Genomic DNA, 576,716 nt, shown 5'->3' with positions numbered 1-576,716 from the left:
ATACTGTGGACTTGAGCAGTGTAGGCAAACAATTACATTATATCATCATATGTGTTTTTGGTAATTTTAGTATGGATGAGAATATTTTGTAAATGATTAGTGAGAGCCGAGATTGTCATTATGAAAATATAGTGTGGACGTACCCTCAACATGCTCTCTCATGATCTGATCTGGCTTATTATATCCCTGTCTGGTCATTAAAGAGGTAGAATGGTAAAATTGTAATGAGTTGCCTTTGTTACAAATCTTTTGTTTAAATCAGCATTTTTATTAAAATTTTCTTGTGTCTCTTTTGGGTTATATGTTTTTTCTAGGGTTTTGATACTCAAGGAGTTCAACCCTTTTTTTGGTTTTAAGTTAGTTTTAATTTTGTTAAACTATTTTCACATCTTTTCCGATACCATTTTGTGGCTTTGTTGTCTAGTGTTATACGCTTTATCCTACAAAATGCCAAGATGGAGCCCCAAACCTTAAGGTCTGCTGTTCAAAAAAGGGCTTTCCTTCTAACTTTAATGTAGGCTTTGACCTACACAGATAGAAATTAGGAAAACTAAGCAACAAAATGTTTCTTTACTTTAAGAAAAATCCATAGATTAATAAAGAGAAAAAGAAACCATTTTTAAAATATGAGCAGAGTTTGAGATGCTTGGGGATGGGCCAGATGGACCATAACAAATATAATTGCAGTCTTAATTGTATCACTGCAAATTTACATCATATCTAGTGTCAACTATGGTAAATTGTTTGTAATATAAATTTACAATATGAAGTTAGTCTCACTTACATTAATCCATCCATCCATCCATCCATTATCCAACCCGTTATATCCTAACACATGGTCACAGGAGTCTGCTGGAGCCAATCCCAGCCAGTACAGGGCGCAGGGCAGGAAAAAACCCGGACAGGGTGCCAGCCCACCGCAGACTTACATTAATACATTTAAAATATCAAAATTAAGAAAAAGAAAAATACTGTTAACAATATTGACAGAAAATCTTGCCAGGTTTGTTTGTCTGTGTTTTTAAATTGTAACAAAATAAGCACCTCCTTATTTTAACAAGTTGAAAAATGTACGCATACCATAACATTTGGGTGCGACTTAGTTAACTGATTTGAAAGCTGGATTGTTTTCTCTTACTTATTTGTTGCATTAAAGTGACAGATATCACACTTTGTTTTTAAATATTTTGTCACAATGATGTGTGTGACGTGTGATGGAGATTTGCTGACACTGTCACTGACACTGGCACCATTTGTGTAAGCAGGCATAAACGTCAGGCACATGTACCGCTGCTTTAACCACTCATGCTGATTACTGAAGATTTGTGTACCAACAGAAGTGGCTATCGAACGTGTAAAAGTGGAAAATACTGCAGACAAAATATATAAAAGTTGAAATAACCTCTCCCAAGCTAAATCTGAAACAATAAACTGTTTTAAGGATAGAAAAGTTTCTTTTGAAAAGGATGTATAATAGTATTTGTTGATCCTTTCATTCTCTAAACCCACTTATCTAGGATAGGGGAAAGCAAGAGGCATTCCAGCAATCAACTGGAGCAGGCAGGGTCAACCCCTGGAAGATGCACAAGCCCAAATGCAGGGTGAACACACTCACACATCAAGGGACGATTTGGCATCTCCAGTTCATCCAAACTACATGTCTTTGGACTGTGGGAGGAAGCCTGAGCAAACTCACATGGATCGACATGTAAACCTCACACAGGAAGCACTCGGGATGCAACACAGGGACTTTTTACTACGAGGCAGCACAACTACCACCGTGCTACTGTGCACCTACTTCATTGATTATATATTAAAATATTTACATTAACTGTAGAATAAAAAAATAAGGAAATTTAGGGAAAAAAATCCCTTTAATTGAGATTTATTTTAGTAATATAGTACTTTTGTAAGTGGAAGAATGCCCCGCAGACACCCCTTGAACTCCACCCATGTGTAAAAATCTTGAGACTGTAAACAAAAATGAAGATTTATTATAAAGAACAAATACGAAATATCAAATAATAAGTAATAAAAGTATCCCTTGTAGCAGGAGATTGGGGGCCAGACCCAGCCGGGATGCCTGAAAGGAACAGAAGGCAATGTATACATCCCCCGGGCCACAAGGGGGCAACCGCCCTGGATAGTGAGGGGACCACAGGGAAGGAGCAGTGAGGCTCAAACCCATTGGTACCCGTGGCTACCGCCAGGGGGCACCCCAAGCCTCATAAAGCCTGGGAGATCTGTACTTCCGTCACACCAGAAAGGACATCAGCAAGCACCTGGAACACATCCGGGGGATTATAAAAGGGGACGCCTTCCTAAAGTCGGGGAGCTGGAGTTGGGTGCTGGAGGAGGATGAAGCTCCAGTGAGGAGAAGAAAGGCAGCCCATGGACATTGAAAGGCCCAAGTAAGCGTGTTGTGGTGTTGGAAGCACTGTGTGTGTGGGGGACTTGGGTTTAAATAAAAGTGTGTGTTTTAAGAACTGCCCGTGTCTGTCTGGTTGTGTCCAGGCTGAAGTTCTCACAACCTAAAGAGGCAGCCAAAAACAAACAAAGCCAAATACACAAACTGGAAATCAGTAATCAAAAAATCAGCACAAGATAAAGTCAAAATCTGGAAAAATCCACAAACCAAGGACTCATCTGCAAAATCTCAATGCCAATCTCATCTACCTGGGCTTTTATTGTTGGAGGGCAGTCCTCCAGATGGGTGATTTGGTGACTCCACCACCTGAAACTCAATATTAAGGAGATGGGGCACATAACTAAATACATAAAGGTAGCAAACAAAGTAATATATAAAATAAAAAAATAAAAAAATTAAGTGTGGTTGGCACAATGCACTTCCTGGGTGATAAGATTACAAGCCTGAGAGTTAGCAAGTGTGTTTCTTTTTTTGACTTTAGTGTACTGATCTTGGACTTTTTCTGTTGACAAGAAATATGTGTTTCTGTTTCAGCTTGGGTGAATAATAAGACAGATCTGTGAGTTATACTTTTAGTTTTTTTTTGTTTTGTTTTTTTAACTCTTTTTTTATCTTGTGGTACTGTAACATTCCCACCTGCCTCCTGGTTCTTTCTAGGCAGGACATCCTTCTTGTCATCCAATGAAGGTTTTGCAGTGATGTATCTTGAAATTCACTGAATGACGGACTCAAGACTTTCCTCCAACTTTCATTATCTTTCATAAAAGTCTTTATGAAGTTAATTGCTATAAATAATGAGATTCTAAGCTTTTAAGAAATAGCAATCGTTAAAAAGCGCACAAATATGTTTCTGTGAATAATAAATAAAAAAGACAAGGGGCTTTAAATTATTCCTTGTCCTCATCAGTGTTATCCCTGTGATAACCTGCAAACACTTAAAATGAAACTATGAGACAGACCTAAGAGAGATAAAACCATTGTTAGGACTGTCCATAATCAGTGTCTATAAACAGGTGTAGGTCTAAGTACAACACACTAACAAAAGAAACAAGCAAACAAGTTACAAAAGAAGAGGCCAACAAATGCAGGCAAAGAAACAATTAAAATTCCATCTTACTAGTGAACTTTCGGCTTTTCTTTTTTAAATGAATCTAATTACTGAACTGAACTGCTATCTTAAATAGCCACGGTATGACGACATTAAATGTCACACCTCCACGTGACCAGCAAATGACATTGCTGCCATAAACAATATAGACTGTATCCATGTCAAAACATAAGAAAATGTCGTGACTCATTAAAAAATTAAGAAAGCAAAATGGCAACACATGAATAATAAAAATTAGTAGTGAAATGCTAATAAAAAATAAAAAACAATAAGTCTTGAAACGTTTCCCTAACAACTTGAAAACATAACTGGATTCTGCTAGAAATAAGCAGTGTGAAAACAGAATGTTTAGTTTTTGAGGCAAAGGAAAGCATCAATTTGAATTTTTTACATCCAAGTGCTAATCTTTAAGTTGGATCACAAAACTTCAGCCTAACTATACAATGAAATACAGATTTGTTAAAGTATATTCCTAAACTTACAAAATAATTTAATGCAACAGACTAATAGGCTGACAGAGTTAATTAATGAAAATAACCTTCAGTCAGTGTAGACTTACAGACACAGTGTAAATTTTATTTACCTAACTTTGATAGTAACAAATGCCTCTGAAGGGCTTTCTAAATTGTTATAGTGCCTATAAAACGTATTCACCCCTTGGAAGTTTTCACATTTTATTGTAATATAACATTAAAGCACAATGGAATTAATTTGGCTTATTTGACACTAATCAGCACAAAAAGGCTATTTAACGTTAAAGTGAAAACAAACCCCTGCAAATTTGTGTAAATTAACTTAACTTACAACTATAAGGAGGTGATATTAGCGTAAATATTTTCTGTTTGAACAGTATAGTGCCTCTAACTATAACTGCCCATTTAACAAAGACATTCTGTAACATTTGTGCCCAGAACAATGAGAAAATAATAATACTGTTTATTTTGGCCTTGATAAGAATTTATAAATAAGAAATTTTTGTACAGAGCAGTGCTGAAGGCTTTCAATCAGTTTAACTATTTTGGGACCTTTAGATAATACTAAGAGATAGGTGTCTGACTGTGTTATGCAAATAAAAATCTAAGGTACTTATGACTACAACATTGTTATATTCTTCAGTCTTTGTCACTGTGAACATGGCAGGCTCCATTAGGTTTAATGTAATAAAAGACATCCATCTTGAACACATTTCATATTGATGACTAATAATTAATTCTTTTACCTATAGATTATTTTGCCTAATGGTGGTAGTCAGTGCGAAATCTGTAACTATCATGCCCCATAGCCTATTCATATCCTAATGGTTTGACACAATATTTTCAAGAGTATGCATATGGTCATATTCTAAGGAAACAAGATTTTGGGGACTGGAAGGATTTTTGGACGACTGGCCTATGAGTTGATTTAGGCTTCCGAGAGCCATTCTCTTGGAACAATGTGCTGAATTGCTCCTGGTATTAGAAAGACAGACTGCACAAAATCGACCTATACGTGCTCATATCCAGGTTTTAACAACAGTTGGGTTTCTGTCTACAGGCTCCTACCAGAGGGAAATGGAATATCTCAGCCTAGCTTCAGCTCCATCATGCCCTTTATGCTGAAAACTATAAATCGACTGTTGAGGTGCGGCATTCAGTATCCATATGGTATTGTGTACAGGCCAAGATATAAATTAAATCTGTAGCCATATCTGGTTTTTCTAATGCGTTCTGGGCTACTGACTGCACTCATATTGCAATAAGCACATCTAGCAAGAATGAAGATAATTTTGTTAACTTTTGACAATTACGTCCAATTAATGCACAATTCATCTGTGATGTCAAGATGAGACTAACGAGCATTGTGGATTGTTAGCCTCGGTCAATCCATAATTAATTTATTTTAAGGCAAACTATCATTGGAAAATTACTTGCTGATGTTGCTATATGTGATGGCTGGTTTGTGAGTAATATAAATGGCCAGTACTATTCATTGTAACATCAATCATGTCATCACATGTGCCAGGTGAAAGTGGCACAGCATAATAATCTCCCATTGAACTCACTGATATGGAGCCAGATGACCCCACGCTCTACCCACCTATTGACAACAGTATATATTGCACTAGCATGCACTAGCTGTCTCATCTGCCACATCTGTATGCTCTGGTATAATGTTACATAATAAGTCATCTCCAATTACAGATGGCATTTGCAGATTGAAATCAGAGGATGTAGACGTGCTTTTTCCTTATCCTCTTACACTTTCAGTTTTCTGGTAAACACCTTAACAGTACTACAGCTGCATCCTGTTCACAAACTGATTTTGTCTCAGCCCGTGTTGTCTTGAAAATAATAAACTCTTGCACTTTAAAGCAATTAACTGACAATGTTCAACACAACTTAGAAATATCTAAGAAGCCAGAAGAAACAGAGATCCTATGCGATGAAAAGTAAGTAAAGTCCTGAAAAGCAGTAAGAACAACGATTATCACTAAAGTAATATTTCTATACCATATACAGTGGTGTGAAAAACTATTGGCCCCCTTCCTGATTTCTTATTCTTTTGCATGTTTGTCACACAAAATGTTTCTGATCATCAAACACATTTAACCATTAGTCAAATATAACACAAGTAAACACAAAATGCAGTTTTAAATGATGGTTTTTATTATTTAGGCAGAAAAAAATCCAAACCTACATGGCCCTGTGTGAAAAGTAATTGCCCCTTGTTCAAAAATAACCTAACTGTGGTGTATCACACCTGAGTTCAATTTCCGTAGCCACCCCCAGGCCTGATTACTGCCACACCTGTTTCAATCAAGAAATCACTTAAATAGGAGCTGCCTGACACAGAGAAGTAGACCAAAAGCACCTCGAAAGCTAGACATCATGCCAAGATCCAAAGAAATTCAGGAACAAATGAGAACAGAAGTAATTGAGATCGATCAGTCTGGTAAAGGTTATAAAGCCATTTCTAAAGCTTTGGGACTCCAGCGAACCACAGTGAGAGCCATTATCCACAAATGGCAAAACATGGAACAGTGGTGAACCTTCCCAGGAGTGGCGGCCAACCAAAATTACCCCAAGAGTGCAGAGGCGACTCATCCGAGAGGTCACAAAAGACCCCAGGACAACGTCTAAAGAACTGCAGGCCTCACTTGCCTCAATTAAGGTCCGTGTTCACGACTCCACCATAAGAAAGAGACTGGGCAAAAACGGCCTGCATGGCAGATTTCCAAGACGCAAACCACTGTTAAGCAAAAAGAACATTAGGGCTCGTCTCAATTTTGCTAAGAAACATTTCAATTATTGCCAAGACTTTTGGGAAAATACCTTGTGGACTGATGAGACAAAAGTTGAACTTTTTGGAAGGCAAATGTCCCGTTACATCTGGCGTAAAAGGAACACAGCATTTCAGAAAAAGAACATCATACCAACAGTAAAATATGGTGGTGGTAGTGTGATGGTCTGGGGTTGTTTTGCTGCTTCAGGACCTGGAAGGCTTGCTGTGATAGATGGAACCATGAATTCTACTGTCTACCAAAAAATCCTGAAGGAGAATGTCCGGCCATCTGTTCGTCAACTCAAGCTGAAGTGATCTTGGGTGCTGCAACAGGACAATGACCCAAAACACACCAGCAAATCCACCTCTGAATGGCTGAAGAAAAACAAAATGAAGACTTTGGAGTGGCCTAGTCAAAGTCCTGACCTGAATCCAATTGAGATGCTATGGCATGACCTTAAAAAGGCGGTTCATGCTAGAAAACCCTCAAATAAAGCTGAATTACAACAATTCTGCAAAGATGAGTGGGCCAAAATTCCTCCAGAGCTGTAAAGACTCATTGCAAGTTATCGCAAACGCTTGATTGCAATTATTGCTGCTAAGGGTGGCCCAACCAGTTATTAGGTTCAGGGGGCATGTAGGTTTGGATTTTTTTTGGCCCTTTTTCACACAGAGCCATGTAGGTTTGGATTTTTTTTCTCCCTAAATAATAAAAACCATCATTTAAAAACTGCATTTTGTGTTTACTTGTGTTATATTTGACATGGTTCAATGTGTTTGATGATCAGAAACATTTTGTGTGACAAACATGCAAAAGAATAAGAAATCAGGAAGGGGGCAAATAGTTTTTCACACCACTGTATGTACTCTATTGACTAGTATGCAAGTTTGATATACAGCAATATACATCGAAAAACATTTTTGGAATTCTTACTTGTAATGAAAAAAAAACACCAGCAACCTATCAAGGAATATTTTGGACAAAATTAAATAATTATATAAATGTGTTTGTATTATGAAATGTAACAATAAATAAAACCATAATGATATGTGGGCATAAATAAATAAATGTGTCATAAAATATGTTTTTGTTGTTTTTTTCTTTATGTATTTAATTTTTTTTTTATTTTTTTATTGACATCACACACAACATGAAATACATGTTCTTTTCACCTGTCAAACTTGTGAGTATGGCTTCTTGCAAGTACAGTACTATATTTTGATTTTGATTGACATACGTACAATGGATCCTTTTTAAAAAAACATTATTTCAGGATATCTGAATATCATTTATGAGATATTTAAAACAGAATTAACGATATCTCAAATTTAAATTCCAGAAATATTAAAGGGTATACTGTGTCTTGTATGGATATACCCTTTGATATAACCCAAACCCTATTTCTGGGTATATAGGGTCATCACTGCCATGTGTACAAAGCTACCCTTAAGTAAATGTTATTATCTAGTGTCACACACGTGAGAATAGGAGGCAGCTAAAGGGCTTGAGTAATTCTAATACTACATCAGACCAGGCGGCGGCAGGATGTACTGACTGTCTTTCTCAGTTTTTTTCACATCATTCCTGAGAAATCCCACCAGGTGCTGGCACCAGGGATGACGCCACTTTCAGTTCCGGCCCCGATGATGCCACTTCCTCTACGGGCCTTTAAAGCCACCAGCTTACCTCCCGTCTGGCAGTTCTGATTTGGACTCGATCTTGTGAACGTCTCAGTTGAGACGTTGACTTATCACACCAGCTAATGGCTCCTCCACGTAGTTATGCAAACAAAAGTCTCACAACAGCAAATGTCGTAAACCCAATCAAGTGATATTCTGACAAGCCTTTAAATCTTTTGAAAAATGTTTTTAAGCATACTTAAAGAGTTTGTATAAATGAAAACTATCTTGAATTCTCTTGGAACTGTATTTTATACATAAGACAATAATGGCACTATAAGCTTTACGTTTTGAGGTAAGTTAGTTATTTAATGAAAGGAAGACAAAAGCTTTGTGGTAAGCTAATTATACTTACTGATCATCGCGCCTGAGAGTGGTAACTTTCAGATATCTTCAGATGGATAGCTGTCTGAAAAAACGAAAGAAATTTTATAATATTCTGAAGTACGCTTAAGTTATTTCACTTTCATATTTCAATTTCCATTTTACATACAGTACAGCATTTCAGTTACTTCAATTACATTGATTTCCAAGTTCTTTACATGTAAAGATATCTTAGAAATATTTCAAGATATATTAAAAAAACAAAGTCCTATTGAAAGAGCAGGAAATTTTACAGGGAGTCATCGTGAGATATCATGACATACATTCCAAACATCTCAGAATCAATTCAGGGTTATTTGAAGATTGTTGTATATCTCAAAATGCACGGTACGTTATTTCAAGATATCTCAAAATGCATTTAATAGCTTAAAATGAATTTCATATATCTCAAACGGACCAGCATATAATTTTAGGATATCTTGAAATAAATTTTTGACAATATATTTAAAACATTGTGAAAGAGACATTAACAGATGTGAAAAATTCATTTTAAGATATCTTAAAATTCATTTTGTGCTGAAGCTATTTTTAAATGCTTATTCAACATGTAATATCTAATTAGAAATATCTTGAAGTGTAAGGAAGGATACTGTGAGATATATGGAAAAGAATTTAAGATATTCTGAAAAGCAGTACTGATATTTCAACATTTTGCAGATATCTTCATAATAAACTTAAAAACTCTTAGCTCTCAGTAAATCTTCATATGGCTTGCCATAATGATCATTTATCTTAAAGTTGTATTTCGGTTTAGTAGGCCTATTTGGAATTTGTAAAGTTAAAAGTTAAGTCTTATGTGCCATATACTGCTGTTCATTTGAAAGAATTACCAAGGGGTCCATCTTTAACTATATTAATAAATAAGCCATTTTCGATTCTTACTTAAGTTGCTTAAGACTGATGGTGTGTGTTTAAATAAATACGTTTAAAATATTGAATGTAGTGACAGTTAAGCAAGGGATTTTTAAGGTAATGTGTAAGAAGAACACAATATGGGAGTGATGAAGGAGACTATTGCCAGCATGGACTTTAATGATGCCCAATGATACAGGTTGAATTGCAAACATTGTATGTGGAGACTATATTTAAATAGCCAGAATCTGATTGTCTGATCTGATAAAGTAGAAAAAAATGGATTTCCAGTAAAGTGGAACAATTTACTTGAGAGCAAAAAAATACCTGGCATCCTATTGGAGTAACACAACAAATTCAATGTTTTTTTTAGTTGGATGACCATCTTAACAATTTACCTTTTTATATGTTGAAAGAGAACAGCCATCCAAATGACTGAAAATCTAGAAAATGCATTCCTTTGAAACAGACTATGGACTAATAGAAATAGATAACATGATCAAACAAATTGAGATGAATCTTTAAAAGTAACAATTAGCCTCTGGTTATGGCATGGATTAAAATGACAACCAGCAGGCTGAGCGTTAGCCCAGGAAATTATTTGATGTTTCAGTATGCTGACACTTTTCCATCTCTATGCTAGCTCAACTCGTTTGTAACAGCATAGCTCTTCCTGAAAGTTGTTTTAATCTATGGTGTTTACTTGCTTATAATTGTACCCAACACTATTTTTGGAGAACTCAGTAACTGAGTTTGCTAGCAGATACTTACAAAGCTGTTTATTTCAACAAGTTGTATTACCTGCTTCTGGCATCGGCCTCATATATAGTCCAACATTAAGATGATGCCAGCTTCCTTGGTACACAGAAATTCATTTTACGTCATCTGACTAGGCTGACCAGATTGTCATGGTTCCATGACCTATTAACACAGTGAGTGTGCTAGACACAAATCAATTCAAAGAGCTGTATTCCCCCATGGAGGTCTGTGTGCTTTGTAAAAATGTACATACAATCAAACATCAAGGTGGGGGATTCTCCTTTGTGCTTCAGACAGATAAAAACCGGTCAAACGGGACATTTTGTTTAATTCTGGGATGCAATGCATAACAGGACAAGATGCATGAAAACGGGACATCTGGTCAGCACACTGCTCAGTTAGTGATTTGGTTACTCCTGCCTTGGACTCTGCTGAAGGCTTTTTGAGAAGGTCTGTCAGTATGCTCAGGTCACATTTAAATTTCAACCTGTTCACAATGTTATCAAGTATACCTGCACTGCTATCCTCGAATACTGATATCTTGTACTACAGGTATATGGTCCTCATCCTTTTGTATTGTCATCTGATGCTGTCAGTTTGCTGTAATCAGTTTATCATTGCTTATGTAGAATCTTTAATAACAAAGTTTTTCCTTTGTAATTTATCATGTATTGAGTGATGCTGTATTTCACTTCATAATATGATGCATAGTCATGTAAGTTTTATGATGATATACTCTGTAAAGGACATTATATAAAAAATAAAGAGAATATATGCTAAACTAGATTACAATAGATGACATGAAGAGTAAGGAAAAAATGTAAAAAGTGGTAGATGGAAAGGTTGGGTAGATACAGTCATTGATTTTTATTAAAAACCTTAAAACAAATTAGCTTATAAAAATTATTGGAAATTGACATTTGGATTTAAACACAGTTTCAAAAACCAATTGAGATTCAATTGCAAAGTTCTCTGTTAAACAGTAAATCAATCAGGAATTTAGATATAAGAACCAAGTTGCAAAATAAAAAAAACAGTTAGACACTTAGAGACAGGACGTTGTATGCATACATTTTTAAAATTGACCTTGTATTATTGTTGACATATTCTGCTACTGAAGTCTACAAAATAAATAATGATGCTAATCTGAACATACATTGGTTATTCTTAAATAGTTTTAGAAAGTATATAGTACAGTTTACTTTAATATAACATGGGCCAAAAAGTGTTTTGCGCTGTGCTTGACACTTTATACTCTTTCTCATCTCTATGCTAGCTCACTGTTTACAATTCCTCTGTTGTGTTGTGCTGACTTGTATAAATCAATGTTTTTCAAGCTTTGCCAATTCTTACTCATTTTTTCCACAATATACTAATAATCCATTCTAGATATCATTCTACTATGCATGGTTATTTGGCCTTATAACAGAAAACAGATGTGCTTACTGTGAATTATGCAATTTAAACTAATGCTGTGCTAGTGGATTCTCCATTTTAAGTTCATCTTTTGCAAACTGATGTTATATTTTAAACAACTTGCCACACACGGTATGCGCCCTCCCCACATCTTCAATTCAGTAAAGATTATTTTTGCTTACATGTGTTACCTTAAAGCTTCTCATAATGTTTAAATACTGCTTTTCATTCTCATAAATCAAACTTAGAATTTAAAGATACAACTGGAGCTGGAAGCATCCTGGCACATAAAATGCCTGGAGATTACAGACATCTGCTTGCTGTTATTTTTTTAATCACTTGTATTTTATTTTTGAAATACTCATTCTTTTGCCAGGAAAGGAGGAATGCCAATAAAGCTGTGCAAGCCTTACATTAAAGACAATGCACATATTAAATGTAATAGAATCATGCAACGGGTCTTGGTGTCAGTCTTGTCACGGTAGGTGAGTGAACTTAGGCCTTGGACTGACTCTAAGCATTTCTGGAATTGCAACCCGTGATTTAAGCTACAAACTCTTGGAAGGTGACTGCCAGTTTCACCTAGCCATCAGTGTCCTTGAAGCTGAACTAGAGTTACTGCCAATGTGCTTTCAAAGCACTAACCCAATGCCATCAAATTGTATTAGACATTGCATGTACCTGACACTTAAACATATAGTTTCTGAACTGAGCCAAGGGGTAAATAAAAAAAATGTTGAAAGAGCAAAGTAAAAAAAAAACATTTTATATAGTTCATGAGAAACAGCCTGGAGGAGCACACACACACTTGCATACTCAACTCTTCTGTCACTGAGGCATGAGTTGAGCTAGTAGTGTTAAACTGTGCCAAACAGCTGCAAAGATGAATTATAATGACCACAGTGAGAGAATTTAACAGAGAAAACAAACTTTCCCCTGGGTTTCATATTAATGTTTGACACTGAAAACACACCCTGCATTCTTACATTAAGCAGAACTCACAAGGCATTTCATCCAGACCATATCGATCAATTATTTATTTTGTTTAGAGGCAGTCAAGGTGCTTTACACAGCTAACAAGGATACATTTCAAAAATAAACCATAAATTCAAGACTTTTCAAATGTATTTGAGAAATATAGATATTTTATACAATCTGGTGACTGTTAGATTAATTCAGTTATTAGGGAAAAGCTGGGTGCATAATAAATGACAACTATCAACTCTTCTATATTATATATGTAATTGGGAAATGAGTTACGACACGACCAGATTAAGAACCCAACAGGCCCCACGGTGTTACACGCATATACTTACACATCACATATAAAAAGTAAAATGAGTCGGGGGCTGGTCCCCCTTGTAGATTTAAGCAAAAAATCGTAAGTTAGAGCGAGGGATGGTAATAATGTATGAGTAATAAGATATTTGTTGTGTGGAAAAGTGCAAAGTACTGCTGAAACGGAAAAATGTGGACATTATTTTGTTTTGCATATGCCAAGGCCCAGAGTACACCCTCAGGTCACCCTGATTCTAGATCCACTCAGCAGTTACAAAGAGACGACTATTCTTCTGTGGAAGATGAATGTTCTCTTCGTTCCCTTGTACTAATTCATGTCTGAGAAGTAAGCTTTACGAAACCAAGTAACAGCATGCTTTGTTTTAGCAAACAGAAAAATGTTTGTGCAAAGAAACTCAAGGTCTGAGCATTCCACACATGAGTCTGCCTTATCACGTTTTCCCTTAGCTTACATCTGAACGCCATAACAAAAGGGGCCAAGAAATCAAGTTTTACAAGGGGCGCTGAAGGGGCTCAAGGATGGTGTATAATAAAGTGTTGACTGTTACATTTTATAATGATATTAAATCACGCATTCTAGGGGTATAAAACTGGACCCCACCCAACAGACGGGGTTCAGAAGAGCCCTGACACTGTCATGTATATTTGATTGTCTGCTTTTCTGAAACTCTTCTCACCGTGACTCTGAAAATAAAGCTGCTTTATAACCGCACCTGCTGTCGGGTCTGAGTTTTGTCCACAGTTTAAATACTACTACTAACATTTACCTTTTGTCATCATTACTTTCTGAATAGAGATTGATTTCAGGGCCATTTCATACATTCAAAGTGAATAACATTTACAGCAATGACAGCATCCATTATTTTGCATTAATGTAGTCTAACATTTGTAATTATTTTTTAATAAGTTTACACAAGGACATACTCTTTCCCAGTGCATTGTCCCTTAAAATCTAGAGGAACATGTAACGGTACATCTTTAATTGAGGAAGGGTAAGATGTTAATTGCCTGCGTGCCGCTGTTAACATGCAATTAGATGGCCATATGAGCAAACGGAGAAGAAACACAAAACCAAAACAAGACTATCTGTGGATAGGTTTAACTGGCAGTGATCTTGTTCTGCTGTTCACTTCAACAAAGCTTAGGATTGTCTCCTGTTAGTACTGTACTACATAGTCTGGTCTTGCTCCATAGATAGTGCAGTACACTGCCGTTAACCCCACAAGTTTCCTAACTATGCTGAAATCGATGTCATTAATATAAATCAGAAAAAGTAGCCGTCCAAGGGCAGACCCCAGAGGGAGTCCACTGATGACCTTACTCCCTGTGAAGCATTCTACTTTTATCTGTACTCTTTGTGACAAGGAGGAGGTCCAGTTTTGTCGGTTACCTTTGATGTCAACAGCTTCTAGTTTCAAAATTAAGCTTCTAGTCTAAGTGAATTATGTTGTACACTTAGTTTTTGTCAACTGCTGCAAAAGTCTGCTAAAAAAAAGAGTAAAGGTTGATTTGGGAGGAATTTCCTTTCATAACAGATCCTGGCTGTTGTTTACTATATTATTTTCATTCTGTTAGTTTATGTTTTTCTTATTGTACTGTATATATAGTTTGCATGTTACAGAAATAAGACCGATTGGTTTGTAATAATCAGAATCCATTTTATTTCCCTTCTTCAAAATTAGAGTTACATTTGCAATGTCCAGTCCCCAGGTACTTCTCCTTTCTCAAGTGACTGCCCAAATATGCCTGATAAAGGTTTATAGATGACATCTTTCATTTCTCTCCATACAACTGGTGAAATCCTATCAGGTCCAGGGGTGTTATATTTCAGTGTCATCATTACATAAGTGAAAGTTGCCTCATTGCATTAAAAAATTACAATAATAGTTATAGGATAGTTGGCTTTCAATGGCACACTAATGAAAGCAATTCTTAAAGAGAAGTCAAAGAACTATATACCTTGCACATATGTGTTACTGGAGTTTTAACATCTATTAGACAACAGTGACTGTGCTTATTAATGTAATAAATTATATAAAGAAAGATCAAAAGATCTTAATTATAGTGCAGCATGAATATTATTTATCTTAACTTTCAGAAAAATTCTAAAAGATGTTGCATAACGGGCTCGTCATCAAAATTAGAAGAGACAAGGATTCTAAGCATAGATAGATAGATAGATAGATAGATAGATAGATAGATAGATAGATAGATAGTGTGATGCCCCCCAACACAGACCGGCAGGAGACAAGTTTAGCACCCAGCAGATGGTTTATTTACAGTTCAGTGCACAGATCACCAAGACAAAGCACAACACAACACAGTCCCTTTTCTGCCACCAGTCCATCTGCCTCCACTACTCCTCAGGCTTTGTCCTCTTCCTCCCAACTCTGGCCCTTGAATGAAGTGAGGTGGCCTTCTTTATAGTGCATCTGGAAGTGCTTCAGGTGCTCTTTGATTCTCCTCTGTCAGCACTTCCAGGTGTGGTATAAGTGCTGCAGTGCAAGGCTCTGGAACTGTTCAGGCGCCCCCTGGTAGTGACTATGGGTCCCAGCAGGGTTGAGCTTCCAAGCTCCAAGCCTGTGGCTCTGATGCAATCCAGGGGAGTTGCCCTTTCATGTTCCGGGGGAGGCATTGCCCTGAATATGTCCTCTCCCCTGGTCCTTCCATCACTGGGGTGTCCTTTCCAGGCAAGGGTCCCAGCTGTCCACCACAATAGATAGATAGTGCATAATTAGCTTAACTACCGAAATCCCCATGTATTTGTACAAGGAATTTGTACATTAATTTAGTATAGGAGAGGGGTTCAAAGTGGCATTACATTAGATTAAATATAATGATTTAGATAATTTAACTAAAATGGTTGATTACATTAGCTAATGGCTCTATTAGGGTGGCCATTTTGAACAATACTGCACATCCTCTATCTTGACGCACTAGCACTGAGCACTTTTAGCTAATGAATTATTCAACAGAATTATGTCAAAAAATGCTACTGGGGCTCTTTCATACCTACAGCAATATGCCTTTATAATGTCATATAATGACTGCTGTCTTATTTGTAGGCAAGTCAGAAATTGTTGTTTGTGCTTAAGGGGTGGTTGTTGTTGCTTAGGTTTGTTATATTTCCTGAGCTTCTATAAAAGGCTAAATTTGCACCTTGGGAAAAATAAAGTTCTATCTATCTATCTATCTATCTATCTATCTATCTATCTATCTAGTTTGACAAACCAATACCATCAAACACAAAGGAAATATTAGTTATTCCTGCAAAACTGGGGACATGCTTATTAAAAAGGTTATGGCATAGTTGACTGTTCATCACTTTCCTGAGCAAACTGTGCAGTAATGATGATAATGGCTAATGGGAGGTTGTATTATACCATGTGTTGTGAGGAGTACATGTTGACTGAAGTTATGTATAACATATATACTTATCAGGCATTAAATGTAACACTGTGTGTATTCTTGATCTTCACATAATCCAAAGGACATCACAGCACTAGAGAAGAGCTATTAGACATGTTCAAGGACTGCACAGTATGAACTCAATCTTCTCAGCTTAACAAGTAGAGATTAAAGTGAGACATGACATGAGTGTGACAAGTCTGGGTGGAACCCAGCAATTACCTTAAGATAATTCCTTAATGAAAATGCAGGGGCACTAAACAAAAGTTAGCAAAGGGTAATATTTACACAAATATGACAGGTATTTCTTAGTTGTGAAGCTGAAAGTGACATTGTGGGCAACTTTTATATTTAGTCCTAATATTTTCCATATATTGCAAGAGTTAGCAAACCAATAATACATTCTGGAGACATTTGAATTAGGTGTCACAATTTTTGTTTTATGTTTTGTGATTTGTTTGGGGTTCCCAGCAAAATCTCTGTGTACTATACTCAATTATTATAATGCAAATAAAAAACTCTAAAAGGATACTATTTTACAATGTTTGCTTTAAACGTCTATTACATTTTATATATGTTAGTGTAGTAATATTTGTTTTATCTACCCAGAACCCGTGCAGTGAGTTGCTGTTACTCTAGACTGGCAAACAAAGTTGGATCTTGCCCTTCATGCACAAACTGAAAAATAGATAGCCCTCATCATCCAAGAAAGTACTTAGAATTTTGGCTGATCTTGTTAAAAGCTCATATGAATTAACCTGAACTACATTATCCATCACTGAACTTCAAGAAAAGTAATTTTTTTGTAACACTGAACTGGTGCCAAGGTGACTGGGTTTATAATGTGCAGCCTCACCACCCATCACTCACTCTCTGGTTTGTCCTCTGCAAAGAAAAGTTGAGAAGTAACCATTTTAGCCAATCAAGCCAAATGACAACTTGTTTCACTCAACTGGACATTTGTTTTTATGTGCTGTGAGATTGGCGTCGACCCGACACAGACTAAAAGCAGAGGCACGTGCAAAATAAACAAAAAGATTTATTTTTCTTCTTCACCTGTGGGGCATGTCTTCCCTGTGAACCCCACAGGCACAACACAGTCCCAAAATACAAAGAAAAATCACGCCAAATCACACTCTTCTTTCCACTCCTCCCAGGGCAGCTTCGTCCACCTCCTCCTGAATCTGGCACCCTGAGTAGTGGCTGCAGGCTCCTCTTATAGCCCACCCGGAAGTGCTGCAGTTGCTCGTTGACCTACTTCTAGCTGCACTTCCGGGTGTGACTGCACTACCGCCCAGACGGGCTCGTTAAGCCTGTAGTTCCCCCTGGCGGAAGCCATGGAGCCCAACCAAGATGAGCACTGGTGTTCCACAAAAGTGGCCCCGACAGAACCCGAGGAGCTGCCAACAAAGGTTTCGAGGAACGTAGTGTGGCTGACATGGCTGCTCCCCCGGATCTGGTGAGAAAAGGGCATCCTGACCGGGCATGGGTCCCAGCCATCTGCCACAGTGCTTATACCATTGTACCATTGTTATATTAGATTTAGGATAAAAATATGACTACTCAACTAGTGTATCTCAAGAATATTACCTTTGTATGAACATATGTATAAATGTTTTTATTATTGGGTATGAACTACACCTTTCACATTAACACTAGAATTACCAGAGCCTACGAAAAAACTCGTAGATCCGTCCCACCTTAAATCGGTTCTCACCTCTCTCTCAGCGTCTTTTGTCCTGTAAATGTGCGGATAAACAGCAAGCAGTCTGCTATCACATCCCCCCACCCCACAGAGTTTTCTCAGCTCAAGTCTGTTTACCTGCGTGTCAGTTGCTTAGAGTTGTATAGAGTGATAAGTCAAGCAAAATGACACCTTTTATAAATACTTTATCATTATTTGGAACACTTGCATTTCATGTGTGTTCTATGTCTACAATGATATATGTAAACACATCATTAAAAAAGAAACGTTATAAAAAGTTATATTCTTGAATAAAAGCGCCCTTGTGTTATATTTGTACCTTTTGTGAAAGTGTTTCTTTGATATTTGGAAATTCAGGCTTCACACATTATACTCTTCATGTTTACATTTTGTCAATTATTACTAAAACATGAAAAACATTTCTGTGAAACGAGAAATACAAGTGTTCCAAGTAACGATATAGTATTTATAAAAGGTGTCATTTTGCTTGACTTCTCACTCTATACAACTCTAAGCAACTGACACGCAGGTAAACAAACTTGAGCTGAGATAACTGTGTGGGGTGGGGGGATGTTATAGCAGTCTATTGGCTGCTTGCTGCTTATCGACACATTTACAGGACAAAAGACGCTGACGGAGAGGTGAGGAGCGATTTAAGGTGGGACGGATTTACAAGTTTTTTCGTAGGCTCTGGTAATTCTAGTGTTAAGGAATAGCACATACTTAAAAATTGCACACTCCAGGTCACAATAAATGTGTCACATGTAAGATTCAAGCATTATCTGCCATGGCACTAAAATGCAGACAATGTATTCATATATCAATTAACATAATTTATTTTCAAATTGTAAAGTATATTTATTGATTTAGTGGTTTTCTGGAGCATTTTATGAGAATGTACTGTAAGTAGTACAAATACAGAGGTTCATATAGAAAAATATATATTAAGTTTTGAGAAGGTTTTTATTTTTCTCTTTAGGAAGACACTGATTTAAAAAATTAAAAATATGACACAAAAATACAACTTCTGTGTTAAATAAAAATGTGAAGTGCAAGATAATTCTTTTTTTTACCCTAATCATTACATCCAGACCAAAAAAATGATTTAAGAGTGTCATGTCTCAGTTAGAAAAGGCAAGGGGTGTTGTTGACAGCTTGAGCTGTCTGAAAGGTGACATGTGAAGAGTTCTTGTAGTCTTGTGGGTACAAGGAAGAGAGAAGGGAAAGAAATTAATACATGCTAAATCCCTGCAGTCAACACATGCCCTGTCAACACAACAACCAAAGGTACAGATTACATTTCCCTAGGACAAAATGCAGTTACGCTCATAAGTTTGGATAGGTTAAAAGCTCAGAATCCTATAACAAATGCATTTCCATATCTATTCCCAAGGGCTCTATCTCCTTTAAAATATTTACTGTCTTCCAGGCTTGTCTTGAACTAAATTTTAAAGTACCTTTAGATGACAAAATGTATCTTTCAGCATTTTTCTCCATTGGTCTCATCGGCCAAACACAGTCTGCTCTGTTCCACTGCACTCATCCTTGTCACGAATTGGCCCTGTAAATGAGCAACTGAGGAGCTAAAGTGCAAATGAATTAGACAACCTCCTTGTGCAAATAGGGCAAATAACAAGCTTTCTTATTTAATCAAGATTGATGAAAGTCAAGTGGGAATATGCATAACACATCCACTAATTTGTGATTTAATTGAACAGAAAAGCAAAAACACTACAGCCTTTTCTGAAGGTTAAAAAGTAAACCTCATTACTACAGCATTAAGAAGAATTTAAAATAGACTTTTTTAGAGTAATGCACATCTCAAGATCTTTTGATGTACTACTGCACCATTTTCTGTTTTTTGCATCAATGCTTATGTTGTCAACTGGACAGATACCATTAAGTTTATCACTCTCTCATTAACTGATCATTTAAATAAATATGTCTTTATGCATTCCAATGTTGCAGTATTCTGTATGTTTCTGATATTCTTTTATATCAGTACATCTGTGTAAGTGCTCTGAGTCTGCCTTTAGTCAAGGGCTCTGTATAAGAATAAACCTCATTGCATAGACCTTTGTCTGATTTTGTTAATTGCTTTGAATGAAATAATGTTCTTTGTTTTTGCTTTCTGTGAAGGCTACTATGTTAAATATAGATTTCATTTTTAATCAATTTTTTATTGAATGCTTTAGGGTCATCTGTAGAGTGGAACTTCACATCACCTTTAATGCAAAATTATAACATTCTGGAAAACAGATATTGAACTAATCTCCATTTTCCAAATGTTTTGTAACAAGCGTATAGAATTTAACTTTGCCAGTATGTCTCAGAGTAGTTAATCAAATCAGAAAAGCATATGCCGCTGAACCCTCTGAGCCATGTGCAATGATTAGATTATGTTTCACTGATCAGTTGTTGAACTAACAGTGTCGGTGCTTTAAATATTACTTTTCCATTGACTTTTGTGAGTCTTTTAATCATGTTGCTTAATAAGAGATAAAATAATTTTATGTACATTATATAAAGTTTCAATATAATATGTCATTTTCTATCTGTCAGGCAGTTACACTGTGTTGGGCATATTTAGTATTAATATTTGCAATGTGCCAACTAATGGAATGTATGTTGTAAAGCATGTGGTAATACAATGCATTTTGTTTTATTCCAACAGATGGCACATCATAAACATTAGCACCTACACCAAAGGCCTGTATAACTGAGACTATATACAAGCCTACAATATAACTTCATAAAGTCGTGTCATGTCATTTTCTAACCAGCTTAATTTAGACCAGGTTTTCAGGGGGTGCTGGACTCTATCCCAGCTTGTATAGGGTGCAAAGCAATAACAAACTCTGGACAGGGTGCAAGTCCATTGCAGGGAGAACACATGCATTCACACGCACACGACAAACTTACCCACCTGGGCCAATTTAGCATTGCCAGTTCAATTAACCTGCATGTCTTTGGATAGTGGGAGGAAAACCACGCGGGTATATGCAACCTCCATGCGGGGAGGACCCGGGACGTGAATCCTGGTCTCCTTACTGTGAGGCAGCTAAACTACCACTGCACCACAATTCTGCCCCACTTCATAAAATAAATACAAAAAATATACAAGGTAAAAACAATAATAGAGGGAGTAATAATTTCAGTCAAGTTCATTAAACATTCTCTTGATCAGCACTCATTAATGTAGAAAAATGAGAGCAGGGATAAATCATGTAAATAAATAAAATATTTCTTTAACAGCTATAAATAGGGGACACTAGATGGTCTCCAACCAGATTAGTACTTTCTCTATCAGCATTTTTTATTAACCATTTTTTTCTGTCAAATTTCTTTAATAGGTTATAGCATTGGTCATATACTGTATGCCATCTGTTGGAATGAAAAATGAAGCTAATTTTGTTAGTATTTACGACAAATATCAAAAATAATGCCCTAGTGTGAGTGTGTCACAAGAGACATTGTAGGTATTGTATACTGCAGTTCATTTCAATTAAATAATGTTTATGCACTTACTGTATATTGTCAGAGGTGGCTGTGGTGGCGACCCAGCTGGGATGCCCAGGAGGACTGGAGGAGGGCTTGCGCCTTCCCCAGACCATCTGGTTTCTTTGGGGGCCACGGGTACAGAGCTTTGAAGCTTCACTCTGTAGGGGCCCGTGGTCACCGCCAGGGGGCGCCCCCAAGCCTTTGAAGCCCTGGACCTCAGCACTTCTGCCACACCAGGAAGTGCTGGGGGGAAGAGGAGCAGGGAAACACCGGAGTGCTTCCGGGGATACAGCTGGCACTTCTGCCACACGGGGGCGTGTCAGCGGGAATGTATGCCCTACTTTGTTATAAAAAATGATCTGTTATATTGCGTGGAGGAACATGGAGGGGAAATAAGAACATTATTATTAATTCCCTGTACTTTTCGTCATTATGTATGCGAGTTAGCTCACGCTCATTTACTCTGAGCCCATTTGGGGACCGAAAAAACCTTAGAACGTATCAAGTTCAGATTCTATTGGCCCGAAATAAACGAGGAGGTCCGTCGTTTCTGCACTTCATGTCCGGAGTGTCAGATTTGACAGATTCCTTAGAAGGACCGTGCTCCTCTTATTCCCCTTCCTTTAATCGATATCCCTTTTGAAAGAGTAGGAATTGACCTTGTAGGACCCATCGAACCTTCTCTCCGAGGTCATAAATATATTTTGGTTCTGGTGGATTATGCCACGCAATTTCCAGAGGCTGTTCCTTTGCGCTCAGCTACTTCTAAAATAATCGCTCGTGAATTAGTAGGGATATTCGCGCATGTGGGGATTCCCAAAGAGGTTTTAACTGACCAAGGAACTCCTTTCACTCCTTTTCACCTTTGAGGTTGCTAAGTTACTGCGCATTAAGCATCTGAAAACATCGGTCTATCACTCCCAGACGGACGGCTTGGTAGAACGATTTAATCAAACTCTCAAACAGATGTTACGCAAGGTAGTTAGCGAGGATGGCCGTAACTGGGATCAGTTGCTGCCCCTCGTCCTCTTTGCTTACCGGGAAATCCCTCAGACCTCTACTGGGTTTTCTCCTTTTGAACTCCTATGTGGAAGACAACCACGGGGTCTATTGGATATGCTAAAAGAAGGTTGGGAAGAAGAGGTCCTACCAACCTCTAATATTTTGGAATATATCACGCAATTACACGACAGATTAAATAAGATTCGTCCAGTACTAAAAGAGCATTTGGAAAAAGCTCAAGCAGCTCAGTCGCGATATTATAATCGCAACACCACCCTCTGTGAATTCCAGCCGGGGGATTGTGTTATAGTGCTCGTGCCAACTTCTCATTCAAAACTGTTGGCTCATTGGCAAGGGCCTTATGAAATTAAGGAACGAAAAGGGCTGGTCGACTATTTGGTTAAACAACCAAATCGTTGGCCAAGTGAGCGTGTTTACCATATTTGCTGAAACCGTGGAAGGACAGAGACGCTGAGCCTCTCTCCAGACAGCCACGCTCCCTTTTTGCTGAAAATCAAACCCTTAATTTCGGTTCTAATTTGTCTTGGCAGCAACGACAAGAGCTGGAATCAGCTATCTTGTCCATACCGGAAGTGGTTAGTGAGCTACCTGGTCACACTGAGCTGATTGAACATGACATTGTTACTGATCCAGGGGTGATTGTCAGAGAACGGCCATATAAGCTTCCTGAAGCAAAGAAGAATGAAGTAGAGATGGAAATTAGATGTAAGCTAGAGATGGACATTATTGAAGAAAGATACAGTCCATGGTCTAGTCCCATCGTCTTAATTCCTAAATCTGATGGGTCGTGGAGGTTCTGTAATGACTTCCATCGACTTAATCAGGTTTCTAAATTCGATGTGTATCCTATGCCTAGAGTGGATGATCTTATTGAACGGCTGGGAAACACCCACTTCTTAACTACACTTGACATGACAAAAGGGTACTGGCAAATTCCCTTAACGTCTTCCGCAAAAAAGAAAACCACATTTAGTACTCCTAGTGGACACTGGCAGTACAAGGTTCTTCCATTTGGTTTGCACGGGGCACCTGCAACTTTCCAGCGTGGATACCCTGCTACATCCCCACAATTCCTATAGTGCCGCCTATTTGGATGACATTATCATCTATTTCGGCACTTGGAAAGATCATTTAAAGCAGGTACTGGCCGTACTTACCACACTAGCTTAAGCTGGACTTCGGATCAACCCAAAGAAGTGTTTCTTTGGATTGACCGAAGCCAAATATTTAGGCTATCTAGTGGGTGGGGGAAGGTTTTCATCCACAGTGTTCCAAAATTGATGCCATTGTCAACTGGCCCCGTCCGATTACAAAGAGGCAAGTACAAGCTTTCTTGGGGTTGGCGAGTTATTATCGTCGTTTTGTACCTCGTTTCTCTGAGAGGGCTACACCTCTCACAAATTTAACAAAGAAAAGGGCTCCCTTTAAAGTGGTATGGGATGAGACTACTGAAGCTGCATTTTGTGACCTTAAGTTGGCCCTTACATCAGCACCTGTGTTGAAATCTCCTGACTTTTCTTGTCCTTTTATTCTCCAGACCGATGCATCGAACACTGGATTGGGTTCCGTATTGAGTCAATGCATCGACGGTGCTGAACACCCTATCTTATTCCTCAGCCGGAAACTGTTGGATTGGGAGACTTGTTATGCAGCAGTGGAGAGGGAAGCTTTGGTGAGAAAGTGGGTGGTGACACAACTTCGATACTACCTGTTGGGACGAGAGTTTACTCTGGTGACGGACCATGCCGCCTTACAGTGGATGGCACTGAATCGAGAGTCTAACCCTCGTGTCACCAGGTGGTTTTTGGATTTGCAACCTTACAGATTCAACGTCACTTATTGTCGGGGATCCCTTCAAGCCAATGCTGACGGACTTTCTCGTACCTTCGACCTCTCGGTGCAGGCCGCCCAACCCGATGGGTCTGGGCTGAAGGGGGAGCCATGTCACACACGTGCGCTTAGGAGGCAGTCAACATGTCCTCAGGTGAGTGAAGAAGTAACAGATGGGGGGTTGTACTGTGGTAATGATGCCTCTCTCTCTGACCTTACAGAAACAAAGATAACAAATAGTATAATACCTGCACCAATCAAGATATATGAAAATGGCAACTCAATCATTCCAACGTCACTTCCGGCTCTGCAGGATGACATCACTTCCGGCACAGCATGATGACGTCACACCTGGTCCCCTCTTGATGATGTCACTTCCGGCTCTGCAGGATGATGTCACTTGCAGTTCCCCTCCGATGACGTCATTTCCGTTATGATGCATTTCCGACTGCCGTTTTCTTGCATTATATAGAGCCATTACAAATGCATACTGACTGTCGAATGTTTTATCCTTTTTTTTTACATATTTGACCAACAAGAACGCTACAACAATATACAGGGCTATTCCCCAACACTTCAACTCTGTTTTGTGCCTTTAATATATTGCAATATTTGCTATCATTCTTTTCAGAATTTATCGAACTTTAATTTGATGTTGTTAGATTTCCAGATTCTTACTCCATTTTTGAATTATAAACTAAAAAATATCAAGAGCTCATGTCCCGCGAGACAAGACTTTGTGCCAAAAGATTTAACCACACCAAGGGCCAAAAATAAAAGACAAAGAGTAGATGACAAACACAACTGCTGTACAGGCTTTTAAATGTTCGACGCACCATGCGAGATGCAGATCACACGGCACTGCAGCAGCAGCAAGCTAGCAGCTGATCAAGCAAAGAGGAGGTAAAAAAAAACTGTATTTGTTTCCTATTGTATCACCGTTTAAAAGGGGGTTTCGGAGGAGCGATTGCGTCTCCTTGTGGTGCGTTCAGCCCCCCTCTTCACAACGCAAGTGGCACAGTTATGACCGTTAAGTGTAGAATTTCGAAATGAAACCTGCTTAACTTTTCTAAGTAAGCTGTAAGGAATGAGCCTGCCAAATTTCAGCCTTCTACCTACACGGGAAGTTGGAGAATTAGTGATGAGTGAGTCAGTGAGGGCAACAAAGACCATTGGGAAGTTCAATATGGCGGCCGACAGTGGCGTCATACCACCGAAATAAGTACGTACATCAGTTTCGGTTAGCGCAAGGAAGCCGCCTACCAAATTTCGTGAAGATGAGGGCATAAATAAGAAAGTTTAACATGGCGGACGTTGTTGACTGTTATGACCGTTACGCATATAATTTGAGCCAGTCAGTCAGTCAGTGAGAGCTTTGCCTTTTATTAGTATAGATTAATTAAGACCACTTTGCGGGGATCTGCTTTCCCTTTGGCATTTTCTTTTGGTCAGTTTCAAAGAAACCAAATGAATTTCACTGTGAACCATTGTTTTATTAACAAAAAAATGTGTAAAACTTTCAAGGGAGTGCATATGAACAGTGTCATCTCCAGGCAGAGGAGTAGCTTCAGTGACAGACTTTTGTCACTGTCTTGCTCCACTGACAGACTGAGGAGATCGTTCCTCCCCCACACTATAAATTGGGTTCCATTCTTCTCTTTACAGTTCCATATCCAGGATGTGTTCATATAAGTAGACTTGCAACCATTAAAAAATCTTTGACAGCTGAACAGTATTGGCCTATGACCTTTGAATTTCAGGGGGACAGGGAAAGCGAGTCATTTTAATTGAAAAGGGGTTTCCTAGCAATCAGATTAATTCCCCCTAAGGACATTGCAAAGATTGTGGATGAATTCAACTACCTTGTCTATTTCCTAATATGTTTAACGAGTATTGTACATGCTTCTTATTTCAATACCTCTTTTTATTATGTTGTGAGACACAAACACCTTCTAAGAGTAAGGATTCCGGTTGTGAGATGTTTAGTTCTCTTTAAATATGTTTAAATGTACCTTAAAAAGTAATAATTTCACAATTAAGAACATTGCAAAACATGGTGAATCAAACCACTCATTGCATGTACTGTACACAAAATGATAATGATGATGCAGTAACGCAAACGGGACCATTTATCAGAGTATATGCAGTTGATGTATTAAGTGATAATTGGAGTGTGCCACATTTGGGAAGCTCAGACTCTACTATTTCTGTTCATCACTTTAGTGTTAAATTCTGTATCAGTGAACAGAACTGAACAAAAAAAGATCAATGCCATACTTTGTCTAAGGTTGCTCCACTAACTTTCAGGAAAGCATTCAGAATATTTCATGTGGTCTGTAAGAAGCTAATTGTGTTTGTCTATCTGTGTACCAGTCAATTGTTGAAGCACTGGAATATGCCAGGGGTACTGGATATGCAGAATAAACAAGAAACTCGTGGGAGATGGAGCTTTTCTTGTTTATTAAGGCCCCCAGATGTTAACACGATCTGTAAACTAAAATGCCTGGTCAGTCTCAACTGTTACTTCCAAACTGAAGGCTCTTCTTTCAAACAAAAATGCTGAAAGAGGCCATAGCCCTGCTCTTTATGTGTAAAGATAGGGCTTCAGTTCAGTTTTTTTACTTATGAGAAATATAAGTTTTTTCCCTGTCTCTCTCTCTCACTCTCACTCTCACTCTCTGTCTCTGCCTCTCTCTCTCTCTCTCTCTGCCTTGTTGGTAGCTTCTCTCTTCATGAGCAGTCATCACAACTTATTATACAGAAGCAGCTTGAAACAAATGGAAGTTGCAGACGGCCCCCAACAGAGACGACAAGAATCAAGGACATTCATGCAGACTCCGATTCTCTTTTCTGCTTTAGTTGGTTTGCCTGGAGGAAAGGCAATCACAGCTATACGTTGATACCCAGGAGATTTTTTTTTTCTTCTGATTTCCCCCAGGTGGGAGTTTACTGTTTCGTTGTACTCAATGTCCTCTGATCTTTATTTCATTTCTTCTTGATATCTTATCTAAACAGGCTTCATTTTTGGTTTAGTATTGTAAATTGTCCTCTTCACCTTACATCATAATATACTTACTTTGTGGAATTACATTAGTAAATGGGACCTTGCTAAAATGCATTTTTGCATAGAATAAGAAAAAGAATGCAAAAATGAGACAAAGTGTGCCCTGCGATATATAAGGTCAAACTGTATAAGAAGGCATTTATTTATTTTAATTATTTTATGAAAAATCTATCTTAAAAAGATATGATATGACTGAGGATTAAGCAGAACGTTAGACTGCTAATATACAGCATCCATCACAGTGAGGAATGTTACAAGATGATATAGATGGCTTTCCACAACACATTATGTGAAATCCGTTACTTTATGTATTGTCCGTGCAGTGCCTTATATTTTTGACTTTCTCATACTTGTTTCTATTTTAACTTTTGATTTGTGTGCCAGGCACTGCAGTGCCCATCTTCCAGAAGTATTGCAGATTTTTCATGGTAAATTTTAATAGATCAATAACTAAATGAAAATATGAGATACAAGAGACCCTGTGGGAACAAAAAATGCAGAATTTAATGTGTGTTTCATTTGTTTATTTAAAAATGCAATACCTAATGCCACTCATGTGAAAAAGTAATTGCCCCCTTGGACTCAATTACTGCTTATTTCACTCTTAGCAGCAATAACAGCAACCAGATGTTTCCTGTAGTTACTGATTGGTCTCTGAGCGCTGTAGATGTATCTTTTTTGTAGAAATCCTTCAATGCAGTGATATGTGTATTGCAGAATGAACTTCTTGTTTCAACATCTATTTTGGATTTTCTTTTCTTTTTTATATCTTTTTTTGTTGCCAATTCCCTTGTGTATTTCACCTTCAACCTACTTGGTTGATATTCTGCTTGAGAAATGTTCTGGTATAGAGAATAATTTATGGTCATTTGTCTAAGTTTATGGTTCAGTGAAGTGTTCCTGGAGCACAACACGACCCCCACCATTCTTTAGTGCTGGTATGAAGTTCTTACCTTAAAATTGAATGCTACTGTACATTTTCTTCAGATGATGCACATACATTATTTTTGATTGATCTGTTCACACAAGATTCCTCAAATCTACCTGGAATCAACCTAGTGTTTTTTGGGAAATAACAATTCATGTTTTGATTTGATATTCTGGTAGAGATGTAATTTTGCCCAGTATTTTCCTCTATGTAGAGTATTGAATGATGCCATTATTTCATTTGAAAGAGGAATGTAAATACACCTAAAGTTTATTTGCTTTGGGATTTAATTTGTTGTGCTTTAATAGAAAAGTTACACCTTGAAGAGATTATGGAAGGATGATCATTCCTTGGAAAACTAACTTTTCTCCTAGGCTTTGTCTATTAGGACAATATGGCATTGTCTGTGCTTTTGTAGGAATGGTATAGTATGCCCTTTCAGACTGACACATATCAAAATCTTTTATCCAGAGGTGTTAAGAAATTTGTTTGGACTGTAATATGAGGTACTTGAAGAATCTGGGAGTGACAACCTCACCATTACTGTCAGAACTTTATTTTACCATTCATTTTATTTTACCATTCACCATTAATATAAGGACCTGAATTTATATTTGTCAGAAATAGTAACTTTTAATCAAAGAATTCAGCCTATATAACATATTCAGTATCAATGATTTCATGTCTGCTTTACCTTGCACACCAAACCAGTGAAATCAAATTTTTGGGAAAATAGTTTTTCATGCCACTGTAGTTTTTCAGGTTTACACATAACAGTCTGAGCAACCCTTTGAAATGATAAAGAATATCACCATGACTCTCACAAGCTAGTAAAAAGACAGCGTCAACAGAGGAAATAAAAAAGATTTGTATTTAACATTTCATTTAAAAAGTCGACCAGGAGGAAAATGAAGGAAGGCACCAGTAAAATAAAAGAGGTGGGCCTGGTTTCAGCTTCTTGCTGCTCAGATTTAGACTGACTGTCAAGGTCTGATTTTACTCCGATTACTGTAAGGTTCAGGGTATAGTTTCTGCAGGTGATTCCTGAGATTACTGCGTCACAAATCCCCAGAAGGCTAATTAGATAGATGGGAGCCTCTTTGGGACAAATAAAGTACAAACTATCTATCTATCTATCTATCTATCTATCTATCTATCTATCTATCTATCTATCTATCTATCTATCTATCTATCTATCTATCTATCTATCTATCTATCTATCTTTATATCTATCTATCTATCTATCTATCTATCTATCTATCTATCTATCTATCTATCTATCTATCTAACTGTTTGGCCTTCTCCATACTATATAGCACCCCATTAATACCTTTCAGAGTAGCTCTTCCACCATCCTTTGGGATGTCAATGATTATTATTAACACTCTAAGAAAGATGTTAAGGACTTAACACAGTCTTGGTGGTATGCTTGCAAGAGTAATCTGTACTCAAAATCTTATACACTCACATTTTCTTTTACCTTCCTGCATTGTGCTCTGTGAAATCTTTTAATATAGCAGTGGGTTATTTTTTTATATCTGTGACAATATCAGAAGAATTGAGGCAAGAACAACCAATGATGAAGAACATTTTCCACTAGCAAAAAACATTCGGGTATATTTTTAATGTGTAGCTAATAATATAAACCAAATATAAGTTCTGCTGTTTTGATTATCCGTCCATTCTATACTTTATAGGGCTGTGGAAAGCTGGAACCTGTTCTACATCATAAATAGCAAGACAAAAACCAATGCTGGACTGAAAACTATTCTATAAAAGTTTAACACAATTTAGAACTACCGTTTACAAGAGGACAAAGGGAGAGCATGGAAACTCCAATAAGATGATAATAAAGATTTAAGAGGATGAACTCCTGGGGCTGTGAGAAAAAGAGCAAGCATTTGCACCACCATGCCACTCTCTTCTGTCAATCACCATCCATTATCTAACCTTTTTAAACCATTTCAGGGTAACAGGGGTAAGAGCAGAATTGGATGTAAGGCAGGAATCAGGACTAGATGGATGTTGAACTGAGCTTTTACAGTAGTTCATGAAATATAGAGATAGCCTAATGAACAACAATCACGCCCCTGAACAATGATACACTAGAATTACATAGAATTGGCTAAAGATAAGCGAGCAGTCACAGTGAGGCATTATAAAGGTAAATTGTCTTAGATATGAAGAAGCCAATCACATGTTAAATAATTTGTTGACTAAAAGTCACCCATTCTAGTATGTCAAAGAGAAGATGTGTAGCATTGATTATATTTGCAGTCAGTTTGTTCTTCACTACTACCAGGTCAACAGTGCATCTCATAACTGAGCCTGCCTTTTCAATTAGCCTGTTGATTCGGTGGCCGTCTCTTGGAATGAAGTTTCCATCACAGCACACTGCAGCATAGAAAATTGCACTAGTCTATCATAGGGCACACTCACACTGTAGAAAATTTACATCTGCCAGTTAACACAGGTAGCACTAAGAGTTAACACAAAGCTTAACACATTCTTTATAGTCCAGAATTCTGCAGCTCGCATCATTACTCGAACTATTCACCATATCACTCCGGTCTTGCAGCAGCTTCATTGGCTCTGATTAAGTTTCGCATTGATTTTAAAATTCTGCTATTAACATTTAAGGCCATTCATAACCTTGCCTCTCCATACCTGTCTGACCTTCTTCATGTTGCCATTCCCTCCCGTAACCTTAGATCCTCTTCCACCATCCACCTGACCGTCCCTCTCGCCCGTCTAACCTCCATGGGGAGCAGAGCATTCAGCATTTCTGCTCCCAAGCTCTGGACTTCATTACCTACTGAGCTCAGAAATATTGAATCATTTTCAACCTTTAAATGTAAACTTAAAACGCATCTGTTTAAAATGGCTTTTTCTTTATGATTACAATGGCTTTGTTTGGTTTTAATTTTTATATCTTCTGTTGTTTTTACTCATGTTTATAATGCGTCTTTTTATTTATTTGTTTATTGTTTGTTCGGAGTCCTTGAGTTCTCACAAAGGCGAATTGTATAAATAAAATGTATTATTATTATTATTATTGCTGGATGCTGGAGGAAAACTGAAGTACTTGGTGAAAACCTTTCTTATTCCATCCACATAAACCACATTAAGAAACTTTTCTTACTTTCACCTCTGTAACATACATACAGTATCTTGAATTCATTCATTCCTCTCCTTTTCTAATGCTAAGAAACTTGTCCATGTTTTTAACACATTCCACACTGATTATTGTAACAACCTAATGGCAAGTACCCCTTCAAATCTTATATCACAGCTCCAGTTGATTCAAAACTCTGTCCTTACACGGACCAGCAACAATGAGCTCATAACACCCATTCTACTTTGCCTTCACTGGCTTCCTGAGTCTTATAGGATTGAACTTAAAATTCTACTAATGACCTACAAAGTTTTAAATTGCCTTGCACTTGATTACATCAGAGATCTTTTCCATCGCTATGCTACTCTGATTCTGCAATCTTGTTGTCCCTCACACTAACCTGCACTCTGTGGGTGACAGTCCCTTTAGCTGTATAGCACCCAGACTTTGGAATGACCTCCCTAAATGAATTAGATCAGCTGACTTCTTTTAAAAAACAACTAAAAACTCATCTGTTCAGGAAGGCGTTTAAGTTAACCTGACATTCTGCCCTTGTTTCAGTTACCTCTCTGTCCAGATACTCAGCATAATTTATGTGTGTGTTATATCACAAACGATGTTGTTTCAGGCATTTCTTTTAGCATTGAACTTATTATTTTGCTCTGTTTTTTTTCCTTTATTGTATTTAATGCTTTGTATGTTCTGAATTTATCTGTTTAGTGTTTTTTTGCATAAAATATTTGTATCAAAGATCACCTGTGGTTTAAATAATTGCCTTGAGCATGGGAAAAGGTGCGATATAAATAAAATGCTTTATTATTATATTGTGAGAATGTGCAAAAGCCACCTTCTCAGGACACTAGAACTGTGAAGTAGCAGCCAACAATGCCAACATGCCAGCTTTTTTCTAACAATACTTAATAAAATATTTAGAAACACCGAAGTTAGTAGAATACTTTATTTAACATAATATTCTTAAATCCAATTGTTGTTGTTGAGGGTCAGAGCCTATCTTGGCTCCATGCAATTGAAAATCTCCAAATAAACTAGTATACATGGTATTAGGAAGACAAATAGAATGCTCAGAGACAAAACACACATTCCAAACTGGAATTTAAACCAGAATTCAGGATCAGGATCCATGAGGTAGGTTTTCCTGAATTAAACATTCCAAAAAATAAATGTTAGTAAAAGTATTACAATTACTATATTGTGACTATACACTTAGTAAGATACAAGCAAGTTGTGAACACTGCATTCTTCAAAACAATATCAAACCTTTCACTTCATGAGTTGCTTTGGAAATTAAAATCTACACAATAATGTTGTTTACTCATAAGGAAATGTTGTTTTCTCTTTGATCATATTAAAAAGATATTTTTTTTCAAGGCAAAAGCTTCAAACAAAGTAAAAGTAAAACTTTTAAGGTACTGTATGCTGTAGGTCATGTTTTTTGTTGAGAAAGTGTAGGAAATATTCTGTTTAAGTCGAACACAGAAACTATTAGGGCTTAAAAATTGTAAATGCTTCATATGATTCACCTTATTAAATCACGTATTTTCATAGTACATCTTTTCTCAAGTAAAGTTAAAGACTTTAGTGTTCTGCAAAATGTTAACATACATCAACAAAGCTTCATATTGAATCTCAGCAGACTACAACTAGGACCTAGGGGGCTTTTAACACCTCCCACCTTAATTCCTCTACACTATCTGTTTACCTGCTCCTTCAGGTCAGTTTTAAAAAATTAGCTAAATGACTTCTTGTGATAATCCTTATTACAAGAAGTTTTTGTACAACTATGGGAAGAAAAAAGATACAATGCTTTGTATTTGTCTCCACAGACTATCCTTTGAATATCTCTTAGGTCATTCTGGGTAAAAGTTCAGTAAATGTTACTTGTATTTGTATAAGAGATTATTTGATTTATAATCCTTTGGGTGGAATAACACCAAAAGGCTGGTAACACTCAGATACTTTAAGTTCCTGCTTTTCAAAAACTAAATTATCAGAGTTTTACTGAAGACTCACACTTGAAGTGTACAAACATACCAGTTTAAAGTATTTCACTTTTTTTTCTTCTTTTTGATCCAACTGGAAATGATTTATTATTTGTCTTAAGCCATTACTATGTTTCAGACTGCATACTTGCCTGCCTGCTGTGACCAGATTTTATTTTAACTTAACCAATTGCATGCTGAAAAATTGTCAATGGAAACACATATAATTTCAAACCATATTTCAGTATATACAGTACACATAGTTCCCACTTAATTATGTATGCTTACTCATTACAGAAATAGCACATTTTTACAAATAGCCAAATATTTGGCTGCAAGTCCATGATTATTACCTGCAGACATTGTGCAGAAGTTTAGTTAACGAGAGGAGAATGGTCAGACACATTAATGCTAACAGAAAATGTAAGATACCCCAAGAACTGCTCTTTACAATAGTGGTGTGCAGATTTCTCAGATTTTCAGATATATGGGATACATTATCTTGTATTTTTGTTAAACATTATTTTGGGTTTCAGTCCTGCATATTAGATAGATAGATAGATAGATAGATAGATAGATACTTTATTATGAACAAAAAGATGATGCAACAGTGTGCATAACTGAACCAAAACTGGATAAATCAAAATTTGAAAAACGTCATCTGTTCTGATGATTCTTGATTTCTGCCATGACATGCAAATGGTAGGGTCAAAATCCATGGCTCCATCCTGCATTGTGTCAACAGTTCAGGCTTTAGCTGGTCATGTAATGGTGTGGGTAATGTATTCTTAGCATAGATCAGGCATCTTAAAACCCACTGTGTGTCAGCAGAATACCACAGGACAACTACCATGTGGCTTATTGCGGGAGGAAACAACACTGGCTGGTTGCTATTTATTAACTTTAGCTGTTGATTATTGTATGGCCATAGTGTGATCTTTTTTAAATTATACTTCCAGGAGGATAATATGCCATGTCACAAAAATCCATCATCTGAAGGTGTTTCCACAAACATTACAGTGATTTCTATTTACTATTTACTTTCAACTTTCAACGGTGGATTTAAACATGCAGAGTGCCTTTGGGATAAGGTAGAATGGGAAGTTTGTGCATGAATGCATTGACTAAAAATCTGTATGAACTGTGTGATACTATCAGAGTCTAATCAGGTTTTTACAAGAATAAAGATGCTTCTGGACCCTAAAGGTACTAGGAACTAGATGGATTTAACATGATAAGGAAGACACTCACTGTTTGTAATAAAGCAGTACTTAAATATCTTAATGCAAATAATTGATTGAATTTCAGTCAGATAAACAGAACAATCATTGGTTTAAATTAACACATTTTAACTGATATGTGGAGATGGAAACCATGTACTTTCAGTTCAATTCATGCCTCAATGAGTCCAGAATTGGATAGTACTATAATAAGTTAACATTATGCATGATACACAAATAAAAATACAAATGTACATGAAGTTCTGTCCAGATTATGATACCTGAATTATGTGTGAATAAAACTTTTGTTTTACAATATGTCTATATTTAGTGCTGTCTTAAGGTTTTATGTCACACCACCACCCCACCCCATTATACTATAGCAAAATTTTAATCACAGACCAAGATGTTCTGTCACTCTTAGTCTGATGTGATATTACATTCATCCAGAATGGCTTGCTACTTTGCCTCTGTACCTTCACTCACCAGCTATTGCTTGATTTTACATTATCTCCAGTAAAACAGCTTTGCTCTATAAAGAGATTATGGCTGAGAACTCCATGATGCCTGAAATTAGGATTATTTGAGCAAAATATGTTTGAATGTGGGTTTTGACTGTAATAATAGTAAAGAGGACACCATATCTTTGTTGAACAGCAAACATGGCCAAGGCCACAAAGACCTGTCTTCAGCATAAAGAACAAGGAGATCTGCAACACATGTTCAGAATTTAACATCACTGAAGCTGTCTAGAAGGCAAGTGAAGCAGCCAAAGTCTGCAGAAGAAAGTTCTCAAAAATGCTTGGAACAAACTACTGTACTAGCTAATTCTTTCATAAAACAGCATTTAGTGGCGTACCTAAAGACAGTGCAGGTAGGAAGGGTGCAGTCCATGGGGCAGGGGGACCAACACTGACTTCATGGTTGCTGTTTAGCTTTATTATTACCAGTAGTATAAATACATTTTATGTGTGTATATTTTTGCCTTATTTAATTGATTAAAAAATGCCAGCCTTCCTCAAGTCCAAAATCTATAAAACAGTCATCTGCCCAGTTGCCTTATACAGCACAGAATGCTGGTCAATGGCTGTGAAACCTGAACAGATGCTGCACGGTATGGACATTAAAATACTTCAGTAGAGATTCAGTCTGACTGGACTTGATCACATCAAGAATGAAGACATGAGGAAGTGGTAGTAGCACTGATCACGGACAAAATCTGAAAGGCTCACTAGTGATATCATGGGCATGTGATCTGTTGTGACAACCAGGTAGTGGCCAAAACAGCCCAGAAGCTCAACCCCAAAGGCAAAATGGTGCGTGGCAAACTGAAGAAACACTGGATGGACGGACTAGCAGAAGACATAAAGCATGTCAACGCAGCCCCAGATGATGCTCTTGGTGGGACAGAGTGGACAGTGAAGTGCCAAATAGCAGACCCTGCAACAAATGTTAGGAAGAAGAAGAAGATGATTATTTTTGGCTTATTTAAGGTTTTCATATGTGTAGAAAATAATTCATTTATTTTGCATTTTGAACTGAATTTAAAAGTCATAATATATTTACTGTCTTAATTATCTGCTCAGTTCAGGACTGCAGAGCTCTGCAGTGTGTGGTGAATACAGCAAAGCAGATCACGGTCACACAGCTCCCTGCAATCCATGACATCCACACTACACGCTGTCTCAGGAAAATGAACCGTATCAGGCGGGACCCCAGCCACCCTGCACTGTCACTTTTCACCCTCCTCCCATCTGGGAAGCAACTAAAGTCCATTCAGACGTGCACCTCCAGATTCAGGAACAGTTTCTACCCAATTGCAATCAGACTCTGGAACAATCAATAATCTTGTGTCACCTCCACTGCTACCTGCACATATATTTCTGCCACTGTATCTATTTATTCCTAGGATTCTGGTTGCATTTATTTACTTATTTATATTCATTTATTTATTGAGTGTTTTTTTGTCTATGTCCAATGTCTGCAAGGGCACATGCAAGCAAGCATTTCATTTTACTTGGTACTTGTACACATGACAATAAAGAATTGAATTAAATTGAAATTTTTTGGTATTTATGTGAGGACTTTGACATTGATCACTTGACTGCAATGTTGTGCTTGTGACAACACAGGAAATTCCATAAACATATAGTAGAGTTTGCACTTTCAAGTTTTCTCACAGCACCTCTCATGCTTTGTAGTGCTACTTAGATTTAATTTAAGTAGGCCCTAGTGTTATGTTTGGTTTTCTAGTTTCTTCATTGTCTGACGTGTGAATCTGTTTTGCCCTCGAGATCTGGTTGCTTGGTTTTGTTTTGCCTTCAAGTATTTTGACCCTTGCTTTCCTTTTTAATCGTGATTCTTTCTATTGTAATCATAGCTAATCATTCACAATAACCCACTCTGTGTGTCATAACAACATGCTCACTTGTTGTAATGGTTCAGCCAGGGTTTTATCTCTAGCTCAAATGCACTTTTTATATGATTAGTCCTTTTGATTTTTGAATATAAATTTAATGTATATGTTGTGCCATTAATTGCACTGGACAATAAACATCACTTGTGGATGTACCTTATAATTTTCCTATCATGTACAGTTTTAATTGAACCGCCTATTTTGGGGATTTACTCTCATATTATATGTATACATTGTCACACACGTGCGACTGGTAGGCAGCAAAAGGGCCTGAATAACAGTAGTACCATGTCAGGCCAGCAGGTGGCGAGCTACACTGACTTTCTCTCTTAATCCTCTGCAGACCATCCACGGGTAATCCCGCTAGGTCCCAGGGCCTTTGATGACACCACTTCCGGTACTGGTGCCTTTGATGACGTCACTCTCAGGTAGCGAAGCTATTGATGATGTCATGTCCAGCACTGAAGATGTTTCTTCTGGTTCCAGTGCTATTGTCACTTCCTGTCCCGGCCTTTAACGCTGCCATATTTGCACTCTGAAATCAGTTCTGTTTTGGACTCCAACCTGTGAACAACTCAACTTGGCTGCCCCAAACCTTTTTGATGTCTGTGGTCTGTTATTGTGACAACATATACAGTACAACAACTAAAACTGGAACATCTGTGGAGATTTAAAAGCAGTGGCATTGCTACTAGGATATACCAAGTACTGTTCCTTCATTTGTGAATGGGTTTTATTTGAGCTAGAGTTTCAATATATTCAAAAGGGAAAATGGCCTCTCTGTTAGCATTTGGTTACAGAGCAGAAAAGTGTGGCATGCTGTGCAAACCACTTGTCGACCCAGCCAAGATATTTTGCTTCCTCTTTATATAAAACTTATACTGATGAATTTTTTTGTAAAAGTGATGAACAAGGAAAGTGAAGGGTTTCAATATTTGAAAAAGATGCTTCAATGAATAACTGATGTCAAGGTTAAAGAAAACATTTTTGTTAGTCTACAAATCAGACATGTCATCAAGTTAGAAGATCTGCTAATAGTATGAGGCTGAAGGAAACATGGAAGGTATTCAAGAATGTTTTTGAGAATAACAGTGGTACCTCGGTATACGTCTGCTTTGGAATTAGTCCAACTTGGTATACGTCCTGTTTGGACACGAAAAATTTTGCTTGGTATACGACCTTTGTTTGGAATACAGCTCGCGTGCTAACCTTGTTTACCTCTCTCGGGACAAAGCCACGACTGCCCACGAGCGTTAGTACGGCAGTTACTAGCATTCAGTGAACAACCCGCGCCATAACTCTCTGTGAATTTTGATGTGTGTGGTATAGCGGGTCCACAGCTCCTGTCAAAGGCCTGCTTTAAAATAAATAATCACAGCGCTTGCGGCTTGATGAGGTGGTGTGGTGGTTATGTGGCTGAAGGTTCTCAGGGCGATTCGCGATGTAGGCATTTCTCACCTAAGTGCACAGGTGAGAGACCATCCTCATTCGTGATTGTTCCTGGGGCTGCTTATCTTGATAAATAGAAGCGCGAGTCGGCTAGAATGGGAGGAAAAAGAAAGAACAGACGGGAGGTAGAGAGAGAGAGAGAGAGCATGAAGTAGCTGAAGTAGGCAGAGTGAAGGTCAGCTACAAGTAGGGCGACTCCCCTGTTGGGAAGCAGGGGGGCCGCCAGGTAAAAAGGCACCGGGCTTCTTCTTGTTTTTCTTTTTTTATAAAGAATGCTTCCTACTGTATTTTAACCTTGTTGTTTTTAAGAAGACGTTTTTCTATTGTTTTTAACCTCCACGTTTAACTTCTGATTTTATGGATTATTTATTGGAACTTTGGAGTCTGTACTTTAATTTGAACACCTTGTTTTGTTGATTGTTTTAATAAAAGAACTTTACACTTTTTCACCATCTCCTTGCTTTGTTGTTACCGATGAGCTTAGCAGTGAGGCACATTACCAATGGTGTAGGGCTCAAGGGCTCCGCGACAGCAGATGGGAGCATACAGCAAACCCGTCTCATCACAACGTGATTTTGTGCTTTTTCACGTAAATTTGAATTGATTGTTGAAAAGTATGAAGGTGGCATGCGTATCCAGGACATGGCTGTTGCATACCATTTGCCGAGAATGACGGTATCTACGATTGTGAAAAACAGACGTTATTAACAAGTAAAGTGAGGTAATATTTTCATTTATTTCATGTAATTGCTTTTGTATTTATGTATTTTAGTATTAAGCAGTGTTTAAATTATTTTATACAACCCCATCAATGTATAATATGCCAATAACAATAGGATTTTTTTTCACGGGAATGGTTTAATCATTTTCCCATTATTTCTTATGGGAAAAATTAGTTTGGTATATGTCCTGCTTGGTATAAGTCAAAGATCTGGAACGGATTAAGGATGTATACCGAGGTACCACTGTATTTTGGCAACTACAAAGTACCAATTTACATCCCTAGTTGAAAACATGCATCAAACATACAAAACCTTGAAGGAGAGAGGTTAGAAGCACACATACAGTGCATTGCCGCACCCACCACACAACAAACCAACTCAGGATCCAGATTAGGACCCGAGTGCAGCCATGCAACAGGTGATACCTCAGCACCACACTGGAGTGCCAATTTTGAAGGGCCTACATGCAGGGATGGATGCAGATTAACATCATACACAGGGCAGAGCAATTGCAGGTTAAGGGTCTTGCTCAAGGGCCCAACAAAGCAGAGACCCGTTTGGCATTTTACAGGATTCGAACCGGCAACCTTCCAATTGCCAGTGCAGATCCCTAGCCTCAGAGCCACCACTCCAACCTGTAACATGCTCTTTAAGATAAATTTTCTTCATTCACACTAGAACTTCTTCCATGCTAATCTTGGTGCAGCCAATGGCAAACATGGTGAAAGGTTTCATCAGGACATTGCAATAATGGAAAAGAGTTATCAGTGCAAGTGGAATCCATCCTTGCTGGCCAACTATTGTTGGAGACTGTAATGAGAAGCATCAGATGCTGAGCACAAATGAAAATCTGCAGCAAAACATTTTTAGATTAACTGAACTGAACACTAAATTCAAAAAGAGGTAATTGAATGTTGTTCAAATTCCTAAGTTATACAGTCAATTTGAAAATATATTTTTGTTCAGCTTTAAGCTGTCTATAATACAGTAATCACCACATTTTTTTCAGAAAGCAAGATGATTGAAAAAAAAATGGCCATTATTACGTTTTTGTTTGTGTTCAATACGTATCTTTTTATTTCATAAAGGCCGGGACAGGTTTTCTGCCATGCCCCTTTTGAGAAGGAGCCTTATGGCGTGGGACATGTGTGGGATGATTCTCAGCAGTACTGACAGAAAAAATAGCAGTTACTGCTGCGTCAGCTTTGGGATTGTTTTTGGTCTTGTGCTGTATGCTTTTCTCTAATTTTTGGAAATCCATATATTGATCCCCTGCTTATGAACTAGAGTACTGTCTCCAGTTTCTGTGTTTTGGGTTTGGTTGCTTAGTTTTTCCTTCTTTGTCCCTTCTTTGATTTTTTTTTTTTTTTACTTTATTTTCGATTTTTTTTAATAATTTCAATATTCAAAGAGTTCTATTTGTCTACACTGGGCCCTTCAAATCTACTGTCTTTTAATCCTTTTCCCAACTATTGGGCCTGCAGTGGCCGTAAGCATACATCTTGAATTTGGGTTAACGCTGTTTAGAAGGGTGAAACATACTCCTTTGGTTCAGACCTGCTTGGAAGTACAGTTCCAGCTTTTTTTATTGTTTTTGAGATATACACCTTTTTTAAACTTTTTCCAGGCAGGATTATGAAACTTGCTTGACTCCGAAATGAAAAGGTTAATGGAGTGATCATTCCCACAACTCTATAAAGCTTGATTATGGCTATTGACCTTTTATGTACCTTAGATGCTTACATTATCTCATTGATGGTGGTTATTTTTAATTGCATTTCAATTCATTTCACAGGAGGGGGGGCTAATTATTTATTTTTTTTTGCACTAAGGGCCATCGACTTATAGTTATACTCCTGATTGCAGGACATAAATGAGGTTTTATGTTAAGCTTCAACCATAGCTTTTCTTTTCCCATGCAACCTGCTTTTCACTCTGCTCAGCTGATTGTGTCATTTGGCAAGGTTTATTCTCACCATAAGAAGGACTGTGGAAGAAGAGAAGGTCACCCCATTAACCACATGATTGAACATTGTGTTCGTCTAGTGACTTTCTTTCCTCTTGTATTTGTTTACGTGACTTTCTTTGCCTTGTTTTGTATGTGTTCTGTCTAATATATTTTGGATAATTTTTTTCCGATTATGAATGGAATATTTTGGCATATCTGCTCCTGACCTAATCTTCTATCTTATGGACAATAAAATGTGAATGTTTATTTTTATTAATATCTGACTCATGAAATCTCTTCCTGCTATACACTTGTCTTTGCTGTTTGTAGCTTTTCAGACCAAAATAGTAATTATGTAGCTGTCTTGTATCTCCACGGGCACAGGAACACTTTTTCATTATTAAAGACAATGTCATCCTGGATATGCATTCTTTATAGCTGCCCGCCCATTCAATGCAAGCCTGTCCCAGAAACACTGTGCAAGACATAGCCCAGCCCTGGACACTGGGCTGGATCATTCACTCTCTCTTTCATAAATAAATTATATAATTTGCTTACTTTTTGTTTAAAATCAATTGTAGGATATTCAGAAGGCTTCTTCATTTCAAAGAAAAAAGGTAAAATCAAACATTTACCTATTGCTTAGCAGATCAACATTTCAATAGGAGTAGATAATTCTACATGGGATTTGTGCTCGGCCTCTAAGTAGGTAAGCCTGCCTGAACTCATCCTTCTTGTGGCCTTAAATCTGTCCTGAATGTGAATGAGTCATAAAGAAGATAGAGGTGTTAGCCAAGGATAAGAATGCAGGATATTGTTCCTGCTCTTCAGATTTGAATCTCTCTTTAGCAGACCAGAGAGATTACAAGAAGAACTACGCACCAGGGAAGCTGTCCAAATTGTTTCATCACAGGGCTGTTTTTTTTCATGAGGAATGTCTGGCTTTAGATCAGAGGCTAATTCTGAATTTGGCCCAAATGCATCACTCTCACACAAGGGGGTTACTGTCTATCCTTTGCTTCTCACCAGAAAGTTGACTTGGTCACTGCAAAACTGAGACAGACACTGTGCTTTTATCTGTACTGTTTTAAACATTAAAAAAATACTTTTTCTGTCCTGCATGCTGCCATCAGCCCTCTGTTAAAAGTTAATGTTAATTGAAAGTCAGTCAGTGTAAATTAATTAATTGCCAAATAAATGTGACCAAGCATTTTCTTTTTCATTACACTCCTAAATGTCTAAAATCTGCTTATTATTGATTTAAAGAGTTGTTGCAGTTATACAACTATAAAGGCAATAATTCTTTTCTTTCACATTAAATATTAAAAAAAAAAAACTGTTACATTTAAAGAAAACTTTGTCACTTTATTGGTTGTATTTCTTTGCAAATACACGCATGCTGAAAATAAATATTGAATATTTTAAAAGAAAATTTAAAAAATGAAGTACATGTTGATCTGTATATTTATTCAAATAAAATTCTACTTGAATTTGGGTAAGTTGAACAATTCATGCAATTAAACACAACAGACACAGTCTGAGACAAATAACAAGTCTTTACTACTGGGAATATACAGGCCACCTCTCTTGCACCCTGTTTCCATCCAGTATCAAAGTGATTTAATCTAATTAAAGGCTGCAGAAGTTGATGTCCATTACAACAGCTCCTGGCCCAAGGCAGCAACCAGCACAGCATCAGGCATGGTATGGTGCATTTATGCACATGTCCAAATGCAGTCATGTACAGCCATGTTATACTTGCAAGTCAGCCTGGGTTGAAATCTAAGTAAACAATGTAGACTTCAGCGTTAACATTTGCAGTGCACCATGCAATGCATATCTTTCTTTTATATACCATTTGGGACTAGTGATGGGTCGTTCTTGAACGAGTTGTTCATTTTGAACGAATCTTTAATGTGACTCGGGAAGAACAAGTCGTCTCGTGGGAGTGATTCGTTCAGTCGTGCATGTGCATTTGCGTAACTTCCTATAGTTTCTGTATTGGAATTATTGATTCACCTGTTTCGAGTCTTCGGGTTTTCCGAATCGTTCGTTCATCACGTGACAGCCCCATAAGCTTAACCTATGCAGTCTGAGCCGGAAAGAGAATTGAACGAAATGACTCAAAAAAAGATTTGTTCATTTTGCTGAACGAGACTCAAAGGTCCGAGTCGGTAAAATGATCCAAACTTCCCATTACTATTTGGGATGGGATTCCTAAAAGCAGTGTTACTGTTGCTGATGTACCGTCTATTGGAAATACAGAGATATAGCAACCAGACAGACACGCAGACTTACCATTTCACCACATCTCTGCTGAGTGATCAGTCAGCTGTGGTAGGTTTCTGTGCCATCGTTATTCATTTTCTAATTCTATATATTAATTTCTAACTCTGCATATTAATCAGATCACTAGGACAGCATTTTTTCACTTAAGAAACATAGCTAAAGTTAGACCTCTTATATCACTGAAAGATGCTGAGAAATTAGTTCACGCATTTGTTTTCAGTCGACTAGATTACTGTAACGCACTCCTCTCAGGACTACCCAAGAAAGACATAAATCGTTTGCAACTAGTGCAGAATGCAGCTGCTAGAATCATAACTAAGAAAAGAAAATCCGAGCACATCTCTCCAGTTTTGATGTCACTACACTGGTTACCTGTGTCATTCAGGATTGACTTTAAAATTCTGCTTATGGTTTATAAAGCCTTAAATAATCTCGCTCCATTTTATATATCTGAATGTCTGACACCTTATATTCCAAATTGTAACCTTAGATCCTCAAATGAGTGTCTCCTTAGAATTCCAAGAACAAAACTTCCTTCTGCTGCTATGCACCTAAAATCTGGAATAGCCTGCCAATAGGAATTCGCCAGGCTGATACAGTAGAGCAGTTTAAAACACTGCTGAAAACACATTATTTTAACATGGCCTTTTTATAACTTCAATTTAACTTAATTTAACTTAATCCTGATACTCTGTATGTTCAATTTCCTCATAATAACTACTAAATGTGGCTCTAAAATCCATACTGACCCCTACTCTTTTTCTGTTTCTTTTTCCGGTTTCTTTGTGGTGGTGGCCTGCGCCACCTCCACCTACTCAAAGCTTCATGATGCTCCAACAATGATGGATGGATTAAAAGGCAGAAGTCTACATGACCATCATCATCAAGCCCTTCCGTGAGAACCCTAAATCCAAAGAGGACTGTTTGATTTATGTTAGGTAGAATGCCCAGAGGGGACTGGGCGGTCTCATTGTCAGATTTTATTTTTTTCTCCAGCCGTCTGGAGTTTTTTTTTTGTTTTTTCTGTCCCTCCTGGCCATTGGACCTTACTCTTATTCGATGTTAATTTATGTTGATTTATTTTGTTTTCTTATTGTGTCTTTTATTTTTCTATTCTTTATTATGTAAAGCACTTTGAGCTACTGTTTGTATGAAAATGTGCTATATAAATAAATGTTGTTGTTGTTGTTGTATAGTACTGTGTTACTTTTAAATTTTTTAGCAAAATGTCAACATACTGTACATATCTGTGGTTCATTTCAGATTTTGTATAAATTATCTGTATTTTGTGATTTAAGATGCAGTAATATTGCTTCACTGTCATTTTATTAATATGTTTGTAAGATTTTTTCTATTAATGGACATTTTAAGTGCAAGTTACAACCTACAATCAAAAAAGGCCCATCAGTGTGTGTGTGTGTGTGTGTAGTCACATGTGTGCTCATGGCAAACAGCTTTGCCTTGAGTAAGTGTGATTACCAGCTGAATCAGAGGTTGTCTCTGTGCTCTGATCCTTTCTCTCTTTCTCCCTCTGCAGACCAGCCAACTGATGAATCTACCATCAATGACATCATTCCTGGTTGCCTGGCCCCGTCCTCTCCCATCGTATAACCCACCACTCATCTTCCATTATCAGTTCTGTTCTGAATTTGTGTCTGTAAAGACTTGTTAAATTTTCTCTCGCCAAACTTCAAGTATACGGGTTTACCAAGGTGGTACCCCAACTCTTCTTTGTGTTTTGTCTCTCTTATTTACTGTGTATATATATATATATATATATATATATATATATATATATATATATATATATATATATATACTAGCAAAATACCCGCACTTCGCAGTGGCGAAGTACTGCCTTAAAATTTTTATTAAGAAGAAAATTAAACCTATTTAATCTGAAGGAAAATATACCAATAATTATTTGTTAAGGATCTCTTTGTATACCACATTGTGAGTTCGGCCCACCGGTTGTAATATGACCAAGCTGTGCGCTGAGCTTACTCTTGAGCATGCAACGTACAGTTGGCCATGTGAACAGTAATCTTGTTTCAAATCTCACAGCTTGGATTGCTGCTGTCATATTCGGTTTGAGTTTCATGGTTTGTTTCAATTACAACAGTATTTGCAGGACTTGTGTTGAAGTGACATTCGGAATCTGTCAAGCGATGTAAGTATACAACCGGTTTCATCGATAATTTCACATCCAGCTTTTGAGAGTTTAAACATTCATAAACATCAAAGTGTCCATATTGAAATTGTCACCTGTCAATCTAAGATGTTTAAGAGGCATTGGCGGTTGTCGAAAGGTGTAAAATATTTGGCCATTTCGGTACCCTTGAAAGCAACAACCGAACAATTCAGCGGCAGCCATCAACTCACATGCAGATGCATAGGTGAAGGGCTTAAGCATTTCACTCTTATAGTGCTCCTGTGTAGTATAATTATCTCCTGTACCATCATCAGTCCACATCTTGAACCTGTCGCAGTCATTCAATACATAAGACACAATGTTCCTCCAGATATCAAGAGTGAGCCTGATATGGCCATGCAATATGTAACAAAGAGAATGGAAAAGGCAGGTGCCATCTCTGGGCATGGAAACCACTCGGTAAGTGACAGTTCTTTGATCGATGGTAATCACCTCGATAGACATGTTAATGGGGGACGGTTGGAATTAAAAAGGAAATAGGTAACTGAACAATGTAAAGTAAGTCTAAAATACCTAAACAGTAACTATAATCATAATGAATGAACAATAAAACAGCGGAGAAGCCGTGGATTAAATAAAAAGGCTGTAGTTATCAGCAGGGAGACGTGAATCCCGTGGCGAAGCAAGGAAGGGAATGTAGAGACTGGAGTGATGGACGGCCTTATATAGGCAGGCAGCCAACAACGTGGGAGGTGTTGGGATGGGGGACCCAGCGCCGCCTCACACGGTGACCGAGCTGAAAGCTATGGACATATATATGTACGTAAGTAGGATTCAGTTAGCATTGGGAACCTGCGTACCAAATTTCTTGAAGATGGGCCAATAAGTAACAAAGACCGTTGAAAAGTTCAATATGGCGGCCGACAGTGGCATCATACCACCGAAATAAGTACCAAATTTCAGCCTTCTACCTACATGGGAAGTTGGAGAATTAGTGACATTGGAAATTTCAATATGGCAGCTGACAGTGGTGTCATACCACCGAAATAAGTACGTACATTGGTTTTGGTTATTGCAGGGAAGCCACCTTCGTGAAGATATTGCCATGAATAAGAAAGTTCAACATGGTGAACGTTGTCAACCGTTATGACCGTTACGGGTAGAATTTCGAAATGAAACCTGCTTAACTTTTGTAAGTAAGCTGTAAGGAATGAGCCTGCCAAATTTCAGCCTTCTACCTACACGGGAAGTTGGAGAATTAGTGATGTTGGAAAGTTCAATATGGCAGCTGACAGTGGCATCATACCACCGAAATAAGTACAGTGGAACCTCTAGATACGAGTTTAATTGTTCCAGCACTGAGCTTGTATAGCGAATTTCTTGTATCTAGAACAAAACTTCCCCATTGAAAATAATGGAAATCCAGTTAATCCGTTCCGCACCCCCAAAAATATCAACATAAAAATCAATTTTCCTAACAAATAACACTGATAAATAAGTGTGGATACACTTTGTCTGCTGAGCGTCATGTGATCATAACTTAGCTGATGGTTCTACTCTCTCGTGTGCGCTCTCTCTCTCTCTCTCTCCTTATCCCTCTTGCTCGCTCGCTTGCACGCCTCTCTCTCTCTCTCTCCTTATCTCTCTTGCTCGCTCGCTCGCATGCCTCTCTCTCTCTCTCCTCTTGAGGGTAGAGAAAAGCCAAGCAAAATGACGCCTTTTATTGGCTAACTTAAAAGATTACAATATGCAAGCTTTCGAGGCAACTCAGGCCCCTTCTTCAGGCAAGATGTAATCAAAGCTTGCATATTGTAATCTTTTTAGTTAGCCAATAAAAGGTGTCATTTTGCTTGTATTTTCTCTACATTCATAATAGCTAACACGATACAACACCCTAGTACTCCTCTTGAGGGCAATCGTCTCCTATTCTCCGTCTGCATGTCCGCAATATTTTTGGATATGCTTATACTCGAACTGCTACAGCAAACAATGAAATCACAAGCGCACAAACGCGTAGATCCTCACGCTACAGGAGAACAAGGAACACTGAGTGAGCTGATGGGCTGGCAGCGTCAGCTTGGGTGAATCCCCGAGTCGAGGTGGATTGGGAAACGCGTCACGCATAACCACAGCCTGGCTCGTTACACGAGCCAATGCTCGTATTTAGATCTGAATTTTTCGCTCATACTTTCCTCTTATCTTGAATTTCTCATATACAGAGGTGATCGTATCTAGAGGTTCCACTGTACGTGCATTGGTTTCAGTTAGCGCAGGGAAGCCGCCTACCAAATTTCGTGAAGATGGGGCCATGAATAAGAAAGTTCAACATGGCGGACGTTGTTGACCATTATGACCGTTACACGTAGAATTTCGAAATGGAACCTGCTTAACTTTTGTAAGGAAGCTGTAAGGAATGAGCCTGCCACATTTCAGCCTTCTACCTACACGGGAAGTTGTAAAATTAGTGACGTTGGAAAGTTTAATATGACGGCCGACAGTGGCATCATACCATCGAAATAAGTACCTACATCGGTTTCGGTTAGCGCAGGGAAGCCGCCTACCAAATTTCGTGAAGATGGGGCCATAAATAAGAAAGTTCAACATGGCGGATGTTGTCGACCGTTATGACCGTTACGTGTAGAATTTCGAAATGAAACCTGCTTAACTTTTGTAAGTAAGCTGTAAGGAATAAGCCTGCCAAATTTCAGCCTTCTACCTACACGGGAAGTTGGAGAATTAGTGATGAGTGAGTGAGTGAGTGAGTGCGTCAGTGAGTGAGTTAGTCAGTGAGGGCTTTGTCTTTTATTAGTATAGATATACACAGGGTGAGCCAAAAAGAAATACAACATTTCAAACGTTTATTCTACAAAAACGCTACAAGATAAAATTGATTTTTTTTCACTGTAATTTAAAAATTATGTCTTCAAGGTGGTGGTCATCATTAGCGATACACTCTTCACGACGATTTCTGAACGCTCGCATTACTCGTTCAGCCATTTCAAGGGGAATAGCACAGATTTTGTGGCAATATGGTGTCGTTGCGGGTTTCAAGGTTTTGAGGTAGGTGTGTATACTTTTGTCTTGAGATAGCCCCACAAGAAGAAACTGCACGGAGCGAGATCAGGCGAGCGTGAAGGTCACCCGACATCACTGAGCAATGGTGATCAGCTTCCCCAGAAACCTCTCTCACAAAACTTGCATGGATCTCCATGCCATATGAGCTGTTGCTCCATCCTGATGAAACCAGGCATCCACCTCATCCATTTCTTCCACTTGGGGCTGCAAAAAGTTCTCTAGCATTTCAGTGTAATGTTTTGAAGTGACAGTGATATATTGCTCCCCCCTCCTCAAATAAGTAAGTGCCTGCAATGCCAAGTTCTGCAACGGTGTACCAAACTGTAACATGCTCACTGTGCAGGGGTCTCTGATGAAGTTCACAAGGGTTGGTTTCAGCCCAATAGCAAAAGTTTTGCTTATTTATGCAACCATTCAAATGGAAATGTGCCGTGTCACTGCACATGACAATGAGATCTCGATGAACGGTTTGCAGAATATTCATAAACAACTCTCTACAGCTCTCCCAGTCTCACTTAGTGAGTTCATGCACTGCCATCATTTTGTATGGATGAAAATTAAGGTCCTCATGCAAAATCCTCCTCAAAGGCATGTTGAAAATGCCTAAGGTAGATAGAGCATGTTTGCACACTGAATGTCTAGGAGACTGCAAAATTGATGCCCTTACAGTTTGGAAGCTTTTACAGTCTGAGGATGGCCTCAAGATTTTCTGTTCAATGTTGTACCCGTCTGTCTAAATTTAGCCACCGACTGAAGAATTGTTTTCCGATTTGGGACATCACTGTTAGCAGGAATGCTGAATTGCGTTCGACAAGTGACACCGACTGAAAACTACAAGGGATAGCCTACCAAAGGACCCCCACCCCAACCCAGTCGGCTGCCTCTACTTTGCTCAATGACCTTGAGAAATGTGGCACTTTATTTCAGCTCATATATATATATATTGTGGAACTGGACCCGGACACAGACAGGCGGACATTGTTTCTTCACCCAACACACCTTTTATTTACAAATATATTTACAATATTTTAAGTGCACACCCAGTGCCTCCAGCACCGATCACCCAAAGTCCAGGCCTAACAGTCACAAATTGCCTTCGTTCTGGCCACCTCCACTCCTTTCTCGAGCTCCGTCCTCTTCCACCCGACTCTTGCTACTGAATGAAGGGAGGCAGCCCCTTATATAGGAACCCAGATGGGCTCCAGCTGCTTCCCGGCAATCTTCTGCGGACACACCCCCATGTGGCGGAAGTGCCAGCTGCGCACCCGGAAGCCCTGCAGGTTTCCCTGCTCCTTTTCCCGTCCAGGGTTGTTCAGGCACCGGGGTGCCGCCTGGCGGTGGCCATGGGCCCCTACTGGGTTGGGCTTCCAAGCCCCCAATACAACCAGGGCGGTCGCCCCCTCGTGGTCTGGAGGAGGCACAAGCCCTCCTCCGGTCCTCCTGGGCGTCCTGGCTGGGCTCCATCCACAGCCATATGCGACAGTATATATATATATATATATATACACTGTATATATATATATATTGTGGAGACTGGCCCAGACACAGACAGGCGGACACGTTCATCTCACCCACAATCACGTTTATTTACAAATATAAGTTCACAAGTGCACCACAAAACCCCCAAAAGTCCCCAAAGTCCTGGCCACAACAATGCCTTTCTTCCACTTCAGGCCGCCTCCTTGCCTCCTCCAGCAAGCTCAGTCCTCTCCGCTCCCGACTCTCGCCCTGAATGAAGGGAGGTGGCCCCTTTTATTATCACCCGGATGTGCTCCAGGTGGGTTCTGGCAATCACCCGCTAACTCGCCCCTGTGTGGCGGAAGTGCCGGCTGCATCCCCGGAAGCACTCCGGGTGTCCCTGCTCTTCTTCCCCCAGCACTTCCTGGTGTGGCGGAAGTGCCGAGATCCAGGGCTCCCAAGGCACGGGAACGCCCCCTGGTGGCAATCACGGGCCCCTACAGGGTGGAGCTTCCAAGCTCTGTGCCTGTGGCCCCCAAAGCAACCAGGATGGTGGCCCCCATGTGATCCAGGGCGCGTGTAGACCCTCCTCCGGTCCCTCAGGGCGTCCCGGCCGGGTCGTTGCCCCTGGCATCCCTGACAATATATGTATAAAGAGTCCAGATGTTGGACTGGGCCACTACCTAGACAGATGGTTAAAAGACAAAGCGAGCTCGAAAAAAATCAAGGGCCAGCAGTTGGTTCTCACAAACACAGCAGGGAGGGTGCTGCTGTCCTCTTGGTCACAAGCAGTCAAGTGTTGGTTGGTCCCTGAACCACATGATAGTCTATTGAGTATGACCGCAGAAGTGCTCTTGGAGCATCCTTTAAAAGAGCCTCCAGTTATGTGGCAGGCAGAGCTTGGAGTCAGGTGTGGAGGAGCAACAGGGGCTCTACTGGTTTGGACTGGATTAGAGCAGAGGAAAAAGATAAGCAAAGACTTAAGGGGTGATGAAGGATCAGGAAGGTTCAAGCTGCTTATTTAAGCCAAAGTGAGACCAGTTTTCTGTTAAATTATCATTTAGAGAGGAGTTCACTGAAAAAACAGCCTCAACATTTTTCTGGAGTAAAAAAAAAAACTCCACACTGATACATCCAAAATATCACTGGACATTTGCTTTATACAGCATTAATTGTTAAACTTTTGTTCATGAATTTGTGGTAAATTTGAAAAAAATGTAAAAAACGAAGAATATTTTTAAATAGGAAAACCTTTACTCGTCCATTCCAATGACTTTTAGGACACAGCAGTTATAAAATCTCAGAGTACTATAAACAGAATGACAATAATGTAAAATATTTAGGTTCCCAGCTATATAATGAATATCTCCGTATTACTTGATTACAGACATTTTAGATATAATTATTAAATTCCTGGCATTCCTTTCAGGATCCTGAAGTCACTTAACTCATCCCTCTTCACTGGCAGAAATTAGGAAATATCTATACTGTTTAAAGGTACCTGGAATTACAAACCAGTATTATTAATATAAAGTAGCTGTTTTCATTCGAAAGAACTTTTTTGCATAATGCACTATTTATAAATTTTTGTAATGTAAGCAAAAATAAGTTTAGTGACTTCTTTGGGCTGTTGTAAAAAACAAGTAGTGGAATGGAATACTTGTATGCATTTTGTTGCAGTAAACTAAAACATTTTTAAAAATACAGTACTGTCATTCTTTGTGTTGATTTTATTATTATTATTGTTTTATTTATTAAGACACCACTACCTAAGGAAACTTACAAAAAACAGTTTTACAAAGCTGTTACGCACAAAGATAAAATGGTTTCTTGTTACTGCATCAGCTGGCCCATTCCTTACACTTCATGTTGCTGGGGAAAAGTGCTTTTGTTTAGAATGTAGTTAAAACTGAAGAAAAACTATAGAAAACCGAAGTCTTATCTCTACTTCACTGAAAATCATGGAAAATATTCCACATATCAACTGATTAAGTACATCAAGTACATCAGCATACATGTATATTGTATTTGTTAAGCATGCACAACACTTTACTTGAATTATATATTCACCAGTAACAGCACACTGCACGATAACATGAAGTGAATACACTTGACTTGTAGTTTTCAGACTCTTTCTCTGTACGTTTAGCATTTGTTTGCTCAGAGGTTGATGCGCTTGCTGCTTCCTGAGCAGCTCTTCTTTACTCCACCCTTTCTCCACTCTTCCGTCTGCATTTTTTCATGTTAAAACTGATTAAGTCAGTGTTTGTGTTGCAATTAGTTAGCATGCTTTTTTAATTTTTCACTTAAGCTGGCACTTAAATCTTCAATCTGCCTCAAGAATGATTTAAGATATGAAGAGGTAGGGAAAGTGACAGCGAAGGTCGTAGGGATGAGAACCGCCCTGCTGCCCACTGCCGAGAGTTGATTCTACAATCAAATAAAATAAAAATAAAAAGAGGAATAACCTTGGTGGTCAATCATCACCCCGAAAGCGGATAGTAGACGTCACGTAATATACATTGTGACAGATTAGGACCGCTAGCGCTCCCTTGAACCCTCAGACAATATGTCACACACCAGGTAAAAGTTCAAAAGTTGAATTTATTATAATAATAGAGTGCACAAAGCACCCTCCTCTCCACAATTCTCATTAAACAATACAATACTCAATAATCAATCCTCCTCTCCCAGATGCTTTGCCACCCTTCCACCCAGCTCAGCTCGTTGTCTGGGAGTTCCCAGAGTCCTTTTATAGTTTCTGACCCGGAAGTGTTTCCCATCCTTCAGTCCATGATTCCTTACCACTTCTGGGTCAGATAAAAAGTCCTTTTCTTCACCCCGAAAGTACGTCACTTCTGCTGTCACTTTGCCTATGACGAACTTCTAGGTTATAGGGCACAAACGACTCTCTGGGCCTCCCTGTCCTCTGATGGCCCCTGTGGTATCCAGCAGGGCTGTAGAGGAAAACTCCATTGTCCATGATTCCTTGCTGGTATTAGGGGCACCTCCATGCTACAGGTAGAGCTCCACCTGGTGGCCTGGGATGACAAGCCGGCCACAGACCACAACGTGTACCAAATCTCAGGTCAATAGTTCAAACGGTTTGCGAGCTACAGGTGATTTAAAATCCTGGACAGACAAATGAACAGCCACGGTAGCGTATTATATAGGAAGATATTATTATCTACACCCACTTTGTCCAGGCCACCTTCATTTGAGTGGATGTCAGCACCTAGCCCAGTATTATGAGACAGAAGGCAGGAATCTATCCTGGAGGGCTCAGTCTGAATTAGCGCACTATTTCTATTGGCACACTAAAGGTTTTCCAGTAAAAAACAAGTTTTTTTCTTTAAATACAGGACAATGTGTTGAAATACAGTCTCTCCTGCACAAACAGGTAATGATGTACAGTAATTACCAGACTGTAAATACAGAAATGGGAATCATTTTCTTTCTGAATTTAGCCTTTTTACTTTTTGTAACTTTGTATTGGATTTATACAAAAAAACACTTCACAACTTTACTTTGTGTAATCTGTTCACTAGGATCAGCTAGCAAGGAGCTCACCTGCTTCTCCCTTTGGCTGAAATTACAATCACCTCCAATTAACAATTTCAGGAAATATTTACTCAATTATTATCATTAGTTTGATTTATTACCTGGTGATTAAGGTGAAAAATATGTAAAACAACAATGAGGTGGGATGCAGTGTCTGTATTGTGACAAGTATACTTAGATTTACAGTCCAAGTCTCCAAAATATTATGTAAATCACCATGGAGAGGTGAAAAAGAGAATCAGACTACAGAGTGACTCATTTTCCATGTAACCATAGGTAATCCAAATCTAATGTCTGTTGCTCAGAATTAAATGGAGTACACACCGATCAGTTCACTCAAGCAATCTGCCACTTGCTGGAAGCAGCAGGGGTGTGTTTGGTGTGATTTATGTCAGGAGGAAATCAGTGTTCCTAAAAGAAAATCTTTTTTTTTTCTTATTGTCAAAAACAACATAGAATACTTGGTTAAAATGAGAAAAATATCAATAATAAATACCAGAGATACAGTAGAAGACAAACTTTCTAAAGCTGATCATCTGCTCTCCTGGGAGAGTTGCTGTGATTATGTGTACGATCATTTTAGCTCCTAGCTTTGGAGCTGTTTTTTTCAGGGCAAGACCTTTGAATAGACAGGCCTTGTAAGAGGTATGGATGTTACCTGTTCCTATAAAGAATGACTATTAAAAATTAGAACATTTGACAGATCGCTGTAAGCTGTGTCAACACCATGCTGGATCCACCTGACCACTTAAATTTATTCTATAAATGTCCACCTTTAAGCAGAAGGGAATAACGGGTTGGTAAAAATAGTTGAGTGTCATTAGTATCATTGTGTTGTAATGTGTGGAAGAATACACCAAGGAAGACAGGAGCTTCATCAATCAGTCAGTAATCTTTATTGGCAACAGGTGAGTAGCTGTGAGTTCTCTGCTTGCAAGCCAGAGAGAAGCCCCCCTTATAGTCCCCAAGCAGCTCCTTATATTGTGAGCTTGTTTACTTCTTAGAGTAGTTCCTGTTTTATCTAGCTTAAGTCATTCGGCTATTTTAACACAAAACAACAGAAGTTATTAGGAAGCAGTTTGCCCTTTAAGCACACAGTACATTCTTGCTCAACATCCCCAGTATATGACAGACCATGTGTTAACCCTTTAAGTGCAGAAGGATATGTAATTTGTATTCCACACTTGCTAGGAAACACAAAAGGAGCAGCTAAAAGAGCAAGGAGAACAGGATCAAGAGATGAGCATAAACCAAACATATCCAATATCCAATACAGCAAGACAAACAGATCCATTGTCACAATTGAAACTTTAGCCAAAAAATCAAAAGGGCTTAGCAAGAAGTCAGGACACCTAGAAGAGTTTTTTATAATGGCTCTGATGACGTCATTATGCATGGCATCTGTTACAACCACCACTAACAAATTAGTTACCACATCTTAGCAACACCTCAACAAAATTGCAGCATTCGTTAAAAAACAAAATGGTATTGCAGAATTTACAAAATGTAACTTTACTGAAATGTAAACTTGTTCAAGACCAATTAAAGAAAATAGCTAACAATAGATTTTGATCCTTTGAGTTTTAAAACTCGTGCTAAAGCAATTCTGAACAATGGAAAAACGTTGTAACAAGAACAACAAATTTGAAAGTTTTCCATATGTAGTATAGGTGCAGAATGTTAACAGCGCAATAAGATGAGAGACAGAATATTGAGCATCTGGGTGCAGTAAGTCCTGTATTGATCACAAATACCTCTTGACTAATATAATCAGTGGAAACAGACTAAATATGGCACATTGAACAAAAGGTAAATTATTATGTCCTCCAGTCCATTAGACAGCATGAATTCATATGTGAAAAAATGCTGTACCTTTGGGAGGACAAGCTACTTCATGGTTGCTTACTCCTTAAATTATAGCCTGGGTGGAAGGTTGCAGAAGCATCTAAGGACACCTAGAGAGGCTCAGGGTATTCAGGGCACTTGAGTAAGTACTTCTGGGGATTTTCAGTTGGGCTTGAAGACACAGAGGAAGTCAATTCAAGGGCTTGACTGGAGGGTGGCCATAGTCGGGAAAACTTGAGGTATGCCTGGTCAATACTTAATTGTGTCAGTAGACAGCCACCCCAATGGTAGAAAGAATTCTACGAGTTTAGTTGCCTTAGAGAGGCAGAGGATGGTTATTTTCCCTTGATTACTTTGTAATGTCTTCACTCACTGTGCTTACTTTTATTACTTTTTTTTTCAACAAATCATTTGTTTGAGATATTTTTCTCTCATTTAGCATTTACTTTCATCTTGAAGTTTGTGGTTTGAGAGTAATACTTTATCTTCCATAACTGATCCAAAAATGTGAGATGTATGGATGGTGAATGAAGATGCACTACTAGGGATAAAGAGCCAGAGCAGTCATCCTACCCAAGTAGAACAGTACCTCTATATATGGCGTCGGGTATGTACTAACCTCTACTCTCTCTTCTGTTTCCTTTTCCGGTGTCCTTTTGGTGGTGGCTCGTGCCACCACCATCTACTCAAAGCACCGTGATGTTTCAACAATGATGGATGGATTAAAAGCCAGAAGTCTGTATGACCATCAACATCAAGTGACTCCATGAGAACCCTTACTACAAAGAGGACTATTTAATTTATGTTAGTTAGAATGCCCAGAGTGGACTGGGCTGTCCCGTGGCCAGGAACCCCTGCAGATTTTATTTATTTTTCTCCAGCCATCTGGAGTTTTTTTTTTCTTTTTTCTGTCCACCCTGGCCATCGGACTTTACTCCATTTCTATGTTAACTAATGTTGTCTTATTTTAAATTTCTTATTTTGTCTTTTATTTTTCTTTTCTTCATTATGTAAAGCACTTTGAGCTACTTTTTGTATGAAAATGTGCTATATAAATAAAATGTTGGTGGTGTTGGGGTGACTGACTGCAATCAAACAATAGCAAGTGGATAGCAAGGCTAAAGGTGTGGCTGGCTTGAGGCCCCAAAGCAGTGAAGTAGCAGAAAATTGCAATTTTTTGTCTTTGTCTTTTTGGGACAGGTTAGGATTGGTTGTCAAACAAGGCGGCCCGGACACACACAGGCAGACACCGGTTTAGCCATCACCACACGTTTATTTACACTATTTACAAATATTTACCAAAGTCAAGTGCACCGCCACCAAACCCCCCAAAGTCTAGGCTCTCAATAGCCACGATCTTCATACACAACACACTCGTCAAAGGTCCAACTCATAATCATAACCATACATTAGATTTAATTATAACTTACAAAGTTGAAATTCAAAATTTAAATATTACTCCATTAAATGTAGTTATTTCCGATCACTTCTTAATTACGTTTGATTTAGTTCTGCCCATGCCAGCGCACTCGCAGATTAAAACAAAGACAGTGTGACATCTAGATTGTAATTCTGCTTCAAAATTTATAGATACCTTGAGTAAGTCGAGTGTAATTGTGGAAAACCATTTAGATCAGTTAACATCAAATGTAAACGTGGAAAACGATTTAGATCAGCTAATATCGCATTATAATGTGACCTTGAGAGATGCTCTGGACACAGTGGCTCCCCTAAAAACAAAAGTGATCAAAGCACATAGAAACTCTCCCTGGTTTAATGAAAATACTCGAGCTCTTAAATTAGAGTGTCGAAAACTGGAGCGCAGATGGAGAACACCAAAGCTACATGTCTTTCAAATTGCATGGACAGAGAGTGTATATAAATATAAAAAGGCCCTCTTTAAAGCTCGCTCAGAATACTATTCTACATTAATAGATAGCAATAATAAAAATCCTAGGGTACTTTTTAGAGCAGTGGCTAAATTAACAAATGGGAATTCAGATCAACAGTGCAAAATACCAACAGATATTAGCAGTACAGACTTTATGAACTTCTTCAATGAGAAAATTAAAAATATAAGATCCCAGATCTCAGCATCACAGTACAAACCAAATACTAGCTTAGCAGACCCTGTCACATTGCATTCAGCACTTTAATAATTTTAATCCTGTAACTCACCAGGAAGTCTTAACTTTAATTACTAAAATGAAGCCCACTACTTGTTCCCTAGATCCAGTGCCAACAAAACTAGTAAAAAGTGCAATGGATGTTCTTGCAGCCCTATTCTAACCATTATCAATAGTTCATTACTGCATGGCACCATACCTGATGCACTAAAAGTGTCAGTCATTAAACCTTTACTTAAAAAGTCAGACCTAGACCCACACATACTAAATAACTATAGGCCTATTTCAAATTTACCATTTCTCTCTAAAATACTAGAGAAAGTAGTCGCCAGTCAGCTTCAGTCACACCTTACGCATTACAATTTATTTGAGAAATTCCAGTCTGGCTTTCGACTGGTCATAGTACAGAAACGGCACTAACACGGGTTGTAAATGACATTCTGATATCCTCTGATGAAGGAAATTCCACTGTAATTATGTTGTTGGACTTAAGTGCAGCATTTGACACCATTGACCATTCTATTTTACTGCACAGGCTAGAAAACGATGTTGGGCTTACAGGCCCGTGCTCGCTTGGTTCAGTTCTTATTTATCAAATCGATTCCAGTATGTACAGAAATGTGCAGACAGTACTCCATCATTATACACAGAAGTTCAATATGGTGTCCGCAGGGCTCAGTACTGGGACCTTTACTGTTTTCACTTTACATGCTTCCACTGGGATCTCTCATTAGGAAACATAATGTTAATTTTCACTCGTATGCAGATGACACCCAGTTATACCTTTCATTTAAATCAAATGAAGTTTCTCCGATGTTGTCTTTAATTAGTTGTGTTAGTGAATTAAAGGAATGGATGAATGAGAACTACTTGTCTTTAAATACAGATAAAACAGAGATGTTAATTGTTGGAGGGAATGACGCTGATCACAGCAATATTTTGTCGTCATTTAACTCAGTTGGAATCCCAATTAATTTTACTGAATCAGCCCGCAATCTAGGAGTTATCTTTGACTCTAGCATGTCATTTAAAGCATATTACAAAGTCGTCCAAAACATGTTTTTCCATCTTAAAATTTAGGAAATTAAGGCGCTTTCTAAATAAACAGGATTGTGAGAAATTAATTCATGCATTTATCTCTAGTAGGATTGACTACTGCAATGCGGTGTTCACTGGCTGTTCAAACTGTTCTCTATACAGCCTCCAGTTAATCCAAAATGCGCTGCAAGAATTATTACAAGAACAAGAAAATATGAACACATAACCCCAGTTCTTAAATCTTTACACTGGCTCCCAGTTAAGTTTAGGGCAGATTTCAAAATCCTCCTTTTAACATATAAAGCATTAAATGGCCAAGGTCCGCTTACTTGTCTGAACTTATCATGACTTACAAACCTGAGCGCACATTAAGATCTCAAGATGCCGGTCTGCTTAGGATTCCAAGGATTAATAAAATAACAGTGGGAGGTCGAGCTTTTAGTTACAGGGCCCCTAAACTGTGGAATGGTCTTCCTGCTTCCATAAGAGATGCCCCTTCAGTCTCAGCCTTTAAATCCCGGCTGAAGACTCACTACTTCAGTTTAGCATATCCTGACTAGAGCTGCTGATTAACTGTACATACTGCATCTCTGTTGTTAGTCATTAGCACTATAACATAAATAACATGATAATTATATTTGAATACTAACCCTCACCTATTCTGTTTCTTTTCTCGGTACCCAAATGTGGCCATTGGTGCCACGGCTCACCTGCCAAGTTGTTTGCCTGCCTATGGTAAAGTCATCCCTGATGGAGGATCACAGGAATCATGGGAAAGAGGGGTCCTTTCATCGGAGCAACGTTTCAGCCGTGGCATGGCCAAATGGGGAGGCAGCTAGATGGATGAGGTCTCCAGGACTCTAAAAATATCCAAACCTAATTATGTCATATCATCTACTGTGAAACCGTACTTCTAAAAAAAATTTTATTATTATGCTGTCTTAAGGAATTGTTCTGTTGTGTATATTGTATTGTATTAACCCCCTACTTTTGACACCCACTGCACGCCCAACCTACCTGGAAAGGGGTCTCTCTTTGAACTGCCTTTCCGAGGTTTCTTCCATTTTCCCTACAAGGTTTTATTGGGAGTTTTTCCTTGTCTTCTCAGAGAGTCAAGGCTGGGGGGCTGTCAAAAGGCAGGGCCTGTTAAAGCCCATTGCGGCACTTCCTGTGTGATTTTGGGCTATACAAAAATAAACTGTATTGTATTGTATTGTACTCGGGCCTTTCCTCGCCTCCTGTGCCACGACCTCATCCTCACCCAACTCCAGCCTGGATTGCAGGGCAGCGGCTCCTTAAGTAGGTGGCTGATTGTTGACCACACCCAGCCACCTGCGACAGTACTCCCCCACTAGCTGGGACCTCCTGGGACCAGTGGACCATTCCGCGAGGACGACGATGCCTCGGCGCCAAGCCGACACATTGCAGGGTAGGGCCCGAGCCTGTAAATAAAACAGAAAAACAAAGGCCGGGCACGTTGCCCTGACGCAGCCCCTCGGCTCGTCCTCTCAGCTGGGCCAACGTTGTCTGCTCCAATCGGCCCTTTGATGCACCCCCGTTCGGCTTCCCCGTACGGTAAGTCGGCAGTCCCTGCCACGGAACCACCAGTGGGCTCAGGCGTTGTGTCCACCTCCCACGCTGTTGGGTTTTCCTCTGCCTCCCCAGAGGACGGCCTTTCGCGGGACGTGTGCACCCAGCGACACGTCCTCCCATGTCAGAGGAACTGGCTTCCCCAAGCCGCTTCCTTCGCCTACTTTGGGACGCCGCGGAGGCGTGGATCTGCTCATTGTAAGAGCGCAGACCCAGCCCCGCTGGCGCCCGGAGCTTTATGGGGGCGGTCTCACCTACCTTCCCTGCTGTACCTCTCCGTCCAGGAACTCCTGCAGTGCGCTGATCCTTTCTTGCCTGCAGCTCTCGACCCGACGCCACTGCCATCCCTCCCGAGTCCAGCGTCTCCGCCCGGAGGGCACATCGCTCGGCCGGTGGCGACAGCACAAGGCGTAGTTCTTTTTGCAGCTCCTGTAACACAGCCGCCAAGGAGAGAGAAGCAGCCAGCAGTGGGCTTACCTTGTGAGTGTTTCCACCGACCGACTGCTCTCTATGGGCCTTTCCCTGCGGCCCAGTCAAGTTTCCTGGGTGCACGGGACGGACATTCCCTGCTCTCGCCTTTGACCAGCTGCTGGCGAGAGAACAGGACACGCTGTCCAATCCCGTGCCTGTATTGAGGAGGAATTTCTGGCTGGCCTTCTCACTCTCCTCTCTCACTGGAGAGCGTCTCTCTGGGCAGCTCCACTGCTGCTGCAGCTTCCTCAGCCCCAGTCTCACCTTCTCGGCAGCCCCCTTCCTGGGCTCCGCGTCGGTGGGCCGCCCCTTAATCACAAAGTCCTTCAATGGACCCCCAATGGTCCATACAGCACTTCGCTGCTGGGGTTGGGTGCACGCCGCCCTGCGGCATCGTGGCTCCTGGTGCGCCGGACCTTTCACAGAATATTTCTGAAATGCAGGTCCCCACCATGACCCAGGTGGAGCATCCTGTGAAACAAGGCGGCCCGGACACACACAGGCAGACACCAGTTTAGCCATCACCACACGTTTATTTACACTATTTACAAATATTTACCAAAGTCAATAGCACCGCCACCAAACCCCCCCAAAGTCTAGGCTCTCAATAGCCACTATCTTCATACACAACACACTCGGGCCTTTCCTCGCCTCCTGTGCCATGACCTCGTCATCCTCCTCACCCGACTCCAGCCTTGATTGCAGGGCGGCGGCTCCTTAAGTAGGTGGCTGATTGTTGACCACACCCAGCCACCTGCGACAGTGTGGCAGTGGTTAGTGCAGGATTTGGAGCGTGTGATTGGATCCATAAGATTTCCACATTTACAGAATAATGAACCAGATGTTGTTAATGGACTTCACTGTATGTATTATTCGACTTGTAAAGATATTTTTCCAGTTAAGCATAATGGCAGCAAATGACTTATATAATATCACTGTTTTATATCTTTAAACTTTGGATGTTTCCTGCCAGCTATTTGAGGTAAGAGTGTTCATTGCTACAAACAATTGACTTTACTGATGAAGGAAAATATTAGTAGAAAGACGATCAAATGTCTGGTGGTTGTCACTCACTTTTAAGTTTCTTCTGGCAAGGAAAGATTAGCTGTCAATCAATGACCCATCCATCCATCTATTCTAGTTCAGAGCTCTTTTGACAAAGAATCAGGGCATGAAGAAAGATCACAGTGTAGACTGTGCTGCAGAGGCAACTCAAATAGCAAAAACGTTCAATTAGGATATCAATAAAAGATGTGGAAAATGTGGAAATTAACAGGAATTTTAATCTTAGCATTTGCAATGCTATCAGAAATAATATGTCTCTTCTCTACAACATAAAAATGACAAAAATATAATTCCAAAATCTTCCATTTTTTAAATTGCGTACTTTATAGGTCACAGCATGTGCAGCACAACAGCAGATCTCAGGTTTTAGTGTGCAGAACCATACTGAAACCTTCCTCTCACATTGTGCCATAGGACTAATAAATAAATGACCAAGTATAATATTTTTGTCTTATTTGTTTAACTGGTTTCTCTTTATCTACTTTTAGGACTTGAGTGAAAAGCATCACTGTATACTAAGAAGCAAACCACACCTCAACATCAAATGGGTTTGCAGACTTTGGGCTGTACGGCACGTCTGTAAAAGAGTAGCACCCAAAAGCTGACCCCCATTTACCCTTTTCCCAAGCATCTGTTGCCATTACAGTAATTTATATTTTGGTGTGTTTTAACATTGACGTTAGCACATACTGTAAGTCTTGCTATTGGTTTTATAGCTTGTGGTTTTTATATATGCAGCTACTAAAGGTTCCAGGGTTGCACAGGGCATGTAAAGAAATATACACAGTTGCTCTCCAACAGATGCAGAGCTTTAAAAAAGCTCAGTTCAGCCATGGATTAATGGATAGTGTGCCCTGGCAGTCTCAAAATGTAACCCATCTCATCTTATATACCTTACACTCAGCACGCAAGCTTCCTTACATTATTAAGTATTATACTCATGTCAGTCACATCAGTCTTTTTTCATTACATGATCTTGCGAATCTTAACATGTCTTGTTTGGGTTTCCTAGTGGTCTGGTTTCTTCCAACAGTCTAAAAGCATGCAGGTTTGTTGGACTGACAAAGCTTAATTGGCCCTAGTGTTTGCTTGTTTAGCTTGTCATGGGCTGACACCCCATCCAGGAATTGCTCTTGCCCTGCAACTGATGCTTGCTGGGATGGGTGGATTTGAAAGATGAAGTTGGAGCCTACAAGTCTATCATAAGCCTAACAGTCTATCATAAGTGCCAATCACATCACAAAATAAAATAATTTCTAATGTAGCAATTTACAATCACCACATACACAAGGAGAACATGCAAACTGCTCACATAGTGAGTGACTGTAGCATTTGAACCCTGGCAGTAGCACTAAGATGACTGAAAATATTACACTCTGAACTAAGTCACATCTTAATTGAGTCCCACTTTACATTATATAAACTACTAAGTATTCCTGTAGCCCAGACACACTTTCATATTTCTATGGGACATGCTGATGGCAGGATTGTCACTCCATCCACTGTAAAAAACCTCACACGGTTTAACTCCATTCAAACTAGTGTGGTGCTGAGGTGTCACTGATTGCATGGCTGCACTCAGGTCCTAATCTGGGATCCTGAGGTGGTTTGTTGTGTGGTCAGTGCGGTAACACGTTGTATCAGCACATGCTCCCAACCTACAACAAGAACAAATGCTGTTGTAGACAAACACTTAAGTAATCTTAATGTATAAATTAAAACACAAACCCTATTATTTTATTGTTATTGGTTGTTACTGAGTCATATTGATTCCTTTTTTCATTACAACTACAGAGAACTTGTTTATTATCTAGTAACCCTAATTCTCTTTTTTCCTAGACATGGCCCCCTCAGTGTTTTGTACACTCTCTGCATTACCTCACTTTAGTACGTTTAAATGAAGAAGAAAGCAATCTGTCAATGCACAGCATACACTGTTCTGACCAGACGATGACCAGACAATGTGTGTTTCTGGGCGGCCAGCTAATGAATCCTACATTTTAAGAAGGTGTCTTTTGAAAGACACAAACCAAAACACCCTTCTTTAGAGAAAAGGAGGCGCAATGATAAGTGGCACAAGGAGAAGCAATATCCACACAGAGAATGGGTGAACTATGAGCACAAAGCGGGCTTGCTAGGCAGAACTTTTTGTGAGAAAGGAGAAAGGAGTCTGCATGCTTCCTCTCAAGGAAGAATCTGGTTTAGCAACTGATCGTGTAGTTAGACGGACTGTTTGAGATGCAAACAATGAAGTCATTGATCAGCTGCATTGCTCTATTAACAAATACAGAGACTTGCTAGACGAGCCAGGCATGCAAGCTTTTGTCTAGCAATTGGCAGCTTTTTAAAAGCATGCCCATATTTTATTCAAGAGCAAGTGGCTCCACACAGGATTTCCAGTGAATGACTCTATTTTCTTTTCTTCATACCTCACATCAGCAACACATACGTACTTGACAGACAGCTAGCTCTTCACTAATCAAGATGTGTTACATTATTAAGTATTTGCCCCAAGAAAGCCCAAGGGTTTGATTCAAATTCCTAATAAATTCTTAGCATCTAGATGAGATACACAACTTGTCATCTTGTTCTCTGAAACTGTAAGATAGTCTATTTCTTTTTTATTTGCAACAGATAGTTTGAACAATCAATACCATTATACACATTTAATTCCACTATTAATTGTATTGCAAATATTATTTGACAAATCCCTAATGGATTGTGACAAGAAGACTTAAGAGAGTAAACTTTTTATTAGCAGAAAACAAAAGAAGGAGACTGCAGCAAAATGAAAAGGCATTAATTTATAGTTAGAAGTATCTAATTGTCAAATGTTATACATCTGGACTCATAAAGAGCTGTCATTGCCATAGCCCTTCCTGAGAAAGAAATTACTACTGACAGTTTGGTACCTGCAGCATGTGATCTGATGGTTCCCATGGAAACTACTTCATTGATCCTTAACAGACTAGCCCTTATAATAATCCAAACCTCTCCATGAGTCAACACATAGAAAAGAAAATTCTGAACAACTAATTGATTCAATAAATGTAATAATCACAAAATAACAATGTCATTTTTGTTAGGTCTGTTTCAGAGTTCATCTGTTAAGTTATGCAGGATCCAGTTAACTGCAGAATCAGGCTTTAAAAAATATATTTATGTGGCGTATATATTTAAAGTATATTGTTTCCTTTGATTTAAAACATTCCTTTGCTGACTGTTCTAGTTACAGTAATTGTTCTGGTTAAGTTGTTGGTGTACATTCAAATGTAGTTGGAGAATGCTAGCATGGACATGTCCAGGGTAACGTTTGATATGCATGATATTTAAATGCCTCTGTATATTATTTTTAACTGAGATGTTCCAAAAATTTGAATGAATGTTAATAATTTGTGTGATATACTACAGTGCTGGCAGCACTGGACAATATGTAGGAACTAACTGTAGATGGGACACCAGCTCGTGTCTTAGGTGTACTCATGGTGGTCCACCAAATCACCTAACCTACGTGTCTTTCAGATTTTGGAGGAAGTTCCAACTGAAAACCTATACAGATGTAGAAAGAAAGTGCAGATGGACTTTAATTAACTTCTACACTACTGTGCAACCCAATTTTAACTCCATTTACGTCTTATTCTATAACTTTCCTTTTTCCATCATAATTTTTAATTATTTTTCTTACTTTATGTGAAATTCAATTTTTGTATTTTAAAGTAAATTCTTACTTTCTATTACTTAACCCACTCACAAAAATATTGGTATGCCTTCATTTGTTTATTTGATGTTGTTCTTACTTCATACCTTTATACAAAATTTTGTGACCAGACTTTAGATATTATTAGGACCCTTTCATGAAATACTATGTTAGAAGTTTTAATAGATAATAGTATTAACTTTTACAATTATTTTCAAATATCTTATTTATAATGTAGTGGAACTCTTCTGAGCTATCCTCAATTTAAAAGTAGTACATTGTTAAAGAGATAATTTATGGAATTAGAATAATAAGAAGAACTTTTTTGAAATAAAACAAAGAATCTAAAAGGATGGGCTTTTGAGAAAAATATATTTCTAAGAAATTTATAGTGTTAGGGCACTTTGGTTTTTCTTATAAAGTAAAGATTTCTAATGTTATCTTAATTTACTTCATTGTTTAGGTTTTGACTCTTAATTGTTTCAAAATAGCAGTGAATTAACATCATGCAGACACAAGTGGAACTAACAAGGCATCCTACGGAGAAGTCGCCAGTTCTGTGTCATTAGCACCGGTGTGTGCTCATCAAAAATGAGCCCTTTTAGAAATAAAGTTGAAAAGAAGTAACAGAATAAAGCCTCAACAAATTATCCCAGTAGAGATACTTCTTATCTTTAAACAAAAAACAAATGCTACTCTACAGGCACATTTCTGAAAAAAAATTAAGTCCACACTACTTTGTTAATAACTAACAGATGAGATGAAAAACAGTTGACAAGACAGTTCACGGAAAAGTAGGAAATGGCCTTAATTAAGAAACTGGATGGCACAAAGCTAATATCAACAGGGACACTTGAAGAGCAGGACTGGACACCCGTGACTGAAAAATTAGTCGACACTTTGACAAAGGAATCTAGACATTTGTACCCACTGGTAGCTGTATAAAGAGAGGACCCTAAAACAGTGCCTTTCTCAGCTACCATAAATCACTCTGAAACAAGTTATATTCGTAATAATGTGATTACAAGAACACCCAACAGGGAGAGGATTAAAGGGAATGCCAAAGAGGTGGATACTATACATTTTATTTTAACTGAATTCTTTATTATTTCCCAGGGAAGACAAAGGTCTGCCTATTCAAGATGAAAGGTAACTGAACAAGATCAGACCTCATGCTCTAATCAGCCTTTACAACCTCCAGATTGAATCAGAAACAGCTATCTGATTGCATAGAAGGTGAAAAGGACTGACTCACCTAGAAGCATTAGAGCATTAAAACAAGAACAGGCCATTCAGCCCCACAAGCTTGTCCATCCTATTCACTTAGAATGCTCAAAATAACATCCACTCTGGATCTGAAGGTCCCAAAAGTCGTACACTCATTCACACTACTACAGTATGCGTCTGTGATTCTTTGTAGGAAGAAAAACATTCTAACTTTTGTGCGAAATCGTCCCTTAATAAGATTCCAACCGTCCCAGTTGTGTACGTTGAATTCAACCTGATTATATGGTCTTAACAAATGAGGTTATGTCAAGCACCACCATCTAGGACCAGGTTATAAACTGGTCAACTATTACTGTAGTGGTCTGTCAGTGCTGCAGAAAAAAAAGGTGTGGATTGAGGGAGAGAAAGAGCTCAACAGAAGTCACCAGGAGGCACTCTACTTGCAGTATTTAGAGGCTGTTGCTTCACTCAGGCATACAGGAGTTCAGCTATTGCTCACAGTGTAAAGGAGCTGCTTCTGAGGGTCTTTGCAATCCAGACAGGTTTGTGGCTGGCAAATGGCAATTACCACAGTGCACATGTTTAGATGGGAATAGAGGGTGGTGTGTGCCACCCATTGCAACAAAAAAACAACTAAACACAAACATAAATGGGCCATTGAAATTCATTGTTTCCTTTAGATATATAATGATTTGAGTGCATTAAAAATAGCAAAAGGAAGGGCCTAGCCTCAAGAAGACCCATAAACCTGGCCAGAACCTTCCTTAGATTGCCCAGAAACAGTCCCCATTACACACATTTCAAATCCAAACTCTACACACAGGCTTCAGCCTTCTGTAAATTGAAAATGAGGATACTTTTTTTTTTTTTAATTCAATGTCCCAAAATAACTTAATAATTCCCTTCAAGCTGATGAACCATAAAAAATATTTGGCTTGGAAGGATAAGATCAAAGCAGAATCCTTACCATTAAAGAGATCTACTTTATTGACAAGGAAGTAGCACAAAATGGCGGAAAGGCAAAAAACAATTCGCCTTAAGGACAATCCAGAGCAAACAAGTCCTAATACGAAATCCAAACTGAAGCAAAATCCGCAGACCAGAAAAATCAATCAACCAACAAAACTGTAAAATGACAATCAATAAAAACCTGAAGAATCCACTTCTCAGCCTCACAATATGTAGCATGAGGGCAGTGTCTTCTGATGTCAGGGTGGCCCTGCCTCTTAGGGTTTCAGCAACAAAACACAAGGCGCAGAAAAGAACAAGTAATACATATAGTAGATAGTAAAAAATGATTAAATAGAACAACGATTACACAAAGTACATAGTTAAAACAAACATGAAAAATAAATCCTTAAAACAAAGAAAACACAGCTATGGGAAAATAAACACTTTCCAAGGAACACACATTGGCTGAAACATGACGATGCATGCTTTGAAGATACAGTAACTTCTAGGCTGACACACAACTAACAAAACAATTGGAGCTCAGAATAATATTTGTTTTCCGGACCATACTGGTGGTATTTTCTTTCAGAATAGTCATGTTCTTTTTTCCATTAGGAAAATGGACATTCTCTGATTGGAAAGACAGTATATGAGTTTTACTGAAGCCATCACTTTAACTATGTATATTATGTTGACACTTTTTCTATAGTGTCGTTTCTTGTGACTGAAGACAGAGAGATATAATTAAAGTTATATAAAAAATCTTTTATTAATGCACACCAGGCAAGGGTAAGATGACAGAGAAGCACAGTCCTAGGACACCTGCCCTTCATCTGCCTCGAGGGGTCGGTGTCCCAAATCTTTTATAGGGCCTTTGTCTTATGACTTTAGTTGCACAAGAATTTCATCTTACAACATTTTGCTTGGATCAGCATTTACCACATCCTTTAAGTTCATCAGTTGGTCACTTGTGGTTTTAATTCATCAGTTGGTCACTTGTGGTTTTTTGTTTGTTAGGAGAAACAAGAAGTTGCACTTGTCATGTGCACTATGGACAAGACGGTCTGCATGGCTTTTGTCACGTACACCAGATTGATCAATACTGTTTATTATTTTTCCACATTCCCCCCTTTTGAACAATCTGGTTATGACAAGGAATAAAGGAAAGTTAGACGGCGGAGGTAAAAAGTGGGGAAGGAGGAGGAGAGAGGGAAGGTGATGAGGAAACTGAAGAAGCAAATTGGAGTATACATTCCTAGTATAGCATATAGGCCTTGGCCATAGATGCAGTGAAATATTTGGATATTATATAGCGAATAAGAGGAATAATGCAGCAGCCAACAAGGAGAAGAACAATGAATACTACTGCCAAAGAAATAAATTCTGACTTTGGCCATTGGCCCCAGGACCCGAAAGTGGACATAAACACTGATCCCAAGGGTTAGGGATGCCAGAGTTAGTGGCAAATTCATTAGAAAGGGCAGTAAGGCCGGCTAATGCACGAGTGATAGAGCCATCAGGAGCAGCATTATTGGGAATGTAGGTGCAGCAAGTGTCTCCAAACATTGCACAGACACCACCTTTCTCTGCTAAAAGCTTATCTAGGGCCAACCTGTTCTGCCAGGTCAGAGAGGTACGATCCAACTGCTCATGAATTCCTTCAATGGCATCTTTTGTGAAGTTGAGGAATCGTTGTTGGTTATAATACAAATAATTGATCCAATCGACATTTTTATTCATGGTGATCTGAGGTATTATGGACTCAAACCCAGCAGCTACCTGATCCCTGGCTTTAAATTTATCTGGGACTCATCTGGGGACTCCTATGGAATCAATATATACTCCTGGGCCGTGTAGGGAGAAACTGGAAGAAGAGTCTGGGAGAGAACGGGTTTGGCGGAAAAAAGTGGAGAGCTGGGAATAAGAGGGGTGATACGGAGGGTGTGAAGAGGGTAAGGACAGTAATCAGAAAGGCATAACCAGCTGTATAGGGGCACAAGTGCCAGACCAATCGAAAGGCAAGATATCAAATAGTTTTGACCTGCGGCACATCCACCAAATATCAGACCTAGGGGTAGTTTGGGAAAGCAAAAATTTTGAAGGAGTGGAATTAAAAGAGGAGGAGTTAACATGGAAGGTCTGGGAGCTGAAGGAAGAAGGTAATTCTCCTACCCAAGCAGTTCCATTTGATTAAAAGCATGTGAAATTGCCTTCGTGAGACTGAAACATGGGGGTAATCATATGACGGGTGGGGGGAAAAAGGGAAGATAGATTAGCACATTTGGAATTAATGGGGATTTTGGGGTTAGTAAACAAGTAGAGAAGACAAGGTAATCCAGTGGGGTCAGAAATGTTGGATAGTGGGAAAGGGACTGTAACTAAGTGAGAGCGTCGCTGCAAGCGTAGCAATGTGAACGGTTAACCTGTTTTGCTGAATAGATTACCCACTGCAACCATCTATTTTGATCCCCATAGCCTGTCTTCACAGAGAAAGTGCTGGTTAAGGTATTTAGATGCAAAATCTGAACCAGGGGTGTTTCAAGTCGTGGAGACACAGTGGTGAGAAACTGAGTAAGAGAGGGGGATGGGGGAGAGAGAGCGGGTGTCCTAATCTTAATTTGGAAAAATCCTCGGGAATCATAACCACTTGCATATGCAGCTAAGACATAAGTTCCTGAATCATGCAGAGAAGGATTCTTCAGAGTAATGATTAATGGATTACAATGATTCTCGCACACTCATGAGGGCGTGTCCCTTTAAAATAGAGAATCGAGTTTTCAGGCCATACTGTGTAGCCTGCCAAGGTTCATAACCCCAGTCATTTGGTCCTGTATTTGCAAACACGTCGCTCCAAAATCCATATTCAGAGTATGTATATTAAGGGTGCCATCTCTTGCAGTGTGAAGCGTGAATCCAGGCGGGCAATCCTTCAACCTTTACAGCGTGTGGTGTGGACAGAAGAACTTGGAACGGTCCTCTCCACCTAGGCTAGTGCCAATGTTTCCTCCGGGTGTCTCAGACCAGAATCCAGGTGCCCAAGGGAATCGGCGAGTCTTTAGATGGAGGGCTGGTTCTCCAGGCCTGATTAACCTGCTCGTGGACTTCCTTCAGGGACGCTCGGAGACCTGTAAGACTAGAGAGAAGATCATTGTCCACGGTATGCAGGTTCACATTTCCTATAACCATGCCAACGGGCATGGGTCGTCCGGTCAGAATTTCAAACGCGATAGTCCCAATTGTCGGTGTGTCCGTCCCCTCAATCCCATTAGGGCCAGGGGCAGAGCGTCTGGCCATGATAAAGTGGTTTGTTCACAAATTTTTGCAAGCTTAGCCTTTAGGGTGCCATTGCATCGTTCTACGATACCCCCACTTTGTGGATGATATTTGCAGTAATGATGTACATTGATCTGCAGCCAGGTGGTTAATTCATTTATAATGGAATTCACAAAGTGAGTACCATTGTCTGTTTGTAACTTTTGGGATGCCCCATCTTGGAATAATTTCTTTATTAGTGCCTTAGCAACTGTTTTAGCATCATTTTGCTTAGAAGGGAAAGCTTCTACCCATCGGGAGAACACATCGACAATCACAAGGCAATATCGGTAACCTCTAGACGGTGTTAGCTCAATGAAATCCATTTGGAGGTGCTCAAACGGACCCATTGGGTTAGGAGTAACGGCGGGACTTACCTGTGTGCCTTTTCCTACATTAAACCTTTGACATAATGCACAGCGTCTACAGAATTGCTCTGCATATGTAGAGAAGCCTACAGCTTCCCAATGTTTTTCAACATCCCGACCATGGCATCTTTCCCAGCATGATCGAGGCCATGGGCTATTTTGCCATACCTGGAAAAGAAGCCTTTGGGAGAAAAGGTTTGTTAGTTTGCTTATGAGTCCAGACTCCATCAGAGAGGGACCCTTCTTTGGACCATTTTTTCTTTTCGATGTCCGTGGCTGCACTCTGTAGAGAAATAATTTGATTATCAGGGTCCTGGTCATTTCTCTGTTGGAATAAAGAGATTGGTGTGTTACTGTGTGCAGCCTTTTTAGCAAAGTAGTCTGCTAATTCATTTCCTTTGCTGACAGGATCCTGTTTTCCTGTGTGAGCTTGACATTTAACAATCGCTAGCTTTGATGGTTTAGTTATGGCTTCTAAGAGGGATTCGATTAGCTTTTGATGTTGGATGGGCTTGCCAGTACTGGTCTTGAATCCCTCAATTTCCATAATGCCCCATGATCATGGCAGACTCCAAAGGCATATCTAGAATCTGTATAAATTGTTATGATTTTTCCTTCAGACAGCTGGCATGCTCGAGTGAGCGCTATTAGTTCAGCTGCTTGTGCACTCAAACTTGATGAAATTCGATTTGCTTCCAGCAGGCGGTCCCCTTGGACCACTGCGTAACTAGTTGAGGGTGTTCCGTTTTCCAATCGCAAAGAACATCCGTCTACAAAAATAATTTCTCCAGTTTCTAAAGGTGTTTCCTGTAGATCTACTCGAGGCTTTACAACCTTTGCTATTTCTTTATGGCAATTATGCGGTTCGCCTTCTTTATCTGTTGGCAAAAGGGTGGCTGGATTTAAAGTGGAGCATCTTTTACTTGTGACGTTTGACAAAGTACAGAGTACATTCTGATAGTGTATTGCCCTAGCAGTAGTGAGATGTGAGGTCTTAGCCTGTACTAAAATGGAATGTACAGCGTGAGGCACCTTTACTGTTAGGGGGCTCATGAGCACTATATCTGTACTGGCTAGCACAGCTTCTGTTGTGGCAGCCACAGCCCTAAGGCAAGGCGGAAGTGCTGCAGCCACTGGATCCAATTTTTTTGAAAAATATGAAAAATATGCTATTGGCCTTTGTTTATCCCCATGTAACTGTGTTAAAACTGCATTCATATATCCCCCCCTTTTCGTCCACAGAGTGAATGGACGAGAGAAATCCGGTAAGCCTAATGCAGGAGCCGAGGATGGTGCGCTTTTCAAGTCACAGAGAGCCTTCTCAGCCTGCTCGTCCCATTGCACTTGACCAAAAAGAGGAAGGCCAGGGGTGTTTGCTAGGTTTTGTAATGGTTGTGCTCTTTCAGTGAAATTCAAAATCCATTGCCGGCAGTAACCTAGAATGCCCAATACAGACATAACCTGTTGTTTTGTGACAGGTCTAGGAAGATTTTGAATGGTGTTAATGCGATCGCTAGAAAGAGCTCTTGTTCCATTTGTAATGTCATGACCTAGATATTTTACAGTCGTTTGAATTAATTGCAGTTTAGCCTTTGAAACTTTATGTCCATTTTCTCCCAGGAATAGTAGTAATTCTTTTAGTGTCCTGCTCACAATCGTCTTCTGTAGTACTGCATAACATAATATCATCTACATATTGTATTAATGTACTACCTCGGTCTGGCCAGAACCCTTCTAAACTTTGAGCAAGCGCTTGTCCATACACACAAGGGGCTTCAGTATATCCCTGAGGCATGACAGTCCATGTCCAACGGCGGTTTTGGAAAGTAAAGCAAACCAAAATTGAGAATCAGGGTGTACAGGGACAGAAAAGAAAGCATTGGCTAAATCAATCACTGAAAAGTAACGAGCAGAGGGAGGGATTGCAGAAAGAATAGTGGAAGGATTAGGAACAATAGGGGCCCTAGGAAAATTGCAGAATTCACTTGTCGAAGTCTTGAACAAAGCGCCATGAACCGTTAGCCTTTTTTATAGGTAAAATAGGGGAATTGACTGGGAAATATTTAATTGGAATAATCGCACCGCGTTTCACAAGATCGGAATGTACGGCGGAGATGCCAGCCTCTGCTTCGGGAGACAGAGGATACTGGGCACGGTGCGGGCGGAAGGAAGATTTTGGGTAGATCACCAGAGGCTCACAATGGGCTATCCTTCCATAATCATTCTTTCCCTGGGACCACAGTGAATCAGGAAGCATAGAGAGCCAAGAAGGGGAAGTAGTTTGCAATGAAAAAACAGAAAAGGAAGTGCGGCACAATGCACGATGCACTAAAAAATCAGTTTGGAGCACAACTTTAGTTATCAAATGGTCTGAGGTATCAAAAATACCTGATGCTACCTGTAACCAGTCTGTTCTATTAAGACATTGTTCTACCCATGGTCCGATTTCGCCCAATGTACAGTGCTTGATTTAGCTAAAGAAACATGAGGGACTGAACCACCAAGATAGAAAATATTCTGTGAGCATGTGAGATGAACATAAGCAGCAGCTTTTGTGGATGAAATGAAGATACAGGGAATGTGAAGGGTTTCGGGGCAGGTGCCTGAAGAAAGAAAAGATTCCAGCCAGGGGTGTCTACTTCTACAGGGAAATATTGAGCAGTACAGTGTAAAGTGTCAGGGACCTGTAAGTGGGGAAAAAGACAGGAGGGAAAAGAGTGAAGGGCTTTAAGAAGGATGGTGTGTGGGGAAACATTTCATTGAAATGGAGAGAGAAAGTTTTGTCATGAGATCCCTTCCTAAGAGGTTAACTGGACAGAGCTGATTTAAAAGAAATCGGTGTGTTAAAGTGGAATCACTGGAATGCAGCTGAACTCGAAGAATCTCTTGAGGCAGGGACCTCCTTCAGCGAAAGGGTTGAGCGCGTGGCTCCTGTGTCCACAAGGAAAACAGTTTCAGTGCCATTCACCAGCCAGCAAAGTCAATAATGGATCAGTCTCTGAATTATGGGTGAGCAAAGGCAGTTGAAGAGAAGAGCTGGGGGTCCCTGCGGATTCCTATGTCCATAGCCAAGATAAGAGACCAGTCTCTGCCTTTCTTATACTTGTCCTTAATATTATTTTAACATGTTCCCATTGCATAATAAAGGGACCTTCATCCCGGCCCCGAGGCAACGCCTCGTTCCACTGCCACGGGTTTCCGTTATGCTGTCCATGACTGACAGTGTCCCATGTTGTGCCAAGCTTTCTCCACAGCACCTGAGTCTATTCTGCGGCATTAGGCTTATACATATTATACAGCTGCTTTAATTGTTCTATGAATTTTTTAAACCCACCGATGACTTTGGGATCAGGCAATTAGGGCACAACGTCCTTCAGCTCTTGAATGTCCCAGTTACGATGTACTATTACAGTAGTGGGATTATTAGCTCCTGCAGGTTGCATTGAATCATGTCGGGAGATTCTGGGATCTCAATCAGGGGGCATTCGAATAAGGGGCCTGTGGGTTTGGGGGACTTTAAGGGGGATTGAAAGGTGGTGTTTTGATTAGGGGGCTGAAGGAATAGGGTTTGACTTCTAATGCATTGTGAAATGGAGGTTCTTGGATCGTGAAACCCACCTGCCGCACCCATTACGTTACTTTTGTCATCCCCCGGATCAGTGTGTAATGAGGGATCATAATGATATTCTTCAAAGAAACCAGACCCCAAGGGATCATCTTTTAATTCTGGTGCGGTAAGCGCTGGAGGTGGTGGAGGAGAAGGTGGGGGCTGTGGATGTGGATGGTGTAGGAAAGGTGGAGGAACAAGTATGGGATATAACGGGTGTTTGTTTTTTTTTTTTTTTCTCGCTCTTCTTCCGCTTCTCATTCGACTGCAGTCCCGAATCTGCTTGCACTTTCTGTAAAGCTATAACTAACTATTTTTTTTTCCTTCTAGTTTTAACTTTCTGCAGCCAATAATTCATTTCTGTACTGCCTTTAAAATACGATCTTTAATAACCAACTCCCATCTGTCATACATAACACGGACCTTTGTTACAACATCCTCGTACATTTCTACATACAACATCCTTGTGCATTTCTACATAATATTTTTCTAATTTCCTGTACTTCATTCATGTCTCCAGCTCCTTCCAGTGGCCATCTCCCCCCACTTTGCTTATTCCACTTTTTGCATGCCTTCTTAAAATCTAATCCTGTCTTCTTTTCAATGAGCTTCTAGGGGACCCTTTTTTTTTTCCACCAGTATGTGGAGCCTGGTGATCCTCCGAAAATAAACCTTCTAACATTAAGGACTTCGAACACTCGGGGTGCCGATTGGCAGGCTTGCTGTTATGTGTTCCCATTTTTTCCCTTGCTTTTTCCTCCCGATTGCTGTGACACATTTATTCCCTCTTATCGTGTCCTATTCTCACTTCTGTCTTCAATGAACTATTGGGTTTCTGAGTGTGCCACTCCTCACGCAGGAGCCGTCTCAGGACAGGGCAGTCCTAACTTTTGTCGGAGCTGCTTGCACTGCTGCCGGAGCTCACAATATCGGCAGTCCGCTTCAAGAAGACGGATCGCTGAGGTATTCCCGCTCGAGGAGTCAGCCGGCCGTCTCCTGCCCCACGTCCGGGCGCCAGAAACTGTTGACACTTTTTCTATAGTGTTGTTTCTTGTGACTGAAGACAGAGAGATATAATTAAAGTTAGTAAAAAATCTTTTATTAATACACAGCAGGCAAGGGTAAGATGACAGAGAAGCACAGTCCTAGGACACCTGGCCTTCATCTGCCTCGAGGGGTCGGTGTCCCAAATCTTTTATAGGGCCTTTGTCTTATGACTTTAGTTGCACAAGAATTTCAAACCGTTACATCTTACAACATTTGGCTTGGATCAGCATTTACCACATCCTTTAAGTTCATCAGTTGGTCACTTGTGGTTTTAGTTCATCAGTTGGTCACTTGTGGTTTTTTGTTCATTAGGAGAAACAAGAAGTTGCACTTGTCATGTGCACTATGGACAAGACAGGGTCTGCATGGCTTTTGTCACATACACCAGATTGATCAATACTGTTTATTATTTTTCCACAATTACCCTAGCATAAAAAAAGACAAATTCATGTGAGGTTATTAAAGTGGGTACTCTTGTAGAAAAAAAAGTCCAGCATAACCCAGAATTGTTCATCCTGAGGAATTTTGTTACTATATGCAACTGTTTCTGAAATGAACTGTCACCTTCCAGTGAGCTTCTTACATAGATGACCCAAAGTTATTTAACCTGTAGAGACAGATTTCTTTATTCATCCCTGGACCTACGTGAGATTCTATAGCTTCCAACAATTTCTACAGATGCAAGAGAAATCTTTCTCCACCCTGAAAAACAATCAGAATGAGCTCCAGGGCATCCAGAGTGCTAGTGAGTTTTTCTGTGCTTCCCATGAACAGTGATAATATAACATGCCATACAAGCTAGTCTTGGCAGAACTGAATGCAAGGCAGAAACTAGACCTGGATGTAGTGCCAGTACATACATATGTTAAATGAGACAGAGCAAAATATGGCAGAGGATCATCTCACTCTTTCATAAGTAACAGTGAGAGAGACAGTGAGTGCAAAGGAGGAGCCTTCCTTCTCACACCACCATAGATGAGCAAGAGTACAAATGGTATACATTGAACACAGAGGTTCTTGGTAGCTTCATGCTTTCTGCACCAGTGCAGTGAAACTTAATCACCAATCACATCATTGTCATTACAGACAAAACAGAAATGACGAAACATCCTGTGATTGCACCAATATCACTTCCCGCAAGGAAGCTCATACCCTTGAAAGAATACGTGAACTAAAACAAAGTCTAGCGAATAAAAAGGATTTTTAAATTCTGTTTTATACAGAAACAGTCAGTTACAAGTTCTGACATTACATTTTATGGTTTGTGTTATTTTCATTTTTTTAGTGGGTGTTGTTTTGACAAGCATAACATTTTGCCTGTCTTGCACTAATAATAACTAAGTGATCTGAGTAGCCTGAGTAGTTGTATGTACAAGCCAAGCAGTGTTAGTGTTTGTGAAAAATAGAAGCGTGGCTTTTGATATTAGCACTGAGGCAAAAGAATCAAACTTATGAAAAAATGTATTTTCACTTTTGACTTATTATTACTTTCATTAATCTGGTGAGGTGGGTAGGGGAAACTCTTGGAGTTTTCATTTTTGGTGTCAAGCATGTGCTCAGAAGCGACACGTTCCATAAATAGTAGCAGATGAGGAGTCTGAAGGGTCTGTACACAGTCATACCGTAGTGCTGGGGATCTAAGAGCTTGGGAAGCTTGAAACCTCCCATGAAACAGAATGGCAAAAGTTGCTTTGATCTTTTTTTCTACCTGGGTACACGCAAATTTCAAGGACAAAGATCTGTAAAACAATGGCAGATTTACTTCTTTTTTAAATACAGAAATAGGCAGAGTAAAATCATGAGATTATTAAAAAGAAACCTTATTGCCTTTCTGAGTCATCACATTGTAGGTGGTATGGGTCTCCCACTTACCAAAAGAATGGTCCCTACCTGACTTGCTTCACACTCTCTCCATACAGTAAACTTGGCCTTTTCTCTGTACCTGTTAGCCTTACCCGCTCTTCCTTTGACTTCAGACACATAGAACTATTTACACAAGATGGCTTTAAACATTCTCTTGCTACTGTTTCCAATTCAAGCCCTGTAGTAACTCCTAAGATCAGCTGTAGCATTCTTTGGCCATAGGAACACCAGACAAGAGTCCCAACTGGAGGATACTGGTGTCCCAGGTCCTATAAGTCCTGAGTAGCCATTAGGATTATGTCTCTACTGCTCCTTCGTTTTTAAAGCGTCAACATAGACACTTGTTTTACACTTCAGAACTACCTCATGAAGGAAGTAAATAGGTTCTCAGCTATATTAATAAGAACTATCTGCTACTCATTAGTAGACTTCCCATGGTCCTGTTCTCTCTCTACTCTTCCCTCTCTTTGGGTACAGGGTCAGACACCTAAAACATTTGCTGTATAAATACAGCTGGTGCACAGGCTACAGTTAACAATTTTCAATGAAAAGCTCAAGAAAGTAAATTTTTGCAGATTAGATGGAAGGTATTTTATAATCCATATGAACATAAACTCAAAGCTGATTACAATATGTTGGGAAAATGTACATGACTAGCAGACCAATGGAATGAAATAGACAAAGACAAAAAGACAGGTACAATCAGCACACATTTTATTCAAGACCTGTTATTCAAAACAATGGACATTTTCACACATGAACTAGACTTGTGGGCTCAGTTTGGTGGATATATTAATTATATCAATTGTAATAAAGAAAGAATTTCACAGAGCAATTCCAAAAGTCGTAGTAACTGATATTTACATGAAGGGGAAATGATTCAGTTTTTACTAAATATGAAAAAGGTCTAACATTAGGGAGTCCTTGATTTCCAGCTCTGATTAATATCCCTGAAAATCATATAAATCTGAATGTACTATAGGCACCTCCTAAACTATGCACACTTTCTTCTATAACTCACTTTGCCAAATGCCCTCCCTATCAGTTAACAAAATTCAGTAATGCTCGTTTAGAAAGCAGTACTCTTTTCCCCTTAATTAGCAAGTGATTTGCTTTTGAAAGTTTACTCATTCAAGACCACCTAATACAATGATGTTTCATTCATCCCTTTCCTAAATTTAACTTTTCCATTAAAAGATAAAAAAAGACAAAATCTTCTCACAGAATCTTCAGAAATACAACAGAAATCAACTCTGGATAAAAATGACATTTTTTCAAAGGGTACACGTAAGCACTTCTATTCATACTCTGAGTCACTCTTATCATTCTGCTTGTCTGTCTGCTCCTAGGATAGGTCAGTTGATGTTTTGGCAGAGGAATTCCAGATGGTCAAGTGTTATGGGGGCTACATACACTACTTTAATAAAATAATTTTGTTTTTTTTTTTATTCACCCTTTCACATTTTGTGGTAAAAGCCAAAAATTTCAAAACAAAGACATCAATTAGCAACCTTGTACTTATTCATGTTATTTCACAACCAACCCACCACTTTCTGTTTTGTTTCCATCTAGTAAACTGCTCAGGTTAATTTAGATCAGGACAGCCACATTTTGCAACAGTCTTATCTATGTAGGATGCATGATAGTTAACAAATTGACCTTGGCAGTAATCAATAATAATTTGATAAATATGACTAAGTGTTTTTGTGTTAAATTGGTTTGTAAGCTGTTTGGGATTGACAGTCATTGTTGTCCTTAATTTGTATGTTGAGGTGTTACTTGTGTGAGCTTCATTAACTCAGATTCTTTGCAATTGACATCGTTATGGTAACAAATTATTCGCTTGAAAACAATTTTCTCCTTTCTCTCATATTGTTGTTGTTATTATAGTAATAACCCACACATTCCTTACTTTTGGATTAAAGTATTATTTTCTGTGTTTCTTGACATACCCATTATAGTTGTTTTGTTTCTAACCACATTAAAATAGTTTTATAGAAATGAAATAACAGGAGCAGCAAACCTCTTTTGTAGTGTATACAATCTGCTTTGTCCCTGTATATCAGTCAAGTATGATTTTTTAATCAATTTTGCTATTTAGAGCTAACTGTGAGAATACTGGGGGAGGGTCTGGACAATGTCAACTTTGACAAAAAGTAGCATAATTAAAGCCAGTTATTCCCACTTATTAAATTCTGCCACCAACTTCTGTCTTTTGCTAAAGACATATTCAAAGCTCAGAGAACAGTGGAGTGAAAAGTGGAGTGAAAAGATTTATAGAATCCTTTTTTTTTTGGTGATACGTTGAGTAGCATTTGTTGAGACTTTTTATCCCCCACCTATGAATGTGTTTGTCTTCAGTCTATAAAAATAAATTGCACCTTCAGTGTCACTTCTAGTATAGAAGTACCGAGATGTCTGGGGTGCTGCATGATAGCACATTATATGTTCTGCACTACAGCTGTGGATCTAAAAACTGAAAGAGCAGGGGCTAAAGAAAGATTCTGTCTGAGGGGCATCATCAGTACTATATCAAGAAATGTAAAGTAAACCTGAAACATAAGGGCAAATAGATTAGATTAGATTCAACTTTATTATCATTGAACACAGTACAAGTACCATGACAATAAAATGCAGTCTTGCATCTAACAAGAACTGCAAATAGAAGTTAATTACAAGTAATCAGATAGATAGTGTGAGACTTGCCTGGACACCACCAGTCGGAAACCACATCTTTATAAAAATGCACACGTTTATTTAACACAATTACACACAGGTTTCAGTCCCGAACACCACACAATGCACTCAGCAATTAATCACCACAATTTGACTCTTCTTTATCTCTGTCCTTGGCTGCCTATCTCCTCCTGGGAGCTTTATTCTACTCCCGCTCCTGACTCTGGCTCCTTGATTGTCGGAAGGCAGCGCCTTTTATTCCCGCCCGGGTGTGCTCCAGATGGCTGATGACGATCTTCCGGCAGCACTTCCTGGTGTGGCGGAAGTGCTGCCTTTTACACTGGAAGCACTCCGGGCGTCCCTTGCTGGTTCATCCACCATCTTGCTTGGTGTGGCGGAAGTGACAGTTCTCCGGGTCCCAAGAGGCTTGAGGCACCCCGTGGCAGTGGCCACGGTTCCCAACAGGCCAGAACCTCTTTGTTCTTTTTCTGTGGTCCCCTGCTTGTCCAGGGCGGTTGCCCCCTCGTGACCCGGAAGTTATTAATGTCCCTTTCTGGTCCCTCCAGACATCCCGGCCAGGTAAGAACCCCAGAGATCTGTGACAATAGATAGATAGATAGATAGATAGATAGATAGATAGATAGATAGATAGATAGATAGATAGATAGATAGATAGATAGATAGATTCTTTTTTTGTCATCCGGGGGAAGTTTGCCTTTTAACAGAATCTCTTTAAATAAGAAAATGTTTAAACAGGTACAAAAATAAATTATATGTGTAAAATATAAAATCGCATATGTGTGCATGGGGGGCAGTTTAAGAGTTTAAATAACTGTAATTATCCGCCAGACCAGGAGTTAGCAATGTCCTCTGATGCTTTCTCTCTTTTTTCCTTTGCAGAACAACCAAAGAAACATCAAAGGGACATCACTTCTGGTCCCTTCTTGTCATTACTCTACATAACCACCATTTTGTTACTCTGTAATCAGTTTATTAATGAGCTCTGTCTTCTTCTTCTTTTGGCTGCTCCCGTTAGGGGTTGCCATAGCGGATCATCTTCTTCCTTATCTTTCTGTCCTCTGAATCTTGTTCTGTTTCACCTATCACCTGCATGTCCTCTCTAACCATATCCATAATCCTTCTCTTAAGCCTTCCTCTTTTTCTCTTGCCTGGCAGCTCTATCCTTAACATCCTTCTCCCAATATACTCAACATCTCTCATCTGCACATGTCCAAACCAACACAATCTTGACTCTCTGACTGTCTCCCAACCGTCCAACTTGAGCTGACCCTCTAATGTACTTGTTTCTAATCCAAGCATTTGGGGCAAAGTCAGGCGATGGCTAAGGCCAGATGTAAATGATTCAAAAAGGGTTGTAGAGCAGGGAGAATATGATATACCAGTAAACACCTTCCCTGAATTCCTGGCCTAATCAGTCCAAAGACAAGTGTATAAAAACATGGAATCCTTAATCAAGACCCTTGAGCGGCCTCACAAACCAAGCCTGCAGAATGGTCTATTTGCTAAACTCAAATGGGATTTGCTGCTCACCATGAGCCTTCCTTCTCCACAGAGTCTGAAACAAAGTCCAAGGAGAAGTACATGTCTTTCCCTTGCTGTTTCAAGTGTGGACAGGCAGGACATACCATCCCCAACTGCCCTCAGTTCGACAAGCCAAATTGACATTTCCATTGTCACTCACCATTATGTGCTGCCACAACACTGGCTTAATGGGAAGACCAATCTGACCTGTATTCACAGGGAAACTCAGTGGTATAGGTTGGCCTCATGTGTGATCAACTATGGAGGAACCCTAAGGGTGCTTCGAGTCACGGTCTTCTGGAATCAAAAAATATTCTGTAATAGTGAGGTGAGACTGGTCAGAGATTAAAAGCAGCATAGCACATTCCATTCCCACGAAACCTTTAGGCCTTGTTATGGACAGGGAAAATCCATCTCAAGCTGTCTCCATGCCATGTTCACAGCCAGCATTGAGGAGTCACGTGACCACCCAATGTGATGTGGTAGACACCATGATGTCGCAACCGGAAGTACCCTCGGCTAACACTGAGCCATCGCAGTCAGAAATCACGCCCACTGAGGTCAGCCAGGAACCTCTCTCCTTGTTACACTTTAAATTTTGGAAAGCTCCAGCTTCCTTTAACTGGAAAAAAATGGAACAATGATTCCCTTAAGTTTGCAAAAAATGCAGTACTACTGGTAATCTGCCAATGCATACACCATCCAATGTCACAAGGGTCACACTTTGTTTTTAATAATGATCTACGTTATTGGGTAGCACAGCATGAGAGGGAGGTAGACTTTTTATGAGCTAGCTCACGCCCACCTGCTGGATACCCACTTGGGACCTGACAAAACACTTGAGTGCATCAAGCATGATTTTATTGCCCGGGGATTCACAATGAGGTCCATTGCTTTTGTACTTCCTGCCTGGAATGCCGGTTGCGACAGATTCCTAAGAGGGACTTTGCTCCTCTAATCTCCATTTTCCTGGTTGATATTCCCTTTCAGCGCATCAAGGATGATATTGTGGGACCCCTTGACCCTCAGCTAGAAGACATAAGCATATCTTAGTCCTATTTAATTTTTCTACTTGTTATCCAGAGGCTATTGAGAATAGCCACTTCTAAGTACATCACACTGGAATTGGCACATGTCAGCATCCCCAATGAAGTCTTAACAGACCAAGGAATGCCATTCACCTCTGAGATGTTCGAGGAAGTTTCCAAATTACGCACGATCAAGCACTTAAAAACTTCAGTATACCATCATCAAACTGATGGTCGAGTGGAGTGGTTTAACCAGACCCTTGAACAGATGCTACGCAAGGTGGTCAGCAAGTATAGGAGGAACTTGGAACAGTTACTCCCTCTTGTGTTAATGGGAAGTCACCCAGCCTCTACGGGCTTCTCCTCTTTTGGGTTACTTTATGGTCAACAACCTTCCCTTCTACAAATATATTAGAATACATTGCACAGTTACACAATAGATTAATCAAAATTAGACCCATTCTAAAAGAACATGACCATGGGACGTGTCTCTGAGAATTCTGTTCAGGAGATCACATCATGGCACTCGTTCCCATCTCACATTCTAAATTGCTGGCACAATGCTAGGGCCCTTACAAAGACTTGTTGGCTATTTGGTAAAGCAACCTAATCGTTGACCAAGTGAACCGGATTATCACTTCAACTTGCTGAAACTTTGGAAGGAAAGGGATTCAAACCCTCACTTCAGATAGCCCCATTCCCTATTTGATCATAAATCAGATGTTAAATTTGGCACCAATTTGACTGCAAAACAGTGACAAGAAGCTGGAGACAGTTATCCTGTCTGTCCTGAAAGTGGTGAACGAGAAACTTTGACAGACCAATCTGGTTCTGCATGACATTGTAACCGAACCTGAGGTGATTGTCACAGAATGCTCATATAGACTCCCAGAGGCAAAACAAGCTGAGGTGGAACTTGAAATCAAGCGAAATCTGGACTTAGGTGTAATTGAGGAGAGTCATAGTCCCTGGTTCTGTCCCATTGTCTAGGTACCTAAGCATGATGGAAGTTGGAAATTTTGCAATGACTTCTGTTGGCTGAATCGAGTTTCCCAATTTGATGCCTATCCTATGCAGCAATTGAATGACCTTCCTGATCGTCTCGGAAAAGCAGAGTATTGAACCACCCTTCGCATGATGAAAGGGATTTTGGGTGTATGCAATCTGTGATTTTGGGTGTTCATTTTTTTCCATCTTTGTCTTTGTGAATGATTTTTTATCATTTTTTTGACTATTTTTTCTGTCTGTCCTTCATGAACTGCCTGTGGAAGAAGAATGAGGAATAAAACAGTTTTTGTTTATTTTTGTTGGATTTTTATCATCACTTATTTCTCTGTAATTATTGTATATAGCACGAAAACGTATTTTTCTTGATTTTGTTATTGTTCTTGCATTGAACTGTATATATCTGCGAGACATTACTGTAAATAATTATTTGCAAATCTGGAATAAACCAGAATTATGTTTTTTGGAACTGTCATCATTGTCTGTGTCTCTATTCTCCCATCCCCTGTTCTTCTGGTTACAGCTCTAGGTTCCCAGAGTCTGAAATTATGCATCAGCACCACATGACCTAGTGCTTGGATTTTGAGTTTAGCAGGGTGATGGCTATAGGGAAGAAACTTTCCCTGCCCCTGCTGGTGTGGCTCCCAGAAGGTAAATGGGTAAACAGACCATGGTTGGGGTGAGAGGGTCTCTAATGATATTATGTGCCCTCTGCAGACACTGTGTGTCATTGGAGGTGCTCATTAACCTTTAACATGGCACAAATGATGTGCTGTTCAGTTTTCAAAGTTAGACTGGTGCAGTACTGTTTGTACACTCACCTAAAGGATTATTAGGAACACCATATTAATACGGTGTTTGACCCCCTTTCGCCTTCAGAACTGCCTTAATTCTACATGGCATTGATTCAACAAGGTGTTGAAAGCATTCTTTAGAAATGTTGACCCATATTGATAGGATAGCATCTTGCAGTTGATGGAGATTTGTGGGATGCACATCCAGGGCACGAAGCTCCCGTTCCACCTCATCCCAAAGATGCTCTATTGGGTTGAGATCTGGTGACTGTGGGGGCCATTTTAGTACAGTGAACCCATTGTCATGTTCAAGAAACCAATTTGAAATGTTTTGAGCTTTGTGACATGGTGCATTATCCTGCTGGAAGTAGCCATCAGAGGATGGGTACATGGTGGTCATGAAGGGATGGACATGGTCAGAAACAATGCTCAGGTAGCCGTGGCATTTAAACGATGCCCAATTGGGACTAAGGGGCCTAAAGTGTGCCAAGAAAACATCCCCCACACCATTACACCACCACCACCAGGCTGCACAGTGGTAACAAGGCATGATGGATCCATGTTCTCATTCTGTTTACGCCAAATTCTGACTGTACCATTTGAATGTCTCAACAGAAATCGAGACTCGTCAGACCAGGCAACATTTTTCCAGTCTTCAACTGTCCAATTTTGGTGAGCTCGTGCAAATTGTAGCCTCTTTTTCCTATTTGTAGTGGAGATGAGTGGTACCCGGTGGGGTCTTCTGCTGTTGTAGCCCATCCGCCTCAAGGTTGTGCGTGTTGTGGCTTCACAAATGCTTTGCTGCATACCTCGGTTGTAACGAGTGGTTATTTCAGTCAAAGTTGCTGTTCTATCAGCCTGAATCAGTCGGCCCATTCGTCTCTGACCTCCAGCATCAACAAGGCATTTTCGCCCACAGGACTGCCGCATACTGGATGTTTTTCCCTTTTCACTCCATTCTATGTAAACCCTTGAAATGGTTGTGCGTGAAAATCCCAGTAACTGAGCAGATTGTGAAATACTCAGACCAGCCCGTCTGGCACCAACAACCATGCCACGTTCAAAATTGCTTAAATCACCTTTCTTTCCCATTTCGACATTCAGTTTGGAGTTCAGGAGATTGTCTTGACCAGGACCACACCCCTATATGCATTGAAGCAACTGCCATGTGATTGGTTGATTAGATAATTGCATTAATGAGAAATTGAACAGGTGTTCCTAATAATCCTTTAGGTGAGTGTATAGGCACTCCATCTTGCTTAAGCTGCTGGAAGACAGGCACACACGTGTCCAACTCTGCAGCCATTTTATTAGCTTGGACTCACTAGTGAGGATCTGTTTACGAGAGAATCAGCTAATTTGTAAAAAAAAAAAAAAAGAAAACAAAAAAGAAAATGCTGTATTACAAAATATACAAGTTGAACTGACTTCTTTGGAGCTATATATGAAATTGTAAACTAATCTGTAATTGAACTTGTACAGAATATTTCTTTATTTATTTTATGGATATGCGCAAAAGAGAGTTATTTAGTGTAAAATGGATTTAATTATTGTATTTATTGATTATGAACATATTTGCATTAGCTGTGGCCTTAAAAACACTTTTGAGGAAGACAAGTGATATTGGAGACTTATTTTAGTAACAAAGAGCATCCATTTGGGTGGTGCATAGCATCCTTTAAGCATTACTGAAAATATAATACTTAGCAACACCTTCCAAAAATGTGCTTCCTTAAATACCAGTCCTGGCTAAGATAAAAAAAAATTGGTAGTTTAGTGGTAACCATTGGTAGTTTCAAGGCAAAAAGAGAGAACAGTGCTGACAGTAGCTTGAAATTCTGTTCTTACAGTTGTCACTCTATGGCATATGTTCCATACTTGTCTTTTGCATTTTTGCTCTGTTTGCATTGGACCTTTTTTGATCAGTGGTTTTTTTGATCTTAATGGTTTCCTGCACTCTATTATTGGCTGAACACTTTTCATGCTGCACCTTTGGGAAATCACTGTATATGAAAATGTACAGTTGACATCTTTGTGGAAGTTACATTATTACTGAATGGCTTATAATTACATTCTCTTTTGATTCGGGACCTTGGATTTCTTGTTTAGAATACTACAAATCCCATGGTCAAATAGAGCAGATCAACTTGTCAACAACTAGAATTGTTTTCTAGTTCTTTTAGAATACCTGACATTAATCTCCCTTTACTTCACTGAATTATGGCCAGAAAATAAAGCATCTCTTGAACAGGATTGTACATTTAATCCATGTGTCCTTTCACATGCACGTTGGGTGTAAAGCTCTGAGTGTGTTCTGAACTTCAGTTTGTTGGCCCTTTATGGTTTCACAAATCATAGATTTCTGGAGAGTGGCTAATTAGCATATGACTGCTGGGTAATGGCTGAAAGTGTAAAGTGAGGCATATGAATGGTTTTTAGTTTACATACATTTTAAACTCTGGATCAGAATTCAAGTTTTTCATTCTCTTAAGGAACAATTACTTTTTTTCTCTGTGTGCTGGCCGAGTGAGTATAACACTTTTGCCTCCAGAGACAGTACAACAATCAAAGTTTTCAGACGTTGATTTTGGAATCATTTATTGGCTCTGGGCAATAAACATTATATATCTTCAAATTATGCCTAAGAAATAAACGAATGAAATGTTTTTTTAATGATTCTCTAACTTAAGTTACTGCCCTAATTTTGTAAAATCACGTTTATTCAATAATACGTTTTCTACTAATTTCCCTGTCTACATAAAACTGTAGGTATAACTTAAATCTAATTTCACAAAGATTAGATTGTCTAACTTGCTTGAATAATTATGAGATGGAGGTAAAGTTAGTAATGATTTAATTAAAGTATCTTTAATCAGTACAAGCCCACAAGGAACCATCTTTCATAGACTTGGCAAGCCTAATAAATCCACTTTTCATTTTTTTTTTTTTGCTTCTCGTATTGGAAGAGGTGTCGACAATTTTGTGAAACAGAATAACCATGAAGTTAACGAGTGTGTTATATGTTTTGTTTTTAATTGAGTAATATTAGCTATATTAAAATCATTGTAACACAATTCTGTTATTCAAGAAAGCTATGTAGATGTACTATATACTGTATTTTGGAAAGATAATAATCTGTACTTGGAGAGTTGCCGTTAAATCAGTTGTAAGGTCTTCAAACAGATCCTATTCATTATTAAACACTTCCAACAACTCAGAATGGAATATATGAATTTGTCATGGAATATTTTTGGTAATGAATGTAATCTGGATAACCTAAAGAGAATTACTATTACACCTGTTACATTATAACATACTAGCCGTGTAAGCCTGTGCTGTAATAAGAAACTATTGAAATCATCAGAAAAAAGACTCAAATATAGAGATGTCAGGTAATTGAAAGGAACTACTCTGGGGATCTCTCTCCTAGGAGGATTCGTTTTGCCGACGTGCTCGCCTCACTTGTGCATTAGTGGTGGGAGAAAAAATAAAATGGATACTGTTTTGCCGATGTTAGTGGCTAAGTGACTTTGTTTTGCTGATGTGCTGGTTCCGCTTGTGTTATTAGTGGCTAAGCAAGTTTTCTGTTTCCTCGGAGGTGGAGCACTTACCATGACTCCACCTCTCACAGACACACACACTTAGAAGTTTATATATAAGAAGTTCTCCTCATTCCCATTGAATTCAGGGATTATTTATCAAGTGTGAAATAAGTGTCAACAGTGAATATGATCATTTGTGAGAATAAAAGAAATATTTGTATGTGGGACTAGGAGTTTCTTTTTAACGTGTAATATCAGCCATTTTTATTATGTTTTCCTCTTGATCTAAAATATGTACTAAATTGTTACTCCAACCACAGCTATTGAGCTTGTTCTCTAATTTTTTCAATAAATTCTACCTACTGTAAATGCCATAAATCAGTGGCCATATTTTTAAATTACAACATAATTACTCATGCATAATAACTCATTTACATTAAATTTACAAATTTATTTGTTCAAACTGATTTTTCCTAATACCTAAAGAATAGCTTAATATTAATGCAATAAATCATTTAGATGAAAGCAACAAGTGTGCTCACCATCAAAAATAATAGTCATTGATTTCAAATGTTTTCCAGCTATTTTTGAACAATCAATAGGAAAAGAGCACAGTTGTGTTGCTACTTAATTAGCTGCTACCTTATAAATAATGTACTAGTTTACTAAGTATATTTATTAATTGATTAACTTAGGTGGCAAAGAAAAAAAGCTGCTGGAATCCACAAGCACTAATGGGGCAGATGATTACTGTTCAAAGTCTAAAGAGAGTAAACTAAAGTTAAAGCTAGAATAACTCAAAAATTTGGTATGATTTAGCATATTCTCCAGTAAAACATACAGCTTTACAAGTTTGAAGGAGCAATGGTTAGGAACTAGTAGCTTTTAGATTTTTGGCCAGGCTCTAAATTAATGTGTGTTAAAGTGTGTCCAAAGTATGACATCCAGCAGGATATAAAAAACATAAAATAAAACATATAATAAGACATGGGCGGCACGGTGGTGCAGTGGTAGCGCTGCTGCCTCGCAGTTAGGAGACCCGGGTTCGCTTCCCGGGTCTTCCCTGCATGGAGTTTTCATGTTCTCCCCGTGTCTGCGTGGGTTTCCTCCTGGCACTCCAGTTTCCTCCCACAGTCCAAAGTGTGTGCTTGGTGTTTGTGTGTGTCCTGCGGTGGGTTGGCACCCTGCCCGGGATTGGATCGTTGTCTGGGATTAGCTCCAGCAGACCACTGTGACCCTGTGTTTGGATTCAGTGGGTTGGAAAATGGATGGATATAATAAGACATTTTTGAAAATGTGCATCATTGCCCCCTTTTAACTCTTTCTATTGTTGTGCAGCTGTCATGTACAGTAATGGGAAGTGCCAGGTAAAATAAAAAGAGGACCATCAGATGGTATTACTCTATAAAGCCCCATCAATGCCACTCTAGTGTTTTTGACATTTAACTGCTTTTTGACAATCTTACTTATATGTTTGGTATTTTTGTTTTTTTGTTTTTGTTAAGTATTTTTTTTTTTTAATTTACTGTGCATGGTTTACTTGGCCTCTCTGTTCCTCCCGGCTGCAGCTTCATAGTAATGAAAGCGGTGCTATGAGGGCAGTGAAAAGGAAGGAGCCCCATCGAGTTTATTATGATTCTTTGCCATTTTAATAGTTATATTTTTTACATTTTTATTTGTCTTTTCTCTGTTGTACCAGTATCCTAGTCTTGAGATAAAATTTTAATACCTTATCTCATAATCTTTTTACATTTTGACTTTTTGACCATGGATTTGACTTTTGCTCAGTTTCTTTATCACTTTGATTTTTAGCTGCTGTTTTGGTGTCAATTATTAATCATTTTGTTTTCCCTGGAAATGATTTTGCAACTTTTTTTGACCATTTGAATTGCTGTGAATGAACCATCAGATGAACCTACAATGTCTAGATTACAATGGTCCTCAGAAGAAGCCTCTTAGCATCTTAGAAGCATTAGCTAAAGAAGACTCCCTGGCATTCGCCGTGCAGACACTACTTTTGAACAGTGCGAGTGGAGCGCTTCCTCATGATGTCATTTGAGTTGTCTACTCAGCCGGTACTTTACTGTGCAATATCACCCACACTTCAACCCTTCATGGTCCAAAGGCTGACGACTGTGCCAAGTGTATTGCAGTGGACTCATACCACAAGCCATCTCAGTTACCACAGTGTAAGTCTGAAAACTGTGAAGGCTCATGGTGAGAGTCAATGGCAATACATTATTCTTCTGAAATGTTCCTCTCGCCTCATCTGTTTTTGCTTTTAACTGTTCTTTCAGGACAACCTGACCTTTGCAGTTTGGCAGCACATTCTGTTACTGTCTGAATTTGTTGCAGAATGGCGCAAAACAAAGCTTGGTAAACAGTAATAGTAATACATTTTATTTCTATAGCACCTTTCCATGTCCAAAGCACTTTGAATGTCATTATCAGAGTGCAATTTAGGACATGTTAACAGAAGAAATAGAAAGAGAATGGCCACAAGAAAAAGAAGTCAAAGGAAAAAGGTGGATTTTGCTAAAGCATAACCAGACTGAATGCTAGAGCAAATACACAGCCTAAGCACCCCTGTTTGGCTTTCCTTATGCTGTCTATAGCTGGTCCATATTCAGATTTACACAGAACTAAACACAGATAGCAAGAGCTGGGACAAACAGCAGGCAAAATGTAGCCTATTCCTGACTCTACCAGGTTGTATGTTGTAAATATTATAATTTGGACATCAAATTAGAGTTACTAAAAATTTTTAAGGTATCTACTGTATATAATCTCAGGCTTTTTATCTATTAATGTATAAGCAAAGTATCTATCTGTAAAAGGAAATTTAGGCTATTGTTTGGTCAATAGATAGGACCGGCTCTGTTGTTCCTAATTATTTATTCCACAACTGTCTAACACTTTGTACTCTTAATCTAGGCTTTGACTACAAGCTCCTGACAGAAAATACTCATTTAAAAAAAAAGTAGATTTAGTTTCTTAATTTGTCCTATTAAGGCCATCAAATGTGTTACATCACCTACCCTAGCAAGAAACATTCCTTCTGTATCTAAAGAAGCCATTCCCTCTAGCATCATCTTAATTCATAACCATAAGAAACTATTCTACGACTTTTAAAATAGCTAGTCTCTTAGAATCAATTTTCTGTTTAGTGTTTTCTTTTGACAGGTTTGTCATTTTTCACAAGACAAAATGCTTCAGGATGCTGGAAAGCTGCAAAGTCAAAGAAAAAGCAAATAACAACAGTAACTTTCTGAGTTTTATTTAACTTAGCATCAGGCTGCACTTCACAGTCATAAAGATACCCTGCTCTGGATAAGCAGGTATGTAAAATGGATGGATGGATGGATACTGTTACTCTAACCATGATAAATCACTGACAATGTGAAACACTACCTTACAATGCTGGATATAACATGGCACAACTATAAAGAGCCATGAAGTGTGCTATAAAGATTCCAAAAAATACCCGTTAAAGCATACTTGGCCAAGAAACTGGGTAAACAGAGTGTAAGAATCTGATAGACACTTCACTTGCAACTAAGGTTATACATTCTTATTTATTCATATCTTCATAGCTGTTGCATACAATATGATAGCGTACAGGTGCAGTTTGTCTCAGAAAGGCGTTTATTTCCGAACCACTAATCTCACCAGAAACTCACCATCTAACCCCAAACAGTTTACGGCAAACAGCTACATACTGTCGTAAAATGTACATATTGCAAACATAACAATAGCCTTATTTGATCATATCTCCATAGCCTATAGGTTTTAATGCAAACTTCAGACTCCTACATCCACTTTTACAAAAGTCTCTTGATTGGAGTAGTTAAACAACAATTGAAAAGGCTTTAAGTCTACACTCTGATGCATTGTGCAACCTGGAAAAATGTAAATTATTCTGCATACCAAATTTTAAAAACATTTTATTGATTTCCATAAAAAATTTTAAGATGGTGGTTCATAAAAATACTACATAGAATTAATTACAGATGATTGGCTGGTACAAGCCAGAGAGAGAAAGAGAAACGGCTTGAAATAAATGCTTCAAAAACGTCGAGTTAATGTCAAATTTTCATGTTTTGACTGTGATTATATACTCTCTTCCTCCTCTCCCCACTACTTTCCAATGCTCAAGATAAAAACAAAATAATAATCTATGCAAATATCAGCCAGTGTCCCAGTGTTTACTGATGCAAGGCTAATTGTGCTGCAGTCATTAATTTTGTGTGTATACAGCTAGTTTACATTGACCTCTGCAAGATTTTTGTTATTCACGGTTATGAAGATTTTTATAACTTGCAGGGACAGAAACCCCATGGGATATTTATAGAGCAATAAGCTTATCAAGGCCTTTGAAATTCTTCACCTCATCTGTTGCACTGTCATATATCTTGACACTTAAATGAGAGTCCTATGGACTACAGTGTGCTCAGCAAATTAGTCATATCCTTCTCTCATCTTTTCCCCATTTAATCTTATATTTGATATGGACGCCTTGACACACAAGGCAGGTGACACAGAGTCTCATTTTGTTAATAGCAAAATTAGACATACTTCATATTTTTAGAACGCTGTAATTTGTGAACTTGTCCAAAATGTTAAACAAAAATGAAACATGCACAGAATTACTTTTCTGTAGTGAAGATGTACAGCGTAACTTCCCTTTCGAGCTTCACCAAGCCTAAGAGTTACCAAGGCAACAATCCACCATACTGGAAGTTTACGATGTACAATTGGGTGTAACTATGGTGACAGATCAGTGTCATAAAACATCAACCAGACTGGTCCCATCTCATCAATTCAGACGGCAGCTGAACTACAAGTGGAAATGGATTGCATGCATTTTTGATGGCAGTGTGCCATGTTCTCTGTTGAAACAAATCCAGTAATCTCAGTCTCTCAGTCAATGTGGAGTGAAGTGGCTCTTGCTTAAAGAGCAACAAAATGTGCCTGATGTATTACATTTATCATAATTGTCTAAATTTACTGGCCTCTGTTTTATTGAAAGAAAAAAGCCTTTATCGCAATATGATTTACAATAACAAAGTAAAACAAATAGAGTATAACTTGAATGTAGATATATATTTAACTTTATATACTGAGTACAAATTCAAAATAAAAACATTATGACATTTTTAATACTAGCCGTCAGGTTTTTTTTTTGTTTTGTTATTACATTGTGCTTCTGAGTGCCAGGTAGTCAAACTGTTAAATATAAAAGCACTGAAATATGAAGTTCATAATATTCTGATTGGTTTTTGAATTTGTGTCTTGTGCCTCAAATGAGAAGTCCAGAACTACTTTCCTTAACGTTTCCTATCATTTCACTAATTTACTTTTCTCTCTGACATTTTAGTATTTCATACAGACAGGACATACTATACCACTCCTTTTTCTTTCTCTACATGAGCGTATGGCCTGAACTCTTGCCCCAGGATTTTCTTTCTGTTCAAATTAGCATCTTTTCGGAAAGCCTTATGAAAGCAGTAAAACAGTAAAGAGAGTGGACTAAGAGCCAGGAGGACATGACTTCTTATTTCTCTCGGTTCAATGCTTTGATTAGGAAATTAGGTAATTAATTAACTCTGGGCTTATTATATCATTAGTGACCTCGAGGTTACTTGAGGCAGTTATTGCTGTTAATTAAAATTAAATTTCAATTTTTGTTGCTTGATTGCAACATTATTTCATTCTATTTATGCTGAAATAAGCAAAAAAAAGGTCCTCATGTTACCCTTTTCTGTTAAGCCGAATAGCTGAAGGGCTCATGCGTCCCAAGAGACATCATTAGTTGCCAGGAGATGGTGGCATCAGTGTACATGCTATCAAATGTATTTTTCTTAGGACTACAAAATCAGCCCTATGGAACAGTAACCTTCACTAGTTTATAAAGTTCAATTGTTGCAAACACAAATGCCTTAAAGGAACACTTTTTGTTATCCTCCAAGTGACCAAAGATTGGTCAAGTGTTCTTATTTCTGTTTTATAGTTACACTGCACATGCACAATGACTTCCCTTTTATCAGGGGAAGTCAGAACTCTCAACTAGGCTTTTGGTTTTATAACTGTGTACATGGTCGTAGCTTGACATTTATATCTGAAAACTAAAAGGAGAGGCCATGGTCACGACCTGATGAACCAAGAAACCAAATGGGAATATTGAACTGCCAAGCTGCCTGTGATTTAAAGGGCTTTATGAAAGACGGCACTCTCATAATTTTATAGACAGCCTACTTTAATAGAGTAAGTCGTCTGTTTCCTTAACTGACAGCTCCATCTACAAGGTAATTTGGGGCCATGCATTCAGCACATGGACCCTATTGTATCTATCAGGGGTTTTATTGTCGTTTCTCTTTTTCCTATCCACTTGATATTCCCCAGTTAATTTAAGTAAGGGATATACTATGTAAATTGGTATAAAAAAGCTTTGCTCAGACAGTTTGTTCAGAATTAATGTCATTTAGTTTAAGCCCTGATGGGTATGTCTGTTAGCTGCTAATTCTTCAGTCAAATTCTCAGTATGGATATTTGTTGGTGGACGTTTTTCTTATCTGGTTATCTGCATAGTTTTTATTTTATTTTCCACATTATAATTTCAGAAATGTTGATATGTTTTAAACAGGACAATCCTCATTTTCCTGTCTGTCTAGATAGCAATTTATTCTGTAAAGCAGATATTCAGTTATAGGCCCAGCAAGCTATACAATATACTGTAGTTAAAATAATGCACACAGAAATACAAAAAGATTCAATGAAAGTTGTTCATTAAGACTCCTAGGACTGTTTTTTCCCCTCTATGTACTATTTCATAAGAAACTAATATGTGATTGTAATAAGAGTAAGAATGTAACTTAAATTCACATCACCGTCTATGAGGTACCAAGTACCAAGTGTCATGTTGAAATAACATTTTAGAATTTGTTGCTCACTATTTTATTTGTCATCCCTTTAGAAGATCGTTAAATGAAAGTGTTTAGCCGTGATTGTATAGTTAATGCAATCTTAAATGACCTCATCATACCCCAGTGTGTGGCTTCAGCCATTTTTTAAAATAAAGGGGTACAAGTAAAAGCACTCTGAGTTAATTAAACAAAAGAAAATTAATGTATGCTCATTACATTTGGAGGATTTGGTGTTCCAGACCATGTACAATGGTATATTACACATGACAATAATTACATTATAAAATAATAATAAAACATTTTCTTTATGCTCTCCTAGCTTTAGTTTACCAGTCAGTGGACTTATGTTTCAGGTAGTTTACTACACTTTTTTCAAGATGTTATCTCGAGTAGACTTTTAATGTTTTGTTAGTCTGTTCTTTAACACATTATTGGTCCCTAGTAAATGTAACTAAAACATTACATATATTGTAAAGGAAGCATATCATGTCTCCCTTTTCGCATATCACGTGACTTCCAGGAATCAAGTGTTTGCGTCATACATCAAAAAGTATAACACATACAGTTAGGTCCATAAATATTTGGACAGAGACAACTTTTTTCTAATTTTGGTTCTGTACATTACCACAATGAATTTTAAATGAAACAACTCAGATGCAGTTGAAGTGCAGACTTTCAGCTTTAATTAAGTGGGTTGAACAAAAAGATTGCATAAAAATGTGAGGCAACTAAAGCATTTTTTTAACACAGTTTTGTGTGTGTGCTGTAACACTATCTAGGAACTACATGGTCACCACCAGTTTATGGCTTAGACGTGATGGCAGGTGGCTAGGGGGCAGTTCCCTAAAGCCAGCTGACGTCAGCAGAGTGATGCCATATGAACCAATGATTCAGTGAAGGCCATTTTGAATTCAGACACAAAAAGGTTTGTGGTATTCAGAAGTGTGATACACAAACTTTAGGGCTTAGAATCTTTGCATGTTTTCTCAGCTTCAATGTTAGATTGTGTGTTGGGTTTATTTACTTCAATTCTTCTGATTATTAGTACTTGTCTGTATAAATTGTCTGACTTTAATTTCTGCCACGTCCATCTGTCAGTCCTTTAAAATCATTTACCTGTCTGAATTTCTTTGCACCATCGGAACAAATACATATAAAAAAATGAAACTCCCAAATTAAAGAAAATCAGGGCACACTATAGAAGATTCGAATGCAACATTATATTAAATGAGGGAAACACATAAAGCTTTTTATTGATGAGTGTTTATAAGATTTAGGTGGTCCTGTAAGAATGGTAACTAACTATTGTCTTTTTATTGAGGGGTGTTAAACAAAAGCACATTTATGGCATAGTCTATTTTTAAGTTCCTCTTTCTCAGTAAGATTACAGTTACAAGACATTTTTTTTCCTTTTTATTGCCTGCAATTTGGCCTGCATAATTAAGCCTTCAAGCCAACTGGGACACATAACTGTCTTATTAGTGTTTTAAATTTTATTATTATTTTTTAATTTAATTCTCTATCAGTAATTGCCTAATAAAAATATACCAAGTTTGGATTAAGTGTAGATCTCTGTGATGTAAATGTGTAAAGCTTTGCCTAAAGGCAAGGTGTTGTCAAGAGTCGAAGAGACACATGAGGGACACAAAAATGGAGGCAGCAGTTTAACAAGAAAGTCCACACTGGCACTCAGGGTACGCCACTATACCTGAGGAGGGTGATATGCTAAATTAGCTTAATATGTGTGAGGCAATGACCTGTGATTGACTGGCATTCTATTCAGAACTGGAAAATATTTTGCACTTAATGCTCGTGGGCTCTAGGCTCCCACTCTTCACGACCTTGTATTGGACAAAATGATTGAAGAAAATGGTTGAGTGGATGAACTTTTTGCATTTGTACTTTATTTTTAGACAGGCAAATGTACCTTGCTTAGCCATACATGCTGCGCAGTGAGCGTAGCAACTCTACACTACATTCCTATGCCATTTGTCTACTAATTTTTCTAATCCCATTTTTTCCCCAGTCATGACTGTGTAGAATATTACAGTTCTAAACAATTCTCATTATAACGCTCATAGTAGCGAAAACCTGCTCCTAAATCAATAAGTTTTTGCCTCATTTGAATTTTACTGGACTTTGACTCTAAGGTATCGTTCTTCTTGCTTTGCTTGCTGTTTTTGCATATGCAGGTAAATTGTTTATTATTCAGCTAAGCTATGGAAGCAACATTTGTAATGCCTTCAGGCCACCACAGAGCTCTTTTTGATTAATTAATGGCCTTTGGTTTGTGTGATGTGCATTAAATTCAGCAAAGACATTTGCAGAACAGAGTTTGAGTGTTCTCAGCTTATCAGACAGTCATGTCTGGATGAAGAATGTTAATGAGAACATTAATGGCTCCACTATTTATCCTATTTATGAAATATGCTGCTGTGCTATCATTCTGCTTAGAATAGCTTAGACATTAGTAAACCTAACAGGTACGGCAATTGTGAAGGACTTTTATTGGCAAGAAATGATTTGAAAGTCTTCAGAGACAAATTAAAATGTAAAGCCCATCAGACTAACCTAAATCATCCCATATTAGCAGTTCTGAATGTTATCAGTAGAGAGCTGGGGGGCTCACTTTCACCAAGGCTTTTTCAAGCCAAAACTACACTTTTGAGCATCCAGCATATTGGATTTGTAAGCTTGTTAGCATCATGCAGTTTTTTGTAGCATTTTCCAGAGCCGGGCAGGTGTCAACTGACAGACTATTAAATTGTGCTCTCCTATCTACAGTCCTGTCGTCACTGTCTATAAATATAAACAGTGTAGTCAAATATCAGACTGGTGTTTCACAGGCAGAGGCTGCAAGAACAATGGTCATTTAATTTCTGTTTATTTTCTTACGCCAAGGTGATTCACCTGTCAAGCAGATTTCCAACATAGCTGTAGCTGTTCTTTCCAGCTATTTATATGAGAATAATAAAGCCTGCCATTTCTAAAACATGATGGTCTTAAAATGAAATAGAGAACTGTTTTTTATAATCGATTCATAACATGGTAGCAGGTGATGCTGTAGTGAGGATAGAAAAGCTGGAGAGCTTGCTGTTTTTGTGAACAGAGGTCAGTTTTGAAAATAGATATTGCCATTGCCGAATTATTATTTCCAGGGCCAGAAAAGATGGAGCATTCCTATTTAAAAATACAAAAATTAAAAACAAAAATCAAAAAAACAAGCTAACGAAACTGTTCACGCTGGACAAGGTAAATGTTTAAAGTAATGAGGCTGCTGACAATATTAGTGAAAAAAATGGTTATTTTTGGTCCAGAAGCTGTGACTCTTGTGAGGCTGGATTAGAGGTGTTGCCAAAAGATGTCACCGCCAAATGAGAAAACATGTCCTGAACTGGCACAATTTGATCACATTTTCAAGGCTCCTTGGGATAAGGGAGGTGTTATCTTATGAGCTGATTTGTCACTGATACATTGGGTAATTGCCCATCAGAGAATAGTTTTCAGATACTTGTCCAAAGCATTTTGCTAACAGATGCCTGCTTACTTCTACTGGCAACTGATCCTCATGGCAAGTACACATTCAGCATTTTACACAATCCTGTCAGGGATCTTAGTGAAGGCCATCATTTCAGTCAGTATGTTAACAGGAGATGGGAGGAGGGGGGCTATATATTCTCTTGTGCATGCAGTCATACTAATAAAAATGAGGCCTAAGCATTTGGACAGTAGAGCACAAGGTCACAGGTCCGTCCCAGGATGAGTCTGATCATATCACTTAACCTTCCTGTTCTCACAACCAAAGAAGGCCACACAACCAAAAGAGTGTATTTTCCTTTTCCTATAATATTATGTCAGTATGAACACTTTGTAGGATTTATTTTCTCTGATATAGATATGCATTGACAGAGGCCTTCTCTAACTATATAATATGCATGTACAGTACATTTAGATAATGTCCAATAAGGTTATTGTAATTCTCAAATATTCAAGTATAAAATGAATATCAACAACAAGTTGGTTTTCAAGTGAATAATGTTTAGTGCAATTGCTTCTGTATATTTCATCACAATATACCAGGTTAAGTGGCTCACTCAGGGTCACCCAGTGAAATATTAAGAAACACTAGCTGCCTACAATGATGCAAACATAACAAAATATGATCTTCCAAAACTTGCTTAACAAAGACTATGGAAGGTCAACATATACTCTTCAAGCATTAGTGCAGAGTGCATAAACAAGACCTGGACAAGGCGCCTGTGTTATGACAAAACCCACTCACCAATTAACCTAATTTGCACATTTTTATGGATGTGCCAGAAGAAAAAGAATAACCTGGGAAATAAAATTGACACAGACACAAAGAAAACATGTAGTATAACAGCACTGACCAGCTGCATTACCTGGACATGGCACCACCGGTGATTCACCAACAGAATGAGCTGGCATTCCAGCAGTCAAATGAGCAGCTGCAGGGGGGCCTATAAAAACTGCAACATCGAGTCATCCTTCTAAAGTACGTTAACTCCCTAAAAGAGTGATGTAAATAGCAAGAATCCATTTAGGCAGTGCCAGTGAGCACTAGTGCTGTGTGAAAATATACACTTTTACAGATAGGAGCCTAGCATGCCCGGTCTGTAAGGCAGCAGCACTAAGCAAATCACCACAGTGCTTCCTACAATGAACTTTGTGAAATTCAACTAGCTGACCTTGGCCCTAATCAGTTTCTTGATACTAGTATTGAATGTGAATCAAATTACACTTTATATTATTGCTTTTATAATACACGCTGTTACGAAGTACTTTACATGATCAGTATATAATGCCAATTACACATTATGGTACTTGGTGGATTTGTGCTAACATTGGCAAAGTGATTAAGTGAAAAAGATCATATTTCGATTCAAGCAGTTCATTTTTGAAGGCTGTAAAGAGGTTACATAAAGGGACCAGCGGTGAAGGCAACATAGGACCAGTGGGGTAAATTAAATACTGCCAGGTGTTGAAGAACAGATGTTCATAGTGAGTGCTCTAGAGGTAATAACTCTGTGGTACAGCAATAGGAACAGGGAAATGGTTACTAATATAATAAAATCCCCCAGTTTAAAAGGTGACACCAGGGAAGCCCATTGCAGTGTCCATGGCTTCCTGCTATGCTGCCTGTTCCCTAATCCTGTAAATGCGTGGTGGGGCTCCGTAATGAGGGGACACCTGGGACTGGGAGGGGGAATTCTAGAGGCCATGCCTGACCCTGAAAATGACTGGGAGAAAATGGTCTCTCACTAGGTCTTAAAATCAAACTTAGAGACTGGATGTGAAGCTGTACTATGGTTTAACTGGTGGGATCAATGAAGCCAGAGTATCAAGAAAAAGGGTATGTAAGATGAGGAAGAGTAGTGCTTTAATATTACCGTATTTGCAGGTGGGCAGATATAGTATATAAGGCATCGACCAGACAGGCATGTTTTGCAAATAGTGTATAATTAGCACTATGTTTTGGTTTATTTTATATTTTTACTTTGTTACTTATTGTGTATTATTTTCCTGATGAGTCAAGGCTGGGGGGCTGTCAAGAGGCAGGGCCTGTTAAAGCCCATTGCGGCACTTCCTGCGTGATTTTGGGCTATACAAAAATAAACTGTATTGTAATGTATTGTATGTTAATTACTTCAGTTAATAAAATACCCTTTTCCATCTTTGACCTTTTCGGAATATATTCTAAGTTCAAGGTTGGCTTATGAGTGACCCTTATTATTTAAAAGACCAAGAGAAAATAATAATAAATAGCATTTTAACTTTCCCCTGTCCCACCAGATGGACACATTCATTTCTCGCTATTAAGTTTTCACTTTGCTCATTTTTAAAAAAACATTCATTTCAGTAAGAACTGCATAACTTAACCTCACACTTCTCAAGTCAGGATAATGTTCAGAATGATTGCCATATGCCTTGAATGCACTTCAACTGTTGGTTACAAGAGCTCCAATAAGTGAAAACAAGCACTAGGACAATACAAATATCAGATATAGACTAGAGAGCAAATTATTATGAGTACTACACTAATAGTGCGACCTCCTTTTGCTCTCAGAACAGTCTCAGTTTTTCGTGACAGATTCCACAAGATGTTGGAAACATTCTTTTGAGATTCTGGCACATGTTAATATGATCGGTTCACACAATTTCTGAAGATTTACCAGCTGCATATTTAGTGTGCTGTAAATCTCCCATTCTACCACATCCCAAAGGTGTTCTATTTAATTCAGATTCAGTGATTGGAAAGGGTCCTGAAGAGTGCTAAACTCAGTGTCTTGCTCATGAAACCAATTAGAGATAACTTTTGTTTTGTGACATTGCACATAATTATGCTGGAAGTAGCCATTACAAGATGAGTAAATTGTGGCCATGAAGGGATGGACATGGTCAGCAACAATACTCAAATAGGCTGTAGCATTTGAGTGATGACTGATTGGTATTAACGTGCCCAAAATGTGCCAAGAAAAAATTCCCCACACCATTACACCACCAGCCTGGGTTGTTGGCAAGTTGGGTGCATGGATTCATGCTGATAGCGCCAAATTCTGGCATAACCATTTGTGTGCCTCAACAGAAATCAATTTTTTTATTTTTTCCAATCTTCAGCTGCCCAGTTCTGGTGAGCCTGTGCCCATTGCAGCCTCAGCTTTCTACTCTTGGCTTATAGGAGTGGACATAATGTGACATAATCTTTGGCTGTTGTGGCCTATCTAACTCAAGGTTTGACATACAGCTTTAGATTTCCGTTCTGTGAAGCTGTGAAGGCGGTTTTTCACATAACTTCAGACAAATAGGTAACTCTACCAAATAAAGTGATGTCTTATGATGTGTTGCAAACATTGAAAAGTATCAATTAAAAAGTTCTTTTAAACAAATGCAAAAGATTTTCTTCTTATCCATTTTACATTCTCTAAAAATGCACTCTAGCCTGTCATAAAACTGCCATCGTAAACTAACTGCAGCCGCCAAATCAACATTTCAGTAGTATTGATGATACTACTTAATTCACACTTCAATTGCAATAAAAATACTTAAACCAGGATTGAGGGTTTTACTAGGCAATGTGGGCCCCTGAAAGAACTCAGAGGTAAAGTCAATACTGAGGTTACATTTACTTTGTCATGAATGTCTTGAAATATTTCCTTGTTGTGTTTCACTGTAATTGTTTCTCACTATCACATCTCTTAGAAAGGATAAGGTTTGTTTTCAGGTCACACTGAATTAGACTACATGGTTTAAAAAAACGAGGTTATGATTGATTTTGCCTGGTACTTACTATATCACTATTATATGTGCAGTTTGTACATTTTCCATGTGTCCATTTTCAAGACATCCTAAACTGTATGGATATATCATGCCAGTGTTTGTATGCTTCATGTTACAGGTTTATGTCTTATGTTTATAACTGTCATTCTGTACCTATTTTTTAGCTTACTGCTGAATAAAACTACTGTCCTGGTGGACCAAAACATTTAACAAATCAGTAGAATGAACTGAACTGAAGAACTAGTGAAGTGAAATAATTGACAAATCAGTAGGTGAGCTGAAGTGTTGAACTGAAATACTGAAAGGATCAATAAGTGAACTGGTAAGTGAAATGATAAAACAAGTCAGAAGGTAAACTGGTTTTGCCACTGACTCACACAGACAGGTCCTTTGATATACTGCTGAATAATTCACTAAGCGAAGCAAATTAAATGTTGCATGTGACGCATTTCATACAGATGGCATGATAAATGTGACAAAGTCAGGTGCAGTAGAATTGCACTCACCTTCTTTACATTACCCATCACGTGATTGATTTACAGTATCTCAGCCTTTTTGTTTAATCATGCATTCTAAGTCTGCAGTTTTGTTTTTTATATCAGGTTTAGTGGCTTGAAAGTAGTAGGTGAAAGGGAGAAGGCTGTATGGGGATTACTTACACGTAATGATGATTAAAAACAAAAAATTGTATCATTGCATTTAATAAAATATTTTGATGTACTCAGGTTAACCAAGAGGTTAGCTCCATAAATTCAAGTTTCTAGTGAAGTTTACTATATTGTTTTTCTTTCTTTTTTAAATCATTTTATTGTTTTTTTTGAAGAAAAAAACATTTCATACAATCCTGTCAAACTTGACAAACCGTAATTCAACACCCACCCAAGAGAAAGAGAGGAGAGACAACTGCATGATCAAAACAACAAAGAAATGAGAATGTCCTTTTTCCCCAATATAAATGTTCAGTATAAGATTTGATTAATTATATCTTGCCATATTTAAAAAAAATTTTGAACAAATTCTCTAAGTGAGAATTTATTTTTTTCCAAATTGAAATATTACATATATATATATATATATATATATATATATATATATACAGTATATATATATATATATATATATATACTAAAAATACCAAGGCCAAGCGGAGAAGTAGTGTGTAAAGAAGCAATGAAAAGAAAAGGAAACATTTTGAAAATAACGTAACCTGATTGTCAATGTAATTGTTTTGTCACTGTTGTGAGTGATGAGTGTTGTTGTCATATATATATATATATATATATATATATATATATATATATATATATTTACACACACACACATAAACATATATATATATATACATATCTATACATATACACACAAATACATATATATATATATACATACATACATACACACACACATATATAAACATATATATACATATACATACATATCTACATATATACACACACAGCTATTTCAGATCAGTGCAATACGCTGTTTGTTAAAACGTTGACTCCGCTCTTACGTGCAATAACAAATCAAATCATGCAGTTGTCTTTGCTCATATGTCATTTTAGAGCTGGACGCCTGCCATCTTTTTTTGACCACAAGTTCGTTTCTGTTTGGTGTGAGGTTCTGTGTTGTGGAGATTCTCAGGATGGATTGCAGGTGCTCATCAGTGAGGCGACTCCTGTGTGCTGTTTTGTTAGTCTTTATCACTGAGAACAGCTTCTCACACAGATATGTGCTACCAAACATGCACAAGATTCGAGTCGCATGTAGACAGACTTTTTTTGTTCTTCAAAGTCACCAAAGCGCCGTGCAAACTCAGTGCGCAATAACTATAGCTTCGCAATAACTTGCAGCATCATAAGGTAGACTTGATTAATGCGGTAAGTATTCGGCAAGGCAGCTGAAGTGCTGCATTATGGGATCTGTAGTTTATTGTGTTACCAGCGCTTCATATACCCGGGCCATTAATAACAATAATACAGTATATAAAATGATCTCGGGGCGGATATAATTACACGCCGGGCGGATGTGGCCCGCGCCCTTGAGTTTGACACATATGGACTAAATAGAACTTGAAAAGATATATTTTTTCAAATGTGATCGCAATTCAGATAGAGTTGACGCACTACAGCCTGCATGCCTCAATGAGTCATCCTCCCTCGCTCTTACTTTTTACCGCTCATCTAATGAATACACTGAGTATGGCTTTACCAAAACAATCATTGATGGCGAATAAAGTATCCATTATTCGAGTATGTAGAGCGGGATATATATATACATATATATATACCCGCGTATCGCAGCGGAGAAGTAGTGTGTTAAAAAAGGTAGAAAAAGAAAAGGGAACATTTTAAAAATAACGTAACATGACTGTCAATATACAGTATTTGTTTTGTGAGTGTTACTGAGTGATGCTGTCATCAAGGATTTGATTATCATTATTTCTTTCAATCAGGTTCGTATTTGTAGGATGTGTTGTGTTCAAGTTACATTCCGTGTTTGTCAATCGCTGTAAAGATGACAGGTTTCATTCATCGATTCGTTTCTTACTGCATCAATAAACAGCTCGTCTTCTTCTTTATCTGAGACCTGACACACTGCATGCATGGGTTTTTTACACTGTCTTCCTTTAGCGGGACATTGACTTTTTCCACCGTGTGCTTTGTTTCCACAGTAGCTGCATTTATGAATATGCTTATCAGACGCTTCATATTTTTTGCTGCCTTTTCATTTGTGTAATTCGGTTTTGTTCAGCCTTTTGGAACTGTTGCTTTTTATCTGTGCACTGCGCAGTTCACGTGAGCCACTCGGTGTACTTGCATCGAAGGTTCCCAGCTGTGCTGGTGCCATCTCGTGCTATGTCCATAGCTTTATTTAATGTTACCTTAGTCCTGGCACTTAAAACTTTCTCTCGCAGTTTCGCTGAGTTTGTGTCAAACACCACCCTGACCATCTCATCTTCCTCTCCATAAGCACAATCCTTCATCCGTGAATATTTACCTGTGGCAGTTTGCTATTGGATTGCCGCTGACGGATGGCCTTATATGGGCAGGCACTAAATTACAAACGCCAGCGGCAGCCTGTCTATGAACTTAATTTAAAGTGTAGGTTTACAACGTGCTTTGTTTCCGAAGTAGCAGAACTCATGAATATGGTTGTATATGTCACTCGCTCGCTTCTTATTGTTTCGCTGCCTTCTCAATTATATAATGCATGTTTTCTTGAGCGCTTTTTTGAGGTCTTCCTTGTTTTCTATGTACTGCATGATTACGTGGAAGGCGTGATGATGTCACACGAAACTCCGCCCCACGGCGTTGAAGCTCATCTCCATTACAGTAAATGGAGAAAAACTGCTTCCAGTTATGACCATTACGCGTAGAATTTCGATATAAAACCTGCCCAACTTTTGTAAGGAAGCTGTAAGGAATGAACCTGCCAAATTTCAGCCTTCCACCCACACGGGAAGTTGGAGAATTAGTGATGAGTCTGTGAGTGAGTGAGTCAGTGAGTGAGTGAGTGAGTGAGTGAGTGAGGGCTTTGCCTTTTATTAGTATAGATATATCATAATCTATATATATATATATATATATATATATATATATATATATATATAAAATCAGTTACCCAATGACTTATAACAGGTCTGCTGAGATTCCTCCAGTTGAGCAAGATAAGTGTACGTGCTAGTAGTGTGATATAAGCAAAATTTAAATTTGAAGCGTAATTGTTCATAAATTGCTAATCCATTATCAAATACAAATCACTAAGTTTTAATATCAGATGTTTTCTGAACATTAAATATACTGGATGTTTGAGAATGTAATAAATAATTAGTATCATGTAAAGGTGCAACAGATACAATAAGGTCTTGAAGTGCTCCCTACATTAGTTCCATATTCTGAGTGATTGATGGACAACTGGATTAGCATATAAAGAAATACAGCAGAATTTTATTTCTATTGCAGACCAAACTTGTGTATATTGATCAATTTGTGTCAATGTCCAAAAACTTTAGAGCGTGTATATTTTCCACCTAGTAATAAGATTGAAAGAAGATAGTGCCATGCCCACTTCTGCTTTAGGTAATTGTAGAGTCACCCTTTGTATGGATGATTCGAATTCCAGATAAATTAGGGTTATAACTGAGTCTAATTTCTTAAAAAAATATTTGTTAATGTATATGGGGATGCCCTGAAATAGAAACAGAAGCTTGAGAAAGATGTTCATCTTGGCAGTATTGCTGAAATGAGATGGAGGGTAGACCATCTGTTGAAATCTTGTATCATTTTTCCCATGCAGATAGCAAAATTTTGTTGAAAAAGACCTTTATATTTATTTGCTATGTTTACCCATAGGTATTTGAATGGATCTGCTACAATAAATGGGAAGGTGTCCAGACTAATACTGTGTGCTAGGAAGTTCACTGGAAAAAGCTAATTAATTTAGAGTCCAGATATCTATTGAAATGCTGCTAGTGCATTGAGTACTACTGGTACAGACGTTTGTAGGTCTGATATATACAGTACCATATCATCTGCATATAGTGACATTTTTTGTTCAAGTCCTTATCTGTTAATCCCCTTAATTTCTGATACATTTTCCAGTGGCTCAATTGCAGCTGCAAAGAGCAATGGTGATAGGAGGCGTCTTTGGTGAGTACCACGTTCTAGTTTGGACTGGTATAGAGTAGTTTGATCCATGCACATATATTTGAGCAAAACCCAAATCTGTGAAATGTAAATAGGTTGTCCCATTCAACCATGAACCAAATGCTTTTTCTGTGTCCAAAAATAATAAGATCTCTGGTGTGTTACATTTTATGGGTGAGTATATTACATTAAACAAACATTGATGACTGGATGCTAAGTGCCTACCTTAAATCTGGTTTGGTCTTGTGATAGGGAAGCACATTCTCAATCCTTCTAGCTAGAACTGTGGAGAGTATCTAACATCATTATTCAGAAGTGAAATTGGTCTGTATGATGTAATCAGTGGAAAGACAATAAATAATGCTTGGTGAAAAGTTTGGGGTAAAATTTTGTTATCTCTGGCTTCTATAAACATTGCTAATAGTAGTGGAGCTAAAATATTTGAATTTATTTTATAAAGTTTCACTGGGTAGCAATTGGGGCCTGCTGCTTCCCCAACCGGGAGTTAGTTTATTGTGTCTAGTGATTCTGAGAGTGGCATTGGTTTATCCAGTTCCTCTGCACTAAGAGTATCTAGCTGTGGTATTTATAATGCATCAAAAAACTCATTAGATTGTGTCTTATTATTTTTAATCTGTGTGTAATATAAGGACTTCTAGTACTCTCTAAATGTGTGGGGTATATTTTTATGGTCAATGATTTTATCTCCATCTGTGCTGGTAATTTCTTTTATTGTGCTGTGAACTTCCTGCTTGTGGATTTGTTGAGCTAAGATCTTATTTTCCTTCTCTCCTTGTTCATACTACAGTGTAGGGCCATTAAGCCGCAGTGATTGGGGTCCAAACTGCTTAACCGCGGCTTAGGTGGTCCACAGCTTAAATATTTTTAATAATACATAAATTACAATAAATAATGAAAAAATAAATGTTTTTTGATCACAATCTTTTCTTACGTGTTGACCCGCGAGTTGCCATTTTGAAAGTAGCGCCGTAGTCTCATACTCGATATTGTGTGCTGCATATTAAATCGTGATTAACGGTCTTCAAATTAAAAATACATTATTATTTAAGAATAACAAAACATATCAAATACATTTAAAACATTTTATTTCACATCTTTTCATAAAAATTACTAAATATTTATTCGTAACATTGCATGGCATAATACAGTTTTAAAAAAGTAATTATTTGACATATAAACGAAATCACACACAAGCACTTTTATTACCATTACACATTAATACATTAACAATGTTATAAACGGTTTAATAAAATGTAATTTTTTTTATTTCCAATATAAAATTAAACATACAGTAATATAATAGTTGTTATTACACAATAACAAGTTACAAACAGTCTTTATTTTTTAGTAAAATACAAGGTGATGTCAGCTTGCTTCTTGTTCCTAGAAGCTCTCATCTTGGCATCTCTTATGAGAGACTTCAGCTGTAGTGTCTTTACTTTATCCCCCACACGCTCGTAGTACTCTAAGGCCACTTCAAGTCCTTTAACTGCATCATTAGCGGTTCTAGTTGGAGGTACTGGGACAGGATGTTCTTCTTCTTCTTCATCTTCATTGTGGGTTTCTTCAGCTAAAATGGAGGATGCTATTGGAACGTCATTATTTATGGTGGACCATGCTGCAAGGATTTCTTGCACTGGTACACTTGAGTGGACAGCCGACATCAACTTCTGTTCTGCCTCCCGTACTTCTTCTGGACTGAAACCTAGGAAGTCTTCATCTTCGTCTTCTTCAACAGTAGTGGGCTTCTCTGTGATGGGACCTCCAAGGGCTTTAGTCCAACAATTTTGAATTGTTTCAGGCTTGATTGCTCCCCAGGCTGACTCAGACAAATACAGTGCTTCTTTAATTCTTACAGTCTTCAGGAACATAGGGACACTCTTCTTCAACCATGGACTTTATCATCTCCCGTCTATAATTGGCCTTGAACACAGAAATGAAGCCTTGATCTAGGGGCTGAATCTTGGATGTTGCATTCTTTGGAAGGTAATAAACGAAAATCTTGCCATCTCTGGACTTCATCGTCTCTGCAGGGGGGTGGGCTGGACAGTTGTCTAGAAGTAGGCATGCTCGTGGTTCCGTTCCCTTGCTTCTAAGGTGCCTACGGACATCAGGGATGAACGTCTGGTGAAACCACTTCTCAAAAATTGCTGCTGTCATCCAGGCATTCTTGCTGTGATCGTAGTCCAGTGGTAATGATGACATGTTGATGTAGTGGAAATATCTTGGGGATCCAAACTTGCCAATACAAAGAGATGTTAGCTTGTGATGACCCGTCCAGTTACAGCAAAATAACATTGTCACCCTGTCTTTGATTTGTTTATAACCTTCTTTGCTGGTCTTGTCTTTCTTCATAGCTAAAGTCCTATCAGGCAGTATTTTGTAGTAAAGGCCTGTTTCATCAGCATTGTAAATCATCTCTTCTATTAGCTGCTGTTCTTCTATGAATTGTTGAAATTTGGAAATGAACTCTTCTGCTGCTACAGTGTCTGCTGACTTAATCTCGCCATTGATCTTTACTTGTGAAATGTCGTGTCGCTGTTTCCACCTTTTCAACCAGCCACTTGAAACTGTAAACTCAGATTCTGCATCGGGACCATGAATTTCCTTGTATAATTTTTCTGCCTGCACTTGGATGACTGGACCAGAAATAGGGATACCATTGTTTCTACCCTCACAAAATGCATTAAAAGTTGCTTTGTCTAATTCTGGATCTTTTGCTGTTCTGGCTCTCTTGCGTCTTAAACCACCTTCATCAAGCTCATCAAGAAATGTTCTTAATTTGTTTTCATCTTTGATCCATTTGCGTAGTGTTGACTCAGGTACCCCTAACTCTCTGCTTACTTTAATGCGAAGTTTCGCCGTTTCGTATTCTTTCGATGACATCCAGCTTTTGCTGAACATCAAATGAAGCGTGTTTACATTTATTACTCATGGCGTAAAAATTTTTAAAGCAAATATGATGTGTTCGCTATAGATTCAGAAACAAGTGATTTACGTTGGGTTTGTGACTCATATTTATACAATTTCAAGCTTTATCAGATTATCGAATTAAAAATAATACTTTAAATACCAGTCGATTTTTTGCGGATTTACAGCGGATTAACTTTGTAGCATTGTAAGGTGTGAATCGGTTGCAATGGTGGCCTCCATGACGCTGACACTCAGCATGGATAAAACAGATTAATATTTGAATTTTATTGTAAGTTATTTTATTGCTTATTGATAAATAAAAGACTAATCTTCTATAAATACCTCTTTAAAGCGGAAGCGGAAGTAGAAGCAGACAATGGCCGACAGTGAGATGAATCACGTTGCCGTCGTCGTCGAAGAACTCCAGGCACTCGACAAACAGATTCAGAAACTCCTGTCCAGACGAAGGTACCTCAGAGACTTGAAGGCTCGGCTGCTGGACAAACCACACTCAACAACTGAAGTCGACGTAACATCAACCCCACCTCGTGCCGCTCAATTCCAAGGGCAAGTAAGCTTCACCCCCGCGCCTTGTAGGAGCAACGACAACGCAGATGAAGACCTCGACGGGTTTCAGCTTTGCAGGCGGGGGTTCAAGGCTAGAACACCTCCATTGGCACAGACGAGCATCCCAATCCAGAACCGATTCGACCCTCTCCATGTCCCCAGTCTGCCTTCAACCCCAGGTGATGTAATCGTGGTAGGTGATTCGATTGTACGAAACCTGAATATCACATGCCCTAATCGAAAATCCTTTGTTTCTTGTTTTCCCGGTGCTCGAGTCTGAGATGTGATGAGGCGGGCGCCGACCTTCTACGAGAAGCACAAGAGGGCAATTGGATCCATTATTTTACACCGCGTAAACGACATAAGGCACCGAGTCAGAGGTTCTCAAGGCTGACTTCGCAGCACTAGTTAAAGACACGAAAGAGAGGACCCCATCCGCAAAAATCTTTATCTCAGGTCCACTACCTTTCGTCAGACGATCGAATGAATACTACAGTCATCTGCTGGGTTTAAACAACTGGCTGAGAGGCTTCTGCAAGACTCAAGACATCGGGTTTATAGACAACTGGGATCTTTTTGGGAAAGGCTGCGCTTCTTCAAGCGGGATGGACTGCATCCGAATAGATTTGGTGCCCGGGTCCTCTCCGAAAACATCGCTAAGGTAATTTGTCTATCTTGACTGTCTACTTCTACTTTAACCCCTTCCGTAATGCTACTGCTTTGATAGGACATAATGGCTTAACACAGTCTTCCGTTAACGTGCACAAAATTAATAATCTAATAACAAATCTTAATGCATGTAAAAAATCTAGGTAGTGCGGCATAAACACCAATAATTTAATTGCAATTACTACTTCAGATCAACACTGCATTAAACTATAAAAACGGATTGTAGATTACATAAAAAATACACAGAAATAACTTAATTTTTGTTCCGAATACCAATAACACGCATAAAATTCAGCTCTGCCCTTCAGAAACATTAAATATGGCACTATTAAATGTTAGAGCTTTAACTAACAAGATATTTTTATAAACGATCTTATTAGTGATAGAAACATTGATTTTATTGCACTAAGTGAAATGTGGCTTAACTCAAATGGCACGGTTGTTTTAATCAAATCGATTACAGTTTTACTCATGCAGACCGCCAGGGGAAAAAGGGGCGGATTAGCAAACATTTACTCGAGCCGATTAAAATGTAAAGATGTTAGTTTTGGTAAATTTAAGTCCTTTGAGTATCTCGCCGTTGTTATTCATGGAGATTCTCACGTTCTAGTATTATCCGTGTATAGACCTCCTAAATATAACGCGTCTTTCTTGAGGAATTCTCTGACTTAATGTCAATTTTAATTACAAACTATGACACACTCTTAATAGTCGGCGACTTTAACTTTCATATCGACAATCAGTGTGACCAAAAGTAAAGAATTCATGAACCTCCTGGACTCTTTTGATTTGAGACAGCTCGTTAATCAGCCTACACATAAAGCAGGTCATACGTTAGACTTAGTGATTACTAAAGGACTTAAAGTTGATATAAAGCAGGTCATTGATATCGGTCTATCAGACCATTTCTACTATTTAATATAGAAATAAAGATAGAAAACACTCATGAGAAGCATTTTGTTAAAAAACGCTTCTTTGACTCATCAGCAGCTTTAAAACTTACAAACATTCTAAGCAATCAGTCCGTTTATAATGCCAACTATAATAGCGAGGATAATGTAAATAGTAAAGTGGAAAACTTTAATTCTAAAGTAAGAACTGCTGTTGACATAGTTGCACCTGAAAAGACAGTTAAAAATCTTCTAGTATTGTTATTCCATGGAAGACCCAAAGAGTGTCTGATTTAAAAGAACATGTCGTAGAGCTGAGCGTAAATGGAGGAAAACTAAACTAACTATCCATTATGAGATATTGAAGGTTAAAATAACAGAATACAATAACACAGTCCGTCTTGAGAGGCTGCTATTTCTCTAATATTATAAATAACAATGCTAGTAATCCCAGAGTCTTATTTTCTACAATTGATCGTCTGTTAAACCCAGGTAACACAAAGGAATGGCCCCAGAATACTTCCAGTGAAACCTGTGAGAACATTGCTGTATTTTTCAATCAAAAAATTAATGATATTAGAGATAACATAGTATATCTCCCCAACACTGCAGAACCTCCAAAGCCCCGGTACTCCATTATAAACAAATTAAATGCTTTCACCAGGATAGATTTACCTGAATTACATAGTATAATCTCTCAACTGAAACCCTCCACCTCGTCCTTGACCCAATACCAACCAGGTTTTTCAAAGAAATATCAGGCGTGCTAATTGACAATATTCTGGACATAGTTAATTGTCATTAGATACGGGGTCTTCCAGACTGTCTTAAGACTGCTGTAGTTAAACCCCTGCTCAAGAAAAATAATCTTGACCTTTGAAAATCTTAGACCCATCTCTAACCTGCCCTTCTTAAGTAAAATTCTAGAGAAGGCAGTCATTATGCAGTTAAATGACCACCTAAATAAACATGCTATTCTTGATAAATTTCAGTCAGGCTTCAGAACAAATCACAGCACAGAAACTGCACTCGTTAAAGTAGTAAATGACTTGCGTAAATGCAGACAGAGGCCATTTATCTGTTCTCATCCTCTTAGATCTGAGTGCTGCATTTGACACCATTGATCACAATATTCTTAGAAATCGCCTTAGTCAATGGGTGGGCCTCTCTGGCAGTGTCTTAAATTGGTTTGAATCCTACCTGGCAGGAGAAAATTCTTTGTGAGTTGTGGTAATCACATCTCAAAGACACATGATATCCGATATGGTGTTCCACAAGGCTCTATCCTGGGTCGCTGCTTTCTCAATCTACATGCTTCCTTTAGGTCAGATTATCTCAGGTTACAACGTGAGCTACCACAGCTATGCTGATGACACACAGCTGTACTTATCAATAGCACCTGATGACTCCGACTCTTTCGATACACTAACACAATGTCTTACTGGTATTTCTGAATGGATGAATTGTAATTTTCTCAAACTAAATAAACAGAGAAACTGAAATTTTAGTAATTGGCAATAATGGATTCAATGAGGTTATCAGAAATAAACTTGATGCATTAGGATTAAAAGTTAAGACGGAAGTAAAAAATTTAGGGGTAACTGTTGACTGTAATCTGAATTTTAAATCGCATATTCATCAGACCACTAGGACAGCATTTTTTCACTTAAGAAACATAGCTAAAGTTAGACCTCTTATATCATTGAAAGATGCTGAGAAATTAATTCACGCTTTTGTTTTCAGTAGACTAGATTACTGTAACGCACTCCTCTCAGGACTACCCAAAAAAGACATAAATCATTTGCAACGAGTGCAGAATGCAGCTGCTAGAATCCTAACTAGGAAAAGAAAATCCGAACACATTTCTCCAGTTTTGATGTCACTACACTGGTTGCCTGTGTCATTCAGGATTGACTTTAAAATACTGCTTATGGTTTATAAAGCCTTAAATAATCTCGCTCCATCTTATATATCGGAATGCCTGACACGTTATATTCCAAATCGTAACCTTAGATCTTCAAATGAGTGTCTCCTTATAATTCCAAAAGCTAAACTTAAAAGAAGTGGTGAGGCGGCCTTCTGCTGTTATGCACCTAAAATCTGGAATAGCCTGCCAATAGGAATTCGCCAGGCAAATACAGTAGAGCACTTTAAAACACTGCTGAAAACACATTACTTTAACATGGCCTTTTTATAACTTCACTTTAACTTAATACTGATACTCTGTATGTTCAATTCATCATAATAACTATTCATAGTGGCTCTAAAATCCGTACTGACCCCTACTCTCTCTTCTGTTTTTTTTTCCGGTTTCTTTGTGGTGGCGGCCTGCGCCACCACCACCTACTCAAAGCATCATGATGCACCAACATTGATGGACTGAAAGCCAGAAGTCTACGTGACCATCATCATCAAGTCCTTCCATGAAAACCCTAAATACAAAGAGGACTGTTTGATTTATGTTAGGTAGATTGCCCAGAGGGGACTGGGCGGTCTCTTGGTCTGGAACCCTACAGATTTTATTTTTTTTCTCCAGCCTTTGGAGTTTTTTTGTTTTTCTGTCCACCCTGGCCATCGGACCTTACTTATTCTATGTTAATTAATGTTGACTTATGTTTATTTTTTATTGTGTCTTCTATTTTTCTATTCTATTCATTTTGTAAAGCATTTTGAGATACATTTTTTTGTATGAAAATGTGCTATATAAATAAATGTTGATTGATTGATTGATTGATAAGCCAGCATTTAAATATTTACTCCACAATAGTGCATAGCATGTCAATCACGGACATTCGAAATGCCAAAATGACAGCTGTCAACACCTGTCTCGAGTGTTTGAGAGGCCATGTTTAGGTCTGTACGATCCATAGTGTTAAAAAAACTGGGATGCAAGTGAATTTGCAGATTATTGGCCCGCGGCTTAATGGCCTTACACTGTATTGAGGTTGCATTTTATAGATGAGCTCTTCCATTTTGTTTGTTGTTAAGTAGTTAAATTCTGATTGCAAAATCTGTCTTCTCATTTGGAGATTTGGCTTATTCTTGATCTGTTCTGGTAATTTCATTGATTAACTCTGATGCCTTCTTGGTTTCCAATTTATTTTTGTGGGAAAAATATGAAATAATCTGTCCTCTTAAAAATGCCTTCAGAGTTTCCAATTGTATACGTGCAGAGACCTATGAGGATGCATTTGTCTCTAAAAATAATCGGTTTGCTCGGAGATGAACTCTGTACAGTTCTCATCAGCTAACAAAGGGTTTAAAACACCAGCTTCAAGAGAAGTGTGTAGGGCATGGTGATTTAAGCTCCATGATCAGAGAGGCATGGATGGAGATAACAATAGCATCGTACTTGCAAGATTTGATAGTTGGCAAAAAATTATTATCAATAAGGAATAATCAATTCTTTAGTAACTGTAATGTACTGGTGAGAAGAAGGAATATGCTCTTGCATTTGGATTTAAAAATTTCCATGGGTCTGATAAGTTATGATCCATTACTAACTGTGTGATTATTTTTGCAATGTTAGATCTACTATAATCTGCATTAGGTGCCTAGATATTTAAAAAATTACTTTAGATTGAAATAAACAACCCATCACCATGACATACTGTATCACTGTTCAGGATCAGATACTATGTGTGATAGTACAAATGAGATTGTTTTGTGTATTAAGATTCACAAACCTCTCATTTTCTTTGTTTAGCTAAAGTGAAAAATTTGGCCTAGCTAATGTCTTTGCAACCGGAACCGGTCCTTACTTATTAAGTGAGTCTCCTGTAAAAATACCATTATTTAGACCTGTTAGGTGAGAAAATACATTTTTCAATTTGACATTCCAACTCACAAAGTTCACTGTTTGGTCAGAGTGATACTGCGTCTGAACTTTTGAGGATATTTTGTAAGTAAAAATAGTATGTTGTTTCATATAATAGCATTAACCTTGATTTCATATTGTTGCCAAGTATTGTGGCTACGTAGCCTGTTATCATGTTGGCACTCATAGTTGTCAGGGTAGAAAGGATAAATAAGAAGTAACTTGCTGTCTTCCCCTCCCCAGCCCTCTCCCATTTTGCCTCCCCAAGTAAAGTTAGACCACAGTTTGCAAAGTCCCAGTCCTCTGATATGCCAGGAGACAAAGCACATCCAAAACAAAACAAAACCCCAGCAGTGGTGTGGTAAAGATTAAGATTGAGATATCTTATGATAATACAGTCCAGAATGCAATAAACCTAAGTTATGATGTTAAGTAGTCCCCTTGGAAATTCAGATAACTTATACTAGTACAATCTAGATAATAAACAGACAATAACCCTAAAAGAAACTCGAATAACCCTGTCAATAGCTAGTTACTTGGTGATTACCAAAATATACATATATTTAATAGAAGAAATTTCAATATTGTAATTATGAAGTAATATACAAGTATAGTTACAGCAAATGTCACATTACAAATAGACCAAGTTGCAAACAGAATCTTCTTTCATTGCTAGGACACTATATGACATGTGATCATATTTTAAATTCTGTTGGGATCAGTGTTTTTAGCTCTTTTTCTGCTTCTTTCAATCACTTTTAATTTAGCAGGAAACTAGGCTGCATCTGAATTCTGCTTTGCGTAAGCACTGTTTAATTCTGTAGAATGTTGCTCGTTTAGCAGCTGTTGAAGAGTATAATTTTGGAAAAATACAAATGCAGTTATTTTCAAATATAATCTCCTCTTTCTGTCTGAGAAATGACATCAAATTTTGTTTAACACGTAGTTTGTTGAATCAGATGATAAGCCTTCTCAGTTTTGAGGCATCTGGATCTACGCATGCAGTAAGCTGCCAAGATCCCGGTGTCTGATATGAAGTCCTGTTCAATTATTTTAGAGAATAATTCAGCTAAGAGTTTCACTGGGTTTGGACTTTCATGGTTTGCATGGAGACCTTTGATTTCAATGTTGTTTCTTCTATATTTATTTATCTTCCAACGCAGCTAGTTTATTACCAAGCAATTTGCATTCCAATTCTTCAGCAGTTGCTTTTATATCAACGGCAGAAGTCAATTGTTCAGCTTCTTCAATTAGAATCATAAACGTTTGCTGAGCACCAAATACTTTAAGACTTCTCATATTTTCCTGTATTTTTTCATCAGTTCTTGTTAAAATGTCTTTAAAGCTTACAGTAAAGTTATTACTTAAGCGTACCACCTAGTCTTTTATTTCCTAAAGCAGCTTGTCTATTCTGTTGTCAAATTCTTTATATCCTTTATGTTCTTCTTTATGTCACTCTTTATATTGTTTATATTCCCACCGAGTGTGCTAATCATTACCTTCAGCTGAGACAGTTTGTTTCCATCTTCTCCATGCGGTGGCAGAGTTGTAAGTCTGGTTGGAATTGATGCCGTTGACTCAGTGGAGGAACTGGTAGTAGTTGACAGCAGATGTGGAGAGACCATACTCAGTTCCGATAATCTGCCTGAGATTGGATATCTGTTCCTTGCCTGCCACTTCCAAGTCAACCTCTGGCAGGTCGTACTGTGAAACTGAGACCAGTTTAGCTGCCTTTTTCTTTTTCCTTTTTCCCGCTGCTCATGCTTGAATATGCTTGTAATTAAGTCTTCTCAGGCTGACTAAATATAGGATACATGGACTCTTAAAATAAAAAGTAAAATAAACACTGCTACCAGCAGAGCTCTGTACTAGATGTCAATCTCTCAAAACGGACAAGACCAACTATTGTTTTTATTTCTTACTTTCTCAGTCTCACTTTATTAGACACTCATCCATACACTATCTCATCTAGAATTCATTTCCAAGTATGTTAGATTGTGTATGCATATGTGCAAAGTTATGGTCTATTATTCCTTTTTGTGCAGTTTAGTTGCCATTTTGCTGGGCTTCTGGTAAGGTTGCCATCTCACACTCTGTGAGATTTTGGGAAATCACTGCGAAGCTTGCGCTTAAATATTTAAAATGTGCATATAGGCCAGACTGCACACTGAAATACTCAATGGGAAACAAAGAATTATTAATTATTAGCATATCAAATGGTACTTAATATACTTTGCATTAGCTTCCGTGTGTTGAGATATGCATCGAACCGGCAATTTTATGTTTTTATTATATAATTTAATGTATTCAGATATGACATGTGCCGTGAAAAATCTTAGTGTTATGGTCGATTCAGTCCACAACACATTACCTCAATAAGCAATTCAAAATCTCTTTAATGAAAATAATATATTGATTTATTTATAGCATGCTGAGTATCAAAAAGCAGACTGCAGTGGAAAACTAAATGGCACACTGGATGCAACAGAGAGCAAAGCTATGCCTTTACTGATAAATTTCTGCTGCTGAAGTGACAAAGGCACAAATACCCAACTGATTGTTCAACTGTTTGTTTGTAAACCTGTAACACCACATTAAGCAATAAAGCTATCAGGCACGAGACAATAAAAATTTTTATTATAAACATTAAATATCAATTAACAAAGCAGATAAATCAATGAATCATCATTTTATACATTACCATTAACTCCATCACTGAGCAAACAAGATTACAATACAGCATCACATATACACAAATATTTAATGCAGCAAATATTAAACTGAGGGTGGCATGGTGGCACAGTGGGAAGAGCTGCTGCCTCGCAGTTAGGAGACCCGGGTTTGCTTCCCGGGTCCTCCCTGCGTGGACTTTGCATGTTCTCCCTGCATCTGGGTGCTCCGGTTTCCTCCCACAGTCCAAGGACATGCAGGTTAAGTGCATTGGTGATTCTAAATTGTCCCTACTGTGTGTGTGCGTCCTGCCTGGGGTTTGTTTCCTGCCTTGAGTCCTCTGTTGGCTGGGATTGGCTCCAGCATGCCCCCTTGACCCTGTAGTTAGGATATAGCGGGATGGATAATAGATGAATGAGATGGATATTAAACTGACAGATAACAGGAAGAACTTTTAGATATACTTAAGAAATGTTTAACTAGTGTTAAACATATTCGCATTATAATGCTACAAAGAAGCTTCATCTATCACTTCACAATTGAGATAAACTAATAAACTTTGGTTACAGAGGTACAGTCCATCAGAATAAGTGTCATACAGTGTGGTAGTGGGAGTACAATCTCACTGGACAGTAAAACAGGCAGGAAAAACATTAATTTAGGGATCAGCAATTAAAAACCAAAAGGGAACAAGTAAGTCTGCAGGTAGGGTTTTGCAATTTACCACTGAGTTTAGCAACAGAGGTTATGAGAATATGAGCCATAAAGCTGAATGAGCACTTTAGTGGGGTTTACTAAAAGGCAAATTCTTGAATCACACCATTTTAGCTATATAACAAGTTTACATGGTGTAAGTAGCATAAGCATAAATTCCACAATCTCGCCATTAAAATCTTTTTTAAGTAGCAGACTTCTTTCTGTATCACAATGGAACCCAGTGCAGACAAGCTAATTCAAGGTTAATACAGTAAAAAATGATTAATTGTTTATGTAAAGCACTTTCTTGATAGTGATTGTCAGGGCTGGCTGCTGCTGCTGCTGCTGCCTTAGTTAATTAAGTATGTAGAGTATGTCATTGTAAGCGTAAAAGTATATTTGGGCTTTACAAGTAGATTTACATTTTGCAAATCGTGTTAAGCAATTTAACTATTTCCCCCTGGGACAAATAAAGTTCTATCTATCTATCTATTGCTTACTGCATTCCAATGTTCATCTCAAATTCCAAAAACATTTTTACTTTTCAAGAGTGACTTAAACAGTCATGTGGAAAGCTGGCTGTGGTGGGGAGGTCCTTTGCCAAAAACGTCCTGAGAGCAGTGTAGTACAAAATGCTTAACCCCACCATGTGTGAATATTCCCTTTCAGAGACAACTCCTCATTCCTTTCTGTAAATTTAAATTGCTATACCACAAATGACTAAACACTGATAAAAATGGTATTTGCTGCTGAGAGATCACTGGAGGCTTCACATCACAAATGGGCCTACAATATAAAGAACTTAAGATATTGTGAGGTAAAATCCATTCTGGGTAAGACTTTGTTTTAATAAGCTTATGGCTTGTATTGCTTCCAGAAGATCAAGAAGAACTGAAACCTTTAGTCTACACTAGACAAACAGTTTCTCGTCCACCAAGAGATTCAACATTCAATAGTTGAAAAAGAATGTCTGGCAATGTAATGGACTTTCTTTAAAAGCTCGCAGAAAAAAGTGACATTCCAGTAGTAGGCACTCATTTGGTGCTCGACCAACTTATTGTCAAATATCCAAGTAACAGGTCATTTACTTTACCCTGCCCAATAAATCTTGTGGGAGGAGTAAATATGTTTACAAAAGGAAAATGTCATAAAGACGATCCTGCACTTCTCCACTTCAAACACTGAATTTTAATCATTTATGCTATGATATATTTTGCCATTTTTTAAGATAGGAATACCAATTAATTGCTTATCCACTGGTATAATTGAAATTAAATTAAAGCTGTTTAAATGCAACATATACTTAGTATAATTCCTGTAATAAGATCACAAAGTACAATATGTGCTTTAAAATAAAACCAGAAACATATAGAGCAACTAACTATATGTGGGCAATTATGTGTATGCGGTGCAGGGTTAGCTTAAGTTTGGGTGTTTAAGATTCAAAATATAAGATATACTGTTACTTAGTGATTCACATTTTATTTAAAGAATGTGTTTAAAATTTAGAAATCAACATAAAATTGGTCCAAGTCCAAAAAGAAAAAAGAGTAACCAAGAGTTTTTTCCTTAAAAGGATATTCATTTTTTAATTAAAACAACTCGTATCTAATATAATGGTGTGAAAAGACAAAGGTTTGGGGTAGCCACTAGTGCTGGGAGGTATACTGGTTCATACCGGTTCTCTTGGTCTGGAACCCCTACAGATTTTATTTTTTTCTCCAGCCTTTGGAGTTTTTTTTTGTTTTTTCTGTCCACCCTGGCCATCGGACCTTACTCTTATTCTATGTTAATTAATGTTGACTTATGTTTATCTTTTATTGTGTCTTCTATTTCTCTATTAATTTTGTAAAGCACTTTGAGCTACATTTTTTTGTATGAATATGTGCTATATAAATAAATGTTGATTGATACCGAAAACCATTTTTTATTTTTGTTATGATATGGATTCTTTTTATACCGCAATACCAGTTTAAATAGCATAAACAACATTCGGAGCGTACGCAGCGGGAAACTGTTTAACACTAGAATTACCAGAGCCTACAAAAAAACTTGTAGATCCGTTCCACCTTAAAACGCTTTGCACGTCTCCGTCAACGTCTTTTGTCCTTTAAATGTGTTGATAAGCAGCAAGCACCCTGCTATCACATCCCACCACCCTGCACAGTTTTCTCAGCTCAAGTCTGTTTACCTGCATGTCAGTTGCTTAGAGTTGTATACAGTGAGAAGTCAAGAAAAATGACACCTTTTATAAATACTATATCATTATTTGGAACAATTGCATTTAATGTGTGTTCTGTGTCTACAACGATCTATGTAAACACATCGTTAAAACAGAAACGTTTTTCATGTTTTAGTAATAATTGACAAAATGTAGACATGAAGTGTATAATGTGTGAAGCCTGAATTCCAAATATCAAAGAAACACTTTCACAAAATGTACAAATATAACAGAACAAATGCGTTTCCATTCAAAAATATAACTGCAGAAAAAGAAGCCGCGTTAGGGTGCGACATTGACACACATTTGCTACAACAGCTTTAGTGGCGCAACGGTATCAACTGTTGTCTGGTAATCAAAGCTTCACGGGTTCGATCCCGGATGAATCTGTTTTGAGAAGTGAGCTGCTCGTATTCTTACTATTTTAGAATAAAAACATACATTTGATTCCAGTCTGTAACAGCCGGTGTAATTTATGATACTTGTAAAGGTTAGCTTGGTTTTTTTTTTATTCACCCGCTTTTACGATCCCAACCCCTTAAGGGGGGACCTTTTTCACTGCTACACCACTAAACACGCATGCAATGGAATACATGTGTTAGTGGAGGTATTGAGGGGTGAAAACGGACAGAGAACATTTTGAAACTGAAGCTGTAGCAGACGATAAAGTTGAACATGATGACACAGAAGAACTTTTTCCGAAAAAATGAGCCACGTCTGTTGTCTAAGAGATTTTGGTTTTAAAACGTCGGATGTGGACCAAAAGAGTATTTACTGCAAATGCTTTTGAGCTAAAGTTGTCGACGGAGGCAGCAACACGAGCAATTTGCTGCACCACCTTAGCCACAAACATGCTTTGAGAATGCCATGAATGTATCGAAGTAAGATTGGCACCCTCCACATCCTTAGGTAAAACTGAAAAAGCTAGAGGGCAAAGGAGTCAGACGTTACTTGTAGACGCATTTGCTAGAGGTACTGCCTATGACAAAAAAAGCAAGCAGTGGATCGAGATAACCAACACCATTACAGTCCATATAAGAAACATGTCAGTGGACAGAGATTGATAACATTAACAGAAAATGTAGATGGTTTACAAAAAATATTTACTATTTATTCCTTTTCTAAGACATGTTCAGTGCAATACAACTTATGACAAGCATCTCTGGATATTTTACTAAGTCTAAATACCTCTTTGGATGGTGTGAAGGACAGCCAGGTCCCATGTCCGGCAGGGACGCCCCTGCTGCTTATGTTCCGGGGGAGCCACCATGGACAGTCCAGTACCTCCCCCGGGACGCTTGGTGGCAGCCTCCATGGCTGACGGTGATTCCCCAACCACCCGCAGGGCTCCATGGGAGATGGAGTCCTCCACAGCCTGGTTGGGGGCTCGGATGGCCGCTAGGGGAAACTGCAGGGACTCGGCAACCTGGCTGGACGAATCTTCAGCCCCACCCTGAGGTGCAATTAGGACCAGGAGGTCAAGCACCTGGAACACTTCCGGGTGGGTTATAAAAAGGGCCAGCCACCATCACTCAAAGAGCCAGAGTTGGGAGGAAGGAGACAAAGCTTGAGGAGGAGTGGTGGTAGAGGAAGAAAAGTGTGTTGTGGTTTCAGTGTGTGCTTTGGGACTGTGTTTGGGCTGTGTGGCACGGGGAAGACGTGTCCCACAGCTGAAGCAAAATAAAAGTCTTTGTACTTTTTATATGTGCCTCCGTGTCTATCTGTGTCGGGTCAGGCGCCAATATAGCGCCTTTGTTATAATGGTTAAAAATATATTGTCAAAATTATAGTTTAAGTTGTTCGCAAAATTTGTTCAGTAAAAGGTTCTATATTTTGACTGCAACTGTCATGCAATGTGATTCCTTCTCTTCATTAGTGACAACCCCTTGAAAACTATCACATTATGCGGCCATGCAAACCTGTATTAATACTTGTGTGCACATTACATTTTTTTTGTACAATGTACAATTCTTATGACAGTGGAATAAGTTATTCTTAGCCAGTCTACTGCAGTAATTGCAGTGGTAAATGTGGTTAACATCCACTCATGCATGGGGAAAAAATACCGTTGAATACCGTGAAACTGGTATAATTTTGAAAAATACCATGATATAGAATTTTGGTCATACTGCCCAGCCCTACCATATACTTGAAAACAAGTGCTGCAGATGAGAATGCAGGTCTTTTTCAGACTGAGTCAACAACAGAGCTGAATTAACAGAGGCAAGATGGCATTTATATGGGAGGATTGTGGGAAGTGATGTCAGTAGGACCGGAACCAGCAGTGACATCAATAGACTCAGGCGGGACTTCCTTTGGTTGTTCTGCAGGGGGAAGGGAGAAAGGGTTAATGAATACTGCCACCCCTCGGTATAGCCTATTAATTACAACCCTAGCCATGTACATGTGTGGAACAATGGTTAATAAAAATATTCAATATATTACTTTTAAGGGAGCTGAGGGAACTTTTTCTTTTTTTTTATTTGTGAATTAAAATTTTAGTTCTTTTGTCACTGCTGAAGCCCAATTTTGGGATATGTGTTGTTTTAGACTTGGCATGTGGGCAATTAACTAACTTCATCAGCCAACAGATAAGAAAAGGTGCTGAAAAAATATTTTGGGATTGGAAGTTGGGTCAGGCTCTGGAAACACTTCTGTGTGATAAAATGGTTCTTCAATTATAGCTGTAATGTAGCATTTAAAGTTCAGTATGCCCTTGGGAATTATTACGAGGCAGGCAGCTTTGGGCAGTGGGTTTATTTTGCAGGAGCTAATATTCAGTGAGAAGCAGTTCAGCTTTTTGAGTCGAATTCTACACTTTAAAATATTCATGTCTGTTTTGTTTGTGTTCAGTTATTGTGAGTTTGTCGATATAAATGTACCACTTTCACTGAGGCAGACAGTGAGTTTTGACCAAATAAGAATGGGAAGCTGAATCATGCAGAACATTAGTATTTGTCATGCTGGTGTATCAAATACCCCAACAGTAACATACAAAAACTGAGAAGCGATGGACCCTGAAACACAAGAGAGACCAGGGGAGGGAGGCTGCAGAGATGATGCATTTGTCACCAAAAAGAACTGACTTCATGTATGAAGTAGACATACAATACTGTACTTCCTTGTGCCGCATATGCAAGTAAGTCCAAAGTTATTCTTTAGGTATTATGGGAGCGTGGTGTGGTCATTAGCATTGAATGCTGCAGTCAGGAGGAGAGAAATCACAATGCAAATAATAGCAGTCTCATTATCATGGTGAAACTATGATACAAACTGGAAGCATTAAAAACACTGCCTGTTACCTACATTCAGAGAAAAATGACTGAAAACACTGCACCCTGGAATTTTCAGCAGTAAAGAGAGGTTTAAACTGAAATAAATAAATATTAGTGGAGTCACGTTTTTTCTTCTTTGTGATAAGAGTATTGATCCAGGCAGTTGTCATATCAGATTAGTTACCTTGATTTTCAAAAAAGCTAATTTAAGGTCCCACATAGGAGATTTGTGATCAAACTAAAACAGGGCCAATCCTAGAATCAGTAGATGGATATGTGCACAACACAGAAAACAAATGGATATTGTGGCAGGAGCTATTTCAGAACTAGGCAACGTTAAAAGTGATGTCCTTCAGGGATCAGTGTTAGGCCACTGCTCTTTTTATATACATAAATGATCTTGATCACACTGTAGCTAATATGCTGTTTAAGTCTGCTGATGACACTAAATTAGGTGGAATAGCAGATGATCTTCAGGCAGCAGGATCATTACCAATAGATTTTAACTGAATTCATACTTGGTATGTTGCAGGGGAAATTTAATGTAAACAAATGTAATAATAAAGTGTTACATGTAGGAAGTAAAAATCTTAGTTTTAAATACACAATGAGGGATTTGAAACTGAAAGTACACCTTAGTGGACATGTCACTTTCCCAATTCAGACTGTTTATAGTCATGATTAACAAGGCCAATGAAATATTAGAGTTACACAGCGTGTCGTTTCTAATTCAAATCAAGAGAGGTGTCACACACGTGTGCATGGGAAGCAGCTGAAGGGCTTAGACAATACTGTTTATACATCTGCCCGGGGGGGGGCGGGGTACGCTGACGCTCTTTCTGAGTTCTCTGCAGGTCTTACCCGGGAAATCCCACCAGGAGCCGCCATTTCCAGGAAGGACACACCACCTCCGGTTCCGGCCCCAAGAATGAGGTCACTTCGGTTCCGCCCCAAGGGTGATGTCACTTCCAGTTCCGGCCCAGAGGACGACATCATTTCCGCCCTCTGAGCTATAAAGCTCACTGCCTTTGCTTAGGCAGGCAGTTCTGTCTTGGACTCTGTTGTGTAAACAACTGTTTGAAATGCCTCAAATTCTATTGCAGCCGGGAAACCGCATTAAACGGGTGGCTGCCCCAAACCTTTTCACGCCTCTGGTCTCCAGTTATTACAGTGGCGTAGTCGGCAGGATGGTGTCCCGAAGAACCGGGACACGGACCTTCAAGGAACCAGGTGGGTGAGTACGGGGCCGAGTTTGGGGCAGGGAGTGCGCGGAGGGTCAGGAAGGACGGTGCAGGCTCTGCTCCACGAGCATAACCCGGGGCTACCAACCCATCTCGTGGAGAAGGTAGAGGGGACCCACAGGCGTGGGCTGGCTTCTGGGGAAAACACACGAGTGGCTCAGTATGCTCTTCTGGGTAGGAAAGCCGAGCCCCATCGGGACCAAGGTCCCTGTTAGCGATGGGCTGTCCCCAGGCCGGCAGGTAAAGAATATAATAGACTGGGAGTTTAACCCAACAAAGGGCTGTCAGAGCAGGCTATGGCTCTCTGGCAACAGGTGGGTGAGTGGCTACGCCATTTGATTTGACCCCTTGCAAATAGTGCAGCAAGTGGCCTGTTTTTGCTGCTACAGCAATACCCCAGGAATTTGCCCAGCCGCCTGGGGAGAATTCCATTCTGGACGAGCTGCTACAGCTCCTGCAACCCAGAGGCCGGCTGTGAAACCGGGAGGGCAGACCAGCCGCTCTGTGGACTACCGGGAGTTATGTCCTACAAAAGCAGTCCCTTCCGCGCAATCCAGAGCCTGTTCCGAAGTCGCCGGGCCGTCTGGCTTGCGACCTGTCGGGAACAAGGCGGACCGTAGGGGACAATGGCGGGGTTGTTTGTGTGCCCTTAGCAATCCCTGGCGGATAAACATACGGGAGAGCTTATTATTAATGGACATATGGTAACAGCGCTGTTTGATTCCGGCAGTAACGTGTCTGTCGTTGCTCGCCGTTTTGTTCTACCGCAACAATGGATTAAAAAAAAGACCAGTCTAAAATGTATACACGGAGATATCCGCTCGTACAATACCGCCCGGTGTTACGTATGTCTCGGAGGAACCCTTCGGCGGCTTACGTGCGGTACACCGGATCCTCCGTTTCCGTAATCCTCGGGCGGACTGGTCTGACAGTAACGCGTAGTTTAGAAAGCATTCCCCGAAAAGCTTTTGGCCTCGTTATAGATGATAAAGACTCATCTCAAGCTGCTTCCACACCGTGTAATCAGCCGACAGGGAGTGGGGCGGTAGGCCAAGAGAGTGACGAAGATACTCCCGGACCGTCGCGGGCTACTACGTCATCCACTAGCGCCCCGGCAGCGAGGGAGGATTCTCCGCCCTTGAGGTCAGGCCGGACCCGCTCTCTGAGTTGCACTTTCAGTTTAGAGCGACTCCGGCTTCTTTCAAGAGAGACAGTGGAATGACGACTCTCTGAAGCACATAAAGAATGCAGTGGTTCTCGTTAACGCCAACGCGCGCATTTGCCCATGCCACAGGGACCTCACTTTGTCATGGATAATGAATTATTGTATCGGGTTGCTGAACATGAGGGAAGGTCCGGAAGTTGTTGCTAGTCCAGCGGACCTACCGGCGGCAGGTTTGCGAGTTAGCCCACTCTCACCTTCTTGGAGGCCATCTCGGCTCCGATAAAACATTAGAGCGCATTAAGCTCCGTTTTTTGGCCGGGGATTAATGAGGAGGTTCGCGCTTTTGCATTTCCTGCCGGAGTGTCAACTGCGGCAAATTCCTAGGAAGGACCGTGCTCCTCTGATTCCCCTTCCCTTATTGACGTTCCTTTGACAGGATTGGGGTGGATATAGTAGGACCCTGGAGCCCTCAGCCGAGGATATAAATATATACTCGTCCTCGTGGATTATGCAACCCGATTCCCTGAAGCCGTTCCATTGCGCGGCTACCACTAAAAATATTGCACGGAACTAGTAGGAGTCTTTTCACGCGTGGGCATTCCTAGAAAGTCCTGACGGACCAAGGAACGCTTTCACCTCGGAAGCGTTCAAGGAGACTGCCAAGTTACTGAAAATAAAGCATTTAAAACCTCGTGTATCATCCTCAAACCGATGGGCTAGTGGAGAGATTCAATCAAACTCTCAAGCAAATGCTACGTAAGGTAGTCAGCAAGGATGGGAGGAATTGGGACCAACTCCTCCCCTTGTCCTCTTTGCCTACGGGAAGTCCTCAAGCCTCTACGGGTTCTCTCCCTTTGAATTACTATACGGAAGACAGCCCCGGGGCTTATTAGATATTTTAAAAGAGGGCTGGGAAGGGGAGGCACAGCCCTCCACTAACATTTTGGAGTATATCGCCCAGTTGCGCGATAGATTTGATGTAATAAGACCTATACTAAAAGTCATATCGAGGAGGCACAATCAGCACAGGCCCGCCTGTATGACCGTGTACGACTCTCCGGGAGTTCCAACCGGGGATCGCGTCATGGTATTGGTTCCTACTTCACACTCTAAACTGCTCGCACATTGGCTAGGCCCCTACTGAAATTAAGGAGAGGAAGGGATTGGTCGACTATTTGGTGAAACAGCCCAATCGCCGACCAGCTGAGCGAATATATCATGTAAACCTGCTGAAACCGTGGAAGGAGAGGGATCCCGATCCCTCCTCCGGACAGCCCTGCTCTCTCTTCGCGGAAGTAAGTGCCCTTAATTTCGGCGAACAGCTATCTCCCAGACAGAGACAGGAGCTCAAGCAGCTATCCGCTCGGTCCCAGAGGTGGTAAGTGAACAACCAGGTCGGACCTCTCTGATTGCGCGACATAGTGACTGACCGGGGTGATCGTCCGTGGCGACCCTACAGACTCCCGGAGGCAAAGAAAGTAGAAGTGGAACTGGAAATCAAGCGAATGCTGGCACTAGGAGTGATCGAGGAAAGTAGTAGTCCCTGGTCCAGCCCCATCGTCTTGATTGCTAAGCCTGACGGCAGTTGGAGGTTTTGCAATGACTTCCGTCGGCTCAACCAAGTTTCCGATTTGATGCTTATCCCATGCCTCGCGTGGGCGACCTCCTCGAGACTGGGACCAGCCAAATTCTTGACTACACTTGACATGACAAAGGGGTACTGGCAGGTTCCTTTAACGGAGTCCGAAGGAAAAACGCGTTTAGCACTCCTAGCGGACACTGGCAGTATCGTGTCCTTCCATTCGGGTTACACGGGGCCCCTGCGACTTTTCAGCGTCTGGTGGACAAAGTGCTCCGGCCCCATAACTCGTTCTGTGCTGCCTATCTGGATGACGTTGTCATCTATTCCAGCACCTGGAAGGAGCACATACAGCAGGTCACAGCAGTATTACGGACATTGGGAGAGGCGGGCTTCGCATCAACCCCAAGAAATGTTACTTGGGTTGAGAGAAGCCAAATATTTGGGCTACCTAGTGGGCGGGGTACTGTGAGGCCACAGTGTTCCAAGTTGCAAGCCATAATGGCCTGGCCCGTCCGCAAACCAAGCGGCAAGTCCAATCCTTTCTCGGTTTGGCCGGGTACTACCGCCGGTTTGTGCCTCGTTTCTCCGAGAGAGCGGCGCCCTTGACCGACTTGACAAAGAAAAGAGCTCCTAATACGGTGGTATGGTCTGATAAAGCGGGGGCTGCATTCAGTGACTTAAAAAGGGCTCTGACTTCAGCACCTATCTTAATCTCCCCTAACTTCTCTCTCCTTTTGTCCTCCAGGCGGACGCCGGACACAGGCTTGGGAGCCGTGTTGAGCCAAAGCGTCGGCGGTGTTGAACACCCGTTATGTACCTGAGCCGAAACTGTTGGACCGGGAGACCAGGTACGCGGCGGTGGAGAAGGAGGCTCTGGCGATCAAATGGGCGGTGGCGCAGCTGCGGTACTACCTCTTGGGTCGCGTGTTCACTCTGGTGACGGATCATGCGCCTTTAAAGTGGATGGCCCTTCACAGGGAGTCGAATCCGCGGGTCACGAGGTGGTTTCTTGACCTGCAGCAGTACAAATATACGCTCGTTCATCGACAGGGGTCCCTTCATGCCAACGCCGATGCCCTCTCCCGGCCCACGACCTCTCGGTGCAGGTCGCCCGACCCGGCGGGTCTGGGCTGAGGGGAGTCTTGTCACACGTGTGCATGGGAAGCAGCTGAAGGGCTTAGACAATACTGTTTATACATCTGCCCAGGGGGGGGCGGGGTACGCTGACGCTCTTTCTGAGTTCTCTGCAGGTCTTACCCGGGAAATCCCACCAGGAGCCGCCATTTCCAGGAAGGACACACCACCTCGGTTCCGGCCCCAAGAATGAGGTCACTTCGGTTCCGGCCCCAAGGGTGATGTCACTTCCAGTTCCGGCCCAGAGGGCGACATCATTTCCGCCCTCTGAGCTATAAAGCTCACTGCCTTTGCTTAGGCAGGCAGTTCTGTCTTGGACTCTGTTGTGTAAACAACTGTTTGAAATGTCTCAAATTCTATTGCAGCCAGGAAACCGCATTAAACGGGTGGCTGCCCCAAACCTTTTCACGCCTCTGGTCTCCAGTTATTACAGAGGCTATGTTAAGCAATACAACACCAGAGAGACAAATCTGAAATATTGTGTTGTTATAGCCTGCACATTATAAAAAAGATTCAGAAGCACTGGAGATGGCCCAGAGAAGAGAAACTAGACTGATTTCAGGACCACTGCAATTCTTCTAAACTGCTTAAACTGGGGTGGGTCACAAGAAAATCTGATGCCTGTACTGGTGAGAGAGGATTGCTTCTCCCATTAAAAAAAATTGATTAATTAATTTATTCTTTATTTATTTAAAAAAACTATATTTGGATGATTTTTCAGACCTGAGAAATGAGGGAAGGAAGGGGTTTATGGTTGGGTTTCCAGCAGATTGTAGATCATTTGTGGAAATTAGGGAGATGCTGATTTTTGGGATATTTCGGATGTTTGTGGTATGTTATGCATATGAAATAATAGCCTTGTTCTTGTATGATTTCAGCAAAATTCTACATGGACAATGCCTTCCTTAGTCATTTAGCCCCCCTATCCCACATACTTTTTTTTTTCTTGTTTTCTTGAACCTCAAGGGCAGCAGGAAGAGAAAGATTAATAGTGTATGTTATAAAGCGAATAACATCAGTGCAGTAGGAATTAAAAAGTCTAGTTCATAGATGATCCAGGACGCAGGTGCTTGGACTGGAATGGGAGAGAATGTTAGAGATTTAGCTTAGATAAACAGCTGAGAAGGTATAAAGAGGTGAGGGAGAAATAAAGGAATAGTTGAGGTGAGACATATAAAAATGAGGTTTGATCTTAACTTGGAAGATATGCATAAGTAATTTAGTGCAAGCACACTATATATATATATATATATATATATATATATATATATATATATACTTACATATGTATATATATATATATATATATATATATTTCATACATATTCATCGTAAGAGATGAACATCGGCATATTACAAACTGAACCTGACAAAACAAAAATTAAATTGTTTCTTTCAACAAAGACATCTAATAATGCCATTCTATACAGAAACATCTATACACATTATTTTTATTCTTATGAAGCTTGCCTTGCACAACACATCTTAATACATGCAAAAAAATCACTCATTTAACCTAATGGAGTAATCATACTTTTAGTGAGATAAAAGGTTTGAATTTATTTAATACTATAAATACTGGAATCTCTGCAAAGGGAGTAGGACAGGTAATTTTATTTCATTTCATTTTATTACTATGCTTTTATAAGAGCTTATTTTATGAGGTTTAAAAGAAAGATGCATCAAGTATCATATTTATTATTTTTATTAAAATCACATGGATTTCTTCCACAGAATTTGACCCTGGCACATGATTTTTTAATATATATATTTATTTGACAAATGATGTTTCCTAAACACTGATGCTGATTATCCTTTACAATTATCTTTTGGTTTTCTCTAAAGTGATTTCCCTAAATGACCATAATATTCTGCTAAATGGCAATAAGGAGGCTGGTTTAAGTGAAATATAACAAACTAGGATATAATATTTCCCCTCAAGCCTCTTGACAAGAAAGAACTTCTGAGCATGTTCTCTGTTATGGTGCCCCATAAGGTGTTGCTTGGCACTTCCCTTCTGCATCTGTAAATCATATTGTGAATTAGCAGTTTAACATACCACATTTATGGATGAATTCAGGTGTATTGTTTTAGATGATCACTCCACCGCGTTCAGCAAATATGGACAAAATGACTTCCTCTGTGTTGTAAATATTTGGATGTTAAAAGAATATGAATAACCAAATACTGCATTATTATAAAATAATTGCTTCCAGTGGATACTCTTGTCCTAGGTTTTTAACTTCAGTCCTGGGTGATGGCCAAGTATTTCTACTGAAGCAGTTGTGCTTTAAGCAGCATTTTTGTGCTTCATTTTTATTAAGTGATTTGTTTTGATTCACAACCCTTGTTTGCTTCTTTTAGTCTTGAGTAGATGAATTCTCTCTTATTCTCTTCACCAACTGATAAAACCAATAAGATGTAAATGACAAAAGAACCAGCAATTTACCTGTATGTGTTCATCATGATGTTTCTGTTTGAGTAAAATACGTGGAAAGAATGGAGGAAGAAAAAATTGAAGGACTAAATTTACTAATCTGCTCCAGGACAGAACTTATATTCATGATATTCTCAAAAAAATCTACAAAATAAAAATGACCTCATATGGAAAATGAAAGCATTGACAATGTAAAAAATAAAATTAAAAGTTTCATCAGGGCCAAGATTGAGATGTGAGCTGCATAGTATAATTTTGAATTCAATTTAATCAAAATTGTTTACCTCCAATTTATTCATTTCTAACTTAGTTTGTTTAGGAGTTTCTTTAAACTAAAACTACAAATTAACAATTTTTTGGGATTTTTTTTAGAAGAAAAGGTAAAAATTAAGGAAATAAAACAGTTGGATTTAAGAAAAATACAGTTTTGTACTTAATTTGAACTTAGTTTTATACCCCCACTCACTTCAGTCAGTGGTTAAGAGAATCTAGAGATTTACAGGCCCAGTGTTGAGCATCTTCATGTTTAGCTTCTTTAGTGAGCCATGTAAACCTTAGGTAGGCCTGAGTCTGCCGTCTGTACAGGAATTTTGGATATTTGTTATATTTAACTGACATCAAGAAGTAAAGAAATAGGCATCTCAGAACAGTATCAAGATCAAATCGGGAACAAGCCTTCAGTCAATCGTTACAATTGTACTGAAAAGAGATGAAGACACAACATTTTACAGAGTGTAGAAGCAAAGAATCTGGCCTTACTGTTAATTATATTGATTAACAGATGCAAAATCCACCTCAGGACCTAGTTTAAAATAACTGATGAATTTCATGAAATCCCCCGGATGACTTAAATTATTTGTTGCCAATTGCCAGTGCAGATCTTTAAATAAACAAGAAAAATGTAGAGTGGCCTTCCTTCTCTTCTTTTGGATTAATGAGTTTAAAATATATATATATATATATATATATATATATATATATATTTTTTTTTGTTGTGTCTGGAAAGATGTATATTTGGCAAACATCCTGAAATATTTCCAGGTGTCATTAACTTTATCATTTCTTTACACAAAGGGTTGTGGGGGTCTGGAACAAATTCCCAGGCCTTGTAGGCCAAGCAGAAACCTTGACAATCTTTAAGAAGTAATTGGATGAAGGTGAAGTTAGGGTAAACATAGAATCTAGGGGGAAATCCCCATGCATGTTTTGTTTAGTGTTGTTAGTTCCATTTTATGTGTGTTTATTGGAGAGATGACATGCAATATTTACACGTTGTTTCTGTTGTGAAACTGACATGTGATAGATTTGTTGAACAGTTCCCGACTGTAACTATTCATATAAATTGTGCAATTCAGCAAATGGTGGAGCACACTACTGGGTCTGTGAGAAATATGCCAAAACCAAGAACCATCAACCCCCCTCTTTAACACAGCGATTGCAGTGATTACCGTAACAGACAGGTTTGTCATGAAGATAATTTCAATAAGTACTTCATGATTTTTGGGCTACTGTTTTGTGTGTCACCCATTATTAGGGTTATTTCTGCCTACGTGGTCTTCAATTTTAGTGCAGTGTTGTTGTAAATTAACATTTCTACTGGTTTAGCTTTCCGGTCTTTATTTCTGAGATTGAAATGCAATTGTATATCAAATTTTACCACTTGCAAGACCATAATATAAAAGATATTGTGTTCACGTAAGATATCAATGAATAATCTATAATAATAAAAGGCAAAGCCCTCACTGACTGACGGACTGACTGACTGACTAACTGACTCATCACTAATTCTCCAACTTTCCATGTAGGTAGAAAGCTGAAATTTGGCAGGCTCATTCCTTACAGCTTACTTACAAAAGTTAAGCAGGTTTCATTTCGAAATTCTACACGTAACGGTCAACAACGTCCGCCATGTTGAACTTTCTTATTCATGGCCCCATCTTCACGAAATTTGGTAGGCGGCTTCCCTGCGCTAACCGAAACCAAAGTACATACTTATTTCGGTGGTATGACACCACTGTCAGCCGCCATATTGATCTTTCCAACGTCACTAATTCTCCAACTTCCCGTGTAGGTAGAAAGCTGAAATTTGGTACTTACAGCTTACTTACAAAAGTTAAGCAGGTTTAATTTCAAAATTAAATTCTACGCGTAATGGTCATAACAGTCAACAACGTCCGCCATGTTGAACTTTCTTATTTATGGCCCCATCTTCTCAAAATTTGGTAGGCGGCTTCCCTGCACTAACCGAAAGCAATGTAATGTACTTATTTCGGTGGTATGATGCCACTGTCGGCCGCCATATTGAACTTTTCAACAGTCTTTGTTACTTATGGACCCATCTTCAAGAAATTTGGTACACGGGTTCCCAACGCTAACTGAATCCTACTTACGTACATATATATACGTCCATAGCCTGCAGCTCGGTCACCGTGTGAGGCGGCGTTGGGTCCCCCATCCCAACACCTCCCACGTTGTTGGCTGCCTGCCTATATAAGGCCGTCCGTTGCTCCAGTCTCTACATTCCCTTCCTTGCTTCGCCACGGTATTCATGTCTCCCTACTGATAACTACAGCCTTTTTGTTTAATCCACGGCTTATCCGCTGTTTTATTGTTTGTTTATTACAATCGAGATGATCACTATCGATCTAAGAACTATCACTTACCGAGTGGTTTCCATGCCCGGAGATACCACCTACCCTTTTCCATTCTCTTTGTTACATATTGCACGGCCATATCAGGCTCACTCTTGATATCCGGAGGAACATTGTGTCTTATGTATTGAATGACTGGGACAGGTTCAAGGTGTGGACTGATGACAGTACAGGAGATAATTATACTACACAGGAGCACTATAAGAGTGAAATGCTTAAGCCCTTCACCTATGGATCTGCATGTGAGTTGATGGCTGCCACTGAATTGTTCGGTTGTCGCTTTCAAGTGTACTGAAATGGCCAAATATTTTACACCTTTCAACAACCGCCAATGCCTCTTAAACATCTTAGATTCACAGGTGACGATTTCAGTAGTGGACACTTTGATGTTTATGAATGTTTAAACTCTCAAAAGCTGGATGTAATTTTAATCGCTGAAACCGGTTGTGTGCTTACAACGCTTGACAGATGCCGAATGTCACTTCAATACAACAAATCCTGTAAATACTGTCGTAATTGAAACAAACCATGAAACTCAAACCGATTATGACAGCAGCAATCCAAGCTGTGAGATTTGACACAAGATTACTGTTCACATGGCCAACTGTAAATTGCATGCTCAAGAGTAAGCTCAGCGCACAGCTTGGTCATGTTACAACCGGAGGGCCGAACTGACAACATGGTATACAAAGAGATCCTTAACAAATAATTATTGGCATATTTTCCCTCAGTTTAAAAAGGTTAAATTTTCTTCTTAATAAAAATTTTAATGCAGTACTTTGCCGCTGCGAAGCACGGGTATTTTGCTAGTAGTTCAATATAACAGCAGATTTTTCTGTTGAGTAAAAAGATACCCAATCACTGGCTAGTCCAGGGGTCCTCAATCACGGTCCTGGAGAGCCGCAGTGGCTGCAGGTTTTTGCTCCAACCCAGTTGCTTAATAAAAAGCACTTATTGCTAAAGTAACACTTCTGCTTCACTTTAGTGATTTTGAGCCCTTATTGCTTAATTTTGTCTTAAACAGCTATTTTAATTGCTCCTTATTATCAATAACATGCAAATGACAAGAGAGAGCAGCATTTCTCCATTTAGCTTATTTACATTTACACCTGTGTGTATTTATCAGCACTATTGAGTTTAATTAAATACTTGGAAGAAAAATGAAGAGAAAAAAGTGAAGGACTGAGAATTACTCGTCCATTTTAGCCTTCAAATCATTTGCATGATAGAAAGGGAAAGAAAATCTAGGATATGAGAATGACCTGACATAGCAGAGTTAATTTCATTTCATAGCTTGTTAGTGCTTTATTGGCAAGAATTGCTTTCTAATTAAGCAACCAGGTCAGAACAAAAACCTGCAGCCACTGCGGCTCTCCAGGACTGGGATTGAGGACCCCTGGGCTAGTCTAAGCACTATGATGTTATGTGATCTCTCCAGGATCTTACAGAATGATGAAAGGAAAAATACTGAAAATGTTGGAATATGCAGCTGATTTAAAATGATTACTAGTCAATGTAAATATGGTAATGAAGATGTTATTTTATTCACATAAAGTTGCACACTGTTATAAGTGCTGTTTATAAAACAAACTGTGCGCTTGATTAGAAGAGCCACAACAGAATTATAATTTAGTGCAGCTGAAATAAAGATATGAGACAGGAAACTGTCAATCAAAAATTGATCTAGTACTTACCTGTGGCAGAGTAAAACAAAAGGCAAGGGGTGATGAGCTACTGTAGAGTACTCACATTACTTCCATAGTTCCCAGCTAACTCTGATGGGCAAATACAATGTTTGTTCCCATTTTTAACTTAAGCACACCTTGATAAGACACATAAAGGATTGGAACTAATATAGTTGTTAATGCTTAGGGAAAATGGAATAGTGAGATTCATGGTAAAAGCTATAATGGCATCACAACCTAAAGGCTCAACTACACTCTGAAAGAATTGTTACAGGTGGTGTCCTTATATTACATTTTTGCCTAAGGAATTGCTATTAGTTTTTTTGTGGTAATGTCATGTTTGTCCTTGTGTATTTCTGAATTAAGGTATTTTGCTGTTAGTTTTTTAATATCTTTTCCTGTTTTAGTTTTTGACATATCCTTGCATTTTATATAAAAACTTTAAAAAATGCAATCTTCTTTCATAATTATATTATATTTATTAATGGTAATAAACATAGTACTGAATATTTTTAGGTAATCAGCTCCACTACTCAGAATTCACATTTGTATTTATAATTGAATGAATGCTCCTCTGTCCTTGCAGGTACATTTGTAGCTCCTATCTACTATATAATAAAACATTAAGGTCTGTGTGTCCAGATATTATGAGAAATCTGATTGGTCAGTTTGACTTTGGTGACATGATGCAAGAGTAAGTGCGAGTATGAGACACAAACGGAGGAGTACAGGCATATAATGTATGCTGAGAGAGTCGCCTTCAAAGACAGCAAATATAAAACAGGACAGAAGGTGACTAAGGGCTGGTTTATACTTCACGCTCAGAATGCGCACACATCATGGCTGCCACAGGTTTCCAGTGTTCATTTGAGCACGTTCTCAGAAATTAATGTGACACATGTGCGAGTTGCAGTACCAGAAAAAAATCAAGGGGTACTGTGTAATCAAGTTGGAACGTGACGTCAGATTCTCTGTTTACTATCAACATGTGACAGCAATATCTACAGGATCTATGCAATGCTTCAATGTTTGATAAATGGTTTGATGTGGTGAAGCAAAATATGGACATACAAATGCATTCACAGTGTTTTTATATTCAAGCATTGTATATTCCCCAACGTAATGAGTCAATATATTTTAAAGTTCTCACATACTGTATCTTCGGTGCTGTCTTTTTTTTTTTCACCTTCACATCAGAATGTATGGTGGAGCATTTGAGCCACAGAGAAAAAAAATTAGGGACATAGTGAAAAGGTCTGTTTTGTGATTAAAGTAGAAAATGTCAGCTTTATTCTCTAAATTCATACTTTAATCACTTAGTTTATTTTGTCTTTAAAGTAGACCATCATAGACATCATCTTAACACCGACCCAGTTTTTAATCGTTACGTACTTTTAGGGCTTCCTTCTAAACTGACAGCAACGTCAAGCAGCAATTGCCACATAAATCACATTAAATGTATGATATTCTAGCTCTCTGCACATTTAGAATCCTTAGATTTATACTTGATATCACTTTCGTGATGAAATGCTTAAGGCACATCCAATGTAATGATAGGGTCTGAGGATTAGGTTTAATGGGAACGTGCGTGAGCGAGGGAGTGCCAGTTAACAGACATTCACACATGCAGATACAGAGGAAAGGTAATGAAGATACAAGGAGGGCAAAAGATAGCACATATTTTTCAAATTATTCAACAGTTACTGTGGCAAGTTAATCATATATTCATAAGAAGGTAACCCTTACTCTGAACACTGATTTGGTTAGGTATGTCCTAAAGTCTTAGATTTTTTTACTTTACTTCTATAGAAACATGTATTATCAACAGAAACATGGGTTCCTGTAACTGTCAGCCATCCAGCTGTCATTAAAATGCTAATTCTGATAAAAAGATATTATTGGTGGGCAGACATACAGAATGAAATTGAGTTTGTGTCTGGCAATCCTTAATCATCCATGATCACGAAAACACACTGATCTACCACCATCCAATTTTGGTTGATCAGTTGTTTGAAGTGAGTCATGTTATACTATTACTTAACTTTTCTATATCCAAATTACCTTTTTGGATCACATATTTAAACAAGGTAGATTCTCTATATTCACAGACAGTAAGTGTCGTAATTTTCTTCAACACCTTTGGAAAGCTTTTTTTTTCAGAGTTGATATCAGGGTACAACTGTTATATAGTTACATATTGTACCACCATGCAAGATAACAGGAGTAAGGCCCTTGCCTTAGGCAGAATATTGCTCAAGGCTGCTTCCATGAGGGCTTTTCCAGTTAAGGAGGTTCTCAGATCCAATCCACTAGTCTTTTCATTTTACCTTACAGTGTTGCACCTTTCGGCAGTGTGAGCTAAAGCAGCGCTTTTTAACCAATAGGTCACTACCCACTTATGGAATTGTGCTTATCACTGCAAGTGGGACCCAGTTCCCATATATCATCATGCTCATTACAAAAATGGGAACTGCGGGGACTCCCTCTAATCTTACATTTTATATTTTCTATTAATCATGCTGAAAACACCAAGGGGGTCTGCCTGGGTGCCCACCCTTTCAATTTTGTACTGCATTTGTGTATTTTAAATGTTACAGAGGAATATGTTGCCTGAGGTCATCATTTAGCAAAAACAGATAAAACTGGGTCCTGCATTAATTTGAAGAAGAAAAATCTTACAAAAAGCAGGCACCCTTGAACTAGCCCTGAATGCAGAATAACAGCTAAGGAGTTCAAAGTACTCAAAAAGGAATGGATTTATTTTGGAGATAAATGTAAAGTGGACTAAAGTTACAAAAGAAAACCTTGGCTTACCCATTCAGCCTAAATAACATAGGATTTGCACTCCAGTTTTTGTGGATGGAATACCTTATGCATTTGCTCACTTACTATAAGCAAAACATACATTTCTATCCCACCTTTCAGACCTCTTTTACTTTCTGGTTCTATTCTTCCTACCAAACAAACTCCAAATTACCAATCTTTTAGCCAGAAGGAGCTACTAAGTACCAACTGAAACTACTTTGGAGAATTCTAGACAGTTGATTCTGTTTATCTGGACATAGTTTTTTTTCTGATATCTTTCATCACTCATCCAAGTGACTTCCTCAGTCTCAGTTACTGCAGGTTTCTCCAACCTTATAAACAGTACCTTGGGCTAATGACCGAACTAGCACCATTAACTAACAATTGGCCATGTGATCAATGATATGCAAATTGTCCATTGATCAATGGCCATGAGTACCATTCACAGAGAGTTGGGGAATGGCTGCAATCACCGCATTGTAAGATGGTGAAAAATGTACCCTTAGGCCCCCTCCTCGGTTCAGAGATGGTCATTCCTTTTTCACGTAAATGGTCTCTTTGAGTCCTTGCTCAAACTATTGTTCCTCCCTGTCCAGGATGTGTACATCTTCATCACTGAAAGAGTGACCACTGTCCTGTAGATTTAAGTAGACTGCAGAGTCCTGGCCTGATGAGGCAGCTCTTCTGTGATGTGCCATCCGCTTCGCCAGTGGTTGTTTGGTTTCCCCAATGTATGATTCATAGCAATCCGCTTGGCACTTAACTGCGTAAACTATATTACTCTGTTTGTGCCGAGGCACCTGGGGCCACATGTATAAACGGTACGTACGCACAGAAATGTTGCATAAGAACTTTTCCACGTTCAAATCACGATGTATAAAACCTACATTTGGCGTAAAGCCACACCCTTTTCCACAGTACCTCATACCTTGTCGTACGGAAGTTCTCCGCTCGGTTTTGCAGACTGGCGGCACCCAGCGTCAAAGCAGTACTATTGTTCCTGTGTGGTTACACCTTTTTTTCCTGATGCGGCTTTATAAATACACTGAAACTAACCGCATATTGTTTATTAGTGTAACGCATCTGATTGTAATTAACTTGTAACAATATAATGGTCTAGGGAATAGCCATAGTATTTCAAATACCATAACTGCTTTAGCGTTGTTACTCTAACTGCACCTTCTTCTTTCAGCTGCTCCCGTTAGGAGTTGCCACAGCGGGTCATCTTTTTCCATATTACTCTCACTGCACCACTCGGAGTATTTATATCACTGTAACTGAGTGTGAATCACAGCAGCAGCTGATCGGAAAGAGAATTATCAGTATACAGCTTCAAGTACACGCTGTCTCAGCCATGACGGCAAAACGTTTCAAAGCCTTTCTTGTACGGACCTCGCGGTTTAGAAACAGTTTTATCCCAAGAACTATAAACGCACTCAATCAATTGCTCCTTGTAGAACTGTTTGTACTTATAAGTACAATCACCCCACTGTAAACTTGCACTACAGTTATAATATCACACAACCTGAGCCACTTTATAAAGCGCGTATTTACATATGATGACGATATCATTTTTAAGATGAAATGCAGCAAAATATGTTTATTATATTATACAGATAAAACTTTAACTTCATTTAAATAATCTATATTCTTCACTGGGAGTGTCGTGAAGGATAGAATAATTAAACATGTACTACGAAGATATTTTAATGTTCCTTAAACGTTTCGAAGAATTGGCGCTGTAAGCTTACAGATGGCTTAACTTCTATTACAGAGCTGATTGTGTGGTGACTGGATATTTGGGGAAAGAAAAGCAAGGACTGCAGTAGCGGCTACGCCAATATATATCTATACTAATAAAAGGCAAAGCCTTCACTGACTGACTGACTGACTGACTGACTGACTGACTCACTCACTCACTCACTCACTCACTCACTCACTCACTCATCACTAATTCTCCAACTTCCCATGTAGGTAGAAAGGCTTATTCCTTACAGCTTACTTACAAAAGTTGAGCAGGTTTCATTTCGAAATTCTACATGTAACGGTCATAACGGTCGACAACATCCGCCATGTTGAACTTTCTTATTTATGGACCCATCTTCACGAAATTTGGTAGGCGGCTTCCATGCGCTAACTGAAACCGATGTACTTACTTATTTCGATGGTATGATGCCACTGTCGGCCTCCATATTGAACTTTCCAACGTCACTAATTCTCCAACTTCCCGTGTAGGTAGAAGGCTGAAATTTGGCAGGCTCATTCCTTACAGCTTACTTACAAAAGTTAAGCAGGTTTCATTTTGAAATTCTACGCGTAACAGTCATAATGGTCAACAACGTCCGCCATGTTGTACTTTCTTATTTATGGCCCCATCTTCTCAAAATTTGGTAGGCGGCTTCCCTGCACTAACCGAAAGCAATGTACGTACTTATTTCGGTGGTATGATGCCACTGTTGGCCGCCATATTGAACTTTTCAACAGTCTTTGTTACTTATGGGCCCATCTTCAAGAAATTTTGTACACAGGTTCCCAACGCTAACTGAATCCTACTTACGTACATATATACGTCCATAGCTTGCAGCTCGGCCACCATGTGAGGTGGCGTTGGGTCCCCCATCCCAACGCCTCCCACGTTATTGGCTGCCTGCCTATATAAGACCGTCCGTCGCTCCGGTCTCTACATTCCCTTCCTTGCTTCGCCACGGGATTCACGTCTCTCTACTGATAACTGCAGCCTTTTTGTTTAATCCACGGCTTCTCCGCTGTTTTATTGTTTGTTTATTACAATTATAGTTATTGTATAGGTATTTTAGACTTACTTTACATTTCTCAGGTACCCGTTTCCTTTATCATTCCAGCCCCCATTACCATGTCTATCGAGGTGATCACTATTGATCAAAGAACTGTCACTTACCGAGTGGTTTCCATGCCGGGAGATGGCACCTACCTTTTCCATTCTCCTTGTTACATATTACACAGCCATATCAGGCTCACCCTTGATATCCGGAGGAACATTGTGTCTTATGTATTGAATGACTGGGACAGGTTCAAGGTGTGGACTGATGACGGTACAGGAGATAATTATACTACACAGGAGCACTAGAAGAGTGAAATGCTTAAGCCCTTCACCTATGGTTCTGCATGTGAGTTGATGGCTGCCGCTGAATTGTTCGGTTGTCGCTTTCAAGTGTACCGAAATGGCCAAATATTTTACACCTTTCGACAACCGCCAATACCTCTTAAACATCTTAGATTCACAGGTGACGATTTCAATAGTGGACACTTTGATGTTTATGAATGTTTAAACTCTCAAAAGCTGGATGTGATTTTATCGATGAAACTGGTTGTATGCTTACAACGCTTGACAGATGCCGAATGTCACTTCAACACAACAAATCCTGCAAATACTGTCGTAATTGAAACAAACCATGAAACTGAAACCAATTAAAGAGTAAGCTCAGCACACAGCTTGGTCATGTTACAACCAGAGGGCCGAACTGACAACATGGTATACAAAGAGATCCTTAACAAATAATTATTGGCATATTTTCCCTCAGTTTAAAAAGGTTTAATTTTCTTCTTAATAAAAATTTTAATGCAGTACTTCGCCGCTGCGAAGCGCGGGTATTTTGCTAGTTTAATATAAAACAGAAAGAGAAAATAACAACACAGCTAAAAACGCAGCGACAAATTTCGGCAAAAGTTAAATGCTTGTGTCATGAGCACGGGCGGCTATGCAGTGTCTGCAACGGACGGGCCATCCACTGTGCATAAGCTACCTTACTGACATTGGCAGGCGAAGGAGCCACCGATTCTTCCTCTGCCCAGTGCCACCACAAGCTTAGAGACGCCCCTGAGTGCTGCTGCAATAAATTATTTCATCGAAGGTTGCACACAATCACTGCACCGTGAAACTCATGTTTAATAACGTGCTTTAACTCCTATCATCATGAAAATGATATCACGTTTACATCTCAGTATTTTAGTTATTCAGAAAACTGAAATATCATGAATTTAATGGATTATGTGTCCAGTTGGAAGAAGAGAGCCGGTTTAAGAAGCAAGTAGTGATTCACACACATAGAGCACATAGAAGATCAAATGCAAAACAAAGCATTTAACGTGCTACTTTAATTACGATGTGATTTGAGAAACTGGTTTAATAAACGATTTTAAGATGAAGTTTATGATGTTCTACTTTAATGACAAAATAAACTACGTGATTAAAGTGGAAATGTCGAGATTGAAGTTGACATTTCGTGCTTTTTCCCCACTGTGTGCCTTTTTTTCTCTGTACCCTAATAAGCTTTCATATGACACTCAGACAGTGGGCTACAACTCGCCTTTTCATGGCGAATTTGATATGTGACTTCTTTTTTATTTCCGGCACTGTGTGATTTTGTGAACGTGAGCTTTCAAGTTCCTCCAACACGCTATGTCACTCGATCAACTTCCTTTTGTTGATTATACCACGGTTTATTTGAACAAGTAGTATGTTTTTCCTTTGCCTCCACTTAGTATTCACTGAAATTCTTATATTTTCCCCCGTGCTTTTCCCAGAAGGCTGAGCCTAAGGGTGATTTATATTCATTTGCATATTCAAAGAGGCATAATTCTGGGAGGTGTTGGGGCGTTACATAACGCGCGTGCACGAGCGTTACTTTTCATGCTGATCGGGATTTATGTAGCGGAAGAACGTGGAAGTTGGAGTACACACAGATTGCTGTATCTGGATTTTTCTGTGCATAAGCACATTTCGGCTTTTGTGCTTATGCCATGTTATAGTGTTCTATGCACGGCGTTATACATGAGGCCCCTGATCCTTGCGGTGAACCAATTTTTGAAAGCCACCAAGACCTAGGGCCTCATGCATAACGGCGTACGTAGAATTTTCACTATAACATGATGTTATAGCACAAAAGCCGAAATGTGCTTACGCACAGAAAAATCCAGATGCAGGAATCTGTGCGTACTCCAACTTCCACGTTCTTCCGCTCCATAAATCCCGGTCAGTGTGAAAAGTAACGCTTGTGCAGGCGCATGCTGTCCTGCCCCAATTCCTCCCAGAATTACGCCTCTTTGAATATGCAAATCAATATAAATAGCCCTTAAGCTCAGCGTTCTGTGAAAAGACAATGAGAAAAAAGCAAGGGGAAAATATAAGAATTTCAGCGAATACCAAGTGGAGGCAAAGGAAAAACATACTATTTTTTGATGTAAACAGTGGTATAATTAACAAAAGGAAGTTGATCGAGTGACATAGCGTGTTGGAGAAATTCGAAAGCACATGTTCACAAAGTCACACAATGCCAAAATAAAAAAGTCACATATCAAAGTCGGCGTGAAAAGGCGAGTTGTAGCCCACCGTCTGAGCTTATTAGGGTACAGACAAAAAAAATACGCACACAGTTGGAAAAAAGCACGAAATATCAACTTTAATCTTGAAATTTCCACTTTTATCATGTAGTTAATTTTGTCATTAAAGTAGAACATCATAAACTTCCTCTTAAGTTCATTTAATTTACTAGTTTCTCAAATCCCATCGTTAAATGCTTTGTTTTGTATTTGATCTTCAATGTGCTCTCTGTGTGTGTGAATCACTACGTGCTTCCGTTCTTTCTCTTCCTCCGACAGGACAAAGAATCCATTACATTCGTGATATTACAGCTCTCTGAATAATTAAAATACTAAGATGTATATGTGATATCATTTTCATGATGATTGGAGTGAAAGCATGTTATTAAACATGGGAACACGATGTCGCAGTGATTGTTCATGTCTCGCACAAGATGCTGCTGCGCCATGTGTGACCTTCGATGAAATAATTTATTGTAGCAGTACTGTCTCTTTCAAACGTACTAACCTCCAATTCCTGTCCTTTTATTTCCCCAAATACCCTATCTCCACACAATCAGCTCTGTAGTAGACGTTAAGCCATCTGTAAGCTTACAACGACGATTCTTCAAAACTTTTAAGGAACATCGAAATATCTTCATAGTACATGTTTAATTATTCTATCCATCTATCCTTCCAGTATTGCAAATATACAGCACAAGGCAGGAACAATACGTGAACATGCAAGCACTGCGTCACCGTGTCCTCAGATGTTTAATTATTAACAATACAGATTATTTAAACGAAGTTAAAGTTTTATCTTTATAATATGATCAACATATTTTGCAGCATTTCATCTTAAAAATAATATCGTCATCATATGTAAATATGCGCTTTATAAAGTGGCGCAGGTTGTGTAATATTATAACTGTAGTGAGAGTTTACAGTGAGATAATTGTACTTATAAGTACAAACACTTCTACAAGGAGCAGTTGATTGAGTGCGTTTATAGTTCTTGGGATGAAACTGTTTCTGAACCGCGAAGTCCGTACAGGAAAGGCTTTGAAACGTTTTGCTGTGGCTTTGGCAGCGTGTGCTTGATGCTGTATACCGATAATTCTCTTTCAGATCAGCTGCTGCTGTGATTCCTCACTCAGATACAGTGATATAAATACTCCAAGTGGTGCAGTGAGAGTAATATGGAAAAGGATGATCTGCTGTGGCAGCTCCTAATGGGAGCAGTTGAAAGAAGAAGAAGAAGAAGAAGGTACAGTGAGAGTAACAACGCTAAAGCAGTTATGGTATTTGGAATATTATGGCTATTTCCTGGGCCATTATATTGTTACAGGTAATCCACAATCAGATGCATCACACTAACAAACAATATGCTTTCATGACATTATATATACCAGGAAATTTGAAAACGCAGACAAGTTAAAACAGTACTGTATTACTGGATGATTTAAAGATGTAGTTGGGCTGGTCTTGGCAGGCAGTGTGGCATAGTAGTTCCAAAGCCCAAAGTTCCATGAGCAAGTCACTTTGCCTGCTTATGTTCCAATTGGAAAACAAAAGAAATATAACCAATTGTACATCAAATGTTGTAATTTGCCTTGGATAAAGGCATCAGCCAAATAATAAGTAATCACATTAGATAAATTGCAATATTTTCTTCAAAATAACTGAAAGAATAAAAAATATAAAGGTTATCATCATCTATATACTAAAATGCTAAGAGGCGTAATTTCAGCTATGAGTTTGACAATTTACACTCGATCAGAGTTCAGGATGCAATGTTATTTAAAAACCCTGTTATCTGAAATCATGCACATGTAACAGATTTTGAATTTCATTAATATTATTAAGTTAAATAATAAAGTAAAAATATGACACAAACAGGACTTATATGAAATCTCCATTCCATTTATCAGTGGCTGTGAAAATTACAGTACATAAATAACTAAGCAGAGTAAGGTCAGGGGCAGGACAAATTTAGCAATGAGACATAAGATTTGCAGAGTTCACACCTTTAAGCCCATAATCAGATAACTTCTCTAAGTTCTTTTCCTTAGTACAACTAGAGTGAATACACAGAGTATCTGTGGTTAACTTTGTAGTGTGTTGATGTGCACTTTGTGACAAAAATGACGTAAAGAGACAAGCAGATGATAAACACAATTCAAAATGGGATTAAAAGAATGGCTTAATTCAGAAACTTTCAGAATTTAAAAAAAATATTTTTTGTATATATTGCATGCTATTTTTTTGTTAGTGATTGCCATATTATGTTTTTGCTGCCTATCATGCAGTGTTGTATTTTAAAAGTACTGAATTTATAATTAGTGTATACTGTACTAAACCTATAAATGGAAGTATGCGTTATAAGAAGGAAATGATGTGAATTTATGTGTTTATTTGCCATCAAGCAAACCATAAGCTACTGTGCAAACCGTGGCAGGTGAATGGTATAACTGAAGTTGATGTAACTTTAAGATTTAAGGTGTGGTCAGAGTTCATTGTTTTACACATTGCTCAATAAATCTATTTGATATATTAAATACATGCAGTAGTTCTTTGTATACCATACAAATATACCAAAAGTCACTGTTTGCACAAGGTTTGCAAAATAAAAAGTAAAATGGTAATCTTTAATGTCTTTCTAGTATAAATATCAATTTAAATAAATATGCTGCATAAATCAGGCCAAAAGCAGGAAAAGATCACAGCGCTTTGCAGATCACCTTCTCACGTACCTACACCCACTTGTATGTGATCAATTTATATTTGTGGAAATAAAACAGAAATAACTTAAGAATAAAGTTGCCGGTACAGTCAGAACAAGCATTACAGATAATGACAAGGCTAAGATTTGAACCCTAGTCTCTTGTGATTTGTAGCAAAAGCACTAAGCAGTTCACCATCTTGCTGCTCAATCACCCATAATTAGACTCTGTTATAAAGAGCAGGAATAATTTCAATGCCATAATGTGACTCCATCTTGCACAAGTTCATCCAAAGCTCGTCTCCGAGCCATTAGCTTTAGCACAGAGCTGACTGTACTTAAAATGGTTTGTATACAAATTTTCCTAAAGTCAAAGCCGAAAATATGACAATTTTTTATGTATTAGAAAGTGAAAATGCCAAAAGTATATCCATGCTCTGAATTTAAGTAGGAAAAACAGAGAAAAAGTCTACCATATGAAGCTGTATCAGGTTGCCAGTTCTTCGCGTTTAACTATCTAATGCAATAGTCTGTTTTCATTTTATTGCATGATACAACTGTCTCAAGAATGTAATAGATAAATCTGCACCTCGGCTATGATGTTATAAATCTGAAAAGATCTCAAACTTTATATCGATTTAACTGCCAGCTTTTATTACTAGAAAATGCCAGGTTCTGTCTTGTTTGCCAAAGGCCCTAACTCAACAATTTCTGAAGGGGAGCGTTTTCTCTATTAGATTTATTGCAATATTATAATTATAAAAAACAGCTTGTATCTGATTTTGTTTTTTAGTAATTTCCATTGACCTCTTGTGACTAATAGCTTTGAATGTAAGACATTTAAAGACAAAAGAAGGCCAGTGAATGACTGTGAATCTCAGGTCTCATTTGCTGCTTTAAGAGAATCTGCACAGTGATTATAATAGGCAGCAAATAATTTCCATTTATTCACAGAGTTTAGAATGTTTTATCCAGACAGACCACCAACGATGAAGGGTCGAGCATCTAAAGGCTTCCATACCAGGCAGAATGATAAAGAATTCTCTGTTAGAGGAAGCATTCAAATAGTGGCATTGCTATTCAGAAAAGTCCACTGTTATTACAATTAATTCCAAAGTTAGAAGTGGTAACTAGGATGACAAAAGACTGAGTTTATTATTGGCATCAACTAAAAAAAAGAAAGGAATGCTTTTTTATTATATTTTACACTGAAGAATTACAAACTATGCAGTATTGTAAGCTTGCTGTAAGACTTATTAAACAAGAAATGAATTTGAACACTGTTGCAATGTGCTTAAAAACTGGAATAATGAGCCTGTTTATCTGTTATGTTAATTAGGCTAACACATTAAGTACAATAACTGTAATGTAAAATATTAGTACCTTTATCAATATGCTAAAAATATTCCTAATTAGGGATATTTAATGTAAAATATAAGCATAACAGGTAACCAAATGAAAGTGCATGTTTTATGGCACTTTTTATTGATAACAATAAAATAAAAAACAATAAATGCTACTAATTTGTTGACATGAAAAAAATGCAATTTTCACATAATCTTAGAGTCTACAAGACAAACATGTAAAATTCTTAACCCTGGGCCCTGGGGTTTCTGTTTTTATGGGAAAAAATATTTTGTGAGATGTTCTACCTTTTGGCTGTCTAGGAAGCTCAAAAATGAAAAAGCAAAAAAATCCATCCATCCAGTTTCTAACCCGCTGAATCCGAATAGGGTCACGGGGGTCTGCTGGAGCCAATCCCAGCCAACACAGGGCACAAGGCAGGAACCAATCCTGGGCAGGGTGCCAACCCACCGCAGGACACACACAAACACACCCACACACCAAACACACACTAGGGCCAATGTAGAATCGCCAATCCACCTAACCTGCATGTCTTTGGATTGTGGGAGGAAACCGGAGCGCCCGGGAAACCCACGCAGACACGGGAGAACATGCAAACTCCACGCAGGGAGGACCCGGGAAGCGAACCCAAGTCTCCTAACTGCGAGGCAGCAGCGCTACCACTGCGCCACCGTGCCGCCCCAAAGCAAAAAAATGATTACCATTATTATTATACAACAGCTGCCAAATACTACTTGTTTCACTTCCGTATTTCGCGGACCGTATGTCAGTCTCTCCAGTCTGAGCTAAAAGTAGCACGCCTGGTTCCAACGGCTGCAAACACACCTGTGCTTCACAAAAACGGCTGCATATATATGTACTAGTAATAGGATGTCAGGGCCAAAAGGGTTAATGCAAGTGACTGTGTCTAATAGGAGGCTATTTTGTGTATAGAATTGACACCACAAAACCTGCACTGTAGCCTAGTGTTACATGATCTTAGTGACAACCTTTTATTGGTGTGTGTCACTTTAATGTGGATGTGTTTTCATGACTTTTTAACCTAACTAACCTGCATGTCTTTGGACTGTGGGAGGAAACCCGTGCAGACACAGGGAGAACATGCAAACTCCATGCAGGGAGGACCTGGGAAGCGAACCCAGGTCTCCTAACTGCGAGGCAGCAGCGCTACCCACTGCGCCACCGTGCCACCCTTCATCACAAGGTGCACTGTTAAACTGCACAGCAGGAGAAGGATGTACAGTACATAAATAAAGAATATGTCCATTTTTATTGTCTGGATTTTTTTCTCCTTTTCATTCACTTTTTTGGTTCCGGCATGGATAGCCAGGGGAATTGCTCCCTTTCTATGTGAGAATAATACATCCTAATTTTAGATTTTCACTGTTATTTCAATAAAGTTTCTCCACTCTTCCCTTCTGCACTGATGACATTACAAGTAGTACATGCATTCTGTCATGGTTGTTTTCTGGGTATGTTTGCTCTGGTTATTTAATTAACATCTGTTTTGTGTAATCGCAATAGAATTCTGTCTATGACTGCCACTATTTCAATATTATCCTCTAATGGGCATGGCTATCTTGCTGTTAGCAAAAGCCTCAGGTTGCTACCACATGATCTTATGCAGGCAGGCACATTACATCATGATGTTGCCATTTTTAAAAAGACAACACTCATCTCCCAGTATCTTCAATCGTGGCTTTGCTTTCCATGACTTTGTTTCTATGTTAGCATTTTGGATTTGATTTCCCAGCCATATTGAACTCCTGGATTAAAGGATTACTCCACCCAAAAATGATATTTTGCTTAAAATTTTCTTACCCTGCGGTGGGCTGGCGCCCTACCTGGGGTTTGTTTCCTGCCTTGCACCCTGTGTTGGCTGGGATTGGCTCCAGCAGACCCCCGTGACCCTGTGTTTGGATATAGCTGGTTGGATAATGGATGGATGGATGGATGTTTCTTACCCCCATGTACTTGACAGCTGAGAAAAATTTTTAATCTCATATTTGGAGGAAAGAATGTTTATGATTTAACACTCGCGGTAGGAGGCCAATGCAGTACAGCAGTAAACAATATTAAAAAGTTAATGAAATGTCCATGAAAAAAATCTCACATGCAAAGTTACCAAGTTGCTTACTCACAAAGTACAGAACATGTAGCTTCACTAAAATATTTTTAAATAAACTGCTTCTGGAAAACTCTTTCATGAACAAGGAAGGAACATGCAGGCACACACACAGCGCATGAAGTTTCAGGGCAGTCAATGATTAAGAATGAGTCCTGATCTATGAACAAGGGCGGAAGGTGGGCTTCAGGTCAAACATACATTTGCGTGTGCATACATTACTCTTTTTTTTATACACGTCAGCATACAGGCAGCCTTTCACCTTAAAGCCACCATGAAAATTACCTTGGATAAATGACAAGAACCGCCCAAATAATCTGATCTCACCAACAATAGAAACAGATTTGTGAACTTTTCACACTCAAGGAGTTGTGAAGAGTAGAGGACACAAGGGACAATTAAAACACTTTTTGATCTGGTGGATGCAACACTGCAATGGATGGGGTCTGCATTGTTTGGATAGACCACCTTTAGGGAAAAAGTACCCTCTTTATCCATTTCTACATATATTTTGGAGGTGAACAGGTTCATAATTACTAGAGTTATATAATTAAGAGAGTGTGTGTCCATAAATACAAACAATAAAAGATTATGTATTTAAAAAAGACACAAGACGACAGAACTGAGAATTCACTGAGGAATGAAGACTGCAGGAATTACAGAAATGGTTAAACTCACAGGGAATAAAATTAGGGGAGTATGTTGGCAGGAGCAAGATCAAATTACATTTTTTATCTGAAGAGGAGATAAAACCACTACCACATCCGATATTTAAGGTCAATGTGTGAAAATATTATTTTAATTGTGTCGAGTTTATTTTTTTGCTACCTTGTGTGAAATGACACCAACACTCATAACGAATGTTAAACTTAGGTAGAGAGTGATTTTGTGTTAATGGTGACTCATGGACACAGTGCAGGGCAGCTCTTTCTTAATATATATTTATTGTGCAGCTCTTTCCCATTCAGAATCCATTACAACTCACAAAATGTATCTGCCTGCCTTCTTCAAGAGACAAAAACTGTAACTGCAATCTGCTGTAATGACTAGCAAGATCACCTGCAGGAAAAACTCCTAATGACCTCTGATATTTTATATTCAGCTTACAAATAAAGTAATGGTAGGCAGATTCTGTAAGTGAGATCACTGTATTCCAGGTTTGTTAATGTATTTCTGTATCAGTGTCCTGTAAAACCTAGATGCTTTCCAGTAATATGATTTTTAACCTTTTGGCTTCTTCTATTGTGCTGTCAGAGAGCATGTTTGTCAGACTTGAAAGTGTTTGCAAATAGCAGTCCTTGGTATTTATTACTATTGTAATAAAAATGAAGAATTTGCATTGCCAGCAGAGTTAAAAAATTCTCCTATGATTTAACATTTGCATAGGTCACCAAAATATTTAAATTTTATATATGAGCGCATCATTGTAAAGTACAATATTGTAAGTGAATTGCAAAAAGTCCAGCACAGCAACTCTGCAGTTTTATTAATAAACCTTCTTTCTTACCATGTGCCTTTACATAATTTTAAATTAGATTTTGTGTTAAATATCCTTGTAATTGTATTTTTCCACTGTTTGAAATCCTCAATTAGTGGTTATTCGCTGCATAACTGCATTCCCCAAAGTAGTAAACCAGGCCTAAACAAGACTGGTGACCTTCGTCCATGCCATCTGCCACAGCCATTTTTCCGCTTCACAGATCTCTAAATTTTTCTCCGATTCTCAGTTGGGCGTCCTATCAACTGCTGAAGCAGCTGTTTTACTGCAAATCTGGAAATTACTTTCCTCATTCACCACTGTTATTGCCGGAACCTGACTAGTTTGGCACTACCAACAATTTATCTGCTTAAAGATCACAGAGGCAAAACAGAAGACAAAATCAGTATTTATACTCTTGGGGCATGACTTAATATTTTGTTCCCAAGACTTTGCACGTCCAGCACATAACAAAAATGTTAAGCCTTAAGTTACATTACAGTTATTTCTATTCACACAATTTGTGCCCATGATGTACTGCTAGTAATCATATTGCAAATACATATTTAGCAAAGACTGTTCACACCTGGAACCAAACAATTCCACCTGAACAAGAGCATTTAGTTACAACTTTAATCACCACATTTTAACTTGATATGTCACACTTTTCTTTTGCTTGGAATCTATGTAGGATCAGTAAGGCCAATTAATAAAGCACCATCATTGCACTTTGCCTTCTGCTACTCTTCATCCTTCATGAAATCATGAATAAATTTAGCTAGCTATTTTTTCGAAGAAGTTACCACTGATCCATGCATGCCTGGTTAAATACATTTCAGTAAAACTGAGACTGGAAAAAATATATTTATATAAATAAGGTGATATAGGCTGCAGCTTCCCCATAACCATGCTCAGGATAAAATGGCTGGGTGGATGGATGGATGAAGGTGTATTACACAAAAACTCTTTAGGTTTGATTTTTCTTCATTGAGACTGTTGCCTAGAAACTCCTGGGTTCTGTTGCTAGGCCTAAGGGAAGATGTTCAGCAGGAGTAGGACAGAGCAGTTTAGTAGCAAGTTTTAAACAAAATTATCTTTATCTAATGGAAGCGATTTTGGTAAATATGCAAAAATAACACATTTGATGACAAACTGCAGCAAGCACTGAAAGCTGAAATATTGTGATAAATCTTGTGCATGTGATTAGACGTTTCAAACAAAGAATAGTTTTAGTATTATGAGATTGGGTAATCTTTAGTGTAACCTGGAAGTAGAATTGTTTGGGGTCTACAAAGCATATGTTTAATTAGGTTAGTAATCTTACAAGGGGGAATTAACACTGTCAAGATGCATATCCTTCCTAAGCTTCTTTTTCTATTTCAAAGCATTCCCACTTACGTTAACAAATCATGTATTAAAAAATTAGATTCAATCATAACCTTATTTATTTGAAATTCAAAACATCCACGCATCCAAAGGGCGACCCTACAATGACCGAAAGCAGAAGGTGGCATGGCTCTACCCAACTTTCAGTTTTATTACTGGGTGGCAAATATACAAGCTACAAAATCTTGGACACTGACATAAATAGATGAACACACAGGAACTTGGTCCACAGTAGAAATAAAATCCTGCAATACTTCTTTATATTCCTAGCTTTGTGCCCCAGTAGATACAAGTTATCATCAATATACTAACAACCCAATTGTCCTTCATTTACTCAGAATATGGAACCAATGTAGGAAGCACTTCAAGATAGAGAAGTTTTTATCTGTGGCATCTCTACACAATAACCACCTTTTTCCACCCTCTCAAGCTTACATAGTTTTAAATGTTTGGAAAATGTATGGGATTAAAAAAGAAGAATTAAAAAGACCAAAAAAACACAAGGTTCATATAGTATAAAGTGTCACAACAAACTTATTCCTGTTATGTATTAACATACTGTATATATACAGGGGCGGCACGGTGGCGCAGTGGTAGCGCTGCTGCCTCGCAGTTAGGAGACCCGGGTTTCCTTCCCGGGTCCTCCCTGCGTGGAGTTTGCATGTTCTCCCCGTGTCTGCGTGGGTTTCCTCCGGGCGCTTCGAGTTTCCTCCCACAATCCAAAGACATGCAGGTTAGGTGGATTGGTGATTCTACATTGGCCCTAGTGTGTTTGTGTGTGTCCTGCGGTGGGTTGGCACCCTGCCCAGGATTGGTTCCTGCCTTGTGCCCTGTGTTGGCTGGGATTGGCTCCAGCAGACCCCTGTGACCCTATTCGGATTCAGCGGGTTAGAAAATGGATGGATATATATACAGTTCATGTATTTTATTGTTGCTTTTATTATTGTGTTGGAGTAGTTATGTGTTTTTATCTTTATGAATTTTCTGTTGTGTTCACTGTTGTTTGCTATTTTTTTAAATGTGCCCATGTTCCTTGTTCTCTATGGGTGGTTCCCCATCAGAAGCCATAGCTGCTGGGTCTCTCTTTATATTCAAGACAAAACCAGCAGTCAAGAATTTCATCGTATTTTTGAGTTTTGTAAATACTGATTTGCTGTTTGGATTTACTGTTTTTTAAAATTATATTCTTGCCTCGTTTTCTTAGATCCTGCTGTTGGGTGGTGTATTGGAATTTGTTTACTGTGGATTGCATTTTAGTCAACTCTTTTAAGCCTCTTTTTTCCTGTTGACTTTTTGTGCTTTATTATATATTTTTGTTAATCGATCTTTGATTTATACTGATTCTTTATTGCTTTTTTGTATACATACTGGGGTTGAAGATGACCCTGCTCCTTATGGGGTTTTTACTATATTTTGAGACATTTCTTGTTATTTTGACAACTCACCTCGTTTGCAGTCTGCTATGCCGGAAGCCTGCCGCTGGCACTAAATCTAACTGGCTAGATAGGTTAATGCCCTGGCTTTATGATCATTTTAGGAGGCCACACTCCTTTTTTTGGAACTCCAAACCACAGCAATTCATAAGACATGTAGCTTGCAAGTGCACATATCATGTAAAGTGGTTGTTCTGCATTATACTTGTCATAAATACAAAGTTCTGTGCTAACAGCTAATTTACTATTTAATTAAAATAATTCTGTGATCAGCCAACAATGGAGCACTAATTGCACCCCTGTTTACGACAAGACATTTCAAACACTGAGTATTTAGGATAAGCAACACAGCAGTTTTTCTCGCTTTGCAAACACCATTACTTGTTGGACGATCTCCATTTATTTTTACCAGTTTCTGAAATATATCTATCTGCCTGTCTTACCTTTGTGCTAGAGGTGTTGTTGCCAAGGCATTTCTAAGGCAGCTTGATATCTCTGATTTGTGAAGTTACACTGCTCTCAAAGTGATCAATTAAAATCCAACCTGCTGTATCCAGACTTGATACTGATGAGTAAAAAAGAGTAAGAAACACACCTTAAAGTAGCATTCCTTTTTTTAATACCAACATATATACACATAAAAGATCAAGTTTATTTTGCTTGCAAAAAATATAATGTGTATGTACATAGGACTTTATTTTTTAATGGTAAAAAATGAAATTCTTCAGGCAAGATAAGGGATACAATTTGAATGCTTTTCAACAAACTTTTCTTTGCTTTTTGCTTGCAGTTATTTCACATTACTTATTTATCAATAATATGATAAATGCATTTCATTATAAAAATTAAAGAAAAAATGTATATATTTTTAGATAATAATGCAAGTGATAAATGCATTTGATTTTAATGATGTTAAAAATATAAATATTTTTGGACATTAGCACATGATAAATTAATCTCTTTTAAACACTTTAAACAAAAAAAGTTTTTATGTTTTTAAATAGTAATGTTAATCACCACCTGCCATTCATTTAATCCAAAAAATAGTGTGCCTTATATCAAAAGATGGATTTAATATTTTTTATTGCGTGACGATTTTGGATAAAAACTTCCAATGGATACTAAGTGCACAAATTGGATTAGAAAGATAATAAATCTTTTCTTCTAGTATCGTGCTGGTTTTGGCAAACTTAAAACTTAAGTTTTAAAACTTAAAAAACTTATAAATACATTTAAACACAATATATGCACACAGGAGGAAAATGGAAATATGTTGGAGAATGTGTCTCTTAAAGGTAATATCTTTTTATATGGACTTGTATGTAATATGTATGTAATATATAAAAAATATCACTCAGAGTATTGTGCACTAGAGTCAAAAGTGTCATTCTTGCTGAGTTAACTAAGTTTAGAGGCAATGTGGTTGTTATTTCATATTTTTTCCACTTCCATTGATGGACTGAGCAGAGTTCTTGTTTAGTGCCTCTGAGATAATCTTATACAATTCCTCTGCTCTGTTATTCTCTATAATTATATCTCTGACCTTTTTGAATGTTGTTTTGCTTTAATTTTGTTTTGCTTTGTTAAAAATCTCTAATATCCTTTTGAACCTCAGTGAGAAGGGAGATATTTATCCTCATAAATGAACTGAGAACAGGAGAAACATCTTTTTTTACCCTCTAAACCATGATCAGTCCTCTGAGTTCATTCAATCATTCTCTAAATTAAGTTTTTTTCCAAAAGCTCTTTCTAAATTTACAGCTTAATTATTTAATTTATTATATATCCAATAGTTATAATGCATCAGTATCATTTAATTGCTTTCATTTAGTCGACTCTCCATGCCTGGTGATAATGAAGAGCCCAATAAATTCAACTGTTTGAATTTCAAAATGTTAAATAACAAAACAATAAAAAATAAAACAAGTGAATAAGGTTGGAAAATAAATTCTTCAGTTAACAAATTAAACACATTAATTCAATTTCTGTGTTTTCCAAATGCGGTTTTGTCCCTTCTATTTTTAAATTTACTTTACTACTACAAATTGTAATATTTCAAAATGAAACTGTTTTGCACTTAATATGATTCAACTATACTGGCACCTGAGAGTTGCTTGGATACATTCTAGCAAAAAATTTTTCCAAAAAAACGTTAAACTCAATCCTGGAATAACACCAACAAAGGCACCTGGTTTTCAAAACTCAAAAAATCCTCCTCACCTCACTTCACCCATCAACCACATTAATATACTTTCAACTTGTAAACAATACGTGTCAATAAAAAATCAGGTAAAGGCAATGATGTAGAAAAAAACTATATATAGGATCAATTTCATTGTCATGTTTTTTTTAAAAAAGATTATTACAACAGATATATGAAACAAATTGATAAGTGCAACCTAACATCTGCAGGCAATCAACTTCCTTCTGATAGCCCAGGTAAAGACCATCAACTAAACATTTTTAAAAGGCCTTTGTGTCATTAAATTGGGATTCCTTAGTACAATAAGTTCTAAACATTACTTATAAACCATCAAAGCTGCCAAAAGGGCAAATACAGAGTTTACAAATAAAAAAATAATGAATGCAAAAATGCTCTGGAAACAGTGAAGCTCCAAAGAGCACAAAAGGCACAGCAGGGGATGTTGAAAAGGTAAAAGAAATCCAAGGCAAATAAATCCCAATACACAAACCTAGAATATGAAGTCAAAAACAGAACATAAGATAAAAAATCAGCACACTCAATGAACCGCAAGGGACTGTGGGTTTTCCTCTACCTTTACAGAGATAAATGCAGGCCTATGATGGTGATTGTGATGGGCAGATGGTCCTGCCTCTTGGTGGACCACCCTTAAAACACATGGCACATAGAAAAAGATACATACTGTAGACATATGGAAACAAAATTATCAACAATGCTAAAAAAATGAACAAAACAGACATGAGTCAGAAACATGAATCAGTCAGGGAGAGAACTTTGGCCAAAACCTAAGCAAAAACGTAATATGTAATGGAGCTTTTGGGTTCACATATTTGCACCAAATAAAAGACTGTACAGTGATCCATCGCTATATCGTGCTTCGACTTTCGCGGCTTCAATCCAATCACGGATTTTAAATGTAAACATATCTAAATATATATCAGATTTTTTGCTGGTTCACGGATTTCTGCGGACAATGGGTCTTTTAATTTATGGTACATGCTTCCTCAGTTTGTTTGCCCAGTTGATTTCCTACAAGGGACGCTATTGGCCGATGGCTGAGAAGCTACCCAATCAGAGCACGTATTACGTATTAAATAAAACTCCTCAATGATATACGATATACTTCCTGCGCGGTGCTTCGCACACTTAAAATCTCAGCCTATATTGATTTTTGATTGTTTGCTTTTCTCTGTCTCTCTCACTCTCTCTGACATTCTCTGCTCCTGACGGAGGGGGTGTGAGCAGAGGGGCTGTTTGCACAGTGGCTGTTTGCTTAGAAGATACAGATGCTCCTCTAAAAAATGCTGAAAAGACTACCTTCACATTGATCCCTTCATTGCGGCCGCTTTATCGCAGTGCTTCGTATACATAAAAGCCCAACAGCCCTATTGATTTTTGATTGTTTACTTTTCTCTCTCTCTCTGACATTCTCTGCTACTGACACGCATTCCTTTGAAGAGAAGATATATTTGCATTCTTTTAATTGTGAGAAAGAACTGTCATCTCTGTCTTGTCATGGAGCACAGTTTAAACTTTTGACTAAAGGGTGTTATTTCATGTCTAGAGGGCTCTTATAAAACGTATTTAGAGGTTGTAAACAGGTTTACAATGCTCTAACTGTGAAAATATTAGATTTATAAATAAAGAATCCTATTTCGTGGAAATTCATTTATCTGTCTGGAGCGGATCAACCGCGATAAACAAGGGTTTACTGTATAACTGTGCAGAGAATATTTATAAACAGTGTGGGAGAGTTTCTAAGGGCTTAAAATATATAAAAATAACCATACAAACATATGGTTTCTACTTTGCGGATTTTCACCTATCGCAGGGGGTTCTGGAATGCAACCCCTGCGATCGAGGACGGATTACTGTATAGTAAATTCTTTGTCGAGGATTGGTGTTGATTGTGGTGTCTTATCCCATGCGGTATTGTCACTGTATTCCACATTGTTGTTCATGTTGTCTGTGTTGGTGTTATTGGACAGCACAATGCTGCTAAAGCTGCTAGAAGCAACAATATTGTGTTTCCTGAATATCTGAGACAAATTATTTCAAGTGGGGTATGTGCAGATTGTTCAAATCACCTATTATTATTTTAAAAGCTGCAAATTTCAGGTATAGTTTTGGGCAAAACAGTGTATTTTGCTTCTCTCTTTGTATAATATAATCCTTAAAAATACAAGTGAGGAAGGGATGGGTTCTGAATGAGGGTCAGTTGGTGAAAATTTGGACTTTCCTGTTTATAGGAATTTTTTTGTCTCATATACTATGGCCCCTTTGTGAGCAGAACCCCGGCATGCACCCTAGTCACACTGATGGTTGATCCGGCCATGGTTAAACTGCATCTTTTCTCTCACACTGCAGACAGGAAAATAGATACAGGTGTAAAGTGGAGCAGCCATATACCTTGACAGTTACATTGATGTGTGGGATGCAGTCTTGTGGTGGTGCAGATGAAATCCTTTTTCTACCTTGGAGCTAGAGAATCGCTAATACTACATTAATTGAAACACAGCCTGGGCAAACTCTGAAATGTCGTTTGTTATGGGAGGAAATTTCAGGCTATTAAAAAGTGCAATCCATTTTGCAACACCCATAGTCTTCTTGCACCTATTTGCAGCAGCAGCATGTGCAGTGGGAAAAATAATTATGAGTGGCCTATCCAACAGCAGTGACACATGAGATTGAACAATAACAGGTCTGTGGTCTGCACATGTACTACACTGAATGGATTAATGTTGCCTATCAAGCACAGAGAAACATGGCTAAACCATTAAGTCACATTTGTGATGAGGACCAGGGTTTATAATTGTTTCCCATGAATAAGGAATTCTCAGTAAGTGCTGGTCATTAGCTCACCCAAATGAAGTTCCTGCCCTTTCTGCACACCACCTGTTGCTACTAATGACTGGATAGTTTAGTGACATCCTCGGTTCAGCCCTGCCGGTGTTACTCATGGTCTTTGGCAAAGCACCGAGAAGACAGTCAAACCTCACTATCTAAAAGAAGTAAAATCTGTAACAAGATTTCTATACGTGAAATTGATAGGATCATTATCAAACATTAAAGATGCAAAAGCAGAGGGCCAGAATCCCGTCCAATAACTGCTCCCAACCCCCAAAACACCCCACCTTGTTCCCTGCTCTCAACCCCATCAGTCCTCTTGATTCATACCATGTAAGCTAGAATGGTCACCATGCAGTCCTCCCTACCTCCATTTTTGGCTGCACAGGCCCAGGTGCCTGTCTGTCTGCTTTGGTGACATGGTTTAGTGACTTAATTCCTGCATCTTCTCTTTAGTTAATGAGTATCCATGTTCTGATAGTATTCCATGAGTCTATTAAATTACAACAATGACAGTGCTAATGAAAGTGTTTGTCAAGTGCTCCTATGTAAAACACATTGTGATGAACTTAGTTGATTTTCAGCATTTGATGGGTAGCAGATGTGAACAGTGTAAAGAGTCCACTGGCCTATCTTGTTGATCTCTCTGCAGCATGGATCTCTCTCTCTCTTTCATCTCCTCCTCCACCTTATGAAGACCTCCCATCTATGCCATTCACGTGAGACTTGAGTATTTCTGGGAACTGTTTGCCAGCTACATAAAACTTTTCTAAAGTTTATTAAACTCTAAAAGAATTATCTAATATTAAAAGGATTAAAATATTGTTTGGCCTCTGCACATTTAAGCAAAAACATTTGTACAATGATTTCAGTTTTTCAAAGGAAACTTATTCTTAGTACTGATATACTAGTATTAACAGTTGACAAAGCAATTTTGCAAATCATTTTGGAGCAGCCCAGCATAATGCTGAAAAGCAGACCTTGTATGTGCCTTGTGCTTTGGTGCTACCCTTGAAGACTCTTAAGAGATGAACACTTTGCAGTCTGTTTGTGCATCATGACTCTGAGCGAGTTCAAAGGGCTCTGACCATCAGAACTACACTACTCTTAATTTATTTATAAGCAAGCCGTGGCCAGCAATGTGAATTGCTTTCCTGGGGTTTATAAAACAGGTCAGACTATGTGACCCTTTCCTGAGGCATTACACATACCATCTGTAAACGCAGTCCAAGTGGCAATTGGTGAATGATGAGCAGTGAACTTCTGCCTCTTGAAATGTAGCAAATCACCTGTGTAGATATTTCCTCAATTTCTTCAGATAAACGTTGTTTCCCGTGTAATTTACCTTGCGTGTGAGTGCACATATATACAGCAGGTTATGATTCCCATATAAAATAACATTTACCTTAAGAATTCAGGCTTATTCAAATTTCATTTTGCAGCTTTTTTCTCTGATAATTGTTGAACTGATTTGTTGTTAAATTATTTCATTGATGTAATGTGGAAGCGCCATTATTTTAAGCAATTTGTCTCTTTAGCTTGGGGCTGTTATATCTTTGTTGTTTTTGTTTGACAGCTCCTGGATAACCAATGAAAAGCAAATTAATACTTTCAAATACAGCCTCAAAGACACCCAAGATGAATATATTGTATTAAGACTGATTTGTTTTTATTTTTTGTTGGAATATCACATGTTAATTTCATAATCATCTTCATTGTTTCATTTATTTATTTCATTTTGTGTCTGTTGCTGCGTAATCCATTGTGTTATTTGATTTATAAGTAATATGTACATCAGGATCATCAAATACCCTTTGGGCAAGACTACATTGGGACAAGTACCCCACCCTATCTGCCACACAAATGGCTCACATATTTTAACAGGCACACTCTCTTTTCACTCCTGGTGGGGTTTGGATTTAAAGCCAAATAATGTCCCAAAAAGTGCTGAAGGTGAACTAAGAGATTACAATTTAACTTGTTTATGTGAAAGATCAGCGAAAGGCATAATACAAATGAAGAGCTTAAAGGTCTGTGTCAGCGGTCACTGTGCTAGGCCATACCTGACACTCAGATGTTACACAGACCGCCTAGTTGTTCGTTGGACTGAGATGGACCAGGGGCAAGTGAGAGCCTCGGAGTCTAAGGTTGGTGTTAGTGATCAGATCAGGGCTGCTAACTTAGAGCAATCGAGACGTGAGACCACCGAAGTGGAAAAGCAGACTCAACACAATACAAAGTCACTAGTTGTATTCGTCTGGTCTGCCGATGGCTAAGTTTTCCAGATCAAAATGATTTAATATTTGACACAATTTCTCTGATACAATTTATCACAAAGCTTGCTTCCGATCCTTGTTCGAAGAAGACAACAATTTTACACTGAGACTTCAACCAATATTGTAACTCTCCATCAAGTATTTCTCTCCAAAATGTTATGTTTAAGAAACTTTAGCAACTGTTAGCCATAGACTCTCTACAACCAATAACTAACAATAGCACATCAACCGATGCCATTTTTATATAACTTGAATTGGAATCTGCTGTCTATGAAAGCTATCGAGTCATTAGAAACTATTTGGTGGTACATTTTTAACTACATGATTTTGTAAAATGCTGTTAAAAGGCATACATTTAATGTTCTCTATTAACACATTATTATTATTGTTGCTTTTGTATATGACTCACTGTTACAAGAATATTTATTAAACAAAAATATGACTCTTTCAGGAAGTAACTAAAAAATGAAAATACTTCAACTTTCAAATCAGTTAACTAAATCCCTGAACACATGTCAATGTTACACCATGTGTAAATCTTCTGAATTATTTATATTTTAGCCTTAAGATGATGATATCATAACAAAATGTATGGTTGGTAAGGGGTACCGTTATATGCTAATTCCCATAAGTGAACACAAGTTTAACGCAAAGAGCACTTGGCATTTCTTATTAAGTGTAGATGACAAATGTGCAGCTAGAGGTCACAAGATTGTTTGAGCTTTCCTTGTGTACTCAAAACATTTTAAAGTATCCCTGTGCACATTAATTTAGAGACATTACTATGAGATGCTGACACATAACAATGCAGGTCATTTTTTTACCCTTTATTGCATAAACTACTGCTTCATATAAGCTGCAAAGATAAAAAAGAAGAACATAAAACTATGAAAGTAAATTGGCCTGAAAATCTTTACACAGAGAAATAAAGATATCAAATAATTGTGTGCTTATTGCTGTCTGCCTCATTTTCTCTTTTCATTTAATGTACAGTAGTTTCTTTATAGGCTTTTTGCAGTAAAAACTGCAATAAGAAACTGACTTTAACAAAGAATAAACTTGTACTTCTCATCTCATCCAGCTTTGCTTATGTTGACCATGCTGTTTTATCGACATAAAACTTTCTACAGATTTGCTTTTCAAACACTTGGCCCTGAAAAAAGCCTGCATGACAAAAAGCCTTATTAGCCTGCAGTTGGGATCTGGCACAAGGTCTACTTATGAGACTAACAGCCTAGAGGAATTAATGTGCCATGCAAAAATACCCCAGTGTTTAAAAGTCCATAACTACTTGGTGCTGTGAAAACAGCAGGAAAACATAGCTTAGCAAAGTATGCCATTCACCCGGCCCAACACTATTACACGCATTATTTTTTTTCTCTGTGTGTATGACATGCTCTGGCACTGGCCCCAGTTGTTATTGCTCAGCTGTTCACTGGATTGTACAGGTCTCCAGTGTTCATGCTGTCGGACTGACTGATGCACTCAGAAGATATTATATTACTTAATGATGCGCCACTATACACCTCATGCACTGACTTCGGCTTTTTACACCTTTGCCATTATTCATTTCTAAAATGTATTATTCACAGGTAATTGTTTCTGGCTGCAATTTTCTGTTTTCTCCCTGACAAATTTTAACTCTACCTTGTTTCATCCTGTTATAAGAAAGATGACAAAAAAGTAATAAAAGCATGGCCACATACTCCCTGCCAGGTCCATTATTTTATGTAACATATCAACAACTAGCACACAAAATATAACAAGAAATATGCCCCATACTCAATCCCAGTTTTTTTAATATGATTTGACAAAGGACTATATTTATGTGAGCACCTAAATATGTGTGTGTAACTCAAAATAATTAAAAACAATATTTTAATCATTCCAATATTTGGCTGAAAGACTTTGCACCATAGCTCACTAAACTTACATGTTAATCATTTCTGTGTCTTACATTAGGATTTTTTTTTAAGCAGTGGTTCCACATCATAATAGTCCAGTCAGGTCAAGTTAAGTTTATTGTTAAGGATACACTGTACTATGAAATTTGTACCTGCAAATCTCCTCAGAACAGCTGACAAAAATACATGTCAAAAAAATATGTCAGAAACAATGCCAGAAATAAAAGACAAAGAATAAAAGACAAAGTAGAACGTCATAAAGAGGTTCAGAAACGGCGCGATACAGATGCAGGTTAGAGATAATGAAAGTACTAAAATTGGAAAGTCTCAAAAAACTTAGAGTAAAGATCACATTAGCGCAAAAAAAACAGAAATTATTACTCATTGAAGTAACGGAACATCGAAAAGAGATCGAATATATGGACACAGGTGATATGACTGAAGTATGTATATATTGTTCTGCTTTAATGTTTGTCGGGGACTTGTAGATTGTCTAATTTGTGTTGCCATCAGGGAAAAGTAGTGTTTCTTCCCAATGAAGAGGTGTATCCGTGAGAAATAAAAGATTTGTTATTTGGTGAAAGTGAAATCCACAAACACTACAGGCAAAATATCTAAATCTGCAATAATCTGTTTGCGTTTGCATCATTCAATGCCTAAAACATAGATTCAGGACCATACAGATGAGAATCTGTGGTCCCGCAACAAATAAAGCTACTACAAGTTTGATTTCAAAGAAACCACAATTCTGTTAGGTTTATATTTATGATCACGGAGAAGTGATGCACATAGAATCAAAAGAGTTAAACGATTGGACGTATTAGAAATTCTACAGCCGATAATGGATACAAATCCATATGTCCAAAAGTATCGCACTTTACACAAAATTTATCTGAAAAACACAAAGAAGTTTTCTTAGATTTCTATATGAATCCGAAATATCACGCTCGTATATATAATAAACCAACATGTGACAAATTGTCAGCGATAATAGTTTTGAAAGACAGAGATATCAAAGACAGAGTTGATATTCGTGTTTATCCAAACGCACAGCACAATTCGACACATACGGCAGATCCGGAATATGACTAGCATGTATGGCCTGCACTAGGGTTGGCGAGTGAAGCGAGCAAGGGGCTGAGCCCCCTAGTATTATATATTCATAGGTACTGTTTGTTAGTTACCATATTTTAATTCTTATGTCTTTGTGTTCAGCAACATTTTACCTTGTGGGTAAGAGCCCTTCCTGAATCTACTAGTGTGAGTATCATTTGCTATAAAGAAGGAGTGAGAAAAGCTATTGTGCAGGATGGTTGAGGTCTTTAATTATATTGTTTGCCTTTCTAAGGCACCAAATGTTGCATATGTCATTAGGAGAAGGTAGCTAGATTCCTGTAGCATTCTGTGCCACTTTCACCACTCTCTGCAGTGATGGTGGTGTACCAGGATGTGAAGCTGGCAGCAAAGTTTGTGAGAACAGTTGGAGAAATGCAAGCTGTTCACAGATGTCTGAGGAAATAAAGGCACTGTTGGCCTTTTTGTTAAGAGCTGTGAATGTGTTGTGCACAATTCAGATTGTGAGTTATGGTCACACCCATCATCCTCTCCACAGCCACTCAATAGAAGAGTGGCATGCCTTCTGCTTTCTGAAACGTATGATCAGTTCATTGGTTTTGCTTACATTAAGGGTAAAATTATTGTCCTGGCATCTCTGAATCAGCAGAGAGACCTCTTCTCTGTAAGCTGTCTTATCAGTGTTGGTGCTCAGGCCTGATGATCCCATCAGCAATTTAATGATGTAGTTGGAGCTGTGTTAAGCCACACACTCAGAGGTGAATAAGGAACACAGAAGAGGGCTCAGCATACTGCCCTGCGGAGTGCCTTTGTTGTGGGTCAGCATCATCTAGATGCTTTAACTCCTGAGCTGTTTTATACTTTCTTATTTCCTCATCTTAGGTTTATGGTCAGTACCAGAGGCATTTTTATGATGCAAATTCTGGTGGGGAGAGATGAATACATTGGTGAAAGGTTGGATGCCTGGATGTTCTGCATTCTTATACATGTTTCATAGTTTTTGCCTTCCTAATAGCCTTTCATTCATGCCTTCGTCCACACTGGGAATATCCCAATATTAATTTTTAAACACCCTCATATTGTTATGCATTACATTTACTGATTTTATTTACTTCAATGGTCTGTCATGTTTTTACATGACCCTCCACAGTAAGAGTTACCCTCAAAATCTTTACTTGACAGTCTTAGACCATCTTGAATTAAGTTTGTTATGAAAGTATAAAATGCCATTTTGGAGGAGTGGTGTTTTTAGAAGTTAAACAGCCGCTTACACTGTACAATACATACAGTACCTGTCATGGTTAAATAACTGATCAATTTCTTTTTCAAGTAGTGGAAACAAACATTCTCTACTGGAAGTTAGCAAGAAGGACAGTGAATCTATTATGTAGTTAAAAAGCTAAGTTGGAGTAATGATGTTGTCATAACACCTGAAGTACTATACGTTATTTCTAGATGTACTGTAACTGGTATGTTATAAATGACGTGATCATATCTGTTAGAAACTGTGATACTTTTGGAGATAACATAAGCAAACTAAATGCTAATAGACATATGGCGATTTTAAAACTGAATTAATTACATATGCTCTTTAGAGTGCTGTACCACATTATCAAAGACATTTATTAGACAAAGCCTAGACTTTTTATGTTCTGGAAAAATGGCTTTTTTCTAAGTCATGCACACTAAACAGTGGGAATGAAATTAAACGAAAATTTCTTTTCGAGGTCTTTGTTTAAATTCAGTGGCTGGAAACTATGTATTTGGACCTCAATCAATTCCTGTTACTTCTTTTTTATTTACTGCAATAGAGAAACATGAACTCTTATGGGTAAAGACATGACAGAAAGGGATTATTCTCCAGGAGCAACACACCTGTTAATTACCAGTTTAATTTAGCTGTGAGGTTGTTCAGCTCTATCCTAATAAACCACAATCGCTTTTGTAGTCAGGAATCAATTAAATTCAAGGATCCTGGACAGCTAGACGCTTAACACCAAGTCCGGCCTTGCAGCTGAATTGCTGTAATGCTGAGGACCTGAGCTTCGAAATTCTCAAATAATGAAATAGCTCATCCTGTGCCCATTAACATGATATGATGATGCAGGAAATATTCCCTTTATGAAGCCTTCTAGCAGAATGTTCTAACCTTGACTAATTCAAAAATGTAATGCCAAAATTATTTATATGTATAAACGTTGTATACAAGTTTAATGTCTAATTTTCAACATGCAAACATGTAATATTTATTCTATGAAACCTTAAACAGTTTATTTATAAAGTATTTAAGTAGTTTCTCACCATGTTCTGTGTCCTTATTAGTATCCAGCTACACAGATATGCCTCCTGTGAAAAATGCTTAACATTTTATCAAAATCTCAATTTCCTTATTTGGTTTGGAAAATTGTGTTCTCACCTAATAATTTAATAGTACCTTAAGGATAAGCTGAGAGAAACATAAAAAAAGTATAATTTGGTCTGCTAGTGCAGTTTGTGCATTGATCATTTCATACTATTAAGCCAAACCTTGGATGTTTTCTTCAGTATTCAAAATATGTTACATACTGCCCACTGTAGATGTCAAAGTGGATGGAGTGGCATCCTGACCGGGGAGAGTGTGGTCTCTTACCCAGATGGGTGACCAGATATATTAAAAAGAACAGGGTGAATCTGTCTCTTGGGATCATAAAGTCATTCAGTATGTCAGGTGGCAGCATCCTTCGGGTACAGCCTCCATTAATACACCGGCAGGACACCTTGGAAATTATATACAGTATATTATTACGTGGAAGTGTGTGTGTGTGTGTGTGTATTCGGCCCGAAAATGAGAGGTAGAGTCACAGTAAGGGCTCCACCTCCGAGGAAACAGAAAACTCACTTAGCAGGTCAGCAAAACGAAACCTCAGAAGAAAGACAAAGTCACTTTGCCACTAACATCGGCAAAACGGTACCACTTTTATTTTTCCTCCCGCCGCTAATGCACAAGTGAGGCGAGCACGTCGGCAAAACGAATCCTCCTAGAAGAGAGATGCCCAGAGTAGTTCCCTTCAATTACCTGACATCTCTACATTTCAGTTTTAATAGTTGATTTTAATAGTTTGTAGGACCCGGGCTTATTACAGCACGGGCTTACACAGCTAGTGTATATATATATATATATATATATATATATATATATATATATATATATATAAATATATATACAGTATGTATATAGTATATATTATATATAGACTATACATGGGTGCCACTAGAGAGAGCTATGGGGGGGTGGATGGGACTCAAACATTTTAAGGAGGGTCTGCCTAACCTGAAAGTGTTTTTCTAGAATGGAAATATGTAGCACTGGAAGTGAAAGTGAGCTGGAGTTGGACAGTGGAGGACAAGGCTTGCCTGTAGAAGACTAGAAGAGAATTACTATGGGAGTTGTGATTATGAGCACTTGTTTTGAAGGAAGAACCTGAAAAGGGTATTTGTGTATAACAAAATGCAGTTTATTTGAACTCTTGGCTGCATTGTGTGTTTGTGTATCGAGTCCTGACTGTTAGTTTTCTTAAAAATGCCTTTAATGTACATTTCCATATATAGATTCTATCCATATATAATTCACATTTACACATGTCATTAAACACATGACCAGTGTCTTCATCTCCTAACCTGTAGTTAAAATAGATATTGTCACTTATAGTGAATTAAGAAAAAAGTGAAAAGAAGGGGATTTGCAACATTATCATAAAGAACTTTAGTGTTTTAACATGATATCAAAGATTGTCACAGTCTCATGGAGGAAACGCTAACTTGACTTCACACATGCCACTCCACACTGGAGTCAGAGCTGACTACCAGTTCTTCTTCCTTTTTCTGTGGCCTCACACAATTCTTCTGTCTTTTCCTCTGACTTTATTGTATATAGAGAGAAGACGCCTTTGCATTGCCACTACATCAATCCTTTTCTGACCAACTCCCACCACCGGCGCATTCACACCCATTTTTTTAATGTTGTCATCTGAGAGTGACTCATGTTAATGCAGGTTTAGTGATGTACTTTGCTTTAGCAACATGTATTCGACTTAATGCGGTGACTGGCTCACTCTTTACAGGTAATCTTCCAAATCTCTGGGCACAATATATTAGGCTTCACAGAGGTCCTCTTTAAGTTAAAAGTACTTTCTTCATTTTCTTCAGGTATTCTTTTTTTAGAAAGTGTGTCCCTTATCGTCTCTTCCATCCTTATTTCGACATTGGCTTGATGTAGATTTTGGATACATACTGTGAAGGACAGCCGGGTCCCATGCCCGGCAGGGACACCCGTGCTGCTTATGTTCCAGGGGAGCCACCATGGGCAGTCCAGTACCTCCCCCAGGACGCTTGGTGGCAGCCTCCATGGCTGATGGTGATTCCCCAACCACCCGCAAGCCTCCATGGGAGATGGAGTCCTCCACAGCCTGGTTGGGGGCTCGGATGGCCGCTAGGGGGAGCTGCATGGACTCGGCAGCCTGGCTGGACGAATCTTCAGCCCCACCCGGAGGTGCAATTAGGACCAGGTGGTCAAGCACCTGGAACACTTCTGGGTGGGTTAGAAAAAGGGCCAGCCACCACCACTGAAGGAGCCAGAGTTGGGAGGAAGGAGACGAAGCTTGAGGAGGAGTGGTGGTAGAGGAAGAAAAGTGTGTTGTGGTTTCAGTGTGTGCTTTGGGACTGTGTTTGGGCTGTGTGGCACGGGGAAGATGTGTCCCACAGCTGAAGCAAAATAAAAGTCTTTGTACTTTTTATACATGCCTCCGTGTCTATCTGTGTCGGGTCAGGCACCTATATAGCACCTTAGTTACAATACATAGAATTTTCTTTCCATTTCTTCCTTTATTTTCTAACCACAGTAATCTGCCATTACAAGCAGTTTTAGGATTGTTTATATGTACATTGTGAATCCTTAAAAAAATAGGGAAATTAAAATACTCCAATCGCTGAACTCATCAGCATACACTTTATAACTTTACCAAGTTTGAATAGCATATTTAATATAGAGTATGAATATATGCCTATTTTCTATTTTAGTATCAGTGTGAATAATTTCTGAAATTATTGAAAATTACATAAAACCCTGTTAATAAAACATAGCAGACATGTGTGTCCTTTTTAATAAAGCATATTATTTTTTACTTTTTAAAACTGGTATTCTGTTTGTAAAACAGGACTACCATCAAACAATTATCCTACTTATTATGTTATATTGCTAAATTTATATACTATTTGAATTTATACATTTTGTTAATAAAATATACTTGGTTATAAACTTCTAATTCAAGTTTACATCCATTTACCAAACATCTGTAGCAAACTGCTAGTTTTCTTTGGCATTATTTATTAAAAATTGCATAGCATTTATAGCTTTGCCAAGGGCAGCAGAAATGCAAGTGCTGACCCTGGCACTGCCACTGGTATTTTTTTCAACCTGCTGTAAAGTCCAAGAAAAGAAAAGCTGAAAGCAAGAAGGCAGTTTCAAGAGAGAAGGGAGACAGAACATACATTGTGATGTGTAGAGAGGTACCTTGGTGTCTTGCTTGTAAATAAAAGGTGGTGGGAGTCGTTTGTTGGTATATTCTGGTCTGCATCTGGCAATATAGTGTGAGTTTTGGACCTCAATAAAATAAAGTTTGACAGCTCTGTATTTAGAAATTAGAAATACTTCAAAATGTCTATCAATATACAAAACTGTTGCAGCAGTGGTGGAGTTGCTAGCCTGCCTCACGGTTCCTTGGCTCGTTCTTAAATCCTGGATCAGACACTTTCATAGGTTGTTCTCCAGGTACTCTGGCTTTTCCCCCACATGCAAAAGAGGTTCATGTTAGGTGATTGTAAACTGCACCAGTGTGTATGAGGATGAGTGCGCTCTGTAATAGACCAACATCTCATCCTTTGTGCAGCACCAGCACTCAGTCAACCTGAGCTGAATAAACAAGTTAGCAAATACATCTACTTTAAATACCTATGACATGACCTTTAATAAATTGTACTGTATATGAGCATATATTTTTGCCTTTTCAATGGAGTGCAAACTTATGAGACTCATGTGCACTTAACAGTCCAGTATGTAATATATTAATAACATTTTTAAAAGTAGTGCAATATAACTGCCATTTTATGATTCTCTTTGTTTGCAGAGGCCATGTTGCTACAATGTGTCATTAGGAAGCTATGCTTCATTATGTTAGGGATTTAAGATGGTGGCACATTCCTCCAAGTATCCAACTGTCTGCATACAAACAAACAAAAGCATTGTGATGTTGAGGAGTGTTTATAGAATTCAGGACTCAGTGAGTGGTGCATGTTTTACAAACTTTGTCTTTGGGTTCGTGGATTGAGCTTTGCTCTTTTTTCTGTATTTTTTGCTCTCTCAGTTTTGACCTCAGAATGTTATAACAATTTTAATTCTTACCTGTGCCATCTGTCAGTCTCTATTTCAAATAAAAATAATGGCCTTATCAATTGTGGTTGTACAATTTCTTGTTATGATCCATGCTGCCATATTTAGAATTAACTATAGAGAACAATGTGAACTGCTGAACCATTAAATAGCCATCCATCCATTATACAGCCCAATATATCCTAATTACAGGGTCATGGGGGTCTGCGGGAGCCAATCCCAGCCAACACAGGGTGAAAGGGAGGAAACAAACCCAGAGCAGGGCACCAGCCCCCCACAGGGTGCACGCACACACAAACACCTAGCACACACTAGGGCCAATTTAAAATCGCCAATGCACCTAACCTGCATGTCTTTGGACTGTGGGAGGAAACCGGAGCGCCCGGAGGAAACCCACGCAGACACGGGGAGAACATGCAAACTCCACGCAGGGAGGACCTGGAAAGCGAACCTGGGTCTCCTAACTGCGAGGCAGCAGCACTACCCACCATTAAATATTACAACAGATAACTCTGTTTGAAACGAATAAATTACCAATCATTTCATGATCTTACAGCTTAACTGGGGTTAAAGTAAAGTCTTTTAGGGACCTCTGTATTTTCACCCGAAAGTTCATTTGGCTTACGAGGAATGTAAATGTGTCTGCTGTAAATAGGCATTGTATTAAATTTGTAAATAAAAGTATTTCTGCTTGTATTGATAATTGTTAAAGATACTAAAGAACAAATAAAACAATATCTTAGAAGCTGTAAATCAGATGTACCTCAAAGGTAACTACTGACAATGTTGACCACCATTGGTGTTTGAAATAAAATCTTTTTAGATCCAAACCCAATGTGATGCTCAGCAGTATTAGAAACTCCCCTCATCCTTACATTAGGTACTCCCAAAAAGAACCACTATCTGCTTATTTCCTCACATAAAAGGATAGATCTGGTATTTTTCAAGACAAAGTTATTTCTCCACAATCATGATATATATGCATTTGCCACATACAATTGTGTTGTAAAGTTTTTATAAATTAAAAAAAAATCTTGCCTTCAAATATCTTGTCCCTTACAATGGAGGGTATAGAGCATGCAAGAAAAGCATAAAACTTAATACATCCATTTTTCAAGTCAAGACAACTGTTAAGTATTGATTGTTTCCAACACATCTTTGTGACATCAATAGGAATCTGCAAATAATCATTTTATCGCATATACCTAATACTATTTTTCTTCTGATAAGGATATGTTATCTGCTCAGTAAATACAGAAATAAATCAAAACAAAATCAGTCATGCAGCATGAAAAGTTTACTGTGATTTGATTTCCCTTTTGAGAGGAAACCACAACCCAGGGCTTGAAAGGTTGCTGTACAGGAAAAGTAAATGCTGAACTCTCTCAATAACGTAGCTTGTCTTTTTTTAAAATGACTGAACCTTATAATATTGGTGTTTTTTTGTTTAAAAATGACATGTATAAACTATTTTACAATGTGTGTGTAATCGCAAGATGTGGATCAATACTCAAAAACTGTCCTGGCTTGGGAAATTGATGTCTGTGCTAAGTTTTTAAATGTTTCTCTGTGCCCTATAGCCTCTGGTGTAAACAACAAGATTTTTTAATTAATAGAAAGTGCTTAACTTTAGAACACAGCTGCACAAAGCCAAAGCATAAATACCAGTTTGTAAAGAAATAACTTTGACTTGAAAAATACCAAACTTTATCCTTTAAGTACTGCACCATTATGTGCTTATTTTTTGCATTATAGAATGTATCATTCTACAACAGAGACACTTTTTGATCACTCTGCCTCATGTGCTTTAGATGTGTTTAATAATCGCATAACCTTAGGATGTGTCCTTTGTCCACTGTGGGTATGACACCATTCTACTTCACCCTTTTCATCCACAAATTCAGCTTATTTTAGCCTCATCTCTCCCCTCATATCAAATATTAAAATTTTTAATGAGTTTTGATTAAATTTGTTAACATATCTTTAAAAATTACTGTATTGTAATTGTTAAATGTCTTTCTGCATTCACAATAACTACATATTAAGGAGTAAAGCAAGTATTGTGGAAATGATTTGCAAGTAAGGCAGGCTCTATTGTGGGAATGAAACTGGACAGTTTGAAATCTGTGGCAGATGACGGGCGAAAAGCAAACTCCTGTCAATCATGGAGAATCCACTGCATCCACTGAACAGTGTCATCTCCAGACAGAGGAGCAGCTTTAGCGACAGACTGCTGTCACTGTCCTGCTCCACTGACAGACTGAGGAGATCGTTCCTTCCCCACACTATGCGACTCTGCAATTACACCCGGGGGAGTAAATGCTAACATTATTCAAAGTTATTGTCTGCTTTTACATGCATTTTTATTACTGTTTAATTTAATATTGTTTTTTGTATCACTATACTGCTGCTGGATTATGTAAATTTCCCCTTGGGAGTAATAAAGTATCTATCTATCTATCTATCTATCTATCTATCTATCTATCTATCTATCTATCTATCTATCTATCTGTTTCTGTAGTGTGCTGCTCAGAAAGCCAGGCAACATAATCAAGGACCACAGTTGTCCTAAACACACACGTTTTTTCTCTCTGCTTTCTTTTAACAAATAGGCAAAGAGTATACTAGCCTACGCCAGAGATTTAAAGACAGTTTTTATCTTTTCCCTCAAACCATAAGACTCTTCTTACTTTTCCTGGGCTGTTTTTGCTGTCTATTGTAGTTAAACATCCTGCCATTTTCAAAGGTATGCTGAAAGTCTTATCTGTTATCGCTAATTAAATGTCTTTTTGTCTTTATGCAAATTTAAAGTATCATACAGTTTAAGGAAGCATTTCATTCAATGGGATAATAACTATAGTAACATTTTTGATGATTAAGAAGCTTGGGGTCTCAGTTTAAAGGGCTGTGACATTGCATTAGAAAAAGAGAGATTTAATTGAACGTGTGAATCCATATTTTTTTAAATTTTAAAAAATGAATAGACTTTGCGGTAACACTTTACAGTAAGTGTCCATAGTTACACTGTAACTACTATGTAATTACTTGTATACACTAAGTACAGTGTAACTATGAGTTATTACTCCGTGCATACTGTGTAATACAAAGTAATGTTATAGTTAATTACTCAGTTGTCACTGTTATTCCACAGTTTATATAATTACAATGTAACAATTTATCACTGATCCAAAAACAAGTGTACTTACATAGTTACATTGTATCTGTACTTTCAAAATGTAATAAAAACATCAGCGTATGTAAATACAACTATGTAACAGATGTTCCATGGTCTGGGAAATTGTAATGGAGAATTATAGTGATAACTGCATAGGCTTTCAATGATATTTCAAGATCTTTTCTAAATGGTGAAAATGCCTTTGCAAAATGGTCAACGCTTTTTCCCAAAATCTAGAGGGGCACCTCCTTGACATGTTTTGCTTAAACAAGCATTTGTCACATTCTTGTAGTTGTGTTACACTATTTATTGTTGAATGTTTGGGCTATTATTACACCCATCCCTAACATAATACTGCCAAACTTGCATCATTCAATGATGGTACACAGGGTCGCACAGCCATTCTAAGCATCACCAGGCACAAGGCACGAAACAGCCCAGGATGGAGAGCCATCCCATTTCAAGGCCCACTGACAAACATACCAGCACTCATACTCTTGCACATATGTCCATGTAACCCAATCTATATGTTCCTGGGATGTGGCAGTAAAACCCAGGAAGAAGACATAGGGACACATGGGTAGAACGAACAAATTTTACACGCATATCCATCCATCCATTATCCAATCTGTTATATCCTAAAACAGGGTCACGGGGGTCTGCTGGATCCTGCAGACTGAATTCCATCTCAGGATAATGGATCTGTGAGGCAAAAGTGTTAACTATTTTGCAAAGGTGTTTTCACCATTTAAATCAGATCTTGAAATATCATTGAAAACCTATACAGTTATCACTGCAATTCTCCATTACTGCCCAGACCATGGAACATCTGTTACATAGTTGTAGTTACATACCCTGATGTTTTTATTACATTTTGAAAGTACAGATACAATGTAACTATGTAAGTACACTTGTTTTTGGATCAGTGATAAATTGTTACATTGTAATTATATAAACTGTGGAATAACAATGACTTTACTTTGTATTACACAGTAAGTACTGAGTAATAACTCATAGTTACACTGTACTTATACAGGTAATTACATAGTAGTTACAGTGTAATTATGGACACTTAATGTAAAGTGTTACCTACTTTGCTGTTATTATTTTTGCATTCAAAAATACAATCATATTTTTATGCTAAGGCTAAATTTAACAGTACATATGGAAATTAGGTATATTCAGTAAAACATAGCTTTTGTGCAATCATTGATGTGTCTATTGCCTTGAGCATGGGGAAGGCGCTACATAAATAAAATGTATTATTATTATTGCCATGTCCAAAAAGGCCAATCCAGTGTAAAATGTTTTGCAAACATGATCCTGGGCAAAATATAATACAACAAACTTTGTATAGTCTTTTAAGCTTCTGATGACTAAAAGGACTAGAATTGACATGTGCTCTTCCATTTGGAATCTTCTTTTGTATGTAAATAGGATAACTCTAAAATAATAACAAATTTGAAGAAAAACTGTCAGAAATGATTGTCTTTTAATAGAAAATTTACTAACACTTTGCAATTCATCTTAATGATTAATTTAATGAAACAAATACAATCCACATACAGCAGCTGGGATAAAAAACACCTAAAAATAAAGATACAACACTGGTAAACGAAATATTGACTAAGCCAAAGTGACATTTTTTGCAATTCAGATTTTGCTGTAACCCTACCTAATCAAATACTTTGTTCAGGTAAACCTTTAGAGTACTTGTGGTGTCCACCATGAAATGTTCTATAAGATATAAAGTGTTTTGCACAATAATTACATAGCATAAAAAACATCTGTGTCTGGCAGAGGATCTAAATGCATTATGTATAATTATATAAAGAACAATGCCATGTTGATGGTGCCTACCAGGGTGAGCTGCTACAAGTACCTTATAAAACATTCATAAAAACTAGAACAGAGTACTGTCATTTGAAATATGTGTGAAGTTGTATTGTGACTGCCAGGTTTTTCAAGTGTTCAGTTACAAAATTAATAAATAAAACACATTCACATTAATAACCACACATAAATAGGAACAATATTTACAATATTCAAATAATATCAGCACAAAAATATAGGAGTCCCCTTTGTCTTGCAATCACAAAGCGCTTCTACCTTGCAATGTCTAAGTCAGAATTTTGTTTTTATAGAGGGACCTTGAATGTCCATACACACACATACAATTTGTTGTCCTAAAGTTACGTAATTTAGTTTTTCCATGTTCGTGTGATTTAAGGTTATGTATACAACCTGGTGGTGTTATGAGTTATTTACTTTAGAATTCATTTTGACTAATAGTTTTGCATTCTCTGTTGTTTTTCCTAATGTTATTAATTTTAAATATTATTTAGTTTATTTTTTGTCTCTTTTGTGTATCACTTCTGGTTTTGGACATCACCACTTTGTGACTCTTTGTTGCTTGCAGTGGTGCTTTGTTGCCATTATGTAACAACACAAAGTTGCTTTATGTGATATTACTTCACAAACAGTATAAAACATGGCAGCTCCCTTTCCTCCGTGTCCAAAAAAAAATTATTTCCTCCATGTGTACCTCAGTCCAAAGCCATGAAGACATTACAGATAATTTAAAAATTGTTTATATCTGACCTTAGGTAGTTGTATTGCGGGGGACCTCTTTTCGGATAGAAAAAAAGATAGTAGCTTGTGCCATTGTATTGATGACAGGAAATTTAACAAGATTAGGCTTTTTAACAAGAAATTTATCTACTTCCATTAATTTCCTCATTATTGATTACAAGATCTACCATTTTTACTAAACTGGATTTAAGGAGCACATATAATCTTATTTGTATCAGACAGGGTGATGAATGGAAGACCACATTTAATACTTCTAACTGCCTTTATATGGGATATGGGAATATCTTGTAATGAGCTATGGGCTGACTACTGCACCAGAGATTTTCCAGTTGCTCATGAATGATATTTTTGAGACATATTGGATATTTACATTTTATTGCATAATGATGACATTTCAACTTTTTTCTCCAACATCTTGAATATGTCTTTTTCCTGTCAAAAAGGCCCTTTCTAGACATACAGCAAATAAATTATTCACTAAACTATAACAGTGTAAATTGCACTGCTCCTCAGTGATCTTTTTAGATTATGAGTTACTAGAAATGATTTCAGAATCAATGCAGTTTGTCTGCGGTGGGCTGGTGCCCTGCCAGGGATTTGTTTCTTGCCTTGCACCCTGTGTTGGCTGGAATTGGCTCCAGCAGACCCCCATGACCCTGTGGTTGGGATATATTGGGTTGGATAATGGATGGATGGATGCACTTTGTATTTTGTCAGCATGCCTATGTCGATCAAACACAGGAAGCTCTGTAGTCTACTTGTGACTTTACGCTGTAGGAAGATAAGCAAATAAATATAGGCAAACAACATTCCATGTGGCCTTTATATAAGTAACATATAAATGTTTTTCATATGAAGACCTTTAAAAAATATAATCGCAAACAGAACTTTGCACGATATGTGCCCGAGGTCTGTAGGCCCTGCTGTTTCATTGAAGGACATTTGTGTGGCAGATTTAATGGCAGGGTGATTCCTAACCTTTTACTGCATCCAAATGGTGCCATCTTTCACCTTTACGCCTGGTGCAGCTGTGTTGTTTTTATATGTGAGTAGAACTTTATTGTGTGGAGGGCTTCTATTGTCTTTCTACAATGTATAATCCTCATCCTTATCTGACTTCACCTCTATTATAGCATGTCTTTATTTGAAAACTAGCAGTATCATAACAGGGGGTGTTTGAATGTGACTGAGAGAATAAAAACTGAATAATAAAAAAATGCTAACCTTTACAAGTACCATAAATTTACACTGGCTATTACACACTCAAATGCATGGGTTTCCTCCGGGTGCTCCAGTTTCCTCCCACAGTCCAAAGACATGCAAGTTAGGTGGATTGGCGATTCTAAATTGGCCCTAGTGTGTGCTTGGTGTGTGGGTGTGTGTCCTGTGGTGGGCTGGCACCCTCCCCAGGATTGGTTCCTGCCTTGTGCCCTGTGTTGGCTGGGATTGGCTCCAGCAGACCTCTGTGACCCTGTGTTCGGATTCAGGGGGTTGGAAAATGGATGGATGGATACACTTCATGTCAACATTTTGTCATTAGTACTATAACATGAAAAAAGTTTCCCTTTTAGCGTTGTGTTATACATTTCTTGCCTTGCATTTCCTGTCATCCTACATTTACCCAGAACGTTGTATACACGGAAAACATATATGTAATGCATGTGTTCCAAATAACAATATATTATTTACCCATTTAACTCCAGGCACCTCACACGCAGATAAAGAGACTTGAGCTGGGAGAACTTCAGCTGCTTCGGTGGGGGATAGAATAGCAGGCTGCTTGTGCTGATTGACACATTTGTAAAACAAAGATGCTGATGAGGAGGTACGAGGGAATTTAGGGTGGCCCGGCATTACAACTTTCTTCATAGGCTTCAGGGATTCTAGTGTTAATAATTCCCCAATGCTGAAAAACTTCACCCATGTGTTTTTAACTCAAAATAATTGCCTAATACTGAACAAAATCATGAACTTTTTGCTATTAAATTTATACTGGAGAAATAGTGCCACAAGCTGGAAGGAACTGAGCATCTGTTTATTATGAGAATGTACTTGACGTTGGCTAAAAGGTTGAACTCAAGATGAGCCAAATCATTACTATTTTTTTAACTGCATTAATTTTGATAACTTGTATAGAGCATGAAATTTAAAGGATAATGCACTTTCTTACCACTTCACACATTGAAAAATCAATTGTGGAAACAGAAAATATTCTTCCTGCAGACAGATTTCTAACAGCAACAGTTCTAGACTCCCCTGCAGATCCTCTGTTAATACATTGACTGCTGGTGCAGTTATTACCAGGATGTTGGAGCAACAATTTTATTAGCAACTCTGACAAAAATTTTAAGAAACTGTTAAATAATTTATTTTCACCAGTATCATGGATAAAATAATTCATTTGAATGAGAATCCCAGAAGCATGGTACCCCTCAGAGTGCAGGCTTAGAAGCACATGTGCCCTAATATAACACATTTCTTTGCGCTGTTCAGGCTTGTTGAACACAACACATTTGGTAGCTGATAACTGCTTGCACTCAGTTTTCAGTAAAATGTCCATGTACTGCTGTCCTAATAGTTATAACCAGTCAGAATCCTTATGATGAAGAAACACCTTCTGGAAAACTATCCGCATCAATGCAAGAGCCTACAGGTTCCACATCATCCAATCAATTGTCACTATCTTCATCAAATTCATCAAAATATTCCTCTTGCAAAAATATAGTTGTTTCAAAACAGCTTTATACCTTTTTCGAGATGAGATAACTACAGACTGTCTATTAATAGTATTATTTTCCACAAGCTGTTGCCACCAAAAAAAAAACTCAGTGGCTATCCACTAGATGGCAGCACTATTGTAGGTACAGTGGAACCTCGGGTCACAACCGTAATTCGTTCCAAAACTCTGGTCGTAACTCGATTTGGTTAATTATAATAGTTAATTATACTATAGAATGCACAGTGTAATAGTAAACTAAATGTAAAAACATTGAATAACACTGAGACAAACACCCAGGCTCCCTGCTCAGCTGCCTGCGCTCACTCGCTCTCAGCTGCATGCTCTCTCTCTCTCTCCCTCCCTCTCTCTATATCTATCTCTCCTGCACTGGCTTTCTCCTCCTGCTTCCTGCCTTCTCCTGCAACCTCCCGTTGTTTCCTGTTCTCTTCTTTTTCCCTTTAGCCAACTGGCAATCAGCAGCTCCTGGGAACAATTACAGATGCAGACCGCTTCTCACCTATGCACTTAGGTGAGAAAACGCAAACATCACAAACTCCTTAGGAACCGCTTCAGCCACACATCACCACGCCCTCTCGCTAAGCTGCGAGTGTGGTGATTATTTATTAAAACTGGCCTTTTGGACGGGACCTGCTATACCACAGGAGGAAGCTGGGTTGAGAGGAGGTTACAGTTTTGAGGGAGAGTCCCTCGGTGTGATGCACCAAGAACAATGTACAGTACAGGGAGAGACTGAACACATGCGGAAATCATCGGCGCATATGAACCCGGAAGGGAAACTGGCTTGTTCGTCACCCGAGTGTGTAGTCGTGAACAGATGCAAATGTTTGGCAAACTTTTTGGTCGCAACCCGATTTGTACATGTTCAGAGACGTTCATGACCTGAGGTTCCACTGTAACTGAGACGAAGCAAAGCCCAGCTGCAAGCTTGCTGTGTACTGTAATACAAGTTCTCTTGTATGTCGCATTCTTACAAGTTCAATGACATACCACTTAACTTGTACCTTCTGTTCAAAGTGTTAATCATACTGTAAAGACAACTTTAGAAACATATTCAATTGCAGCTAATGCACCTTTCATTTTTGTCACACTGGGAAGCCAAATGGCATGTTCAATGTTTGCCCCCTTTGGGAGGTGGTTATGTTATACGTTTGGTCACTATTTACTCAAGAATCTGTTTTGATTGTATTACTGCATTTTATCTTATTTTCTTCATAACATTATTACTTTGGAACATGACTTTGTTTTTTTTATCACTGTTTTCTTTACCATTTCTGACTGTGGCAGCCACCATTTTGAGACTCAGTTGTTGACAATAGTATTTTGTTCCCATCACATTATTAATCTGATGCCATCGCACCTACAATAGAAAACCTGGTGGTCACCTTCTACACTTTTTCCAAGTTACATGACACATCATACAAATTCTTATGTTTTTGCAAAATCACATGGAAAAAGCAAGGATTTTTGGCATTTTCATTTTGCCTTTGATTATGTGTTGGGCTTTGGTGTTTGGTTTCATTTTTTGTCTTTCTGGCTTTTGATCCCTTTAGTCTTATTTGACCTCACTTTCTGCAAAATATATTGGGCACCTTATTTGCTGGCATATTAAGCAAACTGAAGTGGGGGTTCAAGAAAAAAAATTTGGTGGCAACTTCAGATATAGAAGATAAAGACAGGCAAACGTTGTCATTATTACTGAAGTCAGTGCCAGTGGTCTGTCATCATTAAGACAGGAAATGTTTTGCATTTTGGGAGCTAGGATAATTGTTCCTACTTTGAAATAGTCAGGAACTCTGCATTTAGCCACAGACTGGTTAAAAATATCTGTAAACATTAGGGCTAACTCATCAACACAGTGTCCTAGTGTGGAGGGAGAGACATTGTCTGGGCCAGCTGCTTTATGACAGCTCTGTCTCCGAAAGAACAAATGTAATTTAGGCTCAGTGATATGGAGGGGGAGGAAAAATTAGAGTTAAAGAGAGAAATACATCAGGTGGAGCAGGACTATGAGCTGCGTCCTGTGCAGTGGAGGATTGCCCTGTCAAATGCGCAGTAAAAGCATTTCAGTGAAATGAATAGAGAAGGATCAGTCAGAGGGCTGTATAATCAGTAATTGTGTGTAGTCTTACTTAAATCGGGGAACAAGATTTTTGTGGAAGAGTGCTGTTCAACCTTGTTGTAGTATTTGCATTTGATATTCTTTATGGCCATATCTGGCTGATATTTTGCTTTTTATATATTTGTTAATTTATCTCTACCTTTGAAAATTTCCACTTCAGCTGTATGTGTCATTTTTAGTTTCTGGAAAACAATGTCTTGTCATTATTGTCTTAATAAGTGTTTCTGTTTGTAATGCAGTTTTACTGTACTTAGTGGGAGATGTAAAATATACTCATCTAAACCAACACGGGCTTCTCTGGACGTATCCCAAAGTGGTGAGTCTAAGCTGTCCTGTAGTATCTCCATAGTCTCACTGGTCCACCTGTGTACTGGTTTTATTACTGCTTTAGCTCATTTTAATTTCTGTCTGGAATAGGAAACATCATGGTGAGGTGTGACTTTCCCACTTGTGTTATTGTTTGATAAGTATCTGGGCTAGCGGTGCAGCAGTGTTTCGGAGTTTTTGCATTCCAAGTAGAAAATTTTACATAATGCTTGAATTTGAGGAGTTTATATATCAGAGTGGTATGATTAAAGTTATGAAAGATAATAACTGTGGAGTCTTGGTATTTATTCTTGGCAGCTGTGAACTAATTTGCTAAAAAATGGATTTTAATTGCAGTATTGACTTGAGGAGAAACACATTCCTACCAGAATAACAGATGCAAACTTCCTTGGGAGATAAAGCAGTTTGCAGTAAATCATCAAAAATTCCAGGTTTTGCTAGATTTTTTTAAAGACTACTCTCTACTTTTGTATGCAACAAAAGCATTTAATCAGAGTGGCCCATATAATATTTATCTTGATTTTAAAAAGCTGAGAAATTCCAGATTAGATGAGTAGGTTCTTACGAAAACTGTGACTTTGGTGAACCACAAGTTTTTAATATAAAAGCTCACTCTGTCCCAATGACATATTATACAATGCTCATTTCATTACAGCAACTCAGAAAAGACTATATCCAGGAAGAGTGACAAGCCTCATCACAGATGAAATCATTAAGCCAGCTCTTGTTAATACAAAACACTAAAAGAAGAAAGTTTATGAGTAATTGTAGCTCATTTATTTTATTGCACAGTGATCAGGCGATCGAAAGAAAGACACCAAGTACATGTGCCATGTCTTCTGAAGTGGTGACTCTGCAGCTGCATCTCCATTTTCCAGCTTGTACAGCACCACTGTAACAACACTGTTCAAAAGTCCTTCTATGGTGGAACAACATATGTGAGAAAGAATTCCCCTGGTGAAGAGAGTAAAGCTGGCAATACTTTTCTTAACACTAGTGTGTTTTTTTAGCATTGTGGGGCTTGGGGGAAGGATAAGTGTCTCTTGAAGCCTTCATGAAAACCAAAAGCAGTGGTAGAATCCAATTTTGCTTGTCTCTAAGCGTTAATCTGCCATTATGATGTATGACTCCTTTCATTGTTAAGCTATAAATGAAAACTCCAAACGTGAACCTCATCGTTTCACTGCTTCTAAAGAAGTCTTGTAGTGATGCCATTTATTGAACCCTCAGAAGGGAGGGTGCAGATTGCTATTAACACCTTCGGAGCCTAACAACACATGCACTTTCTGTAAATAACAAATTGGTTTCTCAGTCTGTTAAGACTAATTTATGGATTTACCTCACAAAAAAACATTGGACAAAAATGATTATTAATTTTAATTTGTCAGAGTGAGAAGAACAAGGTTACAGGGTAGCATAATTAAATATAGAGTACAAAAATACAGTATGTTCCTTTATTGTTTGACTTATAGCACATGATTTATAATAGTTTTGCACTTCACCATACAGCATAATCCAATAAATCCTTTTGACTTTTTCTTTGGAAACTTTGCAGATAAACTTGTCAAATTTTTATTTAAAGGCTTTGTTCAAGTTTTGTCATTGCTTTTCCCATGTGAACCTGCCTGACACCTCAGATCTTCTAATGCCAACCTGCTCACTATTCCAAGGCTGGCTGAACCATCTAATAACTTTGTCACTCATACTTTCTAAAGCTGTTTCCCAAGGTGTCTGTCCATGAGGCTGCATCAGCGGTCATGTTCAAACTGCACCTGAAAACACAGAATTTTTTCCACTAGCATTTTAAATGTAGCCATGCATGTATTTATTTCCTTAGTCCAGCTCATGTTGTGCTGTGCTGTATGTTGAATTTTATTTGTTCCTGCTATGCATTGGTAAATGTGTAGCTTCAAAGGGTATTACTAGTGTTCATATACCTGTTCTTTATTATGTAATTGAACTTCTTTCTTATGCGATTTGATATGCTGGAGCTTTGAATTGTCTTCTTTGCTGAATTGTAACATGGCTTGTGATTAATTGCTATATGAATTAAAATTTGATTGATTTACGTGATAAATTAAAATGGATATGAACATTGACATTCTCCTATGCATTCCAAAATGGCAAAGTACTGTTTTGTTAACATACAGAAATATTTCATGATAGTTAATGAAAATAGATGCAAAAAATGTAAACAGTAATCAAAAATACAAAATTAAGAGAGTCGCACTTCCAGAAAATCCTATGTGAACTACATGAGTGTTTTCTTAAATTATTTAGAATGCAGTAAATATCACATGCAACATTCTGTCATAAAATATTCGTATACTTGGAAGGAGGCAAAACAGCAATGATCATATACTAAGTACTAAATATTTTTTAACAAAAGGTGGCATTTAGTTGAAGTAGTAGGTTGCTTTAACTTCTACAATTTATAACATGCACAGCAGCTAACAATGCTACTGCATTCTTTTACACAGTTGCAGCTTTTGATGAGAACTAGCAAGGTTCATCCTCTCCAACACTGACAAAATACTTCTCTTGTTAATTACTGCAAAATGTATTTCCTGTTACCGAATATGTAATCAAACTTTCATTCCGGAGTTATTGCTGCATAAATTAATTCAATCAGATTTTAAATTAAAGTCTACATGTACATAATTTTTCCCCTAACCCCCGTTAATTTAGCTTTGAATTGCTATTTTCATTTTCTTAGATGTTAAACCTGAATTTATTATGAGGTCACCTTTAAATTGTACATTTTTGTGACCAGTATAGGAAGTTAACCTGCCCTCATTCCCTAAATAAACAGTCATTAATCACTAACTAAATACAAAGAACGAGTAGCCAAGCCTAAATTGCTTATCTGATTTAATTAATTCTAATACTTGGAGATGAGTTAGTAATTGCCTATCAAGCCGCAGGTACTTAAAGCAAAAATGCTTTGCTGAAATTGGAACAGGACTACAGTACCAATGTATCATTTGTAATGCAGGGAAAGAAGGCTTTAATTCATTACAGATCACCATTTCTATTCCCTATGCATTTCTGCATGGCTTGTATCATTTTGTTACTATTGTACTACCACAAGTATATTCTCTTTATTTATTGTAATACTGGCTGCCTTCCACATACTTTACACTTCTCACCACTAATAATTTTTGTTTGCATATTTACAACTGTACTCCAGTCAATCTCACTTTTGCTTATTTTGTTGCTTCACAAACTTTAGTCACAGTAAAAATACATAAATAGAATTTTGAACAAAAGTCTTGATAGTACTGCAGTCAAGCAAATATAATATACAGGGAATAAGGACTGTACTCCCTGCACAAAATCAATGATGAATTAATTTTTACCCCTAATATTGCCTAAGTGTTTCTGTGTGACATTGAAAAATCATGCACTTTTGTAAGAGAAGCTCTAATGAGATTCTCCATCACTACTTCAAAGCAAACGGTAATACGTTAACAACAAAAAAACAAAACCAGGACTACCTTGGCAATAATGTGTTGCATGCTATAACCATAACACTGGAGAGCAACTAAGCTCTAAAATAATGATAAGCCCCACTTTTGATCATACAACCAGTGAGCAGGCTATAGATCAAGAGTTCCCAAAGTGGTCAATATCGACCCCCTGGGGTTGATTCGAATTTTCTAGTGGTCAGTAGTTTCAATTAAAAAATTTAGGGGTCGATGACAGCAAAAATAGACCCTCTTACTACTGCTATTTGTTTGTTACTTCAAAATATCTATGATTCCAATAGGTACCTAATTAAGAAGTAAAATCATTCAAAAAAAACTTTTTTGATAAAAACACATTACATAGCAAACTTGTGAAAGAAAAGGTAAAATGTGTCATTAAAAGAGTCACACTTAAGAATGCATGAAAATACATGTAGCACAAACAAGTCTGTGCATTGACTTATCGAACATATCAAAGCAAGTGCGGACATGAAAAACCGTTGCATGTCTGCACTTGCTCGCGGTGGGACGAGACGATGGATATTCGATATTAGCAGAATCTATCAGTCTTATACAGTCATGCTTTCATAAAACACTACAAATTGGTTTGTTTTATGTGACATGTACTTATTTGTGATTTGAACTTTGAATATAATTATTTATTGAGGAGCAGTACTACGAAAAAAAAAATCAGAGGACACAGTTTATTCAAGTTTGAACAAAAATCTTCTGTTTCAAGTAAGTACATATTTTATTGTTTTGTTTTTTTATAATCACAAGGGCTGTCAAAATTAATTGTTAATAAAAGTTTTTATTTCTTCAGATAATAATATGACTGAACCAACAAACAAATGCAGACAGTACAGCTTGGACTAATTGTACTTACTTTGAATTTACATATTTATTTCATAAATGTTCGTATTTTTTTGCTTTAATTTTCGTTAGTGCAGGTTTCGATATTAAATGTTACACAAAATAATGCCACATTCCATAGTCCTTTTATCTTTTTCAATCATTAATTACAAGTGATTAAAATGATATCTAGTGAAATATTTAATATCGAGTACTGTGCAAATTTATTAATTTGAGAAAGTAAAGTAAATGACTGGGGGTCAACGATTTTAAAAGTTTTTGGTAAAGGGGTCTGTGGCTGAAAAAAGATTGGGAAGTCTTGCTGTAGATGTACACTACATTAGCTTAAAACGGTGGTTGTGGTGGTGGGGAGTTTGAATTAGGAACTTGTTTTTGTTCTTTTTTCACATGGCAGTCTAGGGAAGCAGACAGCCCAGATGAAGAGGTGTAGGGGAACTGTAATCAGATCATACATATTCCCCAGGTGACAAGAATAAAAGTCATCAGTTTATGTATGATTGTTCTTGACTTTAACTTTGTGGACAGGAGTGCAAATGCACTAAATTTAGTATAGATATTCACACAGAATTAGTACGTCTGAGTTTAGTTTTATATTTCTGTTTTCAGGATATGGTCAAAGTTCTTTGAAATAACTTTAGGCAGCTACAGCTTCTAGGGGGTTTCTTTGTAGAATTCAGATTTAACATTTTTTTTTTTTTTATATACTATGTGCCTTCAGTAGTAAAATACAGCAATTTTGAGCTTTTTGACATTTAGTTTATCTACATTATTGAACTGTATTTTTATTATTTTAAATCAAATGAGTTCCATTACAATCAATTAATTAGTCACTAATAGATATTTGTCTAATTTTGTTTTCTCCTTTCCATGGCATGAAATACAGTTTTCTAAATACAACCTTACAAGTAGTGGACCCATAAACATCACTGTGCTGCTGTCATAGTTTAAAGACTTACCTGTTGCTCTTTATTAATTTAATTGTGACCCATAAGTTACATTTTGAATTATTATTTAAAAAAGTATTGAAATAATAATGTACAATATACAACAATGCACATGACAGTGTCCTAAAGATGAGTTATTAAGCCATAATTATTGCTATCTGTGAGTTTAGATCAATATTCAGTGTGTTATGGTGGTCTGTGCATTTCATAAGCTTTGCATATAAATAGTCTGCTTATGAAATATTACTATTTCCTGCAAAATATAGAGGGCATATGTTTTTTGCCTATTATTATTATCACTATATTACAGTGCCAGCCTTTGCTTTTTATTATGCATTCATTTTTGTTATGCTTTTATTTTCATTATTGTGTTATATAAATTTATGAAAAAGTATTTTTGGGAACTTGATAAGGAGAAACACCAAGACAGTTCTGTGTTTCTAAAGATTTATAGAAAAGGTCAGAGTTAAGCTTCTATTTAGACACTGACTGGTTTAATGCACCAAAATATTTATACTTTATTGCTGCAAAATGTGTTACCACATCTGGATATTCCAGGCCCCACAACCACTGGACCACAGACATGCTGGAGCTCAAACCTGGGCCTTATGGACTGCAGTTCTCCATAACCATCCACACTCCAAACCTCTGCAGATTCTGACAACATGTGGAGAAGATAATAGTCAGACCACCAGGAGCACCTTGCCTAACTTCTGTGTTCATCTCATTCAGCATATTTCATGGATCTCCCACCAGAGCCTAACTGTGGATTAGTATGGTAAAAGATTCTTTGATATAAGCTAAATATATATTTTTTTGTGGGTGTCTTGATGTTGTTTTTTTGTTGTGGTTATTTTGTAGTTGTTGTGGCTTTCATGTGATCGACCTTTCCACAGTGAATGCTGCAGCTGGATACATAATTTGTGTCCCATAATTTCAAATGGCATTCCTATCTCAGACAGCATTTCTATAATATATAAAACCATTTTAAAGTCCCTTCCTTGATCCCAGACAGTGTACAGTAGTACAGAGTACAGTGGGAAAAGGATCTCATACTCAACATTTCAGAGAAGGAGTGGAAGGCAGCCGTGCACAGAATTCACCCTAGCTCCATATGTGCAAAGAATTCATATATTCAACTTAAAATCTTTTATGGAGCACATCTATCATACTTAAAATTGTCCAAAATGTTTCCAGGTAAAAATCCAACCTGCAAACGTTTCAATCAAGCTCCAGCTTCACTAGGCAACATGTTTTGGACGTGCACCAAATTAACATCATTCTGGACAAAAAAATTTAAATGTCTATCAGACAGCATTGATGTCACAATCCCTCCTAACCCATTAACAGTTGTGTTTGGTGGACTCCCAGATGGGCTTAGAGTGGAGAAGAACAAACAAACTGTGATTGCCTTTACTTCATTATTGGCACGTAGACTTGTCTTGCTCAACTGGAAGAATCCTAGCCCACCTCTTTTAAGTCAGGGGGTAAGTGATGTTATATATTATTTGAAATTGGAAAAAATCAAATTCTCACATAGTGGATCTGTTCAAATTTTTTTTTTAAACCTGGCAGAATCTAATAAGTAACACTTTAGAATAAATAATTCTATTGGGGAGAAGGACTCCTTTGTCTCTTTTCTACTCTCAATAGTTTTACTCTGGTTGTTGGCCTTCTTTTCTTTCTCATGGGTGGGGGTTGTATTGGATTTAGTTTTGTTAAGTTGACTTGATTGTATGGAATGTTACATGTTTTTAATAAATTCAATAAAAGATAAACAAAAAACAAACAAACAAAATAAAAATTGCATTCCTGTTATTAATCCCACTTTAGTTGATTTTTATTGTGAAAGATATAGGAGTAAAACATGTTTTTCATACTAAAGAAAATTAATTGATTTTCTTGTGAATACTGAACAAAACTCTATTCTATAGTAAAATTTAACAAAGCAAGAATGAAATGTCTACCTTGTACTAACAGCTCATCAATTAAACTAGAAGACCAATTAGAGTGAAAATTTGCACCCTAATAATTAATTAATGGAACTACAGAGGTACTAGTACTTAATGAGTACTAATAGTGTCACCACCTTTTCTGCTGCACAATCTTAAACCAAAGACCAATTTCTGTAATGTTTGGTGAAAGCTTTAAAGATCGAGAACACCGTATTGCAATAGTTCTAAATTATACCTGTCTCCGTTTAGTTTTAATTATTAAAACATTTTTTTTAATTCTGTAGACATCAACATTGAAGGCTTTAATGATTTACCAGCATGTAGTTTTATTTATATAATACAAATTACGTAGTGAAAGATTTAAATATGCGGGTATTTAGAGGCCATAAGGAAGACACATGCACATGTAATAATTGGATGGAATCCAAGAACTGTGATGTCTCAGATGTATATTGTATGTTGAAAACATTTATAATTATTCGTTTCCTTTCTTGTACATGAGTGGCCTAAATTCTTCAGCGCCAAATACACTTGGCTTAGAAACAGCTTCAAATGAATTGGCCCATTAATGTTGTACTATTTGTTGTATGTGGCTGGTGCTTGTTATTATGCGCAGCAAACTAAGCAGAGCACAGACACATTGCAGCATCTCCTGTGCAATGCCCCTGACAATTCATGCCCTAGTTGCTCTGTGGGATTCTTTGTTTTTTGTTTTTTTTGTGATCCAGACACTGGGCCAAGTTGCTCACGTAGAACCAAAGTAGAATTCAATAAAATAACCATTCTTTCTTTAATTTCCAGCAAGCTATGTGTGGAAGGTAAACGTCCCCTGAGATGCTGCACAGAACAAGATGTCACAGGCATTAACAGCCACATTCAGCATTTAAAGAGAGCTGTATCTCAACTAAACTAAACATGGGGTTTCTGGTTTACGAGTCCCTTTCTGTCTCGCTCTGCTACATGCCATAAAATTGCTGCTGGGTATTTCATGGCTCATTTCTACAGACACATAAAGTAGACCACAAAATGAATTGCCTAGATTTCTTTAGCACTGATTTCAGAATAATACTTTGCATTTTGCTTGTCACCAATTGACGAATAAACTTGTGCTGTATTTAACAAGTGCATTTCTTTTTAACTGCTAGACTAATACGGTAACTTGACATTATATTAGTTTATTATCTGCTTTGTAATGACTCTCTTGGCCAAATCTAATCCATAGGGTGCCATTGTGAGGAATAGGGGTGGGCTGAAATCTCTGAATAATGAATGATTCCCTTTAATATGTATTAAGCCGACAGCAACTAATTAAAATGTTAAGGAACCCGTTTAAAGCTTGCCAATCGCAAGATGAGATTTTCTACCTTGCCTTAATCAGCAGTGCACAGTATCGCTTGCAGAGAAATTCATTTTTCATTAACAGACAGCACAGAAAGACTGCATTTCAGCTGGCAAATTCTCCTCCCACCCTCCTTCCAAAAATATCTCTGGAGCTTCTCATATAAGGAGTTGCTTTATGTGTGAATTGAGAATATACTTTTAAAAGAGATTCCAGTCTGCTTAAATAAATACCTGTTTTGTAAAACACACTCAGAATAATAAATGGATAAAATAAATATTCAGAAATGACTGCTTCCTAAAAGAACACAGCTATGCATTCAGCAATGGGATAATATGTTAAGGTTTAGATGCCCTTCTTTCTTGACATAACATTTCTTATGAAAATAAACACAATTACATGTGCAGCTGTTTAGTTGTAATACAGTATGCACTTAAAGGACTACAAATAAGCATTGGTATCTTCCCAAACAAAAATTAAAACTGGCCTCTCTTCATCTTATAATTTCATCTCATACCAATTCTGTAAACTTCTTGCACATTGATGGAAATGGAACCAATGGATGAAAAATTTAAGATAGCCAAATGGCTACAAGAATCAACAAAGTGATGTGAGTGGAAGTGACTTTGCTGTTCACCACTGGGAATCAGGCTGCAAATTGCCTACAGCAGTAATAACAGGAATTTTAATCTTCCAGGATTGTGATGGCTAGGAAGAACTAAACTTGGACGACAGCTAGAAGAGAGATATTCAAACCACATGAAAAATTGCACAGTGGAAGGTGTTATATCACCTAGAATAATATCTGACTAATATGTTTAAAATTTTTGCCCTTTGAATTCAAACAATAGTAATCCTAATTTTATTTTACAAAAACCTTTGTTCTAAATTGTTAGTTTTTATTTACTTTTTAAGCGATAAACAGTAAATCTCAAAGATATTCATCATGATGTGAAAACTGAAACAACTCAACAAAGAATATGTACTGTAGGAGTAAAGTGTGAAAGAGATGCACAATAAGGATTGTCTTGCCTAAAGAGGTGCCTAAAGGCCATATCACATTAGGCCACATTTCCAATGTTTTTCAGTAGTAGCATTCATTTACATAATTGTAGCAAGTCTGAGGCAGTCAGTGGTGTGCTCCTGTGAACACCCAGTCATTTAGTTTGAAACACCCAGTGATTCACTTTAACTAGTTCAAGACTTGACCCAACAAATTCGAGCCAACAAATTCAAACAGGTTTGACTTTGCCTTTAGCCTGGGGGGCAGCCTCTCTGTGAATGAGAGCGGACAACCAACAAATGCTCCTCTGGAAGTACAATGTATACAGTGCAATAATGAGGAATAAGAAACAGAGATGTTTTAGACCTCATAAACAAGAGTTAAAGCCCATCTGTTTGAAGACTTATGTTTTATATACCACGACAGAATGAAAAATGAATAGAGATTGCGGCTGAACTTGCCATCCCTGTTAACCCTTCATACGATATCGGATCTGTTAGGTAGCACACAATTAGTTGTCAGAAAAACGGTCCAGTATGACTGCACTGAAAAGTAGGCACACAGTCATATAATTTGACTTGCCCAGCTATTTTTATTCATTTAAATTGATATGGTCCAGCGATAAAATCAACTACATAAGAAATGTTTACCAAAGATGAATCCATTTGGTTGGAGATAACTTATGAATTCCTATTCAATATTCACAGTATTGTTAAAGGAGTGCTCCACCCAAAATGCTATTTTTTTTTATTATGTTACCATGTATTTTGTGGTGGTCGGTGAAAAAAAGTTTTCATGTAGAATGAAGAGAATAAAGTTTATGACTTACCAGAACTCAAAGGTGGCCACTGCTGTTCAATGGCAAAAGATGTGAAAAACCTTGCAGAAAAAAAAAAACGTTAACAGTACTCATATGCATATTATCCAGGTGCTAGCTTAAAATGTTCAAAACTATTTTTTTTGATAAATATATACTTCCAGAATTAATAGTGTGTACATAAACAGGAAACACAAAGACTCATAAGAAGGACTGGAAGGAATTGAAGACAGCACTCTTGACCAATGAATGAGGATGAGATGCTTGTCTTCAAATCAAATAGTCAAGTTTCTCTATACCTTTAGTACAAAGTGCATATGTGGACACAAATAAGTGTGATGGCACTCTGAAGTCTTTCAAGGTTTGGACTCCCAACTGTACAATTTAAATACAAATTTAATTTATCCCATCTACATATGTTCTTAGTTGACTCCTCCATTGTAGGTTGATACAAGTCTATCTATCTATCTATCTATCTATCTATCTATCTATCTATCTATCTATCTATCTATCTATCTATCTATCTATCTATCCTTCTTATGAGTAAAACCTTAAACATAATTACAATAAACTTAATTGCAAACTTCATAACCTCCACTGTGTGATTCTGCCCACCTTTGTCTGTTATAATGTTTCTAACACTATGATATCTGCCAATTCAGCAAATTTATTTTCATCTGTAACCTTAACCAATTTTTTTGTCATATTTTTATCAAAATTAATTCTTATAAATTAAGTAGAGGAGTAGCTCCAGCCCTATCCTTGAAGGGCCCTACATTTAACATTGCCTAATCTGGAAAAAAGTTCTTGCACTATGACCAGTTGTTTTTGTGTGTAAGCCTATTTCACACTTGAATTCCCACTTCTTGCAGTTTAATCACTAGCATTTAATGAGCTGCCGTATCAAAACCAATTTGATACTCAAGGTAAATAATATCACATGTGCCACTCTGGTCAAATGCTTTTGTTGCTTCCTTATAAAATTCTAGCATATTAATTAAAAACAATTTTCCTTATCTAATCCCTTACTGACTGTTTTCTAATAAACCCGTACTGGATATGTTTCTGTACTTCACATAAAGAGTTTTGACTTTCAGAATTGATGATATTCATTTTTATGCAATACAACTAACGTAGTATTTTCATAGTTTCCTATTTATGTAATGGGATAATGCTTACTATTTTTTCTAGCCTTTTGGAGGTTCCTTGCTATCCAGGAAGATAGTGGAATGTCTCGTTTATTTAATAACTAAACAAGCCAGACCAACAGAATGGTCTCCTTTGATCTGTTAAATTTCATCATCAATGGTTTTACCATATAATCATATACTGTATATGGTTTCAATATATAATTTTCTTTGAGCGCTCTTTGGTGAATGTTATCTGGTTCTGAATTTATTTTTAACATAAGTGCATTGATGTTTCCAAGTTCTGCTGGCTCAGAAACTAATAAATGTATATATAACTGACATAATAATGGAAAGAAAACAATGTAAATATAAAATAACTAAAGGGGCCATTGTGCCATCATGAGCTGCAAGAACAACCTCCATATACCCTGGAAGGATGCTGAAAATGTCAGCACTAAAGGTCTGTGACACCATTCTTCCAGGATAAATGCCTTCATTTGTTTTGTGATGAAAGTGTTAAAAAAAACTTTCTGCTTCATAATTACCCTTATATGCTCAGGTAGTAAGAAATACAGTGACTTGGATTTACATTGTTGTCATCTGCTTGAAACCATTTGTACAAGTGTATGGAGTAATATTGCCACCTTTTAAGATTCCAGTAATATCAGGAGAGAAATATGATGATTCAGACTTGTTTTGTGTTAATTGGCATTTATCCTACTGTTTGAAGCAACCAGTGAAAATAAAACATTCCACAAAAGTAACCAATCATTATTCCTGTTAGACAATAAAGTTGGATGAAAGTCTTTGTGCATTTGTTTGTTATCTCCAAACAACAGTGTGGCCATGAAAGCATGAGTTTGTATGTGACATCACAGTGCCTTTTTCTTTCACTATAGGACTGGTAGATAATTCTGATTCTCTTTGAAAAAGCAAGACATCAAACATCTGTGATTTTACTGATATGTGTATGCTGTTTGCATAATGTACTTCAGCACAGTACAAAGTATAGTCAGTAGGCAGTTACACACATTTGGATATGTAGGCCAGATACAGTAAGTGAAGTAAGCCTTTGCAGGTTTGACCACAAGACTTTTGCTTTACAGTTCATTTAATATGGCTCTCATTAGGGGTTGCTAGATTTGTTAGCTTTCTTTGTTATGTCTTCATCTCACCAGTAAATAGTCAAAAATGACACCGCCAATACAGAAAATGATTTTTCAAGTCTATAGACATTTGGTACGCTTTTACTTTCCCACTTGTTGAGAACACTGTGAAGCATGACTCAAATGATCACATAACGTTTCTCCACTGGTTGTCTTTCTTTGCATTAATTTTATATCCAGAATTGCATTTTAGGTGTAATAAGAGGCTTTATACAGCACATTCTGACTTTAATATCCTTTTCTGTGACTGCTTTTGAAGAAATCTTTCTGAGCTCAATTTAATTTGTCGTTTGAAGTTAAAATGATTCAGAATTATATTTTTTGGTCCAGGAGCTTGTGCTTTCATAAACAGTTCCCTTTATGTAATCAAGATCTAAACACGCCCTCATATCAACGTAACCTTACTCACTGTTCTTTATGAAACATCATGAAACTGAGCAGTGGCTATGATTATCAAGCTGGCCAAACATGCCCCAAATTAGCCTCCTCTGTTATGTCAGATGTGACTACACAGAGCAGCTCAGCTGGACCACAGTACAGGCAATCTCTGCTTATCTTTTTATTTACAACTGGACAAAATAAGAAAGGCAACTTGTAGGTGTTATTAGCCAAAGACCAAGAGATGCACATGGTATTAGAGACAGAAACTAAACAAAAAAATTCTAAATGGACGGAGTATTGTTTTCAAAAACCAAAGGGCTTAACTGTTATCATAGTCAAACAAGAATTGTCAGGAGTCATTAACAAGAGTAAAGTAATTGTCTGGAGCCAAAATGCTAAGACTGATACGTGACATAGAAAGCTAAGAGCCGTTACCAGAAAATCAGAATCTAAAGCACTACACACACCACTTGTTCACAGTTCAAATCCATAATCTGAGACAAAGGACTAATGATGCTGCACTGGAATTTATAAGTAAGTCTTCATGACATGAGTGGTGGTGCCTTCTGGGATGTGGCCCATAGCAGTCTTGCAATGTTTCCTAGCAACCCATTAAGTCCCACAAATCTAATAAATTTATCTAAAGCAAAAAAAAAAAAATCACAGGGGTTTTCAAGTTCTTAACACTCTCTCATGTGTGGCATCCAATGTAATGAACAACCAGGACAACCCAGCATTTTTGATATACTGTATTAGCTTACGCAGGATGAAATGTTACTTTTTAATTATCATAAGGACCACTTCTGTACAAAAGTGCATGTTTAGAATATCATTTGTTCCCACATTTACTTAGTTTTCCCTTTATTTTGTCAGTCACGTGTGAAGAAACTTGTGAAAAAACTAATAGGAGCTAGTGGAGTAGTATTGGCAGATCTGGCCGGTGCAAGTGATGATGCAAACTGTAGTTTCTAATTTTTATTGCAGGATTCTCTTTTTCTGTATTGATATTTTTTGTCATCATTTTGTTATCAGTAGTTTAAAAAGACAAGTAGTGTTTGTGGTATGACTGTGATTTTTGTGTTTGATTGGTTCCATGTTGTGCTGCATGTTTCCAGCTTGTCCTGGGATTGTGATATGAAAGCACTTATGATTATGATTAATGAGTATAATACTGTGCCAGTCCCAGCCTTTCTATCTTGTGTTCAAGTGTATTGAAAATGCTTTATATAGCTTTTACCTAAGAGACATACAGTAATACTGAACATTTTTATGAATCCCTTTTTTTATGTTTTTAGGCAAGGAATCACTAGTGATGGACCAGCATCCCATCAGGACCAATACCTTTCCTGTTCCTTGTCCTGCCATATAATAGTTCATAAAATGGATGGGTGCTTTGAAACCGCATTGTTTTAAAATTATTTTAATTGTTGTAAATGAAACCTCTATTTACCAATTTGCAGAGAGATACAAATAATTGACCTTTACACCATGCAGTGCACTGGCATTTTGTCTGAGGCAATTTAATAACTTTGACTCTGAAGCAATAGTGATGATCTATTATTTGAATAACCCTGATGTGGCCTATAAAAGAAACAAAAATAACCCAAGCAGAACGTCCTACAAATGGTGACTGAACAGGATGGAGGGCAGCAATAAACCTCCACTGCATAGGCAAAACCTGTTCCCCTGCTCATATCCTTTTAATCAATACTTACCATATTGTTATTATTATTTTATGAATCAAAATATATAGTTTAGACTGTGAACCTCAACCCTACGAATACTTATAAAATGTAACACTAAATACTACTGTACTTTGTGAATGCACTTAAGCATCTAGAAGGAAAGCAAATTGCATGAGTACTCATCTGTCTTGCTGTTGTCTTTCTCATTATCTGCTTTTATTCATTGATTGATCTAATTTTCAACCTTTTTTCTCTATACTAGCATCTACTGCCCAGTCGACTGTAACTTGTCTTGTTGATAAATTGAGAAAATGGAAAAATTACAATAAAATATGTCATGTTTATGTACTGGTCCAGTGCCAGTAACCTTCCAGGAATGCTGTCAAAGAGACTTGCAATTTAAACAACCCCTTGAGAGTGGTAATCAGATTAGTTCTATTGCCTGGTGGCATTGCGTGAGTGTGTCTTTTGACTTGTCTGGGATCACTCTTTATGATTGTTTTTGATGGAACATGAAAACTGATTTAACATAAACTGAACAGAGAAGGCTTTTATGTAAACGTATTTTGATGAGCTTTTTTATCACAGCAGCTTCCCTGGTTTATACTTCTATCCCCAATTGGTAGCACAACCTTTACCAGAGTGTGGGGGGGAAAATGCTTCACGCTCAGGGAGGCTTTCTAACCCATAAAGGAAATCAATCCATCATACATGAATGAAAATTTTGAGAATGTTTTAGTGGTTTTTAAAGTTCAATGCACACCAGCCCATTAGAGGCCCTACACGTATACCCTTCCGGGTAAATAGCACTATTATACTTTAATGACTTTAATTACAAAACATGACTCACATCTATTAAAGGTGAGTTTATTTACAAGCCTACAGGTTGTGTCTCAAGAAGGACAGTAAATAACTTGATCAATACAGCTCATAGCATCAAAGCTTGCCCAAGAAAGTTTAGAAAACCTTACATATAAAGATAAAGGTTGTGCAGATGTATGACTACCTGGTGTCAAAAGTGGCTGGGGGGTGGTCTATATGTCCCCCGGGCCACAAGGGGGCAACTGCCCTAGATGTTGAGGGGACCACGGGGAAGGTGCAAGGAGGCTCAAGCCCAATGGGGCCCATGGCCACCACCAGGGGGCGCCCCAGAGATCTACACAAATGAGCAAATGATGTAAAAGAAGACTGTACTAGGAAATAAATTAAGGTGCAAGTGAAGGAGAAAAGAGCATGGTACATTACTGTCTTCATATTCAGAATGAATACATATTACATGTATGTATATTACTTATGATGTGATGCCCCACCACAAGAAGAGCACCTTTTCATGGTCTGATATCATGGGTCACTTCAAGGGTTGTATGAAGAAGGTTTTATTGGTATCCTCAAAAAGGTTAAACTGGAAAGAATGTATCTGAGGCAAAATTTGTGTATTTGAGAGACAGGAAATTATGATATTTATTAGAGAATGTTCAGCAAAAATGTTTTCTTTTTTTTTTTTACAAATGTCAGATCTAGTAAGCTTTTACTTTTAGACAGGTTAATAATTGCTCACATATTTTTCTCTACCAAAATACCCAAAACAAAACAGAATGTTTCTTTCTCTGTAAGTTTTGGCCTTGCTTGCAAATCGTATTTCAAAAACTGCTGGATCTTCTTCTATTAGCTGCCATTAGGGATCACCACAGCAGATCATCTTCTTCCACACCTTTCTGTCCTCTACATCTTGTTCTGTTACACCCATCACCTGCATGACCTCTCTCATCACATCCATAAACCTTCGCTTAGGCCTTCCTCTTTTCCTCTTCCCTGGCAGCTCTATCCTTAGTATCCTTCTCCCAATATACTCAGCATCTCTCCTCTGCACGTGTCCAAACCAACACAATCTCGCCTCTCTGATTTTGCCTCCCAACCTGAGCTGACCCTCTATTGTACTCATTTCTAATCCTGTCCATCCTCGTCACACCCAATGCAAACCTTAACATGTTTAACTCTGCCGCCTCCAGCTCTGTCTCCTGTTTTTTTGGTCAGTGCCACCGTCTCTAACCCATATAACATATCTGGTCTCACTACCGTCCTGTAGACCTTCCCTTTCACTCTTCCTGGTATCCGTCTGTCACAAATCACTCCTGACACTCTTCTCCACCCATTCTACCCTGCCTGTACTCTCTTGTTCACCTCTTTTCCACAATCTCTGTTACTCTGTACTGTTGATCCCAAGTATTTAAACTCATCCACCTTCACCAATTTTTCTCCCTGTATCCTCACCATTCCTCTGACCTCCCTCTCATTCACACACTGAATTCTGTCTTGTTCCTACTGACCTTGATTCCTCTTCTCTCTAGTGCATATATATCCTCAGTACACAGTAACCAAATGAAGATATTATTTCTAATTTCAGATGTACATGTTATGAGTAAAGACAGCTTATTTTATTTGAACTTTAAAATAAAGTACAACAGAAAAATACTTATTTGATTTAACACAGTAAAAATCAATGTAGACAATACAGTCCAGCGTAATTTCAGGTTAGGAGAACAGTCAGTAGGATTCAGTCTTGTCTTTTTATCTGCTGCTTTTACTTTTCAAGACAAACAGACAAAAGTCGTCTTTTTCCTTTGCAAAGACCCAGTGGTGCATTTTTTTAATGGCTTCATTTCTTGCATGTAGCTGCAAAATTTAGTATTGGAAATGCTTATTTTTCTTGTTTTTCATTTAGATGAGTTATTCAAAGTTCCCAGATCTACTCCAAGCAAAAAGATGGAGTGATTGCTTACATTTTTCCTATGAAGCGAAACAGGCAGTGTAACGTGGCATGCAAAAATGAGGTCATAAGCATGCAACAAACAGTCTATGATACAATCTAAAAAAGTAAAGCAAAAAGCAATTAAATTAAAACCATGATGCACCACCATTCATGCTCCTATATTACAAAAGTAAAATACACAAGATTAAATACTCAAATAATTTTATCGAAAAAGTCAGAACACTGAATATTGTCAATCCAGGATAAAAAAATTGGTGAAGACGTAAGACAGATAACCAGTGGCATTTCTACATTATAGGTCAGTGAGACTCAGCCCCAACAGATGTTGTGCAAAATAACTAATAACTTTCCCTCAGTAATTTAACTCACTTAGTGAAATTCTTATTGTAAAACTCAGCTTTGTCTTTTAAATTTTTTTTCCAATTTTGTATAATAAGCTCAATGTAATTTCTTATCTAGAAAAATATTGTCTTTTGTAGCGTGTGAAATTGCCTTCATGGTGGGTTCTGCAAGCCTGTTTCAGCCATAAAGCGTTACCTCTATTGTTCTCAGCTTGTTTTGTGTGCACATGTGCAACTGGACCTTTCCAGCTTAGTGACGGAACTTGAAGGCTACAGTCCCTTATTCTCTAAATTACAATGAGAACCATTTTTTAATTGTGATTTTGCACTTCTGATTTGAGCTTTTGCCCGTGAAGGCTAAAGTGTGCAAACCAGCAAAGAGGTATGAAAAGTTCATTCTATTCCAGTTTAGTCCCTTAATTTTATTCACAGTAATTTGAAAAAAAAAGAATGCAGATCCATACCAGGAATGCACCAAGCAAAAAACATCACCGTGATTGTAATCTTGATTGTCACCCACCATTGACAACATTCCACATGCTACTTTCAGTTTGTGGGGAAGAAGCCAGCAGTATGATGGTTCCATTTCAAAGAAAATCCAAGTCCTGGTGCAGAAGGGGCAGGTAGGTAGAAACTTGGATTTTTTCCCAATTGTTTGCTATCCTTGTAATATCCAGCAAACTGCTGGCTGCATGGAGGTTAGCATTTCTACAGAAGAGCCTGAGAGTCTTTTTTTTGGGTTGTACATTGTGTGTAGTCTGTGTGTTCTTTCTTCTTGTCCTTTTCTGTCTCAAAGCCATTCAATTCTAAACTTGAGTTGGTGATGTTTCGTTATAGGCCATTCATACCCAATATATTTTCCTGGACAGCACGTGGTTATGAGGTTCTTACTTTACTTAACATTTTAGTCTATATTGCTATATTTTCAGAATGTCAGAATGTATCACAATGATCACAGAAAATTCAAGACCATCCTATAATCTGATTGATTTTTGCATGTCTTAGTTGTTTTTAGCAAAAGAGGGATAGATATGATTAATTAAGTTTATGTTAACAGTAAGGAAATCTAGACACATCAAGGAAAATTCTGGTATGGCCCTACCAGAATTTCCATGCCATAAATGCCACCACAAATAACAAAAGATGGTTCACAAATGTAAATGGTCACTACTGTTTAAATAATATACAGTAACTCTGCAATGCAATGTCATATTTCATTTCATAAAAATATTTCTTTTGTCTAGAGTATTAAAGTTAGGCACACATTCTTTATATAGATTAAGTTTTAACATCTACTACAGCAACATACTGTACATGTATGTGAAGAGTAGTTGTTTAAGTTCTGAAAGTGCTTGAGATGAGGTCAGTTTCTTAAGAGTTGAAGCTGTAGAGGAGGCATTTATACTCAGATAATGTGACCATATTGTAGAAAACAAATACTATTGTCTGTTTGTCTCATTTTTTCTGGGAAGTCTTTGAACATATACAGAAATTCACTGGTCATCTGCCAGAAGTTATTGTTAAGTCTTCAACAATCCTGACAGGCTGAGATAATCCATTTAGTTTGTATTATGGCACATGTTATAGAAATGAAAATGGTGAATCTGCATGCAAAGATACACAGCTAATTAGAATAAAAATAGCTAAATAGCCAAAAGAGCTTTGAGGATGTAACTTATTAACATCAAAAAGCCATCTAATAAATAGCTATACGGTATCTCAGTTTTTAAGATGGCCAAAGTAATGCAAGCATGACGTCATAGAACTTTTCATGTAAATTCTAAGCATGCCTTCTTCATAGCCTGAAATTGTGCCGTTTTTAATCATTTTAGAGCAAGCAGTATAGAGAATAAAAGACATTACGTCTCACATTAGCTAACTTAGAGCTTTATTGTTCATGCCTGAAATGAATTTTGCTTGGAAGAGGTTTTTTAGCATCACTTCACTGCAGCCTAATCTTCAGCTTAACCTTACCTGCAGACTGGATTCATTAGCAGTGAGTTTGTAATTTTATTAACCAATTAAATAATTGTCATTTTGTTTATCACCTTTCACTGTGAACACCATCACAAGGCACATAACAAACCAAACTAAATATAAAGCAACACTGGTTGATAAGACATACAGTATTTGGAATAGCATTGAAATGCAAGATAAATAATGGAAATATGAATGTTGGGTGTCTAGGGAAGTAATTAAAAAATCTTAAAACATAATCAAATTATACAAAGTAATCAGTTGATAAGAAAATTGATAGATAGCTATATAGAGCAAACACCAATATTCAGTTTACTTTTTTGTACAGCAATTTCCAGTAATTGGAGGCTTTTGAGGCAACTCAGGCCCCTTCTTCAGGCAAGATATAATATATAAACTGGAGTTCCCTGTATTTAGGACAGAAACAGATAAGTTTTTTAATACTATCAGAAACTTCAAAAGACTTTGTTGGACTATATGTTGTCCTCTTGCTAAGTGAATCTTAGCTTGAAGAGGTCTACTAAGTTTTTACATTTAAGATGTCTCACTTAAAGTTTTTCCAATGTTGTTATTTGTCCTATTGTCTATATAAACATTACATCTGTATTACATCTTGCCTGAAGAAGGGGCCTGAGCTGCCTCGAAAGCTTGCATACTGTAATATTTTTAGTTAGCCAACAAAATGTGTCATTTTGCTTGACTTCTCACTACAATCATAATGGCTAACACGGTACAACACCCTAGTACTACAGTAATCGGAGGCTATTGCAGAAAATGATTAAGAAGAGTCTTAAACCATCATCATAACATTACACCTGGCTGTTCTTTATTTACAGGTGGAGTACCCACACGCTGTTGTTCATTCAGCATGGCAGACTGAAGAAATCATACAGATCACTTCCTTTAATCAGACAGGTTTATTTACATAACACACTGGAATATATTTTAATTTTCACCAGTCTCTTTAGATATTTGGTATACTCTAGAAACGCACCTTAGAATGAAATTTTATGTAATGTCCCAAACTGGTTAAACATATATTAAAAGTCTTAAGTATAAGAAATAAGGCTTCTTATTTGAAAGCTGTTATCAGTGAACAAAACACAAAGTTAAATGATATACAGTACCCTGCATAACGTTTGGGACAAAGACACATTTTTCTTGATTTACTCCTCTCCTCTACAGTTTAGAATTACAAATTAAACAAGTCTGCACATTGCCAACTTTCACTTAAAGGGATACATGTTGGTCGCCCCATGTAGAACTGACAACACTTTTTCTACATGGTCCCCCCATTTCAGGGCATTGTGAGTTTGGCCCAAACATAATGGAGGGCACTGTATATGATCTAATTATCTAATGTAAAATGTGCTGGTACGAAGGTCAGGGTGTCCTAGTTAAACAGTCAGGCAGTCTCAAACACTTTTTTCTCTTACAAGATCAAGAGCATTTCAACAAGCTCACAAATAAATGCCACTGCAAACTTATCAAATTACTAATTATATAATGCATACACATTAAGACAAAGCAGTTCCAAACTGAACATAAATGGACCTCTAAATCTGTCCATTAACATAATTGTTGAACTATACATGAGGTACAGAAGGGTCAGAGGACGTTTTTTGAAATAATGGAATACCAGATCTAAAATACACAAAAGCTTTGTGTTTGGAAATGTAATTTGTATATTTTGGTTGAGTCAGCCTGATGGACAAGGCTAGAGATGAGTGCTCAAAAAGCAGTTTGTGGGGTGCTGGGACAGGGACATGGTAGAGTGAAGTTTTGATAGAAGCTGAGATATAGTGTAAAATTCAAAAATCAAAGTAGTAGTAATAATAATAATAATAATTTGTTTTATTTATAAGGTACTATGAGAGTGCTGGACATAGACTACAATGAGAAGTGTCATCGCAAGAATTAGTTCTGTTTGGTCAGTAAAGGAAGCTATCAGACCTTCTAAGTATGATGCTATTGAAAAGAAGAGGATGTAGTAGAATTAACAGTAATAGTATTATCACATGTATGAAGTGGATAAAGTGAGAACCTTTAGTAATGTTGCAGAAGAAAAGGTGCAAGGAAATGGATTCACCACCAATGACAATACTGTATATTGCATGTAAATGTAAATCAGTCAGTCAGTCAGTCATTTTCCAATCCGCTATATCCTAACATAGGGTCACGGGGGTCTGCTGGAGCCAATCCCAGCCAGCACAGGGCGCAAGGCAGGAACAAACCCCGGGCAGGGCGCCAGCCCACCGCAGGTAAATATAAATGTAAAAGCATATTCAGTATTAACAGATTCCAGTACATCCAGAATAGTCTTACAGGATCAGTGGCATAGGCAGCAATAAGGAAAAAGAGGAGCATTAACACCTAACTCACAGTGAGAATAAGAGCTGTTTTAGTGCTGTGCCAAGGGAGGAATCCAGGCAAACAATAAAAGTTTCAAATAGTTATACGTTAAATGCTGAATACACTGAGCTAAAGTAATGCAATAAAGAGTTTTACACAGGAGGGCTATATTTCAAATGACAGTAAGAACCCAAAAGCCAAGGGTTGACTCTTCAGCCCAGAATAACTCGTGCAGGCCTGAGGGCTTTTAAGGACAATATTTCAAAACATAGTGAGACACAATTCAGGCCACTGCACCATGAAGAAATATACTGGCTATACAATTAACCTGGAAAACTGTTTTTTATTTCAAGGAGTAAAACATGCACCTGATAAGTTTAGATAAAATTATCTCAATTGAAAAAATGTCAACAACTTCCATTACACCTTCAGGTTATATCCAGCATCTTTTTTGTTACTAAACATTTCCTTAAACATGAAAAAAATAACAGCAGTAAAATTTTGCCATCTGTACAAAGATTAATTTTATATTGGGCACACTTCCTATTTAGTTGATGAGTGACAGTAGTGATGTTTAAAATTCTTATGTGAATATGGTAAAAGACAATGTGATTCATTAAATAATAGGTTATTCCTGAGCATTATATTCCAGTGATTAAAGGGACGTGCAGTATTCAAACATAAAAAATAATTAAAATACAGAATGGTTGGTAAGTGATGTTAAATACATTTTGCTGTGAGTGAACTGGCGTTATTTCTATTAATAATTTTCTGGTCTTATATAAACTATACTGTATGTTACACATGTAATATTTGTCTAAGACTCATCGAAAACAACGTAAATATCACAGGCATATAGTATAAATTTAGGGACATATTCTCGAATAAATGTTCACTAAAGAAGCCAGCTATACAAAATGAACAATGTAGTATTTTAATATATTTATGTATTTTTTTTTTTTTATATAAATGTACATTCCCTCATAACACTGGAATGGATTGTCATCCTCTCCAGTGCTGATTTATACCTTGTGCTAAATGATATTAGAATAGGCTTTGGTCCCCCGAGACCCTGAAGTGGATTGAGAATATTATGTCCTATTATAATCTCCAGTTTTATATATTCTAATACATTGTGGCAGAATCCAGAGACAACATTTGACGCAAGACAGGAATCTTTCCAGTATAAAATTCTTTGAGGATGTACCCTCTCAAATGTCAAAAATCACATTGAGATGTCCTCATGAAATCAACAATCCACACAGCATGAAATTGGAACATTAAAAGGTATTTTACTTGTGGGAGAGCAAATTAGCTTATGTATTTATATCTCAAGATAGTATTATGCCATACTGATCAACCGTTTACTTTAAAATTATTCAAAAACCAATTACTGAATATTCTTCTCCAGCCATCTTTTATTTATTTATTTTTAATCCAAAGTGTCCTAATACAAGCTGTTGAGGTCTTTCTACAGTATTCAACTCAAAGCAGGAACCAACACTTCACAGAGAACACTCAAACACTCAGCCACACCTTAGGTCAGTTTAGAATTCAATTCCCCAATCAATCTAAACTGCACATCTTTGGAATGTTGAAAGAAAACGGAGCACAGAGAACACAGACACAGGGAGAACCTACAAATTATACATTTGGATTTGAGCTAAGGACTCCCACACTGTGAACCTGTGCTGTCAGCAATTAAACAAAATGTATTTTAACTTATTTTAAATGGTAAAAAATTATATTTGTTTTGTGTGTCTTTGTTTAACAGAAATAAAAAACAAAGAGACAGTTATCAGTAAATCCTCACATTTATGTGTGTGTACACTTTACTATTTTGCCTTGATTTCTGCTAAGCAAAGTAAGAACTGACTAATGTGTTCCGTAGAATATGTCAACTAAGCGGTCACTAAGTTCTATAAATCTCATTCATTTAATCTTTTTTTATTACTTATAAACTGTTAAAGGTAAGCATGTGGTTGGTTCTTTCACAAATAGCCTCCAAAAAATATTTTTTCACAAAAAAAGAAACACATTATTTATTTTTACAGCAGATACTAAAATATCTTCCACGATGCAACAATCATATAGTGAACCCTTATCTCAAAGGTTAAATTTGTTATTTTTTCCATCACTATACCAACAAAGCTGGAAGAAAAAGGCTTTTAGATAAACTAATAGTAAAAAAGCTAAAAGGTTGCTTCCCTCAAGCAGACAATCTTTCATTACTTCTGTCAAGCCAGACTATTACTTGAATGAACTCTAATTAAACAAGTGACGCAAACACTACAAGCCTACTGCACTTTATTTTCTTGTCAATAATAAAAAATAAATAAATCTTTCACTCACTATGATTTGAACTCATGTTCCTTAGCTTACTCACTAGACCATCTTCCTATCTAAAAGTGATGCATTTCTGCTAGTAAATGTAAAATAAATCTTTATTATTACCAAAGTGCTTCACCACTTGCTGAAGGCATGGCATGTGTGTCTTATTTTCACATCTACAATTATGCATATTAATGGCATCATCTGTCATTGCTTTGTATTTAAATCTCTTTGGAATAATGGTTATAATGATATACAGTATACATAAACATATTATGTGTACCTTTCAAGTGCAATGTCATTTTCCTTCAAAAAATTTAAATTATTACATTAGTAAGGGGGTGTGTTCTATTATATTTTACCATTATTTTTTAAGTTCTAATTTTTTTTATCTGATTTACCCAGTTGAGAATATGTATACACTGGCACGTCTCAGGCTATATTGGCCTCAGGTTATAGCGGATGCAAACGAGCGCAAAAAAAAACCCAATTTTTATTTTTCACCGAATTTCAGTTCATTTAGATCTGGAGACTTCAATGTATTTACTTACAAAAGAAACAAACTTGTTTTGACGTGGATAACTATGTAGAGCTTGTCATGGTGAGCAATAGTACTGCACACTACAAACTGTTTAGCCAGTTCACACTGCCATTTTCATTTATTTTATGCATTTGTAAGCAGCTCATTTGGCAGCTGCATGTTTAGATGGAGCAGTAGACTCCATTGCTTGTGATTCCAAGGGTCCTTAGTTTGCATACCATCTGGGCCATCTCAGGGACTACAGCCAAACAGAGGCAGAGGTGACATTCACGATCCCACAGCCAAGAAAGCATGTGTCACAGAATGTAACAAAATGATTTGTGTTTTGTAATTTAAAGTATAACAGTATTGCTTCAGTGTCATTTTATTAATTTTGGAACTTTTTTATGTAAAATAAGTTATAAAGTATAATGCATTGTTGTAGATATTTCCTTTAATGGCAATATTTCTGCGCAAGCTCTGACTTACATTCAAAACTGAGTTATAAACAATTGATCAGAAACAGAACTCATTCAAAACCTGAGGCCTCCTGTGAATATGTGTATATGTGGCTGTGTACATATATATAGTGAGGTACAATATTTTGGGACCACCACCCCAGCTGGAATTAGTTTGGAAACCTTACCTGTCCAGGACACCAATAACACAGGAGGACAAGGGAGAAAAATATTTCCTGCTTATGTCTTCCACTATACACTAGGTGTCACCATCCCTGGATATCAGTACCCATTCGGACATCTGCAGGGAATGCTGGGGATTGCAGTCCAGTAATTCAGCCCTGCTGGGATCCGTGGGAAACATTAGGGTGTGTGGCAGATAGTTATACTCCTTACTACAGTATTTGGGTCTTCTGTATGGCCTGGAAGTGCTTCCAATGGGTTGAAGCCCTAGCACCGGAAGTCCTCAATAAAAGAGATTGCACTACCTTACCCAAATGAGTCAGAAATGGAAATGGAGATAGGCAACACTTGCTATGGAGGAATAGCAGTGCAGAGGAGAGAGAAAGAAGAGAGATAACCTATTAATTGTTTGTATAAAATTTACTTTGCAATAAATCCCACTTTGTTTTAACCCAGGACTGTTTTGTATGTTCATGTTTGGGGTTTGGGGCTCACTGGTACCCTCTAACTTTCAAAATTATATATATATAAATATATACAGTGGTGTGAAAAACTATTTGCCCCCTTCCTGATTTCTTATTCTTTTGCATGTTTGTCACACAAAATGTTTCTGATCATCAAACACATTTAACCATTAGTCAAATATAACACAAGTAAACACAAAATGCAGTTTTTAAATGATGGTTTTTATTATTTAGGGAGAAAAAAAAATCCAAACCTACAAAAGAATAAGAAATTAGGAAGGGGGCAAATAGTTTTTCACACCACTGTATATATACAATACATACTCACTTAATGTTACACATTTGCAGGTTGTATGGCTGCAACGTTTTGTGTCCAATCTTCTAGCCTTTTCAATGTGGACATAATCTTTAGCCTTATTTCCTCCCTGAGTGTGTATGTATATGCTCTCATGTTGTTTTCCAGGTCTCTGGCAAGTTTTTCTTGGTCTCTCTTGCATTTCTCTTGGGAATTCCAGGTCAGAGCCTGCTTTTGTGATGTTTGCCTTCAGATATATAATATATACTGTATATATATGCTCTTTAAGTGTGACTCTCTTTCTCTTTTATTCTTTCTCTCTCAGCTTTGGCCTCTCTTCCACCAACCCAACAAGCTTATGACTCAGCTCACATCCTGAGTTCAAACAAAGGACCAATAGTTCTGAGGTGGCTTTATATACCGTTGTCTGTGCTACTCATCTAAGACAGGTTGAAATCTAAGTAATCAACACAGACCTCAGTGTTAATGTTTGTAGTGCACAATGGAATTTCATTTTGTAATTCATGTAGTAATAACATGCACTGCATTTATCATTCCAAGATAACGTATCTCAAATATCTGCAATAATAAAATGCATTACTGCAAATGTGTGTTAATTCACCATCTGTTGGAATGACAAATGCACTGCATCTTATTATTACAAATGTTTTTGATGTGCCATCTGTTGGAATGATGGAGAAGCAGCAACTGAACAGACACACAGACATTTGTATTTTTATTAAAGTATCTCCTAGAGATATTTCTGGAGTCAGGGATGTCCTCAAAGTTATCCCTTCTTGAATGTTATTCCCTCCCTTTCTCTTTTCCAAAAAAATTAGTATAACAGCTGTATTACAAAGAACATGACAACTTGATGACAAGTTGATGACAACTTTGTTCTGAGTATTGATTTTGATGATTAGTTTTTTTTTTTTTTGCTCCAAGTATTTCTTTGCCCCTCCAAGAATTTTTTAGCCTGTCTAAGGAAAGTGATTTTTCCCTGTCCATTTATTTCTCACCATTTCCCAGTCACTCTTAGCTCACTTATTTTGGTGATGACAACACATGTAGGACTTTCTGGCCTGTGCAGCTACTTACAGAACTGTCACTTGAAGAACTCCAGAAAAAGTTGCCAGCCTCTTCCTCAGATGAACATTTTCTTCCTTTCCATCTTTGAAATAATTACATCTCCTGAAAAATAAGGCCTGTTAAGGTATTAAACTAAATACCTAGATCCTATAGATATTTTTATTAAAATTATGTGTTCTGTAATACTGGAAATTATTAGGAATATAAATTTACACACACTCATAGGCACTGTACATTCATTATTCTAATTAGTTTAATTTTATTTAATGTATGTTAATTGTGACTCCCATTGACCCCTTAGATAGAAGAAGTGTGTATGATATTGGATTGATAAATACTGAATTTGACTGGTAATTCATTGAGGGCAGATTGATGACTTTCAGCTATTCCTATTCAGTTAAATTGTAGTACCTCACAACGTCGGTCTAGAACAAATGGCACTGGGCCCCAGAGTTTTCAAAATACTCATGTCTGCTAAAGTACAGGGACATGTTCACAGAATGAATTAAAAGCACACAAAACAACACACCACCTGTCTATTCTGTAAAAAAAAAGTCTTACAAACAGGTGCCTGTGATCCCATAATGGCAACAAAGACAGCTGGTTGGTTTTCTAAATGCATATGTAATTTCTGTCTTTCTCTCTCACCTACTTTTTGTTTCTTTCTTGCCATATTTATCATTACCCTTTTCCCTCAAAATCCAAAGATCTCATTGGGAATCACATCCTGTATAAATATAAATATAAATATAAATAACACTGAGTTTTGGAAAGCACAGTGTACACTTTCATCCTTATTCATAGAATACTACTTAACTGGCCACAGAACAAACACAAGTGCTCTTGAGATAATTGTATAGCCATGCATCCAAGTAAAACCTTTCTCATGAAATTTTCTCTTCCTAAAGTTTAAGGGTGTAGAGCATAATATTAACACCCCTATCACATTGGAGGGATTTGATCAAGAACTTCTTCTCTCTCAAAAGTAATACTCTTTTCTTAATTCCAGCAACCTCTGTAAACTCAATCCTCAAAAGACAAGCATATCAAAAGCTGCTGTAAGATCCAAGGAACTTCCTCCCCGGGAGAAAGATACTAACACACCAAGTTCCTTCATTTTACTAAATGTTATGACCGTGCAGATTTTTTGTTTCATTTTGCATTTTTCCATGTCCTTTTTGTGTAACTGTGTGGTTGGCGATATGTAGATTCCAATTGTGTATGTTATTTGTTACTTATAAATTAAACTTGGCATAATTAAAAATTATTTTTTCCTTTTTTTTATTTCAATTGCCCACCATTTGGCTTTTCTATGGGAGTCGCCATTTTATGGTTGCTAACCTGGGGAGTATTCAACAAAGCGCACTTATGAAATTGAGACTTAGCTGAGGAAGCCTTGCTTGAATAAGTCTCATCTTCCAATGGAGGATTAGTCAGTTCCATGAATGCAAAGTATTCTTCATTAACTCAAGATGGGTTTAGGCAATCCACTGTTATGAGTGCAATCGTGATATTTAAGCAGCTCTGAGAAATGATTGTCAATAACATCTGTCAGGGTTCAAAAAGTAGAGGGGAGAGCATAGTACCTGTGCATTGAGTACCTGTCTCTTTAAGTGTGAAACTGATGCAATATGTGGAGCATTAGTGGACAGCCTGGAAAGGCTTGAATGTTTCTATTTAATTCTCATAAAAAAGAAGAACATGTAACATAGACTATAGTGGTCTTTTCAGCAATTGAGAAAGAAATACAGTAATGCTAATCTGCTAATAACATAAAAAGATATGTGTTTGCTATTAAGAAAGCGAGAGAATCTGTGATGCCTGAGTACATTTTGGTTCTGATTTTGTGCTTTGCATAAATAAATATCGATGACATTATTCAAATTAAAAAAAGTTTCCTTTGAATTGTCCAGTGTGATTGTAAACGTATTAGTTTGAGAGCATCATATGTTGTACTTCAAAACACTTAAAACAAGTTATGTGTTTAACAGAAATATGAAGCTTTTTTGGCAGCCAATGAAAATGAAATTCAAGTTGCTTCAGAAACACTAGAATATGCATTTATATGTAAAAATATATATTGTTCATTTAGCAACCAAAAAGAAAGCTGCAGCTTCTACCTCTGGTGTGATGTTCAACGGTTTGCTGATGAGGAGTTTGACCTCATCAGAATGTCTGATTGCGTATGTCATTTGAGATGCCCAAAATATCTAGTATCACTGATACAACTTAGGATAAAATGAATATTAGCGATTCACATACAAAAAAAATGTCAAATTAGTGCAAATGTTTTGCACAATGGCCAGGCATTTGCTGTGGTGACCTGACTTTGCAATGTATGGAATCAACTAATTGTATATAAAGTAGTTTTTTGCAATTATGTAGCTGTCAGGAAATGCTAAGGGGTCTGTATTGCCCTTTAACTGTTTGTTATAGACAATCCAAGATCCTTCATTCATCAGATTTTTCAAGAAATGGACACACTGTGGATGATCCCACAGGGTTATTAAAAGCAAACTGACTTTTTATGCATTGAGTGTATTATGGTATTACAAGACCATACTTGCCAGTTTTTATAATGAATGTTTGTATTTTACTGTCAGAGCCTCAATTACACAACATTTTGTTTTGTTATTGATTTTAATATCTTACTAATTAAAAAAAAATATAAACTATTATAAAAATAAGCTGGTGGAATGCAATTAATTATTGAGGTGTGCAGTTGAATTTATTTAATATGTTACTCTTTATAAAAAATACAATATACATATTGTAGAAATACCGTTATAACTTGATTCAAAAATGACAACAGGCTTTCTTTCTATTCATTATCAGCACTGGTGGTTTTAAAGCTCTACGCAGTATGTAAGTACAGAGGCACACCAGCGCTGATCCTAGAAGGTCATTACTCTGAACATCTTTGCACTATTTTAGTGTTAGAGGTTTACTGATTGTTACTTTTATAACTGATGATATTAACATCATAGAAAACCTTTGTAAATCTTTTTTATTACTGTATATTTTCTTTTTGTCTTTAGCTGAAACAAAAAAAATCAATGGGGACAAATGGCATAATAATTTAAATGTCATATATACGGTAATTAATTCTTATCATTTTATTGGACTTTTTTTTACAAACAAATCAGATTAATTTAAACAAATGACATAATCTAAATGTTTATTTTCAATGGCTAATTCATATTATAATGCGTTACTATTTTGTAATGTACATACTGTATGTGATTTTTGCGAGATTTTGTTTTTCATCAGTCCTGAATTTCATAAGCTCTCAATCACAACACTCCGCTAAGCTTCATCTTTAGCCTGGTATAGACCAGACAAAGAGACGATGCTTAGCTGTCCTGGTTACATAGCATGACCTTCCCCATCTTTGGTGGAACCAAAACCAGCTCAAATAACCCTGGCGTCTCAATTTAAACTAGGCTTACTTGCTAAGTGTATTTTGTGTGACAATCGGCAGTCTGCAAAGTGTGATTTCACTGCTGCAACAGTATAAAGGTCAGTGTCATGCACTTTCAGATTGTCTAAAATAGTGGATACCTAAAGAATACATTTCTGAGTGTGTATGTTAGTAATAGAATATAGGGCTGTAATAGAATATGGTTGCTGTATCATTTGATTTTCTGATTTTGATCTATTTTTTGTTTAACTACTATAATTGTTGCCTCTCCCATCTTTTGGTCCTTTTTCATTAACAAAAATAATAATATTGCCTTATCAATTTTGGTACAACATTTGCAGTATTTTTATGGCATTGTCATTGCAATAAAAATATTTTATCTATCCTTGAAAAAACTATACTGTCGACTGGTTGAGGCCCATAGTGTTTTTAAAATATAACCAAGCCTTAGTCTGTCCAAATGGAAATGTTACTACTGTCATGATATGTGTCACCTCACTGCAATTTTACAGAATTAAAAGCACCTTTTTAAAAAAGCTTGCAATGGGTTAAGTAAAGTGTGGATCAAGGAAGTAGTACCATGTAAATCCATCAGCAGTACTAGAATCTTACTCATTTACATTGTGGGAAATAAGTATAAAGTGTATGAAACATTCAAGTCATTTCTCAGACAGTGGCAAGGGAGATTTGTTCAATTCCTGCAGCTGTCAAAAGTAAATGTGTACAGCTGATTTGATTTTCTTGTACTTTGCACGCTATAAGGATTACAAGGGCTATCAAATTGCAACTGGAAAAGTATTATATTTATGACAAAAGCACATTATATTTAAAACTGTTTTAAACAAACAGAGGTGTGTGCTTCATAACAACCAAATACTAAAATGGTGACACTTGATATCAACAACATGTAACTAAATAATAGATAAAACACAAACAGTGGAACAAAACATTACTACTTATTGTTTAATCATGACATGATATACATTTATGAAGGATTCTCACCACCATGAGCACTTGTTCATTTGCTGAATTAATTTGTTAGTAAACAAGTACTATAGTTAATCTGTGTTGGAAATGGCCATCTATTGCAAATGCATGCCTTCTCCCATATCTGAGCAATCCTGTAGTGTTCAATGATAAATAATGTCATAAATGTAAAGTCAATATGTGTCAATATAAAGAAAATTAAAACAACCTATCTCCTCACCTGCAGGCTCACTACTTTTCAGACTGACATGTATATTCATTGTGATAAGAAATGCACTCCAGACTTCATAAAGGTTTGGGGCATCCAACGGTATAATATATCCTGGCTGCAAAAAGGTGAAATAATTGAACAGAGATGTTCACAAGACTGAGTCCAAAACAGAACTGTTTGAGTAGAAGCAAGATGGGGGCTTTAAAGGCCCATAGAGGAAGTGACGTCATCGGGATCGGAAACCGGAAGTGATGTCATTGGAACCGGAAGAGCCGTCATCTAAGCCTCCAGAGCCTGGTGGGCTTTCCCAGGAATGGTCTACAAGGAATGGAGAAAGACAGACAGCACACACCGTCCCCGGTCTGATGTGGTATTACAATTACTCAAGCCCTTAAGCTGCCTCCTACTTGCAAGCATGTGACACCATAAAGATTTTTTCCAACATGTGACGCACCACCAACTATTTTGTTCACTCTCCTTCCTTCTAATAAATGGTCTTAGTCAATGAAGATTATAATTAACTGTTTGCATAATAGTACATGTTGTGATAAGGAAGACTTTAACATTGAAACATTAAATTAATTCCACAATAATCTAATTAATATGATTTTGTGTCTTTGTTAAATTGATTTCATGGGGGTAGTTTGGGGAATGGTAATTACTGCTGATCTTATGTTGTACTGTATATTTGTATTGATTTTATATTTGTATTAAGTTCACAAACTCAAATTACATGCAACTGACATTATCATGGCAATAAACTAGTTATCTGATGCATTCCAAATGATCCTTGATGGACATGTATTAGGGTAGTTCTTGCCGCCCACTTGCTTTTTTCCTATTTGTCTTCACAAGGTCCAGCAAAAATACTTTATCATGCATTTCATCTGAGGTTGGAGTGATGTCATTTGGCATAGTGATCCCAAGAAAGTACTCTGCACTGAGGCAACTTCAGAAGTAGCTGCCATGAACTCTAATATGTCTGTCTTCTCCAAAGATATAAAGAATTTTGTATATATATAGATCAGTTTTCAAGAAGATCTTAGCATATTTCACAACTATATATAGTTGTTTATTTATTTATTATTATACACTAGGAGGAAGTGTCCTCCTGCCACCTATGGCAGCCCAACCCACCCTCAATTCTTTCACTCTCAGTCCACAGTCAAAACTCTGGCCCTGAGATTTACAGTATTTATAGATATAGCAAATGTTAAAACTATTGTTCATTGTCATCTATTCAAGGTGAATAGTAATCTACTTGCTCAAGTATCGTCAGTATCTAACTTAATACATGGAAGGAATACTACTTCTCCTACATGACCACCAGTCATGATTTTGTTTGGAATTGAATGTTTATGCACTTTTACAAGTTTGTAAGTGTGTGCCATTACCTAGGCTTTGTCAACTGCTAATGTAAGTGTGTAAGGTAAGAGTAAAGACACTGAAGCCGTCTGTTCCTTTTTAGCCTTTACTTTTCTTGTGCTCCGAGTGTACCAAAACACATTTTTTCCCCTCTTCTTCTCTCTTTTCAACACCCAACTAATACATTTACCTTGTCCAAGGAAAAATCAATCAATTAAGATAACCCAAATAACTGAACTAAATTATATACAATAACAAAAATGTTTGTATCTATACTTTAATTGTATTAAATCAAACTATTATCTCTATTATCTAAAATATATCTCTTACACATTATTTCCCTCTTACAAAAAATGAAACTTCAGATATATTTAGAACATTTAACATTACAGACAAAGTTTTTTTACTACAACAAATATATATTTTTTCAATACTAAATCCCATCCCTAAAATGAACAGGTGGGCGCACAAGTCCTCCAGATCTTGTTCTCAGCTCTACTGTAGGTATCTTTGTACCTTTTAGCTTGATTTACTATTTGGTAATTGACTATAGGTTCACATTAGGTTCCACCCATGTGCTTCAGAATCTTAAATGTGGCCTTCCATCTAGGAGAAAGTTTATTTCATGCCTGTGCTGGAAGATCTACCCAGACAAGATCAATGGGTTCATATTGAGTCTTTGATGGGTCTGACAGTCATAATAAAACTTTTGCTGCGCTACTGCAGAAGAAATATTTTCAGAAATAGCATCAAATGAATAGTGTAACTTATGAAGCAATGAACTGACATAATCAGCAGAGCATCCAGAGGTGGCATTTGACGAAACAGGAACATTCTCAAGGAGGGCATCTACCATGAACCAAAAAGAAAGGGGTATATTTGGTGGTAGAATAAATACTTGTGTTATACGCAAGTTATACGCATTATACGCATATAAAAGTGATCATTCTATTCTCTCCCTTTGGTGTAAAGATATTTGGCAAGTTGATATTTAATGGACTGATTAACTCTTTCTATCATACCATCTGACAAGTCATGATATGGAGATGTCCTAGTTTTATGGATTCCTAAAAGGCCACATAAATCTTTGACTAGATCAGAGTCAAACTGACAACCTTGGTCTGTACACAGGCTGTCTGGCTTCCGATGTTGCTTACCATAATCCTCAAAAGAGCACTTAACAACTGTGGCTGCTCACTGATCTGGTAGTGAATAAAGATTGATGTATTTTATAAAATCCATTTCTACAAGTGAAATCCATTACTACAAGTACATAGTGGTTGCCTTTCTTTGTGATAGGTAATTCTGTTATGTCTTCTGCAATTTTCTCAAATAGCCTGTTGGTAAAGATGTTCTGCAGTTGAGCTTGCTCATGTGGAATCCTAGGCCGTCTAGCCTCACATGCAGTACACTGCTGACACAACAAATTAATGACTTTTGACGCCAAGGGCCAATAACCGTGATAAACTACCTGTTCCAATGTTTTTCAGGAGCTAAAATGCCCTGAAAGTGAGTGACCATGTAGATAGACTCTTAAACACAGGATGGCATAAACTATGTGGGACAACAGCCTGTAAAAAGGAGCTGCTCTCATTAGGGGTTGCCACAGCGGATAATCTTGTTCCATATCTTCCTGTCCTCTACGTCTTGCTCTGTCACACCCATCACATCCATGTCTTCTCTCACCACATCTATAAACCTTCTCTTAGGTCTTCCTCTTTTCCTCTTGCCTTAGCATCTTTTTCCCAACATACCTAGCATCTGTCCTCTGCACATGTCCAAACCAATACAATCTTGCCTCTCTGACCGTCCAACCTGAGCCGACCCTCTAATGTACTCATTTCTAATTATGTCCATCCTTGTCACACCCATTGCAAATCTTAGCATCTTTAACTCTGCCAGCTCCAGCTCTGTCTCTTGTTTTTTGGTCGGTGCCACCGTCTCCAACAAATATAACAAAGCTGGTCTCACTACCATCCTGTTGACCTCTTCCTCACCCACTCCACCCTGCCTGCACTCTCTTCTTCACCTCTCTTCCACAATCCCTTGTGACAGATAGAGGGCGCTCTTGTCCTCTTAAACCTTTAGTTTATATGCCAGACACCAGGTAAAAGTCCACAAGCTGTCTTTATTAATATAATAATGTGCACAAAGCACCATCTTCTCCACAATACTCATTAAATAATCAATACACACTACAATAACCAATCCTCCACTCCCAGACGCGTTGCCACCCTTCCACCCATGGCTCCAACAATGATGGATGGATTAAAAGGCAGAAGTCTACGTGACCATCATAATCAAGTCCTTCCGTGAGAACCCTAAATCCAAAGAGGACTGTTTCATTTATGTTTGGTAGAATGCCCAGAGGGGACTGGGCGGTCTCATGGTCTGGAATCCCTACAGATTTTATTTTTTTCTCCAGCTTTCTGGAGTTTTTTTTTTGTTTTTTCTGTTCCCCCTGACCATTGGACCTTACTTATTCTATGTTAATTAATGTTGACCTATTTTGTTTTCTTATTGTGACTTTTATTTTTCTATTCTTTATTATGTAAAGCACGTTAAGCTACTGTTTGTATGAAAATGTGCTATATAAATAAATGTTGTTGTTGTTGTTGTTGTTCCACCCAGCTCAGCTCAACTCTGGGATCTCCCACAGTCCTTTATATAGTCCGTGACTATGATGCACTTCTGGGTTGTATGCAAAAGTCTCGTTACTCCTCCCTGCAGTGCCTTCTAGGGGCCCCTGTGGCATCCAGCAGGGCTGTGGATGAAAACTCTAATGTCCATAATTCCCTGCTGGCATTCGGGGCACCTCCATGCTGCAGGGAGGGCTCCATCTGGTGGCCTGGGGGTATTGGCTGGGATGACTGTTACTCTGTATTGTTGATCCCAAGTATTTAAACTCATCCACCTTCATCAACTCTACTCCCTGCATCCTCACCATTCCACTGACCTTCCTCTCATTCACACACATGTATTCTGTCTTGTTCCTACTGGCCTTCACCCCTCTTCTCTCTAGAGCACATCTCCACCTCTCCAGGGTCTCCTCAACCTGTTCCCTACTCTCGCTATGGATCACAATGTCATCAGCAAACATCAATGTCCAAGGGGATTCCTGTCTAATCTTATCTATCAACCTTCCCGTCACCATTGAAAATAAGAAAGGACTTAGAGCCTATCCCTGATGTAATTCCACCTCCATGTTGAATGCATCCATCACTCCTACTGCAGACCTCACCAATGTCACATTTCCCTCGTACATAGCCTGTACAACTCTTACATACTTCTCTGCCACTCCAGACTTCCTCATATAATACCACAACTCTTCTTGAGGACCCTGTCATATGCTTTCTCCAGATCCACAAAGATGCAGTGCAACTCTTTCTGGCCTTCTCTATACTTCTCCATCAACACCATCAGAGCAAACATTGCATCTGTTGTGTTCTTTCTTGGCATGAAACCATACTGCAGTTCACTAATCATCACCTCCCTTCTTAACATAACTTCCACTTCTCTTTCCTATAACTTCATTCCATGGCTCCTCAGTTTTATCCCCTTGTAGATACTACAGCTCTGCACATCCCCTTTATTCTTAAAAATTGGTACCGGTACACTTCTCCACTTCTCCACTCCTCAGACATCCTCTCACTTTCCAAGATTCCATTAAACAATCTGGTTAAAAACTCCACTGCCATCTCTCCTAAACACCTCCACGCTTCCACAGGTATGTCATCTGGACCAACGGCCTTTCCATTCTTCATCCTTTTCAAAGTTATCCTTACTTACTACTTTCTAATCAGTTGCACTTCCTGATTCAATATCTCCACATCATCCAACCTTCTATCTCTCTTATTTTCTTTATTCATCAGTCTAAAAGTACTCTTTCCATCTTCTCAACGCAACCTCCTTGCTTGTATGTTTCCATCTTTATCCTTTATAACCCTAATCTTCTGCACATCTTTCCCATCTCAGTCCCCCTCTCTACCCAATCGGTACCTCTCTATCCTTTGCCACCTCTCTCTTCACCATGCGCTTTATCTCCTTGCACTCTTGTCTACTTTCTGCATCTCTGAGATGATCCTACTTTTTCTTTGCCATTCTCTTCCTCTGTATACTCTCCTGTACTTATCCATTTCACCACCAGGTTTCCTTTTCCTCCTTCTTCTGTCAAGATGTCAGGCCAAACACCCTTCTTGCTGTTACTCTTACTACTTCTACTGTAGTTGCCCAACTGTCTGGTAACTCGTCATTGCCACCTAGTGCCTGTCTTACCTCCTCCCTAAACTCAACCTTGCAGTCTACTTTTTTCACACTGTACCACCATTTGATCATTGGCTCTGCTGTCACTCTCCTACTCTTCTTGATCTCCAATGTCATCCTACAGACCACCATCCTTTGCTGTCTAACTACACTTTCCCCTGTTACCACTTTGCAGTCTTTAATCTCTTTCAGATTGTTTCTTCTGCATTAAATATAAACTACTTGTGCGCATCTTCCTCCACTCTTGTACGTCACCCTATGTTCCGCCCTCTTCTTAAAATACGTATTCACCACAGCCATGCCCATCCTTTTTGCAAAATCCACTATCATCTGACCTTCTTCATTTCTCTCCTTGTCATAAAGATTAATTTCTAGAGTTCCTTTTGCTCGTCATCCACTTGGGCCACCCTCAAAAGCCATCTTTCTCAAGGCTAGTAAGGGTTTGTGATCCGTTATAATTTTAAAAGGATGACCTTTTTTTTTAGAGATATTGGTGGAAATGGCAGATTGAACATACAATGACCCACAATTCCTGGTCATATGTTGACCACCGTCTTTCAGCTTTTATAAGTACATGACTGCAATAAGCTATCACAACCTCTGCTTTGTCACAGTTAACTTGAAAGAGAACACAGCCAATGGCAGTATGAGAAGCATCTGTGAAACGCAAAAACCCACGCTTGAAATCAGGGTAAGCCAAAACTGGATGAGTGTGTTAATGCATCATGAAGAGACTCAAATGCTGTCTGGGTTGTTTGTTTCTAAGTGAGGGGGTGCAAAAGCTGAGAAATATATGCAAACTGATATTTAAAACACAGATAATATGAACATAGACCAAGAAATGCTCATACTTCTATTGGATTTCTGGGAACCTGACAATTTTTACCTTCTCAATGTTTTTCCATCTGGTTGAATTCCAGCTGCAGAAACAGTATGTCCAAGAAATGTTACCTTCTTCTAAGCAAAGTTGCATTTGGTTGACCGCAATTTTACATGTAAATGATTAAATACTACTTTCAAATGCTGGAGGTATTTGGAAAAACTTCTACTATAAATGATAATATCATCCAAGTAAACCAGACATGTTTTCCAAGAGATACCATGCAAAGTTAACTTCATCAGATGCTGAAATGTTGTACTAAAAACAGATGGCCCTCGCAAAGCATCTAAGGTGTCCTCTATTCTGGGCAAAGGGTGGGAATCTTTGATGGTGACAGACTTTAGGCCTGTGTAATCCACACAAAAATGCCATGAGACGTTCTTATTTCTAACCCTGACAGCTGGTGCAGCCCATGGACTTTGACTGGGTTCTATAATTCCTTTGGCTAACATATCATCAACTTTTGACTGGAATACATCCTACATTTGTTGTGAGGTATGTTATGCTCTTTTCCTAATATTTGGCACATTACAAGTTGGAATCTTACGTTTCACTATATCAGTTCAACCAAAGTCTGCGGGGCTTGAGCTAAACACATACATCTGAGACAACAACAACGTCTTTAATTGAAGTATCTCTTGAGGTGTCAACTCACCATAGCTAATGGTAAAAGGTAATATATTTGATTGTACACTTGAAGCAATCATATTGCATTTGGTGGAAGACTCCTTCCTGTATGTCTAATGTATCTGAGATGGGAGAGAACTGGCCAGTTTGTACACCAGGTGGAAGCTCAATAGGAGGATTTGTGGGGTTAATGACATGAGAAACAGGGGTACAAGTATTATCTACAGAGGGATTTTTTTGGTTACAAAAATGTGCCATCACAGAAAAATGATTGGCAAACACTGCTTTCCCTACACCTTTGATCCTGGGATGTTAAAAAAGGTCTCTGTAGCTGCTATCTCGATTAAAAACTGACACCGTTCATTACTTGGTTATGTTGTGTTCTGTGCATAAGTTAGCCAAGATACTGTAAACTGGAAAGATGGTTAGGGGTAATCATTACAGTACTGTTTTGTAGAATTCTGTCATTATATTAAGGTAGTTAGCACTGTAAGCTATCTGGCAGACTGAAAAGTTAACTACAGAGGTACTAGAGACTTGTTTTGGTTTTAGTACCACACAAAAATAATTTATTTAGCACTTATGTGATATGACATTGATTTGATATTCTTACAGAAACATGAAATGAAAAAAGGGACTTTTCTCTAGCTTTGGACCAGATCTGCCGTAAACCCCCTCCCCACCCCTTTCCTCCCCCTTCCCTGCACCTATTTCAGTATATATAAATCAAGAAAATGAAGACCATTGCTACATATGGACAGGTGGTGTACCATTGTGAATTTTGTTAATATGAAATTTTTAACTTTTAAATGAAAATTTTATTTTTAAAGGTAGTATATAAATATGGTGCTGGATGTGTATGTAATTCTTTAGGTACACACTTAATGGTTTTGTATTGTTGTTTCGTAATGTTAAAAAGAAAAAGAAATTTACATGAAAATGCCACCCTGACCAAAGCACTGCCTGAGATGATTGCCTCGTTGCTGTCCCTAGATGCAACAATACTTTTTAACATGTTAAACAGGCCACATTATTCACAAAAATGAACATGTTAAATTTCTCTGCCCTAATTATATGTGTATTCACACAGCACTAATTGGGGGGATTTGACACTAAGCACTAATACCTCTCAATCTCTAATCCACCAAGAAAACCGAAGAATAGAAGACTCACCTTCCGAAAGTCAGTTAAAAATCCACTCAATTACAATTTCAAGAAACTCTTCTTCCGGGTTCTGAAGATCCAACTCCATTGATGACTTCACTTCCGGTCCACTCCTGATGATCTCACTTCCGCCTTCTGTCTGTGTTATCCTCTCCAGCTCATCATTTCCACGTCATTTGCATTCACTCATGTCATTTCCTTTTCATCTCCTATAAAAGTCACCCTGTACCACTCATACATGTCTCATGAAGTCTATAATGTATCTTAGTATCAGTGCTAAAGGCTGCTCATCAGCTTTTTCTTCACTATATGTCATGAGGGTAAATGGAATCAAATCTGTGGGTCGCCATGATGATTAAATTGAGGCACTGGAGTGCCAAGTTGCATCTATGAAATCCAATTGAACAGATCTAAAGGACAGAATTCAAAGAAATAATTATATATTACAGGCGTCAAAGAAACAGCAGAAGATGGTAATTCTACAGAGTATTTTAAGAAGCATTTTCTCTTGGCAACTGAAAGATGGCATCACGTTTATTCTTCTAACATAAATTCACTGTTCCCACTTTAAACATCCATTTAAAAAAGAGCACCAAAAGCTGCTTTATGGTGGTAAATAAAGACAAAGAAACTGATAAATGTTTATATCCATGTTTGTTACAATCCATTACTGATACCTAATAAATCCTAATGAAAAAGAACATATTAATCTGTAAATGAAATATTGCACAATTAAATCTGAACACATTCAAAATGTTTAGAGAGACCTTTGGCATCTAGAATGCATTATGTCAAAGACTTAGGTAACCTTCAACATAAAAAGAACAACTGCCTTAAAATCCTAAATCACAGAGCAATTGCAGAGAAAAGTCGTAGTAGTAAAAATGAGTGGGGAAGCCTGTACTGGCTGCATTTGAGTCTACACGTTAATACAAGCTGCTAAGGCTACGTTCAGAGTGCAGTGACTCAATTCTAATTTTTTGGCTCCTATCTATTGTTTTACTGTTCACATTCATTTTGTAGGTGTTTAAAATCCAATGTTAATGTCCACCAATATCTATCCTAAATTAATAAAAAGGAACTCATCAGGCAGATGTGATGAAGGAAAACCACAAATAACAGCTACGTTTATGACTTCTGACATGCTAGCTGTTTACATACTGAATTAAAATTGTTTACAGAGCATAATGCCTGCAGATTTGCAACTCACAATGGCAAGTGCTCAAAGAAGCTTTGAGTGAAATTATCACTGCCAGGTGTGGAATAAGGCACTATATCAGCACCGACCCGACACAGACTGACACCGGGGGCACGTCAAAAGGTCTCGTCCGATGCGAGAGATGGACGTCTGAAGTGGAGCTCCGCTAGCAGTGGTGCTATTTTTCATATTATTTGCTTATTATTCTGAGATATCCTGTATTTATTCAACTCGAGAGGGACTGCTACAGTATATGTAAGCACATATAAACATGGCCAGCAAGAAGGGGGGTTCGAAAGAATCGAAAACTAAAGCTACATCCAAGCTGCGATCAGCAAGCCCCAGTTCAAGATACGGCCTATCAGAGACAGACCTGGATCAGATGGGCGAAAGCACAGACTACTCAGGACCACGGTCCGCTACATCGTCGCCGGCTGAGAGCGAAAAGGGGAGCGAAGGTGCGATCGTGAGTGCAGATGTGGATAGCTCGCCGATTGGAGAAGATTACCTGAAACTGGAAAGGGCCGGGAAGTCGCGCAATTACACGGGCCTGGAGCAGTGGGGACACCGGCTTCAGCAAAGTCTGCTGCTTCATCTACGGTACAAGAAGGCACAATTGAGCTATCTGAATTGAAAGTGTTGCTCGCTGAGCTCACGCAAGATATAAAGGAAAGCGAGAAGGCTAATGAGAAAGCGACGGCAAAGGCACTTAAGAGACTGAAACAGGAATTGAAACAGGAGATGAAACAGGCCAATGAATGGCTGCGTCAAGAGATGCAACTTGAACTTCGACAGGTGCTGGGTAAAATTGAAGAGCGCATTCAGGAAAACTCGGTTAAACTGAGCACGCTTGCTGATCAATTGGAGCATCTTAAGGAGACATTCACGAATCGGATCGATAAGGCCGAACATTTAGCTGCCAGTGCCGAGGAAAGAGCAGTAAATGTCAGTTCCGAATGTGAAAAACTTGGAGACAGACTGGCTGCTTTAGAAGATGGGAGTAGAAGGTATAATGTCAGAATTGAAGGCCTGCCGGAGAATCGAGAAAGTTCAAACCCTGTGAAATTCACAGCTGAACTTTTTTCTAAAATAGTCGGGGGCGACTTTAAAGCAGAATCTGAGATAGCAGCTGGCTTACCGCGTACGCGGATCAAACACCGTCAGACCCGACCAAGATCTTTTATAGTTCGTTTTGAACGATTATCATTTAAGCTAGAGGTGATGGCACTCCTCAGAAACAAGGAAGATATTATATATGAAAATAACCACATTCGTATCTTCCCTGACTTCTCTCCAGCAACAGCTATTAAACGCGCAGCCTTCTATAATATTAAACAGCGCTACGGCAAGCCAGTGTCAAATACAGCCTCCTGTATCCAGCAAAACTGAAAGTGGAATGGCAGGGTCATTTCTATGTCTTCACTAGCAAGGAAGGAGCAGAAAATGAATTAAGAAAGCTGATCCCGGGACTATTCTGATACATAATAGTGAGTCATGGCGGTAAATGATAATGCTAGGATTAATAATCTACTGTCTGATCTATTCGTTTTAAAATACGGGTTTTTTATCAGCATATATTCTCATATATTTTATTATTACTTAGTATTACTAGGGCTATATGTTTATGTTTTATTGTGCTTAATTACTTTTCCTCCTTTTTTTTCTTTTTCTTTTCTAATTATTTCATGTGTACCCTAAACGACTGTTCAATATCATACCCTTGGTTTACTGTTATTGCTATTACTGCATTAAGACTTGTTATGCTTATTTTGGACACATCTTTAACACCATCACCTGGGTTTATTATCTGGGGGTATTATCTTAATGCACTAAAATTGCTGAAGAATATATATATATCTTAAGTGCAAAATTTTTTTTTTTTTTTTTCTTTTAAAGACTATATTGGTAACAGATATCTCTATCTTTTAACCCTAAAGCGCCACTGCATGGGGCTTGTTGTGCTTTGGACGTGCTCTGTCTCTGGGTATGTCAGAGGACTGGGACTGCGTGAAGTGGGTTTTAGCCTCACTTGGGGAGGCAAAAAGGGAGGGTGGGGGGTTAAGGGGAGAGAAAGAGAGCAGGCTTGATCTATACCTAATCTATCATCTCAATCTTTATAATTATAACTATCAACGTAATAATAAGCTGCATGGCAACAACTCTTGGGGAAATAGGAAATTAAGACCTAAACTATTTCACTTCCAGTTAAGACTATAAAATGACATCAAAAACTCAGAATCAGTGTCTCCATGATGGGACAGTTAACTTCGTAAGCTGGAATGTTAAAGGCCTGAATCACGAATTAAAGAGAAAGAAAGTACTTTCTCACCTAACAGGTCTAAATGCTAAAATAGTATTTTTACAGGAAACCCACTTACTAAGCAAGGATCAGTTCCGCTGCAAAAGACTGGACTGGCCAAATGTTCCATTCTAGTTTTACAAAGAAAACTAGAGGGTGGGAATTCTCATACATAGAACAGTACCATTTGTAGCATCAGATGTAGTATTGGATCCTGAAGGGAGATATGTAATGGTCATGGGAGACTTATCTAACTGTAAAATGATTTTGATAAATGTTTATGCACCTAATGTTGATGATAAGGAATTTATACAAAATTTATTTGCATCCATTCCCAATCTGAACACTCATAAAGTTATAATGGCTGGGGGCTTTAATTGTGTTTAAATCCACTTTTAGATAAGACTTCCTCCACAGGGGAACGCAACTAACACCGCAAAGATAATTACAAAGTTTATAACTGATCACAACTTATCAGATCCCTGGAGGTTTTAAACCCAAATTCAAGAACATATTCTTTCTACTCACCAGTACATCATTGCTACTCAAGGATTGATTACTTCTTTATAGATAATAACTTCTTGCCTAAGATTAAATCTTGTAAATACGATGCTATTGTTATTTCGGACCATGCTCCTATGATCTTGGAGCTGAAATTACTAAGCCCCATACACTCACCCCGCAGATGGCGCCTCAACCCGCTTCTATTAGCTGACGAGAATTGTACTGAATTTATATCCAAACAAATCAAATTCTTTCTAGAGACAAATACATCCCCTGAGATCTCTGCAGGAATACTCTGGGAAACTCTTAAGGCCTTCTTAAGAGGACAGATTATCTCATATCTTTCCCACAGAAATAAATCCGCAAGAAAGTAGCAGAGATAAAAAGCGAAATTACTAAAATAGATGAAGAACATGCCAGACTACCAAGCGAGACTCTACATAAGAGGAGGCAGGCTCTACATTCAGAATTAAACCTCTTGACAACTAAAGAAACTGAACATCTAATTTACAAATCCAGACATCATTACTATGAACATGGAGAGAAAGCTAATAAGCTTTTAGCAACAAATTCACAAGCAAGATGTAGCAACGCAATCTCGTAATCACTAACACGAACGGAGATAAAATCATCGAACACAAAAATATAATGCACACTTTCAGAGACTACTATAAATCCCTATATACTACTGAGTTTAAAGAAGACCATATACAATCTAATGCATTTCTGGATACATTACAGATACCACAAATTGACGCTTTTAGTGTGGAGGAACTTGATAAACCTCTGTCATTATCAGAATTACTAGATGCTATAAAGTCACTCCAAGGTGGAAAAGCAGCAGGCCCTGACGGCTACCCTGCAGAGTTTTACAAGAAATTCTCCGCTCAGCTAGCTCCCCTCCTATTAGCAACATTTACAGAAGCCAGAGATAACCAATTCTTCCACAAACCTTTCGCCAAGCACTAATCACTGTCTTTCCAAAACAAAATAAGGACTTATTACAATGTGCATCATACAGACCAATTTCACTTCTGAATAACGACGTTAAAATACTCTCTAAAATCATAGCTAGAAGGATGGAGAAAGTGCTCCCTCGTAATATCACAAGACCAAACTGGATTTATTAGGGGCCGACACTTATCTTCAAATCTTCGACGCCTGTTTAATGTAATATACTCACCAACTAAATCAAACACCCCAGAAATATTATTATCATTGGATGCAGAAAAGCATTGACATGATTGAATGGAAATACCTTTTACTATTGGAGAAGTTTGGGTTTGGCCCAACATTTGTGCATGGATTAAATTACTGTATACTAACCCAGAAGCTTCAGTTTGCATCAATAACATTTGCTCAGACTACTTTAAACTAGAACGTGGCACAAGACAAGGATGCCCTTGTCACCACTGCTGTTTGCAATTGCCATTGAACCACTGGCAATACATTGTCGAAATACTGATCAGATAAAGGGGATTAGCAGAGAAGGACTGGAACAGAAAATCTCATTATATGCAGATGACATGGTACTGTATATATCGGACCCAGAAAATTCTGTGCCTGCAGTCTTAGCAGCACTCACAGAATTTCAAAAGATCTCTGGTCTCAGAATTAATCTGAATAAAAGTGTACTCTTTCCAGTGAATTCTCAAGCATATAATATTAGATTAGACACCCTACCTTTTATCATTGCAGAACAGTTTAAATACCTGGGTAAACATCACAAGTAAACATAAAGCTCTTTATCAACAAAATTTTCGCCTGCATGGAAAAAATTAAACAAGACTTGCATAGATGGTCAACCCTTCATCTCACACTAGCTGGAAGAATTAACACTGTTAAGATGAATATTCTTCCTAAGCTCCTTTTTATTTCAAAACATACCAATATACATTAATAAATCATTCTTTAAGCAATTAGATTCAACAATAACCTCATTTATTTGGAATTCAAAACATCCACGCATCAAAAGAGCGACCCTACAAAGACAAAAGGCAGAAGGCGGCATGGCTCTACCTAACTTCCAGTTTTATTACTGGGCAGCAAATATACAGGCGATAAGAACCTGGACACAAATAGAAGAACATACACAGGCTTGGACCGCAATAGAAGTAAAATCCTGCAGTACTTCTTTGTATTCCTTGCTCTGTGCTCCAATAAACACACGCTATCGGCAATACACTAATAACCCAATTGTGCTCCACTCACTTAGAATCTGGAACCAATGTAGAAAGCATTTTAAGACAGAGAAGCTTCTATCTGTGGCACCCCTGCAAGAGAACCACCTCTTTCAACCTTCACAAACATATGCAGTTTTTAATATCTGGAAAAATTTGGAATTAACTTGCTTAGAGATCTTTATATAGACAACGTCTTTGCATCCTATGAACAATTACATTCCAAATTTAACATTCCAGCTACACATTTCTTTCACTATCTTCAAATCAGGAACTTTGTTAAACAGAACCTTCCAGATTTTCCTCATCTTGCACCCTCATCCACGCTGGAAAAATATTGCTCAATTTTAAGGAATTAGACTCCATCTCTACAATATATAAAATCATTTTACAATCCCTTCCTTTCAAAGATCCAAGAGGACACTGGGAAAAAGATCTCTCAATTAATATATCAGAAAAGGAGTGGAAAGTAGCAATGCAGAGAATTCACTCAAGCTCCATATGCAAAGCATACAATTATACAACTCAAAATTATATATCGAGCACATCTGTCTCGACTAAAACTCTCCACATGTTCTGGGCCTGCACCAAATTAACATTATTCTGGACAAACATTTTTAATTACCTTTCAGACAGCCTTGGTCTCACAATCCCTCCTAACCCATTAACAGCTGTGTTTGGGGTTCTTCCAGAGGGGCTTAAAGTGGAGAAAGACAAACAAATTGTGATTGCATTCACTACACTCTTGGCACGCAGACTTATTCTGATAAACTGGAAACCGATGTGTTATATTATTTGAAATTGGAAAAAATCAAATACTCAGTTAGAGGATCTGTACAGACTTTTTTCAAAACATGGCAGGATCTAATCAGTGATATTTTAAAATAAGTTTATAAAGCACAGAGAATTTATTAAGTTAGGTATTTTCACAAACCTTAAATCTTACACCGTTTGGCTTGCTCTCTCTCTCAGGGTGGGGATCGATCTGTTCTTAACATAATTCTTTTTTTTGTAAAAACTTGATTGCTATGTATGGATTGTAAAAAAAATTAATAAAATAAAAAAAAAAAAAAAAAAAAGCCGTGCAGGAAGCCGTGCAGATCCCCCTGGCGGTGGCCACGGAGCCCAACAGGACTGAGCTCCGGTGTTCCATGATTGTGGCCCCAATGCAACCCAGGGGGGCTGCCATCAAGTGTTCAGGGGGAAGTAGTATGCAGCCCATTTCTGCTCCCCCGGATTTAGTGCCAAAGGGGCGTCCCGGCTGTCCACCACACAGGTTTGTATGTAGAAACCTATGGACACGCTGCAGGGCCTGGACTAGTTGGAAAATGTAGAGAGATCTGATGCAAAATTTCCATCAGACAATTTCAGAACGTTGAGGGGGTTTTCCTTTACTTATGGGAACATTTGCGTGCAAGACTTTCTTGGAGAAAAATGTGGGAAAGACATGAAACTTCATAAAACATGGCAATGGGGAGTTAAGTGCCATGTAACCAGTTGCAGTTCTTGTTACTTTATTTTGCCTTCAAATTTAGGTAGCAGCTGGCTAACCTAAGTGAATTCAGAAAATGTCTGTTAAACTGGTGATAATCATGAATTCAAATTAGTCTTTAATGATGGATGGACTGAAAACCTGAGATTGGACTGAGACCTCAGAAAAAAAATGAAAGGGGGAAACTTAAAAAAAATGTGAAATCCAACCATTAAGCATCTTTTCTGCTTTAAAAATGTTGGTCTCATGTATAGTTCTCAGCTGTATCCCTGGCAGAAGTGCTTTACAGTGATGGGGACTTCTCTTAGAAGCAGTTAATAGTAAAAAATGGGCAGACAAGAACTGTTACTGAAATAGAAGTGTTGTTCAGGAATGGCCTGAAGCGTGCCAAGAAAGTGGAACACAAGATTTATTAACAAAATTGAGCTTAGAATTTAGCACTGCTGGGATCACTAACTCTGGAAGGATGGCAGTTATCAAAATAGAGCTACATCAAGCATATCCTTAATGCCATCATTTTTAAGGTAGTCAAGAAGGACAACCTGCGGTGGGCTGGCACCCTGCCCGGGGTTTGTTTTATGCCTTGCTCCCTGTGTTGGCTGGGATTGCTCCAGCGGACCCCCGTGACCCTGTAGTTAGGATATAGCGGGTTGGATAATGGATGGATGGAAGAAGGACAACAGATTAGACACGACCATAAGGAGGGACAAAGAAATAAATTTGTCCGTGGACAGTATACTATAGCAGACAGACTGAGAAAAGCTGAGAATCTGAAGTCCATCCCCCATACACCAAGTTACAGTTGTCCATTGTCGCAGTAGGGGCAGTAGCGCTCCCTTAAACCCTCAGGTACCACGCCAAACACCTGTTAAACATGCTACAATTATTCTTTTTATTATAATAATGCGCACTAAGCACCCTCCACTCCACACTATTCATAAATCAATACACAATAATACCAACAATCAATAATCACAGTCCTCCACTCCCAGACGCGTTGCCTTCCTACCACCCAGCTCAGCTCTTTGTCTGGGAGCTCCCATAATCCTTTTATAGTTTCTGACCCGGAAGTGTTTCCCTGTCACTTCTGGCTCAGATAAAAGTACTTTTTTTCACCCCGGAAGTACTGTACATCATCCTTTCCACTCATGTGACTTGGAAGTACTTCCGGGGCATAGGGCAAAAAGAAGTCTTCGGCCCTCCCTGCAGCTCCCTCTTATGCCCCTGTGGTATCCCCGCAGGGCTGAGGATAAAAACTACAGCGTCCATGACTCCCTGCTGGTCTTCGGGGCACCTCCATACTGCAGGGAGGGCTCCATCTGGCGGCTTGGGGGACATGGCCGGGATAAACTGCCGGGCACAGTCCACACCTTGTATGGGAACCCAGTTGGCACACTTTCAAGGGTGCTTGGGAGATGGATTCCAAAAGTGCAGCACTGTCGGGATCCCTGGGGATGGAGAGGGGGCGCTTTTGGAAAGGTGTTTGGTGTGAATTAATACTTTGTATTTTAGTCTTAAAATATCTGGTGCTTTTCTGTGTCTTGGGTTTGGGGCTCTCTGGCACCCCCTTGTTGTCACACTACATGTAAAACGTTTGAAGCAAAGTCTAGACACTGTGTAAGCTACAAGAATAAAAATCTGAATTTCTGTTGGCAACACAAATCGGTGGGAACACTAGATGACCATCTTTATATATTCATATAAATGCTTGAAGAAACTGAGTTCCTTGATAACATAAAAATAAGCTGAAAACAAATTGTAAAAAAAATGAGTAAAATATATTATTTTGCAGTTTTTATATTTGTTTCTAACTGACATGGCTTTAGTACACAGCCTATGATTAGTATTGTAATCAATACAGGATTAACATTTTCTGTGCACCACGCAGTGCTGTTATATGCCATTTTGTAAAGGAATCATGACAGAAGTGTTAATGTTTTCTGATGTACCATCTGTTGGAATGACAGATGCAATGCATTCTATAGCATAAAATGCTTGTGATGCACCATCTTTTGTAATGGAAGAGAAATAGCAACTAGACAGACACACAGATAGACACAGAGGCTGACCCACAGACAATTATCCTTTCATTAAGGTGGAAATTATTCCTTGTTTTCTAGCTGCACTGCAATACCCATTGTGATGTTGGCTCTCTAAAAACAGCTATATGAAAAGATAATTGAGTAATCTTTAGCTGAAAAGTCAGTATTTTTAAAAATAAAATTTGGTCTTCTACAATTGTTTAGAATTATTGGTTGCATTCATGCACGCAAATTGCAGGAGACCCCCTAGGGAAGAGGCTTTTAGCCAACAATATGTTGATGACCTGCAAAACCGAGAAGCACACAAAATGTGTATGTGTGAGAGAGTGAGACTGAGAGAAAGACTCACACACAGAATACCTTATCGATTTCCTCTATGTGCTATGTCATGGTATTTCAGATAAAGCTTACAATAAACAAGGTGTACTCAATAGAACTACCTTTTGATTTTCTGCTCCAATCATGTACCTTTTGATGAAATCTCCCATAACAAAGCAAACATTCCCTTAGTTTTTAATGTACTTCAAAGGATACTTTCTGTTCCTAGACACCTAAAAGAAGACCAATTATAATTTAAGATTGGAAAGATACACTTATCTGATGGCTGCTGTAAGAAAATAATCAATGCAGATTGCTTCTGTACAGTTTCTTTTAACATGGTAAATTTTTTAACTCTTTATAAAGAACAGAAAAGAGCAATAAAAACACAGGCAGTCAAGTCGTATTTATTAAAATTCTTATTTTTATTTTTTAATTACTAAGACAGTAAAGGACATTGACAATGCTTTTAATGGCTGAGTAGTACTGAATATTTACAATAGAAATTAATTTATTCATTTGTGTTCTTATCCCTTCTACTCCAAAACATGTTTCTTATATTCAGTCAGATTCAGAAAACCAAGTAAATTTCCAGGAAACAAAAAGATTTGTTTAATATGGTTATGAAGTGTCCATTTCACATTACCGTACCTTAGTTTGGGGTCTGTGTTAGCTGGGATATAGTCCTCTTATATAACTGAGTTTTCTAACCTGAAAGTCAAAATCCATCAGACAAAGGCCATCTAGCTACCTTGCCTCTATATAAACCATTACAGTACAGGCTAGTGTTCTTTAATAAGACACAATTCTATTAAAGTCCTATATGGCACCTGCTACAATACATATTGTCATCTGTCAGCCTCTATATGTGGCCTTCCATAGGCTTAGAGCGGAAAATTTGGTTAAGTTAATGGTGATGAATCTGGTCTCGTCCGATGCGGGAGATGGACGTCTGAAGTGGAGCTCTGCTAGCAGTGGTGCTATTTTTCATATTATTTGCTTATTATTCTGAGATATCCTGTATTTATTCAACCCGAGAGGGACCGCTACAGTATATGTAAACACATATAAACATGGCCAACAAGAAGGAAAGAACGAAAGAATCGAAGACTAAAGCTACATCCAAGCTACGATCAGCAAGCCCTAACTCGAGATACGGCCTGTCAGAGACAGACCTGGATCAGATGGGCGAAAGTACAGACTCCTCGGGACCACGGTCCGCTACATCGTCGCCGGCTGAGAGCGAAAAGGGGAGCGAAGGTGCGATCGTGAGTGCAGATGTGGATAGCTCGCCGATTGGAGAGGATTACCTGAAACTGGAAAAGGCGGGAGGTCCGCGGCTTCAGTTACGCAATTACGCGGGACTGGAGCAGCGGGGACACCGCTTCAGCAGAGTCTGCTGCTTCATCTACGGTACAAGAAGGCACATTTGAGCTATCTGAACTGAAAGTGTTGCTCGCTGAGCTCACGCAAGATATAAAGAAAGCGAGAAGGCTAATGAGAAAGCAACGGCAAAGGCACTTGAGAGACTGAAACAGGAATTAAAACAGGAGATGAAACAGGCCAATGAATGTCTGCGACAGGAAATCCAACAGGCAAATGAAAGGCTGCGACAGGAATTCCAACAGGCAAATGAAAGGCTGCGTCAAGAGGTCAACTTGAACTTCGACAGGTGCTGGGTAAAATTGAAGAGCGCATTGAGAAAAACTCGGCTAAACTGAGCACGCTTGCTGATCAATTGGAGCATCTTAGTGAGACATTCACGAATCGGATCGAAATAGCTGAACATCTAGCTGCCAGTGCTGAGGAAAGAGCAGTAAATGTCAGTTCGGAATGTAAAAAACTCGGAGAAAAACTTGGAGACAGACTGGCTGCTTTAGAAGATGGGAGTAGAAGGTATAATGTCAGAATTGAAGGCCTGCCGGAGAATCGAGAAAGTTTAAACCCTGTGAAATTCGCAACTGAACTTTTTTCTAAAATAATCGGGGGCGACTTTAAAGCAGAATCTGAGATAGCAGCGGCTTACACGTCGCTGATCAAACACCGTCAGACCCCGACCAAGATCTTTTATAGTTCGTTTTGAACGATTATCATTTAAGTTAGAGGTGATGGAACTCCTCAGAAAAAAGGAAGATATTATATATGAAAATAGCCACATTCGCGTCTTCCTGACTTCTCTCCAGCAACAGCTATTAAACGCGCAGCCTTCTATAATATTAAACAGCGCTACGGCAAGCCAATGTCAAATACGGCCTCCTGTATCCGCAAAACTGAAAGTGGAATGGCAGGGTCATTTCTATGTTTTCGCTAGCAAGGAGGAGGCAGAAAATGAGTTAAGAAAGCTGATCCGGGACTATTCTGATACATAATTGTGAGTCATGGCGGTAAATGATAAAGCTAGGATTAATAATCTACTGTCTGATCTATTTGTTTTAAAATACGGGTTTTTATCAGCATATATTCTCATATTCTTATTATTACTTATTATTATTATTACTTACTTATTACTTATATTACTTAGTATTACTAGGGCTAAATGTTTATGTTTTATTGTGCTTAATTACGTTTTCCTCCTCTTTTTTCTTTTCTAATTATTTCATGTGTACCCTAAATGAGACTGTTCAATATCATACCCTTGGTTTACTGTTATTGCTATTACTGCATTAAGACTTGTTATGCTTGTTTTGGACACATCTTTAACACCATCACCTGGGTTTATTATCTGGGGATATCATCTTAATGCACTAAAATTGCTGAAGATTATATATGTATGTATGTATGTATATATATATATGTATATGTATATATATATATATATGTATATGTATATATATATATATATATATAAGTGCAAAATTCTTTTCTTTTTTTTTTTCCTCTTTTAAAGACTATATTGGTAACAGATATCTCTATCTTTTAACCTTAAAGCGCCACTGCATGGGGGCTTGATGTGCTTTGGACGTGCTCTGTCTCTGGGTATGTCAGAGGACTGGGACTGCATGAAGTGGGTTTTAGCCTCACCTGGGGAGGCAAAAAGGGAGGGTGGGGGTTAAGGGGAAGAGAAAGAGAGCAGGCTTGATCTATATCTAATCTATCATCTCAATCTTTATAATTATAACTATCAACGTAATAATAAGCTGCATGGCAACAACTCTTGGGGGAATAGGAAATTAAGACCTAAACTATTTCACTTCCAGTTAAGACTATAAAATGACATCAAAAACTCAGAATCAGTGTCTCCATGATGGGACAGTTAACCGTAAGCTGGAATGTTAAAGGCCTGAATCACGAATTAAAGAGAAAGAAAGTACTTTCTCACCTAACAGGTCTAAATGCTAAAATAGTATTTTTACAGGAAACCCACTTACTAAGTAAGGATCAGTTCCGCTGCAAAAGACTGGACTGGCCAAATGTTCCATTCTAGTTTTACAAAGAAAACTAGAGGGGTGGGAATTCTCATACATAGAACAGTACCATTTGTAGCATCAGATGTAGTATTGGATCCTGAAGGGAGATATGTGATGGTCATGGGAGACTTATCTAACTGTAAAATGATTTTGATAAATGTTTATGCACCTAATGTTGATGATAAGGAATTTATACAAAATTTATTTGCATCCATTCCCAATCTGAACACTCATAAACTTATAATGGCTGGGGACTTTAATTGTGTTCTAAATCCACTTTTAGATAAGACTTCCTCCACAGGGGAACGCAACTAACACCGCAAAGATAATTACAAAGTTTATAACTGATCACAACTTATCAGATCCCTGGAGGTTTTAAACCCAAATTCAAGAACATATTCTTTCTACTCACCAGTACATCATTGCTACTCAAGGATTGATTACTTCTTTATAGATAATAACTTCTTGCCTAAGATTAAATCTTGTAAATACGATGCTATTGTTATTTCAGACCATGCTCCGATGATCTTGGAGCTGAAATTACTAAGCCCCATACACTCACCCCGAGATGGCCTCAATCCGCTTCTATTAGCTGACGAGAATTGTACTGAATTTATATCCAAACAAATTGAATTCTTTCTAGAGACAAATACATCCCCTGAGATCTCTGCAGGAATACTCTGGGAAACTCTTAAGGCCTTCTTAAGAGGACAGATTATCTCATATCTTTGCCACAGAAATAAATCCGAGCGAAGAAAGTAGCAGAGATAAAAAGCGAAATTACTAAAATAGATGAAGAACATGCCAGACTACCAAGCGAGACTCTACATAAGAGGAGGCAGGCTCTACATTCAGAATTAAACCTCTTGACAACTAAAGAAACCGAACAACTAATTTACAAATCCAGACATCATTATTATGAACATGGAGAGAAAGCTAATAAGCTTTTAGCGCAACAAATTCACAAGCAAGATATACGCATAGCGCAATCTCGTAATTACTAACACTAATGGAGATAAAATCATCGAACACAAAAATATAATGTACACTTTTAGAGACTACTATAAATCCCTATATACTACTGAGTTTAAAGAAGACAATATACAATCTAATGCATTTCTGGATAAATTACAGATACCACAAATTGACGCTTTTAGTGTGGAGGAACTCGATAAACCTCTGTCATTATCAGAATTACTGGATGCTATAAAGTCACTCCAAGGTGGAAAAGCAGCAGGCCCTGATGGCTACCCTGCAGAGTTTTACAAGAAATTCTCCGCTCAGCTAGCTCCCTCCTATTAGCAACATTTACAGAAGCCAGAGATAACCAATCTCTTCCACAAACCTTTCGCCAAGCACTAATCACTGTCTTTCCAAAACAAAATAAGGACTTATTACAATGTGCATCATACAGACCAATTTCACTTCTGAATAACGACGTTACAATACTCTCTAAAATCATAGCTAGAAGGATGGAGAAAGTGCTCCCTCGTAATATCACAAGACCAAACTGGATTTATTAGGGGCCGACACTTATCTTCAAATCTTCGACGCCTGTTTAATGTAATATACTCACCAACTAAATCAAACACCCCAGAAATATTATTATCATTGGATGCAGAAAAGCATTCGACATGATTGAATGGAAATACCTTTTACTATTTTGGAGAAGTTTGGGTTTGGCCCAACATTTGTGCATGGATTAAATTACTGTATACTAACCCAGAAGCTTCAGTTTGCATCAATAACATTTGCTCAGACTACTTTAAACTAGAACGTGGCACAAGACAAGGATGCCCTTTGTCACCACTGCTGTTTGCAATTGCCATTGAACCACTGGCAATACATTGTCGAAATACTGATCAGATAAAGGGGATTAGCAGAGAAGGACTGGAACAGAAAATCTCATTATATGCAGATGACATGGTACTGTATATATCGGACCCAGAAAATTCTGTGCCTGCAGTCTTAGCAGCACTCACAGAATTTCAAAAGCTCTCTGGTCTCAGAATTAATCTGAATAAAAGTGTACTCTTTCCGGTGAATTCTCAAGCATATAATATTAGATTAGACACCCTTCCTTTTATCATTGCAGAACAGTTTAAATACCTCGGGTAAACATCACAAGTAAACATAAAGCTCTTTATCAACAAAATTTTCGTCTGCATGGAAAAAATTAAACAAGACTTGCATAGATGGTCAACCCTTCATCTCACACTAGCTGGAAGAATTAACACTGTTAAGATGAATATTCTTCCTAAGCTCCTTTTTTTATTTCAAAACATACCAATATACATTAATAAATCGTTCTTTAAGCAATTAGATTCAACAATAACCTCATTTATTTGGAATTCTAAACATCCACGCATCAAAAGAGCGACCCTACAAAGACAAAAGGCAGAAGGTGGCATGGCTCTACCTAACTTCCAGTTTTATTACTGGGCAGCAAATATACAGTCGATAAGAACCTGGACACAAATAGAAGAACATACACAGGCATGGACCGCAATAGAAGTAAAATCCTGCAGTACTTCTTTGTATTCCTTGCTCTGTGCTCCAATAAACACACGTTATCGGCAATACACTAATAACCCAATTGTGCTCCACTCACTTAGAATCTGGAACCAATGTAGAAAGCATTTTAAGACGGAGAAGCTTCTTTCTGTGGCACCCCTGCAAGAGAACCACCTCTTTCAACCCTCACAAACATATGCAGTTTTTAATATCTGGAAAAAATTTGGAATTAACTTGCTTAGAGATCTTTATATAGACAACGTCTTTGCATCCTATGAACAATTACATTCCAAATTTAACATTCCAGCTACAAATTTCTTTCACTATCTTCAAATCAGGAACTTTGTTAAACAGAACCTTCCAGATTTTCCTCATCTTGCACCCTCATCCACGCTGGAAAAATATTGCTCAATTTCAAGGAGTTAGACTCCATCTCTACAATATATAAAATCCTTTTACAATCCCTTCCTTTCAAAGATCCAAGAGGACACTGGGAAAATGACCTCTCAATTAATATATCAGAAAAGGAGTGGAAAGTAGCAATGCAGAGAATTCACTCAAGCTCCATATGCAAAGCATACAATTATACAACTCAAAATTATATATCGAGCACATCTGTCTCGACTAAAACTCTCAAAATGTTTCCAGGGCCCAACCTGCGAGCGTTGCAACCAAGCCCCAGCCTCACTACATGTTCTGGGCCTGCACCAAATTAACATTATTCTGGACAAAAATTTTAATTACCTCTCAGACAGTCTTGGACTCACAATCCCTCCTAACCCATTAACAGCTGTGTTTGGGGTTCTTCCAGAGGGTCTTAAAGTGGAGAAAGACAAACAAATTGTGATTGATTCACTACACTGTTGGCACGCAGACTTATTCTGATAAACTGGAAGAACCCAAACTCTCCTCTTTATGTGTTATATTATTTAAAATTGGAAAAATCAAATACTCAGTTAGAGGATCTGTACAGACTTTTTCAAAACATGGCAGGATCTAATCAGTAATATTTTGAAATGTTTATAAAGCACAGAGAATTTGTTGATTTAGGTATTTTTAAAAACCTTAAATTTTACACCGTTTGGCTTGCTCTCTCTCTCAGGGGTGGGGATCGATCTGTTCTTAACATAATTCTTTTTTTTGTAAAAACTTGATTGCTATGTATGGATTGTAAAAAAAATTAATAAAATAAAAAAAAAGCCGTGCAGGAAGCCGTGCAGATCCCCCTGGCGGTGGCCACGGAGCCCAACAGGACTGAGCTCCGGTGTTCCATGATTGTGGCCCCAATGCAACCCAGGGGGGCTGCCATCAAGTGTTCAGGGGGAAGTAGTATGCAGCCCATTTCTGCTCCCCCGGATTTAGTGCCAAAGGCCCCTGCTGTCCACCACACAGGTTTGTATGTAGAAACCTATGGACACGCTGCAGGGGCCTGGACTAGTTGGAAAATGTAGAGAGATCTGATGCAAAATTTCCATCAGACAATTTCAGAACGTTGAGGGGGTTTTCCTTTACTTATGGGAACATTTGCGTGCAAGACTTTCTTGGAGAAAAATGTGGGAAAGACATGAAACTTCATAAAACATGGCAATGGGGAGTTAAGTGCCATGTAACCAGTTGCAGTTCTTGTTACTTTATTTTGCCTTCAAATTTAGGTAGCAGCTGGCTAACCTAAGTGAATTCAGAAAATGTCTGTTAAACTGGTGATAATCATGAATTCAAATTAGTCTTTAATGATGGATGGACTGAAAACCTGAGATTGGACTGAGACCTCAGAAAAAAAATGAAAGGGGGAAACTTAAAAAAAATGTGAAATCCAACCATTAAGCATCTTTTCTGCTTTAAAATGTTGGTCTCATGTATAGTTCTCAGCTGTATCCCTGGCAGAAGTGCTTTACAGTGATGGGGACTTCTCTTAGAAGCAGTTAATAGTAAAAAATGGGCAGACAAGAACTGTTACTGAAATAGAAGTGTTGTTCAGGAATGGCCTGAAGCGTGCCAAGAAAGTGGAACACAAGATTTATTAACAAAATTGAGCTTAGAATTTAGCACTGCTGGGATCACTAACTCTGGAAGGATGGCAGTTATCAAAATAGAGCTACATCAAGCATATCCTTAATGCCATCATTTTTAAGGTAGTCAAGAAGGACAACCTGCGGTGGCACCCTGCCCGGGTTTGTTTTATGCCTTGCTCCCTGTGTTGGCTGGGATTGGCTCCAGCGACCCCTCGTGACCTGTAGTTAGGATATAGCGGGTTGGATAATGGATGGATGGAAGAAGGACAACAGATTAGACACGACCATAAGGAGGGACAAAGAAATAAATTTGTCCGTGGACAGTATACTATAGCAGACAGACTGAGAAAAGCTGAGAATCTGAAGTCCATCCCCCATACACCAAGTTACAGTTGTCCATTGTCGCAGTAGGGGCAGTAGCGCTCCCTTAAACCCTCAGGTACCACGCCAAACACCTGTTAAACATGCTACAATTATTCTTTTTATTATAATAATGCGCACTAAGCACCCTCCACTCCACACTATTCATAAATCAATACACAATAATACCAACAATCAATAATCACAGTCCTCCACTCCCAGACGCGTTGCCTTCCTACCACCCAGCTCAGCTCTTTGTCTGGGAGCTCCCATAATCCTTTTATAGTTTCTGACCCGAAGTGTTTCCTGTCACTTCTGGCTCAGATAAAAGTACTTTTTTTCACCCCGGAAGTACTGTACATCATCCTTTCCACTCATGTGACTTGGAAGTACTTCCGGGGCATAGGGCAAAAAGAAGTCTTCGGCCCTCCCTGCAGCTCCCTCTTGCCCCTGTGGTATCCCGCAGGGCTGAGGATAAAACTACAGCGCCCATGACTCCCTGCTGGTCTGGGGCACCTCCATACTGCAGGGAGGGCTCCATCTGGCGGCTTGGGGGACATGGCCGGGATAAACTGCCGGGCACAGTCCACACCTTGTATGGGAACCCAGTTGGCACACTTTCAAGGGTGCTTGGGAGATGGATTCCAAAAGTGCAGCACTGTCGGGATCCCTGGGGATGGAGAGGGGGCGCTTTTGGAAAGGTGTTTGGTGTGAATTAATACTTTGTATTTTAGTCTTAAAATATCTGGTGCTTTTCTGTGTCTTGGGTTTGGGGCTCTCTGGCACCCCCTTGTTGTCACACTACATGTAAAACGTTTGAAGCAAAGTCTAGACACTGTGTAAGCTACAAGAATAAAAATCTGAATTTCTGTTGGCAACACAAATCGGTGGGAACACTAGATGACCATCTTTATATATTCATATAAATGCTTGAAGAAACTGAGTTCCTTGATAACATAAAAATAAGCTGAAAACAAATTGTAAAAAAAATGAGTAAAATATATTATTTTGCAGTTTTTATATTTGTTTCTAACTGACATGGCTTTAGTACACAGCCTATGATTAGTATTGTAATCAATACAGGATTAACATTTTCTGTGCACCACGCAGTGCTGTTATATGCCATTTTGTAAAGGAATCATGACAGAAGTGTTAATGTTTTCTGATGTACCATCTGTTGGAATGACAGATGCAATGCATTCTATAGCATAAAATGCTTGTGATGCACCATCTTTTGTAATGGAAGAGAAATAGCAACTAGACAGACACACAGATAGACACAGAGGCTGACCCACAGACAATTATCCTTTCATTAAGGTGGAAATTATTCCTTGTTTTCTAGCTGCACTGCAATACCCATTGTGATGTTGGCTCTCTAAAAACAGCTATATGAAAAGATAATTGAGTAATCTTTAGCTGAAAAGTCAGTATTTTTAAAAATAAAATTTGGTCTTCTACAATTGTTTAGAATTATTGGTTGCATTCATGCACGCAAATTGCAGGAGACCCCCTAGGGAAGAGGCTTTTAGCCAACAATATGTTGATGACCTGCAAAACCGAGAAGCACACAAAATGTGTATGTGTGAGAGAGTGAGACTGAGAGAAAGACTCACACACAGAATACCTTATCGATTTCCTCTATGTGCTATGTCATGGTATTTCAGATAAAGCTTACAATAAACAAGGTGTACTCAATAGAACTACCTTTGATTTTCTGCTCCAATCATGTACCTTTTGATGAAATCTCCCATAACAAAGCAAACATTCCCTTAGTTTTTAATGTACTTCAAAGGATACTTTCTGTTCCTAGACACCTAAAAGAAGACCAATTATAATTTAAGATTGGAAAGATACACTTATCTGATGGCTGCTGTAAGAAAATAATCAATGCAGATTGCTTCTGTACAGTTTCTTTTAACATGGTAAATTTTTTAACTCTTTATAAAGAACAGAAAAGAGCAATAAAAACACAGGCAGTCAAGTCGTATTTATTAAAATTCTTATTTTTATTTTTTAATTACTAAGACAGTAAAGGACATTGACAATGCTTTTAATGGCTGAGTAGTACTGAATATTTACAATAGAAATTAATTTATTCATTTGTGTTCTTATCCCTTCTACTCCAAAACATGTTTCTTATATTCAGTCAGATTCAGAAAACCAAGTAAAATTTCCAGGAAACAAAAAGATTTGTTTAATATGGTTATGAAGTGTCCATTTCACATTACCGTACCTTAGTTTGGGGTCTGTGTTAGCTGGGATATAGTCCTCTTATATAACTGAGTTTTCTAACCTGAAAGTCAAAATCCATCAGACAAAGGCCATCTAGCTACCTTGCCTCTATATAAACCATTACAGTACAGGCTAGTGTTCTTTAATAAGACACAATTCTATTAAAGTCCTATATGGCACCTGCTACAATACATATTGTCATCTGTCAGCCTCTATATGTGGCCTTCCATAGGCTTAGAGCGGAAAATTTGGTTAAGTTAATGGTGATGAATCTGGTCTCGTCCGATGCGGGGAGATGGACGTCTGAAGTGGAGCTCTGCTAGCAGTGGTGCTATTTTTCATATTATTTGCTCATTATTCTGAGATATCCTGTATTTATTCGACCCGAGAGGGACCGCTACAGTATATGTAAACACATATAAACATGGCCAACAAGAAGGAAAGAACGAAAGAATCAAGACTAAAGCTACATCCAAGCTGCGATCAGCAAGCCCTAGCTTCGAGATACGGCCTGTCAGAGACAGACCTGGATCAGATGGGCAAAGTACAGACTCCTCGGGACCACGGTCCGCTACATCGTCGCCGGCTGAGAGCGAAAAGGGGAGCGAAGGTGCGATCGTGAGTGCAGATGTGGATAGCTCGCCGATTGGAGAGGATTACCTGAAACTGGAAAAGGCCGGGAGGTCCGCGGCTTCAGTTACGCAATTACGCGGGACTGGAGCAGCGGGGACACCGGCTTCAGCAGAGTCTGCTGCTTCATCTACGGCACAAGAAGGCACATTTGAGCTATCTGAACTGAAAGTGTTGCTCGCTGAGCTCACGCAAGATATAAAGGAAAGCGAGAAGGCTAATGAGAAAGCAACGGCAAAGGCACTTGAGAGACTGAAACAGGAATTAAAACAGGAGATGAAACAGGCCAATGAATGTCTGCGACAGGAAATCCAACAGGCAAATGAAAGGCTGCGACAGGAATTCCAACAGGCAAATGAAAGGCTGCGTCAAGAGGTCCAACTTGAACTTCGACAGGTGCTGGGCAAAATTGAAGAGCGCATTGAGAAAAACTCGGCTAAACTGAGCACGCTTGCTGATCAATTGGAGCATCTTAGTGAGACATTCACGAATCGGATCGAAATAGCCGAACATCTAGCTTCCAGTGCCGAGGAAAGAGCAGTAAATGCCAGTTCGGAATGTAAAAAAACTCGGAGAAAAACTTGGAGACAGACTGGCTGCTTTAGAAGATGGGAGTAGAAGGTATAATGTCAGAATTGAAGGCCTGCCGGAGAATCGAGAAAGTTTAAACCCTGTGAAATTCGCAACTGAACTTTTTTCTAAAATAATCGGGGGCGACTTTAAAGCAGAATCTGAGATAGCAGCGGCTTACACGCACGCTGATCAAACACCGCCAGACCCGACCAAGATCTTTTATAGTTCGCTTTGAACGATTATCATTTAAGTTAGAGGTGATGGAACTCCTCAGAAAAAAGGAAGATATTATATATGAAAATTGCCACATTCGCGTCTTCCCTGACTTCTCTCCAGCAACAGCTATTAAACGCAGCCTTCTATAATATTAAACAGCTGCTACGGCAAGCCAATGTCAAATCGGCCTCCTGTATCCGCAAAACTGAAAGTGGAATGGCAGGGTCATTTCTATGTTTTCGCTAGCAAGGAGGAGGCAGAAAATGAGTTAAGAAAGCTGATCCCGGGACTATTCTGATACATAATTGTGAGTCATGGCGGTAAATGATAAAGCTAGGATTAATAATCTACTGTCTGATCTATTTGTTTTAAAATACGGGTTTTTTTATCAGCATATATTCTCATATTCTTATTATTACTTACTTATTATTATTATTACTTACTTATTACTTATTATTACTTAGTATTACTAGGGCTAAATGTTTATGTTTTATTGTGCTTAATTACGTTTTCCTCCTCTTTTTTCTTTTCTAATTATTTCATGTGTACCCTAAATGAGACTGTTCAATATCATACCCTTGGTTTACTGTTATTGCTATTACTGCATTAAGACTTGTTATGCTTGTTTTGGACACATCTTTAACACCATCACCTGGGTTTATTATCTGGGGGTATCATCTTAATGCACTAAAATTGATGAAGATTATATGTATGTATGTGTATGTATGTATGTATGTGTATATATATGTATATATATGTATATATATATATATATGTATATATGTATATATATATATGTATATATTAAGTGCAAAATTCTTTTTCTTTTTTTTTTTCCTCTTTTAAAGACTATATTGGTAACAGATATCTCTATCTTTTAACCTTAAAGCCACTGCATGGGGGCTTGATGTGCTTTGGACGTGCTCTGTCTCTGGGTATGTCAGAGGACTGGGACTGCATGAAGTGGGTTTTAGCCTCACCTGGGGAGGCAAAAAGGGAGGGTGGGGGTTAAGGGGAAGAGAAAGAGAGCAGGCTTGATCTATATCTAATCTATCATCTCAATCTTTATAATTATAACTATCAACGTAATAATAAGCTGCATGGCAACAACTCTTGGGGGAATAGGAAATTAAGACCTAAACTATTTCACTTCCAGTTAAGACTATAAATGACATCAAAAACTCAGAATCAGTGTCTCCATGATGGGACAGTTAACTCGTAAGCTGGAATGTTAAAGGCCTGAATCACGAATTAAAGAGAAAGAAAGTACTTTCTCACCTAACAGGTCTAAATGCTAAAATAGTATTTTTACAGGAAACCCACTTACTAAGTAAGGATCAGTTCCGCTGCAAAAAGACTGGACTGGCCAAATGTTCCATTCTAGTTTTACAAAGAAAACTAGAGGGGTGGGAATTCTCATACATAGAACAGTACCATTTGTAGCATCAGATGTAGTATTGGATCCTGAAGGGAGATATGTGATGGTCATGGGAGACTTATCTAACTGTAAAATGATTTTGATAAATGTTTATGCACCTAATGTTGATGATAAGGAATTTATACAAAATTTATTTGCATCCATTCCCAATCTGAACACTCATAAACTTATAATGGCTGGGGGCTTTAATTGTGTTCTAAATCCACTTTTAGATAAGACTTCCTCCCCAGGGGAACGCAACTAACACCGCAAAGATAATTACAAAGTTTATAACTGATCACAACTTATCAGATCCCTGGAGGTTTTAAACCCAAATTCAAGAACATATTCTTTCTACTCACCAGTACATCATTGCTACTCAAGGATTGATTACTTCTTTATAGATAATAACTTCTTGCCTAAGATTAAATCTTGTAAATACGATGCTATTGTTATTTCAGACCATGCTCCGATGATCTTGGAGCTGAAATTACTAAGCCCCATACACTCACCCCGCAGATGGCCTCAATCCGCTTCTATTAGCTGACGAGAATTGTACTGAATTTATATCCAAACAAATTGAATTCTTTCTAGAGACAAATACATCCCCTGAGATCTCTGCAGGAATACTCTGGGAAACTCTTAAGGCCTTCTTAAGAGGACAGATTATCTCATATCTTTCCCACAGAAATAAATCCGCGAAGAAAGTAGCAGAGATAAAAAGTAAATTACTAAAATAGATGAAGAACATGCCAGACTACCAAGCGAGACTCTACATAAGAGGAGGCAGGCTCTACATTCAGAATTAAACCTCTTGACAACTAAAGAAACCGAACAACTAATTTACAAATCCAGACATCATTATTATGAACATGGAGAGAAAGCTAATAAGCTTTTAGCGCAACAAATTCACAAGCAAGATGTACGCAACGCAATCTCGTAATTACTAACACGAATGGAGATAAAATCATCGAACACAAAAATATAATGTACACTTTTAGAGACTACTATAAATCCCTATATACTACTGAGTTTAAAGAAGACAATATACAATCTAATGCATTTCTGGATAAATTACAGATACCACAAATTGACGCTTTTAGTGTGGAGGAACTCGATAAACCTCTGTCATTATCAGAATTACTGGATGCTATAAAGTCACTCCAAGGTGGAAAAGCAGCAGGCCCTGACGGCTACCCTGCAGAGTTTTACAAGAAATTCTCCGCTCAGCTAGCTCCCTCCTATTAGCAACATTTACAGAAGCCAGAGATAACCAATCTCTTCCACAAACCTTTCGCCAAGCACTAATCACTGTCTTTCCAAAACAAAATAAGGACTTATTACAATGTGCATCATACAGACCAATTTCACTTCTGAATAACGACGTTAAAATACTCTCTAAAATCATAGCTAGAAGGATGGAGAAAGTGCTCCCTCAGTAATATCACAAGACCAAACTGGATTTATTAGGGGCCGACACTTATCTTCAAATCTTCGACGCCTGTTTAATGTAATATACTCACCAACTAAATCAAACACCCCAGAAATATTATTATCATTGGATGCAGAAAAGCATTCGACATGATTGAATGGAAATACCTTTTACTATTTTGGAGAAGTTTGGGTTTGGCCCAACATTTGTGCATGGATTAAATTACTGTATACTAACCCAGAAGCTTCAGTTTGCATCAATAACATTTGCTCAGACTACTTTAAACTAGAACGTGGCACAAGACAAGGATGCCCTTTGTCACCACTGCTGTTTGCAATTGCCATTGAACCACTGGCAATACATTGTCGAAATACTGATCAGATAAAGGGGATTAGCAGAGAAGGACTGGAACAGAAAATCTCATTATATGCAGATGACATGGTACTGTATATATCGGACCCAGAAAATTCTGTGCCTGCAGTCTTAGCAGCACTCACAGAATTTCAAAAGCTCTCTGGTCTCAGAATTAATCTGAATAAAAGTGTACTCTTTCCGTGAATTCGCAAGCATATAATATTAGATTAGACACCCTTCCTTTTATCATTGCAGAACAGTTTAAATACCTCGTAAACATCACAAGTAAACATAAAGCTCTTTATCAACAAAATTTCGTCGTCTGCATGGAAAAAATTAAACAAGACTTGCATAGATGGTCAACCCTTCATCTCACACTAGCTGGAAGAATTAACACTGTTAAGATGAATATTCTTCCTAAGCTCCTTTTTATTTCAAAACATACCAATATACATTAATAAATCGTTCTTTAAGCAATTAGATTCAACAATAACCTCATTTATTTGGAATTCTAAACATCCACGCATCAAAAGAGCGACCCTACAAAGACAAAAGGCAGAAGGTGGCATGGCTCTACCTAACTTCCAGTTTTATTACTGGGCAAATATACAGTCGATAAGAACCTGGACACAAATAGAAGAACATACACAGGCATGGACCGCAATAGAAGTAAAATCCTGCAGTACTTCTTTGTATTCCTTGCTCTGTGCTTTAATAAACACACGCTATCGGCAATACACTAATAACCCAATTGTGCTCCACTCACTTAGAATCTGGAACCAATGTAGAAAGCATTTTAAGACGGAGAAGCTTCTTTCTGTGGCACCCTGCAAAAGAACCACCTCTTTCAACCCTCACAAACATATGCAGTTTTTAATATCTGGAAAAATTTGGAATTAACTTGCTTAGAGATCTTTATATAGACAACGTCTTTGCATCCTATGAACAATTACATTCCAAATTTAACATTCCAGCTACAAATTTCTTTCACTATCTTCAAATCAGGAACTTTGTTAAACAGAACCTTCCAGATTTTCCTCATCTTGCACCCTCATCCACGCTGGAAAAATTATTGCTCAATTTCAAGGAGTTAGACTCCATCTCTACAATATATAAAATCCTTTTACAATCCCTTCCTTTCAAAGATCCAAGAGGACACTGGGAAAATGACCTCTCAATTAATATATCAGAAAAGGAGTGGAAAGTAGCAATGCAGAGAATTCACTCAAGCTCCATATGCAAAGCATACAATTATACAACTCAAAATTATATATCGAGCACATCTGTCTCACTAAAACTCTCAAAATGTTTCCAGGGCATGATCCAACCTGCGAACGTTGCAACCAAGCCCCAGCCTCACTGGGTCACATGTTCTGGGCCTGCACCAAATTAACATTATTCTGGACAAAAATTTTAATTACCTCTCAGACAGTCTTGGACTTACAATCCCTCCTAACCCATTAACAGCTGTGTTTGGGGTTCTTCCAGAGGGTCTTAAGGTGGAGAAAGACAAACAAATTGTGATTGCATTCACTACACTGTTGGCACGCAGACTTATTCTGATAAACTGGAAGAACCCAAACTCTCCTCTTTAAGTCAGTGGGAAACTGATGTGTTATATTATTTAAAATTGGAAAAATCAAATACTCAGTTAGAGGATCTGTGCAGACTTTTTCAAAACATGGCAGGATCTAATCAGTAATATTTTGAAATGAGTTTATAAAGCACAGAGAATTTGTTGATTTAGGTATTTTTTACAAGCCTTAAATTTTACACCATTTGGCTTGCTCTCTCTCTCAAGGGTGGGGATCGATCTGTTCTTAGCATAATTCTTTTTTTTTTGTAAAAACTTGATTACTATGTATTGATTATGGTGATGTTAAGGGTCATTGCATGATATTCAGGAAGAAACAGGACATGGTAAAGAATTAGTAACAGTTTTGATGAATACTACTATTTTAGCCAAGTAGACATTTATAAACCACCTATTAAGTGTAATGCTGTGCTAAAGTGCTCACTTGCACATTGTTTATTCTGGTGCAAGGTACTATGGAAACACACCAAGTTGGATAGACCAGGAGGAATTCTATAAAGGGTGCTTAGTGAGTGAGCCTCATTTAAATTGAGACACCAAGCTTATCTGAGCCAGCTTCATTTTCACCAGAGGATTATAAGTCATGCTTGGTAACAGAGGCAGCAAAGCATCATGTCTTAGCTTGGTCCAAAGATGAAGCTTAGTGGAGTGTTGTGGATTGAGAGTTCATGAAAGTCCCAAAAGGCATCATAACTACTTTCTCCAATCATCTCAACTGGCTTCTCTCTGTCAAAATAAGAAACAGTCCTACTGCAAGGTCCATATTGCAGAGCTTCTTATCTTTGACAGACAGTGAGTGCAGAGGTCCTGTACAAACGCTTCATTTCAGACACTTCTTCTTATATCATTATTTCAGTCATTTCTTAGAGTTGATCACCATAGGTAAGAATTGTAAATCTGCAGCTTTCCGAAGGACTTAGCCCACAGTTTATTACCATCTGGTACAACATTCCCAAAACTGCAGCTGCTATGCCTATTAGTTGGTTTATTACAAAATCACTGTTGCTATATCCACTAGCAATAGACAGGGTACCATTTAATTTGGAGTAGATTATTACTCCTTACTCATAGGAAACAAGCCACTCTTTTCAGGGTTAAATAACACATCAAATTTGGATTTGGCAATTCTCATCCCATCCACATAACACTCAGTTGTGAATTGCATAGTCTGATGGAGGCAAACAGAATAACATAGACTGAAAACAGTGAAGATTAAAGTCTTATGTTCTCAAACTGGATCAAAGTCTTGGCTGTACCTTCATATCTTGTCTATGAAAAGTATGAACGTGATGATGATGATAAGATATGATCTCTCAGCAATTGTAACACACCATTTTCTGCATTGATTATTTCCTTACAGCAGCAATTATATAAGTATTTATATCCAGTCTTCTATACTAATAAAAGGCAAAGTCCTGACTGACTCACTCACTCACTCACTCACTGACACATCACTAATTCTCCAACTTCCCGTGTAGGTAGAAGGCTGAAATTTGGCAGGCTTATTCCTTACAGCTTACTTACAAAAGTTAAGCAGGTTTCATTTCAAAATTCTACGCAGAACGGTCATAACGGATTGACAACGTCCGCCATGTTGAACTTTCTTATTTATGGCCCCATCTTTACGAAATTTGGTAGGCGGCTTCCCTGCGCTAACCGAAAACAATGTACGTACTGTGAACTTGGCCCGAACACAGACAGGCGGACATGTTGTTTCAACCACCACACGCTTTATTTACAATATTTACAACAATTTCAATGGTCACACAGACCCAGTCAGTGCACACCTTCACCCCAATACACAGTCCTGGCCACAAATGCCTCTCTTTGGGCCACCTCCACACCTCCTCTGTGCTTCGTCCTGCCTTCTCCCGACTCCAGCCTCGAATGAATGGAGACGGCCCCTTTTATCCTGTCCCCGGATGAGCACCAGGTGTTCCCGGCATTCCTCCCTTGGCCACGCCCCAGCGTGGTGGAAGTGCCGGCTGTCCTCCCGGCAGCTCTCCGGGTGTCTTCCAAAGTCTTCCCCCCAACACTTCCTGGTGTGGCGGAAGTGCTGGGGCAACAGGTCCCCAAGGCAACCAGGAAGGCAGCCCCCACGTGATCCCAGATGGGCGCACGCCCACTTCCGGTTTTCCAAGGCATCCCGGCCGGGTCATTGCCCCTGGCATCCTCAACACTGCCCCACATCCAGCTAAGACCACTTGGGAGGAGCGGCCCATCCCGCAAGGGCAGCACACCTCCGAAGCAGGTCCTACTTCTGGATCACCAAGGTCCGGCCCTGTTCTCCCAACAGGGATAGGGGCGGAGACGCCACCTGGACACCACCAGTTGGTGTCCCCCTGTGCCTTGCACAGGTTGCGCTCCCCTCCTCTTACCGGCACCCCGGCGCCCACTCGTTCGGCACCCCCTCTGAGGATTCCGCCCTTTGGTAGGAGCCACTGCACTCCGTGGCCTCCGGCAACCATGGCGGCACCCCCTCGCCAGCGGAGCGTCTTTCCTGCAGTCGGCCCATCTCCTGAGGGCAGGTTCCCGACAAAGTGGGCCCTACTGCCAGTCCGGGATCCGGTCCTACAAGAGATGGGAAACAAGGGGCAGAACCGCTGCCTAGACACCCTCTCCCAGCGTCACCACGTGGCACGCACTGGCAGCGTTCTCCCCTCCATCCGACACCCCGGCATTTGCTTGTTCGGCACCCTCTCCATGGGTTCCGTATCCCTCCTGGAGAATCCACCGACGGGACCGCCTTCAGTCTGTTGATCCCCACTGACTTGAAGGTTTCCCTCAGCCGCTGCAGAGGGCGGCCAGCTTTCTGACGGGTGCACCCAGCACCATGTCCCTTCCTGTCGGAGGAATCGGCACACAGCCTCTCATTCCTCCTTCCACTCTGGGACGCCATGACGGTTTGAGACTCCTTATTAAAGAGAAAGAGCCTCTTTCCCGTCTGCGTCCCTATAGAGCGACGCGAGACCACGGCCAACTCGGGGAGGAGGGCGCTAGGACCCGAGGCACTCAGCAGCCCGTGTCCAGGCAGTGTCCTCACGGACTCCACCCTTGCCGCGCACACAGCTCGTTGCACCGCACCTATTGTCGGAGGGCTACTTACTCGAAGCTGATCTTTGACATCACAGCCATGTTCAGCAGACCCTCCTACATGCTGTACGGAGTCGGCTGTACTCACCGTCTCCGCCATACCCCTCTGGCTGGAGATTCCAGCATTGCGGCGTCCTGTTGTCGATCGAAACGCCTTTAGCCACGAGCGCCTTCCTCTCCAGTACCAGCACTTCAGCCCGGATGGCACGTAGCATCTGTAACAAAGACTGCTCCGTGGGCCGAAGGCACGCCTCCAGCTTCGTCAGAGCAGCCGGCAAAGACAGGCATTCAGTCGGCGCGGAGCCTACCTGTTCGTCAGTCTCTGACGCCGATGACTTCCTGTGGGCCTACTTCTCTGGCCCAATTTGGACTCCCCAGGTTTCATTTCAAAATTCTACGCGTAATGGTCATAACGGTCGACAACGTCCGCCATGTTGAACTTTCTTATTTATGGCCCCATCTTTACGAAATTTGGTAGGCGGCTTCCCTGCGCTAACCGAAAGCAATGTACATACTTATTTCAGTGGTATGACGCCACTGTCGGCCGCCATATTGAACTTTACAACGGTGTTTGTTACTTATGGGCCCATCTTCAAGAAATTTGGTATGCGGGTTCCCAACGCTAACTGAATCCTACTTACGTACATACGTATATACGTCCATAGCCTGCATCTCGGTCACCGTGTGAGGCGGCGTTGGGTCCCTCATCCCAACGCATGTTGTTGGCTGCCTGCCTATATAAGGCCGTCCGTCACTCTGGTCTCTACATTCCCTTCCTTACTTCGCCATGGGATTCACGTCTCCCAACTGATAACTACAGCCTTTTTATTTAATCCATGGCTTCTCTGCTGTTTTATTGTTTGTTTATTATGAATATAGGTATTGTGTAGGTAATTTAGACATACTTTACATTGTTCAGGTTCCCATTTCCTTTATCATTCCAATTGTACCCCTATTAACATGTCTATCGAGGTGATCACCATCAATGAAAGAACTGTCATTTACCGAGTGGTTTCCATGCCCGAAGATGGCACCTGCCTTTTCCATTCTCTTTGTTACATATTGCACGGCCATATCAGGCTCACTCTTGATATCCGGAGGGACATTGTGTCTTATGTATTGAATGACTGGGACAGGTTTAAGGTGTGGACTGATGACGGTACAGGAGATAATTATACTACACAGGAGCACTATAAGAGTGAAATGCTTAAGCCCTTCACCTATGGTTCTGCATGTGAGTTGATGGCTGCTGCTGAATTGTTTGTTTGTCGCTTTCAAGTGTACCGAAATGGCCAAATATTTTACACCTTTCGACAACCGCCAATGCCTCTTAAACATCTTAGATTCACAGGTGACGATTTCAGTAGTGGACACTTTGATGTTTATGAATGTTTAAGCTCTCAAAAGCTGGATGTGAAGTTATTGATGAAACCGGTTGCATGCTTACAACGCTTGACAGATGCCGAATGTCACTTCAACACAAGTCCTGGAAATACTGTCGTAATTGAAACAAACCATGAAACTCAAACCGATTATGACAGCAGCAATCCAAGCTGTGAGATCTGAGACAAGATTACTTTTCACATGGCCTACTGTACATTGCATGCTCAAGAGTAAGCTCTGCGCACAGCTTGGTCATATTACAACCAGAGGGACGAACTGACAATGTGGTATACAATGAGATCCTTAACCCCTTAACATGCACACGTACCGGTCCCGGTACATAACAACGATTTTACGACGTCACAATCATATCACAGCCATGTGCGCATGCCCCTCTGTCATGCACCTCGACATACTACACATCAAATGAAAATTCAGAGTCTCGTCTTTCCGATGATATAAACCATTTTGACACACAACAACCACAGCACTGACACTAAATCCTTTTTTACAGAGAAGTAAATACTTTTTAAGAGCTGACTTTTCCTACCTTTGACTACCTTTTGAAGGCTCTCTGCAAGTCAAACATCAATATTTTTGAGCAATATTGATCTCATTCTGTCCGTAAGGCTCCAGGGAATATAATCCAGTAAAACGATTAGGTCCAAAACACACGATAGATCCTCAAAGGGACAAAAACTCCAGAAAACGTTTTTTAACTCGAGACTAGCTCCGACTTTTTTTTCACTTCTATTGGTCATATCAGACGTAATTTGTTTCTGTCGGCAATAACCATGCTAAAGCATGTTACACGGAAGTAACATCTTCTGATTGACACCTAAGTTGGCCAATTACGATGGGTCTGGGGGGTGACTGGCACCTCGTATAGCCAACGAGTGTCACAGACAGCTGAACGATGACGCACAACTCCAAACCCTGGTAGAATCAACCAGTTTGATTGGACGCTGTGAGTGTCACTCCAAACTTACAGCCAATGAGCAGCTGAGTACGTCGATATGTAACTTGCCATACCAACTTGTAAACAAAACCGATCGGAGCTGCGCTAAGCTGGCATTTGTGCCAGTCTGCAGACTTGGTGCGTGGTTGTTTATTGTGATTTCACCTAGTTTTTTCGCATTTTAAATATGAATAAAAGTACAGATAAACGTAAATACACTCTCGATTAAATAATAAATGCATGTACGTGGTGTGAAAGTAATCAACCGGCCCAGGAGACGTCTAATGGCAGAGAGCGACATGTGACACGCCCTTGTGCTTTCTGCCTGCTAACGATTGCTACAATCAGTGGCACGTGGAAAAACGCTGAGCTGTATTGTAACAGTTTGTAACAAAATGTATATAGTTTGTGTTCATTTTATTAAAAAAAAGTAAAAAATAAAATATATACAGTGGAACCTCGGTTCACGACCATAATTCGTTCCAGAACTTTGGTCGTAAACCGAGTTGGTCGTGAACCGAAGCAGTTTCCCCCATAGGATTGTATGTAAATACAATTAATCTGTTCCAGACAGTACAAACTGTATGTAAATATGTAAATATATGTAAAGATTAAGCACAAATATAGTTAATTACACCATAGAATGCACAGTGTAATAGTAAACTAATGTAAAAACATTAAATAACACTGACACAAAACACCCAGGCTCCCTGCTCAGCTATAGGAGTTGGCTCGCTCGCGCTCCCTCCCTCCCTCAGCTACAGGAGCAGGCTGGCTGACGCCTCTCTCTCTGTAGCCGCACGCCAAGCACACACACACACACACACACACCCCTATCCTCCTAAACCCCCCCCATCCCTTCCCTGTCAGCTGCCCCCCCTCTCTCTGCGCTTGCTCGCTCACGCCTCTAATCTCTCTGTAGCACGTGCTCAAGCAGCATTTTTTTAAAATGAGTTTTAAGCACAGCAGAAAAACGAACATTAAAACAAATCCGAAGTGCAGTGCATGCAAACACCAACTCGCAAGCAACCAGAAAAGAAAGATTGCAGGAGATCACGCTATTAAACTTAAAGCCTAATCGCTGTAAACACTGTTTTTAAAATGAGTTTTAAGCACAGCAGAAAAAAGGAACATTTGAAAAAAGATAAAAGTAACATTGCAACAAATCGTATGAACTGAAAAATTAACTTTTGAAAAATCCGTAATACAAAACCACCAAGAAAACTAACCTTGCATGAGTCGAAGTTCTGGCATGAAGTGTTTTCTCTTGTGATTTCTTGGGTTTCTGGTGCTTTTAGCTGGTAGGAGTGAAAGCCTCATGCAGCCATTCCAAAAAGAAACTCCTTGTTACCCAATCCTTCGTGTTTGCGCCCTACATTACTGGCAGTCTGGCTTTGTTTACATTGTGCTGCTTGAAAGCACGAGGGTTCTCAGATTGGTAAATGAGTAAACTGGTAAACATTTTTTCCACCTTTTGTAATTTCTTTCTTTACTTCGATTTCAATTTTCTTCAAAACTTTCTTCTGACCACTCTCCACTTGCTTAGAAGCCATAGTTAACTGCAAAAGCACACGAAATACTGTAGCGCACAAAGAGAGTGCACGTCTTATTGAAAACAATGAACAAGGAGCGGCTTTGCTTAAATGAAAAAGCATGGCAGCTCTCTTTCTCTCTCAGGCTGCCTGTGGGGGGAGGGGGAGCTTGCACTACAGCCTACAGATAGGCAGGCAAACACGTGCAGCAATCTCCTCCTCCCCCTTCCCAGCAGGCACGTGCTTGCTCGCTCTTTCTCTCTCTCTCTTTCAGCTCAGCTTGCAGGCAGGCAAGGGAACCTGGCTTGTTCAGATACCGAGTGTGTGGTTGTGAACCGAGGCAAAAGTTTGGCGATCTTTTGGGTCGTGGAACCGAAGTTGTAACGTGAACTGGACGCTCGCTGAACCGAGGTTCCACTGTATATATATTTTTAGCCCATAAGACTTGTTTTGACTATTTTTATATTGAAATGTGTATTTTTTATTGTTTTTATTATGGAATATGAATTTCCATAACTAATAGAGTGACACTGTATGTAGATATAGATTCCTTTAGGTGTAAGCTTTCAGTAGAGCCCTCATTGATATCTGTGGGTTGAAGCATTCAAAAGTTATTACACTTTTTCCATACGCTCCAAAATGTGGATAATGGATAAACCATAGGTCCCTCTAAAAGCACCTGGACATGCCCACATAAAACTGGTGTAAAAATGTCATTTTTACAGGTATTCTTTTCAAATTTGAAATGTGAGTAGTCAACAAGTTATTCTGTTGGTACATAGTGTGTTTCTGTCCCCACCTACTTACTGCAGCTATAGAGGCCTTTATTTTCACAAAAAAACTTAGAACAAAAAAATTCATTTTTTCTGTGAGTTCTAATGTGCATAACTTTTGAGCAGTCACACCTACAATGATTCTGACTACTAAGGGTGAAACTAGAGAATTTTACCTTTACAAAGAGACCAAACATGTGTTTATACTCCAGATAGTTCAATAACAGCAATGATTCTAATTTGGAGAGGTCAAATTACAAGCGATTTAGCAAAAATGACCCCGCTTGATAATTATTGGTATATTTTCCCTCAGTTTAAAAAGGTTTAAAAGCGCAGGTATTTTGCTAGTATATTATAAATGGTCTTTTTGTGGTTGTCTAGGAACAAAACATATCCTTTGAAATCTTTTAAAATTTGGGATTCACACCCCGTTATTGTACAAGGTGCACTTATGAGTAACCCCATATTCAAACATGGTATACATTGTTAGCAGTTCATGACTAGTATAGAAATCCTGTAACTATTCACATCTTGGATTTGGTTCAGGCAGGTTAATTCCTCCCAGTCACATACCACTAGCATCCCCCATGTGAATACTGATGTCACCCAGCAGGACTAGAATGGTAGTAGGTAATACCATATCATTAATAACCTTTTAAGCACTACCGTATATCCATTGTCTCTAAAAACTACTGAGATGGCTTGCACGAATTCCCACTTTGTTTGTGTTTAATTCCCTTTTTAATTCCTTTTCCACTTATCTTTAAGTCCAAATTACACATTTTCCAGTTAAATAAAAATCACAGAAAATAAACTTTTTATCCAATAACTGTTTGTCATACTGAGTCATCCGAGGAGTAAACTGTGGAACATACAATCTGTCAGAACTTTCTTCTAAATATTGTATGCATTGAGGAAGCAATTAATGTAAGATACTTCTGCAGCAGCAACCTACTGGAAGATATATGATGAAAGGGATGATAAATGTAATTGGACAAAAGTTCAAGTTAAGGTTCACCACTAAAGTTTTAAACACATTAATTTTAACAAAGTTTTAATTTATATTGAAACACATATATTATACTGTTAATGCAAGTTAATAACTGGAACAATTGCATGGTCATCCATAACATTTAACTAAAATTCTTCCTGAGCTCTCAATTTTGTGTAAATTGAAAAGAATTTTTACATTGTGTACCATTGTGTATAAATAAATATTTAATTAGAGTTTAAACTGGGTTTGAATCCTGGTGTGGTCTCTGTCTATTTTTACAATGTATGAAAGAAAAGTGAAGTTTAACTTGACCGCACAGATTCAGTCATAAAATGAATTATCAGACTTGCCTTTGGCAATGTCGGTAATTGATTAAATATTTGGTAAGGCTACTGCTTTATATACCTTATCTTTCTCTGATGTAGGAGGCAGGGCTCTATCTTTTAAATCTATATGAAGTTAACTGAAGCAAATTTGTTTTATTTATTTTTTAAATTTTATTTTATTGAATTTATTACAATCAAGTAACATTCCATACAAACAAGTCAAGCTTGACAAAACTAAATTCATTTCAACCCCCACCCGTGAGAAAGAGAGGAAGGCCAACAGCCAGAGTAAAACTTTAAGACTAGAAAAGAGGGAACAGAATCATTTCCCACAATATATATAAATGCATATTCTAAAATGTTATTAATTAGATCCTGCCAGGTTTTAAAAATAGTTTTGATCAGATTCTCTAAGTGAGAATTAGATTTTTCCAATTTCAAATAGTATATAAATAGTATATATAGAATATCAAATAGTATATAACATCAGTTACCCACTGACTTAAAAAAGGGGTGCTAGAATTCTTCCAGTTGAGGAAGATAAGTCTACGGGCTAATAAAGTACAGCAAATTGATTTATGAAACAGAATACTATAATTTATTGACAAATACAAAGATTATAGAAATATGATAACTGCATATATATGCTGATGCATTAGCCAGGTCATAGACAGATTAGACAGACAAACATATACTGTAAACTATAATAGACAGACTGTGTACTTGCTATTTAGAGTTTTAATTTATCTTAGCAGACATAAAAAGTTTTATGATCCCAAGTCTTTAAAGATAATGCCCAATGTTGTGTAAAGTTGTTGCTTTGCTGTTGCTGCAGGTTCAAATGGAGGAATCTCCTTGTGTTGGAGAGCACTCTTTCTCTTTGCTGTGTGATCCTTTGTCTGTGTGTGCTGTGTTTTTCTCGGTTTGGCTCTTTGCTTTGTCATCTGCAACTTCATAGAGTAAAGCATTACGCTTTTAGGAAATAAAAGTTTAGATGCTGAAGTTCCCTTCTTGAAGTAATACCTGCTTCTAAGGCCTGTTCAGACTGGGCCTAGTGCTTGGCTTAGCAGATTGGAGCTTAGTGTTCAGCTCCTCAAAGAGAAAATGACTCATTAGTTTTTTTTGGTTGTAGAGAGAGGGGTTGTTTCAGAGATTTTCAGTCTTTTTTGCAGAATATTCCCAAGAGTGACCCTGGACAGAGTGACCCAGCCAGATAGTATTCTCAGAGTTCTATTTAGAGAGCCATTCGAGAAAGCCAGAGAGACTCTTCAGGATGGTGCTGCAAATGTTAAGGGTACAACATCTCCTGATTGTATTAAAGTTACTTCCAGTTACAAAATCCGTGTTTCCTCATAGGTGAGTTCTTCTGTCCATCAGAGTTGTTTTTCACTGATTGACACCTCTTTGTTCTTTTGAATTCTAGTTCATTTAAATTTGCATTTACATTTATTTGCTTAGGAGACAGTTTTATCTTAGCATCTCAAGCTCAAAATGTCTGCAGAGATGTCAGTTCCACTTTGAAACTCGGAATTACACTTTTGTTATCAGACGAAGTACAGACAGATCCTGGTATGAAGAGTTCAGCCACTTACTTTCAAATGTAAGTGGACAATCTGGCAATGCCCACTTTGTCCTACAGTAAAAAGCATTTGAAATATTCAATTGTGTTATAAAATTGCTTCGTGCAAGAAAAAAAAAAATAGTTGTACATTACTTATTGGTCTAGGACTAGGTTCCTCCCTTACTCCTAATGCTGTCAGGATAGGTTTCAACACCTGCCCCAATCCCATATTCCCCACCCTCCCTTCTTTGAATTATATTAAACAGCTTTAAGAATGTTATGCTTTGAATGATTAATACACCAGAGTGTATACATTATATTAAAAACTAGCAAAATACCCACGCTTCGCAGCGGCGAAGTACTGCATTAAAATTTTTATTAAGAAGAAAATTAAACCTTTTTAAACTGAGGGAAAATATGCCAATAATTATTTGTTAAGGATCTCTTTGTATACCATGTTGTCAGTTCGCCCTCCGGTTGTAACATGACCAAGCTGTGCGCTGAGCTTACTCTTGAGCATGCAACGTACAGTTGGCCATGTGAACAGTAATCTTGTCTCAAATCTCACAGCTTGGATTGCTGCTGTCATAATCGGTTTGAGTTTCATGGTTTGTTTCAATTACGACAGTATTTGTAGGCCTTGTGTTGAAGAGACATTCGGCATCTGTCAAGCGTTGTAAGCACACAACCGGTTTCATTGATGAAATCTCATCCAGCTTTTGAGAGTTTAAACATTCATAAACATCAAAGTGTCCACTACTGAAATCGTCACCTGTGAGTCTAAGATAATTAAGAGGCAGGTGTAAAGGTGTAAAATATTTGGCCATTTCGGTACACTTGAAAACGACAACTGAACAATTCAGCGGCAGCCATCAACTCACATGCAGAACCATAGGTGAAGGGCTTAAGCATTTCACTCTTATAGTTTTCCTGTGTAGTATAATTATCTCCTTTACAGTCATCAGTCCACACCTTGAACCTATCCCAGTCATTCAATACATAAGACACAATGTTCCTCCTGATATCAAGAGTGAGCCTGATATGGCCGTGCAATATGTAACAAAGAGAATGGAAAAGGTAGGTGTCATCACCGGGCATGAAAACCACTCGGTAAATGACAGTTCTTTGATCGATAGTGATCACCTTGATAGACATGGTAATGGGGGTTGGAATGATAAAGGAAATGGGTACCTGAGCAATGTAAAGTAAGTGTAAAATACCTATACAATAACTATAATTGTAATAAAGAAATAATAAAACAGCGGAGAAGCCGTGGATTAAACAAAAAGGCTGTAGTTATCAGTAGGGAGACGTGAATCCCGTGGCGGAGCAAGGAAGGGAATGTAGAGACCGGAGTGACGGACGGTCTTATATAGGCAGGCAGCCAACAACGTGGGAGGTGTTGGGATGGGGGACCCAACACCACCTCACACGGTGACCGAGCTGCAGGCTATAGACGTATATATGTACGTAAGTAGGATTCAGTTAGCGTTGGGAACCCGTGTACCAAATTTCTTGAAGATGGGCCCATAAGTAACAAAGACTGTTGAAAAGTTCGATATGGCGGCCGACAGTGGCGTCATACCACCGGAATAAGTACGTACATTGGTTTCGGTTAGTGCAGGGAAGCCGCCTACCAACTTTCGAGAAGATCTGGCCATAAATAAGAAAGTTCAACATGGCGGACGTTGTTGACCGTTATGACCATTACACATAGAATTTTGAAATGAAACCTGCTTAACTTTTGTAAGTAAGCTGTAAGGAATGAGCCTGCCAAATTTCAGCCTTCTACCTACACGGGAAGTTGGAGAATTAGTGACGTTGGAAAGTTCAATATGGCGGCCGACAGTGGAGTCATACCACTGAAATAAGTATGTAGATCGGTTTCGGTTAGCGGAGGGATATGGAGGAATATTTCGGACAAAATGAAATAAATAAATAAATGCGTAAATAAATAAAAGTACTGTGAAATATGAGCATAAATAAATAAATGTGTCATGAAATGAGAGCCTTAATAAATAAATATGTCATGAAATGAGAGCATAAATAAATAAATGTGTCACGAAATATGTTTTTTGTTGCTTATTTATTTATTTCATTTTGTCCGTAACATTCCTGCAAACCGTCATGAAATACGGCTTGAAATAAAACTGTCACTTTCACTCGTCAAAGTTGAGAGGGTGGGCTCTAACACGCCCTCTAGTTACTGATTGGTGAATCGATACCACAGGAATTAATTAGAAAATGCTTACTACTGCCGATGAAATGGATTCTGCCGAAGATATTACGTATTTCAAAGAGAGAATTGAAGATTTATCGGAAGAAATTACAATGTTGGCGCCCTTTTAGAACTGAGTATTTGACCCTTGTTTTACGAGTATAAAGTCAGGTGCATATTCGCAGCTACTTTTTCAAACAACTGTACAGCTCTGATCAGTGGTAAAGTTGTTCAGTTCAAAATATTAGTTGGAGCTGCTTTGGGTATTCCATGTCAAAGTACCTAAACTAATACAGCCGCAGTAGTTTATCAGATATCAAACGGGCTCATTCGCTTTGTGATCGTCTTCTCCGATACACCATATAGATCTGCAATCTGTCGTACTTTTAAACCGCATAACAGAAGGTGTTCTATTGACTCAGCTGGAATGTCAAAGGATGGACGTCCAGAGTAGGGTACTGCATCACCTGAACTGGAGTGCAGTCGAGTCCGTTCCACCTGTGCTTCGATAATTTCAAAAACAGTTTCATCTATATCGGAGTCTAAAAGGGCCGCCAACATTGTAATTTCTTCCGATAAATCTTCAATTCTCTCTCTGAAATACGTAATATCTTAGGCAGAATCCATTTCATCGGCAGTAGTAAGCATTTTTCTAATTAATTCTTGTGCTATCGATTCACCAATCAGTAACTAGATGGCGTGTTAGAGCCCACCCTCTCAACTTTGACGAGTGAAAGTGACAGTTTTATTTCAAGCCGTATTTCATGACGGTTTGGACAAATGTTACGGACAAAATGAAATAAATAAATAAGCAACGAAAAACATATTTCGTGACACATTTATTTATTTATGCTCTCATTTCATGACATATTTATTTATTAAGGCTCTCATTTCATGACACATTTATTTATTTATGCTCACATTTCACAGTACTTTTATTTATTTACGCATTTATTTATTTATTTCATTTTGTCCGAAATATTCCTCCATAGAGGGAAGCCGCCTACCAAATTTTGTGAAGATGGGGCCATAAATAAGAAAGTTCAACATGGCAAATGGTGTACGTTGTTGACCGTTATGACCGTTACGTGTAGAATTTCGAAATGAAACCTGCTTAACTTTTGTAAGTAAGCTGTAAGGAATAAGCCTGCCAAATTTCAGCTTTCTACCTACATGGGAAGTTGGAGAATTTGTGATGAGTCAGTGAGGGCTTTGCTTTTTATTAGTAAAGATAGAATTCACACAAAATATGGTTCAAACACATATTTATATGCACAATTATTGGTGAGTATTATAAAGTAAGTTGAGATGTAAAAAAGGGAGGCATTCTGATGAGCTCAGCCCAAACCACATAAAGAAGGTGGAAGTCTTCTGAATTACAGAAAGAACTTCACGTAGAAGTTTTCAGAAAATTTCAAAAAACATCAAAACTAAATGACAACCTTCTAATGGCCAAAGTCAGGATCAAGAATTATAAAGTAACAAAGGTAAATCTATTGTGCTCCTGGAGATAAAATGCAATTGTACCATCAATGATAAAAAAATATTGATAGCAATACTGATTGGTATTAATTAAAAAAAATATATATCAATATAATGATCTGAAATATCGATACATAGAAAATGAGGATGTGTATATACTGTATAGTTCCTTGCAGTTGGAATATTATTTTAATTTTGTCTAAGTCTGGTGCTGAACATTTAGAAATCTTTTACCAATATACAGTAATGGACATTTCACTAAATAAATAAATCCTTTAGTACTGCAGTTTGGCTTATATTTAACATAGCCTGTCTATTGTACACATAGTATTAATAGTGTCACCCTTTAAAACATCGCTGCAACAAGAACAGTGTAAACCTGGGTGATGTCAAGAGTAAAGAATGATGATTATTTTTCAGAATATAACATGGCACATAAATAGTTTATTAATAGCTTTAATATTCACACCTTGAAAGAAATACTGTATATGCAAGTGAATATGAAGCTTCCTTAAATAAACATAAACAGAAGGAAGTTGCCAAAAACAAACAAACAAATAAACAAAACAGATTAGTGTTAGTTATGTTTATTTTGGTACTTGGCCTTGCAAAGTTCTTATTTACCTTAATAGGTGAATCCTGGATAGAGAACAATCATTATTATGTTTATGTGTAGATTCTGATGTACTAAATTTATATTAATACTTTCTTAATTTGCAAATGCAGTGACACCAAATTATTTTTCCTGCATCATTTAAAGTTTACAATACAATTTAATATCCTCAATGCTTTTTGTCAATACTGATTGATATTATTTTGCTGGATAATGTAACAGTTTTGTTCTCTTTTTTATAGTTTTATTTTGTCGTTTTAATATAAACCGATGTATTCCTTTTTGTTTTTGGGACAGTAGGTTTTATTTATTTTGGCATGGTTATACCAGCACTAATCATCATGGTCACTGTTTGCGCACTGTCTCCATATTTGCCTACATTTTTTCTGGGTAGCTGACCTTTCCTTCCACATCCCAAAGATGTGTGGATTAACTTAAAACATACGAATTCGATGAGTGTGAGAGAGTCTGTGGTGAGTATGAATGTGCCCTCAAATTAACTACTGCCACATCCAAAGCTGATTTCTGCATTGTGCCCGCAGTTGCTTGGCAAAGCAAATCTAAATTACATTAAATGTATTGTAAAATGAATGGATGGATTGTTTTTTTTGAGGAACAGGAACATTTATAAAATACTCTTTGCATTGATCAGCAACAGAAGCAGCAGTGGTGTTCTATAATGTAATGCTTCTTTTGAAGAGCACTGTAATTGTTTTTGCTAATTTAAGCAAAATGATGGTGGCCAAAGTCAGTTTTGTAAGAATGTGCTTTTAAGTGATTTTTTTATGTGTGTGTGTATATTGCAATGTAGCTAAATAATGACTATATACTTTCATTGTCTGCATAGACTGCTGGGTCAAATGCTTCTGCAATATTTTTCAACCATTGTAAATGCCATTTAATTAAAATACAAAGCTACATGCTGGCATCAAACTGCACACTGAGGCACTTATTAAATCTACGGTACTCTACGGCATGGGCCTGCCTGCAGTTATATTCATGCTAGGTATAAAATGCCTGGCTGGGTAGGAAAGATAAGATGCTGTCCTAAATAGCTCACAAGTGAGATATAAATGTGCACCTCACTTGCATTTAAGAAACTGGTATTATTTATTGTATATTAAGTAAATAAACAATGAAGCAATGTTCATTGTATTAAAAGAAACTCAAACTCTCAATTGCTATAAATTAAAAATTAAAATAACAATAAGAGGCAAATGCTGAATTGTGAATATTTCTAACAAGTGGCAGCAGTTGTGCACAGGGTACTCTTGCTGATTGGAGGGCTCTCTTATTATCAGCACTACAGAGTAGGTTGATTTACTAATAGAATGTTTTATTAAATAAGAATGAGGATGGATTATAATGATTAGATTGAAAAAAAAGGCTGAAAGCTTCAAATGTTGCTCTGTCAAAGTGAGCATTAAAGTCTTTTTGTCATTTCTTTTTGTCATAACACTTACAACAGGTTTGAACACAAAAGAAAGAGGTGGTGAAAGTACACAGTGAATATATTCTTTTTCAGCTCATTTGTATTCATCCATTAATAAGATAAAAGTTTAAGCATCAAAGTGTTTGAAACATTTGTCATTTGGTTACCTAATAATATATAGATGGGTATATCTTATAAACTGCTTATGATAACTGCATTGCTTTGATGGAGGATGGCGGTCATGCAGTGCTGGATATTCTCCATTCATTCATCATCCTTTTCATATTGGTGAAAAGCTGGAGGCAATTTTAGCAGCAGCAAGGACATGGCCAAGACCAGCTAAGGCAGAAATAAGCAAATCTATAAGTTCCTTCACATTGGGACCATTTATTATTTTTATCCAACATGGCAACAGCTCTTTGGAGTGGTGGTGATGGTAGAGGTGGAGCTGTCGGGTTGAGAGTTTCTGTAGGAAGCCCAGAAGAACTCTACACAGAAGACAAAACAGTTAGAAAGTAATGCTGAAATTTAAAGCAGAAATTTTACCCACTTCAATTCCATATTAAATTACTGGAAATTATTAAACCATTATTAAATGGTTTTGGGTAAATATTATGACTTGTAGGATACTTTGTGATTTCATTGAGAGACATAATTCCATATTTAGAAAACACTTTATGTCACCTTGTGCTCATAGATTAGCTCTAAAGATATAACTTAGCTTATAGCAGATGTAATTTGGGTTTCATCCTTTGTGCAGAATGCTTGTAGTTACTTAAGTCTCTCATTATAAGTACAGAAAAAGAGGAGCTGAGATTTTCAGAATAAACAGAGAAAGTATCAGAGGTCTGTGGAAGACTACATTACTGTACATCCAAAGCTGCAGACCTTAGAAAAAACAGCTTACCTGCTGTTCAACTGTGCAGTAATTTGTTTAAATATGTGTTATTTCTCTCAAGTACTCTATAAATTCACACAGCGTGCCGTCAGTGTCAGCAAGGCTAGAAAGTGATGATTGCGTCTGGGTTATTACAGTTCAGGGCAAACTCTTTGCCATCCTATAAATTGACAGAACTGTTCAAAATCTATCTTGTGAACTATAGACATAAGTGGGTTTAAACAGCATGTGTTGTAAAGTTATCACCAAAACCTTTTTAATTTTCTATGATATAGTTGATCCAAACAACACTAGATGGACAGTTTGATCATAAACTATGGGGGTGATAACCAAGATGACTGACGCTGAATGTGGGTGCTTAACGTGGTGTGACATGTCCTTAATTATGCCAAAATAAAGTAAAAATCAAACTACATACTAAAGTGTGTTTAACTGGGGCATCTACAATTAGCTCATTAGTTTAGTATATCTGTGGACTACTGTTGCTGAAGTAGAGATGATTGATTCTGCTTCTGTTATGTTCAGTTTTTTGTAAAAAATATTTTTGTATTTTTAAATACAGTATTTTTAGGGCTGCACAGCGCTAGAGGGCCTAGTAAGCTCCCAGTCAGAAGTCTGAATCCTTGCCTAGTGATTGTCCATGTGGATTTCACATATTGTCCTTTTTGTTGTCAGGGCATTTTCTCCTAGTATTCCAGTCCCACCCCCCCCATATACTAGTCGGCCATTTTACCTCTTTTGAAGCTAAATCAGTTGTAGGCTGAAAATTCTTTTCAAATACTTCAATTATGCAGAAAATAAATTGAACAAATATCTGAAAATGTATGAGCTCTCTGCACATAATCATTTTGAACCATATGATAGTGTTTAAAGAAACCAATAGTGTGCATTGGTAAGTTACACTGTATGGAATACCTTTTGGACTTGTGAAGCAGTTATTTTCTGCCTGGTGCTACTGGGTACATAGCTGGGCTTGTATTTCTTGTTTTCATCGGTGACTGGTAAATAACGTCAAGCCAGAGAGATTGCCAGTATTTGATAACATCCTACAAAGAGGCCGGACAGCGTGTGAGACTCTGTTTCTCACATGGTGTCTGTTGCCACTTAATGGATAAATCCAAACAATCCTTTTTAGGTGGTATTTTTGTTGCTGTTCAGTTTCTACTTCTTCTGCTGCTGTGTTGTTCTGTAGTTGTGCGTGTGAGTGCGCTCTACATTGGAATTTCACCTTTTTCAGGGTTGGCTCCTTCCTAGATTGGGGGTTTAAGAATGTTGTTTTATATTGCTAAGTTTCTGTTTATGTCACAAGTGGGTAGTAGTTTTAAAAATATAAATTAGCTGCCTAAGTTAAAATGAATGTCCAAAGTAATGGTCAGAAAAATGTATGTAAGAGATGAGCTTCAACTAATTGTGTAATGAAATTATAATGAACAAAAGTATAAATCATGATCCTTCTTAATTAATTTTAGTTACTACAGACAAGTGTTTCGTGAAGTTGTTTATTTAATATAAAGCAGGAATTGACCCTAAATGGGACAACAGGTTGCAATAAGACGCCTTCATAATCAACAACAACAACATTTATTTATATAGCACATTTTCATACAAAAAGTAGCTCAAAGTGCTTTATATAATGAAAAATAGAAAAATAAAAGACACAGTAAAAAAATAAAATAAGTCAACATTAATTAACATGGAATAAGAATAAGGTCCAATGGCCAGGGTGGACAGAAAAAAAACTCCAGACGGCTGGAGAAAAAAAATAAAATATGTAGGGATTAGACCATTAGACTGCCCAGTCCCCTCTGGGCATTCTACCTAACATAAATGAAACAGTCCTCTTTGGATTTAGGGTTCTCACGGAAGGACTTGATGATGATGGTCACTTAGACTTCTGGCTTTTAATCCATCCATCATTGTTGGAGCATCATGAAGCTTTGAGTAGGTGGAGGTGGCGCAGGCCACCACCACAAAGAAACTGGAAAAAAAAAATCACACCCACTCTCATGACAGTTAGCTTAACACACACCTTTTAGTGGAGTACCTGAATAAAATCCCTTGTAGGCATGGAGGAAAGGTGTAAACACACATTTGATCTTTGGCTAGGAGCCGTGCAAAGGGGGCAATAATCATTGACACAAAACTGAATTAAATAGAAAAGATAGGCAGAGTGAAAGTGAAGTAAATAAAGCTATTCATTCATCCGATTCCTGTATATTCTTTATCCAGTACATGGTCCCAGTGCAGCAGAGCTTTTAGTGAGTCAAGACTTAAGCAATGACAAAAACCTTTTGTAAATGTCTCAGAGTCAGATATACACATAAATATAATTTACATTGCTATGAACTGAAAGCAAAGATGAATCATCAGCTTAAATGTGGAGTGCAGTCAAAGGCAGTGAGTTAATCAAAACTGGGATTCAGAAACATTGCTCTGGAAAATGACCTGGCAAAAATTTGAAGTATCCAGATGGATTTGTACACACATATGATGTCACCATACCACCTGGTCAAGCTATTGGTGAGGTGGGTAGAAGTCATTCATAACCAGCTATGCTGTCACGTGGTAAGTGTATAAATAGATAAGTTTCCCCTGTTATCTACTCCAGAGGGTTGACCCACCTACAATTCAGCCATATATTACAGACGTAACTGTCTTTGCATCCCACCATAGATGGGTGGGTCCCCTTGGTGAATTAAGCGTGATCACAGCTGGTGTTTGAACACAACTATCATAATGCCAACGTGCTGTAATGCAGTCGCAATCCACCACGACCCCCTATTATTATAAACTACAACAACTAGGGATTCACTGGCAGCAGCCAGCAATTCTAAAGTAGGTTGCGACCCAGTGGTTGAAAAAATATTCTAGATTGTGCTTTCTGTTTCTTTCATTTTTCTCCTCTCACTGGATGTAGGTGTTAGTCATAATTTCACAAAGCTACATTTTTGGTATTATGGATGTCGGAAAAGGGAATAACAAACAATTGTGTTGAAGGCTCAGTATGCTACATGGTGGAAACCAGTTTCATGTGCACGTGAAAAAAGTAAATACTTTCTTACATAGTCAGGTTGAAACGTTTATCACATTAACTGAATGGGATAAATAGATTAGCTAACTTAATACGCTTGGTGAAAGGAGTGATTAATAATTCAGTGTAAATTTTTGGAACCTCTCAATAATAATAGCCTCTTTTAAAGTTAATAACTTACTTGTTTTATTGTGAATTGTCACTAAAGAAACATCCCAGTCGCAAGATAATTATCATTAATAAACCCTGGAAATTCTAGAGTGCACATAAAAGGCTGGAAAAGAAATATTTAAATATAAAAATGGGACTTCATCGTTAAAACATTTGTGTCCTCTGTAGCCTTGAGCTTATAATAAAAGCAATATGTTTCTAGGACACAATCGACAAGAAAGCAGCACTTGGCTTAAGGGTGCATTTTTCATGAAGAAGGGATCCACAGCTAGACAGCTTTTGTTCTTTGTCCAGCTAAAGCCTTTTCCTTCTTCCGCTGCCCACTCTTTGATAAGTCTGTTGATATGACACGCTGCCCTACTGAGTTCTCCCTGGAACAAAAAAGGCTTTTGTCCGCCATACAAGAGAGTATCCACTTTCCAGAATTTCCTCAGAAGTAATTCTCCTTCTTTTAGCAAGCTTCCTTATCACTTGCAAATTATCTCCCCCTCACTGGTGTTTTTTGTCAGGATGGGGGTTACTTCAAACCTCTCTCTGCGCTAGTCCACCAAATGAATCTGCAACTTAGGGTGGGCACTATTGCAAATATGTAAACAGGTGAGAAACTAATCCAATAATTCCCAAGCTATGTCGCCAGATTGTCCCTGTGAGCTGCTGTCGGTTATTGGCGCCAGCAGGCCTGACTCCAGCCATTGGGATTAAAGGTGAAGCCAAATGCTATACGTTTGTCTGGTGGGGTTGGAGGTGTAAGTGCAAAATAGTTTACATTCAAGTGAGGGCAAGGTAAAAAAAAAATGTAGAATGTAGTGTAACATGAGCAGGTGCACTTAAAACAACAAAATCACAGTCAAATAATCACAGTCCAGGCCAGCCTTTTAAGCAATCTGGCAATGCTTGTAGCGAAAGTTAAAGCGAAGGTGTCTGCAATGAAATGGAACAACAAAAGCGTGGCAGCTTGCTGCTGGCACATAGCACACAATAAAACTAGTGAGATGGATTTTCGAAGGAGCAAGACACAGACTCGATGTTACTGTTCTTAACAGACATAGCCTTGAAAATTTTTGTAATTAAAACCCAAAATACATAAATCAAAGGAAACAGCAAAATAAGTGCTCGGTTTAATTTCTGTTGTGACCAAAGTCTGACTCTATGAGCCAACTGCATAAATGCTTGCCACAAGTTAAATATGCTTGCTCAGTGGAATGCCTGAGAAAATTCTATTTTTCTTGTTGATTCTGTGTTCTAAATTCCCATCACCCATGCTGTATTTAGATATTTGCAAAATTTCTGTTTAAATGAAATCATTTAATCATGTCATTTAATACACATAAAATTCTTATTTAAATATGAATTTCATCAATCATCAATCAAATCTATTACAGGTTTATAGAATCATTATTGTTACTTGAACAACGTTGTAACGTTAAACTGGGTAGTGATACCCTTATTGATCAGCAGAGAATGCTACCCTCACAGCAAGAGGTCTTTCAAAACCCCTGAGGTCATACTGTAAGCCCTATTGCAGGGTTTGAGGTTCCCCAGACTGCTAAAGGGCAATGTGTTGTGGTCTCATGGCAGTGCCGTCGCATGAAACAATGCCATCTGAGGTAAACTTGCATTTTTGCTACCCTGTACCCACCAAACCACACATCTGAGATTTATCCTTAATAGGCATGAGGTGATACTCTTAGTTTACATATATTACATAATGCTCTACAGGCTTTACTATATAGTGCATTTCCTGAACAACGTACCAAAAAATAAATAAATAAAATTTTAAAATAATAAAAGAAGATTTGTTTTAAAATAATCAAATGCAAATAGACATTAAAAACAATTGAAATGTTTAATGTGAAAGTCGGCTTGCACTCTTGTCTAAACAACCTTTGTTTGTTTGAACTAGTCTGCTCACCACCGCTGCTGTGCACACTCATTTATCGCCCTCCAAAATACAATAAGAACTTTTTGGATGAATTTGCAGCTTTCCTGGCTGATATTACCTGCAGATATGATCGCTTCCTTTGTTTGGGTGATTTTAATATCCATGTCTGCTGTCCCGTTAATCCTCTAGCAAAAGACTTTCTGGACATTATTGACTCCTTTGGTCTCTCTCAACTAGTGAACGGACCAACACATGGACAGGTTCACACACTGGACCTGGTTCTTTCTCGCGGTCTCAGAATCAGTGACTTGGACATTCTGCCTCCCAGCTTTTCTGATCACTCGCCTGTTCTGTTTAATCTGGATTTGGTCTCTGTTGAGCATGGTAAATCCACCACCACCCGTCCCTCCCGTGTCATTCCCCCCTCTGCTGCTGAAGATTTTGCAGCTGCTTTTTCACCAATCTCCACATCATGTGAATCCACGGATGCTGATATTTTATTGCAAACTTTTCACACTTCCTGCTGTTCTGTGATGGATGTCGTAGCCCCAAACAGGGACAATCGAAAGTCAAGCATGACCAATGGCTGAACGAACAAATTCGCTACATCAGGCAAAACTGTAGGCGGCTAGAATGTAAATGGAGGAAAGATGGTCTCACTGTTACCTTCGACTGCATGAGAGACGCGTGGTCCCAATACCAGAGAGCAGTCAGAGGTGCAAGGAACCGTTTTTTCGCTGACATCATCTCAAAAAACTCTGGCAATCAACGTGTCTTATACAAAATACTAAATGCTGTCCTCTCTCCAGCTGTAACTGTTTTCTCTTCTGCCTCCACTGCTCTTTGTAATCAGATACTCACGTTTTTTCTGGATAAGGTCACAAACATTAGATCCCAGATCTCCATTTCTTCTTCTGGCTCTGTTGATTTAGCCGCTCCTGCACACGGTTCCCTCACCAGCTTTGAACCCATTTCGCTCCCCCATCTGGAAAAAATCGTCGCCTCAATGAAGCCTTCGGGCTCTCCGGACGATGTGGTGCCGTCCAGACTGCTGAAAGATGTGTTTCCTGTGATTCGATATGATGTCCTAAAGATCATAACTAGTAGTCTATCCTTGGCTATAGTTCCTCATGCTTTCAAACACGCAGTTGTACATCCAATTGTGAAAAAACCTGATCTTGACCCTGCCGTTCTTTCCAATCTTCGTCCAATCTCCAAACTACCTTTCTTGTCAAAAATACTAGAAAAAGTAGTTTATGAGCAATTAACTCATCACCTACAGGACCATCAGGTAATGGATCTTTTTCAGTCAGGCTTTAGGCCCCAACACAGCACAGAAACCGCGCATTTACGTGTCCTAAATGACGTCCTTTTGGCATTGGACTCAGGACTCCACGTGGTTATGGTTCTTCTCGACTTATCTGCTGCTTTCGACACAATCGACCACGACATCATGATCTCCGACTCAATCCTGGGTTGGTGTATCTGACTTAGCCCTCGACTGGTTCAGGTCATATTTCTGCAACAGGACTCTCAGAGTCATGCTATACGATTTTTCATCTGAATCAGTCCCACTCCCCTGTGGGGTCCCCCAGGGTTCCATTTTAGGGCCACTACTTTTTTTCAATCTACATCCTGCCTTTAGGTGCAATTTTTAGAAAACATGCAATTTCATATCACCTATATGCTGACGACTACCAAATTTATTTCTCCCTCAAGCCAACTGACTCCACCAAACCTCTCCTCGACTGCCTATCTGACATTAAGGACTGGCTGGCTGTAAACTTCCTTCACCTGAACGATTCAAAACCGAGGTCATTGTTTTTAGTCCCGACTGCAAACAGGCTCCACCCCTTGGCCTCGTTTCTCTTCCCATTCCAGTAACTTCATCTGTCTCCAATCTTGGAATCAAAATGGATACGTTCCTGAAAATGGATGCTCAAGTCAACAGTACAGTAAAATCCTGCTTTTTCCATCTAAGGCGAATCACCAAACTCAAGCCTATTCTGTCTAATCACCTCCTGGAATCAGTAATCCATGCATTCATTACGTCCCGGCTTGACTACTCTAATTCCTGCCTTTTTGGTATCAGTAAAGCCACTCTTTCTAGACTCCAACTGGCTCAAAATGCGGCTGCAAGGCTTCTAACTGGAAGTAGCAGAATCCAACACATTTCACCGATTTTAAAAACCCTACACTGGCTGCCGGTTAGATTCAGAATCGATTTTAAGATTCTCCTCCTCACCTATAAGGCATTAAACGGTCTAGCCCCAGCCTATTTGAGTGTCTTGCTCCATTGTCACAATCCCCCTTGTGTTCTTATATCTGCAGATCAGCTGCTCCTAACCGTTCCCAAGGCACGTTTTAAAGCTCGCGGTGAAAGGGCTTTCTCCGTCTGTGCACCCAGGCTCTGGAACTCCCTGCCCTTAGTGGTTAGGCAAGCCGCTTCAGTCGCCACATTCAAATCTCCTAAAACGCACTTCTTCACATTGGCTTTTAATTCTTAACCTGTTTCATTTTCCACTTGCCTTTTGCTATTTTCTCTATTTTATTTGGTCCCCTGACCTGTTTTTAGTATCTCTGTTTTAATTCTCTCTTAATGTTTGTTTTTAATATTTTACTTTTAGTCCTGCTTGTTGTAACTGTACAGCGCTTCGGTCAGTTGTAATGCTGTGTTTTTAAGCGCTCAACAAATAAATATGGTATGGTATGGTATGGTTTCAAACTCTGCTTTATAAGCTAAAAAGCAACCTATGAGACTTTTAACAGACATTGGCTATGACTGAAACCTTAAACAGATTCTTGAAATTATCAAACTTTTGCAAAATGGTATAAGCAGAATATATCCAATGCAATATGCACGTGCACTGAAATGTCATAAACAATGGGGAAAGGAGTGCATTGCTAAATACGGATTTAATTCATTGTATAATCAAGTCAACTGGGCTTACGTTAACAGCTGCGTAAAAACTCCACAAATCCCATCCTCTGTTTTTCAACACCATCAACGACTTGATTGTACTCTTCACCTTCGCTCCTGGTCTTGTCATGCTTGAAAAGTTCTCCATAGTTAGAAAAAATGACGTTGTGCATTCATTGGATGTAAATGTTGCATAATTTGCATACATTAGGAACAACAGGGTAAAGATGACTCATGGGTAAATGTAAGAAACAACATCATAGTTCTATTTCATAGAATTTTTGATGATATTAGGCTACTCAGTTTAGTTCAAGGGCCTAAATATAATTTACATGTTTACAGTTTATGTATCTGCAAAGTTAAAAAAAAATATAACTGTGCTATTACCATTATTTTAATCCATCTTGCATTCTAGCAGGTTAAATATCAAGCTAGCCATTAAAATCATCTTGTGAATTATCATATTGGCCTTAATGAACTTATTTTCGCTCATTACACAAATTTGCCATTTTTTTTTACAGAAATGTGAAATACAAAAAAAAGGTTTCTGTATGTTTTATAAAATGTCATGGCTGAAACTAAATTTCTGAGAGACATATTGAGTGACAATTCCATTGAAAGCATCTTTCAGCACTGGTTGTTGTGTGCTGACCAGTTTGCAGATGTTCAGGGCTGTGAAAAATCTAAAGCCAGTATGTAACTGCTATTCATTTTTATAAGGTCATATGTGTCTGAAGAATTATTTTTCATTAATTTTGCATATTCAGGATAGATATCAGGAAAATGAAACCAGTACCATGGACTTGCATGTGGCTACAAAATGTGCTATTTTGATTGTTGGATTGCTTGCAATGTGCCAAAGTGCAGAAAACTACAGTTTGCCACAATTAAAACTGTAAAAATATTCCTCACTGTTTTTAATGGGAGTACTGTATATAAATAAGTCACTGAATGTGTGTGATTCTTAAGGTTCTTACCTAAGTTTTTTGTATTGTTATTTCGTAAGGTTAAAAAGAGAGTACAGTGAAGCTCTTACTTGCACTCAGGACTTACTTGTGCTAATCCACATGCAACATCTTGCCACTCTCCAAATCAACTCCTTTCATAGATGGTCTCAATAAAATTAAAAAAAAGTGTTAATATTCTAATGCTCCTGGTGTAGGCTCCAGCCCCAGTGACCTTGAACTGCATAACATAAGTACAGGAAGCAGATGAATTTGAGGGGTGTTGTAATTGTGATGGACGGCCGGCGGTTCATTCCAGCTGAGACACCCCTGAAAAAGAAGAATGGAGGCAGGCAGCCTTTTCAGAGCACTGCCTCTCCCGGGACGCTAGGTGGCAGCTCCCCTGGACGGCAACAGTTCCCCAGATTCCCACAGGGCATCCTGGGACACAGAGTTTGTTTCCTCAGTCCTGTTGGGTGTCATGGGTGCCGCCAGGGGGAGCTTACAAAGAACCTGGGGACTCCTACTGTTACTATAACCCAGAAGTACTTCGGAGTCACGAGGACGGAAGCCCGCAGTACTTCCGGGATACTTGAGGACAGATAATGTGACGTTTGACACAGAAGAAGAGAAGAAACACTTCTGGGTCATGGACTATTTAAAGGACTGCTGAAGACACAACAAAGTGAGCCGGAGTTGGGAGGCTGGGTGATGAAGCTTCTGGGAGTGGAGGATTGTTATTGATTATTGTTGTCGTTACTATTATTGTTATTGTTTTTGGAGAATTGTGGTGAGTGTGGTGCTTTGTGCACTTTATTGGAGGAAAATATTAAAATTCTTCTTGGTGCTTTTAAACGTGTGTCCTGGACATCTGTATGTGGGGTTTCACGGGGCAACAGCGACCACTAGTGTCCACATTATTTTGGATGCCATTGCATTTTGCAACTTTTCACATTTTTTCAGTAACACCTAACTCTCAGTAATAGACAGGAATAAACCAAATTACAAGAGTGCTTCATAGCACCAGGTTACATTAGACCACAGCTGTGACGTTTCTATAACCAGCTGCACATTTCTTAGCCCTCAGAGACATTACACCCTAGATTCACAACCCTGTAACTTGATCTATTTGCTCAGCTAACTTTCCTGTTCATTCCATGTGTCAATTTAAATCACTACGCCCAGCAGTCTCTCCTTTTACCGTACCTTCCCCCAATTCATTCTCACTCACAATTCAGCCCTTTAGGTTCACTGGGATTTGAACACATTCACCGCTTCCTAACACACAGTTTTCACACGGAGCTCAGTTTCCAGCATGTGTGCCCTCATTAATGTACCTCTGTTCACATACAGAAACACACACACACAACATTTTTTAATTTGGATCATCTAACTGACTTGACTCTGCTTCACTGAATTCACTTCTTTTGGCATTTACCTGTAACTAACAGTGGCCACTGCTGTCCTGGGCTGACAAGCATGTCTGTCTAAAGGTTTCAGTGGTGAGTCTTCAGCATCACTTTGTAACAGCACCAGAAAAATCAAGTGACACACAGTTAATTTGTAATTTGCTTTAATTGTGTACAAGGTGAGACACAAAAATAACTGGACTGGGCTTGGGGCTTTCCTGAAAAACCGCCTTGTGGTCAGCCGAACGTGAATCATAGAAGTATATCCCCTCCTACACGCCTGACCGACTAGGTATATCCTGTGAATAGCCCAGTCAGTATTTACACAACAATCACTACACGAATTGCCACTATAATGTCAGGTGAAAAAATTTAACAGTGAATCAACATCAAATTTCTCGCGAAACTGAACAAAATGGCCACAGAAACTTATGAAATGATAAAAGCAGTGTACGGTGATAACAGTTTGTCTCGCACACAAGTTTTTGAGTGGCACAAATGTTTCAAGGAAGGACAAGAAAATGTGAAAGATGTTCAATGCCCAGGTCGAGAGAGGGGTGGTGCTTCACCAAGACAACCCTCCCGTACACAATGCTTTTTCCGTAAAACAGTTTTTGACTGACAAAAACATTCCTGTCTTTGATCATCCTCCCTATTCCTCAGATTTAGCTCCCTGTGATTTTTACTTGTTTAGCGAAAATCAAAAGCGACCTAAAGGGAACACATTTTTCTTCAATGGATGAAGTGAAGAGAGAAACGGCAAGCCTGTTGAAAAGCCTCAAGCAAGAAGACTTCCAACACGGTTTCAATCAATGGAAGATACATATGGAGCAGTGTAGAGATCGGGAGGGGGAGTATATAGAAGGTGACAATTTTTAGAATGCTGTAATTAATCAATAAATATAAAGGATTGACATTAGCAGGATCTCCAGAGCGGCATTTAACAGGTATATGTTCTAAACTGCTGTGGTGGACAGCCGTTATCCAGCCAGGGCACTTCTATAATAGAACAATCAGGGAAGAGAGCATGCTCAGGGCATTATCTCCTCTGGAACACTAGAGTGCAGCCCTTCTGGGTTGCTGTGGCACCATAAACTTCCTCAGGGTTTCATGGGAATTAGTGTTTAGTACAGCCTTGTTGGGTCCCAAGGGCTTCACCAGGGGGTGCTGAAGGAAATGCAGAGCCTTTTATTCCAGCGCTTATGCCACACCCGGAAGTGCTGTTGGAAGGAGACTACGGGACATCTGGAGCACTTCCGGGTGCTTTATGAAAGGAGCCACGTCACTTCATTCAGGAAGCCAGAGTCAGGAGGAAGGAAGACAACGCTTGCCGGAGAAGGAGTGGAAACGGATGAAGAAGAGAGAAAGAGAGAGGGAGAGAGAATGAAGAAAAGATGAAGTGCTTCATTGTGAATATTGGACTGTGCACTGTGCTGAGCAGGCAGGAAACAGTGCACAAGCATTACCCACAAGAAAAATAAAAAACCTGCTACTGAACTTGTGTCCTGCGTCTGTCTGTGCCGGGTTTAGGGGACTGTGCACCCCCTGCAGGCAACAATGGGTTTCTTTGTTGCTAGGTCTTTGTGAATGCTCTTTCAGCTTTCTTGTTCCTTTTCTCCTGTGTTGTGAAGCTCCATTCTCAGTATTCATTTCAAAGGGATGTGGTAACATTTACATTTCACTTTATCCAGGCTATACCTGTAAATGTTTGCTGGAATCACTGGATGAAATTATAACTTCAGGTTAGATAGTTTTTTTCCATCTACAATACTTATTCAAGTTATTTGTATTGAATATGTCATTAAGTCTTTGTGTTTCTCATATGTTTGGTCCAATCTAGCTTACCATTGATAGGAACTGAGATTATGACTCTGGGAAATGGAAATTTAAAGACACATTACAGAGGGAAATAGGACATAGAGACACCCAAAATGTTCTGTTGGAGAAAGAAAGTAGATGTTGCCACCACAAATTCACATTTATTCATACTTCACCTTTCCTGATGTTATATATTCATTTTATTTAGTGAAGTATAGCACTTGTCTTAACCTTTTCAGGTCTTATGCTGTAAATGTCCAGCATTGTATCATTATGTAAAATATATTTATAAGTCATTCAGATTTTCTTATGATACTGGCTTACTAAAAAGAAATTTTGCAAAACAAGGCATGACCATAAACATTCTTTTAGTTTTTTGCTTGCATAGGCTCAGTGTTCTTGCAAAGGTAAGTGCAAAGAAATACTGTGATTTGTATCTGCAAACAAAACCTGGCCATTTTTCTTTTTCTTCTTACAAATACTGTACAGAAGAGCTTTTGGGTCCTCGAGTGGAATCTGGTTCAAGGCTTTGTGTGTCATGATCTGAGTTCACATTTTTTTGGGTTGTTCCTCATCTTTTAAAATTATTTGAGTCATTGTCTTGTGGACTTGGAAGGACATTGAATGGTTACATTACTCTAAAAAATAAAAAACACTTTGCCAATGGTGCCATTTTGTTTGGTCTGGTTGCACCATTTTGTGCATTTTGTTTGGTCTGGTTTATATGCACTTGCTAGGAAAGGTCAACCATATGTGTGCAGTGCATGACATCACCAGGTTAAAGGTATAAGGACCACCATCATGCATTTTCTGGTTCATGTTTGTAGATACTCACTAAAATACTTAGGACTAGTTTGTTAACTTCCTTCTGGATTTTCTGGTTACAATCCTTTTTGTTTTTTCTGCTACTCATGTCTTTTTTCTGGCTACAAGGAACTCTTTTGGCTTCTCATCATCTTGTTCTGTTATATTTAGAATAATTTTGGTTACATGTCCCAGGTTTTGGTTATGACCTAGGCTAGTTTTTTGACTTTGTTCCATCTCCCATTACTATCTTCAGTTTTTTACTGACATCACCCTTTACAGTCAGTACAAAGCATAGAATATAAAACCAGAGGCCAGCTGGGCCCAGGCTTGGTGTTTTATGAGCATATAGTTAAACTGGGTGCATAGGGAAACTTAAAAAAATTAAAAAATCACTAAACTATGTTGCTTATCAACCAGTCAAATTCACACAATTGATCCAAGAATGGTATTTAATACCTGTATATATAGTCACCCCTTTATCCCCACCTAATATATTTATCTCATCTGCAACTTTGTGGACACAGGGACTACAGTTCCCATCAGGCAGAAGTAGTGCACTATGGCAGATGATTTGACCAGCACCCACAAAGTTTAAATAAGAGTATCAGCAAAGCAGAACATCAAAAAGAATAGCAAATGCTTTATTTTTTTTTTCTGAGCCACTTTGGATCACAGTTTCAATCCCTTGCTAGTTATTATAGTTTCAATCTTACAATATTTCTTTTTCTCTCATCATTGATTACATTTAGCCTTACTGAATTTACAACATACACTTTTCCTTCATTTATTTAAATCTGGGCCATTTTTCTGAGAAGTGTGTGGGTCCAAAAGGGGTTTAAGAAATGTTGACAAATCCTTAGGGATCAATCTTCCTTTCTTTCTACTACCCCTCCCAACCAGATAAATCTTTAAAAACTCCCAAACCTAATCACGTTTTTAGGGAGTTTCAGTATTGCATAGTCACATGCAAAATATAACATCTTTGAATTAAAACTTTTCGGTGGGCTGGCGTCCTGCCCAGGGTTTGTTTCCTGCCTTGCGCCCTGTGTTGGCTGGGATTGGCTCCAGCAGACCCTGTGACCCTGTAGTTAGGAAATTGCGGGTTGGATAATGGATGGATGGATGGAATTAAAACTCAGCTGTTTTGCTTATCATCGCCAATTATAATGTTATATTATACCTAAGATATGAAGCAAGATTCAGGACAATGGATGGTGAGGGCGTGATGCACTTGGTCCAGTGTGCACTTCATTTTACAGTATACACGACAAATGGCAATAAATCTGAAATTAACTGATTAAATTTTTTTTATCAATGCATAGCCCAGCATGTTTAAAAAAGCCGGTACTTTTGTCTACCTGCATAACATCATTCATTTCATAATACCAATCAATAATCTGTGTTAAACACATTTTGAAGTAAGAAAAATACAGAAAAGATTAAAGAAAATCAATAAAAAATGCCAATTAAGCAATGGAAGTAAACTACAATGGAACAAAGTGAACCAAATTATTTTGTTAGCTGATTGAGATGCTGTTATTCTGATAGAAAGATAACAAAGGAGGATGTTCCTTTTGATTAACTAAAACTAATGAGTAACTTTTATTGTTATTTGGTAATAGACATTTTCCTACTGTATAGTGAGGTAGTACTAATTTCAGGGATTGATGTCAAAGCAGAGTCGAGATTTTTAGGAGTTTTTAAAAATTGACTGAATTAAGCTTAATTCACCTGTATAACATTCCCAAATATTGCTGTTAGTGATATCCTGTAATAAGGATTTCTGTTGCAATCTCACCTACCCTCCCCATGCCTTTGGGCTTCCCCTACTGTAGATGCTTTCCATGGTACAAAGTTATCCTGAATTAAATTCTGTATGTTTGAGAGTGTTAAAATAATTATATTTAATTTTACAAAGCACTTTTTCCACACTGAATTAGTTAAACAAACATTCAAAGAGCACAACATGATGAGAAGCATTAAAATAATAGACCAATAAATAACAGTATTGTGCTACAAAACAGTTAATAAATAAAACCTAGTTCTACACAGAGGATTACATTTTACAAATTTGGTAAGAACGAGTGACCTGGGAAAGTGGTAAGAATGTTAGTGAAAATTAAATGCCTTCATAAACAGAACGTTTTTAATTCACCTTTTAAGGTCTGTGTGCAATAGAACCGAAGAATCTTCCACAATTAGAACATAGAGGTTATTTGAGGGAATGACAATATTGTCAGCAGCAATGATGCCGTAGCTTACCAATATAGTCAAGTACAAGCCAAGTTAAAGCTTCACAAATTAGCAACAATGTTTTGGATTTAGTCCTAGAAGACACAGGAAGACAGTAAAGACTAAATACAGTTTGAATTATGTCCACACTGCTTCAACGCTCACTTTGAAAAGTCAATTTAGGTAAACTGTGATAAAAGGAGGCAAACATTTTTCATTGTTGAAAAACAATAGGAACAAAGTAGATAGATATGGCAAATGTGCAAGAAAAAAATACTTTTTAATATTTGTAAGATGAATAGGAAGAGTAAGAATAAAAAAGGTTCCTTACATACTGTAAGATGAAGACATGAGTGGGGTAAAATTCATTTTTTAATCTGAGCTTTGGAACAAATAGATATACACTCTTTTTTTTGCAGGTTAGTTTTAGCAATTTGTGTTCCATCTAGCATTTATTTTTTTAAAGGCAGGGTGTACTCTGGAATTTTTAATAACAATCTGTTTTTAACACTTGAATAAATCTAAATATCAGCAGCATAAAATGAGAAGCAAGCCAAAGCTATGAATAACATTGCCAAGGGGAAGCATGTACATACAGAAAAGCAGAGAGCAAAGAACTGATCCTTGAAAAACTTCTTTTGTGACAGGTGCCAAGCTGGACCTGCTACCACCAAGACCGATAAACTCTTGCTTGTCACTGAAGCAGCAGTTGACCAGGAACAGACAAATTCCAGAGATAACAACGATGGTTTTACGATCTAAAGAGAAACAACTATATAACGTTGGATGAAACACATAAAAATATGTTTTTTTTTATTTTTATTAATTTTATTGCACTCCATACAAAGCAATCAAGTTTTTACAAAAAGAAAAATAGAGTTAAGAACAGATCGATCCCCACCCTTGAGAGAGAGAGCAAGCCAAACGGCATAAAAATTTTACAGCTTTTAAACATACCTAAATTAATAAATTCTCTATACTTCATGAACTTATTTTAAAAGATTACTGATTAGATCCTGCCATGTTTTGAAAAACGTCTGTACGGATCCTCTAACTGAGTATTTGATTTTTTCCAATTTCAAATAATATAACACATCAGTTTCCCACTGACTTAAAAGAGGAGAGTTTGGGTTCTTCCAGTTTATCAGAATGAAATGAATGAATCAGAATAAAAATATGCTTTACGTGTGTGATGTGTCATACCACAATGCTCATTTTCTTATTAAATATGAGCAAAAAGGAAACATTAAACAAACTTCATGCTAATATGTTGCTTGTTGGTACAGTGGTATCTATATCCATTTTATTCTGGTTACTTACATGTATGTTTTCATCACACATCCCAAAGGTATTTGTGTCAGGTTAATTAGTACAAATATTTTCCTCAGCAGGAATGAATATCATTTGTGTGTGTGAGAGTGTCCCATAATGGACTGGCACATCATCCAGGCCTTATTCTTGCTTTGTGCCTAATGTTACCAGAATAAACTTTGACCCCTTGGGACAATATAATATGAATGGGTGAGTATAGATTAAGGAAACACAGATGGAGCCATGTTAACAAATTAAAGAAGGGTTTAGTAATGAAGTTTTTCATTTCGTGAAAAATTACACTGCACAACAAAGTTTTAGCTTCTTGAACACTATTGGGTATTTCTTATAGATTTTTGGGTGCTGATCACGAATATCACATCAAAATGTACCCATCACGTACCGTTTCAGTTTTGTCATGATTTTTTCTTATATTTGTAGCCAAACATTTTCACTCCCGTAAGTGACTTCTCAACAACGGTTTGTGCACCCTGGGCATGTCCAGGCATGGAATCAGGCCAGGCTGCAAGCTGTTCTGTGGAACTTGATATCCTGGGCATGCCTGGGCAGATCTGAACGAGTTTGACGCTGTCTCAGCATGCTGTAAAGGTGGCTTGCATACACCGATCCTGCTCATTTGATTTATATACAGTGGTGTGAAAAACTATTTGCCCCCTTCCTGATTTCTTATTCTTTTGCATGTTTGTCACACAAAATGTTTCTGATCATCAAACACATTTAACCATTAGTAAAATATAACACAAGTAAACACAAAATGCAGTTTTTAAATGATGGTTTTTATTATTTAGGGAGAAAAAAAATCCAAACCTACATGGCCCTGTGTGAAAAATTGCCCCAAACATGCAAAAGAATAAGAAGTTAGGAAGGGGGCAAATAGTTTTTCACACCACTGTAGATAGTCAGTGTGTATGTATAGTATCAGTATAGTAAAGTATAGTATCTGTACCAATATAACAGTAAATAAGCTTGATGCTATAGATGTTTTGGTGTCAGGCAATATATCTCGTCAATGTTGTAACAGCCGCGATACATTCTGCTATATCTGTGGCGAATATACACTTACACCTTAGAGACGTTGGATGACTATTCATGTGAACAAAGCTTATCATGTGTATTTCGGCTGCAAAACTGGTGATTAAGACAATGGATGGGCACCTCACATTTGCTGTGCGACATGTGTTGTCAGTCTGAGAGCCTGGCTTAGAGGCATTCGAAAGACGATGCCGTTTGCTGTTCCGATGATATGGCGAGAACAGAAAGACCATGTGACAGATGGTTACTTCTGTTGGATTAATGTGTCTGGTTTCTCTGCCAAAAACAAGAAGTCAATTGAATATCCTAATCTGCCTTCAGCAATGAGACCCATGTCACATGACGACAGTCTTCCAATTGCGAAACCACCAGAGGATCGGACCTTTAGACGAACCAGATGAAGAAACTGCAATGCAGGGAACTGACAGTGACATTGACCCGGATTTTGAATTATGGTCATCAGGCGATCCACATCTGATAAAACAGTCCGAATTGAACAATTTGGTCAGAGATTTGGGTCTGTCAAAAGCAAAAGCCGAACTGCTGGGTTCGAGACTGCAGGAATGGTGTTTGCTGTCACCAGGTACAAAAATTTCTGTGTTTCGAGGCCGACATCGTGATATGACCAAATTTTTTGCACAAGTCGACAGCCTCTGTTTCTGTTATAACATTGAAGGATTGTTCTCGACCTTGGGTTGTAATGACAACCCGGAAGAGTGGCGTCTCTTCATTGATTTTATGTTAAGCCTGAAGGCTATTCTGCTACACAATGGTAACGTTTATCCTTCAGTACCTGTTGGCTATGCAGCACACATGAAAGAAACCTATGAGAATAAGGAACTGTTGCTGAAGCACGTCCAGTATAGCAGGTACAACTGGAATATCTGTGGAGATCTTAAAGTTGTTGCTCTGTTACTAGGACTGCAGCTCGGCTATATAAAGTACTGTTGTTTCATCTGTGAATGGGACAGCCGTGCCAAAGAGTCGCACTATTCTCGACAGAACTGGCCACTAAAGTTAGTTCCAGGACAGAAAAATGTGGCACATGAATCGGTTGTCGATCTGGCAAAGATATATATATATTTTTTTATTTTTATTAATTTTATTACAATCCATACAAAGCAATCAAGTTTTTACAAAAAGAAAAATTCTGTTAAGAACAGATCGATCCTCACCCCTGAGAGAGAGAGCAAGCCAAACGGCGTAAAATTTAAGGCTTGTAAACATACCTAAATTAATAAATTCTCTGTGCTTTATGAACTTATTTTAAAATATTACTGATTAGATCCTGCCATGTTTTGAATAAAGTCTGAACGGATCCTCTAACTGAGTATTTGATTTTTTCCAATTTCAAATAATATAACTCATCGGTTTCCCACTGACTTAAAAGAGGAGAGTTTGGGTTCTTCCAGTTTATCAGAATAAGTCTGCGTGCCAAGAGTGTAGTGAATGCAATCACAATTTGTTTGTCCTTCTCCACTTTAAGCCCCTCTGGAAGAACCCCAAACACAGCTGTTAATAGGTTAGGAGGGATTGTGAGTCCAAGGCTGTCTGAGAAGTAATTAAACATTTTTGTCCAGAATAATGTTAATTTGGTGCAGGCCCAAAACATGTGACCCAGTGAGGCTGGAACTTGGTTGCAACGTTCGCAGGTTGGATCATGCCCTGGAAACATTTTGGAGAGTTTTAGTCGAGACAAATGTGCTCGATATATAATTTTGAGTTGTATAATTGTATGCTTTGCGCATATGGAGCTCGAGTGAATTCTCTGCATTGCTACTTTCCACTCCTTAGGCAAAGATATTTTTGCCTCCTCTTCACAAAACTGGGACTCATGAAGAATTTCATAAAAGCACTGAACAAGGAAGGTGAAGGTTTTCGTTATTTAAGACAAATGTTCCCAAGAATAACTGATGACAAGATCAAAGAGGGCATTTTTGTTGGCCCCCAGGTCAGACATGTTATGAGTGACGAGCGGTTTGAAGATCTGTTAGTTGGGCCGGAAAAAATTGCCTGGACAGCCTTCAAAGACATTGTATACTGCTCATACTCGAAACAAATAATGTCCTGGATTGAATACCACAATTTTAGGAGTTCTACTGATGCAGGAGAGGAATGGGTATGGGTCTTGTTTTTGTGTGAAATCCTAGACATGAAGATAGGGTGTTGAGGCCTCCAAAAGTAGCCAGAAAGGAGGTGAGTACATTGGCTAGTTTAACTTAAAATAAAGCCAGAGGGAATTCTCAGTAGCAGTGACATCAGGGTGGCTCCGCCCATTAAGATAGCACTCACAAAATACAGGTCATGGAGCCAGAGTTAAAAGAAGAACAGTACATAATTAATAACTAATAAACAAACCTAACAGAAAAAATTGAAATACAAGAATACAAAATCAACAAAAATAACGATAAAAACAATAAATACAAGCAAGAAAAAAAAAAACCCTGGCTGTAACTCAACAGAACTCAGCTCAGTTAATCTTTGTTGCACACTCTTACCATCCTCATGTGGATTTTCCTGCGGTTTTCTTCTCCATTCCAAAACAAATGCAGTTTAGGTTAATTGGCTTGGTATGCATACATGTGTGTGTGGGAATGCCTTGTGAAAGACTGGCATCTTATCAATGGTTGGTTTCTGCCCTGTGCCTAATGTTGTTATGATAGGTCCTTCTCTTCTTTACTATAAAATGGGGTTCAGTAAATAAATGGATTTCAATGTAATTCTGATTTTTTAACTAAAAATTAACCACATGGAATACAATTGAAACAGTGCATTACTGTTCAGTTCACCTTAACAAGTAACTCACATTTGACAACAGCAGTAAGAAATCACTCAAAGGCTTAATTCTTGATATTTAAACACAGTGTAATGGTCTTCATATCTGCAGAAGGAAATAATAAAAGAATGAAGATAAAGACAGGGATTGCCCTGTTCTCGGTACACAGTTCTCCTGCTTATATATACTGTATATATATATATATATATATATATATATATATATATATATATATATATATATATATATATATATAAGTTTGCATCCACCTTGGTAATATGGTTTTCTGATAGCAAAGATGCCTTTTTCAGAAATGCCTGTTAAAGCCTTTATGTAATGAAGCTGCATGACTTACAAATGTGTCTCAGACTCCCACTGCCCTATAGTATTTTCCAAAAGTGTCATCATATGCAGGTCCACATGTTTAGCTGGGAACTTAATATGGTCTGCTTAATACTGTGTTCCCACATTTTCCTTTGATGGAAGGTCATAAATATTTAAGGATACATCCCAGCTACACGTTTTTGTGTTTACCCTTTGGCTTGGGGAGTTTTTCATGGTCTCACATTCATTGGCATGCACTTACCTGTCATTCATTAGTTTGTTTTTGATGACACACCAACACTAAATTTTTATTCCTTCCTTGTATAATTTATGTGCATTTTTGCCTTTAAAATAATGTGCATCCAGATGGCACAGAGGTCAGACCCAACCTCAAAGGAATAAGACCAGCTACAATTGCTTACTCGATTCTCTAATACAGTTAGTTACAGATCTTCATTTTTTATTGCACTTTTTAAATAGTGAACACCTCTGAAAGAATTTTTATCAGTACATAAATACTTGTGTACAAATGTTTCTAAATATATTTTACAGTGAAGCTAAAGTACTTTTAAGTGACTTGTTCAGGGCTTAGTAGTGAGGAAGATTTAGCGATTAAATTGGTCCAGTGCCTTAGTGACTGGGTATGACTAACTAAAAGACTTTATACAGATAAGTTAAGGAGAACGCTCAATTTGTTTTACCACATAAGTTATGATGGACCCTGCATTTGTACAGCTCAATTGGAGCCTTAGGTAATTTCAAAAGTTTTACCAAATAAATTAGATGTTTTCTAAAGGCACAATCATTTAAAATAATTGAAAACAACTGAATGACAAATGAACTGGTGCAAGAATGGATTGACCTTGCATAGATATGTCAAATCGGTGCCCTTCCCCATCCTAAAGGTATGCCTGTGATGGATGCTTTTCAAGGGCGCTTAACAGACACACAGAAGGATAAATTACAGAAAAAAGAATTCCAATTTAGTCCTGATGTTTGTTGGACAGATTGGCCAGCTGCTGCTCTTGAAAGCATCAGCTAATAAACCTCTTGTTGCAGAAAATCTTCAGTAGCAGTGCCCTGCATGAATGTCATGCAGTAATCATAACTTTACCATGCTAGAAATTTAAAACACACAGCTCTTCAGGATCTGACTGCTAGATAAAGGTTGCTTGAACTTTGCTCCAATTGCATCCTGTATACTGAAGGGGTACTTTACTTATGAAGGAAGTAAATCGTACTTACAGGTGGCACTATGCCACTATGTTAGGACTAGGAGTCCCAAATCATGGAAGTCCCAAAACCACTTCCAAAAATGCACACTAGAGAGGGAAATCCCATCATAAATCCCAGGCAGCCCCTAAAAGAGCCTCATAGTATCTTTATAAAATAAAAGATTTATTCTTCACCAAAAAATGCTGTTCAATAACAATGGAGCATTGTGGAGCGCAAGGGCAATATGATTTGCCCTAAATAATAAGGCAATCCAATACAACCAAACTTCCCAATAAGAAAGTCAAAACAGAGTCAAAAACAGAGCATGAAATCAAAATCCGAAAATCACAATAAATGTAAAAGATCACCGTAACTCACCACTCCCTAGTTCTTTCAAAGTGGAAGACCTTCTGCACAGTTCCAGGCAATAATTGGCAGTGTCCCTGCCTCTTTGGGGAACATCCACAAAACACATGAAATATAACAAAGGCAGCTTACATACAAAGAAAAAAAAAATCAAAAATAACGCATGATTCACATAATTAAGACAAATAAAATAATCTAGAATGAACAAAATAGACATAAGACATGAATTTGACCCCCAGCCAGGTAAGGAATCCTGGCTGAGATATAACACTTTATATGCCCAAGCTAACCTCTATGCAGTAATCCATAAATGTGGAGCTTTCTTTACATTCAGTAAACACTTTGAGATAGCAATATTGTCAAATTTTGCCATTACAGATATCTTTTGAATCTAATTGAAGATTTCAGTATAGTATTGCTACAATTTTTGCTGTACAATTGCAAAGTGATTTTTAGACCCGTTTAAATGTGTACTAATTAATCAGTTTCACAATACTCATCAGAACATCAAGCAGTGCAATGGTTAGGGAACCATGATATGGGACTCCATAAATTAGTCATTCCAGTCACTTTGGTGATTTTAAGATGTCAATGGATTATAACTACAGTGGTCATTTCATTATAGCAAGAGTTCAATTTTTGTTGGTGCTTGTTTTTCTCATTCAGTCTGATCTTCTTGCTGTGGTCTCCTGGCTAGCAAAGAACCAGTTGAATTGTTCTTGAATCCAATCTTGTCAGGAAGTCACAATAGCAATGGTTTGCAGGTCACAACCAGATTTTGCTTCATATGCTATTTAGCATGGTTCCTGCGTTTTATGTTTAAATTTTGATTTTGGAGAGCATTAAAAATGAATACAATTAGCTCAATTATATCAATAACTGCACATGATATTGTAGCCCAACCCCTCCAAAAGAAATAACGAAAAAGGTTAGAAAGTAGAGTGCAAAAGAATAAGCCTTATAAGAAATCAGAAGATTTTAATTAATTTTAATTATTTTCTAAAGTATTTAAATATTTTTTTAAGAGCCGATGATTATTCATTAGTAACATGTATGATTAATGCATTAAATGTTGTAATGCAACCCACAAAATTTGTTCATTTAATGTGGTGTCATGCACATGTGCATGGGAGGCAGCTAAAGGGCTCGAGTGAAGGCAGTTCTGAGGCATGTGTGGCAGAGCGCACTAACTCTTTTTCTCACTTCCCTGAAGCCAAACCCGGGAGTCTCCACCTGGCTCTCTTGACATCACTTCTGGGACCGAACCAATGGAAACAGACCTTACCAGCTCCGGCCTCCCTGATGCCACATCCGGGCCTGATCCAATGAATAATGAACATGTGCCTGATCCTTATGACCTCACTTCCTGTCTTCCCCTTTAAAAGCCTACCCTTTTCCCTTCTCCCGCAGTCTGGTTTTAGACTCCGTTGTATGCACTTCAGTGCCAGTGCTTTGAAAATGACTTTTGCAGCCAGGATACCAAATTATATGGGTGGCTACCCCAAAGCTTTATCTGTCTTTGTCTCGTTTTATTACAGTGGTTAATTTGACCGCTCTTTACATGTTGTTAATGAAGCTGTGCTAAATGAATCCAAATCTATTAATAGTAATAGCAGGTCATTGGTGCATGATTTCTTCTTCCTTGATAATTTTCACCCAAACACACCAATAGAGTTGCTACCCATTACTTAAAAGATGGGATTGTCTCATGCTGGAACATAAAATATTGGATACCGTTTTGAAAAAATAAAGGACACAATCTGTTACATTAACTCCATACACATCATTTCATATATACACTAGCTCTTCGAAGTGCAGGGAAAACTAATGCAAGTCACCCTGTAAAAGAAGCTATGGAGATACAGGTCAGCCCCATGGAGGCATATCTGACATGAAACAGCACAGTGCAGGTGCTATGCATGTTTGAGCAGCTAAAGAACACTTGACACAGAGCAGAATTGCAGGATTTCTTACACCTTACTCAGACCTCTCCATAAGCATACATGGTATGTTGTTGTTGCTGTTTCGTTAATTGCATGATACCTTCTATAGCCTACATGATATTATATTATATTATATTATATTATATTATATTATATTATATTATATTATATTATACTGGAACCAATAACAAAGGCAATAATCTGTACAAATTGATAATGCTAAAATTTCCATTCACTTGAGCTGAGGATTAAGATTTATTTTCTAATTCATAAATACTACGACAACGTGCATTTTAAACATTTAAATATATAACCCTATCAGGTTACCCTGAACAATCTGTAACCATGGTGCATACTTAAAAGTTTTTTTAGTCTGTTTTGTTTTATGTTATCATCTTGATCTGGAATAGAGTAGTAATGAATATTACAATATTGTTTTTCCTCTTTGTTCAAGGAAATAGGTTTATTTTGATTACAAGTTTGGATTTATATCTCTACTAGAAGAAAAAATAATCCAAAGGAAAAGCATAGTTTGTAATGCATTATATTTTATAAGTAACTATATAACATAGTTAATTTTTGTTGACTAATGTAACTAAGTTAATTTTAAAAGTAAAGTTTCCTAACAATGGTCCCCTGTGAACATTTGTTTTCTGTATGAAGATATCATCCCTTGAATAAGCAGTGCAAATAAGTTGCTATGCTTAAGCAGCTGGCTGAATAAATAGAATTTCAAAACTGTTTTCATATGATTTAATGGTAGAATTATTGACAGCACCAATCAAAGTGCTAGACTAAACTGCATTCCGATGTGGCTCAAAACATATATAAAAAACAAGCTGTTGACTGATTAGTGTTTCACTGTTTAGTCAATTGTTTCTGTTATGCAAAACTGTTCACTAAACTAACTGCAGTAATTTAATATACAAAGGTAAGTGATTATTAAAACTGTCTTGTATTTACAATAAATAATTTCTGCTTCATAGAAATATATTAATATGCTGGAATAACATGCAATAAATTGCGATGAATATGCAGTTAATGTCGATTAAAACATGTAATTGTGTGATTAATCGTGATTGCATTTTTTAATCAAGCAGCAGCCCTAAATTATTTCCATTTCAAACAGCACGTTATGTCACAAAGCTGTTATGAAATAGAATTCAACTAGGCAGGCAAAATTAACTAACTAACAGTACAATGAAGACCTCTTTGTTAGAGTTACATGACCAAAGGAGTTCTGTGCTGCATAATTCCAAACTTGAGACTCCAAGGGTATCCGACAGCATTGTTAAAAGAGACGGCCAAAAAAGTGTGAGCTGGGAGAAAAGCAAACACACATCACCAAAGTCGACATCCATTACTGCCTAATTATTTCAGTTTGAGCATCCAATTGAGTACATTTTATCTACAAGAAATGAACACAGTGTACAATTTTAAATTATATTAAACCACATGTAACAAAGATTAAGAAGATGTACAATCTGTTGGATCATTACTTTGCACTCACCTTTTGAGAATATAATTATAAGATACTACTCTCAGAGCTACTGTAAGAAATCTGAGGGAGAATTTTCTTATAAGCACTGATGTAGTTTTTAGATTTCTCTTTTATCATGGGGTTTGTTTAGTAGCAGTGTCAATACAGCAAAAATGAGACCAGAATTGAAAATTGAGGTCTGTTACAAATATTCTGATTTTAAATTATGAAAGAAATGCTTTTGTGGCAAGATACATTTCTGAGAGAGCTGTTCAAATGGCATCAAAGTATCGATTTAATAGATGTGTAAGAGATTAAGTGTAACATATTACAATATGGGGTGGGGGGTGGTGTTATGGTATAATTGACAGTAATGATACTGAATCAATTTCCCTCTGTGGTGTTATGGGTCCACAGCTCGTTGAGCAAAGGCCATTCATTTTAAATCGACGCGCTCGCGGCTTAGCGAGGAGTCGTTGGGCCATAGCGAGCCGTGGGACGATCCGTAGGGTGTGGGCGTTTCTCACCGAGTGCACAGGTGAGGAACTATCCACATTCGTGATTGTCCCATGGCTAATGCTGCAGCTGCTGTGGCCCTCGTCATTTTAAAAAGCGCGAGTCGGTTGTGGGGTGGAAAAAATGGAGAGGATGAAAAGAGGAAAGAAAGGAAAAGAGGACGGAGGTTACAGGGAGCGAGGAAGCAGGCAGTGCGTGCGTGTGTTGAGCGCGCGATCGAGGGCAGCTGTAAGGAAGCTGGGTGTTAGGCCAACACCCAGACGTTTGAGTTGATGTTGCTCCCGCTGAAGACCAGGTAGCGGGAGTGCCTAGAGGAAAGCGACGAGCCGCAGAAGGCCGGGGAAAGGCAGCGGAAGTCGGGAGGCTTGGTGGTGGAATCCCCAGTGTGTGCGTCCTGGCCATTGGTGGACATCAAGTCTCGGGGACTGGGATGAGAGCCAAACCGAAGCCAGGGATTGGGAGGTCTCCAGTCTCGCGAAAGTGTAAGAGGAGGGCAGCTGCAGAGAGTGTCTTGCCTGCTGCTAAGCCCAAACGGGATAAGCAGGTGAGACGCGAACAGAAACGTTACACCGGATTTGTTGTTTTAAAGACTGCTTCCTAGAGAAGATTTTACCTCTCGTCTTAAAGGATTGTTTTTTCCAATGGTTTTAACCTCCACTTTTCATCTTAAAGTATTTATTTATTGAAGAACTGCACTTTATGAACACTGTTTTTTTTGTTGACTGTTTTTAATAAAAGCACTGTTTTCACTTTTAACCATCCCCTTGTTCAGATGCTCAATTATTGCCTTCACTGACTAGCTCTCTCGGTTTCATTATCGACGGTGTTGGGTTCAAGGGTTCCCAAACAGCCATGGGAGCATGGAGCCAGAACCCACATCGTCACACCCTCCTATACTGATACTAAATTCTAAAAGCATTGGGACTGAAATTATGTTACAAGTAAACAGTAAGTAAATAAAACTACATGTAAGAATGATTAAAGGAACCTACTAGTTGTCATTTCTCAGGATTAGAAACCAAAGAGCACTATAAACACAGGTCTTATTTACTCTCTGTGCACAGAAAGCTCTAAGTCTCATGCTCGACAGCCTATTAATAGCCTAATAGTTTGGCACAACATGGCTTGTTTAGTGCTGCTTGAAAACTATGCTAATGGCCATATACAAAAAGAACAAGCTTTTAGATACTGGTGTTTTTTTTTTCCTTTTTGCCAATCATGATGGCTGTCTTATGAGCCAATTTAGGCTGCTAAAAGCTTTCCGGTTTTCCTTAACATAATCATTTGTCACACGTGTGCATAGGAGGCAGCTAAAGTGTCTAAATGAGTATAAATCCATGCCAGACCAGGGGGTGGCAGAGAGCACTGACTTTTTTCTCACTTTGCTGCAGACATTTTGTGGGAAATTCCTCCTGGCCCTGATGACGTCATTTCCAGTTTCTGACAGAATAACATCACTTCTGGTGAAGAACCCATAACGAAAGAGACTTCCAGTTCAGGCCATTTTAATGATGTCATGTCGGGGTCCGAACATATGGAAGAGGACCCTTCCACTTCTGCCCTCAATGACTTCATTTCCTTTTCTGGCCTTTAAAGCCACCATATTTGATTAACCTAATCAGTTCTGTTTTGGACTCCGTTCTGAGGACATTTAGTGCTAGCAATTTACCCATTTGCAGTCAGGGAATATTATATGGGTGGCTGCCCCAAACCTTTTTATGACTCTTGTGTCTGCTTTTTGTGACACAATGCATTTGAGAGCACTTATAGCAACAAGGGTACTTAGTGAGAATAACACTAGTTTTATTAACCATAAGCAGTGATATTTCATTATTTCACAAGTCATCTGTAATGCCAAGATGAGATTGACAAATATCATGGCTTGGTGGCCTGAGTCAACCCATGACTCATTTATTTCAAGGCAAAGCAGCGTTGGCAGACAATTTGCTCATGATGTTTTTGCAGCTGATTTGTTGGTAAGGTAACTGGCTGAAATTGCAGTTTAGCATCGTTGTAAAGTGAGGTCCATGGCTGGCTGATAAGTTTTAAATAAATAAATATTGTCAATACTCATGTCTTTGGGTGGGGTGTGGTAGCGTGGTCTGAGTAGCTTCAGTGCGTGTTGTGGGACTAAATGGCCCTGCACTCAGTGCTGGAGCTGTGATTGCCATAGCTGTGCCTCACCCCACTTTAAAAAGAGAAGCATAAGTGTTAGGGGAAAAATGGAAAACAAGGGAAAGAATGGAGGTTAAAGAGAGACATTGAGAGAGAAAGACAGGGGTGAGAGAGATTTGGTGTAAGATGGGTGGAACCAGGTGGATGGGAATGGAGCCCCAGAGAGGAGTGTGTGTGGCCATGCGTTTAGGAGGGGGCTGAGGGATTGCTTCTGTTAAGCGACTAGAGAGCAGGAGCAAGCATTATGCTCAGAGTGTGCTCTCGTCCCGGAGGAGTCAGCGATCAGATTTATTTTTGCATGAGCATTTTCCTGTTTTTTTGGTGTTCATATATTTTCATGCTTGAATCCAAGCAAAGTTTTACAAATGAGACTCCTAGTCTTCTGGAATTTACATTTGGAGTGATTTTCTTTTCATGAAAGACATCTTAGGGACTAAGCTAACATGCCCTGATTTAGCTTTCTGAAAATAACATAGTATGTTATTTACCCGTTTAACAGTGTCCCCTCACTGGTTAATTTTTGCTACAACAGAGAACTTATAGGATAAACAGATACTGTATATCCTCATGATATGATAGTTTCTCAGTATACTTGCCATCAACCGTTTTTGAAAGTACAACTACTATTGGTGTTTTAAGTGAATACTCCCAGTTGACCATATAAAAACAGTTTTAAATTAAGAATGGAAACTGGTCAAAATGGTTTGACCAGAAAACTAGTTGTCAGTGACCCTGTTGCTGATATCACAATGCTTAACATTTTTAAAAATTTTATTTTCATTTTTATTGATTAATATGTGTGGACAAATCTACACAAGTAGTGGCCAAGTAGGAAATCACATTTCTTGATAACAGAACAGTACCTTAATGTAAGCCTCAGACTTTTTTTTCCCCTAAACTTCAAAAACTGGCATCTGCTAGCCAGGGTTAAAGGAGGTCCCTCTGATTGTCTTGACAGGCAGTTTGAAGTCTAATGATTGCTACTAGGGGTAGTCAACTTGGACAAGTACATTGAGATCTCATAATCTGTGCAATTTCTGGCGTCATTCATATTCTGTTTTAATTTATGATGTATAAATTGAGAGGCACACTATTGGGCAAGTTTAACTTATTAGTGAGTAGATTCTCAGAGGCTCAACAGACAAAAGAAAGCCAAAATAACATTAAGGAGGAGAAAGACTTCATTAGGTAAAATCTGTAAGAAATACAACACCACATCCCCATGATAGGGTAAGTGTGTTAGTCCAATTCGCTGGTATAATAAATATATTTTAGATGAACAGATTATTTTTTCTGTTTTAAAATATTTAGCACTGCTAGTTTTTATGTGAAATGCTACAATATGTACAGTATCTCATCAGCACAGTGTTACCTTCCTTCCATTTTTGGACCAATCACAAACCATCTCATTTGGGTGTTACAATACACACATTTGTAAGTAATCATTAGCAATGTTGATTCTAGTTTGCCTCCATGAAGTTTGCAGAATGGTCTGCCTCTTGTGGTATGGAGAACAAGCCTTTTCTGAGCATTGCATGTGCAGTCATGAATAAGAAAAGAAGCATTGACTGATGGTTTATCAATTTGCTCCTGAATTGCATTTGTAGCAGATGATAACATTAGTGGTATTTAAAGTATTAAGTATTTATTGCAATCTTGTCCGATCTTTCATATAATTATATTTAACATCAGGCAAATATTTCTAGTTTCACCTGTTTTGTGCAGGGCTCTTTTGATTGTGAGAGTTCAATACCTCATTTTTTGTTGCACCTAAAGTTTCAGTGGCATGTAACCTTTTCTTGACAATTAAAACATTAACAGTTTAAAAATTAAGAAGACTTTGTGTTGTCCCAATCAGATTTGGCAAAACCTTTGTGCCTTAAATGCATGGGATAGACACCAGCTTACAAGAAATCTCTTACCAGTAAGATTAGGATTTTATTTTAATGAACAAACCCCATAAATATTTTCCTTTTATAACCAGGAGATTATGTGGGTATCAAGGAATGTACTAAACGCATAAGATTTTGTTATGTTTGTGTGTCGTTTTATGTTATTGTATTATTGCCAACCGTTCTGAGGTGCCATACAGGTAAAAATTTCATTGTACTATGAACATATGGCAAGAAACTTCAAACTTGATTTGGCTATGCCAGTCTATGAAATTACAAAGTAATAATTAATTAATACCACCCCATTTTTGTTCCTCTTTTTAGTCATTCCTCCACTCTATATGCATAGCATATTAAAACAGTACAAATAAAAGTTCAGTTTAATTAAAAAAAAAAGTCATTGATATTAATGACCTATGCTACGAATTCATAATCCTTTCAACCAAATGCTTATTCTGCTAGTACTAAAACATTTTAGAATTGGAGACTATGAATGACCAATAGTATTATGTAAATAATGTATGTTCGTTTATATGACTGACAAACAGTTCATTACGAAAAAAACATTGACAGCTGTATTATATAACTGGATTTGTGGACAGAAAAGGGCCTAATGAGTCAATCCAGTATATTCAGTGTATTCAGTATCACAGCCCTGTTTAATGATCAGACAATATTTTTGGAAGTTTTGGGGAACGGAAAAAATGCAAGTGATACCAATTATGCCAAACTGACGCAACAGTCTGTCACCCAGGAGCAACTCAATAAATGACAAAGTAAATCTGTCATTTAATACAATTGCAAAACTGACTAAAGAAGCTGATAACTAGACTTCATGGGTGTGGAATAAAGCAACACATTTGAGGTTACATAAGGCAGAGATGACAGAAAAATGGCTATTAAACTAATGAGATGACAGAATATAGAGGAAATGTATGCTGTTTATTCCTAATCCCCTAAATTCAGTTTTATGAATTTGATCATAAATTTGTAGCAGATCCATGAACTGAATATTTTTATTTCATGTCTTTATTGTTCATAATGTTGCTGAAACACTTTTTATTAAATTTAGAAAGGCATGCTCAAATTTTAAATCGTTGACATTCAGTTAATTATTAGATGCTCCAAATAGGTGAGGGTTGAGCTGTACATGTCAACTGTTTTGTGGATGTGGTCACTATAACAGATGTTGTCAGACACACGCGCTTAAGGGACACCTTCAGGGCCCCAACAGGTAAGAACTGATTCTTTAAGTCATGGCAGGCACAGTCGTTAACATCTCTTTTCTTTTCATCTGTAGACCTGAAGACCACTCTATGGATAATAACTGACATCAATTCTTTTGTTATCTCAAAAGCTCCACCCCTTCTGCATCATGCTCTAAATAAGTGTGCACCAAATTGGAAGTCATTGTTGATTAATGAACCTGCTGCTGAGAATGATCAACCTGCTCTGTCAGAAGTGCTGAAATTCAGTGTTACAGTGGATTCAGAAAATATTTAGACCCCTTCATTTTCTGCACACTTTATTCTGTATCTGATTAAATGACAAATGGATACATACTGTATGCTCTTTTGCTCATCAATCTACATTCAATAACTCATAAAGACAAAAACATGTTTTCAGAAAGGTTTGCAACTTTATTAAAAATCAAAAACTGAAATCTTTCATTTATGTAAGTATTCAGACCCTTTGCTGTGGCCCTCCAAATTGTTTTTCAGGTGCATCCTGTTTGCTTTAATTGTCCTTGACATGTGGCTAGATCTTGATTGGAGTCCACCTGTGGCAAATTTAATTATTGGGTATGTTTGAGAAATTCATACACCTTTGCATTTAAGGTCCCACAATTCAAAGTGCATGTCAGGACAAATACCAAACTATGAAGTCCAAGGATCTCTTTCCAGACCTCCATGATAAAACTGTGGTGAGGCATGGATCGGGGCAAGAGTATAAAACTATTTCAAAAGCTTTGAGTGTTCCCATGAGCACAGTGCTCTTAATAATTGTGAAATGGGAGAATTTTGGAATCATCAGGAGATTCTTCCTTGAGTTGCCCATCTGGCCAAATTGAGTAACCAGGTAAAAAAGGCCTTTGTCAGGGAGATGACCAAGAATGCAATGGTTGCTGTAACAGAGTTTCAGAAGTCTTCTGCTGAACTGGGAGAAACTATTGGAAGGGCGACCATCTCAGCAGCACTCTACAATCAGGCATTTATGGAAGAATGGCTTTGGGTAAAAGGTGTATGACAATTTAAGCATGACAATGATCCAAAGAGTACAGCCTAGACAAGTGGTTTTGAGTGGCCCAGCCAAAGCCCAGATATAAACATCTTTGGAGAGACCTGATGATGGCAACTTACACACCTTTCCCATCCAATCTAATCAAGCTTAAGAGGAAGAATGGGATAAGATGTAGAGACTTACCCAAGAAGATTAGAAACTGTAATTGCTTCTAGATAAATAAAACCAATCAAATGTCTTGAAGACACTGATTAGTATAACTCAGCAAAACTTTAATCAGTATTTCAGTATACTTGAAAATATGATGGCCACAGTTAACAATTAAATAGTGTTAAATATAACTTTGGGAACACTTAACACTCTCTTTTGCAGTGTAATTTAAAAGTCTGTATGCAAGAATGCTGCACAAATGAAAATGAAAACGAAATAACACCATTTGCAATTTCATTTTCAGGCCTGAACCACAATGAAGCTGTAAAAATGAAAAGTAAAACACAATTCCACTTTGCATTTTCATTTTTATTTTCAAGTTCTCAACATGCAAATAGTAAGGCTCAATGAGCGATGCTTGGCAATTTTCCACAATTTTTTGTCCTTCGTACCTGTAGAGCCACTGTGTTTAACACTAGAATTACCACAGCCTATGAAAAAACTCGTAAACCCAGCCCACCTTAAATCCCTTTGCACCTCTCCATCAGCATCTTTTGTCTTGTAAATGTGTCGAAAAGCCCAAGCAGCAAGAAGCCTGCTATACCAACCCCCCACCGCCAAAGAATGGGCAAGAAGTTCTCCCAGCTCAAGCATTGATTATCTGGGAGTGAGCTACCTAGAACTGTATAGAGTAAATAATTTCATGTGTGTTCCGTGTCTACAACAATCTATGTAAACACATCGTTAAAACAGAAACATTTTTCATGTTTTAGTAATAAATAACAAAATGTAGACACGAGCTGTATAATGTGTGAAGGCTGATGACCAAATATCAAATAAACACTTTTGCAAAAGGTACAAGTGCAGTACGACAGCTTCTGTGGTGCAGCAGTAAGATCTGATGAGTTATAATCTAGAGGTCGTGAGTTTGAAACCAGCTCCCCCGCAAATTTACCATTTTGAGTAGTGAGCTGCTCTTATTGTTAATATTATACAATAAAAAAACATACATTTGATTTGTGTCTTTAATAGCCGGTGTAAATTTATAGACTCAGCAGTGGAGTGGCCAGATGGGGGGAGGCAGATTCCCATATGTAATAGTTCTGTGTTTAGTGAATGATATAGTCTATGCTTGCAGTCTGCCTTGTAGTTTGTGCTATTGCATTGAATTTCAGAGGTGGCAATAATAGATTGGCCACCTAGCTCTGTGAAGAGGATCGCTTCTGTTCTCTTTTATGTATTATATTTACCCCATTTTTTGACACCCATTGCATATTCAACCCACCTGGAAAGACGCCTCTCTCTGAATTGCCTTTCCCAAGATTTCTATATTTTTTTCCCTACAAGGGTTTATTTTTTGGGAGTTTTTTCTTGTCTTCTTAGGGAGTCTAGGCTGGGGGCCTATCAAAAAACAGATTTTGGGCAATACAAAAAATATTATTGCTTTGTTGTTGTTGTTTCCTGCTAAATTATTTCCAATTAGTTGGACCAGGTCAGGTTTAATGTTTTGATCCAATTAGTTCTTTATTTTGCTAACCTTTAAAGAACATTTATAGTTTATAGTACACCAGTGCCAACATGAAGCCGATCAAGCTCTTTCAGAGTGAGTGGCATTTCTGCATTAAGGGCTAATCGGGAACAACCCCAACAGATGTTGTGCAAAGCAAGTAAGTTTCCCTAAGTAATATAACCTATTAAAATTTTTTAACAATGCCAATCCTGTCTTCTTAAGCAAACCTTTTCCAATTTTTTATGATTTGTTCAGTGTAATTTCCTATTCTAGAAAAATATTGTAGTAAAATATTTTGTAGTAAGTGAAATTAAGGGAAGGGTTAAGATATTAAAAAGATAATCACCTCAGGTATTAGTTTGAAAGGGTGATGTTTTCACCCAACAGTATTTTTTTTTTTTTTTTACATTACGAAATTACACAAAAAATGGCATATAAGTCTGAACATTAAGAGTTGCATACATATCCATGATCTTATTTACAGTGCTTACAAAAAGTATTCACTACTTTGGAAGCTTCATATTTTATTGTTATATAACATTGAATCACAGAGTTTTTGACACTAATGTTAAAGTGAAAACAGGTCTCTGCAAAGAGTTCTAAATGAATTACAAATATAAAATAAGATGTATATGTTGGTGCATGATAATGGCGTTAATTTTTCTGATTTTCACGTATTATATTAAGTATATACGACATCGATTTTATTTTGTTAGATTTTGGTAATTTCTGGAATGTTATTCAGGTGTCAGTCCCATTACAATGATAAATGTATTTTACATTTCTAACATAAGAGATATTTTTTACCTAAAATGGTAAGTGAGCTTTTAGCTTGCAGAACAGAGTTTGGAATGCATATTTTACATATTGTTTTTAATGCATATTTTGTGTGTTTTATTGTTTTCAGCTAATCATTTTCATTTTTCCCAAAAATATTTATTTATTTGTCCATTGTTCCAAGAATGCACTGTATCATGGAAGTACCATATCAAATTGTGAAGCCTGTATTATAATATATATTACTGTTTGTACGTGGGTTAAATACACTGTGTCTTGTCCAGTAAGGATGTATGAAGGAGTGTTGGGAGAGCAGAAAAAAATGTGTCTACCATTGGTAATGTTTGTTTCTAGTCGAGTTCTAGTTCTATTGGCCCTGCAGTGGTCTAGGTTTATTCTGGTCTGAATGTGCAATTTGAGGTTTTCAGAGTAACAATGGGTCTTGAATACAAGAGCTCCTTTTTCTCAACCTTAAAATGAGGATGACCTTGCATTTGTTTCATGTTTGCACTTCCAGTTTGGGCTTTTCTTAGTCAAGGCTATGAAGTGCAAGCCAGTGAAGAAATATAACAATTCCAGTGCCATTTGTTCTCTTAAATTTAGTCACATTAATTTGAAAAACAAATAAAATAGGTAAGCATCAAGTAAAAGTCATTATGAGTAAGAGTAAGAGCTACTATGTCCAGTCACTAATCAAAGAGTGGATGTAGAGGTGGCCCACTCCTACTAGTACTTCGGAGTCCACATTAATGACAAATTGGACTGGTCTTGGAACGCAGAGGAAATATATAAGAAAAAGCTGAGCCGGCTCTTTTTCCTTTGGAGACTGCATTCCTTTACAGTAATGTGGAAAGCAACATCCTTCACATCTTCTATAACTCTGCAATGGCCAGTGCGATTTTCTATACTGTGGTGTGCTGAACTGATAACATCACTTCAAGAGAGGCCCACTGAACCAACAGGCTAATTAAAAGGTCACGCTCAGGTATTAGAGGCACTCTGTACCTCATAGAGGCAGGAGCAAAGGAGAAAATTAAAACAAAACTGAGTGTCATTGTGAACAATGCTGCACATCCTCTATCTGACACACTAACACAGAGGACTTCCAGCTAATGAATTATTCAGCAGTAGTGTGTTAAGAAATGCTGCAGGGGCTTCTTTTTACCGATAGTAATTCATTTATATAATGCCTCACTGTGACTGTGACAGCCAATTCAGAAGTTCTCTTTTTTAATTTTCTTGATTAACTGTCATTCTGATGTGTATTTAGACCAAATTGTGTGTATATTTGCTTATGTACTAATCTATTTATGTATTTAATTTTTATAGAGGCACATTCCCATCCTGGGGACTTTCATAAAGTTCAATTTTTCTTAAAGAAGTCACATTTGAAAGAAGCGGAGGCATATGTAGAAAATAATTTTCTGCAGTTGTTTTCTTGCCCTATGCTGTCCAGTAAAGACCTGGCTGCATGGTGGTTAACACTACTACAAGACAGCCTCAAAATCTTGTGTTCAAGTCGAGCAGTGTGTGTAGCTTGAATGGTCTTTCAGTATAATTGTAATTTTCAGCTCAAAGCCATTCAGTCCTAAGCATTAGATGTTTCTGTTTCAGTTTAGGGAGTTCATAGCCAATATGTTTCCCTGGGCAGCAGCTGGCTTCAATGCCGTCATTTTGCTTAACAGTTAATCTGTATTGTTTTATTAAATAAGATGATGACAATGTCAGAGGAGGATTACAATCACCTGATGACAATCGAGACAGACCAGGTACCAGAATGCCATTGTTTGATAATGAACATTGTATTTTACTATACATCTCTTTTATGGCCATTTTCTTAAATCTGAAGTCCCATACACAGTATTTTATGTAAATTAATATTTAAAACCCAGATGTCTTTCTTCTTAGGAAGTTCAGTTTAAAACTGTGGAGTCAAAGCCAGATCTGAATAGGCTTTGGGGGAGTGAGAATTTAAATTGAATTTATGCAAAAATCTGTTTGCTTGGCAAAATTCCGCTTAAATGGCTGATTGTGTGAAAATTCAACAAAAATGCTCAGAAGTGAAAGATTTATTAAGCTAAACACATTTTTCCATTCATGTCTTATTTTTTTTATAATGGTACTTTAGTAAATCAGCAGGTATAATTTTTTTAACAAAGATAACACATGCATTTACATATTATTAATAAAATGTAGTCTATAGTACATTGGCAAGATGCATTTACAGCGTGTGAATAAAAGCATTCTATTATAGTTTACTAACAATAAATTGATATTGATTTTTCCATTTATATTTATTGTTATAAATGCTTAGTTTTTCAAAATAATGTGCTCACCTATTCTTATATAATTTTGATAGTGGTAAGAAAAATTGCTTTACAAAAGGTTAAAAACCTTTTAGTTTAACTTAAGGATCTTATCATAGGAATAAGGCAGAGGAAGCACTTTTAGTTCAAGGTAATGAAGGCAAAGTCGCCAGTAATGAAGGATTCACAGAAATGATATGAAGGTCTTCCAGGATTCGCCACTTCCTTCCCTAACTGGAGTCAGTAAGAGTCTACAAGCTGATTCATACTGGTAGAATAAACATATGTGGTGAATTATTAGACTTGTCTATGGGAGATTTTGTAATGGAGTTGAAATAAGGTGTGTTTATTTATTTATACATATTATAGAAAAGACATTTAAAATAAATTCTTCTGTTTCTGGAATCCTTTTTAAAAGTTCCCTTAATTTTTCAGTTTTCTTTTTCTTTATGTAATATGCTTATGTGAAATGTGGTTTGGCAAACTATAGGGAATTAACAGAAAATATGATAAAAACTTGAAGACAGTTGAAGTTCATTGTAGAGACACATAGGGTTCCTGTTAATGGGCTTCAAAAAATAAATGTCTATAAACCTTTTAAAAAATATATTTTTCAATGAAGATTATTAAAAGCTATTTCAAAACTAGATTTGGTTTTCTATCATGCCATTTTTAGCCTAAAGCTGTTGTCCCACACATGCGCATGGGAGGCAGTTGATGGGCTTGACTTGATGTGTTGATACACCAGACTGACGGTTGGTAGCGCACAATAATGCCTTTTCTCCTTGCTCTACAGAAGGAAAATCCACCTGAACCCACTTCCTGCTACTCTTCCAGCTCCACCACTGACCTCACTTCCGGTTTCACTACAGACATCCCATCCAACCTCATCACTGACTGCACTTCTGGGTGCACCACTTAAGACACACCTCTTCCTGCCTCCCCTCTATAAAACTGTCACTCTTTTGTTTCAGTTCAGTCATGTTTGGACTCTGTCACAAAAAAATTACTTGTTTTGTATTGATATTTTTGAGCGCAATTTTTTAAAGTACATGGAGTGTATTCCCAAAACTTTATCTTGTCTCTTGTTTTCTGTCTCGTTCAACTAATACTGCACTCTTAAATCATTTATGTATTTATGCAAGCCCACAAGGTATGAACTTCTATTTTTGTAATACAGCTATGAAATCGATATGCTTGAAAATGGGACAGAGATTAAATTACTAGTAAGTAAAGATAAGAACAGTGGCAGAATACCTGAGGAAAAAAACAGTACAGCATTTGCTGACATTTTGTACTATGAAAATTTGTAAGAATAGATGAGGATTTCACAGAGAGAGTGGTGCAAGCCAAGTGTCCAGTTATACTAAAAGATTGCCCTGTCTTAAAATTTTTTGGTGCTGCCTACAATGTCTGGTTACATTATTCCAAAAAAGGCAAAGTACATGAAGCGTGCAGTTCATGCAACTCTCCAGTATACTGCTGATAAATCAGACTAATACACTTATATTTTGTTCTTTTTCTTACACTTTGGATACAACCTTTGACCTGTTGTTTGTGTCTGCATATTTTTGTATCCCCTGTTTTGCTGACCCTTACCAGTTTTAATAAAGCATGTTAGTAAATGTTGTTGCAGATAATGCTCTTGTCCACCTCTTGAACCCTCAGGTACCAGTCCAGACACCGGATAAAAGTCCAAGACTTCTTTCTTAAATAACAATAATGTGCACAAAGCACCCTACACTTGACTCTACTCATAAACTAAATCAACACAGCAATAATACTCTCTCCTCCTCGCCCAGACACTTCGCCCCTCTACCTCCCAGCTCAGCTCAGTCTCAGTCTCAGGGCTTTCCCACAGTCCTTTTATACACCCTGACCCGGAGGTGTTCCTGCCCAATCAATCCACAGTTCCTTATTCCTTCCGGGTCAGGGTAAACAGTCCTCTTCTTTAACCCGGGAGCACGTCGTTTCTTCCTGTCACGTGACCGTGACGTACTCCCGGGTTATAGGGCACATAAGAGCCCACGAGCCCTCCTACAGCGACTCCCGGCGGCCCCCAAGGTATCCAGCAGGGCTGTGTATAAACACTACATAGTCCATGAGGCTGGAACTCGGGGCACGATCATGCTGTCGGGAGAGCTCCTCCTGCCGGCCTGGGTGTGAGGGCCGGAGTAAGAAGCCGGCAATCCTCCACAATGTATATTAATTAACTGTTGATCTTATTCACTATAATCGTCTTTGTCAACTTCTCAAACCTACTTAATATTTAACCAATGGAAAAAGCAGGGGATTAATAGATGTTTATTTAGACAACATATTTGTATTTTATTAACAATTATACTCAAAGTGTAATTTTCCAGCTGCACACATTTTATCTGTATAAAATGTAGAATTTTTCTAAAAGCAGTGTTCCCTAATTTCCACATCTATTATCCATATTTAAACCTCAGAGGCTATACTGGTTAGTGTTGAAGAAGACAGAGTTTCAGCGCTATGTAAAATCTACATTTCAGTGACCATAGGGAACAGTGGGAGAGACACCTTTCGATTAGCATCTCAGAAAAGGCATGGAACTCAGCCAAACACAGACTTTACTCTTGTTCTATATGCCATTATTCAAATAAAAGTCTTTCATTGATCACATTTATCTTGTTTAAAATTGCCTAAAGTGGATGCAGCTTGCAAGCACTCCCATCTTGCTACAAAATCGCTAGGCCATATGTTTTGACAATGTGCTAGGGTAAAATTATTTTGAGAAAAAATTTTTACATACTTGTCAGACAGCCTTGGTATTACTATGACTCCTAATCCATTAATGTTGGGCAATATTTGGTGTACTCACGCATGGGGTTAAAGTGCATAGGGACAAATCAATTGTAAAATCCTATTCCTCACTGTTAGTATGCGGACATATCTTATTTAACTGAAAGAATCCCAACCCGCTTCTATAACTCAGTGGATAAGCAATGGTCTCTATTATCTCAAATTAGAAAAAAATAAATTCTCTCTTTGAAGTTATGTCCAAAAACATTTTAATACATGTCAAGAGTTTATTCATATGTTTAGAATAAGCATACCAAGCCTGTGATTGAATTTCTTCTGCTATTACTTGTTCTAGCAACATTTTAAAAAGTTGGATAGATTTTTCTGCTTGTTTCTCCCATTTTTCTGTCTTTCTTTTGGCTGGGGTTTGTCTTTTTTCTTTGTATTTCCAATTTTCTGTTGTTTTTTCAGGATGGAAGTAAATTGTTATATTTTTTGTCATTATTATTTGTTTGATTGAGTAGTATGCCATTGTAATGATCTGCCTTTAGAAATTAAATAATAATAAAAAAAGAATCCACTTCAGCAGTCATTGTGTCACTTTCTGGTAACTGTGTTTCCCATTCACTGATTTTGCCCTGTCACAAACTAGCATTCTGTCCCGGGTTTGTTTCTGGTATGTGTCTGATAATACCAGTGTAGATTCCATATCTTCACTATGGATACAGAAAAGGCATGGGCTTATAGAATGCTTTTTATGTTTTTGGCACCATTTAACTTCCCAAAATTATTACTTTCTAAAAGCAGATCAACAATCTGTCAAGGGTCTCCTGCTGCTTGCTTCAAGATTGATGAATAAAAAACTTGTCAACATTTACATTTCACACATTTTTTCTAAAAGTATTTTTAGTTTTTCTTCAGTTTACAACTAAATGTAAAATTACAAAACTGGAAAATTCCTATTAATCTGAAAAACATTCTAATTTCCAATAACACCTAGAGAAGGCAAATTATATTTATACATGATTTAGAATGAACATATTTACAGTCTTGATTTTAAATGTTCTGCATGGTTATGCAACCAAGGCATTAAAGGTTTTGTATTTTTTATTATTTTTTAAAATATCAGTTTGTTTTCACTTAACTGGGTCTTATTAAAGGTGAAAATATTTGCCTTGATTTCATCCTTTACATCAAACTTGCTGAAATATCAAAAGTAGAGTGTATACTCTTGATACCACCTTTGTAATGATGTGAACACTGAAAAAGTTGCTTTGAGTCACTAACACAGAATATATGGCACACACCAAATCTTTTCCCTCCTGCTTTCTTCACATCCTGAAAATTTAGATACATAAACTTTAGGTACAGTTTAATATTTTGTTAGGAATTATGTCTCAGTTGTTTTTTTTTTTTTCTCATGTAATCTTTTCATCTCTAAAACCTAAACTGATAATTTGCCTCATATGCAACCAATCCATTCATTTATTTTGTACTCGGCTTATTCAATTAAGGGTCTCTGGTGTCCAGTCCAGCAGCATTTTTGTTCAAAGGCTTGTGCAGGTATTGTATGGCACACTCCTGCTCACATTCACGCAGGATCAGTTTAGAATTGGCAGTTGACCCAATACACACATCTTTTACAAGTTAGAGGAAACCAGTTTACCAAGTACACCTCAAAGACATGGGAAGAATATGCAGAATGCGCACAGGCAGTTCCTGAGCCAGCATTTGAACCCAGACCTCAAGGTCTATAAGGTAACAGTACTAATCTTGGGTAATTTAGCCAACATAATGTTGATAGGGATAGACTAAGCAGTTTGTGTGCTGGTTCTTAAAATTTCAGAAACAATTCCCAGTACCTCAGTGTACAACACAATAATTGTCAACATAAATGAACAGCACGATTGTATGTACAATGTTTTAAAGAAAAACTGCCTACATTTAATCCCTGATTGTTCAGTAGCATCTGCCAGAAAGAAGGAGCACAAACCTCTGCTGTGAACTCTGTCATTGTAAGTGGCTTTCATTTTGATCTAATTGACACTCCAGGACTTAATTAATAGAACTCAAAATTTTCTTTAATATATATGCTCTGTGAGACTCTATTGTTTTTATACCAATATACAATAAAACTTTTAAAATGCTTTCAATAAGTAATTTATATAATATAAATCTGTTAAGGCTTTGTCAACATTGATAGAGGAAAGCTTACTAAAATGGTGGGATAAACTGGGAGGGGAAGAGTGTGCCAGCCTCATTTGTTACAGTTTGTACAGGTAAGAAAACTGGCTATCTGCAATGGAGAATTGTCCATGGGATTCTGGATGCTGATTCTAATTTTATTTTTAATTAACCCAAGCATCAATTCTGCATATCTTCTCTCTGACACACTAACGCTTAGTGTCAAGAAAAGCTACGGGGGCTCCTTTACACCAAAAGAAGTATGTATGCCTGAATAATGACTCACTGTGACTGGGACTGCTTTTTACTGGTTGTTCTGGTGTGTGTGTTCAGACATTAGTGTGGGAGTATATGTGTATATATATATATATATATATATATGTGTGTGTATATGTTTATATATATATATATATATATATATATATATATATATATATATATATATATATATATATATATATATTTATACATACAGTACAGGCCAAAAGTTTGGACACACCTCCTCATTCAATTTTCATGACCATTTACATTGGTAGATTCTCACTGAAGGCATCAAAACTATGAATGAACACATGTGACACAATAAAACCATTTCAGATGACTACCTGTTGAAGCTCATCGAGAAAATGCCAAGAATGTGCAAAGTAGTAATCAGAGCAAAGTCTGGCTATTTTGAAGAAACTAGAATATAAAACATGTTTTCAGTTATTTTACCTTTTTTTGTTAAGTACATAACTCCACATGTGTTCATTCATAGTTTTGATGCCTTCAGTGAGAATCTACCAATGTAAATGGTCATGTAAATAAAGAAAACATTGAATGAGGAGGTGTGTCCAAACTTTTGGCCTGTACTGTATATATATATATATATACTAGCAAAATACCCGCGCTTCGCAGCGGAGAAGTAGTGTGTTAAAGAAGCAATGAAAAGAAAAGGAAACATTTTGAAAATAACGTAACCTGATTGTCAATGTAATTGTTTTGTCACTGTTGTGAGTGATGAGTGTTGTTGTCATATATATATATATATATATAAAATATAAATATATATATATATTTACACACACACCAACATATATATATATACATATCTATACATATACACATATATATACACACACACATATATACATACATATATATATCTACATATATATATACATACATATACATACACACACACATATATAAACATATATATACATATACATACATATCTACATATATACACACACAGCTATTTCAGATCAGTGCAATACACTGCTTGTTAAAACGGATAACTCCGCTCTTACGTGCAAGTCTGCGTGGATATTATGAACTATCGTATTTGTTCAAGTTCTATTTAAATTTTAAATAGAAGGAATTTTTATTTAGTCGACAGAAATATCTTTGGTAGGAATGGTAAAACAGACAGGAATATTATTCCTGAATAAATCAACTCAAACCTTAAACAACTTATAATATTTTGCTCTCCATAAAAATATATCCTGTCTAAATTATACAAGTTAGAAATAAAGTAAACATTAAAAGAACAAACATTCAAATTTCTTTACTCTTATGTAATTTTATATATAAAAATAAACTTAGATTTTAAATATCCCAAAAGATTTTGCTCTCCATAAAAATATATCCTGTCAAAATTATACAAATTCAAATATGAACATGCTGCATAACAAAACCTGGAAATATAAATAAAATGTGTTCCTTTCAGCAATAACAAATCAAATCATTCAGTTGTCTTTGCTCATATGTCATTTTAGAGCTGGACGCCTGGCATCTTTTTGGCAACAAGTTCGTTTATGTTTGGTGTGAGGTTCTGTGTTGTGGAGATTCTCAGGATGGATTGCAGGTGCTCATCAGTGAGGCGACTCCTGTGTGCTGTTTTGTTAGTCTTTATCACTGAGAAGAGCTTCTCACACAGATATGTGCTACCAAACATGCACAAGGTTCGAGCCGCATGTAGACGGACTTTTTGTTCTTCAAAGTCACCAAAGCGCCGTGCAAACTCAGTGCGCTCAGTTTATCAGCAAAGTGCGTGTTTGGGAACACCGTAGTGACGACTTGGTTTAACATTACTTGGTAACAGGGAAAGTGGGGCAAGTGGTTGTGTCTCCCATAAAAGCAGCTTCAATTGAAATCACTTTGTGATTGTGCACGGGTAAAACGTCCGCTGAAGTGTCAGATTCTTATTTAATTCTTCTGCTTTCTGTATCTTCTGCATTGCATTCAGGTCTTTCAGGTTACCCTGATGTTTTGTTTTATAGTGCCGTCTTAGATTAAATTCTGTAATTACAGCCACATTAGCTCCACAAATGAGACACACGGGTTCAGTAAACATATACTCAGCCTCCCATCGGTTTTAAAGGCTCTATTTTCAGAATCAACTTTTCTCTTCAGCATCGTGTGAGCTAGCTTCGCAATAACTTGCAGCATCATAAGGTAGACTTGATTAGCGCGTAAGTGTTCGCAAGGCAGCTGAAGCGCTGCATTATGGGATCTGTAGTTTATTGTGTTACCAGCGCTTCATATACCGGGCTTTAATAACAATAATACAGTATATAAAATGATCTCGGGCGGATATAATTACGCCGGGCGGATGTGGCCCGCGCCCTTGAGTTTGACACATATGGACTAAATAGAACTTGAAAAGATATATTTTTCAAATGTGATCGCGCAATTCAGATAGAGTTGGCGCACTACAGCCTGCATGCCTCAATAAGTCATCCTCCCTCGCCTTACTTTTTACCGTTCATCTAATGAATACACTGAGTATGGCTTTACCAAAACAATCATTGATGGCGAATAAAGTATCCATTATTCGAGTATGTAGATCGATATATATATACCCGCGTATATACGCAGCGGAGAAGTAGTGTGTTAAAAAGCTAGAAAAGAAAAGGGAACATTTTAAAAATAACGTAACATGACTGTCAATATACAGTATTTGTTTTGTGAGTGTTACTGAGTGTTGCTGTCATCAAGGATTTGATTATCATTATTTCTTTCAATCAGGTTCGTATTTGTAGGATGTGTTGTGTTCAAGTTACATTCCGTGTTTGTCAATCGTTGTAAAGATGACAGGTTTCATTCATCGATTCGTTTCTTACTGCATCAATAAACAGCTCGTCTTCTTCTTTATCTGAGACCTGACACACTGCATGCACGGGTTTTTTTTACACTGTCCTCCTTTAGCGGGACATTGACTTTTTCCAACGTGTGCTTTTTTTTGGATTTATGAATATGCTTGTATGTATCAAACGCTTCATATTTTTTGCTGCCTTTTCAATTGTGTAATTCGGTTTTGTTCAGCTCTTTGGAACTGTTGCCTTTTATCTGTGCACTCGTCAGTTCACGTGAGCCACTCGGTGTACATGCATCGAAGGTTCCCAGCTGTGCTGGTGCCATCTCTTATATGTCCATGGCTGTATTTAATGTTACCTTAGTCCTGGCACTTAAAACTTTCTCTCGCAGTTTCGCTGAGTTTGTGTCAAACACCACCCTGACCATCTCATCTTCCTCTCCATAAGCACAGTCCTTCACCCGTGAATATTTACCCGTGGCAGTTTGCTATTGGATTGCCGCTGACGGACGGCCTTATATGGGCAGGCACTAAATTACAAACGCCAGCGCAGCCTGTCTATGAACTTAATTTAAAGTGTAGGTTTACATCGTGCTTTGTTTCAGTAGCAGAACTCATGAATATGGTTGTATATGTCACTCGCTTCGCTTCTTATTGTTTAGCTGCCTTCTCAATTGTATAATGCATGTTTTCTTCAGCGCTTTTTGAGGTCTTCCTGGTTTTCTATGTACTGCGTGATTACGTGGGAGGCGTGATGATGTCACACGAAACTCCGCCCCATGGCGTTGAAGCTCATCTCCATTACAGTAAATGGAGAACACTGCTTCCAGTTATGACCATTACGCGTAGAATTTCGATATAAAACCTGCCCAACTTTTGTAAGGAAGCTGTAAGGAATGAACCTGCCAAATTTCAGCCTTCCACCCACACGGGAAGTTGGAGAATTAGTGATGAGTCAGTGAGTGAGTGAGTGAGTGAGGGCTTTGCCTTTTATTAGTATAGATATATATATATATATACATATATATATATATATATATATATATATATATATATATATATATATATATACAGTAATCCCTCGCTATATCGCGCTTCGACTTTCGCGGCTTCACTCTATAGCGACTTTTTTCTCATACACGCTTACGTCACTACGCATGCGCTTTCTGAGAATTTTATCTAAGCCCTCGATGGCTCCTAAACGTGTTGCTTTTTCTAAGCCTTCTGAGAATAAAACTAAGCGCCGGAGAAAGATGCTTACTATCCAGAAGAAGGTGAAACTCTTGTATATGATTAAAGATGGCAATACCCTACAAAATCCTCCTCAGGCATGTGAAAAGACAGCGCCAGCAACTGCCTATCAAGATGTTCTTCAGCCGCGCACCCAGACACCCACTGTCTACTCCTAGTACTTCTTTAGCGGAAGAAGACAACAACGCACCTGCTGAAGATACTGCACCACCTCTGAAGACTCTCCTACTGAGGTTGTGCCTTCATAGGTTAGTGGTTGTTTGCAATTAAATGTACAGTACAATAATCTACTATAGAAAAGCGTTTGGGATTGTCCTTCCGTCCCATGAGTGCAAAGCGTAGTGATACTCCGCTTATTACAGACTTACTACTTGCGGCTTGAGGTGCGAAGCGACGCGATGTGAGCAGAGTTCTGGTGCTCTCATCGTTCCCTTGCTTTTGTGCGCGATGCGCTGGAAAAACAGAAAAAATTATGTCTCTGGAAATAATTAATGTTGATGGAGTACAAATGCCTCACCGCGTAGTAAATATCAGGGGAGATGGTGCTTGCTTATTCTTATCTATAGCTTATTTAGTGCATGAAACTCCGTCTTTAGCGGTACAGATTCGGGCTGACATTGTACGACTTTGGACAGGCACTTGAGGGGATAAAAAAAAAAAAAGATGTTATGAATAGATACTTTGATGTTCTCATTCTCTACACTTACATGCCTGATGTACACATGGAGCGCACAATAATTGAAGATAAAAGTCTGTCGCCTTAAAAGGCGAGTGCGCCTAGTAATATGATATTTGTAACGTCTAATATGTCTTATTTTCTCTTATTTTGTCTAATATATTAAGTAATACGAGTGTAATGGTGACTATTGGGTGTTGTTTCATGTCTAGAGGGCTCTAATAATGTTAAAAAACGTATTTAGAAGGTCGTAAACAGGTTTTCTATACTCTAACTGCGAAAATATTTGATTTATAAATATAGAATCCTACTTTGCGAAAATTCATTTATCGGCAGAGTCTGGAACGGATTAACCGCGATAAACGAGGGTTCACTGTATATATATATATATATATATATATATATATATATATATATATATACCTGTATACACAAATATATAACAACAAAACAACAACAACAACATTTATTTACATAGCAGGTTTTCATACAAATGATGTAGCTCAAAGTGCTTTACAGGATGAAGAATGAAAAGTTTATAAAAAAAAATATATAAAAATAAGATTAGGCAATACTAAGTAACAAAGAATAAAGTAAAGACAGATGGCCAGGAAGACAGAAAAAAAAAAAACCTCCAGAGGGCTGGAGAGAAAAAAAAGAAAAATCTGCAGGGGATCCATGGCCACGAGACTGGCCAGCTCACACTGGCCATTCTACATAAACATAAATTACCTCAATCAGTCCTTACAAAGTCAGAGAGGCGAGATTGCGTTGGGTTGAACATGTGCAGAGGAGAAATGCTGGGTATATTGGGAGAAGGAAATGCTAAGGATAGAGCTGTCAGGGAAGAGGAAAAGAGAAAGGACTAAACAAAGGTTTATGGATGTGGTGAAAGAGCACATTCAGGTGATGGGTGTAACAGAACAAGATGCAGAGGACAGAAAGATATGGATGAAGATGATCCGCTGTGGAGACCCCTAACATGAGCAGCCAAAAGAAGAAGTCCATGTGTTTTTCAGGCTTCACGTGGAAGGGTGTGTGTGTGTATATATATATATATATATATATATATATATGCAGTATGTATGTACTACAAAACAGGGAGGCCAGATGAAACGATGAGAACAGATGGTGGGCATTGGCCTACCTGGGCCTCATATTAGCATTGTAACTAAACCAAGGTATAGGATACCCATGATTTTTCTTCAAAAGAAGGCAGCTATAAATATAAACATGTAAATAACTTACTAATTACTTTCTGTCACGGCTCTTTTAAGTATTTTTCTGTTCCCTTGTGCATAGTACTTTCTCAGCTGGGTTATTACAATGATTTTTTTTTTTTAATGAAGTTAAAGTTAACCATTAATCTACATCTCTAGCCTGGCAGTTTGTTACCTGAATTCTCTGACAATAAGAACAGCTGCTGTAAGGCCATTTCTATTGATTTTATCTTTTAATTAACCATATTGCAAATCTTTTTAAATGCATTTTTTTAGTGTTTATAAGATGCTTTGGCCCTGCAGCTCCCTAAATCAGCTATAAATGCATCATGTTAACTATAGGTTTCAGAAAATAATCCAATTCCTCTCTCCTGTATTGCCTATTAAAGCTCTGTCTGCCATTCTGGTTGACATTACACAGAACTGCCGCCAATTTCACATTTAATCTGCTGAACTTGTTCTACTGTCAGACACAGATCTAACTTTTCTGACATTATTGAAAGATTTCCACTGAGTAGTACTCGTAGAGCTCAATGTTACTTCCTTGGAAAAACCTGCTATTGGTCTAAATTAATGTTTTCCAGTGTTCCAAAAAAGAATTTCAGTATAAGAACAGTACATTTTTTTCTTTCATATCAGATTTTGCAGTGAGAATTATAGCAATTCCTAGTTATCAATGTGAGACAACAGTCAAGGCAAGGTGATTCTATACCATTAAAGCACAGCAGCCAGCACTTTATATAAATACATACCACTCTAGTATCCATTTTTCTTTTACTTTTTTATCCATAGCAACTTTGTCAATAGTTTTATTTCTAAATGTTGAATAATACTGTTAATCAGAATAAACTACTTTTTTATTTAATGAGAACATTGTCTGTTGCATAGTCAAATGAAGAAAGCTTTTGGCGGCTGGTATGGTAGTGAAGAAAGATTTCTAGCCTCTAAAGAAAAACTGTCTGGTCAGCTAATCACACATTTGTGAGGGCACCAAATATAATGACTTAAAATCAAACAGGATTATCGACACAAACAAACTTCCCTCTGAGTGGTCTCCAGCAGTTTGCTACTTGGAACGTGTGGGGACTTTCAATGAGAACAGACAGCTATGCTAGGAAGCTGGATTAAAATTATTTTTAATAGCCTGTCAGTTTCCATCTCTTTTGCACCATTTTTTTCATGTTCTTTCTTCCCTTTCAGAATATTGATCTCAGTATTTCCCGCTGAGAGTACTGCGTTAAGGGTGAGGTGCAATAAATCAAAAAGCTGTCCAGTGTGTGATGGCAACAGACTTTGTTTTAAAATTGCACCTTTTCTACTGTTTGTGATTTTAATATTAAATTAACTGTGATGCTGTTTCTCACTCTATGTCATGGTGGTTCCCTGAACTGAAGAAAACTTACGACATCAAGTGATTGGATACTCGTACAAAACAACTGATTGAGTAGGTCAGTAAAATAGTCTATTTTTATTTGAATGAAAGGTCTTTTGTTTCTAATTCTTATGAAATATCTAAAACAAGTTTTAATATATCTGAGATGCATGAAAATATTATAAATTACAATATGCCTACCAGTCAAGACACAGTCTGATGTTGCTTTTTTAGTGTTTCATCGGGAACAACAACTTTTTTATTCAGAACCAAGAGTTAAGAGTGATTGTTGAGATCATTGACAGTGATGTCATGAACATATGGTGGATCTGATATCACTGGGATTCACCTCATCTTCGAACAACATCAAAATTATTGTTTCACACAGTCATTTGCCTTGAACTAATCAGAATTAAAGTTAACTTGTGACATCATCAAGAGACGATTGCAGATAAAATATATGCAAAGCTCCTTGTTCAAAGAAAAAAATATCCACCATTCATGAAAACATGTGCAAAATACTCCTAATTTGGAGAAAAAAACTATTATTACTTAAATTCTTAAAGCTAGCATATTTTTAAACACTTATTAAAGAATATGAAATCAAGTGCCTTTGAAAATATGAAATCCCTTTTTTATGAAGTCAGAGGCTAATTTAAATGTGAATAGCTGAAGGTGGAACAACAAGTGTGATTTAGTTCCAGAATTAAAACTTGGCCAAATCAGTTGTACCATCAAAATACTGTGGTACTTTATCCAACATTTTTTTTAAGTTTTATTTATTGGTTTATTTAAAAATACACTGCAGGTAAAATGTAATGGCATACCTGGGTGAGGCCCTGTGACATTTAAACATATTCAGTAACGTTAAATATTAATCACAAAGAGTATCACAGCTATACAATAAGTAAGATCATGACTATTTGCTTTTTGGCATGGCTGTAGCTGACATCAGGTTCACGCTTAACACCTATTGTAAAATCATCTTGAGTTGCACACTTTCACCCATTTAGTAGCACAAACAGTCAAGCTGAAAAAGTTAAAAATTTAGTATAGAGTAGTACCATCACTGACATGTCTGCATATTATAACCAGTTAAAATATGAGAGTAACACATTACTTCGGGGTAATACTCTTGATCATAGGTGTAATATTTACTAAATAAAGCAAAGTTTATGGTTCCCTTTTGCAAGCAGTCAGATTTTGCATCTAGGGATTATCTGATGGTTATTGCAGCCTGCTTACATATCTTTCACATAAAAAATACATTTCTGGCTTTTTGCTTTTCTCTAATGTGGGTGCATCAATGGCATGAAGTCTCATTTTCATACATTATGAACATACACTGAAACCTTCACTTTGTTAGATGTCAGTTTAGTGCATTCTAAGATAACACCTTGATAAATTATTCCAGGCCCATTTGTTACACATTCCATTTATCTGTAAAGCTGTTTCAAAATTTTATACTCTTTACCTTCCACAGTTAAAGCAAATGACTGGCATACAGTGGGTTACTACTGCTGCTAATAATATACTTAAGCAAGAATGGATTGCTCTCAAATGAAAATGTGGTACTTTAAAAAGGAGTATGGGTACTGACATGCTGCTAATGTTTAAGGTGTTGATTAAATGCAGGCTGAAATAGGAGTTTTCTTTTTTTATTGTAACCTTATTAGAGACCTGTACACTTTCAGTGAGTTATGGGGATTTGGGGAGGGGGGGCTATTGTGGTCTGTCAAAGAGGACTAACTCGTAATTCATTTGTCGATGTTTTGTATTCTATTCAGGAGAGAGTTTTTTGTGATTCTTCAAACAATTGTTTGAACAAATATGCAGTGATGGAGGAGTGGTGATGTAATTGCAGTTTGATTATCTCTTGTCTAAACTTCCAAAATATGCTCAAAAATACCAAAGTTTTTGAGGGTTGATATGATGCCACAAGAGGAAAATTCCACACCTATGTCAGGCTTTGTCCAATGTTTCTTCTAATTTTTTTTTTACTGAGGAGCAGATGTGAATAACTCATGAGCCGATACTTAACATTTACTACCAATTGCTGGGGTTCAGGGGTTAGGGGGGATAAAAGAAGTGTTGAAAGAGTAAGAGTATAGGGCCAAATTTAAAGCTGTAAGTTCCCAAGAAGAAGGACAGGCATCCTGGCCTGGGTGGAGGATAATTTCTTGCCCGGATGGGAGACCATAGTGGAAAGACAGATGAGGACACAAGCTGGACAATAAAGCAGCTTCTTGCCTGGCCGGAGTCATATAAAATGGTGGACCAATGGAAGCCAGAGGTCAGAAGCAGTTTCATCCCCCATATGACTGTTGTCAATGTTCCTCCCATGGCATCCCAGTTTGGACAATAACAGGGGTACATAGGAATTGGAGTCCAGAAGTGCAACCCTGTTGGTGTCCCTGGATGCCATATGAGGACACTGCTGGGGAAAGGACAATTCCATATGATCCAGACATGCATCCAAGAGGACACATTGTGACACTGGAAGCATTCCTGGATCCAGGTTAAAAGGAGTCTGCTGCCTCACCTGAATGAGTAAGTGGAGCAGGTGACATTCAATTGGAGGCAGATTTAAAATAATTAAATGCTTATCTACATGCAAATTCACATTTACAGGAAACAGACAAGCAAACCTTAATAACAATTATAAATTTAAAATAATTATTATTTTAATGTAAGAACAGGGAGCACCAGGGAGAAGCATCAAGAGATTTATGGTTTTACTTCTTCTTCTTTCTTCTTCCTTCGGCTGCTCCCGTTAGGGGTTGTCACAGCGGATCATCTTCTTCCATATCTTTCTGTCCTCTGCATCTTGTTCTTTAACACCCATCACCTGCATGTCCTCAATCATCACATCCACAAACCTTCTCTTAGACCTTCCTCTTTTTCTCTTCCCTGGCAGCTCTATCCTTAACATCCTTCTCCCAATATAATCAGCATCTCTCCTCTGCACATGTCCAAACCAACACAATCTCGCTACTCTGACTTTGTCTCCCAACTGTACAACTTGAGCTGACTCTCTAATGTACCAATTTCTAATCCTGTCCATCCTCGTCACACCCAGTGCAAATCTTAGCATCTTTAACTTTTCCACCTCCAGCTCTGTCTCCTGCTTTCTGGTCAGTGCCACCGTCTCCAACCCATATAACATAGCTGGTCTCACTACTGTCCTGCAGACCTTCCCTTTCATTTTTGCTGATACCCGTCTGTCACAAATTCCTCCTGACACTCTTCCCCACCCATTACACCCTGCCTGCACTCTCTTTTTCACCTCTCTTCCACGATCCCCATTACTCTGTACTGTTGATCCCAAGTATTTAAACTCATTCACCTTTGCCAACTCTAGTCCCTGTATCCTCAACATCCCACTGACTTCCCTCTCATTTACACACATGTATTCTGTCTTGTTCGTACTGAATTCATTCCTCTCCTCTCTACAGCATATCTCCACCTCTCCAGGGTCTCCTAAACCTGCTCCCTACTATCGCTACAGATCACAATGTCATCAGCAAACATCATAGTCCACGGGGACTCCTGTCTAATCTCGTCTGTCAGCCTGTCCATCACCACTACAGATAAGAAAGGGCTCAGAGCCGATCCCTGATGTAATCCCACCTCCAACTTGAATGCATCCGTCACTCCTACTGTAGACCTCACCACTGTCACACTTCCCTCGTACATATCCTGTACAACTCTTACTTACTTCTCTGCTACTTCCAACTTCCTCATACAATACCACAACTCCTCTCGAGGCCCCCTGTTACGGTTTTACAAAAAAGACAAAATGTTTTAATCTCTGTGTGCAGACTTATGCTCATGTTTCACTGTACCTGAAAACAGAACAAAATAGATGGGTATGTGCAAAGTGATTGTGTTCCTAAGTCAATATACGGTGAAAATATTCAGGATTAGCTCTAAACTTATTATGGTAATGTCGGCCCTCCAGTCCAACCCCCACCTATACTTAGAAAATCCTGTCAAATACAATGCAGCCCCCCGAATGAAAGAACCACAAGAATCTTCACCACTCTCTGCAGTGCCCTGAGTGAGACTGCAATACATTCAGTAAGCAAACTTGATTTCTTTAATAAAAGTAAATACCTAGAAAGGTATATTAAATTGTTATAGTCACCCAAGCAAATGAAGTTGCTGGTCAGTTTTCTTTCCTATTGTTTGCTAATAATTACAGTACCTAAAAACCCGAAGTGCTGCCGATCCCTCAGTAACCCTATTAATATCAATATGCATTTGAACCCTCCTGGAGTAGCCAAATCAATACCTATGCAGTTTGACTGTATGTAAAGGTACTGTATACTAAGTATATATTAAAATAAATATTGTACTGCATTTCAGGTTAAAATCCTCATTTTACACAACCAAGAAATAGAGTACATCCAGTCAGCCGGAAGCCAAGAAAGGCAATAACAACAGAAGTATAATAGAAATATTCACACCTGTAAGATTTGATATTAATTACTGAAAGTTATTTCTTGCCACTGAGGAACTTTATTGGTTACTGGTAAAAATAAGAATCACTAACAATGCAGAATCATTTTTCAATGACCACCCCTTTTGATAGTTCTCATTTAGTGAGCTGTGCAATAAAAAAACACAAAGACTTTTTTTCTTTATACTTGGAAACTGCTGTATATGTTGTAATAAAAAGGTGCTATATAGGTGCCTAACCCAACACAGACTCACACCAGAGGCACATATAAAACCAAACTGATTTTATTTTTCTTCACCTCTAGGGTACATCTTTCCCGTGACCCCCACAGGCACAACACAGTCCCAAGTACACAAAGCAAAACACCACAACCTTCTCCTTTGCACCACCACTCCTCCTGCAAGTGTTATCCTCCTCCTCCTGACTCTGACCATTGAGTGGTGGCTGCTGGCACCTTTTATATTCCACCCAGAAGTGCTACAGGTGGTTGGCTGCCAAGTTCTGGCTGCACTTCTGGGTGTGGTAAATATACAACTCATACGGGCTCAGGAGTCCCAGCTGCAGCACTCCTTGGCGGTGCCTGCGGGACCCATCAGGGCTGCACACAGCTCCAATTCCCATGGAGCCTTGCGGGAAACCGAGGCAACACTCCATCCAAGCGGCTCGGCCATCTAGCATCCGGGGGAAGTATTGCACAGTCCATGGCTGCTCCCCCTGAACATATAGCGAAGGGGCTTCCTGGCTGGGCATAGACCCACAATGCCACTGCCACAATGTGTAAGAGTTATTATTTATACAAAAAATTAGATATTAAACCATGTCTATATGATGAGTGCAATAAAACCAAACTCTAAAACATGCAGTTAATAAGAGCAGTGACTCATAAAAGATTTCAGAAAAAGGCAGTGCTTATGAAAGCACACTGAAATGGTAAATGTGCTCTAAGAAGTGTGAGATTTGTGGAAAAGTAATACTTCTTAAGTTACATCCGAAATGAAAATGTCCTGTGCGAACCTACAGCAGTAGTCAATGCGAGAAACATTGCAGAAACTATACACAGGAAATAAGTGAATCAAAAATGAAGTTAAAAAGAAAAATCTAGAAAAACTTTTTGGTAAAAGTGGTATTAATTAAATCCTCCAATGATCTAGTCTTTAAATAGTATACATCTTTTGATATTTTTAAGTTGTTTCATATATTGCAAGATAGAATGAACATATGCAACCTTTAAAAGTTTATATGCTTACAAAACATGTGTATTACATAAATTTTAATCTGATATGAAAATGAAAGAGAATACCACTTTTGTGTCTTGTAAATGTTTTAGGAATATGATTATTAGCTTTTAAAGCCAATAGCTTTTTAAAAGATTTTAATTCTTTTAACTCAGCTCCATTTTTTCGATCTGCTGATGGGACAAACCAATAATGCAAAATTAAAAAATAAAAATGATTCAAATCTTTCATTTCTTTAATGCTATAATGAAAGTACAGTGTTGTGTCATTTAAGTTCCATATTGCATACCCTGATATCATGCTGCAAGTATTTTCTTTTTTGCCTCAAAGATGACTGAATTGCTTTATCACAGCAACAGCTGCCCCTAAACACCCTCACCATGGCTTTTTTGAACATCCTCACTCAATTGTACACAGTTTGACAGAGAGAGGGGCCTTTCTACTTTCATGTGACATTCCACTTTATATATTCCACTTTGTATTTTTGTTTTGTAAAGATGTTTTTGAATCTTTTTGGTTTGGTGTTGTACTTTGGATGCACTGTATAATTTCTTTACCAACTATATATATTCTGACAATTTCAGATCTACAATCTAAATGATTCATATTTGAAAAGAGTAAAAGTGGAGAAAAAGAATCCTGTTTTTTTGAACTGCTTCAAAATAGTAGAAAAAATATTACTTATAGATATATCATAATGTATTTCTTGATGTTTTTGACACACAGATTGAGTCCTTTATAGTATTTGAAAGCTTATTCCAACATTTTTTGGAAAGAATAATAACATTCAAAGTGCATTTTTTGGTGAAAATATGAGTACATTTTTAAGCTTATTCTGCTGCAAAATATGTGTACAACACAACTAATTCGCCAGGTGTAAAAATTTTAAAAGAGAAATGTTTGACATTTATTTATTAGGTGTATAACAAGACTATTGAGTGAAGTATGATGAAGTTTGTGACAGGTGATCTCGGCCATTACACAGCCGGGATGCCAGCCAGATGGAAGAACCGGGGGAGAAGGCATCTGTGAGGCACTACCTCCCCGGGACACTAGAGGGGAACCCCTCCTGGGCTTGGTGGGAATTGCAGTTTGGAACAGTCCTGTTGGGTTTCGTGGGAGCTGCCAGGGGGAGCTGCAGAGCCTACTATGGACTTCCACCACAAATGGGAATGATTCCAGGTAACGCTGATGAGCCACCTGGAGCACTTCCAGGAGCAGAATAAAAGGAACCGCCTCACTCCATTCAGGGAGCCAGAGTTGGGAGCAGGTGGACAAAGCTTGTCAGGAGAGGAGAGGAGTGGAGGTGGAGAAAAGAGAAGAAAGGAAAAGGACTGTGCTTTGGTCTTGTGGACATTGTGCTTTTGTGGGGAGCAAAAAAAGCAAATCCCTACCATTAATTAAAAGTGTGCTGTGTGGAGAAACTTGTGGCATGCCAGTCTTTGTCAGGTTAGGACAGCTGTACGCGCCCCGTTGGTCCACAAGTTATAGACATGTACATCAAAGTACCAGAAAACAGAAATAATTGATGCTAAGTTTAAAGGGTTAAACAGCAACAACATGTTAGATAGCAGTACCAACTGCAAGAGGTTAAAATACTGATACTGAAACGTTTATGTTACAAGTATAAAATTAGGTTATAAATATTAACCTACTAACTAACAATTCACATTGTAAAAATTGATGTAAAACTTTTAATCATTCCAAATTTTTTCTGTAATAAAATTTAATTATTTCCCAGTTATTGTCTGTGTACACTCAGCATTTTCTCTACGTCTGTGTGCTTTTATTATTATTATTACTACATTACGTGATCCTATTCAACTTGCCCTCACTGTTTGTCTCGGTCAAATTATGGAATCAAATTTTTACCCCCTTTTACTGAACTGATTTCCTTCAGACTTTGCATGCATGCTGATCTCCGGTGACAATGCACTATACTGTATGTTAATTTCGTCAAATTTAAATTTCTCATTTACTTATATTATACTTTTATTGAATACATACTGTAACGGGTGGCCATGGCCGTTATCTAGCCAGGACACCAACAGAATGGAAGAACTGGGGGAGAGAGCATCGGTGAGGCAATACCTCACCTGGGATGCTAGAGGACAGCCCTCCCGAACGGTTGTTGCACCATGTATTCCCGTAGGGCACGCTGGGAGCTGGAGTGTGGTGCAGCCCTGTTGGGTTCTGTGAGAGCCACAAGGGGGAGCTACAGAGCCCTATAGAGGACTTCCACCACAACTGGGAGTGATTCCAAGTAATACTGATTAGCCACCTGGAACACTCCCAGATCCTGAGTAAAAGAAGCCACCTCACTCCATTCGGGATGCCAGAGTCAGGAGAATGTGGACGAAGCTTGCTTGAGAGGGAGTGGAGGTGGAAGGATAAAACGGTGAGAAAGAAGAGTCTAAAGGACTGTGCTTTATTGTGTTGTGGTACTTTGGGACTGTGCTGTGGGGAGAAAGAAAGGCTCCCCGATTGTAAATAAATTGTGTGTTGTTTGGTAAACTTGTGTCTGCCTGTCTATGTCAGGCTGTACGTGCCCCGGTGGTCCACAATACATGAAAAATTTGAGGTGTTGGTCAAGTTGGTCAAATGACTCAGGCACTGCCACGAGTGGTAGCCTTTCCAGCAGCTCCATGTATGACTTTATCTTTCTAACTTTTTCTCTATTTTTCTCTATTTCACTGATCACTTCTACCACTTTCTTTTATGTGGACTCATTCCCCGGACACTTTTTACTACTTGAACATGGATTTTTACACGCCGAGATTCGTCTATTCAGATAGTCAACTTAAAGCGCTGAGAACAAAGGCTCGTGCCGGTGTGGTTCCCTATTTACCTGATGAGGCAAGAAGGTCATATTATGGCAGCAGAGCTGGCGCTATGATAAAAGCCAAGTGGCTAGCGAGAAAGTGGCGCTACAAACCTTCAGTGCCTTCTGTGATCCTGGGAAATGTGAACTCGCTACCAAATAACATTGACGAACTGGCTGTGCTGGTGAAAAATGTCAGGACTAGCAGAGAATGCAGTTTGTTGTGTTTTTGTGTTTTTGTGAAACGTGGCTAACAACTAACATCAATGATGCTAACGTGGAGCTACCCGGGTGTAGCACAAGTAAGAGCTTACAGAAATGCAAGTACCTGTAAGCAGAAAGGAGGAGGACACACTCACTATGTGAATACAAGGTGGTGCAACTCTGGACATGTAAACGTTAAAATCTCCACTTGCTGCAGGGACATTGAACTGTTGGCCATAAGTCTGCATCCCTATTACTTGCCCAGAGAGTTTGGACACGTCATTGTTGTTATTGCTTACATCCCTCCTCGGGCAGACATGGAGATAGCGGGTGACATCATCCATTCCGCTGTTGCTAAACTACAAACACAGCATCCCATCTATGCTGTCTGACCAGACACACAAATGTATAGACAGTAGATATTCTATATAGGATGCAAGTTGTTTTTACTATTCTCTAATATATATATATGTGTCATAAGTCTCTCCAATGGCTGAACATTACTTTTTTTACATATTTTCATGCTTGCAATTTTTAACATCTACAGAGATTGGATTTTGAGATAACAAGAGGGCCTGGGGCCCAAATCATGTCTTCATTCTTTTCTAAAAATTCCAGCATATCAGGCATAAGTATTCTTTCCTTACAATCTACAAGTGAAGAAATAAGAGTGAGAAAGAGATAAAGAGGCTGAAAAAGCTTTTCAAGCTACCAATCTGATAGCGTGTCCTAACAGTTAACAGCAGGGATTTCCATTACTGCAGTCGGGAGAACAGAGAACAAGAGCAAGCACTGGGCTACATAATAGTAAAAGACCTCCAGGAAATAGAGGGCAGACGTATATCAGTGCTGGGCCCCTGCTAAGAAAATGAGGTACTCAAGCTTGGAGTGTATTTAGACAAAACCAAAGGGTTATCGATGTCATTTTGAGGTGCATCAAACTCCTTAGCACAATTCTAAATAGTGCATCTGCATTGTACAAAGTGTTTGGAATGGGAATTTCTAGTATCCAGCAAGAAGTATACAGAATTCAAGAAACAGAGACTGTTCTACTATTTTTTTATAACACAAATAAGTTGTATTAAAGTACTAAACTTGACAAAATGCTTTAGTGTTCACAATGCTGTACATTAAAGACCAATTTGAAAAATATTTAAAAGCTTATGAAACACAATCACAGGTTATCAGTTCTGAATGGTGGATACTGCACAGATCAATTGTTAAGAACAACACAAACAATTGTGACAGTTATGCTCAACAACAGGCAAATATACTCTCTTTGACTCTCTTATGGAAATAAAGAGAAAAGGGTTAAAGACAAGTAGAAATTCAAAGGAAAATTAACACATTGAAAAAGGAATGTGTTTCTATCACCGAAGAGCAATTAAACAATCTCTTATATATATTTCTCTTCTGGTTCGTCCTGCTTCCTCTTCAAACCTGCCCCCGCCACACACAGCCCACACGGCATTTCTCGATTCCTATTCCTCCTCTTCCAAACCCTTCCCCACGCTGCCTGTGGCCTCCCATACACCCCCACGCCGCTTTTAGCGATTCTTATTTCTCCTTCGGACTACCGCGTTCCCCACTCCTCTCTCATGACCCCATTGGTGTCACGTCACCATTCTATATCTAGCCTGACCGCATGATCTTTTACTTCAGCCATGTGTGCACCTGGAAGTCTTTTCCATAGCCTGCTACAGGAAGGTACTCTCTCGACCGTTGGCATTGGTTTCACACCTTGCTATTGGTTTTGCTCCTTGCTATTTTCATTATACTGCGACGGTTGTTTCCTAATCCTTTGTTATAAAATGAACGACAGTATCTTCTCTTTTGATGGCTTTTGTACAATGTCATCTGTATTCCGGGATCCAGCAACTGCCTGCTCCTATCAGTGGGTTATTTCTTGACACAAACGGTTGACGAAGGCAATGCACTCTTACTACAACATAGGGCAGTAGATTTTGTTGCATCACATTGGGACAGATTTGGAGACGTTCTTCGTTCTTGCGTTGTTCTTTCCAACACAAGTCGAGTTATCACAACAAGTTAGGAGTACTATCAATACAGGCAACATGGTGGTGAAGTTGAAATTCAAGCTCTTTCTGAGATTAGATCTTTCAACTCATTATCTGTCGTCTCCAGCAAAACACCTATTCACAACTGCGTCTTTTAAGAACTATTTCTTTTTTCTTGATTCTGAACTCCTTTCTCACCGTTTTGCGTTCCTATTCTTACACCGCTGTATGCTACGGCATGCGTCTGCTAGTATAATATAATAAGAAACATTTTACAATGAAAGGCACATGCAATCAAAACTGGCTGATCTCTTCCATACAGATAACAGAGTGAAGGTCTGCATTTCACAGACTTCCGAATAAAGTGAAGGTTACACATTTTGGTGCTGTATCTCTTAAAACTCTTTAGTAAACATTTTTGTTTTAAATATTTATTAAATAAGTGGATTAGTACACAAAACGTCAACCTATTTTTCGCACTTCATCTATTGTTAGGTTAGTTTGGGTAGCCTGATACCCTTAATGAGCAACAGACGGCACTACCATCACACCAGGAGGTTATTTAAGACAATTTCGGTCAGAACATAAGGCCTCTTGCAGGGTTTTAGGTTCCCCAAACTGCTAGGGGGTGATGTGTTGTAGCCTGACAGACATATGGAGAGGTCAATCAATTTGCCGCCTTCAGTGCACCTCTGTAGAGGACTTGCATGAACGTGCATGAATCTCTGCTGCTGCTTGGGGGAGATCTATCCATGTAAAAACAGAAATTGATTATATCAGAACAGGTGGGTACCAGAAAAATGGTTGGGACACAGTATAAAGGTGCCTTGCTTCCTTTGACCAGAGAGCTTAGAGTTGGGGGGCAGTTGGCAACAAGGGCAAGCTGGCCAGACAGAGGAAGAAGAATCAAAGTAGTAGAAGATGAGCAGAAGAAATGTTTTAACAGAGTAGTCTGAAGTTACTGTTTTTTAGTTAGGCCTAAGGGGCAGAAATGTTTACTGTTTTCTATTTTTATTGTACTTTACTGTCCTCTGTATTACTTATTTAGGCTTTGTTTGAAGCCTTTGTTTTGTGTTTGTCATTTTGGACTCCTGTATTAATGTCTGAGGTTTACGGGGATACACCCCCTACAGTCAAAACTGTAAAAATTAACATGTGTTGCATTGTATAAGGGATGGATCATGGCTAGTTTGTCAGCATCATAAGTAATATCATCCAAACAGCATTATTTTAAAAAAGAGTGTGTGGTGCTCTGCTTTGAGCGTGGTCTTCCCAATTGACCAGATCAACGGATTTTGTTAATTTTAAGAAATGTTTTATATGTTTTTTTACTTTTCTTAAATATAATTTTTTGTTCCTAAACATTGAACCTGCTATATTGGATTTGCTTATTATTATTTAACAAAATTCAAAAGATGTATTTATTAGTTTTGTAGTTGTTTATTTTAAAGTAAATGTAGTTAAGTTTGTTATACTGCACATTCTCTACATTTTATTTAGACTTCTTTGTTTTGCAGTTAGAACAATGCCACCTAATTACCACAATGTAACCCAACTGCACAAAAGGAACACAACTTTGCAGTTCTCCACTTCCTAAAAGCCACAAAACATTCACTGTACGGATGATACTTGTTAAAATAATTCACACTTGTAGGCTTATTGGAAACAGAGATACAAATTAAACCTGTACAGTTCATAAAAAATGCATGAACCTTACATCATCTGTGGAAAGTGATTTCACTATTTTGTAATGATGCCTATTGCACATGCTGCTCATATAGTTATAGTCAAGAGAGGTTGCAGTTAAGTCATTTTATGGACTTTTGAGAACTCATTTGGAATACTGTGGGCAGTTTTAGTCTCAGTGTCACAAAAATGACACAACAGCACCAAAGAAAGGCTAAAAGCAAAGCAATTATAGACAGCCCAGCTCTGTGGAGTATGACATATGAAGAAAGTCTGATGGTGTTTAACATTTTCAGATTAAAGAAACAAAGATATAGAGGTGATAGTAAAATTATGAAGCAAATTAACATGGCTGTAACTTTAAAATTAGTTCTTCAATAAAAATGTGGGATAAAGAATGGAAACTTGTTAAGTGTGCATTTTGTGCAAAAATTAGGGAGTTTATCTTCAGACAGAGGAACAGAATAGGAACATACAAAGTAGTGCAGTAGAAAGTGTGGAGAAATGCATTAATGTCTGCATTACTTTAAGTTTATGAAAAGAAGAAAAGAAAAATCATAATAGAAGCCATACAGTATGATCTAGTTTTCATTTTTATTTTTCTGAGTCATCAATTTGTCCATTTGCAAGGTCAGTATGTACTTGTCCTCCAGACATATTTACCAGACAGGAATGTTCTCTAGATCACGTATTTACTCATATTGAAGGCTAAAGCAGTGTAATCATATTTTGGTATTGCCTTCTTATGTTGTAAAATGCCTTGTATAAATGCAAGCAATGTGGGCTTTCATTTGTTATGGTGATTTTTCCATATTCATAATTAAATAAATTGTGCATAGATGCACTGTTGGTCCTCTCATGATTATCCCCCAACAGTAGCAATAAATTTGGGAACTTCACAACTCAACCTGATGGTATTTTGGGGACATGTGGCTGTATATAGTTGATAAGCTTTTTAGGCTGAATGGCCTGTTCTTGTCTAAATAATTCTAATAGTATTATTATCACTCCAACCTGCACACCTAGAATTGACGTTCTGCGCTTGCTGGACTTATGGTACCTTAGATAGCTAACAAAATGTGCCATGGTGCCTGAATGGGCTTTTGGTCACAGACCCTGAGAGTTCTTTTTTTCTCCACTGGAGTTATTTTTTTCTTTCTCTAACTGTCTGACTCTTACTATAACTGTTTATTTAATAATTGTTTTCTTTTGTACAACCTTTCCTAAAACACATTGAATTATACTCTGTATTAGAAGGGGTTATATAAATACATGTTTCTGTTATTTTATTAGGACACCTGAACATTTGGTAGTGCTTCTCTATATGCCCTTCCTTACATTATATTGCACAATATACTTCAAATAATTTCTCTCTATCCCCACAACTCAAAACTGCATAAGCATTTAAAAATGTGATATATAGACCTACATAAAGGTCTCACGCTCATTTACTTTAGTTCAGCATTGTGAGGGCTTGGAGCCAATCCTTGCAGTATTGGGCATAAGGCAGGACCCACCAGAACAAGAAACCAGTCCAGCACAGAGCACATTCATGAACATCCCTAAAGCCACACAGCAGCCAGGTTGGAATTGAAGATTAATTTAACATACACATCTTTGTGGATATGGAATAAAGAGAAGAATATCAAGAGAAAATAACACAAAGGCAATGGGGGAATGTGTTGGTTAAAAATTTGCTGAGGCATTTGAACCCTGTAGACTGGATGTGTAAGACAGCAGTTGCACTTAACACTGTGAAACTGTGCTGTTCAATAAATGAACAAGCATATAAGAAGCAAAAAAATTACAAGTGAAGTCATAGAAGCAAACAACAAAAATAATTAAATATTTTCTATAATAGAGGAGACTATGTGAAACTGTAATCCAATACAGTAGACCCCCGTGAAGACGCAGTTCAGGGTTCACAGCCTCAGTCGCGGATTTTTCCTTAGAACCTAACTACTTATTTGCGGAAACTTCAAATATCCTCCGCAATTTTTAATGGCTTTTTTTTGTTGCAATACTGCACTGTAGAGAGAACAGGAAGCAACTGTAGAGGAAAATGTAGCTTGGTATGGTGAAAGTAGCCAATCCGAGCGCATACTCAACTAGAATTCGAAACTGTAACTCCCAGCAGTCCCAGCAGTGGCTGTTGGGGTCAAAGGATGTCAGTGCGGCTTTTAAAAATGGGGGCCGGTGACCAAAAGAAAAAAAAAGTTTTTGTAATTTGTGTTTCAAGTTCCTGTCTCTCTGCCTGCCTTCTATTGGGTTACCTGTACTTATTTGTTTTGTCCTGGATCATTTTGTGGTTGGGGTCTGGATTGTCTGCCGTCTGCCTGTGTACATGAGGACTATAAGTGGATTCATTGCCATGCTGCGAAGAAATGAGCGCTCCTGAACCCGTCCACCTGTCTTCACCATTTCAGGAATTACCGGTTGGACTATCTTTACATTCTCATTCAACATGCGGATCTCTGGACTATCTATCTTCATCCTTACATTTCATCCATTGCCGTTTTTCATGGACTTTACTGTGTGTGTTTTGTTGGTGCTTTGTTGTATTTAATGTATAATTGCCGTAAGAGGAACAGGCGTGGTATTGTTGTTTTCATTACATTCTTTATTTGCTGTTTGATTACCGGTTTGCTTTGTTTTTGTCTCTGTTTGTGAGTGCATGTGGGTCGGGTCAAGGCTGGGTGCATCCCTGGAATCTCTACCATAAAAATAAATAAATCACTGTCTTCTTGATGGTGTGAATCTTAGCAGCACTGGACCACTACAGAGTTATTCATTTCTCCTTGCAGCTGATTGTTGCTCTGTGACGCATCTCCAGCTAAGTTTTCTCGTGTTTTCTGTTTTGTTCGTCTTAATCCTTAAACTGCTGCAACTGGCTATAGTCATTTCCCATTGCCATTTGCCAGCACATATTTGCCAATTTACATTCATTGAATGCTGCAACCAGCTATTGTTGGTCCCCAGTGCAATTTACCAGCACGCTGGAGTTGATCAGTCAGTGCCGTACATTTGCTGAGCAGCCAGCTCATGACCACTGCTGGCCCCTGCAGCACTGCAGCCTCATCGTCTCTGGGATTGAGCCACTGCACTAGACTAGCCTGCAATCGTCAGCGTTTACCTCTGTGTGCTTGCATGCAGCCAGTTCAGGCACAGTTGGCTCGGTGATTTACTGAATTGCACCTTGTACATATTGTGCATATCGTTCCAGTAGTTTTTAAAATAGTTTTTACAGTTCATTGGCAGTGTGTAAAATGATCAGTGTTGCAGTGATTGTGATGCTCTTTGCATGAAAAAAAATGTGTTCAATTAAAATTTCACTTTTTCTTTGTGAATTGTGACATTTACTTAAAAAGTGCAGAAAAAGAGTATTTGGTGTCCAGGGATGCATTAACCCTCAAGTACGCGGCAGTTTAAGGGTTAAAGACCTAAGATGCCGTTGAAACGCCCTGCACCCTCTAAGGTTTCTGGCAACGAAAACGCGCTTGCATGAATTACAGTACATATAGCGGTGACATCGGTATTTTACATTCTAGCACATATCAGTACAGTACTGTACAGTATACGGGTTTACCTTTACATTCTTCTTTTAGGTAATGTATTAAGCTGAGGTTGAAATGAAATTAAAGTGTTTTGGTGGCATATTTAGGGTTTAAACTATAAAAATAGGCATTTTTTTAACCACATCCATAATTTGCGGTTTTTCACCATTCGCATGTGCTCTAGGAATGTAAGCCCCGCAAATTTCAAAGGTGTACTGTACTCATTTAGCTTGAGTGTAAAAATGAAAAGCATTTTGACTGTTTTTCTCTGAAATATGTTTATGCTTAACTAAATATGAAAATATATTATTTGGGGTGCCTATATTTTTTAATATGGTGTATGAAAGTATTCTCAGTGCCTGGCAGAAGTGCTGTCAGTGCTGTAAAATATCCACAGCCACAAGTCTGCCAGCAGTGTCTCCCTATGTCTGTATGCAGCTTTCTTCAGGTTCTTCCTCTTCATTTGTACATTCCAGAGACTTCCTTGCTAGGTCAATTGGTTATTCTATACTGGCCTCTTGTATGTGTGGTTATGTGTATGTGTGTGTGTGTGAGTGAGCTCTATGATGAACAGGAACTTTAACTGTAAAATATTTGAGGAATATTTCCCCTTGGGATTAATAAAGTATCTATCTATCTATCTATCTATCTATTGGAGTACCCAGAGATAAACTACAGGCTGGGATTGAACTTGCAAATTTAGGACGATAAAGACATAAGATTGCAGCACTAACCACTCTGCCCACTATGTGTGTGTTAGGTTACCTGTTCATTTTACATTAGCCCTGTGAGAGAGGAGGTGTGTTTGTGTCTGTGTGTACACCTTGTAATGGACTTGCACCCCATCCAAGACTGAGTCCTGCCTAAGGCCTAATACAGCTGGGATTAGCTCCAGCGCACGTCATCATGTATTGGAATAAGCAGGTTTAAGAATGGTATGTTAAATTATGATAAATATGTATAATGTTATGCAGGACCAAGAATTGTGGATCCTAGCCATTGATTTTTCAACAAGAGCAAGAATGAGGGTAAATTTCGCATAAATGTTACAAAGGATGCCTCACCCTGAACTACAGACACATGGAGCAAGTTGCCAAGCAGTGTTATGAAAACTACTTTGGGGACGTTTAGGTCGGTGAATAGCAAGCTTTAGTGGGTTAAATGGTCTAGTGTCCTTAAAACATTTATAATTACAGTATTTGTTTTCTGACTGGTGTTACTGGTGAAGGGTGACATTTTCTATCACTAGATCACTGCCATGTACAGTGTTGGTTTCAGGCAACAGTACTGCTATTGTAATTTTTATTTTCTCCAGTTTTACATTAGGAAAAAGTTGTCATAGGTGGGATGTTTTAGTATTTATTTTCCTGTTGTTTAAGTACACATTAGAGGACTGCTGATTAGTGAGGGTGACTGGGTGAATTATCTATTTACATATTGCAAATGTGCCTTGATTATTATAATTAGTTTGTTTCATGCAAGCCTCTGTTATTGTAAAACAATACCACTCACCACTGCTACAGTGAAAATAACTGCTGAATATCACCTCGCTAAAAAATTAGAATGCAAATACCGACAGAGCTTTTTGGAAATGGCAGGCTTTTACAAAAATTACATTCACATTCAGGCTGCTTCTTGCTATATAGGAAACTGACAACTGAGGAGTCAGTTAAGGACTCAATTGGAGTCTGCAATTTATGTGCAGCTTCTTTGTTTTCTTTCTATAAGAAATGTATTTTAAACATGGGACAAACACTCAGATGTAACAGTTGTATTTTGACGCCTTTGAGCAAGTCTGACAGCTGTAGAAGTGATTGCCTAAATGAGGTACAAATGGAAGACAGCCAATAAAGGAACTTCTGCTATTTCAACAAATGGAATGATTTCTGGATTTTTTATTACATTTATTATAATGAGGTAAACAAATCAAAATGTTATGTTTGATTCCAGCTAATAAATAGTATGCTATACTTTGCCAATTTATGGACAAATTTATATCAATGGAAGATTAATGTACTGTATGTACTTAAATGTGATTATTAAACTTTGTTTTTCGGATCAAAGGTGAATTACCAAATCAACTTTTAAAATCTGATTAATTGTAATAATATAGTAATAGAATTGTATACTGATTATATTGTGTGAAACTGTATGTTCCTGAAATGTCTGCATTTTTAAAAATTTGTCATTTTTACCTTAGAGCACAATATGAAATATCTCCACCCACTATTATAAAAGAAAGATAAAAAGTGATCATATTAAGATGGTTTTCATTATTTTACAAAACAAAAAGTACTTACTACAGATTCAATAGCTTATCCCACCTAATTAAAAAATAAAATAAATGCTTTATATGAAACAAATGCAGAAACCAGTGTATTGGAAAAGGAAGGTGAGCGATATAAGTGGCAAATCAGGTTTTTGTGCTACCTGTCACAGCAGAAAATGACTTCTGTGGAAGTAGATAAGGGATGAGGAGAGACTGTTTAAACTGAGGTAAATAGTTTAACTAAATGGACCTAATAATAAGTTTTTTAAGGTGGCATATAAAAACAAAACACAATATAATACACAGTGCCCAATATTTTCATGATACAGAACCAAAATCACCACTTCAGTTATGCTCGATAAATTGAAAGGTAAATTTAAGCAGATGGGTTATGAACATATAGAGATAGCAGCAGCCAACCAAACCTTTTGACTCTCTGCAAAGCAATGGCAAGGAGTTAGCCTTCAACTTTGAGACTGTCAGCCCAGGCCTTAAAAACAAAGAGTAGCACTGCTGTCCTTTGTGATGTGATGCCGCTTATTACTGTCTCTGAGATATAATGCTATAAAGGTGAAAAAGATTAACCTTCACTGGCCTCCTAATGACAAAGAGGCTGCAAATAGCTAACTACATGTAATAACTAACTGCTGCTCCAAAGAGGCATCAGTGCAATTGGGCACACTTACATCTTGACTACATGGTCATCATGTTAAAGGCAACAGCAGTGTGTGTTTCTTCTGGAGGTAAGATTTATAAAATTAGCCACATTAATGAAGTGTTGGAGAGGTTTTTGAAAATGATATGGATGGGTGTCATTAGGTTTCATTTTGTTAAAGAAACTATTAGTCCATAAATGTGGCTTTTAACCTACCTTTTTCCATACAGCTACATGCATCTCATAAGCAAACTCAAACTCTCATTTGTCAGATTCTCTTCTTTAATATAATTTCTTTTGCACGGTTTTATTTTTTTCCAGTTTTTAATGTACCCTGTTCTCATGGGTCAGATGCACTTCCATGCTCCCAGTCTGCTTGATCAAGTTTACTGAATACTTACTTTAATCTTTTTTAAACATATGTTTTGAAATCAAATTGCCAAGAATTTTTAAATTCATATGATTTGGTCATATGTTAACACAGGCAGTTGAAGTCCTCTACAAGTTATTGTAGAGATTTTGATCCAAGGTGTGTTGTTGATATGAGCACCTTTGGATGTTAGAAAAAGTGGGAATGTGTGGAGTGAAAAGCCAGCATAGTGAATCTGATTAGAGCTTTCCTAAAAACTATTCTATTAAATTTACTCTTATTGAGCACACATTCACATAAGAGCCCAGCACGCTATACAGTAATTGCAAAATCATTATATCTAAAATTTAGCATTTAAATTAACAGACATATAGTTTAAAATATATACAAAGATATTAGCAGTAATATACAAATATAAAATAAGATACCTTCACAATAACGATAAAGCTTCTGAAATAATTGGCGCTGACCTTCCACAGATTCATACCATCTACTCAACCGGTACTGTTATACTGTTATTTTCTGTATTTATGCTTTTTAAAAGGGAAGGTCTACAGGATGGTAGTGAGACCAGCTATGTTATATGGGTTGGAGATGGTGGCACTGACCAGAAAGCAGGAGTTAAAGATGCTAAGATTTGCATTGGGTGTGATAAGGACGGATAGGCTTAGAAACAAGTACATTAGAGGGTCAGCTCAGGTGGGACATTTGGGAGACAAAATCAGAGAGGCGAGATTGTGTTGGTTTGGAAATTGCAGAGGAGAGATGCTGGGTATATTGGGAGAAGGATATTAAAGATAGAGCTGCCAGGGAAGAGGAAAAGAGGAAGGCTTAAGAGAAGGTATATGGATGTGGTGAGAGAAGACATGCAGGTGATGGGTGTAACAGAACAAGATGCAGAAGACAGGACGATATGGAAGAAGATGATCCGCTGTGGCAACCCCTAAGGGAGCAGCCGAAAGAAGAAGATTTATTTTCTGCTACTTTATTTATTGATTTAATTATACATAGCACAACTTTAGTAGAAAAAAAACCACTATGCTCTTGGAGTGTATGTGACAATAAAGGTCTTTAAACACACTTTGGCAGTATTTGGAAGAACTAACTAAATTAATAAATAAAAACAATATAAAATAAAAGCAAGGAGTATAAATGTTAAATTAAGAGTGAAAATCTAATAAATAGATAAAAAGGTATATCTTAACACACAGATGATATAAATGCAGAGGCTGTTGTAACTGCTTAACTGGAGGTTAAGTTCAGTTTTCATTTTGTCATCCTACTGTTCTTGCCTTCTTCTTGCTGGGTATATTGGGAGAAGGATATTAAAGATAGAGCTGCCAGGCAAGAGGAAAAGAGGAAGGCTTAAGAGAAGGTATATGGATGTGGTGAGAGAAGACATGCAGGTGATGGGTGTAACAGAACAAGATGCAGAAGACAGGACAATATGGAAGAAGATGATCCGCTGTGGCAACCCCTAAGGGAGCAGCCGAAAGAAGAAGATTTATTTTCTGCTACTTTATTTATTGATTTAATTATACATAGCACAACTTTAGTAGAAAAAAAAACACTATGCTCTTGGAGTGTATGTGACAATAAAGGTCTTTAACCTCATATCTAATCTCTAATCCTTGATTGTACTCTACACATCCTGCTATATAACCTAATATCCTATTAACTTTCTTGACCAGTTCTGTCCACTCTCTGGATGTAGATAGTGATGAGCCCACTATGTCTTCTAGATCCTTCTCCTAAAGATGTATTTTCAGGTTTGAGAACTTTCATTCTGTATTCAAATATAACCCTTTCATTTCCAACGTGTAATACTTTACAATTTCTGACATTAAGCTTCATCAACTACAGACCTGCCCAAGCCTATATTATGTCCAAGTTAGTTTGGAAAACAATTAGGCTGATTCTACATTATCTGTCCCTTTCATCTAGTTTGGTATCATCTGCACATTTAACCATCTTATTTATTATATCATTGTCCAAAATGTTTATGTATATTAAAAGGAGCAGAGACATCAGGACAGATTCCAGACGGCATCATAACATTTTTCTTACAATGTCTGAGCCATTTTTATACACACCTGCACACCAAACCCTGAATTCCCACTTTTTTAGTTTAATCTCTAACATTTCACGTGATACCTTATTAAAAGCCATCTCAAAATTAAGATGCATTATATGCACCTCTCATCACTTATTTTTGTTGTTTCCTCATAGAATTCCAGCATTTAGTGAAACACAGCTTTCCCCATTTGAACCCATGTTGACTGTTTGCTAATACATCTGTCTTAGACATGTTCTGCTGTTTGTTTGTTTGTTTTTTAATTACTTCCATTATTTACCTCTGATGCACATTCATTTTACTATCCTTTGCATGCTAAGCTTATTGTCCTATATCACCTTGATGTATGTATCTCTTGTTTACTGCTCTCAGTTTCTGTGACTGACCACTGTGTTTCTGGTCCTCCATCTTGCTTATTTCCTTATGCTTCTTCAAAAGAGCTTGCACAACACATAATGAAACTCCTGCCCACTTGGGAAATTTTGCTGATGCAGAATGACCACCTTACTGCTCTGTTCACTCTTGCCATGAGTAAGTATTAATGAACGGAAGGTTAAACTATTACATCTGCCACACCCTTATCTTTTTAGCTTGGTTGTTCATCATTCACTTTGATTTTTTCTTAAATGGTTTATGTTTCAGTTAATCAATTTGGTTGAATCAATTCATTGTATCATTGATCAGTAGCATTTGTTTGTTGTCTGCACTGGGCAATATACCTACAAAGTAATCAATTTTTTATCTGAAAAGTAATCTAGTACTTAATATGGTACTTTCTGTAATAAAATCCAAAACATTTATTGTAACAATTAATGTTTTTTAAAAATGAATGAAAAGAAATCCAAAATTTGCTTTTTTTCCATTGACGCACTAATGGAGAAGAGAAAAAATAAATATCCAATACAAAATATCTAACGTATCTATGGTGTCTGCTGCACAGTACTGCATATATATGTCTAGCATATGAGCTACAATTGTGCATATTTACAATGTCAACTAGGCATAAAGGATCAAGGTGTGTGAAGCATGAATCTTTTGCATTTAGAATACTCTCTGGTATCCATGAAGTAAATCTACAATCTGTTGCCCCATTTGCTTAAAAGCCTGAATAATATAACAAGAGATGAAAGGCACCTATTTTTTATTTAATCAAAGGCAAATAAAAGACCTGATGGGAGGTTTAAAAATTATTAGAAGAATAAATAAAGCTGAGACAAGTTAGAAATCATTCTATTGCAAAGAAAGATGCAAAGGTTTGGGAAGGACCCTAGAAAACTTGTTTTTCCTTTATTTTCATGTGAACAGTTATTAATGCATGAGACAAATTACTGCACCTCATTATACAGCACAGCCATCACACTAGGGATCTATAAGTCTCACCTCAGCTCTGTCATAAAATCAGTGGGTGAATAAGAAATTAGCAAGCGCCAGTGGGATGAGCAACACAATTTCATCATTACATTTTCTCATGATTCTCTAAAGTGACAAAACATGGAGCATTTGCTGTCTTTTCATCGATTATTCTGTATTTTCACTGAAAATAATGAATGCAAAAAGAATGGAATCTAAGATGGACACAACCAAAAGGGGCAAAAAGTGATGTTACATGCTAATTAACAGTCACACGAAGAACATGAGGACTTGTCATTGTGTCATTTCTTCTGTCAGAGAAGAGAACTTTAAACACACTTTGGCAGTATTTGGAAGAACTAACTAAATTAATAAATAAAAACAATATAAAATAAAAGCAAGGAGTATAAATGTTAAATTAAGAGTGAAAATCTAATAAATAGTTAAAAAGTTATATCTTAACACACAGATGATATAAATGCAGAGGCTGTTGTAACTGCTTAACTGAAGGTTAAGTTCAGTTTTCATTTTGTCATCCTACTGTTCTTGCCTTCTTCTTGTTTTTATAAATATTTCAAATCTGCTTCACGGATCTTCATGGGTTTCATGCAGTCCAGATCTCACCTGCGTGTGGGATGTGTTGAACACAGGACATGTTTCATTTATGATATAAATGTATGTGAGTGTGTGCGTGTATGTGTGTGTGTGTGTGTGTGTGTGAGAGAGAGAGAGAGAGCAAGGGAGGTGTATCTAATCAAAGTGGGATGCACTGCATTTACAAGACTGCTCAAGGCATACTTGGCTAGGCAGTGAAAGCCATAATCTACTGGACTGATGTCATTAAAGTGAGCCGTGACTTTGCAGCATTAGGAAACAGAGTTATGCCATCCTTGAATAGCTCTTGCTGTTCATGTGTGAATGCAAGCAATACCCATGAGGCATCAAGCAACATTCATTTAACAACATGTCATTTGAAGTCTTCACAAATGTATATCTTAAAAACAGTAGGTAGTCATAGCGAATTATGTAATGCAGTCAGACAATCCCTCTTTTGCTTCATTTATGAAGAAATCAACTCAAAACAGCAGCTCATGCTGGCTGCATGATAACAAAGTTAGCATTTAAAAAAGAACAACAGAAAAACAATAAAGTTTTCAGACATTAATGCTGAATAATAAATGGCTTTCCCTAGGTTTTTCATAGATAAGTAGTGTGGGAAGTTTTAAATGCCCTAAGCTCACTAGTATGTTGCCAGTTTTATTTATTTATTTTTCTAATAGATCTCCAAAAAGGTCATTTGCAGTAAGACATGAGGGTGACATGTGTCAATTTTCAGGGCTTGCTTTGATAGGCCTGTGGCCATCATATTGTTCTGCCTCATTTCACTTCCAATCGTTTCAATTCCCCTTATCCCCTTTTCCATTTGAAATGCCAAGTGCCCTGGAGAACTCTTATTTCTGCCTGTTTTGTTATGTGACAAGTAGCACCCAAGTACTAAAAATCCCTACTGTGTATACCACAGGTGAAGAAGCTCCGAGACCGACTTCACGGTGGTGTTCTAATACAATGTGGGTTCAAGCTGTACAATTCAGTTTATTTTAATGCAGCACTGCTTATTTTACTGTAGTACTCACATGTAAATCCACTGCATCCCATGACATAAAATCCACAGTCATTTGACAATTTGTTTCACACTGTAATGTACCGTATCTACTTCAACCAGTTGAGGGTGTCTAGAAATTCAATTTGTATAAGAGCTCCTGAACAAAATTACATAATTTTGGAAAGTGATAATGACTATATATGATACTCTGTGTAGAATAATTAATTTAAATCGGTCTTTGGCTCAATGTAAGTTGTTAAACTCAGGTCCTTGAAAGCAGTAGTGGCTACTGCTTTTTGTTCCACAAACTTTTAGCATAGTAATTTGACTAAACTATTCACCATTACTTTTTACGTATATGTTGTAGTGCCACATTACTAAAATAGATTTGTTTCTTTTCAGAATAGGAATCACATTTGCTGGCCAAGTATGTATGCATACAAGGAATTTCACTCTGTTGTTTTGATGACTTTCCAAGTGTAGTTACATCACAGACATACATACAGTTGATCAGTAGACAATAAAGATAAATACAAGAGAAACAAAGTAAACATATGCACTCAAAGTGTAAGGAAGTGCAAGAAATAGTGAAACATATACACATTAACTATATGTAAAAATATTGCAAGATATTGGGGGGTACCCATACTGAACATCGGAAGCAGAATTAACAATTTGTTAGCTTGGTGGCTTGTGAAAAGAAGCAGTTCCTATATCTGCTAGTTTAATTTTTAAAGCCTAGCAAATAAGAGAAGTTCAAAAAGGTTGTGGCCAGGATGTGACAGGTCGGTAATAACTTTCCCTGCCCCCTTCATGATTCTGGAATAATACAGGTTCTGTAAGGTGGGAAGACTGGTGCCAATGTTTAGCAGACTTGACTATTTGTTGTCGCGTTTTTTTGCCTAGTTTAGTTTTTGATTCAAACCACACTGTGATAGATGAGCTTAAAACAGATTCAGTGATTGAATCAGCAATTCTCATAAAAATAAGCCAATTACTATATAACTAATTATTAAAATTGCATAAAGATATTGTCATCTTAGGTGACTGTTATTAGTGAACGGTTAGAGTATCATGGTATTGGCACTTACACAGAGAAAATTAAAAGACATGAAATGCTATAATGTTAAGGTTTCACAGTGTTTACCACTGCTGCCCATCAGCTACAGAAGTATGGATTTAAATCCAAGATCAGTCACTGAGTATAAGATTTTGATGGGCACTCCATGTTTCCTGTCAGATCTCAAAGTGTATATGTGTTAGGTTAAGTAGTGACTCTAAATTTGTTCTGTTCTATGCATGCATTAATGTGACCTAAAAAAGACTAGCACTCTATCCAGGATCGGTTCTTGCATTAAAAGACAGTGTGAGCATTGCCCCACATTGATAGGCTTTGAGTGGCACATAGGAACTTCTTTGCTAAAAATCAGATTTGACAGAAATCCAGCTACACCCCTTACCTGCATTCGAGAAGGACATTTTTTGTGCTGCTGAGCACTTGGCATAAGAAAACCCTTCATTGTAGGTCGATGATAGATTTTGTAATTGTGTCATCAGATCTATGACCATATGTCTTGAATACTCGAGTGACGAGAGAGCTTCAATTGATCACTGCCTGGCTTTGAGTTGAATCAGAGTGGGAAGATTCAGGATAGACCAGTCACACCCATAAATATAGTGTGTGCTTGAAACACTTGGCAGAGGCCTCTGTCTGAGAGATCTTCAATTTGTACCTCTGAATGAACATTCCTTGCATACTGATCGAGGAAGGGAACATTGAACCCAATTGGGCCATGTTCTATGCCACAATTGTTGAGGCAGTTGTGCAGAGCTGTGGCTGTAAGGTCATTGGTGCTTTTTGAGGTGGCAATCCCTGGACATAGTGGTGGATGCTAGTGGTAAAGCAGGTTGGTAGTACCAGTCCTTCCATATTGAAGGAGCACTTTAAGGACTTCCTAAATCCCACAAACACACCTTCCTTTGATGAAGCAGAGTCAAGAGATTCAGAGGAGGACTCTCCGATCACTGAACTAGTTAAAAAATCTTCTCGGTGGCAGGATCTCAGGGGTGGAGGATATTTGCCCAGCATACTTGAAGGCTCTCAATGTTGTTGGGCTGTCTTAGCTGACACACCTCTTGAAGACTATGTGGGGTTTGTTTGCAGTTCCTATGTATTTGCAAACTAAGGTGGTGGTCCGCATCTTCAAGAAAGGAGACTGGAGGGTGTGTTCCAACTTTTGAGGATGGCTGTATGTTAATTCTATGTTAATTAATGTTGACTTATGTTTATTTTTTTATTGTGTTTTCTATTTTTCTATTCATTTTGTAAAGCACTTTGAGCTACATTTTTTTGTATGAATATGTGCTATATAAATAAATGTTGATTGATCGATTGATTGTATGTCGAACTTCAGATTCAGAAGGAACAATGTGAATTTTGTTCTTCCTATAAAATACAAGATTTCAGAGGGTGACTGAAAGAAAAAGATATGGTGAAAAACGAAGCGAGGGTCAGAACCGGGAGAACAACAATATGGTAACAAAAGCCAAGAAACACAAGACAAATTCTGCATCAGGAAGGACTGCTAAGAGTTCAAATCTGGAGAAACAAAACAAAAGTAGAGTTTTTAATAATTTGAAGAGTTTTGGAATCAATGTAGTCAGATAAGGAAGTAATTCATTCACTGACCGTTTATCCTGTTGTGTTGTGATTGACAATGCCACAACCTATGATGACACACCCACACTAGAACGGTCTTGGCAACAGGAACAAAATAGTGCCATTGGAAAAGACAAAATGGATGTAATAAAGTGACCCAAATCTAAAATCAAAACCAAACCCATAACTAATTGCAATGAACAGATAAAACCAATGGATTCATTGAGGTAAAAAAATCAAACAAAATGAGGCAAAAGTTTAACAAAGAACAATTAGGAGAGATGCAAAAAATATTAAAAATAGGTGACCCTGACAGATTGTCGAACACTGGCCCAGCTTTTTACCCTACGTTTCTTTTGTTATTTACATCTTAATGTTAATGGTAGCTGGTTAAATTAAAAATAAGCAATTTAAAACTGAAGCAATCAAGTTTTCTGAATCTTGCAAAGCGAGTAACCTACAATTTAGTCAAAAAGGTGTGTTCCAATAGAATCAATAATTGAAATGTAATTTAGAAATTTAGAAGTAGTGATATGTGCTAGCAAGTATTTACAGATTAAAACATCTTAGTATTCTGGATGTTTATATAATGGTTGTGTTTATATGGAAACTAAAAATCCATTCATAACTGGTCAAATAGTTCTGAATGCACCTTCATTTGAAGAGAGAGTAATCCGATATTCCCTATCTTTCTCTTCCTATTGGTTGGTAGGCCGTCTTCAGAAAGACACTTTTACAGTATAGGCTATTAATGTCCTTAGGTGACTATGGAGTTTAATCCTGGATCCACAGATCATAGGGCAGTGGGGGCTGGAAAAGCAATTTGAGAGCCAATACTGCCAACCTGTTTTTTATTCCTTTTCCTTCTGCTGCCATGTTTTGCAATGGAAATGCCTCCTGATGAACCATGTCACAAAAAATATTCAATAGCTAGGGTCTACTAATCTCCCAGATAGTGATTTTGATGTGACATTTTATAAGGAAGACAGTGGTTATCTTTGAACTGCTTTCTCTAGCCATCCTAATAGACCAATCTCAGGTAGTCAGGTAATGTGCTGTAGCGGCCCATCCAGAGGAGATTGTTCTCCAGGACCATGCTGTTTGTCTTTACCTCAGTGAAGACACAGGAGTCAGTGAATCAGTCCTTCCAGCTGATATGGTGGCAAATTGTCTGCAAGGAGTCCTGATGGAGCTTTTAGGTGACAACAGAAGGTATCTCAAATCTTACTGAGGAAGAGTGATGATGTAACTGGCCTTATAAACAATTAACTTGGTTTCCTTTTTGAGTTCGCATTCATCAAAGACTTGATGGTGTAGTTTCCTGATAGAGATGTTTGTACATCTGTTGGCTTTTGAGACAGTTACTTGACAAGCTATTGAAAGATGACAGCAACTTCCACAGTTTCTGAGATTGGGGCTCAGTTACCTAGTAGATTAATAATGAGATTTCAATCATACTAAATGGAGGCAATTTCAAACATTTCTAAACCATTCTACTTTACTTCAAGATGGATATTGCTAACTAATATCACTTCCTCATTAGACAATCTTTGTTTTTGACAAATGTTATACCTGTTTTTACATCCATGTTAGGGAGAATATAATTGGGTGGAGGTGATATAGAGATATATGACCAATCATTTAATAATACAATTACAGGGATACAATTTGCTGCTTCAAATCACTCTGTAATCTCAGATTTTTGTTGCATATTTGGCATTACGATAAGCAATTACACAGTATCCTTGAAAAAGAGATACAAAGTTAAATTACTATGCTTTTGTGGTTGACTAATTAATTGACTATACTGTAACATGGTACTCTGTGCAGTTCCTGTATATAAGTATATAACATGAGAGCGACACATATCATGATTTGCACTAATATGCTAGTGGACTTCAGCTCTGTAAGCTTTTCTTTAGTTTGTAACATTTATTAGAAAACATATTTTTCCTCTTTACATCAGTACACTGTATTACACAACTCTCTACCACCACCACTACTCTTTACTCTGCTCTTTCATCCAGTACTTTGACTCAGGGGAAAGGGAATTAGTATTATTTTCACTGACTGTTTCAGAAATGTACTGTAGAAGACCTTACTGGCCTGACATTTTTATTCTTATTCTGTGTGACTTACTTTAGTTAATCAAGGAGTTCCTATCTCATACAGGAAGAGGTTTCTGCTTAAACTAATAGAGGAAGCAGATCTAAGAGCATTTTAAACCTAATGAGTTGTTTCATTGATTTATAATTTTTTGGCCTTTTTAGTGTAGTGTTACATCTTTATACTTATTCCCGATGAGTGCAGTTCTTATAGCAGCTGTGAACATGCTTTAACATATATATATTGTGCAAACAATAATAATACATTTTATTTACATAGCACCTTTCTCATACTCAAGGCGCTTCAAAGAGTCTCAGAAAGAAACAGCTGGTATATGTAAAATTGGATACAAATATTTCCTGAATAGAACACTAAAACCAAATGTTGATACAGGATGCACAAAGCATTAAATAGAATAAAAAACAATAAACTAGAGTAAAATACTAAAATTTAATACTACAAGAAAAGTCAAGCAGATAACATCATTTGTGATATAACACGCACACAAATTATACTGAGCATCTGGCCAGAAAGGAAGGTTGAAAAGAGGGGGTATATTGTCAGTTTAAGTTAAACACTTTCCTGAACAGATGAGTTTTAAATTGTTTTTTTAAAAGAATGAATGGAGTCAGCTGATCTGATTAATTTAAGGAGGTCATTCCAAAGGCTCTGTCACCCATAGAGTGTAGGTTAGTGAGAAGCATAACAAAACTACCAGAATCAGAGGACCTTAGTGGTCGAAGAGGAGATAAGTGATGAAGAAGGACACTGATGTAGTCCAGTGCAAGGCTATTTAAAACTTTGTAGGTTAATAATAAAATTTTATGTTCAATTCTGTAATACACACAGAGCCAGTGGAGGCGAAGGCGGGTGGGTGTTATGTGATCGCTGTTGATGATTCATGTTAGGACTATTGTAGCAGAGTGGAGCTGTAATATAAGATTAGAAACGGCACCTGCCAGTAGGGAGTTACAATAATTAATGTGGGATGTGATAAAAGCATGGACAAGTTTCTCCACATTAGAAAAGGAGAGGAATGAGCGAACACAGGATATGTTACGAAGGCAATGGTAATAACGTTTCTTAATGTGGTTTATGTGGGTAGACTAATAAAGGGAGAAATCAAACATGACACTAAGGTTCCTTGCATCAGAAGAAGGTCTTATGAGATCACCGTCTGAGTGACTGAGAAGGAGCACTTTCTTAAGTTGTACTTTATTGCCAATATGCAGGAGTTCATTACACGACCATAATCCGTTCCAAACCTCTGGTCGTAAACCGATTTGGTCGTGAACCGAAGTAATTTCCCCCATAGGATTGTATGTAAATACAATTAATCCGTTCCAGAACGTACGAACTGTATGTAAATATATTTTTTAAAAGATTTTTAAGCACAAATATAGTTAATTACACCATAGAATGCACAGTGTAATAGTAAACTACAAACACCCAGGCTCCCTGCTCAGCAGCACGCACCCTCGCTCTCTCTCTCAGCAGCACGTGAGCCCGCGCTTTCTCTCTCTCTCTCTCAGCAGCACACAAGCCCACGCTCTCTCTCTCTTTCTCTCTATCTCTCCCTCTCTCTCTCTCTCTGTAACATTGCAGCAGTTCGTGCTTTAGCCTTGCAAGCCAATCGCTGTATAAACAATTTATTTTAATGAGTTTTAAGCATTGAGGGGAAAGGAACATTTAAACAAATCTGAAATTTATTAAAAAAAAAACACAAGCAACCAAGAAAGTAACATTACAGAAGTTCGCTCTACAGCCTTGCAAGCCAATCGCTGTATAAACACTTTTTTTAATGAGTTTTAAGCACAGGGGAAAAAAGGAACATTTGAAAAATCTGTAATTTAATAAACCACCAAGAAAAGTAACATTGCAACAAATCACGCTACGAACCACTCGCTGTAAACACTTTTTTCAATGAGTTTTAAACACAGGGAAAAAAAAATGAACATCTGAAAAAAGTGAAAAGTAACACCGCAACAATTCACGCTATGAGCCGAAAAATGAACATTTAAAAAATCCATAATACAAAAACTAACCATAAACCACCAAGAAAACTAACCTTGCATGAGTCAAGTTCTTGGCATGAAGTAAGGAGGAACTGGGTAGAGAGGAGGTTACAGTTTTGAGGGAGAGTCCGGCTCTGCGATGGGGGGATGTTTTCCTTCAGGTGTTTTCTCTTGTGTGATTTCTGGGGTTTCTGGTGTTTTTAACTGTTTAGCTGGTGGGAGCAAAAGCCTCATGCAGCCATTCCAAAAACAAAGTCCTTGTGACCCAACCCTTTGTGTTTGCCCTCCACATTACTGGCAGTCTGGCTTTGTTTAAATTGTGCCGCTTGAAACCACAAGGGTTCTCAAATTGGTAAATGAGTAAACTGGTAAACAGTTTTTCCACCTCTTCCAGCACTTGAGGCCTCTGCCTGGTTAACGCTGTAACTCCTTTTGCAACATCAGCTGCTTTAATAGATTCTTTCTGCTTTAGAATAGACAGAATCGTAGGTTTTGACTTCTTGTACTCAGCGGCAAGATCAGTAACACGAATAAGATGCTCATACTTTTCAATAATTTCTTTCTTTACTTTGATTTCAATTTTCTGCAAAACTTTCTTCTCACCACTCTTCACTTGCTTAGAAGCCATGGTTAACTACAAAAGCACACAAAATACTGTAGAGCACAAAGAGATCGTACGAACCGGAAGGGAAATGAAATGGAGCACAAAGAGTTCACAGCGAAAGCATGCATGCATGTGCAACCACACACATCTGACCGAGAACAATGCAACACGTGCAGAAATCATCAGCGCACACAAACCGAAAGGGAAACTGGCTTGTTCGCATACTGAGTGTGTGGTTGTGAACCGAGGCAAAAGTTTGGCGAACTTTTTGGTTGTAAACTGATTTGTACATGTACCGAGATGTTCGTGAACTGAGGTTCCACTGTATATGGCCATAGATAAGCATATAGACACAGAAGAGCAGAGGGTCAAGGACAGATCCCTGAGGAACCCCTTGTGTGACCAGCACTGAAGTGGATCTGCTGTTGCCAATACTAACAAACTCTTGCCGGTCAGTCAGATAGGACTTAAACCACTGGAGGGCAGTGCCACAGATACAAAGCAATGTTCTCCACTCTGGACAGTAGAATGTGATGTCTAACAGTGTCAAATGCTGCACTAAGATCTAACAAAATTAATATGCTGGTTTGTCCGGAGTCTGCTGCCATAGGCAAATCATTAGTTAACTGAAGAAGAACAGTTTCACAGCTGTGCAACTCTGAAACCAGACTGAAAGGGTTCGATCAATTTATTAGAAGTCAAGTAATTGGTGAGTTGGGAGGCAGTCGTTTTGGATTCTTTTAATGTTTAACTAAGCTCTAAATTACTGTGCTGCAAGGCTCTGTGAAGTAAATATATTCAAATGGTAATAATTCCGTGAGAGACATAAAATCAATTTGTTTTTGCCAGGTTTCTGTAAGGCATAGCAAGTCAAGGTTTGATTTTGTAATGACTTCTGATAGTACCAGCTCTTTGCCATTAAAAGTTCTTGAGTTAAACAATGCAATATTAGCTGACAATGGTTCAATATACACAGATCCATGATCAAATTGCAAATATGGCACAGTAACACTCCTATTTCCAAAGCCATTAATAGGACAACGATGTAAAAATTTCAGATGTCGCACAATCCCAGTGTCTTTTAGAACATTCCAGTCTGACCATTTGCTATGGACAAACTGTTCAATATGAAGGAGTTTGTCACAAGAGTATTTCAGCATAGTACAGAGCAATACCTATCTGATAGTAGCAAGGAAACAGCACAGTGGAGAAGGTGACACAGGCAGGGTGGGGTGGCAAAGATCCGCAGCAATAGCAAGCAGCAGAAGAAGCATAGTAGGAGATATTACAAGATGCACATGAAATACCAGAATTCAGAGGTTCTAATGTACAGCCACGTACATATAGGACTGGGTGTTACAGGTGTGATTGCTCCAAGCACGTATAGAAGGGATCGAGAGCAATCCAGTATATCCATTATAATCAAGAAGACAGTCCATTCCTGGCTCCTAGATTGACACAGACCACAGAAAGATTCATTTGTCCTTGAAACCTGGTCAATGCAAAATCCATAAAGTCTATAAAAATAAATCCAAATCAGTATAGTAGGAGTCAGATGCATCCATAAACTATACATACAATAAAAAAGAAAGAAGTGCAAAATGTGCAAGTTTAATGCAAATATTCATGAAAAGTGTTGTTAACAGTGAGGAGCAGCAGCAACATACGTGCTTGGAATATACATTTTTAAACAAATGTCATAAAGTAGAGTTTATACTCTAGGTTTTTCTGCTAGACTGCATTCAACATTCTGATATATAGGCTATAATGCTAGCCCTTTTTTGAAATATATTTCTGAGATGGTACGTGAAAGTATCAATAGTTCATTAGTTTTATTAATTATTTTGCTTTTGTGCCTGATCACCCACACACAAAGATTGCTTTTTAATAAAAATCCATTTTACTGCACATGTCCATCTACCTATTTGCAGTATCCACTTAATGCATTGCACAAAGGGCACAATCCCATTCCATTCACCTTTGCCACAATTAGATTACTAATCCTTGATGGTTTGGCAGTCCAGCTTGGTCAAATTAAAACTCACCAACAAAAAGGTCAACAAAAACTAGAAAACACTCAAGACAATGTCAAACAAACATAGAGAAGATGTTTATACTTCACACAGACCAAACAGATAAGAGTTCAATATTGTACGTGGTATAAATCTGGACCCACAAAACACAATAAAGGCCTGAGTTCAAAAACTAGGCCTAAAAATTCCCAATAGGCCTTACCCTGAAATTCCAAATCAGGCCTGTGGCCTGTACTCTCAAAAAGGCCAAAGCTTATACGTTCCAAATGCTAGCATGCAAACTGTAAAAATATCCTATCACAAGAAAAGCCAAGTTTGTTCACAAAATGGTAAAAAAAAAAAAGAAAAGAATTGACCTTATTGGTGCTGCCTCCTAAAAAGAAAATCAAAAGTGAGCAAAACCAAAATCTGAGAAACAATAATAAAACCCAAAAAGTGGGGCACAGACTCCAGAAACCAAAGACAGATATGTGAATGGGTGAGCTAGCCCACCTGAGAAACAGAATGAAAGACCAGCTGAATTAGAAATGTACTTCTGCTTTGTTTACACTTTTATTTTTCTTATGTGAATTCCACCAATTAATATTTTGCTTACAAAGGTGACATTTCTGTTATCTTTTACCTCTCAGTGTTTGTCTGAGTGTAGAAAACCTCTTTAATTATAGTGTTTTATTATAGGTATTGGAAATTCCACCTTTTTCATAAAGATCTTAAATAGCAGTTAATTCATCTGTCTACTTTCTTAGCCCACTTATTCCATTCCTGGGTCAGAAACAGTTGAAGCTAATTACAACTGCGCTGGCATTTAGGCCATAGCCATATTCACACGTAACCATATTCACATTGACAGAATCAACTTGGAGGTATTATAAAGAAATACTTTGCTACCATCACTTACATACAGTATCTGCAGTAGACAAAAGATATTAAGAATGCTTTCTTTTATTTTAATAAATATATTTCTTCAAAAGAATTAGAGTGTCACTGGTGAAAATAGAGAGACATACACACAAGTAAAAGCATACATTGCTTTTGGAATTAATGATGTTATGCTTACATTTGTAAGCACTCCTAATTCAATCTCCAATTTTTGTCACATCTCCATATCTTCTAGAAGCTATTTCTCAATTTAAACTTGTACTCACAAATTTGCTATAATGTGTGCCCTTTTAAATTTTTAGTGTTAAATTAAGTAACTGAAGAAATGTTTTGTCATGAGGGTCTTTCTTGACTGCTGTGTGTATGAAAAAATACAGCAATGACTAATCCCTAGCATCACATATGATATTTATTAAGGTATTCTTCTTTTGTTGCAGAAAGGATATCTACTGCTTGGTAAATGATGTCTGCAATATAGTTATAGATCTAAGAGATATTTATCACAAAGACATCAGCTAAAACTTTTTCAAAGAACTTAAACACTTGCTTTCTTCTTCTGTGCCATGACTGACTTATATAAAACATGTTCATTGCAGATAATAACAGAGAGCAGCTTACAAGTAACTTTTCTGGATGTGTTCATTGCTCTCCAGCTGTGAGCACAGAGTTTGACAGGACCGTTTATGAATTCAGAAGAATGATTTGTGCTTAAAAACGACTACAGTAGAGAATTAATTACATTCCATAATACATCAAAGGTGATTGAATGGATTTTTCTATCTAACCATGATGGTAATTACTTTGTAAAGTGTTTCATGATAATGCTCTCTAAGAATTAATTGTTTAACTGAATGATTGATTACTGTCTATTTCCTATAACCTAGATTATTAACTTGCATTTCAACAGTTTTAACACGTGGTTTTTTTGCCATGTTCCTGAGGTTCAGGAATCATTTCATGATCAGCACAGGGACCTGCCTAATTATAAAATTAGGGATTTATGTGTGAAAAGGCCCATCTCTTCAAATAGAGGTTGACTCCAATCACTCAAAAAGGCCTGAGGCATGCAAATATCACGTTAAGGAGTGGGGAACCGTAAAGGGGTCACATAAATTATATTATTAATAATTCATTTATTTTATTTGATAAAGGAACAGTACACAAAACAAACATTGCATAAAATGTGCAGAGCAACTATTCAAAAATAAAGTATTTACAAAAAACCTAGAACACCAACAATCTTCAACTTTCTTTATAGTTTTCTTATATATGGGCAAATATTCTTTCTGATATTTCTTATCATGTTATTATTATAAGTTTTGAAGGAGAAAGAATAAATATCAGTTTCACTCTACCAAAGTCTATATATCTCCACCACTAATGAGTTAGTAGAGCAGGTTGTCTTATAGACTTACAGTATGCATTGCAATTGCTTAATTGTAATGTTCTTGCTACCATTAAGCATTCAACAACATCGCAGAGGTAGTGCATTTTGTGAATTAGTACTTTAGTCAGCAGACGCCAAGCATATTTAGGACTCCTTATTTCTTCCCCTGTCACTCCATAAATTCATTAGAGGGTACTTTCCCTGGGCATATGCCATCAAAATATTCAGAATAATAATATGAAAGACATTTTTTGTTTATGCTAACATAACGTTGCAAGTAAAATTAACCACTAGTCTAGTTGGGAACACATTAACAGAGAAAAGGGAAATAAAAAAAATGTATGCTTGTTCCATATTTTATTAATGACACAGTATTCACTGAGTAAAAACAAAGTCTTTTATTGATGGGGGAGGAGTGTAAGACTGTTAATTGTTGTTACACTTTCTGTGAATCCTCATGCATGCTCCTTTGAATCAGAAAAGAAAATAAGTCTGGATGTGGTTCCTGGCGGGAAGAGGAAAGTGGGGGATGTTATGTTTTTTTGCTCTCTCTCTCTGGTTGAGAAGGAGTGTGAATAAAGTGCTAGTGTTTCCTTATATTGGACTCTGTACAATTCTTTTCGGGAGCATGGGTTCAAATCCTACCGCTGCCACCACTGTAAGCGTGCCGGAGCAACTGGACTTGATCTGCTCTGGACTTGCAGACTTAGCATCTGCTAAGTGAAGAAATAAATATAAATGAATGCTATAGGTATTTTAAGTTTAGAATAACATTGTGATCATTTACATTCTTCTTTTCCAGGACAGGATCATGATTGCAATACACTAAATTGGGCTGTGTTACAGAAAATAATTAGTAAATTAAAGGAGTGTTTAGTCATTAGTATAAATGAAATCCAAAGATGTCCTTTATTTATTTCAACTGGCGGAGGCTCACTACAAGAGCAGGAAGGCTTTCCACAGCAAGTGTGCTTAGTCTTAAGAGAACAGTTCCTGTTTCAGTTTCCTGTTCAGTTACATATACAGTAATCCTTCCTCGATCGTGGGGGTTGCGTTCCAGAACCCCCCGCGATAGGTGAAAATCTGCGAAGTAGAAACCATATGTTTGCATGGTTATTTTTATATATTTTAAGCCCTTAGAAACTCTCCCACACTGTTTATAAATATTCTTCGCACAGTTACACTGTAAACCCTTGTTAATCGCAGTTAATCCGCTCCAGACAGATAAATGAATTTCCACGAAGTAGGATTCTTAATTTATAAATCGAATATTTTCGCAGTTAGAGCATAGAAAACCTGTTTACGACCTTCTAAATACGTTTTTTAACAAATTATTAGAGCCCTCTAGACATGAAATAACATCCTTTAGTCAAAAGTTTAAACTGTGCTCCATGACAAGACAGAGATGGCAGTTCTTTCTCACCATTAAAAGAATGCAAACATATCTTCCTCTTCAAAGGACTGCGTGCGACAGGAGCAGAGAATGTCAGAGAGAGAGAGAAATGTAAACAATCAAAAATCAATAGGGCTGTTGGGCTTTTAAGTATACGAAGCACCCGCAATGAAGGGATCAATGTGAAGGTAGTCTTTCAGCATTTTTTACAGGAGCGTCCGTATCTTCTAAGCAAACAGCCTCTGTGCAAACAGCCCCTCTACTCACACCCCCTCCGTCAGGAGCAGAGAATGTCAGAGAGAGTGAGAGAGACAGAGAAAAGCAGACAATCAAAAATCAATACGGGCTGTTAGAGCTTTGAAGTGTGCGAAGCACCACGCAGGAATCATATTGTATATCATTGAGGAGTTTTATTTAATACGTAATATGTGCTCTGATTGCAACAATATTGTGCAACGATTTTATGTGATGTTTTTATATCACGTTTTTTGTCACGCTTAAAATCTGGCTTATTTTAAAGCCTATATATATATGTTTGCTATCATTCTTTTCAGAATTTATCGAACTTTAATGTGATTTTAGATTTTCAGATTCTTATTCTGTTTTTAAATTATAAGCTAAAAAATATCAAGAACTCACGTCCTATGAGACGGGACTTAACCAAGAGTGCCAAGAGATTTAACCACTCCCGGGGGACGGATATAAAAGACAAAGAGTAGGACAGCTGCTGTACAGGCTTTTAAATGTTCAAAGAGCTGTGCAAGATGCAGATCCTGTGTCACGGCAGCAGCAAGCCAGCAGCTGATCGAGTAAAGAGGAGATAATAAAAACTGTATTTGTTTCCCATTGTATCACCGTTTAAGAAGGGGTTTTGGAGGAGCGACCACATCTCCTTGGGGCACGTTCAGCCCCCCCTCTTCACAACATGAGCGGCAGACTGGCTGCAACAGGGGGTTGGGCGGTAAAGACGCCGGGGGGCTTGCCCCCCTAGTATGATATAATTTTCTATTATAAAATATGCTAGTACAAATGAAGTCAGGATGTCCTAATTTAATAGGCAGGCAGTTGCAAGCACTTTTTATACTCTTACAGCTGATCAGACCTCTTTCTTACCATCAATGTTCTAAAGCTCTTCTTGGTGAATAGTCAAATACTTCCTTGGACAATTGAGAATTATAATCCCTGTAGCATGTCCATGGTCTGCCCCTTGGTCTTCCCTAGATGAAGTTTTCCTGGTACACCTCCCATGGGAAGCACCCAGGGGGGGCATTTTAACTATATGCCTAAACCACCTCAACTGTTCCTACTCGATTCAGAGTAGCCTAATCTGTACTCCATCCATACAGTTGAGATTCTTACTCTCTCATGGGTTTTGAGGCTTACTTTCCTATGCAGGATCTTAATTTTGGCTGCTTGTGTTTGCTACTTCATTTTATCAACAACTATCCAGAGCTTGTAACCATTGGTGAGGACAGGAATGTGGACTGACAGCTTCATATGCAGATTTTGTAATGAACCGTGGTGGTGAAGCACTAACTAAGTTAGCAAAACTGCTGCTGCTGCAAAAGGTCATTGGCCAATTCTTTGATCACCTCTATCATCACTCATGAACAAGGTATTTGAATTGCTCCAGCTGCAGAAGCTGCTTTCCCCTAACCAAGGAAGAAAACGTCACATTTTTCTGCAAGTGAACTATCACCTCAGATTTAGAGACCTAAATAACATCCAGATTACCCCACACTCATGTATGAACCACTGCATTGTGCACTACAGATAACAACCTGATGAGGCCAAAAGGACAACATCATCTACAAACAGAAGAGATGCAACCTTCACATTCTTAAACTGAACACCTTCCAAACCAAAACATGGCTGCACCTTAATATTCTGTCTATAAAAATCATAAGCAGAAGAAGAGAAAAAATGCACCACTAGCATCCACTAGAGTCCAGTGGCAGCACTGAATGGTCACAAAATAATTGTAAGTATACAAACACAACTGTTGCTCCTCAAATACAATGACTGAATAGTTCACAGCAGGGACACCAGAATTCCATATTGTTGTACCACTTTCTACAAGATACCGTGAGGTACACAGTCATAAGCGTTTTCCAGGTACATCAGTCACATGTAGACAAGACTGACAAACATCCATTAACCCTCAAGTAGTAGTGCAAGATTCTTTATAGGTTCTTTATGAATCGAAGTTTCAGCTATCGCAAGGAGTCTCTGTTCAGTACCCCAGAAAAGGTTTTTCCAAGGAGCACAAGAAGTGTAATCTCTTAATAACAGAAATGAACTATTTTCTTCTCCTTTTAAAAGTGAGGACCACCATCCCATTCTGCCAATCCAGAGATAGTATCTGTGTCTAAAATGCAAGAGCACATTACCCACAATGTCCACACAATATCAGGTACTTTCAACACTGCTGGTGAGAGCTTTTCCAAACCCTGCCTTTTTTGACTACAAAAGCAAAGGTCAAACAAATGCAAAAATAACAAAACATGAAAAAAATGTAATTAACTTTGTTTCCTGGTATACATGCCTTACCTCTACTTGACATTAACTAATGCCTGTAATAATAATTGACCAGATGACGATTGCTGGGACAGGGTCCAGCTTCCCCGCAACCCTACTCTAGATAAGAGGGTTAGGAAAATGGATGCCTTCTCTGTATGAGATGCAAGGCAGCATCCTAATCTAGACAGTTTGGAGTTGGCAATTAAACTAACGCACACACACAAATGCACATATAGTCAACACAGACCAAAAATGGAGTCTGCTAGCTATGATACACTAATGCTGCAATGTTAGACTGACCACTTTAAATTTGCTGATCAAACAGGGAACTAATTGTGGTTATCAAAAAGTGTAAAAATAATTCTAATACTATGTGTTACTTTTCCTTATGAGCAATTATTAACAATTTTGTAATTAATAATTCATTTACAACAAGACTCAAAACTTTTCATCAAGAAAGGGCAAGCCTTCTGTCTTGGGTTGTAATTTTCATCCTCAGTTCTGGGGAGCCTTAGTCCAAGCTTTTATTATTAAAAATATAAACAATATAAATAAGAGGACAATTCCTGCCTTATGAACTTGCAGTTCCTTAATACCTAGTCTTGTTTTCCTATTTCTGTACTTCCAATGCAAATTTAAAATAACCCAGCAGAATGTATTTTGCTTTTCTAAGGAATTTAGCAAACATAAGTTGTTTTCAAGAATTTTAGGTCATTGAACTGTAATTTTCCTGCATATTTACGAAGAGCTCTCTTTGCTTATAGTTATCTTATACAAACATGACCAATTCCGATGTGTACATAGAGGTTCAAAAGATTTTCCCATGCCATGTAAGGTTTTATAAATTTTAACATATTCTTTTAAATGATCTCCTATTTACAAGCAATAAAGGAAAGTACATCAACAAGTCAGATAACAAGTGAATATATATTTTGAATATAAATGTTGTAACACTACTTACTTTTCAGTTTTAAAATATTAATAAGGAATTTAGTTTTGGATAATATAAGCATGTAAACAAGAAGCAATAGTACATGAAAGTAGACTGACAGCATGAGTGGACAGTGGAGTTAAATAAACATTAGCACCAAAGGAAAAAATACAAGCATACAGTAACTGATTAAATGCAAGATGCAATACCTGAGCTTTTCAGTTGGATTTGAACATCAACACTGAAGGATCTTCATAAGCATACCTGGTGAAAAAAAGCTCCAGGGTGTAGGAGTGACAAAGCTAAATGAATTGAAAAATGTTTTTTTTTTTGAGATAGCAAGGAGGCAGGTTGGCAAAGAACATAATGGTGGAAGTTATCTGGGATGTTAGAATGTATGGCTTTATAAGTATATAATAAATTTATGATGATAATAATGAAGTAAGGGTCGTTACATCAGCTGAAATATACTGTGTTGCTTTAATTGCACTTTTCTGTATCAGCATGTTATAATATATGAATAATTTGTGCTGTACAATGATGGAAAAGAGAACTGTAGTAATCTATTTGAAATGCAAAGAAGCATACCAAAGTATTTCTGGTTCAGTTTTGGAAAGGAAGTGTTGGACTTTATCATTTTTTAGATGGCTGAAAGATATTTTTACTAACAGAGTTGTCGAGCTTAACTCCACGGCTGATGATAGTCAAGAATTGAACAGATTAGCACAACAGAACAAAACATCATAAGTAAAAATGTCAAAAACAAAACTGAAAGATAATAATACAAATATGAGTACCTCACGAATAAACAGATTGCTTAAATAAAAAATACAATCAAAGTGCTATTGTGACAGCACCAGTACTTTTTAGGGTATATATTTATAGACAAACATATGCTATGTCAATTAAATGCCATCCATTAACACTCATGGCTTTGGAAATTGAGAGGAAAATAGGCATATTTGACGCATATTAAATATTGAAGGAATTATTCTGAACTCCACTCAGATAGGTGAGTGGACTGGGATTGAAATGCATGACCATTGTACTGGCCTTATTTTATATGTTAATGCTTTTTAAATAAAATTCTAATTGCCATGCCAATAAAGCAGTTTTTTATTGATCTTAATTTTCAATTTTATAAAAGTGAATTTTTACTGCAACTTAAAATACACTGGGGACAATTTGTAGAACCTATGAATACATTCATATATTACTTTCACTTAAAAAAATGTAAGAATCAAATCTTGCATATTTCATTGAAACATATTGAATGTGCACCCTAGCTAATCTCTTCAGACTTCCTTTTACTGAATGTTTTAGTGCCATAGGTGCTTTAGAAAACCCTGAAGACATACTTCGTAGGAACAAAACCTAAAATAACAACCCAATCAAATGAAAATAGCATAGAATAGCATGTACAATAATATGAAACTTAGAACTTAATACCTACCCAACTGAGAGAGTTTCTGAACATGACATGACAGCCCTATTCAAAATGATCCTTCATATAGTATAAACACACCATAAAATAAAAAGGTTACACACTGGTTCCGGTTACTTTACAGTTATACAGTTTATATCTACATTTTTTATTTGTTACTAAAACATGAAAAATTTTTCTGTTTTAACAATGTGTTGTAGACACGGAACACACATGAAATGCATATTTTCCAAATAACAATATACTGTATTATTTACCCTCAAACTCTAGCACTTCACTCCAAGATAATCAAGGCTTGAGCTGGAGGACTTCTTTCCCTTTCTGCAGCGGTGGGGGTATGGTATAGCAGGCTGTTTGCTGCTTGTGTTAATCGACACATTTACAAGACAAAAGACGCTGATGGAGAGGTGCAAAGGGATTTAAGGTGGGCCGGAATTACAAATTTTTTCATAGGCTTTGGTAATTCTAGTGTCGATGAGTCAAATTCTGGAAGAGAATTAGATTTTTTCTAATTTAAGATAATACAAAATACACTTTTTATAAGATGGATTGGGATTCATCCAGCATAGCAAAGTATGTCTTTGTGCAAGAAGTGTGGTATAGAATATCATATGCCCTTATAGCTTGCAATTTATTTTTGTGTGGATTGTACAAGATAATTTTTCCTCTTTAAGGCTCTCTTCAATGTTTCTCAGAGTGGTCTCCTGGAAATCTTAGAGGAAGCATTTGTCCCCAAAAAATATCAGTTTTAGTGGAGGATAATTTATAAAATCCTTATCAGCTAGCATTAATGGGTTAAGTTGGCATGTACAGTATCAATATATATATAATTCACTAAGGCAAGACACCCCTGGAAAGGCAAGACACCCATGGAAAACACGCCAGAAGGGGCGTGGATTCACTAAGCTGCAGACAAGTAAGACACCTATGGCGACGCAGGGAGGAGCCACTCCCACCAATTCCAAGACCATTGAATACGACAACTCGCAGAGCCACGCCCACAAATTCGGACGCAACAACACAGAAAGAACAGCGTCATTTATATCCGTCTGTCGTGGAGGCCTCATGTACTTCCGAGCCACCTTGACTGTTCATAGAGACATGTTTCTCGCGGAGGTGAGTCACCATATGCAGCGTGTGAAACGGTTTGTGAGGGGTATCCCATGGAATCCTTAAAACAATCCTTTACAACTGAGGTTAAAACACAATGAAGTAAGCAGTTTTTAAAAACCAACTTTTCGGTTACGACGCATGACCTCGTGCACCATGGCAAACTGTTTTACACGCTACATACAGCAATTCGCATCCGCGACAAACATGCGTCTTTTTCACTCACGGACAATTATATGTTGCTCTCTCTAGAGTTCCATCTTTTCATTCACTTTCTGTTGTATCCTCAAACCCTCCCTTTTTAGACAACTGTGTCTTTCCAGAAGTGTTCAACCATCAATAAATAATTATGCGGCGTTTGTTATGTCGCAGGTTCACTATTGTGTTGTATTTTGCTCTCTCCAGAGTTCCATCTTTTCATTCACTTACTTTTGTATTCTCACACCAACCCGTTTTAGACAACCGTGTCTTTCCAGAAGTGTTTAGCATTCAATAAATAATTATGCATGAGATTGAGCGTGTGTCTACACAGCGCAGAGAGGCGTGGGTAAGCCGTTGAATCCCATTCGGGCTGCAAACCGTGGAATTCCCACTAAGTGCGACTCATATGCTCCCACCGGTTGCGTTCCTACCCTTTGTGCACACCCCCCTCCCAACTCGCTACTACCGTGGTCGGGTGTCTTGGTGGATTATATTTAGAAAAGCAGCAGAGAATTCACTTGAGCTCCTTAATTAAAATTATATATCGAGCACATCTGTCTCGACTAAAACTCTCCAAAATGTTTCCAGGGCATGATCCAACCTGCAAACGTTGCAACCAAGTCCCAGCCTCACTGGGTCACATGTTCTGGACCTGCACCAAATTAACATTATTCTGGACAAAAATTTTTAATTACCTTTCTGATAGCCTTGGACTCACAATCCCTCCTAACCCATTAACAGCTGTGTTTGGGGTTCTTCCAGAGGGGCTTAAAGTGGAGAAAAACAAACAAATTGTGATTGCATTCACTACACTTCTGGCACGCAGACTTATTCTGATAAACTGGAAGAACACAAACTCTCCTCTTTTAAGTCAGTGGGAAACCGATGTGTTATATTATTTGAAATTGGAAAAAATCAAATACTCAGTTATAGGATCAGTACAGACTTTTTTCAAAACATGGCAGGATCTAATCAGTAATATTCTAAAATAAGTTCATAAAGCACAGAGAATTTATTAATTTAGGTATGTTTACAAGCCTTAAATTTTACGCCGTTTGGCTTGCTCTCTCTCTCAGAGGTGGTGATCGATCTGTTCTTAACTCAATTTTTCTTTATGTAAAAACTTGATTGCTTTGTATAGATCGCAATAAAATGAATAAAAAAAAAGCAGCCAACGACTCAAGTGACGAGTTGGAGGTGGGCACATGAGCGGGCAGTACATACTGAACGAGAATTCAGGAGACTAGCATGACGGAGGGAGCTGAATGGATGTCCTTCTCCTCTCCTCCCCTTCCACACTCCGTGCCATGCACCCCCATCCCTCTGTCTGGCAAGAGAAGGTGCGATTGCGGTCCGCCAGTTTTCAGTCACGGACGATTGTGTGCTGGTTTGTTCCGTGCATTGTTACAATGTTGCTTTTCTTGCTGATTTATTACATTACCGATTTTTCAAATGTTAATTTTCTCCCTGTGCTTAAAAAGCATTAACAAACCGACCTGATTATGCGGCGCATGGTACGCCGCAAGTTGGCTAGTGATATATAATAAACACTGGAGTTATCATTCTAAGCTCCACTCAGATTGACAAATGAATTAGGATTGAAATGCATGAACTCTACTGAGCTTGTTTTATATGTTAATCCTTTCTTAACAAAATTCTGATTGCCATGCCAATAAAGGTTTTTTTTTTTTTTTACTAGAGCTCAAATTTCAGTTTTATAAAAGTGATTTTTACTACAACTTAAAATACACTTGGGACAATTTGTAGAAATTACTAGTACATTCATATATTACTTTCACCTTAAATAAATGCATGGATCATTTTTTTGCGTATTTCATTAAAATATATATTGACTGCACAACACAGTTAATCTCTTTTTTGTCAATTCAGATTTCCATTTACTGAACCTTTTACCATCATAGGTGTTTAAGGAAAACTCTTGAGATATACAATATATGGCACTGATAGCATACTGGCTACAATGCTTCTAAAGTGCAAAGATATGTAACTATACATAATGTGAACACATTATTAATTTACATGCACTGTGAAATATAAAGTAATATATTTAAGCAAATACTGCAAATTTTACAATATATTCTCACTAGAGATACAAAGCATTTGTTTCTAAATCTTTGACTTATTCTGTTTTATAGAATACCTTCACAATTCCAGACATTTTAAGCCATTTTAATACTACCATTGAAACTTACAAATTGAAAAAATAAAATATGTTTGGCAGAATTTGACTGATTAAAGGGTATCCCCAGTAGTTACTGTCATTTCCTCAAAGGGCTGCATTCCTGGGTTTGAATCCCATCCTGGGTCCTCCTCATGTTTGTATGGAGTTTTCCCCAGGCACTCTGGTTTTCTTGCACATCCCAGAAATGAGCATGTTAGTTTAACTGTTGTCTAAATGCTGTGAATGACTGAGGGGTGTGCATGAAAGTGCAATGCTACGAACTGAACCTCCATCTAGGGATTGTTCCTGCACTCTTAAAAATAAAGGTGCCAGAGTGGTTCATTAGATAGATGCCATAGGGCAGGGGTCCTCAATCACGGTCCTGGAGAGCCGCAGTGGCTGCAGGTTTTTGCTCCAACCCAGTTGCTTAATAAAAAGCACTTATTGCTAAAGTAACACGTCTGCTTCACTTTAGTGATTTTGAGCCCTTATTGCTTAATTTTGTCTTAAACAGCTATTTTAATTGCTCCTTAATATCAATAACATGCAAATGACAAGAGAGAGCAGCATTTCTCCATTTAGCTTATTTACATTTACACCTGTGTGTATTTATCTGCACTATTGGGTTTAATTAAATACTTGGAAGAAAAATGAAGAGAAAAAAGTGAAGGACTGAGAATTACTCGTCCATTTTAGCCTTCAAATCATTTGCATGATAGAAAGGGAAAGAAAATCTAGGATATGAGAATGACCTGACATAGCAGAGTTAATTTAATTTCATAGCTTGTTAGTGCTTTATTGGCAAGAATTGCTTTCTAATTACGCAACCAGGTCAGAACAAAAACCTGCAGCCACTGCGGCTCTCCAGGACTGGGATTGAGGACCCCTGCCATAGGGGACCCATTTTTGGTTCCCAAAAGACCTTTCCAGATGGCAGAAAAGAACCCTTATTTAATTAGATATGTAACAGGCTCCATGCAGTAAATAACTATGAATAGATGCAAACATATTTTTTAAAATATGAATAAGTCATAATTTTAAAAAAAGGACCAATGCTGCACACAATAACAAAGACTACATCCAGGTTTTCTTAATTTGTTAGTGTCCTGCTATGTAGTCTACCATACATTGAAGATTTTGGTTTGTTTTTCTATGTATTAGAATATTTTGCAAAGCACAACAAACCAACTTCAAAGAACCCTTCCCAGAATGAAATGGTGCTTTGTCAAGCAAAGTTTTTACGAGAAACCACACAACACAATAAAGAAACAATAAAATGTCATTAAAGAACCATTTAAGGGTGTGCATTGCATCTGATTCTGCCAGGATGGGCTCTAGCTCCTTTGATCCTAAACTTGAGAGGTTTGATAATGAATGGATGATTTTTATCAAATCTGCTTTTTTAACACATGAAGGACATTTGATTAAAGACGAACAGAGGAGTTCAGATTTAACAAATATTTTCTACTTTAATTGACTATGTCAATATACCCTTACGAGAAGAAATTCTGTTTTTACTTTCTACTACAATAATCCTGTCCCATTTTTATATCATTTAGAACAGATTGCCTAAAATATATATAGAATTTTCCAGAACATATTTCCCACTTGAGAACCTTTGCCCTGCAGTTCCATACCCATGTCCACAGTGTAAACTAGTTGCACAAAAGACATCTCATGACAAAGCAATGCCCTCAGTGTCACATCTCTTTAAATATTTTAAAATCACATGCAAGAGAACTGCTATTTAGAAAGCAGATAATGAAACTGTAGAATGATATTTAAGGGTCTGTGCATAAACTATAAGGCTCTTATTGTTTTTGTAGTGCATTTACAATCATTTTTCCTGGTTTTATGCATTACTAGCTGTCCCCCACAGCTCCACCTGTGTAATAGTGAAACAGGAAAAATATTAAAAATTAATAAAAAAAGTAATAATTTGTATCTACTTCTCAAAAACGTCAAACGTTACTCTTTAACAATCTCTAGATGATAATGTCTGCTGAAAAAGCAGGTATCGCTAGCTAAGCGTAGGCAAAGTACGCTTCAACACGTGGCGAGAGGTACAGCGACTTCAACGGAGGCTGGTGCGAGAGTAAGGATGGCCCCGCCCAATTCCTTACTTCTGAGGCCCTGCCTCCCCCTCCCCACGGCCCGCAGCCTGTCTCTTGGATTCACACAAATAAATCAGTGCCACAACCGAACTATAATAGTGCAATGAGAGAAGTCCCAAAATCAACTGAAATGTTCATGCAAATTATAGAAAAAAAACAGTCTAAATCTGTTAAGTAGTTCTCACCTGAAAAGCGGACAGATACACAGACAGACATTGCTTTCTATATAGAGAGAGATTTATTTTTTATTTAAGGAACAAAACCTAAAGAAACAACACAATCAAATGAAAATAACATAGCATAGCAAGTACAATGATATCAGACTACTCAATCCCTTATCAACTGAGAGAGCTACTTTACATGACTAGACAACCCTATTTAAAATGGTTTTTCATACAGTATAAAACACACCATAAAATAAAAAGGTAACACACAGTTTCAGATCACTATAAATTACATTAATGAGTCCTTGTCAAATTCTGAAAATATTCTGAACAGATCTTCGTAAAGAGAATTAGATTTTTTTTCCAATTTAAGGTAATACAGAAAATCACTTTTTATAAGGCGGATTGGGATTCATCCAGCTGAGTAAAGTAAGTCTTTATGCAACATGTGTGGTATAGAACATGACATGCCCTTCCAGCCTGCAAATTATTTTTTGTGAATTATACAAGATCATTTTTCCTCTTTAAAACTGTCTTCAATATTTCCCAGAGGTCTTCCACAGAAATCTCTGAGGAAACATTTGTCTCAAAAAAAAAAAATCAATTTGTGTGGAAATTAATTTTATATAATCCCTATTAGCTAGAATTAATTGATTACGTGGGCAGTTGTGATTGGGTTTGTGGGCTACAATAATTTAAAACACAAAATACGAGGAACATGGTCAGCATTGGCAACTGTGAGATTTACAACAACAACAACATTTATTTATATAGCATATTTTCATACAAATAATGTAGCTCAAAGTACTTTACATGATGAAGAAAGAGAAAAAAGACAAAGTAAGAATTAGAATCAGAGAACACTAATTAACATAGAATAAAAGTAAGGTCCGATGGCCAGGGAGGACAGAAAAAACAAAAAAAACTCCAGACAGCTGGAGAAAAAATAAAATCTGCAGGGGTTCCAGGCCACGAGACCGCCCAGCCCTCTCCAGGCATTCTACCTAACATAAATGATCAGTCCTCATTGTATTCAGGATTCTCATGGAAGGACTTGATGGTGACAGTCACATCTGGCCTTTAATTCATCAATGTAGGGACATCGTGGTGCTTTGATTAGGTGGTGGTAAAGCAGGTTGCCACCACAGAAAACCGGAAAAAGAACAGAAGAGAGAGTAGGGTTTAGTATGGATTGTTAAGCCACTATGAATAGTAATGATAATTATTTAAATATGCAGAGCATCAGGATTAAATTAAAATGAAGTTATGAGAAAACCATGTTAAAGTAATGTGTTTTTAGCAGTTTTTTAAATAGCTCCATCGTATCAGCCTGGCGAATTCCTATTGGCAGGCTATTCCAGATTTTAGGTGCATAACAGCAGAAGGCAGCCTCACCACTTCTTTTAAGATTAGCTCTTGGAATTCTAAGCAGACACTCATTTGAAGATCTAAGGTTACGATTTGGAATATAAGATGTCAGACATTCCGAAATATAAGATGGGGCAAAATTATTTAAAGCTGTGTAAACCATAAGCAGTATTTTAAAGTCAATTCTGAATGACACAGGTAACCAGTGTAGTGACATCAAAACTGGAGAAATGTGCTCGGATTTTCTTTTCCTAGTTAGGATTCTAGCAGCTGTATTCTGCACTAGTTGCATTCGATTTAGGTCTTTTTTAGGTAGTACTAAGAGTAGTGCGTTACAGTAATGTAGTCTACTGAAAACAAAAGCATGAACTAATTTCTCAGCATCTTTCAATGATATAAGATGTGTAACTTTTGCTATGTTTCTTAAGTGAACAAAACGCTGTCCTAGTGATCTGGGGCCTCATGTATAAATGGTGCGTACACACAGAAATGTTGCGTAAGAACTTTTCCATGTTCAAATTGCGATGTTTAAAACCTACACTTGGCATAAAGCCACGTACTTTTCCACGGTACCTCATACCTTGTCGTACGCAAGTTCTCCGCTCGGTTTTGCAGACTGGCGGCACCCAGCGTCAAAGCAATGCTACTGTTCCTTTGTGGTTACACCTTATTTAACTGATGCGGCTTTATAAATACACTGAAACTAACCGCATATTGTTTATTAGTGTAACGCATCTGATTGTAATTAACTTGTAACAATATAATGGTCCAGGGAATAGCCATAATATTCCAAATACCATAACTACTTTAGCGTTGTTACTCTCACTACACCTTCTTCTTCTTCTTTTTCTTTCAGCTCCTCCCATTAGGAGTTGCCACAGCGGATCATCTTTTTCCATATTATACTCACTGCACAACTCGGAGTATTTATATCACTGTATCTGAGTGTGAATCACAGCAGCAGCTGATCGGAAAGAGAATTATTGGTATACAGCTTCAAGCACACGCTGCGTCAGCCATAGCAAAATGTTTGAAAGCCTTTCCTGTACGGACCTCGCGGTTCAGAAACAGTTTCATCCCAAGAACTATAAACGCACTCAATCAATTGCTCCTTGTAGAAGTGTTTGTACTTATAAGTACAATCATCTCACTGTAAACTTGCACTACAGTTATAATATCGCACAACTTGAGCCACTTTATAAAACACGTATTTACATATGATGACTATATCATTTTTAAGGTGAAATGCAGCAAAATATGTTTATTATATTATACAGATAAAACTTTAACTTCATTTAAATAATCGATATTCTTCACTGGGAGTGTCGTGAACGATAGAATAATTAAACATGTACTACAAAGATATTCTGTTCCTTAAACGTTTTGAAGAATCGGCGCTCTGAGCTTACAGATGGCTTAACTTCTATTACAGAGCTGATTGTGTGGTGATTGGGTGTTTGGGGAAAGAAAAGCAAGGACTGCAGTGGCGGCTACGCCAATATATATTGAATATAAAACAGAAAGAGAAAATAACAACACAGCTAAAAACGCAGCGACAAATTTCGGCAAAAGTTAAATGCTTGTGTCATGAGCACAAGGCGGCTATGCAGTGTCTGCAATGGACGTGGCCATCCACCGTGCATAAGCTACCTTACTGACATTGGCGGGTGAAGGAGCCACCGATTCTTCCTCAGCCCAGTGCCACCACAAGCCTAGAGCCGCCCCTGAGTACTGCTGCAATAAATTATTTCATCGAAGGTCGCACACAATCACTGCACTGTGAAACTATTGTTTAATAACGTGCTTTAACTCCTATCATCATAAAAATGATATCACGTATACATTTCGGTATTTTAGTTATTCAGAGAGCTGCAATATCATGAATGTAATGGATTCTGTGTCCAGTTGGAGGAAGAGAGCCGGTTTAAGAAGCAAGTAGTGATTCACAGACATAGAGCACATAGAAGATCAAATACAAAACAAAGCATTTAACGTGCTACTTTAATTACGATGTGATTTGAGAAACTGGTTAATTAAACAATTTTAAGATGAAGTTTATGATGTTCTACTTTAATGACAAAATAAACTATGTGATTAAAGTGGTAATGTCGAGATTGAAGTTGACATTTCGTGCTTTTTCCCCACTGTGTGCCTTTTTTTCTCTGTACCCTAATAAGCTTTCATATGACACTCAGACGGTGGGCTACAACTCGCCTTTTTACGGCGACTTTGATATGTGACTTCTTTTTTATTTCCGGCACTGTGCGATTTTGTGAACATGAGCTTTCAAGTTTCTCCAGCACGCTATGTCACTCGATCAACTTCCTTTTTTTGATTATACCATGCTTTATTTGAACAAATAGTATGTTTTTCCTTTGCCTCCACTTGGTATTTGCTGAAATACTTATATTTTCCCACGTGCTTTTCCCATTGTCTTTTCACAGAAGGCTGAGCTTAAGCGCGATTTATATTCATTTGCATATTCAAAGAGGCGTAATTCTGGGAGGAGTTGAGGCGTTACATAAAGCGCATGCACGAGCGTTACTTTTCACGCTGATCGGGATTTATGTAGAGGAAGAACGTGGAAGTTGGAGTACACACAGATTCCTGCATCTGGATTTTTCTGTGCGTAAGCACATTTCACCTTTTGTGCTTACGCCATGTTATAGTGCGAGTTCTACGCACGGTGTTATACATTAGGCCCCTGATTAATATGCGATTTAAAATTCAGGTCACAGTCAACAGTTACCCCTAAATTCTTTACCTCCATCATGACTTTTAATCCAAATGCATCAAGTTTATTTCTAATAACCTCATTATATCCATTATTGCGAATCACTAAAATTTCAGTTTTTTCTTTATTTAGCTTGAGAAAATTGCTACTCATCCATTCAGAAACACAAGTAAGACATTGTGTTAGTGAAACTACAGAGTCAGGGTCATCAGGTGCTATTGATAAATACAGTTGAGTGTCATCAGCATAGCCGTGGTAGTTTACATTATGCCCCAAGATAATCTGACCTAACGGAAGCATGTAGATCGAAAAGAGCAGCGGACCCAAGATAGAGCTTTATGGAACACCATATAGAATATCATGTGTCTTTGAAGTATAATTACAACAACTAACAAAGAATTTTCTACCTGCCAGGTAGGATTCAAACCAATTTAAGACACTGCCAGAGAGGCCCACCCACTGACTAAGGCGATTTCTAAGAATATCGTGATCAATTGTATCAAATGTGGCACTCAGATCTAAGAGGATGAGAACAGATAAATGGCCTTTGTCTGCATTTACCCGCAAGTCATTTACTACTTTAACGAGTGCAGTTTCTGTGCTGTGATTTGTTCTGAAACCTGACTGAAACTTATCAAGAATAGCATGTTTATTGAGGTGTTCATTTAGCTGCATAATGACTGCCTTCTCTAGAATTTTACTTAAGAAAGGCAGGTTAGAAATAGGTCTAAAATTTTCAAAAGCAGAGGAGTGGAGATTATTTTTCTCCGAAATACTGTCGTCCACGGTCCAGTCCAGCAAAATAATAAGAATAAGTCATCCCGACGCTGCCTACTGGCATCTGCCATCACGGTGTACGGGCAACATCTCCACAGATGACCGGCCCCATGGCACTTGTAACATCGACAGCTCCCTTGCGTCTTTGGTGCCTGTGCCTCCCCAGCTAGGTTTGGGGCTGCTTTCCATCACCGTGGAGAGCTCTCTCTCATCGTATGAGAGCTCTCTGGCTCACGTTTCTTTCTGTTGGGAGACCTTTTTACTCCGGGGCCTCCCTTTACTCTCGGGTGCTGCAACAGTCTAGGTCCCCTTATGAAACAAAGAGGGACCCAGTGCTGTTTGCACTCCTCTCGATCGAGTTTCGAGTGCTACAGCCTCTTGGAACGAGGCGGTCTGTGTACCGACACATATAAGCCGGCACCTCCTCCATGCCTCAGTTCCCACTGCGCGCTCGGTACTCGCCCCCGGTCTATTGTGGGATGCCTGCTACTTGAGTCTGGTCACTCGGGTCTCAGTTCCCTTCGCTAGGGCTTCCTCTTTCCTTTCCAGTACCAGTATTACTCACCTGTACCGCTTCAACGCTTTGGCTGGAGAATCCCACGTCATACTTTCGCCCCCACTACTTTATGGTCGCTCCTGTACAGCCACCAGCAAAACCAAAACTTCAGCCAGCGGTGGACTTACAGTTTGTTCAGTCCTCTCGTCCGGCTGTGAGCCGAGGAGCTCCTGCGCATGCTCAGTTGGGTCAATGTCCGCCTCAGGATTGACGTTCATTGGACCCATCCTCGACCACTCAGAGGTGGGCACAAAACACACTCCGTCCAATCCTGTGCCTGTCTCTGGAAGGGATTTCCAGTCCTCCAGCGCTCCCTCCACCCTACGAGAGGACTGATTCAGGGGAGAGCCTTCCGGGTAGTTTCCGCCCTGCGGTCAGTAGAGACTCCTCCTCTTCTCCCTTTGTCGTCTTGCCATCACTCCATGGGTCGCTGTGCTTCGACTTGGTACATAAAGATGATGCTTAGTACAGGCGTCGCTACCATCAGGGCACATTTGCCCTTCTTCTTCCCCATCAAGCTGACTGCCTGTTAGGTCCTCTGTACCGTGAACCTCGGTGAACATCTTGTCGAGGTGTTGGCCAAGGTATGCGTGCCGCGGTGGATGTGCACCTTCATCTGCTGTGCGGGCTGCCTCCACAAAATTTTTATCAGGTGGAGAGTCCCATTTGGGATGTCTTGTCTCTTTCCTCTCTCTCTCTCTCTCTCTTTCTGTTTCTGTTCCTTGGACCTCCACTCCCCTCCTCACAAGCTCCGTCTCCTTCCTCCCAACTTCGGCTCGTCTACTGGAGGGAGGTGGCCCCTTTTATGATAACCCAGATGGGCTCCAGGTGCTCCATCTGATGACACTTCCTGGTGTGGCAGAAGTGTCAGATGAGCACCCAGAAGCACTCCGGGTGCCCCTGGGATTTCTTCCAGCAGCACTTCCTGGTGTGGCGGAAGTGCTGCCATCTAGGGTTCCATATCCATCTGGGCGCCCCCTGACGGTGGTCATGTCCTCCCTTAGGGATAAGCTTCCCAGCTCTGTTCCAGTGGCCCCCAATCAGACCAGGGCAGCTGTCCTCTCATGGCCCAGAGAAAGTATCATCCCTCTCATGGACCGTCCAGGCATCCTAGCTGGGTAAGGTCTCCAGCTGTCTATGACACATGGTATAACAATGTTAGAAGATTATTTAACTTAAATTTTTCCACCTTACTATTTACATTATCGTCGCTATTGTAGTTAGCACTACAAACAGACCTATTGCTTAGAATGTTTGTAAATTTTGAAGCTGCTAATGAAATCAAAGAAGCGTTTTTTAACAATATGCTTCTCATGAATGTTTTCTATCATTATTTCTATATTAAACAGTAAAAGAAAATGGTCTTATAGACCAATACCAATGATCTGCTTCACATCAACTGTCAGTCCTTTTGTAATTACTAAGTCTAATGTATGAATTTAGTGGAGGGTCGTTAAATTACTATAGAAAAAAATAATGATTATCTAAGATGTGCTGATAAAAAGAAAAAGAAACATTGACAGGTGAAATTGACAGTTTATCATTTTACGCCTTTCTCATATTGTGTTCCATGTTACTGAAGTAAACAAATGAAGAAATAATTAAATACACACATAAAGAAATAAGCATTAAAAAATTTACTTCATGACATATTTAATTATTTATGTTCACATATCAGCATGTTTATTTTTTGTTGCATTTCACAATGCATTTATTTTTTTCTATTTATTTATTTAATTTTGTCCATCTTATTTCTCTGTAAGAGAAGACCTTCATAAAACCCAGTACATGTAAACATCATACAGGGAGTGACCATGGCAGCAACAACAACAATTTATCTCTAATATAACCTCAGATTACACAAGGAATGCTTCAGTGGGCTTTAACGGGCCCTGTTTTTGACAGTCCCCAGCCTTGACTCCCTAAAAAGATAAGAAAAAACTCCCAAAAAAGGCAATACAGAGAGAGAGAAGACCCCTTACAGGTAGGTTGGGCATGCAATGGGTGTCAAAAAAAATGGGTTAAATAAAATACATAAAACAACACAAATAATCTTCTTCACAGAGCTGTATGGGCAAGCTGTTATTGCCACCACAGAAGTACAATACAACAGTATAAAATACCTGCACAATGCTCCTCACCACCTGCAGGTAGAGTGACATAAAACCCTCAAGGCAAAATGCAAGAACAGATTATACCTCTCACTAAATGCAGTACTGTCACAAATGAGGATGCAGATTTGTTAAAATATGTTAAAAAAGTAGAAATTTAAAAAAACTAATAAACTAATAAAAACAATCTCTGTCCATCAGTTAATTGTAGAACCATGGCCAGATTGTGGAAAAGGTAAACACAGTCAGAGACCTGGAGACCTCGGCCAATGAGTTGCCTCCCCTCTACTGGCCATTTTACAGCTAAGTCAATGCTGGGCCAGCCAGTCTGATGAAAGGACCCTTCTAGCTGATGATCCCAGTTCTCCTTTATTTGAGGTGACATTTCCATCAGCAGGCAGACAACTTGGCAGTAGTGCAGTGGCTCCAAGTACCACATGAGGATACCAAGAAGGGAAACAGAACAGGCGAGGGTTAGTAAAAGTTTATAAATATAATATTACTTACATTTTAGTACTAATGACTAACAACAGAACTGCAACAACCACAGCTAATTAACAACTCTACTCAGGATATGGCAGGATTCAAGTCTAGGTCCACTGAGCCATGAAGCTTCTGTGCTAACCACAGCGGCACTGTGCCACAACACAGATTTTTACTTCATTTAGTTATAGTATTTGGTGGTATTATTTTTGATTGTTATGCTGAACAGGTCAATAAAAGACCTTTAATAAAGGCTACAATCATTTTTAAGATAACAAAATTAACACATTTTATTTAAAAAAGTAAAACTAAATTGAGTAAAAATACTGCATGATCAAGTTGTTAGTACAAAACACTTGAGAAGCATGAAGGATTGTTATTTTCAGGTACAAGTAAGAGTACAATGAATGAGAAATTCAGAAACAGAAAGAAACCAGAGATGACAGTTCTAATATAAGTGAAAAAATGCAAATATAACCTTGGGAGTAGTCATTCCAGTTATACAAATAACAAATTGATAGAATACTGAATGTAAACTACCTGCAAATGAGCAAATTAATGTTCTGTCTAGAAACAAAGAGATTCCAAAATCCTGAATAATATCCAGTAATATCCTTGTGTGTCTTAGTGGCTAGGGAGTATCCCACAAAGCACACGGTTGCTGGTTAAATTGTCACCAAGGCTTTACTATGTGATCTTGAACAAGTTGTGAAAACTGAAAAAGAGAAACAAGTAAACAATTGTACTATGCAGCTGTGATATGCAATTCACTTTGGATAAAAGTATCAGCTAAGTAATGTCAGGCTATGTTTAGATCATTTGTATGTGAGAAATTTCAAATGAAATTTGACTTTTAAGCGATGAGGTGCAAAACAGAACCATCACTACTTTAATTTTAAAATGAAACGTGGCATCTGCAGGGAGTAGAAAGTAATACAGAAAGCAAATAAAAAATGATTTTAAAAAATCAAAGTATTTCCCTGTAGTAAGGCATACCTAAAACTATTTCTGTTTATTGTAGCAGTTCTATGATAAAAAAGAAAATAGCAAGTGCATAGCAGGTTCATAAAATATAATCAAAGTTCTTGACACTCTCTTCTGCTGAATACTGCTGTCTGATTAAACACACGAGGAAAGTAATACAGAATGTCAGTTTCTGTTTTTATTATTTTATTTTTATTTTTAAGGTTTATATAAAGAAATCCATGCTTCTTAACACAAAACACCTTTTCTGCCTCCATGAGCAGAAAATCATTCACACTGTGAAGGCAAAGTATTTATACTATGAATATTTACAGACTAAAAAAATGTGGATTTGTGCATGCTTGCACCTTATTTCTTTCCAGACTAGCACAGAACACCGTACATTTAATTCTCAAAAATAAAGAACACAAGAAGTCACTTAGCCTGGACACTCGCACACACTGGTCAGACGAAAACCAGGATTGCAGCTGGAATAACATTTTTGCACTACTAGTGCCTCAGACAAATATTTTATGTGCTGCAAATTACCTAGTTAGCAAAGAGATGGCAGGGGCAATAGTCATTGGCATGGCTAAACACATGAAGCAGTCTCAATGGAACTATATTAAAAATACAGTTGGAAAAGATGGCTTGGTTAAGTGGTGCCCTGAAAGTAATTACTCTTCTTCTTCTTTCAGCTGCTTCCATTTAGGGGATGCCACAGCAGATCATTCGGTTCTGTCTATCCCAGTCTTTTACATCATTTTCTGCCACACCTACTACCTTCATGTTCTCCCTCGCCATATCCATAAACCTCCTCTCTGCCCTTCCACTTTTCCTCTTGCTTGGCAGTTCCCTCCTCAACATTCTTTTTCCGATGTATCCCTCATCTCTCCTTTGCACGTGCTCAAACCAACTCAATCCAGCTTCTCTCATCTAGTCACCAAAATGTCATACATGCGTTGTCCCTCTAATACACTAATTTCTAATCCTTTCTGCCTTTGTTACTCCAAGCAAAAATCGTAGCATCTTCAACTCTGCCACTTCCAGCTCTGCTTCCTGTCTTTTCATCAATTCCCATTGTCTCCAAACCATACAACATAGCTGTTCTCACTACCATTTTATAGATTTTCCCTTTCACTTATGCCGTCACTCTTCTCCACCCAGTCCAAACTGCCTGCTCTGTCTTCTTCACCTTTCTGCCAGACTCTTTAGACCGTTGATCCCAAATATTTAAATTAGCCTGCCTTCACCACGTCTCCTCCTTGCAGTGGCACCCTTCAACCACCTTCTCCCTCATTTATGCACATGTGCTCCATCTAACTCCAACTGACTCTCATTCCCCTTCTCTCCAGTGCATACTTCCACCTCTCCAAGTTTGTCTTAACCTGCTGTCTATTCCCACTACAGATCACAATGTCATCCACAAACATCATAGTCCACGAAGACTCCTGTCTGACCTCATCTGTCAAACTGTCCATCACCACTGCAAACAGAGGGGGCTCATGGCCAATCCTTGATGTAATTACACTCTCACTTTGAACCAGGCTGTCATTCCAACTACACACCTCACCGCACTCACACTGTGCTCATACATACTGTATCCTCTACCACCCTCACATACTTTTCTGCTACCAAAAAGAATTGTAAAATTGATAGCATAATAAGCATTAAATCATTACATGTTTTTAGTTAATTAGGTCTTAATTTTAATCATTGCATTTTTCGTTATAGTCAGTGGACCACTTAAAGGATTACCTTGTTGTCTCGAACAAGTAATACTGTGAAATATGCAGAACTGTCAAAAATATGGACACTCGGAGCATATCTATAAAAATCATGAACATGATGATTGATTTTTTGTCTCTTTTGCAAATATAATTTTCCACTGATACAGCATCTGATCAAATATAAAATCACTACGGACCACCATGTTAGGTTACAATAAATTCCTTTAGTGGTATTATTCAAAGTAATGCCGCCAGTCAATCCAACTACAAACTATCAAGCACCACACTGCAGACAAAGAACAGGGAGCACCCCTTTTTTTTTTTACAAATAATTCACTCATGCATATATGTACACACTCATGTATTTACTGTACAACGTGAATTGTGATCGCCAGCAATTTTATTAAAAAAATGCTATTTTAACTTTCCCTCACTCAGCACACCACTTAACTGGCAACTTTCTCTGTGCACTGACAGACAAACCTTGCCACCAATCAGTGTTTTCCTTTTGTTTGTTTGCCAAGGTACCTACCCTTTCTGTAGACTTGTATTTATCGCCACTCCTCTGAATCTGAGCACATCATTTCTAATGTTGTCCACAGCACCACGTTTAATTCTGCACATCACCTTATTTGAATGTGTACATCATCTTCTTTAATTGTGCGCGTCACAACTTTTTTTTATCACTTGCCCTTTGGGGCCATTGTACAGCCTAGCATCCTTCACTCTTTCCCATATCTTCATCTTTATACCCCACTAGTTACTGAAGCTCCACACATCTCCCTTGTTCTTGAAAATTGGTACTAATATACTTCTTCTTCACTCCTCAGGCATCTTCCCACTTTTCAAGATTTTGTTAAACAATCTACTTATAAACTCTATCACTATTTCACCTAAACATCTCCATGTTTCCACTGCTATATCGTTTGGGCCAACTACTTTTCCACTTTTCATCATCTTTATAGCTTCCCTCACTTCAGCATAGCTGATCCCTGGTACTTTGGGATTTACTATCTCCACTTCGTCCAATCTATACTCACTGTCATTTTTTATATTCATAAGTCCTTCAAAGTACTCCTTCCACCTTTTCTTTTTTTTTTTTATTAATTTTATTGCAATCCATACAAAGCAATCAAGTTTTTACAAAAAGAAAAATTGAGTTAAGAACAGATCGATCCCCACCCCTGAGAAAGAGAGCAAGCCAAAGGGCGTAAAATTTAAGGCTTGTAAACATACCTAAATTAATAAATTCTCTGTGCTTTATGAACTTATTTTAAAATATTACTGATCAGATCCTGCCATGTTTTGAAAAAAGTCTGCACGGATCTTCTAACTGAGTATTAGATTTTTTCCAATTTCAAATAATATAACACATCAGTTTCCCACTGACTTAAAGGAGGAGAGTTTGGGTTTTCTCAGTTTATTAGAATAAGTCTGCGTGCCAAAAGTGTAGTGAATGCAATCACACTTTTTTTGTCTTTCTCCACTTTAAGCCCCTCTGGAAGAACCCCAAACACAGCCATTAATGGGTTAGGAGGGATTGTGAGTCCGTTCGCAGGTTGGATCATGCACTGGAAACATTTTGGAGAGTTTTAGTCGAGACAGATGTGCTTGATATATAATTTTAAGTTGTATAATTGTATGCTTTGCGCATATGAAGCTCGAGTGAATTCTCTGCATTGCTACTTTCCACTCCTTTTCTGATATATTAATTGAGAGATCTTTTTCCCAGTGTCCTCTTGGATCTTTGAAAGGGAGGGATTGTAAAATGATTTTATATATTGTAGAGATGTAGTCTAAGTCCTTGAGATTGAGCAATATTTTTTCCAGCATGGATGAGGGTGTAAGATGAGGAAAATCTGGAAGGTTCTGCTTAACAAAGTTCCTGATTTGAAGATAGTGAAAGAAATGTGTAGCTGGAATGTTAAATTTGGAATGTAATTGTTCATAGGATGCAAAGACATTGTCTATATAAAGATCTCTAAGCAAGTTAATTCAAAATTGTTTCCAAATATTAAAAGCTGCATATGTTTGTGAAGGTTGAAAGAGGTGGTTCTCTTGCAGAGGTGCCACAGATAGAAGCTTCTCCGTCTTAAAATGCTTTCTACATTGGTTCCAGATTCTAAGTGAGTGGAGCACAATTGGGTTATTTGTATATTGCCAATAACGTGTGTTTATTGGAGCACAGAGCAAGGAAAACAAAGAAGTACTGCAGGATTTTACTTCTATTGCTGTCCAAGCCTTCTATTTGTGTCCAGGTTCTTATCGCCTGTATATTTGCTGCCCAGTAATAAAACTGGAAGTTAGGTAGAGCCATGCCGCCTTCTGCCTTTTGTCTTTGTAGGGTCACTCTTTTGATGCGTGGATGTTTTGAATTCCAAATAAATGAGGTTGAATCTAATTGCCTAAAAAATGATTTATTAATGTATATTGGAATGTTTTGAAATAAAAAAAAACTTAGGAAGAATATTCATCTTAACAGTGTTAATTCTTCCAGCTAGTGTGAGATGAAGGGTTGACTATCTATGCAAGTCTTGTTTAATTTTTTCCATGCCGATGGTGACATTTTGTTGATATAGAGCTTTATGTTTACTTGTGATGTTTACCCCATGTATTTAAACTGTTCTGCAATGATAAAAGGTGGGGTATTTAATCTAATATTATATGCTTGAGAATTCACTGGAAAGAGTACACTTTTATTCAGATTAATTCTGAGACCAGAGATCTTTTGAAATTCTGTGAGTGCTGTTAAGACTGCAGGCACAGAATTTTCTGGGTCCAATATATACAGTACCATATCATCTGCATATAATGATGTTTTCTGTTCCAGTCCTTCTCTGCTAATCCCCTTTATCTGATCAGTATTATGACAATGTATTGCCAGTGGTTCAATGGCAATTGCAAACAGCAGTGGTGACAAGGGGCATCCTTGTCTAGTGCCACGTTCTAGTTTAAAGTAGTCTGAGCAAATGTTGTTGATTCAAACTGATGCTTCTGGGTTAGTATACAGTAATTTAATCCATGCACAAATGTTCGGGCCAAACCCAAAATTCTACAATGTAATAAAAAGGTATTTCCATTCAATCATGTCGAATGCTTTTCTGCATCCAATGATAATAATATTTCTGGGGTGTTTGATTTAGTTGGTGAGTATATTACATTAAACAGGCGTCGAAGATTTGAAGATAAGTGTCGGCCCCTAATAAATCCAGTTTGGTCTTTTGATATTACCGAGGGGAGCACTTTCTCCATCCTTCTGGCTATGATTTTAGAGAGTGTTTTAACATCGTTATTCAGAAGTGAAATTGGTCTGTATGATGCACATTGTAATAAGTCCTTATTTTGTTTTGGAAAAACAGTGATTAGTGCTTGGCGAAAGGTTTGAGGAAGAGATTGGTTATCTCTGGCTTCTGTAAATGTTGCTAATAGGAGGGGAGCTAGCTGAGCTGAGAATTTCTTGTAAAATTCTGCAGGGTAGCCATCAGGGCCTGCTGCTTTCCCGCCTTGGAGTGACTTTATAGCATCTAGTAATTCTGATAACGCCAGAGGTTTATCAAGTTCCTCTGCACTAAAAGCGTCTATTTGTGGTATCTGTAATGTATCCAGAAATGTATTAGATTGTGTATTGTCTTCTTTAAACTCAGTAGAATATAGGGATTTATAGTAGTCTCCTTCCACCTTTTCAACACTCTCTCTCCCCACTTGTCAGCAAATTTGCATCTGCATCCTTTATTACCCTTACCTGAAGCACATCCTTCCCCGCTTAGCCCCTCTATCTGGCCACTCATTACAAGTTGTTTTTCTCTTTCCTTTGTGTCCAGCTTCTCATATAGCTGGGCATATTCCTTTTACTGGCCTTCGCAACCTCTCTCTTCACCTTCTGCACATCTCTTTGTACAATTTCTGCTTTTGTCATTTCTCTGGTTATCCCAAAATTAAGCTTACGGTCATGAAATTATAGAACAAAAACTGGACTGGCAGGGTTATAGTATGCTTACAAATACAGAAAATATCAGCAGAGAGGGGGAAGTGAATGAGAGGCTTTTTGAAGCAGGAGTCACTAGTGAGGTGAGTAATTGGGCAACATAGCAGTTGGAGGGCCAAGTTGTGTGTACATTAATCTTTTGGAGCAGCATGGGATTGCCTTGTGTTTGGTTTGTCTATCACTTGTGTTCTCAGTTGTGTGTATTTTTTTATGATACTAAACGTAACCCATTAAATGTGCAACTATGGAAAATGAACACTGTAATAAACACTGTAAATATTGTAAAGTATTTTTTAAGGCAAATATTTTGATTAATGTTCATATCTTAAACGTGGGATTTTAGCACTTTCCTAGAGCTATCAGGTAGCGGCAAAAATCATATCAGTAATATCCTGGCTACAGAAAAGCAAAATAATAATCGTGAAGTACAAATGAATTTGGATTATCTTATTTTACGAAAATTAGCAATAACAACAACACTACTCTTAAGTTAGAGAAGAACTGGTGGAATTTTTCTAATACAGCTTGCATGAATGGAAATCATTAGAAGAGGTGCAATGTAGAAATTTATAAAATAGTCTTTTTCATGCAGATAAGCCGTGTTCGCTGGTGACCTTATTTGCCGAACATTTTCCTCGTAATTTGCATTGCTAACTTAATAGAAAAATTAATTCCATGTGTCCATGATGCTTTGCAAGGCCAGCATGACTTTACAGAGCTGCAGCGGCCATGCCCAGAACCTTCATGTCTTCATGCCTAGTGTAAGGTTGTTTCTGACGTGTCCATTACTGGGTCGCACGCACAGGAGATAAAAAAATGTTGTTTCATCAACTGCAATGCACTGAAACCACCCCCTCCCCACCGACTAAATCGTTTGACAGAACTGTGGGATATTTTTCCCCAATCTCTTACCGCACTCATTTTTCCCACTTACGGTCATTTCAACCCCCCAGGGCTCTTCAATTTATGTGAGTCATCAGTGAATTTAAAAGGTAACAATGGGTCCCAATGCAACAAAGGTGTTCCAGATGTGATTTCTGCTGTTTTAGGCATTATGGCACAGTGATTGGCACTGCTGACTTACAGCTCAGATCATAGTTTTGGCCACAATAATTGGTCCGGCATATTTGGCAGACTTTTCTCTAGCAATCAGAGACACTTAAAAAACCATTGCACCATTATAACCCACTCAGCACTCATTCAGTTCCTCCATCCCTATTGACTTCAGTGTATTTTGCAGAGTTTGGCAAAGTTAGTGAACATTTCCATGATATGACCGAACTGAATTAAGGTGTTTATTTTACTAGCAAGTTACATCCAAATCAGTCTATTTTGTTTGCATGTTGGATAGTAAAAAATGAAATTTTCAATGTCATTGTGTGGGACAAGACAGGAACGAAAACAAGTGGATGTTGCAGCTAAAGGAGCCACTGCCAGAAGCAGATGAAACCTTCTGCATTCCTCTGCTTGTGCCAAGACAGCTGTTTCCTGCTGCTTTCAAGTGATGTAATGGCAGTGAAAAAGAATTGCAAATCAAGTCCCAAAAGTCAATGAAGCTAAAGACATCTTGATCCAACAATACTTGCAAAGTCTTTTCTCTCAAAATTCAAATTAGTGTACATCATTCTGCTGAATGTATACACGATTTTAAGGAGCAGATAGGAAGAAAATACTTATCACCAAAAGAATCAACTTTGCCAAAGTATCAGATACATTTTAACGATGCCAGGAGCTGTGGGCACATCTATGTAAAACTACGCAAGGCTAATAAAGTATAAAAAAAAAAATACATGAAAGCAAGTCCATGGCAAAAAACAAAGAAAAGTCAGGGTTTCTGTCTAGTTCTTTGTTTGGATTGAAAAATAAAACCAATACAATAAAAACATTGTCTTTAATGTTAGTCTTTATGTTCTTGAAGTTGTTTTCAAAAAAATTGAGAGCAGGAGTCTCTTTTGCACAGTTCAAAGTTTTGACGTCAACTCTGGATTTCTGGGATATCACCATGATTTGCTGGAAGCTCACATGGTTGATGATGGGGAGGTCTGCTTTTAAGAGCAGAGGTGACCCAGTCTTGGGTGCTTTCCTGAAACTCTCAGAATCCATCATCGTCATCATGAGTGGGAGTAGCTGGTAAACTCTTATTGACTTAGCACAGTGTCAATGCAGTACAGCACAAAGCTGATGTTACTGTGCTTTTCTTGTCTAGCTAGCAGGTGAGCTTTCTGTTCCCTGAGATAAGATTGTTTTGCTGGGAGCTGCAAAACTTGACGTTCTAAGGCCCTGTGTTTGTGGACAACATGCTCTAACTTACACTTGGCCATCTTCTTCAAGAGCTATGAAACAAGATATACAAACACAAAGAAACCTAAAAAAAAAAGCATGAAACAAGGTGTCAGAAAGCACAAAAACATGCTTAAGTGGTCCTAGATCCTGATAGCACTAACAGGATAAGGATATTAAAAATAAAGGTTACAAGTATTGTATGCAGCTGGTTTAGAAGTGACTGCCATTACAACGCACCACACATAGCCAGAGTTTTATACAAGTAATATACTTTAAGGAAATAAATTATTATATGGTGAACAGGTTAAGCAAGCCAATTGGGTGAGGTGTGAACAAAATTTCCCATTGTATATGCATTATTACTGGACTAGAACTGAACCCGCTTTTTTATATTTCTTGCATGTGCTTTTTTAAAGAAAATATAATTCACTACAACATATTTTGACTTAGAGGCTGAGCTCACCTGAATCAGTCAGAGAGAGATTTTCTTTAAAGGAGGAACTGTGGGAAATTGCTTTGATCTATAAAGTAAATGTGTATGAAGAGGAGGTCTGCGGGCTTGCATCTCTCATTTATAATTGACTTTCACAGCTAAAGCAAACAGAAATAAAGAGAAGGACTGTGGTGTGAACCTTAACAAGGTCTCCATTAATTCTTCACACTGATCTTTCTTACAGCACATTATAAATGATTGACATTATAGTTAAAGTAATACATATCAAATGGCTGATTGTCTACAACAAACCAAACTACAGTATTTAAAGATATAAAAAATTTAGATTAAAAAAATTTTTTTAATTATAGATAGATATGTTGAACAGTAATTTACTATTACTTCTGTGACTAACAATTCTCCCTAATTATCTAACATATTTAAATATAGATTTTAATTACATATTTACAGTATATGATATATGAAGTTGTTAATAGATCTATAAATATATAATAATTAAAAAATATATATTTATCCTAAAGTTTTGAGTAAGAGAGGGCCAGAGTCTATCCCTGCAGATTGTTTACAATGCAGGACAAGAGCCCATCTGATTTCAAAAATCATTTCCCAAGACCTTAAGAAATTTTACGAATCGATGACATTGGTTGAGAATCTAACTCTAAATGCTTTCTAACAAAAACTTTCTATTACTTTTAAGTTTGTAACTTTTTAACTGTGTGCTTATATTTTTGTGTGCAGACTGAGCTGAAAATTGGTACTAATATACTTCTTCATTCCTCAGGCATCTTCTCACTTTTCAAGATTTTGTTAAACAATCTACTTAGAAACTCTATCGCTGTTTCACCTAAACATCTCCATGTCTCCACTGATATATTTTTGGGCCAACTGCTTTTCCACTTTTCATCATGTTCATAGCTTCCCTCACTTCAGCATAGCTGATCCCTGGTACTTTGTGATTTACTATCTCCACTTCATCCAATCTACAGTCTCTCTCATTTTTTATATTCAGAAGTCCTTCAGAGTACTCCTTCCACCTTTTCAACACTCTCTCTCCCCGCAAATTTCCATCTGCATCCTTTATTACCCTTACCTGAAGCATATCCTTCCCCGCTATAAATATATAATAATTAAAAAAATATCTTTATCCTAAAGTTTAGAGTAAGAGAGGGCCAGAGTCTATCCCTGCAGATTGTTTACAAGGCAGTACAAGACCCTACCTGATTTCAAAAATAATTTCCCAAGACCTTAAGAAATTGTACGAATAGATGACATTGGTTGAGAATCTACCCCTAAATACTTTCTAACAAAAACTTTCTATTACTTTTAAGTTTGTAACTTTTTAACTGTGTGCTTATATTTTTGTGTGCTGACTGAGCTGTTAAAATCAAGGAGTTTGGGACACCTAAATCAATGTATAGAAGCTTAATCCTGACAGCTGTCAAACTTAAGTCTTTTTTCGCTTAATCGTATATAGATCAAATATTTCAAAATACTTCTGTACTGTCCAGATACACTTCACAGCTACAGTGGCCTTATGCATTCTGTTTCTTACTAAATTTACCAATTAAAACAATTTTGATATGGATTTTTTCAACTGAAAATAAGTAAGCCATTTTTAATAGGAAATAATTGCAATTTAGACAAATTACTTTAGATGAACAGAATTGGCAGACTTTGTTGGGCTGAATAGCTTGTTCACGTCAAATGTTTTTTTTCTGATATTATATTTCTTTGATTTAAGGAGGTGAATTAAAAGTTAATAATTAAATAGCCCCTAAGATACTCTAAAGGCATGTTTTTCTTGAATCATTATGATAGATTTACATTTTCCAGATACTGCACCAGGTTTGTATAAAGGAGGTATGCTGTCAAAAAAGAAAATTGAAAAACAAATATTTCTTCCTTGACCATGATACAATTATAAATAAAATGGAGCTGAGACTTAAAATCTCAAGCGTGCTACTACATTGATAGGAAACTTGTTCTGTATATTTGCAGTACATCATTTTTAAAAAGTGTAATATCTTCAGCTTGCCTAGCTTCATAGTGTTCACATGTAACACATTTCTTAAAGAAAGTTATTTTCTAAAGTTTTTTATTCTTCCTAGTCTCTAAATGTAGTTTACAAATTAATGAACTCAATTAGTTTTTTTCTTTCAATTTGATTTTTCCAATTCCCAAATAACTCTCAATCTTATGGCTTTTAGACTTACATAGAATTCAGTGTGGCTGTAAAAGTCCTGTTTGAGTTTTTGTTGTAAGCACTTCACTTTGGTGCCTGTAGGTAGAGGCGTGATCTGATCTTTGTCATATGGTGGTCTTTCCTCCACCCCACCATTAAGTACAGTAAATGGCATTTTTAAGTTTATAAAGAAAACATTATTATATTAATATAATTTTGCCTTAATAAGAATCCTCAAGTTTCATTAACAATGATCAAGCTATCTTAAAGGTACATCATAATCTTCAAATTTAACTCAGACTCGTTTATATTTTTATTATAATTTCCAGCATACAGGCTTTTTATATGATTTGAATGAAATAGAAACAATGTCTTACCTTTATGCTTTTTATGCTTATATAAACATTTATTCATCTAAGGTAAAATGTATAAAATTTCTTGTTTTATTTATTTATTTGTGATGCAAGACTTCTCAAACAAATACATTTTTTTTTATCTTTATTTCTTGACTGTAAAGTGCAACTCAGTGAGTGACTTTTTGAGAACACATGGTTGCAGAGCTTACTGTAGTTCTGCCATGTTAGAATGTATTAGACACTCTTGGGGAAAGCGAAAACCACCCAGAAAACATGTGTAGTCCATTAGCAAAAATGTCAACCCAAGTGCATACACAGATTTCTTTCAAGTTGTCAGTAAACTGTGATCAAATCTCCTATCGGCCACTCACATGCTGCAGCAGAGTTTTCTCTGAATTATGACATATAAATGTAAACCACTCACTTGGACTATGATATGAGAGATGAAGTAATGCTTCAGAGTGTCAGATATTCGAGATCTTTGCCTATAATCACCAACTGCTGCTATCTGTTGAGGTTCTCTGGTTACCTGAACGCACACCTAATAGTCATATTATTTTGCCAACATCTCATATGTTTTTTGTATTAGATAATGTTGTTTATCTATTTTTATGGATGATGAGACAAAATGTACTGGGGAATTATGTTATATATGTATGTATACAGCACATACAGTGACTTTTATTGAATAGTGGCTATACCTGTAGGACATCACTATTGATAGATTCCTAGGAATAGGAGAATGTGAGCAATATATGTGATTGAATGAAATCTAACTTAAAATACCCATCATCAATGAGACACATCAAAAACATAAGCTAAATAAAAAGTTAATAGCCATAATTTAGCTTTATGGAGATGCAGGGATAATAGCACCATTAACATTTTCATTTTGATTTTAAAATTGCAAGCATATCCTTATATATAACTAGCAAAATACCCGCGCTTCGCAGCGGAGAAGTAGTGTGTTAAAGAAGTAATGAAAAATTAGAGGAAACATTTTGAAAATAACATAACATGATTGTCAATGTAATTGTTTTGTCACTGTTATGAGTGTTGCTGTCATATATATATATATATACACACATACATACATACACACACATTATATATACAATCAATAAATCAATCAACATTTATTTATATAGCACATATTCATACAAAAAATGTAGCTCAAAGTGCTTTACAAAATGAATAGAAAAATAGAAGACACAATAAAAAATAAACATAAGTCAACATTAATTAACATAGAATAAGTAAGGTCCGATGGCCAGGGTGGACAGAAAAAACAAAAAAAAACTCCAAAAGCTGGAGAAAAAAATAAAATCTGTAGGGGTTCCAGACCACGAGACTGCCCAGTCCCCTCTGGGCAATCTACCTAACATAAGTCAAACAGTCCTCTTTGTATTTAGGGTTTTCATGGAAGGACCTGATGATGATGGTCACGTAGACTTCTGGCTTTCAGTCCATCAATGTTGGTGCATCATGATGCTTTGAGTAGGTGGTGGTGGCGCAGGCCGCCACCACAAAGAAACCGGAAAAAGAAACAGAAGAGAGAGTTGGGGTCAGTACGGATTTTAGAGCCACTATGAATAGTTATTGTGATGAATTGAACATACAGAGTATTCAGTATTAAGTTAAAGTGATATAAAATCTATAAGTGATATAAATCTATATCTATATATATATATATATATCTAATATCTATATATATATATGTATATATTTATATCTCTCTCTATATATATACACATACATACTGTACATACATACACACACACCTTATATATATCTATCTATCTGTATATCTATATATCTATATATATATATATACACAAACACACATTATATTTATCTATCTATCTATCTATCTATCTATCTATCCATATATATATATATATATATATATATATATATATATATATATATATATATATATATAGCAAAATACCCGCGCTTCGCAGCGCCAAAGTACTGCCTTAAAAGTTTTATTAAGAAAACTATTTATTAAGACTTTTTTGGAAAGTCCAATGTCCTCGGCGGGTATGACAGTGTTATTGGATCTCTGGCATCTTTTTCTCATCAGTCTGCCAGAAATTTGGGGGTCATTTTTGACTCTGCTTTTAAGTTGAATAAACAGATCAGCGCAGTTGTAAGGTCCAGCTTTTTCAACTTAGACTACTTAGTAAAGTCAAGCACTCCCCATGAACAGTATGAGACAGTAATTCATGCTTTCGTTACATCACGCCTTGACTACTACTTGACTACTCATTATACATAGGTCTCAGTCAGGCACAAATTCAGAGGCTGCAAGCCGGTCAAAATGCAGCGGCCCGCCTTCTGACAGGGAAGAAAAAGCGTGACCATATAACACCTATACTGGCCTCCCTTCACTGGCTTCCTGTTCATTTCAGGATCCAGTTTAAAATATTACTGCTTGTTTTTAAAAGCTTAAATGACTTGGCACCTGCCTACTTGTCGGAGCTTCTTGTTCCGTATTCTCCTGGCAGAACCTTGCGATCCTCTGATCTTCAGTTACTCCATATCCCCAGAATAAAGCTTAAAACCAGAGGAGGCAGACCGTTTTCGGTAATAGCCCCCAGTTTGTGGAACAGCCTCCCCTTGCAGTTGAGAGCGGCCCAGAATCTTAATCATTTTAAAACCCTGCTTAAGACACATCTGTTTTTATGTGCATTTAATCCTTCTTGGTTTCATCTTATTTATTATTATTATTATTATTATTACTTATTTTGTTTTGATTTTATTGATTGGTTTAGTATAGTAGTGTGCAATGTATATTGAGTATATATGCGCTGTGAAGTACCTGCTAACCTTTTTGTCTTTTAGTTGTACAGCACTTTGGTCAATGAAAGTTGTTTAAAGGTGCTTGATAAATAAATAAATAAATAAATAATAATAAATAAAGAAGAAAATTAAACCTTTTTAAACTGAGGGAAAATATACTAATAATTATTTGTTAAGGATCTCTTTGTATACCACATTGTGAGTTCGGCCCTCTGGTTGTAATATGACCAAGCTGTGCACTGAGCTTACTCATAAGCATGCAACGTACAGTTGGCCATGTGAACAGTAATCTTGTTTTAAATCTCACAGCTTGGATTGCTGCTGTCATAATCGGCTGTAGTTATCAGCAGGGAGATGTGAATCCCGTGGCGAAGCAAAGAAGGGAATGAAGAGACTGGAGCGACGGATGGCCTTATATAGGCAGGCAGCCAACAACGTGGGAGGCATTGGGATGGGGGACCCAACGCCGCCTCACATGGTGACTGAGCTGCAGGCTATGGACATATATATGTACGTAAGTAGGATTCAGTTAGCGTTGGGAACCCGCGTACCAAATTTCTTGAAGATGGGCCCATAAGTAACAAAGACTGTTGAAAAATTCAATATGGCGGCCGACAGTGGCATCATACCACTGAAATAAGTACCAAATTTCAGCCTTCCACATACACGGGAAGATGGAGAATTAATGACGCTGGAAAGTCAATATGGCGGCTGACAGTGGCATCATACCACCAAAATAAGTATGTAAATTGGTTTCGGTCAGCGCAAGGAAGCTGCCTACCAAATTTCATGAAGATGGAGCCATGAATAAGAAAGTTCAACATGGTGGATGTTGTTGACCGTTATGACCGTTATGCGTAGAATTTCTAAATGAAACCTGCTTAACTTTTGTAAGTAAGCTGTAAGGAATGAGCCTGCGAAATGTCAGCCTTCTACCTACATGGGAAGTTGGAGAATTAGTGACGTTTGGAAAATAAATAGTGTGGCCGACAGTGGCGTCATACCACCGAAATAAGTATGTGCATCGGTTTTGGTTAGCGCAGGGAAGCCACATACCAAATTTCGTGAAGATGGGGTCAGCCTTCTACCTACACGGGAAGCTGGAAAATTAGTGACGTTGGAAAGTTCAATATGGCGGCTGACAGTGGCATCATACCATCGAAATGAGTACGTACATCGGTTTCGGTTAGCGCAGGGAAGCCGCCTACCAAATTTCGTGAAGATGGGGCCATAAATAAGAAAGTTCAACATGGCGGACGTTGTCGACCGTTATCGACCGTTATGACCGTTACGTGTAGAATTTCGAAATAAAACGTGCTTAACTTTTGTAAGTAAGCTGTAAGTTTAACTCAGACTCGTTTATATTTTTATTATAATTTCCAGCATACAGGCTTTTTATATGATTTGAATGAAATAGAAACAATGTCTTACCTTTATGCTATGCGTTACGCGTAGAATTTCGAAATAAAACGTGCTTAACTTTTGTAAGTAAGCTGTAAGGAATAAGCCTGCCAAATTTCAGCCTTCTACCTACACGGGAAGTTGGGGAACTAGTGATGAGTCAGTGTGTGAGTGAGTCAGTCAGTCAGTGAGGGCTTTGCCTTTTATAAGTATAGATTCGATACTATCCGTATGTATGATGTTTGCATCAATACCCCATATGTATGGTGTTCTCGTCAATACCCCGTATGTACGGTGTTTGCATCAATACCCCGTATGTATGGTGTTCGCATCAATATCCTGTATGTATAGTGTTCACGTCAATACCTCGAGTCAATGCAAATTAGAGCCATGCAATGGGACTCTGCCTCTGTAGTTAGAACATAATGTGACAAATGCAGACGCAGTATTGTATGATTGACTAAGAATTTTTGAATGTTTCAGTGACGCCGCTGGACGGCCGAGTGTAGTAAGTCGGTGTTGGTTCGAGCAGATAACAGTAAGTTCGGTTGGTTTTTGGAATGTTGGTTTGGTTGGGTGTACTTTCCAGAACTAACATCGTCGACTGACTTAAACCCTTCGACAGCTCCGGAAACGTAAGTAATTTAGAATATATCGCCATTTGCTTGGTACGTCAGAATCTATCTTTGGGCAGTTCGGTTTTGGCATCCGTCCTTCTGACATCTATTGGCAAACTGAGTAATGACAGCTGGGTATTAACAACGGTCATTGTTTAAATTTTAGACGATCTCAGATCTAAAATGACCAAGCCAACATAATTATTACTCCGACTCTGATTAGAGTCGTAAAATACGATTTGTTTTGAAAATTTGATTTCGGGAAAAAATCAAATAAGGTACGCCGAAGAGCTGAGCTTATGTCTTGCAGCCCCGTTTAAACAGAAAGCTCTTCATTACATTGGCCAAAAAGGTCTATTTTAAGCACAAATCAGTGCCATGATAACAAAATCATTTCAAGGACTTAAAAAACAAATAATTCTTTGCAGAGAAAGTATGGATTTCACAAACGTAGAATTTGTAGCCCAATTCAATCTGGCTCCCAGTTGCTAATTAATAATAAAGCCTTGCGAAACAACAACCATCCAGTTACCATGTGCTCTGGATTTCACTACAACTTAAACCTGCCCACACAGCCTATAGTTGTGCCAGTGGTTCCAAGCATACAATTGCTTCATTGGGCAAATGTAATGTTTACAAAAGCATAGTCATAATTTACTTAGACTTTCAAAAAGCCTTTGATACAGTCCCACACTGAAGATTAATTCTGAAAGTAAAAGCTTGTAGGCATCAGAGGTAACCTACAACACATCCTAAGTTGGTTAACCATTATGAGACAAAGAGTAAAGATAAGAGGGGAATGATAAAAATTGGGGTGAGATCATCAGTGGAGCCCCTCTGAGTCTGTCCTGGGACTGTTACTTCTTCAGACTTATGACAATGACAAAGATTTAGGTTAGAAAACGTTTGAAATTCACAGATTATACTATAATCAGTGAAATGGCAGACACTGAAGAGGAAGCAAAAAAAAGGGATATTATGCTTAGTCTATATAATGCACTAGTGAGACTGCATCTGGAGTATTGTGTGAAGTTTTACTCACCACACTACAAGAAAGACATAGCAGCTCTTCAAACTGTACAGAGGACAGCAACCAGGTACATCCGAGGTATTAAGGACATGTTCTACTCAGACAAACTCAGAAAAATTAAATTTGTTTAGTCTTAAGCAGAGGAGTCTCCGTGGAGACCTAATCCAAGTCTTCAAATTTCTCAAAACATTGATAAAGTAGATCCATCAGAATTAACAAGGAATCACGTACCCAAGGAAACCAGTGAAAATTGAGGAGAAGTGAGTTTAGAACTGAAGCCAGGAAGAAATTCTTTACTGGGGAATCTAAAGAAACCACAGAGACGTAGTTGAAGCAGAATCCTTGACAAGGTTTATAAAGTATTAGGTATGGGTACAACTTAGCTATTAGCTAAATTAATGGACTAAATAATCTATTATTGGTCAAATTGTTTGCATTATTAATTATCCAATTTCCTGTGTTTATATTCTTTTTTGCCATTCACAATTTAATTAGTTATGCAATTCATTCTTTACCAAAGACTTTTTACCATTCGTCCTCTAATCTGCTTTTTGCAGAAAGGCATCATGACCACACTGATCCTTTTCAGGTATGGTATGCTGCACTCTGCTGACTGGATGGAAAATGTCAAAGTCCTGCTTGTACTCCATGGTGTTGCTCTTATATAGGTAATGCTTTCTCTACTTGCCAGGCTAGGCACCATGTGTTGCAACCTGGTTGGCTGGACATCTTCTGGGCTCTTGCTAGCTCTACATGACCTAATTCTCTTTCTCTCTCTCTCTCTCTCTGAGTAGAGGGTCAGCCACCTATGACATCTACTGTGCTGCTTTCTATCTAACATTCAGAGGAATCTCTTCGGTTTTCTCTGAATGCACTAGTCTATGTCTGATTACTTCCTTGAAGTGGATCATCTTTCCTGATATTGGTTCTCTAAATGTCAGTGTGGGTCTGAGTCTTCTCAAAAGGTCTTATGGCTGGCTTTGGAAAACATTGTAAACCAGACAGCTTATCACACAGCATTTATTCCAAACTGTAATGGTGCATTGATTCTCATACTTTGCAGAATACACCGTGTGCACAATTATTAGGCAAGTATTAGTGTGCAGATTTATTATGCAACTAAAGGAAAAATGAAAATTTTCCCATCTCACTTGTTTATTTTCATCTGTTATAGTGAGAATAATAAACAAACACCTCAAAATTTACAAATAAACATCTCTGACATTTCAAAAAATAAATCAATCAATCAATGACCAATATAGCCACCCTTCTTTCCAATAACAGTCATAAGCCTTTCCATTCATGGAGTCTGTCAGTTTCTTGATCTGTTGACGATCAGCTTTTTGTGGAGCAGTGACTACAGCCTCCCAGACACTCTTCAGAGAGGTGTATTGTTTTTCTCCCCCGTAAATCTAGCGTTTAAGAAGTGCCCACAAGTTCTCGATAGGGTTTAGGTCAGATGAGGAAGGGGGGCCATGTCATTATTCCTTCATCTTTAAGGCCTTTACTGGCTGGCCACGCAGTGAGAACTTCGATACAAGTGATGGAGCATTGGCCTGCATAAAAATCATGGTCTTTTCCTGTATCACTGTTTGAAGAAAGTGTCTTCGAAAAACTGGCAGTAGGTTTGGGAGTTGATTTTGAGTTCATCTTCAATGCAAAAAGGTCCAACTAGCTCATCTTTAAAAATACCAGCTCATACCAGTACCCCACCTCCACGTTGGAGTGGAGCTCTGTGCCCATTACTGGTCCACAGGTCCATCCATCTGGTCCATCAAGAGTCACTCTCATCTCATCAGTCCATAAAACCTTTGAAAAAAATCTGTCTTCAGATATTTCTTGGCCCAGTTTTGACGTTTGAACTTATGTTTCTTGTTCAGTGGTGGTTGGGTTTCAGCCCTCCTTACCTTGGCCATGTCTTTGAGCACTGAACACCTTGTACTTCTGGGCACTCCAGGTAGTTTGCAGCTCTGGAATATGAAAGTACTGGAGGATAATGGGTTCCTGGTAGCTTCACGTTTGATTCTTCTGAAATCTTTGGCAGCTAATTTGCGTCTTTTGTTCTCAACACGTTTCTTGCGACCCTGTTGACTATTTGCAACAAAATGTTTGATGGTTCTGTGATCACACACCAATATCTTAGCAATTCCAAAAGTGCTGCATCCCTCTGAAAGACTTTTTACAATTTTTGACTTTTCAGAGTCAGTTAAATCTATTTTTTGGCCCATTTTGCCAGAGGAAAACTAGCTGCCTAATAATTCTGCACACCTTGATATAGGGTGTTGATCTCCTTAGGCCACACCCTCCCTCATTACACAAATACACATCGCCTGACGTGCTTAAATCCAATAAGCATTCAAGTTAATACAGCTTGGAGTTGGAATATACGCATTAAAAATGATGATATGGTCAAAATACTCACTTGCCTAATAATTGTGCACACAGTGTATGTGTATGTTCCATGCATCTCTGTTGGTTTTCTCCAAGCCCTTACCAATTCACAAAAAAGACTTTACCTTAGGCCAATTGGTGAGTCTAAATTGGCCTAGTAAGCGAGTCTGAGTGTGCCTTGTAAAGGACCAATGCTTCTTCTAGGATAATTTCCTTCCTTTTTGAACACTGCTGCTAGGATTCAACAGGAAAGGGCAAGTTCAAAAAAGAAGAAATGTATCAGTGCCAGTCGAAGCCCTTTTGGAGAAATAGGTGTTGGGGATGGGGACGGCACTCATCGTTGTCCATAGCAGGTAGTCAACATTAGACTTCAATGACCTGTCCTCCTTAGTGCCTGGAGTGCATGCCCCTTCAGTTACATAATTGGTGCACAAACAACATTACTAGACTTCAACAGTCGGGTTGGTACCCTCGGGATCCAGAGCGTGGCCCCTTCAGTTACATAGTTGGCACCTTTCTCTAAACATAATGCAGACTTTACAGAGCATGCACCCCTTAACTTTTATAAACGCAGCCTGAAACAGATTAACCTTCTCAGGCTGTAATTACCATTCTGAATGTTTTGCTGATAGAATCTCATGCCTGCCCCAGCAAGATGCCAGCTCTGGACAGCTGCCCATGTTGCCCATGCCTAAATCTGCCACTGAGGGGTATTATGAACTATCAGGACAACTACAGTTCATAAAAAAGTGTAAAATCCCTGCAAACTTTAACTTATTTTTTCAGCTAAAGTTATAATTGCAAAACAAAGATTGAATAAAATATAGGCCTGGTTAATGCAATCTACATTCATGGGACTGGATGCTATCCCAGCAGCAATGGGCACAAAGCAGGAAACAAGCATGGACAGGGTCCCAGTCCTTCAGTGGGCACACTCACATACAGTACATGCCTATATTCATACTGAGCCAATTTAGATTCCCTAGTTAATATAAGATACATCTTCTGCAAAACAGGAAGAAAAATAGAGTAGTCAGACAAGAATTCAAACTGAAACGTAGAACAGGCATAATTAAATTAAAGCAAAAACAAACACTTTTAATTAATGAACATTAAACAGAAAAATAATTATTTATGTTCTGTATTACAAATTCACCCATTCATACAACCTTTTTTAAATACAAATATATTGCATGTCAGGGCAGCAGGTACTTGAAATCTGTCTTAGTCTGCCGTATGATACACTCACCACCCTTATTCACAATATGTCAACAGAACTTTGGACCAAACAAGAACCCACCAAAGAGAAATAAAACAATGTGAAGTGGCAAGAGTACCTGAAGTCCCACTGTGCTGTCATTCAGCACAAGAATAATACAAAAGCATGCAATTTAAGAAAATAATAATCCAGATACCCAGCAAGGACAGCATGGTGGTGCAGTGGGTAGCGCTGCTGCCTCGCAGTAAGAAGACCTGGGTTCGCTTCCTGGGTCCTCCTTGCGTGGAGTTTGCTTGTTCTCCCCGTGTCTGCGTGGGTTTCCTCCAGGTGCTCCGGTTTCCTCCCACAGTTCAAAGATATGCAGGTTAGGTGCATTGGCCATCCTAAATTGTTCTTGGTGTGTGTGCCCTGTGGTGGGTTGACATCCTGTGTTGGCTGGGATTAGCTCAAGCAGAACCCCATGACCCTGTGTTAGGATATAGTGGGTTGGATAATGATTGACAGATACCTAACAAAATGAAAATAAAGAAACATTGCAAGGAAATTTGACAAGGATTTGCTAAAGTAAACTGTCCCTTAAAAAATGTTCACATTATTATTAATGTCCTTTTTGAAATATTTCTATCCAGATCCAGGACTTTGTGACTTGCCTCCCACAGTGTATGATCCTAAAGAATAGCAGTTTATTCTCTGTTTCATTTGGTTTTTAAAATTTGACTGCAGATCTCTCTCTCCGCATTAAATCTATTTCTTTATCTTTACAATGGGTCTATGGAAGAAATGAACAAGTGGAAGTAACCAGATAAAACAGTAGTAATATGGAAAATTACATCTCATCATAGACATTGGTATCAAAGTCTAATACTTCTCAACCAGAACAAAACTGGAATTTGGTTAAGAGTGTTACAATTTCATAGGCTTGTTTCATTAGTTGACCCACTGAAAAAAAACACAAAAAACACTGAAGGCTAATAATGAAGAGAGTAGCATTCAATTATTTGTTGCAAACAGGAATTACTCTGCATAAAGATTTGCTGTATATATCATACTATATTGTTTTCAGATGGGTTAAGACTAATGTGCTGTAACCGTCATGTGCATAACTTAATAGACTAATCCATCTGTCACTTTAGTTCAAAAAGAGTTTGATCCAGTGTTGAGTAAAACAAAGTGCTCATGCTATAAGTAAGCAAATTAAGCTATTGTATTTTTTTTTTCAAATACAGCTGTGCATTTTTATGTGTTTGAGAAAAGCAAAGCCTGTGCATGGTTCATAAGTATTTCAATGGACTTACTCTGGAAAGAAGATAATGCATTTTTAGCAGTATAACTCCATTTTTTTTATCAGTTTCATAAACATCACTGACTCGCTTTAGAAGCTTTATTTATTTATATAACTTAAATCCATTAAGTAGACCCGGGAGCTTTCAGACATTTCCAAAGAACAGTTGATGCTTTCCTTAAACCTTAAGATATCCACAGGAATGTAATTTTTACAGTGTAGACAAAATGAGCATTTCATGTGATTCATTACCTTTCACAAGCACCACTATAATATATTCTACAAAATAAACACTTTAAAAACATAAAAACATTGAATATACTAAAAGCAAATTATTTTGCATCAGGTCAGACTGTTTTTACCACCAAAACTTTATGCTTTAAACTGAATAAAATGTTAATAACTGTTGTTAGACTGAATTCATATTTCACTGTTATTTTTCAAACTTCTGCTGTGAGGGGTTGCGCTTGATTGGCAGTGAATGTCAAATACCCTGAAACATTCAAATGTTCTTCAAGTCATACCTAGCTCTAGTGTGTGCCATGAAAACAATTACACTGCCACCATCAGCCTTCATTGTTTGTAATTTAATCAAAGGCAAGGATGGACTAGCATCCCACCTGGGATGGATAATCAGTTACCTGGCCAGGAGGCCCTCATAACAGAGCAGAGAACATAGGTGAATGGGTGTCCCAGCCAGAATGGTTGGTGTTCCCTTCCCCAGTCAGGATGACATAATGGAAAAACAGAGGGAGACAGAGCTGTTTGCATCCCCAGTATACCAGTGGCAGAATCCGTCTGGTAGAAGTCTTGTGTGTTCACCCGCATGGCTGCCTGGGAGTTGTAGTCTTGATTGGCAGCCCTGTTAGTTTCCATAGGTGTCACCAGGGGGAGATGTAGGGAGAAGACTTCTCTAATTTAAGAAGGTCTTACTCAGAAGTGCTTTCTGGGTGCAATGATTTGTCATCAGAAGTATTCAGGGTTCTGGCTTAAAAAACCCCACCAACCTCATCTAGGTGAGTCAAAGTTGGAAGAGATGGAGGATTAAGCTACTCTGGAACGAGGGTCAGATAGAGAAAGAATTGAGATAGTATTTAATTAGGAAAAAAGGAATGTCAGATTAAAGATATTTATTTGGAATGTAACGCCTGTTGAACCTGGGGCTGTTGTTCATGTAGTTCTGTCTAAACCTACAAGCCCCAACACTCATCAGGACATATCAATGAATTCAGTTTTTGTAATAACCTGATAATTGCAGAAGCTGGATCTGAACCCTGGTTCGATGTGCACCTAGCATAGGATGTAGGTGCTCTGTTAAGAGGAAACCAGCTTCATTATTTGCTGTGTTTGTGCTGAGTCTTTTATTTTTCTTAGCTTATGCTTAAAGGCTGAAGGTGTTATTTTGATATTCGCTATGGTTTGAGTTATTAAGAAAAGGCATTGTAAGCGACTTTATAGCAAAAAAGACAAATATAAGGCTTAAAAGAAAAAAAAAGTAATCTTTTACTTTCACCGCTCTATTGTTATGCTCAGGCTATGTTTCCTGTTGACGGACATGGCTGAACTAAGAAAGAAACATATGGTCATTCATAGGGTTCAAAATGAAGTGGACGTGCATGCCATGCACACAGTGTACTTTTAAAATGCCTAAAAAGCCACATACTCCTAATTTAACAGGACTGTCAATCAGCCTAGTGGACCAGGTTAATTAATTGTGGTCATTTAAGTTATCAATGTTCTGACATGTCCTGTTAGCAACTAGATGTAACCAATCATGTTAAAGATTTTCTGATTATGTAATGAATTCCTTAAAATTGTGAGCTAATAAATGAAGTATATACAGTTAGGTCCATAAATATTTGGACAGAGACAACTTTTTTCTAATTTTGGTTCTGTACATTACCACAATGAATTTTAAATGAAACAACTCAGATGCAGTTGAAGTGCAGACTTTCAGCTTTAATTCAGTGGGTTGAACAAAAAGATTGCATAAAAATGTGAGGCAACTAAAGTATTTTTTAACACAATCCCTTTATTTCAGGGGCTCAAAGGTAATTGGACAAATTAAATAACTGGAAATAAAATGTTCATTTCTAATACTTGGTTGAAAACCCTTTGCTGGCAATGACAGCCTGAAGTCTTGAACTCATGGACATCACCAGATGCTGGGTTTCCTCTTTTTAATGCTCTGCCAGGCCTTTACTGCAGCGGCTTTCAGTTGCTGTTTGTTTGTGGGCCTTTCTGTCCAAAGTTTAGTCTTCAACAAGTGAAATGGCTGATCAATTGGGTTAAGATCAGGTGACTGGCTTGGCCATTCAAGAATTTTCCACTTCTTTGCTTTAATAAACTCCTGGGTTGCTTTGGCTGTATGTTTTGGGTCATTGTCCATCTGTATCATGAAACCAATCAATCAAACAATCAATTTGACTGCATTTAGCTGGATTTGAGCAGACGGTATGTCTCTGAACACCTCAGAATTCATTTGGCTGCTTCTGTCCTGTGTCACATCATCAATAAACACTAGTGTCCCAGTGCGGCAGCCAGGCACGCCCAAGCCATCACACTGCCTCCACCGTGTTTTACAGATGATGTGGTATGCTTTGGATAATGAGCTGTTCCACGCCTTGTCCATACTTTTTTCTTGCCATCATTCTGCTAGAGGTTGATCTTGGTTTCATCTGTCCAAAGAATGTTTTTCCAGAACTGTGCTGGCTTTTTAAGATGTTCTTTAGCAAAGTCCAATCTAGCCTTTCTATTCTTGAGGCTTATGAGTGGCTTGCAACTTGCAGTGCACCCTCTGTATTTACTTTCATGCAGTCTTCTCTTTATGGTAGACTTGGATATCGATACGCCTACCCCCTGGAGAGTGTTGTTCACTTGGTTGGCTGTTGTGAAGGGGTTTCTCTTCACCATGAAAATGATTCTGTGATCATCCACCACTGTTGTCTTCCGTGGACACCCAGGTCTTTTTGCGTTGCTGAGTTCACCAGTGCTTGCTTTCTTTCTCAGGATGTACCAAACTGTAGATTTTGCCACTCATAATATTGTAGCAATTTCTCAGATGGGTTTTTTCTGTTTTTTCAGCTTAAGGATGGCTTCTTTCACCTGTATGGAGAGCTCCTTTGACCGCATGTTGTCTGTTCACAGCAAAATCTTCCACATGCAAGCACCACACCTCAAATCAACTCCAGGCCTTTTATCTGCTTAATTGATAATGACATAACGACGGACTTGCCCACATGCCCATGAAATCGCCTTTGAGTCAATTGTCCAATTACTTTTGATCCCCTAAAATGAAGAGATTGTGTTAAAAAATGCCTTAATTGCCTCACATTTTTATGTAATCGTTTTGTTTACCCCACTGAATTAAAGCTGAAAGTCTGCACTTCAGCTGCATCTGAGATTCATTTAAAATTCATTGTGGTAATGGACAGAACCAAAATTAGAAAAAAGTTGTCTCTGTCCAAATATTTATGGACCTAACTGTAAATGTAGTGCAGCACGCATCCCTCCTTTTTAACACTTGCAAATAAGGTACTTACGCTTCTGCAACTTCTTACCTCTTGCAAGACTTAGATAAAAAAGAAGACTTGATTAACGCTTTCTCCTGCCTGTGTTTTGTTGCCTCAATTACACGGTGAGAACAGGGCACCCTGTCGGGGTGTTGCTAAATTCCTTCCACACAATCCAGTAATTTCAAGCATCAAGTAGAATTCACCTGACCAGGTGACAATGTTTTGAGGCTGCACTTTCTAATGTTTGTGTTCTTTAGTGCACATGAACTTTTTTTTTTGTTGTTTCATAGAAAGGAGTGAAATGTTTTTGGTTACTGTCTGCTGTATATGACTTCTGACAAGGTTCAAAGAACTATTGTTCTTCCGTTAAATTGCAGAAGTTGTATCATTCACCATTACATGTTTTCTTCCAATTTCATCTGAACAGAAAACCACAATTTGCTTTTTTGATTTTGACCCATGCTTAAAATAAGCATGAAACAGTTGCGCTTGGAAACTCTAGAAGTACTGTTGTTGGCGCATTTGGAATCCAATATCATGTCGTGTTACAAGGCAGATAAATTATTTTTGAAGATCATGTATCTGAATTTTACATAGACATGGGCAATAAATGCTTGAAGTAATTTTCATTTATGTAAGAATATAATCAATCTGTGTAAATTATAATCAGGATGTTTAACACGCAACATAAAACAATCTGCCTTTACTGTTTTCTGTTTTTCAGACAAGGATTCCCCCCAGCTTATTTTTAAATTCTTTTTTATGTCTCTTTAATTTCATTTTTAATTCTTGAATTGTTTATGTTGATATTGTTGTCTATGTTTATTCTTTACATAATTATGTGTTTATTACTTAGCTGTATATGTGTAATAATTTGTTCTATTAAGTTCCTTGCATTTTGTAAATAGTTCCCCAATAAGTGGGGCCAACTGCCCATTGTATGCGCTTAATGTTGTTAAGTTTGGTTGTGTTTTTTGCTTATTGTTATTATTGAGTTACTGGATTTTTGAGATTTTTGACTTTCTTGCTCTGTTTTTTGAACACTCTGCTTAGATTGTGTTTTAGACTTAATACTGAAATTCCTTTTTTTTTCTTGGTAATTCCTTTTACGCCTTTCTGTTTTCTTTGTTATATAGAGTATTTTGTGAAATAAATTTATAAAGATTCGTATTTGCCTTTTTCATAACATTGCCAAGGGTTTATGATCATCCCTTTTCTGGTTGGGCATTTTTCATATAATTAGGAAAGTTAAGAATATATTTTTGAACTTTGATTTAGAAGCACACCAGTCTTGGTTTAGGGTGAATCAAGGCAGTCTTGGTGGATATCAGGCTACCTTTGTGTGCACCTCTGCTAGGCAAACCAGTTGAGATTCTAGCCTACTTGATTGGGCTTTTTATAGTCCTCATACCACTTTGGCCATTTCTAATTAGTGGATCTCTATGCTTATTGAGCATTATTCATTCCAAAAATAAAGACAGTACATTTCTCATAACAATTTGTATCCTGGCACATTAAAAATGATATAAAACTGATTTATGCTGATCTAACCATTTGGAGGAAATAAATATAACTATGCATGTTACTGTAGTAGTAAAGCTAGAATTATACTACCATAGAGGGAGATGTAAGGTTTTTAATTTTGGAAGGGACCATAACATGAAATGTACTCAATATAAACAAGCAAGAGTCGAAACCAAAAAGACAGAACTTGGCTATCGTCAAGGCCAAACAAATATCCTAAATCAATGTGAAAAGACAAAGCAGTAAAAGGTGAAACAAGCATGATAGCAAAGTTTAGAAACAGCTATCCATAATCTTGGACATCACAAAGTGAATTGCACCATGTTGCATAGGTCATGACCTCCGGGACCGTGCCCTACATGAAGGGGGTCACCCAGATCACCACATCAAGGTAACAAATCCACAAAATGCCCATGAAAAAAGCAAATGGTTTTAGAAAAGATACAATCTTCTACAACAAGTAATTTACTTAGTTTAAGTAATTGTATTTAAAAAGCTAACCTCAGAATTAGGATCTAGGAATTTCAAAATCCGTAAAGGCAAGAAAAGAAACCAGAAAAACACAGAATAAAAGTCAGAACAAATTTAAAACAAATCCACATTATGACAAGAATATCTGCCTTTTGTAACTGTTAGATTTTATTTTCATGCAATTTAAGAATATAGGAACTAAAGAAGGGTGGCACGGTAGTGCGCTGGCGCAGTGGGTAGCGCTGCTGCCTTGCAGTTAGGAGACCTGGGTTCGTTTCCCAGGTCCTCCCTCCGTGGAGTTTGCATGTTCTCCCCGTGTCTGCATGGGTTTCCTCCAATAGTCCAAAGACGTGCATTAGTGATTCTAAATTGCCCTGTGTGTGTGTCCTGCAGTGGGCTGGTGCTCTGCCCGGGGTTTGTTTCCTGCCTTGTGCCCTGTGTTGGCTGGGATTGGCTCCAGCAGACCCCCGTGACCCTGTAGTTGGGATATAGCAGGTTGGATAATGGATGGATGGAACTAAAGAAACATACAGGAACGCTACACAAGATTATTAATGTATATTATTTGTCTTTATCTTTCATCTTACTACCCTTTAAAAAATTATCCTTTTAAACTGTATTACTGTTGAGGGAAAAACTATTGCTGTGAAATAAGAAATGCAAGGTTATACTATTTTTAATCCATAAGCTGAGTATTAATTGCTTGGACGCTCATTACTGAGATAGGAAGTCTCCCTACAGTTTTTACATGTTGTCTTTTGTTGCTTTTCCAGATGCACTGTTGCTGGACCAGTGCACAACATTTACATCAGCCCATATTGCACATCTGGCTAGTACAAGCTGTTCATTGTTTGCATTGCAGCAGGCAATGTTGGACTGTACTCTGGAAGAAACCAAAACCACATTTTATTTGAGAAGATAAGTGCAGCAAATTTATTCATTATATACTGCTTTCAACTGATAAAATTTTAAAATGATAGTTTGAAAGTAAGCTTGCCCTTGAAGCGATTTATCTGAGTAGAAATTGATCAGTTTTAGTTACAGTGTTGACTGTAAGACATTTATTCTTCACTTAGGATTCTGTGACTGATTTGACTCTGGCTGTTTGAAATGTGGCATATTTTCTCTGCCATTTATTTGAGCACCTATTTATATAATCAGGAGGACCAGAGGAGGGCTTGTGCCTCCTCCAGACCGCGAGGGGGCGTCCGTCCTGGTTATGTTGGGGGCCTCGGGTACAGGGCTTGGAAGCCCAGTCCTGTAGGGACCTGTGGCCACTGCCAGGCGGTGCCCCGATGCCGGAGTATCCCGTGTGGGACGCCCAGGAGGACCAGAGGAGGGCTTGTGCCTCCTCCAGACCGCAAGGGGGTGATCGCCCTGGTTGTATTGGGGGCCAGGGGTACGGGGCTTGGAAGCCCAACCTTGTAGGGGCCCGTGGCCACCGCCAGGCGGCGCCCTGGTGCCTGAGGAACCCTGGAGCCCAGAACTTCCGCCACACCAGGAAGTGCTGGGGGAAAGACGACAGGGGACACCCGGACGGCTTCTGGGTGCGCAGCCGGCACTTCCGCCACACTGGGGTGTGGCCAGGACTGATTGCCGGGAAGCAGCTGGAGCCCATCCGGGTTCTCCAGCCAGGAGTGGATGTTGGGTGGAAGAGGACAGAGTTTGGGAGAGGATGGGAGGCGGTCGAAAGAGACGCACAGTGACTGGAAGAGTGTGGCCTGGACATTGGGGGGAATCGGTGCTGGAGGCACTGGGGTTGTGAGTGCACATAATTTGTGTAAATAGTAGTGTAAATAAACAGTGTGTGGTGAACTTAAGATGTTCGTCTACCTGTGTCCGGGTCCCAGTCCACAAATCTAATATCATTTTTCTCTGTATGACAATTTTACAAATAAACTAATCACTCAATCAAATTAAAAGAATAAAGTATGTTTATTAGGGTGACACCATACAGTATTAATTTTAACTTACTAATTATTAATTGTTTGCATTACTACTGAAAGGCTTTTAAGATATGTTTATTATACTTAATTTACTCTATATCTCTGATGATCCCATTCTAATAGCTTTACAGAGTAGTAAATCTTTCAGTGTCCCCCTTGTAATTCACAAAAGCATGTGCCGTCCATTAAAACAAAGGTTAGTGTTTTCATGCAATAGAAAAAAATCATATTGCTTTAAAAAGTGTCTCCCACAGATGCTGAGTGATAGGCGGTGGGAGACGTGTGCCGTGCAGCGTGGTACCCCAGGATTGCCGAAAGCCACACAATGGGGACCTGAGCCAGGACATGAAGGTTCACTGCACCTGTCGGTGGCTGTCTCTTGTTGCAAAGTCAAACAAAATAAGGGCAGTGTCAGGTTTAAAAAGGCAGTATTTGGGACTCAAAGTTTTGTCCTTGGCTTTTACCTCTTATTTTAATGGATATTTATTGGAACTGTTTTTAACCTCCAGTTTTGAAATGTTTTAACGATTATTTATTTATTGAATGATGAAGTAATTCACTACTTTTAGACACTTGATTTTTTTTTATTGTTTTAATAAAAGCACTTATCACTTTTGCACCTACATCTTGCTTTGTGTTTATGCGTCCTCACTTGCCTAGCTTATCCCAGTTATGTGACAGGCAGGCTCCCTAGAGCAACTGGGAGTGCAGAGCCAACTTGCAATGTCACATGCTTTGACTTTCCTCTCTCCTTTCTCCTCCAGACCAATGCTTCTAAAACTTGCCTTGGATGCCATGTGGAACCAGATTATGGATGGTGCCAAGTTTCCTGTTATGTGTCAAAAACTGTTGGACTGGAAAATGTGGAGAGGGAAGTTCTTGCTCTCAAATGGGTCATAAACCCAGTTATAGTGCTACCTAATGGGTAGGAAGTTTATCTCGATGACAGATCATGTACCCTTCCAGAGATTGACTCCACACAATGCAGTGGTGCTGTAAGAATTATGTTTTTGGACTTCTCTAGCGCCTTCAACACCATCCAACCTCTGCTCCTTAGAGACAAGCTGACTGAGATGGGAGTAGACTCACACCTGGTGGCATGGATTGTGGACTACCTTACAGACAGATCTCAATATGTGCGTCTTGGGAACTACAGGTCTGACATTGTGTTCAGCAATACAGGGGAGCCGCAGGGGACTGTACTTTCTCCGGTCCTGTTCAATCTATATACATCAGACTTCCAACATGACACGGAGTCCTGCCACGTGCAAAAGTTCGCTGATGACACTGCTATTGTGGGCTGCATCAGGAGTGGGCAGGAGGAGGAGTACAGGAAGCTAATCAAAGACTTTGTTAAATGGTGCGACTCAAATCACTTACATCTTAACACCAGCAAAACCAAGGAGCTGGTGTTGGATTTTAGGAGGCCCAGGCCCCTCATGGACCCTGCGATCATCAAAGGTGACTGTGTGCAGAGGGTGCAGACCTATAAATATCTGGGAGTGCAGCTGGATGACAAATTGGACTGGACTGCCAATTCTGATGCTCTATGTAAGAAAGGTCAGAGCAGACTATACTTTCTGAGAAGGTTGGCATCCTTCAACATCTGCAGTAAGATGCTGCAGATGTTCTACCAGAAGGCTGTGGCGAGTGCCCTCTTCTATGCTGTGGTGTGCTGGGGTGGCAGCATAAAGATGAAAGACGCCTCACACCTGGACAAACTTGTTAAGAAGGCAGGCTCTATTGTATGAGTAAAGTTGTACAGTTTAACATCTGTGGCAGAGCGACGGGCGCTAAGCAAACTCCTGTCAATCATGAAGAATCCACTGCATCCACTGAACAGTGTCATCTCCAGGCAGAGGAGTAGCTTCAGTGACAGACTTTTGTCACCGTCCTGCTCCACTGACAGACTGAGGAGATCGTTCCTCCCCCACACTATGCGACTCTTCAATTCCACCCGGGGGAGTAAATGCTAACATTACTCAAAGTTATTGTCTGCTTTTTCATTTTTTCATTTTTATTACTGTTTAATTTAATATTGTTTCTTTGTATCAGTATACTTCTGCTGTATTATGTGAATTTCCCCTTGGGATTAATAAAGTATCTATCTATCTATCTATCTATCTATCTATCTATCTATCTATCTATCTATCTATCTATCTATCTCAGGGGTCCTCAATCACGGTCCTGGAGAGCCGCAGTGGCTGCAAGTTTTTGCTCCAACCCAGTTGCTTAATAAAAAGCACTTATTGCTAAAGTAACACTTCTGCTTCACTTTAGTGATTTTGAGCCCTTATTGCTTAATTTTGTCTTAAACAGCTATTTTAATTGCTCCTTATTATCAATAACATGCAAATGACAAGAGAGAGCAGCATTTCTCCATTTAGCTTATTTACATTTACACCTGTGTGTATTTATCTGCACTATTGGGTTTAATTAAATACTTGGAAGAAAAATTAAGAGAAAAAAGTGAAGGACTGTGAATTACTCGTTCATTTTAGCCTTCAAATCATTTGCATGATAGAAAGGGAAAGAAAATCTAGGATATGAGAATGACCTGACATAGCAGAGTTAATTTAATTTCATAGCTTGTTAGTGCTTTATTGGGAAGAATTGCTTTCTAATTACGCAACCAGGTCAGAACAAAAACCTGCAGCCACTGCGGCTCTCCAGGGGCCTCATGTATAAACGGTGCGTACGTACAGAACTTTTCCACGTTCAAATCGCGATGTATAAAACCTACACTTGGCGTAAATCCACGCACTTTTCCACGGTACCTCATACCTTGTCGTACGCAAGTTCTGCTCGGTTTTGCAGACTGGCAGCACCCAGCGTCAAAGCAGTGCTACTGTTCCTGTGTGGTTACACCTTATTTTCCTGACGCGGCTTTATAAATACACAGAAACTAACCGCATATTGTTTATTAGTGTAATGCATCTGATTGTAATTAACTTGTAACAATATAATGGTAGAGGGAACAGCCATAGTATTCCAAATACCATAACTGCTTTAGCGTTGTTACTCTCACTTCTTCTTCTTCTTCTTCTTCTTTCAGCTCCTCTTGTTAGGAGTTGCCACAGCGGATCATCTTTTTCAATATTTCTCTCACTGCACCACTCGGAGTATTTATATCACTGTATCTGAGTGTGAATCACAGCAGCAGCTGATCGGAAAGGGAATTATCGGCATACAGCTTCAAGGACACGCTGTCTCAGCCACTGCAAAATGTTTTAAAGCCTTTCCTGTACGGAATTCGCGGTTCAGAAACAGAAACGATATCATTTATAAGGTGAAATTCAGCAAAATATGTTTATTAAATTATACAGATAAAACTTTAACTTCATTTAAATAATCTATATTCTTCACTGGGAGTGTCGTTAAGGATAGAATAATTAAACATGTACTACGAAGTTATTTCAATGTTCTTTAAACGTTCTGAAGAATCGGGGCTAAGTTTACAGATGGCTTAACGTCTATTACAGAGCTGATTGTTTGGCGATCGGTTACTTGGGGAAAGAAAAGCACTGACTGCAGTGACGGCTACGCCAATATATATTGAATATAAAACAGAAAGAGAAAATAACAACACAGCTAAAAACACAGCGACAAATTTCGCAAAAGTTAAATGCTTGTGTCATGAGCACGAGGCGGCTATGCAGTGTCCGCAAAACGTAGCCATCCACTGTGCATAAGCTACCTTACTGACGGGCGGGCGAAGGAGCCACCGATTCTTCCTCTGCCCAGTGCCACCACAAGCCTAGAGCCGCCCCTGATTGTACTGCTGCAATAAATTATTTCATCGAATGTGAAACACATGTTTAATAACGTGCTTTAACTCCTATCATCATGAAAATGATATCACGTTATTTTAGTTATTCAGAGAACTGTAATATTATGAATGTAATGGATTCTGTGTCCAGTTGGAGGAAGAGAGCCGGTTTAAAAAGCAAGTAGTGATTCACACACATAGAGCACATAGAAGATCAAATACAAAACAAAGCATTTAACGTGCTACTTTAATTACGATGTGATTTGAGAAACTGGTTAATTAAACGATTTTAAGATGAAGTTTATGATGTTCTACTTTAATGACAAAATAAACTACGTGATTAAAGTGGAAATGTCGAGATTGAAGTTGACATTTCGTGCTTTTTCCTCACTGTGTGCCTTTTTTCTCTGTACCCTAATAAGCTTTCATATGACACTCAGACAGTGGGCTTACAACTCGGCTTTTCACGGCGACTTTGATATGTGACTTCTTTTTTATTTCCGACACTGTGCGATTTGTGAATGTGAGCTTTCAAGTTTCTCCAACACGCTATGTCACTCGATCAACTTCATTTTGTTGATTATACCACGGTTTATTTGAACAAATAGTATGTTTTTCATTTGCCTCCACTTGGTATTCGCTGAAATTCTTATATTTTCCCCGTGCTTTTCCCATTGTCTTTTCACAGAAGGCTGTGCTTAAGGGCGATTTATATTGATTTGCATATTCAAATAGGCGTAATTCTGGGAGGATTTGCGGCGTTACATAATGCGCGTGCACGCGTTAGTTTTCACGCTGATCGGGATTTATGTAGCGGAAGAACGTGGAAGTTGGAGTACGCACAGATTCCTGCATCTGGATTTTTCTGTGCGTAAACACATTTCGGCTTTTGTGCTTACGCCATGTTATAGTGCGAGTTCTACGCACGGCATTATACATGAGGCCCCAGGACTGGGATTGAGGACCCCTGATCTATCTCTATCTCACAAAGAGGTGGCCAGGTTCTTGGTTGTCCATTTCAAGGGCTACCTATATGCTAACATTTACAATCTCATGGTCAATTCTGCTCTTTTCCTAAACAAATATATACAGTAAACCCTCATTTATCACAATTAATCCGCAATAAATTAATTTCCACGAAGTAGGATTCTTTATTTATAAATTTTATATATTTTCGCAGTTAAGAGCATAGAAAACCTGTTCACGCCCTTCTAAATACATTTTTTAGCATTATTTAGACAGCCTCTAGACATGAAATAACACCCTTTAGTCAAAAGTTTAAACTGTGCTCCATGACAACACAGAGATGAAAGTTCCGTCTCACAATTAAAAGAATGCAAACATATCTTCCTCTTCAAAGGAGTGCGCGTCAGGAGAAGAGAATGTCAGAGAGAGAGAGTGCGAGAAAAGCAAACAATCAAAAATCAATAGGGCTGTTTGGGCTTTTAAGTATGCGAGGCACCGCCGGGCAAAGCAGCTGCAAGGAAGGCAGCAATGTGAAGGTAGTCTTTCAGCATTTTTTAGAGGAGCGTCTGTATCCTCTAGGCCAGTGTGCGAACACCCCCTCTGTTCACACCCCCTCCGTCAGGAGCAGAGAATGTCAGAGAGAGAGAGAGACAGACAAAAGCAAACAATCAAAAATCAATACGTGCTGTTTGGGCTTTCAAGTATGCGAAGCACCACACGGTAATATCTTATATCATTGAGGAGTTTTATTTAATATGTAATATGTACTCTGATTGGGTAGCTTCTCGGCCATCTGACAATAGCGTCCCTTGTATGAAATCAACTGGGCAAAGCAACTGAAGAAGCATGTGCCATAAATTAAAAGACCCATTGTCCGCAGAAATCCACAAACCAGCGAAAAATCCATGATATATATTTAGATATGCTTACATTTAAAATCCGCGATAGAGTGAAGCCGCAAAAGTCGAAGCGTAATATAGCAAGAGATCACTGTACAAGATGAAGAGCAATCAGAAGACACTGTTTATTTGAGACCATGATCCCTACAAAGACAGAACCTGTAGTACAGAGGCAAATACACTTGATTTGGGTTTTTTTTGGTTTGTTTCCTACTTAATATATAAATATATGCAGTACCCATTAAAAATTAATAAAATGATCAAAAATGTTTATTTTGATAGAAAATGGAAATACACTATAATATTGAGTTTTTCTGAATTTAAAACCTAAATCCACATTGAAGTGTGTCCCATTTTCCTGCATATTTGATCCAAAAAGACAATACAGTGTTTACAATGTTCCAAAAACACAGTTGAAAAATTAATTGTAAAATGCACCTGACACATTATATTGGATTATGAGCATGTCTGCTTCTGTAGAGCACAGCCACTTATTTTATTATCATAAATTTAAACTATTAAACCATGTACTATGTTGTATGAGAGGATTTTTCCCTGTAAGTCTGAGTAATCAGTTAATTATTTAGTCTCTGTTACCAAGAGGTATATGTGCCCTCTATGGCTTCAAAAAACAAGTTTAAATAAATTCCTTGTTGACTGCCAGCTACACAGCAAAATTTATTCTTATTTCACAGCATGTTCACAGGGGGTCTACACTTTTTTGAGATGTCATGAAGAAAGATAAGTCAAAGCATGTATCTTATATATATTTATACACACATACACACAGTACAGTATGTGCCTAAATATGCCATTGGGAATTCAAAGCAGGCTGTCATACGTGGCTATCACACAATGTCAATGAAAGCTGCCAGAAGAAATATCAGTTAAGTAACCCTTAAACTGGAAGAAAATGTAGCCTGCAACAAATTAGATAACACAAAATTACAAACTAATACCAAATAGAAAGGATGGAAGTTAACACATCAAAAAAATCTGTATTATATTTTTAAAGATTCAATAAACAAAAATTTAAAACACAAGTTAGAATAAAGCAAAATGTAATTTTCTGTTTATCAGTAGAATTACAGATTTTAAGATTAATGTGCTAACAAATTACTTAAGTAGACAATAACAGACAGATTATTTGGAGCATACCAATCAAACCAGAATACAGTATAGTTTGCATTTCTGTACCCCTGTATCTAGTAGGCATGGTGACTCCAAAAGGCAAAACACAAAAACAAAATTAAAAATCAATGTATGAATTTTATTTAAATATCACAAAATTTATATAAAAAACAAGTGCATACAGTTTTTTAAAAAGCACGTCTAAAACAAATGGATAGATGTGCAAAGTTAGTACAGAAAAGTAAGTGTGCAAAATAAACATAAAAAAGTAGTGCTGAAACATAAAGAATTGTGCATGAAATTAAACAAAATTTAACAATGGAGATGCATTTCAAAATTAAAACAACAGAAATAGCATTCACCCGCTTCACACATGCAGGTAATCCCCAGAATTTAAAAGTGAAATGTCTTGCCAAAGGTGTATATTCAACTGCACAGTCAAGGAAATAGAGAAAATCAGAACAACAATGTCCATGTGTCACACCCAATTTTTGAAATTTATTTCAGGCACTTTCCTTTTCATGTTAATTTTGCACCCCTTTTCGTATTTTCATTTCAATGCTGTTATTATAATTACATGCACTGTTACGTTAGTGTCATGAACATGATTTTTATTTTTTTTACTGTTTTACGTTATTTTTTGCACTTTGTTTAAATTTTACATAGTGATTTTTAATTTGTTGCAGTCCTTTTTATTTTTATTGTTGTATTTGTGTTTGGCCATTCAGGGCCACAATAAGTAAGCTATAAGCAAATGCCACAATAAAAATGTGTTGAGCATTCCTGGTCCCTCTGAGAACCTTGTCATTTAACACTTTGTTCACTGTGATACTTGATTTGCCTAATGATATTTCCTAAGATTATTATGGTCATGTTGACTTTTCCTATGAGGACACGAAATTAATGAACATAGCCACATTACATAAATACATTAGTAATAGAAGAATGAAGTTTGCCATCACTTGTCGCACCCTTGAGTTACAAAATCACATGACTACTAAAACTTTAGACAAAGGCTGAAAATGATGTATCATATTGTCAGTGTGCTGTGATTAACGTTCTTGTTAAAGTGAATATTTCCACAGCTGATATTCACTGTAGGTTCAAGCATGTATACTGAGATGATTGCATGTCTGCCAGTACTGTGAGAAGGTGGATGAAGCATTCTAGACCTATTTACACTGACATCCAAGATTAGCCTTAAAGAAGTTGCCATCAAACAGCCTTTACAGAACACAACATGAACACAACATGGACTGGTTACTTTGAAATCCTCCAAAAATGTAATTTCAAGATATTGATCAGAATCAGAAAAAAAAATTGTCTGTGTGTCTGTCTCTGTGTGTGTATGTTGTGTATGTAAACACAATAACTTGCATACACTTTCACTTAGGTCAACTAAATTTTGCATACAAGTATTCGGTACAAAGCGTAGATTTCTATCAACCTTTGGGCTATTTCAGTTAACCAAAAGTAGTACTTTACCTTTTATTTATACAGCTACAGAGTCCGATTTATTCAACTTGACTTTTATAATAATTGTTCGATATATTATTAACTTGATTTGTTATGTTGTTGACAGTTCTTTAATGTACATAATATAAAAATATAATCATTGTCTTGTGGTTTACTCCTCAAATCCCCATATTTGAGTATATGAGAAAGTCTAGGGGAGACCACTCCTGATTTTTGGACCTACAACAATACGGATTCTCAGTTGTCCATTGCAAGGATTTCCTATATGCTCCCTTTCACAGATCTACAACCTCATGGCCAAGTCCGCTTGTTTTCTAACAAACATATACAAGATAAACAGAAACTAGAAGTCAGTTATCATTTTGGACAGCTAATGCCATGACTACTGAATGAAGACCACAAAGGTCAGCATAAAAATAACACAAATGTTTGAGTGATATTGAAATGAAGGAGAAGATTTTTTATGCTCAGTTTCATGACAGCTGACGAAAGTTGGTTTTACCATTTGGAAACAAAACATCAGAGCGTGGGATGACATCCTCTGAATTCCTCGAGAAAAAAGAAGCCAAAGACAGTGTCATAAGCTGCAAAGTTTATGGGTACCATCTTTTAGGATGCAGAGAGGTGTGTTCTGATTAGTTTTCTGCAGCCTAGAGAAACAATCATTACTGCTTGTCATGTCCAAACAAAAAAGCAGCTCAGCTGTGCAATGCGTGATAAAAGCACACAAAGAAAAGCCTTTGCAGCTAGGGTTTAATGTAGAGTTTCAGCAAAAAGTCACTAATAGCAGGAAGGTCAAGAAAGAGATGGAAGTGAGAAATATTGCTTGGTGATAATCTACAGGTTGTCACGTGGATGTGTACTCAAACTTAACAACAACAACAACATTTATTTATATAGCACATTTTCATACAAAAAAAATGTAGCTCAAAGTGCTTTACAAAATGAAGAATAGAAAAATAGAAGACACAATAAAAAATAAAAATAAGTCAACATTAATTAACATAGAATAAGTAAGGTCCGATGGCCAGGGTGGACAGAAAAACAAAAAAAACTCCAGGCGGCTGGAGAAAAAAATAAAATCTGCAGGGATTCCAGACCATGAGACCGCCCAGTCCCCTCTGGGCAATCTACCTAACATAAATCAAACAGTCCTCTTTGTATTTAGGGTTCTCATGGAAGGACTTGATGATGATGGTTACGTAGACTTCTGGCTTTCAGTCCATCAATGTTGGAGCATCATGATGCTTTGAGTAGGTGGTGGTGGCGCAGGCCGCCACCACAAAGAAACCGGAAAAATAAACAGAAGAGAAGTAGGGGTCAGTACGGATTTTAGAGCCACCATGAATAGTTATTATGAAGACTTGAACATACAGAGTATCAGGATTAAGTTAAAGTGAAGTTATAAAAAGGCCATGTTAAAGTAATGTAAACAGTTATACTTGTACAGACAGGGCTGGTGGGACAGCAGATATTTGTTGACTTTTTTACTTGACCTTTGTCTTCCCCTTTTCCATTCCTTTATTGTTTTGTTAACAAACTATATTTGGCATTATCTTAGACATGGTGAGACAACACAATTTCCTCAGACAAAATGAGTATTAATATACACTGGCACTATGGTGTGGTGATTAGTGATTTTATATATTCCTCTTATAAAAGAGTGTTAGTGAGGATGTGTTTAAGGGAAAATGTGCTTGAAACTTCCTCCCAGTTAAACTAGGACATCCTCAGAGCATTTATACCACCATATTTAAATTACAGATGATATTATAAAATATTTTTACTTTTTTTTTGTTCTTTACATATAAGAGGACTTCTTCTATGAACCAAACACTTACCAAAGACTTTTAACTCTTTTGGGATTTTTGGATGGTACTTAATGGCATAGGGAGGTTACTAGTATTTACCATTTATCTATGTTCTGAATGGTGTAATTGAAATGCTTTTAGCTATTATATGTAAATCAACCTATTCTCTTATTCCCTTCAGTCTTTCCATGGAGAACTGAACTGCTCACATGGTGACACTCTATCACCGGTATAAATAAAGGACATTCATTTTTAATTGCATTTGTACTGATAATTCAAGACTCTTCTTTATTTACTAAATATTTACCCTAACAGTGTGTGAATGCATGGAAGGATTGGAGTCCCACTGGAGGGTTGATGTGTCATGCTTGCTCCTATAATACACAAACTGGGGCAAAAAAATTGAAAGATCAACTAATAGTAATGTATACAGTATGTTGCATTCATGCTTTTATATCTGATATGTTTGTAATACAGGTGAACAGAATGAGTGATTAAAATGTAGATTATTAGTCATGTAGCTGATACACAGGTTAGTACAATATCAAATGATTGTGTGGATTCAGACATTTGTCATATATGTAGTATTGCTATGTGGAAACACAGTGTTCTGGCATTTACTTTGTCTGTAGCTTCTAACTAAAGGACTAGTCATATGAAAAAAAGTTTTAACAGCAAAATAAATGAGGCTATAGCTCAGACAGAGAGAGATTTGTATCTAGACTGGTCATGTCAGAGAGTCTATTGCTTAGCAGCTTGATGGAGAGAGTGTGTGTGTTGTGATGTATTTTAGTTGTGGATCAGGATTGCTTATGGTTGCACTTAGCTTTGACATATACACAATTCCAAGGTGAAGGATTGCTGGTGAACCTTAGTATTGTCTCCAATTAATCCTTGCTCTAGGTTTCACCGCAATAATAATAAATATAAAAGTAAGCGATAGTAATGAGGTTATGAACACCTTTTATTATCAGTACTTACTGTAGCTCTAGATCTGGGCTGTATTTCAATGTGCAGCAGATATAATCAATAATTAGTACATCACTGTGATTCATACCATACTTGGCTGTAAGCATATTTTTTATTTAAATATTTACACAAAAGTATATCTTTATAGTTATATACAAATTAATATTTAGCATGAATTTGGAAAATGCAGTACTATATGAGCTGTGAAACAAGACTTTTAAAATATAGGCATCAAGAAACAAACTAGAAAACAAGATTAAAAGTGAAAAGCAGGCTCCATATCTTTTATATAACCAAGAACTTGTTGGAATATTCTGTTTACAGAAAGAAAGAGACATTTATGGAATCGCATCATTTATTGGACTGTCTGTTTGTGAGGGCTGATGTGTTTGAAGTCATTGAGCCTTTCAGTCTCTGGACATTTTCTCCAATCAAATCTTCTTCGGCGTAACTAAAGAGCTGAGAATTTAGCAGTGTTACAAACATGTTTTGCATGTTTATTTGGCATAATTTTTTTTAATTTTGTCCTATCATTTTGTTATAATTTTAAGTTAACAAAACAATGTCACCACTATTTTGAATTGCCTTTTGTTATAGGTGTCACCATTTTATTTTGGTTATTTTTCATGGCTACTGCCATTTTGTTTATGTTTACAATACCTGTTACTGGAAATTTTGCCTCTCTTAGAATTTTGATTGCTAGATTTTTGTACTGGGAGTTGGTCAATGTGAATTGTCTTTTAGGCAGATCCTTTTGCCTTGTTATACTTTTGAGTATTTTCTTATTTTTGCCATTATTGTCAAAAAAACCTTTTTAAAATAACGATTATTTTCCTTTCTTTACTTGAGTGAGGGGATGATGGTAATCCCTTCCTCTGTGGGGTATTTTAAATATTTTTGAGTCTTTGCCATTATTTGAGCACTTTAAAGCCCCCTTTGGCCCAGTGAAGACCAAAGCCAGCCGTTGGAGTATGCTTAGGCTGTCTGGGAGTGAACCTTTTGTGGCTAGAGAGAGAGTCTGGTCTGCTTTTTGTCTTTGTTTTGGAGGCCTCACACCATTTTGTCATTCTTGTGTGCTGGGAATCATAACAAAATGTTTCCTGGCTTTGTTGACTGTTTTTTTGTCTTTACCCTAAATACTTTATACCTTCACCACCTGGATCACTGAGCTCTTTTTACTTGGATTTTGCACTGCCTAATTCTCTTCTTAGGCAAAATAAGCAATAGGATTGATATTCATTCATGTTGCTGTTCTTCTAGAGACTCTCATTTGATGAAGATAATGATATGTTGATGTGCTGCCTTCACAGTTCTTGGTTTAAAAAAGTTAAGTCAACATTAAAAGTCAAACTAACCACTTTAATCTTGGTTTATGTTTGCCTCTTACTGAAAATCCAAAGGCTCTCTGCCCCCCCACCATTACCCAAGAAATCTGTTTTTAAATTTAGTTTAGCATGAGCTCTTAGTGACATGCAGTAATAGGTCATCTGGCCTCAATATTGCGAAATGGTAGTTTGTGATACAACTGGTCTGTCACAACAGCATCACAACCATGATCCTTGTTTTCTGCTCTTCTCTTTGTTATGTTCATGCTTTCACTTTTTCCCCCAACAAGGCTTGCTACATGTGATATACCTCAATCTGAAATTCAACACATTCAATGTTGACTCAGCAGCTGGGCCAAGAGCCTGGCAAGAGGAAGCTATAAGTCAGAATATAAGGGGACAGAGATATGAGATATATATATATATATATATATATATATATATATATATATATATATATATATATATATATATATATATATATATATATATATATATATATATATATATATATGATGGGGGAGAATTTGAGACAGAGAAAGAGAGAGAGAAACACAAGAGGTGAAGAAGGACTCATTGATACAGTACTTTCTGAAGAAAAAGTAGGTCAGCAACTCCACTGGGCAGATAATGGGCTCTGAATAGATAGGGTAGGAATGATGGAGCAACATTTTCTTTCATTGTTTATTTTGAGGAGTTGCCTGTTTTGTTTTTCATTCTTGTAGCTATTAAAACACTATTTTTGTCTGGTTGGTTCTCACTGTAATTATTTCTAGATGGAAGAATGCCTTGGGGATACCCTTCTCTTTATACAATGATGTACACTCATTGTATGTAATTTAAGTGTAGAGTCTGTTTGTTGAAAGGACAGTAGGTGGGGAAGTTCCCAACAGAGGCCCTAAATGAAGTGCAACACATCTTCAGTAGCCAGTGGAAGGACTGCAGTTTTCGAGATGCCACATTGGTGCTATAAAGATTCACTAATCCTCCAGAGCCTCAGGGTTCAAATAGTGAAAGAGTATTCTATGAGTATTAGAGTATTGTACAGGCAGTCCAGGAGTAGCTCTGGTTGACTGGTCTTATAAATATCAAATAGACCTTAGCAGTCTCTAAGTACATATTCTCCTATGGCAGTGTAGGGTTTTTATAGGGATGCCCCTTAAATTATAAGTGACACAGGGGTTGCCATTGAAATTTAGAATGAGGAGGATATCACTGCATCCTGCTGGATTATTTCAATTTAGAGTTAGGAAGTGAGCTAGGGCAAAAGATACTGAGTAAGAAGAGAATATAGAGATTGAAAGGAGTAATGTTTGGTTTTTTAGCATAGACAATTACATAATTCACAAAATAATATTAGTCATTAACCTATCTTTATCTAGGCCTAGCAATGCATTACAGCGTATCCATGTACTGAACTTCTTGTCAAGATTTAGTTATACTGTTATAGGTCTCTGTGGTATTCCTATTGGTGTGTCATGATGTAATGAGCAGTATAGAGAATGAGGTGCCTTCATTGTGATGTTTTCATGCTCTCCTTCCATTGGCACATGTTTCTTCATTATTGCTGACTGATAAGTAGTCATGTTTATTTGACTTAATCCAGCCTGCAAAGGAATTGCATTCTTTATAGGACAATAAATGTCTATAAAGCAATACTTTCTTCCAAGGTAGACTCCAGTATATGGTAACCAGGAAAGAGTAGGTAGAGAAAATGATTGACACTGTCAACAAAATGGAATAGTCCAGATTTAACACATACCTTTTGTTATGACTTTAAAACCATGGAATTAACTCCAATATGTGGTCTGTTTGTTAATTATCTGGAAGGCTGTGTACTCTTATACCAAGGCTTGAAGATTGGCACCCATGAATAGACTTCAGCAACACTTTTGCTGCACAAATCTGTGTGACAGAAGCTAGTTCTCTAGAGACAACAAAACACTGACATAAAGTTTCTCAGCAATTCTTTTATTTCATTTTAGTCACAGCATTCAAAGAGATATTTACATTTTAAAACTTTTTAAACATGAACTTTTTTCAACCTATATGAATTAATATTAGTCTGTCAGCATTTTATAAACTCTCTCTTTTATATATTAGTTCAAAAGGAATATGGTCCTTTTTTGTAGCTTTACATACGTTAAACTCTATATGTTCAAACACAATGTACAAGCAAATCAAATATTAATTAGTAACTAGGCTGACCCGCCTTTTAAGGCGACCGACTTTTAAGTTGACCACTTCTTAAGGCAATTCAATATGTAGATCAATTTGGTATTTTATACAAACTCATTAATTTGGTTATATTGCATTTGAGCGGAATTACTTTAATACTCATAGTTTCTGTTATTTTTAATGAAATTTAAACTTTTTTTCTATATTGAGGTCGCCCTTTTGAACCCCCCTGATATTTAATACGCGGTGTGGCATTTGTACTCCATCAACATTAATTATTTACAGAGACATAATTTTGTCTATTTTTCCAGCACATCGCGCACAAAAGCAAGGGAACGATGGGAGCACCAGACCTCTGCTCACATCATGTCGCTTCGCACCGCAAGCTGCAAGTAGTAAGTCTGTGATAAGCGGAATACCGCTACGCTTTCCACTCACGGGACGGAAGGACAATCCCGACCGCTTTTATATAGTAAGAAAGTAGAAGAAGATATCGCACAGTCTGGAGTAGAAAATCATCTTTTACCTGGAAAAACAAAACTGGACGGGGCATGTGTGAAACTCCGCGCCTGCGTAGCACTTACGGGACGGAAGGACAATCCCGACCGCTTTTATATAGAAGGATTTGATATTAAATTTGATAAAATTAATATAAAAATGATAAGCCTGAAATAAAGCAAATATCTTTCATGGCAGTTTTACAACATTTTTTTCTGTAATACTTTCAGAAGTATGTCATTAGGAGACATTAACAGATTATTACTTCATGTACGGTATATTTAAAAAGTTGTAAATGTCATTTAATGATAGTTCATGTGTTTATAATAGTTTGTAACAATAATAAGAAAACAAAGCAATTAATTCATCTTTAGTAGATCATTTTGCAATACATTATCTAAAGTTATAACTATTTATCCATTGTAAAGGTTTGTAAAGGTATTAATGGAAAAAAAAATATTTTTTATATATATACATTTTTTCAGACCATGCACAATATTCTCTCTAATAAAGCATGTCTAAACCAACTCTTGCCGCATTGCATAGAGAAATTAAATCAAATATTCCACTTTTAGAATTTTGCATACTTTTTCACAGCAAAAACAGACCTAAAGTGCACATTCAAGAACAATTCCCTCTCAGAAGAAAAATCAAATAAGGTTACATAGACCTTAAATGCTTACTTTCTTTGTCAGTAATAAAGAAAATCAATCAGGAAAAAAAACATGCTCATACTTCATGTTCTTTTTACTAGGAAGTACAAATTGGAATCACTGTCGAAGGCAGTATTGATTGTGCAGTAAATCAGTCCCATGGATGTCTTTATATTTTCACATTTTGGTATTGAAACTGCAATAGAATAAAAACAGCAACATGAGTCACAGAATGGCATTTTGAGATTATTATTTGTACTCAGAAAAAAAAATTAGAATTAAAAATAAATGACATGGACTCATTATTTTTTACAAGATGTAGCTTGATAATCTGTTCATGCTTTATAAAATAAATGGTTTCATTAAAAAAATAACAAAAATCCATGTCTTTGGTGAAAAATAACCAATAGTTTAATACCCTGAACATATTGTTGTTTTGTTTAGGTGCTGCACAGAAAATGAAAGGACTGCAAACAGCTCTACCCTTCTTGAGGTAAAAGACTATCAGTGCTGGTACAGAGAGATGACAAGAATGAGTAAAAGTCTACAGTAAAAGATGAATGGTTTTATTATAGAGAGTAAATGACAATAAAGAAAGGAGATAGAGGGAACTAAATAGTGAGGCAATCATAAGATGGCAACAGTTGAAAGCAAAAGCAGAGAGCCACATAAAAGTTAGAATTATCAGATGTGCTGACTGCCAGACAACTCTTTAAAAGTGCATTTTTTTGTTTACTTTTCTGAAATAATTACCATTTCCATGGTATGGTACCAAGCCTGAATTGTGTGACACACAATATTATTTTTACATTCTGACGGTGGCACTGACAAAAAAAACAGGAGACAGAGCTGGCATTGGCAGAGTTAAAGATGTTAAGATTTGCACTGGGAGGATGGATAGGATTAGAAATGAGGACGGCTGGGAGACAAAGTCAGAGAGGCCGGATTGCATTGGTTTGGACATGTGCAGTGGAGAGACGCTGAGTATATTGGGAGAAGGATGTTAAGGACAGAGCTGCCAGGGAAGAGGAAAGAGGAAGGCCTAAGAGAAGGTTTGTGGACGTAGTGAGAGAAAACATGCAAGTTATGGTGTAACAGAACAAGATGCAGTGGACAGAAAGATATGGAAGAAGATGATCCACTGTGGCAATCCCTAATGAGAGCAGCCGAAAGATGAAGAAGAAGAATTACATTTCTCTCTGTATAGATTGGCATTTTTTGTAAGATTTTCAACATTTTAATAATATCTGTACATATTAATTTGCTGTCTCTTTGACTTTTTAATTTCCATTTTAGCTTTCCTGTTATTGTCCATCAGTAACATCATTGAACGTCCTGCAAACACAGATTGTTACCACTCATGTGCTCGCATTTTCAGGTTTGCTATGTCGCAGATGCCTTTACTGTTGGGGCCTTTGTTTACTGACTCCTTATGCTATGAACTTTAAATATGTGGAGGGATCTACAAACAAAAATTTTGTTTCTACTTATTAGTGTGGAAGCATGGTAACTCAAAGAAATAATCGAGAGTGTTTTATGCCTGTTCCTGTTTGCTGGCTGCCGTACATCCAGTGGCTGTTTTCCTTGCCATGACAGACCAGCTGTTTCAAGCTGAGATGGTGACAGTCCTATACCTGCTTACCATTCTCAATGGCAGGTTGCTTAACCAAACAGATAAATAGGCGTATTGTTGTTGACCAGCTACTTGGAGAGCAAAATAGTGGCTATCTTGTGTATGCCCTGCTGGCCAGTCCTAAAGTAGATGTGTTATTTCATTTGTAACTCCAAAGTCATGCCTCCAATAGTCCTGGAAAGTCACAGTGGTGTGAAAGAAAAATTAACTGCTTGCAAGCTACTTAGGGTTAATAGCTGACAAAGCCGCTTTGCTATAACGGCAGGTTATTCATTCAGGTGTCTGTCGTAAGACAGGGTGCAGTAAGCTGACCGAGGACAATTTTTAGTTTCTTAGGAACGCATCTAATTGACAAAGGAAAGATGACCTTTTCTTCTTTAGGTTCTATCTGATCAGTGAAAAAAATGAGAACAGATGGCCCATTAGAGTAATAAAGTAAAACACTTAAGTAAATGATATTATGCTTTTTGATTAAGTAAGGGAAAGGGGGAGGAAGAAGAAATTATAAAAAGCCAATAGAAAAAAATGTAACTTTGCTCTTCTGCCTTGCAACATAGAATCCAGGTACTCATCTGTGACAGAATAAAAATCTAATTGATTGAACTTGTCCTGTCTTCCTCTGGTTTTTTTCTTCCACAGTGGTTTCAAGTTTTTGCTTCCATCAGTTTGCACATTAAAACCCAGTTGCTACTGTTATTGATACTAACTATTGTTTTTCTGAGCATGTCATTGATCTGTTTGTTGGACTAAGCAGTTTTTGGTCCTTCACTTATATTGGTTGTCTAAACAGTAATTTTTTTGATTTCTTATTGACCACACAACTAGACCCACCATTTTCGGTGACAGTAGACTTATTTTATTTTTTGCTTGCCTAGTACCCTTGCAGAATCTAGAAGTTTGTTTGAGTAGAAAGCAGTCCCATTTCTTTATTTTGACATTGCCTGTATTGATCTGTCCCAATAATTTTAGATTTTGTTTTAGTTTGATCATTTTATGAATTTCTGGCTCTGAGCCTGGGGTACTGGTAACAAGCATGGACATCTCTGTTGAGTTGTATAACTTATAACTAGATGTCCCACCTTCTTTCTTGACCATAATTTTGTGTAATAGCTTGCACTTACATAATCCAGCACTCTACTAAGTGTTAACTTAACTTGATGAAAATCAAGTACCACCCTGCCTGTTGTTCTTGAGATTATCTCCGTACAGACAGTTCTAACACTCAAGATAACTGTGGTAAGATACAGTGAACATGGCTCTGTGTTACTGTGGAACTGGCCAACTTGTATCCTAGTATGACTCATGGCGGCTATTCTCCCTATATTAGAAGAGTCAAGGACAAGCATTTGCTCTGATTTGTATTACGAGACCCCATCATTTTGATGTCCTTATTTACAACCATTTTTGTGAATTTTTTTCTTGTTTGTGTTTTTTGCACATTATGTTTTTGGCTATTAAGCAGATTTTGGGATTTAATGCTTGACAGATAAACAAATCCAAATCATATTATGTGATATCATCTACTGTTAAATTCTGCTCTGTACTTGTAATATTTTTATTTTACTATTATATTGTATTGAGGATTACTTGTTTCCTCTTCTGTGTATTGTGTTGTATTTACCCCCTTCTTTTTGACACCCACTGCACGCCCAACCTACCTGGAAAGGGGTCTCTCTTTAAACTGCTTTTCCCAAGGTTTCTTCCATTTTTTCCCTACTAGGTTCTTTTTTTTGGGGGTTTCCTCGTCTTCTTAAAGAGTCAAGGCTGGGGGGCTGTCAAAAGGCAGGGCCTGTTAAAGCCCATTGTGGCACTTCTTGCGTGATTTTGGACTATAAAAACATATATTGTATTGATAGGTGGTGTGGAAGACTGCCGGCTTCCCATGCCGGTTCACACCCCCAGGCCGCCAGGAGGAGCTCTCCCGACAGCAGGACCATGCCCCGAGGTCCAGCAGGGCCTTATGGACTTTGTAGTGTTTTAACACAACCCTGCTGGATACCTTGGGGGCCACCAGGAGTCGCTGTAGGGGGGCTTATGGGTTCTTTTATGCCCTATGACCCGGGAGTACGTCAGGGTCACATGACAGGAAGGAATGACGTGCTCCCGGGTTAAAGAAAAGGACTGATTGCCCTGACCCGGAAGGAGTAAGGAACTATGGACTGTCGGGACAGGAATACCTCCGGGTCAGGGGCTATAAAAGGATGGTGCCTCAGTCCAGACAGCGAGCTGAGCTGGGAGGAAGGGTGGCTAAGTGTCTGGGCGAGGAGGAGTGTTTATTGATAGAGTATTGTATGAGTAGTGTGGAGAGTGCTTGGTGCACGGAAGAAGAAAATAAAAAGGTTCTGGACTTTCACCTGGTGTCTGGAGTTGTACCTGAGGGTTCAAGGGTGCACTACTGCCCCCTACTGCCACACTGGCGTAGTCGGCAGGATACTCTGGCCGTCTGTTGGCAGAGGACCTGCATTACAAACAAATTTTGTGTGGGCAGACAACCCTCGGGGAATTCCCCATCTTTTCACGGAGGTGCAAACACCACCGCTACCGAAAGCTGCAACTGTCGCGCCATCCCGTTCTGCAGGAAAATGGGCAAGAAGACCGGGAAAAGAAGGTCAGTCCCAGCTGGCTGCAGGGCCTGACGGACGCCGAGAGGTCCTGGACCTACCTGACCGGGAGCGAGGAGGACCGAGAGCTAATTCGGGCTGAGTTAGCCCGGGTAGCGCGTCAATCGGGACACGGACCGCTGTCGAGCGCCTCGGATTCCCTAGATAGTCCGGGGGTTCCGCCATCCCCTATGGAGGGAGCTGCAGGTGAACCGCCCGATGTTTCGGGTTTATTCTTGTCCTGTTTTGTAGACGCCGCCGAGAAAATCACAGCAGCGTCTCAGATGACTGCCTCATGCTCCAACAAAAGGGCGCGGCTCCCAGAAGGCAGACCAGGGCGCGAGGCGGCTAGCGACGGCTCCCCACGAGGAAGATCGGGCACAGGCTAAAGCCGAGCAAATCCGAGCGGGGCGAGAGCCAGAACGTTGCAGGATCGCGACTCCCGAAGATTACTACCGGGAGTTGGAGCGGGATCGGCTACGTTCCGAGGTAAGTGCTGGGAGAGCACTCGAACCGCTGGAGCCTTTAATTTCTTGTTTTGCAGAGGCCTGTCTGCACAAAGCGGACAAAGAGCACGCCCGCCTCACACCTAGGCAAGATGGCCGCGACAAGAAGAAGCCCGGCCAGTCTAGGAGTCCAAATAGGGAAGCCCATATGGCGAAAGCCACCACGTGACCTCGCGCGATGGAAGCAGGGAAGACGGTCAGAAAGGATCCTTCGGTGAGGTCAGTAATTCCCCGACGGATCCGAGCTTCCTAAAAGGGAAGGAGGCGGCGAAGCAGCGCCACAATTTAAAAAGAATCAAGAGGAGCGGGAAGTGACTGATCGGTCTGCCGACAAATTAAAAGACGCAGATCGCAGTCCGCCGCGCCTGGCTACCCGTTCCTCTTTGGACTCCATGTCCCAGAAGCCTCCGCGAAGCCCAGCAGAGCACGTGCCAGGAGCGGACATGCTCATTGGCTCCCGGCGGTAGGTGAAACGAATGCGAGCGGACTTAACCCGGCGAAATAACTAACTTTGTGGACTTACGACAGCTCGGAAAATACCTCGAGCCCGTGTATGCTTTCTTCCAGGGAGTGAAGGAACTGAAGGCTCGTGTAGACGAGCTGGGAGCTACAGCTGAGGCCGCTGAGAGGACTAGCGGAATACCTGCGGCGATTAGGCCGAGAAGCCCGGTCTCGAGTGATTTAGCGGTGCAGGTAAGTGAAATCTGTACCGTATATCATAAGGGGACACAGTGCGATCCGGCCCCGCTATTAATAAACAGCGAGTGTCAAAGCACTGTGAACCCGACAGTGGAGCGTGGAGTGATGACTGACCGGGAGGGGGAGGAAGCGATCGATCCGAGGCATGCGTGTGGCGTGGGCTTCCAGCGCGCGTCGCCACTCCAGACCCGACCGATGTAATAAGGCGTTGGCGTTAGTTACCGAGGCGGAGGAAGTGCCAATCTCCCAGGTACAGCTAAACAGTGCTGTTACCGGGCGATCGCGGTACTAATGACGCCGAAACAAAACAGAACAATGGGCGTGCAAACAGCAAAGAGGCTCTCTCTTTTCCATAGGGAGCCTCAGGCTGAGCCCAAGCCCCAGATCAAACGGGAAATCCCCAAAGAAAAGGTGGATCTCCCAATATAATGGAGAGAGGCTGCAAGCAGTAAAGCGGCCGTAAAACCCTCCTTGGCAGAGACAGGGGGAGATATCTCTAACGGAGTTTCCGAGGTGTTTCTGGTCTCGCAGAGGGGACAACCGGAGGACTTCGCCGATGCTACAACTGCGGCGGCGGGCCACGAGTGGCGCCATTGTTCCCGGGGGGACAGAAGGTACGTCGTTCCCCCAAGGTTCGCTAGAGGACAAGGACAACGCAGCCAAGGTCCGGCAGGCGCGTCTTCCTGGAGGAGGACGTCCCTCGCGGGCTGGATGCTCCGCCCCAGAAGTCGTCGCTAAGGGGGAGGGACTGTGGAAGACTGCCGGCTTCCCATGCCGGTTCACACCCCCAGGCCGCCAGGAGGAGCTCTCCCGACAGCAGGACCATGCCCCGAGGTCCAGCAGGGCCTTATGGACTTTGTAGTGTTTTAACACAACCCTGCTGGATACCTTGGGGGCCACCAGGAGTCGCTGTAGGGGGGCTTATGGGTTCTTTATGCCCTATGACCGGGAGTACGTCAGGGTCACATGACAGGAAGGAATGGCGTGCTCGGGTTAAAGAAAGGACTGATTGCCCTGACCGGAAGGAGTAAGGAACTATGGACTGTCGGGACAGGAATACCTCCGGGTCAGGGGCTATAAAAGGATGGTGCCTCAGTCCAGACAGCGAGCTGAGCTGGGAGGAAGGGTGGCTAAGTGTCTGGGCGAGGAGGAGTGTTTATTGATAGAGTATTGTATGAGTAGTGTGGAGAGTGCTTGGTGCACGGAAGAAGAAAATAAAAAGGTTCTGGACTTTCACCTGGTGTCTGGAGTTGTACCTGAGGGTTCAAGGGTGCACTACTGCCCCCTACTGCCACAGTGGTCAATGGTGCAGTTGTATGCTCGCCTTTGCCGACACAGAAAACTGTGAATGAATCAAGATGCTTTTCTTCAGCCTAGAACCTGATGCTGTTTTTTTACTTTGTTGTGCCTGCTGAGTTGTGTTAGCATTAGGCTGGTCAAGAAGGCAGCATCCGTGAAAGTGACAGAAACAAAGACCTGGTTTGCAGAAGTCATGGGGAATAATTTTCATGTGGCCTCACACAACAAATATTTATTGAAAGATAAAGTGGACCAGGACTGTTTTGAAAGTTCATTAGGGTAAGATGAATACAACATTTGTAGGTAGCCCCTTGAGCATTAGGCTTAATTATTTTCTTATTTATTTTGTACTTTGTTTTTTTCCCTGATGTATTATCCCCTATTGTAATCAAATCCTTTTTTTTTTTAAATTTAATTTAATTTTTTTTTTGTCTTTTTGACTATTATTTGGGCGTGGATGACTCAAGAGTGCCCTCTAGTGTTCACACTTTCAACAATACAAATGTAGACAGAATAGCTCCCAGGAGTTTATCAATAAATGTGTAGAAATGGTGCCCTTAAATTTAGGATACAGTTGTAAATTGGAAGTTTTAATCCTGAGGGACTCACCTTCCTCACTGGAGGTAATCCAGGCAGCATTTTGTAGGTCTTTGCCCTGTTTTGTTTTTAAGTGGAAGTGAAGTCCAATTAGGCATTGTATTTAAAGCAAGGCAGAGAAGATCAAATGTTTTTTAAAAGTGAGTCTTGCATTGTTTTCTTTGTAAGTGGTCTTAATGTTCAGACACTTATTTGTGCTTACTTCTTTCTTAAAAAAAAAAAACACCAGTGCTACTAATTTATAGGTACTTGCCATGTTGCCAAAGTATCGCAAACACAACCAGAAAATAACTATACCCACTGAAAAAACATTGAAAATGGTAATAAAAAATGAAATGATAAGAAATAAAAATGAACAATGTTTAAAAACATTTTTTTTTGTTATGCACAGATGAAGAACCAGCTCAGTGTTCTCATGGGTATTCTTATGGGATTGTGAAAAAATCACATATAGTTATAGTTATGACTATAAACCTTCAAGTATTTTATGAGAAATGCTGCTCGATTATGGTGTACTGGGACAATTGTTACATGGCATTCAGAGTCTGTACTTGACAAACGAGAGTAGTGTATACATTCTTGGTATAAGTTAAATCCATGTAATGTCATATTGGACTTCTCTAACAGCACTTTCTGTTTTTTTCACTGTAGTAATTATCAGCCAAGCATGAAGGGGTGGCTTTTTCCTGGAAATAAAGCAGCTTGCTTTCTAAGCTAAATGGCAGATCGAGCAAGTGAAGGAGTTTAATTACCTTCATGTGTTCTTCAAGTAAAAGACTCATGAGTTGTCAACTGCACTGCATGTTTTGAAATGAATGATGAAACAAGATTTTGGACAGTACTGTAGACTTTCCAATCAATTTATATTCTCACTTTCATGAGCAAAGATTATTAATAAGATCATAGATTCAATTAGACCAAATGTATGTTCTCTAAAGATTTGCAAGACTCAATCTTGAGTCAGAGATAGGACCTTGCAGAAAGTCCTTTGCTTGTCCAGATGAAAACAAGGTAGTTGAGAGGATTTTTGGCATTTCTGATGAATGTTTGCTTAGAACCTTCTATAGTTGGTCTACTGAGTATTAGCAAATGGAAGAAGACTAAGGGTCAGAGCTAACTCTCATCTCGATTGTGCATTGGAAATTGGAAATGCATAAATCCACTCTTTCAGAAAAGCTTCATCCTCAACCTCCCGGAGTAGCGGTTGTTGGTCCATTTTATAAGGCACCTGGAAGTGCTCCAGGTGCTTGATGACATACTTCCGGGTCAGGCGGAAGAACTGCCCATGAGGGCTCAACAGCTGCTGCAGCAGCCCCTGGCGACGGCCATGGATCCCAACAGGGCTGCACCAAACTCTACTCCTTTGGAGTCCTCCGGGAGTCCTAGGCACTGCTGTAACCCAGGTGGGCTGCCATCTAGTGCTCTGAGGAGGCAATGCTCTGGCCACACTTGCTATCCCATTCCCCGCTGCAGTTCAATTCACAAAGAAGTTTCTCAGTGCTCAGTTTTTATCTTTGAGTGAAGTGCTAGAGCTTTATAGGGTAAAATAATACATCATCATTTGGAATACATACATTTCATGTGTGTTCAGTGTCATCAACAATCTATTTAAAATATAGTTAACACAGAAACGTTATTCATGTTTTAGTAATAATTGACAAAATGTAGACATGAAATGTATAATGTGTGAAGCCTGAAATACGAATATGAAATAAACACTTTCACAAAAGGTACAAGTATAACAAAACAAATGCACTTTTATTGAAGAATTTAACCAAAGAAAAAAGAAAGCAGATTACAGTATGCGGTTGATACAACAGCTTGCATAGTGCAATGCTAAGAAATGCCGCCTTCGAATCAAGAGGTTGCGGTTTCAATATCAGCTGCTTCCCAAATTTACCATTTTGAGTAGTGAGCTGCTCCTATTGTTTATATCATACAATAAAACATACATTTGATTTGCGCCTGTAAATTTATAGTACTTGTCAAAGTTTTTTTTTTTAGTTTTATTCTCTCAATCACATTCAAGCTTCCACACATATTTACCCTAATCTGACGCTGTTTTCAGATAAAGACGTGGTACAAACTTGTTTTGCTAAACCCCCTCTTTATTTGAAAACCGTGTCAGATCTTGTGCGCGAACAAGACTGGGACTGGGAAAACTGTGGACGTGGATGTGAGTGTTGTGCGTGACTGAGAATGACTGTAGATGTGAATTTTTTTTTTTATTCATTTTAATTCTTGAGTGTTCCTGCTCACGCTGAATTAGTATGCGCCTTCTGATCCATGATGTCAAAGCCCTACTGACAAAAAAAGAGAGATTTAGGTATTTATAACATTTGGAATAATTCATTTTATGACCTGTATTGTACATTTCGGAAAACGCTGTTGCACTAATGCAAGATTATATTCATTTGCATACCTTCATGCAGTTGTAATCATGACGCGACTGTATAATGTGTGAAGGCTGAAGTCCAAATATCAAATAAACACTTTCACAAAAAGCACAAGTATAACAAAACAAGTGCACTTTTATTCAAGAATATAAACAAAGAAAAAAGAAAGCAGGTTACGTTAGGCGGTTGATACGACAGCTTGCGTGGTGCAATGCTAAGAACTGCTGCCTTCCAATCAAGAGCTTCTGGGATGGCAGCTTCTCAAGTTTAGAAGGCTGCTCTTATTGTTAATATTATACAATAAAAACATACATTTTATTTACGTCTTTAACAGCCGCTGTAAATGTATAGTATTTGTCAAAGTTAGCGTCTTTTTTTTTAGTTTTATTCTCTCACTCACGTTCATGCTCCCACAACACCTCCCTGCCCCCCCCCCAAACCCCCAATCTGATGCTGTTTTACAGGGAATTCTCAGATGTGGCAGGATAAAAGCTGACACATAAACATGGATGAATCAGTTCTGTTGAGGAAGCAGGGAGGTGTTGTGTGAGTGTGAATATCCAGATAGTAAGCTGTAAGATATTTAACCCAATACCATGTAAATGAAAAACGAGCAAACACAAGTTAATGTATAACAGGTTGCTGTTTAAAAAATTTGCATGAATAAGTAAACTTATTATTGGTTCAGTTACTTTCTGAATGGGTATGTTAAAATAAAAAAATAACTAACATTTTTCAGCATGTTGGAGTCATTTAATTTTTATCACATAATGTGAACATTTTGACACAACTACTATCTATACAAGGTATAGCCTGGAAAAAAGTTAAATTTCACTGGGACTAAAAACTTTCTCTCACCCCAGCATAATAAATATATCCCAAAGAAAAGCCCCCTTTTTTATCTTTCTTATTAAAATGATTCTTGGTGACTCCCGACCTCCTACTTTCCATTGCTCATGACTCTTAAGCAATATGACATGGCTGTCACCCAGGGTACAGTAAATATGCTCACAAAAAGCACACCTATTGGCCCATGCAAATAGTTTAAGTGTTATCTCACAATAACTAAATTGTGAGACCTTAAGAGTTACTTTTTCAGACAAACATTTATTACGCAGGATTTAATCAAAATAATTGCTAATATAGGTTAATAGTTTTAATTATACTTATTTATTTTACTGTTTTATTTATATTATTTCAGCTTTAAACCATTTGAAAATTAGACATGCTTTTTAAAAATCATTTTATAAACTACATACATTTAAATAACAATATTTACTTTTCAGGACGGCGGCACGGTGGTGCATAAATAGTGCTGCTGCCTCACAGTAAGGAGACCTGGGTTCGCTTCCCAGAACTCCCTGTGTGGAGTTTGCATGTTCTGCGTGGGTTTCCTCCGGGTGCTCCGGTTTCCTCCCACAGTCCAAAGACATGTAGGTTAGGTGCATTGGTGATCCTAAATTGTCCCTAGTGTGTGCTTGGTGTGTGGATGTGTTTGTGCCCTGTGTTGGCTGGGATTGGCTCCTGCAGACCCCCGTGACCCTGTGTTAGGATATAGCAGGTTGGAAAATGACAAACTGACTGACTTTTCAGCACACACCATCTAAAGAGAAAGTGTCTTGCTTGTCAGATACTTGCAGTGTTGAATTATTTTCTGAGTGTCATAGATTTGTCATAGTTTCTGGGAAGTGCTACCATCACTTTAATGTGCACAAGTTCGGATTACATTCTTAGTAAGTAGGTGAATTGTATACAATGAACAGGAAAAGACTAAAAAAGTTTATTTGAGGCATGGTAAAAATATATTTTTACTATTATGATGAAATGCTTTCCCATGGTAGTAATAAACATGACCATGAGGTCATGTATTAAAAGACAAGTATTATATATATAGTGGCAGTAGAGGTTCCGACCCACCTCTTGAACCCTCAGGTACCAAACAGCAGGTAAAAGTCCAAGACTCTTTTATTTTTCTTTTATCACAGTGCACCAAGCACCTTCCACTCTACACTACTCAATAGAACGATAATCAATCCTCCTCTTCCAGACACTTAGCCACCCTTCCTCCCAGCTCAGCTCAGTGTCTGGGCTTTCCCAGTGTCCCTTTATACCCCCTGACCCGGACGTGTTCCTGCCCAACAGTCCACAAGTCCTTACTCCTTCCGGGTCATTGTAAACAGTCCATATCTTCACCCTGGTGGCCTGGGGGTGAGGACCGGAATATAAAGCTGGCCATCCACCACAATATATATTGTCACACATGGTTGCCTGAGAATCACCTTCCAGGCTCAGATAAGGTATGCAATAACCCACTGGGACAGGACATTCAGTCCAACACAGACCTGCATGAGAGATGTGACTCGACATTTGTGCAATAAACATATGCGCGCCGACAAAATAACGCCGATTAAAACGCGTCGTCAAAATCGCGTCCACAAAATCACCCTGACAAAATCGCGAAAGTTTCATTAAATATGAATTACTAGTTTAAAGCATATATAATAATGTTTATTTTAGAAGTCAATATTATGAGACGCGGCATGCCATCAGCACGGCACGCAGATTGTCCTTAAGATCACGCCCTGCATATGTAGGAAGAATTGCAGCAAGGGCCTCCCACTCTCTTGGCCTCTCTCGCGATTTTGTCGTGGCGATTTTGTCGCGCGCAAATTTGTCGAAAACCAGTTAGCGGGTGGTCGGCGCTCATTTGTCGGTCACGGTTTTGTCGGAGCACATATGTCTATCGCGCTTTTGTCATGAACCATGAGATGGAGCTGATTGTTTGGAAAAGCCATTTAGGCTTAAAGGGAAGATTTTACACCTGTTTTCAGTTACGCAACCATGCATTAATTTCTGTTCTGTTTTTTGGATATATAAAGTCACATTCTGGGCTTTTTGTTACACAAATAATCTGGTGACTAAGGTTCTTTTTAAAACAGACTTTATTCTGGGCTTATACAAAGTATGAGTTTTCCAAAACAAAATAAAAAACAATTTGGTAATTCTTCCGGTTCAACTTGGTGTTTCTGTTGTTTTGTTAGATTGAGTAAAATTCAAAGACATTTTATCAAATCTGCACTCCTGCAGCATGGAACACCTACCAGGGATGAACTACTCGTATTACAGAAGCAGGGACTTAAAGATCTTGATTAATGTGAGATATAAGATTTGTATGTAATTTCTTTCAACCAAAACAAATGTAAATCATCTGCTTCCTTGTCACAGACACATACAGTATTTACTGTATACACACACACGTACAGTGTCCTCCATAAAAAACACCAGACTGCTTTGTCCAGACGAGTTGGAGCTGGAAGCGGAGACCAGCCACACTCGCTTTGGAGGAGTAGCAGTGTGGAGAGAGAAAGAAGGAGAGACATTTGTTGAATTGTTGTACCAAAGGTATTTTTCTTTTAAAAGCCGCCCCCCTTTTAATTTAACACTGGATTGTGTTGTATGTTCGTGTTTGGGGTTTGAGGCTCCTATATATATTGTATAAATATGATGTATATACACACACAAATATTTACATATACAGTACATATTGTACATACTGTATAAGCATGAGCTTGGATACATGTCTTGCTTTGTTTAATTCTTCTTACATTACAGATATGTTTTACTTTATAGAATGCTGCATTAAATTTGGGCATTTTATGTTGTAAACTTAATTAAAGCAATAATTAGTGTTAATATTTCGAAAGGGCAGCACTGTTTTGAAGTGTCTTGACTTCAGGGAGCTCACACATTCTAGCAAGACAGCAGGTTTAATCCAGTTCATCTTGCACAGATGGCACTTCTTCCACTGGGTATCCAGGACATGAACCTTGGCCCTGCACTGAACCACCTGGAGAGTGGAAAAAGACCACCTAAACCCTTCAAGTTAAAGTCGAACTCCCTTGGCTTGACGGACTAAGCATGCTGTTGAGAGTAAGGTTGTCCATGTACTAGCTGGTCCATACCACTTGATCTCTGCTACACAGACATACTAATCTTAAAATAGTTACAGATTTAATTTTGTTTATGTTGTAGGGTGTATATCTTCATTATCCACTTTTTCAGGAATCTCAAAGGTGACTAAATACTGCTCTATACATACATTCATTTGTTAAATTGAGGATTGGCAGCATTAGTGGAAAGTCAGTCAATTCTGATATTAAAACTGATATTTCTTGACTCTCTTCAGATCATAGCATATTTTTTGTGTAACAGCACATTAAAAGTACAGGTATTTAACTGACTGATAAACAGTGTTACCGCAATGACTTACAATCAAATTTGCATCCAAACCCCATTTGTCTCCCACTGACAGTGTCTTGATAAATAACAGGAATATTTCTTGATTATGGGTATGGACACTTCCTTCTGTCTTATAACCATGGCCTTTTTCTGCCAGAGAGATTATGAATTCAATACAAAACATATGCAAACATCACAATATAAACGGGTACAGAATATACTAGTTATTGATAGGCCATAAATAAGGAAACCACCATTCAAAAGTGAGTGTTTACTACACATACAAGTTTGGCTTCTGGGTTAACATTTCAGTATGCAGAAATATACAGTATTGAGCTGTTTAATGTAAGTCTTAAAGCCTGCTGTCTTGATAGTTGTGGTAAGAATGGTTTATTTTAATAATTGGATAGAGGTGGAAAACCATTCTGCAAAGCAATTCAGGCATGGGTGCCACACTATTTTATCACTCATTGTGCTGAATGAATAGCTGGATAATCTCAGTCTTTATAGTTTAAATCACATCAGACTGACAACAGAAAAGCTTCTATTTCTTTGCTGAACTAAGTATGTCCATAAAAAATAATCATGATAATAAATAAGGCTGCAATTATGGAAAAAAATAAAAAGAGAGAGAGAGAAATGTAGCAAGCTGAATGCAAGAAAAGTAGATGATACTAAAGTCCAATTTTAATAGAATCCATTGCTAAATTATAGTTATTATTTTTATTTACAGACTCAATCCAATGATCCTTTTACTTTCAGAAAATAATATGTGACCCATCAACCAATTGCAAAGGAATTCACGCTGATACTCCCAAAAACTAGCAACATATTGAATATTCTGCTGAAAACAGTATATATGTTAGAGATAAAGAAAAAAAAACATTAAATATTTGTAAGATGCAATTCTGGTGGTAAGAAATTCACTAGTAGAAGACACATTGTACTTGGTTAAAACAAATTAAACAATGACTTTTATTATAGATAGAATTTAGTTTCTGGGTAAAAGGTTAACTGCCATAAAACATTCCTTGTTTATGGTGTGAAGAGGCACTGTTCTTAATGTGTTTCAGGTATAATGACTCAGTAAGAAGCAAAGAAATATCGCAGTACATGTTGCAGACGTCTATTTAGTTCAACACAGGTTTACTACACCACCATGAATGAAGTACTAGAAAAACACCAAACACTTCATTTCAAAGTTTTTTTTTTGTTTCTCATGATGTTATAACAAATATGAAACATGACCCACATCAACATTGATTCTAATTACACACCTACTAAGTCAAAAATGATCATTTTTTAGAAGTGCTTCACTACATAGTAATGGGAACAGGAGTCAGAATTTGAGTATTTCTTTGACTGATTGTACAAAAGAAAAACTCTTTGAGATTGCCAAACATTATCTTAAATTGTAGAAAGTGGAAACTTTTATTCCTGAAGACACAAATTATGAGCAAAACTTTGTTATATGCCAACAATTCATAGTTTTCATCAAACTTTCATCTGTCTGTTTTTGAATTTGCATTAATCGGTTGAAGCCAAGGACCAATGTTGGACAGGTCACCAGTCTAATATAGGACACCCTCACACATACATACAACCACACTCAGTCGCATCAGAATAGTTTAGTGTTTCCAATCATACTAAAATGCATATCTTAAGGATGAGGGTGGAAAAATTCAGTACCAGAAGGAAAACATGAACAGACATTGAGAGAACATTTACTATCGACACAATGACCAAGCTATAATTTCAAATCCAAAGACACAATAGAAAAATTATTCATTTTAACACAGTGTTCATGTCACGTCAAAGATGTTAGTGAAATTCCCTGACAATTTCCAGCCACCACTTGTAAAAATTCATGTATTTGAGATTTTCAGGGGCATCCAGAATATAATACTGAGGTTGTTTATAAATGTATACAATAATTAGATTTTCAAACATGCAATTGAGTTACAGTATATTTACTCATACAAGTGCAAACACTGCATATGGTTCACAATGATTTGAAAATTGAAAAAAAAATTAGCTGACAATCGCATCCATGTTTTAAGTCTCTTTTACAAATAAAAAGAATGTCATCTCTTTGCCTACCACAGTGTGTATATTTACATGTCTAAGCAAGTTGTTCACCAAGATAGGCATCATGCGACTACTGCCAACTTGAAGCTTGGATGACAAACATGGATCACAGAAAGCATCTGAAGTTCAGTCATATGTCTATAATTATATATAACCATTCCTCCATACTCCTTTATCATAGCTAGACTCAATGAAAGATGGCTAAATTCAACTATGAATGAGAAGCATGGCCCAGACAGTCACGTATTTATTTTAATATTTGGACCTGGATAAGTAGGTTTTTAAATATTGTCCTATGTCATGTTCATATTAGAGCCATAGACAATGTTAAATTGTCTACATTTTATTAATTGATTTTCAGTACTTCTTTAAAAATCATCCTCTATACTCAATATTTTGTAATGCATGTAAGAGGAAAAACAATTGATGAGCTCATTAATAAAACTGTACAAATTCAAATTTGTTTTTGTGTCACATTCATTTTTTTCATCAAGGGGGTTGCTGATAGCTTAAAACCTCAGCTGCAAGACACACCAGTTCCAGTCTGTGGAATGTTGTTATGCCAGGGTTTAAAGGCTTATACTTTTTAGTGGATGTTGTTGCCATATCTCTGAGGAGATGCTAAGCAGCTTTAGGGAGTTTGGCTTGAAAAACTCCACTGGGCAGTCATTCGTTTCATTCTGATGAGTATTTTGACTGAAGCTGTCAATCATTTTTCCACTCTTCCTCTTGGCATCTGCTTGCACAGTCATTTGGCTTCCACACTTGTTCAACATCAGGTTGCTGCTCACTTAATCCATACATGACTCCACAGTTTTCAGTTTGTATTTTTCCTGAACCATAAATGAGGTGCGCCATCAGTTCATTGTTTCTAGTTAGAGAAATGCATTGTGCATTTTTCTACCTATTAAATTCACTCAGATAAAATAAAGGAAAACTACAAATAATCTGGTAAAACTGGCTTCCTTATATTGTTTTTTAAAGGAAAATTGCTGTCCCAAGTTTTACAAAATAATATGACTATTTAAAAACATAACATATAGCCTAGAATATATGACTAAATACAGAGATTTTTTGCAAAATCTGTGTAAGTTGCAAGAAGCATTAGTCAGAAATTTGAAGGAAAAAAATATCTAAAGACTATCCAGAGCAGTTTATTACAAAATTGCAATAACTTTATTTGGACCAAATAGTGAAATTTCATATTCATTTTTTTTTCCAGTCAGCAGCATCCCTGGTAAAAGTAAATCTGTGGGTGGCCTGCACTCAGCATTAACAGACACAGTCAGGAGATAAATCATCCATAGACAGAGTCTAGAAGACCAATGGCCAACTGGCTGCTATCCCCTCCAAGACATTCAATAGTAATCTGTGCTGGACCACCTAATCTGATGACAGATTTTTTCTATACTAATAAAAAGCAAAGCCCTCACTCACTCACTCACTCACTCACTCACTCACTCACTCACTCACTCACTCACTCACTCACTTACTCACTCACTCACTCATCACTAATTCTCCAACTTCCCATGTAGGTGGAAGGCTGAAATTTGGCAGGCTCATTCCTTACAGCTTACTTACAAAAGTTGGGCAGGTTTCATTTTGAAATTCTACGCATGATGGTCATAACTGGAAGCTATTTTTCTCCATATACTGTAATGGAGTTGAGCTCGATGGCCGTGGGGGCGGAGTTTCGTGTGACATCATCACACCTCCCACGTAATCACGTGAACTGACTGTCAACGCAGTACGTAGAAAACAAGGAAGAGCTCCAAAAAGCGCTGAAGAAAACATGCATTATACAATTGAGAAGGCAGCGAAACAATAAGAAGCGAGCGACTGACACATACAACCATATTCATGAGTGCAGCTACTTCGAAAACAAAGCACAGTGTAAACCTAAAGTTTAAATTAAGTTCATAGACAGGCTGCCGCTGGCGTTTGACATATTGCGGGATACAAGTTTAATGAGAGGACGCAGGATATAAACGAGAGTTTTGATCACTTTGTAACTAAGTTAAAATTGCTGGTGAAGGGCTGTGCTTATGCAAATTCCGAGAGACTGTCTTTGTGTGGGGATTGAAAGTTAAGGCGGGTGGGGGAGTCACGTCATCATCTCCCCTCCCATTCACCTCATTTCGCTCTGAGCTGAGCTCCGCAGCTAACGCAGTCTTGCGGAAGCAACTTTGTGAAACTGCCACTAAATACTCACAGAAAAATCCACAAGTTAATACACACGCTGTTTCTAGTGTTTCTCCACACTCTGAATCCTCCAGGCACTATTTACAAAAGGTTACATTGACAAACGTGTTTGTTATTTTTAAAATGTTTCCTTTTCTTAGCACAAGCACAGCTGAGAAGCTTCGATGCATGTGCTCCATAACGCGTTAAAAAATAACGCATTTAATCACACTTTGCATGGGGAACTTCTGTCAATACATGATTTCCTGGTACACCGATTACATTGATTCACACATCGGAGCTACAAAAATGTAACAGTCATAAGAAAACGCGTTGCTACGACTGATTGGAGGAAAATTTCATTTCAAAAGATTACCCGACGGAAGCCTTGATAAAAGCGTGGTTTTGTGCACATATATATGTATATATATGTGGATGTATATGTATATATACTGTATATATGTGTGTATATGTATATATATGTTTATGTGTGTGTGTGTATATATATATGTATATATATATATATATATACGAGTATATATATATATATATATACGAGTATATATATAACAGCAACACTCATGACAATGACAATGTCAATCATGTTACGTTATTATTACAATGTTTCCTTTTCTTTTTCATTACTTCTTTAACACACTACTTCTCCGCTGGTATTTTGCTAGTCTGTCCATAGATTTCAAAGCTCCAAGTGTCTCAGCTGCCTTTCCCAAAGGCAGGAAAATAGCTTGGAAGTAGAACAATGGCACCAAGTGCCACAGCAGGACACTATTAAGACAAACAGAGCAGAACAGAGTTAATAATTGTTAATAATTATTGTATTACATATATTTTTATATAAATGACTAACAATCAAGAAATGTATTATGTTTAGCTAAATCAGCAGCTCTAATCAAGGTATGCTAGACTGAAGAAATGAGTCTTCAGTCTGGATTTAATTGCTTAGACTGAAGGGGCATCCTTTATATAAGTATGCAGAGTTTTCCATAACTTTGGGACACCACAGCTAAACTCTCATCCCCCACACTGTTGTTTTATTAGTTTTTAAAGTTTGTAGTAGGCTGGCATCTTGTGATCTCAATATACTGTACTCTCTGATTTGCCAGTAGTAAGTTCCGATAAGTATACAGGGCCTTGGTCATTTAAAGCTTTATAAGTAGGAACAAAGATATATAAATCAGCCCTAAGCTTAACTGGAATCCAATGTAAAGATATACGATATGGAGTTAAATATGATGGCCTACTACCAGTAAGTCATCACAACAATGTCATTGATGTATCACATAGATATGTTGTTTCTAAGAGGTAGAAATAAAATATGCCCAACAATACCACCAGGCCCTCTCACAAATCTATGAAACTAACAAGTGAGATGACTGATTAGGAGCAATACAACATAAGAAAGAGGAAAAGAGGAGGGAAAAACACAGGCAAGCTTGTGAGGCAAATAGACCACAGCATTTTGATGTTTCTAGTCTTTCATCACATTTTAATAATTAATTTTACAATGCAGCTCATTTGAACTTTAAAACAAACAAATGAAGCATTGTGTATTCTCACATTGAAACAATTTCATGAAAAGAATTTCACATTTCTTCCATTACTTGATCCAAAATCTTTGTTCACTCAAATATATTGACTGTTTTTGATTCATAGTTAATTTTTCCAAACATTCAACACTTTTTTTTATCATCAGTGAGTACTATTTGTTTATGGTTAGGACAATTTGTGGGTCACATTGGTTATTTGAAGGACTGAAAGACCCCCTGTTATATTATAATAAATAAAGAGGTGATGCAGGTTAGAGTAGCATGCACTACCTTTAAAAACATTTACTGTACTGTCTGCCTTAAGTCAAATGGCAATGCACTTTGAATACAACATTCAGGCAGTTTTGATCATATACATCAACATAGGGATGGTCACCCTTCAACATTTCTTACCACATTTTAAAATACACTAACTGCCTATGGATATTTGGTATAACAACAAGTGGTTATCTATTCTGTATTTAATTATTCTAAATTGCGATTCAAATCAGAAAGTACTGGTCTAGCTATGCATTAGTCAGGTTTCAACTTACAATATCATGAACTGGCCTCTACAAATATGTTTTTTGCTGAATGCAAACATCCATCTTATATCTTGGCTGCCACACAAAACCAGTACCCATGAAATCTAAAAATGCAAAATTGCAGTGCCCATGAAAAAAGCAATATATAAAAAGAATCTGACTGGTATCTGACATATTCTTGATACAATGTGAGTATTGCATTTTGTGATATTTATTTACCAATGATTACACACAAAAGCATGGTAAATGTGAAGTCAGAAAATACAGAAAATGATATATCTTTCACCACAATGTTATGGAGGTTCATTTGGAAATATTTGAGATGAGCCAAATTAGATGGTCTATTACCAGTATGCCATCACAACAAACTGTCAAGTGGTAATGTTTTATGTTATATTTAAATTACTTTTACGATTAACATATGAATCAATTTTATCATCAACCTGCATGGCCTATGGCAGTGGTTCTCAAACTGTGGGCGTGCCCCCCTGGGGGGGCACTGAAGCTGTACAAGGGGCCAAAAATGAACAAGACATCAAAATTAATTTTTTTACATTTTTATTTCAAATTTAAGTTTGCAAGCATATAATCACAACAAACGCATTATAACTAAAATTAAAATAAAACATTTCTAAGGCATAGATCTAATGACTAATATGTGCCTGCTTTAAAGTACACAGCCTGCCCAGGTTTGGTTTGATATTCAAGATAGACACTCTGAGCTCCTTTTCTATTTTAAGTTTGTTTCTATGACGAGCGGCACCGCTGCTACCGCTTTTATAGTCACGTATTTTCAATCCAGAAAGTTCAAGACGTATCGGTATCTGTCGCGAACATTCAGGTAACAGTAGGTCAGATGATAATGCGGCACGACTGCACCACATTGGCAACATAGCCAATATTGCCAAATTGAGTTAAATAATTAAAGTATTGGGTTATTTTCATGATACAACTAACAGCGGTATAATATTTGTCGGACGAAAATACGTTTGTCTTGCGCAGATTGACTTCATCAGAGTCCTCGTTTACGAGATTTTTGAAAATTAAAACATATTTAATCATTTCTTTACATAAAAAATAATTAAATAAGAATAAATAATTAATTCTTCGTTTATGGGATTAGAATTACTACAAAAAACCACACAAGGCATTTTAACAGTTATTATAGCACTTGCAAATATTTCATCAAAGTTAGCCGAACACATAAAAATCTTAAGGAGTAAAAATGATAGGATACCGCGACACAGCACGAGTATTGCACCTTTGTTAGTTGTATCATGGGTTATTCTCATCAATCTTATATTATGCAGGGGGCACAGAATTATTCCATTTAGAAAAGGGGGGGGGGGGCGAAATACAAAAGTTTGAGAACTGCTGGCCTATGGTCAGAATTCTTGCAAGTTGTCTGTATTACAGTTTGGTGGTCAGGTTATATTACAAGTCCCTTTTTTCACTGGCTTTATAAAATTGTTAATTTTCAACAAACCTTCATAGAATGTATCATATGCATTTTGGTAATATGGAGACTAAAAACATGATAAAATGCTGTCTAGGAGACTGGTAGAGGTGAGCATTTAGAAGAGCTTGTATGGTTTTGATAGATTATATACTCGAAATTCTGTTGATTTATAATTATGTAATAAAATATACAGGGACATTTTTTTACATTATTATATTACTGTTGACAGCTACATTACTATAAAATTGGACAAATTAACACATATGTAGTATGCTAATAACATTAAATTCACTTAATTCGTGATTTTTATAATAAAGATTAAAAATAAAAAGACTAGTACTTATAGCCAAAATATATATGGCTTCTCTCCAATCTTTTAGTCTATGAATGTGCTGTCCAAGCAGGATAAAATGTAGTCATGCTGAATCCTACACAGTTATCCATCTAACAATCTGCTTTTATATATTATGTATACCAGACAAGTATGCCAATACTGGGAAATGAAATATCACCAAGACAAAAATGAAACAAATCGTGTTCTCTTAGCTTTGTACGTTATCTGGCTTCAAACTTTGATTCAATGCATTTTAAGTAAGAAGAAAATATAAGAAAAAAATAATTCTCTTAAACATATTTACAAATAGGTGATTCCAGACAAAGATAAGAATTTGTAAAGAAAGAAGAATGATAGAAACTAGCTACCTGGACATTTCAGTATGGGTTCAGTAGGAAAAAGCAGTGTAAATTTGGTCAAATAATCATCCCCTGTATCAGTTGGAGAGAAGCTAGAAACATGAACATCAGTCAAGCAGAAAAAATGCTGAGAAAAAGAGGCAAGAAGAGAAATCATTCTTAATAAAAGCATTCTTTGCACTTAACTTCAAAGCTGATGCAGACAAATGATAATAGCTGACAGCAGTTCTTTCTCCACACGTCTACAGAAAGAGTATGCTTTTTTTCTTATTGTATTAGATTCCCTTGCATGGTATTCCTCTGGAGACTAGTGACATAACTAAATCTCACTAACATACAGGTGTCAAGTCTTGCCTTCATGCATCTATATACCATACTGCACAAATTACATATTAAAGGAAAACATTATAATCAGAATTCTTTGAATCATGTTCTTTAAATTGATCAGTACACATAATTATGTATGAATTACTTATTGCATATATAGTCACAGACTAGATGAAGGAGTGTAGCAGAATCAGAGTTAACAGGTTTTAGGATGGAAAATTCACTTCTTAGAAAGAAGACAGCACATTGAGCAAAGGGTTGGGATCTACAACAAGTGAAATGGGTAAGGAAGTTGTATAAGCAGTTAGGTATAAAGTATTTCTATGAAGGGTGCCACTAAGTTAAGTGAGACTTATTCTCTTTAGACAATGCCTTACAAAAACAATACACTAGAAATGATCAAAGTAATTTGCAGGGAGCAAGACAGAGCATATTAAAAATTTCCTGCCAGATTTGGATGTACAAATGGGTGTGTAGAAAGGTTCTGCTCTTTTTTCTGAACTGTTTCAAATCAACCATAAGACAGCACCGGGTGTTTTATTGAGACTCATTTTTCTCTTTTTGTGACCCTAAGCAAGTATTGTATATTTGTGTACATTTACTTTTTTTCCTGAATTACTTAATGAAGCCTGGGTGAATAAGATTAACAAGAAAATATATCTGGAGTTTTCTACATATGCATTTCTCTAATAACATTCCAATATATCTGTAGAAGGTATATTCACTATCTTCAACTATTAAAAGCCACAAAGAATTACATGCTTCCTTTAATAAATAAATAGTAAATTGATTGGTCAATTACATAAAAACAGAATTATGCAAATCAACCAAGTGGGTCTATAAAGTAAACAAAATTTTACAAAATTTCTAATTTTACTTTTGAGTGGCAAAAAACACAGTATTATGCCACAGTCTGCTCATGCAATTTAACCTCAAAGTGCTATGATACTTAGGTAAATACACACATATTTTACACCTGAATATTTCAAAATAATATTGTACATATTTTTCTGAATAGCAACATTAAATAAGAACTTGTTGATTCCATGAAATTAGCAAATAGTGTGGTGGGCTTGCAAAAATGACACTGTTGTACATGCATAAAGGAAGAGTGTAGTAGAAATGTTTTCCAGTACACTGAAGCTTAATTTATTTATGGTAAATATCATAATTATGGTTTTAAATGCAGAGTGCCATCTTTCATTTATATACGAGGTTGGACCCAAAAATAATAAGAATTTTAAATAAAAATTGTATATTTGTCAGAACATTTCCAAAATGTAATCACCCTCAAAATACTCTCCCTGAGACACAATACACTTGTCCCCCCATGTTTTTCTGTTGTTCAAAACTGTTCTGAAACTCTTGCAAAGTGATAGCCTTTAGTGCCTCCGTCGTTTGTTTCTCGACCTCCTCTACGTCCTGGAAACGCTTTCCTTTAAGGTCCCTCTTCATTCTTGGAAATAAGAATACATCGCAGGGTGCAAGGTCCACGGAGTTTATGAGAAACCGTTGTCATCCCATTTTTCATGAGAAACTGCTGCACACTCAATGCTGTGTGGACAGGAGCATTGTCGTGATGCACAAACCACTCATCTGATCACCGCAATTTGGGTTGCAATCACTTGAGCACTTCAAAGATGTCACTTAGCCAAATGATGCAGAGGGCAGTCTAGTTCACACACCTAGCAGCAAATGTTGGAACTAACACCCCTCCGGCCTCCAGAAAAAAAAATCACATTATTTTTCCCTTCTGGGATTAATACAGTATACCAAAAACTTATATACAAGTCTGTGGCTATATTACTCTGTGTGTAGAACAATGCCTTTTTTGTAACATTTCACCCATACATGGTTGGCTGCCAGATTTTTATCGGTCAGGTATTCCCTGTTGTATTAATTCTGCACACATAAAGTAAAAGAACTGTGAGGGTGTACTGCTGGATTTTCTTTGCTCTTTCTTTTGCTGTTTGCCTTAGGAGTTAGTTGGCCTAAATCAACATTAAGACTGAGAAACTGGCCATGAAAAGAAAGCAGCAATTTCAGTTCTTCTTTTTCTTCTTTTAGTATCCAATGGCAACTACTATACTACTGAAATTGGCTGGATATCTTGATTTATAAAATACCTTTTTGTTGTGTGTGTTACTCTGCTGTTCTCTTACAAGAAAAAAACATCTGAGATCTACTTCCCATTTTTCCATTATTTTTCTGTATATTCTGGTAGTCTTTAATACTTGTGCATTTAAGTTAGTGCTTTTCTGTTTTATTAAAAAAGGACTATATAAAATAAACTGAAATTCCTTTCAGACCCAGTCAGTGCCAGTGTGTATTTGGCACATGTATTCCTTGTATACAGGATTTTGATACAGGTACTCTGAAGTTTCCTTAGGATATTCCTTGATGAGCTGGATGGACTGCTCTCTTCCCTCAAGGATGACTGTAACATACTTCTAAATGTTTAAACGTCCATCCAGCCCTCCTGCTGCTGACTTTCTCGCTCTTCTTCCCTCCTTCAACATCTCATAGCTCCACACCCCACCTATTCAAAAGGCTGGCAATCTGCTTGACCTCGTCCTCTCATGCAACTGCACTCCCATAAATGCAACTGTCAATCCTCTATACAAATCTGACCACTTTATCATTTAGTTCTCTCTGACCACTTCTCCTCTCTTGACGCCAACACTGCCACAGACACCCTATGCTCGGCTGTCTTGACAATGTTTGTCCCCTCTCTTCCAGGCCTGCACACAAAAGAAACTCCTGTCCCTGGCTTTTCAGAAGCACTCCACAATCAACAGACCAACCTCAGGACTACTGAAAGAAAATGGAAGAAGTCAAAGGCTCAATCCCTTCTTGAATCCTTTTCTTCTGCCACCATCAACACTAAGGTAAAGTTCTATCAGACTAGAATTAACAGCACCACCAACACACACTCTCTGTTCTCTGCATTCATTTCACTTGTTAACCCTCCTCCCTGAACTCCCTAATCTTCTGGTGACTTTGCCATCTTTTTTCAGGATAGGATGGCTACCATCAGCAGTCAGTTCTCACCTAGTATACTTCCTTCCAAACATCACCCAACATTCTCCAAATTCTCTGCACTCTCTGCCACTGACATTTCCAACCTCCTCTCCTATCATCCTACTACCTGCCCACTTGAGCCTTAACCCCCCTCACATCACCTTCAGGGCATCTCCCCTTCACCCATTCTTGCTATTACACACATCATTAACAAATCATTCAGCTAAGGCACATTTCTTAACATCTTCAAACATGCTGTGATGACCCCAAAAAAAAAAACAACACTGAATTGATGTCAATAAGTACAGGCCTGTCTCTGTAATTTCCTTTCTTTCCAAAACATTTGAATTCACTGTTACTAACCATACTCAATACCACCCAGTCCGATTTCAAGAGGAATCACTCAATTGAGATGGCTCTACTAATGGTGGTCGACCAGCTACAACTTACTAGAGCTACCAACATGTTATCGGTCCAGATCCTGCTAGATCTCCCTTCTGCCTTTGAAACAATCAACCACAACATCCTTCTTGTCACCCTCTCTGACACTGGAATCATTGGAAATGCTCTCAGATGGTCTGAATCCTACATCTCGGGCAGATGCTACTGTGTATCCTGGCAAGAATAGTTGTCAAAGGCACACCAGACATGCATAGGTGTACCCCAAGGATCAGTGCTGGATCCTCTACTTTTCTGTATATACACCACCTTGCTGGGCTCCATCATCCAATCCCATGCGTTCTCTTATCAGTGCTATGCTGATGATACACAGCTGTACAATATTGTATCAGCTAAAGTCTCTGCATATCTTATTGATATCTCAACCTGGATGAAGGATCGCAATCTACAGCTCAACCTGGCAAAAACAGAGTTTCTCGTGATCCCTGCCATCCAGTCTGTTCAGTTTCCCATTTCTGTACAGCTTGGCTAACTGTTACTAACACCTGCCAAGTCTGTGCAGCAACCTTGGGGTGGTGATTGCTGAGCAGCTATCTTTTTCTGACCACATTTCTACTGTCTTTCATTCATGCAGATTCACGTTGTACAACATTCACAAGATCAGACCTTATCTGGCAGTATGTAGCACAACTTCTGGTCTTATCATGTGTAGGCTACAGCAAATCACTTATGGCAGGAGTACACGCCAGGTGTTATCAAGTTAAACAGCCAAGATGGGCACATATCACTTCTCTCTTCAGGGCGAGAAATTGGCTTCCTGCAGCAGCACATTCAAATCAGTTACGCCTGCTAGAGTAGTCAGTGGGCCAGCACCTGTGTTTATGGAGACACTGGTGAGGCGCTATGCTCCTTGTCACCCACTAAGTTCTGCCATTGAACAGCATCTGGTGATGCCACCTCTGCATGGTATCAAGTCTCAGTCCAGACTCTTTTTCCTTTGTAGTTCCCAGTTGGTGGAATGGGCTACATACCTCCATCTGTACTGCTGTCTCCCTCAATGTATTTAAGAAGCAATTGAAGACCCATTTGTTTTATAAACATCTATCTAATTAATTGAAAAAAAAACTATGCTCTGTGATCTTTTATAATGTTGATTATTTGTTGTTTAAGTTTAATTGCCTTATTGATTATAATCTATGATTCTAAATGATTAGTTATTGCCTCTTTTCACTTCTGGCAATGAACTTTTGTTACCTGTCCTATTATACTTGCTGAACAAACAAGCCCTAGCCTAAAGTCACTTGATTATGTTTACTGTACATCTGTTGTCACTTTGGATAAAGCATCTGCCAAGCAAATAAATGTAAATGTAAATTAGGTTTATGTATTTTGATTTGACAGTCAACGAATTTGCATGTTCTTCGCGTGTCTGCGTGGATTTCCTCCAGGTACTCCGGTTTCCTTCCACAGTCCAAAGACATGCAGGTTAGGTGCATTGGCGATTCTAAATTGTCCCTAGTGTGTGCTTTGGTGTGTGGATGTGTGTGTGTGTGCACGCACGCCCTGCGGTGGGCTGGTACCCTTCCCGAGGTTTGCTTTCTGCCTTGCACCTTGTGTTGGCTGGGATTGGCTCCAGGAAACCCCTATGACCCTGTGTTGGGATATAGAGGGTTGGATAATAGATGGATGGATTTGACAGTCAAGTTTTTCTCACACATTGTGATTAGTAAAGCAAGAATAGTCCACATTAAAATTTTTGGATATTATGAGAGATTCAAAATGAAGAACAATCTATATAAGTGTAAAGGAGATCATAGATACAGTAGCCCCGTTCAAAATTAAAGCAGTGAGGGAAACTCAACTTTATTTAATTTAGAGTAATCCATCCATCCATTATCCAACCCGCTATATCCTAACTACAGGGTCACAGGGGTCTGCTGGAGCAAATCCCAGCCAACACTGGGCGCAAGGCAGGAAACAAACCCTGGGCAGGGCACCAGCCCAATTTAGAGTAATCACACTCTTAAATTAGAATTCAAAACATGTTATTAATTTGACAAATTGGAACTTGCATACAAAACACCTATAAACATTAGCAGAATGATTTTATTAACCTATTTAATGATAAACTTAATAAGAGACAGATTTCAAAGTAATCTCACAAACTTGTATAGACACGCACTAATTTACAGCCAACAACAGTCATTTATACTTATGGCTGAGGGCAACAGGAACCATATGCAGATAACACAGTGGGGATGTTGAATGCTGTACTGGCATGCAATGCATCAACGATGTTAAACACTGTACTTCTGTTTGGTGATCTGTCCAGCATATGTGAATGGGCGAACCTCCTTGTATGGCCTTGCAGAAGTACCAGTCTCTTGGCTACCTTCCTTCAATAAACTGATGCTGCAAACAGTGTTCCAGGTCCAGATCTCAGCTTTGAGACTCTCCCTCCACTGCTGCTTTGTACACATCTGCAATTTGTTTTGTCCTTTTGCCTGTGCATTCTTACCACTGACCCTAATTCACACTGCTCAATTGTGGACAGTGACAACTCGTTCTGCCACACTTTACAGGAAAGAATAAGGACCTTTCACATTTTAAACTAAGTAATCCTAGACAGAAGTTCTACTGAATCAGCACATTATTTAGGAGTTATCTTTTTATCTCACACATTACAACACTGTCTAATATCTAATTTTTCCTACTTAAAAATATAGGAAAATTTTGATTTTCCAGTATGGATACAGATATTTGTAGAAAAAAGTGACTACTGCCATTTGTTATTCACATGCGCCTCAAATTATTGTTTTTACAGTTTTCAATTGATTCAAAATTTTTCTGCAAATAAATTATTAGAACTAGGAAGTTTGAGGCTTCTGGGCTCCTAGTTAAGCTTGGTGCTTGTTTCAAAATCCTTCTTTTTAAAAATACGCTTTCAAATGGTTTCCTTAAGTAAATTTATCAGTTCCCACATACCTGAGAGTATGTTATGAACTTAAATTGCCAGTCTGCTAAAAAGCCAATGGATTAATAAAACAAAGCAGGGGTCTGAGTTTACCTGCAGAGTCTCAAAGCTGTTGAATATTTTGTCCACTTGAGTAAGAGATACCCCTTTTGTCTCAGCATCAAAATTACAAACACAGTCTCATTACTTTATACTAGATTAGAGAACCCTGATTAGCTGATCACACTGCCACTCTGTCATTTACACAAAAATATAAGCATGTCAATCATTATAACTTGTTACTGATGTCCTCTATTCTGCTTCTCTTGTCAATAGCCTGCTATGGCATGTAGTGACACTGCTATATTGCTAAGCTGCTACTCCTGCCTACGGAAAGTCAGAGAAGAGTTTTTGGAGCCTTGAGATCCAAGAATAAACGCATCTAATCTTCTTATTAGACTGTCTATAATGTGCTAATAATACTGTGAAATTATGGGTGACCTGTTGGCCTGGGCCACCAACACTCTACTTTTATATGACTTTGTCATTATTTTATGCTAATTAAATTGAAATTTGTACTGTGTTTAATGTAAATTGTGTGTTCAAGCATGTAGATGATATATGGTTAAATTCTTTCTGTTACTGCACTGTAACTGTAAACGTGTGAAGGTACACAAAGTCAGTACTCAGTGAAGAGCACTATAAAAAAATTGAATTGAATTTAATAAAGCACCGTGTGTGTGTGTGTTTAACACATCAGCTCAGCTTGTCGTAACATAATAATTTCCAATTGCTTAAAATAATCTTCAAGATTTCACACAGGATACATCTCATACTTGCTCACCCTAGGATTTATGCAGAATACTAATGTAAATTGTCTTATGCCATGATCAGTGCTGTTAGCTATATTTTGTATAATGTTGTGACTCAGCCATGACAGTGATTTGTAACATGCTGCTCCCAGATCAGTGACCTGCTGTCTTCATGACTCTTGTTTTAATGGATAGTGAAGTTCACATTTTTTGAGCAGCTGACCCTGTTTTGTTGAGCAGTTATTCAAGCAAAACTCATAGAATTAGATAAATTGACTGTGTCACATCATAGATATTCCAATTTGGAAAATTCTTGTTTTCTTACAAAACATTAAATGGTCTATTTGAATGACTATAGTAGTTGACCATTCATGGCTTCCTCAATTTAATTCTTTAATGATGTTCAACTAATGTATGTGAAAATCTAAGCAACCTGCAGTGTTCTATTTTTATATCAGATAAGACTTTTCTTTGGATCTCTTAAGAATCCATTATTTATAAAAAAAAAAAAAATCTGTGTGTGGCCTTCATTGCAGCATCTAAATCAGTATGGTGTGATAAATAGCAAATATCATATTAATAAAATTTCAGAATAAGCATTTTCAGGTATTCATGATTCAGATGAAACTTCATCAAAACATTTTTATATTTTCATCTTGTGTTTCAAGACCACATTTTCAAAAATGTCTTCTGAACTGAAACATGAAAGCCAAGAAACAGGCATATCTGCCAACACTTAAGTAATCTGTGAGAAACTCATCCAATCTGAAGATTTTCTTGTCTCTAGTGACGAACAGGCAAGGTTCATGAACCATTCACCAGGACTATGGCGCTAGAGAATACAACGTCAGTATATCGGTTATGACTTTTTTTGCACTAAACATTATATAATGCCTTTTCCATTTTAAAAATAGTGGATCAAACCTATCATTCATTAGCCATATAGTTTATCTATGCTACATGAAACAGTGTAGCATTGAAAGGAGATATCATTAGGTTAAATAATTACTTTAAAATCCATTTTCTGAACCCATATTTTCCCACTACACAGCTCCGGTAGACTTAGAGGATATCTCAGCAGCACTGGTCTTAAGGAAGGAATCAACCAAGGATGGAACAGCATGCCTTTCCATAGCAGATGACATTGATGCATACCCAGGTTATTTTAAAGACTCCCTAAGTATCACAGAATTAACATCTGAGGGAGCAACTAGAAAAAACTCATATGAATGTAAGAAAAAGGTGTACATTTAGAAATTAATTGGGCCAGAAATGAAATCCAGGTGTCTAAAGTGTTGTGCCAAAATGCTACCCAAAATAACACATTTACAAGCTTAATTGAAAAGTATCCATAAAAGGGGAGTACTACCAGAAATAACAATTTCTGTAATGAAAAGTGAAATTCTGAAAATAAATATTTTTATTAGTAGATAGATAGATAGATAGATAGATAGATAGATAGATAGATAGATAGATAGATAGATAGATAGATAGATAGATAGCACTGTTGCCCCTTAAACCCAACGGACAGACACACAGGACACAGGTTAAAAGCACCAAGAAGTTGTTTAATTCCTTTCTTCCTCTTCTACAGTGCTCTAAAGCACCAGAGCCACAATAAACAATTAAATGAACACAATACAATTCATAATTCTCTCTCTTCTTTCTCCTCCACACAAGCTTTGTCCACCTCCACCCGGCTCTGGGTTCACAGCAGTCCTTTCTTTATATAGTCCTTGTCCCAGAAGTGCTTCTGTTCTTCCTCCCACAGGTCAACTGGAGAATTCCAAATCTTTAATCTAATGTTAGCACTTTCATTGTCCACAAGTAGCTGCCTTCTCCCCATCCTTCCATTTCAGGGGCATCCCGGCCAGGCTGAGCTGCCGGCTGTTTCTCACAATATATAGATACTTTATTAATCCTGAGGGAACTGGGGTTGTAATCTTACAGTTCAATACAGGTAATGGTGCATACAATAATGCTGGTGCAATGGTAATTGTGCAAATAATATTACTACCAAAGTGACAGGTGGCATATAATTATAAAGTGACAGATACTAAAGTGACATAATATTGAAGCAAAAATAAAATAAAGTGACATGGCTTATGCTGATAGAATAATGTGTTTAAAGTGACACATAATGAAAAAAGGTTACACAGTAATGACCACATAGTGAGACATTTGATGTAGTGCAAAGCTAATATAGCTGATATAGCATATGAGCAGAGAAGGAGTATCAGCCCCAAACTCAACCACCCCCTGCCCCATTTGGGAAGAGTTAAACAGTCAATGAGGACAAGAGTTCTTTTCTGTCCGAATGAAAGTACTGTGATAGCAACCTACCACTAAACAAACTCCTCTCTTTAATTATGGTGGTGTATCATGGGTGATGTTCATTGTCCATAATAGACAGCAGCTTCCACAGTGTCCTACTCTCTGCCACTGTCACTAGAGAGTCCATTTCCATGCCAATAACAGATCCTAAGCTGAGTGTTAATTTTTACTGAATGTATTAAATAGACATGAATTTGTATACTTTAAGGTGATGCTTTATCACACTGTAGCACTAATGCAGGTTTTAGACCAAGTGTCAAGCCAATGAAAACACACAACTTCCAACACCAGATTATCAACTCTATTTGCATACTTTGAAACTTTGAATATACTGTATATAGCAATACAGAACTGTTGCCAGCTTGAGGACAATATCTTGTCCAATAGATCTTGTATTTAATGCTGGATTGGAAATAACAAAAGCCACAGGAAATAACCAGCTGGTAAAAGCCAGTATATATATCTGACAATAATAAAAAAAATAATAAAATACAGTAGAAGGAGAATACTTGAGAATTAAGCATGTAACAGAACAAAACAATGACAAGAGAGGTTACAAGGAGAGAACCAAATCTAAAAAAGTCTTTACAAATTTAAAAAACCCGACACACTGATGTGAAAGAATCTTCAGGAGAACCCATTATAATTGCCTTTGTCATGCAACACCAAGCAGACGGCATGGCTAAGGGTGTGAGAGGCAGCAGTGCTTTTCCCTTAACCTGCGACCTCTGGAAAAGTCAAGTCTGACAACTGAATTTTGTCAGCCTGGTAGAAATGAATTGAAAACAAAAAGGAAGCAAAATACAGTTGGTCTTGCCTAAACAGAATATAATAGTCCTAAAAATTAAAGACTAGTCAGAAAGTTTTGAAAATCAGCTAAAGTGTTTTTATTCATTAATCTCAGATGCAACCTGAATTTTTTCTTTCATCAAAGAAGACATAGAGTGTATGCACGCAATAATATGTCAGCGTCAATATCTGGACAGGACATGATCACTGAAGAAAAATAATTTGAAGGTCCAAGAAAAAATAAAGCAACAAAAGGAATGAGAATCTAAAGCTACAGTAAGAGTTTTCCTACACAAAATGGAATTTAGGATTGGCCTTTAGAGAAATATTTTTTTAGTCAAGTAATAATATATGAGAGATGTAAATTGCATGGGGGTGTCAGGCAGTCTCACCTGTTTATCATTGGTGACTTGGAATGTGACTAGAGACACCATATATCACGCGCTGACCCTTTTTGGAAGATCCAAATGAAGCAGAAGTGGAAAGTTAAAGAACCATAAAGCAACATTGAATATTCTACAGAAAAGAGAAAAGCCAAGCAAAATGACTTTTTATTGACTAACTAAAAAGATTACAATATGCAAGCTTTCAATGCAACTCAGGCCCCTTCTTCAGGCAAGATGTAATCCTACAGAAAAGAGGAATTAAAGCCATGTGCCAACTTACAGCTTTATTTTGGGCCATTTGGTCATATGTCAAATTGGCCGTATGTCGGTCAGAAAGTGTACAAGACAAAGCAATGTCATGGCTCTGTGTGTATGGTGTGAACTACTGGCCAGTAAACATACTCTAAATGCCGGTAGGAGTAGCACAAACCGGTCATCAAGACTCATCATCTGCACATGTTTGTCAACCATGGGGTTGCACTGCCAGTGGATTTGGGTTGTGGGTTGCCACCATTGTTTTGTGACTGAGTAGTTGTGGGTTGCTTGTTTCAGTATTTCTCAACCATTGCTCCTGGTGAATTGTGAGTTGCCATTGTTGGTGCGCAAGTGGATCAGGGTGGTTTGCATAAGCGATCAGCAGTGCCGTGCAATATGTTTCCTCATTTTTGAGTGAGTTGGTTTGACCAAGGACTACCCAAGCATGTTTTATCAAGGTAGAGTATGCAATTGCTGCTAGGTGGATTGTCAATGAATGCAAAAAAGACAAAATTTGGCCAAAGGAAAATAAAGGTTGGGAAATGTTAGAGTAAAGAATGTGGTGCAGGCTGCATGCATAAGAATTAGCCATATAGAGCAGCACTGATCAAAACAAATCTTAAAAGCCCCTCCAAGAGTTAGAAAAAAACAAGATATAAAACATTTATTACTGCAGTGTTTTTTGGTGACTTCTAGAACAATTATTACCCTATGGGCAGCACGGTGATGCAGTGGGTCCTCCCTGAATGGAATTTGCATGCTTCTGTGTCTGTGTGGGTTTCCTCTGGGTGCCCCAGTTTCCTCCCACTGTCCAAAACCATGCAGGTTAGGTGGATCTGTAACACTAAATGGGTTCTAGTGTGTGGGTGAGTGTGTTCATGTGATGGACTGGTGCCCTGTCTAGGTTTGTTCCTGTCTTGCACCCTGTGCTAGATGGGATAGCCTCGGCGACCCTGTTTAGGACTAAGCGGGTTAGAAACTGAATGACTATTACCCTGTGGTTTTCCTGTGGCCCTTGGGCATAATAATGAATTGTCTTAACTCGCTCAGCCATAAATGGCACATGACTGTATGTGGAATTTTGTTAATGAATATGTTTTTTCTTACCATAAAACTTAATTATGATTTTTCAGCAAGACGATTTGACCATTCTTGATTCATTTCTTGAAATACATGTGTTTACGAAACGTGGTTGATAGGGGGCGCTCTCACTCCCTTGAACCCCAGTGCACGACTCCAAACACCAGGTAAAAGTCCAACAGTTGACTTTATTAATTCGCCACAGTGCACAAAGCACACTCTCCACCACAATACTCATATAAATACTCAATAATCACAAATACTACAATCCTCCAGCTCCCAGACGCGTTGCCACCCTTCCACCCAGCTCAGCTCGCCGTCTGGGAGCTCCCACAGTTCTTTTATATCTCCTGACCCGGAAGGGTTCCCAATCCCCAGTCCATGTGATTCTCAATCACTTCCGGGTCAGGTAAAAGTTCTTTTCTTCAACCCGGAAGTCTGTCGCTCTTCCTATGACGAACTTCCGGGTCATAGGGCACGAAGAAATCTTTGGTCCCCCCTACAGCTCCCTCTTGTGTCCCCCATGGCATCCAGCAGGGCTGTACATAAAAACTCCATTGTCCATGATGCCCTGCTGGTCTTCTGGGGACCTCCATGCTGCAAGGAGGGCTCCACCTGGTGGCTTGGGGGTATTGGCCGGGATAAACGGCCGGCCATCCTCCACAGTAGTTACTATAAATTTGAATTGTTTTGTAACAAGTTTTCACCACACAGCTCACGGAATGAAAGAGTAAAACACAGTAATACCACCATCTTATTTCAGTGCCCTTCAATGGAAATGATTCTAAGTAATGATTAACACACTGCAAACCCACAAGTATAATGAGTTCTGCATCTAAAAAAGGGTCTATCAGAGAGAAAGGTGGCAGTATTTCTACTAAGGAATTGCTCAGCATGCTTCTCCTCCTCTCAGAGGCTATCTTTCCTGAGACAGCATGGCTGGGAAGTATACATGGGTCCCTGAAATTACAACTGACAAGTACTACTGCTGAGTTTAACAGAAAATTCCATTTAGTCAGTTATCAATTTAACTGTTGACTGGTGACAGAGCTTTTACTGCAACAGCATTTCTCTCAGTTTTGCTGTACATATTGCCAGTTACATTCACCCCATCGAGTCAATCTGGGTAATGGTACTATTTGTCTTTTTTGAGGAATCACTCAGGGTGCCACTGTCTCCTACAACAGCTATTCTTTTGCAGATGGCAAAGTTAAAACAGTAGCCTACCATGGGGGTTGTGCCAGTTTATTAAAAGTCACATTCATGCCTTCTGTTAGGTGGGGTCAGATCAAAGTTCCAGTTATCCTGATAAGTGTGTCTTTGGGATATTATGAGAAAACCAGAGTATCCAGTTGGGAAAACAACACAGAGATTTGGAGAACATTTAAACCTGGGGCAGAGGATGACCATAAGGGCTTTAAACCTTGAACACTAGATGTTTGTGGCAGCAACAACAACCACTGCAGTTTAGTATGTTTTTGGGGTGTAAATGTCAACCATAATTTGTTACTAGCAAATGGTCATCTTGCATGTTTTTTCCACATCATCGGAAATATATGTTACTTATATAAAAGCCAAATTGAATGTTATTTACCTTGATTTATTTACTTATCTTCCTAGAGCGTAATGTCACAAGTAGACTGCAGAGCTTCTTCTTCTTGATCGACACGGGCATGCTCAAAAAAGTACATGTGTACTAAAGTGACTTTAGCTGCAGGTGGAAGCTCCTGTTGTTACGGTTCTGCCTTTGTCCAGAAACGGTTTCATAAGCTTTATGACTTTAGTCTCGGAAAGTCTTTCTCCTGTGGGGCGACTGAGATCTTTTCCTGAATAAGGAGTAGCATTGCACATGTACTTTATTAGTAAAATAGTACTTATTTATAGTTGCATAGAGTACGACAGGAGCTTTAACTGGCAGCAAAAGTCACATCAGATAGTGGAATAGCAGGGTGCTTGTGTTGATCAACACATTTACACTACAAAAAACGCTGATGGAGAGGTGTAAAGGGATTTAAGGGAGTTTTTTCATATTCTTTAGTAATTCTAGTGTTAAGAAATTATGTGCAGGAATTGATCCAATCCTGAAATCTTAAATTATAATTTTCTGTTTGAATGAATTAGCACTGACATCCTTATGACAACTGAAAATGTGAATGGTGGTAAAACTTGGGGTACTGCTTTATTCATGTAACCAGCTTTAAAAGGACAGCAAAGTTCAATTCTTCCAGTTGTACATTATGTTGCACTACCTAATACATCTTAGAATTAAGACTGGCCTCTAGCTAATTGTCACTGCTACAAAACCAACATGGTTCCACTTCTCTCAAATTTTGAATCATGCACTGGCCCCTATTTCGTAAAGGCATATTCTACTTTTTAATTAAACTTTCTTAGTGGCATTGTTTCCCTCAATAGAGGGTCTAACATGTCTGACTCACACAGGGTTACCTTGCTTCTAGCACCCTGAGAAAACCTTTTGGGTCCAACTCATTTCCTCTAGTGCCTCTAATCTCATTAATTCTGGGGCACTCCCTGCTGTGCTGAGCCTACTACTCCCTGTGATACACCTGTTCCCAATCATGTAAATGTGCAATTCGATTTCCAAAATGGACAGTTGTGTTTCTCATGAGTCGGTGCAGGGATCTGTCCTGTGCCTTTATGGTGAAAGGTTTGGTTATGAACCAACCGACCAATCAACCAATCGACCAATCAAAAGGCTCCACACAGAACAAAAGCAATCAGAATTCTAAATATAAAGTCAGTTTCATTTTTATTGAACATAGAGTAGGTAGATACAGTCAAGGCAGTGTTATTTGAATCAGTAGAGGATATTAAGAAGCATTCTCACACTCAAAACAAATACTATTATAAATATTAAGGGAAAAAAACAGTAAATACGAACAAGGTATTACAGTTCAGAGGTTGTATAGCTTGTGGTAGAAACTCAGGTTCAGATGGCTAGTTCTCCCCCCAATGACTTGAAGCATCTATTAGAAGGGAAAGGCTGAAAAAGGTAATGAACTGAATAAGAGGAATCTTTGATGATTGTACTTGCTCAGTTGATCACATGTCTGCTGTACAGGGAGTGCAATAAGGGCAGGTTGTAACCGATGATCTTTGTTGCTCTCAGAATGACTTTTGTTATTTTAATCCATATATGTTTATTTAAACCTACTGTACAGATTATGTTTAACTGAGTCAAAATACTTTCAAATAGACTGCAACTGTCTAAAACAGAAACAGTATTTTTGTTTTGTCTTGATTTTTTTTAATAGTCAAGAAAAAAATAGTAAGGTGAAAATTCTTTATGTGTTTAGATTAGCAGGTTTTTCCACAGTTTTTTGAACATCAGACAAAGTACATGGCTGCATCGTTTTAGAATTATAGCCTATTAAAGGGATACTTCAATGTTAACACATCTATGAATATGTGAAGGTACAAAGCATTCATTGGGATGGAAATTCCTAACTTAAAATGGGACTTGGAGCTTGAATGTATTCCAAGTAGTGGTCCACCACTTTGTAGGTGTTCTAAAATTTCATCATCACACATGCAATGACAGGGAGACACCAGTCCACTCTCCTTCCCTTCCTGTATTCCATATCTATACTTTCACTGCCTCATTCTCTAAACTATTAAATGCAACAGTAACTTAAGAAAGGCAGATATCAAAACATAAAACATTTATAATGGCACTCATGAAAACTTGATGACAATAAATACAAATAGTGTAGGGTAAAATGTTTTACAGTGTCCTTGTCCAATATATGCAGAGCACTGAAAACGTTAGGAAATGTTTGGGTAACTAGTTGATTCACTTACATTAGGGATGCTCAGTTCTAGTCCTGGAAGGCCATAGTGGTTGTAGGTTTTACATAACTTGTGTTTTTAATTAATGATTATTTGAAACAGAAATCAACTCTGCCTTTATTTAGTAATTTCAAAAATTCCAAAGACAGTTTATTCTCATTGAGAAAAATAATGATTTACTTGTTCAAATTTTTGTGCATTTTTTTTCTTTATTCTGTAAAGTATTTAAGCCACTGCTTACTAATAATCACATAACCGGAGATGACTCAAGTACTTCCTGCTTTTCAGTATTTATTATCTTTTGCACCTGCATCTGCTCTTTGTTTATTATTATATTTTGGATACAATTAATAATTACTGTTTTACTCATCTATTTGATTAGCTTAACTTTTTAGGATTTTATTCTGTAGACAGAATGATGCTGCCATGTGCATTTTCTACTTGTATCAGGAATTTAAATTCACACTTTCCTTTTTTATTTAAACTTTAATTTAAATAATTATTGTGAAAAACTGCCAATGGTAGAATAGAAATGTAAATGACAATGTGAGCATTTATAGTTATTGTCACTTTTCTGATTATTAGCATTTAAAGGCTTACAACAACCAAGCATTTTTAAATAAATAAGACAGCATACTGGCCCACTTCAAGCACTGACCATTCTTACTGTACTTTAATTCAGGATTCAAAGGGTCCAGGGCCAGTATGGAACCAACTCCTTAATGGTAAGCCACTCCATCTTTACATACGCTCGATGTCTTTCAATTTCAGAATACATTGAAAGTCACTCTGTGGTTCTCTATTAGCCATCACTTGATTCGTTTTGTCTAATTGTTCTTTTTTCAAGAACAGAGTTGTGTGATATCCAGCCAACACCAAGCAGATACCCACTTTGAAAGAGGCACCATCCATGTTTGAACACAACCATGTTCATATCGGTACTCAGTCACACAAGGACAATTTAGAGTAACCAATCATTCTGACATCTTCTCTTTTGACTATGAGAGATCACACTGAGAGACAAATATATATATATATATATATATATATATATATATATATATATATATATATAGTGAAGAACTAAAGCACAGGAGAAACTGATTAAGAGTTGGTGAACCACCTCCGTATAGTATACATGTATGCCAGTCATACCGGCATACAAATTATACAAGAGACAATCAACAGTTGGCAGGGGGGAGGTTTTATGGAGTCGGAACCAGAAATGATACAATTGGAGGGGAAATTTGAAGATGACATGAACAGAATAGGATGTCGGTGACGTCATCAAAAGGAGCCAGACATGAGGACATCAGTGTGAGTTAGGTCGTCAGGGAGGTTGATGCAGTAGTACGGAGGATGTTGTTGTTGGTGGGTCTTTTTTAGCTAATTTTTTCTGGAGAAAAAGAAAGAGAGGTATTGATACGCTGTTTTGTGTCCCCATTCCACGTCTTTTCGTGCTCTGTCAGGCCCGTTGGGTGCCCCCTAATCATGCGTGTGTGACAATATATACAATATATTTAATTCCAAATTAATATCACTTTATAACTGTGCAAGTGTTATAATTGTCGGCTTCTAGACAATTGAACTTAATTTTATAAAACACTTTTCACAAACCACATCATAACAAGGGACTTTACAAAGCTCAAAATAAGATCAAGTGTAGTGGTTATGTCATAATGCCTTAAAACAGTTAATTTAAAATTCTTGTACTCTTGTACTCCAGAAATTTCCTTTTTTTCTCCTTTACAAGCAAAGACTAATAAAAAGACCATAGTGTTACATCTGTATTAAAGCCAAAGTGAAAACAATTATAAACATTTCTAAGATAAGGCCTGTAGGTTTAAAGTGCAGTATTACAGTCTATGAGTTGGGAGCTCCTGTGACTGGCTTTTGCTAAAGACATCACAAAGATCCTTATATTGAATTGTTAGTAAGTTTGTGATAGAAGAGGCTGATGAAGAAATAACATAGTCTAAACATGAACATGATCTAAATTACAAGATTAAAAATCCTTGGTTTGCCTGTTAATAGCTGGGTTGTGCAGAATGAAACAAGAATACATATACACAGGCAGAAGTTTCGTCTATAATAAATTGCTTCTTTATTCAAGTGCTATGTTTGCAATAATGGAGTGTCACACATGTGCGAATAGGAGGCAGCTGAAGGGCTTACAGAATACTGTTAACAGGCCCGCCCTGGGGGCGGTGGGGTGCACTGACTCTTTTTCTAAGTCTCCTGCAGACCTTTCCTGGGAAATCCTGGCAGTAACCGGTGCCTCAACTCAGAGCACATCACTTCTTGTCCTGGGTTATATTATACGGGTGGCTGCCCCAAACCTTTGTCATGTCTGGAATCTCATTTTGTCAGAGGAGATAATAAACTCTAAAACAACAGTTTCCAATAGACACCCATCCACAGGGTGAATTGTATGCTTATGTTTATTTGGAATTCATTGGACAGTAACTGACTTCACCAAACCAGAACTAATAAACTTCTCTGTAGTAGTGTCCAAACTTATTAAATTATTTAATCAACATTGGTGTTTGATGGTGTTGACTAAGCTACAGATGCTAGATATGGTGAGCCTCTGGTATTTGACAATTAAATGTCCCAAGCCACTGTAATAAAAATAAGGACATTTCCTAGTTTGAGGAAATGCATGCCTTTTTTACCCAGCTGCACATAAGCGGCAGTGCCCTTGCTCTCAACTGTTAGTTTTGGAATAGATGATTTTCTAGTTGTACACGTTTTTCATTTCCAGTTTTATGTCTAGTTTTAACTAATAACTTCTTCTAACAAGTTCCCCGAGGCATGACTTGGCATCATGTCCTTTAATTCTTTTGACAGATGACAGCGAAAAACAGAAATTAGAGTGGATTCATCCCACCCTGTAACTGCTTACAATGGTTTGAAAGTAATGAAATAACCACCTACAGACTTAGTAAACAGTAAGCAGTAACACCTTTGTGCTCAGGCTGGTCAAAATAGATGGGAATTTCCTGACAAAAGCTTTCGAATTTGTACACCAAGGATGATTTGAATCATAAATAACAAATGCTCACTTGAGAGATTTCCCCGCTAGCAGAGAAATAAGGTGATTTCCAACCTGTCTTTGGATAGGTGTGAGGCTGCCAGTCAAAGCCCAACCAGCATTGATTTAAAAATCCCGTACAACTGTTTTGAGTTTGTTATTTGGCAGTATCTGATTGTTTCAGTGGTTAATAGGGTGACTGGTGGCATTTTTATGACTTGTCTTATTCATTTGCCAGAGGTCTTTGTCTAACAAACAAGAACATTTTGCTCAAAATAGAAGGAACACATTGTAAATTCTATATGTCAGCATAAGCTAAACAAAGGGGTTTAGCTCATCATTTAGAAAGTTACAGTTTAGCAAGTTACAGAATAAATTTCAAATTTCATCTCCCCTTCCAAGCCCATTAAGGGATCTCAACAAGTCACAATTTGTTCAAAGTGAGGACTTTGGCATTCTTGAATGGAAGGGAGGACCTGCTTGAATCGATATTACAGTAAAACACTCTAAACATAACTGTATAGCTTCAAGTCTGTTAATAACTGGTATACTGCAGCCATCAAATCATTACATTGTTCTTGCTACGCCTTTACATATATTCAAAGCTGTTTAATTTCAGTGAAAAGTCCTAATGTGTTTTTCTTATCTACAACAAAATTTGCTAAGATTTTATTATTTTTATTTTACTAATTCAAAATGTGGACATCAATTCACTTGTGGTGGTGTCACATGCTTAGAAATGGACATAGCAACTCTAAACAATATGTTTGCCCTAAAATAGCAATGACCCAAAGACACAACCAAAATAACATTGCGATCATACAAATAATATAACAGTAAATACTACAAAGAAGGAAAACAATACAAATAACATAATTAATAGTATTAAAAACAATCACAAAAACACTTTCATGATAACATGTGACTAAAAAGACTGTCACCTGCAAAGTGATGCTGCTTTTTTAAAAACTTTATAAAATTTAAATAAATAAAGGCAACTTTTGGTGTACATGCTGCTTTTTCAAAAGCAGTTAAAGTTAGGGTGCATTGAAGTAGTTCGATCAGAATTACTTTTGTGCCAGCTTTTGGTAAAAATAGTTCAGAAGATGAATTAACTTAGTGAAAAGGTTGATTAGGCAAATGACTGACATACAGAACAAGGGGAAAAGCAAAAGACAAGTTTCATTCATGCTTTTCAATCATCAATCCCTGATTGACTAAACGTGAAACAATTTCAGTATGAAACTTAAATAAATAAAGATCCTACTTTTCTGTTCTTTCCTTGGCTAAGCTCTTATATTTGTTTGTTTTAATTACATGAATCCAAAATTACATGAACATGAGGAACTTGGTACCTCCTTCTTGAATATAAGTGGCATAGCCATTACAGATCATGGCACTAGCAAATCACGTGAATAGTATTAGATATCATTGTTAACAACAATATGACCATGTACAGTAAGTCAGAAAATGGTGGTCCCCCCAATAAAAACAAACACAGAGACATTATCATATATGAAAAAAACATCCAGGTCTAAAGTCCATGGGATCTAAAGCAAGAAATGTTCATTTTGTAGCTTGTAGTAACAATTAACAAGAGTTAAATAAAATATTCAAGTTCCTAGTGATCTTTATATACTTATAAAAATGACCTAACTCTTAAATATTAAACACACTGACTCAGATTGTTTTGCCAAACTTTTTTCACTTTATTACTATTATCTTTTTGGTTATAATCCAATCTATTGGAGTATGTTGTATTTAAACTTAACACAAAATATCATTTATTCCTAAAACCACCAGGAGACTGTCACCATACAGAATTACCTAATTCAAATGTAATTCCTAGAATCTTCGTAAAATAATTTTTAACAAATAAAAGAACATACAAAGCTACATGGCTAGTTTAGGTTAATTTGCAGATAAACCAAGTTGTATCTACAAATTAATAAGCTCTGAACACCCCTGCAGTAAAGTGTATCTAAATATAAAGCCCAAAACATACAGTCAGTCCAAAAACAATTTCATTACAATTCATGTTGCAATCACTTTCTTCTTTAACACAATGCTTATACTTTATATAGCACTGAAAGACGAAGAATGAGCAAATTAACTCCAGAATAGAGGTAATTCAAAACATTATTGAACTTGTCAACAAATATGTAAAAAGGCAGTCCTAGAAAAAGAAGTGGTTTATATTTTAGAAATGTGTTGCAGTTGTGGAAATTTACATGGAGGCCTAGTTCTTCTATTCAAAATCTATTAAATTCCAAAAGATTTTTGATTCCTTTTAAATTCCTGTTTTAGTAAGGTATATGAATTTCTTGGAGCAAAATATTTTCTAAATATTAAGTGCTATAAATAAATGTCCATTTAGTGGATAGAAACATGTTAGGTAGTAATTGATTCCGAATCCGCAGCTTGTTGACACAACTGGAGAGTGCATTAAACATTACTAAGAAGAACTTTTGTCAGTAAATAGTGTGCAATTTATGTTTTAAACTCCCTTTTATGGAAGAAAAATCCTCCAATCACCTTTTAGTTGAGTGATATGGGTTACTTTGCAGTAAGTCATTAAGTATACTTTACATCTGTAGACTATAAATATAACTTCTAAATTCTTTCCAGAGGTGATTGTCAAGACAGGTTGGATCTATTCATAAAGAAGAATAGGTTAGAAAAGTTGCACAAGTGAGGTGGACATCTTATTTTGGAGCAACTCAAGAACAGTCTTCTGGACAAAGCTGGAGTCAACTCAATGACACCTAAAAAAGCACAAACTAAAATGAGGTCTCTTGTCACCTTTCGTAGAGGGGGTCAGAATACCCTGTTAAAAACAATAATGTTCATCCTTTAGTGCCCTAGGACGATATAACATGTTTCTTCTCAGGACGTGCTATTCTCGCCTCCTGTGATGATGCCTCTAACTGTAACTCTTGCAGCATACCTCACAACTTCAAGTGTCACACTAACCCATAGTTGTTTCCATCCTATTGTACTGTGCTGTCAGGGCAATTTGTACTTCCTACCCCAGTATATACAATATATGTACCCTGAATGACCCTGTCCCTGTTGTGTACCATCTCAAAATACTCGGAGCCCTGGTCCCCACATGTTTGCCCACTGTACATATATTGTATCCAATTATGTTGATATCTTTCTTCTTCAAAAACTTGAACATTTTTTTAGATTCTAAAACCCATGGTTCACACTGTACTTTTCATTCTCTGAAAGTCTGCATTACTGACTGTGGAGGAGTGACAGTTGACAGTTACTCCTCTGCATGATGTAAGAAGAAAGCCAAAAAATGCAGACAAGTTGCTGAATAGGGGGACAACCACCTTGAAATCCATCCTACGTGTGACACACTTGCTGTCCTTTTTTTAAAAAGGAAAACATGAAAAGGGAGTCTAGATTTTTTTTATTTGTTTATTTGCAAAACAAATCTTTTACAGTATAAATGAGAAAAATATATAAAAAGCATAAACTTGTTTTCTTTAGTTCTAATATCTCTCTCCAAACGTTAATCCTATTTTGACAATGCCATTTTTCGTTACTATGCAAATGACCCAATTTTTCATATAAGAGTGTGTGGGTGTATACAAAAAAGTACAAAAATACCACTGGAAAAACAATTAATCTGTTTATATGAAAAAACTGAAGGCATTTTAACACATTATGGAGATTGTTAAATGTTATAGTTGACATTTTACTAGAACTTAAAAGGTGTGCTAGAAGGGTTAACTGCTGCCAGCTTCTCATTTTCAGTCTTGTAACACTTGTATTTCAAAATGAAAACTGTGCCAAAATTGGATTACATGAGGTTATAAAACTCTCATGAATCAAAAACCACACCATTTAATTTATTGACACTCCCCTAGAGGAAATAAAATTGCAGAATTTGGAATAGGGTAACATCTTTGTGGAACATTTTCATAAGTTAACTGTGTAATGGTCTCGCAGACTGAGCACTTAAGAAGTAATGGAAATTAAAAACATACCATCCTCAAGGGTGAGAAAATTGTTTGCTTAACCTAATGAGATAAATGCTTGATGTGCAATAGGGGTCCAGCTGTGGAATACACAGAGTTCGAGGCTGAAATTGTTTTATTTTGCACACTTCTCAAATTGCATTTGTTTATTGGAATTGAATTATGATAATTTAGGTCAAACAGGTCAGCTAAGGCTTCAAGAAATAGAAAATGTAATTGGTTCAGTCTAGTACCCTGAACTTGCACAGATGTGGTTTTAGGAGTTCTTTTGTAAGGAAGAAGATACAGTAATATAATGGAGTTAAAACAATCATCCTTTATCTCAGAGAAGAGAAAAGCAATTGCAGTCCTGGATGAGTACAATTGAGTGCATTCTTCTAAGAAAAAAGAATCTACTCTGCCTTTTCTTACTTCCTCAGTGTCACAAGACCTGTCCAGCCTGCACCACTACACCCACTTCCTGAATAGTGACCAAGAGTAGAGGTTCTTCGATGTGGAAAATGTCAATAACTTTTTTCCTGCTTTTGCTGATATTTAGTTGCAGACAATTCTTTCTCCAATTGACTCCTAGACTCTTGTCAATATATCTCATTAGTGCAGAATCACTAGTCACTTATAACTGACTAAAAATCAATTTTGATATTGCTAAGACTGTAGTATGAATGGGATAATACTTTCCTTAAGAGCTATAATCACAATATAATTGGCTATCTCTCTCATCACATCACTGGCGGTTGAAGTGGCTCCCCACTAACTATGAAAGCGCTTTGTGTAGTGAGAAAATTGCAACATAAATGTAAAGAATTATTATTATTATTATTGTAAATCCAACCCACTAATAACAATAATGAAATAATGCAGATGAATGAAATTTTGCACTTGACAGATTAAACCAATGATTTTTAATGTCTTGCATGCTGTCAGTCTCATTTGGACATTGTCAATATAATCACGGGTGTTTGTTTTTGTACATCATAGGAAGGTGTCAGTTTTGCTTGAAAATTATAAAATGGAAGTGTGTTTTTTACTGAAAGCATGCTGACATATTACACTCTGCATTAATGGGTCAAAGAAGAAGTGTTGCCATTTGTAATTTTACTATTAATTGCTTTAGGTTAAATCTGATACTCTGTTCCTTTAAAAAGGTTTTTCTGCAGCGCTTAAAGTTTTAAACCATTATGCTAAACTAAAAGGGTGACTGAGTAATTTGAATTTCTTCATAATTTTAAAACTCATCACTAAATAATCCAATCCTGTCACTGTAATAAATACTGTTTCCAGTTAAAAAATGTATCAAAATAATGCAGCGTTGTTAATGGTTCTTATTCAATAATATCATGCATTGTACCATCAGTGTACTGGAATATACAGTAAATGGTTAGTTTTTTATCTCATGTGATCTCATTTTATCCCACAGTGGCTAAGTTAAAAATTAGAGGGAAAAATCATTTTTTGGAGAAAAAGAAGTCCTTCCTATTGTTATAAGGAACTTGACTTTGCTGTTCTGAATTCATTTCCTGAGGTATAATTATGTTTAATTTTTAATTTTATTTTAGTGGGGTTTTTTTTATATAATCACATCAAAATTTCTTTCCTGTAAGCACCACCATTTACTTATTGATAGATGGAATAAATCTTTGTGTTAGTCACAAGGTTTCAACCTGTTATGTCATCACACTGGCTCTATAAAAAATATAGTGGCACATATAACCTGGAGTCCAATGTTTATCTAATAAAGAAAAGACTTACCTAAAAGAAATACTAATCTAAAGTGATCCTAAAGTCTTCTGAACTTGTTTTAATTTATTGAATTTTGTTTTTGCTGGTTGTTCTGGCTTTGGTAATTAGTACTTTCAATTGTTGTTTCTTATCCTTGATTGTCTGACTACTTTTCATTCCCTTTACTATCAGTTTGTATATCTGCTACTGATAATTAAAAAAAAATACACAGTGACAAATGATGGCAGATATTATGTGGGTGGGAAGGGACATTGAGCTTGTGATCACAAGTTTAAAAAAATACTGCACATAAAGTGTCATAGAGTGAAAACAGACATATCCATACCTTTATTGTGTGTTTTCTACCCAAACAGCAGATTCACAGAGAATTCATTAACCAGGCAGCAGTAATACTGGTTTTCTAGTTCAACACTAACAAAATTATATTTTGGGGCTTCCATGTTGAAATAAACTAAAAGCCGTCTATTTAGAAGGTAGAAAAACTAAGGGTAATAGTAACAAGAGGAATATCATAATAGTGCTGTAGAGCAGTGTTTCCCAACCTCGGACCTGGGGGCACACTGTGTCTGCAGGCTTTTGTTCCAACCAGCTTCTGTTTTTAATTGGACTCCTGGGCTAATTAAGTGATGTGATATTTCCCAAGTTCTGTGTTTTGGGAACAATATGGAAATTAGAAAATTAAGTTTGGTAAATATAAATACAGTAATCCCTCCTCGATCGCGGGGGTTGTGTTCCAGAACCCCCCACGATAGGTGAAAATCCGCAAAGTAGAAACCAAATGTTTGTATGGTTATTTTTATATATTTTAAGCCCTTATAAACTCTCCCACACTGTTAACATTATTAGAGCCCTTTAGACATGAAATAACACCCTTTAGTCAAAAGTTTAAACTGTGCTCCATGACAAGACAGAGATGACAGTTCTTTCTCACAATTAAAAGAATGCAAATATATCTTCTCTTCAAAGGAATGCGTGTCAGGAACAGAGAATGTCAGAGAGACAGAGAGCGTGACAGAAAAGCAAACACTCAAAAAATCAATACGTGCTGTTGGGCTTTTAAGTATGCTGAAGCACCGCAATAAAGCGGCATTTTTTAGAGCAGCGTCTGTATCCTCTATGCAAACAGCCCCTCTGCTCACACCCCCTCCGTCAGGTGCAGAGAATGTCAGAGAGATTGAGAGAGTCCGAGAAAAGCAAACAATCAAGCACCTCATTGAGGAGTTTTAGTTAATACGTAATACATCCTCTGATTGGGTAGTTTCTAAGCCATCCGCCAATAGTGTCCTTTGTATGAAATCAACTGGGCAAACAAACTGAGGAAGCATGTACTGTACCATAAATTAAAAGACTCATTGTCCGCAGAAATCCGAGAACCAGCGAAAAATCCGTGATATATACAGTATGTAGATATGTTTACATTTAAGATCTGCGATGGAGTGAAGCCGCGAAAGTCGAAGCGCGATATAGTGTGGGATCACTGTATATAAAAATGTACCAAACAGTTATATGAGAATATCTTTTTTTTCTTTTTAACAATATTTTCATCTTGATTTTCATTCTACTTTTCTAGGTGCTCTAATTGTTTAATTAATCCATTATTTACTAATTAGTGGGTCTGATGCTAAAGTAGTTGCAGCTTTTGATTATTCAGTGTTGTTTGCCAGCGTGTCTGGGCTGCTCATTTTTAATTGTCATTAATAAGATACAACGAAGGGGAAAAACTGCACAGAGAAAGGACAAAATATAATGAAATCAACAAAAGAGAGTTAAGAATTTAAATGTATAGCAAAAGCAGAAATAGTTCTAAATTTCTTATAAATGTAAAAATCATGCTGCTGTGCTTTTCTGAATTTTAGAATAAAAGAAAAATGATACCGGCTAATTAAATGAGATCAGTGCTATCAGGTGTTGCCACTGATTAGGAATCTGGTTGAAACAAAAACCTGCAGCCACAGGGGGTCCCCAGGACTGAGGTTGGGAAGCACTGCTGTAGAGTATTCTTCATCTAAATCTTCAACCTGTTATGGAATCTCCTCAAACTGCTATAATATAGTATATGTAAAAATGTAAATAAGAAAAATCAGTTTTCCCCAGAGCTAGTAAAATTAAACAGAGTTAAAATATAGAAATAATAAAAATGTACTTTTCCAGATGTGAAAGAAAATGCATATAAACAGTCGTATCTGTAGGGAGTAGTCTGTTGGTGTGACAAAAGAAAAGATTAGTTGTGAGACACAACATGGACTCTACAGGTATCTAAACGTTATTTATTTCTGCCTATATTTTATCAAGCAGGTAAAAATCAAGAGTAAAAATTGAACCAATTATCAATTTTACACAGGATGTAATGTAAGCAAGTAAGATTCTAAAGATATCAATATTCTGAAACAAGATACTGCTGGGTGAAAGAGAATTTCTAAACAAAGTGTTAAGTCATTTAATGAATTAATGTATAAATAAATAAATATAATGATTTACTTCATGAGGTAGAAGTACATAATAAACAATAATAGCTGTATCAGATATTTGAAATATTAAAATGCGAGCTTCAAATTAAATGTTTTAAGTCTACACATTCTTGATTGTAACAGCAAAAAATCAAAAATACCATCAAATTCATAAGCACTGATTTTGAAATAGTCTAATGCAATATCCCACCTGCTTATGTTTGGAATTTCTCATTTGTAACCATGGGATGAGGCCCTTTGACAGCTAGGACAACCAACCAGTAAAGAATCAAATTTCAAAAATGTTATCTAATTCATGTTCAGCAAATTCAAAATGTCATAATACTCCACATGTGTATATTACTGATTCACATTCACAGGTTTTGTGAAAAGGAGTAAATTTGTCCACTCTTATCCCTTTAGGGGGTGAACCACTGGGGTCATCTTCAGCGCCTTCACAAGTTAAAATCCTTCTGATATTTTTGCTGAAGATACTCTTTATCGCAACTGTATAATTTTCATACACAAAATATGGTCCAGAAATGGCCAAAGATGTAGGTTTTTGGTTCTAGAGGGGAAATAAATACAGGGGGAACCAAATAGGTGAAAGTCTTGCACGAGTAGACATCAAGATAAGTTGAATGGTGTAATATTTGCGGGTTTTCTCATACTGGTGAGTCAGAAGGTGCCAGGAAAAGAAAATAATTGAAGTGATTTTAAAGCGTTCATAAGTAACTATGAACACAAAAAATAAATACCATCTAATCTATCAGTCAGTGTGTCAAACATTTAAATGTAGCATTCCAATACATGAGCATTTTGCTTGTTTATTTCCTCTTATTTTGTTTGGGCAGGTAACATCTTATTGCTTCCTTGGATCCAAGATGATCCCTATGTCACAAACTGAACTCGACAGCAAGCATCATCAAATGAAATTATCATAGCCATTATTCCCTTGTGAAAAGATGTCAGAGCTTTCTTTTGCCATTTTTCTTTACTGTGTTTCAATTAGATGTTTGCTTCACATTTGTATTTTACACATTGAACTTTCTACACTTTAAGTAAAGCTACTTTGTGCTTATTTGTTTCTTTTTGTTTTCAAACTGTGGTTGTTTTGTGCTTGCTAGAAGCTTTACAGATTAGAGAGGTACTCAGACTTACCACATAATGTCCAATGAACAGAGTAAGCCCTTCTGGGATCTTTTTCTTATCTGCTTCTCTGATGTTATTGTTAGGGACTGTCAGGAATTCTTTGTACCACTTGCTGATTTCTTTTTAACGCTCCCTGTCACTACTTCATCCTACTACTCAGCAGCAGCACATTCAGTATCAACAGATTTTTTTCTAAATTATATGGCAACTCAGTCATTACACTATCTACAGTTTAATTATTCCTTGGTTTTAAATAGAATGCTTTTTTTTGATACATGAAAAACATAAATGGATGATGAGAAGCCTCTTATCATATAATTGCTGATTACTAACAGAAGAACATTTCTTTAAAATTAAACACATTAATGGACATGTATAACTGGAAATCTTTGTAATAAAACCTGTTAACTCCCACATAATGAGTGATAAAAACAAAGGGTCGTAATGCCTTAAAAACAGCAGTTGTAAAGTTAACTGTCAGTTTCTAAAATGTATGGTGTGTTTCAGAAGTCCGTTCCAGTTAGCCTAAAATTACAGTTGTGTTAGGAGGGCTCCTTAATGGCTACCCTCCACTCCCAGGACAAATGTCATGATGGCCAAATATATATAAAACTGTCTTTATCATGGGCAGCACGGTGGCACAGTGGGTAGCGCTGCTGCGTCGCAGTAAGGAGACCTAGGTTCGCTTCCTGGGTCCTCCCAGCGTGGAGTTTGCATGTTCTCCCCGTGTCTGTGTGGGTTTCCTCCCATAGTCCAAAGACAATTTTACTTAACTTAACACATACGCACCCGCATCATGGCTGCCACGCATTCTGTGTTCATTTGACCAGGTTCTCAGAAATGAACGCGCCGTGTGCGCGAGTTGCAGTACCAGCAAAAACTCAGGGGGCGCAGTGTGCTAAAAGTTGGAATGTGACGTCAGAGTCTCTACTCTCTACATGTGACAGAAAGCTTTGTGGATCCTACGAGATCAATGTGTGCACTTCAACGTTTGATGAATGGTTTGATGTGGTGAAGCAAAATGCAGACTTACAGATGCATTCGTGGTGCTTTTATATTCAAGCATCATATATTCCTAAACGTAATGACACGATACATTTTAAAAGTCTCACATACTGTCTTCTGTGCCGTTTTTTTTGCAACTTCACAACAGCAACATAATGTACAGCGCTTTATTTGAGCCACTGAGAAAAAAATTAAGGACTTGGTTAAAACATGTATTTTGTGATTAAAGTGGAAATTTCAGCTTAATCTCGAAATGTCCACTTTAACCTCATAGTTTACTTTATCATTAAAGCAGACAATTGTAAACGTCATCCTAGTTTTTAATCGCTACGGCAAGCAGCAATAGACCACCACACAGAATACATTAACTGTATAATATTCCAACTCTCTGCACATTTAGAATCTTTAGATTTATACTTGATATCACTTTCATGATGAAATGCATTAAAGTGTGTATGTTACTTTTTACAGGTAAATCATTAATTTAATTTAAATAATGAATACTGTTAATAATTACATACATGGGGGTGACGCAGTGGCGGAGTGGTAGAACTGCTGTCTCGCAGGGAGTTATGTTGCTGGTATTCCCTGCTTGGATTCCACACTGTGCTCCAGTTTTCTTCCAAAGATATGCAGATTTGGGGATTTGGTGCTGCTAAAATGATGCTAGTGTATGTGTGTGCTTGTATTCACCTTGCGATGAGCTGAGTCCTCGTCCAGAGATTGTTTCTCACTCATGCCTAATGTTTGCTGGAATGGGTACATCCCTGGATTGATGGATTTAATCAATAAACATCATTTTCAGAGATATTGCGGTAAGGTGTCATCGGAATTTAATGGCCGTTCTAGGCAATTCACAACACAGAGAAGCTGAACATCTTCTCACCGTGATAATATCTTGCACTGCCACCTGGTGGATTCCTCCAGCTTTACGTAAGGTACGCGCGCAAGTATAAACACTACAACGCTTGTGTAGTAGGAGCGTCCTCTGCAGCATGCATCGTGTGAAGTATAACCCTGGTCTTAATTGTCTCTAGTGTGTGTTTGGTGTGGGTGTGTGTGTGCCCTGAGGTGAGTTGGCGCCCTGCCTGGAGTTTGTTCCCTGCCTTGCTCCCTGTGTTGGCTGGGATTGGCTTCAGCAGACCCTGTGACCCTGTAGTTAGGATATAGCGGGTTGGATAATGGATGGATGGATGTCTTTATCGTAGCTAAAGAACACAAAACTGGATATAGCAAAGTGTGAACTCTAAAGTATAGCTTCTCAGAAAATTAAACAAAACCCTGCTGCTACTCTAGACCTACTTGACCTGCACTAGAATCAATGGGCCTTCTCCCTGGAGCAAATCTTGAACTCCTTTTTGGCCTGAAAAAAAACAGGGCACTTAAACCACAGTGTCATTTAGCAGGCCCTAATAAACAAACCTCTCATGGACCAAACGAGTCTTCCTGAACCATCAATGGAACTTTCTTTCTCCCATTTCCAAAACTAAGTAATGCAAATGTCACTTCCCCCTAAGTTAGCAAATAGATAGGATGCACACAAACACACTAATTGCTTTAACATGCTGTTTTGTTTATCAGATTTAAATCTTGGCCAATGCAAGTTCCCTCCAATCCCAATTTTCTAAAAACATATGACTGCAGGAAAATAACTGCCAAAAAATACATAAAAATAATACAAAAATAAAAATATGTATTAAATAAAAGACAAACACACAATTGTAAGTAATTACAGCAATGCAGAATATCACAAAAACATGTAACTTTTACAGTTTGGTCAGTTAGTATTTGGACAGTTTTACAATTGTCATAATTTTGGTTCTGCACGCCACCACAAAATTTAACAAAATCATTGTATGAGCCATTTAGAAAAGATGAACATCTTTATACATAGTCAACCCCATTTTCAGGGGCTCAAAAATATATGCACAAAGTAACATCATGAATATAATGATCACTTTCAATACTTGTCTGGAAGCCATGAACTTCGGCATGTCCTGGGTTTCAACCCTACTGATGCCCTACCATGCCTTTACTTCAACTGTCTACAGTTGCTGCTTGTTCGTTGGACTTTCTGCCATCAGTTTTGTCTTCAGCAAATGAAATGCATGTCATATTGGGTTGATGCCAGTTTTTTGATATGGTCATTGAAGATCATTCCACTTCTTTACCTTGGAAAGCATTTGGTTTGCTGTCACAGTATAGCCTATTACCCATCTGTACTGTAAAACGTTCCCATATCGGTTTTTCTGCATTTCTCTGAATCTGACCAGACAGTATAGCCCCATACACTTCAAAAATCATCCTGCAACTTTTGTCAGCAGTCATATCATCAATAAACTCCAGTGTCCCACTTCCATTTGCAGTTATGCATGCCCATGCCATAACACTGCCTCCACCATGTTTCACAGGTGGTATGCTACAGATCATGAGCCGTTCCATCTCTTCTCCATATTCTTCTCGGTCTATCATTCTGGTACATATTGATCTTAATTTCAATTGTCCAAAGAAAACTGTACCAAAACTGGTCTGTTTTCTTTTTAATTATTTTCTAATCTCTGCTTCATTTGCTTCAGGACTACCAATGGTTTTCACCTTGTGGTAAACCCTCTGTATTTGCTTTATTCTCTTGATTGTAGACTTTGTCTGTTACAGGCCTACCTCCAAGAGAGTGTTCTTGGTTTTACTAAATATCATTAACGCTTTTCCTTTACCAAGGAAAGAATGCCTTGATCATCAAGCACAGTTGTCTTCTATTGTTGTCCAGGACTTCTGTTGTTGCTGAGCTCACCAGTATGTTCCTTCACTTCTAGGAATGTCCCAGATGGTTGAATGGACCACTCTATGTGTTTCTAATGTCCTTTAAATTGGTTTGTTTTGTTTTCTCTGCCTAATGATGGTCTGTTATTATTTGCATGAACAGCTCTTTGGACCTCATAACAGCAATGGGCTTTCAAATGAAATTCCACACTTGGAATTAACTCCAGACCTTCCACCTGCATAACAGTTAATGAATTAATGAGGTACCTGCTCCCATCTGGCTATGAAACAGCTTGTCAGTCAATTGTCCAAATACTTTTGAGTGCCTGAAAATAGGGGGGACCTTGTATAAAATGGCTCATACTATATTTCTGTTAAACCCTCTGAATTAATGCTGAAAGCCTGCACTTCAATCATGTATTTCTTCATTTGAAATTCACTGTGGTGACATATAGAGCCACAATTATGAAAACAGTGTCACTGCCCAAATACTTATTGGCCTAACTTTATAGACTCCATTTCAGTTGGTGAAATGTGTCCTTCTGTCTGGTATGTGTCTGCATTGTTGATGTGGTTTGAGACAGGCCATCTTCTTATGTGAAGGGTCATATAATGTACAGCATTTATCATAATAAACAAATTAAACCTATGGTAGACATAGTGATCAAAATAAGATCAAAATTCAAACACAACTGCTTTCCCTGTCTTTCACACATTCAGAACTCAGTGTCCTTCTCATGCTCGAGTTAACATGTGCGTGATTCACATATTAAAAACCCTGTGTTCTACAAGCAACCACTTCTTCCTGTTAAGCACCAGGGGCCTCATGCATAACGCCATGCGTAGAATTCGCACTATAACATGACGTACGTACAAAAGCCGAAATGTGCTTACGCACAGAAAAATCCAGATGCAGTAATCTGTGCGTACTCCAACCTCCATGTTCTTCTGCTCCATAAATCCCAGTCAGCGTGAAAAGTAACACACGTGCACGCGCCTGCTGTTCCACCCCAATTCCTCCCAGAATTACGCCTCTTTGAATATGCAAATCAATATAAATCGCCCTTAAGCTCAGTGTTCTGTGAAAAGACAATGGGAAAAGCATGGGGGAAAATATAAGGATTTCAGCGAATACCAAGTGGAGGCAAAGAAAAACATACTATTTGTTGATTTAAACATGGTATAAACAACAAAAGGAAGCTGATTGACTGACATAGCGTGTCGGAGAAACTCGAAAGCTCAAGTTCACAAAGTCGCACAGTGCCCAAAATAAAAAAGAAGTTGTCACATATCAAAGTCACCGTGAAAAGGTGAGTTGTAGCCCACCATCTGAGTGTCATATGAAAGCTTATTAGGGTACAGAGAATAAAAAGGCACACAGTAGGAAAAAAGCACGAAATGTCAACTTCAATCTCGAAATTTCCACTATAATTATGTAGTTTATTTTGTCATTAAAGTAGAACATCATAAACTTCATCTTAAAATCGTTTAATTAACCAGTTTCTCAAATGACATCGTAATTAAAGTAGCACGTTAAATGCTTTGTTTTGTATTTGATCTTTTGCTCTATGTGTGTGAATCACTGCATGCTTCAGCTTTCTCTTTCTCCGACAGGACACAGAATCAATTACATTCATGATATTACAGCTCTCTGAATAATTAAAATACTGAGATGTATACGTGATATCTTTTTCATGATGATAGGAATTTAAAGCATGTTATTAAACAGGGGAACACAGTGTGTGATTGTGCGTGACCTTCGATGAAATTATTGTAGCAGTACTGTCTCTTTCAAATGTACTAACCTCCAATTCCTGTGCTTACTTTTCTTTCTCCAAATACCCAATTGCCACACAATCAGCTCTGTAATAGACATTAAGCCATCTGTAAGCTTAGAACGACGATTCTTGAAAACTTTTAAGGAACATTGAAATATCTTTGTAGTACATGTTAAATTATTCTATCCATCTATCCTTCCAGTGTCGCGTCAGCCCCAGTAGGAATACAGCACAAGGTAGGATCAATCCGTGCACTAGCTAGCGTGTCCTCACATGTTTAATTATTTACAATACAGATTAGTTAAATGAAGTTAAAGTTTTATCTAAACTGCTCAAAAAAATTAAAGGAACACTTTAAAAACACATCAGATCTCAATGGGAAAAAGAAATCCTCCTGGATAGCTATACTGATATAGACCGGGTAATGTGTTAGGAACGAAAGGATGCCACATCGTTTGATGGAAATGAAAATGATCAACCTACAGAGCCCTGAATTCAAAGACGCCCCAAAAATCAGAGTGAAAAAATTATGTGGCAGGCTAGTCCATTTTGCCAAAATTTAATTGCAGCAACTCAAAATTGTACGCAGCACTTTGTATGGCCCCTGTGTTCTTGTATACATGCCTGACAACATCGGTGCATGCTTCTAATGAGATGACAGATGGTGTTGTGGGGGATCTCCTCCCAGATCTGGACCAGGGCATCACTGAGCTCCTGGACAGTCTGAGGTGCAACCTGGTGGCATTGGATGGACCAAAACATAATGTCCCAGAGGTGTTCTATTGGATTTAGGTCAGGAAAGTGTGGTGGCCAGTCAATGGTATCAATTCCTTCATCCTCCAGGAACTGCCTGCATACTCTCACCACATGAGGCCAGGAATTGTTGTGCACCAGGAGCCACTGTGCCAGCATAGGGTCTGACAATGGGTCCAAGGATTTCATCCTGATACCTAATGGCAGCCAAGGTGCCTTTGTCAAGCCTGTAGCGGTCTGTGTGATCATTAACCCACCACCAAGCTGCTCATGCTGAATGATGTTACAGGCAGCATAATGTTCTCCATGGCTTCTCCAGACCCTTTCACTTCTGTCACGTGCTCAGGGTGAACCTGCTCTCATCTGTAAAAAGCACAGGGCACCAGTGATGCATCTGCCAATTCTGGTATTCTATGGTAAATGCCAATCAAGCTGCATGCTGCTGGGCAGTGAGCTCAGGGCCCATTAGAGGACATGGGGCCCTTGGGTCACCCTCATGAAGTCTTTCTGGTTGTTTGGTCAGAGACATTTACACCAGTGGCCTGGTGTAGGGCACTGGCAGTGCTCATCCTGTTCCTCCTTGCCCAAAGGAGCAGATACTGGTCCTGCTGATGGGTTATGGACCTTCTATGGCCCTCTCCAGCTCTCCTAGAGTAACTGCTTGTCTCCTAGAATCTCCTCCATGCCATTGAGACTGTGCAGGGAGACACAGCAAACCTTCTGGCAATGACACGTATTGATGTGCCATCCTGGAGAAGTTGGACTACCTGTGCAACCTCTGTAGGGTCCAGGTATCGCCTCATGCTACCAGTAGTGACACTGACTGTAGCCAAATGCAAAACTAGTGAAGAAACAGTCAGAAAAGATGAGGAGGGAAAAATGTCAGTGGCCTGCACCTGTTAAACCATTCCTGTTTTGGGGGTCATCTCATTGTTGCCCCTCTAGTGCATCTGTTGTTAATTTCATTAACACCACAGCAGCTGAAACTGATTAACAACCCCCTCTGCTACTTAACTGACCAGATTAATATCCCATAAGTTTCATTGACTTTATGCTATACTCTGATTAAAAAGTGTTCCTTTAATTCTTTTGAGCAGTATATATAATATAATCAACATATTTTGCTGCATTTCATCTTAAAAATATCGTCATCATATGTAAATACACGCTTTATAAAGTGGTGCAGATTGTGTAATATTATAACTGTAGTGCAAGTTTAAAGTAAGTACAAACAGTTCTACAAGGAGCAATTGATTAAGTGCATTTATAGTTCTTGGCATGAAACTGTTTCTGAAACGCAAGGTCCTTACAGGAAAGGCTTTGAAACGTTTTGCTGTGGCTGAATGGCAAGCATGTGGTTGATGCTGTATACCGATAATTCTCTTTCCGATCAGCTGCTGCTGTGATTCCCCATTCAGATACAGTGATATAAATACGCGGTGCAGTGAGAGTAATATGGAAAAAGATGATCCGCTCTGGCAACCCTTAATGGGAGTAGCTGAAAGAAGAAAAAAAAGTGCAGTGAGAGTAACAACACTAAAGCAGTTATGGTACTTGGAATACTATGGCTATTCCCTGGACCATTATATTGTTACAAGTTAATTACAATCAGATGCATTACACTAATAAACAATATGCGGTTAGTTTCAGTGTATGCCTCGGCAGGAATGTGCATCTAAGAAATAAAGAGTAACCACACAGGAACAGTAGCACTGCTTTGACGCTGGGTGCCACCAGAAAGCAAAACCGAGTGGAGAACTTGCATACGACAGGGTATGAGGCACCGTGGAAAAGTGCGTGGCTTTACGGCAAGTGTAGGTTTTATACATCACGATTTGAACGTGGAAACGTTCTTACACAACATTTCTGTGCGTACGCACCGTTTATACATGAGGCCCAGGACTTTTCCCCTAAATGTTAACATTTTCTTAGTTTCTTCTTTCAACAATTTAGTTTACTCTTTGTTCTTCTTCTTTAGATCGTGAAGATTTGGTTTACTTTTTGTATTAGATGCTAGAGTCTGACAGAGGGGTTCACTCTAAACCCATTGAAAACTTCATATTTTCTTGCTCTTTTACTTTCTTTCAAAAAAATTGAGCTGCATATTCAATCACTATTAATAAAACGTTCAAAATGTGCCCTATTTGCCATATACTTTTTGACAACATAAGGTACTGATGCAGGTGTATTAGAACATTAAACAAAAAATAAGAGTCACTTCTTCTGTCAAAACAGAATGTATTTTCTGAAATATTAGTAAAAAGATATTTTCTTTCCTCAGGGTTTGTGAATTTCACCTCTTTAAATTATACAACCAGACCAGTGACAGCCTCAGATGTACCCATATTAGAACTCTCCACTGTTTGTACGCAGAACAGGATAGTGGCATGTGTCCTATTGTCAGCTGGGATCCTAATCTCAAAAGAAATGTCATTGTCTCTCATTTACCTAAAGTCAGTATAGCTCATGCATACTATGATACCAACAGTCTTGCTAAGTATTGCTCGGCTCTAATTGTGTGCTATTCAAACAGAAATCCTCTATATATGGTGAAATGTGGTTTGGTGTTATGTAGATCTGTAAATTTATGTAGACCAATCTCTGTAAATGTGGTAAAATGAATAATAAAAAAGGAAGCAAGAAAAGACCACGAGAACAAGAGGTGCTAGGATTTAAACTCGGAAGAACACCCGAAAATGAGCACAAAATATTGACAGCTATGTTAATTGCCCACTTAAGGAGAAACAGATTTTAGGTGTAAAACAATCTAACAGATGTAAGCACTGCTAAGTAACCAAAAACACAGTGTAAAACATACCACCTGTCTGTTGTATCTTTACCCATAACAAACCATGCCACGATATGGTATTCAGCTTGAGTCAGTGCCAGATGCCCAACTAATTTTATTTGTATATTTAGGGTAAAAAAATCAAGCCTATGGAGGATGTTAGAATCTCACTTGACTTAGCATTACATTTACATTCTTAAAGAAAATTATCTTTGTATTGCAGACTCTGTAAAGATTACTGTATTTTAAATCAAATAGCGTGAAAAATGGATTGAGAGTTTAGATTATTAAAGCGTAACTTGGTATTTTAGAATTTAGTTAGGAGGCTCATATATGTATACATGTTTTGCTAGATTAGGAGTATAACATATTTCCTGAAAATCCCTTTAATAAGTGTAAATACAAGAGTTACAGATCTGTGGCTCCAAGCAATTGACAGAAGATGCAGTGCAGTAAAATTTCTGTTCCACCATCTGTTGCTCCTTAGGGAGCATTGGAAAACCAATATAATTTTCTTCCATTTTTTCGCATAGCTGTATTTCTATAGTCAACTGATCTGTTAATTGAGCTCAGAAGCCTGAAAAAGATCTTCTAACTTTCTGGTGAAATGCTGTAATATCATTTTATACACCATAATGCCTTATACTACTTTACAAAGAGACATCTGTATGTGAATTCCACAGCTGAAACTTTCTAGATGTTATGATTCAGATTTTTTCTTGGAAAATTATATTAGCAATTTTACTGTTCTTCTTTATAACTTTTTGATGTATTGAAAATTAATTTTGCAGTGCTATTGTAAATACAAGGTACATCTTGTTAATATTTTAGCTTAGGTTTTCCTAATCCCAGTGTGGCTACATTGTAAATGTTCGGTAATTAGGTGCATAATTAGTTTTAGTATGTATGGTTACATTGTAAATGTACAAGTTACTGCATATCGTGAGCAGTTTAAGTCTGCCGGTAGGCAAGAAAGAATAATGAGAAATGTTTAGCTTTTCTGCCTTAAACAGTAATTACACACTAGAGATGCTCCCAGTAGTTGGATGGATAAATACAAATATACAGTCTCGCTACTATCGCCCAAAAATAAACAATATATTTCTATATACTGTATATTCAATCATTAAGTTAGCTACCCCAGGGATCTGCAAGTCAGTTGCATAACAGAAACAAATTAGGCTTATGAAGTTATCTATAAATGACTTCTGTTAATAAGCGTAACCAAATGGGCTTTGCTTGTTTTCATGCCTAAGGCCAATAAGGTAATGCCTATATAACAGAATGGCACCAGGTGAAACACTCCTGCTTAGTCTGGGACTGCCATTAGTGGTGACACCACCCCATTATATTTTTATCAATGTGCAGGCCTTTCCATTTTAATAAGCATTGTATATTAGAAGAGGCATCAAGGGCATCAAGGGAGGCAAAATATGTCCCTGGACCATAGGTTAAAAGCAAACAAAAAATCCCATAAAAGAGCAAGTAGTCTGCAATAGAGTGGGTTAGGTAGCCTAGATTACAATACAAAGTACTTTCATCCAAAAAATGTAACCTATGTTTTTATCTTATTCTTGATTACATGGCAACCAACAAACATAAATACTATATGTATCCTAATAGGACAATAAATACTTCATACTGTATACTGTATGTACTATCCCATACTGACTTTTGAAACAGATTCAAATTTTAATTTAAAAAAGAGTCTGAATAAGAATGCAGTAATTGTTAACAAAATATGGAAAACTAAAAAAATTGCAACTTAGACATTGCATTGGTCCTTGTAGCCCAAGCTGCCTTATGTGTACAGTCTATTATATAACTCACTCAGCTCCATGTCAGATTTCTCAAACAAAACCCAAGATGAAAGTAGGTTTAACAGTCTACCATACTCAGAAACTCCATATTACTGGTCTATCCTTTATCATAGCCATCCTTTTACCGTGATGCTTCTTTAGTCTCCTTCTATTTGTGAAACTGAGAAAGGTAACCTTGCTTGTCTTATTCATACAGTGTACAGTATATTTAGCCACAGTTAACTTTGGATATGGTCTGTCTCAGAGATAATGACGCTTTGCTCATCTGCAGTATATGCTCTGTCACTTAGTCAGTCAGTCATTATCCAACCCGCTATATCCTAACACAGGGTCACGGGGGTCTGCTGGAGCCAATTCCAACCAGCACAGGGCGTAAGGCAGGAATATTTTCTTTAGTAGGTAAAATTGGCCCACTAGAAACAAACATATTAGCATATCCCCTTCACCAAAACTATGACATTCTCACCATATACAAAATATGTCAGCTATCCTCAGCAAGGCACCCACAAAACAGAGATTGCTAGATATGTAGACATACACCAGATCCTTGCTCATTCACAGCTCCAATATCGGTTTCCTTCTCTCATGATAACTAAGACACTGTAGGAATGCTGCTTCGGTTATTATATTGTTAGATTTAAGATCAACCTTCAAAACCGTTGGCTGCTCGATTTCTATGTGTTTTATTCCATTTTTATTCATGATGGCATCAGAGAGTGGCAATGTGTTACATGTTGGTCAGTCACCCAAGCAAGAATTTCACTGTATTCTATACACAACAGTACAATAACTACTACTATTACCAAAACCCCATGGCATGGTATCCATCAATTTCTAAACCTACTTTTCTAGAGCAGGGTCAATAGGAATCTATCCAATAAACACAGTAATTGAGGAAATGCAGTGACTAATCATTGGCTTCACCATCAGTGGCTGGAATTTCAAATAATGATCTATTACCACTCTGTGACAATTCTCATCTGACCAGAACCTTTCTATCTGAAGCTACTGCCTGACATGACATCAGCTTTACCATATTGGTAGGAAGAATCTCTGAAACAATACATTAAAGCAATGTGTCATTGTGACAGTGTGGGTCAAATCCACGCTTCCATCCTTGTTTGGGAGCCTCTTGAACCATTGATAGTCATGACCGGGATGAGCTTGGCAAATGAGGACACTCAATGAAAGCAAGGGGAAGGTGCAAAAGTACTCTAGTGCTTTATTAAAACATTTATGAAAACAAACAAATCAAAAATTCACAGTGTCAAATAGTGCAATACAAAATCTTCCAATAAATAATACAGTGATCCCTCGCTATATCGCGCTTCGACTTTTGCGGCTTCACTCCATCGCGGATTTTAAATGCAAGCATATCTAAATATATATATCACGGATTTTTCGCTGGTTCGTCTGTGGACAATGGGTCTTTTAATTTATGGTACATGCTTCCTCAGTTGGTTTGCCCAATTGATTTCATACAAGGGACACTATTGGTGGATGGCTGAGAAGCTATTCAATCAGGGCACGTATTACGTATTAAATAAAACTCCTCAATGATATATGATATGCTTCCTGTGTGGTGCTTCGCATACTTGAAAGCCCGAACAGCAGGTATTGATTTTTGATTGTTTGTTTTTCTCTGTCTTTCTCACTCTCTTTGACATTCTCTGCTCCTGACAGAGGGGGTGTGAGCAGAGGGGCTGTTTGCACACTGGCCTAGAGGATACAGACGCTCCTCTAAAAAATGCTGAAAGTCTACCTTCACATTGCTCCCTTCCTTGCAGCTGCTTTGTCCGGCAGTGCTTCGCATACTTAAAAGCCCAAACAGCCCTATTGATTTTTGATTGTTTGCTTTTCTCTCTCTCTCTGTCTCTCTCTCTCTCTGACCTTCTCTGCTCCTGACACGCACTCCTTTGAAGAGGAAGATATGTTTGCATTCTTTTAATTGTGAGATGGAACTGTCATCTCTGTCTTTAAAAACGCCAGCCAGCAATAAACCCAACTTTACCACTGTCATACAGATGTGATTATATCCAATATAGCTGTTAAATTGTCATATATAGTGCTATCGTGTCTTCAGGCTTTACTATTATACACTTTTTTTATTAATTCCCATTCATACAGAATGTGAACATTCAGCCAATGCATGGTTGCAATAGTATTAATGAAGTGAATGTGTTTATTTTCCTTTCCTCTTGCTCTTTTTATAAAGTTTATTTATGTAAAATATTGTTTGGGCTTACTTCTATCTATCCTTGACTGAATTTTTTTACAGAGAATTCCTTAAAAAGAGTATTAATATTTCTCAGCTGCTCTCTTAGTAAATTCATTGTCTAAAATCTAAATGAAAAACATGCAAAATTTCTAATGTCATCAAACATTTGTTTCTATTCTTCTTAGGTGTCATACAAGCAATTTAGTGTAATACATTTCTAAAATAAATAATTCTGAACAAAACCACTAAAAATATCCAAATTAAAGAAATTGCTTAAGCATTATCAATTTTAGACATTTTTTTACATGTAAAATCATTAAAAGTCTTCAGATAAATTCTTATTTTAAATTTTTAAATCATATATTATTACCCAAAGTATGTTCAGATCAGCCTTTTTTAAGTTGCCTCTTAAATATTTTGAAATATATACAACATCTACATCATCAAAGGCTATAATTTTGTAGCTTTATTGCTAGAGATGAATGTAAGTGTAAATTGTCCCTGATCTGAGTGTTTTCACTCATTTTTTGTTCCTTTTGTAAACTGTTTGAGTCAATCGGAGTTGTGATTACTTTGTATCAGCTGATCTTAAGGAGTGTCCAGAAAATAACTATTTCTTGCACCAGAGTGGGGGACTGGTAGCAGTCCCACATGCTACAGGTTGGTTATTTAGCCTGTTATAGAGCACACATGGTGATGAAGCACACCATGGGTCCCTGTCCTTTAATGTTTTACTAGGTCTAAAGAATACAGATATTCGGAGCTGCCAGACATGCCAGTATCCAAAGCAAAATAGATTCTGAGAAACCTGATTATGTTATAGATTGTGTTAAAACTGACAGGAGGATGCTTACGCTTTTGAACATATGCAATGAGAGTCAGTACCTAAAAGCTCAAAAACACTGTTACCAAAAACCAGAGGGCTTTTCCACAAACTAAGTTTAAACAGGAAGTGGGAAGAGTCACTAAAAGTTTTAAATTATCCCCAGATCTAAGATGCTAAAATTGTGAACCTAACAATTCACAGCTATGGAGCAAAAGACTGAGGTTATTCACGGTTTCAGTCTGTAATCTCAGACAAAGAGCTTGTCCATTGTGCTGGGTTTTGTAGTAGAGCCTTCATGATGTGACATGCAGTGCCTCTTGGGAAGCAGCCCTAGCAGCAGTGCAGTATATTCTAGCAATCTACTGGCGAAATGCTGAAGCATGGCAACAGAACACACTTAAAACTAAACAACAAAAATATTTTTCATAAACTATATTTGTTATACTACACACATAATATAGTTACATTCCTTGAGGCTTAAGACATCAAATATACATAAAAGATTAATGGAAAAAAAGATGTAAAGCTACCAAGATTTCAAATGAGGGGTCTCAATTCTTACCAGGTATGATGAATAAGACAGGTCCTGGTTCCGTTATTAGTTTAAGAGCCCGTCACTCAGATGACAATGGACAATCAATTGGGATTTGTTTGATGTTTAAGTCTACTCTGACAATTACTGCAAGTCCACCTCCTTGTCTTGAGCTGCGGGGCTATGTGTGGAAAGAGAATCCAGGTGGAGTCGCCTCTGTGAGAGATGTAAATTCATTCGTTTTTTGCCAAGTCTCCGTTAGACACAGTATATCAATTTTTTTGTCAATGATGAATTCTGGCAGCACCAATGTTTTGCCATTAAGAGATCTCGATTTAAACAGTGCAATATTAGTTAATGAGGCTTCTTTTTGCACAGAGCCGTGATCGAGTTTATTTTCATATAATGTAAATTTGGCACACTGACACTTCTGTTTCCAGGGCCATGAGAAGGACAGAGTATTCCTGAGCAAATGCCGCCGGTGATCTTTTCCTCGTAAGTAACCCAGGATAGAGGGACACACTGAGCTTAGAGTTTGGAAATGACTTGGGAAAATGCTCAGATGGCAAAGGAGTAGGAGAATCATCTCAGGAAAGGAAATGAGAGAGCCTGGAGGTCAGCAGGTCACAGTTTTTGTTACTTGTGGTATTGATTAGTGGGTATTTGGATGAGTCAACCCAATTAGGCAAGTACTTAATCATGTAAAATGAGACACTTTCTGCCAACTATGTTTCTTTTTTGTCATTTATTGGATACTTACTGTATTCTGTCTTTAAAAATTAAACACTCAGAATGTTAAAAATATTATAATATCAAATAATAATAAAAAAGAGTGCTATTTTTGGTAAAGTTTCAGATTTTTGACAATTATTCCATTTTCCCAGTTTCACAAAAATCCGTCCCCAGTATACTAATATAACAGATAATTAATTTTTCCCTTTACTATACTGTCACCTTCTTTTTTTTTAAGATTGCTATACTAAACTTATTCACTAGTATAAAAAGTCACAGTATGGCTGAGCTGCCCCCCCACCATACTATAGTTTAGCTGATTTGAAGTTCATATATAGGGAGGTGCAACTCTCATGTTAAAAAGCAGGGGGCAGCACAGTGGCAGAGTAGGAGCGCTGCTTCCTTGCAGTAAGGACACCAGGATTTGTGTCCAGCATCCTCCCTGCGTGGAGTTTAAATGTTCTCCCCATGCCTGAGTGGATTTCCTCCCACTGTCCAAAGACATGCAGATTAAGTGATTTGGGAATGCTAAATTGGCCCTATTGCAAGTATGATGTGTGTGTCTGTGTGTCCTGCAATGGACTGGCACCCTGTCCAGGTTTTTTTTTTCTGTCTTATACCCTATGCTAGCTGGGATAGGCTCTAGCCCCCCAGCGACCCTGGTTTGGATTGAGCGGGTTACAAAATGACATGACAAGACTAAGTAGGCCAAACAATAAAATCTGAAAGAACATATAATGATTTCTCATAAACAGTCCAATTCAAAGTGTTACATCACACATACATGGCTGAAAATCCAGTTAAAAATGAATACCAGAAAACATGCAGTAAAAAGCTACATTAGCATATTATACTGTCATTCTTAAAAGACAATAATGGCCTGATTTGTTTAAAAAAAGGAGCACAAGTTTTAAACAAGAAACTGTAAAATAGGCCCCATGAGTTTTATTACCAAAAAAATTGAATTGAAATTGACTCCCCATGAGTACAGCTGTGCAGATATGCTGCCAGCCGACACTGCGGTGTTCCATTGAAATTAATTGCACTCTTTTTTGGAGTTTTTTGTAAATGTTTATTTATACTAAAGACTGTTGTGTCTGGGCTGAATGCAAACTTTGTTTATGTTGTCTTTTTCTATTACTATCATAACCTCTAGGCATATTGAGCTGCAGGCATTTGCAGTCCACAGCACAACTTCTGAATGATTTGGAAGGATTGATAGAGAAACGTGCTACTCAATCGGGCAGCTTTATGTCCATGCAGACCAGCAAAATACTTTAAACAGTTCATAAGTAGATGCTGCGGCCGACATGCTAGGAGGTCCTTTTAAGAAGAATCTACAGTATTTGCAATAATAACTCTCTGGGGCTCTAAGAAAACCTTTTCTTGCCTGCAGGAAAGAAAAGAGCAAATCATTTAGCTATAAAGTCCCGGTGGATATTCCTCCCCTCCTTTGCCCTTTCACTCGTTCATTTTTTGTTGTGCCACATTTGATTTAGTCAGCATGTAAAGGAAACCACCTTTGGTGGTCTGTATTATTTTTATTAATCATCCATGAATTACTTTGTAAAAAATAGCATACAGTTTTGACTGCAAAGACTTTTGAGTCCTTCTCTCCCAGCTATTACTGTGCCCTTTTCATCCTGTCACGCCCATTACACAGTAGATTTGTCTCCAGCAAGGAAATGTGATACTTTTTATGTAAATGTGGTCAAAGGGTTGTCTTAATGTTAGTTTCAATTTTAAAGTTACCAAAATACTTACTGTGTCAGGCATGCACCATGGAAGGTGAACTGCAAAGCTGGTGAAATGAGGAATAACAGTGTTTCATTATATGAATTGCTCATGATATATTTATTTAATTAAATAATTGTAAGCTTTCCAGATATATATTATTACTGCAATAATATAGTGTCATTGCCATTAGATAAGTGCAGTTACTGTATACAGATTAAACTCCTTATACATCCATTCATTTTCTGGACCTATTTTTTCTGTTGCAGGGTTGTTTTGTGTTATAGCCTATGTTAGCAGTATTGGGTCAAGAAAAAGCTAACCCGGTATAGCATTTATGACCAGCTTAAGAAAAGAAGGTGAATAACTCTAGTCTACAAAATATTTTTGTTCGCTGCTGGGAACTTCAGACCAGCTCTTTATTAAGTGTTCTACACAGATTTCATATATGAAATCAGAATTAAGCTAGCGCATCAGGTTTTTGAGATACACATCTTTGACGTTTTGACACTTTTGAATATCAATACAGTAATCCCTCCTCGATCGCGGGGGTTGCGTTCCAGAACCCCACGCGATAGATGAAAATCTGCGAAGTAGATACCATATGTTTGTATGGTTATTTTTATATATTTTAAGCCCTTATAAACTCTCCCACACTGTTAACTGTTATTAGAGCCCTCTAGACATGAAATAACACCCTTTAGTCAAAAGTTTAAACTGTGCTCCATGACGACAGAGATGACAGTTCTTTCTTACAATTAAAAGAATGCAAACATATCTTGTCTTCAACGGAGCGCCGTCAGGAGCAGAGAATGTCAGAGAGATAGAGAGAGTGTGACAGAAAAACAAACAATCAAAAAATCAATATGTGCTGTTGGGCATTTAACTATGAGCACCGCGATAAAGCAGCTGCAAAGAAGGGAGCAATGTGAAGGTAGTCTTTCAGCATTTTTTAGAGTAGCCTCCATATCTTCTAAACAAACAGCCTCTGTGCAAACAGCCCCTCTGCTCACACCCCCTCCGTCAGGAGCAGAGAACGCCAGAGAGAGAGAGAGAGAGAGCGCGCGAGATTAAAGCAAACAATCAAGAAATCAATATGTGCTTTTGGGCCACCGCGATAAAGCGGCATTTCTTAGAGGAGCGTCCATATCCTCTAGGCAAACAGCCCCTCTGCTCACACCCCCTCCGTCAGGCGCAGAGAATGTCAGAGAAAGACAGAGAAAAGCAAACAGTCCGCTTGGGAAGCACATCGTATATCATTGCGGAGTTTTAGTTAATATGTAATACATGCTCTGATTGGGTAGCTTCTAAGCCATCAGCCAATAGCGTCCCTTGTATGAAATCAACTGGGCAAACAAACTGAGGAAGCATGTACTTTAAATTAAAAGACCCATTGTCCGCAGAAATCCGCGAACCAGCGAAAAATCCGTGATATATATTTAGATTTGCTTACATTTAAAATCCGCGATGGAGTGAAGCAGCGAAAGTCGAATTGCGATATGGCGAGGGATCACTGTATATCAACACAATATGTGGAGTTTGAACTGCGTCTCTCCAAAATTGTTTTGATGTGTTTATTTGGAAAACAAACCAGAACATGATACCAGAGACACATTAAAATGTGTTTATGTCAATTTATCAGAATATAAAAGCAAGGTCAGCATGCTGTTTAAGGCACCTGCTTTTGCGCTTGTACTGCATGTCCGGCTCTCTTTGCGAGAGCCAACAGTAGTCACCCATCATTCTCGAAGTAAATTTTTCCTGATATCGGTTTTGCATCATCTTTATATCTTGATGAAATCTTTCCCCATGGTCATCGCTGATATCCCCCAGATTTCGTACAAAAAAGTCAAGAAGAGAATGCAAAAAAATGTATCCTCAGTGACATTCTGGCACCCATAGGCTGATATGCTTTTACCATGTTCTCTACAAGCTCAGCATAATTCTCTGCTCTGTGACTGCCAAGAAAATTCTGGACAACCTGCATGAATGCTTCGCATGCTATTGATTCCGTAGGCTTCAGTTTCCTTTAGAACTCATTCGTCAAGCACCAGTTCACGTATTTCAGGACCAAGAAAATCACCTTCCTTAATTATGGCTTCACTTTTCTCGAGACCAAACTTATTTCTTAAATTCTGAAATGCATCGCCGTTTCTGACCATCACCCTGATAACATTTTTGATTAGGCCAATTTCATGTGAAGTGGCAGGGGGTACACCTTCTGAATGTTTACTAATGGCATGTGCTTCACATTGTACTTCTAGATATGACTTAATCTTGCTAGGAAACTACTTTAAAAAGTCCATGGTAAACAAATCAGCAAAAACACTTTTTAACAACAGTTTTCAAAGTAATGGTGATGTAATGAACGAAATGTCCTGAAATGCAATGTTATGTTAAGGAAAGAGTAAAACCGACTGCCAAGTGCAGCGTCAGTTCTGAGTTGTGTCATTATGTTTTAGAATCATATAAGACTTGATAATCATAACAAATATTTTTTCCACTAATTAAAAATGTACATTTTAGGTAAATATCTCACAGCTTTTACTAACATGTGGCAGATTCATTTTTCTCAATGGCATCCCTAGTGGAATTACCGGAATTTATCAAAATGGTTATCTGTCTTTGCTGTCCAGTCACCCTAGCTGTCCAAACCTGGAACATCATAACTAAAAAAATGGTACATGCTAGATGAAAACGGTTTTCAGATTTGGAGTCAGCAAGTGAAATTTGTTTGAGTTAGGTGAAAGAATCCCAGTAGCAAAATACTTGTTGGCCAGTGTAATTTATCATAACAATAATATTCTGAAAACTGCTTAATCCAGCTTTGATCCTGACCAACAATCCTGGAAGAACTGGATGCATGGCTAGAACCAACTCCATACAGGGGCTAGTCCATCTCCGAGCCTATTTATACTCAGGACCCAATATGCAAGTATTCCTTCCAATTGTTTCATTATGCATTGCACTTGATGCTGCACTAGCTCTGCAAGACTTAACATTATAGTCAGAAAATGGATGGATGGATGAACTAAATGCAAAGGAATTAGAAAAATAATTGTGAAACATACTGGACAACAAAAATAACATTGTTAATTATGAAGACCTTTAGACAAAACGTGGTCGTTACTTCTTGCCTCTCTTCATGTTCTGTAATTCTCTGTGGCATCAGATTTGTGGTTCACCTTCTATGGCGTATGCATGACACAATATTTTGCAATTAAGTTGGTGATGTTGCAGCTGTCAGTTTCTTTAATGATGAACAATGCAAGTTCACTTTTTTGGGAAAGCAGACATTTTACAGCTTCATTTTTTTAGCATTGTGATGACAACTTCTAGTGCACAACAAAGATTATAAAATAAGATATATAAGAAATAACAATTATTTTTGTTTTAATTTTGACTTTTTTAATTTCACAACTTTTCTGACTATCTGTAATGTTGTTACAGGATGCATTGTGTGAGATAAACCAAAATGATTATAATTAATTTTTCTTTTTTCAGTTATGTATCACTGTTATCAATCTATGTAGGGTTAATAAATTCAGCTAAGTCAATGAAAATGTACAATTAAGATACAAAGCCACATTCCCAAAGAATCTGCACCTGATCAGGACGTGTTTTGCAGTTTCCTCTTCCTGCATATAATAAATCAAGAAGGAAATTTGAATTTGGCCGAAGGCTAGTATAGGATGATGATTTCATAAATGCATGCCAGTATGTTTAACAGGATCCATTGCCAGTTCTTCAAATTTGCCTTGGGTAGTTTTGGGAAAAGGAACAGCATGCTGCCCCAGGAGCATTTAATGGTTCTATGATGTGCTGCTGCAGGGTAGTTACAGCAGATTGTCGATGCCAAACATCAAACCACTGTAGGGCTTAATTTTTTCCAATGTGCACCAGCTATAATTCCTTATGAGCTGAGGTGGCCCATTTATCTTCATCATCACCCACTGCATTTCTACCCTGGCTCCTGCTTAGCTGCCATTACTGATATACTGTGATCTAGTCTGCCTATGTGTTTGCTGGCAGCAACACATATGGAGACTCATTTGAAAAGTTCACAATAAAGATGTTTGTTTGATCTTTCTTTAAACAACTCTGTATCTGGATTCCAGAATTCACTCTTGTTATGCTTGTTTTTAAAGAGGGTGTCATGAAAAACCTTCAGACCAGTCTTTAGGACAAGTGTCTGAAGACAAGACTATGCGAGGGTCCAGGTCCTTATGGAAGTTATTGGAACTTACAATATAAAGCATGGAATAAGAAATGTAACTACAACAGAAAGCATGGCACCATTCATATATATGGAGTGGGTTATACAGTAAAAGCCTTTGAAGGTCAGATTGAAACATCTGTCTGTCGGAAGAATTGATACATGGCCTAGTCACCACTAATGAATAAAAAAAGCAAATTTCACTTTATCTCTTCTTTAGTTATATCTGCCTTCCTAATTCATCAGTCGTATCACTTGTTAAATATTACCTGTATATATACAAAGTAAATATACTAAGTTGCCTAATGCTGGTTTAGTACTGCTGTTTCATAGCCCCCAAAAACTGGGTTTGAATTCTGGCCACAGTCACTGTTTATGTTTCTATGAGGTTTTCTACGCACATTCCATTTTTTCTCCCACTTTCCAAAGATGTGCATATGAGGCTAAGCAACAATTATAAATTGTTCAATTTAGAGGAAACACCACATTCAATCTTGTTTTATGTCTGAAGTTCCTGGAAATAGGCAACAGTCCCTCTGATCGTGCGATATTAGTAATCAAGGTCAGACAATGGCGGATGTTGTAATGGCTGTGAATTCAAGAATATATGATGGCAGTTAGCTCTTTTAAAATTTCACTTTGATTGGAAGGACAACATAACTGCCTATGTTTAGTTTATTTTGGAATAGGATTCTGCTTAGGAAACTTACTTCCTGAGCAAAAAAAATATATAGTAGTTAGTCTAGCTGGCATGAATATATCACCCCAGCATGATTCAGACACAGAAGAAAAGCCTCAGAAGTTTGGACTTGGATACTACAAAATACCAGAAATTACTACTCAGGAATAAAAATAGTTCATAAATCAAATGATGTATATTGTGTTCTGCAGCATGCTGTTAAATATGATTAGTGCTTAACTTTAACAGCCTCAGGAACCTGAGTTCAGTTCTCAGCTCTGTAATTTTATGGAGTATGTGTGTTCTTCCTCTACACATGTGAATTTTCTTTGGGTGTTCCAGTGTTCCGCTATGTAAAGCTGTTCATGGAATGTTAATAAGATTTCTTATCAGAGTTGGAATGGTATGCAGTTATCACCAATGGGTTCGTCAAAAAATATGAATAATATGGAAACATATAATAATGCAGATAAAAGCTCATGGGCTGGGGAAGGCCATACAGATTGCAACAAAATATCTCATCCAACTGGATCCACATTATCTCTCAATTCAAAGCCTTTCTACACCACTTTGCTCATAATGACAGAGTTCCTGCAGCACTGCATGATTCAGCTGCCTCTGCTAATACAGATGACGTAAGAAGGATTTTAAACAAGTCAGCTTCCATAAAGGAGATGGTCCAGATGAAGCACTTGGGCATGTCTTAAAATTTCTGTAGCAACCAATAATATGGTGTATCAACAGACATTTCTAATGACATACTGAAAGAATCTAAATTCCCACCTCTTTCAAATACATCAATCAACCCTGTGCCAAACAAACCAAAAGTAGACTGCTTCAAAAACTATATAAAATACTGATTTTGTAATTCATTAAAAATAATTTTCCAGTTTGTTTGGACCATTTCCAGTTTGCTTATAGACATGTTCAGTCGACAGAGTTCCATATCCTTTGTAAGTCACACCATCCAAGTTCAGTATTGTTCTGGTTTTGACCCATGTGTTGTTTTTTGATAATTGTTTTTTCTTGCCCCTTACACTTTTCTATCTCCTGGTCCTCTTCTCCTTTTATCCTTTGGTACCAGACCGTATGTTTTCTTTCCAGGTTACAATACCAGCAAAGTAAAATGATACATAGGACTTATTTTTCAAATCCTATTTCTTCTTGCTTTCACAATGTTTCATCCTATTTTCACAAGAGCAAACTTCAGTTACATTTGCAGTAATAAAACTGTGTCTCGTGCCACAAAGTATTGACTTAGGTCCTGAGATTCCCACTTGAACACATACTTCTAAGTATCAAACAAATAAATTGAGTAAACTCGTATAAAAAATCATATCACACAATTAAGTATCCTAAAAAATAACATATGACTTGGCATGAAACAGATAACTTTTTTGAGTGCAACTGGGAAAAAGGCAAAACAAAATAGACAGAATAAAACAAAGTGACTAAAACCCAGACGAGAGGCCAGAAATCATAATCAGAGTTCAGGCAAGAAGTTGAAAACCAGACAAGACACGGAAATCAATCACAAAGACAATACTATAAGGATTATGAAGGATTTATTTACAGATTAGATAAAGATTAGTGCAACCACTGACCTTTTATCCTGTCTTCTGATGAACTCAAGGTCACAGCCTCAGAGACCACGCCCCAAGGAAACACAGGTAATGACTCTAACGACAGCATACAAAAAGGCTATAAGACCCCAAAATTTAGCCCTGATCATGGCAGTCACCTTATTGTCCTCTGACAATGATGTTATGCCATAGACTTATGAGGTGCAATTCTGTGCAAAGAACGTTTAAACCTACCTTAAAAGCTGGTTTCCTATCTCATCAATGAGAAAAGGAAATAAATGCTGTTTCATTTTTTTGGGGTTTAAGAGTGTTTTGGTATTGGTGGTGCTCTTTTTAGTTGGAAACATCAACAGAGTTTCATAGTAATTTGCAGCTTCCAATGTAACAGGTGCAGATCTCACTGTTTGTATCCTAACTGATGTCTGTTTTGCATACACCAGTTCAAACAGCAAGGTGTGAAAACAATGTTTTGACGTAGAATAAAAATACATATTTTTAGTCCTGCAATGTATTGCTCATCCTCAAAAAATGATGTCAGTCTTGTGGATTTTATATTGTGATTCATATCTTTACAAAACACCTAACATAAACATTCACTTATACATGAGAGTGCTACTAGAGCTACCAACAGCATAGCGGTAGGGATCATGAAAAGTGCGAACACTTTTGTCATGGTAGAGTTGTTTGAAACATGTTTAAGTGGCTGCTGAATGTACAGTATGTGCTCAAATAAAACTAATATAGTGAACCACATTCCCTTCTCCTACAATCCGACCACTAAGATATATGGCAAGAAGTTGAAGACTTTTGTCAGAATTTGAAGAATTTTATCATACTGTTAAGTTTAACTAATGGTTACTGATGGAATATTCAGTGCCTAAATAATTTACTATAAGAATTGCTTTTGACTTGATCCATAAAACATGAACTGCAGAGCCATTAGAATAAGCAACCCCCTTCTCCCCAACAATCAATTATGGCCGTTATTCCTGTTCCAGAATTACATTTAGGCCCATTAGAAGAAATACTGAGTACAACCTGAGCTAAACATCAACATCAAACAGTGGAAGAAAACTGCCCTATCAAACAGAATGCTAGCCACATACTTACACTGGACTTGCACATTTTGTCAAGCAAATTTTTTTGTGTATTTGTATTTATAATAAACTAGGAAACTTTTGGAACTCCGATCTTTGAAGAAACATGGTTCAAGTTGCTCTTTAAATTCATGCCATGCACTCTTTACCATGGAGGCCTGCAGGCAGGGTGATGGGCCAATTAGTACTAGCTAGCTGCGCAAAGGCTCAACATTAAGGCTGAGAACTTCACGGATGTTGTAGTAATGCATATTTTGCAAGCCTCTGTAAGTTTCACACAGCAAAGTTCCGGGTTCCGGTGTTATTCTTCTTGCTGCTATCACATAATCAGCCCATGCAATTTTCCTTGTGTACTTAATTTTTTTCTTTCTGCCATGATACCATGTTGATTAGTTTTCCTATGAAGATCATCATAATAAAGCCACGAACATCGATAATTTGGGGGGATTGCCACCAGCCACATGTTGTGCTTCATCAGTGCGTATCACGGCATAAGCTTTGAATTAAAACCAGTATCTAAAGTTAGGCTTTAGCCTGTGACATACAGACAGAATCGTAAGCATTTTTATATACTGTGTAAGAAGAAGAGACATGAGACATGGCAAGGTTTGGGGCAGCCACCCGTTTAATCCGGTTTCCTGGCTGCAAAAGTAACCGATTCATCACAGTCAAGTTTACTCAACAGAGTCCAAAACAGAACTGCCTGCCAGAGCAAAGGCAGGAGGCTTTATAGGACGGAGGGCGGAAGTGATGTCGTCCTCTGTGCCAGAACCGGAAGTGACATCGTCCTCGGTGCCGGAACCGGAAGTGATGTCGTCCTCGGTGCCGGAACCGGAAGGGATATGTCCCTCTTCGAGGTGTCGGCTCCTGGTGGGATTTCCCTGGAAAGACCTGTAGAGAACTTAGAAAGAGCGTTAGCGTACAAGGGCAGATGTATAATCAGTCCTCTCTAAGCCCTTCAGCTGCCTCCCATGCACACGTGTGTGACAACTGTATATATATACATATATATATCTATATATATATTGTGGTGGATTGCCGGCATTTTACTCCGGCCCTCTCCCCCAGGCTGCCAGGAGGAGCTCTCCCGACAGCATGATCATGCCCCGAGTTCCAGCAGGGCATCATGGACTATGTAGTGTTTATACACAGCCCTGCTGGATACCTTGGGGGCCACCAGGCGTCGCTGTAGGGGGGCTCGTAGGCTCACATGTGCCCCATAACCCGGGAGTACGTCATGGTCATGTGACAGGAAAAAACAACGTGCTCCCAGGGTGAAGAAAAGGACTGTTTGCCCTGACCCGGAAGGAATAAGGAACTGTGGACTGATGGGGCAGGAACACCTCCGGGTCAGGGTGTATAAAAGGATTGTGGGAAAGCCCAGACGGTGAGCTGAGCTGGGAGGTAGGAGGGCGAAGTTTCTGGGCGAGGAGGAAAGAGTATTGGTAGAAGATTTATTGGTGATTTATGAGTGTAGAGTAGAGGGTGCTTTGTGCACTGTGTAATAATAAAAATAATAGTTATTATACTCTCACCTGGTGTTCAGAGTGGTACCTGAGGGTGTTAAAGGTGGACCACGCCTCTATCTGCTACTATATATATATATATATATATATATGTTTATATATATATAGTGTCAGGGATGCCAGGGGCCATGACACGGCCGGGACGACATGAGGGACCGGATGTGGGTCTGCACCCACCCTGGATCACGTGGGGGTCGCCTCCCTGGTTGCTCTGGGGCCACGGGTACAGGGCATGGAAGCTCCACCCTGTAGGGGCCCGTGGTCACCGCCAGGAGGCGCCCCAATGCCTTGGGGACCTGTTACCCCAGCACTTCCGCTACACCAGGAAGTGCTGGGGGGAAGAATTAGGACGGCGCCGGAGTAGTTGCTGGGAGGACAGCCGGCACTTCCGCCACGCTGGGGCGTGGCTAGAGGTGGAATGCCGGGAACACCTGGGGCTCATCCGGGTCCTGTATAAAAGGGGCCGTCTCTCTTCGAGTCGGGTGTAAGAAGGACAAGGCAGAAGAGAGTGGAGGTGGCCCGAAGAAAGGCATTCGAGTGGCCAGGAATGTGTTGGGGTTTGTGCACTTATGGACTGTGGGTCTTAGTGACCATATTATTTGTAAATATATTTGTAAATAAACGTGTGGTGGTGATTTACAACATGTCCGCCTGTCTGTGTCCGGGCCGGGTCCACAATATATATATATATATATATATAGAGAGAGATATACTGTAGATATATATATATATATATATATATATATATATATATATATATATCTATACTAATAAAGGCAAAGCCCTCACTCACTCACTCACTGACTCATCACTAATTCTCCAACTTCCCGTGTAGGTAGAAGGCTGAAATTTGGCAGGCTCATTCCTTACAGCTTGCTTACAAAAGTTGGGCAGGTTTCATTTTGAAATTCTACGCCTAATGGTCATAACTGGAAGGTATTTTTCTCCATTAACTGTAATGGAGTTGGAGGAATGGAGGAAGCTGTAAGGAATGAGCCTGCCAAATTTCAGCCTTCTACCTACACGGGAAGTTGGAGAATTAGTGATGAGTCAGTGAGTGAGTGAGTCAGTGAGTGAGTCAGTGAGTCAGTGAGGGCTTTGCCTTTTATTAGTATATATATATATATATATATATATATATATATATAATATAGAGATAGATAGATAGATATAATGTGTGTGTGTGTGTGTATGTATTGTGAACGGCACCCGGGCACAGACAGGCGGACATGTTGTTATCACACCACCACACGTTTATTTACCAAATATTTACAATTATTATGGTCACCAAGACCCCAGTCCATTGGTCACAAAGACCCCAGTTCACTGGTCACAAGGACCTAGTCACGTGCACAAAACCCCAAACACTCAAAAGTCCTGGCCACAATGCCTTTCTTCGGGCCGCCTCCACTCCACTGCTTCGTCCTCCTTCCACCCGACTCCAGCCCTGAATGAAGGGAGACGGCCCCTTTTATGGAGGACCCGGATGAGCCCCAGGTGTTCCCGGCATCTTCTGGCCACGCCAAGCGTGGCGGAAATGCCGGCTGTCCTCCCGGCTGCTCCCCGGGCGCCATCCTAAGTCTTCCCCCCAGCACTTCCTGGTGTGGCAGGAGTGCTGGGGAAACAAGTCCCAAGGCATTGGGCGCCTCCTGGCGGTGGCCACGGGCCCCTACAGGGAAGAGCTTCCAAGCCCTTGACCCGTGGCTCCCAAAGCAACCCGGAAGGCGAACCCCACGTGGTCCAGGCAGGGCTCTGACCCTCTTCCGGTCCCTCCTGGCGTCCCGGCCGGGTCATGGCCCCTGGCATCCCTGACAGTATGTACAGTATGTATGTGTATATATTATATATAGAGAGAGAGATATACTGTAGATATATATAGATATATATATAGATATTAGATATATATATATTGTGGCATTGTACCTCCTCCAGACCGTGAGGGGGCGTCCGCCCTGGTTATGTTGGGGGCCACGGGTAAAGAGCTTGGAAGCCCAGCCCTGTAGGGACCCGTGGCCACCGCCAGGCGGCGCCCCGGTGACTGAATATCCCTGGAGCCCAGCACTTCCACAGACACCAGGAAGTGCTGGGGGGAAGACGACAGGGGACACCCGGACGGCTTCCGGGTGCGCAGCCGGCACTTCCGCCACACTGGGGCGTGTCTGCGGAGGAGTGCCGGGTAGCAGCTGGAGCCCATCCGGCTTCCTATTTAAGGGGCCGCCTCCCTTCAGTCGGGAGCGGAAGTCGGGTGGAAGAGGACGGAGCTAGAGAGAGAACGGGAGGCAGCCAAGAGAGAGGCACAAGGACTGTGAGGCCTGGACATTTGGGGGAACTAGAGGCACTGGGAAGTGCACTGACTTTATTAATTGTAAATAATTGTGAATAAAGGGTGTGTGGTGAACTTATAATGTCCGTCTGTGTGTGTCTGGGTTCAAGTCCACAATATATAGATATAGATATATATACTGTATATATAATGTGTGTGTATGTATGTATGTATGTGTGTGTATGTCTATACTAATAAAAGGCAAAGCCCTCACTCACTCACTCACTCACTCACTCACTCACTCACTCACTCACTCCCTCACTCACTCATCATTAATTCTCCAACTTCCCGTGTAGGTAGAAGGCTGAAATTTGGCAGGCTCATTCCTTACAGCTTACTTACAAAAGTTGGGCAGGTTTCATTTCGAAATTCTATGCCTAATGGTCATAACTGGAAGGTATTTTTCTCCATTAACTGTAATGGAGTTGAGCTGCAATTACGTGGGGGGGCGGAGTTTCGTGTGACATCATCACGCCTCCCACGTAATCATGTGAACTGACTGTCAACGCAGTACGTAGAAAACCAGGAAGACCTCCAAAAAGCGCTTAAGAAAACATGCATTATATAATTAAGAAGGCAGCGAAACAATAAGAAGCGAGCGAGTGACATATAATACCATATTCATGAGTGCTGCTACCTGGGAAAGAAAGCACGGTGTAAACCTAAACTTTAAATTAAGTTCATAGACAGGCTACCGCTGGCGTTTCACATGCCGACAGGTAATGCGGGATACAAGTTTAATGAGAGGACGCAGGATATAAACGAGAGTTTTGATCACTTTGTAACTAAGTTAAAATTGTAGGTGAAGGGGTGTGCTTATGCAAATTCCGAGAGACTGTGTTTGTGGGGGATTAACAGTTAAGGCGGGTGGGGGAGTCACGTCATCATCTCCCCACCCATTCATCCCATTTCACTCTGAGCTGAGCTCTGCAGCTAACGCCGTCTTCCGAAGCAACTTCGTCAGACTGCCACCAAATACTCACAGAAAAATCCACAAGTTAATACACACGCTCTCTAGAGTTTCTCCACACTGAATCCTCCAGGCACTACTTACAAAAGGTTACATTGACAATCGTGTTACGTTATTTTTAAAATCTTTCCTTTTCTTAGCACAAGCACAGCTGAGAAGCTTCGATGCATGTGCTCCATAACGCTTAAAAATAATGCATTTAATCACACTTTGCATTACAAGCAAAGGGAGCTTTTGTCAATGCATGATTTCCTGGTACACCGATTACACTGATCAGCGCATCCCGATTCATTTTACCCTCGCGCCACCTTAGTTTGAGAAGAAGTATGAAAAAATATGAGGTTAACACAGAAAAACAGATTACCAATTCAAGCTTTATGAATAATCGGTTCGCCATCAATAATTGTTTTGGTAAAGCCATCCTCCTTCCATTTTATAATTTTTCCGCCATTAGCCATGATTAAATGAACGGTAAATAAAGTAAGAGCAAAGCGAGTGTGACTTATTTAGGCAGGCATATATATGACAGCAACACTCATGACAATGTCAATCATGTTACGCTATTATTAAAGTGTTTCCTTTTCTTTTCATTACTTCTTTAACACACTACTTCCGCGCTGCGGGTATTTTGCTATATATATAATATATGAATTACCTCCAAAGAGCGCTGAGACTTTTGATATGAACGTGTGTACAAAAGGGGTCTCCTGCCCAGCAAAAGTCGAGCAGCCAGCGCGCGTGCATAGCTGTGCCGGCCTTTGAGACGCTGACTGCGCTTCTGCCTTAAGTCAAAGTGAGCACTTTTAATTTATTTCATCCTCCCCCTGCGCTATAGCCCAGACAAGTGCAAACACGGACCCCTTTTCTACACCACGGCAAAATAATATTAAGGCGATTCACACTTTCTTTTGCACGTATATGATTATGAGGTCCTAAACTCGGATTATGAATTCACGCACACGAGTGCAGGACTGACAGTGCCATCACAGCCGATTAATGGCGGGACGTCTCACCAGTCTACACAAGACCGACCGCGACTGTCCCCAAAAGGCGATCATAACGTCAGCGAACACATCTCTCTATACTATATAAAAGAAAAAGGCAACTTTCCTTTCTTTACACCTTTTTTCCTTTTATGCCAAACCAAAGCCTTTCTCTTAACACTGCAGAGGACACAAAACTAATTTTCTTTAAATGCCGGTAAGGCACATTACCAGAGGCACAAATTTGAACGTTCACATAGAAAATGTAATTTCTATACCACAGCCGTCGTGTAGCGCTTTCAAAAGGGATCTACTACCGAGAGATGATCCATATACATTTTAGCTGCTGTTAGTTACTTACCTGTTGTGTTACACCGTCTTTAAAATGTAGTTTAACCACAACCACTCCAGTAGTGCTCAATGTACCTGTACTTCTTGAAACGTTAATGTTTTACTGTTTAATAACTTATAGACTATATTTTATTATTTTTCCCTTGCACTCAGTGACCAAAGCTATACACACACATATAGACACATACAAACATACACACAAGTATATGTATGTGTATATATATGTATGTATGTGTATATATATATATATACACACACACACCTATCTACATTATATATATATATATATATAGACACACACATACATACATACATACATATATATAATTTGTGTGTGTATGTATGTATGTGTGTGTATATATGATGTAGATAGGTATGTATATATATATGTGTATATGTAGATATGTATATAGATATGTAGATATGAAGATATGTATGTATATATATATATATGTATATATATATATATGTGTATGTATGTATGTATGTATGTATGTGTGTGTGTGTGTGTGTGTGTGTGTGTGTGTGTGTGTATATATATGACAGCAGCAATCCAAGCTGTGAGAAAACAGTAAAAAGGAGGCATGTCAGACGTCGTGGTACATTTTCTGATGCAGCTAGACGAAAATAACTTTGTGACGCTGCCACCAAATACACAAAACAATTACTTTGACAATCATGTTACATTATATTTAAAATGTTTCCTTTTCTTTTCATAACTTCTTTAACACATGACATCGCTGAAGCTGGGTATTTTGCTATATATATATATCACAGCGACACTCATAACAGTGACAAAACAATTACATTAACAATCATGTTACGTTATTTTAAAAATTTTTCCTTTTCTTTTTCGTACCTTCTTTAACACACTACTTCTCCGCTGCGAAGCGCGGGTATTCTGCTAGTATGTATATATATATATATATATATGACAGCAACACTCATAACAGTGACAAAACAATTACATTGACAATCATGTTACATTATTTTCAAAATGTTTCCTTTAATTTTTCATTACTTCTTTAACACACTACTTCTCCGCTGCGAAGCGCGGGTATTTTGCTAGTATATATAGCAAACACTGGTTTCTGCCTGAAACTAATTACTTATACTGGAAAGCATTCCTTTCAAAGAAAGAACTGTCCCCTTGACAAGTCAGGTTGTGCTGGAGCTGCTTTAGGGCTATTAACATTTGGGTCATGTTGTGTACATGGACAATTTTTATACATCACCAGAATTGTTCATGGATCTACAGAGCAGGGGAATTGGAACTTCTGGCACAGTGAGGGTGAACAGGAGACACAGGCCTTAACAGTTGAAGCCAGACAGGCTGAAGATGAAAAGAGGTGACAGTCCTGTTTTCAATGCAGGCGGATAACTTGGTGGTATTGGCATGGCATGATGTCAAACAGGTGACTTGTCTTACTACAGTTCACACCAACAATTTATGCGAGAAAGTAATTCGTTCAAACGGAAACCCAGAAGGTAGGAAGCTGGACAAGCCCATTGCATTTGAGAAGTACAATTGTAAAATGGCTGGAGTTGATCGACTGGATCAGATGCTGAGGTCATATGCTTACGGCCATAAGCCCACCAAGTGGTACCACACTGTGTACCATCGCATGCGTGAGATTGCACTCACAAATGGATATCTATTATTCAAGCAGGCAAACAGTGACAGCACTATGACTGCAGGAGATTTCCGCAAGAAGGTGGTTGACAGCTTGCTGGCAGATTATGTTGGAGTGCCTTTGGCAAAGCGAGGAAGGTCATTACAAAGAACAGTGCCAGACAGGCTAACTGAGCGCCACTTTCCAGCAAATATGAGGACAAAAATTACAAGCCTGACTGATTTAATATGTTAAACAATTGTTTTGTGTTCTTTTTTTAAAAAAAAAGTTAGTTTTTGGAAAAATATTTAGCCCTGGGAGAAAAGAAACAAAAACAAAATTAGCCCTAAAAGAGTTAAACCAGGCAGGTTTTCCCGTATTTTGTCTGCAGAGATAATAGAAAAAGGTTTAGAGCACCCTGCCACCCCCTGACCTAGCAGATGATTACCTTCACTTGGTCCGCTCAGCTTGCTCCAAGTCGCCTGTGTGTGACTATATATATATATATATATATATATATATATATATATATATATATATATATATATATATATATATATATAAAATTATATACTTTTCTTAAAAATATAAATATTGGTTATTGAGATGTGAATGAGCCCTAACCTTTGTGAGAGGGGTAAAAAATTTCTATCAATATTTTGCATCTCATTGTCAGTTATTTGCAACAATTCATATCGACAGCTTTTTTGCAGACAATTGTGGGGAAAAGGTTTAAGCTTAAAAATAATTTTAAGAAAACTGAAGGAAGTTGGAGCTGTTGTTCCATCTGCAATTTTGCCTTTAAGCACTGCTGGACGTTGTCCTACAGGCTGCAAAATTAGCAGGCACCTCTTCTACATAGACAAGGCAATTAATAAAGTAAACTAATACATAGAATCCTAACATAATAAACAATTTGAAAAATAATTAGATTTTGATGTGATGCGATATACTTTGTTAATTCCTGATGGGAAATTGTCTTTTTGTGTGATCTTTTGGGGGTGAGAGCGCCGGGTCGGCCATCGTAAAGAACCTTTGGAGCAATTCACAGGTTAAAGGCCTTGCTCAAGGTCCCAACAGTAATGGCAGTAATTGCAGTAACGGAATTTGAATCGCCAGTCTTCCAGATATTAATAATCATCATAACATTACATCAACAAAACATAGAAAGAACAAAACCAAAAGCAGAATTAATAAAACAAAATAGAATTCTATAAAAATAACAACAGGAAATGAAAATAAATTTGAGCCAAGGCAACATTCCTGGCTGAAGCATGACTGTCAGTAAACTCCTGCTTGAAAATAAATAGAGCAGAGTACAAGAAGAACAGGTATCTACTAGATATCCATTAGCTTTGAAATAGCTCTTCTCAACATATGACCAATGCGACACGACTTAATGAAAGACAGGCATGACAGGGTTTACCTGCTGTAAATATCCAAAGCTACGTCTCATTATCCTGCCGCACATTTGTGTCTCTTTAATATCAGCAATTTTGAATACTTGCTTTTTCTGTATGTCTCAGAGTAATCTTGCCAGCACAGATAATTCTAGCAACCCACACACCATTCATGTCTGTGTATGCCTCAGGTTGCTTCAGTGAGGCTGCCAAATTGACTCTTTTATTTATTGTTTTATTTTTTGCTCATCACTAACATTAACTTATACAGCATAACACAAACACTACAGAGAGGAAGTTACAAATACTGCTGCTGGCAACTATGGAATCTGGGGAATTGGAGTCTTGTGTTGCTTGCTCAGTAGTTGTGAGGGAATCAATTAGAAAAAAAACATGTCTAAAAGAAAGGATAATGACTGGCTTATATTGCAGTGAAAACAGATTCTAGAAGGAGGTCTCCAGCTGGGAGCAATGCAATTTGCTGCTTATCTAGAATCCCATCGCTTTTGGAATTGGATTTCATTGTTTCATTCCTACACAGAATAGTCAGGTTTTTCCAAACGGATTCCCTGTGAAATTATCTGATTCAGGTCTGAGGCAGCAAGGCTTTTGCCAGGCTGTCAGTTTGATGTTAACTCTTAATAAGGACAAATATCCTTATTATAGAGAGGCAAGAAAAATGAGACCAAAGGTAAAAGCTGAGATTTAGGCAGCATCCCCGCCACCACCACCAAAAGGCTGTGGCCAGTCAAGAAAAGTTGAATGGCCTGTCTGCTATTCCTCTTTATTTTCTTATTTTGAAAAAAATAATGCACAGTAGGTTTGTTGCTACATTTATTGCTTTGTTCTTTTTTGTGGTGGCTTTTGAAAGATATTTCTTTTGCCATATGTAACCATAGTGTAAAGTACATTTCACTATTTATTTTCACTATTTAAAATTTATTTTCACTATTTATTATTTATCTTAATGGTCCTCATATGTATCCTGGGCTATGGCTGCCTGGTTTCATTCCAACTAAATGATGATTTTAGGTGGACTTCTATCTCTTATTTAAAAAAATGTTATATATGCTATATTTCTAGATATATTTTATATTTGGAAATCACTAACAGAATACTTTTTATAAGAATTTAAGTATTTTTATGTTATGTTAAGCAGAAATTAATAACTCATTCTTAGCTTTTTAATTAATATTTTCTTTTTGTATTTATTTAGAAAGATTTTGATTATCTAAACCTTTCTTTATTAATGAATACAAAGGTGGATGTGATAGCTTCTGGTGTCACTTTCACATTCTTATAGTCTGATCTTCATTTATTGCTACTATTAAGGACACAATAATGAGCTTCTAAAGACCAGGGTTCAAGACTGACCTGCTCTCTGCTTGTGTAATGCTTACACAGCATCTCTATGGATTTGAGTTGATGCCCATACCCTAAAGATCTGTATGTTAAGTTAACAGGTGACTCTAGATGGGCCTGGTCTGCATGAGTTGGGAACCTTGAAGAGAGTGGAATCCTATCAAAGGTGGGATACTGCCTGGAAATCACCATTATCAGGATAGGATGACAATACATGCAAACAAACGCTGGATTAAGAATACTATACATACACACAGTACTTTCTCAAATTATGGGTACAGAATTAGGCAGTATCACCCACTGTTACAACCATAAATAATAAAACATTCACAATGTGGGTGGATACAAATTTTGTGAGCAAGCTTCTCTAATGAAATGCATCAAAAAGAAGAAAGTTAAGTAGACTAGCTTTCTAAAGCTTATGGCAAAAATACACATCCTTCTACATTTCCTACACAATTTGAATCAAACAGTGAAAACTCTTTCTGGCTACATAAAAAGAATAGAAAGGCATTAAACAATTAAACAAGCTGAATTAAAAGCAGGAATAAGTCACTGATTATGACGTTCAATAGTATAGCAACCTTTAGCCAAACCCGACCCCTAGGTCAATTGGTTCCTTGCTACTCCTAAATTACTAATGTAATAGGTACAATTAATCTGCTAAGGACCATCCCTTTAACTCAGAGTTTAAATTGATCTTTTTCAAACTAAATGGGAACGTTGGGAATCTCAGTTGTGCAGGTATTAATCACAGAAAAGAATGTCTCAAGGCTAGAACATTATAAACACGTTATAATACTCATTCTGTTGATACAGCAAATCTAACTTAAAGTACCTAAACTGATAAGACAATTGATAGTTAGCAGAAAGCTAGCCAGTCTGCCATATTCTTATAGTATATCTAGAAATGGTTCCATCACATAATTGTTCAAGTCTCTTAATCCAATTTAGGGTTACAGGTGGCCCAGTAGGCCCGGAAATGGCCTTGGAGAGGTCACACTAATGCTACATACCCACATAGCCATTTCAGAAATTGCAATTAACCTAACCAGCACATCTTTGGGATTGTGGAAGGAAAACCACAGAACATGGACAAAGTCCAATTAATGTTCTATGATAGCCCAGGAGTTTTTTTTTTAGTGAAATAAACCCAATGCTCAAAATTTAAAAAAAAAGATCAAAAAACTTGGTGTGCCCACCACCCACTTCCAAATGAATTTCCTCTACTTATTTATATGAATGTTCTTTTTTTTTACACCACCTCTGATCTATAATGAGCCTCTAATTCCAACTTGTCTTGTGACATTAAACTCCTATTTTAAACCTTTAATGTTTCACATAAAGTTCATTTGGCTATCCTAAAAGGTTGAACATGAAATGCTGTGCTAACAGTTAATATAAATTAATGATTTCTTCCAGAGGAGCACAAACTAGAGAAATATTGTATATGGTTAGAATATAACTGTAGTCTTAGAGTAAAGCCCTACTTTAAACTATGTTAAGGAGAAGCAGTCCACCTCTACACTGGTAATTTACAAGGCTCTTTCAAAAAATAGCCATATTATTTATGAGCTATCATGAGTTTTGAGATGCAATGAAATGCAGATTTTTTAAAGAATAAGGGAATCTAAATGATTTTGTTCTACTCCTTTGCCTGGTCTCACTTTATTATGTAGATTGCAATCAGTGGAACTCTTTTTTCTTTTTCTTCTGTCTAACCTACAGAAACTTACTTTAGGACTAGCCTATTAGAGGTTTTGTGAGAGAAAGTCATCCCTAAAATGGGCTTACCAGTATATCAAAACTGATAACTTTCTTACCGTGTACAATCTGCATTTCTGTGTTTCATTAAAATTTGAAGGTTTGTTCAATCCTTTTCAGAAACTGTTCACTCTAATTCTGGAAGGCAGAACCTCAGATACAAGTGGAACAAGGCAGGGGCCAACATATGGGTTGGTGGGGTTCATGGGCACACTCTCGGTATCATTGTCACCAAGTCAGTTTAGTGTCACCAATTAACCTTACATGTCCATCGTTGGGTTGTGGATAGAAAACTATGGTACACAAAATAGAGAAGGAGTTAGACTGTCATTCTAAAGCATGTGTTGATCTTGATAAGAATACTGAATCATTAGAACATTGTTATCTGTTAGTTCTAAATGTCCAGCTCAAAATTTAAAGGAGGCCTGAATGACAGTGTTTGAACAAAGTCTTCTTTCCTTGGCCTCCAGCGGTCTTTCAGATTTTGCTAAAATCATATAACTTTACAGTATTTCTATGAATGTTGCACTTTGGTGCAGGCTACAGTGCTGCTACTACACAGATCTGGTGGCCTGAACCCATGTCCAGTCATTATTTGTACGGATTTTGCACGTTTCCCCTATTACCGTGTAGTATAAAGTTAAACAGTAGGATTGTACAGTTTCAAACCACTGTCTAAAACTGGCATTCACGTCCTTATTTTTATATAATAAATGAAAAGGGACATGATTAGCTACCAGCGTAAAATGCCATCCCCAGAAACAGAGCTCAAACAATATAACACAAGCCATTCTTCCTCTATAGTGGAGTAAGTCTGCTCCTTGGGAAGTAGTCTGCAGTTCATTTACAAACTTGGATCTTGCAATTATATGCAAAAGAACGGACCCAAATTCATACTGGAAGACAACTGCTTGGAGAAAAAACTGTTTTGTGAAGAGATTTAAAAAAAACAAAAAAGATGTGAAGACAATTCATGTTTTACATCCTAAAAAGGAGCTTTGCATTTCACTTTCCATTGGATTGTTTAACTTTTGTTCCCTCTTGTTTGACTGAGGGAATGAGCCACATGATTAGCAGATTCTGAGATGAATATAAGTGGTAGCTAACCTGAGGAAAGCATAGACTTGTCGTTGTGTCTGAGGATTCAGAAATTCACACACTCCCCTGTTTTAAGCTCTTGAGATTTTATTAACCTTTTCTCCATTAAGTAACCATGATAATGAGCTTCAGACACCCCACATTATATATTTTTTAAATTTTCTGTCCACCCTTTTCCTGAGCCTGTCAAGCTCTATGTACCAATCTGCTGTTTTATGTGAAACTGTTCTGTACATTTTGTTTCACTCTTATTTATTTAACTTATGCTACTTTTACTTATTTACTGTATTTATTTATACATCACCGCAACTGTGGCACATGAATTTCTCTATGCTCTTACAGTATATGTAACAATAAAGATATCTAATCTAATCTAATCATTTCTTGTTTTATTGTGGCAGTGGTCCCTTAAGGGTGGTTTTTTGATTCAGCAGTCAGGCTAATGCAAAGAGAGTGTCTATGACCTCCAATAGGATGGAGTATCTCTGGTGAAATGGATTCTCTCTCTCATGTTGGGCTGGTCGTACTTTATGCCAAAACCACCATGTGTTGTTCCAGACCCATGATGTTACATAAAGATAATTGTCTGTGATGACGGACAGCATGTCCCAGAAGCTTTGATCATAAATTTTAACGTATTTATCTTTACGTTATGCATTTCAAATGGGGAAAGAGTATACTTCCTTCTAGCATTTAAGTTGTAAATTTACAGGTCAGTATAAGATTGCAATGTGAGCTATATACTTGTATAACATAAAAAGGCATTTATACAAAATACATAAGATTAAAATAGTGTGTTACAGCAGTGCTCTGTAGGAAACATCCATAAGTAAAATTCACAAATTCAAATACAGCACAACACGTTTGAACTTCCTGTAGATGAAGCAGACTACAACTTATACAACAAACTGACTGCACAGTGAAAGTGGGTAAATTTGTTCCAGTTACAAATGTAAAATTAGGGTGTTAATTTAATATACTAATTTAATGCATTTTGTACTGAACAAAACTAACAATACAATTTTGTTTTCTCTAAAAAAATTGATTTCAATTACCTCATAGTTGCCACATGGAACAGAAAAGTCTTGCGCACCAGGTGTGTAATAAAAATTTTTGCACATGCAAGCTACACAATAACTCAGATTGGTTAAACATGTTAGATCTTGCACAAAAATGACCGTTGCACTGCCCATTTGAACTTCATAGTGGATAGATGGCAATTGTTGAGAAATATTCAGATGGTTGTGGTTCTTCACAGGTAAATAAGTTTTTTGAAAAAAATAAATGTTGTCCAAAATATGGTTAATAAGAAAAAAATAAATGCAAGTAATTTATGGCTTTAGTAAATTGTTTTCATCTCACTATGTGTCATGTGACCACAAAATAGGTACAACTCTGGTCGACAATCACATGATTAATTTCTTTTGCTGAAAGGTTTCAGAGTGCTCAGTGTTTCAGAGTGGCACAAATTCTTATTGGATAGGATTCCCATGACCACAGTTCAACCCTGGGTCAGGCCAGTTACCTCCGGGTGAAATATGGCTGCGGCATCAGTTTTAGCATCTCTCGGTGGAAACAAAGAATAATGGTTGTGTTGGTAAAGGTTAGTGGTAAAAAACAGGTGAAAATTGGACAGTCAGGTTGCACTCTAACTTTTAAGTTTTTGTTAGTTTAATTTCCATTATCATCTCCGTCACTGAGTTCGCTTCTGCTGACACCTCATGTATAAAGCTGTGCGTAGAATTCACACTAAATCATGGCGTACGGACAGTAATGGAAATGTATGTACACACAAAAAAATCCAGATGCATAAAACTATGTATATATGTTCCATGCACTTCCCCTTTATAAATACCAACGAACGTGAAATTTAACACACTTGCATGCGCCTACAGGCCCAACCCAACTCCTCCCAGAATTCTGCATACAGTAATCCCTCCTCGATCGTGCGGGTTGCGTTCCAGATGAAAATCCGCGAAGTAGAAACCATATGTTTGTATGGTTATTTTTATATATTTTAAGCCCTTATAAACTCTCCCACATTGTTTATAAATATTCCCTGCACAGTTATACAGCATAAACCCTTTGTATTATCTTAGATATTAGGTAAGATTCTTTGAAATTATGTATGCAAACACACTGTTTATCTATACTAATAAAAGGCAAAGCCCTCACTGACTCACTCACTCACTGACTCACTCATCACTAATTTTCCAACTTCATGTGTAGGTAGAAGGCTGAAATTTGGCAGGCTCATTCCTTACAGCTTACTTACAAAAGTTAAGCAGGTTTAATTTCGAAATTTTACGCGTAACGGTCATAACAGTTGACAATGTTCGCCATGTTGAACTTTCTTATTTATGGCCCCATCTTCATGAAATTTGGTAGGTGGCTTCCCTGCGCTAACCAAAACCAATGTACGCACTTATTTCAGTGGTATGATGCCACTATCGGCTGCCATATTGAACTTTTCAACGGTCTTTGTTACTTATGGGCCCACTTCAAGAAATTTGATACGCAGGTTCCCAACGTTAACTGACTCCTACTTACGTACATATATACGTCCATAGCCTGCAGCTCGGTCACCGTGTGAGACGGCGTCAGGTCCCCCATCTCAACGTCTCCCACATTGTTGGCTGCCTGCCTATATAAGGCCATCCGTCACTCCAGTCTCTATATTCCCTTCCTTGCTATGCTGTTATCATGCTGATAACTACAGCCTTTTTATTTAATCCACGGCTTCTCCGCTGTTTTATTGTTTGTTTATTATGATTATAGTTATTGTGTAGGTATTTTAGATTTACTTTACATTGTTCAGGTGCCCATTCCAACCGTACCACCATTAACATGTCTATCGAGGTGATCACCATCGATCAAAGAACTGTCACTTACTGAGTGGTGCACAGGTTTTGCCACACAGCACACAATTTATTTACATAATTTGCCTTACCAGCACACAAGGCAAAAGCATAGAGCACAGTCCCTCCTTTGCCGCCTGTGCCGTCTCTGCCCGTTCACTCCTGGTGACCGGCGCCTTTTTATAGGGCACCCAGAAGTTGCCTAACAAGCTTTTTCCAGCCGCACTTCTGACCAAATAGGGCCACGGGTCCCAGCAGGGTTGAGCTTACATTCTCATGTCCTGTGGCCCTGCTGGAAACCAAGGAGGCTGCCCTCTGCTTGTCCTGGGGGGTAAGGGTCTTGAAAATACTCTCTTCCCCGGTTCTTCCATACTCGGGGCATGCTGGCTGGATAAAGGCTCCAGCTGTCTGCCACACTGTTTAATAAGTAACATCAACATCACATTCACTTGCTGCACAAGAGCAATCTGACGTAAGTGTGGGCTTTACCCATGGAAACCATTTTTAGTTGCAGATATTTTGTTGTACCTGATACAACAAATTTAGTTGTTTTTTTTCTGATTAAAACTTAAGGTTTCTAAAATGGTATGGTACTTCATAATCACTCCCTCCTTGCTACATATACAGTATCTTGCTACAGAGAAATTCATTGTTTAACAATGCAAATTTTATATTACTTAAAATTTCTACAGATACAGGTGTCTTCTGTCCCTTCTAGATGTCTATAACAAGTCAAAGTTGTCACTGTCCGTGATATTATGCACTAATCACTCTAAGAATATATAAATTTGGTAATCTTGCAACAGCCTGTGCTAAGAGGCAAACAGAAATCTTTCTGGGCAGTCTAAAAAACCATCACCAATAAAGCACAGAATAACCTCTTCAGCTTCCTTCGCCATTGACTCAACAATAGAACAGTCTGGAATTGAGCCATTTTTGAGGACAATATACAGCAGAAACAGTTTCTATCCAAAATTTTTATTGTTTGGTTACAGAGGCAGAACAACTGGGATTGACTAAGAATGAGCTGGAGAAGCCTTGAGTATGTGGGGGTGGCCTTCCAGAGAACTTCCTTGTTAACCAGCTATAAGTGGCTCCACATTCCTGAAATTTTCAGGTGATATCCATACAATTTATTCTCATGGTAGCTTCTTCAAAAGTTTGATGGTTTGCTTTTCACAAGTTCTTGTGATTATTTGGGCCCAGTACAGTGGAACCTCGAGATACGAGTTTAATTCGTTCCAGCGCTGAGCTTGTATAGCGAATTTCTCGTATCAAGAACAAACTTTCCCATTGAAAATAATGGAAATCCAGTTAATCCGTTCCGCACCCCCAAAAATATCAACATAAAAATCAATTTTCCAAACAAATAACACTGATCTATACTAATATAAGGCAAAGCCCTCACTGAGTCACTCACTCACTGACTCACTGACTCATCACTAATTCTCCAACTTCCCGTTTAGGTAGAAGGCTGAAATTTGGCAGGCGTATTCCTTACAGCTTACTTACAAAAGTTGGGCAGGTTTCATTTCGAAAATTCTACGCGTAATGGTCATAACTGGAACCTATTTTTTCGTCCATATACTATAACTAGCAAAATACCCGCGCTTCGCAGCGGAGAAGTATTGTGTTAAAGAAGTAATGAAAAAGAAAAGAAAACATTTTGAAAATAACGTAACATGATTGTCAATGTAATTGTTTTGTCACTGTTGTGAGTGATGAGTGTTGCTGTCATATAGATATATATATTGTCAGGGATGCCAGGGGCAACGACCCGGCCGGGACGCCGTGAGGGACCAGAAGAGGTTGCTCTGGGGGCCACAGGTACAGGGCATGGAAGCTCCACCCTGTAGGTGCCCGTGGTCACCGCCAGGAGGCGCCCCAATGCCTTGGGGACCTGTTTCCCCAGCACTTCCACCACAACAGGGAGTGCTGAGGGAAGATTTAGGACGCCACCCGGAGAGCTGCCGGGAGGACAGCAGGCACTTCCACCACGCTGGGGCGTGGCCAGAGGAGGAATGCCGGGAACACCTGGGGCTCATCCGGGGACTGTTTAAAAGGGGCCGTCTCCATTCATTCAGTGCTAGAGTCGGGTGGAAGGAGGACGAGGCAAGAGAGGAGAGTGGAGGTGGCCCGAAGAAAGGCATATTGTGGCCAGGACTGTGTGTGTTTGGGGTTTCTGCACTATTTGGACTATTCTGGGTCTGAATGATCGTTATAATTGTAAATAATTGTGTAAATAAACGTGTGGTGGTTGAGTTACAACATGTCCGCCTGTCTGTGTCCGGGCCGCGTCCACTATATATATATATATATATATATATATATATACTGTATACATACACACACACATATAAACATATATACTGTATATACTGTCACGCACGAGCGATTAGGAGGCCGTGGACTGATTCGAGAACACCTGGGAAAACATTCGCGCCAGGGAATGGCGGGTACTAACTTTCTCCCTCTGCTTCCTTATAGAAAAGAGACCTTCCAGCACCATAGGCCTGGTTTGACCGCAGTGCGGTACTTCCGCCCTTCCTCCGCCATCTTGCCCTGACGCCATCCTTCCCATCCTCCCTTGCGGTCCTTCCCAGCTGTCCTCCACTTCCGGCTCCACCCCTATAAAATGGCCGCGACGCCAGGAGACGGCGTCGCGTTATGAACTGTTTAGTTTATGCTTTGACCTTTTTTCTTTTCTGTACGAAAAATTCTGTACAATATACGGGGCCGGAAACCCCAACCCTTATTGCTGTCTCCTCGGTCCGTTTACAATTGGCGTAGCCGGCAGGATCGAAGATCCCGAGATGACGGAGGGACAGGACCTCAACACGGTGCTACAAGCCATGAATGACCAGCTCCAGGCGCTGCAGCTCGCGCAAGCCGCCACCACCCGGGAGCTGGAGGCCACGAGGCCAGGTTAGTAGAAGCCCAACGGGCGAGACCAGACCCGCCAGGCAGCCGCCTCCTCCTTTAGTCCCGGGGCCCTTCGGAGGACGCCGACGCTACCTGGGCATGTTTGAGAGGACGCCACCCGAACGAGTGGCAGCGGTCCGAGTGGGCGCCCATCCTGGCGCCATATCTGAAGGGACAGCGCTGCGGCCTATTATGACCTCCCTGAGGAGGAGGCCGCTAATTACGCACCTCCTCAAGCCCGAAATACGGGCCCGCTACGGCATTAGCCCGGGCCAGCAGGCGGCCGAATGGCGGAACTGGGTCTTTGACCCCGAAAAGCCTGCTCGCGCCCAGGCGCTCGAAGTTCTGGGGCAAGATGGGCGCTGGCTACGCCAGAGGGACCCCAGGGGCGGAAAGTGGTCGAGCAGGTGGCCTGTGAAGGCCTGGTCAATGCCATGCCCAGTTCGCTCGCCCAGCAGGTCCGGGGACACGCCTACCAAAACATGTCGGGCCTCCTAGACGCCCTGGAGCGCCAGTTGGCGGTCCTCCGACTTGGGGGTCAGAAAAGCCTGCTCGCGGGAACCGGCAGGGACGGGCGGCCACCCCGAGCCCTCTCGACGCGCTGCAGAAGCGCCAGCCAGAGCCAGAGAGAAGCCGGGACCGCCGCGCTGTTTCAAGTGTGGCGAGACCGGCCACCTACTACCAACCTGCCCCCACAACATCGCCCGAGCCTATGGACTGTACCTGGACATCGCCGGAGAGGTATTGTATCCCGCCGCATCCCTTGGCGAGTCCAACACGGGAGTGGTGTTGCTAAATGGGCACGCCGTGGTGGCTTTGTTTGATTCCGCAGCAACATTACCATTGTCGCCGCCGCTTTGTCTTACCGCAACAGTGGTTAAACCAGCATTTGTTGGTCACTTGTGTGCATGGGGGACTAGGTCATATCGCTCCGCCACTGTTATGTCACCTGGAAGGGGGAACCAACCCAAATGACGGTCGCTGTGTTACCTGAACCCCCCTTCCCAGTGATTTTGGGACAAGACTGGTCTAAAAGAATCAGCGGTAAGCCATTCGCCGCTCCCGGGGCCTTGTTGGATCTAGTGATGAGGGGAAAAGGCACCCCTCCGCGGCCTCCACGCCGCACAAGGGCAGGCCCTAGCGGCGCTGGTGTCTCGGGGACCTTTCCTGGCCACGGACCTTGACCCGAAGACTCCGCGGAGAAGGGACTAGCCAGGAACTCTTCCCAGGCCCAGGCCCAAGACCCTCTCGGCGCCTGGACCATCAATTCGGTCCACGCCGCCTCCTTTAAGAGGGAGCAGTGGAATGATGATTCCCTGCGCTTTGCCCGAATGCGGTTGTTCTGCCTAACAGCTCACAGCGGACGGTTCCACACCGCGCAACCCTTCTTTGTCCTTGAAATGATCTGTTGTACCGAAAGTGGCTACCCATGAGGGCGAGGTGCGGAAGTTGTTGCTAATTCCGCGTACCTTCCGGGCGGGAGATATGCGAAGTTGGCACATGCTCACCTCCTAGGCGCCACCTCGGGCCAAAAACACTGGAGAGAATTAAGCCCGTTTTACTGGCCTGGGATCAATGAGGAGGTCCGCGTTCTGTCAATCCTGTCCGGAGTGCCAGACCCGCCAGATTCCTAGGAGGGACCGTGCTCCTCTAGTCCCTATTCCCCTAGTCGATGTACCCTTTGAAAGGATAGGGGTCGATCTGGTAGGCCCCCCTGGAGCCCTCAACCCGTGGCCACAGATATATTCTAGTCATGGTGGACTATGCCACCCGGTACCCAGAGGCGGTTCCCCTGCGCTCGCTAATACTAAAAGCATCGCACGGAACTGGTTAATTTGTTTTCACGCGCGGGCATACCCAAGGAGGTCCTCACGACCAGGGTACGCCTTTACATCGGATACGCTCAGGAGGTAGCCAAATTACTGCGGATAAAGCACCTGAAAGCGTCTGTCTATCACCCGCAAACTGACGGGCTGGTGGAACGCTTTAACCAGACGCTTAAGCAGATGCTCGCAAGGTAGTCAGCGCTGACGGCAGGAACTGGGACCAGCTCCTCCCCTCGTGCTTTTGCTTACCGGGAGGTACCCCAGGCCTCTACTGGCTTCTCCCCATTTGAATTGTTATATGGCGACAACCCCGGGAATCCTCGACATCCTAAAAGAAGGCTGGGAGGCCGAGGCCTTCCTTCCTCTAACATTTTGGAGTACATAGCGCAACTGCGACCGACTCACAAAGATCAGGCCCCTCCTAAAAGAGCACGTGACTCGTGCGCAAGCAGCGCAGGCCCGGTGTTACAACCGCAACTCCGTCCTCAGGGAGTTCCGCCGGGGACCGAAGTTATGGTGCTCGTCCCGACCTCCCACTCGAAGCTGCTCGCCACTGGCAAGGGCCTTACGAGGTTAAGGAGAGAAGGGGCTCGCCGACTATTTGGTGAAACAGCCCAATCGCCGACCGGTGAGAGGATCTATCATGTCAACCTGTTAAAGCCCTGAGAGATAGAGAGGAGCTTCCCAGCTCCCATAGGTCACTCTCCCTTCACGAGCACAACTGCCCTTAACCTCGGAGAAGAGCTGACCCCAAGCAGCGGCAGGAGTTAGCCCAAACCTCCGTGCCATCCCCGAGGTGGTGAGCGAGTCACCCGGCCGGACCTCGCTGATTGCCCACGATATAGTCACGGACCCCGGTGTAATCGTCCGGGAGGCCCTACAGACTCCGGAGGCAAAACGCAGAGGTCGAACTGGAGGTGAAACGTATGTTGGACATGGACATAATTGAAGAGAGCCATAGTCCCTGGTCCAGCCCTATTGTCCTCGTCTCCAAGCCAGACGGCTCCTGGAGGTTCTGTAACGACTTTAGACGTCTGAATCAGATCTCCAAGTTCGATGCCTACCCCATGCCCCGCATTGACGCGACCTCCTTGAGCGGCTGGGTACGGCTCGATATTTGACTACCCTTGACATGACAAAAGGGTATTGGCAAATTCCTTTAACGGCATCCGCAAAGGAGAAACGGCCTTTAGCACCCCTAGCGGGCACTGGCAGTACAAGGTCCTCCCATTTGGGCTGCACGGGCCCCGCGACCTTCCAACGCCTGGTAGACAGAGTGCTGAAGCCCCATCAGTCCTATAGTGCGCTTACCTGGATGACGTTGTCATCTATTCCGCACCTGGGAGGAGCATCTATTGCAGGTCGCGCTGTCCTCCTAACACTGGCTAAAGCCGCCTCCGCATAAACCCCCGGAAGTGTTTTTTTGGATTAAAGGAGGCCAAATATTTAGGCTACCTCGTGGGACAAGGACAGGTGCGGCCACAGGCTCCAAAGTTAAAGACATCTTAGAATGGCCCCGTCCAATACCAAGAAACAGGTGCAGGCTTTCTTGGGGCTTGCGGGTTACTACCGCCGGTTTGTTCCCGCTTCTCGAAAGAGCAGCACCCTTGACTGACCTGACAAAAGGGCGCCCTCGCGTGGTGTGGACCGACAAGGCAGAACACGCGTTCAGTGACCTAAAGAAGGCCCTAACGTCGGCACCTGTGTTACGGACGCCGATTTTGGGCTCCCGTTTATCTCCAGACCGACGCTTCGGACACAGGCCTGGGCGCCGTGCTGAGCCAAAGCGTCGATGGTGTCGAGCACCCTGTGATGTACCTTAGCCGGAAACTGATGGACCGGGAGACCCGGTATGCGGCAGTGGAGAGGGAGGCCTTGGCCATTAAGTGGGCAGTGACCCACCTCCGTTACTACCTGCTGGGTCGAATTCGCTCTGGTGACTGATCCACGCTGCACTTCAGTGGATGTCCCTGCACAAAGAGTCGAATCCGCGGTCACTAGGTGGTTTCTGGACTTGCAGCCGTATAAGTTCACTGTCACTTATCGGCGGGGCACCCTTCAAGCCAATGCCGATGCTCTCTCTCGTATTCACGACCTCTCGGTTAGGTCCGCCCGACCTGACGGTCCTGGGCTAAGGGGGGGATCGTGTCACGCACGAGCGATTAGGAGGCCGCGGACTGATTCGAGAACACCTGGGAAAACATTCGCCGCCAGGGAATGGCGGGGTATTAACTTTCTCCCTCTGCTTCCTTATAGAAAAAGAGACCTTCCAGCACCATAGGCCTGGTTTGACCGCAGTGCGGTACTTCCGCCCTTCCTCCGCCATCTTGCCCTGACGTCATCCTTCCCATCCTCCCTTGCGGTCCTTCCCAGCTGTCCTTCACTTCCGGCTCCACCCCTATAAAATGGCCGCGACGCCAGGAGACGGCGTCGCGTTATGAACTGTTTAGTTTATGCTTTGACCTTTTTTCTTTTCTGTACGAAAAATTCTGTACAATATACGGGGCCGGAAACCCCAACCCTTATTGCTGTCTCCTCGGTCCGTTTACAATACATATCCATACATATATACATATACACATATATATATACTAGCAAAATACCCGCGCTTCGCAGCGGCGAAGTACTGCATTAAAATTTTTATTAAAAAAAAAAATTAAACATTTTAAACTGAGGAAGATATGCCAATAATTATTTGTTAAGGATCTCTTTGTATACCATGTTGTCAGTTCGGCCCTCCGGTTGTAACATGACCAAGCTGTGCGCTGAGCTTACTCTTGAGCATGTAACTTACAGTTGGCCATGTGAACAGTAATCTTGTCTCAAATCTCACAGCTTGGATTCCTGCTGTCATAATCGGTTTGAGTTTCATGGTTTTTTTCAATTACGACAGTATTTGCAGGATTTGTTGTGTTGAAGTGACATTCGGCATCTGTCAAGCGTTGTAAGCACACAACCGGTTTCATCGATAAAATCACATCCAGCTTTTGAGAGTTTAAACATTCATAAACATCAAAGTGTCCACTATTGAAATCGTCACCTGTGAATCTAAGATGTTTAAGAGGCATTGGCGGTTGTGAAAGGTGTAAAATATTTGGCCATTTCGCACTCTTGAAAGCGACGACTGAACAATTCAGGGGCAGCCATCAACTCACATTCAGAACAATAGGTGAAGGGCTTAAGCATTTCACTCTTCTAGTGCTCCTGTGTAGTCTAATTATCTCCTGTACCGTCATCAGTCCACACTTTGAACCTGTCCCAGTCATTCAATACATAAGGCAGAATGTTCCACCGGATATCAAGAGTGAGCCTGATATGGCCGTGCAATATGTAACAGAGAGAATGGAAAAGGTAGGTGGTACAGTATCTCCGGGTATGGAAACCACTCGGTAAGTTACAGTTCTTTGATCGATAGTGATCACCACAATAGACATGGTAATGGGGGTTGGAATGATAAAGAAAATGGGTACCTGAGCAATGTAAAGTAAGTGTAAAATACCTATACAATAACTATAATTGTAATAAACAAACAATAAAACAGCCGAGAAGCCGTGGATTAAACAAAAAGGCTGTAGTTATCAGTAGGGAGACGTGAATCCCGTGGCGAAGCAAGGAAGGGAATGTAGAGACCGGAGTGACAGACGGTCTTATATAGGCAGGCAGCCAACAATGTGGGAGGCGTTGGGATGGGGGACCCAACGCCACCTCACACGGTGACCGAGGCGCAGGCTATGGACATATATATGTACGTAAGTAGGATTCAGTTAGCGTTGGGAACCCGTGTACCAAATTTCTTGAAGATGGGCCCATAAGTAACAAAGACTGTTGAAAAGTTCAATATATGGCGGCCGACAGTGGCATCATACCACCAAATAAGTACGCATACATTGGTTTCGTTAGTGCAGGGAAGCCGCCTACCAAATTCGAAGATGGGGCCATAAATAAGAAAGTTCAACATGGCGGACGTTGTTGACCGTTATGACCATTACGTGTAGAATTTCGAAATAAAACCTGCTTACTTTTTGTAAGTAAGCTGTAAGGAATGAGCCTGCCAAATTTCAGCCTTCTACCTACACGGGAAGTTGGAGAATTAGTGACGTTGGAAAGTTCAATATGGCGGCCGACAGTGGTGTCATACCAACGAAATAAGTACAGACAACGGTTTCTGTTAAAAGTTCAATATGGCGGCCGACAGCAGCATCATACCACCGAAATAAGTACCAAATTTCAGCCTTCTACCTACACGGGAAGTTGGAGAATTAGTGACGTTGGAAAGTTCAATATGGAGGCTGACAGTGGCGTCATACCACCGAAATAAATATGTACATTGGTTTTGGCTAGCGCAGGGAAGCCGCCTACCAAATTTCATGAAGATGGGGCCATGAATAAGAAAGTTCAATATGGCGGACGTTGTTGACCGTTATGACCATTACGCGTAGAATTTCGAAATGAAACCTGCTTAACTTTTGTAAGTAAGCTGTAAGGAATGGGCCTGCCAAATTTCAGCCTTCTACCTACACGGGAAGTTGGAGAATTAGTGACGTTTGGAAAATTCAATATGGCGGCCGACAGTGGCGTCATACCACCGAAATAAGTAAGTACATCGGTTTTGGTTAGCGCAGGGAAGCCGCCTACCAAATTTCGTGAAGATGGGGCCATAAATAAGGAAGTTCAACATGGCGGATGTTGTCGACCGTTATTGACCGTTATGACCATTACGTGTAGAATTTCGAAATGAAACCTGCTTAACTTTTGTAAGTAAACTGTTTTGAATAAGCCTGCCAAATTTCAGCTTTCTACCTACATGGGAAGTTGGAGAATTAGTGATGAGTCAGTGAGTGAGTGAGTGAGTGAGTGAGTCAGTGAGGGCTTTGCCTTTTATTAGTATAGATTTGTAACTTCTTATTTATTCACAAACTCAAAACAGTTGTAAGGACTCACCAAACAACAGGGCCATTAGTAAAGCTCTCTGTTTATCTTTGTGTCGGTTGAAAATGGTGGGACTGTACTCACACCTTGTATAAATTTTGCTTGGTGTTGGTAAAACAGTAGAACAATCTAGCCAAGAACAGGCCATTCAGCCCAACAAAACTCACCAGTTCTATCCACTTATTTCTTCCAAAAAAATATTAAGTTGAGTTTTAAAAGTCCCTAAAGTCTTACTGTTTACCACACAAATTGGTAGCTTATTCCAAGTGTCTATTGTTCTTTGTGTAAAGAAAAACTTCCTAATATTTGAGCGAAATTTACCCTTAACAAGTTTCCAACTGTGTCCCTGTGTTCTTGATGAACTTATTTTAAAATAAGAGTCTCGAACCACTGTACTAATTCCCTTCATAATTTTTAACACTTCAATCATGTCACCTCTTAATCTTCTTTTGCTTAAACAGTAAAGGCTCAGCTCTTTTAATCTTTCCTCATAATTCAACCCCTGTAGCCCTGGAATCAGCCTAGCTGCTCTTCTCTGGACCTTTTCTAGCACTGCTATGTCCTTTTTGTAGTCTGGAGACCAAAACTACACACAGTACTCAAGAGGAGGCCTCACTAGTGTGTTATAAAGGTTGAGCATAACCTCCTTGGACTTGTACTCCACACACCGTGCTATATAACCTAACATTCTGTTTGCCTTCTTAATGGCTTCTGAACACTGTCAGTTGATAGATTAGAGTCCACTATAACTCCTAAATTCTTCTCATAAGGTGTACTCTCGATTTTCCGACCGCCCGTTGTGTATTCCAATCTGACATTTTTACTTCCTATGTGTAATGCTTTACATTTACTGACATTAAATTTCATCTGCCACAAATCTGCCCAAGTCTGTATGCTATCCAAGTCCTTCTGTAATGATATAACAGATTCCAAATTATCTGCTGATCCACCTATCTTGGTGTCATCTGCAAACTTAACAAGCTTGCTACTTATATTCCTATCCAAATAATTTATATTATTTAAAATAGCAGCGACCCTAGCACTGACCCCTGTGGAGCACCACTCTTCTCACCAGCCAATTCTGAAAAGGCTCCTCATACCATCACCCTCTGCTTCCTGTGTTTGAGCCAATTCTGCCCCCATCCAAAAGCATCACCCTAAACTCCCACTTCTTTTAATTTGATGCCCAACCTCTCAAATGCTTTCTGAAAGTCAAGATAAATAATATCATAAGCTCCAGTTTGATCATATCCTTTTGTTGCCTTTTCATAGTATTCCAGCATATTAGTAAAACACAACCTTTCTCCTCTGAACCCTTGCTGACTGTTCAGAATAACTGCTATATTTGCCACGTGCTGCTCAATTTTATCCTTAATAATTCCTTCCATTAATTTTCCCTGTGATGCAGGGGACAGAAGTGTTTGCAGCTGCACTGCCTGAAGAAAATTAGCCATTCTCTTCTGGCATTTGACTTCTTTTCGAGACACTTTTCATTAATAGGTTTGTGCAAGGTAGAGATGTTATCTTATAGGCTTTGTATACCACCTTTGATTCTAGGGTGGAGTAGGGGTGCTTGGGATGCCAGAGTAAATTCTTTCTTTGTTTATGTGCATGTAGGTATGATCTAAGATCTCATCTTCCCTTATACACTCTAAAAGTGAGCCAGTGTCAAAATTCAACTAATGTTTGGGTGTGTGGACATATTCCAACACAGACTGAAGTTTCAGGAGATAGCTGCACAGAAGTTAGCTTCCTGCATCACTGAAATAGACAAAGCAAATATTAAAACTGATTTATGGACATTTTACTGAACCATTAGAACGTGATGATAAGTAGTCAAGAAAGCAATTACTACAGCAATCAACCAGGACAAGAAAAGTAAATTATTCAAAAGAATATATAGTGTGCTGTTCAAACCAATCAAATAAAAACCACTTTTTTTATTGAAAGTATAAAAGCAAATAAAGTGCCCAGTTAAACTAAAGCCAAAACGGAACAGATCCAAAGTATCTCATCAGTCAAATTAGTATTTTTTTAAATGTCATTCAACTTTATATTTATATTTAGGGAAAATATGTGTGGGTGTTAATGGAAAATGTGAAACTTGGCTTACATATTTTTTTTATTCCCTTCTATAATATCAAGTTATTTTCCCCATCATCTTACGAGAAATCCAATCAGCATAACAAGGAGCATTTTAAATAATTCACTTTGTCTAGAAGCCTCTCTAACTAAAGAAAGCATCAACATTAACCTGTAGTTATTTGTCAAATGCATTCCTTGTAAGCAAAAAGAGGAAAGTGTCCATTGCAGAAGCAGAGTAATCCATTAATGTAAAAGCCTAATAAAAGATAAATTGATGAAGAATTGCTTTATTTCTGATTATTCTGTCTAATAAAAAAACACAGTTTGCAAACAGTGAATTAGGAACTTTTCTCCAGTAACACAAAATATATATTCAGATGCAAGAGAAGAGGAAAACTATTGAAAAACCAAAAAAGCTTTTTTGAAACACTCAGTATTGCACACTTGTCAAGGAAAAGATAACAGCTAAAGCGAATAAAAACTCTGGTTATAGCTGTAGTCCTTTGCTCAAAATGTTGCAAAAGATTTTATAGCAAAAATATAATTACTAAAGTCTTCTTGAAGGTGAGACTAGTGTTTAATCATTCTGACAATTTTAATCAAATTATACAATAGGAAGACCCATTTTGCAGTTAATGCAAGAGAACAAAAAGAAATCCTTGTAGTTATTTACTAGCTTTACAGCATGGTACTGAGATAAAGTTTAAAACTTAAACCTAATTTCTGGATTTAAATATTTTTTTATTTTGTTTAAACTGGCAATATGCTCAAATGTACCATTGGATTTACAAAAAGTATTTCTGGTATAAAATATAATCTTTAAACATGCGTATTCAAAGCACATTGTATGCCACAGGTTTCAGACAGATAGGAGAGTAATTTTTCTAGTCTCCATTTTAAACTGTAAGTGTTGGTATGCTGAGATTGGCCTCATTAAGTTAAAGAGAGATAAAAAAGACATTAAGTTATGTCTAATTAAAATCTGGAAAAATTAGACAGATTTGTTAAATCAGCATTTAGACTTCCACAGAGACAGAATGAGGACTATGAACTTTTGGGATCTCAAAAAAAAGTTTCATTGGAAAGAGGTCCTAACAGTCAGATTCTCAGAAGTGCAGTTCTAGACAGAATGATTTTTTCCTCAGTGTGAATGAGAGGTGGTCAAGTTCATTCAAAATTCCCTCAAATACATAAGTCAAATCTATCAAAGGTTAGCTCTGGATTAGACCCTATACGTGTGAGATGAGATGTCTTCAGGCACCTGCCTCCCTCCGGCACACTTATCTTATAGTAGCCTTTTGAAATAATACAATATGGTGCACCTCTCCTTAATGAACTTTCTAACACAGTGATCTTAGCTACTCTACCAGCATGTACTTTCCGTTTGCACCGTTGGAGATGTCTTAACCCTTCCAATCAGACATTTTCCTACTGCGAGAGAGTACTTTAGATATTAATACAACATACAATGTGTACTACACTGCTATTACAAACAGTAACATAAAATAAATCCACTCTAATATCTAGTGATGAAGAATAAATAATGTTCTGTGAGAGAAACCTCCAGAGTACAGTGCATACAATCAGATTTTTTTACCTGTTCTTTTGCTTAAAATGAATGCAATGTCAGGTGAAATTAAACTGCATTATTTCAAATCCTTATTAATCTTTGAAGGCTTCTTCATTTTCTTAAAGCTTCATGTTGCTGGCACACTATTTGTGCAATTTGGTTATTACTCTAATGGTGTAATCTAAATTGTCTGCTGCTCCTTTCTGAATTAGATTCAAATGGAAGAAAACAAATGCAACTTGGGACAGCCAACAGTTCAATCAGCATTAAAGGTACTATCCTAAATACTGAAATATTGCCAATGTAATTAACTAGAATATAAATTGCACAAATGACAACTAAAACAATAACATACTGGGTATACAGTGCATCCGGAAAGTATTCACAGCACATCACTTTTTCCACATTTTATTATGTTACAGCCTTATTCCACAATGGATTAAATTCATTTTTCCTCAGAATTCTACACACAACACCCCATAATGACAACATGAAAAAAGGTTACTTGAGGTTTTTGCAAATTTATTAAAAATGAAAAATTTGAGAAAGCACATGTACATAAGTATTCACAGCCTTTGCAATGAAGCTCAAAATTGAGCTCAGGTGCATCCTGTTTCCCCTGATCGACCTTGACATGTTTCTGCAGCTTAATTGGAGTCCACCTGTGGTAAATTCAGTTTATTGGACATGATTTGGAAAGGCACACACCTGTCTATATAAGGTCCCACAGTCGACAGTTCATGTCAGAGCACAAACCAAGCATGAAGTCAAAGGAATTGTCTTTAGACCTCTGAGACAAGATTGTCTCGAGGCACAAATCTGGAGAAGGTTACAGAAAAATTTCTGCTGCTTTAAAGGTCCCAATGAGCACAGTAGCCTCCATCATCCGTAAGTGGAAGAAGTTCAAAACCACCAGGACACTTCCTAGAGCTGGCTGGCCATCTAAACAGGGCAATTGGGGGAGAAGGGCCTTAGTCAGGGAGGCGACCAAGAACCCGATGGTCACTCTGTCAGAGGTCCTCTATGGAGAGGGGAGAAACTTCCAGAAGGACAACCATTTCTGCAGCAATCCACCAATCAGGCCTGTATGGTAGAGTGGCCAGACGGAAGCCACTCCTTAGTAAAAGGCCCATGGCAGCTCGCCTGGAGTTTGCCAAAAGGCACCTGAAGGACTTTCAGACCATGAGAAACAAAATTCTCTGGTTTGATGAGACAAAGATTGAACTCTTTGGTGTGAATGCCAGGCGTCACGTTTGGAGGAAACCAGGCCGATACCATCCCTACAGTGAAGCACGGTGGTGACAGCATCATGCTGTGGGGACGTTTTCCAGCGGCAGGAACTGGAAGACTAGTCAGGATAAATTGAAAGATGAATGCAGCAATGTACAGAGACATCCTGGATGAAAACCTGCTCCAGAGCGCTCTTGACTTCAGACTGGGGCAACGGTTCATCTTTCAGCAGGACAAAGACCCTAAGCACACAGCCAAGATATCAAAGGAGTGGCTTCAGGACAACTCTGTGAATGTCCTTGAGTGGCTCAGCCAGAGCCCAGACTTGAATCAGATTCAACATCTCTGGAGAGATCTTAAAATGGCTGTGCACCGACGCTTCCCATCCAACCTGATGGAACTTGAGAGGTGCTGCAAAGAGGAATGGGCAAAACTGGCCAAGGATAGGTGTGCCAAGCTTGTGGCATAATATTCAAAAAGACTTGATGCTGTAATAGCTGCCAAAGGTGCATCGACAAAGTATTGAGCAAAGGCTGTGAATACTTATGTACATGTGATTTCTCAGTTTTTTACTTTTAATAAATTTGCAAAAACCTCAAGTAAACTTTTTTGACATTGTCATTATGGGGTGTTGTGTGTAGAATTCTGAGGAAAAAAATGACAATCCATTTTGGAATAAGGCTGTAACATAACAAAATGTGATGCTCTGTGAATACTTTCTGGATGCACTGTAGCATAGTTTGCAACAGGTTTGCTTTGGTAACTTTAGTAAAGAATAAGGAACAGCGCAGATTATTTAAGACTATGTAACAAGTTATTCTCAAGCCTAAGAAAGTTGGGGCATAACACAGACAGCTGTGAAGGCAAACAAGACCGCAAGAAGAGATCCAAGTTGATAATCACTCTAGATGGAATACCATTACCTGTTTGGAATGCCATATTGCTAAATCCTCAACTGGAGATGTACTGTAAAGGTGCCAAGAACCCCAGGCAGCAATGCCCTACTGCTGTAGTCTAGGCTCCCTCAGATACTCCTAGGATATATACAGTACTTGTGGAAGCCATATCTACATAAACTGGGATTATTCAAAAGTGTTTTCTATCAGGATGAAGTGGATCTACTGTAGAAATACTCCAGGGACTAGAATTATAAGGGCCTCTATCTCCTTAGACAGACAAGAGAAGAAGCAGAAACTACATTTCACTCAGTGAGGAGGAAGAAGAGGAGGCCAGGGTAGTATACAAAAGAAAACTGACAGATAGGAAAGACCTAATTACTATTCTACTGGAATGTGTGGCCAAGTCACACATAATATGGTAGCTAGTCCTGAGGGAATAGAAATTCCCAGAAGTTCATAGTTCAACGACAGGGTTGACACTCACAGCCCTCAAAACAGGCATAACATTTTACATGCAAAGCAAAACTGACAGACTTAAATGGATTTTTTGCAGCACCTGGTAATTATTATACTTTACTGAAAAAAAGAAGAAAGACATTATAAATAAAAAAGGGATCAGCATCTGCATTACATTGATTTCTAATTAACATTTTCCTTTTTATTTATCTTAAAAGGAGAGCTAAGCACAGTAATGAATTTTCCATTAGGAACTGTAAGCAAAATCAAACACTTCTTGCCAATATTTGTTGTGGAAGGGTCAACCAACACATGTTGATAAACAAGGAAAGGAAACAAAAAAATATCACATGGATTACGAAAGCACTGTTACTGTTGTCCAGCATGTGTGTTTTTATTGCCAACAAACAGGAATTAGAATACAAGGCAGACTCTACTTTCTAACTACTATAAAAGAAAAAAGATAAAAGGTGGAAAATATAAATTAAATTTAGAAATACTACTATTCAAGTTCATTTAATGCCAATGATTTCTAGTGAAGTTAATAAATATTTACTTGTAAAAACATGACAATTTAACAAATAATTATATGTTGTAGAGGAAGTGTGTTCTTCATGTAAAGTATTAAGTACACTATACCCTATACCACCCCAGCTGTTCTGTATTACAAATACACTAATAAATATGCCAGCCAGGTAACAAAAGAACAATAACATTATACTTGCGATGCAGGCAAAGTTAATCACAAAATTTTAAAGTAAGGAAATATAGAGAACTGAAAAGTGGACTAATAAGAAGAAACAGATGCATAACAAACAAATAACTCCAGTATGAATTATAGGACTTGTGACCACATGAGAGAAACAGCTAAAAAGGATATTAGGGAAGGTAAAATTCAGTTTAAGAGAAATATGACAGAAAATGCAAGAAATGCCCAAATACTTTACTTAAGTGTTTTGGTAGTAGAAGAGGTGTATTAGGTATGATAAGACCACACTAAATCATATAAACAATGAAATACAGAATGGTATATTTTTATTTTTCTTAGGTTTTCACATGTGAAGCAGTTGATAAGCTCCTACCACATACAAGGAATATTAGGGAAACACTCAGCGATTTTGAAATTGTACAGAGAAGTTCTACTTGAATTGAAAAGACAAATTTAAACAAAATGCTTTGACCAGATATTATAAATGTCTATAAATATCAGATTGCAACGAAGGAAAAACATATGCCAAGTAATTCCTTGACAAACAAATTGTGGTGGGTCAACACACTGCTCACAGGAAAGCTGGGCAAGCTACTGTGGCTTGAAGAATTCCAAGATGCTATAAATACTTTATAAAAAAAACATCTGTTAAATTAAACCCACTAATGCTAGCTATGTTTATTGAAACCAGATTAACATGTTATCCAAAACTCAACCCCAGGCATCAGTCAAAGTCAAAAAAGGACAAAGACTCCCTTAAGTGTGCATCCTATAGACCAAGTTCACTTCTGAATAGTGATATTAATATCCTGGTGAAGATTTTAGTTAAAATCTTCTTCTTCTTCTTTCAGCTGCTCCCGTTAGGGGTCGCCACAGCGGATCATCTTCTTTCATATCTTTCTGTCCTCTGCATCTTGTTCTGTTACACCCATCACCTGCATGTCCTCATTCACCAGATCCATAAACCTTCTCTTAGGCCTTCCTCTTTTTCTATTCCCTGGCAGCTCTATCCTTAGTATCCTTCTCCCAATATACTCAGCATCTCTCCTCTGCACATGTCCAAACCAATGCAATCTCGCCTCTTTGACTTTGTCTCCCAACTGTCCAACTTGAGCCGACCCTCTAATGTACTCATTTCTAATCCTATCCATCCTTTTCACAACCAATGCATATCTTACAATCTTTAACTATGCTACCTCCAGCTCTTTCTCCTGCTTTCTGGTCAGTGCCACCATCTCCAACCCATATAACATAGCTGGTCTCACTACCGTCCTGTAGACCTTCCCTTTCACTCTTGCTGATATACGTCTGTCACAAATCACTCCTGACACTCTTCTCCACCCATTCCACCATGCCTGCGCTCTCTTTTTCACTTCTCTTCCACAATCCCCATTATTCTGTACTGTTGATCCCAAGTATTTAAACTCATCCACCTTTGCCAACTCTACTCCCTGCATCCTCACCATTCCACTGACCTCCCTCTCATTTACACACATGTATTGTCTTGTTCCTACTGACCTTCATTCCTCTCCTCTCTAAAGCATATCTCCACCTCTCCAGGGTCTCCTCAACCTGCTCCCTACTATCGCTACAGATCACAATGTCATCAGCAAACATCATAGTCCACGGGGACTCCCTCTCGTCTGTGAACCTGTCCATTACCACTGCAAATAAGAAAAGGCTCAGAGCCGATCCCTGATGTAATCCCACCTCCACCTTTAATGCATCCGTCTCTCCTGCCAGAAACCTTGCCACAGTGACACTTCGATCATACATATCTTGTGCAACTCTTACATACTTCTCTGCCACTACCGACTTCCTCATACAGTGTCACAACTCCTCTCGAGGCACCCTGCCATATACTTTCTCCAGGTCCACAAAGATGCAATGCAACTCCTTCTGGCCTTCTCTAAACTTCTCTATCAACATCCTCAGAACAAATATTGCATCTGTGGTGCTCTTTCTTGGCATGAAACCATACTGCTGCTTACTAATTATCATCTCACTTCTTAACCAAGCTTCCACTACACATTCCCATAACTTCATCCTGTGGATCATCAATTTTATCCCCCTGTAGTTACTATAGTCCTGCACATCCCCCTTATTCTTAAATATTGGCAACAGTACACTTCTTCTCCACTCCTCAGGCATCCTCTCACTTTCCAAGATTCCATTAAACAATCTGGTTAAAAACTCCACTGCCATCTCTCCTAAACACCTCCATGCTTCCACAGGTATGTCATCTGAACCAACGGCTTTTCCATTCTTCATCCTCTTCATAGCTATCCTTACTTCCTCCTTGGTAATCCGTTGCACTTCCTAATTCACTATCTCCACATCATCCAACCTTTTCTCTCTCACATTCTCTTCATTCATAAGCCTCTCAAAGTACTCTTTCCATCTGCTCAACACACTTTCCTTGCTTGTGAGTACGTTTCCATCTTTATCCTTTATTACCCTAACCTGCTGCATATCTTTCCCAGCGCGGTCCCTCTGTCTAGCCAATCAGTATATGTGTCCAACCTCTCATATAACTCATCATACTACTTTTCTTTAGCCTTTGCCACCTCTCTCATCACCTTGTGCCTTATCTCCTTGTACTCTTGTCTACTTTCTGCATTTCTCTGACTATCCCACTTCTTCTTTGCCATCCTCTTCCTCTGTATACTCTCCTGTACTTCCACATTCCATCACCAGATATCCTATTCCTCTTTCCTCTGTCCAGATGTCACGTCAAGCACCCTTTTTGCTGTCACCCTTACTACATCTGCTGTAGTTTCCCAACTGTCTGGTAGTTCTTCACTACCATTCAGTGTCTGTCTCACCTTCTCCCTAAACCCAACCTTGCAGTCTTCCTTTTTCAAATTCCATCATTTGATCCTTGGCTCTGCCCTCACTATCAATCTCTTCTTTCTCCAACGTCACTCTAAAGATTACCATCCTATTCTGCCACCACTTTGCAGTCTTCAATCTCCTTCAGATTTACACTTCTGCATAGGATGTAATCTACCTGTGTGCATCTTCCTCCACTCTTGTACGTCACCCTATGTTCCTCCCTCTTCTTAAAATACGTATTCACCACAGCCATGTCCATCCTTTTGGCAAAATCCTCTATCATCTGACCTTCTTCATTCCTCTCCTTGACACCATACCTACCCATCACCTCCTCGTCTCCTCTGTTCCCACCAACATGTCCGTTGAAATCCGTTCCAATCACCACTTTCTGTCCCTTGGGTACACTGTTCATCACTTCGTCCAACTCACTCCCAAAATCTTCTTTCTCACTCATTGCTCACCCAACTTGTGGGGCATATGCACTAACAACATTCATTGTCACACCTCCAATTTCCAGCTTAATAATCATTACTCTGTCTGACACTTTTTTCACCTCCAAAACACTATTGATATACTGTTCCTTCAGAATAACCCCTACTCCATTTCTCCTCTCATCCACACCATGACAGAACAATTTGAATCCACCTCCAATCCACCTGGCCTTACTTCTCTTACATTTAGTCTCTTGTACACACAATATATCAACCTTCCTTCTCTCCATCATATCGGCTAACTCTCTCCCCTTACCAGTCATACTGCCAACATTCAAAGCTCCTATCCTCAGTTCCACTCTCTTTACCTTCCTCCTCTCCTCCTGCCTCTGGACATCTCTCCCACCTCTTCTTCTTCTCCTTCTTCTTCTTCGGCCAACAGTAACCCACTTTCCGCCAGCACCCTGTTGACTAAGAGTACTGGTGGCGGTTGTTGTCAACCCGGGGCTTGACCGATCCGGTAAGGAAATTTGTATTGTTTTCCGCATATTCATTTGGTAAAATTTTACACTGGATGCCATTCCTGATGTAACCCTCCCCATTTATCCGGGCTTGGGACTGGCACAAAGAAACACACTGGTTTTGTGCATCCTCTGTGGCTGGGTTGAAGATTTTAGTTAAAACAATAAAGTAAATACCATCAGTTATAGTACCGCAAAATGAAACTGGAATTTATTAAAAGCAGACATCTCTAATCAAGTCAGTAAAAAGTCTTTCATATATTACACAAGCATCCAGCAGAATAGTTATTTCTAGATGTAGAAATAGGTTTAGACTGAGTTGATTAGCAGTATCATTTTATTATAGTATGCAAAATTGTGGCACTGTAATGTAATACAAAAGATGTCTGTGTAAACAATATAACTCTATTTCTTACCAGAAAACTGTTGTGAACATGCATTGTGGACATCCCAAAGCTTATCTGTTGTGTTGATCACATGATGTGGAGACCTCGTGGCATACCAAGTCGTCATGCTATGCATATACAAGATGGTGGTACATTTGATTATTGTATTCTCTTCAAAAAACAACTTTCTTAAGGGTTAGTTGGGGTTGAGGTAGTGATAAATCATGGCCCCCTTTATGGTGTAGCTGGGGACTGCCTCAAGTAGCCTAAAAGATGGCAGCTGAGGCATTAACTCTGGTAAATATTGAAATTTATAATTTTTTTAAAAATATTTTGTTCCAGACTTAATCATGAATTTTAGAATATATATTTTTGCTTAGGTCTGCCATTAAAGTTTAATGACTTTTTTTTTATATCTTGTTTTGCCTTTTTTAGTTTTTATGTAAATGCAACAGTTAAATATAGAGGAAATTTTTTTGCCTATTGTGGTCCAGGGGTTTTAAGGTTCCTCTATTGTGATATTTTTTTTAATCTGGTACTTTTTTAACTTTGCAGTCTGAGATGTCTGCTTCTTGAGTTTGGGTCCAGACTGGCTGTGTGCTGTTGGGGCCTACTCTGTGTTTTCCAACCTGTGTAGGAGTGCAGATATGACACTTGCTTTTTTCAGATTTTGTGAGCCAGGAAATTATAACATATGAGCTGTGCAGCAAAGAAAATGTACATCTGTTATGCTGTCTAGCTCATTGTTGTCAGGCAGTAGCAGTCATGCTAAATAATAGGAAAACACATCCTGCATAAAAATACACACTGATAAAAAATAAATAAGTAACTTAATCTTCTGTATACAATTTTGCTTATATGGCCTGCCATAACTCTACAATGAACACACAAAAGATTCATTCACTTTCCAACCACCTGGTATTCCAATATTTGCGACTAAGTATCTCACTATTTGAGATTATTTTAATTATTATTTCACACCTTTATATGCAAAGTGTGGGAAAAGGAAAATAAACACATAATGATCTGTGCGATGGCTTTGGGAAGGGAAATGTTTTCAGTTATTACCTAAACTCAGTTTCTGTGTTGAAGAACTTCTCATGACTAGTGCTGATCAGCAAATATCAGCAAAGCATTATTTGCAGTGAATTTGCTGCGTTCGTGTTTGCCTTATTTACTAAAAATTCGGCTGGTTTAGGAGAGCTTTTTCCCTCAGCACCCCATAATGCTTCGCAAGGTCAGAGCAACATCCCCTGCAGTTGTAACAGCCAACATTGGATATGACTGCTCCCCCAGGTATTCATTGTTGATCATTTGCCTTACAGACTCTTTGGGAATAAGTAAATAATGCAGGTTTTCAAATTTTTTTATGAAATATACACAGCATAAATAATGAGTTATCTCTGCTTGTTATTAAATGTGCAGGTCAATCTTAGAGTTCCACGTTAGTATCAGAGAAGGAGGCATATGCCCTATGCATGCGTAATTAGCCAGTTGGAGATAAAAAACAAACCTTGAAGGATTCTGACAAAAACACACAGGAGACCCTATACACTAATAATCACAACAAAAAATGTATTACTATTTACAATACATTTCTATGTTTTTGAGAGGAGAAAAAGTGCAAAGCTTCAGCACAGACAGTCTGGGGAACCTTCAGCACGCCTTCAATAAATAGAATGAGGCAGTGGTTCAATTATGACATGCCACTTTGAATTTTCTTCCTTTAAAAAACCTATGTATTTTTACTGACCTTTGACTAAGGTTTCCATTTTGTTTTGACGAAATATATGATTGTGCATCTCTGACTGAATTTCTGCTTCTTTGATCTCACAGAGTTACTGTGGAGCCATGGCTGGCACTGATGCCACACAGCTCAGGTCACCTTTTGGCTAGAATAATCCACTATAGTTGGCAGATGTTTCCCTAATCCTCAGGAACACTTTAAAAATGACCGCACCATTATAATCCAATCAAATCTAGTTCACTTTGTCCTTCCCCATTGACTTTAATGCATTTCACTGAGTTTGACAATATTCACCAACACTTCTGAGGATTCTCCAAACTCGAGGCAAAGCAAACATCATGGAGTTCACTCATCCCTACTCATCTAGAAATAAATCATCTGTTATTTGCAGGCTTAGTGTTGTTTCTGCACTGAAACAATCTAAGCAGTTAAACAATTCTACAATACTGTTCTGTGAGATTGTTATTGGGATTTGGTTCAAAATTCTTGAGCAGGAGAGCACTACGAGTAAACGTTTCCACAAGGGTAAGGCAATGTCGATCAGAAACTGTATGAACAGGTTCAGGATGAATTTCTTCAAGAGTTGAGCATAATTCTAAAAAATGTTCCACTTTAAAGAAATTTGAAGTACTCGAGTTACTCTGACTAATGTACATAATAGTAATTCACAAAGTTCAGATTATTTTTAAGTCACTTATATAAACAAAACTGTAAAAAAAAAACAGTCATGCGAGTAAGTTAAATAAGATATTTATTTTTATTCCTTTAAAAATGATCTTTTAACTCATGATGTAGGAAGTGTTAACCTTCTGCAACAAAATATCGCAAATCACCACCTGCTTGTTGATTTCCCCGCACCACATTCTCTTCTTAGGACAATTTGTTATGCCCTCTTCAATTATGTTGGAGTAATTTGAAATCTTTCCTTCTCTTTATTGAAGTCTGGAAACTGTGTGAGTTTAAATGCTACAGTACATAAAGAAAACAAAACCGACCCCCATGTGATCAATTACTTCATAAAGGAAAATTGAAAGTATCTTTTCGACTGCCACTTGTATGTTTTCATTGTTTTTACAGTGTTATGTTGGTGTTATATTCCTCCTTATGGCAAATTTCAGTTTTTCTGGTTTGCTTCCAGGCTTAGCTTTTCTATCTTGAAATTGCTAAAAATGATAAAGTGAATATGGAAAACAAATAGAGGAGTTATCACTTTGAAAACTTAATGTTAAAGCAGTATGGCTTTGTTAACAATAATATGTTACTTCATGCAGTTAACATATTTAAAATCAAAGCAGTAATGTCATTTGGTTGGGTTAGCAATGAAAATAAATTTAAAAGAGTACAATGGTCTAAAATTTGAATGTGCAAGTACTAACAGTAAAAAATTAACTAGGGCTGTAATTAGCTACCTGTCATTTCAAAGTTTCTAAGTCACTGAATTTAGATTAAACTAATTATTTGAAAATTGTACATATGTGCCAAATAAAATAACTTTAACAATTTCAACAGCATTTTAAGAGGAGAATATTTAATAACTCCATTATAAATGCCATTATGTTTTAAGTTTTTTGTCTATAATTTACTCAGGAAAAAATGTTTTGCTTACACACTTTAAACTAGCTATCTTGGGAGGAATATGGAACATTTATAAATCACTGAATCTGAGAATGCATCATCATTCACATAGGAGAGTTTTTAGATTGCAGTTGCCCAAAGTCATCCATTTCTCTAAAAACAATATAAAGTATACTGTATGACTGAGAAACTCGCATATTCCTGTTTATAGTAGTGTACCATCCAGTGTTAAGAATTTGGAGCCACCTGTTCTCATTATTAATTATGTTTTTATTTTTTTGTTTTAGACATATTTTATCTGTGGGACTTTAATATTTCAAAAGCTGAATTTTCAAGTTTCAATTTCATGTGTTTTTATTTTTTTTTAAGAATGTATTGTTTTTCATTTACTTGTAAGTGCATTATTGCCACCATTTTGGAATTTCACCAGGTAGTTAATGGTTCATTAGGAAGCATTAGATGGTTGCTATGGATGACTTGTATAAACTTGTTTATACATTCCAACTCAACACCATTAGTTTGTTGGTTTTCCAAGATTACGGATTTCAACTGTGAGCAAATGTTTGTTTAGTGCCTTAGATTCTAGTAATCTGGTAATGAGTAATAATGACTTAGCTTTCAACATCTTGACTCGATTGTCATTCTTGGTGTGTTGACTCCATTATGAGACTAGATGAAGACATGTCTGCACTGATGCCTGGATAACACTTGGGCCTATTGCTTACGCAAGACACGCTTATATTGCTTACCGAACAACGCTTGGCAGTAATCCTCGGGTCTAACGTGTCTATACAGTTGCCCGAGTAACTAACACTTTTCGCACTGTTTTTGCAGTCCGAGTGATGCATCAACATCTCTTCAGGCAGCCAGCTTTTCCTAGTTGGTCTCCTATCCAAGTACTGGAACAGCCCAATCATGCTTAACTTCAAGTGGAGGACCTTTTGTGAAAAGCAGGTGGTATGGCTGGCTGTCTACGTCTTTGAAAGCAATTTCAGCAGTAAGATATTGCAAAATGATATAAAAACAAATTTATGTATACTTCTAGTACATGTTATTACATTCTTTCATAACTGTTACTAGCAACTGGGTGCCTGATCGAATTGGGCTACAAATTCTACGTTTGTGAAATCCATACTTTCTCTGCAAAGAATTTATTTTTTTTTAAGTCCTTGAAATGATTTTGTTATCATGATTTGTGCTTAAAATAGACCTTTTCGGCCAATGTAATTAAGAGCTTCCTGTTTAAACGGGGCTGCGAACATGAACTCAGCTCTTCGGTGCACCTCATTTGATTTTTTGTGGCAAACTAATTTTCAAAACTGTATTTTGCGACTCTGATCAGAGTCAGAATAATAATTATGTTGGTGTGGTCATTTTAGATCTGAGATCAGCTAAAATTTAAACAATGACCGTTGTTAATACCCAGCCGTCATTACTCAGTTTGCCAGTAGATGTCAGTAGGATGGATGCCAAAACCAAACTGCCCAAAAATAGATTTCGACATACCAAGCAAATGGCGATATGTCCTAAATTACTTACGGTTCCGGAGCTGTCGAAGGGTTAACACCGACTTACTAAACTCGGTTGTCCAGCGGCGTCACTAAAGCATTCAAACATTTTTAGCCAATCATGCAATACTGAGTCCGCGTTTTCCACGTTATGTTCTAACTACGGAGGCAGAGTCCCATTGCATGGTTCTAACTTGTATTGAGTCGAGGTATTGACGTGAACACCATACATACGGATAGTATCAAATTATATATAAGGATTTTTGACTATGACTCACTGTTATAAAAATGTCTAATAAACATATTTTGATAGATTCCTTGATGAAGTGATTCAAACATTTTAAAATGCTTCAACTTTCAAACTAGCTAACCAAGTCTCTGAGCACACCTGAATGTTATGTCATGAGTAAATTTTCTTACTTATTCTTTTTGTTTTTTTTATCTAATAATAGATATTTATCCCAATGCCTGTGTCTTTATGATGACACCAATCAATGGGCACCGTAGTGCTACAGCAGATACAGCATCTCAAATTCTTGCTGCCCTGAACTCCAGGTAAATTGAAACTGCAGTTTAGTAAAGAATGAATTGTGAAAGAAACTGTGGAATAATAATTCTGCTAAAACCAGTATGTTTTCATTAGCTTTAATGTTAAACTTAAAAATTTATTATAATGAAAGATAAATGCGTGAAAATTATTGTTTTTCATCTCTGCTTAAATTCTTTATGATTTTCAGTTAAAGGAATAATGTGTTTACATTATTGAAAATTTTAGAAGTTAATTATCTTGTTATAGTTAACTGGAACTTATAGGTAAATTTTATTTTCTGAATCATGTACATCAGATGTTTATACAAGTTATGAAATGAGATTTTTATTTATTTTTGTGAAGGTCATTGCTTTGTTTAATCTGACAGTCTGAAAATGCAATATATAGTACATTCTCATAAATCCAATCTATCAATATAGATTTACTAAACTGTTATTGCTGTTAATTCTTTCTGAGAATAGCTTAATTTTCCTGTAATACATTTTACCTTTGCATGATATCATGATTAAGGTTTATACTTTATGAAAAAAAAAGAATTAAAACATATTCCTGATGTACTACTCAGTAGTCCCTTTTTCTTGTATTGTCTACAGAGCCAGTGCATAAGAAATTTTCTAATTTGAACTACATAATCATACACTGTTTTTTCTAGCATGGATTTCTTTTTTCTGGGATTTATTTTGAAGACATTTAATTTAAATTATATCACATTTTGCAATTAACAAGTCTTTTCAATCAGAAATGCCCGGATAACTAAGTCGTAATGATTTATTGGCTGCTGCACTTTTCTTCACACATTTACATTTCTAAGATAATCTTTAATGGAAGGGAAGTATAGGGGCTTTTTAGTAGTATGCTTTAATCATTGAGTATAGATTGTTTTATTGTTAAACTACAGTAAGTCTTTCTTTAATGTTAAGGATGTATTTCTGAAAGGCTCAGACTTAATCAAAAAAGATGTACATGAAAGTATAATAACAAAGAATGTATAATTTGCCTACTTTGATTTTCAAATGTTATACATATTTAATACTTTTGCACTAGCACATGGATTATTTGACCATGTTTTCCTGACATTCTCATTGCTTTTTTTAACAGTGAGAACATAGATCAGCTGTAGCTTTTAATGACTTTAGACTTTCTAAAAGGTTTTAGTTACCACAGATGATTTACTTTAAATATCTTGTCAAGTCAAGTCAATTGGCTTTAATGTCATACCTTCCATACACAATACTGCAGTAGACAGTGCTGCGAAATAACATTTCCCAGGACCATGGTGCAACATATACATAAATGCAGGACTAGTGCACAACAAGCAAAGAAGTATACCATACTACAAATAAATAGATGAATAAAAAGGTAAAATGTAAATAAGTAGACGGTAATAAATAAATAATAACAACTAATAATAGTAACAGCAACATTAATAACAAATGTACTGCATATAAATAAGCTACTATGAGCAGATCTGAGGGCAGAGAACAGCACAGAGTTCAGATCCCAAACAGTAACCCTAACCCTAACCCTAATTTGGTGCTCTCAACCAATTCCAATGCAATGCCCTCTGCATACAGTGGACTGGGGGTATCATTTTTTTCATCTTCTTCACATTTGTTGCACTTGCATTAGTCCACCAATCATCGTATGTCCATTTTGTAAGGTGATTCAGTCCCATCGTTGATGAGCCCATTATGATTTTGTTATCAGCAAACATGATGGTGTTATAGCTGCACAGTCATGTATCAGCAAAGTGAACAGACGTGGGCTGTGTACGCAGCCCTGGGGAGGCACCAGTGCTCAGAGTGATGGTACTAGAGATGGTGTTTCTGTTGCAGACTCGCTGCGGATCTCTCTGTCAGAAAGTCCAGGATCCAGTTGCTTATGAAAGTGTTGTAGTCTGGCAGACTCGGTTTTCCTACTGTATGAGTTTCTGGAAAGATGAGGTGTAAAATGCTGAACTGAAATCTATGAATGGCATTCTAGCATAAATGTCTATTTGTCCACATGTGACAGGGCCAGATGAAAGAGTAGATGATATGGCATCTTCAGTAGAACAAGCCAGGTGCTAATTGGAGATGATTACATGATGTAGAAAATCCAGTTTTCAGGTGGCCCAAGACTAGTTTTCAAAGTATTTCATGATAACTGGTCCAAGTAATATAGGGAAATAGTCAATGAGGCAAGAGACAGAGAACTTTTTCGGCACGGGTAGGTGGGAGTGATTTTGAAACACTGGGGATGACAACTTACCTCAGGGAGCAAGGATATCCATTAGCTGCTTTGCACATTCCCTGTGCACTTCTTCAGGTATGTCGGTTGGTTCTGCATCTTTCCAAGGGTTTACATTCATCAAAGTTCTTTTCACATCAGCTGTGGACAAATACAAAACCTGTTCTTCTTGAGGAGGGATGAACTTCCACACAAGTATTTTGTTTAGGACATCGAACTGTACATAGATGTCATTTAAAACTTCTGGAAGGGATGCATCACCATTGCATACAGGTGGTGTAGTGATAAAGTCTGTGATGGCTTGGAGTCCCTGCCACATGCGCCATATGTCTATGGTGTACTGGAAGTGGCTATGAACCTTCTTGCCATACCCTCGCTTAGCTGTTTTGATGCCCTCAGATAGGTTTGCTCTCACTATCCTAAGGACTACGCTGTCATCTGATCCAATGGCAGCATTACAAGCTTTTAGGAATTAATGTAACTCCAATGTCACCAACAGTTTCTGATTTTCACCTTATGGTTCAGCCCTATATAATGCTGTACACTATGCAGATGCAACTCTTAATAAAGATGTTTTTAATAGAGATTAAGAGGTTCCAGAGATCTGTTAAAGATCTTTGAGTCACATCATCTATGCTTTTGTTTATATAGTCATTGACTGATGACTCTAATACTCTAATAAATTGATCTAATGGCCATAGGTGGCAGCTGCTTTAAACATGGCTCAGTCTGTGTGATCAATACAGTCCTTAAATGCTGAAACAGGACCCTTCATCCACACTCTGATCTGTTTAAGAACTGGTTTGGACTATTTAAGTATGCCAAATGAAAACATGATCAGAACATCTAAGAAGAGGCAGGGTATGGATTTGTAAGCATCTCAAAATTTTGTAAAAACAAGTTCCAGTTTGTTCTCTCCAAGGGTTGGAAAGTTCATGCACTGAAAAATATTGGGGAAAATGGTCTTCAGGTTCATATGATTAAACTCTTGAGCTACAAATAATCAAACCATTGGGATGTGTGGTTTGGAGTTGTATAACAATTCTGTAATGTACAGTCAATGCTTTTTTAGGATTAATTCCCAGACCGACTTAGATAACAATAATAAAAACAGTAAATTCCCATGGCAAGTAAAAAGGACAGCAATTTACAGTTGAACATTCCAGCACTGGAGAGCAATGGAATGATTTAACTGCAGCATTTCTTCACCATTTATTGTTCACATAAACATGCTGATCACCTCTGTGCACTTTTACCAGTTGCTGGAGCAACTCTCTCTACTCATAAAGAGATCAGCCCATCCAGTTAAATAGTTGCCTCAAGAATGTTATTATGCAGCTATATCTAAGTAAAGTTAAAACTGGAACAGTTCCTCATCTTTCTCTGGTTTATCTGTTGAAGTCTGAGGTGATCCAATGGTGAATACCAGCTTGTTTATCTCTCTTTTGCTTTTGTTCACATCTTTTACAATGGCAGTGTATTTTTCTTCAGATAGTCATTTCATGCAAAGCCTGATCTTCACAGAATGCCTAGTCTGCTCAACTGCACCCTTAATGCCTGGGTAATGTTGTACACCAAGCAGTGCCCACTAAAAGCACTGTACAGCAATGGTAGGTTTTCTGGATAATATATGCTCTACAATCCGCACAAGAGACACCGTTTAACACACATTACACTGAACATTTAGGATATAAAGTACCCGCAACATCTGCACGCACTGCCATCTTCCTTAAATATATGATTTATGATAGGAAATTGTTACATATGTTACAAACCCCAGTAGTGTCGCACTGATTTACTGTGTTGAAAATTCAGTTTGATGAGTCCAATATGGTAATATTTGTAAAATAGAATGGATTATGCCAAAGACCAAATTGACATAGACCAATTTAAAAAATCAATGTTTCAAAACAAGCTGAAATTATGCTGTAAAGAAAAATAATTGTCACATCCTTTTGGTTTCTATAAATGCAGACCTGCAAAATGGAAACATCATCAGTTCTTCCAATTTTTTTTAAACCCAGACTGTGCCAATTATATTTCTGCTACTTGTTAAAGTAAACCAGTTTTTCTTTACTTATATTTTGGCTTTGTTTTTGCAGATTGTTTGCCTTTTTGACATATTCATGTTGTGCTCTACTTCTTTGCTATTTTCAGTAATGTTGTGATTATTAATCTAAATGTTAGCTCTAAATACATTTTAAAAAGTGTGAAACTTAAATATTGACCTTATGTGAAAGACCTAGGAGTCATATTTTCTCATCCTTACAGTGTATATGAGCAATTAAAAAGGCTAATAAGATAATACGTTGTGGAATTTAAAGGAGGTCTACTTAAACGATATAACTCATTAGTGAGGCCTCACCTACAGTACTGTGTGCAGTTGTGGTCTCCATACTACAAAAAAGACATAGTAGCGGAAGAGGAAGGCCAGAGAAGAGCAGCTAACCTGATTCTGGAACTGTGAGATATGTACTATAGTGGAAGCCTCAGGAGTTTACCTTTTTCAGTTAAAGCAAATGGAGCCTTAGGGATGACATGATTGAGGTTTTTAAAATTGTTAAATTATATTATTACAAGAACACAGGACACAATTGGAAATTTGTTAAGTATAACTTTCAGTATTTTTTCCTTGTAATTTTGTTTTTCCCAACCCTTTTCTGCATAATGTGCATGCAAACATTTATATTTTCTATTCTATTATATTATATAACACTTCAAGGCTATAGTTTATCTTAGACAAGAACGTTATTTCATGCACATGTTTATGTATGATCCTACTAATATCTGCTTTTCCACTCAGCCCTGCGTTAACATGTGTCATGATTGGCATCAGATCACTGACCCCTCTGGCATTGTCATCTGCCAAAATGCAGCAATACATATTTGAATGTTAAGTGAATTATGCAACACAGGAAAATATTGTTAACAATATATTCACAATAACTGGCTAAACTGAAACAGCAATTTAGAATAAAGGTTTTCAGGTGACAAAGAACAACATACATTAATAACAAACAAGCAGAAATGGGTTAGAAAGTGTTAGAAGTGTTAGAAATATTTCATTATTTGTACATTTCTGGAAAATTGTAATTTTCAGATTAATATTTGGCAAGATTGTGCTGTGCTGTGCTTGCTAGCACTGATCTGATGGATTCCTGCTATTGCTATTTTAAGTAGATCATTGAACTTAGAAGAACAGCTTGCTTTAGTCATATTGGTAGGGGATTGTGACACTGTGGCAGGATTGCTGTTTTTATAGGCTTCCCTGTAGTTTATTTGTGAGCAAAAAAATGTATTTTTATGTTGTTATATTTCCCCTTGCTGCTGTTACATTTGAATTGTTTACATTTATTTTTTACCTTTCTTAAGTTCATCTTGAGAAGTCTTTCTTATAAAGAAGAACAAGTGCCAACTCTTCACCATTAGCTGGGGTATTCAGTGATTTATATTGACAGTTTTCAGCTATCAGTCAGTTTTTCCTCCTAGGACTGAGAAGGTAGCAAAACGTCTTCACTTACTCCTGACTTATGTTACCGGCCTCAGGCCTAGAGGAACTTTGGCCAGATACAGGTCACTGTTGCCACAATGTATAGCCAGAACAGTAAGATGCCAAAATAATTAAAGAAGCATGCAGCTGTTATTAATATCTGACCATATTTACATTTTTTATTCTCATTTACCCAGAGGAATACCTGTATAACGGCTTCAATGTCAACATGACGATCAGTTAAAAAAATGATACATACCAATTTTTTCTTGTTAAACAATGGTATTTTTACTAGCTATATGCTGATTAGAGACCAGAGTCCCCAGAACTCATTCATTTTCAAAGGTAGTAATTACAAATATTTTCTGAGGAAGCAGGCAGTTCTGTTTTCACAATACTGTACAGTATGTTGATGAAATACCAACAAAGCTGTCTGATTTTTCAAAGCTGGTAACTCTTTTCTGAGACTGTATGTCCTGTAGATAACTACCAACAATAATCTGTAACAGGATTAATCAGGAATGTTTCCTTTTCACTTATCCCAGTCTCAAACAAAAAAAGGTGCCTATTGTCCCTTCATCTGTTGGCTTTTCCATTTATTTTTGACATTTTTTTTTGCTTTTGTTTTTTTCTTTCTAAAAGCAACACACAGAAATGTCCTATTCTTCAAAACACCATTTTCTAGTTCATTACAATTATTCTTTGAATTACTTTGGCCATAACTGACTGTCCATAACAGATGCTGTGCTTGTTCTCTACATTAAGGAAATGTCACTAAACACCTATTCCATTGGAAGATCTAATTAAGTATTTTTAAAATTAAAGAAAGTTGAACTTGTCATATACCTTGACCCCCACACACCCCAACACACACACACACACACCGTGGCTTTAAATGCAGTCAATGTTTAGACTAGAAAAAGCATTGTTATTATGTTTGTGCACCAAAAAAGGTAGGGATTTCAGCAATTAGCATATTAGTGCAATCTCCATTTAAACCATGTGGCTTTAAGTGTTTGGTATTCTTCTGTAGCGTAGCTACCCATGGAATATAACTAGTTAAAAAAAAAGAAAGTTTTAAAGTCTGATTCTGATGTCCTATGTTAATCGTCATCATCATTATTATAATATACTAATATCTAGCTATCAAATTAACACAAACTAATAGAATAAAAAGGTAATTGAACAGTAGATAGCTATGATGTATCCATATTAATATTACCCACTTGAAATGTGAATGAATAAAATTTATTCCAAATTACATGTAAGAATACTGTAAACATATTTTGTTAATTGAGCATTATTAGTAACTCATATTTGTAAAAAGATAAACAAGGCAATACTTTTGCGAAATATTAAACTTCAAATATTTTTTTTGAGTGTCTGGAATAAGCTTTCATATTACAGATATTATTTCATAGGTCATCTGGTCTGAAATGCAAAGAGTTGCAGCAAATGCTAAATTAGTAGCCAAAGTTAAATCTAAAACTCCAACATGGTCATCCTTTATTTCAGCTTTTCTCAACCTTCAAGTATTTGCGACCTGAGTTTTCATTATACTGCAGTTTTAATCACGCCCCTAACGTTTTTTTGAAAGGAGCCCACTAATACCAATTTGTTCTTTTTTAATTAATGATATATCATAGATGCATATTTTACTATACCTACTTAACTTCTATCGACATTTATCTAACTCTATATTTATTTTTCTAGCATCAGAATGTAGTTTAAGTTAATTTGTTTTGGTTTCAATAGATGTATTTTTCATATTTTTGATTCTTGTTTTCTTTTTTTCACTTTTTCGTGCCCCCCTCTTTTGTTACTTCGTGCTCCCCTAGGGGGGCCCGCCCACAGTTTGAGAACCACTGATTTATTTGTATCTATAGGTGGGGCCTGCATGTAACTTCGTCAGAGTATCATGGTAGTTACTAAATAAGTAACAGAAAAGCTTCCTTTCTAAGTTAGCTTTATTCACATAAGATATTTCAATATATTTTTATGTTCACCAGTTGGCTTTAGATAACTGCTTAATTTCAGAAACACATCTCTAAATGAAGTATTTTGTAAAGTCCCAGATTAGTTAAACATATTAAAAGTCCTAGGAAATATGACTTATCATGTGCAAACTGTTGTCACAGAAGAAAGCAGAAATTTACATGTTATATATGATCTTATTTTATAATAATCCAAAATGTACTGGTACAAATGTCAGGATGTCCTAGTTAAAAAGGAAGGCAGTTTCAATCACATTTTTTTCTTCTCCCTTCCAATCCCTCTCTTTTGTTCTTAAATCTCAGAAATATGCTGTATAACATAAGTTCTAAATTTAAATGATAAAAAGTTGTCATCATCTACTTGATCAATGACACAGCTAAGTCTTTTGAAAAAAAATTGTAACCAGTAAAAACAAAGCTGATTTGTGTAACATGCATAAAATTGTTTTATTTTTCTAACTATTTACTCATTTTGGCTATTACAATTTTATGGAAAGACGTGCATTTAATTTATTGAAAAGACATACTATGTGTTTTTTAAGTGTTGAAAATGTTCATTGTATTTTTGCTTTGAGGAAATTAAAAGTCTAATTTAAACTATATTAACATGAACAGCGTTTTAACCTGCTACTCTTTGAACTTTTATTCAAGTAAACTTTTCAATGAGTATTTTGATATTTTAGTAATTGTTTTTAAAGTAACAGCATTTTTTCTTGAGTAATGGTTTGGCTTTCTCTATCCATAATAACATGCAACAAGACTATTTTTTATGTCAAGAGACTATTTTTAGTGTGTGGTGATGTTACTGAATGCTAAAGGAATCACAAAACCGAAAATCAAAAGTTGCCTTAAGTTAAATAACCATTTTGCGTAAACTTACTCTAGGATAAATTAACAATTGACAACAGAGCCTACTCTTTATTTGATTCTTGCATTTGTTTGATTAGGCTGGAAGCCTTGAACTGTCAAATTATCATGATAAAAGTGTGCTCTGTCACAGATACTCAAATGTTTCATGCGTTTCTGTATTAGTTCTACCAGTATGCAAGACAAATCATATACAATTTGACAACTATAAAGAAAACTGTGTTTTTAGACTGGCAAAGTTGTGTCCATGTTCCCATATTTGCTATAGAAAACTAAACTGATAAAATGTCACAAAAAGTGAGTTAAGTGTTGAATAAGTGAAGCTAACTAAAAACTAAAAGTAGAAATAAATTAAAATAAAAAAATGAATAAATAGGATGAAAAGTAAACTAATATGTAAAAAACAAGAAAAATACTGGCGAGTTTTGCATACATTTTTGACATTTTTTTTTCACACAAAACTATAGATGCATGCAATAAATTACCATTTAGTGTGGTGGAGTGTAGGATTTTAAAGACCTTCAAATCTCAATTTGATTTGAGAAATTAGATGAATTGGATTAGAGAGATTTATGGGGCTGAATGCCCTGTTCCTGTTAGAATTATTCAAATTTCTTAATGGTGTGATGTGCAATTTTATGAATTGGTTTAGATCTGCATATTTTCTTAGGCATGAAGATCCATTCAAATAAATACAATACTCTTGAACAGACTATATGGGTGTTTTATTCTTCCCTATATTTCCATACTTTGTGTTTTCCTTTTGTATGTTTACTTTGCATTCTGTACTGTAGAATCTTATAGTATCTAACAAGGTTGACATGATTGCATTTTAGATGTGGAATGTTTGCTCATCTTTCAAATGTGGTTATATTTGATAGAGGGATTCAAGGCATTTTCTTGTACTTTCAAGTCCCTTATGCTAATTTTCTTATGTTCTGTAAATAATTGAAATGTTTTATCATCAGAAATGCTTTTTTTACAAAACTACATTACTATTTTTCACAGAATGTTCAAATCCACTTTCTTTATTTATCACGAAAATTAAAGTCAGTTTGTTAGACTTTACTGTGTCTAACATGTTTTCCTTTACCAAGTTAAAAAGACAATCTATTCCTTGCTCTTAAAATTGCCTCCCTATATCTCAATATCTATTTTTTCAGTTATCTGAAATTACAGTCTGATACTATAATAATAATAATGGCTAAAATTGCCTAAGCTCTCCATTCACATTTCTCTGGCAAACAGCCTTAATAACACAGAATCTATTCCTAGCACGCAAAGCTAAAGTACTCTTCACTTTAGGACATCAAAAAACGATGGTAGCCAGAGAATAATCTAGAAAAAAAAGTATGTGTGTGTGATAGAGAGAGAGAGAGAGAGAGAAAAAAACGAGAGGCAAATTTTACTTGCCAGCAAACACATTAAGAGCTTAAATATCTGAAAACTGTATGTACCTTTAATTCTTACCTAGTATGCTTAACTGAAGTCTGTTATCAAAAACATCACTTGAAATGTCACTAGATCAATGTGCGTCATAGGCTATGGTTAGACACTGCTTCTGATTAAAACTCATATTAAAATGAGTGCAGCTTCAGAAAAAAAACATAATGCGTGTGCACTGAAATACCGGTAACCATAGATCACTTTTGAAGAGTGGCATAGCAGCAAAACTCATGCAAACAGTCCACATATTTCATATACTTGTTTTCTTTTTTCTTATTTTCTATTTAAATGTTCTCTGCCGCTGAGTCTATTTTTGAAATATATTTTTTTACTAGGAGTGAGAGAAAAGAGAGAGAACAGATTTGTTGTTAAAATGCAGATGATTGTCATCACAGTGAGTAATTAAAAAAAATGTGCACACAATTTGACACAAAGATATAATAAATGGCATCTTCCGCCATCCATCCATATTTACTCACAGTTTCTGTTACCTGGTCCCAAGATGCTGTCCTGGCAGAACCAGGCAAAAGGCCGTAAACAACCCCAGAGAACTCTTCACTGCACTATGACATGCACAGAACCTATTTGCACTGACACAAAACCGAGGTAGTGTCAGTGATCAGATAATAACCAGCATCTCCTGTCAAGATTTTATTAATCATTGCCAACTAAAGTTAGAGCTGATTTTCAAAATTTCCTTTTCACATATAAAGTCATAGATGGTGCTTACCTTTACCTTAAAGAATGTATTAATGCTTATACTCCAGGATGCAGGCTTCCTTAACATTCTGAGAATAAGTAAAATGAGTGTAGGAGGCAGAAAATTTAGTTATATGGAATCCAAATTCTGGAACTGTGTGCCTATCAATGTTAGAGAAGCTCAGTCTCTCTCAGCATTTAAATGAATACTGCAGGCTCATTATGTTGGCATCCCATACTCATGTCACAGCTGCCTCTAAGGTTGTTTTATAATTCTCTCTTAATTTCCTTGTAATATTTGGAGTAATTGTTTTTGATTTGCCATTTTATTGTCACAAATGATGAACCAATTTTCAGATGTTTTCTATTGAAAAGTAATTGTTATTCCCATATGGAATGATTTTTTTCAGAAAGGGTAGTTTGAACTAGGGCAGATGTCTATTAAACATATACACGTTTCTGTGCCATAGACCTACAGAGCATTCATTGTGTGTTCTCTTGAGTAGACAAAGAATTTCTGTTGTGCAGAAATTTCACATTTTGAGCAATATCCTAACGTGAATTTTAGTTTTGAGCTTGTCAGGAAAGTTAATGAAACTAATAAAATATTTAACATAAAAAATGACCAGTCATGCTGCAGTTTCTGATTGAATGGCTTCTAGCTGTTCCTTAAAATTAAGCAAACCATAAAAAGTCCCTTTTGATAGTCTGTTGAAGTGAACTTTAAAGAAGGGTACCAGGAAATTTTCAATCATTGAAAAAAGATGCTGAGAACTATGTATATAAAGAAGGGCAGCGCGTATGATAAATATATGAATTTGGTTTTTTTTTTTCAACATTTAACAAACATTTGAAACATGAGTTTGACAGTGAACATCCTGACTGACCTGAATAGCCTCTATCTAGCACTATTGTGGGAAATTTATTTTGAAAATGTACTAAAATGTTAGCAAAATACAATTTAAAATGAATACATTATTTATTGGGTGGATGTCATATAAACTGAAAGACCAATTGAGGTATAATGACTTGTGCTTGATCAAATGTCTCAATTAATGTATAATAGTTTTTCCTTTGTCATTACTTATTCAACAAAAAATAAGCCAACATAAAGATGTCATGTGTGAAAAAGAAGATGCACCCTTACTACTTCCATATCAGTTAAGAGGGAACTTGAGGTGCACTTGAATTAGCTGATGAACAAGAACTGTCGTCTTCTATTTAAATTCAAACCTTTGGCATATCTAGTTTTTTGCACTACACTTTAGTTATAAAATGTCTTCAATCTGCCTTTTCCTTCAGGAAAATCAAGAGAAATGGAAACGAAAACAAATAAGTCAATTAATATATAAATGTCAGACAGATTATCGTCCATATCAGTTAGCACCTAAAATCCCAGATGTGTTTTTGGATGCTTTACCAATATAATCTGAAGACGAATTAAAATGATGTAGTGTCGACAAAATACTGCAAGTGTTTCTGTGTGGGAAAACTTGAAATTATATTGCAACAGTCATTTCTGTTTCCTCTCTGCTTCATGGAATTTGATGTCTATCTGTATGAAGTTTGTACGTTCTCTCTGTTCTTAGCTGAGTTCTTAACACAGTCTAGTGTTAGGGTTTTCACGATAGGTTTATTGAAAATGCCACATTCACTTGACATAGCTGTGTGGGGGATTATGTGTGAGTGAGTTATAATAATATAATTCATTACATTTATATAGCACTGTTTTCAGTACTCAAAGCACTATCCACACAGGGAGGAACCATGAAGCAAACCCACAATCTTCCACAGTCTACTAACTGCAAAGCAGCAGCACTACCACTGCGCTACCTGTGGATTATTTCTGCAACATCAGTTACCCCAAAATGCCATTCACTTAAGGCCAATTATAGTGGCCAGTTAAGCTAATGTGTATGTCTTTGTCATGTGAGAGAAAAGTTCTTTGAAAAAAAAAAAACAGACACAGAGAGAAAATGCAAACATCACACAATCAGCAACAAGTCTGAGATTCAAGTTGCTGAATTTTTGAAGTAGCAAAGCTCATCACTACATCACTATTCTGCTACCATTTTAGTTGTGTCTCTCTATATATTATAATAAATCATATACAGTGTTGGGTCTCATATGAAATTCTATTTGAAATGATTTTCTAAATAGATACAGTAAATGATGTGCCTTTCAGTTGCGTCTGTGCACATCATCCAATGCACTTTAAATCAAAAAGGTGGTCATGAAGTAAAAAATGTTTGTGAGAATGTGTATAAAATTGCTTAGTGATGACTTTGTAAATGAGACTCTGTGTTCTGGTGCAGTTCTATTAGAAAAATCGCAAGCATAATAGCAGCATGGAAACCTTGAGGATGGTGACAAGGGAAGAATTTGTCAAACCCCAGCAGTTGGATCCCAGTCACATTTCTAGCTAAGCTTAATTTGTGTGTAAACATTGTCTCAGTTTCCGTGTTCTTCTGTGTTTGTGCATGTTCCTTGAAATGAAATGTCATATAGCCAAAGGTTTGCTACTGCAGCTTTGACTTTTTTCTTGCATTCCATACCTGATCGTGTAGGTACCTATACTGGCACTTGAGTTATGCAGTAAATACGTGGTGATAATGCCCAATTTCTTTGTATTTAGGCTGAATAACTACTATATTAGTACACTGTAATTTGAGAATGTTAATGTATTTGTAATCCAATATTACAAATCTATATTGGATTATTTTTTGTGATTTTATACAATGTTATTAGTTCAGCCTTTTTATTGTTTGTTTTTGATAATTGCTTTCTAGTATCCTCTTTCTGTTCAGATGCCCTCTTTTTAATCCCAAAAATGGCCTGTATATGGCCATGTACCTCTGGCCAAGGCAGGAATTAATTTTACAATTAATTGTTTAGTATCTGTTCATTAATGATCTCTTCCAATTGCTAAATTCAGATTTCAATCTGAATCGATTTTAATGAATTATAACTTTATCAATAAATGTGTATAGCAGGATACCTACAAGAGTGATAAGCCCTGAATTCAATCCTTTAAAGAAGAATTTTAGGGTAATGCCATTTATAATGAGTGCAGGTGTAGATAACTCAGAGTCTGGCTAGGCGGGAATATGTGGGGTTACTTTTAACAGCTGTCAACCATATTCACTTAAAATTATCAAACACAGATTTAACATCGTCCTGATAACTAAGACATCGGTTATAAATGGCAAAAGTCTTTAAACTTAATAAGCATGTTATTATAATGTGCAATTAACAAAAACATGGAACTACTAAAGCACAAATCTATAGTTCATCTATACAATTTTTGATTTTTCTACTATTATAGACAGGTGCTTCCATTTAGGCCATGCTATAAAAGTTAAATATACATTCATATCATTTGCTTTTACCTTCTGAAATACAGCCCTTGTTCCCACCAATATGAAGAAAGATACACTTATAACAGCACTCTTATTGCCAGCATTCCATTGAAATTAATACTGATGCAAGCATAAGGCAGCTTGACTTATTTGTCAGTCTGATGCTATCCGCAATCTTTAAAAATATGAGCCTGTATGCAGTATCCAACTAATGTACATTATCTTCATCCACAAGCTTATTCCACCATAGTGTGCACCTCTGGGGATCATTCCTGCCCAATGTTATCAGGCAATTCAATGCTTCAACCCAAAGTGCTTCTTATTTATTTATTTATTTATTCATTCATCAATCAATTATCTGTATTATCAGTCCTGTGAGTTTGTATTCTTGTATTTTATGTTTCTGCTGCTCTGTGCATTTGAATTTCCCCATGGGATTAATAAAGTTTAACCCAGATTAAATTAAACCTGTATTCTACATGGCCAATTTGTTGTAATTTGGTTGAAATCTGTTGTAGTAACAACTTAGTTTACTGGAATGCAAATTGCCTTGAAGACGGATGGGGTGTCACAAGAACGAGACATGGACAGATAAAGAGTTGGGGCAGCCACCCGTATAATGTAGTATCCTGGCTGCAAAAGGTCGTTTTACCAAAACAATCAGCACTGAAGTGCATTCAACTGAGTCCAGAACAAGACTGAGGAAACAAAAGAAAAGGGGCAGGTTTTAAAGGGGAAGACAGGAAGTGAGGTCATATGGATCTGGCACGTGGTCTTCCACCATTGGTTCATAGCCGGACGTGACATCAAAGGGACTGGAGCTGGTGTGGCCGACTTCCATTGGCTCAGTCCTGGAAGTGATGTCAGGAGAGCCAGGTGAAATCCCCCGGGGATGGTCTACAGGCAAGGGAGAAAAAGAGTCAGTGCACTCTGCCACACCCCGGCATGCCTCGAACTGCCTTCACTCAAGCCCTTTAGCTGCCTCCCATGCGCACGTGTGTGACAAGGCCCCCCCCTTAGCCCAGACCCGGCGGGTCGGGCGACCCTAACCGAGAGGTCGTGAACCCGAGAAAGAGCATCAGCGTTGGCGTGGAGAGCGCCCCGGCGATGAACGAGCGAAAACTTGTACAGCTGCAGGTCAAGAAACCACCGGGTGACCCGCGGATTCGACTCCTTGTGCAGGGCCATCCACTGTAGAGGTGCATGGTCCGTGACAAGGGTGAATTCCCGGCCCAACAGGTAGTACCTAAGCTGAGTAATCGCCCATTTAATCGCCAGAGCCTCCCTCTCCACCGCAGCATACCTGGTCTCCGGTCCAACAGTTTCCGCTCAGGAACATGATGGGGTGCTCCACACCATCGACGCTTTGGCTCAGCACGGCGCCCAGGCCTGTGTCCGAAGCGTCCGTCTGGAGGATGAAAGGCAAAGAAAAGTTAGGTGCCATCAAAATAGGTGCGGACGTAAGGGCCTGCTTTAAGTCACCAAATGCAGCGCCTGTTTTTTCAGTCCATGCCACAATGTTCGGGCCCTCTTCTTTGTTAAATCAGTCAAGGCGCCGTTCTCCAAAACCGGGTACAAACCGGCGGTAGTACCCGCTAACCCGAAAGGCTTGGACCTGCCGCTTGGTTCATGGACGGGCCATTTCAGAATGGCATCAATTTTGGAGCACTGTGGCCTTACGGTACCCCGACCCACCAGGTAGCCTAAATATTTGGCCTCGCTTAATCCAAAGAAACATTTCTTGGGATTAATCCGGAGCCCGGCCTCACCAAGTGTCCGTAATACCGCTTGGACATGCTGTAGGTGTTCCTTCCATGTGCTGGAATAGATGACCACGTCATCCAGGTAGGCAGCACTGTATGAGTTATGAGGCCGAAGCACTTTGTCCACCAGACGCTGAAAGGTTGCTGGAGCCCGTGTAACCCAAATGGAAGGACACGATACTGCCAGTGTCCGCTAGGGGTACTAAACGCGTTTTTCCTTCGGAGTCCGTTAAAGGAACCTGCCAGTACCCTTTCGTCATGTCAAGTGTGGTCAGGTATTGAGCCTGTCCAAGCCTCTTGAGGAGGTCGCCCACGCGTGGCATTGGATAGGCATCAAATTGGGAGACTTGGTTAAGCCGACGGAAGTCATTGCAGAACCTCCAACTCCGCCAGGCTTACCAACGAGCACAATGGGGCTGGACCAGGGACTATAACTTTCCTCAATCACACCTAGTTCCAGCATGCGCTTGATCTCAAGCTCCACTTCAGCCTTTTTTGCCTCGGGAAGACGATATGGGCGTTCTCGGACAACAACCCCGGGCTCTGTCACGATGTTGTGCTCAATCAGAGAGGTCCTTCCGGGGTTCTCACTGACTACCTCCCGAACGGTCCGGATAACTGTTTCCAGCTCCTGCCGCTGTCTGGGACTTAAGTCCGTGCCGAAGTTAAGGTCGTGTGTGTGAGCGAAGAGCAGCGGGCTGGCGGAGGAGGGATCGGGGTCCCTGTCCTTCCACGGTTTCAGCAGGTTCACATGATAAACCGCTCCTTTGGCCGACGATTGGGTTGACTCACCAAATAGTCGACCAGTCCCTTCCTCTCCTTAACTTCAGAGGGGCCCTGCCAGTGGGCAAGCAACTTAGAGTGGGAGGTAGGCACTAGGACCATGACCCGATCTCCGGGCGGAACTCCCAAGAGACGTGCGCGTTGTAGTACCGGGCCTGTGCTGCTTGAGCCTCCTCCATGTGACTTTTAAGGACAGGCGAATCTTTCCAAATCTATCGCGGAACTGCGCGATATACTCCAGTATGTTTGTGGAGGGAAGAGCCTCTTCTTCCCAGCCTTCTTTCAAAATATCTAATATGCCCCGAGGTTGTCGCCCATACAGTAGTTCAAAAGGGGAGAACCCCGTGGAGGCTTGTGGGACTTCCGATAGGCAAAAAGGACGAGGGGGAGGAGCTGATCCCAGTTCCTTCCATCCTCGCTGACCACCTTACGCAGCATTTGCTTGAGAGTTTGATTAAACCTCTCTACTAATCCGTCGGTTTGAGGATGATACACGAGGTCTTTAAATGCTTTATTTTCAGTAATCTGGCAGTCTCCTTGAACGTCTCCGAGGTGAAGGGGGTCCCCTGGTCTGTCAAGACTTCTTTGGGGATCCCCACGCGCGCGAATACCCCTAGTAATTCCCGTGCGATGGCTTTAGAGGTAGCTGAGCGCAACGGAACAGCTTCGGGGTATCGTGTAGCATAATCCACGAGGACTAAAATGTACTTGTGTCCTCGGGCTGAGGGCTCTAGGGGTCCCACCAGGTCGACCCCGATTCTGTGGAAGGGAACGTCAATCAGTGGAATAGGAACAAGAGGAGCACGGTCCCTCCTAGGAATTTGTCGCAGTTGACACTCCGGCAGGAAGCGCAAAAGCGGCGAACCTCCTCATTAATTCCTGGCCAGTAGAAACGGAGCTTGATCCGCTCCAGAGTTTTTTCGGTGCCCAGGTGGCCACCTAGGAGGTGGGCGTGTGCTAGCTCGCAGACCTGCCGCCGGAAGGTATGCGGCACTAGCAGCAGCCTCGTCTCCTGCCCGTCATGCATTGCTACACGGTAAAGGAGGTCATTATCTAGCACAAAGTAGGGGCCCTGTGGCATCGACTGACTAGTGCGCTGGCCATTGACAAGGACCACTGCATTTTTTACAAACTTCAGGGAGTCGTCATTCCATTGCTCCCTTCTAAAGGAAGCCGGCGTTTCTTTAAATTGGAACCGCAACACGGATAGAGGGTCAGCGTCGACCTCAATGGGCGTGGTTTCCTCCCGCTCCGCCGCGGCATTGGTGGATGACGTGTTAGCCCGCGACGGCCCGGGAGTTGCCACTTCAGTCAGAGCGACCGCTTCGTCTCTTTCTGCCGGCTGATTACACGGCGTGGAGGCAGCTTGAGACGGTTTATCTCAAGGGCAAGGGAGAAAAAGAGTCAGTGCACTCTGCCACACCCCGGCATGCCTCCGAACTGCCTTCACTCAAGCCCTTTAGCTGCCTCCCATGCGCACATGTGTGACAGGGGAAAGACTGACAGCAAGCAGTCATACTGGTATATGTGGTTCTGCATTCCTTAAATTTTAGGAAGATTCACTCTACATTCTACATCCTGGGAAGACTGAGGACTAAGAAAGTAAATCACAGACCCATGCAAAATAGGTTGTTCTTAGGTGGATTACACAAAGACAATGCAACTTTGGCAAGAACCATCAGATATGATGGTACATAGTCGGAGGACCGCACAAGATTTGGTGTGTCAAATGCGTGTTTTCTGCTTTAGGAGGTGTTCCCTGCAAGTTCTGAATAGCAGAAAAGTGCAACTAGGGACATTAAGCATCACAAGATCCAAGGGGACGGTTTCTCATTGTTAAATAATCTCTGTTGTTGGATTTAAATGCTATTTGGTGTGTGCTTTGGTCTCTCTATCTTTTGAGACTCTAGTGTTTTTATTTACAGTACTTATTTTTGTTCAAATACTGCAGTCCTTGTTTCTACCTAGGCCTGTGACTGGCAGGTTGCTCAGCACATCTTTATTTATAGGTTCAAGGTTGTGCTAGAATCCTAACTAGGAAAAGAAAATCAGAACACATTACTCCAGTTTTGATGTCACTACACTGGTTACCTGTGTCATTCAGAATTGACTTTAAAATTCTGCTTATGGTTTATAAAGCCTTAAATAATCTCGCCCCATCTTATATATCGGAATGTCTGACACCTTATATTCCAAATCGTAACCTCAGATCCTCAAATGAGTGTCTCCTTAGAATTCCAAGAACAAAACTTAAAAGAAGTGGTGAGGCGGCCTTCTGCTGTTATGCACCTAAAATCTGGAATAGCCTGCCAATAGGAATTCGCCAGGCTGATACAGTAGAGCACTTTAAAACACTGCTGAAAACACATTACTTTAACATGGCCTTTTTATAACTTCATTTTAATCGTAATTTAACTTAATCCTGATACTCTGTATGTTCAATTCATCATAACAACTATTCATGGTGGCTCTAAAATCGGTACTGACCCCTACTCTCTTTTCTGTTTCTTTTTCCGGTTTCTTTGTGGTGGTGGCCTGCGCCACCTCCACCTACTCAAAGCTTCATGATGCTCCAACAATGATGGACGGATTAAAAGGAAGAAGTCTACGTGACCATCATCATCATTCAGGCCCTTCCATGAGAACCCTAAATCCAAAGAGGACTGTTTCATTTATGTTAGGTAGAATGCCCAGAGGGGACTGGGCGGTATCATGGTCTGGAATCCCTACAGATTTTATTTTTTCTCCAGCCGTCTGGAGTTTTTTTGTTTTTTCTGTCCCCCCTGGCCATTGAACCTTACTCTTATTCGATGTTAATGTTGATTTATTTTTTATAATTATGTCTTTCATTTTTCTATTCTTTAATATGTAAAGCACTTTGAGCTACTGTTTGTATGAAAATGTGCTATATAAATAAATGTTGTTGTTGTTGTTGTTGTCTGTAAAAAGAAGAGATGAGCAGGAAGGACAAGGAGAACAAGCTTTCTCTGCCAAGCTTGTCACAATGCTGGATTCTCCTAATGTGATCTACTTTGTTGATGACACTTGTGGCATTTCACCAGCTGTTTCTTCCACTGATGATTTAAAGAGAAATGTTCCCTCTGATATAATTTGGCATGTTGTACCAATTGCTTACTAGACTTTTTTGAGAACTGCTCAGATAGCATCTTCTTCTTCTTCTTCTTATGCTAGCTATCTTATGTAGATTTTGATTATTATTGTGCCCACTCGTCTGTTGCCTGTGACGTCTTATGAAACCACACACCATTTTCTTATTGTTTCTTTTAGCCTGTTTTCAAAAATCAAATACACATTTTTGTAGCTGGCTTTGTAGAGGTCTGATGAAGGGGGCCTTTGGGTCTGGAGGCCCCCCTGTTTCACAAGGGTTGTGCAGGTGTCCCTTATACCAGTGGGAGACACACATGCATAAACCAACAATATGTCATTTTAAAACTGTCAATTAAACTAACATGCTTATCATCAGGTAATGAAAGTTAAACTGGAGTGCCCATAAAAGCAAACATGTAGCAAAGATGACAATTCCAAACAGATAACACAATTGAGTCATAAAACTCACACCAAGGATGTTGGATCTATAAAGCAGCATCATATACCACAGCACCATGGAACAAATGCATATATACAGTAAATGCACTCTATGCATTTGTAATGTGTATTGAATGAGAGATGTACTTTATATAATTATTATCTGTATTTTCAACCTCTTTTATGATATATGTTTGGTATTAAACTAAAACCAACATAGAAATGAATGCAAAACCACTTCAAGTGTTTTACTGGATTTATTCCCTTATCATTTAACCGGTATGATTTCAGAAGTACAGACCTGTATTAATGATTGCATCATTTTCATTATGTTTAAGTAAATGAAAGGTGATCATTTATCAGGCGGCTTCCATATTTTAGTTAATGAATTGGCAAACTTCAATAATAATAAAGTATTTTTAACACTCCACAGCTGCACTGGTATTTTCACTATACACATTGCTAATAGTCTGAATGGCATTTGTCAATTCAAATGTTATTTTTTTCCCCAGAAATGTTTCTTGTCACATTTTGTTTGAAATAGCAATACCCATGGTTATGAAGTCATTTCTCTTCACTTGGAAATCCCATTCAAAGTGAAACAAAAGATTGCACTGTTTTTTTTTTTTTACCCTGCTCTTACGCCTGACTGCATGAGGCACCCTTGCCAATCTTTTTCGCCACCTTCATTATGAGGAGGTTGATTGGAAACAGTAAAAAGAAATACTTCTCTTTCTTGTGGAATGAATTGTGAATGCATTGTGTCTGCCATGAATGACCATTTAAGATACAAGGAGTAATTTGTCATTCTGGAACTGGCAAAGTAACTCTTCTGTTTGGACAATAGGGCAAAAAAGAGCACACACATAGAATGATTGCATTCAGCCATGAGTAAGGAAAAGGAAACTGCTTGTGCTTAACACTCTAAGTAGGAATTTCAAAACTGCAATGCCAAAGTAGAGGGGGGATATTCCTTATTAATATTTACTTTATTAAATAAGTTTATTCACAGGCACACACTGTGTACTGTACTATATATAAACATGCATCCAGTTGTGAAGATTTACATTGCCCATTTTTCTATTTCTTTTACCCACTTAATCCTGTTCAGGTTTATGGGGCACCAGAGCCTATAGTGCATATGGTGCCTAAAATCCCTGACAACATTTATAAAGTGTTTGAGTAAAAATGATCTATTATGTCCTTGAGAAACTTAATGGTTACTATTTCTCAAACTTTACATCTTTATATTGATCATAAAAAAGCTAATAGATATTAATAATGTCTGCTCCCTTTAAAAGAATGCCCCACCCAAAAATATTTTTTTGTATACGTTGCCCTATGCAGTTTGTACTGATGGCTGAGAAATAAAATTTAATCTGATGTTTTCATTCAGAATAGAGATGACAAAGTTTTTGAAATAATTAAGGTCTATAGTGTCCAATACTGAACAATGGCAACCAATATCAAAAAGTCCATGAAAAAGTCTTATTTGGATTATGCAGCATGAGTAATACATCACATTATCTAGTCATATGCTCACAGCATTGAAAAGACATGTATTTTTACTTCGGTTTTGTTAAATATACCACTTATGGAAAATACTCTTGTGAAAAAAATATAAGACACACAGACACGCCCAAGCAATTGAATTAAAGATCTGCCTACTCACCTCATTAATTGGTCATGTGTCCAGCCCAATAACAGGTTTTTCATTGGCTACTATTGCAGTTTATGTGATATCAACAAAAAGCATGCAATGAGTGATAAGTAAAACTAAAGAGTAAAAGATTTTAAAAAAGCAAGTGAAAACATTATTGAGAAGAGAATAAACCTGGTACTTGTGCATACCTGAAATGCTAGCAAGCACAAATTCAATTCACTGCCGCTAAATAATCCTGAGGTACTTCAGCTATGATTCACCAATATGAATGTGCAGTAAATGTAACAGGTGGGGGTTTACAATTCAAGTACTCATTTGCATCTGAGCACGTTCCATTTTCGTTTACAAGAGCATTTTCCAGAGGTGGTTTATTTAACCATATTTTAGTAAAAGTACATGTTTATGGGATGTTGTTAGCATAGAACAGAACAACTTGACATGTTGATTATGCAGCATGAGTGACATTTTTTACATTGTTTGCAATTATACAGTATTGTTCACCATTGGGTTCTATTATATCATAAACTTCTTTTCCATTCTGCATGAATACATTTGAGTTAGTATTATTGACCCAATAGAGGAAAGTATATTGTGATTTTTTTTGCATATTGATGCCAAAACAGACTCCAGTTTTCTGCTTCCCTAAACAGGACCAAGATAGATGTGATAAAGGTTGAATTACTTCTGTTGCCTATTAGTGTAATTTTCAACACTTTTTTCCTAGATTTGTTTTAAATACTTCTTAAAAAACAAACCCTAGCAAACTATTAAAAGAGAGATAAAATATTAGGTGATATCACAAAAACAGTTAAAAACAAATAAAATGAAAATTGTAGTCAAACCAAACATGGAAAACAAAGATTTTCAATAACTATGTGTCACGCATGCGTGTCTGACGTTCACCTTCCAGGCAAGTTGGAAGTAAGCACTACCATTCCGGAACATGAGAGGGCACTGTTACTGACGATATGACCTTTTTTCTGAAACACCGCCCACTGAAGTCAACTGACTCCTCCCTTTCTGGTCTTTCCACTATAAAGTGGAGGTGCCCCTGGCAACAGTCTTCTCATTCCAGAGACAGCAGGCCAAAGACTGGAGCTTCCACTTCGTACTGTTTTGACCACTTTATGGGAGACTTGACTTTTTTATTTGTTATTAATTGACGTGGCATTGAACATTTGTTTATTTTGGAAGTTTAAATATTTAAAGGAGTGACCAGATTGGCACCCCAATATTTCTTCTGTGACCCGTGTGTTCCCTCTATCAATGACTGCTGACACATAGAGTAATCCTGTCATGTGATTAGGTACTGACTTCAGTTTGGTCCTCTGTGATCTCATTTTTACTCTACATAACATTGTTTCCTAACTGCTTTGCTTCACCCAACTGATAGTGCGCATTGAAACACTCATAGATTTTGTTGGTTTTATTTTGGCAGGACTCACAGTCTTTATTTTCCAAAGCTCTGGCAGGCTCTGACAACCTTATACTTATGTAACATTTAAAAACAGTTATACTTCATAGTCCTCATGAAGAAGTCCAATTTGTTTTTCCTCATTCTGTCAGCATTTTGATTTACCGTATATACTCGGATAAGTCAGGGCTTGATTTTACCATATCATTTCTGGTATTTTATAATGTCGGTTGTATAAGTCGAATGTGGAAAACTCATGCTATTGGTCCAAGAGATTATGATATGCTAACGCCCAACTGAGAGAGTAACCACAGAGCACTTTATTGTGCTTTTGTGACCACACAGTAATATCCAAACTATTCCGGAGTGACATTTGCACTGTTTTGTGTTTTTTGTATCTCATATCCTCATACACCTTTATCGTAAGAGCATCCTTTATCTATGATGGAGCAATCGATCAGAAAAAAATATGAATCTGGTTTTCAATTAAAAGTCATTGAAAGAAATTGTTAACTATGCTATTATAACAAAATTCGATGTGTCTGAGAAACTGGTGCAAGATTGGAGGAGGCATGAAGATGTTAAAAAAAATGTGTCGCATTTTTGAACGGCGTATAAATTGGGGTCTGATTTTATGATAGATTTTTTCAGGTTTCAAGACCCTACTTTCACGTGAATATATGCGGTACTTCAGGTTTGCTCTGAAATGAAATAGCATTCTTGGCTGATGAGCTGTGCCTGCCCAATAAAAAACAGGTTTTTTTTTTTGGGTGTTTCAGTATGGTTGATAAACTTTTAGAAAACAATCTGTAAACGATACAGACCATGGAAACATTTAAAAAAAAAAAAAACATTCAAACGTATCCATGTTAGTATGGACTAAGTCTAAGGCTCTTTAATATGCTCCACGCCTAGAGTGCTTTGTGATTTTCCTGGTCACCACACTGCAAAAAGATATAGTAGTACCAGAAGCTCTGGAGAATAGACCAACCAAGTGTATGTCAAGAAAAAAGAACATGTCCTACTCTGACAGGTTAATGGATTAGAACTTCCGTAATCCTGAGCAGAGAAAACTGCAGAGGAACTTAATCCAGGATTTTAAACTACCCATAAACTTTAACAAAGTTAATCCACCGGAATTCTTTCAGTTAAACAGTGAACCACATCTTAGAGGACAATAGTAGAAATTAAAAGGAAGAGTATTCAAGGTTTATGTGAGGAAGAATTTCTTTACATAAATGATTAAGAGAAATTAGAACAAAATGCTGAGTCATGTAGTTGAAGCAGAAACTTTGAAAACTTTTAAGAAGTGTCTGGATGAGATATCGGGATATTATAGCTATTAGATAATCAAATGAGTTTGATAGACTGAACAGTCTCCTCTCATTTATCAAATATCTTAGATTGTTTCGCCATGTATCTACACTCTGGCCGTTTGCTCTGTTCAGTGTGTGATTGTCTAGTCTGCTCTGTCATCTAATTTTAATGCCATTAAAAGTTCAGTAATGCTCTGGAAATCCCACAGAAGTTAAAATAGGTATGTTCTTCAACTACAACTGTGTGAAACATTCACAAATGAAAATCTGCATGGTGATAAGCAAACAAAAATATTCTAAGTTGCCCTTGTGTACCTGGTTCGCTGCTGTAAAAAAAGCATAATGATTAAATAGTTTATCATAAGTATCCTACCTCAGAAGTAAAATAATTTCCCAATAAGTATTTAAAATGACTCAAATGGCAGTTACTCCATATCTGCTAACGTAGATAACCGTACCCAAACACAATGCCACCCTCCCTCATCTAAGCCAACCTTAGAGTTGAATTCTCTTTCCAGGAAGCCAGTTCAACAGATCTTTACTCAAATATATTAAAGATCAGACTGTTAATACCCGCGGTAGGGTATAAAATATGTAGTTTAGGTTACAGAGGCCATCTTTGTACTGAACCACATACAATATCAGGAAGGCTCCATAACAATTCACAGTTGCCACAGAATCAATATTGAAACTGCTTTCATTTAAATAAACCACAGTAAAGCTGAAACACTGTTGAAAAGAAGTTGATCGACCACTAGTTGCCTTGAAAAAGAAGCCTGAGCATTAGACTAATGTATTTTGATTGGCAGTGCTTGAATGTAGTATTTTGCTTACTTCTTGTGATTTATTTCATGATGTGGAGAGCAAGAAGTTAAACTCTGAATGACACATATGTCTACTTATTGATGGAGACTCAGTGCTTTTAATACCAGGGTTTCTTATATATTACTGAGACTACTATAATTGCACAGTTTGAAATTGTACAGTTTTACAGTTTGAAATCATTTGAATGACGGAGAACACTCTAGAAAATGTTGCCCAGGTTTCATCAATGGCGTACCTAACAGACTACAATATATCATATTAATTTTCATTGCATGAAAAAAAAAATTCTTAAGTACACTGCTATTACCAGACAAAAAAGTATTAAAATATCCTTTTGATTGCTATTAAATATGCAGCAAAGTTTCCTGAAGCAGTACAATGGATCAGCAGTAAGCACAGCTGCTTTAAGAATCTCCTGTTCTGTGTTTGAATATTACTATCTGTGTGGTGTTTGCCTGTTCTTTCCATGACTGTGTGAATTTTCTTCAGGTTATTCTGCCTTCTTCCCATATCCCAACCACACATGTTTTTGGACTGGCTAAATGTGTTTCGTGGAATGGCACCATGTCCAAGATTGGTCCTTGCGTTGCACCAGGACAGGCTACAGCCCCCGTAACACTGAATTGATTAAGCAGGTTTGAAAATATTATGGTACAATGTCTCCTCATATCTTAGAAATGGGCTTAATTTACCAGATGTAAAAGAAGCGTGACAGCTGTTTTTATGTATAGTCATCCTTATGCTTTATTCAGCAACTGTCAGTAAAAGTTTATTCATTCCTGTAGTTCCCATTCTTTGGGACTTGCTCTGCAAGTCAGTCTGTGTGACTTACTCTATCATAATGGTAAAATTGCCTTTGAAAGCACTCCCTTCCTTCTTTTATTTTATATCTGCTAGCCGGCATTCCATCTCTTTAAAAGGAGGCTTTTGTGCCTACCATACTAATGCTGACCTTTACGTTCTGTCTGCGAGATCTTATTATCAGTTGACTGTTACAGACATTTTGATTATTGTCTTTAATCCTGATTCAATCCCACAACATTGGCAAGCTCTGTAAGCTTAAAAATTCTTCCTAATATGTTTTTGTACATTAAATTATCTTGTAAGCTAAGTTCTCGTCTAGCAGTATACTGTATTGTTTTATATAGTATTCATATTTGTTTTGTAATGATAGAAAATGCTACAGTATATAATAATAAAAATGATTAATAATGGATATTCTAAACTCCCCGAACATTAGCATAAAAGGAACAATTCATTGACAATATTTTTCCTTTATCTGCACTTCAGTGCTAACCTTGGCAAGCATGATTATTCTGCTGTTTGCCGATTTTCATTCTGATCCTTAAGTATTAGAGTAAAAATACCCATGTGTGTGTTCTCTGTGCTGTCAACTGTTTTTTAAAATACACTTGGACACCATTCATAACACTTCACTATTTGTAAAGCGCAACTCATTTTTCCATAGCGTGTTCAGACATCATTTTGGCTGCAATGTTCAGTCTAATGAGCACTGCACAACACATCGAAGACTCCCCAGCAAATTAATGAAGGCGCTGACAGACCATTCTCAACTTTTCAGTGTTGTCATGCCTTCTCTTTCAAAAAAAAATACTTTTATGTTCATTTCTTTCTGTAGTATTCTATTCTTAGCACCCTGCTTTAGTTAGCCTGAATCGAAATGCATAAGGATTTAAAAAGGACAAGATAAAGAATAAAGCAGATTTTTTTTATTTTTAAAATCTCTGTCTCCTGGCCAATTTTGGAGTCATGCTGCCCTAATTTTCAAGCTTTGACCTTTTTTTTACCCTTTGATCTCTTTGCTCTTTGTGTGCAATCAACATTATGGGATAAGGGTGAGAGGAAAGAGTGTGAAATGAGGCTCTTGTCACTTAGGCTGCTAATGGACCGTCACTAACAACCAAGCACAATTTTTCCTTTGACATCACAAGAACAATCTGGGTGCATTTCAGTGTCACTAATTTTGCTGCCCTCTGCTTCAGAAACAGCTTATCATCAGTAGAAACAAAGCTTGTCCAGTGTAGGACAAGGAAGCTTTATTAAAATATACTTGTTCTTTATTAATGTTTCATTGTACCACCCAATGGTTCACCTCTAATGGCTAATATTTCAAATCCCAGTTGTGCAAACTTGTGTTAGTAATGGGACATAGAAACTTGTTTTAGGGTAAAGCAGGCACTTTAATATACATAAAAAGTGTTTGTTCTTCAAGGATAAACTGGGGTACATTTACTGTTTTAAAATCCAAGTAAAGTCAAAAGATCATTTAATTTTTTTCTAGTCATTTTGACAAACAACTTTCTGTTTCAAAAGTAATACCAAAGACCGTTCGAAAATATCATTATTCAGACAAGTATAAAGAAATCTGTGTCAGCATGCACAGTTTCAGGAGCCCTTGTCTTTAGACATCAGGCACTCACATCCTGAACTCTGTATGTGAATTAGAACAATCATGCTTTAGATTTTTACTAGAGTGTCAATTTGTAAAATTTCACATTTCAGTGACTGGTCAATAATGGGTACATTTTTATCCATTTGGTGGTCATTTATCTTCACTGATTAGATACTCATTTTCCTCTACAATGTGAAAAGTCTAAAATCCATAATGGATGCAGAATCTTATCAAGAACATCAAATGCCAGTCCATAAAAGTAATAAGAATTGATGATGCAGTATCAGCAGAGCAATCTATAAAAATGAGCCGTGCTAGATGTTATTCCCCATTTCCAGCATATGATATAATTCTGTAAACTCTGACTCATCATGTGACTTGCAAAGTTTCAACCTGTATAACTGAGCTGAAAAGTACAGGCACTTAATGATATTAATCAATGCTTTAGATTATATGATTAAATGACAGCAGGCCTTTTTCCTCCATTGCCTGTCACTAGGCATCTTCAGTGGAGAAAGGCGGCAATGGAGAAATATGTAGAAATGGAATAAAAAAAAGTATTTCCTAAAATTCAGCCTTTTGAATGAATCTGCAAATTCATACATATTTTCAGCTGGCTCAGTTTGCATTACATTGACCTAAAAGTCAATGATTATTTACAGTTTATATTACTTGCTTGAACTAGGGAATAAAATCTCATTGCATGGTTTACTTTTTTAAAACATAAAATTTACAGATCTACTTATTCCATTTCTTGAAGAATCCTTGATTAGGAAACAGTCCAGCTCAAGGCCAATTCATGCACACACTTAGGTGTCTATTTTTAGTTACCGCATTATGATATGGGTGGCACGGTGGCGCAGTGGTAGCGCTGCTGCCTCGCAGTATACTTCCCGGGTCCTCCCTGCATGTAGTTTGCATGTTCTCCCCGTGTCTGCGTGGGTTTCCTCCAGGTGCTCCGGTTTCCTCCCACAGTCCAAAGACATGCAGGTTAGGTGCATTGGTGATCCTAAATTGTCCCTAGTGTGTGCTTGGTGTGTGTGTGTGTGTGTGTGTGCCCTGTGGTGGGCTGGCCCCCTGCCCGGGTTTTGTTCCTGCCTTGCACCCTGTGTTGGCTGGGATTGGCTCCAGCAGACCCCCGTGACCCTGTAGTTAGGATATAGCGGGATGGATGGATGGATAGACTGACTGATTGACTGCATTATCATATGACATCTGTCAATACATACAGCATAACTTGTGATGACAGCATGGTGACACTGTAATTAGCACTGCTATCTTGCATCTGCAGAATCCTGGGTTCAGTATCCAATATGCCTATTGTCCATATGGAGTTTCTCATTATGTCTACCTGGATATCTGTAAGTACTCTCCAATTTTCCTCCCAGTTTTCAAAGACATTACTCGCTCTGAATTGATTTAATGTGGGTGTGCTCTGTTATACAATTTTTTTCCCCATCCATAATTGGTTACAGGTTTTTGCTTTATGTGGTGGAGATAGCACCATGTAACTTTTTGTTCCAATAAATGTGTTAGAAAAATTAATGGCTATAACTTATTAATATATTTCTTCCTAATTAATTATAATACTTATCAAAGCACTGAATGCAACATTTAATCTGTGGCAAACATTTATATGAAGATATGATCATAAGTAAAAATAATGTGTACTCTAATGGAAGTCCACACTAGTGTGGCAGTGTGTGTGGTAGCAGCCTTCATCATCATGCACAGTACAATCTTGCCTTCATGGGTGGCAGGATGGTTTCCTGCCATTGCATTCAGTGACTTATTCTACATACCAAATGCCAGCAGAGGTGAATTCCCTGTGAGCACAAGAATATTGTTATGGATTTAAAAGATATCAAGGTTAAAAGCATTACTATTGAAAAAGGTTTCCTGGTGCAATAGGAAAAATTGATAGGATTGCCCTTATATCAAGGAAATAATTCAGGCTATTAGGCTGTTGAATTTCCAGTAGAGCATAAGTAGATGAAAGTAAAAAAAAAGATCTAAGCACCAGTAGAGGGATTCAAAGCACTAATGATGTGTGAAGGACACCAGGCTAAGATAAGCTAAATTAGTTGCATATTGCTGCAAAAATAAGAAAGCTTTGATGAGTGAGCCAGCACCATCAGACTTGTCTTCAGACTATAGCTGTAGTTACTGTGCTCAGTGTTTAGTGAATCAGTAATTGTGTTTAAATTAGCAATTTCATAAGGTTTTCCAAACATTTATTTCTGGTATTTTTTAAAGAATGCAGAAATGATGCCTCTCTGTGTGCAAATACATTAACACATATAGTTTATTTGCAGTATGAAGTGCTAGGGTGTTGTAACGTGTTAGCCATTATGAATGTAGTGAGAAGTCAAGCAAAATGACACCTTTTATTGGCTAACTAAAAAGATTACAATTTGCAAGCTTTCGAGGCAACTCAGGCCCCTTCTTCAGGCAAGATGTTCTCACTTTGCAGTATGAGAATGATTTCACAGGCCTTTCAGCAAAACGAAGAACAGCATACCTTTAACGTATCCTGTGCATACCTTAGCAGCATTTGGTTTTATCTTCAGATATTTAAATAAATGCATAGACTTTTCTTAGTTAGAAACTGTGGATTGTTCATTTCAAACTGTGAGAAAGAGAAAAATACAGACTGCTCAAACACATCAAAATTTGTATGGCCAGTTATGATTTTTAGCAGGTTGGACAATGACTGACTGACTAATGTTAAATATATTAATTGTCCTTAGCCTTCCTTTTTCTGAGCCTGCAATGCAATTTTGCATTGTGTGGCTTCTTACAGCTAGAGCCTATCCCAGTATCATCATGGGTGTCACGCATGCACACCAGGATCTCCCAAAAAACTCATGTAATCCTATCATTAATGCTGCTGGGCAGGAGGGGAGCTGCCACTAATTAAATCTCTGGTGTTCACTAAAACAATGAGCTGTCACCAGGAAACAATGCCTGACCTCACCCCCACCAAATATTGGATGCACCACCCCTACCAGGAGCAGGCAGATATAAACTGGGTGATTACAGATAATGGTTGTCATTTGGACCCAGGAAAGACAGAGAGACAATTCTTCACACAGAAACTAACTGTCTTGCACAAGATAACTATTTACGCTCTGTTGCCTTGCAAGCTCCTTTTTTTGTTTTGTTCATAATTAAACAGGTAATCGCCAGGTTGGTAACCCAACAATTCTTAGGCCTCAGCCATCCTTCAGTTCACAGGGGCATGACAGGAAGTAATCTGTGATGAATTGGCATTCCACAGTTTATTCATTAATTCTTAAAATATTTTTGTGCAATAAATAACATCTATACTAATAAAAGGCAAAGCCCTCACTCACTCACTCACTCACTCACTGACTCACTGACTCACTGACTCATCACTAATTCTCCAACTTCCCGTGTGGGTGGAAGGCTGAAATTTGGCAGGTTCATTCCTTACAGCTTCCTTACAAAAGTTGGGCAGGTTTTATATCGAAATTCTACGCGTAATGGTCATAACTGGAAGCAGTTTTCTCCATTTACTGTAATGGAGATGAGCTTCAACGCCGTGGGGGCGGAGTTTCGTGTGACATCATCACGCCTCCCACGTAATCACGCAGTACATAGAAAACCAGGAAGACCTCAAAAAAGCGCTGAAGAAAACATGCATTATATAATTGAGAAGGCAGCGAAACAATAAGAAGCGAGCGAGTGACATATACAACCATATTCATGAGTTCTGCTACTTGAAACAAAGCACGATGTAAACCTACACTTTAAATTAAGTTCATAGACAGGCTGCCGCTGGCGTTTGTAATTTAGTGCCTGCCCATATAAGGCCGTCCGTCAGCGGCAATCCAATAGCAAACTGCCACGGGTAAATATTCACGGGTGAATGACTGTGCTTATGGAGAGGAAGATGAGATGGTCAGGGTGGTGTTTGACACAAACTCAGCGAAACTGCAAGAGAAAGTTTTAAGTGCCAGGACTAAGGTAACATTAAATACAGCCATGGACATAGCAGAGATGGCACCAGCACAGCTGGGAACCTTCGATGCATGTACACCGAGTGGCTCACGTGAACTGGCGCAGTGCACAGATAAAAGCAACAGTTCCAAAGAGCTGAACAAAACCGAATTACACAATTGAAAAGGCAGCAAAAATATGAAGCGTCTGATACATATAAGCATATTCATAAATCCAACTACTGCGGAAACAAAGCACACGTTGGAAAAAGTCAATGTCCCGCTAAAGGAAGACAGTGTAAAAAAAACCCGTGCATGCAGTGTGTCAGGTCTCAGATAAAGAAGAAGACGAGCTGTTTATTGATGCAGTAAGAAACGAATCGATGAATGAAACCTGTCATCTTTACAGCGATTGACAAACACGGAATGTAACTTGAACACAACACATCCTACAAATACGAACCTGATTGAAAGAAATAATGATAATCAAATCCTTGATGACAGCAACACTCAGTAACACTCACAAAACAAATACTGTATATTGACAGTCATGTTACGTTATTTTTAAAATGTTCCCTTTTCTTTTCTAGCTTTTTAACACACTACTTCTCGCTGCGATACGCGGTATATATATATATATATATATATATATCCCGATCTACATACTCGAATAATGGATACTTTATTCGCCATCAATGATTGTTTTGGTAAAGCCATACTCAGTGTATTCATTAGATGAGCGGTAAAAAGTAAGAGCGAGGGAGGATGACTTATTGAGGCATGCAGGCTGTAGTGCGTCAACTCTATCTGAATTGCGCGATCACATTTGAAAAATATATCTTTTCAAGTTCTATTTAGTCCATATGTGTCAAACTCATCCGCCCGGCGTGTAATTATATCCGCCCGAGATCATTTTATATACTGTATTATTGTTATTAAAGCCGGGTATATGAAGCGCTGGTAACACAATAAACTACAGATCCCATAATGCAGCGCTTCAGCTGCCTTGCGAACACTTACGCGTTAATCAAGTCTACCTTATGATGCTGCAAGTTATTGCGAAGCTAGCTCACGATGCTGAAGAGAAAAGTTGATTCTGAAAATAGAGCCTTTAAAACCGATGGGAGGCTGAGTATATGTTTACTGAACCCGTGTGTCTCATTTGTGGAGCTAATGTGGCTGTAATTACATTTAATCTAAGACGGCACTATGAGACAAAACATCAGGGTAACCTGAATGCAATGCAGAAGATACAGAAAGCAGCATAATTAAATAAGAATCTGACACTTCAGCGGACGTTTTAACCCGTGCACAATCACAAAGTGATTTCAAGTGAAGCTGCTTTTATGGGAGACACAAATGCACCAGTTCACCTTGCCCCACTTTCCCTGTTGCCAAGTAATGTTAAACCAAGTCGTCACTACGGTGTTCCCAAATCGCACTTTGCTGATAAACTGAGCGCACTGCGCACTGAGTTTGCACGGCGCTTTGGTGACTTTGAAGAACAAAAAGTCCGTCTACATGCGCTCGAACCTTGTGCATGTTTGGTAGCACATATCTGTGTGAGAAGCTCTTCTCAGTGATAAAGACTAACAAAACAGCACACAGGAGTCGCCTCACTGATGAGCACCTGCAATCCATCCTGAGAATCTCCACAACACAGAACCTCACACCAAACAGAAACGAACCTGTGGCCAAAAAAAGATGCCAGGCGTCCAGCTCTAAAATGACATATGAGCAAAGACAACTGAATGATTTGATTTGTTATTGCTGAAAGGAACACATTTTATTTATATTTCCAGGTTTTGTTATGCAGCATGTTCATATTTGAATTTGTATAATTTTGACAGGATATATTTTTATGGAGAGCAAAATCTTTTGGGATATTTAAAATCTAAGTTTATTTTTATATAAAATTACATAAGAGTAAAGAAATTTGAATGTTTGTTCTTTTAACGTTTACTTTATTTCTAACTTGTATAATTTAGACAGGATATATTTTTATGGAGAGCAAAATATTATAAGTTGTTTAAGGTTTGAGTTGATTTATTCACGAATAATATTCCTGTCTGTTTTTACCATTCCTACCAAAGATATTTCTGTCGACTAAATAAAAATTCCTTCTATTTAAAATTTAAATAGAACTTGAACAAATACGATAGTTCATAATATCCACGCAGACTTGCACGTAAGAGCGGAGTCATCCGTTTTAACAAGCAGCGTATTGCACTGATACTGAAATAGCTGTGTGTGTATATATGTAGATATGTATGTATATGTATATATATGTTTATATATGTGTGTGTGTATGTATGTATATATATATGTATTTGTGTGTATGTGTGTATGTATATATGTGTGTGTGTATATGTATGTGTATATATGTAGATATATATGTATGTATATATGTGTATATGTATAGATATGTATATATATATATATGTTTATGTGTGTGTGTGTATATATATATATATATATATATATATATGACAACAACACTCATCACTCACAACAGTGACAAAGCAATTACATTGACAATCATGTTACGTTATTTTCAAAATGTTTCCTTTTCTTTTTCATTGCTTCTTTAACACACTACTTCTCCGCTGCGAAGCGCGGGTATTTTGCTAGTTTTAAATAATTGTATTTATTTATATTTTTGTATTGACAATGCAAATGTAATCTTAATGTACAGTAAGTACAGTACAATGATAATAACACAGTTAGTTTGTTGCTGTAGACATCTTTAAGATTTTATCCAATCATTTTCTAACTGGTTAGTCTAGTTCAAGGTTGAGCAAACTAAACAGTATCCAATTTCTGGTCCTTGATACAAGCCAAGAAATGAACTCTGGAGAGCTAGTCTATCATATGACACAATAACAAGCTGATTCACTCACTCACAGGGCCAGTTTACAGTCCTCATGTAACTAGCATGCATTGGAATGTGAGCAGAAAACCCACACAGACACCAAGAGAATATGCAGACTCCACACAGGCAATAATCATACGTTAAAGAACTGTGACATAGCACTGCTAACCAGTGCACCAAATATGCCTGCCTCACAACAATGACTATGTAATTCTGTAACAGAACTACAGTACAGTATACTTAGCTAGACTGACATACTTTAAATAAGATCAATAGAAAATGTTCATCTAAATGAGGAGGCATGTCAGATTTACAGATGGATGTTCCTTCCTTGTATCCTCACCTTTTTTGAACTGGAGAAGAACCCTTCTGTCATTTGTTTTTTCTGCAGCTTAAAAGAAAACTCTTATTCTTAGCTCTGATTAATAGCAAAGTTCTATATAAAAACGAGAATGAGTCATCTGCTCAAGCAGAGAGAATCAACTATTAAAGTGAGATGTGTGGGTGAGAGACTACTGTATGGGAGCTGGATACTGTGTGAATATGCACTTATGGTTTGGAATCACTTGCACTTAAACCTGACCTCTTGTACCTATTGTCTAATCTGTCTTGGCTCTAAGAGGACTTTATAGGCTTTTGAGAACTGATAAAAGTGGCTCAGATTCTTTATATCTTTGTGGTTTAATTTTTAGCCATTAGCCACATGTCTTCACTCTTTGTTCTGTTGAGATCTTTACCTCCTCCTTGATACTCACGATTATCTCCTATTATAATAGTGGGCTCATTTGTAAACACAGTGCCCTTAGCATGGCTGGCAATTATTAAAGTGTTAATTCATATTCATGAGACTGAAAGTCAGAGGGTCTGGAGAAAATGCAAAAAGGTCAGTAAAAGTCTAATGTAGAGTGTCAAACATAGACAAGCCTAGTGTCTTCTGTTCTGAGTACAGTCGTTTTGATTTCTGCTTTTTTATTTTACCTGTTGTCTCTCACATGGTAGCTCTGAGGCATCGGAAGGTTGCCGGTTCCAATCCCATAAAATGCCACAAGTCACTCTAATGCATTGGGTCCTTGAGCCCTTAACCTGCAACTGCTTCACCCTGAGTATGACGTTAATCTGTATCCAGCCCTGCAAGCAGGTCTTCCAACTAACATTGAAAACTTGCGGGTTGTTGGCAGGATTGGCACTCCAGCCACCGTAAAACACCTCACACTGTTCCACCGTGGTGCTGAGGTGTCACCTGCTGCACTCGGGTCACAATCCGGGTGGTTCATCATATGGTGGGAGTGGCTCCCAACCCCTCTTAGTTTTAAAATGGCAGTAAACGCATGTATGCACATTTACATTTTTTTCTTATGGCTGTTTCTAAAGGTGCTTATCTAGATCTTTATTTTTACTATCTTTGCTAGAACCATAATAAAAAGGGCAGCATGAGTTACCTGATTAGCACTTGAGTCAGTTTCATCATAGGACTTCTGCGTAGGACCAGGGGCAAAAAGCCAGTTACTGTTGGAATCATGGCAGATAAGGTGAGAATATATTCACAAAAACAAGTTTCAAGGCCAAAAGTCCAAATGAGGTAAATACAAACAAAATCATGAAGAACTACAACCATATTGAAAGTCAAAGGCAGTAAAGCACTATATCTTATATTCTTTATTCAGCTCTTTTTTCTTGGTAATTTCCTGTTTAGTTCATTATTTATCCACTTCAGAGTTTCTTTATAAATGGATGAGCTTTTCTATAATTATACCTCAGTATAAGGCTATCCGTTCTTCATGCCATTTTCCCCATGTGAGGTTACAAGACCCCATGATGTTATTCCCAAATTATTACCTAAAAACACCCTGATGATGGACAACTCTGCCTAAAATCTTTAATCATGAAAGTACATGAAAATCACCTTAGTTTTCTTTATCTTGTCTACAGTGTCTGTACTGTATCCAGTTTTTCAGGGCTGGACGCACATCATCAGGCACCTGATTTATAAAGCTAACCAGTCAGTTTGACCTAAGACTTCACAAATGTACATGTATTTTGTAAGGTAAGATTAATAAATCAAGCTATTTAGCTCATATGCACAAACTTGCTACTAAAATCAATCCACTGTTTTAAAGTAAAATGTCTGCAGTCAGATATTTGAAGCAGTCAGAGGTGGGGTGAATGTTCAGCCTAATTCTCCCTTTACTTTTCTGTCAAAAGTTCTTGAGCATGTTTGTAGCCTCCAAATTCACTAATTCCTTAACTTCTAATAAACTGATGGAGCCATTTCTGTCTGGTTTCAGAGTGTAGCAAGTTGTGAAACTGCTCAGCTTCAGGTAACTAATGATTTGCTTATGGCTGTTGACTCTGGACAAACCAGTATATTAATTCTGTTAGATCTTAGTGCCACATTTGACACTGTCAAACATGACATTCTACTGTCCAGTATGAGAACATTCTGGGTACCCCTGGCACTGCCCTCCAGTCCTATCTGACTGATAAGCAAGAGTTTGTTAGTCTTGGCAACAGCAGATCCAGCTCAGCACCAGTCACACAAGGGGTTAGCCCTCTAAGGTCCTCTGATTCTGGCAATCTTGTTGTCCCTCACACTAACCTGCCCTCTGAGTGACTGGGCCTTCAGCCTTATAGTGCCCACACTTTGGAATGACCTCCCTAAATTAATTAGAGCAGCTGATTCAATTTAATCTTTTAAAAAACAACTTAAAACTAGTCTAATTTAAGAAGTCTTTTAATTTAACCTAGCATTGTTCCCTTCTTTCAGTTTAGGATAATGTGTGTGTGTTATATCACAAATGATGTTATTTGCTAAGGCTTTTCTTTTTAGTATTGAATTTGTTATTTTACTGTAGTTTATTTTCTTTTATTCTGTTTAATGCTTTGTATATCCTGTATTTATCTCTTTTAGGGTTCTATGATGAAAATATTTGTATCCAATGTTACATATACCATGCTGTTCTTTCTGAGACTCTCTGAAGCACCTTGAGCATAGGAAAGGCAAAATATAAATAAAATGTATTATTATTTATTGCTTGCCTGAACACACTGCATGTCACCGAATCACTAAGGTCTTATATTCTGTTCAAGCTGATAATAATTTCTGGCAATAAGGCCTACACATTATGTTTTTTTTCTATTATTCTGAAGTATTTCTTACCTTTTGAAAAAACAATCCACCCATCCATATATCTATCAAAATCAGATGTTGCAATACAGGGTCAAAGGGGCTTAAAGCCTACCTTAACATTATCTATACTAATAAAAGGCAAAGCCCTCACTCACTCACTACTCACTCACTCATCACTAATTCTCCAACTTCCCGTGTAGGTAGAAGGCTGAAATTTGGCAGGCTTATTCCTTACAGCTTACTTACAAAAGTTAAGCAGGTTTCATTTCGAAATTCTACACGTAACGGTCATAACGGTCCTCCATGTTGAACTATCTTATTTATGGCCCCATCTTCATGAAATTTGGTAGGCAGCTTCCCTGCGCTAACCGAAACCGATGTACGTACTTATTTCAGTGGTATGACGCCACTGTCGGCCGCCATATGGAACTTTCAAACGTCACTAATTCTCCAACTTCCCATGTAGGTAGAAGGCTGAAATTTGCCAGGATCATTCCTTACAGCTTACTTACAAAAGTTAAGCAGGTTTCATTTCGAAATTCTACGTGTAATGGTCATAACAGTCGACAACGTCCGCCATGTTGAACTTTCTTATTTATGGCCCCATCTTCACTAAATTTGGTAGGCGGCTTCTCTGCGCTTACCGAAACCAATATACGTACTTATTTTGGTGGTATAACGCCACTGTCGGCCGCCATATTGAACTTTCCAATGGTGTTTGTTACTTATGGGCCCATCTTCAAGAAATTTGGTATGCGGGTTCCCAACGCTAACTGAATCCTATGTATGTACATATATACGTACGGATGGGTCCCCCATCCCAACACCTCCCACGTTGTTGGCTGCCTGCCTATATAAGGCTGTCCGTCGCTCTGGTCTCTACATTCCCTTCCTTGCCACGGGATTCACGTCTCCCTGCTGATAACTGCAGCCTTTTTATTTAATCCACGGCTTCTCCGCTGTTTTATTGTTTGTTTATTACGATTATAGTTATTGTGTAGGTATTTTAGACTTACTTTACATTGTTCAGGTAAACATTTCCTTTATCGTTCCAACCGTACCCCATTAACATGTCTGTCGAGGTGATCACCATCAATCAAAGAACTGTCACTT

At 38.1% G+C, this 576,716-nt stretch overlaps 1 protein-coding gene across 1 annotated transcript; it reads right to left on the bottom strand.

The window, feature by feature from the left end:
• Positions 1-109,074: 109,074 nt before the first annotated feature.
• On the bottom strand, positions 109,075-110,623 carry LOC120514324 (jerky protein homolog-like). Its single transcript, XM_039734648.1, has 2 exons — positions 109,594-110,623; positions 109,075-109,508 (listed from the first exon to the last, which is right to left on the bottom strand). The coding sequence occupies exons 1-2, from the start codon at positions 110,621-110,623 to the stop codon at positions 109,075-109,077; spliced, it is 1,464 nt and encodes a 487-aa protein (XP_039590582.1).
• Positions 110,624-576,716: the final 466,093 nt, after the last annotated feature.

This window comes from Polypterus senegalus, chromosome 14 (assembly GCF_016835505.1).
Source record: "Polypterus senegalus isolate Bchr_013 chromosome 14, ASM1683550v1, whole genome shotgun sequence".
In the NCBI taxonomy this organism is placed as follows: domain Eukaryota; kingdom Metazoa; phylum Chordata; class Cladistia; order Polypteriformes; family Polypteridae; genus Polypterus; species Polypterus senegalus.
Note: the sequence above shows the minus strand (reverse complement) of the source record. Positions and strands in the feature narration are given on the sequence as shown.

Coding starts and splice junctions, on each gene's coding strand:
- LOC120514324 (XM_039734648.1), bottom strand. CDS start 110,623: ATGTCATCGAAAGAATACGAAACGGCGAAACTTCGCATTAAAGTAAGC. Junction 109,509..109,593: donor TCCCTATGTTCCTGAAGACT/GTAAGAATTAAA, acceptor GTTGGACTAAAG/CCCTTGGAGGTCCCATCACA.